The sequence below is a fragment of the Bacillus rossius genome, assembly GCF_032445375.1.
Source record: "Bacillus rossius redtenbacheri isolate Brsri chromosome 4 unlocalized genomic scaffold, Brsri_v3 Brsri_v3_scf4_1, whole genome shotgun sequence".
NCBI classification, from domain to species: Eukaryota; Metazoa; Arthropoda; class Insecta; order Phasmatodea; family Bacillidae; genus Bacillus; species Bacillus rossius.
Window position 1 is genome coordinate 7,666,638 of NW_026962010.1, and position 429,491 is coordinate 8,096,128.

The 429,491-nt window shown below is 39.5% G+C and overlaps 1 protein-coding gene and 2 long non-coding RNA genes across 3 annotated transcripts; 1 reads left to right on the forward strand and 2 right to left on the reverse strand.

Moving 5' to 3' along the window:
* Positions 1-38,371: 38,371 nt before the first annotated feature.
* On the forward strand, positions 38,372-411,465 carry LOC134541543 (fibroblast growth factor 9-like). Its single transcript, XM_063385057.1, has 3 exons — positions 38,372-38,693; positions 397,946-398,049; positions 407,753-411,465. Exons 1-3 carry the CDS (start codon positions 38,429-38,431, stop codon positions 408,347-408,349), a joined length of 966 nt encoding a protein of 321 aa, XP_063241127.1. The 5' UTR covers positions 38,372-38,428; the 3' UTR covers positions 408,350-411,465.
* Positions 290,969-291,577, reverse strand: LOC134541580 (uncharacterized). Its single transcript, XR_010076662.1, has 2 exons — positions 291,412-291,577; positions 290,969-291,320 (listed from the first exon to the last, which is right to left on the reverse strand). It is a non-coding gene; the product is annotated as an uncharacterized LOC134541580 (long non-coding RNA).
* On the reverse strand, positions 299,250-299,858 carry LOC134541609 (uncharacterized). Its single transcript, XR_010076664.1, has 2 exons — positions 299,693-299,858; positions 299,250-299,601 (listed from the first exon to the last, which is right to left on the reverse strand). It is a non-coding gene; the product is annotated as an uncharacterized LOC134541609 (long non-coding RNA).
* Positions 411,466-429,491: the final 18,026 nt, after the last annotated feature.

Sequence of the window (429,491 nt, forward strand, 5' to 3'; positions counted from 1 at the left end):
CGTCAGCGAGAGTTAAGTTATCTCATGCAAAGGTACTTGTTGTAAGTAGTTCTGCTTTTCAACAACAGATGTCGCCACGTGTTGCTTGCAGGTAAATAAAAAAAATTTTGATGCGGGATGCTCACTAACGATCGCAAAAGAAGGATGGCTTCGCTAGACTCCAAGGAGAAGGAAGCTCGTCCTTCCTGTTAGTGTTTCTCAGATTTCTCAGAGCTTATTATTATTTGACTGAGTAATGATATTTTTTTTAATTCCACCTGATAAAAATATTACAAGTGTTGATTTAGTAGCATAAATTCACTAATTTAATTTAACCTTGAATAAAATGACATGTCTCATCAAGAGTAAAACTCCTTCGAACCTTCGAAACGAGGACATCAAGGCGTGTGATTTTAAGTATTATTTTATTAAAATGTGATTAATAAAATTTTATTATAATTTTTGATCATTTTTTCCAAATTTCTAGCATAAAAATTACAGATTTCCAGGATAGTGGCCGTAACGAAAAGTGCAACGGTGTTTTTAAAGATTTTTATTAAAATTTGATTAATAAATTCTTTTAATACTTTTTAATTTTTTCCCCGATTTTCTAACATAAAAATTATGGATTTTCAAGATGGTGGACATGACATCATACTAGATGACGATATATATACTTTGACATAAGTGGAAGGGGGTGGGGTCAGTCTTTCCGTGGAGGAAACACCTTATGTCATTTTTTTTAGTTTTAACCTCGTCGGGTTCGAACCGAGGACTCCGACCTCCATGTCGTAAATGTATGTTTTTAAAATATTTTTTTATTAAAATCTTATTAATTATGTTTTTATAAATTTTAAATTTTTTTCATTAAAATCGGATAATAAATAAAGATTTTCAAGATGGAGGCCGTAACAGAATTTGCAACGGTGACGTCATAATTCAAAATGGCTGCCAAGGCATCCTAATTTTCAAGGTCATGACCTCGGCGGCTTAAAGCGGCTATCTCTTAGGACTTTTAAGCCGCTTTTAGGATTTTTAGTTCTTTATAAGGCAAAAAGACTTTTGAGGTTTTTCGAAATCCTAATTTTTGAGTTATCAAATTTTTTGAGATTTTTTGGACGAATGTTTTTCCAAAAAAAAAATTGAAATTTTGGCGAAATTTGAGGATATTTTGGCTAATTTTGGTTAATTTGGGCAAATTTTGAAGGTCAATATAAGGTCAAGGTCAAAGTTCAAGGTCATCCAAGATGGCCGCCGTGACGTCAGCGCAATCGGCCGGCTCCACGGCTCCCGCTCCACACCCTGAACCCTGTGCCAGAAAGAACCAAAACATACTACTTACACCGTAAAACCTTATTTACCCCCTTTGATGTAGAATATCGAAAAAAAAAAAAAAAAAAAAATTGCAAGCTCTCAAGGCAACTCATTTTATATGTTATTCGTGCTGAGCTTCTTAGTTATCACTTGATTTGTTTTATACACATGGGCTTTTTTTTAATTTTAAAACAAAAAAAAAATTAAAAAATACAATTCGTCTCTATATAGTAAATTTATTTATTATTTGTTTCTTACTTTTAGATACAGTGAATTTTAAAGTATTAATTACCCCCACCCCTAAAACCAAAATTATGCCTTTTATACCCCTTAAAAGTGGAATTTTTAAAAATTGTAAAAATATGTGTTGTTTACTATTTCAACTATTCTTACTTAATATTAAGAATCTTACTTTGTTAGTTTCAGAGACACGATTTTTAAAATAAATAGAAACTTTCCTACTTTTCAACACCTTAAATAACATAATCAAATGTATGAAAAATATATTTAAAATATGTTACTCTGTATATATGTTGTTTTTACTTAGTTCCTCACCTTTTGTTATAATATATTCGGAAGTATGCAATTTTTTTTTAAAGATTCCTCTTAGAAGTTGGATTTCGCAAAATAATAAAATTGTGTTTGATAGTTATGGTATACTAGCTGTCCGACCCGGCTTCGCACGGCTACTAATGGAAAAAAATTAAGCCACATTTCCCATTTACAGTAATGGCAAATTAAAAAAAAAAATCAGTGAAAATTTATTACAATGCTGTATAATGTACCGGAGAGAAAATGAATAGCACCGATGGTTTCCCGACTCGTGCACGCAACGTACAACTGATGTACTCGTACTTCGCTACGACAGTCTACAGGCAGATCACTCTTGCGCCGCTCATTATACATGCCTCTCCTTGTGGGTACGCCACTGCCGCGCGATGCCCGTTGCCATGGAGACGCAGAAGGCATGAACAATGCAAAATCCTGTTCTCATGCAGACAAAGTACCCACTGTTGCCTGGTTTTAACTACCCATGGGATCTAATTTTCGGAAAATGTCATCCTGCGTAACATAAGGAACATTACTGTGAAGTTTCAAGTCTGTAAAATATATATACTTGAAAAAAAGGGCCTTAAAAAAACCAAATTAAACACAGAGAGAGGAAAAACACAATAGTTTAGGTTTGCGATTTAAAGTGATAAAAAGTATTTAAATACTAATTGAACTCTTATGAGGGTACTGATTGCTTAGTTGTTAATATCACACTGGTGTTTTTTACTTGTATGGGAAAATTAAGAATGATAAGGCATCTAGTGCGTGGCAACAATGTTAATAGGCAATAGCGCCTGCGGCATTAACACGCACTTCGTACGTGTACTGCATGTTGTATCTAACCCCCTCCAACGCATTTGATTCTAAATTGGAATTTTAGTAAGGATCCCTAATGTTATTGATAATAGAATATAGCCTATAGCCTTCCTCGATAAATGTACTATCCAACACTGAAAGAATTTCTCAAATCGGACCAGTGGTTCCTGAGATTAGCGCGTTCAAACAAACAAACTCTTCAGCTTTATAATATTAGTATAGATTTATTATTAATACCAAATGTCTTGTACTATACGTGATTGGCTTTGGTGATATATTTAATTATCTTAACACCATATTACTCCTTTTTTCACCCATTTAGGGCTGGATCTTATTAATTATATGTAGCCTAGTGATTGAGTTAGCCAAGATTTTACTAGTAAATAACGTTTAATCTGAATGTGTCAATTAGTTTTCAATTGATTCTGGAACAAACAGACACTCAAACAATTAAACAAACAACCATACAAACATTCTAAAAAAAAAACAATATTTTTGACTTCTAAATGAAGCTAGGAAATTTTTTCCATGATTGCATGCAATGTACAGATTTTTTTGACGTGATAACGTCTTATAAATCGATGAACGCCGGCTGCACGCACGAAAAAGCATGACTCATTGTCACGTTCCGCCTGAGCCGAGCGTGCAAGAACCAACCAACTAACGTGCGAGAAAATCTTCTATAATATCAAACAGGTTAAGACGGGCTTTTTAAAAGCTGCAATTTAAAAAATTTGATTTATTTGTTCCATTTCGTCATTTCAAATTATCAATTTATTGACATTGATTTGATTTACAGTTTATTTCTATAACTAATTGTTCGTGATTATATTTAAACAAATTATTTAAATTAAATTTGCAAAAACTGTAAATAATATTTTTGAAAATTAAAAAGTATGCAATTTTTCATCAGTGTTTTCTTATGACGTTATCACGTAAAATTATCGTCCGTAATCCGACTTTGCAGACAACCCCCCTCCCCCCCCCTTTTTTTTTTACCTTGAACAGTTTTATCATTACTTAGCTGAATGTATCCGTTGGTGCTACTCAGTCACGTTGCTGCGAGTGTTCCACCATAGCGCGTGAAGCGGCGCCGCGCAGGCAGGTAACGGAACAGACGGCAGCGGTCACCGGACCTGACCTCAGTGACCGATCCCGCCGCGGCTCCATCACTCACTGACCCACCCCCGCCCCCTCCTGCCCCTCAGGACCGCTCGTCCCTTTGTTTGGCCGGGCATTCTTTATCCCCGTGTCATTCGTCATTGTTTTAATAAGTGCCGCGGCGGCAGGAGTGCCGGGCCTACAGTTGAGCAGCCAGAACTAGCACACGCGGCTTAAACCGTGGGTCACAACAGTTTCAATTGTAGATAATTAGGTGAAGGACAATGAAAAATATTTTAAGTAGCATGGTTTTCATCGTGTGCTGAATATAAGTAAAAGTAACAGTCGGTATGCATTTTTGGTATTGTATTAACCGATTTACTGCAAGTTTTCGGTAACTAAAGTCAGAAAAAAAAGTTGCGTTTTATAGATCTCAACTTGAAATATTCTATTAAAATGTCCATTCACATATGCGATATTTACCCCACAAGGTGAAAAAAGGAAAAGTATTTTTCATTTTAACTTTTTAACCAAGTAACGTAAATGGCCCGAAAGCTATACGTGAAAATGTTCCGTTACTATAACAGAGACATGCTATTGAGTGGCGGGGGTAAAATACAGAATTTTTACAAGTAGAGAACGTGGCTGACGTTTCCGTATGCCACTGGGTTTTCCCGGGGTCTTCCCTAATACGCACCCATTCATTCCGTTAATAATCCATTAGCATCACATCACCTTTATTGGTCTTAAACCAGACCGCCGTTAAGCAGTAGATTCCACCCCACAGTCGCATGTTGGGCGGAACTAACTCTCTGGGTTTTCATTGGCTGTATGACATTAGTTTACAATACAAGACTTTATATCAAATATTCCAGAGGAAAATTAAAAATCATATGTTTATTGCGGGGAAACTAACCCTCACAGTATGATTGATATTTTATTTTAAATATAAATATTGCCAGTATAACCTAGAGTGTCATAGATTTGTAAATAAAAAAATGATCACTGCAGAAGTTAATTTAAAGCAATATTTAAATATTCGTATCTAGCGTTGCCTTTAATAGTTGGGCGCACAACACGTATCAAAAGTTCTTAAAATATCAAATTTAAAAGTTTTTGCCGGCTAATTTATCACTCAGTTAGAGTCATGAGTTCTTTACTCCTCTACCACTGGGATAGTATCTAGTTGCAATTTATTCCTGTTTGTACCCACATACCTGATGAAACTATTTCTTGGCATACAATTCTTTAATTATTTCATACAGCAAAACATTTTATTCAGAACTCACTATTAACAATCCGAAACTTCCATTTTCAATTTTAAACTTCTTTTTTGTTACAAGTCAGCAAAGATATTGCACTTCTTTGCAAAAACAGAGCACATAAAATAAAATAATCTTTTCTCATAGTGTTCATTCGAGTCCAAAGACAAAATAAAAATTATTCAGTTTCATAGTGCTGTGAATATGGCATATTTACAGATTGGCGCTTCCATACTAAATCTACACATAAGTTTGTTAAAGTTTGTATGTTTATATTAAACTATGGAACTGAATCACTGCAGATGGTTGGTAACACTGAGTGTGCAGACGTCGTAAACTGTTCGATTCCTCGCCGCTCCAAGTACAGTTGCACGTTGTAAACAAAGTCTCAGCTTACCTTGCCACTGTTGTCAGGAAACACTTGATGAAAATACTTTACTGTGGCCTCAAAATAAATTAGTTTTTCATCTTCGGTTGTGATGGTGCCATCGTTGTACCCCGGTCCTAGATGAGAGTATCCTCGTCCGATGTCAAATACCGACACATCGTTGCCGTAACGAGGAGTCGTCGCATTTCCAGACAATCCCATGTCTGGAATACTGCTGATAGCAGTTCCGCTGCGGGATCGCTGGGAGACTTGGTATACCAGACCAGTGTGCATGATCAACAATAGTATATACTTTCGTTACCATTATCTTCAACCATGAACACTATGTTGATGTATTCTACATCCGTGCAGTTACTCGTAATAAATTCTTCTATAACACACGTCTCACACTGTATTTGTCATTATGTTTAATCATTCGCGCACTTAACGTTAAGCGTTCATGATTACTCGAACTATTCGTTTGCGCCTCAAATATTATATCGAACCTCTTCACCACTTGCGACCCTAATAAAACTTATTTATTAGAAAAAAACTTCTTCAGTGATCATTTTTCATTAGCCTTAAACAATAGCAGTCAAAACTATTTTCACAAGGACCCTACTACAGTAGTATCAAACTAATTAATAAATTACTAACTGAAATTAAGGAAATTGTCCATTTAAATAGGTTTAAACAAGAACTAAAGAAATATTTGGTAAAAAAATCCTTTTATTCAGTTGAAGAATACCTTAGGGTATAAGCATTTTAATATGTTGGTTTTTGTATTTCAGCAAGTATGGTGGTTAGGATGTATCAGCAACCTAAATAATATTGCCAAGACAAAGATTGTAGTATCCAGGAGTGTGGTTATGTTTTGTATTTAAGATTTGTGTTTGTTTATATGTTTTAATTTTTTGTTTGTATTTTGTATATTGACAACTCCCTTCTAGTATGTACTGGAGAAAACAGGAGGCAACCAAATAAATAAATAAAAATAAATAAACGCCTGGCGCTAATGTGATTAATACCCTCAAGAACTTAAAACTACTTCTAAAGCGTGCTCGATATAGCTCGATACTTTGGTGCAAAAACAATGTGGAAAATACCCTTCGGTGAAAATGGCCATACAGACTTTTTGAACTTTTATAATAATATCTCATAATAATATTCCTTATTTTTTTTGGTAAATCCATGCGCATGGTGTTGTTGAGATTATATTCCCTGTATCACTTATTAATTTTTCATGTCAGTGCTAAATGTATATTATTATTATTGTACGGCGTCATCACTCGCGGTTACAGTATTGCATTAAATTCATACTCCGTACGTCTGTTTGCTTTATATGTGACGTCCCATCGATCCCACTTCAATATGTTGCTTATAGAATCTTTTTCGAATCCCATACACACAAGACAGGGGAAGGGTACATATAAGATTTTTTATTATTTTCCTTTGCTTCCCTGTGGCGGTGTGTGTGGAAGGTTTTTTGTAGACCCCGGTAGCGATCAAGGTTTTTGAGATTGCTGGAGGCCGGGGTTGCAGTCTATCATTGCATTCCTCCGTCTTTTGGTTGATTTTCTGACAGAATTTGTCATTAGATTGATGTAATGATAAATCTTGTAGCAATTTTTCCTGTGTCTTTTTTTCTCCAACAACTGCAGTTTTAATTGGCGCTACAAGGAATTCCTTCGCCTTGTTGTTATTAAACAAATTATCAGCCCCAGACTCAGGAATGCGACTTAGATAGTCGGCCACGATTTTTTTTTTTTTTTCGTACCGCGTATATGACATATTTCAATATCGTATTCTTGCAAAAACAGATACCAACGGGTTAACCTGTTCCCGAAGGTTTTGCCCGTTTTCAGGCAGGTTAGTGCTTGATGATCGGTAAGTCACTTAATCTTTTCTCCTAATAATATGTCTCGAAACTTTTGTACTGACCAAACAATTGACAGTGCTTCCCTTTCTGTTACGGTGTAATGTCGTTCTGCGGTGTTGAGAGTTCTTGATGCCATCGCTACTGTTTTTTTCACATTCTTGTTCGTCCAGTTGTGTAAGCTTGCACCCTAACGCAAAATCAGAAGCGTGCGTGTACAACCTGAATTCTCGTACTTGAACAGGATGATTACCTGTTCTTCTAAAAACAGTAATTTGAGTTGTTGAAAGGATTCTTGCTGACTATTTCCCCAAATCCACATTACGTCTTTATTCAGTAAGTTGAACAGAGGTAAAGCAATTTTCGCTACCTTATTGCTATAATTGCGATAAAAACCGACTACTCCTAAAAATGCGCGCAGTTGCTTCACATTCCTGGGTACGGGAAACTCTCGGATAGCTTGTAGTTTTTCGGGAGCTGTCTTAATACCGGTTGGCGTTAGTATATGTCCCAAGAAAGGTAGTTCTTGTCTGCAGAATAAAGACTTTCGGAGTTTTATTGTCATTCCTGCAGATTTTAATTTTGTCAACACAATGTTGATGTGCTCTAAGTGTTCTTCAAATGTATTTGATGTAATCAAAATATCGTCCACATACGCTCTTGCGAATGCATCACATTCTGGACCTAGAGTAGCTGCCAAACAACGAGTAAATTCGGCTACAGCGTTACACAAACTGAAGGGTAACCTCTGGAATGTGTACTGTTGGTTTCTAAAAAGAAATGCTGTGTACTGGCACGAATCTGGATGCAGTGGAATTTGCCAGTATCCCGAGGACAGATCAAAGGTGGTTAAGTATTTTACGCCCTGGTACAATCGCAATATTTCACTGGTCTGAATGGGACTCTCACGATCTTTAATAGTGATATTATTTAAAGATCTGGCGTCTAAGCACAACCGTACCGTTCCGTCCTTCTTTCGTACGCAGACCATGGGATTAACGAAAGGACTTGCCTCTCGTTTTATTACATTCCAGTCCAGCATCAGTTGCAGATACTCTGTTGCTTCACTAATGTATTTAGCCGGAATAGGATAGGTTTTCTTATGAAATAGCTCGCATTCCTTTACCAAAATTTTTGCTTGATATAACCTGTTGTAACCAGGTCTGTCACTGAATACCCGTTTGTGTTGACATAACATTTGATAAAGTTGTTGCATTTGTACATCAGTTATAGTACGTAGATTGTTTATTGCTCGTTGTAAATCCTCAACAGTTGCAAACATAGCATCGTTGACTGACAACATTAATATTTGTGGTGTAGGATGAGTTAGTCGTAGCATCCCTACAACCCTACCTCGTATCTGCCATTTCCCCGTTGTTATCGTAGTAGGGACTCGACATTCAGGTGATGTTGCCGTCCACTTGTCGAAATCCAAAATAATACCGTAGTGAGACAAAAAATCCGTACCTAAAATCAAAGTTTTAGCCAATCCTCTTACTACTAGTGCTGTTGTGGCTTTACATTGTCCTAAACCTTCAATGTTCAGTAACACTTGACGGTTGACCACGGGAGATTCTCTGGAAGTAAGCCTATAATTTTAATGCTTGGCACAGGTATTATATGTAATTTCTGTCCCGAGTGTTCCAAGTGCTTTACAAATTCTTCATCAACGCAGGTAATTTCGGCACCACTATCCAATAATACCGTTATTTCCTGGCCGTTCACAGTTAATGACACCTCCGGACATGCGGAATTACAATATGGTAACATTTCGTCTGCTGATTCTTCAAGTAAGAAATCGCGCTCATTTTCTTTTAATATCACCGTTGCTAACAATACCCTATAGGGAATGCTGTTGTATGTTGGCATGCTTAAGTGTAACCCCTGGTCTGGCATAAGGTTTGACAGTCGGGGTAATCCACCATCAAACCCTAACAGTTTGTTGATGACTGCTGCCTGTCGTTAATACCAGCAGTGAGGTCACCAGTCATGTTGCAAAGTGGTTGATCTGACTGTAATGTATTGACATTAGGCGGTATAGGAGCCTGTCTATCAAAATACCCCTGAGGTGGATATGAGAATATCGGTGGTGGACAGCTGAAATCGGGACGTTGCTGAACCGTTGCAGATGATGTCAGCTGCTGTTGTGGCTGACGGTACTGATGGTGTGACGACCCACTGTCTGACTTCCGACGAGGCGAAGCTGATTCCTCCTCGCGGCCGCTGTGTTTGCTCGACTGCTCCTCCCGCTCATTACTTCGCGGCTGCTATTGTAGTTGTCTTTGGCTATAATTTTCGTCGTCGCTGTCAGCTCGGTTGCGTTTTCCCCACCAGTTGTTTCTTTTCTTTCCTCCTCTATAATGGTTGTATGCCTTGTTCTGATAGCTACCTTTACAGTACTGCCAACTGTTAAGGTTCACGTGCCTAGTTTCATTATTTCCCTTCTATGGCTGGTACAAGGGCGCTGGTTTTTGCTGTGTTGGCTTCTCTACTTCAGTAGAGTTCCGTGACAGTCGTTCCAATCGGTCGAATGCTACTAGCTGTTCACGAAATTCCGTGATGCCGTCGAAATGTCTTCCGGTAAAATGTATTTGGTACCTAATTGGGAGCTGAGATATAAGCATAGACACAAATTCTTCAAGATCAATTTGTAGATCTAAATATCTCGTTTTCTCATACATTTGTGAGAAATGATTTTCCAAGGATTTGGATTTTCCTGGATAATATTTCTCTGCATGCAGGCGTGACCTCAAATTTCCCTGCACTCGTGCATTCCAAAATTGTTGTCAGAATTTGTCTTTGAATTCGGCGTAAGTGTACGTTGAGACTTGGCTCAACTCCCACCAATAATACGCGTGATCTTTAAGTGCCGAATTCATGCATCTCAAACATTCTTCGTCTGTCAAACTAATCATGGACGCATAGTCTTCAAATTTTTTAATAAATCGCATTAGATTTTCGTTTTCTCCAGCTGAGAACTGTCGTAACGACTCAGACCATTGACGAATAGGATGATGCATAACCGCTACCTGGTCTAATACTCTCTTACATGACGTAGGTCTAGGCGAGTCTTGCGCCTCGTCGTGCGTGAAGTTAACTGTGCGAATACGCTCGGGTGCGTGCTTATCAGCATTGGTCGTTACATCTGCTGATGGTACACTAGTATTAGTTATATTATCTAGACGTAACTGAAGCACCTTTTCTTCTAGATGTACTACACGTACGTCTAACTGTGCGTTAGTTTCATTATGTTTTTCCTGTACGAGTGTAATGCGTTCGTCTACTTCAGCATGGTGTTGGTTTATTGCCTCGTTAACTATTGCATGACATTCACTGTTTATTTCATTAATGTTGTTACTATTTCGTGCAGCCTGCTCAGCTATTTGTTCTACCCGACCTGCCAATTGGTTATGACAATCAGTTATTTCCTGAGATAATGCTTGAGTTGAATCATCACATCGTTTCCATACATCTATCAGCTGTTGCTTTGTACTTTCTATATGTGTCTCCAATCTGTTACTGATTGTTACAACACTGCTATTTACTTCATTCAGTCCTTGCCTAAATTCTTGCGTAAGGTGTTGTGTTTGTTGCGTAAGCTCAGTTTTAATTTGTTGCGTTTGTTGCGTAAGGTGTTGTGTTTGTTGCGTAAGCTCAGTTTTAAGGTCAGTTTTCATTTGTGATAAACTTTCCATGACCATCTGCATCATGGAAGACAAATCCGTCGGAGATCCTGACGGAACTGACTGCTCAGTTAACATGGCAGGCTCTGGCCGCTCCAGATGCTGGCTTGCCTCTACATCGTCACTATCTACTTGTAAAGGAGACGCTACAATGGGTTGCAACCTATAGTTAGCAGATTCTTCACTGTTATCCCTAGAATTACGTACAGAGCTCGTACGGCTGCGTCCACGAGTCTCCATTGTACAATACTAATAGTATTCCCAAAAAAAATTACAACTAGATTTTTCTAAAGGCCCCACGTTGGGTGCCAGTTCTGCGGGGAAACTAACCCTCACAGTATGATTGATATTTTATTTTAAATATAAATATTGCCAGTGTAACTTAGAGTGTCATAGATTTGTAAATAAAAAAATGATCACTGCAGAAGTTAATTTAAAGCAATATTTAAATATTCGTATCTAGCGTTGCCTTTAATAGTTAGGTGCACAACACGTATCAAAAGTTCTTAAAATATCAAATTTAAAAGTTTTTGCCGGCTAATTTATCACTCAGTTAGAGTCATGAGTTCTTTACTCCTCTACCACTGGGATAGTATCTAGTTGCAATTTATTCCTGTTTGTACCCACATACCTGATGAAACTATTTCTTGGCATACAATTCTTTAATTATTTCATACAGCAAAACATTTTATTCAGAACTCACTATTAACAATCCGAAACTTCCATTTTCATTTTTAAACTTCTTTTTTGTTACAAGTCAGCAAAGATATTGCACTTCTTTGCAAAAACAAAGCACATAAAATAAAATAATCTTTTCTCATAGTGTTCATTCGAGTCCAAAGATAAAATAAAAATTATTCAGTTTCATAGTGCTGTGAATATGGCATATTTACATTATGTACTTTTTATGCTCTAAAAATTGTATTAAATTTTCTTGAATGGAAAAAAATTAAGTTCAAAGGCAAGCCGTTTTACATGAGTGGAAAAAGTACCGGCAACGTAAGGGAAAATTACGTACAATGAATGTAAAGTAAAATTACCAGAACTGTTAAGACAAAAATTGTGAATAAAAGTATAAAATTTAACTACTATTTAGTTTTGGGCGATTTCACTAAAGAAGATTCACATCAATTTCTAAATCACGATATAAGTTCTTTTAGGAAGATTTCAAAGAAATTCTAGCTATTGTAGCCGTTACCATGATGCGACTTTTGGAAATTTTTTATAGTTTTTCGTTTCATGGTCCATAGACCCCAAAACCATAGTCAATTCAAAAGTTTATATATATTTCATATCACAATTTTTTGGACAGGATAAAGTGTCACAATTTTTCATAAATCACTTCCAAACTAATACATAAAATCTAGTAGTGGAAAATATCGATCGAGTTCGTTAATGATGGGCTATATCCGACCAAAGGGGTAGAAAAGGGGAAGGTTTTTTGAAAAAACGACAAATCGCTGTAACTTCCATAATATGGAAAATATCACATCCGTTTGAACGTGTTATAACTCGTAGGAGTAATACCAGAATCTTTGGCTGAATAAGCTTTTGATAAGACCAAACATAACTGCAAGGGGTTGAAAAAACAAGGGTTGAAAAAAAAAATCATAACTCCTTTCGCAGTCACAACATCGAATTTGTACAAATTATTTATTAATCTTATAATTTTTGTCTAAAACTTTTGTCTGAAACAATTTTTGATTAGACAAAGCATTGCTGCAAGGGGTTGAAAAAATAAGGAGGAGAATATAAAACAAAATTATAACTTCCTTAGGAAGTACACCATAAGATCCGTTGGAATTGTTTGTAACTCTTAAAAGTTTTATCTAAAACTTTTGTCTGAAACAATTTTTGATACGACGAACCATTGTTGCAGGGGGTTGAAAAAATAAAGGGGTAGAATATAAGAAAAAAATCTTAATTTACCTACCATGTATACTGATAAATCCTTTCTGTTTTATTGTAATACCTTAAATTATTATCTACAGCTTTCGTCTAAAAAAAAATTTTATACGACCAACCAATACTGCAAGGAGTAGGAATAAACATGGGTCGAAGGAAAAAGAAAGCTCACTTCGTAGGCACAACATCGAATTCGTACAAGCTTATAATTTTTATCTAAATCTTTTGTCTGAAACAACTATTGATTCAACGAATCATGCTGCAAGGGTTTGAAAAATAAGCGGTAAAATTAAAAAAAAAATTATAACTTCCCAATTAGGTACACTATCAAATCCGTTCAAATTGTTTTTAAATTTTATAATTTTAATCTAAAACTTTTTCTGAAATTTTTTTGATAATGCAAACTATTGTTGCAAGAGGTGAAAATAACAATAGTAGAAATAATTTTTTTTAACAGCTGTAAGGTAACGGTGGGTAAGAGTACGCGGGTGGCTAAGAGTACGCATTGAAATTTCGTGCTGTTGGCAACACTGAAATCCTTTCTCGTTATGACGCTTTAGTGCGTCTATAACTGCAGAAGAAGACACCGTATTTTCATCAATGTGCTTTTCTTTGTTACCGAACTACAAGGTCAATTACAGTTTTTCTATTATTGTATGTAATTTTTAGAATGTCTAACGTAAGGTTTTTAAGTAAGTTAAGTTGCACAAATATTGTTAAGACCTATGTCAAAGTAAAGTACATTTCGTTTGCAACAACACACAGTGGTCAAAGCTTCTGTTTGTTTAACGTGCTGGCATCTGTTGAAGGTTTTGTGAAACATTGTTCGGGAGGCCAAGAGTACGCAACATATGATCACTGCGTACTCTTACCCTCCCTGTGCGTACTCTTATCCTAACTAGTTCTAGCTCCTCGTTGAATAACAGGAAAAACATTAATGCAGCGAGTTATGTTTGAACTTTTGCATGTTGTATATTGCAAATAGCTTTGATTTATGCCTCACTAATGCTGTAGGTCAATCTTATATTTGATTTAATAGTAGCATAAAATAATAAGAGCACAGTCTTATTATAGAACTTTTCTTTTCGTATAACATTAGTGAACTGCAATATTTTGTTATTTTTGACGTGACGTCTAATAAATCGATGAACCCCGGCTGCACGCACAAAAAAGTGCCCCGTAACGCACATTGTCCCGTTACACGGTGTCCCGTTACGCTCATTGTACGCTTGCGCCGCATCTATCTCTCTTCCACTCGATTGGAACAACCATCGATTTGACTTTTTCGAGGCACATTAAACTTGAAACACTCCCATTAGTTTCCTACTTTTCCTATCGTCATATCGTTAACAGAATAACACAGATTGGAAGAAGTTAAATAGCAAACATTTATAAAAGTTATAGTTAAAATAATCTCTTCGTTAAAGTAATAAACATATTTGAATTAATGAGTGCAAATAAAAGTAAATTTATCAATTAAATTGTAGATTTCATTTCACTCCTTCTTTGTATCCATACAAAATAGTGATAATTCAATAAAAATGATTCAATTTTATTCATAAAAGTATGCAATAATTTCATCAATGTTTTGTTATGACGTTGTCACGTTAAACTATCGTCCGTAAACCGACTTTAGAGACAACCAATTTTTTGTTTCCAGTAACTCATTTGTACCATATGGAAATGGAACTTTGAGTCTCGTGACTGAGACAGGTTATATGAATCAGACCTATTTCTCGACTGGCTGAATCATTTTGTGCATAATGTGAAACCATCAGCAGAAGATCAAATCTTGCTCATTGCAGATAATCACTCAACACATTGTTAACTTTCTGCAGTTTTGTTCTGCCGATATAACCACATCACATTTTTGATTCTTCCTCCTCACTCAAGCCATGTCATTCAGCCTTTAGCTAAAGTATTTTTTGCACCTCTCAAAGCTGCGTATGCAACTGAAGCCGAGAAATGGCTTCTTCAACATCCAGGAGAAGTAATAAGACTTACCGATGTAGCAGGAATTTTTAAAGAAGCCTATACTGCTACTGCAAGAGTTAAGCTTGCAGAAAAAGCTTTTGAAGTTACGGGAATCGAACAATTTAATCCCGATGTAATAACTGATGAACTAATTGCACCTTCATTAGTGACCGATCGACCACTGAACGATGTTTCAACGGAATCTTCTAATCCAAGTGCTGAAACACCACTAATTGAAGAAAAACCAACTGATTCTGCTAATCGACGTTCGGAAGAACCACTAAATGAAGGACTACCAACTGAGTCTGCTAATCGACATGAACAACCACTAAATGAAGGACTACCAACTGAATATGATAACCCATGTGCTAAACAACCCCCCAATGCAGAAGGTCTACCAGCTATACCTGCTCTAATCCAGGTGTTCTGGATGGCAACTCATCAGGCCTACCAAATGAAGATCTTATGCCTTCAGAAAGTTACAATGAAAACAAAATAACTATAAGCATTCATTCAATTGTACCGCTTCCACGAATAAGAGAAAAAGACACTGCAAATCATAAAAGGAAAAATACCACCACAGAAGTCCGAAATAATAACCAATTCACCTTTCAAAAATGCCTTGGAAGAAAAAAATAGACAGAAAAAGGAATTAGAGATGGCAAAGGCAGAAAGAGCACTAAAAAAGGCAGAAAAGGCAAGTGAGAAGAATATGAATCCCACAAAGAAGAAATCGAATGTAAGTAGGCCTAAAGAAATGCAATTTGAAAATGATTACCGATGCGCATCGAGATCGGCGCATGCGATCCTTTCCAAAGAAGATAATGAAGATTCCGTTAATTGCCCAGGATGTGGAAATTCTTATTCTGAGAACTGGATTCAATGTGGTATCTGCAAGGACTGGTGGCACGAGGACTGCTCCGCTTATGAAGGTTGTGGGCCATTTGTTTACGATTACTGCTAGTGCGTACTCTTACCCTCCCAGTAGGCTAAGAGTACGCGATAGACATGTTTTTAATTTTTATTTTTAATTCGTGTATAATGATTAACAAATAATTAATACTTTATACAATGATTTGCAAAGAAATAAAGAATATTGTGTAATTTTTTGAAACCTGTATCTTCTTTCCTTCCGCCGATGTAACTGAAAATCCACTAGGTGCGTACTCTTACCCACCATTACCATACTATCAAATCCGTTATAATTGATTGTAAAATGCCTAAACTTAGGTAATTTAAATCTTTGGCTGAAACAACTGTTGATGAAATGAACTCTTACAGTAAAAACACGGGTTGAACTTTAACAAAATTAAATTATCTTAATATGAAATTCGTCGGAATTTATTAATAACCATCTTAATGTTACCTTAAACATTTGTCAAAAAAAATTACACGACCACATATTAGTGCAAGGGATGAAACATAGTGTTTTGAATATCAAAACGAATTGCATAACTACCTTAGTAGGCACGATATCAAATTCGTTAAGAAATTCATTGCTGGTTGCATTAAGTTAGAAACATTCAAAATATTTTCGCTGCATGGAATATGAGTAAATGTTAAATATATATATTTTTTTAATATTGGCAAACATACAAGTACAGGATGTTATGAAGGCCACATTAAGTTCCAGGAGTTTATAGAAGTTTTCAAAATATTTCCAGAATGAATAGGTATTTAGAAATCTACCTACGCCTGTAGGCTGTGGCGAAAGGAATTATTTTATATCCACACAAAGAACAACATCTAAATTTAATAAAGAAATTATTTTTTGTGCCAAAGTTAAAATTGAAATTTTTAAATGCTTATAAACATTGACATTCGAAGGTAGAGTGCAAACTGAAAATTTGAAGCATTATTGACTACAAATAACTATAGTTAGCTTGTTGCACCCGTGATATAAAAAAAGAAAGTTTGTTTCTCTCACAGAAATAAAGTGCTAACATTTTGAAACTTTGTAAAAGTGAGAGGAATTCAAATGAAAAACTTAAATCAATCGTAATTAGGATTATGTTGTAAGTTGACATAAACGTTCACTCAAAATAGTTGCACCCGCGGTCGTGATATTTGAATCGCGGGTGCAACATTTTTGACTCCTAACAATATGGTGTTAGATATAATTTATTACTGATTTTTAAGCTTTGCATGATAATATATGACATATGTGATTAGTGATTTATATTTAATAGGTGTTTGTGCTAATATTTCGCTGTTTTCTATAGAAATATCGCATAAAATGACAGAAGAAAAACAAAGACTGCTTCACAGAAATATAGGAGAAAACTGCAAGAAATAGCTGAACCCCATGCAAACTATCTCCGTAGAGAAAGGGCTCGTGATTCGAAACGAAGAGAATTAGTGAAAATAAAAGTGGAGGCAGATGGAGATTTGAAAATACTGACCAGAATCAGATCAAAAGAAAGAATGCAAGTAGTGTAGAATAGCCGGTCCGGAGACTGGCTTCTGGCTGAGGAGACGGGCCACCATCTTGGATTGTGACATCACGGCGGCCATTTTGGACTTAAAAATGACTCAAATTTCGTCAAAAATCACTCAAAATGACTCAAAAAGACTAAAATTCCTAAAAATTTCCCGATTTTGCTGGAAGAGTTCATGTTTTGAGGGAAAAATTCCCGTTTTAGTCCTTAAATATGCCAACGGCTTCGAAATTCTTAAAAACAGCTTTAACTCCTTAACAAATAGCCACTCTAAGCCGCGCCTTCTCTATTAGGATGCCATGACCGCCATATTGTATTAAGACTTAACTGTTGCAATTTTCGTTATGGACGCCATATGTAATTTTTATGCTATAAAAATGGGGATAATTTTAAAATTCATAAAAAATTTAATTAATCAAATTTAATAAAAATATTTTAAAACACTGTTTCACATTTCGTTACAGTCGCCATCTTGAATTATAGAAACATTGCACATTCCATTACGCCCATCATATTAAATGTGTATGACATAATCCTGGCGCATTTAGTTATGGACACCATTTTGGATTCTATATCGTTGCAATTTTCGTTATGGCTGTTATCTCGAAAATCTGTAATTTTTTAAAAATTGAAATTTGTAAAAAAAATTAATAATTCATAACAAAAATAATGAATTAAATTTTAATAAAATATTATTTAAACATGCACTTACATCCTTGGTTCGCACCTGGTTAGGTCAAAAAAAAATAACGACATATCCTTCCTCCACGTAAGCCACAGGTAGACTGACCTCCCACCACTTATTCCAAGATATATATATATATATATAGCCGTCTTTTTTTAAGCTTTTGGACATACGCCATTGCTAAAGCACATGTATGTCTGTAGAAGAAAACTACAAAAAACACAAAAGACAAAAACACAAATTAAGCAAAAAATTGCTGTTGTCAACAGGATATAAACACCACATAATATTCCATATCAGGAATATGGTCAACAAACAAAGAAAAACAAAGAAAATGGACTAAGAGAACGAAAAAAAACCACAAATGATGACAGCACAAAATATTGAACCCAAAAAAATTCAGCACAACAGTTGAAACGATACAAAAACACAGCAAAACGAAAGGACGAAACAAACACAATAGTTTCCCAAAAAAACAGAATAAAACGAGAAAAAAAACCACAAATGATGACAGCACAAAAATATTGAACCCAAAAAAAGAATCAGCACAACAGTTGAAACGAGACAAAAACACGACAAAAACGAAAAGACGAAACAAACACAATAGTTTTCTAAAACAGAAACAAGCGACGTTTCGGAAACTGCTATCTGCACCCGTCCTCAGGCATAGACGCACATGGTACGAAAACACAGGTGCGACAAGTCTACGAGGCTACAAATCTACGAGACTACATTGCTCTTAACTGTTTTTGGCTCCATTCAGCGGCGAGAGTTAATTTATCTCATACAAAAGAACTTGTTTTGCAAGTAGTACCGATTTTTACCAAAGGATGTCGTCTCGTGTTGTGTTGAGGGAAAAATGTTTATTTCTTTTATGTGGGATGCAGAATGCTCACTAACTATCGCAAGAGAAGGATGGCTTCGCTAGACACCAAGGAGAAGGAAGTTGGTCTTACATGCTAGTGTTCCTCAGCTGTCTCAAAGCATAATATTTGACTGAGTAATGGATTTTTTTTGTTAGAATTCCACCTGATAAATATATTTTTAGTAATAATTTGGTAGCAGAAATTCATAATTTAAATGTAACTCCAAATAAATTTGTATGCCTCATTAAGTAAAAAAATTTCCATGCAGAGATCGATTTCTCAGAAACCACACGAATAATCAGGAGATCATTGGTAAAACCATCAAAATATTGACAGAAAAACCAGGAGCACACGGAGAAATCTAAAGCACGTTTACCTTAATATCAGAAAATCACAGAGAAAATTAATAATAAAAATTTAAAAAAATAATTAAAATTACAAAACATTCTGGCTTGTACTAGAACCCTATCCTCGCGCAACAAAGGAGAAGTTCACAAGCTGGCCGAATCTGTTAGTGTAATTTTTCATTCTTTTGTTGTTCATTATTTTGTTGTTTTTAATTAAATGTTAAATGCGTGTCCTGTGTATACATTGCCTGTTCAAGGTGTGCATTTTGTGTTCGGTGTGTGCATTGCGTTTTTGGTGTGTTCAATTCGTGGTCATTACATGTATACTGCATGTCCAGTGCGTAAATTGCGTGTTTGGTGTGTACATTGCGTCCAGTGTGTGTACTGTGTGTACTTTGTGTACAATGTGTGTACTGTGTGTCCAGTGCGTACATTGCATGGTCATTGTGTGTACTGTGTGTTTTGTATGTGTACTGTGTGTTTTGTATGTGTACTGTGTGTTTTGTATGTGTACTGCGTGTTTTGTTTGTGTACTGCGTGTTTTGTGTGTGTACTGTGTGTTTTGTGTGTGTGCTGTGTGTTCAGTGTGTGTACTGTGTGTCCAGTGTGTCTACTGTGTGTCCAGTTTGTGTACTGTGTGTACTATGTGTGTACTGTGTGTCCAGTGTCTACATTGTGTGGTCATTGCGTGGTCATTTCGTGTCCAGTGCGTACATTGCGTGGTCATTGTGTACTGTGTGTCCAGTGTATTTATTGTGTGTCCAGTGTGTGTACTGTGAGTAAATTGCACATTAGAGCTATTGGAGCACTTTGACCAATTGGAGCGGTGGAGTAATTGGAGCACTTGGACCAATTGAACAATTGGAGCATTTGGAGCTGTTTCAGCAATTGGAGCATTTTGAGCTTTGGAGCACTTAGAGCTGTTGGGTAATTGATCAATTCGAGCACTGGAGTACTTGGACCTTTGGAACAATTGTAGGACGTAGAGCTGTTGGATCACTTAGAGCAATTGGAGCTGATGGAGCTGTTGGAGCTATTGGAGCAATTGGAGCAGTTGGAGCCTACCGTAGATCGGCAAGATCGTATACCTTGACGAGCCCGTATCACACCACATCTATATTTCGTTCATGTGTACTTTCTTTTTTAATGTACTTCCATTTTTTACTATTGTGCTTTCTTTTTATAACCTTTTTCCTTTTGTCGATGAAGAAGCATATACCTATTCTTCTGTACTCTGGACATGATTTGCTTCATGGTTCGGAGATTACTGGTATGTTGTTATGACATTGAACATGACATTTTTAAAATGTTGGTCGCATATCGGTGAATGAAACCTCTTGGTTCGTAGACACTTGGCATATGTGTATGCTTTTGTACATGAACTGTTTAAAATGTTTGTCGAGTATGGGCGAAAAAATATCTCTTGACTGCTGATTGGATGTGTTTGACCAACTACTGGATGCGCTTGGCTACCAACTAGATATGACTTGCCACATACTGGATGTGTCTGACCTCCAAACACATGCCAGCCTTGTTGCTGACTGGACATGCCTACCTGATAAATGGACGTTCCTGACCGTCAAATACGTGCCTGGTCACGGACTGAATGTGCCTAACCACTGACTGGATGTGCCTAACCACTGACTGGATGTGCCTAACCACTGACTGGATGTGGCTAACCACTGACTGGATGTGCCTAACCACTGACTGGATGTGCCTAACCACTGACTGGATGTGGCTAACCACTGACTGGATGTGGCTAACCACTGACTGGATGTGCCTAACCACTGACTGGATGTGCCTAACCACTGACTGGATGTGCCTAACCACTGACTGGATGTGCCTAACCACTGACTGGATGTGCCTAACCACTGACTGGATGTGCCTAACCACTGACTGGATGTGCCTAACCACTGACTGGATGTGCCTAACCACTGACTGGATGTGGCTAACCACTGACTGGATGTGCCTAACCACTGACTGGATGTGCCTAACCACTGACTGGATGTGCCTAACCACTGACTGGATGTGGCTAACCACTGACTGGATGTGCCTAACCACTGACTGGATGTGGCTAACCACTGACTGGATGTGGCTAACCACTGACTGGATGTGGCTAACCACTGACTGGATGTGCCTAACCACTGACTGGATGTGCCTAACCACTGACTGGATGTGCCTAACCACTGACTGGATGTGCCTAACCACTGACTGGATGTGGCTAACCACTGACTGGATGTGCCTAACCACTGACTGGATGTGCCTAACCACTGACTGGATGTGGCTAACCACTGACTGGATGTGCCTAACCACTGACTGGATGTGGCTAACCACTGACTGGATGTGCCTAACCACTGACTGGATGTGGCTAACCACTGACTGGATGTGCCTAACCACTGACTGGATGTGCCTAACCACTGACTGGATGTGCCTAACCACTGACTGGATGTGCCTAACCACTGACTGGATGTGCCTAACCACTGACTGGATGTGCCTAACCACTGACTGGATGTGCCTAACCACTGACTGGATGTGGCTAACCACTGACTGGATGTGGCTAACCACTGACTGGATGTGGCTAACCACTGACTGGATGTGCCTAACCACTGACTGGATGTGCCTAACCACTGACTGGATGTGCCTAACCACTGACTGGATGTGGCTAACCACTGACTGGATGTGCCTAACCACTGACTGGATGTGGCTAACCACTGACTGGATGTGGCTAACCACTGACTGGATGTGCCTAACCACTGACTGGATGTGCCTAACCACTGACTGGATGTGCCTAACCACTGACTGGATGTGCCTAACCACTGACTGGATGTGCCTAACCACTGACTGGATGTGCCTAACCACTGACTGGATGTGCCTAACCACTGACTGGATGTGCCTAACCACTGACTGGATGTGCCTAACCACTGACTGGATGTGCATAACCACTGACTGGATGTGCATAACCACTGACTGGATGTGCCTAACCACTGACTGGATGTGCCTAACCACTGACTGGATGTGCCTAACCACTGACTGGATGTGCCTAACCACTGACTGGATGTGCCTAACCACTGACTGGATGTGCCTAACCACTGACTGGATGTGCCTAACCACTGACTGGATGCGCCTAACCACTGACTGGATGTGCCTAACCACTGACTGGATGTGCCTAACCACTGACTGGATGTGCCTAACCACTGACTGTATGTGCCTAACCACTGACTGGATGTGCCTAACCACTGACTGGATGTGCCTAACCACTGACTGATGTGCCTAACCACTGACTGGATGTGCCTAACCACTGACTGGATGTGCCTAACCACTGACTGGATGTGCCTAACCACTGACTGGATGTGGCTAACCACTGACTGGATGTGCCTAACCACTGACTGGATGTGCCTAACCACTGACTGGATGTGCCTAACCACTGACTGGATGTGCCTAACCACTGAATGGATGTGCCTAACCACTGACTGGATGTGCCTAACCACTGACTGGATGTGCCTAACCACTGACTGGATGTGCCTAACCACTGACTGGATGTGGCTAACCACTGACTGGATGTGCATAACCACTGACTGGATGTGCATAACCACTGACTGGATGTGCTTAACCACTGACTGGATGTGCATAACCACTGACTGGATGTGCCTAACCACTGACTGGATGTGCCTAACCACTGACTGGATGTGCCTAACCACTGACTGGATGTGCCTAACCACTGACTGGATGTGCCTAACCACTGACTGGATGTGCCCAACCACTGACTGGATGTGCCCAACCACTGACTGGATGTGCCCAACCACTGACTGGATGTGCCTAACCACTGACTGGATGTGCCTAACCACTGACTGGATGTGCCTAACCACTGACTGGATGTGCCTAACCACTACTGGATGTGCCTAACCACTGACTGGATGTGGCTAACCACTGACTGGATGTGCCTAACCACTGACTGGATGTGCCTAACCACTGACTGGATGTGCCTAACCACTGACTGGATGTGCCTAACCACTGACTGGATGTGCCTAACCACTGACCTGATGTGCCTAACCACTGACTGGATGTGCCTAACCACTGACTGGATGTGCCTAACCACTGACTGGATGTGCCTAACCACTGACTGGATGTGCCTAACCACTGACTGGATGTGCCTAACCACTGACTGGATGTGCCTAACCACTGACTGGATGTGCCTAACCACTGACTGGATGTGCCTAACCACTGACTGGATGTGCCTAACCACTGACTGGATGTGGCTGGCCGACTATTATGTGCCTGGCTACTGAATAAACATGCCTGGTAATCACCTGTTATACATAACTGACTCGAAAACTTATGTCAAGACATGCAAAGGACTCGCTTCGTTTTCTGAGAAGACTGTAGTAATCGAGAAACGCTAGTAGTTTACTTGATTGTGTTTGTAGAATTTATGTAATAATTATTTTTTGAATTTGTGTTGCTTTATTTTTCGTACCTGTAACTTTTATGATAATTTGAAATAAATTAGTATGCTTTATATTTTTGCATTGACCAAGGATCGAACCAAGGACAGGAATCGATGGATTAAATCATTATCTTAACAAGTAATTTTTTTGTGATATTTGGAATTGTTCCCGAATTTCAAGTTACATAATTACCTATTTCCAAGATGGCATCCATATTTTAAGAATGCGATGCCACTGTAATAATAAATGATTGCTGCACTCTAGCAAGTAAAAATTAAACTAACATGATGGTAGCGCATTCTGTCATACGAAAACAAGATAGCGGACTCCAGCAGACGAAAACAAGATGGCGGACTCCAGCAGACGAAAACAAGATGATGGATGTGGCCTCATACTAGCTGACGATTTATATATGCTTTGGCATTAGTAGTGGAACGACAGTCTGCCTGCGGCTTCTGTGGAGGTAGGATCTGCTGTCAATTTGTATTTTTGTCTTTTTTCGGGTTCGAACCGAGGATGAAAGTGCGTGTTTTAAATCTTTGTTAATTAAATTATAATGAATTTAATTTTTTCTTGATTTTCTTGAAAAAAAAATTCTGATTTCCAAGATGGCAGAGCAAAACAAAGAGTGCAACAATCCGGAATCCAAGATGGTGTCCATAAATAAACGCGCAACGATTATATCATACACGTCCAAGATGGTGGGCGTAACAAAATTTGCAATATTTCTATAATCCATGATGGCGACCATAACGAAACGTGCAAAAGTGTTTGGAAATATTTTTATTAAATTTTGATTAATTAAATTATGAATTTTATAATATTTTCCCGATTTTATAGCATAAGAATTAACGATTTTCAAGATGGTGGACATGATGTCATACTAGCTGGTGATATATATATATATATATATATATATATATATATATCCTTTGGCATAAGTGGTGGGAGGTCAGTCTGCCGATGGCTTCCATGGAGGAAGGATATATAGTCATTTTTTTTGACCTAACTGGGTTCGAACCAAGGACGTAAATACTTGTTAAACAATATTTTACTAACATTTCACTAATAAATTGTTTAATGAATTTAATGTTTTTCTTAAAAATTCTGGATTTTTCAGAATTTTTGAAAATTATAACGATCTAGAATCCAAGATGGTGCCCGTAACGAAATGTGAAACAGTGCTTTTATATATTTTTAATCAAATTTTGATCAAATATATATGTTTATGAATTTTAAAATATTTTCCGAAATATAGCATAAAAATACAGAGTTTTAAAATGGCTGCCGTAACAAAAATTGCAATAGTTACATCTTAATACAATATGGTGATCATGACATCCTAATTGAGTTGGTGTGGCTTAGAGCGTCTAGTCGTTAAGGAATTTAAACGGTTTATAGGAATTTCAAAGCCGTTTGCTTTTTTAAAGGTCTAAAACGGGAAATTTTCCATTCAATATGGGAATTTTTCCAGAAAACTCGGGAAAGTTTTAGGAATTTTGATTCATATTTAATCATCTTTGAGGAATTTTGAGTAAATTTGAAGTCCAAAATGGCCGCCGTGATATCACAATCTAAGATGGTGGACCAGATCCTCGGCTTATCAACCAGAAGACAGTCCCCGGACCAGCTATTCTACACTAGACTACTAATGCAGGTGGCTATAAAAAATCATAAATATTAACAAATTCAAAGAACAGGCTCAAGATACCGCAGACCTTGGACATCAAGAATTTTATCCCTTCAGCATCATATATATAACTTAACTTTTTATAACAACATGCGGCGACAGCGTTTGAAGCAAAAACTTCTGTGAATAATAAGAGGCAAAACCAATTGGTATCTATTTCTTCGGATTGACTGATAGTTTTTTAAAAAAGAATAAAAGGTAAAACACCCAACGAATATAAAAATCCATGTCTAAATACTACAAGGAAGCACATTTGGAAGCACAATAGACGAAAGGAAGCACAACCAACGAAAGGAAGCACAATCAACGAAAGGAAGTACAATCGGGAGCACATTCAACAAACAGGAAGCACATCTAACGAAAAGGAATTTTCAACTCAGTAGGTTGGGTTCGTTAATTTTACGTTAGGATACAATGCCTCCATCAGTCATTGGCTACAACAATCATTGGCTCCAACAATCAATGTCATCAAAAGTATTTGACTCCAAATAGTCTTAGGCCTAGCGCTATTTGACTACAAGACTAGGAGGCTGATGGATCGAATCACAGCGCTTCCAATGTATTTTGCATACAAAATTATATTTAATATGTCGATAAGGACCATAAAAGTTATGGTAGGTAATGGAACATCGACCTTAAGTTTTAAGACAAAGCGACGCTGGCGCTCTCTAGGAACAAACAGCAGAAACAAAGTCGACGGTATCCAAGATAGCGGCTTCCAGCGGAAGAGAAAGAAATCAATATCGCGGCCGTGACAAAAATTTCATCATGAGTGAGTGGGGCACTCGATTTAAAGATGGCGGATCCAAGATGGCCGTCAAGGTCAAAGGTCAAGGTCAAGGCCATCCAAAATGGCCGCCGTGACGTGACGTAAGAGCTAGGTCGGCACCTCGCACCTCGCGCCAGCGCCAGGCGCAGAAGGAACATTTATATACTACATGAAACTTAATGAAAATTAACTTTAAAAACACACTATTTCCATTGTTACATTTGCCAGTACTTGTACTTGGCGAGCAGCAGCATTGCTAGTGGGCAGCTACAGTCAGTGGCCTATGCCACTAGGAGCTCACAGCGAGCAGGAACATGTGGCGAGAGGCGCAAGGCTCGCTGCAGCCGTCCAATCAGCGAGCGCCCTGCGGCCTGGTCGTAACCTCGCCAGATAACGATCCCGTGGCAGCGAGACATACGCCCCTCGTCGCACTGGACCAGACCTTCTCCTCCCACCAAACACGCTGTTACATATGGTATCATTTTACAAGTAAATAATACTCTTGTAATCAACTAAAAATACTATAAGAAGTGTACAATTGCTAGGGTTTAATGCGTATGCCGTAGTTCAATTTACAAATCTCAGTTAGTTTTATTGCATACTTAACTTAATTTGTAATTACAATTATGATAACAATCTGTACTTCTTTCAAAAAAATTTTCATTTTTGTTATATTATAGTTTTAATATTTATTAGTATATCTAGTCCTCAAGCAAATATACGATATAATGTGTTATAAACTATAAACACATTATATTTCACGTGGTACAAAGAACAAGAGAAATAAAATAATCTATAATATACGTAAACTATTATTTACAACTCCGCACATATGGTGGACTGCAAGAAAAAATAGATATTAATGTCTAAGTATGTGTAGAAGAGGCTAGCAAAGTAAACCACTACCAAAATAATTGTGGTTTGCTTCTCAGACGTGACTCGCCAGCCGTGACGTGGTAGGCTGGCGGTGCTAACTCCTGTACGACCCAGTGGCTCGGCGAGTCGACCTGGTGCGCCGTGCACTCGCTCGCCGCCTCGACTCAGCAGGCTCCACGCTGTCTCACTTCCTCGACCGCTACAACACTGGCAGCCCAGCTCTCCGCCGTTTTATTTCCTAGAATTTGCGCCATCTTGTTTTCAAGAACTTTCACCCATACTGTTTACTATAACATTTCACAATTTAATTTTCTAGAACTTTCGGCCATTTTTGATTATGACATCATGACCACAATTTTAAATTATGATGTAAATTCCACTATTTTTAATTATAACCGTACATCTACCATATTGGACATTCATATTTATTATCCATAAGCGGAGAAAAAATTAAAACGAATTAAAAATTATTTAAATACAATCTTAATCAAATATAAATATAAACACTCTTATGTCGTTGAGCTTGAAGTCCTCGGTTTCAACCAAGTGAGGCCAAAAATAAATAATCCTTCCACCATGATAGTTGCCGGCAGATAGACCTCACAACCCTCCCTTACCCTTTAATCACATCATAAACAAAAATTAATGTAATCCACCAAATCTCTTAACAGTCTTTCACCCCTATCAAAAAAATTTCATTCTCACAACAATATATCCCCACCCCAAACCCTTTTTGGCAAACTTATCAAAAATTCACCCAAAATTTATTTTATTTTCGTAATTTCCCCCCCCCCCCCCTAAACTATCATAACACATTATTCACTTACCCCCTACTCCCTCTAAAACCTTTTCCCCAATAAATACTGATTCAATGTGCAACAATTCCTCGGCCCGTACCAGTCGGCCACCGAGGAGGCAATGTTTGCTTGCTGCGAGAGCAGGTCAGAGGTCTTATCAGCTGTCATAGAGTTCGGTAAAGTGCGCTCCTGAGCCGCTCTGGACAAGGAGACAGATCGTATTGACTAAAAGATGTTTTGCTCGTTTACGCACCTCACGAGATAAGATAGTCTACAAATCCTTGCTAGTGTACCTACCGCAGGATAAGAACACTCATAACTGTTTGCCTTCTACCGAGTGCAATAGAGGCAACTCTTCAGAGCACATGAAGTCCTGGTGTAGGAAGTGGCGAGAAGCATGCAGCAAGTTAGCGCCTGAGCACCGTACCACCACGAGCATCTAACCATGGCTCCTAGACCACACCAAGACCAGCACCCATACATGGCAATCAGCAGTCCAGCCGTGCAGAGTCAGCATTCCAGCCTCACAAGTCAGTAGTCCAACTATGGAGAGTCAGCAGTTCAGCTTCACATATTCAGCAGTCCAGCCTCGAAGAGTGAGCAATCCAGCCTCGCATTCAGAAGTCCAGCCTCGCAGAGTCAACAGTCAAGCCTCGCAGAGTAAGAAGTTCAGCCTCGATGAGTCAGAAGTCCAGAGATGTGTGATGCCACCCACCTTATCCCGAGTTCGTCATCAAAATTGAAGAATGGCAGATGAAGACGACGAGGGGAAGGTCATTTGGGAGCAGACACACGGAGGTCTGTGTATGGGATTATTTCGTTCACAAAGGTATCATATAAAATGTGGATAGGAAAAGGAAGAGGCAAATTGGTGCCCAAGTTCATAATAGGAATTATACTTTGTGATTTCTACGATTCTCTGGTAGGAGATCATATGGGCTGTGGAAAAACCTAGCTGAGGATTAAGAAGGAATTCGCCTGGAATGGGATATGCCATGGCATCAAGGGGTACATGAAGAAAGGTAAATAGTGGTAAATGACGAAGCAACTGAGAAGCATGAAAGTTGGGATGAATTCAGTTCAGATACCTCAGATGTGTGAGCACCTGTATATTGACATACACAGTTCCAGCCGTGGACATAATTGTATCCTTATTTTTGTTGATGGTTTTTCAATGATGGTTTACCATTCTTCTTTCTTTACGAGATATGAAGGCCAGTTATATATGCATAAAATTGGAGCATTAGGTGTGGAATATTTTCGGCAGCCCAGAACATCTTATTTCATGTAATGCCATCTATTTTACCTCGAGTAGCATGATAAATCTGTGTTTTCGATGAGGCTAGACAAGTTAATACTAGCCCCTATCACTCCTTCCCGAATATTTTTGAGCAGGTCAACAAATCGGTGAAGGTAGTCCTGACTATTTTCCACCATGATAAGCAGAGGGGTTGGGATTCTGATCTCCCGTCCTTGAATGTCCCCTTGAATTCCGTGCTGCACGCTGCTTCCGGGAAGTCCCCAAGTTTAGTCATGTTCGGGAGGGAACTCCTCCACCCCTTGTTGAGCTTGTGGGAGATATCACGTGGATGCCTTGAGGAGTCTAGAAGGAAGCTGGAAGAGGTTTAGGAGGAAACACGCAATGCATTAGAGAAAGCTCCTAATTTTATGGCCAAGCAGTATAATGCTATAGGGTCACCTGTGATCGTTAAAGATGATCACATTGTATGGCGGAAGGTCACTCTTAGTAAGAATACATATTATTTTCCCAGCAAGTTGAGTCCTTACGATGGGCTGTCTAGCGAAGCCATTCTCTCTTGTGATCGTTAGTAAGCTTTCCGCATTCCACATAAAATAAATATATATTTTTACCTCAACACAATACGAGACGACATCTGTTGGCAAGAATCGGTACTAATTGCAACAAGTTCTTTTGCATGAGATAAATTACCTCTCGCCGCTGAATGGAGCCAGAGACAGTTAAGAGCCATGTAGTTTCGTAAATTTGTAGTCTTGTAGTCTTGTAGACTTGTAGACTTGAAGCCTCGTAGCCAGTTGAAGCCATGTAGCCCTGTAGTCCTGACGTGCCTGGTTAATCGACTGTCATGTCAAGGCATGGAAAGGACTCTCTTCGCCTTCTAACAAGTCTGTAGTTATTGAGAAACGCTATTAATTTCCTTGTTTCTACTGTAATTAATTTTTGTTTCTTAGTTTGTTCTTTTTTATCTTAAACCTATTACTTTAATGCAAAAAATATATAATTTGTTGCATAGAGCAAGGATCGAATCAAGGACAGGAATAAATCGAGTAAATCACAGTTTAAATAAGTTATTTTATTTATGGATTTTGGAGTTATCCTGAATTTCTAGGTTAATAATTACGAGTTTCCAAGATGGCGGCCAAGATGGCATAGGCAGCTTACTGGCAGCTGGTATATGTGGAATTTAAACAGCTTTTAGGACTTTCCAACATATTTGTTGTAATTATTTTTTATACATAATTATTTTTGTATTGATGTAGGATCGAACCAAGTACCGTATGCGATCGAATCCATCATTTAAATGAGTTATTTATTGAGTGATTTTTGGAATTTTGACGAATTTTTATTTTAATTATTACAGAATTTCAATATGGCGGCCAAGATGGCCAACAAGATATTGGACGCCACGGTATTAATTACTGCTGCACTCTATCGGTTAAAAATTAAACTAATATGTCGGTAGCGCACTGCAGCAGACAAAAATGAGATGGCGACCTCAACCAGACGAGATCCCAAGGTGACTGCCATCATCCCACAGTGGCTGATTAATATATTCCTTGGAATTAGTTGCCAGTCTGCCGCTGGCTTCCGTGGAGCAAGGATTCATCACTATTTTTATTCGAATGACCTCACTTTGTTCGAGCTGAGGACCCCAAGAAGTGTGTGCGTTTTTAATTAAAAAATTATGTAAAGAATTAAATGTTTTTTACAATTTTGAAATATAAAAATTATGGATTTTCGAGATTGCGGCCGTAACGAATAGTGCAATATTTTAGAATCCACGATGGTGGGTGTGATGTAAGCAGTATTTATTAAACATTTATTTAAATTGTAATTTAGAATTTTTTAAATACATATTTGTATTAAAAAATTTCATGTTTACTCTCGCCAGGAATCAAACTGAAGACCGAGACGGATTAAGTACTAAACATTTGAAGTAAACAATTATATATATTATATATATTTATTTTATATTATATATAATATAACAATTATATTTTTGGTAAAAAATTAAAGAATCTCAAGTTTACGGTCAAAGTCAAGGTCATGATCTCTGCTGCTTAGGGCGGCTTGCTTTTAGGTGTCATAAGCCGGTTTTGGAGTTTTTGTTTTTTCTGAGACAAATATATTTTGAGGCATTTAAAATTTCGTATTTTTGAATTTTTAAGGGAATAAAACTGGAAATTTTCTCTAAAAACAGTAAATTTTTCCTCAAAATAGGGATTTTTTTTTTTTTTTTTTTTTTTTTTTTTAGAAATTTTGAGGTTTTTGAGTCATTTTTGAGGAATTTTGTGTAATATGAAAATCAAGATGGTCGCCGTGACATCATGATGCTCAGTCATTGACCCATCCTTTCAATCCTCAACCTGGAACCTGGACCAGCTCTGCTATTATATACTACATTTTTCTTAAACTTTATTAGCTTGTGCGATATGACTATTTATTGTAAAATAACTATAACCTCATTTTACTAATTTAGGGATGAAATTGTGTAAATATGTATAGCTTATAAAAAGATTTCACCAAAAACCGTTTGATATTTTTTCAATGATGCGAGAGAAAAAGGGAGAGAAAAACAAATAGACGAGAATTTCTGAATTTGTACTTATATTATAAAACTGTAACTGTCTGTTTATCTGTTGATTTTTTTGGTTCTGGCATCACGAAAAAACTGCTGGATGGATTTAATGAACATATTTTTATTAGAAAGGTCTTTGGCAAACTTAAAAACTAGGCTACATAAATATACAGTATTTTCCCCTTGAGGGCGTGAAAAAGAGGTAAATATGGTTTTAATGAAGCTAACGAAAATATATTCCGTACCAATAATTTACACATAAAAAAATAAAACAAACAATTTAAATTGGCGAGAAACAACCCCTAAGGGGTAAAAAGGGGGAAGTACATTGTTACGGGCCACACGCCAGGTAGCCGGGCGGCTGGCGAGCCCGCGCGGCCCTGACGTCACGCATACCTGCGGGGATTAGAGCCAGCCTTCCCCCTCCACCACCGAGTGGCCTGGGAGGCCTGCTAGGAGTGGCGTGGCCTTCACAACCACTCCGGTCGGTTCCAGAGAGATGGACAGGTATAAAAGTGTCGACGCCGGCTTGTGCGAGAGTGCCAACAGGCGAGTCGGCGAGCGGCGCAGGCGCGGAGCGACCGTGTGAGTGCTACTGAGTGGCGCGTGTCTGTGTGTGTGGCCAGGCGCGAGGCGAGGGGCCTAGCTCCAGTGAGGAGTGCGAACTGTGGACTGGACAGATACTTGGTGATTTGTGAACAGACATTAAGTCTGGTGATTTTATTGGTAGAGTAAATATTAGTATATAGGCTACTATTATAAAACTGTTACTGTCTGTTTGTTTGATTGTTTGTTCGAGCATCACACTAAAAATAATGTACCGATTTTTATGAAACTATTTGAGTTTAGAAGCTTAAGATTAGACTTAAAATCTCGTTGGATTGGAATAAAAATTGTGTTGAAACGAACATGTCATCAAAGATATACTAAGGAGGCGTTATATTTTCCTATATTCCAAACTAAAAGTTCCACTTTAATAGATAGCTTTTAGTTTATATCTAACCCTTAAGTTATAATTGTATAATATAATGCAATGGTTTTTACAGCACTTATCACTAAGAACTGAAAACAGTGAAATATTTGCAAAAATACTTTCAGATTACGAGATTTATTAAATGTGGAACATTGGCCCTCGATTGCTTACATTTCGAATGGCTATAATTGAATAACAGCTAATATTGTGAGGTAAGATACAATTTTAAAATACCGTAAATAAAAATATGTTAGGGAATCTTTCAGTACTCGCAAGTTATGTGTGATCATCTAACCTGAATAAAGAGCGCATTCATGTGTTCTCTTATTACAAATAAACTTATAATACGAAAATGTTATGTACAATTCTTTAAAACAATCCCGATGGTAAATATACGAAAAGCATTCATATTAAGGATTTTTTTGACGTGACAACGTCTAATAAATCGATGAACGCCGGCTGCACTCACGAAAAAGGATGACGCATTGTCCCGTTACGCTGTGTCCCGTTATGCTCATTGTACGCTTGCGCCGCATCTATCTCTCTTCCAATCGATTGGAACAACCATCGATTTGACTTTTTCGAGGCACATTAAACTTGAAACACTCCCATTCGTTTCCTACTTTTCCTATCATCGTTCTATCCTTAATTGAATAACACAGATTGGAAGAAGTTAAATAGCAAACATGTATAAAAGTTAGAGTTAAAATAATCTCTTCGTTAAAGTAATAAACATATTTGAATTAATGAGTGCAAATAAAAGTAAATTTATCAATTAAATTGTAGATTTCATTTTACTCCTTCTTTGTATCCATACAAAATAGTGATAATTCAATAAAAATGATTCAATTTTATTCATAAAACTATGCAATCATTTCATCAATGTTTTGTTATGACGTTGTCACGTTAAACTATCGTATGTAAACCAACTTTACAGACAACCAATTTTTTACTTTTGCATTTCGCATGCTGTATTTAGCACCCGAATCGAATGAATTTGGTTTAAAAATGAAATTCTAATCTCCGAAGCAAAACAAGCGGTAGGTAATAAACCAAGGGCGAATAATGTAGAACTGAGAAAGAATAACTTTCAATAGAGGGTGAAAAGTTTTGGTTATAAAAATATCATATAAGTGAATATAATCAAGTGGAAGGTTGAAAATTTATTGGGAAATTCGACTGTTAGTACTATGTATAAATATTAATATATTTAAACGATTGATAAGAAAATTGATACTTGTATTATACATTTCAAATTAAGATGAAACTGTTTCAAAAATCTTAGAACAATGTAGGTGTCTGTAATGAAATAAAAAAGGGGGAAGAAATTTAATATTAATCTATAATCTATAATCTGAATCTATAATCGAATGAAATTCAAACAGAAATGTCAAAGATGACACAATATACAAAATAAAAGTTAAGTACGCGCCTTTTCCACACATTTTTAAATTTGTGAATGATAAAATGAAAAATTCCATAAAATTTCTTAAAGTGAAAAAAAAAAAAAAATTAAATGTGATTTCATCACGGAAATTATCTTCAAACACACTAAAACCAGAATTATAAAATCAGTATACTTAAACTATATTTAAAATGTTCACTATAACGTTGTACAACAGTTAGAGGCGCGGTGGTTGAGTAGTTAGAATATCCGCTCAACCCCCCCCCCCCCCCCCAAGGTGGCCCGTGTTCGATTCCCGATGGAGTCGAGCCCGCATTTTCGCAAGTGGGAAATGTGGCGGACGATGCCATGGCCTGTAGGTATTCTCGGGGATCTGCCATGTCCCCTCACGCATACTTCCTCGCATATGAGTTCAGCCCCATACCATCCATGTAGACCTGGCCTCAGGCGGAACACTATGTGTCGATTCTCTAGGTAAATTTTACATCATTACAAATTTTAAACCACATACAGTTTTGTTATGAATTAAATCTTAAATAAATCTAAAATTTAACGTGATTTTTTAGTTAAAATTTTGGCATTATTCACAAAAATGTCTGACGGTAGTACATCAACAATACACTGAAGTTTTCACGAGCTAAGCCGTGGGTTTTAAGCTAGTAATAAGCAACTGTATAAAATAAATTGGGCTATCCTTACGAACCTTTTTTTCGTCTCGTAACAATATTTTAAGTATAACTAATAAAATCTCAAAAATTAACTAAGTGTTTTAAGTGATATTGGGTGCCAATAACAAACATACTAATACAAAAAATTTTAAATGTTTATATTTTGTGAAATTTAACCCTTAAGGGTTAAAAAAAGGGGGTAGGTATGTTTTAAGGATTAATAATTATATATCTGAATTTAATTATGCATAATGAGTTATACTAGGTACTAATAAAAAACGTATGAAAACATACAACCACAATTTTTTTTGTTTTGTGAATTAAAAACCCTATAAGGGGTGAAAAAGTGGTAATTTTATTATTATTTTATATCCGAATTTGATTAAGCATTACAAATAATATTGAGACCACTAATAAACATACGAAAACTACCTACTGCAAATTTTATATGTGAAAAAGTGGTAAGTATGCTTTGAAGATTAATATTTATATCGCCAAATATAATTAAGAGTAATCAATCATTTTGGTTACCGTTAATATTAATCTAAAAAAAAAACAACCAACCACAATTTTACCATTTTGCGAAATAAAAACTGTAAGGGGTTAAAAAGTGGTAACTATTTTTTATTTCCTAATTTAATTAAGCGTACTAAATAATATTGGATACCAATAATAAACATACAAAGACTACAAATTATAATTTTTATGTTTCGCGAAATTAAAACAATAATGGGTGAAAAATGGGTAAGTAAGCTTTTAACATTGATAATTATACCTCCGCAATAAAAGTGTAATAAACGATACTGGGTCACAAAAACAAACACACAAAAAAATCCATCCACAATTTTTATATTTTCCAAAATTCGTACCCTAAGGGGAAAAAAAGAGAAGTATGCTTTAAAGATAAATAATTTTATTTCTTCGGAATTAATAAAGGTAATATAAAAATTTATAACCAATAATAAACATATGACAGTTACTAATAAAATTTTAATATTTTGCGAAATTTAAACCCTAAGAATTTATAACCAATAATAAACATATGACAGTTACTAATAAAATTTTAATATTTTGCGAAATTAAAACCCTAAGGGGTGAAGAAGGATAAGTATATTTTTAAGAATATTATTTGTGTCTCCTAATTCAATTAAGCGTGGCAAAAGATTATGGGTACCCACTATAAAACAAATAATGAATAAAACCTCCGTATTTATATTTTGTGAAATTCAACTAATAAAGGGTTAAAAAGAGGTAGGTATGCTTTTAAGAATAGTAACTATACTTCTGAATTTATTTAAGGGTATTAAATTATTTTGGGTACACGGAATAAACATACTGTTACGATTTACCGCGGGTTCGTAAAGGATAGCCCAATCAAAGATTTTATTTCACACACAGTTTTATTGATAGCCACTACTTATATCACTTACAAATAATCTAAAATGGCAAATAAACAATTGCACTTAAAAATGTTGCTTCCCCAGTCACTCGTTCCTCACACACCGCACACCTTTCTGGGCCGCACCTCTGGCGCAACTCTAGCCGCAGCACCCCTCGTGGGTCTCCGCCGCACTCCGCCGCCGCCGACGCACTTCCCCTTCGCCGAGGTCCGCTCGACTCCTCGCTCGCAACTTCGCTCGGGACTCCGCCGCGCCCGCTACACTATCGCTCGGAAACTCCGCCGCGGGAAAACTCCCGACTCCACTGAACTCACTCACTCCCTGCCCCGGAACCTTCGTCCAAGGACTTCGCCACTCTGCCGCACCCGCGGCACTATAGCCAGGAAACTCCGCCGCGGGAAAACTCCCGACTGAACACTCCGAACTGACCCCCTGCCCTGACGTCCTCGGGCATATATATAGGCTCCGGTGCAATTCCAGAACTCACGAGAGCGGCCGGGGCCAGTCGCATCATCGCGAGCCGTCCCGACGGCAGAAATCTCTCGAAAACACGTTTCGGCGGCTCGCGTAACTCCGCAGTTGGCAGGTTTCGGATGTCAAACTAACAGCGCCGCGCGGGGAGCGGAGGGCTGGAGGGAGATAAAGCGGTGATCCAGGTGCGCACGGCACATCTCATGTTACGGCGGCATGTGATGCAGCCCAGCTAGCTCTGCACCTGCGCGTGACGTGGCCTTGCTAACGTTCGTAACAATACTAAAACTACCAAAAACAATTTTTATATTTTGTAAAACTAAAACTCCAAAGGTTTGTAAATGGGTAAGTATGTGTTTAATAATAAAAATTATATCTTTTAAATTAATTAATAGTAATAAATTATATTGGTTACCAAAAAAAACATGAAAACTACTACCACAATTTTTATATTTTTCGAAATTCAACCCTAAGGGGAAAAACCGGGTAAGTATGTTTTAAGATAAATAATTATATTTACGAATTTAATAAATGTAATAAATTATACAGGATACCAATAATAAAAATACGAGAATTACCAACCATAACTTTTATATTTTGAGAAATTCATCACCAAAGTGTGAACAAGAAAAATATAGTTAAAATTAATACTTATATCTCCAAATAAAATTAAGAAAAATCAATAACTTTTTCTTGCTATAATAAACTTAAGAAAACTACAAACCACAATTTTGCCATTTTGTGAAAATACAACAATACTCGTTAGAGTAAAAACAGGGGTAAATATGAATTAAAGATAATTAATTATGTCCCCTAAGCTAACCAAGCATAACAAAAAAATACAAGGGACCAATAAAAACTACACGAAATCTACTTACCGAAATTTAACCAATTTTTCAAAATGTAGACCTTTAAGGAGTGATAATAGGTATGTAAGGTTTTAAAAATTATAATTATATCTCCGAATTAAATTAAGCATAATAAATAAATTTATGTTCCAAAAAAATACATACGAATATTACCAGTTTGCGAAATTCAAACTGTAATGTTCATAAAATGTGTATAAGAGTTTTTAAAATAAAATCTAACACTTTAATTTTAATTAGAATAAGTAGTTAAAAATTGAAGAACTTGCATTTAGAATTATGTGTTATTTTTGCGTTTATTAAAACTATTCTTTTAAAGTTGATGAAAACGGGGTAAGTGTACATTTATTAAAATAAACTGTATCTCCGAAATAATTAAGATGTAAATTAATGGTAAAAATAATAATTTTTATTTATGTGCAAGATTCTGCCCCTAAAGGGTGTAAATGGTTTAAGATTGTTTTAAAATAAAATAAAATGAATATTTACGGATCTACAAGATATATGTTAGAAATTACGTATAACTGTTTAAAATTGTATTTTTTAAGTTTTCCGGATTCTGTCTTTTAAGAGCGTGAAAAGGAAGCAAGTTATGATTTATCATGAAAAAAATTCATAGCTGGATGTCAGAATCTTAAAATAAATGGTAACGTAAATAATTACGGTACGTTTATTTAGAAAAAAAGTGTTTCTTTAAACGTAATATTTTCACAATTCTCTGTAATTGCCCGAGCAGAGCCGCCGGTTTTGAGCTCGTACTCTATATTTCTGTTATAAATTATGTGCATAAACGTTCCCTTAAAACTCAACAGATTATTATCCGTATGAAACGCTAGCCAATCAATGAACAGGTGCTCAGTTCCACTGGCTGGCACGTGAGAACCACGGAGCGGCGACGGAGCGACCTGGCGGCGCGCGGCGCAACTAGCGGCCGACCGCAGCGCCGCGGGCAAGCGGGCGGCGCGTCCCGCAACTAGCAGCCCGCCAGTACAGCGCCAGTGGCTCGCGGACACAGCTGCGCGTGGCGAGCAGAGCGGAATGTGGCGGTGCGGGGGAGCGTGTGCATGATGGCGGAGCTGCGGTGCGCGAGTGTGCTGGCGGTGTGCGCGGTGTGCGCGGTGTGCGTGGTGCTCGCGGGAGGCCTCGTCGTGCCAGACTCGCAGCTCGAGGACGACGGCACGCCGCGGAGCGAGCGCAGCACCAACCTGTCGCACATCACAGGCACCGCGCGCAGGATACAGCTGTACGTGAAGAACCGCCACCTGCAGATCCTGCCGGACGGAACAGTCAACGGCACCGCCGAGGACAGCTCGGACGGCGTCGACTACAGTGAGTACCGCCTCGCGCCGTTACTCTGCCCCTCTTCCCCTGCAGTACACGTGGCCGGCTTAACCTTTAGTACAGGGTGGTACTCCGGGATCACAGCTGTAAACATGCGTCCCAAGCCGTGTGTGTAGGTTACCAGTGTAAGTGCCGGCTGGTACCTGGTACTACTGTAGTAGCAGAAGTGTTAGTGCCTGCTGGTACCAGGTACTACTGTAGTAGCAGCAGTGTTAGTGCCTGCTGGTACCAGGCACTACTGTAGTAGCAGCAGTGTTAGTGCCGGCTGGTACCAGGTACTACTTTAGTAGCAGTAGTGTTATTGCCGGCTGGTACCAGGTACTACTTTAGTAGCAGTAGTGTTATTGCCGGCTGGTACCAGGTACTATTGTAGTAGCAGCAGTGTTCGTGCCGGCTGGTACCAGGTACTACTGTAGTAGCAGCAGTGTTAGTGCCGGCTGTTACCTGGTACTACTGTAGTGGCAGCAGTGTTAGTGCCGGCTGGTACCAGGTACTACTGTAGTAGCAGCAGCAGTGTTAGTGCTGGCTGGTACCAGGTACTATTGTAGTAGCAGCAGTGTTAGTGCCTGCTGGTACCAGGTACTACTGTAGTAGCAGCAGTGTTAGTGCCGGCTGGTACCAGGTACTATTGTAGTAGCAGCAGTGTTAGTGCCGGCTGGTACCAGGTACTATTGTAGTAGCAGCAGTGTTAGTGCCTGCTGGTACCAGGTACTACTGTAGTAGCAGCAGTGTTAGTGCCGGCTGGTACCAGGTACTACTGTAGTGGCAGCAGTGTTAGTGCCGGCTGGTACCAGGTACTACTGTAGTAGCAGCAGCAGTGTTAGTGCCGGCTGGTACCAGGTACTACTTTAGTAGCAGTAGTGTTATTGCCGGCTGGTACCAGGTACTACTTTAGTAGCAGTAGTGTTATTGCCGGCTGGTACCAGGTACTATTGTAGTAGCAGCAGTGTTCGTGCCGGCTGGTACCAGGTACTACTGTAGTAGCAGCAGTGTTAGTGCCGGCTGTTACCTGGTACTACTGTAGTGGCAGCAGTGTTAGTGCCGGCTGGTACCAGGTACTACTGTAGTAGCAGCAGCAGTGTTAGTGCTGGCTGGTACCAGGTACTATTGTAGTAGCAGCAGTGTTAGTGCCTGCTGGTACCAGGTACTACTGTAGTAGCAGCAGTGTTAGTGCCGGCTGGTACCAGGTACTATTGTAGTAGCAGCAGTGTTAGTGCCGGCTGGTACCAGGTACTATTGTAGTAGCAGCAGTGTTAGTGCCTGCTGGTACCAGGTACTACTGTAGTAGCAGCAGTGTTAGTGCCGGCTGGTACCAGGTACTACTGTAGTGGCAGCAGTGTTAGTGCCGGCTGGTACCAGGTACTACTGTAGTAGCAGCAGCAGTGTTAGTGCCGGCTGGTACCAGGTACTACTTTAGTAGCAGTAGTGTTATTGCCGGCTGGTACCAGGTACTATTGTAGTAGCAGCAGTGTTCGTGCCGGCTGGTACCAGGTACTACTGTAGTAGCAGCAGTGTTAGTGCCGGCTGGTACCAGGTACTACTGTAGTAGCAGCAGTGTTAGTGCCGGCTGTTACCTGGTACTACTGTAGTGGCAGCAGTGTTAGTGCCGGCTGGTACCAGGTACTACTGTAGTAGCAGCAGCAGTGTTAGTGCCGGCTGGTACCAGGTACTATTGTAGTAGCAGCAGTGTTAGTGCCTGCTGGTACCAGGTACTACTGTAGTAGCAGCAGTGTTAGTGCCGGCTGGTACCAGGTACTACTGTAGTGGCAGCAGTGTTAGTGCCGGCTGGTACCAGGTACTACTGTAGTAGCAGCAGCAGTGTTAGTGCCGGCTGGTACCAGGTACTATTGTAGTAGCAGCAGTGTTAGTGCCTGCTGGTACCAGGTACTACTGTAGTAGCAGCAGTGTTCGTGCCGGCTGGTACCAGGTACTATTGTAGTAGCAGCAGTGTTAGTGCCTGCTGGTACCAGGTACTACTGTAGTAGCAGCAGTGTTAGTGCCGGCTGGTACCAGGTACTACTGTAGTAGCAGCAGCAGTGTTAGTGCCGGCTGGTACCAGGTACTATTGTAGTAGCAGCAGTGTTAGTGCCTGCTGGTACCAGGTACTACTGTAGTAGCAGCAGTGTTAGTGCCGGCTGGTACCAGGTACTACTGTAGTAGCAGCAGCAGTGTTAGTGCCGGCTGGTACCAGGTACTATTGTAGTAGCAGCAGTGTTAGTGCCTGCTGGTACCAGGTACTACTGTAGTAGCAGCAGTGTTAGTGCCGGCTGGTACCAGGTACTACTGTAGTAGCAGCAGCAGTGTTAGTGCCGGCTGGTACCAGGTACTATTGTAGTAGCAGCAGTGTTAGTGCCGGCTGGTACCAGGTACTACTGTAGTAGCAGCAGTGTTAGTGCCGGCTGGTACCAGGTACTACTGTAGTAGCAGCAGTGTGCCTTCTGGTACCAGGTACTACTTTAGTAGCAGTAGTGTTATTGCCGGCTGGTACCAGGTACTATTGTAGTAGCAGCAGTGTTAGTGCCGGCTGGTACCAGGTACTACTGTAGTAGCAGCAGTGTTAGTGCCGGCTGTTACCTGGTACTATTGTAGTAGCAGCAGTGTTAGTGCCGGCTGGTACCAGGTACTATTGTAGTAGCAGCAGTGTTAGTGCCTGCTGGTACCAGGTACTACTGTAGTAGCAGCAGCAGTGTTAGTGCCGGCTGGTACCAGGTACTACTGTAGTAGCAGCAGTGTTAGTGCCGGCTGTTACCTGGTACTATTGTAGTAGCAGCAGTGTTAGTGCCGGCTGGTACCAGGTACTACTGTAGTAGCAGCAGCAGTGTTAGTGCCGGCTAGTACCAGGTACTATTGTAGTAGCAGCAGTGTTAGTGCCGGCTGGTACCAGGTACTATTGTAGTAGCAGCAGTGTTAGTGCCTGCTGGTACCAGGTACTACTGTAGTAGCAGCAGTGTTAGTGCCGGCTGGTACCAGGTACTACTGTAGTAGCAGCAGCAGTGTTAGTGCCGGCTGGTACCAGGTACTATTGTAGTAGCAGCAGTGTTAGTGCCGGCTGGTACCAGGTACTACTGTGGTAGCAGCAGAGTTAGTGCCGGCTGGTACCAGGTACTACTGTAGTAGCAGCAGTGTTAGTGCCGGCTGGTACCAGGTACTACTGTAGTAGCAGCAGTGTGCCTTCTGGTACCAGGTACTACTTTAGTAGCAGTAGTGTTATTGCCGGCTGGTACCAGGTACTATTGTAGTAGCAGCAGTGTTAGTGCCGGCTGGTACTAGGTACTACTGTAGTAGCAGCAGTGTTAGTGCCGGCTGTTACCTGGTACTACTGTAGTGGCTGCTGTGTAAGTGCCGGCTGTTACCTGGTACTACTGTAGTGGCAGCAGTGTTAGTGCCGGCTGGTACCAGGTACTACTGTAGTAGCAGCAGTGTTAGTGCGGGCTGGTACCAGGTACTACTGTAGCGGCAGCGTAAGTGCCTGCTGGTACCAGGTACTACTGTAGTAGCAGCAGTGTTAGTGCCGGCTGTTACCTGGTACTACTGTAGTGGCTGCTGTGTAAGTGCCAGCTGGTACCAAGTACTATTGTAGTGGCAGTGTAAGTGCCTGCTGGTACCAGGTACTACTGTAGTAGCAGCAGTGTTAGTGCCGGCTGGTACCAGGTACTACTGTAGTGGCAGCAGTGTAAGAGCCGACTGGTACCAGGTACTACTGTAGTAGCAGCAGTGTAAGTGCCGGCAGTGTATGTGCCCCCTGGTAGCTGGTAGCATTGTAGTGGAAATAGTGTTACAGACCGACAACTAGTAAAGCCTCGCTTCATCGGCAAAGACCCGCTAGGAAAGAAGTATTGAAACAAATTCATTGAAAGGGCACCAACCTTGTAAGTATTTATTTAAGTAAATCAAAGATTTATAGGCATTCCTTATAGGTATCTAAGACACTTCTTTTTGAAACACAACCACTTAAAGGGAATTAGTGAAAGCATTTTAAAACAAGTTTGTGTCGCAACTTGATTAGCATGTGTATCGCTTAGTCTAGGCTGATGGAGCTGTTTGCATCCTAATTGTAGGTGTTCTCTGTGTGGGAAACCACATATACCAGTCGAGGGAGTAGTCTAGATCCCGCTACCATAACATGCGGCGCTAACATTATGTACCATTACTACTTTCTTACGGGACAAGCATGGGAATATGGAGATTTTGTACAAAACAAATCTTTATTAAACCATTGAATATATATATATACATTATATATATTCAATGATTAAACTAACGTTCTGGTAATGTATTATACACAACAGGTATTCTTATCTAAGTATATAACCCGATACCTAAGAGATAGTTCCCATGGTATTGTATCAATCTAATCCCGTCCGGTTTAGTTATTTGGCGATACCAATTTTATTATTAAATTATTTATTGTCTATTTAATTTTAATGCCTCGGTTATCATAATATAGACTATATCCCTACCTATTCTTGTATAGAACTCGTTACCGAAGACATATTTACCATGATATTGACCATGATATTGGCGATACCAATTTTATTATTAAATTATTTATTGTCTATTTAATTTTAATGTCTCGGTTATCGTAATATACACTATACACCTACCTATTCTTGTATAGAACTCGTTACCGAATACATATTTACCATGATATTGTATTATATACTACAGTCCCACCTAATTGAATATATATTAGCGATACCGCGTTGGTATTATTTAATCTTTAATTTTTTTCTTTGATTTAAACTTCTCTTTTAACGTAAATAATACTTAAGCCAACCTGTTGTAATATAGTATACGATGTTGAAAATATACTTCCTATTATGATTTAATTTCCTCTGTAATCATATCTTGTGTAAACCAAACATGTGAATCTTCCCCGTCCAAACTTCATATAATTCATTCAATACAGCGAAACATGAACTATGGCTTTTTGGTCTCCACTACAATCACAACCACACATTTTATTCCTCTACACTGTACCATTAAATTAATTCATTATAAATAAACACGACCTTGATTTCTCTCGTGGCTGCTACACTTATTACCACACATTTCTAATAAATTATTACCGTGTAAATGCTTATAAATACCTACTTGTACCCCAACTGCTACTATCGCTTAAAACGGGCATGTGTCGTTTTGCCTAAAGGCGTTTTGCCTAATTTTAGGCAAAACGCCGTTTAGGCAAAAAGACGTTAGGCAAATCGTTGTTAGGTAAAATGCCGTTGGCCAAATAGGAGTTAGGCAAAACGCCGTTAGGCAAAACGCCGTTAGGCAAATCGCCAATAGGCAAATCGCCGTTAGGCAAAACGCCGTTAGGAAAATCACCGTTAGGCAAACCGCTGATAGGCAAAACGCCGTTAGGTTAGGTTAGCTTAGGTTAGATTAGGTTAGGTTAGGCAAAATGCTGTTAGGCAAATCGCCACTAGCAAAATGCCGTTAGGCAATTCGCCGTTAGGCAAAACGAGGTTTTGTCATCATAGTAATATTTTAGACAAAACGCCGTTAGGCAAATCGCCGTTAGGCTAAACGCCACGCCGCGCCGTTAGGCAAATCGCCGTCAGGCAGAACTCCGTTAGGAAAAACGCCATTAGGCAAATCGCCGTTAGGCAAAAACGCCGTTAGGCAAATCGTCATTAGGCAAAACGCCTTTAGGCGAAATGACTTTAGGCAAATCGCCGTAACGAATTCATGTTTAGGCCAACTGCCGTTAGGCAAATCGCCTGTTACTCCTTAAAACTCACACACTATCATTCGTAGGTATTTTATCTTCGCTACGCAATTTAGACTTTCACTGTTACCAATATTGCAAACTATATTTTTCTTCTTAGTTTGTTATCATTGGACAACTTAAATTTATCCTATTTTCTTTCCAACCAATAGTGATTCACGGTATCATGTATGGGTCTTGACCCCTAGAACGCATGTGTTGTGACACTCTAGCGCATATCTCACTGATGCTGAAATGCCGGAGCCATATGCTTCCTAATAGGCAGTATTCTCTCTGTGTAGGTGACCACATATACCAGTCGGACTCAAAGAGCGCACAATTACAGATATTTCACTGTTGGGCTCTACACCATTCATAAACATGGGTGAACCACTAAGTACGGCGCCAATTCAGGATTATTAAAATGATAAATAAATTGATAAGCTAACAAAAAAATCAAAGCAACTAAATGATGTATTAAATATCCTAACGTAGCACCGTTTAAATAAGCGAAATGAATTACATCGCAAAAATCTATACTAATAATAAAACTGCTCGAGGCAAAAAGTCTGTAGGGGAGACTGGGTACGGTTGTGCCAATTTTCATTTGATCGCCCATAAATTCTTAAGTATTCCAGCTAGCTGGAAGCAACGTGTGTTTTATAGTGTTTTGTCTACGTATGAAAACTACAAATTTGACTATAAGTGCAAATGTTAACTTATAGGAGCCATCCCAAGGACAGTTGTGACAGTGCCTGGGGTCGAAAGTGGCAGGTTCATAAATACACATCAATGGTCTTTAATCAACTTTATTGCACGTAATAAATGTCATACAATCATTTTGTGATAAAATACGTCGGCAACAAATAAACATTTGCATCACAAACATAACTAATAAGGCTTTATAGCATCTTTAATTATTAAAAGTCTTCATATTAATCAGCCAATAGGTTACTAAACTTAATGTCACCTTAAGATTCAAATACACATAAATGGTCTAAAATCACCTATAAGGCACGTAATAAATATCATGCATTCATTTTGTGGTAAAATACAGGAAACAAAGTAACATTTGTATCACTTATAACTAATAAAGCTCTATAGCATCTTTAATTATTAAGTCTTCATATTAATAAGCCAATAATTAACTAATATTCTAATCAGCTGTATATCAGCTTAAATAAACATTTGTGTAAGTGAACATGCAACAACAAAAACAAAATCAATAAAATCTAAGGAAGTTTTTACTTCTAAAAAAGTAACCTACTGAGATGTAGTCAGACTCTTCACAGTTATGACAAATGTAATGGCGACTACCATCTGTGCACTCAAAGTGGGACCAGAGCTGACATTTTCCTTGGCATTTGATCCATTTTTCGCATCTAAAAGAAAAAAAAAATTGTTGACTTATTTCACAACTGTACCCATAAAATATGGCACAAACGTACCCATTGCATTCATTCGCAAAAAAAAAAAAAAAAAAAAAAAACCAATTGCCACGACTATACCGCATAACCTACGTTCAAAGTAATCACTGCTATTTAACCACTAATGTTTAAGTTTTTACGAGAAAAAACACTTATCACTCTATCTGTATACATAAAGCAACAACCACATCAAAGAAATGGAACAAAAAAACTTACTCTCCATGGAAAGCTAGTGATGTACTCTGCGCGCCGGCTGACGCAATACTGTGGCACACGTGCGGACAGGCACGCCCCCCTCCCCCCCTGTTCCTTACAGTGTCGCCAGTCTACCCTACCCTGCCCTACCCTACATTGGAACTTTTGCAAATGGCTATAAACATTATTGAGAACCCAAAAATATAGTTTTTAAATTTTTAGTCTGTTTGTTTGAGCATCAATCGACAACTACTGGCCGGATTTTGATGAAGTTTTCTTAAACGGACAGCTATTTTGCTAATTTATAAACTAGGCCATGTCTAAATACAGAATCCCACCCCTAAGGGGGTAAAAAAGGGATAAATATGTTTTTTAGATAATTAAATATATCGGAAACTAATCAAGCTTAAGAAACGATAATGGGTACCAATAATTAACATTCGGTAACCACCCATCACAATTTTTATATTTTGGTGAATTTAAACCCCTAAGGGGGATAAGGAATATGTATGTTTTAAAAATTAATTATATCTCAGATTTTAATCAGACGTAATGAATGATTTTGGCCACCAATAAAGACTACACGAAAAATTACAACAATTTTTTAAGTTTGTGAAATTCAACCCCTAAGCGATAAGAGAAGTTCAAGTATGATTTTAAGATTAATAATTATAAGTCCGTATTTGCGTACCAACCACAATTTTGGTATTTTCGAAATTTATCAGCTAAAGGGTGAAAAAGGGCTTAGTATATTTAAAAAACGAATTATTATCATATCTGAATTTAATCAAGCGTAATGAATTATTTTGAGTACCAAAAATAAACATACGAAAAATTAAGAGAAACATTTCTATATTTTGCGAAATTCAAACTCTTAAGGGGTGAAGAAAAGTCAAGTGTGTTTTAAAAAATAATTATTATATCTCCGAAAATAATTATGCGTAATAAATGATTTTCGGTACCAAAAATGACCCTACGAAAACTTCGAAGCAATTTTTTCTCTTTCGAAATTCAATCCCTAAGGGATAAATAAGAGGTAAGTATGTTTTAAAGATTATTAATAATTATATCTTCGTATTTAATTAAGTGTAATAAATTATTTTGGGTACCATTAGTGACCATACAAAAACTTCCACTCAAAACTTTTGTATTTTCGAAATTCAACCCCTAAATCATGAAAAAGGGTAAGTATATTTTAAAGATAAATAATTTTATCGCCGAATTTTTTTACATGTAATAAATGCTGTTGGGTACCAATACTAAACACACGAAAACTACCAACCAAAATTTTTACATTTTGGAAAATTCAACACTTAGGTGTGAAAAAGAAGTATGTGTTTAAGATTATTATTTATATTTTATAACTTAATTAAGCCTAGTAAATGATTTTGGGTACAATAATAACCCTACAAAAACTACTAATCACAATGTTTATATTTTGCGAAATTCAACCCGTAATAAATGGAAAAAGTAAGTATATATTGATTAATAATCATAACTTCGAATTAAATTATTAAGCACGGTAAAATATTTTGTCTACCACTAATAAACATACGAACACTACCAGATAAAATTTTACCATTTTGCGAAATTCCAGCAAAAATGTGTGAAAAAGGTTTTAAGATAAGTGATTTAAACTTATAATTTAATCTTAAACAATAAAAAAAATGGGTACTAATAATATACATACGAAAACTACCAACCACTGATCTACCATTTTGCTTTATTAAAACTCTTAAGTTTGTTAAAAAGGGTAGATGTGTTTTTAAAACAAAACAAAATGGAACACTTCCAATTCAATTAGAACTAGAAGTAGGATACTAAAAAAAAAACCTGCATATAAAATTACGTATCTTTTTTTTTGCGTTTATGTTCGTCTTTTAATGCGGTGTAATGGGGTAAGTTATTATTTATTTCAAAAAATCGTATCTCCGAAACTGATTAAGTTTTATGAAGTAAAAATAAATAAACTAAATATTATTATTTTACTTAGATTCGTCACCTAAGGGGTGTAAAAGGGCAGAGTTAGGAGTAAAGAAAAATGCATATACCGAATTTACTAGATCTAAGGGTTAGAAATAAAGATGTAAGTTTTTGGACATACGCCATTGCTAAGAACTTTTTCTGTTGAAGAAAAACTAAAAAAAAAAAAAAAAAAACCACTAAATTAAGCAAAAAATTGCTGTTAACCAGGATATACACACCACAAAATATTCCGTAACAGGAATATGGTCAACAAAACAAAGAAAAACAAAGAAAAATGTACTAAGAGAACGAAAAAAAAACCCACAAATGATGACGACACAGAAATATTGAACCCAAAAAATTCAGCACAACGGTTGAAACGAGACAAAAACACGACAAAACGAAAAGACGAAACGAACACAATAGTTTTACCAAAACAGAAACAAGTGACGTTTCGGTAACTGCTATCTGCTCCCGTCCTCAGGCAGAGACGCACATGGTACGGAAACACAGGTGCGACTTTTTTTTAAATTTATTTTTTATTTTTTAGTTTTTCTTCAACAGAAAAAGTTCTTAGCAATGGCGTATGTCCAAAAACTTACATCAAGTCATGCACTCCCATTGCACAAATCTTTCAAAGATAATATAAATAAAGCCTTAACAACAAGCACAAAGTTACGAATTGTACTTCTATTCAGTTTTTACGGATTTCGTCTTTTAAGGGTGGGAAAAGGGAGTAGGCCTAAGTTATGTTTTATCATTAAAATTTCATAGCAAAACTGGATATAAGTAACTTAGCATAAATAACGTATATAACTTATTATGTAGAGTTATTTCACCTTTTTTTCAATATTTGACCCTAAAGGCAGTGTAACGGGGGTACTTCAGTTTTTATAGTAGTAAATAATCTATCCAAGCAAATTAAGATGAAAGTAAAAACTGAGTAAGAATATAAGGTAAAAATTATGATTTAATATTATTTTTACATTTACCATTTTTCTATATTCTACGTAAAAGAGGTGGAAATGTAGTTGATTTTGTTATTGAAAAAGTCGTAGATTTGAAGCTAATCAAGTGGACTGTAAGTTATTTGGTATTATTTACAGACATGAAACATCTACCAAATGTTTCTTACAACATGCTGAAGTTGTACTTTTTAAAAAGTGAAATTTTAAATATAGTTTTATAACATAAAAAAGTATTCTAATCATATAAAACATAATTTAATAAATATTTTATTTATTCATTAAACATGTTTGGAATTAATTACATAACGGTTTTTAATGGTAAGATTTTAGCATACTCAGAAATTGTGCGAGCGAAGCCTCGGGTTATTAACTAGTAATGAATAAAATATATTTTTCCAGCAACATATAAGTTATATAAACAATTGCTTTGCTCAAAAGTTTTATAATTTTTTTACGGCATGTTAAATCCACTTAGACCCTATAATACAGTTAAATGAGAAACAATATTAACAATTAATAATTATAAAACATTTTTTTAGGCTGCCATATAACGTCAGAATGAGCTCCAATATTTTTGAGTCATTAAACAAATTATTGCTGCAAAAATATAACTTGTAACGGCCATCCATGATCTCAACGATAAAAATACAACGACGCTTAACATTATGATTATACATAAAATTAACAAAGATTTGTACTTCTCAACAAAAAATTCTTTAGCGTTATTATCGCAACCAATTCTGCAGTTGCGTATAAAGTTTATCAATTTTTAAGCTTTCATAAATGTTTAAAAATGTTTAACCTGGATGCTTTTTTTTGCTCCCTAAAAGACTGGCTATTGTTCTCTCAAATGTCCTATAAAAATGTATCTTAGTCTACAAATGCTCCTTAAAATGATTCTCACTAAGCACCAAGTTTCACAATAAACTTGGATTTAAAAGTTTTTTTTTTCCTTGTCAGTAACAGAACCAGTCAATTTGCTAAGCCTCCAAACACCATAATGCTAAAAGTAATTAAAAAAAAAACACACACACACACACAAACAAAATCTCATAATTCAATTACACTTTGGTTGTAACATCACATATATTTCTTTACTCTTTCCTAGTCATAGCTCTAGGACAGTCTTTAAGAACAATGTCCCAAAATACAGTAAGTATAAACTATCGAAGTGGGGGAGAAACGTTCGTGCTACCAATTACTTAGCAAGCGATATAAACTATACATGACCTCGCAAAATCTAAATAGTTATCCGGAAATTGTAAACAGCTGAAAATCGATTGGCCTATTTACTGATCATTATATTTCTTTCTCTCAAATCAGATGCCATGCTCAAAACGATTTCGTAACAAAATCCACAATCAATTACATTCTGCATATAAATTTAAAAAAAAAATCGCAATTCGCGGATATAAAATAAATTTTAAACAGTAGGATGTCTGGGTCGGCCGAGTACATTAAAATTCCTTCGAAGACAGGGCAAGAAAGTACGAGGAACTGGTTTTATTTGATACTAAGGAGTGTGCGACTGCCTTTGCGTTGTTCCACTTAACGACTGCAGCAGTCTTTTTCTTTTAAACAATTTTGTTGTTAAAAATTTTGTTTCAAATAATTTATTTTTGGTATTTGCTTAGTTGAGTATTCCTTTAATTTTTTTTTTACGATTTTTAAAACCATTATAAAATTTTAATATGTTTTATTTTAGTTTTTTTGGGTGGTTTTTAAAAGCTTAGGTTTTATCATTTTACTATTGCTATTATTAAACTTATAAAGCTGGGGTGTGGCGAACGAGTCGGTGGTTTTCACGACGGTTGGTATCTCTGCAGTGAGCGCTTCGCTGCAAGTGCTGGACCTGGCGAGGCGGTCCAACTGGAACACCGGGAACACTAGGGCACGTGGCTCTCACGAGTCAATGGCTGCGGGTTTGCGGTTCTGTGGACTCGGGATTCGACGAAACCCTGGAGTGGGTTTAGGGAACTAAGACTTATATTCCTTTGCTATAGCTAACTAGTGCCTCGTTTAACATTAACGGGAACTGTAATTAGTTTGTTCATATTTTTTGTTTGTTCTTGTGCGAACTGTAGCAACTTCATAATATGATTGGTGTTTTTAATTATGCCTTTTGCAATTATTAAGTATATTTAGTGACGCATATTGCAAGCTTCAGAAGTAAGCATAAGTTATACGATTGTTATAATATGTTGCGGTCGCGGTAGGGATGACTGGTCTTGGAATCTTTAAAACTGACATCGAAGTTTAAAAGGAAGTTTAAAATGAAATTTTAAATACGTTTTTCTAATTGGTTCACGCACTCCCCAAATTTGAGTAGGACGTTGTGTTATATCTTTATAATAATTATAATCTAGAATGTATAACTTTTTATGAGAATTTTTTAAAAATTGTTATGTTTTATTGATTACATCTAGTAGTTTAGTAATTTTCCAATTGCCGGTAGTTTAGTTTTAAATTTTGTATAGATGTGTTTATTTTTTATTAATATTGATAAATATTTATATGTTTTTATATTATTTTGTAATTAATTATAATTATAAATAATTTTTGTAATTTGGTTTTTTATAGCCATATTATATTTGCAGCATATACATTTTTATGACTTTTTTGAAGGAATTATTTAGTAAAATAAATATGTTAAATCTTGGTAACGAAAGTTGACTTTGATTTCACAAAATACCCAGTTAGACACAGCACGTTGATAAGTTTCTGCTGTTTCATTTTTTTTTATTTAGCTTAACACTTTTGCCAGGTTCGTGCATAAATATTTTGCATTTTTTTGGAGATTGTTTGTATTTAATTTCTTGTGGAACCAGCCGGGTGTTGAGATTGAGTAAGCAACCTTAAGAAGTAGTTAGAAATCACATCATCATTAAAAAAACATATGCTTACCCACACAGAAAATTTACTTATAATACAAATTTACGGTCGTTCATTTACGCAATCATATGTTATACTGAAAGAAATAATAATCTACATCTCACTAGCTTTCTAATACAGCAAACTAAATGAAATTTTTTTTATAGGTAAAAAGGTTGTTTAATAGCTAAGTGTATGCTACATGTAATTAAACTTATTAAGGTTAGTTTCAAGTTCCATATAATATAAAGTATAAGTGATTTCGACATAGGTAAAAGTTAGAAATGCCAAAATTTATTAGGAGCATTTAAGAAAACATTTTAATAAACATATAGAAACCATAACTGTATATATTTACACTCAGTGTGAGAATGCACAAAACTATTTGAGAGGATTGTACACAAGTACATGCTTTTCATTGAACATGCAAGGAATGTAATTCTTAGCTTTGTTTTATTTTGTTTTCGTGTTTGCTTAACAATAATTACATGATAATTAAAAAAAATCTTTATAACGATATCTATTCACAATGTAAAGTGAACAAAAATGAGAATCTTTTTTTTTATTAATTTTTTTTTTAGCAGATGCCTCGATTACATGTGGTTGAAAAGTAGTTACTCAGTGACGAGAACTTACTCCAAAGAAAAGTCAAGGGTTGACCTGCTCGTATTTCTAATAGAATAAAAGGGGGTTGTCTGTAAAGTCGGTTTACGGACGATAATTTTACGTGATAACATCATAAGAAAAACATTGATGAAAAATTGCTAATTTTTTTAATTTTCAAATATTATTTACAGTTTTTTTTGCAAATTTAATTTAAATAATTTGTTTTAAATATAATCAGGAACAATTAGTTAAAAAGCAGGCATTTACCTGTTTGATATTAGGTATAGAAGATTTTCTCGCACGGTGGTCGGCCGGTTCTTGCACGCTCGGCTCAGGCGGAACGTGACAATTTTTCGTGCGTGCAGCCGGCGTTCATCGACTTATAAGACGTGATCACGTCAGACACGAGTAATTGCTGTGTAACTGTAAGAGGTGCTCGATGGTAGACTGCAGTGTGCGAGCAGAGGCCCCTGGGCGCAGGTGACGGAGCAGAAACAGGCCAGCGCTGAGACGCCGCGTGTTAGCACGAGCCCGCGCAATTAGCACGCCCGGCGCGCGGTGCTGGCTGCTGCTGAGACTAGCGCAGTCCTCATTGGACCTGTACCCCGGCCGCCGGCACAGTGTAATACACTTATTGTTAGTTTTAAATAGAGGTTTAGTCTAGGTCACAGCCAAAATTTTACTGTAGATAATTGTACATATGTGACTTATGTTGTCGTGCGTGTTGACGAGGAATATGACGACCAATGAACTTAATAACATTAGCAGATAATGGCTTTATTGGCCGAAATAATAGTATCAAAAAAAATTGACAGTCAATGACATTAATAAAATACTGATAGGCAAAGATGAAATCAAGACTCAAGTAAGGAACAGCTAAGAGGAGGTGAAAAATTTCGTGAAGAGTGAAATTAACGAAATGAAAAATGTCGAAGATAATATGAAAAGAGTGCGCAAGAAGACACGCGTAGTTATCTAGTGGCTGTTGAACGAAGAAATTACTGATGAAACCAGCATTCAGTTTGAAGGAACAATGCAGAGTTTGAAGCAGTATTTTGCACAAGAAGATAAGCATCTTGCCCGACAAGAGCAGTAGCCAATTCAACTTGAACAGGCAACCGAACAGTGTGTGGAAGTTGTAACCCTGGTGTGCCGTCGGATGCTACATAAGCTGCAAGCTGAAAGAGTGTTTCGAGGGAAGTCTAGGTGGCAGGAGCTACCAACATGGGCACATGCCGTCGATAGTCAGTCCTGTGCGCAGTGTGCAGGCGACAGTTCGAGGCAGCTGCAGAAGGAAATGGGTGGAGTGCGGAAGAGAAAGCTACGAGGATCTCCCATCAAGCTGCTTCAGACCATACCAGTTCCTGACAAGGGATATTCTGTATTTGACCTAATGTTTGGCTAACAACACATGGGTGAGGTGTAAATAGAAACACTTCAGGAATTCGAGTCTGACATCGGGAGATTCGTGCACCTTACGGATTGATGCACAAGGTGGTAGGCATGATTGATTTTACCTCTGTACTTAAATACAGCTTTGAACACATTGAGAGGATTGTGCATGTTTTGGGAGTTGCGCGCGGCGTATCAGCGCAGGTCTCGGGGGCTGGTTGTTATCTCCATCAGCTGACAGAGGGCGCAGGGGTGCGGGACCGCAGCCCTAACCGGTTCCTACACGGTGCAGCAGGGGAGGGGAACTGGTCATCTGCCTGCTCGCTGGTCGGGCCACACTGTCAACCTGGGGGATCACCGATACCTGCATGTCATCATGGCATCCGTTCCGTCAAAACCGTCTAAACAAACACACGGGTAAAACACAGGTAATAACAGTGAAATCACTAAAATAAATTTCATATAAATGTCGCGTGAGAAATAATTTAAATTGTAATTTTTTTATATTACCTTAAAAAAGCTTAACTTTTTTTTACTACTCAGTGAATATTATTATGAGTTAAAATCATACACGATTAAACAATTTTGAAAGCACAAGTAGCTAAAAAAGGTTGAAAAATCTATGTATCACTTTGATGCGTTATTTAATTTCCAAATGAGATTAAAATTTTAAAATTTGAGATAGCTCAGACCAAAAAAAATTGATAGTGTGTCTTGATTTCAAACATATTTGAGATAATCTGGCCAAATTTATTTGCTAGAGAAAATTGGAAGCTATTTTACGCCCAAATCTGTTGTCGACTATAGTTGGAGACAAATGTTTGACAGTGTGCCAGGGCTTTAAGGGCGGTATTCCAAGAGGCTCAGACAAGGCAGCGAATAACACTGCCTGGTTGGGACACAGCCGGAACCTAACTGAATCCCAGTAAGTGCTCTGCGCGGATCTATAAACAGCTGTACATTGCGGAACGAACACGCTACTAAAGTGTATGTTTGTTTACGATTGCATGAGAATGTAAGACGACAATAGCATCGAGTCTGGTTTAGACCTGATAAAAGGTAATTATCAATTTATAGAAGCATTGGCTTTGTGACCTAGGACAAACGAAAACTTATTTTTTTTTAATAGCGCCTCGCATATTGATTTTACTTTTAAACATCTTGCTTTTCACGACGAGTACTTAATTTCATATTCATAAAGGTCAAGCATCACATCCTGGGATGGTCTCACACTATAATTGTAATAGAATGTATATCCCCTCAGTCGGTACATATGTACGCGTATTAGATATTATATACATTATATTTATTACTAAAACTAAAATTAATATTTAAAAAACATTAATCTCAATATTTTAAACCCTTTATCAAAATTTGGTTACATCATTCTTGTCAGTGAATAATATATCACAGAATAGAGGATATAAAGTAAATAGATTTTATGCGTGTACTCTTTTCAATTGCGTGTATATGATTTGTTTGTATTTTTATTTAAAGTTATGCCATAATCCTATCTTGCATGAAGGGAACTAAGCCAACATAGCAAAACAAATAACAATTAATAGTATATTTTAAATCCGCTGTAGTATTCAAAATGCAGTAATTAGGTTTAAAAGATATGAACGGAATCCACGAGACGAGAGGTGAACACGCTGCCATGCACACTCGGTACACTCGGTACTCTCGGTACACTCGGTACACTCGGTACACTCGGTACACTCGGTGCACTCGGTACTCTCGGTACACTCGGTACACTCGGTACACTCGGTACTCTCGGTACACTCGGTACTCTCGGTACACTCGGTACACTCGGTACACTCGGTACACTCGGTGCACTCGGTACACTCGGTGCACTCGGTACACTCGGTGCACTCGGTACTCTCGGTACTCTCGGTACTCCAGAGACCACGCACGACACACATCACCTACAGTGCAGAGACTGTGGCGAAAGGACCACGAGGAACAGTTCATTCAATCCAGGCATTATCCTGGCATTATCCCGGCATCATCCTGGCATTATCCCGGCATTATCCCGGCATTATTCCGGCATCATCCCGGCATCATCCCGGCATCATCCCGGCATCATCCCGGCATCATCCCGGCATCATCCCGGCATTATCCTGGCATTATCCCGGCATCATCCTGGCATTATCCCGGCATTATCCCGGCATTATCCTGGCATTATCCCGGCATCATCCCGGCATCATCCTGGCATCATCCCGGCATTATCCCGGCATTATCCCGGCATCATCCCGGCATTATCTCGGCATTATCCTGGCTTTATCCCGGGATTTGGGAAGGCAAATAAAAACATACAAAAATAGTGTAAAAATAGGTTTTTACATGGTAATTTTACTATCAAAGTAATTTTATGTTCTCACACAATAGTCATTTATGAGTAATCTGACCTAAATTCACATAATCACAACAGTTTTTTCCACAAAAATAAACGAGATCATTTTAAATTCAAAGAAACTAACAATAATATATATATATATACGTAATAAACTAAACCAATTACACATAAACAAAAAATTAACATCGCTATAAATTTTAGTCGGCAATTCTACATAACAAGGTACATAGTAACAAAAAAAAATTGTCATATGTTAAAATAAGAATCAGTCAAATCCACATTTCTTATAGTCAACTATTCAATATGTTTAATCATTTTTTTTGCGAATTGTGAGAATGCGATCTAAGCAATAGCAATGTTGGTCCCCCAGTCTGGTTCTTGATTGCACGTGTAGCCGCCGAGAGCGAGAGCTTTCAAGCGGGATGATACTTGCAAGCTTGTGCCCGCTTGTAGCCCCATTGGCTTGAAGCTTCAAAAAAATTCATTTTAATTTTGACGATTTTGAAAAATTCGATTCTGTGTATGATTCATTTGGAGACAGTATTTTCATTCTTTCAACTACTTCGGCCTGAAAGAGTTAAATACTTTTGCTTTCAATGGTGGGTTCGGTTTGCATAATTTGCACTAAAACAAAAAAGTAAAGTGAAATGAAAAAATAATTGTTACAATAATAAAATTACTTCGAAATTTAGTACATAATCATTATTTTAGGTAATTTATGCTATCCAACTAAAAAATTAATAAATGAAGATACTTAACGCGATGCAAAGCGCATTACTGTAGACACCTTCACTCACATCACAACTCTCACCACTCTCAACTCTCACATCACAACTCTCACAACTCACAACTTCTCTGTAAGCCGGCGAAAACGCGACTAAAATAAGCTGTTAAAACAAGATGGCAATTTGAGTGCATTTCGTTGGGAATTCTTTCGTTCAATGAGGTATGTTTCATACAATTTTTTTTTTTTCAAAACCGAAAATTCCAGAGTTGGAACTTTAATCCCGAAAATGTGTGAACTAGAAAGATGCCGAGGTTCGGGCCTGGAGGCATGTCAGTGTTGGTGCGATGCCGGTGATAGCAGCGGCGGTCCTGCAAGCCGCAGACATCTTGGCTAGCGACGTCGCTGGTGCCTTACGACCGGAACCAATGTGACCGAGTTCTTGCTAACAATAATACCCATAACTTTCCGTCTGTTTTAATAAATTGTTTAATAATATCAAATATTTTCTCAAATTTATGTGTTTTTTAAAATTTATTCATATACCTATACTGGATATGTCTGTATATTATAAACTGTTAAATTATTCCTTGCTTTCAAAACTTCAAATATTTGGATATGCCATAACTCAACGTCAAGCCAAGATCCGTTGATTGGCCAGTAAATTACTGTTTTGGTTTTAGAGTGGGTACTAGGCATTTTCCCAAACGTCTTTGTTCCCTGATCCGAATTACTAGATAGTGTAACTGAGATTGTTTGCTACACAGTCATATATAACTTACTATTGGTAAAAATTCAAAATAAAATCAAACGTACTATTACATACTTTGGGGAACAAATATTTTTGCACGACCAAAGTGGCAAGAATTTTTTTTCCTGTAACTTTGACTGTTAACACTGTAAAAATAATTACTTTGCTAACTTAGCTAGTTATTTACTTTAAAAAGCAACCTTTTAAAATAACTTAGTAAACTAGTAAATAAATGTTTTACAGCATGACGAATCAAACTTATCCGTTTAATTGTTTGCCGCATAAGTTTCCCATATAGTTATTTTTCTTAAAGTAAAGAATGTTTTTTTTTGTTATAAATAGTAGAGTTATTAATGATTCAATAGAAAAAAATTAAGTCAAAGCGTCTTATGATTAGGTAAAGGGTGGATATTAAAAAACTTAGGAAAAAATGTGTATAACTCAAAAACTAGGACACTTACCGATCTTTTAATTTAGAACCGTAAATTATTGGCCAATCATCTGTTGTCGGCATGACGTTGAGTAATGGGACATTCTGTAAATAACCTTCTAAATTTTTTTTTCTCTATTTATTACATGATATTTAAATCTATAATTACGTACTGAATGAATATCATTTTAGCAATTAATTCTTTAAAAAAATATTTATCTGGCTAAGAATTTTATAAAAACGAGGATATAATTAAGAATGATGTATATTTGGATAGTTGTGCAGAATTAAAAGATAAGAGAAATTTCTATATTTTACTAGAATATATATTACAAAATTCAAAAGAAAGATGTGCCTAATTAACCGAAATGTATTACCAACTTAAAATACATTTTTACCGTTATAAAACCTACTTATATTATAACAATAACAGTTATCTTATAACCCCAGCATGAATTCTTATGCTTTTTTCACTAAGTATTGTATGCCTTTTTCCCTTCACAATATAAGCACAACGCAGTATTATTCCACGATAAAATAACAGCATGCTTACTTTTGCCTTTACAATAATTTGCCGTAAACACTATATAACCCTTCACGATTTGAAAGTTTTTTTTTTGTGAAATATGTAACGCAATATCAATAATAAATTTTTCTAATAATGCAACATTTAATTGTATTGACTGGAGTAGTGTAAAATAGTTCCTCCAAAGACAGGATTCAGGCGTATTTTGGATGGGGTCAATGTGACCAATTGTTCTGATGTCACGGCGGCCATCTTGGATGTCATTGACCTTGGCGGCCATCTTGGATCCGCCATCTCTAATTCGATGTCCGCTCACTAATGCAGATCTTTTCGTTACGCACTCCAACTTGTATGTGTATGAAGTCATCGTTGCACTTTTCGTTACGACCGCTATATTGGATTAAAGAACATTGCAATTTTCGCTATGGTCGACATATTGAATTATAATAACATGTCCACCATCTTGGATTTGATTTCACATCAACTTTTTTATATTCTAACATCATGTCCGCCATCTTATATTCGTCTGCTGGAGATAGCCATCTTGGATGACACGTCCGACATCTTGGATTTTTATGGTCTGCTGGAGGCCGCCATCTTTGTTTCTGCTGTTTGTGCCTAGAGAGCATAGCATCGCTCTGTCTCATCACATAAAGTCGATGTTTCATTACCTACCAGAGCTGTTATGGTTCTTATGGACATATTAAAATCAAATTTTTATGCAAAATACATTGATAGCGCTGTGATTCGAACAATCGCAGCTCTGACCTCTAGGTTGGAAAACATATGCCTTTAAGCGCTCGGCCATTGTGACATTTACCAGACTGAGAATTCAATAAAGTAAATAAAAAATAATAAACTTATTCGAAACTGTATTTTTTTTAATTTGAAGTAATAATAGCATCACTTGTTGGAGACCGAGCCGTTATGTCAAATGACATCGATGGGCAACATGCCCCACTTTACCACAATATCCACAAATACTTTCTCTATTCTGTGATTTACTGCAATCACCCCAGTAATGTCCCTGCATCTCACAAGAAAAGCAACATGCTTTCTTTATCCCTACTCACTCTCCTAATTTCACTCTTACCTACTTTTCTTTTCGCAAAACAAAAATCCTCCAAATGTCCTTTTTTCTCACAAAAAGTACAAACAAATAATTTCCTTTTACTTTCACCTACCCTATTCAAACCCTCAATATTTTGTGCATTCACATCCTTAGTTTCCCCTTCTGACTCACACTTTTTTTTCGCTCCCCAAAATTTCTCTTTCCACTTCCTGTAAACATTTCCCCTTTTTCCACAAAATTCGTGACTTATATAACAAATGTTATCTACCTGAACTGCCTAACCCGTAACTTCATCGATGTTACCTGGCCTTTGTATAAAAGCACATTCCCACCTAACCTCAGGTCTTATATTCTCAAGTAAATAATTAATAAAATAAATATAGTTTAAAAAACTAAAGAAACATGCTTTTAAAGATTATCAAACTAAAAAGTTAAAAATAATTTTAAAATTTAATTTATGACAATAGTATATAAGCAATACTAGTATAAATGAGAAAAAAAAACTTGAGGCGCTTTGTGCCATATTTTTTGTATATTAAGCGCCCCATGCTTTTTTCTCATTTATACTAGTATTGCTTATATACTATTGTCATAAATTAAATTTTAAAATTATTTTTAACTTTTTAGTTTGATAATCTTTAAAAGCATGTTTCTTTAGTTTTTTAAACTATATTTATTTTTAACTTTTTAGTTTGATATTCTTTAAAAGCATGTTTTTTTTAGTTTTTTAAACTATATTTATGTATAATTATCATAGGGAATAGAGTTACCGACACTACCTATTACCATCTGAGATAACTATTTGGAGTTGCAACGTCACAAAGAAATGGTAAAGTCTCTCCGAATCATTTACAGTTAGATGTATGGATATAATCTTAGAATTTACCAGAAAAAAAAAACATTTTTTTTCCCGGCGTGGCCGGGAGTAGAACCCACGATCGCTGAATACGAAAGCTGAAGACTAACGAACTTGATGAACTTGGTGGGACATTTTACAGTGATGAGCCACTCACTCTTAGTCGAAAGAGTTACAGACGGACAGACAAACAAACATACAGGTGAAGCTAATATAAAGCATGTAAAAACATCCTTAGTATAATCATCTCCCAACACCTTCGCACAGGTAATAATATTTTCTACAAATTCACAAACACTTGCGGTATCATTCTGGAATCTATACATCCAATACTTAACCAAATTTTATTTACTCTCTTGGGGAATAAAGTATGCTACAAAATCTCCTTTAGCTACTTCTTCCCGAATTTACATGCTCTTGTATTCCCCACAATACAATACTTCAAGCCACTCCCTCACAATTTCCTACAATGTACCTCATCAATTCAATATAATTTGCAAAAAAATTCTGTTCGCAATTTTGTCTACCTCTCGACTAAATTTAAAAATAAGATTTACATTGGCTTCATTAAGCTTAGGCATTTCCTTGATTAACTAGTATATCCTCTCTTTGTAAATCAAAAATTCAACTCGTAGCCATTGTTATAAAAAATACGACCAAAATGTAATGCCCAATTCGACACCCAGCAGAGTGGCGCAGCTTGAAGTGCCTACCCCCTGCACCTGTAGGTGACACAAACTCAACACCCGACTGGTTTTATTGCAGTAGAATATAAAACAAACTCCAACATAATACAAAAAGTTCGCGCATGAACCCAGCCCGAGTGTTAAGAAAAAAATTATGTAAAAAGTATATCCTTAAAAGGCAGAGCCAATACATTACGGCGTTGAAGTGGGAATGTTATGGAATCTAAAACTATTTTGTTAATCATAATAAATCTATTTTATTTGACGCAATATTTTACGAAAGGCTTGGTTTTCATACAAACGTGAATTAAAATATAGAGTCCAAAATATTTCGTTATAACCCGCAGACATTAGTTACTAGAATAAACGCAAAAAGGTATAACACGGAAATATTAGAAAAGATTGTTTATTTAAAAATTGATTTTTATCAACCAAATTAAATTACGTAACAATATTTTTATAAACATCTTATAAAATGATTATTCCTAAACTGCCGGCAGTTACTAATAGATATCAAAATATATGACTGCATTAATATTCAAAGATATAATTTACAAAAATTACTTTTAACAAAATACACCAATTCAAAATTAATAAAAAAAGTTCATCTAGCAAAGTTCTATACAAAGCTCTGGGGGCGTGCGCGAATATTTCATGTTTAAATCAATAGTTTACTTCGTGAAATATAAACTTGAAGAAATTATATCTTCAAAACCAAGTATATATTCGCCCGCTGAGGTACACGCAGTACGGTAGCGGAGATTCTGGCCCACCACAAAGTCACGTAACAAAACATTTCTAGGTTATCCAAACCAACACCATCTGTACTCACAATTTCTCTCGTCGCTGCAGCAGAAACAGTCGTAGCTAATCTCAAACAAGGCATTTAAATTTCTTCGTGCCTTTATTAAATGTGTTGCCTGTCCCTGAAAGCCGAACAAACGTGCTCAAAGCCCTTTGTGTGAAATTCAGTCTCTTGAAAAGTTCGGCACCGCGCCCGGGCATGGCCTGTACACTCCAACAGTCGCGGGCCCATTTGACGCCCGCGCGCGAGGCGCTACCACGAGGTCTCGCCTCGACTGTCTCGTCACTTCGCAGCACAGGGCAGCCAACTGACACTTGCTATTACCCGCAACTCCCCAGCGATACAATGGAATTTAAAACAACGAGAAATTATTAAATAGGCTGGGATAAAACACTACTAATTAAATAAACTAAAGTAAAAATTAAATATAACATTTAGATATTTAAAAAAAGATATTTAAAATAATCAAACAAAGATAAACCTTTTTTTATATATGAAAAACAGGTTTGAAAGGCAAAACCGTATTTTGGCCAGAGGTCTGGCCACAACATCCATTACTGATGACCTACCGTGTGCAGCAATGTCTTCTTAGTTAACATGTATTGTGGTTCGAGAAAATTGTAGTTCTTCTAACTGTTTAACAAACTAACGAAATATATATTTTTTACTTAACTAAATATTTATTATTTAGATTTTTTGTTTCCTTTTATATTACTTTCACATCTCAAACCTATTTCACTACTCTGCTATCATGCAGGACTATTATATACTCTTTCCTAATTATAGCTTTGTTTTGGTTAGGTTTGTTGAGTAAAGTGTGTTTTTGGTATAATTAATGTGTACTTACTTTTACACACAGTTCACAGTACACGTTTGGTCACAAACTTTCACCAAAATCCAGGTAGTACAAAACGTTTTTGATTGGTGTATGCAAAAAAATTTACATATTGTACTTTCTTTATTATATAAGGACTGTCTGACCATGATTTGATAATCACAGTTTTCGAAGATGATTTGTCAGAAAATATCTACATAATTAAACCTAACAAATATTAAAACAAGTTGTTTACTTACTTACATGTGCTAAAGTTTAGATTTTCTATGACTGTACACACTGTGTCGTTTAAAAGTAACACCCTTAAATTTAATTTTTATATTTTATGGAAAAATGTACATTTATAATATTAAAAACTAAGAGAAAAATATTCTTGCTGACAGAAATTTGACAGTTTCTGAATGTCGTTTTCAATAGGCCTATTTTAACTTCTAACAAAATCTTTTATTTGTTCCTTATGTAAAATAATACTATCCTCCCTTTTTAGACATTGTAATGAACTTAGAATATTTAATACACATATTGACCTGCTATTATAACCGGCTTATTATTGTATAAAATTGATTTAATTAATTTGATTATCATTAAAACATATTGAAGATCTCGGTGTATGCCTACAGATTAACATACTGATAAAAAATCAACTGCAAATCACATTTTTTATAAGCATGGCAGAGAGATTAATATCACGGTATCTATGTAAACTTAAAATGCTTCAGAAAAAGTCATCAGAAAAGTGTGACAAGAGACAACATTTCAAGATATTTAAGAGGTTTAGCGTGGAGCAAATAAAAGTTAAACAAATGAACACAGAAGAATAACATTTTCTCATACCTTTGACAATAATTACAGTTAGGATTAACCGTGATGATTTATATTTGTTTAAAATTCTTCAATTTATTGCATTAAACTTTAACAACTTGATATTTAACAAAACATTAATTAATTGAACTATGGAATTGAATGACTTATAATACTCTATTACACATCTCATCACAGCTCATTATTTAGAGCTTAACAATAAGATTTGAATACTCCGATGATGCAGTGTGCACATGCTTTTGAACCTACAATATTCCTTCCGAGCCTTGGAGATACAGCGAAAAATTCAGAAAAATAGCATCATTATTATCCAGGATGTTTTGTTTTCTCCCCGGACTTCTAGTTCGGGTTACACCCTCCTCATAATAAATTGTTCTGGTTGCACGGGTTTTCAACATACGCAGGTTTGAAATATGATTTAAAATTCTTGTAATTTTATATAAATATGAAATATTTGGTAATTGACTAAGTAAGCAAGAACTAAAATTTATATAGTACCTACTATTTATTTTTTTCCATTCTTGTATGTCAGCCACAATCATAACATTTTACATGTTTGTGGCCATTGAATGTGAAACTATTCCCCCCCCCCCCCCCCATAAAATGACACTATGATCCCTCATAAATGAGTAAAAAAAATTATATATTACTAATATAATTAATATATATCAACATATATAATTAATATACAACACATATAATTCATATACAACATATATAACACATGTTACTAACATGCAATGATCTGAAACTATATTTAAATATAGCAGAAATTGTTTTCATCTTCAATTTTGGTTCTTTGATGTTTTGCGTTATTTATTTGGTTTGACCTTAAAGAGTATAAACTTAGTTTCAGTGTACCTTTTTCACACATTAGTTTATGAATTCCTACCGTCTAGAATAATAGAATTTGGCACGCCAATGATGTGTATTGGTTGTTAGTTTGTGGGCGAAATTCTGAATGTTTACAAATCCCTGTCAAAAATATTTTTCTGTCCTAAATTGCTCTTTATTGTAATTATTGTCACTAAAAATTTTTTAGTATATATTTACAGAAAAATATGTACTATAATTTTAAAACGCTTCATAATAAATTGACAGATTTCAAGGCTAACACATTGCCTATTAACTAGAAATCACGTTTTATACTATAATCGGCTGCCATCCGAGCCGCATTGAACTCCAAGACAGGTTTTTACGTTAGATTCCAGTTGAGAGAACAGTCAACGGCCTCCTTATCTTTTTGATAACAATTATATTTATGATCTGATAAAGCCACATAGTGTGGCTGTTACACAACAACTGACGTGGAAGGTCGACACTAGTCTCCACAGAGAAGTTATATATCACAGCTTCAAAGAGAAGTTCAGTTCTCGCGGTGTAACGATAAATGTTTGCTTATCAGCTGCAGTGCAGCATTGTAGCTGCAGAGTAGAAGTTTAGTCCTCGCCAGGTCGCAGTGTATTGAAACATCTCAGCTGCAGAAGAAAATAGTTCTCACCACGAATCGGCATAGTTTTAGAGCTCAGCTTCATGGAGAAGTGTAGTGCTGTTAAGTATAACCGCATGGGTATTCATCTCGGTTGCGAGGAGAGATGTAAATCTCGTGGAAAGAATGTGCAGTTATCCTTCTATGTTGCTGGAAGAAGTTATGACCCAAGGACTCTTCATATGCGTTTAAAAAGTTGAAGTCCACGAAATACATAGTTTTGTGAAAAATACCAAATAAATATTTATAGATTTAGCCCGAAACCATCACGTTTTGTAAATTCCCGTTGCCTACTAGAGGGAAGATTGCGACTCAAACAGAAAAGTCATAAAAATATTTACTTAATGCAAGTCAAGTAGATTAAATTCAAACAAACAAATTACCCACAGGTGCAATGAGGCGAGGAAAGCATGACGTTCCTGAATAACAAACTGGTTGCATAAAAAATAATAATTTTTTATCAATGATGATTATTCACTATTTTGTTGCCTAACCTCAACCAATTGAAATACATTATACCAATTTGCAATCAGGCAGTTAAAAATGTAATAAAGAAAGCAAAAATATGTATAAATATATATATATAAAAAAATGGGTGCGTGTACTTAGGTACGCGCGTGAGAAGTTATACTTCTTTGGCATCATTAAAAAATAGTTTTTAATTGCATGCAAAAATAGTGCGTGGAGTCCCTCCGCGCGGAAGAAGTAAAACTTCGTAATGTGGAAATGAAAATAGGAAGGGTAGAAATTGATTTTTAGAGAAATCATATTGTATCAAATCAAACTAAAAAAATAAAGGAAATAAATTTGTAACGATTCATAGATTGATTTTCAGAGAGAGAGAGAGAGAGAAAGAGAAAGAGAAAGAGAAAGAGAGAAAGAGAGGAAGAGAGAAAGAGAGAAAGAAAGAGAGAGAGAAAGAGAGAGAGAAAGAGAGAAAGAGAGAGAGAAAGAGAGAGAGAATGAGAGAGAGAGAGAAAGAGAGAGAGAAAGAGAGAGAGAAAGAGAGAGAGAAAGAGAGAGAGAATGAGAGAGAGAGAGAAAGAGAGAGAGAGAGAAAGAGAGAGAGAATGAGAGAGAGAGAGAAAGAGAGAGAGAGAGAGACACCTATTGAATGTCTATAAAACTAACTTTTTTATGAGAGCAGATTTTTATTAAATAAATAATGAAATCATTCAACGATAAAAGCTGTTTATTTAATCAAGCGGACGGGTTCGCCCCAAGGAGAAAATTGACGCGGCGAGACCTCGTGGACATAGAGAAATGACGCACACTCACTATTTATGTGCCTATGAAACATTATTTTTTTCTGCAATTTAAATTGTAATATACAAAAAGGGTATTTAAATTGAAACAAATATGGCGACACTACAAACTGTCAGGATATTTATTTTTTTCTTACTCTCTACTTAGTTCCTTACAATAGCATTCACTCTCGCTCTCTCTCTTTCTATTCCCCCTCCCCAGGAGCGTTAAACGTTTAACGCAACCTTGTTGGAAGTCGCATTAGAAGTTTAACTTCAAAAATCTTCTTGAAGTTTCTTCTCTCGTAGATGTTGAATGTTAATGTCACATACAGAACTATCATGAGGCTTAACGGAGACATCCACAGTCAGTCACTAGGTATACTATCTAAAGTTATATCAAAAGTTAGGATGTAGTTCTTAGTTGCACACTCATTCACATGCACAAATTTCTCCGCGAAAACAAAGCAATGTTAAAACCCACATCGTCCCTAGGCTTTCGAAGTGTGTCTTTATTCACTACCAAATGCATTGACTAAACGTAAACATTCCATTGTCCAAATATTATTTTATTTTATTCTAAAGCAGTTAAAATCATTCGCAGCGTAAAGTTGAATCTACTATGGAATACTAAAGCACGATAAAAAAAATCAATACATCCATAGGTGTAGTAGCCTTTAACAATCTTCCTGACAAATGGACCTTGTACTTAAAATTGATGCATGGTTAACATAATAAATATGCCCTTAAAATAAACTCAATTTGTTCAGCGGTCTTGACTATCAGCCATTATAAGATAAGTTGATTTATAACCAAAGTTAAATCTTGAGTTTGTACTTTACATTTGATGTCATAAAAATGCCCTCAAGTTAATCTACTAGTACTAAACACGAAACAGTTCCCAGCTGCAGCTACTGCAGTGCTGCGCCTTTTTATAGTCGACAATTGTGCCACAAACCTGGCGGGTTCATGCCGTCCAACACTAGCAGAGCGACCACCACCAGCGCTGCTGTCTTGCGAAGACCATGGTGAACACTATAGTCACCGCCTCACTCACCACACTGTCCTACTCATCATATCGCCTCACTCACTATACTTTCCCACTCACCATACCACCTCACTCATCATACTGTCCCACTCACCATACCACCTCACGCACCATACCACCTCACTCACCATACCGCCTCACTCATCATACTGTCCTACTCACCATACCGCCTCACTCATCATACTGTCCTACTCACCATACCGCCTCACTCATCATACTGTCCCACTCTCCATACCACCTCACGCACCATACCACCTCACTCAACATACCGCCTCACTCATCATACTGTCCTACTCACCATACCGCCTCACTCATCATACTGTCCTACTCACCATACCGCCTCACTCATCATATTGTCCCACTCACCATACCACCTCACGCTCCATACCACCTCACGCACCATACCACCTCACTCACCATACCGCCTCACTCATCATACTGTCCTACTCACCATACCGCCTCACTCATCATACTGTCCTACTCACCATACCGCCTCACTCATCATACTGTCCTACTCATCATACCACCTCACTCACTATACTGTCCCACTCACCATACCACCTCACTCACTATACTGTCCCACTAACCATACCACCTCACTCACCATACCGCTTCACTCATCATACTGTCCCACTCACCATACCAACTCACTCACCATACCGCCTCACTTAACATACCAACTCACTCATCATATTGTCCCACTCACCATACCACCTCACGCACCATACCACCTCACTCACCATACTGCCCCACTCAACATAGCAACTCACTCACTATACTGTCTCACTCACCATACCACCTCACGCACCATACCACCTCACGCACCATACCACCTCACTCACCATACCGCTTCACTCATCATACTGTCCCACTCACCATACCAACTCACTCACCATACTGCCCCACTCAACATAGCAACTCACTCACTATACTGTCCCACTCACCATACCACCTCACTCACCATACCGCCTCACTCACCATACCGCCTCACTCACCATACCGCCTCACTCACCATAATGCCCCACTCAACATAGCAACTCACTCACTATACTGTCCCACTCACCATACCACCTCACGCACCATACCACCTCACGCACCATACCACCTCACGCACCATACCACCTCACGCACCATACCACCTCACTCACCATACCGCTTCACTCATCATACTGTCCCACTCACCATACCGCCTCACTCACCATACTGCCCCACTCAACATAGCAACTCACTCACTATACTGTCCCACTCACCATACCACCTCACTCACCATACCGCCTCACTCACCATACTGCCCCACTCGACATAGCAACTCACTCACTATACTGTCCCACTCACCATACCACCTCACGCACCATACCACCTCACGCACCATACCACCTCACGCACCATACCACCTCACTCACCATACCGCTTCACTCATCATACTGTCCCACTCACCATACCAACTCACTCACCATACTGCCGCACTCAACATACCAACTCACTCATCATACTGTCCCACTCACCATACCACCTCACGCACCATACCACCTCACTCACCATACCGCCTCACTCACCACACTGCCCCACTCAACATAGCAACTCACTCACTATACTGTCCCACTCACCATACCACCTCACTCACCATACCACCTCACGCACCATACCACCTCACGCACCATACCACCTCACTCACCATACCGCTTCACTCATCATACTGTCCCACTCACCATACCACCTCACTCACCATACCGCCTCACTCACCATACTGCCCCACTCAACATAGCAACTCACTCACTATACTGTCCCACTCACCATACCACCTCACTCACCATACCACCTCACGCACCATACCACCTCACGCACCATACCACCTCACTCACCATACCGCTTCACTCATCATACTGTCCCACTCACCATACCACCTCACTCACCATACCGCCTCACTCACCATACCGCCTCACTCACCATACTGCCCCACTCAACATAGCAACTCACTCACCATACCACCTCACTCACCATACCACCTCACGCACCATACCACCTCACGCACCATACCACCTTACTCACCATACCGCTTCACTCATCATACTGTCCCACTCACCATACCACCTCACGCACCATACCACCTCACTTACCATACCGCTTCACTCATCATACTGTCCCACTCACCATACCACCTCACTCACCATACCGCCTCACTCACCATACTGCCCCACTCAACATAGCAACTCACCCACTATACTGTCCCTGTCACAATACCAACTCACTCACCATACGGCCCTCCTCACAATATCGCCCTGCTAACAATACCGCTCACCATACCAACTCACTAATTAAGGCAAAACAAAAAAAAATTTTGCTCGGGTTTCAAAGCAAAAAATATTCATAAATAATGAAGGAAGTCAATCTAAATTATTAAAGAGGTTAAACATTATAAGATTTTATTATGTTCACAAGGAGCTGCACCAGTTGAAATGCTGAAAATTCATTGTCTAAAAATACTTTAAGTGAAAATGTGCAGAAAACTAATGCAAGTCAAGAAAATTATTTTAGGTGATCAAAATTAGTGAATTTTACAGACTTTTAAAAATATGAAAAAATCTAGGCGGCTATTGCACGCCTCAAATGTTAGTCATCGTAGTATTTTTCTTCAACAATATTATTATATTACATAGCTGGGCACACATGTAAGGGTGCAGCTATATCTCTGTTACGGCGATAAGTGCAGTCTTCGCAGTATAGCTGTGAAGTTATATATCTCAGTTGCAATGAGAAAGGTAGTTTACACGGTGCTTACAGTGAATTTATACATTTCATTTGCTGGGAGTAGTGTACTTCTCTTTTCAGGAAACACGGTATTTTTCATCTCAACTGCAAGAAGAATTGTAGCTCTAATGGTGTAACAAAGTGTCTATACCGTGTAGTCTTCGTGGTGTAACAGTGAAGGTATACATCAGTAGTAAGTACATAATATTTGCTCCGGCGCGGCTCGGGGTCTGCCATCTTGGATTGTGAAGTCACGGCCGCCAACTTGAATGACCTTGACCGCCATCTTAGTTACCATCTTGGATTCTAGAAAGTTTGGTCATATTATTTTGTTTGCTGCAGGCAGCCATCCTTTTTTCGTCTTCTGGATGTCACCATCTTTGTTTCTGCCGCTGGTTCTTAGAGTATGCCAGCATCGCTCTAGCTCATGCTTGTAAGGTCGATGTTCCATTCGACTATTGTATGACCCTTGCAGATATACTAAATTCAATTAGTTATACAAAATACATTGAAAGCGAGGTGAATCAAACAATGACAGGTCTGACCTCTGGTATGGAATTCTTATGTCTTTGACCACACGGCTATCGAGACATAACATACTGTGTATAAAATTCGGTATATAGTTAAATTATAATAGATTTGGACTTGTAATTTTTTTAATAATAATAATAATAGCAGAACTTGTTGGAAAGCCGATCCGCCATCTTTGATTACAATGTTTTTTTCTAATAGCACTAGTACTACATACATCGTCTGCTAGTGTGTGCTACCACAATCATTTTTTTTAATGCTTGCTTCTATAGAACATTCCACTCTTAGATTTCCGTGTGTTTGTAAATGGGTGCTTTCTCTCTTTATAAAAAACACACTTCCGTTAGCGCTGTCGTTGTTACTTCATGTTCTGTTGCAATACATCATGTAAATTTGAAATGTTTTTATTTCTTGGACAAATCGTTTGGGCATATTTAATTGCATTGAAATACCCATTAGGCGATATATATATATATATATATATATATATATATATATATATATATTTGGCATACCTAATCAATCGCATTCTAAGGAGTCAAAAAATTAAAAAAAAAAAATCTTTACTTCCTCACGGGGAACTGTTTTTCAGTGTTCCAAAATAAATCACATAAAAAATAAGCTCATGGTGTATTCAATTCAGATTTTTTAAAAATATAAATTCAGTTTTTAGGACACCACCGAATAAATCTCAAAATAAAAACGCCAATGTTTCAATTATATATATTTTCTATCCAAAAATAAATTTTAACAGAAACTGACAAATCAAAAAGTTTATAAGCGGAAAAGGTTGTTTGCTATTAAAGTTAGATGAAGGTGAAAAGCGTGACAGTGTTGTTGCTCAACGCTGCTAGGAGGTCCTATCAGCGCAGTAGCGCGCGGTAATAGAGCTCGCTCCCCAACTGATGTAAGATGATACACGGCCGCGTGTTTGTAGAAGTGCAAGCCAGTTCACAGATAAAGGCTCTCTTGCTTCAGCTGTTGTCTTCGACACACACATCTGAACACCAGCCAGCCAGCCAGCCAAACTACATCGGTAGTCTACGAGGGAGTGTTGAAAGATTTGAGTATTAAAAAAATATGAGAGTGAAAAATGCAACTAAGGAAGCTTTGGACAATTTTGGTCAGCGGTAGCGATAGTGATTTGAAGGTACGTATGTGTTATATATAGTTAATTTCTTGATCTAGTTTACTTTACAATTATCGTATGAATTCATACCAATGAGAGAGTGTGTGAACGGTGGAAATAAGGTTTGAAAGTATACTATCAAATCCGTTATAATTGATTGTATGAATCTTAAACTTTATCTAATACTTTGGCGGAAACAATTATTAATGAAACGAATTATTACCGTAGAAACAGGGTTGAAATTTAAAGAAATCAAAACATTCTTAGTATCAAAGACCAGGGGTGATCGTTCCAAATTTTGGCCGAAAGTTGCGTCTGATGGGTTACAAACTCACCCCAAATTTCAACTTTGTATGTTCACTAGGAACGAAGAAAAAATACCACTAGTATTTTTGGTGAAGATTTTTTTCTCAGGATCTACTGGACCGATTTATAGGAAAAATATATATGTTGTAAATATATTTAAGGCGATTCACAGAAAAAATCAAGAACCTAATCACACGATCGTAACTACCCGAAAAAAATTATTTTAGTTTTCATGTTTTTAATTTTCGGTCACTCGCTCACGAGATACAATTAACAGTTATTTTCTATTAGACAATCGGATCTCTTTCTACAACGTATAATTTTTCCAAGTCGATCGAAGAGGTGGAGCATAGTTAAAAAAAATTAAAATACACTTTCGTTTTGGACCGTGGCTTTCGTGATGTGAAATCTCAATTAAGGAAGGCGTTCTCAGTTATCAGTTCAAGAATCGAATGAGTCGCGCTTCGTTGCAAAAATTAGTTGGCCTGTTTCATCTGTTCATGGTATAATCAAACATAAATATAATATCCTTGATAAAAAAATTCGATGATAAAATGCTTCCAAAAGTGGATAGTTACTTTAGAATCGCATCATTTCTGCACAATAAGTTTGAAAAGCGTTTAACATCCGATGCAGAATGTGCAGATGAAGTCTTAGAGATAATGAATATGCAGGACAGCGTAGAAAATAATTTAGCAATTGAGGTCGAAGAGAAAGGATGGCTTCGTAAGAAAATACCTTTTCAAAGTATTTCATCGGAGGATCTAATAGATTTTCCGAAAATGACTGTGAGAGAGCTAACAATTCTGTTCACCGGGTCATACCAGTTTTCACAAGCCATATCATATCTTGCAGAAATGATTGATGAAGCTGGGAATGTAAATATACAATTCGTCAAAGATAAATCAAACGTTTTGAAGCTTCAAGTTCGGTCTCGCCACATATCCAGGAAGGTTTATCGCTGCTTCGTTGAATATACCCCTAACAGTTGCAGCCTTAGAGGGGCTACCAACAAAATAAACATGTGATTAATAAATTTGAATAAAACCCAGCTAGATGGGTCATGGCAGAAAGTAAAACATGTTGTGAATTTTAGCGAACAAGGGATAGAAACGTAAGGCACAACCAAAATTACGAAAATAATCCATACAATTTATTGCTTAGAATAAATATGAAATTGCATTAACCTTTCACATTTGTGATGATACAATTAAGGCTACAAGTGATTTAGTATTCGAGACTATTATTCGACACATAGTCATGACAAAATATACACATATTATTTAATCAATAAACGTAAAAGTTCATATATAATCACGCTCGTGAAAACAATATTATACAATTAGCAACGTATCCAAATATATTATACGTACACGAAGAAAATTTATTATACAGAGTTAACGCCGTACGAGACACCTACATTACTTTCATTACAAGTGTATAAATTCAAAACCCTAAAAAACGTTTACAAAGCAAGCAATTCCCTAAATTATCAAACTAACACATAGAACCAACACGATTTATGACACAGAACCCGAGAAGGCCAAGCTCACCGCTCCTCGCGAGGAGATTCAAACAAGGTGCTCGAGCTTGTGGTCTGTCCGATCCAACGGCCACAGCCGGGTTATAAAATAGAGCAACTATTTACGGCCAACAGCAATGAATAAAAAAAGTACGCTCTTGTACAAGCATGGCCAGTCAAGGTAATCAATATTTAAGGCTATAATAAGAATGAGAATATTAAATCTGGGTGTCGCGCCATGGTTCGGGTATGTCGCAGCAGTCATGCTTCAAACAGCTAATTAACTCCAAAGCAATTTAAGCAGACACAGGACAACCAAAATAAAATTTTCTAAAAGTGGTGGCCGAAACAGGAATTTAGAATATAGAAAATAAAACCCTAACCTCATGAGAATTTAAGCTACATCAACAAGAGCATGGCCACTTCACACTAATTTAAAGTTACGACTGCTTGAGCATACATACCAAAACCATGTCGCGACACCTCCGGACCGGAACAGACCAGAGGCCACAGGGGCCCGCCAATTTATAATCCCAGTGACGTGACGGGAATCGGCGACGGGGAAGAAAGGAAGGGGAAGGTGGCGGCAGAGTGGGAGGGGAAGGGAGCGGAGGCGCGCGCGGTTTGAAGTGGCATCCATATTACTGTTCTGTGGTGGCATCCACTTCACAGTATTGGCACAAAAGGAATCACAAGACATTATTGTGTATGCGGCAATGGGAGGAGGACTGTCGTTTGCTGTTCTCACATTGCTGCAATCATATACTACCTGACACATGGAAGATATTTGTCCAAGATTTTACGACCAGCTGCGATTCTGAGTAAATTGTTCGCAAAGAATAATACAACTGCCATCATCAATGATGATAGCGACGATGATTAAGGGAGGCAGGGAAAATCTTCATCGGCCTGTATCGTAAATGACAGCACCAAAAGTCGATCAAAAGAATAATTATATTGTAAGAAATCTTAATAAAATTAAGATAAAATGTGCAAAAAAATTGTATTTTAATTTTTTTAACTACGCTCCACCTCTTCGAAGGACTTGGAAAAATTATATGTTGTAGAAAGAGGTCCTATTGTCTAATAAAAAAAACTGATAACAGTATCTCGTGAGCGAGTGACCGAAAATAAATCATGAAAACTAAAATATTTTTTTTTGGGTAGTTACGTTTGTGGGATTAGGTTCTTGATTTTTTCTGTGAATTGACTTGAATATATTTACAACACATATTTTTTTCATATACATCGGTCTAGTAAATCTAGAGAAACATCTTTACTAAAAATATTAGTGGTATTTTTTATCTTTGTTCCTAGTGCAGCTACAAGGTTGAAATTTGGAACGAATGCGCGTGGGGGCCGGTTATGGCATTTGTTCGAATTTATTCTAAACCATCTTAATATTAAAACCTTGGTGCAAAGAACATTTTAAAAAGACCATGTTATTAGTTGAAGGGATGAAAAATAGTGTTTGAAGTTCAAAAAATTAAATAATTATTTTAATTGGCATATAATACGAAATTCGTTCTAAGCTATTCAATGCTGGATGCATTGAGTTAAAAATATTCTAATGGTTTCGCTGCATGGAAAATGAGCAAATATTGAATAAATCATTTTGTAATATTGGAGAACATAAATATTTTATGTACTTTAAGTTCTTAAAATGTTTCAGAATTGTATAGAAGTTTTCAAAATATTTTCACAAGATTTTCCGAAAGGGACTTTTTTTCTTAGTGCGGAAAACAGTTTTTTAAGAACTCTATACAAAGTTAAAAAATTTTTAAAGTTTTTTAGGTTTTAAATATATTTTAATTATTTAGTTATTTTATTTTTGTTTAGTTTGTAAGTTAACAAGTTAATAAGAGGTATTTATTTGTATAATTGTTAATTTAATAAATTCTTAAGAGTGTGGGTTGGTCAGGAAAGTAAGGTTGAAGTTGGCAATTATTGTCAAAGGAAAATACTTTACGTGTTTGATATAAATTTTTAAGAAGTTGTTATTTTGGTTTGGTTACAAATCTTTTGAAAGGCGAATAGAAACAGCACAAATAGTAAGGTGAATCGTGTTGAAGACCTGAGTCGGTGTTGGTTGGTGCACAGCGCGACGAGCGACGGGCGACTGAGGCTGAGCTGCGCGGGTCCTGGCATAATGACCTTCAGTATCGTCACATACTGCATTTTGGCAAACTGATGGAGGTTTTCCTATTCAAATATTCCCTGCGGGAGCTAAGCAACGGTATTCGCGACATTCAACTGGGATTTTGGCGCCGAGTTACGTTTGTAGTAAATGTCGTCTGTAAAAGGCATTTGTGGTTGAAGCAGAAACTATCAACCGCGCGGATTGATAAAGATACTCCCCTAAAAGTGTCTCATGAACTCAACATGGACATTTTCACGAAATGGCTTAGAAATGACCATGGTCTAGTCTAGTGTAGGACTAATTTGATTTTTTTTAATTGTTTGTAAAAATTCTGGCTTTTATGTATAGTATACTTAATTTTAGTATACTACTTAGCTTATAAACCTAAAATTTATAATAGCTTGGGTCTATAGTAATGATGGATTTTATTGTATTTTTTATTTTTCATATTGTAAAAATCTTAGAAAATGAGCAATTATCATGATTTTTACCTGGCTGTTATGTACAGTTTATTTTTGTGTAGTCTCGCCGTGCTTAAGGTAGAAGTATATGCCTATTAATGTAAAAGTCAAAGTAGGCCAAAAAAAAAAAATTGTGAAAAATTAATGACATCATTTCCATTCTTATCCTACATTTTGTTTCTCTGCTAAATTTTGTTTTGGGAACATCCAGTGAGGTTGAAAAAAGAGGGTTAGTATCGTGCGTAATTGGTAAGAATTAAGTGAATTTGTGTGGGTACTTATAGCTCCTGCTTCTAGCTGGGTGATCACATTGTGGTCAAGGCCCATGAGGCCCGGCTTTGGCTACAAACTGGAGCATTCAAGCATACAGAACTGGAGCACTGAAGCTTGCAGTACTAAAGCACTGAAGCATTCGACTATGTGGAATGATCAGAGTACCATTATCCCTGTTATTACCCTGACTGCAGATACAGTACACAACGTGGTTCTACATTATTAGACAAACCCTGTGTCCCGACCGTGAAAGGCCCGACTGTGTGAAAAGTCTACTGTACCGCTAGCCTGGTCATTATCGTGCCTGCAGATAAGAGTACATGACAAAGAGCTACATTATCAGGCAAGACTGGTACTTACTACATAGAACGAGCTGTGTACCAATGGTCCTCTCTTTATCCTGACTGCAGATAGTGTACATACCATGAGTCTGCAATTTTAGCCAAGCCTTATGGTCCGGCCAAAAAACACTTTTTAATGCAGTTGGAGAAATTGAAGCAGTTGGAGCCAGAGTAGCTGGAGCTATTGTAGCCATATGTAGCTGTATCCTGTTGATCGTATATTAGGATCATATATTACTGATGAGATCATATCCCTTTGATGGGGTTGTATCCTACTGATTAGATTTTTTTTTCTTTGATGGGATTGTATCCATTTGATGGCGTTTTTTTCCATTGGATGGTGTCGTATCCTACAGAGGAGATCGTATTCATTTTATGGGATCGTATCCTAATGATGAGATCGAGTCCCTTTGATAGAACTGTATCCCTTTGATGGAATTGGATACTACTTATGGTATTTTATCCTACTGCTGGGATCATACCCTACTGATTGTATCCTACCAATAATATCCTACATATAGGATCATATCCCTTTGATGGCTCGTATCCCACTAATGACAATGTATCCTACTAATGAGATCATATCCTTCTGATGGTATTGTATCCTTCTGTTGGTATTGTATACTACTGATGAGATTGTTTCCTATTAATCGTATCCTACAAATCTTGATACTACTGTTGCATTTGTATTCCTTGATGGTATGTTATCCTACTGATAGGATCATATACTACTGATGGTATTGTACCCTACTGACGAAATCGTATCCTATTGATCGTATCTTACTGATAGTATGGTATTCTACTGATTGTATCCTACTGATGGGATCGTATTCTGCTGATCGTATAGCTTTGATGGTATCGTATTCTACCAATGGGATTGTATTCTGCTTCCTTTAAAAAAAGAGAACCAAAAGAATTATTATATCAAATACCGATCAATAAAAAATTGCCAGTGTTGGTTATGTTTTAATTTTTCCTACATCAATCCACTGTTACACCCAACTTATTTTTGAGTGTAAATACTAAATTTGAATGATAGATTCCTAGATTCCGACTAGTGCACTTCAGAATCGAGCCCTTGAAGACATTAACAAGCGGGCAGAGAACATTGAACATTTCGCCCTTAAATTGGTTAGTTCCTGTATGAAATGAGACAAGATAAACAAGAAATTTAAATATTTATTCAAGTAGAATAAATACATTTATAGAGTACCTATAAATGCAACATGCAACAAGATGCATGTATCGACTAGATGTGAACAAGGCAATACGCAATACGTTACTCAAAACATAATTGAAGGAAATATGAAGAATGATGCATTAAACATGAGGTAGACACGTATATGATAAGTAGAACATAAGGTATTTAAGTATGTGCCGCGGCGGATCCGACCATGGGCTGAGTAGCGATGTAGCAAAACAAAGAAAAAAAGTAAAATAATTTTGTGCGTCGCGGACCAAAAGGAATTTTAATATGGAGAGTTACGAAACAAGTTACATACTAAGCCACTTAAGAAAGTCAAACAAACGTACAACTCCAGAGAAATATACTTACACGCCCATGCCCGATTCTGACACCGACACTCAGTATCTGCTCAAGAGAACTAAAACTAAACGAACAAGAAAGATTTTAAAACAGACGACCTTATATAAATAGAAAATGTATACCTCCGCGAAAGTAGATCAACAGGTGAAGGAGTGGAAGAAAGACACTACCAAAAGAAAGAAGGGAAGTGGGGCAGCAAGGAGAAAGGATTAGGAAGGGGAAAGTGGTAGGGGAGGTTACACTCAGAGCTAAATGACGGAGAAAATCGAAGGTACCTGAAGCACTGAAAATACGTAACAAATGCAGTTCACTGCAGACCAAATTATACCTTTAAATTACACATTTTTATTATCAGCTATAAGCTGCAAAATTAAATTAATTTTTGGAATTAGTTAAAATTGTCATGATCGTAGTAAGTATTAAGTTACACAATGTTGTAGTAAAATTATCTAGCGGTTTTAGTTATTAGTTTTAGTATATTATACTATGTAAAAATACACAACTAAATAAGCATATTTACTTTAAAAGCAACAATTTTAAAATTTAAGAATAAGGAAAACAAACAAATGCATATAGGTATAATATTAAACTTATTTCTTTGGTAATTTGGTTGCCACAAACATTTGGTGTGAAATCAACAGTTAATTAAATGTGATATTAGAAAAAAAAATTCAACCATAGCAGAACACGATGCCAACAGTGCTGGTAACATATATGCAAAAAGGGGGGGGGGGGAGAGAAAGAGAGAGATAGACGGTAGCACGGCCAAGCCTGTAATTGGCGCGCCAGATATACATCGCCCAATAGCCGCCCGTGGCGCTGCCACAGTAGCTCCCTGATAGCATTCCAGCAACCAGGGCAGCCTGGGGTCGCTACTCCGCGGCTCGGCGGCTGTAGGTCCATGCACACCGCAGTCAGACTGCACCGTGTATCTGCGCGACATGCACACTCCAGCATCCAGCTGCACCTGGGGTCGCTACTCCGCGGCTCGGCGGCTGTAGGTCCATGCACACCGCAGTCAGACTGCACGGTGTATCTGCGCGACATGCACACTCCAGCATCCAGGGCAGCCTGGGGTCGCTACTCCGCGGCTCGGCGGCTGTAGGTCCATGCACACCGCAGTCTGACTGCACCGTGTATCTGCGCGACATGCACACTCCAGCATCCAGCTGCACCTGGGGTCGTTACTCCGCGGCTCGGCGGCTGTAGGTCCATGCACACCGCAGTCAGACTGCACTGTGTATCTGCGCGACATGCACACTCCAGCATCCAGCTGCACCTGGGGTCGTTACTCCGCGGCTCGGCGGCTGTAGGTCAATGCACACCGCAGTCAGACTGCACCGTGTATCTGCGCGACATGCACACTCCAGCATCCAGCTGCACCTGGGGTCGCTACTCCGCGGCTCGGCGGCTGTAGGTCCATGCACACCGCAGTCAGACTGCACTGTGTATCTTTCGCGACATGCACACTCCAGCACCCAGCAGCACCTGGGGTCGCTACTCCGCGGCTCGGCGGCTTTAGGTCCATGCACACCGCAGTCAGACTGCACTGTGTATCTGCGCGACATGCACACTCCAGCATCCAGCTGCACCTGGGGTCGCTACTCCGCGGCTCGGCGGCTGTAGGTCCATGCACACCGCAGTCAGACCGCACCGTGTATCTGCACGACATGCACACTCCAGCATCCAGCTGCACCTGGGGTCGTTACTCCGCGGCTCGGCGGCTGTAGGTCCATGCACACCGCAGTCAGACTGCACTGTGTATCTACGCGACATGCACACTCCAGCACCCAGCAGCACCTGGGGTCGCTACTCCGCGGCTCGGCGGCTGTAGGTCCATGCACACCGCAGTCAGACCGCACCGTGTATCTGCACGACATGCACACTCCAGCATCCAGCTGCACCTGGGGTCGTTACTCCGCGGCTCGGCGGCTCTAGGTCCATGCACACCGCAGTCAGACTGCACTGTGTATCTGCGCGACATGCACACTCCAGCACCCAGCAGCACCTGGGGTCGCTACTCCGCGGCTCGGCGGCTGTAGGTCCATGCACACCGCAGTCAGACTGCACCGTGTATCTGCGCGACATGCACACTCCAGCATCCAGCTGCACCTGGGGTCGCTACTCCGCGGCTCGGCGGCTGTAGGTCCATGCACACCGCAGTCAGACTGCACTGTGTATCTGCGCGACATGCACACTCCAGCATCCAGGGCAGCCTGGGGTCGCTACTCCGCGGCTCGGCGGCTGTAGGTCCATGCACACCGCAGTCTGACTGCACCGTGTATCTGCGCGACATGCACACTCCAGCATCCAGCTGCACCTGGGGTCGTTACTCCGCGGCTCGGCGGCTGTAGGTCCATGCACACCGCAGTCAGACTGCACTGTGTATCTGCGCGACATGCACACTCCAGCATCCAGCTGCACCTGGGGTCGTTACTCCGCGGCTCGGCGGCTGTAGGTCCATGCACACCGCAGTCAGACTGCACCGTGTATCTGCGCGACATGCACACTCCAGCATCCAGCTGCACCTGGGGGCTACTCCGCGGCTCGGCGGCTGTAGGTCCATGCACACCGCAGTCAGACTGCACTGTGTATCTTTCGCGACATGCACACTCCAGCACCCAGCAGCACCTGGGGTCGCTACTCCGCGGCTCGGCGGCTTTAGGTCCATGCACACCGCAGTCAGACTGCACTGTGTATCTGCGCGACATGCACACTCCAGCATCCAGCTGCACCTGGGGTCGCTACTCCGCGGCTCGGCGGCTGTAGGTCCATGCACACCGCAGTCAGACTGCACCGTGTATCTGCGCGACATGCACACTCCAGCACCCAGCTCCGATGAGCACTGAGTAGCACTTATCGCCAGGCCTCTACCTACGCAGAGTTATTAGAAGCGTTCTCATGACCCCTCTGCACATGCAGTGCTCTACATTCAATTATCTGTGCGCCACTGTTCACGAGTTCTCAGTTGCACTCATGACGTCGCCTCTACCTACAGAAGGCTATGGGTGTCTACACCGTACCTTTATACATGCAGCTTTATAAATAACCTAATCACCTCTTCTGTACCCACGAATAGTTCTGTGTGGCCTTCATCATTGTGCCTCTCTACCCACACTGATTTTTGAGGGATACTTATTTTGGCGCCTAAACACTCACTAATTGTGAAAGGCAGTTTTAACCATACCACTAGCCACATTTTATTCTGAGTGGCATTTATCATAATTTTTCTAGGTAAATCTGAGTTCTGAGTGACACTTATCGCAGTTTATCTAACGTTGATGAGTTCTGAGTGGGACATAACAAGGGCGGAGGCTTGGTGATGAGTTCTGTAGGGCACGTATCACTGCACCTCTACTAGAGATGGGTTGTTACAGCAATTTTCGGTATCTGTTCCATCCTGTTAAAGATACAGTAATGTACTTAGTTACAAGTAGCCGATACTTCTGTATCAGCTACAGCAGTAGCGGCCCCAGGAAGCAACAAGGTATCTGCATTCTCGTTACAGGTTACACATCCGTGCCGTCATCACTAGCGTAAAAAGGTATCGGTGTTCTCTTTCCACGTTATTCGCAGGGCCGCCGAGAGGGTGGCGGGGGGGGGGGGGGGGGGGGGGGGCAAAAGAGGCAAATGCCCAGGGGCCCGGGCGCCCGGCTGGGAAGTGGAAAATAAATGGCTGGAAAAACATTTTCCCCCTGCTATTAAAACATCTTGTACACATTATATATATATAAATATATAATTGTTTTGTGTGTTCCTAAAACTACAGTCGATAACCAAAAACCTAACCGAGCAGAAGGTACTTGTAACATTCAGTTCACACCAAAATACTTGCCTAGTAGCAGAAATGGGAACGTTACAGGGACGTCGGAACAGGGGGGGGGGGGGGGGTGACAGTAGCATTTCGCCCCCCTCCTTTTCCCAGAATAAATGTTTGGTCCTAGTAGTATTTTTCTCAACCAGTAGTTACAAACGTTGCATTGGTGATCACATTGATTAGAAAATAAAATTTATGATTGTCAATATACTGTAAAATTATTGCAGATTTCTAGATGGTATTTTATTTAAATTGTACTACACCTACTGTCAGAGTAGTATTTAATACATACTACGTCATCAAATTCTTGGAATGGTATATTTAATATGTTGGTTCGGTAACTCATTAAATAGCACAATTTTGCATCTAAAATTCCAAATTTCGCTCTAGGACGGAGGTAAGTGTGATACATCTTTTCGCCCCTCCACTCATGAAAACGTTCCGACGTCCCTGGAACGTTATAAATAATTAATATGTATTACAAATTTTTCAATGTAATGAACGTGGTTCAGTGTGTATGATGTTTTCGAAGTAATAAAATTGATTATTACTTTAAGTACACTATTTTAATAATATTTACATTCAGAATAAATTATTATACTTATGTATTTTAAACACTCATATAATAATGCAAATTCTTATTACCAGTTAAGATTTTTTGTTTTTTTAGCAATATATACATAAAAATTAATTACTATTTGTATTTTGATGGATTAACAATGTAAAAGTGCACTGAGATAATACATGCAAATGCTCTCTTTTTTTGTGTAACTAGGAAATCGTTATGTATGTTCAAATGAAGGATGCAATTTTACGATACCATATATATTTATGGTATAGGCCTACGTAGTAGTGGTATGCAAAAAAAAAAAAAAAAGGAAGGGGGCCTACTACCCCAGCTGCCCAGGGGCCCACAAATTCTCTCAGCGGCCCTGGTTATTCGTAAAAAGGTATCAGTTTTCTCAATCTACATTCTTTGTAGTTGTAAAAAGGTATCAGTTTTCTCATTCTACATTCTTCGTAGTCGAAAAAAGGTATCGGTGTTCTCTTTCCACGCCTTTCGTAATCGGAGTCTTCAATCTTTGCAAGGAGCACGCACTGCGCACTGAGCGTACTCAGTTTTCTCAATCTATATTCTTTGTAGTTGTAAAAAGGTATCAGTTTTCTCATTCTACATTCTTCGTAGTCGAAAAAAGGTATCGGTGTTCTCTTTCCATGCCTTTCGTAATCGGAGTCTTCAATCTTTGCAAGGAGCACGCACTGCGCACTGAGCGTACTCAGTTTTCTCAATCTATATTCTTTGTAGTTGTAAAAAGGTATCAGTTTTCTCATTCTACATTCTTCGTAGTCGAAAAAAGGTATCGGTGTTCTCTTTCCACGCCTTTCGTAATCGGAGTCTTCAATCTTTGCAAGGAGCACGCACTGCGCACTGAGCGTACTGTGATGAGAAGCCTAAGATGTACATCAAGCTCTGTCCCTGCCTGAACACGCCCGAATATTCACCTTCGGCCAACCTCGGGATTTTTTTTAATTTTGCGCAGGAAAAGTGAATTCATATATTTAAAGTGGTCGTTAGGTTAGCTACATTAAAACACTTTAAAACACTATGGACGGTTAGGTTAGTATAGCTACATGAAAATAAACAGAGAAATATAAATATAGGGTAGAGCGGGGCTATTCTGATCACGGGGTAAATCCGATCATAATAAGAGAATTGGCAACACAGCAAGCCATGAGCCGACAGAAAACAATATCATCCCATCAGTCGCAAGCTGGGAGTGTTGGTGTTCACATGGTAAAAAATTTCCGTTGTTATTCTAAACTTTGCTGTGTGTAAGGAAGCGATTCAACACCAAGGTAAGTCACGCCATGCATTTTTATCACTCTATATAAAATCTCACGTTCCAAAATAAGAAGCTACAATTACAGAAACGAGATATCTTTTAGTACTTTGGTTTCTTCACGTAGCATATTTACTGGAAAACAATATCCTTGTATCAGTTCTGATAAAAACCAGTTTCCTCTTACAGTTTGGACGGCAAAGGTAAAAGTCGACAAAATGGGGCAATTCCGATCACGCTATTGGGGCTATTTCGATCACAGGAAATAATTTATTGCTCTGGAGAATACAGCACAGAAAGGATCGTATTTATCAACTAACCTTAAAAGCGATTTCTCGACACTGCTCTATTGTCACGGTGCACGTAGCTGACAGAAAAAAGTATTATCTTAATGTTTCAAGGATAGCTGAGGGGACAGTTAGAGACCTAGCTGTCGCCAGTTTGTAGATATTGATGTTTATCTTTTCGACTACCGCACATTCCGTTGCGGTCATTGGTTTCACTGCCGATGTTTGGCGGGTCGCACCCTATATTACTCAAGAAAGAGTTGGCTGGTCGCACTCCGTGTTGGCCACACTTTAAATAACTCGCACACATTTTTTCATCTCGATGCCATAAAATAAAGGCATTACCAACTTGACATATATAAAACGAAAAAGTGTCAAGTTTGTACTTTGAAATATGACCATTGGTTAAATACTGTCAGAGTGTTTGCCATCCACAAATTTTACTGGTTCTTAGTACCAGACGCTGTGTGCTGAAATCTAACAACTTTCGAAATGGGTCTTCGGGGACCATAGCAGCATAAGATTTCTCGCAAAAATGTTTAGTTAATTACGGATTTTCTTAAACATCTTGATACTGAAATCTAATATTGTTATTAATAATTTATTTAATCTCCAAATCCTTTCTGGAATACGAGACGATAACAGAATTCCACACTACCCAAGTTATAACCGAGATAAACATTTTGATGCATTTTACTGAAGTGTTGCATGCATTTAAAACATCTCAAATGTAAATCAACACTAATATGTACTATGGTTGTGAATTTCAGATGGTCAGAAACTACAAAAGAAAGAACACCACTCTTCAGTGGTCCGAGGAGTCTATGTCAAATGCTATCAGCAGTGTCCTCCATGGAGAAACAACTATCAAAGCTGCTGCTAACTTACATCAGGTGCCATTCACCACACTTCAGAACAGGATCCAAAAAGTAAAACTACAGCAGTTATTAGGAGACAAAGGGAAAGAGTGCAAACATAAAGTTGGCTATCTCGATAAATTTCTACCATCTGTAGCTTTCCGAGCTGAATATCCTTCTACATCAACAAAATCATCCACCATGTAAACTTCAGGTCCTTCATCTGATGTTTCTCTTGATCATGTTCAAAATAAGTCACACAGCCAACATTCCCCGTCCAAACACATAGTTTGCGCCAGTTCCCAAGCTTCATCCACCATGTCCATATCAGCTTCTACGCCCAAGTCTCCCAGTGAACAGAAACTCATTGGATTTAATGACATCATTCCAACCCCAAACAAATCATCTACAAATAGGAATGCATCGAAACAAACCAGAAAGCAGAAATCTCGACATATGACATCGGATGAAAACATCAAGGCAACAGCAGAAAAAGTTAAAATTGCCACATTAAAAAAGAAACAGATTGATTGCATAGTGAAGAGACGAAGACTGTTTGCAGAAAATGAAATGGACTCTAGTGGAGAAGAAATCCTCATCATGAAAGATTCGAGTGACGCACCATGTGGATTTTGCAACAGAAGATGGAGCCAGTCTGCCAACAGAGGGGACTGGATCAAGTGCCAGAAATGTAGAAGCTGGTATCATGAAATCTGTGTGGGTGCCAAAGGAAAGAAACAATTCAGATGCGGTAAATGTGTGTGATCATGATTGCCCCACTATGATCGGATTTACCCCGTGTGTGATCGCAATTACCCCACTTGTTTTGTGAATCCTGTGATATCACCTTTTAAAGAATAATTTTTTTGTAAATTTATATGTTCCATTAATTACCTTTTTCATTCAAGGTATATTAAGTATACATATTGAAGTTTATGCTCATGTATTTTCATTAACCTAATCTTATTTTCAACAATTTATTTTCACAACACAATTTGAAGTGATCGGAATTGCCCCTCTCTACCCTATATAAATAAACCCGAGGTTGGCCGAAGGTGAATATTCGGGTGTGTTCGGGCAGGGACAGAACTTGATGTACATCTTAGGCTTCCCCTTCTTCAACACCTTCCCCTGCGATTCCACCCCTACATTCTTTCACTTCTTTATCCCTTATTCGTCGTGCCGCTCCCTCCCCTTTTTCAAGCTCCGCCCAAGTGACCGTCATCTGCGATCGGGTTCTGCGCACATTGGCCGTGGTGGTGTTCCAGGTGAATTCTAAACTGATACAAAAGTACTTGATACTTGAATAGTGTACTCGTTTGCAGTACTTGATACAGGCGTGTATCAGTTACAAAGTAGCAAGTTTTTACTCTGCAACCCACCTCTAACCTCTACCAATACTGAGTTCTGAGTGCTACATATATCCGCACCTAGGATCTGTGTGGCACTCATGACTGCATCTCGACTCATGCTGAGTTCTGAGTGGTACTTATCTCCGCCTCTTTACCCACGTAGAGTTCTGACTTCCACTCAGCACTAGCACTGCGGCACTACCATCACTGAGTTCTGAGTGTCACTTACCACTGGGCCTCTCGCACACTGACTTCAGAGTTACACTCATTAAGGGGGTGCTTCCAATTTCAGATCATGGTCAAGTATTTACAGTTATAACAAATCAACTTGTATACTTTTTAAATTGTTTAACTTTCACGAAATGTAAAATATTACATCGCATCATTTATGCATAATTAGCTAACAAAGTTACATTTTTAACTTTTTTGGGCTGTAAAAGTTAGGAGAATTAAATGGATTACAAAACTGCAACATTTTTGGTTTAGCTGCAATACTACTGGCTACATCACGATATGGTTTGTAATTCTATCACAAAAACACATTTTACGTGGCTATGCTGTCAAAATCCTCACATATTTAAGAATTTTGAATTAACAGGTAAAATTAAATAATATATTTTTAAAATAAATTGTAAATAATTTTGAAGTAGCCAGTAGCATTAAACTTAAACCTAAAAAATTTTCGTCCTGTTTTCTAGTTGTTTTTCCTTATTTGTACAACACGAAAACGTTAAAAATGTAACTTTGGCAACTAAATTATGCAAAACTATTCGATATGTATATTTTAAATGTCGTAAAAGTTAAAACATTAAAAAAATCTACAAGGTTATCTGTTTTTCTGTAAAAATAAAATCAAAACCAGAAATATGAGGCAACCCCTGCCCTCTTAACATGCCTTAATCCTCATTGTGTTCTCAAAGGCACTCACACCATGCCTGTACCTTTGAATATATATACTGTATAGAAGTCGCGAGTGGATAGGATTTACTCTACGTTTTTCAGAAGCGTATGATGAGCAGCTTGGGAACTTAACCGCTGCAGTGCGCTGCCGCAGTGCGCTGCCGCAGTGCGCTGCCGTAACGCCCTGTATCGTCTTAGTTGTTATTTACATGTTAGAGCGCAGCACTGTCGCCCGCTGTCATTCCCCGCACCCCCCACCTATCATTCACTGCAGCTCAGGGTCGTTCAACGGGAGGGGGAAGGGGTGTTTGAAGAGTTCGACACTTGTCCGCTAGGGACCACCACAAGTCGATGCCCTAGAGATGGTGGCGATTGCGGCGGTGAATTAACCAACTACCTCAAAACCGTATTAGAAATTTTAACCTGGGCTGGCGACTTCTATACAGTATATATATTCAAAGCCTGTACCCACACTGAGTACACAACTCGGCGTCTCTAACCACACTCGAGATTTGAGTGGCACTCATCCATGCGCACTTTACGCGCCTAGGTATGGCCGTGGTATGCTGCCGCCACCTCTTGCTAGATACAGGCGTCTCCGCGGGTCTATATGCGGCGCCGAACAACGTCTCTCTCTCACCCCACAGCTAAGGCCAGTCAACTTACCGCCCGCTATAAATACCTGTCTCGACTGTCGCTCGCTCTTTCAGTGCGGCCGACTCTGTTAGCAAGGCTTTCTTCACGTGCTCTCGCCATTATTTACAACTCTTTCATAAAGATTTTTAGTAATGGATACTGTGTAATCTAGTCAATCCATTTTGTTTTTGTTTTTTAACATCCTCGTTTGAAATACACTCGTATATATTCACCACTTTGGGTAAATTTTTTAAAACATGTTGTCTTCTAAATTATTATTAATTTTTAAGTAATTCTTATTGGGCCGCATCGAGGACAACATTGTAGTTCTGCGCGCGCATCGCACCGCGCAAGTCTAGAACATGCGCGTTCTTACTGCACCTACGTACTAAGAGTTTTGGTGTGCCAGTAAATAATTTTGGTAGCAAAACAAACCTGAAATACATTTCATATATTAAAATTCATTAAAAAAAATAATCTAGCTTGATTATTATGTTGTGATGAAGTGCGTTGTATGTTATATTAAAGTCCTCGTGTTCGAATTCTGTCAGTGAACAGTGTTTTTCCGCCTTTGTTTTACAACTTATTTCTGTATTTTTACTAGTTAGGCATATGAAATTATTTTTACTTACTAAAATAAATTTTATAAACACAATGAAAGTGATTGACTGGATATATTTATATGTACATATATATATAAATTAGTTTCTAGCCTTGTTTTTATACTAATCTACAGTTTTATTCTGAGCTGGCAGAAATTTTGCATACTTGACCCACACAACATGAGAAATATCGCGGTCCAAACTATTTTTTTGCGAAAACCATCCCATTCTCCCATGAAGCAGAGTTTAGGTGCTTTTGGATGAAATATTGTGCATTTCACCAAATTGACTGTTTCCACGAATTTCGAGAAACAAAGTCAATTTCTGTCTGCATGAGATTAAGAAATATCATCTTAGCCATTTTTCCCATCACTTAAAGAAGACTTTTGGTACATTTTTAATAAAATGTTTTACAATTGACAAAAATGTGTCTAAATTTTATTTTGTAAAAAGAGTAATTAAGTTTACTATCTACGTCATATTTAATAAATAATAGTTTCAAAAACTAAAAACACGCTTTATATAGAAAACCAAACTAAAAAATAGAAAATAAATTTTAATAAATTTGAATTAAGAATAGTGTAATTTTTTTTATAAATATAAATTAATAATAGTGTAAATAAGAAAATAATGTATTTTATTTTAAAAAAAGCGTGGGGTGCATGGTGTCAATAGTTATAAATATTTTATTGACAGATATGAGTAGAAGGTTTATCATTTCGATAATATCTTAAAAAGCACCCCACGCTTTTTTAAAATAAAATACATTATTTTCTTATTTACACTATTATTAATTTATATTTATAAAAATTTTTTACACTATTCTTAATTCAAATTTATTAAAATTTATTTTCTATTTTTTAGTTTGGTTTTCTATATAAAGCGTGTTATTAGTTTTTGAAACTATTATTTATTTTCTACTTTTTAGTTTGGTTTATTTATAAAAGTGTTTTTTTTCTTCAATTTCTTCCAGGTAAAAATCCTTAAAATGTAAGTTTTGCTCTCTATCCAAATATGTTTTTTGATATATCATCTGTCAAACTTCACCATATTTTCCGTGTCTGATGTCTTTTATTTAATTATTTACTGATATTGGCATAGTTTGGAGTATTTGTAACTGCTTGGTGCAGATTTGCAGGTTGGTGTTCGAGTGGAATTTCAAAAATCTGCTCATCAGGTGTAGCTATTGAGGTTATGCATATAGTGTTTGATTTCCCATCTGCTGTTGGTTTCACAGCAAAATCAAACCTCAATTTTTCCATGTTTCGTGAAATATTTGCATAAAATGTTGTTTTATAATAATGTTTCACTCTTGGTTAATTGGTAAAAATGAAACAAAGACGTAATTGTGTTTCTCTATTTAACGAAAGAAACAACATTTAAAGCCCTTATTTCAATTTTTTTCTTCATATTTTTACAAATATAGATAATATTCTCTTCAAGAAAGTATATTGTTCACAATAATCATAACCCACTCTCAATTTTCATTTAATTAAACGTCACAATATTTAGTAGACTTTGTTTATATCGCGCCAAAGACAAACTGAAAGAAAAGAATTCGTACATGAGCGAAATGTTTTTTTCTGTACATATATGTCTTTGTTTCATTTTACCAATTATATAAATTGACAGAAATCTTATTTTCAAATTGATTAATGGAAAAATCTTATCAAATTAGTGTATTGTCATCGGTCCTCGATAAATCTACAAAGTTTCAATGAAATCTGACCGTTTAAAGTGGGTCAAAATCCCACCCAAAAAAGTCGGTTACAAACATACATACAAACAAACATACAGGTGAAGCTAATATAAAGCGTGTAATAACCACCATATCTCACATCCCACACCTGAAATAAGAATTTGGGTACATCTGGATATTTCACACACTTTATTTTCAATGTATGACATAAATTACTGCCTACATCTACTTACGAAAAACCTGTTTCCACCCTCTATTCAACCATTTGGTTAAATTCCTGAAACGATAAGTTACATTTTTTTTATTTCCCTACTCTCTCTTTACCTGTTTAAAGTCTACGAAATACAGAATACTTTTGCTTTTTTGTATATCCAATTTTGTTTAATATTTCACTGCTGTGCTAAACATTTGTGAAGCAATTTTATCAAAAAACAGTATTTGCCACTTTTCTCCTGAACTGCAATGTATGCGTCTTCAAGATTTCTAGTCTTATATAACAGGTAAATTGCTCTGGAATATCATTTAATAAATATTTGATAAAGTATATTTAATCAGCTTATTAGTATATAAATGGCCAGTAGGCTACGCTACAGCTATTGGAAGAAATTGGCGTGTTCTACGAACCTTTCTAATCGTAGAAAGTCCATGAAGACGCGAATGAAGCTTGTACTAGCATCTAAACGTCAAAATGAACGGTATGTTTTTATCTGATGTAACAAATGTTTAAACAATTTTCAAATGGAATATTTTTACAGCAGGTAAATTAAGTCGAGGCGGTAGTATATAATAGTATGTCCGTGGACTGGGTTCTGGGTGTGGTGCTGTGGTGCCGACCGCCATCTTGGATTGTGACGTCATGGCGGCCATCTTGGATGACCTTGACCTTGTTGATTTGTTGATTGTGCTTTGTGCGTCCTTTTCTATGATTGTGCTTCCGATTGTGCGTCCTTTTCTATGATTGTGCTTCCGATTGTGCGTCCTTTTCTACGATTGTGCTTCCAAATGTGCTTCCTTTTCGATGATTGTACTTCCGATTGTGCGTCTTTTTCTATGATTGTGCGTCTTTTTCTATGATTGTGCTTCCTTTTTCGTTGAATGTGCTTCCAAATGTGCTTCCTTTTCGATGATTGTGCTTCCGATTGTGCATCCTTTTCTATGATTGTGCTTCTTTTTTCTTTGAATGTGCGTCCTTTTCTATGATTGAGCTTCCTTTTTCGTTGAATGTGCGTCCTTTTCTATGATTGTGCTTCCTTTTTCGTTGAATGTGCTTCCAAATGTGCTTCCTTTTCGATGATTGTGCTTCCAAATGTGCTTCCTTTTTGTTGATTGTGCGTATTCAAATCTGTAGTATCCCTGAATGTTTACTAGTCCAAAACCTCTTCGTATTGATAAATCATTTTTCAGGGATTCTTGGTCTTCTTGTAAGCATAAAACATGTTACGTTGGTTTAATTGAATAATTAGCTGAAATCGAAGGTCATGAGGTTCGAATAAGACTGGTCTATATGTTTGCCATTGTTTGTCCGGTATCGCGGTCCGAAGACGCTTGGTCTATATGTATGGATGGCTTTGTACATGAACGGTTTGGATGTTATTCTAAGTATTGATAAACTAGACTTACATGATAGGTAATGTGACAACATATTTAATTAGTCAGACAGGTATATTGTCTTAAGTTATTTTTCGTAGAGTGGATGATTAATAAACTACACGAAAGGTAATGGAAAACAGAATATTAAATTTATTTAATATTTAGTTACACCTGTCACTGGTCAATAATAGAACCAAGGACAGGAATTCATCGGTTCAATATGTAAATTAATCAGTGATTTTTTTCGGTGACTTTTGGAATTTTTCCCAAATTTATAGGTCAATAAATACAAATTTCCAAGATGGCGGTCATAATGGCTTACTGAAGGCTGGTAGTAGAGGATTTTAAGCCTCTTTTAGGATTTTGAACATGATTTATTGAAATTATTAATTTTTACATAAAATTAAAATTTTTGTATCTACCAGGGATCGAACCAAGAACAGGAACTGATCGAATCAATTTGTTAATTTTTTTGGTGAGTTTTCGATTTTTTTCCGAATTTCTAGCTAAATAATTACATAATTCCAAGATAGCGCCCAAATGAAAAGATGGCGGGTGTCGCAGTAATAATAAATGATTATTGCACTCTAGAGGATAAGAATTAAACTAACATGGCATCAGCGCACTTCAGCAGACGAAAACAAGATGGTGTCCTCCAGCAGATGAAAACAAGATGGTGGACATGACATTATACTAGCTGGCGGTATATATACCTTGGTATTAGTGGTGGGAGCTTCGGTGGCTACCGTAGAGGAAGGATCTGTAGACAATTGTTTTATTTTTGCTCTTACCAGGTTCGATTCAAGGACTTCAAGGCGTAAGTGCATTTTTAAAAAATATTATGTTATTAAAATTGTATTAATAAATTTTTATTATAGTTTTTGAAATTTTTTCCAAATTTCTAGCATAAAAATTACGGTTTTTCAAGATGGTGTCCGTAACAAAAAGTGCAACATTCTAGAATAAAATATGGTGGACGTAACATAAAGTGTAGCGATGATGTCATAGTCATCCAAGATGGCGGGCATAACGAAACATGAAATTTTTTTAGAATTAAGAAGGTGGGCATAACAATATGTGCAACAGTGTTTTTTAAAGATTTTTTTATTAAAAAATAATAATTTTTTTATTTTAAATTTTTTTCTTTCAAATCGGATAATATATAAAGATTTCCAAGATGGCAGACACGAAGTCATATTAGCTAACGTATATATACCTTGACATAAGTGGTGGGTGGTCAGTCTGTCTATAGTTTCCATGGAGGAAGGACCTATCACCATCTTTTTTATCTCGCCCGTTTCGAACCGAGGACTCCAAGCTCCATGATGTATGTGTACATTATTTTTTATAATTTTTCTTTAATAGTTTTTTAATTAAATTTTTATTATTCAATTCGATTGATTAATTTTTTTATGAATTTTAATTGTTTTCCCGATTTTCTAACATAACAATTACGGATTTTCAAGATGGCGGCCGTAACGGAAATTGCAACATTTGTTTTTGAAATATTTTTTATTAAAATTTTATTATTTGAATTTTATATTAATTTTAGAGTTTTTATTAAAACGGATAATAAATATAGATTTTCAAGATGGCGGCCGTAACGGAAATTGCAACGGTTATGTCATAATCCGTGATGACGTCAGAGGCTTATTGGAGGCTGTAGACATGGATGCTTAAGCCTATATATCGACATTTTAGCCGCTGGTATTTTTATGGACTAAAAACGGGAAATTTTCCCCCAAAACTGGAATTTTTCTCTCGAAAAATTAATTTTTTTAAATTTTTTTTTGAGATTTTTTGGCGGTTTCCCCCCCCAAAAAAACTGGTAATTTTGGGTAATTTTGGGCAAATTTTGAAGGTGAAGGTCATCTAAGATGGCCGCCGTGACGTCACAATCCAAGATGGCGGTCGGCACCAGGCACCACACCCAGAACCCAGTCCACGGACATACTATTATATACTACTCGAGGCGATGATGTAATCAGCGCAACACTCAGAGAGTGACGAAAAGTGCAACGATCAGGAGTGGGGCACTCGAGGACGGATAGGGGATGTGACTGAGGAGCGAGGTGTTCGATGACATGCTTGCATTATAGCACATTTGTTTACTAGAATACTTGCGCACTTGTGTACATGCGCACTTGTATACTTGCACAAATTCTTATACATTATTATTCATCTATCTCGTGCATATATTTATACGTCACTTCCAAACCGCATGAAGGCCACGCGCCGATGTGTTTGATATGGGTTTTACGGCGAGAGTATGCTTTCGTATGAAAAAAGATCAGTACATTTAAATTAAATAGATGAATAACCGGCTAAGGCTATATATTTATAGTGGGAAATAAAACATACTTCGTTCATAAAATGTTTTTATTGGCCTTATGGATAGTGTGCGGTACATGTAGGATTAACAAAAATTGCAGTACACATTTTTGGGAATAATTATTTTGCTTGCCTATGAACACAGAATGCTTTTCTAAAAGACTGCAGACAATGGAATCCAAATGTGCGACATGAATTGACCACTCATGTGCTATATTTCCCACAATGTTTCAGGTGACCGTAGCTAAGTCGCTAAGTGCCTCTGGACGGACTCTGACCACTATTTACGGGCTACCAATGTGGGCGCCTTTTGAAATAATGTTTGGTGTAGTTAGTAGGTCGCCCACCCCGCCTGGCAGGCGTGCAGCTGCAACTGGCCAGGCTTGATTCATGCTTGAAGCAACAGTGCGATGAAACTATTTAAACTGAGGGCATGTGTCTAACTTTAGGCATTGGTGTTCCCAGGATTAGTTTACACGCTGAGCCCCAGTCAGCCCGCCGGCACAAGGCGAGATCCTTAACTTCCTATCAAATAAAATAAAATAAAATAAATGTAACAAAAATAAGAAACCACGCCCGGATGAAATATTAGGCGATTTAAAGTTGAGACTAATTAATAGAAAATTGATTCTTTGTAATATACGTTAAAAAAGTATATTCACAAAAGAATGTAATATTCCAATCACTGCAACAATAAAACGCGGAATGTTATTATGCCGCTCTTTTTATAACATAGTTATATTTTACTTGATGTAGGCTTTTGGACATACGCCACTGCTTAGCACATGTATGTCTGCAGAAGAAAACTACAAAAAAACACAAATGACAAAAAACACAAATTAAGCAAAAATTGCTGTTGTCAGGTTTTAACGCCACACACTATTCCACAACAGGAATATGGTCAACAAACAAGGAAAAAACAAAGAAAAATGACTAACAGAACGAAAAAAAACCCACAAATGATGACAGCACAAAAATTCCGAACCCAAAAAAATTCAACACAACAGTTGAAACGAGACAAAAAAACACAGCAAAACGAAAAGCCGAAACAAACACAATAGTTTTCCAAAAAAACAAAAAACAAAAAGAGAAACGAAAAAACCCCCACAAATGATGACAGCACAAAAAAATATTGAACCCAAAAAATTCAGCAGAACAGTCAAAACGAGACAAAAACACGACCAAACGAAAAGACGAAACAAACACAACAGTTTTCTAAAACAGAAACAAGCTACGTTTCGGGAATTGCTATCTGCTCCCGTCCTCAGGCAGAGACGCACATGGTACGGAAACACAGGTGCGACTTTATATAGTTATATTTGGCTCGAAATTTCCTGTTCACTGTGTATATTAAATTTACGAAAGCAAGGTAATTCGACAGTCCTTTAAAAATTACTTTGATGTGGTATATTAAGGCTGACATAGAAACGTACCTACATTGTAAGTTTCGCTAGCGTCGGGTAAGTTAGCGTCTCGCCCGTGAGTTAGAACCATTTAGATGGCTCATGAGGCTGGAAGATAGAATAAACCTCACGGTTTGTTTGTGTTGTGTAAGATTGTTTTGATTATAAAGTAGTGGGTAGTGAATCACTTGCGATGAAGTCACTTAGTTCCACAGTACCTGTAGTTAGCGCCAAAATTCCTGGGCGAAACCTCGCAAGACGATGCAGTACCAAATCAGAGGATTTTTGACTCAACGTCCAGTCGTTATTTCGGCAATGGTCTACTTACAGCCAAGCTGTTAACACTTTCAGAGACGGTGACCCTTGCTTTTCTGAGGTCCAATGGGAGAGCAACTAGATGGGCGAGTCGCCATGACAGTTGGCTTGGACAGTAATGAGTATTGGCTGTGTTTAACCTCTTTATTTATGAACTTATATTCTAAATCCAGAACATCCAAGCGACACGCAAAACGAGACAAATTGTACAAATCTTTTAAGTATGTAAACTAACCGTTCCATCTTTCATTTCAGACTATTAAATAAGTTAAGAAATTATGTTTATTACAAATTTCAGCTCACACTGTTCACCATTAATAATAAAAATATAAGCATAAGTGAATTATTTTACTGATTATATTTTTTATGAATTTTTTTTTAATATGTTGAGCATTTAAAAAAAAAGTAATTTATACTTTATGCCTCCAGTTACTGTACTTTCTCTCACAAATCAAGGCAAATAATTAATTTACAAAAAAAAAATTAAATATAAAATCAAGCCGGCTCACACAATACAAATTCTGTACATGTTAGACCGGTTACGAGGCGAAAATATAATCAAATAAGAAAATAAGACTTTTTGAAAAGCTTTTTAATGAAAACAATTTTTATATAACAGCAATTTCTTAGTTGTTATAAACTACATTTTTTAAAATTAAAGCCACAAACATCCTACTTTTCTGTGGAAGAAGAAGTGAAAGGTTCGTTATAGCTGACTGCTTGAATGCGCGCAGCAAGTTCTCGATGTCTGTGCGACATAACGATCCACGGGAGAACAGATTGCCACTGCGATTAAATTATTATAACTAATATAAATAATTATAACTAAAATACTTAACTAAGGCAATTTAGATGTATATATCAGTAATAATTATAAAGTAAACATGCTATGGAATATTTTAACTCAATGATTTAGGCCTACATCTTAACCATTATTACGATGAGAAATTTAAGTTTAAATTTAATGCCCTAAGAATGAAGCATTCTTATCTGAAGTGATGATTACGAGATGAATAAACATTTTATGAAGAATTTTAGTTTATGTACGGTGATGTTTCTCCATGGTCATTCTTAAACACAGGCATGGAGGAATATTTGTGGTTTTAAAAGACACTGACTATGATAAGCGTTCGTCAACACGAAATGACACGATATTTTCCAGTTAAATAGTGTGATCGTTTCCTACAGACATATTATTCAACACTGGATCTCGGCGATACAGTAAATGTTAATTCGTGAATTCACTGTGCCGTGAACAGTCTTGCACTAAAAACATGTTCGAGGTACCCTGCATAGAGGAACTCTTCAAGTTCTTAAAATTCATTGGAAAGTTAAAATTAATGATCGAGTATTTTGTTGTTTGTGTGTTTATAGATTTTACCAATCATTTAGTTTGAAAATTAATATGCTTGAACCATATATAGTTTCTTATAATATTAGCCTCATTTTTCAGAGATATATTTATTTGCACTGTGAATGTTATGACTACATAATATATATAATTTTTTTAGGCCTAACATCAATTAGAAGTCTTGAATTTAGAATGAGATTATCCTAGATGTCTATTGCATTAGCTAGCATAATTATCACGTAAAACTTCCTTATCGAACAAATAGTAATTGTTTAGTTTTTTTGTGATTAAGTTAATAACTCAATATAAAAATTATTACTAGCGATAAATTGATCCCGAAATTAATATTGAGTGTCCTGTTAGTTGTGAATGTGTATTGTATTAAATAATATGTTTTACATTTTCATATATTAATTATTACACATTCATCTTTAGAATATTTATTTCATATTATTTTTAAACGGATATACAGTCTGCTTCACATTGTTAGAAATTACAGTAAATTTATAGACTTTCCAACGAAGAGAAAGAAGAGTTCTTCATATTTATAGAAAACGGAATCTTCGTAAAATTACGCCGAAATTAGTAAAAGAGAGTTAGCTCTGATATTATCTCTCTCTCTCTCATTCACGGTTTAATACCTTCTACGCATGCGCTTAATTTCCTTCGGCCTACTTCGTGCACTATCGCATGTTTTTCCCATGCACCGCTTACGAGTTCCGTGTTGTTCTGTGTACACAGCACATGGTCAGCCACGTGGCTGAAAAGAGAGGGAGCACTCTGTATGCTAAGAAAGTTTTCACAGTATTATAACACAGCAGAATACCTTTGTGTTCATGCACAAGGTAGATTACATTATAATATATGTTTTTATTTGAATTAATTATTTGTTGAAAGTTTATTCCCCAGACAATAAAATAACCAAGTTAAGCGCGTGGTGTTTAGACATGTAAGTTTTTAAAAATTAATTAGTTTAGGAACTGAATAGTTGCTTAATAAATTGGTCCGGTTGGTACGTATATTCGGCAACGTACTTTAAATAATTTATTTGGGGTTGGCCTCTTTATGTACGCCAATTTCTTCCAATTGTTGTAGCGTAGCAACTATTGAACTGCTCCGAACACAATTCCATGCAGTGAGAGGTTCAAGACCAATCTACAATTGCAATCCTCAATTGTGACGACGGACATAGATCACTAGTTGTTTCCCGTGTCCTTGTGATGTCGCGGTGTAAGTCTCCTGGTCGGAACACACTGGTCAACTTGAACTGGTCGTCCTGAATCCTGATCTGTGTCCTTTGGTTTGCATACAAAAAGAACGCACGGGATGTTTGCTGTTTTCGATTCCTGTTTCAAAAAAAAAAAATACAAAAAAAACCCAGAAAATAACGGGCAATGTGGTAGGAACAGGAAAACATGAAGACCTAAACGAAATTTTTATTAGGTCTGTCCGTTTGCAACCGGCATTTTTCAAAGGCAAAAAAAAAAATCAGTTTTGGCAGTGTGGTTTTGCTTTCCCGAATAACTACATATTATTGAACTTCCACAACACTCACACCTTAAATCAATACTCAAAACAGCTGCGAACTCATTAATTACAATGCATGAAAACAAACAAAACCAATCTAAAAACATTTACTTTGGTGCTGTGGTGACTACTTTATGAATCAGTAGAATGAGACATGGCAGTTGTGGCGAGAGCAGTTTCCCGTGCGACGACTGCAGCATGAGGGCGGGATGTCCACAGGTTCAGCCTTCACTGTTCCATAGCCCGCCGCGTTGGCAAGGGGCGAGGAGGGGAAGGAGATTGATGAGGAGTGCGGGGAGGGGGAAGTGGAAACGAGGCCGGCCCCCCTATCCCCCTCCACCTCCAGCATCACCATCATTCCACGCGGTTATCGCTGCTGTCCGCGCCGCAGCTTATCACATGACCCGCGTGCGGTGTGGCCTATACATCACGCGCTGCCAAAATATGCATTAAAAATTTATTTTTGCTTGTACAGGATGTCCGAAAAGTCTTTCCCCGATTACACAGATTTATAACTTCGGCTAGACGTACGATAAAACTATGAAAGTTGTGTCAAAATGTTAGGTCATAACTCAAGTTTTTTTTTGTTATAAGTTCGCAGTAGGTGTGCAATGTCTGAGGTGTAGTGTCCAGGAAGCCGGGCATGATTACCAATCAGGAGAAAGCGCAGTGTGTCCTGTGGTACCACGAGACACGATCACCAATAACAGTGCAGAGAAACTTCCAGACCACATATGGAAACATTCCCCCTGACGTCAAGCGCATTAAGATGTGGTATCGATTGCTGACCTTCCGAAGTCTGGTCGACCATCAACCTCAGCTGAAAGGATGGAAGCTGTGAGACAGTCATTTCTGCGAAGTCCGAAAAAATCTGTGCGAAGGGCCTCACGTGAATTACAGATGCCAAAAAGCTCTCTCCACGATATCTTACACAAACATTTAATGTTTCGTGCATACAAAGTGCAAATCGTTCAGGCTCGGTTGCCCAATGACAGTACACGTCGATATGAATTTGCGATCGAAATGTTATCACGAATGGAGGACGATAATGGCTATCTCCAACGAATTGCATTTTCTGACGAGGCGACCTTTTTGGTCAGTGAATCGCCATACCGTTCGCATTTGGGGTTCACAGCCCCCTGGCGAGGTGATGGAGTGCACCAGAGGAAGTCCAAAAGTGAATATTTAGTGCGCGCTATTGAATGACAGAATTATCAGGCCATTCTTCTTCGCTGAGGCAACCATCACATCTCCAGTGTATTTGGACATGTTACAAATTTATGCTATTCCTCAGCTGCTTGAGTATCACCCCGATGTCATGTTTCAACAAGACGGTGCACCACCTCATTGGGGTTTGGAGGTCCGTGCCTATCTTGATATGACCTTTCCTGCACAATGGATCGGTCGTGATGATCCAACGGTTTGGCTTCCACACTTTCCTGACATAACCCCATTAGACTTCTTTTTATGGGTTATGTCAAGGACGAGGTCTACCGAACACATGTACCACATATTACAACCCTTCGACAACGGATAACCAGAGTCATTGCATCGATCCCTCCAATAATGTTGGCTAATGTGTGGACGGAAATTCAATATCGACTAGATGTGCTACGTGCTACCAAAGGCGCTCATGTGGAAGTGTACTGAAGTTTGAAAAAAACTTGGATAGTTTCTCAACATTTTGTCACCAGTTTTATATTTTTATCTTACTTCTAGCCGATGTTATTAATTTGTGTAATCAGGGAAGGACTTTTCGGACATCCTCTATATTTAAAGAGATACAATGATGTCGCCATTGAAATTTTTAAGATTAATATATGGCCAAGGGCGCTATGTGATGTTTTAGGTGGTAGAACATATTGCCTGAAATTTTTGACGTAGAGAAATATAAACATCGCATTATCAATCATGAAATTAAAAAAAGGGGGTTTTCCGTAAAGTCGGTTTACGGACGATAATTTTACGTGATAAAGTAATATCAAATTTTTTAAATTGCTGCCTTTAAAATGCCCGCATTAACCTGTTTGTTATTATATAAGATTTTCTCGCACGGTGGTTGGCCGGTTCTTGCACGCTCGGCTCAGGCGGAACATGACAATGAGTCATGCTTTTTCGTGCGTGCAGCCGGCGTTCATCGATTTATAAGACGTTATCACGTTAAAAAAAAGTTTGTCGATGAAGCGATCTGTGTGCTTACAATATCTACAACTTGTTTATTTGAACGTGCTACAATAAAAACTGACCGAATCGCGTGCATTTAAGTTGAACATATAATTTCCCATCCCGCCAGGTGGGTTGTGCGGGCGAGAAGCTCGAAGAAGCAGTCGCGCCGATAGCGAGACCGTGTAACCAGGCGACTCAGCGCTGCACGGAGTCATGTTTCACTGGAGCCGGCGCCAAGCTTCCAGTGCAGTGCCTCGCATCGCACACGCGCATGGCTGACACTCGGCATGTCTGCCAAGCACAGGCCGGCGCCAACACTGGGGGCATATCGGCCCGTGGAGACCTCGTGCAAGCGGTGATCCCTGCCGACCCTGCCGACCCTGCCGACCCTGCCGACCCTGCCGACCCTGCCGACCCTGCCGACCCTGCCGACCCTGCCGACCCTGCCGCCGGCTCGCAGGTTTATTCATCGCATGTTTGGCACAGCATGGTGATTACGTCGTCGGTAATTTATGTGAATTCACCTTAACAATTGCGCGAACATATGAACATAGGAACATATGAACATAGGAACATAATTGGCCCAAGCAACGTGATTGATGCACAGTTAAGAACACGTGGAAAATAATGTAGTAACAACATTAATTAAGAGTAGTAAACGTGCATAATTTTAAACGAATTATTTTTGATTGTGTTCGTTTCTTATTAAATACATAGTTTGCGAATCATGTTTGGACCATGGAAATGAACGTGGAATGGCGCACTGTAAGGTTAAGCATGGAGTTTCAGCATTGCGGTATTTTTTACATTGTGCGTCTGAACCTTAGGAACTAAAGATCTGGCGCATATAAATTTGAGGTTTAAAGGGATTGGATTATCAGCCTTAAGTAATGACAATGTTAGTTTGTACAAGTTTCCATCGTGTTATAAAATAAAATAAAAATCTTAACCAGTATTTCAGTACTTGCAAGTGATGTGTAACATGTAACCTCGATAAAAAAACACACTCATGTGTTCTCATGCTGCAAATACAGTTATAATACGACACTCAGACACGAAATTTATGGTAGAATTTTTAAAAATAATGCCGAATCTGATAAATATACGTAAATTGAGTTTAAACTAAATTTCTGGACGCGAATTACACGTTGTGATCCGCCGTTAGAATTCGCTGCCGGAACATATCATTCCATTAGTAGGCAGTAATTTTTAACTAACTAATGAAACGGCTTCGATAAAAGCAAAATAGACTTGAAAAAAAAAATGAAACTCCGGTTTTGGACCTACTTTTAGATAATAAATTTTATTTCAAAACTGTCCATCTTGTTAAAATTCATTAAACAGTTTACATTATAAAGTTTCCCTTTGACTTTGTGAACTTTCATTTGCGCCATTCGCCACAGATGGCAGCACCATGGCTACACATTTCCGTTCCATGCGACTTCCATTCCGTTCACAAAATTACTCTTACCAAATGCCGTATACCGAGAGCTAAGATCTTACACACACACATATATATATATTTATATAATTTATATATGTGTTATATGTTTTTTCAACACGTACATTTGTGTAGTTTTTTGGTTTCTTTGGTGTTGGTACGAAATATCCCAGCAACAATACAGACTGGTTCTACTGAGTATTGAGCACACCCTCTTGTGTTTGCACCTTGTGTGTTCGTCGCTTTACTTAGAGCGCGCCACGTACCGGCGAGACCTTCTCGAAAATAGACCGCGCAGGTGACTATAATAAGCATGACCTATTCGACAGACTGGCAGAGACTCTCTGTTGTATGGTTGCTATTGCTGAAGGGACTTTGGACTCGACCAACAGCGAGCAGGCGTGATCTATAGCTCGACCCAACTGCCTGTCGTAACTGCCGCTGAAGAGACTTGATCTACAGCTCGACCCGACTGCCTGTCGTTACTGCCGCTGAAGAGACTTGATCTATAGCTCGCCCCAACTGCCTGTCGTAACTGCCGCTGAAGAGACTTAATCTACAGCTCGACCCGACTGCCTGTCGTTACTGCCGCTGAAGAGACTTGATCTATAGCTCGCCCCAACTGCCTGTCGTTACTGCCGCTGAAGAGACTTGATCTATAGCTCGACCCAACTGCCTGTCGTAACTGCCGCTGAAGAGACTTGATCTATAGCTCGCCCCAACTGCCTGTCGTAACTGCCGCTGAAGAGACTTGATCTATAGCTCGCCCCAACTGCCTGTCGTAACTGCCGCTGAAGAGACTTGATCTATAGCTCGCCCCAACTGCCTGTCGCAACTGCCGCTGAAGAGACTTGATCTATAGCTCAACCCAACTGCCTGTCGTTACTGCCGCTGAAGAGACTTGATCTATAGCTCGCCCCAACTGCCTGTCGTAACTACCGCTGAAGAGACTTGATCTATAGCTCGCCCCAACTGCCTGTCGGAACTGCCGCTGAAGAGACTTGATGTATAGCTCGCCCCAACTGCCTGTCGTAACTGCCGCTGAAGAGACTTGATCTATAGCTCGCCCCAACTGCCTATCGTAACTGCCGCTGAAGAGACTTGATCTATAGCTCGCCCCAACTGCCTGTCGTAACTGCCGCTGAAGAGACTTGATCTACAGCTCGACCCGACTGCCTGTCGTTACTGCCGCTGAAGAGACTTGATCTATAGCTCAACCCGACTGCCTGTCGTAACTGCCGCTGAAGATACTTGATCTACAGCTCGACCCGACTGCCTGTCGTTACTGCCGTTGAAGAGACTTGATCTACAGCTCGACCCAACTGCCTGTCGTTACTGCCGCTGAAGAGACTTGATCTACAGCTCGACCCAACTGCCTGTCGTTACTGCCGCTGAAGAGACTTGATCTATAGCTCAACCCGACTGCCTGTCGTTACTGCCGCTGAAGATACTTGATCTACAGCTCGACCCGACTGCCTGTCGTTACTGCCGCTGAAGAGACTTGATCTATAGCTCGACCCAACTGCCTGTCGTTACTGCCGCTGAAGAGACTTGATCTATAGCTCGACCCAACTGCCTGTCGTTACTGCCGCTGAAGAGACTTGATCTATAGCTCGCCCCAACTGCCTGTCGTAACTGCCGCTGAAGAGACTTGATCTATAGCTCGACCCGACTGCCTGTCGTTACTGCCGCTGAAGAGACTTGATCTATAGCTCGACCCGACTGCCTGTCGTTACTGCCGCTGAAGATACTTGATCTATAGCTCGACCCGACTACCTGTCGTAACTGCCGCTGAAGAGACTTGATCTATAGCTCGACCCGACTGCCTGTCGTTACTGCCGCTGAAGAGACTTGATCTATAGCTCGACCCAACTGCCTGTCGTTACTGCCGCTGAAGAGACTTGATCTATAGCTCGCCCCAACTGCCTGTCGTAACTGCCGCTGAAGAGACTTGATCTATAGCTCGACCCGACTGCCTGTCGTTACTGCCGCTGAAGAGACTTGATCTACAGCTCGACCAGACTGCCTGTCGTTACTGCCGCTGAAGAGACTTGATCTATAGCTCGACCCAACTGCCTGTCGTTACTGCCGCTGAAGAGACTTGATCTATAGCTCGCCCCAACTGCCTGTCGTAACTGCCGCTGAAGAGAATGGATCTATAGCTCGACCCAACTGCCTGTCGTTACTGCCGCTGAAGAGACTTGATCTACAGCTCGACCCGACTGCCTGTCGTTACTGCCGCTGAAGAGACTTGATCTACAGCTCGACCAGACTGCCTGTCGTTACTGCCGCTGAAGAGACTTGATCTATAGCTCGACCCGACTGCCTGTCGTTACTGCCGCTGAAGAGACTTGATCTATAGCTCGACCCGACTGCCTGTCGTTACTGCCGCTGAAGAGACTTGATCTATAGCTCGACCCGACTGCCTGTCGTTACTGCCGCTGAAGAGACTTGATCTATAGCTCGCCCCAACTGCCTGTCGTAACTGCCGCTGAAGAGACTTGATCTATAGCTCGACCCAACTGCCTGTCGTTACTGCCGCTGAAGAGACTTGATCTATAGCTCGACCCGACTACCTGTCGTAACTGCCGCTGAAGAGACTTGATCTATAGCTCGACCCGACTACCTGTCGTTACTGCCGCTGAAGAGACTTGAGCTATAGCTCGACCCGACTGCCTGTCGTTACTGCCGCTGAAGAGACTTGATCTATAGCTCGACCCGACTGCCTGTCGTTACTGCCGCTGAAGAGACTTGATCTATAGCTCGACCCGACTGCCTGTCGTTACTGCCGCTGAAGAGACTTGATATATAGCTCAACCCGACTGCCTGTCGTTACTGCCGCTGAAGAGACTTGATGTATAGCTCAACCCAACTGCCTGTCGTTACTGCCGCTGAAGAGACTTGATGTATAGCTCGACCCAACTGCCTGTCGTTAATGCCGCTGAAGAGACTTGATCTATAGCTCGACCCGACTGCCTGTCGTTAATGCCGCTGAAGAGACTTGATCTATAGCTCGGCCCGACTACCTGTCGTTACTGCCGCTGAAGAGACTTGATGTATAGCTCGCCCCGACTGCCTGTCGTAACTGCCGCTGAAGAGACTTGATCTATAGCTCGACCCGACTGCCTGTCGTTACTGCCGCTGAAGAGACTTGATGTATAGCTCGACCCGACTACCTGTCGTTACTGCCGCTGAAGAGACTTGATCTGTAGCTCGACCCGACTACCTGTCGTTACTGCCGCTGAAGAGACTTGATCTATAGCTCGACCCGACTACCTGTCGTTACTGCCGCTGAAGAGACTTGATATATAGCTCGACCCGACTGCCTGTCGTTACTACTAAGATACGCTGGACTCTCAAAACAAGCAAGCAGAAGTAATTCTTCCAGCCGGCTTCCTGACCTTCTGATTGTTTAGGGAATTTTGTTTCCAGCTAAACAGCAAACATACATTGTTTATAGCTCAATCTGTTTTGCTGTTATTTCCATTGCGGCATGATTATTAGACTCTGCGAACAAGCCCGCACACATGATATACAGTTAGATTCCGGCAAACATTCAGTCGTTGGGGGGAGTTTCAGAATAATAACTAATCTGAAAGGTATCTATTCAGACTTTTTGATTTATTTCATGGCACAGAGAAAACCTCGATACTTACCATTTAGGACAAATTTAATTTTCAAATCATTTTTAGGATTCGTTTTTAAAAATCCTAAAAATTATCTGATATGATAACTATTCCGACTTTTCCACTTATGTCTATGTTTCTAAAATAATAAAATATATTCACAGTAGAAATACTGTTCAGACTTCGTACCAAAAAAAAATTATATAAATATACAATGGCTTAATAGTAAGTATGCCAACTTTTGTATTAATAGAAAAGTATTCACAGTGCAGTTGGTTTAAATAAGAAGTAGATACATTAAAAAAAATTCATTGCAATAAGCAGTTGAAATCATCAATTGCCGGAATTGTAGTCGTTACAATTCAGTAATAAACACTTTTTTATACCCCTACAAATTTCGCTTAAGTATCTAAGGGTAGAATACTGTATTATAATAAGTTGATGTAGTTTGGTAAGTTAAAAATAAGTATATATAACATTTTCTTTTTACTTTAGGGAGCCTAGCATAATTTTTTTTCTCGAAAACTTCTGCAGTTTTGCAAGTGGAAAAATCTTACTAACATTTGTTCAGTTTATATTTTAAAACTTAAATTTTTTGCACATACATTTATTGCAAATTAATTATTTCTGAGGGCCAAGCATAGTGAAACGAAGGCGAGAGCCCAGACCTCGGTGCCAGGTTCGGAGCTGGCTGGCGGCCCCGCACGGCCACTGACGTGAGACATGCCACGCGCGTCTGGCCGGGTTACAAGGGTCGTCGCTACCCCCTCCCCCCTCCGCTCCCCGCGCATCGTCCTCCCTCGGCGCTATTATCTGTCTCTGAGCGGCCTTGGGAACTCCGTGGGCCGCTGCGCGAAGTGGCGTGAACAAGCGTCGCCATTCTCGTTGTTTCGGGCGTCGGGTCGGCCGGGATGACGCGACTCGTCACAGCCGCTCTCGTCGGTTCGTGAAGGGCGCCCAAGTATGGGACAGTTCCGTCAGGGCGCCGGCTGAGTGCCGCTAGAGTTCCGGGTGAGTTCCGCGAGTTCGTAGAGTTCCGCCAGTGAGGGGAAGTGTAATTAATATTGTTTTTATGTGTCTCCATCTGTTCTGTCCCATTGCCAACTACACATTTGTAGCAGAATTTATTTTCGATGCCCAAGTACAAGATTTTATTTGTAACTAATAATAATATTGTGGTTTTGAACTTTGTCCTTTTAAATAAATAATAAGTTTAAATAATATCCACAAACGTCTAAACCACAAGTTTTTATTTTATTTTTCATCTGTCACTATGACGTCTGGATGAACAAATGTACTTCTTAATCATCCTTTGTGAAATAATTACATTTTATCCAAAACTATTATGTAAAATTTTTTAAATCATGTACGAAATGTATTTTATTTATGTTTCATGCAATATTTTAACGCCATTTTTTTCCTTTTTTATATATTTAATTTAACGACACAAACATGTTGACTTGAAAATATACTCTTAGATATGTATAGATGTGTAAGCTTTGTCGTTTGCGTCTTAGAAAGGGAGAGAGAGAAAAAAAAAACTTTAGAATCACTTAAATTAAGCTGCTATGAAAAATGATATATTTGAGAACGTATAACGAAGAAATCCGTGCGATTTGTATGGCTTTCTAGGAACTACATCTTATATTTTCAGAAATTAAATGAATTACGAATATATTTGTAAGGAGAAAAACCTTGCACTGTTAAAAAATGGATATTAATATAAATAAAGAAAGTAAGTGTAAAATATATAATCTGCAGCTAGAATAAAAATCACCAGATTTATAGCTTACATTCACATAGCTTTTCAAACGATATTTTCCAAGTTATATTTGTTTTATATGTAGAAAAGCTAAAAGAAAAAAATATTTCAACAGTGATTCCATGTGAGGGAAAATTTACTTAACCAGGTATATATGTAATGGTGGATATGATTAAAATTTTACTCTTCCAGTCATATAATTTACCAAACTTTGTAACTTGGACAGCTGCATTCTAAATTCATAAAAACGGGCAGAAAATTTAAATACATTTGTACAATTTGATTTTTTTCTTGTCTCCGTCACAGACAAATATTTACTTAACTTCTATGTTCACTGACTTCGTATAGCTGTTAAAAATTAAGATTTTATTAGATTTAAGTTATTCCAATCCATTGGATTTTCACTTAATAGTCCATTAAGTATAAAATTGGGTTTGAAATAGCCATGGGGGAATCAATTATTTAAATTGGAAACAATTTTTTTTAAAGTGGCTGCAAAAAATGGTATTTCGGATAACTACTGCATAAATATTTTACAGAAAATTCACAGTCCAATTTTAAGAATTGTTAATATCTGAAGTAAGGCATTAGCCCTGAAAGCCATAACTATAATGACTAAAACCCTTTCATTCAGCCATAATGTGCATGTGAACTTATCAGCGGGGTTCAAACCCAAACTAAATCTACTAAGCTTACCCTCCCACTATTGGAAGAGAATCCATGGCCACACGATTGTTTTGGTCATCCACCATCGACGACGACAGTTATGAAAGTACAACCTTCATCATTGTCACCGCATTCATTTGCCAATCGTTTCTCTTTATCTATCGCCTCAGCCATTTTCTTTGTTAGTTTTTCTTCCCAAACCAGACAACACAAATTATGGTTTTCTTTATTCGCGCTGTTCAGGAAGGAACACGTGAGCAATAAAGAAGCAAATGTGCGCATTCATTTATATTTTTCAATTAGTTTCAGAATGTCGTTTTATGTTAAGAAATTTAATTTAGAGACTAACAAGTCTTAAAACTACTAGGCAATTATTTTATGTCAATGATCGCAGTCATGATAATACGGCGTGTTGAAGACAATCAGGCGTTACTCATGGAAAGTGTTCGCTAGTGGATGCATACAAGCATAGCTCAAGCTACTAACATGGGATTTGTCGGCAGCATATCCTTATGTACAGGTATATAAGAGGAAGGAATGTTCCTGAACGTAACCAGTAACGGAGCGAACGGTAATTAAAATTTATTTTACATTATTGTCACGATGTCTGAAACTTTATTAGATGTTGGATCAATATTATTATTCCATATTCTCAGAAAATTCATTTGTTTTTAATTTCCATCATAGAAGAATATTATGCGAATATCGATATTGTGTTAGAATCCTCTTCAACTTTTAGTAATGTTTTTTTACAGCTCATGTTTTATATTATACAAGAAATTAATATGACACTATGTAAAATGATTATCGATTAACACAGCATGTCATGTATCGGTTTAAATTAAATTTGTTACATAGTCCAATAAACAGTTTGAAATTTATCGTCGGACAAAGTCACATACGAACATACATGCATACATGCGTACATACATGCACACATACATACATACATACATACATACATACATACATACATACATACATACATACATACATACGTCGAACGCTCTAGTTTTGAATTGAAAATATAGTTTCTTGAAGCCGAAACTCCGAACAACAAATATTTTAAATTCAAAACTACCAAAATACTAATTAAGTAATTAGTTAAATATATTTTTGATTCAGGCAGAAGTACTACAATTCAATTAAGAAAATGAAACAAACATGTATAAAATATAACTCAGAATGTAAAGGCTTGAGTGTAGCTTCCCGCGCGAGGCAGGGTCGGCATGGATGAAGCCGGCTGTCACTCCGGCCAGCCTGGAGGACGTGTGAGGTGCGGTGAGGTGAGATGGGGTGTGGTGAGGGAGACGGGTGCACCCCGAGAAAACCCACAGTCCATGACAACGCCCGCCACGTTTCCCAATTGCGAAAGTCTGTGTTTGACCCCGCCGGGAATCAACCTCGGTATGTTGGAGGGAGGCGAGTGTTGTGACCACTCGACCACGTGGTGGCCAGAATAATGCTTACAAATTTTAAGGAAACTAGTGTGTATAATGGTGGGAAAATTCCAAAGAGAAGTGAAACAAATGATAAACTGAGTGCAAAAAAATCATTCGTACATTTTCTACCTTTTGCTCGTGCTTCGTGAAATGTTTAGCACCTTAACTCCTCTGTCTGACTGTGTTCTATTCCAGTGGCTATAGAACCCCATGCAAATGCTGTGTTCAAGTTTTTTTTAACTTTCTTCAGAGACAGTGTTAATTATTTTGCACTTAAAGCCTAGCTTTGTGTCTAAGCCAATCCGATGTTCGCTTTCCGAAATGTACTTTCCGCCTGCACACAGACTTGCGGCTTTTAGTTCTGTCGTACTCTTTCATGGAATGCGTAAGATCTACTAAAAGAGGGCCTTAAAATTTGAAATGTTTTACATTTATTTTCTTTTTCAATAATCAGTGGAGGTAACTCTTCATCACTGTAAAGAAGAATAAATAAATAAATAACAACCAGTGTGTAAATCATCTTAAAAAAAAAGACTTTATAATAAAAATATTTTGTATTAAAAAATTATAAATGAAAGATTAGCGCACACGCAAAGGTTACCTTGAATCCAGAGAATCCTCTAAAGGAACTTGTGTTCGACGCTGTGTACAAGTAAAATGCTCGCTCTTAGTGTGTGTTCTCTGTACACTGAGAAACTAGTCACTGTGTCCCAAGTAATGTTCCTTCTGCAGGCATATCATACTTCACTACTTGGAGTTCAGTTAGGTTGGGATTGTAAAGTTTCGTCTTAAAAAAACTATAACAAGTTTATAGGATCTGGACTCGAACTCGTATCCATCACTCCTTCCACCAAATGCGATTCCAGCGAATAACTTCTCTGCCGTCGCTTCGCTCGCTTTAATTTTTTTTTGGAAAATTTTTGAAAAATTATTTTAAGTGATACACACACACGCACACACACACACACACACACACGCACACATAAGAAATGTGATTTGTGTATTTAAACACTCGAAGTTGTATACTGTAATTCTTTTTTATCTTCACTATTTGTTTATTTTAGCAAGAAATAAACGTTTCAACTAAAAGAAAATACTGTATTTACTTAACAGCACATTATTTCCAGTACAACATAACACAATTACCGTAAAATTGGAAGGTATCTCCTAGTAACATTCTCCGGAAAATACTGGTACCAAAATAAATCCTTTGTGCACATCAAAACTTAATTCCTTTAAGAATTAAAAACACTAATTTTTTTTAGAAAATCTCTTATTTTTAAATACAAATTTTTCTGCAGTGTCATGTCTACTATGAACTGAAATACTTAATTATTTCAGTAAATAAACAATGTTAAAGATAAGGTATCACACATTCGTTGCGAATTGCTGCAGCTACAGATAGTTATTATAATTCCATTTTTAGTATAAGAATAGCAACGTAATTTATATTTAAATAGTCCAGATAAATTAACTTTTTCTTCACCTCCTCGTATTAATAAGTGCATACATTTTCTGCAAATATATTTAGACTCGCTGTTAGTTAAAACACTGTAGCATCGTTTGCGTTTCGTGACGGATTCAGTTTCGTTCAGTTCACGAATAGCCTGGTCAAATAGAGCAATGGTTTCTCTTGCAGATGGCCACCAATTGCAAGGACGAAACCTTTGTGCGGCGTGATGAGCATTCGAATTATTTTGCATTTTAGATAGTTAATACATTAATTTTTAGATATGTCATTTTAAAACATAATTTGTGTATTTTTCATTCGCCCTAAAAAAAAAAAAATCCTCAGACCTACCAATTATTCAAACGGTTTTTAACAATAGGTTTTGCTCTAATTCACCCGGTTTTTTATATATATTTAAAACATTTAAATAAAATTAATTATTTCTTTTTAGGAAAAAAGTGTAATCTAGGTGTAGAATTCCATCCATTAAATTTCACCTTGAGTGTAATTTAAGATTGTGGACTCGCATGCTAGCCTGTGACAGAAGTAGTATTGCACGCCTCTATTGTGAATCAGATATCTAATAGCACTGAAGTTTAAAGGAATTACAATTACGTGCATTGCGTTTCTTAAAGCTGGGTCTCCCATGCTGTTATTTTTACTTCAGTTTCTCGTCATTGCACTTGGTGAATATCGGATACAACTTTCTGTGACAGAGCAACACATGCAAAGTCGGGATTGCTAAGATTTCAGAAATAGCCCTTGAATGAATGAAATGACGAGAAACTGAGTAAATGAAGATGTGTGAAACCGAGCAGTAACGGTGATTGTTACAACATCACAAGAGATGTCCTGAAGCCTGTGAGAGCGAAGACAGGTGTGAAGTGGACGACTCCTGGAGAGGCTGGAGAGGCCTGCACATCCAGGAATGCGGAGCCAGTCTGGTTGCAACACTCGGGACGAGCCTGGCCGCTAAGCCCAGGCCACGAGGCTCGGCATTTCCCCGCCACAGCCACCGGGCTTGCCACAACTTCACTGCTTGCAACTGCAGTTTGAAGCCGTGAGCCATCTCTTGGCTGGAGGCGCGGCAAACCTGCCACCCACTGCTGGGAGTAGGGCGCACCTCCCCTCCCTTCTCAAGGGAGTGCCAGCGTGATTGATGTACCAAAGGTTGCGGTAAGCTTCTTAAAGAGATTAAATTCAAAGGCAAAACGTATAGGTGTATATATGTACCAACTAGCAGAGCACTCTGTACTAAAAACAAAAATATTTTGATAAACAAACAGGTTTGATTGGTTATTGACCCGATTCACAATTAGTAGTTTGGCGCACACCTTTCAGAACTCGCTGTTTTACAACATTACCAAAATTGCTACTGGAATTAAAATCCTAAACACGCTTAATACCACCTGATTAATGCAGCTCGACAGCGAATAATGAAATCCTTACACCTAGCACTGTACAGACGGTCACAATACTAAATACACTAACCATAGACTGCAAAAAAAATCCTTAAAACCTTATTTTTTTGAATAAAAACTATAACAAGGTTATAAGTAATTACAATTATGCTATACATAAGATATATATATATATGTGTGTGTGTGTGTGTGTGTGTGTGTGTGTGTGTGGGCGCCTGTCAACTTTTCCTTGACTTTGCTTAGAACAACGAATTTATTAAAGTTAACAAAAAAACTTGCCAAACATTTATACAAGCAAAATCAGTTATAGCTTTGCACCAATCTTTACTCGTATTATATGGCGAGAGGTTTTGACTAATTATTCCATCACATCAAGGCTCCTAATGAGCACATTTGTTTATTGATAACTTTCATGTAGTTCTCCCGCAACGGCCTGACCTCACGGCCTGGCACGCACCTCGCCCCTCGCGGCCTGGCACGCACCTCGCCCCTCGCCCCTCGCGGCCTGGCACGCACCTCGCCCCTCGCCCCTCGCGGCCTGGCACGCACCTCGCCCCTCGCGGCCTGGCACGCACCTCGCCCCTCGCGGCCTGGCACGCACCTCGCCCCTCGAGACCTTGCACGCACCTCGCCCCTCGCGGCCTGGCACGCACCTCGCCCCTCGCCCCTCGCGGCCTGGCACGCACCTCGCCCCTCGCCCCTCGCGGCCTGGCACGCACCTCGCCCCTCGCGGCCTGGCACGCACCTCGCCCCTCGCCCCTCGCGGCCTGGCACGCACCTCGCCCCTCGCGGCCTGGCACGCACCTCGCCCCTCGAGACAATGCACGCGCCTCGCCCCTCGCGGCCTGGCACGCACCTCGCCCCTCGCGGCCTGGCACGCACCTCGCCCCTCGAGACCTTGCACGCACCTCGCCCCTCGCGGCCTGGCACGCACCTCGCCCCTCGCCCCTCGCGGCCTGGCACGCACCTCGCCCCTCGCGGCCTGGCACGCACCTCGCCCCTCGAGACAATGCACGCGCCTCGCCCCTCGCGGCCTGGCACGCACCTCGCCCCTCGCGGCCTGGCACGCACCTCGCCCCTCGCCCCTCGCGGCCTGGCACGCACGTCGCCCCTCGCGGCCTGGTACGCGCCTCGCCCCTCGCGGCCTGGCACGCACCTCGCCCCTCGCGGCCTCCCACGCACCTCGCCACTCGCGGCCTGGCACGCACCTCGCCCCTCGCGGCCTCCCACGCACCTCGCCCCTCGCGGCCTGGTACGCAACTCGCCCCTCGCGGCCTGGCACGCACCTCGCCCCTCGCGGCCTGGCACGCACCTCGCCCCTCGCGGCCTGGCACGCGCCTCGCCCCTCGCGGCCTGGCACGCATCTCGCCCCTCGCGGCCTGGCACGCACCTCGCTCCTCGCGGCCTGGCATGCATCTCGCCCCTCGCGGCCTGGCACGCATCTCGCCCCTCGCGGCCTGGCACGCACCTCGCTCCTCGCGGCCTGCAACGCACCTCGCCCCTCGCGGCCTGGCACGCATCTCGCCCCTCGCGGCCTGGCACGCACCTCGCTCCTCGCGGCCTGCAACGCACCTCGACCCTCGCGGCCTGGCACGCACCTCGGCCCTCGTGGCCTGGCACGCACCTCGGCCCTCGCGGCCTGGCACGCACCTCGGCCCTCGCGGCCTGGCACGCACCTCGCCCCTCGCGGCCTGGCACGCACCTCGCCCCTCGCGGCCTGGCACTTACCTCGCCCCTCGTGGCCTGGCACGCACCTCGCCCCTCGCGGCCTGGCACGCACCTCGCCCCTCGCGGCCTGGCACGCACCTCGCCCCTCGCGGCCTGGCACGCACCTCGGCCCTCGCGGCCTGGCACGCACCTCGGCCCTCGCGGCCTGGCACGCACCTCGGCCCTCGCGGCCTGGCACGCACCTCGCCCCTCGCGGCCTGGCACGCACCTCGCCCCTCGTGGCCTGGCACGCACCTCGCCCCTCGCGGCCTGGCACGCACCTCGCCCCTCGTGGCCTGGCACGCACCTCGGCCCTCGCGGCCTGGCACGCACCTCGGCCCTCGCGGCCTGGCACGCACCTCGCCCCTCGCGGCCTGGCACGCACCTCGGCCCTCGTGGCCTGGCACGCACCTCGCCCCTCGCGGCCTGTAACGCGCCTCGGCCCTCGTGGCCTGGCACGCACCTCGCCCCTCGTGGCCTGGCACGCACCTCGGCCCTCGTGGCCTGGCACGCACCTCGGCCCTCGTGGCCTGGCACGCACCTCGGCCCTCGCGGCCTGGCACGCACCTCGGCCCTCGCGGCCTGGCACGCACCTCGCCCCTCGCGGCCTGGCACGCACCTCGGCCCTCGCGGCCTGGCACGCACCTCGCCCCTCGCGGCCTGGCACGCACCTCGCCCCTCGTGGCCTGGCACGCACCTCGGCCCTCGCGGCCTGGCACGCACCTCGGCCCTCGCGGCCTGGCACGCACCTCGCCCCTCGCGGCCTGGCACGCACCTCGGCCCTCGCGGCCTGGCACGCACCTCGCCCCTCGCGGCCTGCAACGCGCCTCGCCCCTCGCGGCCTGGCACGCACCTCGCCCCTCGCGGCCTGGCACGCACCTCGGCCCTCGCGGCCTGCAACGCGCCTCGCCCCTCGCGGCCTGGCACGCACCTCGGCCCTCGCGGCCTGCAACGCGCCTCGGCCCTCGCGGCCTGGCACGCGCCTCGCCCCTCGCGGCCTGGCACGCACCTCGGCCCTCGCGGCCTGGCACGCACCTCGCCCCTCGCGGCCTGCAACGCGCCTCGCCCCTCGCGGCCTGGCACGCACCTCGCGGCCTGGCACGCACCTCGGCCCTCGCGGCCTGGCACGCACCTCGCCCCTCGCGGCCTGCAACGCGCCTCGGCCCTCGCGACCTGGCACGCGCCTCGCCCCTCGCGGCCTGGCACGCACCTCGGCCCTCGCGGCCTGGCACGCGCCTCGCCCCTCGCGGCCTGGCACGCACCTCGGCCCTCGCGGCCTGCAACGCGCCTCGGCCCTCGCGGCCTGCAACGCGCCTCGGCCCTCGCGGCCTGCAACGCGCCTCGCCCCTCGCGGCCTGGCACGCACCTCGGCCCTCGCGGCCTGCAACGCGCCTCGGCCCTCGCGGCCTGGCACGCGCCTCGCCCCTCGCGGCCTGGCACGCACCTCGGCCCTCGCGGCCTGCAACGCGCCTCGGCCCTCGCGGCCTGCAACGCGCCTCGGCCCTCGCGGTCTGCAACGCGCCTCGGCCCTCGCGGCCTGCAACGCGCCTCGCCCCTCGCGGCCTGGCACGCGCCTCGGCCCTCGCGGTCTGCAACGCGCCTCGGCCCTCGCGGCCTGGCACGCACCTCGGCCCTCGCGGCCTGCAACGCGCCTCGCCCCTCGCGGCCTGGCACGCACCTCGGCCCTCGCGGCCTGGCACGCGCCTCGCCCCTCGCGGCCTGGCACGCGCCTCGGCCCTCGCGGTCTGCAACGCGCCTCGGCCCTCGCGGCCTGGCACGCACCTCGGCCCTCGCGGTCTGCAACGCGCCTCGGCCCTCGCGGCCTGGCACGCACCTCGGCCCTCGCGGCCTGCAACGCGCCTCGGCCCTCGCGGCCTGGCACGCGCCTCGCCCCTCGCGGCCTGGCACGCACCTCGGCCCTCGCGGCCTGCAACGCGCCTCGGCCCTCGCGACCTGGCACGCGCCTCGCCCCTCGCGGCCTGGCACGCACCTCGGCCCTCGCGGCCTGGCACGCGCCTCGCCCCTCGCGGCCTGGCACGCACCTCGGCCCTCGCGGCCTGCAACGCGCCTCGGCCCTCGCGGCCTGCAACGCGCCTCGGCCCTCGCGGCCTGCAACGCGCCTCGCCCCTCGCGGCCTGGCACGCACCTCGGCCCTCGCGGCCTGCAACGCGCCTCGGCCCTCGCGGCCTGGCACGCGCCTCGCCCCTCGCGGCCTGGCACGCACCTCGGCCCTCGCGGCCTGCAACGCGCCTCGGCCCTCGCGGCCTGGCACGCGCCTCGCCCCTCGCGGCCTGGCACGCACCTCGCCCCTCGCGGCCTGGCACGCACCTCGGCCCTCGCGGCCTGGCACGCGCCTCGCCCCTCGCGGCCTGGCACGCGCCTCGCCCCTCGCGGCCTGGCACGCACCTCGGCCCTCGCGGCCTGGCACGTACCTCGCCCCTCGCGGCCTGGCACGCGCCTCGCCCCTCGCGGCCTGGCACGCGCCTCGCCCCTCGCGGCCTGGCACGCACCTCGGCCCTCGCGGCCTGGCACGCACCTCGGCCCTCGCGGTCTGCAACGCGCCTCGGCCCTCGCGGCCTGGCACGCGCCTCGCCCCTCGCGGCCTGGCACGCACCTCGGCCCTCGCGGCCTGCAACGCGCCTCGGCCCTCGCGGCCTGGCACGCGCCTCGCCCCTCGCGGCCTGGCACGCACCTCGGCCCTCGCGGCCTGCATCGCGCCTCGGCCCTCGCGGCCTGCAACGCGCCTCGCCCCTCGCGGCCTGGCACGCGCCTCGCCCCTCGCGGCCTGGCACGCGCCTCGCCCCTCGCGGCCTGGCACGCACCTCGGCCCTCGCGGCCTGCAACGCGCCTCGGCCCTCGCGGCCTGCAACGCGCCTCGGCCCTCGCGGTCTGCAACGCGCCTCGGCCCTCGCGGCCTGGCACGCGCCTCGCCCCTCGCGGCCTGGCACGCGCCTCGCCCCTCGCGGCCTGGCACGCACCTCGGCCCTCGCGGCCTGGCACGCACCTCGGCCCTCGCGGTCTGCAACGCGCCTCGGCCCTCGCGGCCTGGCACGCGCCTCGCCCCTCGCGGCCTGGCACGCACCTCGGCCCTCGCGGCCTGCAACGCGCCTCGGCCCTCGCGGCCTGCAACGCGCCTCGCCCCTCGCGGCCTGGCACGCACCTCGGCCCTCGCGGCCTGCAACGCGCCTCGGCCCTCGCGGCCTGGCACGCGCCTCGCCCCTCGCGGCCTGGCACGCACCTCGGCCCTCGCGGCCTGCAACGCGCCTCGGCCCTCGCGGCCTGGCACGCGCCTCGCCTCTCGCGGCCTGGCACGCACCTCGCCCCTCGCGGCCTGGCACGCGCCTCGCCCCTCGCGGCCTGGCACGCGCCTCGCCCCTCGCGGCCTGGCACGCACCTCGGCCCTCGCGGCCTGGCACGTACCTCGCCCCTCGCGGCCTGGCACGCGCCTCGCCCCTCGCGGCCTGGCACGCACCTCGGCCCTCGCGGCCTGGCACGCACCTCGCCCTTCGATGGTGAATCGTGCTGAGTTCTTCCAAGAAACGAATCAGTCAGTCTGACGTCGCACCAAGAAGTCCCTGGGGAGTTGGTGTGATGCTTAATTAAAACAGGTGCTTGATTTATAAAAGAAGGGGGGATACTTCGACTTCAGGGCCGAAAGGTTCCGAAGATGTCCGAATGAGGGAACAATAATTACTGTCTTCAATATCTCGAAGTTGGTGTTAGTGGCCGATCGCAGCGCGATCTACTGGGGAGTGGCCGAAACGAAGTCGACTCGCATTTATCGCACGAGACTACTTCAAAAGCATGGGGCTTATGGAGGAGACTGGTGTAACTACTGGTTCGGGAAAGAACGGCAGATGGATGTTGGTTGCGTGAGTCGCCAGGGGGCAAGCTGAGCTGGACAACCGCTCGGAGTAGTTGCTAATTCTGCCACTAGAGGCCAGGGGCGGTATGTTCGAACACTCGTGTCCAGATCTTGAGATACGCTCTGAGCGGTGATTCTAGGGAAAGAGGGCAGGGGGGAATGTTGGCTCGTGAGAAATGTCTTACCCGGAGCGCCTATACGTGCTCGGGAGCATGGCAGTAAGAGCTCACCTCAGGTTTGCTCTGAGAAACTGGCTGCCCTGTGAAGCTGCAGCCACAAGCAGCCCTGATCACGGCGACAGGCCGTGTTTCAGTGACCAGACGTGTGCCAGCGGGGATAAAACGAGCCTGAATGCTGGCCTCGCAGAGGGGAATGTGTCACTGAGAGAGTAGGCAGTGCTGCATCTAGAGAGCGTGCAGTGTTGTTTTTAGAGAGTGGGGCAGGGTTTTGAATTTAGAAGGTTGGAAAGTGTTATATCTAGAGGACAGGCATTTTGGACCCATGGGTGCGTGTATTGTTCGCTTGACGATGGTAATCATTGTTAGTTAGTATTTTTTATAATGTGTACTTTGTTTTTGTAAAATTCATATCTTGTATATTATCATAACACAATGTATATATTTAACCTCATACGGGTTACTTTTACAGTTGCATTGTAGGTTTAATACTTTTAAAAGTATCGTTACATTACACCGAAACAGTGTACCTTACACCATTATTGTCTTTTTTCTATTTAAGTTTACATATTTGTAAATTTTCACATACTGTTGGTTATTTTGCAAGTGGAATGTGTGTAAGTACATTAATTGTGTTTTTCTAAATTAAATGTAAAAAAATTATAAATCTCAATTATAACGAATGTGTTAATTTACACAGACTTTCTTTTACAGTTTAACAATAAGGGTTAACCACACCTTAAAGTATTTAACAGTTAAATTTTTAAGTAATAGATAATTCAATATTATTTATTAGCAGCATTGATAATGCAAAGAAAAATATTCAAAATATAACATGATTTATACGTACATACAAAAATCAGGTTTACATACAAAATAATTAATGTAGTTAAATTTTTATCACAATGTTGAATAAACAATTAAAATCATTTAATAAGATACTTAATAATATCATAAAACTCTTTCAAATTCTGGTTCAAATAAAGCAAAAATTGATACTAATCAAATATGTACAAAAAAAAAACAGGTATTGGGCTTTGATAGCCATATATTTGCTATCATTGGATTCCTCTGATTGTTTTCCATCGTATCCTTCTGATCGTATTCTTTAAAGCTGTAGTTATCGTTTGTTCAATGTTAGCTGCAGCCGTAACCTAACTCCCAGAACGTCTTTGGTTCCAATTGCAATAAGGTGACATCGGCAGCCGTTTTAATAAACGTTGTTTTGCGTGAGTCCAGAAACAGATGCATATCGCGGGTATTGACGTGCCTCTACACATTTGTTTACAATAACATAAGAATAATGGAAGACAACAAAAAGCAGTGTGTTTAGTTATTCCCAATAAAGACGTATTATATTCATGAAATACAAACATATTTATCGATATGTTTTATAAAAGAATCTACATAGAACAAACCGGTGAAAAAAAAGTGTGTGTAATTTATGAACGCATGTTAGAAGTTAGACTTATTTGATTAAATAATAAAGCGCACGGGCGCTGCTACCTCGGTAGAGGTGAGAGTGCACGGGCGCTGCTACCTCGGTGGAGGTGAGAGTGCACGGGCGCTGCTACCTCGGTAGAGGTGATAGTGCACTGGGCGCTGCTACCTCGGTAGAGGTGAGAGTGCACTGGGCGCTGCTACCTCGGTAGAGGTGAGAGTGCACGGGCGCTGCTACCTCGGTAGAGGTGAGAGTGCACGGGCGCTGCTACCTCGGTAGAGGTGAGAGTGCACTGGGCGCTGCTACCTCGGTAGAGGTGAGAGTGCACTGGGCGCTGCTACCTCGGTAGAGGTGAGAGTGCACTGGGCGCTGCTGCCTCGGTGGAGGTGAGAGTGCACTGGGCGCTGCTACCTCGGTAGAGGTGAGAGTGCACTGGGCGCTGCTACCTCGGTAGAGGTGAGAGTTCACTGGGCGCTGCTACCTCGGTAGAGGTGAGAGTGTACTGGGCGCTGCTACCTCGGTAGAGGTGAGAGTGCACGGGGCGCTGCTAGCTCGGTAGAGGTGAGATTGCACGGGGCGCTGCTACCTCGGTAGAGGTGAGAGTGCACGGGCGCTGCTACCTCGGTAGAGGTGAGAGTGCACTGGGCGCTGCTACCTCGATACAGGCGCGCAGGTCCAGTTGAGCAGGCCTGGGGCGGGACAGACAGGCGCTCTAATGGTGTAATGAGGCGCCAATCGCGCGCCGTGTGATTACCGCCCGCCCGCTTCAACGACCTCGCGCGCCAAGGAAGTTCACAAAGGTAGACGTCTGGAGAGACCACGGCAGTGGAAGAGTTGAAGCCTGTTCCGCGCCACATCGGCCGGCCTAGCAACACTGCGTCTGTTAGCTCTGTCAGGAAGTGTCCTAATGCTCCTGTGAAACTGACGCTGCCATTGTGATCGCAACTGAACGTGAAAGTTTTAATGTAGATACAAGTGTGTGAGGTAAAATAAAACAGGTATTTCTTACTCAAGTAGTGCGTATTGGGGACTCCTGCCACAAGGTTTAGGGTATGCATTGGGATTGTCGGTATCCCCAAGTTGGATTGTTATGCACCATATTGTTTGACCTTGATCTTAGACCTTAAACTTGACTTTCAAAATTTGGCAAGATGACTCATCGTTTAACATTAAAAAAAGTCTGTCAGCTTGTAAACTTCTCCTTTGTTCAGCAAGGATAGAGTTTTAGCACAAGCCAAAATTATTTTTTTGTAAATTTTATTTTTTAAAGATAATTTTTGTGGTTCACCCATCTTGATTTAGTAATACGTTAGTTGATTTTCTCCGTGTGATCCTGATTGTTCCTGTCAAAAAATTTTTTGGTTTTCTCCGTGTGCTCCTGATTATTCTTGCCAAGACTTCTGCTGATATTCTTAGAGTGTTTTCTAGTTATTCCTGAGAATTCAATCTTTGCATGTAATTTTCTCGTAATGAGACAAGAAATGTTATTCATAGTTTCGTTTAATTAGTAAATTCCTGTTACCTAATCAGCACTTACAATATTTTAATCAGGTGGAATTAAAAAAAAACAATCCTTACTCAGTCGAATACTATGCCTTAAAAATCTGAGAAACATTATCATGCAAGACGAACTTTCTTCTTCACGTCTAGCGAAGCCCTTCTTCTCTTACGATCATGGGTAAGACACCCGCACCCCACATAAAAAATAGTATGTATTTACCTCAACATAACATGTAGTGATATTTGTTGGTAAGTATAGGAACTTTTTGCAACAAGTTTCTTGCATGAGATAATTCTCGCTGACGATATATTAAAAATTATATTTAAGTTATTGTTTAGTTATAATTCTCAGTTTGAATCTGGCATTAGTCGCAGAAGCAAACATAGATCGTGGTTCGTTGCCTGCATGTGTATTAAAAGCACGCTGCTGTAGATACCGCAGCAAGGAATTTTTCTGAGAAAGAATGCTAGATGGCACGAGAAGAATGATTGTGTTAAAAACCCACTTCGCACATTGTTAGGCTGTAATTGGTGTAGCAGGTTGTTTACACTAATTGATAGCTTAAAAAGACACGGCAGAACTTGTAAAGCCAAGCCCACTAACCAGATACAGAGTAACAATGGTGCTACTATTCTAAAGAAGGGTGTGCTCCATGTTGTAAATATTTTTCTTGTCTTGAACATGATTATGTTCGTAGCTCTCCTGATCTCGACAATTAACTTAATTCTAAGAATACTGTCGGTTTAAAGAAGAAAGAAACCAATGGAAACACGAGGCATGTTCAGAAACTAAGTGTACTGTGACCTTAACGGGTTGTGTTATTTTTTGAGGGTTGGCAACACATAGTGGTAGAGGGGGATCTCCTGAACAGAGCGATTCTCGCAGGAACACGGCAGTACGTGAACTCACATTTTAGCGTAAAGTTGCGTGAGCGATGTCGGTAAGAAATTGAGCCAAGTGCCTACTTGCAAAAGAAATAACTACTACCAAAAATTTTTCGTGAATCCAAACGGTGTACGGCGAATATTTTATGAAAGAACGAGTGTGTTAAGGCGTGACACCAATTCCCCATCTGCCAAAAAATTCATAACCACAAATTCGGACAAAAAAAATCATGGACTCAGTTTTGGGAAAGAAAAGACATCATTTTGATCGAAGTTTTGCCTCAGGGGAGACCATCAATACACAATGATATTGTTAAAGTAAGCATTCAAAACAAAGGGAGGGGAATGCTGGTGACAGGAGTGTGCTTGTTTCAAGAACACGCCCGTCCTCACACAGCCTTAGCCACCTAGGAGCTCGTGGACTCATTTCGAACCCACCATCCGTATTCCCCTGACTTGCCGCCTTCAGATTATCATCTTTTCACCTCCCTGAAGGCACACATGGGTGGAATTAAATTTTCAACCGACGAGCAGGCGTGGAAAGAAGTTCTGAAGTGGGGGAAGGAGCTGGTGGGAGAGTTCTTCGAGGAGGACATAAAGAAGCTTATGCCACGGCTCACCTAAAGGCATTGAACTGGATGGATATTTTATCGAAAAATAGTCAGTAGTGTTGAATAATAAGAGGGGGGGGGGGGGGGGGGCGAGGACTGGCTTCTGGCTGTGGATTCGGATGGGGTAAATGACTGATTGCTTTCATGTCACGGCCGACATCTTGGATGACTTTGGCCTTGACCATGGCGGCCATCTTTGAACCTCCATCTTGGATCTACCATTTTGTTTTCTAGAACTTTCTGCCATTTTGAATTCCGCCATTTTGTTTTATGGAACTTTTCACCATCAAGGAATCGATTGTCCCACTCCCTAATGTTGCACTTTTAGTTACGACCTCCATCTTGAAAATCTGTATTTTTTATGCTAGAAAATCAGAAAAAATATGAAAATTTATAAAAATAATAAAAATGTAAATAAAAACACTCCGCCATCTTGGATTATGGCATCACGACCGCCATTTTGAAAATCTGTAATTATTAAAAAAAATTAATGGGAAAAAATAAAAAAATTAAAAAATATTTAAAATTAAAAAAAAAATATATTTAAAAAACGCATTTACCTCCTTGGTTCAAACCCTGTTAGGGAAAAATTAAAAAATGAAAACAGATCCTACCCGTACAGGCTGCAGGCAGACTGACCTCCCACCATTAATGCCAAGGTATATATCGACAGCTAGTATGATGTCACGTCCGCCATCTTGTTTTTGTCTTCTGGAGGCCATCATCTTGTTTTAGTCTGCTAGATTGTGCTACCACCATGTTAGTTTAATTTTTGTCCACTAGACCTTTGACCGTGATTGTCGGCCTTGATCTTTGACTTTGAACTTGTCATTTGACCTTGAAAGTGACCTTTGATCTTGACCTTTAATTTTGGTCCTTGACCTTGACCCCAGTGACCATCTTGGATCCACCATCTTGTTTTCAGTATTCGCTACCAGAAGCGCTAGTTAAACACATCGCCTATCGCCACCATCTTGTTTTCAATACTTGTTACTAGGAGTGCTAGTTTCACATAATACACATATCATCTGCTAGAGTGTGTTGCAGTCATATTAGTTTTATTATTAGCCACTAGAGTGCAATATCTTTATTAAAAGACAGTTATCTCTCAGGGTATTCGCCATCTTGAAATTTCGACATAATCTTTGAAATATGTAATTATTGACCTAGAAATTTGGATAAAATTCCAAAATTCATAAAATAATATTAAAATAATGATTGACGAGATATATTTCCGTCTTTGGTTTGATTATCGGCCAGTGATAAGGGTAAATAAAGCTTAAAATATTTTTTAAATTGTGTTTTACCTGTAGTTTATTAATAATTCACTCTAAGAAAATAACATATCTAGACAAGATACATATCGACGAAATAAATATGTTGTCGCTCTGCCAAACATGGCAGTCTAATTTTTCGATACTTGGAATAACTTACCTTCCAAACCGTTCATGTACAATGCTATTCATATAGACCAAGCGTCTTCGTACCACGAGACCAGATCATGAACAATGTCAGATGTATAGACCAGATTACTCCAAACCTCAAGACCTTCTTTGTCGATAGCTAATATAACATATTTCGAACAGTCAAAACAAAGTCTTCGGACTGTCAGGCCTAAATTATCGATAAAATAAATTACAAGCATTTAGACCAACATATCATATTTTACGCTTAAAAGAGGACCAAGAATCCCTGAAAAATATTTTATCAAGACAAAAAGGTTTTGGACTATTACATATTCAGCACTACTACAGAGCTACTACAGATTTGACTAAATGCATTTAACGAAACGACACACATTCAAGAAAAGAAAAGAACACACAGTACACATACTGGACGCACAGTAATCGCAGTACACACAGTACACACACAGTACATACACTGGACACAGTACACACACAACATACAATACACACAATGGACAAGCAATGGACACGAAATGGACACACAACACATGCAATGGACACGCAATGAACACACACAATGAAAACACAAAACACAATGGACACACAGTGCACACACACACACCGAACACGTAATGAACACGCAATATACACACCGAACCGCAATGTACACATTTAACGAAAATGACGCGCATTTGAACGAAAATTAGTCAAAAAGGAAGCACATTTTGAATGTAAATTCAAAGAAAGGAACTGTGTGTACATTGCATGTTCAGTGTGTCTACTGTGTGTTCATTGCGCGTCAAATGTGTAGGCCTACTGTGTGTTCATCGCGTGTATTGTGTGTGCACTACGTGTCCATCCAGTGTGTGTAATTGTGTGCAATGCATGTTCATTGTGTGTAGTGTGTGTACATTGTGTGTCCAGTGTATGTAATGTGTGTAATTGTGTGCATTGCATGTCCATTTTGTGTAGTGTGTGTACATTGTGTGTCCATTGCGTGTATTGCGTGTCCAGTGCGTGTATTGCGTGGCCATTACTTTTGTCGAATTCGCTTCCAAATTTGGTGCCTTTTTTTAGTGTGCGTCTATTTTGAAGGTTTTTTGACTCATGTGTTATAGTTATTGGTTCTTGTTTTGACTAGCTTATTATTCGTCCGGTTCCGTGTATATAGCCAAGTTCCCAGGCGGCGGGACTTTCAGTTTGTTACTAGATGCGGTGGTGTAAGGATCACCTAGTTTGTTTCATTTGGTGCATTAGTCGCGTAATTACGTGTTCTTGTGAACTCAATGACATCTTTACCGTATTTAACGTTGAACTCGATGGAGGTTGTACCATCGTCTACGGGAACCCTGGCGTCAGCGTCGACGATGGTGACGCAGATCCTGTTGGGATCGTCGACGACAACACTAGAGGAGACTTCAACTGGTGTGGTTCCACCAGGAGAAATGACGGTAATGCTTGCAGTGCTGGCTGCAGAGTAAACTACGATGAACGACATTTCGCCCTCGATGGAGTCTTAAATGTCTGGAGATTCGTCAACCACTATCGAGCATAGATATCGTTACTGTGACAAGATTTTCTCAAAAAACAATCAGGCTCGTTGACACGAGAAGAGAGTTCTACAAATCCTCCTCGCAAAATGTTTGCCGGTGAGAAATGTCAAAAGCAGTTTGCCAGAAAAGATAATATGAAAACGCAGGGCTGGTTCAAGGTAAATTGGCGCCCTAGGCGAAAAACCTTAATGCCTCCCCCCCTCCCCCCGCCGGACACCCCTAAAAATTTTTCCATGCCTCAAAATACATCACGTTAGCCTAAGATCTTGTCAACAATCAAATGTAAGCAGGCTTGTGTTTTTTTTACTTTTTTACTTATTACAAATCATAAACAGGTCACCGTGAACTTTAAATAATTACTTATATCAATATAAACATTCCAAACTGTTACAAAAATCCATTTTCATCTAGTTTCAATAATCGTTAAACATATTATATCAGCTGTTATGTGTCGTGCTACGCCGCCTCCAGCTACTTGGCGCCCTAGGCGGTTGCCTAGTTCGCCTATATGGACGCGCCGGCCCTGTGAAAACGCACATGAAGACATGCAGAGGTCGTGCTGCAGGCAGAAAGTAAAAGTTTCGCTGCAACAGCGATTGATTAAGAGTACACCAGGAATTAGTACTACCTCAGTTACCTCAGTATCCGCTTTGTTGTCTGAGAGGTTCGTCTTCATCAAATTGGCATCCTTGCGGCTACTGCGATAACTATGTTGTTTTCATTTGTCCACGATGCACGAAGACATCAGCGGAGTAAATGCATGACTAATCCTCGTAAGACGTTTCCCTGCGATGAGTTCCACATATTGAGAGTTTGCGACGGCATGCAAAAAACTGCAAAGATGAAGTCCGTGTGCATACTTTAAAACTACCTGCAGACAATTCGAATTCTAGCTCTATATTAGAGACTCGTATCCGTACAAGCACAAAAGCGATTTTCAGCAACCGAACACGATGGGGCCTGGACATGAATCTGAGCCTAAGTCTGTGCTCGGTGCATTACAGTTAAATAATAACGGATTACACTTGGCGAAATCTGCATTTCGTGGAACGTTGAAAGACTACTATTATCTAAATACATTTAGTGAGTCGAAATACATTTGTACTTTTCTTGACGATATCAGGCAGTACATTAATCAGCTTACTGATGAAGTAGTTACATACGGACCTTTAAAATATAACTTGTGATTGGACTGTATATATGGCAAACCATATCCGTTCCAGGACAAAGTGAAGAAGTGCGCATTCAAGACAGCGAATACTCCCATTTACAATTCCGACGACGTGAAGCAGTCTGTTTAACATAGTATCGAGAAACCTTGTCAGGAAAAAAAAACTATCTAGGCAAAGGATCTGGCTGGTCTCTGTTTACAGTAAACCGATTGGAGCTAAGTATTCAAGCGAATGCAGAACTAAATGTTTATATGATTGCTAACGTTAGCAAGTGTTACTGTAGTAGAATATAAATTATGTAATACATTGTATTTGTAAAAAGAGTGTTTTTTTTCTAACATGTAATTTTTTTAGTTAAATTGATGTGATTATTAATTAATTTTTTTGTATTGACCAAAGATCGATACGAGGAAATATATTGATCGAATAAATAAGTAAATTAATGTGTGATTGTTTTGAATTGTTCCTGATTTATTAGCTTAATTATTACGAATTTTTAATATGGTGGTCAATATGTCCTCATCGACTCTCTACTGGCTGTTTGTCTAGGAAACTTATCTGCTTTTAGGACTTTTAAACCATATTTTATTAAATAAGAGTTTTTTACATAAAATATTTGCATTTGTCAAGTATCGAACCCGGGACAGGAACTAATCGAATCTATTAGTATATTAATTACAGTTTTTTTGATGACTTCTTGAATTTTTCGATTTTATAGCTGAATAATTACGAATTTGCAAGTTGGTGTCCAAATTTCAAGATAGTGGGCGCCACAGTAATAATAAATTATTACTGCACTCTAGCAGGTAAAAATGAAACTAATATGGCAGCAGTGCACTCTAGTAGACTAAAAAAAGATGGCTGACCTGACGACACACTAGCTAGCTGTCTGTCGACGGCTTCCGTGGAGGAATTATCGGTCGTCATTTTTCAATTTTTGCTCGATGAAGATGCAAGACGCACATGCGTGAAGACGCAATGCTCGCTCTGGTCTGCACGCTGCGCTGGACACAAGGTGTGCAGTTGATGCAGTTTGTGCTTCATATGTTGTAGTGTCTCGTTCAAGAAGAAGAAGACGACTATGCCGATAAGAGTTCTTTAAAAGCAGACAAAATAACGGGTTGCGAGAGCTACAATGGGACGGAGAAGTGCTGTTAAGTAACTTTACGTGAATGTCGCGACAGGACTTTGACGTACTGTTAGAAAAAGTGTAAGCAAGACACCGTAATGCGAGAAGCGATTCCTGCAGAAACGCGGCTTCTTCTCGCCACGGGAGATCTTACCACGGCCTGCAATATTAGTTTGAAGTGTCAGTGCAGAGCATCAGTGGCATTGTACCAGAAACTGTTTAAGTGCATCATACATGTTATGAGGGAGTACATTAAGGTAAGTCACTCAAAAATACAATGAAATACATTAGTTATTTATATATTTATTCGGGGAATGAAACCGAGACAAAAATGTAACGATATTAAATATACATGAAAAAGTAGGGATACAAAATATAGGAATACCGGGATGCATTCAATACATCTATGAACACATTACTCAGGCACAACCTCATTGCTACCACTGCTGTTGCTGAAACCATGAACTGCTTCATCATGGCTAGGCACACGCAGCTGACGATGAAGAACCCGTGGAACTTGTACTTGGCAGGTGATGTAGTGGTTGGATTGGAGAGACGACTGATTTAACAACATCCTGTGACTCGAGCTCAAAGAGAATGTCAGTGATACGGTTGTGAGCAATGTTTTGTAATCGAGTAGATGGTAGGTTCCGTATCTTGTGAGCAACAAAGTCTGCAAAGGAATCATGCACATCGTTTATTTTCATGTATGCACACACTTCCTCTCTGGTCATCGTTCTCTTTCGTTTGTTAATTCTGGACCTCGCAGTGTTGCCAACTTCACACGTTCCTTCTATCGGAGATTCGAGATGAGAAGTATGAAGCACATCGTCTTCTGCATGCGTGTCTGTTTACTTCAGGAACACAACACATTCTTCGTGCGGAAATTTGCTACTGTGTATAGTTTTAACTAGCATTACTAACAGATAGGCAATATGTGTACGTTTGTAGCATACATGATGCCATCCAATGAAGAAGAGTGGAATGAAATTGCGAGTACCTTTGAAGCAAAATGGAACCATCCTAACTGCTGTGGTGCTGTTGACGGGAAGCACGTTGTGATACAGTGTCCAGAAGTTAGTGCAACCAAGTACAACTACAAAGGATGTTATAGTATAGTACTGTTAGGAGTTGTGGATGCAGACTACAACTTTATATATTGCAATGTAGGATGCCATATAGCTAGTGCAACCCGGCAACAAGTGTCGTGGGTGCGCTACTGCTACAGCGTACTAGCTAGTGGAACCCGGCATGTGGTGTGGTGCGTGCGCTACCGCGTGCTGTACGGGGTGTATGCTACTGCACTAGGGCAGCCAGTCCTGTGGTATGGTGTGTCTGCTGCTCGGTAATGACTAAAAGATAGTGCAGCCAGGCGTATTATGTTTTGTATCGCTACCGGTTACTGCAGCCTGTCGTAGGGCGGGTGAATGTTTTATGTCCCTACTGGCTATTTGATTTTGTTGCCTTGCTGCATGGACACAGGCGAGCTGGTCGGCGTGAGGTAGGTGTGTGGTCTCATGTGCTGCTGCGCTACTGGCTAGTGCAGCCTTGCGTGTGGCGTGGAGTGTGCGCTACTTGGCTACTCACTACTGGCTAGTGCTGCCATGCTGCATGGACACAGGGGAGCTGGTCGGCGTGAGGTAGGTGTGTGGTCTCATGTGCTGCTGCGCTACTGGCTAGTGCAGCCTTGCGTGTGGCGTGGAGTGTGCGCTACTTGGCTACTCACTACTGGCTAGTGCTGCCATGCTGCATGGACACAGGCGAGCTGGTCGGCGTGAGGTAGGTGTGTGGTCTCATGTGCTGCTGCGCTACTGGCTAGTGCAGCCTTGCGTGTGGCGTGGAGTGTGCGCTACTTGGCTACTCACTACTGGCTAGTGCTGCCATGCTGCATGGACACAGGCGAGCTGGTCGGCGTGAGGTAGGTGTGTGGTCTCATGTGCTGCTGCGCTACTGGCTAGTGCAGCCTTGCGTGTGGCGTGGAGTGTGCGCTACTTGGCTACTCACTACTGGCTAGTGCAGCCTGGCGTGTGGCGTGGAGTGTGCGCTACTTGGCTACTCACTACTGGCTAGTGCTGCCATGCTGCATGGACACAGGGGAGCTGGTCGGCGTGAGGTAGGTGTGTGGTCTCATGTGCTGCTGCGCTACTGGCTAGTGCAGCCTTGCGTGTGGCGTGGAGTGTGCGCTACTTGGCTACTCACTACTGGCTAGTGCTGCCATGCTGCATGGACACAGGGGAGCTGGTCGGCGTGAGGTAGGTGTGTGGTCTCATGTGCTGCTGCGCTGCTGCGCTACTGGCTAGTGCAGCCTTGCGTGTGGCGTGGAGTGTGCGCTACTTGGCTACTCACTACTGGCTAGTGCTGCCATGCTGCATGGACACAGGGGAGCTGGTCGGCGTGAGGTAGGTGTGTGGTCTCATGTGCTGCTGCGCTACTGGCTAGTGCAGCCAGGCGTGTGGCGTGGAGTGTGCGCTACTTGGCTACTCACTACTGGCTAGTGCAGCCTGGCGTGTGGCGTGCAGTGTGCGCTACTGCTGTGTGGGTAGTGCAGGCCGGCTGGCGAGGTGTTGTGTCTCGGGCGAGAGAAAGCGGGTGTGGAGGTCAGCAGATCCTTGTCTGGCGTGTTTGTTCCTAGCCTCCCAGACCCTGGCCACATCTCAACTCGCGCTCTGGCCGGTCATTAGGCATCTCGTGCCTGCTGGGCAACTGACGTCCATACAGTCTCTTCAATTATAGTTATTTACCTAATATTGATTAAAAATAATTTCTCTATTTCTTTGATTCCAGGTCTTTTATGGTTGTATCTTGTTTACATTCTTTGCTATCTAATGTTATATACATTTTGTCTATTCAAGGAATATAAAGCCGGTAATAATGTTAATCGTTTTACTTGAATCTACAAGGTTTTTTTTAAAATAATATCTTTCATGCTTGGGTGTGATATTTTACTTAAAACATGCCTGTTTTCTGTACCCACTAGAGATGAGGTACAACTTCTGTTAAAAACAAGAGAGAGTTAGGATTCCTGTCATGTTAATAATTTTTTTTAGTAAACCATTTGCCAAAGATCTGAAAGTTGCTATTTAAATAAAAAGGTATTGAATGGCATTATCTAAGTTATCGAAGCAACGAAAAAGGGCAAGAACTTCATTAAATAACCAAACGAAGACATATTTAATTTAAATACATGTTTCTCTAGAATAAAAAAAAGTCCAATAACTGGCAAAATTAAGCTTTTAAGTGTGTATGAGAATACAACAGAAATACATTAAAGCAGACCCCCACAAAGTCAGGCTGAAATTTCTAAAATAATTTTGAACTTAAAGTTTCTGCAGCCCAACGAAAACAGTCGCTGCCAAAAAGGCAAGCGCACAGGTCAAGTAGGGCAACAATGCAGCAAGCGAACCCAGTGCACCCTACAAAGCCAGGAAGGCGTACAGGAGGACCAACTAATACAACGAAGCAACGGCTGGGAGCAATAACGAAGTCGAGCAATACAACTGGAAGCTGGAATGCCGCCTATGGTCCTGACTAATGAAACTGACTAAATTATTGCCAAATATAATTTCGACGGAGCTTACCTGAAGGAAATTACGACATTAAAAGCGAATGTCTCGTGGCCCTACAGACTGCCTGCTCCCCGGGCGTGAGAACACCAGAGACAAGACGAAGCAGCTTGTTCATTCAAGATGGCATCCACCATTCATGCACGCAATAGTGACGTGTTTTGTCTCGAGGATATAAGATGTGCAAACTGATTATCATGAGTATACATATTATGTAACTTTTAAAAGAAAGGCAAGCCGTATTCTTCCTTTACATCCACTATTTGTACGTGTTAATTGCAATTATTGACCATCCTATACTTCTGGTCTGTCCCAGAGAAGATTCATATACTAGTAAAGTATGCGGCCAGGTATGTGGTCAGGCTCTCGTACATAAACATATCGTAATGTCTTTTTCAAGATGTGAAAATAGTTTTTGAGCCACGCATTAGTTATTTGACATATCCTATGTTTACACCCAAAAGGCGGCTGAAACGTTTGTATGATTACTGTCTTCTGCTGCAGCTATACTGATCTGCTTAATGATGAACCCAAGCTGGCTATGAAATCCTTGCAAATTTGTACACTGTAAGGCTGCCGGGAGCCAACTGAGCCAATACTGGTTTACATTAGTATTTTAACGGTTTTGTCCCTCGAGTTGTAAGACACAACTTGGTTGTGTAATATTATTGCAAATGCTTGGGTGAGACGCGGCTAGTTTACCGATATCAAAACCTCGATTTTTTAGTCTTGTATTTGAAGGAACATTTTCGCATTGGCGACTTACATCAAACGTAAATAGTGTAACCAATTCCTTAAACTGGACAGTCCGGCAGGTCGCACACTGCTTGATGTAATATGACACATGTAAATTTGCATGTTTGTTATGAGCAATTAAATAAAATCTATTTGAGAGGTTTTCGTCCGATTCTGTGTAAAAATAACGTTCGGAATTCAAAAATACTTCTATACTCTTTAAATTACAGTAATGATCGTGATTTGTCGGCGAATATTACATTATTTATGACTGTTTGAAGGCCGACTATTATGTATCGTGGTTTGTTATAGAGTGGCTAGAATTTACAGACAAGCTAAACATTTGTGATTGTGGCAGGCCGGAGTAGGATTCGAGAGACCAGCACATAACTGTTATGACTATATTTCTCCCCTCCTACACGAGCCTAATCAAACACATGTGTTGCACTGGAGAAACTTGTAGCCTGTGTGTGCCACTGCCCAATCGATCCAGTTTGTGGTCAGATTATTTTGATGGGACTGGGCGCGGGCATCTACGATCGTGTTAATTAATGAACATGTTTTCCTAAACTGTACTTAATACTTGCTTAGAATTAAGAAGAATGTGTTGATAATCCTCGGCATAAAAGCTGTTGAAAGTGCGTAGGCTGTATCTTTGGTCGAGACACCATCCTTCCGTTTTTTTTATAGATTTTTAACGTGTGTTCATGAAAGATAGTTTTTCACTGTTGAAACCACGTCTAGCATCATAGTCTGATCTATAATAACACTTTTTAATTTATATCCTATCCTGTTGATATCATGTAACATTCCATTGTTTATATTTGTTGCATTGTCCAGTTTCTGACCTTCTGTCTTTGTGAATCTTCCACGATACGCAAAAAAGGACTTTGAGACATTTGTGCACACATCATGATATTAAATCCCGTTTTGAATAGAGTTGGATTCGTAGGGACCATTAAGGACCAGTTTATATACAAACAATTACATTTTCGTAATGTCATCGTCAAATTGTAGCGGTCGCTCGACTTCAAGAATGCTGCTCTCCATCGGGAGAGCTGTTTAAGGAACCTCATGTTAACAGGTGTTAGTCGCTTGACAACTCGCTGTCTACTGGGTTTACACACACCTGCACTGCTCTATTTATGATAAGAAAAATAATACAAGACTTTTTTTCTAATGCAGTCATAGTCATAATCTCAGTCCTTCCTCTCTAAAGCTCATTAAGAGCCATTTATCATCGACTTTTTCCACAGTTAGTTCCGATTTTGAATGTTTGGTAACTGGAAAATAAACGGGCGTATTCAGGCATTCGCTTATTTTGTACTCTGGCGAAACTATTAGACAAAATTCGTGAAAGGAATTGTTTAATTTTTTGTTCAGGGAAGTATGCCCTGCAATGTTACTTATCATTATTATGTTGACTGAAAAAATATATTAACTGGATGTATCGATTCCTGCAGCTCCCCGCTTCTTATACTTTAGAGCTGAATAATAGCATTTCACCAAACGTGTCTTTTCCCTTAATATAAATACTCATATTATTGCAAAACATCGCACATTGTAATGTATTAGAGTTCCCTCGTAACAAATATGTACTCTCTGCTAGTAAATTCTGTTTTATGTATGCTTCCATATTACAAATTTCATATGCCCTCGTTTAATAATTTAAGTTTTTCTTCTCCCTGTCTTATTTTGTGGTATACAAAAACTTGATTATTCTCTTGAATGCTCGGGATTGAATGATACGTGGTCAGGTCGACTTGACCAATACCGCCACTCGCCATCCAGTTGCAGGGGAGGAAAATGAGCAGTCATGTGCGAGCTGTTTCCCGTTAGAATTAAAGTAAGTGATATTTTTTAAATGTTAGCTTAGATTTCAAGGTTAGTCGTTAACATGCTATACATATTTTCCCACATTGCATAGTCTCAACACTGTGGCACATAAAAGTCTTAACACTTATTTCTCGGGCTTCTGATATATTGATTCTAGGAAGTTTAAGCATAGGTGCCCGCTGTTCCATGAATGTAACTTTTGCTACCTGACGTAGTTAAAGGATATTTTACACTTGTTTAAATATCGTGCCCGTGCTAGTACTAATTAACGTGCAAATTACCAAAGATATTGGAATATTTCACGTTACGCCTGGCCTACGCATAAGCCGCCTAGGTAGTACCAGGTCATTTGGACGACATTAATATTTGCCTAAAAGGCGGCATTTTGAATTGTTTTACAGACTAATTAGTCAGTGGTTCTAAGAACCCTGCGTGGTACGACTTCCTGCTCCCGCGGTATAGCTTTCCCCTCCCCCTTCGAGGCTCCTCGAAACCTTATCACAGCCCCGACCTGTTTTTCTACGCATGTGCCAGCTCCTGAAAGCATTCATTAATTTGATGTACGAGTTTCGCCTGACTGTGAGTTAGTGATGGTTTTTGCAACACTTGCCTAGCTACCAATTAAACTTCCTAGAGCCGCCAGGGATGGGGAAATAAATGGCAATAAACTTCCTTTATCACACAGTTTTTTTCTGAGTGATTGAGGCCTTCTTTTGTTGGTTGATTTAAATCTGAAACCCGTACTGAGTCCATGGCCCCCACAAGGGGGGGGGGGGGGGGGGGGGTGGACCCCTGGGTCAAGCCCCGTTTATTTTTATCTCTGTGTGAAATTAAATATACATACTCGCTGTGGTTATTTTAAAGTAAAAAAATATTTTAAAAATAAAGCTTAGCTTGGACTTAATAAAATAGTAACCATAATTTTACCGTGTATTTTCAGGTTAAATAACATTCTAAAAAGAGTGTAGGTAAGAAATAACCATGCAATTATAATGTAGCACGTGTCTGTAAAATTTGGAACAGGAAGGGGGGGGGGGGTGTCTCCTATCCTGGGTATAGGGCGCGTAATCGAATTTGGAGGCCAAGACCGAGTCTGTGCTATTGACGGTTCATGCAGCTACTTTTTGCCCCAATTTTGTTTCTGGAGATTTTCTGATTTTCTCGCCTTTTTCTGCTCCGTGTCTTTCACTATTATTATTAGTCTTAGCAGTTATCAAGTGTGGAGCCTGTAGGCCTGGCGAGACAGTGCACGCCACTAGTCTCTGGGCAAGTTTAGATCGTGGATTATGTGCTTCCAACAGTAACTATTTGAAGACCGCACATTTATTTAACCCTCATCACGTACAAGGCATAATAGCTACTGGATGTTTAGAATATAAGAATGCTTGTTTTATAGTGATCGGGTTTTGTATTAAAAATAGAGCTCATTCAACAACAGAGGTCTTTGCCGATTTCTTTGATTGAAGATGATGTGTTTAGTAAAACTGAATAACACCTTGGTCCTCTCTTTCCTTCCGCTGTTAGGTGTTGAGTAGCCGGTCATTCAAACTCCGGAAAGACTTGCTTTTTTCTTTTGATTCTGGAACATCCCAATGTCATATGTTTTGAAAACCTATATTTATTCAAGTATTTATCAACGCTTGTCTCTCGTGCTGAATACACATATATATATTTAATTTCATCATAAAAATTATGTAATCATTCCTAGCCAGGCTCATCCCAACTCTGTACTAATTTTCAATTACGTTTCTTGCGACAAACAGTCTATCACGAAGAAATACTGCTCTATAGGTCGCCATCACAAATTAGACTGTTTCTACCTGGTGCAGATGTACTCCCAAATGCAACAACAATTGGTAAATGACAACTGTTGTATCATAATATTGTTTAAAATGAGTTATCTTAATTTAAAACATGTTTTACCGACCATGTTAGCACGGATATGAGTTTTGAGAAATTTAAATCTATTGGTGGCTAATGTAGGGACAGTGACAACGAGTTAGGTTTCTTAGTAATAGCTAAGGCTCTTACAGATGTGGTTCTATCAGTTCATACTTTAATGTTCGTTAGTCCCGATGTCAAAGTTTGGCGAAAGTGGTCTTATGCTGGGCTTTTACTCGTGAACAGAACTGTGACATAGTTATTCTACCCTTCTCCTTTTGACTGGTGGACCCTCACTCCTTGTTTGCGCGCATGAGCACTTGGTTTTGGTTATGCTATACAAGCCCTTGGGGACTATTGCTCTGTCTTGTTATATTTTTACCATTTCCAGAAACACTTGATATAACGAGCATAGTGGATCATGTAATTTCTTCCAATGTAGACTCGTAATTGTACACGTGTGACGTGAGCTTACAACGGGACTTGGTCCGTGTTTTACATTTTTATTGGGTTGTTGTCTGTTTATTCAAAATTGCTGTTTTTGGCCGGTCGTTATTTAGCTTCTTTTGGCATTAATGTTTATTGATTTAGTTTCGCCCCGCGAACCATGTTGCGTCGTGAAACACCACGGACGCTAGTGTTTGCAGAGTTCCGTTGATATCTAAACAAATTCTTTAAGAATTTAAATATTATTGAGTCCCTTTGACTGTTCCTGTCTTTGTAATTTTCTTGATAAGACGTTAACTTTTTCGGTTTTTGTAACTAAGAATTATCGCATTCAGCTTATTTTCTGCTGCGTACATTTACGCGTTGCTCTTTTACTTTGATCTCGAGGTTGACAAGTATTGGTATTGGCCTTGATTTGCCCTTATATGGGATTTTGATTCGCTCAAATTGTTTTTAATTGCCTTGTTTTTGAGGTCACATTTATGCTTCATGTTCCTAAAGTTGTTTAAGCTAAATGTTTTACGTGTATGAATTGTTTATGAAATGCATATAGCGCACATTTTCTCTGAAGGACATAATTGTTAAGACCCACGGGTCATGACACCATTAGACTGTATAGTGTTAGGCGTGTCTTTAAATGCTTGTCTTCTGTCACGTAAATAATTTTGAATATTTAAGGTTATCCGCCGTTGAGTATTTATTTATATTTACATAAGACATTGATGTTAAAATGAATAAGTGTGAGCTATAAAGTATTTAATCAAAGCAATTATGCGATATGAGAATCATGTTTGATGCATATGTATTTTACACGAGGGTTCTACAGGTATTTCTGTTATTGTTATATGTTTGCTCATCCTGTGAAATATTTGAAAATAATACTTACGAATAAAGTATCTAATTTTGTTACTACGAATCAGAAACAAAGAGTTGCTGATTATTTCTTACGTTGATTACGATAGCTTGAGTAAGCATTAGTTATTGGTAAGGATTAATCATCCAGAACATTCCCTGGTTCGGTTTCCTGGTGTACCACATGACTTTGTTTATAATTATATATTTTGCCAATGTCGTTGAGCGCACCTTGGCGGGTTCTAGTCCTGCGGCGGGTTTGAACCCAGCACAATTAAGAACTGCGATTTACGCTGGACACTCTTAAAGACGATGGCGATGCTATTCATACACACATACTGCGTTCGTTGTTGGATAATGTGAAGCGCAAGTTTATGGAGATGAACAGGTCGCTTACTGGAACGAGAGACATGCGAGTAGGGATGATTAAGTTATTTTGCGGAGACTGAAATCGTGGGGCAGAGTTTGATGGCTCAGCTAAATGAGCGTCTTTATGTACTCCACACAAAACTCGGGCAAATGTATACAACCTTACTGAAGGATAAACTCACTTCTTTCAGAAATGTATTTTATAGCATGATTCAGGCTAGAATCAATGATGGCTTACTTGAGACTGTGGTTTACGTGAGACTCTGTGGTTTACGTGAGACTCTGTGGTTTACTGGAGACTCTGTGGTTTACTGGAGACTCTGTGGTTTACTGGAGACTCTGTGGTTTACTGGAGACTCTGTGGTTTACTGGAGACTCTGTGGTTTACTGGAGACTATGTGGTTTACTGGAGACTCTGTGGTTTACTGGAGACTCTGTGGTTTACTGGAGACTCTGTGGTTTACTGGAGACTCTGTGTCTTACTTGAGACTCTGTGTCTTACTTGAGACTCTGTGTCTTACTTGAGACTCTGTGTCTTACTTGAGACTCTGTGGCTTACTTGAGACTCTGTGTCTTACTTGAGACTCTGTGTCTTACTTGAGACTCTGTGTCTTACTTGAGACTCTGTGTCTTACTTGAGACTCTGTGTCTTACTTGAGACTCTGTGTCTTACTTGAGACTCTGTGTCTTACTTGAAACTCTGTGTCTTACTTGAGACTCTGTGGCTTACTTGAGACTCTGTGTCTTACTTGAGACTCTGTGTCTTACTTGAGACTCTGTGGCTTACTTGAGACTCTGTGTCTTACTTGAGACTCTGTGTCTTACTTGAGACTCTGTGTCTTACTTGAGACTCTGTGGTTTACTGGAGACTCTGTGTCTTACTTGAGACTCTGTGTCTTACTTGAGACTCTGTGGCTTACTTGAGACTCTGTGGTTTACTGGAGACTCTGTGTCTTACTTGAGACTCTGTGTCTTACTTGAGACTCTGTGTCTTACTTGAGACTCTGTGTCTTACTTGAGACTCTGTGTCTTACTTGAGACTCTGTGTCTTACTTGAGACTCTGTGTCTTACTTGAGACTCTGTGTCTTACTTGAGACTCTGTGTCTTACTTGAGACTCTGTGTCTTACTTGAGACTCTGTGTCTTACTTGAGACTCTGTGTCTTACTTGAGACTCTGTGTCTTACTTGAGACTCTGTGTCTTACTTGAGATTCTGTGTCTTACTTGAGACTCTGTGTCTTACTTGAGATTCTGTGTCTTACTTGAGACTCTGTGTCTTACTTGAGACTCTGTGGTTTACTGGAGACTCTGTGTCTTACTTGAGACTCTGTGTCTTACTTGAGACTCTGTGTCTTACTTGAGACTCTGTGTCTTACTTGAGACTCTGTGTCTTACTTGAGACTCTGTGTCTTACTTGAGACTCTGTGTCTTACTTGAGACTCTGTGTCTTACTTGAGACTCTGTGTCTTACTTGAGACTCTGTGTCTTACTTGAGACTCTGTGGCTTACTTGAGACTCTGTGTCTTACTTGAGACTCTGTGGCTTACTTGAGACTCTGTGTATTACTTGAGACTCTGTGGTTTACTGGAGACTCTGTGTCTTACTTGAGACTCTGTGTCTTACTTGAGACTCTGTGTCTTACTTGAGACTCTGTGTCTTACTTGAGACTCTGTGTCTTACTTGAGACTCTGTGGTTTACTGGAGACTCTGTGTCTTACTTGAAACTCTGTGTCTTACTTGAGACTCTGTGGCTTACTTGAGACTCTGTGTCTTACTTGAGACTCTGTGTCTTACTTGAGACTCTGTGTCTTACTTGAGACTCTGTGTCTTACTTGAGACTCTGTGTCTTACTTGAGACTCTGTGTCTTACTTGAGACTCTGTGGTTTACTGGAGACTCTGTGTCTTACTTGAGACTCTGTGTCTTACTTGAGACTCTGTGGCTTACTTGAGACTCTGTGGTTTACTGGAGACTCTGTGTCTTACTTGAGACTCTGTGTCTTACTTGAGACTCTGTGTCTTACTTGAGACTCTGTGTCTTACTTGAGACTGTGTCTTACTTGAGACTCTGTGTCTTACTTGAGACTCTGTGGCTTACTTGAGACTCTGTGTCTTACTTGAGACTCTGTGGCTTACTTGAGACTCTGTGGCGATTAAATTCCCGTAACAACGGTCACTTGACAGTTATCCAATTGGCTCGCTGGGTCGACAGCGCTAAGACTGGATCTCCTCCAACTCGCTAAGCGCCAAGCCTAGCACAAACCCGCTGCTCTTCTCGAGATGAATGTAAGCTCTCGGCCTCCAAAGTCGCGGCCCTGTTTTTGGGATACAAAATGATGCAGTTACACACATTGATGTGCGGTTATGGCTGTCAAAGTGATTAGGTCGCCTCAGTAATTAAAAATGTCAATGGTAAATATTTACTTGCTGAACAGGTGTGTTTGGAACGTGACTCGTTAAATAAACCAATTTCTCGCCTGATAACTTCACAACCTGACCAGATAACACAGCACTCCTCTACTGTGCTCACAGACTCTGTAAAGCAAGAGACGATAAAAAGTTGTATCTGAAGACGAGTGCAGTGGTAGCGAAGACGACATGCCCCTGGGTGTACAGTTACGCTAATGTCTCGGTGGTGTGCAAGTTGCCTACAAAGAGTCCCTAGGCGAAGCGCACATGTATTTATCGATCTAAAATCCCAGGATGAGTGATACTATGTATGGAGTTTATAAGTAAAACTGACGTTGTTTTTAGGGAACACGGAAGTATTTTTTCATCGCAATAATAATATATGCGTGTCTAACGAATTAATAAAGCCCACTAAGGACCTTTGTTTGATACGGAACCTACTATTTACTCGGACTCTGCAATGAAACAGTACAAACTTCTACTTGAGATATCGAATGTATATTTTAAAAGAAACGATCTACCGACATTTAGATACACAATCACATCATTTGAAAAATTTGATGTAATTAACGAGCTGTTTCCTAATGCTGTACTGCTTGAGGGCCATGGATTTGAAATAATACAAAGACTTTGTTTACTGTAATAAGGTGAATGAAATGGTTGATCGTTGAAGGTAGTTGAAGGTAGTTGAAGGTAGTTGAAGGCCTCGCAGTCCGACGGGCATGCTGGACTCAGTAATGACATTGAAGAGTGGCGCGAGTGGGTGCACTCGGCAAGGAATTGCAAATGGACTTCATTGTGCGCGTCGTTAAATAATTTCCGCAGAGATGAGTGGCTATGCATGGTCTTTACGACATTTTTATAGGTCGACTTGGTATAAATGATTCCACGTTTGTCTGTAAATAAAGGTTTGGAAATATTTTAACGGGTTTTGACGTAGACTCTGAAGGGCTTGGGCTGAGCTGCTAGAGCAAGACGCGGGCTTGTAGCGATGATGTATTGTGAAAGTCTCGCGTTATTTTAGAAACTTTCATATGAGCTGGCAGTGAGTTTATGAGGTACTCCATGCTTTAGGAAGATAGAAGCATAATATTAATCATAATTCCACTTACAGTGAAATTAAAGCCAAGTTTATAGAACATTTTAACTGGACTCTGAGAAGTATGCTTTTACGCCAGTTTATTGCTTATGGCAGCCACAAATGGCTTACTTTATTACCCGCCATTTCGCGTTAATATAGTAACGGGTACCACAGGATGATCAAGATGGCATCTAATAAAGTAACGGTAAATATTTTGTTGCACAGTGTTCATAAACACGTGAAATAACTCGATACTACATGTTTTAAGGCCAGTGAAATTGATTACACTCATGTAGGTGGTACCATTGTGCAAGATGGCGGCCTCGGTCCTGTGGCAGCTTGCACCCGCATGTGTTCGCGATACTGTACATCGGGAAACGTACCAAAATCATTAGGTGTGTCAAATGAATATTTATTTTGATAACTTAAATAATTTTAATACGAATTAACCACAACTTTAGGAATTCTGATTATAATAGTTTTATTATTAGGTAGATTTCAAAGTAATACTACCTATTGTAGCCGTCACCATAGTATAACTTGGAGTTTTTTTTATAGTTTTTTTTTCTTTTCATGGTCGTTAGACTCAAAACCATCGTCACTCCAAAGTTTATATATATATATACATACCTATAACTCTTTTGCAAAATATAACTGTTGGAATTTTTTTACAAATCACTTCCAAACTGGTACATAAATTATACTACCAATCAGATACATAAAATCTAGTAGTGGAAAATCTTGGTTGAGTTCATTAATAGGCAGTATCGGACCAAAGCGGTAGAAATGGGGAGGTTTTTTTTTAAAAAAAAAGCGCTCACTTCCATAATATGGGAAATATCACATCCGTTTGAACGTTTAATAACTCGTACGAGTTATACCAAAATCATTTGTCTGAATAAGGTTTGGGGATGACAAACTATAACTGCAAATGGTTGAAAAAAATAAGGGATGGAATTGAAAAAGAAATGCATAATTTACTTACTATGTACATGGTTAAATCCGCCCTGTTCTATTGTAAAACCTTAAATTATGATCTACAACTTTTGTCTGAAATATTTTTTATATCATCAACCATTACTGCAAGGGGTAGAATAAACAAGGGTTAGAGGAACAACACCGCTCGTAGGCATAACATCGAATACGTACAGAGTTTGTATTAATCATATAATTTTTATCTAAAACTTTTGTCTGAAATAATTTCTGATTTGACGAACCATTGAACTTCCCTCAGCTGTGACCTGGCGCTACATCAATGCCCTCCCCACTGCAGCACTTCCCACAGCTGTGACCTGGCGCTGCATCAATGCCCTCCCCACTGCAGCACTTCCCACAGCTGTGACCTGGCGCTGCATCAATGCCCTCCCCACTGCAGCACTTCCCTCAGCTGTGACCTGGCGCTGCATCAATGCCCTCCCCACTGCAGCACTTCCCTCAGCTGTGACCTGGCGCTACATCAATGCCCTCCCCACTGCAGCACTTCCCTCAGCTGTGACCTGGCGCTGCATCAATGCCCTCCCCACTGCAGCACTTTTCTCAGCTGTGACCTGGCGCTGCATCAATGCCCTCCCCACTGCAGCACTTTTCTCAGCTGTGACCTGGCGCTGCATCAATGCCCTCCCCACTGCAGCACTTCCCTCAGCTGTGACCTGGCGCTGCATCAATGCCCTCCCCACTGCAGCACTTCCCTCAGCTGTGACCTGGCGCTGCATCAATGCCCTCCCCACTGCAGCACTTCCCTCAGCTGTGACCTGGCGCTGCATCAATGCCATCCCCACTGCAGCACTTCCCTCAGCTGTGACCTGGCGCTGCATCAATGCCCTCCCCACTGCAGCACTTCCCTCAGCTGTGACCTGGCGCTGCATCAATGCCCTCCCCACTGCAGCACTTCCCTCAGCTGTGACCTGGCGCTGCATCAATGCCCTCCCCACTGCAGCACTTCACTCAGCTGTGACCTGGCGCTACATCAATGCCCTCCCCACTGCAGCACTTCCCTCAGCTGTGACCTGGCGCTGCATCAATGCCCTCCCCACTGCAGCACTTCCCTCAGCTGTGACCTGGCGCTGCATCAATGCCCTCCCCACTGCAGCACTTCCCTCAGCTGTGACCTGGCGCTGCATCAATGCCCTCCCCACTGCAGCACTTCCCTCAGCTGTGACCTGGCGCTACATCAATGCCCTCCCCACTGCAGCACTTCCCTCAGCTGTGACCTGGCGCTACATCAATGCCCTCCCCACTGCAGCACTTCCCTCAGCTGTGACCTGGCACTGCATCAATGCCCTCCCCACTGCAGCACTTCCCTCAGCTGTGACCTGGCGCTGCATCAATGCCCTCCCCACTGCAGCACTTTTCTCAGCTGTGACCTGGCGCTACATCAATGCCCTCCCCACTGCAGCACTTCCCTCAGCCGTGACCTGGCGCTGCATCAATGCCCTCCCCACTGCAGCACTTCCCTCAGCCGTGACCTGGCGCTGCATCAATGCCCCCCCCACTGCAGCACTTCCCTCAGCCGTGACCTGGCGCTGCATCAATGCCCTCCCCACTGCAGCACTTCCCTCAGCTGTGACCTGGCGCTGCATCAATGCCCTCCCCACTGCAGCACTTCCCTCAGCTGTGACCTGGCGCTGCATCAATGCCCTCCCCACTGCAGCACTTCCCTCAGCTGTGACCTGGCGCTGCATCAATGCTCTCCCCACTGCAGCACTTCCCTCAGCTGTGACCTGGCGCTGCATCAATGCCCTCCCCACTGCAGCACTTCCCTCAGCTGTGACCTGGCGCTACATCAATGCCCTCCCCACTGCAGCACTTCCCTCAGCTGTGACCTGGCGCTGCATCAATGCCCTCCCCACTGCAGCACTTCCCTCAGCTGTGACCTGGCGCTGCATCAATGCCCTCCCCACTGCAGCACTTCCCTCAGCTGTGACCTGGCGCTGCATCAATGCCCTCCCCACTACAGCACTTCCCTCAGCTGTGACCTGGCGCTACATCAATGCCCTCCCCACTGCAGCACTTCCCTCATCTGTGACCTGGCGCTGCATCAATGCCCTCCCCACTGCAGCACTTCCCTCAGCTGTGACCTGGCACTGCATCAATGCCCTCCCCACTGCAGCACTTCCCTCAGCTGTGACCTGGCGCTGCTGCAGCACTTTTCTCAGCTGTGACCTGGCGCTACATCAATGCCCTCCCCACTGCAGCACTTCCCTCAGCCGTGACCTGGCGCTGCATCAATGCCCTCCCCACTGCAGCACTTCCCTCAGCTGTGACCTGGCGCTGCATCAATGCCCTCCCCACTGCAGCACTTCCCTCAGCTGTGACCTGGCGCTACATCAATGCCCTCCCCACTGCAGCACTTCCCTCAGCTGTGACCTGGCGCTACATCAATGCCCTCCCCACTGCAGCACTTCCCTCAGCTGTGACCTGGCACTGCATCAATGCCCTCCCCACTGCAGCACTTCCCTCAGCAGTGACCTGGCGCTGCATCAATGCCCTCCCCACTGCAGCACTTCCCTCAGCCGTGACCTGGCGCTGCATCAATGCCCTCCCCACTGCAGCACTTCCCTCAGCCGTGACCTGGCGCTGCATCAATGCCCTCCCCACTGCAGCACTTCCCTCATACTTGACATAGCTTTGCAGTCCCTAAGGGATCGTCCATTAATCACGTGAGGCTCGAAAAGGGGGGGGGGGGGGGGGGGGGTGTCGGGAAAAATCACGAAATATCACAATGTTGGAGGGGGGGTGTAGAGAGATATCATGTGTATTTATTTTTTCGTGCGATTTCTACTAAACCAAAAAGCGACGCGCGACGTTGACTCGCCATAGCCAGGCAACAATATCTCCGCCCGCCGCAACATGAACCACCCGGCTCGGCTTGCCAGTCACCAGTAAGACTGTGATTTTGGCGCCGAATACATGCGTAAATCACATATAAACCTTTCCTTTATTATTTTTATGCTAGTGAGAATAAACCTGCAACCTTAATGTGTGTCTGGATATTTTTATCACTGAGCTTAATTTTCCAGAATTAAATTAGATTATACCTATATTTAAAGATAATATTCTGAATTTTTGAAAAAAATTTTGTACCAAAAAATACACGTGATTTATTGAGGGGGGGGGGGGGGTAGTCTGAAACCTCACCACAAATCACTAGGGGGGAGGGGGGGTTAAAATTTTGCTAAAAAAACATCACGTGATTAATGGCCGACCCCTAAGTCCAGCTGTTTCATCTCCGCGTCAATAATTTATCTGTGTATAGTTCTTGTCTGCATGTCTCTCATGCGTCCACTTCAACAACAGCTGTGCCAACTATTACCAAGTGAAATATGAAGAGCTTTAAAATGTAATTTGCTTTTAATTATAAACAGAGTAGTAATCAATTATTGAATATCATAAATAGACAATTAACGAAGTCATTTTTTTTAACAAACGTGATGTAAGCTTATTTCTACATAAAGCAGACAGTTACATATTCGTTATAAATTAGGTGAGGCATAACTTTAGAAGCAACATTAATTAATCACGTATGCATGGCAAATTCGGAGTTTTGTATGTCTTCATTATGAATAGGAATATTTAACACCTATTACTTTCATTAAACGATTTTATATTTTTGTAAAGATAAGTAAATATATCATTAATCATAATTATAATAGTTGGCAAGACAAATAATTGTTGTAGAATATAAAATATATTATGTGTACTGTTTGTTTGTTTCAGGTAAGTGAGGTTCGTCCGTGTCCAGAAATGGAGGCTAGCAGCAAGGAGTAAGCTAAGTTTCATCTGAAGGGTTTATGTTGGTTTTTGGTGATGGCAATATACTCATCTTAAAGTAAATTACTATAATACTTTACGTAATATGAGTTTCCTAGCGTGGAGAAACATGAAGTCGTCGGGATCTAGCGCTGCCTCGTGAGGGTTGTTTAAATAAAGGCGGGAAATGGCTTCTAACGACACACTCGATGTTTTAAATCACTCCATAGGATTGTACGGTTATTTTATATTTTGTATGAGTTAGTGTTTTTCGTTTTTACAATGTTAACATCAAATTGCTTTTGACATGGTAATTAAAATTAATTAACCAGTGCCTTCATTTGTTGCACTCTGCTAATCTGGGATTTTCTTGCAGCAAAAAAATTTTTTTTTGCAGTATGTAGAGAGTAAATAAATACTAATGTGTAAAAAATATAATTTTTTTTAATTTTATAGTTCCAGTAATTTCAGAATATTAGAGTATTTAATTACTTATAATTTTATATCTGAACCTTATCAAAATGCATTCTGCAACTGTCATACGATTAACAGTTGAAATATAATATTTAAGTGAAGTAAAATGAAAGCTTAAGGATTTTTTTTATTGTTAATAGCACAGCACTGTTTTCTTTTTAAACTTCTGTGTACTAACGAAAAGAAAATTTGGGATTAATTTATGTTACGAAAATTAATAATACTAAAATTAATTTTAAAATTCTGGTTTTTAAACAAAACTATCGCTAATTTCACTAATAGTAAAAAGGGAAGGGGGAAATTGGATACTAATACTGATATAGTTTAAGTGTTGGTCACGTGTGGTTGGGGGAAGGGACGAGGAAATCTTTCCTAAATGTTGACACGAATTACTGTCATAATTTGATTACGGTTCAAATTAATGTTTTTTAAGCTTCTCAGAAAAAACTTTATATTATTATTATCCAACCAAATTGTTACTAATAATTTTTTTCTTACTGCTATCCTCCGTATTAATGTCTACTTAAAATATGTTACCAGCGATTTCGACACCTAGACAAAATTTATCCACGTCTATTCAGTTTTAGTTTGCTTCCCACCTCTAGCTGTATATTCCCGTAAGAGTAAATGCCAACCACGTGTAAAAACTCTAAAAAGCTGTGACCAGTTACATAAATGACCCTTTTCTTAATCCTACTCGCAATTATTTATGTGTGACATATATACACGTACATATATACATGTATTTATACACACTCATCTGTACAACAGAAGCTGCGGTATTTGACAATTATAGCGGGGCTGCAGGATGCTATGCTGCAAAACTTGCCTTACACCAAATAAAAATTACATATCAAAACTATAAAATACTCTGTGTTACATACATTTCATTATTTATTCTCTGCATTACAGAAATAATAGTTTTTTAATTATTATAAATGTTAAGTTTATCAACCGTAATGAATTACATATTTGCGCAAATGGCAAACAGTAAATACAGTAAATGTATATCTAGCTGTTCATTGTAACAGCACATTCTATTATATTACATTATGAGATGTTTGCTAACTTCTTAAAAAAATCTGATATATAGTTATTACCAAGATTAAGATATGGGTGGGGTGGGGGGTAGAGGTAGAATGACTTGAATTCATTAAGGGACAATTTCACCACAGCCAGGTTCAACTCGGAGTAATTAAGCTTTGCTTAACACTACACCATGACTTTAAACTTAGCATAGCATTTTCATTTACCTGGCTTAACGTTGTTCATGTTCGTTAAAAACTCATTTACAGGTGGTCGCAAATCTTAGTTTTCTTTTTGGAGGAAAAGTTTTCCATGTTTGTAAATACATATAGTTCATAAACGAATGTATTTTTTGAAACACTACAAATGACATAATATTATTTACAATTATAACTATATTGAAGTATGTTTCTAAATTATCTTTTTCCAATAATGTGAGGGTCTTCATAAAATGCATTTGGTTAAGTCAACTGATGTAATTTGTTGAAATTATACACTTAGAAAGCAAACAATCATCTATTTGTTTCCACAATATTAATAAGCCCTCTAATATATTATTCTATAGCAACTATTTTAATTTTCCCAATCAAAATATTTTCAAAGCATAACCATAGGCACTTTTAGGTAATTTTATTTTTGTTATATTAAATTTTAGTAATTTTTACTTAAAAAAAAAATTACTAAAATGTATTTCAAGTAAGTTTGAATGGGCGAGGAAAACTTAGATGCGATTGATACAGTTCTTTATGAACTTACTGAATCGTATAACACGTTATCAAGCTTCTTACACAGGTCAAAATGTTTTGAAAATGTTTTAATTGTCAGTTTTGAAAGCAAAATTGAAGCCCTTGCTTCGTATAATTTTAGCTAAAACATACTAGAGTCTCGTAATTGCTTTAGCTTCTAATGCACGTCAATCCGTACTTCGGTCCAGAGATGTAAGGGGAATATTAAGAAGAATTTGTTGGCGACACTGTATTTTCTCTCGCTCTGTTTTTCGTTTCGTCAGTAGTTTCAACGTCTCAAGTAATTCACTTTGTTGTTTACCTACCTAATCAGAGCTTATTGCGTAATAATTTACTTTTTTTTCTCTTTAATGATTTCTTAGTTTTATGTTGCGTGTGTTGTTTACCTAATCAGTGCTTACTGCGTAATAATTTACGTTTTTTTTTCTCTTTAAGGATGCCTTAGTTTTATGTTGCGTGTTTTTTGAAGCGGATTTGAAACGTGAGTACTATCATGATTATTTATTGATCTCGTTTACACCCGCTCCTTGAGTAACGTTATTCAATTTTTGCGGTTTTTAAGTAACGACGTCTGTTATTTACAGCATAATTTGAAGTTGCGCACTTTTGTCTTCTTTCATTTATGTGAAATTTTATTGTATCCGTTTAATGGCAATGTTATTCGTGTAAGATTAATTAAATGCAACGAATTAATAGTGTGACGAAAAACAAACGCTATTTTGCTTTCCTTAATAACTTTTCGCGTCTTTCAGAGTTTATGGACTTAAGCTTATTTCAGATATATTTCTATAGTTTGCATTATGTAGAAATATCTCCGATGACCGAGTTTTCAGCCACTGTTTGTATTACATTTGCCATGTCAGCAGCTGCTCTGGTGAGCAAAGCCAGAATCTTCCAGGGCTAGTTTAACTTCAGTCATTAAGATTCTCTAGTGGCTAGTTACAAACAAATTGTTTTAGTAAACAACAGTCGGGAATTACGTTAACTGATTAAATAATCTAAATAATAATATAAAGTGTTTAGTTTATGCTTTGTTAAAACATACTGGAGGTTAAATGTATTTCCTCCATTATAACATACGCGATAGTATCTTGATTAAAATGGTGTTAGGCAAGCATGATTGGAAAACAAATTATTTTCATTGACTAACACACTTATGGAAAAAAAAAATATTTGACTAGCGCTCTGTTTTTCACTAACCAATTATGAAATTACTATAGGGGCGGGTGTACTTTAAATATTAGTGTCTTACAAAGTATTATATGGCCTGTATAATTTTTTATATCCTATTTTACTTGCTTTTATAAATACTCCTAATGTTAACTGTCTTCAAAATTTACCCTTTTTTTCATTTTTATGTTTTTGTAGATACGTGATTCCTTTCTACTTGCCTCAATGGCTAGGCGTATTCGAGGAAGAAATTCATTTCAACCACAATGGAAGGAAGAATTTCCATGGCTGCAAGAAGTCGATGGAAGCAATCATTCTGCCAGGTGTTCAGTCTGTAGAACTATTTTCTCGGTTGAGTCCATGGGAAGAACAGCTGTTGTCAGTCACTCAAGTGGTAACAAACACAAACTTAGATTAAGTAGCTCTGAGAAGTCCACCTCTCTTGACACGTGGACTACAAAAGCCGGTTCAGTTCATGTGGCAACTGCAGTAGCAAATGCTGTAGCTGAAGCTTCCTCTGTGTCTTCACTATCGAAGCTCCCTTCATTAGGTTTGGGCTCTACTGTTGCTAGCAGTTGTGAAGTTTCACAGGTAGGACACCAAGTAAAACAGCATACTGTATCAACCAACCGTGGTTTAAGTAGTTATCTTAAAAGAGATGAAGTCACACGTGCTGAAACATTGTGGTGCCTCCAAACAGTCATGAACCACGATTCCCTCAGAGGAGCTGCTAGTAGTGTTAGCCTCTTCAAAAGAATGTTTCCGGACGATTATATTGCTAACAGCATGCAACTTCAAAAAGATAAGATTTCCTATGTTATAGTATATGGTCTATCTCCTTACTTCCATAGTGAACTTAAAACTCACATTAACAGTTGTGACTTTTTTAGCTTGGGTTTTGACGAAAGCATGAATAAAGTAGCACAAAAGCAACAAATGGATTTGTCTGCAAGATTCTGGGACATTTCACAAAACAGAGTATGTTCTCGTTATGTAAAATCAGTGTTCCTGCATCACACCACTGCTGAAGATCTTCTGAAAGCTATAAAAGCAGGCCTAGAAGATTTGGATTTTTTGAAGATCATTCAATTGTCGATGGATGGTCCTAATGTAAATTTCAAATTATTGAAACTTTTGGCTGAAGATACCCGATCTTTTCCAGATGCTCCACAATTTCTTGACATTGGATCTTGTGGACTGCACACTGTTCATAATGCATTTAAGACTGGTATCAAGAAGACTTGTTGGGACATAATGGAGTTCTTCAGAGCTTTATACTATTTGTTCAAAGAGGCTCCGGGTCGACGAGGCGACTATACACAGGCCTCTGGATCTAATGTGTTTCCTCTGAAGGTATGCTCAATCCGCTGGGTTGAGAATGGAAGAGTAGCAAAAAGAGCTAGGGAAATGTTGCCACATGTTGACAAATACATAAGTTCAGTTAAAGGCACAGCCAAGGAACCAACATGCCGTCGTTTTTCAACAGTTTCAAAGGCAATTAAAGATAATCTTCTTACAGCTAAAATAGCTTTTTTTGAGGGACTGGCTGAAAATGTGGAGGAATTCTTAAAGGAATTCCAATGTGATGCTCCAATGGCACCATTCCTCTATGATGCTTTAACAGTTTTAGTGAAGCATGCTATGACCAAAATTGTCAAGAAGAATGTTCTTGAGAGTACGTCTCTTCAAAAAATAGTCGTTTTGAAGCAAAATGAGAGCAATTCATTTATCTGTCTTAAAGACATTAAAAATGTTGACCTTGGTTATGGGACAAGGTTAGCTTTGGGAAAGTGCAAGAACGTCTCCGAAAAAGATATTTTACTCTTTCGTAAAGATTGTCGCACTGCTCTACAGCATTTTGTAGTAAAACTAATGCAGAAGTCTCCTCTGAAATATCCTTTGACCAAAGCATTAAATTGTTTGAACCCATGCCACATGTCTACAAATGCTGATGCTTGCAAACAACTTACATCTGCTCTTGAAATTGTTCTTAAAGCAAATCTTTTTTCTGCTACCACAATAGAAAGGGCTGACCGTGAGTACAAGGTTCTGTGTTCACAACCACTTGTAATGGAAGAGCTGAAGACATATTCCCGATCCGAGACTCGACTGGACGCGTTCTGGATGAAGTTGATAGATGGTAAAAAGGAGTATGAAAACCTTGTTCCAGTAGTTAAACTTCTCCTAACCGTATCACATGGGAATGCACCCTTAGAGCGTGGATTTTCTATAAACAAAGAGATTTTAGTAGAAAATATGAAAGAAACGTCTGTCATTGCACAGCGTCGTATTTTTGACCATGTAACCTATGAGGGTGGATTGATGAAACTTGAACTTACAAAACCCATGATTCATTCAGTAAGAAATGCGCATTGTAGGTATACAGAAGCACTCAATGAACAACGGCAAGCGAACACAGAAGCTTTGAAACTTTCGGAGGCAAATAAACGTGCTGCTGCTGAGCTTCGAGAGCTTAAGGAGAAGAAAAGGAAGTTGATTGAGGATGCTGAACGAGAAGTGTCCATCATCAACGAACGTGTTAAGGAGCTGCAGAAATAAGTACCATAACTTCCTTAGAATTGAAATCGAGTTTTCGGACTATTGTGGACCTTTTACATAATTTAGTCATTTACAAAACATTGAAGGCTAGAATTTAACTTTTCATAAAAATTGTATTTTTGTGTTATCAATGGTGTAATGTATAAAATATTACAAGGTCACTATGTTTTTATCATAATTTGTTTTGAAAATGGTGTCGTGTAGTGTGTTTATATTGTTTGTATAAATGTCACAGTGTTGAGGCAGAAGTGTTATAAGGTATACAGCTGAACTTTATCAGGATATTTTACAAAAAGGGTTGTTACCACGGACAGGTTTTCAAATAAACCTTTTAAGACCAAGTGTTCAGGCATGTGTATGAATGCCTGTATATGTTTGTAAATTTTGTTTAACCATCTTTATTTTTGTAAATCTTCTGAATATCTTTGCAAATTAAATTTTTTAAACTTAGAAATTACTATAATTTAGTTTCTGTTATGACACTAAAGTGCAAAACTTTTGTACAGGAATTTTCTCAGAAGTGTACAGGAATGTACAGAAATTGTACAGGAATTTTGTTAGCTCAGTTTGGTAGACACCCTGCATATATATTAACAAGAGCAAAATATGTGTGAAATTAATCACACCATTACAAATTACGCATTAATATGAAATAGAATATAATTTATTTATTTGAATATTTTTGGCTTGGAACTTAAGCTGTTTAAGTCACAAAAAGTAATATAAGATAAATTATAAAACACGTTTACATTTAATGTGTATTTGTTATTTTAGATTTATAGAACCTTTCACATGCATAAAGTAGTTAATTGGGTAGTAGGGCCATTTAACGTTAAATACGCAAAAGAAATTATTTCAAACCTTAACTGCAACCAAAAAATTATATTTAACCCAATTACTGCTACATAAACCACTTTAGATAGTCCAGAAATACACATGTACCAAGTAATTTCTCATGATCCCTTCATTGACTGTATTACTCACGTGATTGTCATGTGGAAGGGACATGTAGAACAAGTGTAAACTGGGATTACAAATTTTAACAGCTTTTTATGTCCAGATAAGCTAAATAGCTCTTCATGTGATATCTGTTGTGGAGGTCGGCAAGCAATCTTTTAATGTCTTGTTGTTTACAAATCAATGTCTTAGTGGAACTAAAGATTAACGTCAGTGTAATCACAATTTTACTGCATCGCAGATTTTATTCTGATAAGTTTTGATTTTCTTATCTTTGAATTCATCTCACTATCCGCCAACAAACCCCGAAAAATCACCTGATTTAGTTTTCCAAATACGCAATCTACCCTCCGTATAATCTACAGTCAAATTGCGAATTACATCAACTTGTTTTGGCTAAACATGAAGCTTCGTTTATGTTGCGATCTACTTATGATCCAGACGTCTCTATCATTAAGTAAATATCTGTGACCATTTAAAATATAGCGTGCGCACATTTTGTTAATGTTTGGCACATGATTCACAATTTACAGTGCGATATACATCATTTTCCAGTTCCGATTTTAACCACCAATTAAGTCGCTGTAGTAGTTTAACTTTGAAGTTTGATCAAAGAGCTGAATTTTTGAAGTGAAACTTCTTTGCTGAAGGGGGCTAATATTTTTCGAGCGTTACGAAAATTCCGATCGCAAGAGGAGAATAGCTAGGTGCGTGGTGGGGGAAGCGGTGGATGAGAGGAGTGCGACAGCGGGATGCCACTCCCACTCATGCCGGGAGGGGGGGTAGGTAGCCTGCTGTGTGCTAGTTGTACCGGCCGGGCTGGGAGACATCAGGGCAGAGGTGTTGCTTGTGTACTCCTCAGTTATCGTTGCAACTAGCGATTGACACTACCACATTTCTTTATTTAATTTAAAGTATCTACAATTTATTTATTCGTATGGAAAATAGTTATTTATTGCATAATTAACTTTAAATATAATTTATTGATTTGAATAGTCTGATGGAAAACGTAAAAAAAGTCGAATGGACTTAAGAGGTTAGCTTTACAGTGTAATTTATTTTTGGTATGTGCACTTTGTGATATTTATGTTCGACATAAAATGTTTATCTTTTCTTTCGTTATATTCAGCTGGAGATCGTGATTTAACACATTGTCTAAAATTAATAAAAAAGCAGAAGCAGATAAGAGGTGTTATCAAAGGCAACGTGGGAATAAACCGCCAAAAGAGGCGCCAAAAAGTGCCAGTGAACGGATGAGAGAGTACAGAAGGCGGAAAAAGACATTTTTTTTTAATTTGAGATCAACCGCGTCCTTAGTATTCTCAATTATTATCTCTTGGTCAATAAAAATACTAATTACTTACTCTATTTATACTTAAAGAGCAGAATTTTCACTTCTGTCGTGCGTGGACTCAACACACACACATATATATTTTTAGATACTAATACAAACAAGTTGTTACATCTTGAGAACCTCTGATACATGTCTCATTTCACATGTTCATGACAATTTTTCCCCATCATGCTGGTAGGAATTAACAAATCATAAACATGTTGAGTTTTTCTCAAGTGATATAGTTCACCGGTATTTAAACAGTGAAGTGCAAAGGTTATTTCGAGGTCAAAATAGAAAATACACCTGTGCTTCCAACAGTGAGTCCTTTTTGTTTATAACAATTGAAAAGAATTTTTGTTTTGTATTTATTTCGTATTTGTTTTCATCTTTTATATTTGTCTTATACATCTTTCTATATAAGTTTCTGCAGCCAAATACGTGTATTTTTTGCAAATATTCAAGGTATTTTTTTGGGAATGTTCTAATGTATTTTAATATTGTGTTAGATACCTTCTCGAATAAATATTCTAGCAAGTGTTAGTTTATTATCACAGTAGTATAGAAAAGGGGCTCCGGCGCCTGGCTTCTGGCTGTGGACTGTGGATGGGGTCAATGACCGATTGCTCTGACGTCATGGCGTCCTTTTTTGGTTTCAAATTTCCCCACAATTCCTCAAGAAAGACTCAAAATTTACCAAAATTCCTAAAATATTCCCTATTTCGAGAGAAAAATTCCCATTTTGAGGGAAAATTTCCCGTTTAAGCCCTCAAAATTGCCAATGGCTTATAAATTTCCCAAAGTGGAATAAACTCCCCATGAACAAGCGGCTCTAGGCAACACCTACTAGAATACAAGGTCTGAGCCAACACCTAAAAGTCTAGTAGGTGTTGCTCTAGGCCGCCGAGGTAATGACCCTGACAATTTTGATGCCATGACCGCCAAATTGAATTGTTGCACAACGGTTGCAATTATCATTACGTCCGCCATATTATAAAACCGTAATTGTTATGCAAGAAAATCGGAGAAAAAATTAAAAATTTAAAAATAAATATAATAATGTAAATAAAAACATTCCGATAACGTTATTAAAATGTTACGCCCACCATCTTAATAATCCGAAATTATTTAGCTATAAATTCGGAAAACATTTTAAACTAATAAAATAATTAATTATACAAATTTTAATGAAATTTTAATTTAAAAAACGAACCTAAATTATGGAGTCCTGAGTTAGAACACGGCGAAGGAAAAAAAATAAAAATGATGACAGATCCTTTCACCACGGAAACCACTGAGACACTGACCTTCCACCACTAATGCCAAGGTATGTGTGTGTGTGTGTGTGTATGTATGTATGTATATATATATATACATATATATATATATATATACATACATACATATATACACACATAGGTATATCGACAGCTAGTATGTCGTCATGTCGGCCATCTTGTTTTCGTCTGCTGGAGGCCTTCATCTTATTATCTTCTGCTAAAGTGCACTGCTGTAATGCTAGTTTAATTTTTACCTGCTAGAGTGCAGTAATAATTTATTATTACTGTAGTACCTACCTGACATTTTGACATTTGGAAAAATCTTAAATTTGTAATAATTAACCTAGAAAATTGGAAAATCTTTCATTGAAAAAAATCAATCGATTCCTATCCTTAGTTCGAAACTTGATCATTACAAAAAAATAAAAATAAAAATACATACGGTTTAGTGTCCTAAAATCAGCTTAGTTCCTTAGCCAACCAGCCAATAGTAAGTCCATGAGAACATATTGACTGTCATCTTAAAAACTCATAACAAATAACTTGGAAATTCGGAAAAAAATTACAAAACTCATTAAATAATCACTAATTTATTTATTTATTTATTCGATCCATATCCGTCCTTGGTTCGATCATTGGTATATGCAAAACAATATTTATATATCACATCAAGTTAACATAAAAAAGTTAGTTTCGAAAAAAAACCGAATTTACAAATAAAATTTATTATTTATATATCTATTCTACTACATGACCACTTGCTCTAGTCAGCAATATTATTAACATTTAGTTCTGAATTGGCTTGAATTGACTAATACTTACCTCCAATTGTTTTACAGAAGACATAGACCAGTCAGATCCTTTACCCACATAGTCTCTTTTTACAGACAGAATTTCTCGATCCTACGTTTAAAAGACTGCTTCACATCGTCGGAATTGTAAATGGGAGTATTCACGGTCTATTTGCACACTTCTACACTTTGTCCTCGAATGAATATGGTTTGCCATATACATAGTCGAACAACACGTTATAATTTAAAGGTTCGTATTTAAATTCTTCATCAGTAAGCTGCTGATTGATAATGGTTTACCTTATATTGTCAAGAAAAGTATTTAGATGATAAGAGTCTTTTAACATTCCAATAAATGCAGATTTCGCCAAGTATAATCCGTTATCATTTACTTGCAATGCACTGAGCACAGACTGAGGCTTATATTCAAGTCCAGGCCTCATCGCATTCGGTTGCTGAACATCTGTTTATGTGCTTGTACGCATACGAATCTCCCATCTAAAGCGAGGAGTCGAAATGTCTGCAGGTAGTTCATCAGAATGCACACAGATTACTCCTTTACACTTTTTCACATGTCGTCGCAAACTGTCAATATGTGTAAACCAAACATGGCATTTTTCGCAGCGAAACTTCATACGAGATTGATTATTCGTGTATTACCTCCGCTCATGTCTATGTGCATCATGGGAAAATAAGAACGACATATCACAGTAGCTGCAAGGATGCCTAGTTGATGAAGACGAAACTTTCATAACCGAACCGGATACTCATGTTGCTACATTTGTACCAATTCCTGGTGTACTCTTAAGTGAACTATTCAATCGCTGTTGTAACGAAACCTTTACTTTCTGCCGCGGAAAAGGACTTTTGAATTGCTTTAAGTGTCTTCTCAACTTATAATTTCTTTTAAATTGCTTGCTACATTAGTTAAAGTCAAACCTTTTGCGAGGAAGATTCATAGCACATTCTCTCTTGTCGTGTCGTCGAGCATTGCTGTAGTTTAAGAAAGTTATGTCACAGTAACGGCATCGATGCTCGATCGTAGTTGTCGAATCACAAACCATTGAAGTCTCCATCAACGGTGAAAAATCATTCATCGATTTTTTTCTGCAGACAGTACTGTAGTCATTAAGCTCTCTTCTGCTGGTGGTACCACGACTGTTGAAGTCTCCTCTAGTGTTGTCGTCCGTTGACGATGCCAACAGGATCTTAAGTTTTGTAATTACCTCTTGTGAACTCTTTGCCATCTTTACCGTCTTTAACGTTGAACTCGATGGAAGTTGTACCATCGTCTACGGGAACCCTGGCGTCAGCGTCGACGATGGTGACGCAGATCCTTTTGGCATCGTTGACGGACGACAACACTAGAGGAGACTTCAAAAGTCGTGGTACCACCAACAGAAGAGAGCTTAATGACTACAGTGCTGTCTGCAGAAAAAAAAATCGATAATGTGCAAATAATCTTCCTCGCAAAAGGTTTGACTTTAACTAATGTAGCAAGCAATTGACAAAAAAAAAACGATAAGTTGAGAAGATACTTAAAGCAAATTAAAAGTCCTTTGTCGGGCAGAAAGTAAAGGTTTCGCTACAACAGCGATTGAATAGTTCACTTAAAAGTACACCAGGAATTGGTACAAATGCAACAACATGAGTATCCGGTTCTGTTGTGAAAGTTTCGTCTTCATCAACTAGGCATCCTTGCAGCTACTGTGATATGTCGTTCTTATTTTCCCGTGATGCGGAGGTAATACGTGAATATTCAATCTCGTATGAAGTTTCGCTGCGATGAGTGCAATGTTTGGTTTACACATATTGACAGTTTGCGACGGCATGCGAAAAAATATAAAGGTGAAGTCCGTGTGCTTACTGTTGAACTACTTGCAGACGTTTAGACTCCTCGCTTTAAGATTGGAGACTGGTATGCGTACAAGCACATAAACAGACGTTCAGCAACCGAATGCGATGAGGCCTGGACATGAATATAAGCATTGAATATATATATCTTATAGAAGTCGCGAGGGGATAGGATTTATTATTCCAATTTTCGGATCCAAAACTGTGGTAGTTGTTAGCTCCGCCGCTAGACAGCTCTTCTTTCCACAAGAGGGTACTCGTAGTTACCAGCTTCCACGCCAGAGCGCTGTAGCGTCGTTTTTTTCAAGGTCGTGCGCGTAATTCTCTGTCTCACTCTATCGAGAGGCGGTGCCTTTTGTTGAAATCCGAGCGCTTAGATACGGGCGGGCGCAACTGAATTGGAGGAGTACGGCCACCGAAAAAAAAAAAAAAAAGTGCGGTTAAAAGATGCCAACATCAAAAATTAAGTTTTAATTATAAGAAAACTACAGAAATTTCTTAAACGTAATAACGTAAAAAAAAAAATACTGACATTCGTAGTTCAGAATTTATAAAATGTGTTAACGGAGTGGCGCATTGAGTAAAATGGCAAAACATAATTTGGAATAATAAATTCTTGACAACGTTGAATGATTTTGGTAGCTATGAAACAACTATGGCTGCGATGACTGTTCAAACGCGTGCACGTGTTGTTATTAGTAACTGAAACTAATGGTATGATGTCATACTTTGTGGCTATGCAGTTTATAATTTTTTTAACATAAGATGAAGCATTTTTACATAATGTTTTTGTTGTTTCGTAATTCAAAATAAATAATCTGAAACGTTATATGGTGAATATTCCCAGTAACGAATGACCACAAAAAAAATAAATTTTGCCAACATAGATCTAAAAAGTTAACGATTTACTATGTTAAGTTGCTTATAAATAACGCACATTTCCCGGATCTCCAAAGAAAATAAGAGTTTGTGTTATAGCATTGAGTTGCCACTCTTTATATTCCTTGCTTTGAGGTTAGATACACAAGTTATGCTCGTAAAAACGATGCGCAAGTATTTTGAATACAAATATATTTTCTTTTAATAACCGAAAGGTAAATATTATTTCCATGAAATATAATACAATACTTTAAACACAGACAACATATAAGAGCTATTTTTTGTTTATTATTCCATCTGGCGTGATAAATATTATATTTTAAAAACAGTTTGTGGATTTTTAATATAAAACAAATATTTATTTATGACATCAATTTAAGTTGTTCAAAAAATTCACTTTGGTATGAATTCAACCAAATTCATGTTATTCAGGGCAGAAAATTAGAAACTACCAAAAAAGATTATCTACGTTGCTGTTTTGTGTAAATCTGTGCACGGACTTTGTAAGTGATATATTTATAATTCCTCATTTTAGCAACCCATTTTAACACAAGAGAAAAAGGATTTTATACTAAAAATTATTATGTTAAACCATTAATTAGCAGGAAACATGTATGAATAATCTATTTAAATTTGCATTTGAACAGTGAATATTATTTTGCAATATAAATATATTTTACAATCGTATATTACGGATGAAAAGTTTGTATTTCCATCTAATCAGAAGTATTATGGCACAGTTAATTAAATTGCTTTACAAGTTTTTATTCACATGAAAATCATTAAAAATTGGTTGGGAAGTTATATAAATATACAAAAACAAATCATTATACTATAGAGGTATTTGAGAAGCCCTCAATAGAAATGAATTTTATGTTTATTATTTTACTTCTTACCTCTATGACTTTGTCTTAGTCCTGTTATGAATTATATTTACCAGTATTGTATCTCTATGGTCAGGTCAATTTGGTTTTACTCTTTAAGTATTTTCATGTTTTATCTAAGTAATAATTTTATGAAATGTCTTTGCAAACATTTGTTAAACGGCGACGAATAGGAAATGAGCTTACACCTTTTAATATTGTTTTTGGGTCATTACTGAGGAAAGAGTATATGTGATTGGACGCTCGACTGCGCATAGATTTTATTTAAAGAATTTAGTATTTCCAGTGTGATTTCGGAGAGTGTTCAATAGAGAAAGCTTTGACTGTTTGAAACAAATTGGAACTTGAGTTTCTGTTCTACTATCATGGGAGAAGGATTAGAGAGAAAGAGCTCCGTGATTTAGTCATAAATGAATGTAAGAATATCACGTAAAACATTGGTACGACGACGGAATAGCTAGAATCTACGTGAAATTGATGATTTTATAATAAATACCGGAACTACACAATGAAGAAGAGGTAGTTACCGATTTTCGAAGCTCTACTAAAGAATCGACGACGACGATAAGTTTTGACTAACAGCATAAATAGAACTGGATCAACGACGAATTAAGAAGAAACGAAGAAAAGGACTATCAATCTTCGATATGGAAGGAGTTCGACAGCGGTAGACGGCATCGTAGACGGTGTACCGGAGGACATCATCCTTCTAGACGACTCCAGGTGACCGACGCCAGTCCTGCGGGAGTACCAGCAGCACGAGAGGAGGTGCATCGAGACGGAGACCCAACCAGCGACATCGGAGGAGAGTGATATCTAACCAGCAACATCGGAGGAGAGACAGGGGTTCGGAGAGGTTTTCCACAGCCTCTTGGTATTGTAACGACGCGACGAGGTTTGTTTGCCCCATCCCCGAATTAACAAGAACAGCGAGAAGTTACCTGTCCTATTTTAATGGCAAGATATCTTAAACTATGATGTTTACGATCAAGACCTAATTTGAAACTCGCAAAACAACTTAATACTACTTAACTACGTAAAGACTTGTAGCTTGTACATACTGGACCTGGTTAACTGACATTGATCAGTAATATGTACGATATCAAAGTTAAAATCTGTTAAAGTCATTAATTGTCTTGAATGTTTAAAGAATAGCCCCAGGTCCAGAAGTCTTGAGACAGTTTGATCTACCGAAAGAGACTGAGCTAGTAAAAACAAAGAAAAGACTAATTTGCCAGTTAAAATGTGTTTCAATAATATTTAAAATATTGACTGATAACCAAACTATTATTCAGTGATACAATTACGTAAAACGTAATTAGTTCTGAAAGACATTTAAGTATAACGGATATTGAAATTTTGTTTAATGAAAAACCTATTTAAACATGAATAATTGTCTCAAAGGTATTTGTATGTTGCTTGCTAATCATTGACTCTGTCACTTTTCATGTTACAGTTGGATATGTTGCAAAAGAGTATTGTCACCAGTAGTATAGAATAGGGCATACTGGGACTGGGTTCTGGGTGTGGTGCCGGTGCCGGTGTCCGCCATCTTGGATTGTGACGTCACGGCGGCCATCTTGGATGGTTGTGACCTTGACCTTTGACCTTGACCTTGACCCCGGCGGCCATTTTGGATCCGCCATCTTGGATCCGCCATTTTGGATGACGTCATTGTGTGTTCTCGAAAATTCCGGTGATGTGTTTTCCGCCATATTGGATGATGACGTCACCGTTGCATTTTCCGTTACGGCCGCCATCTTCAACTTTTTTATTTATTATCCGATTTTAATGAAATTTTTTTTAAAAAATATAAAAAAATTAATTCAATAAAATTTTAATAAAATATTTATAAAAAATATACTTTTACGACACGGAGTTTGGAGTCCTCGGTTCGAACTCGGTGAGGGCAAAAAAAAATTAAAAATGGCGACAGGCTCCTTCCTCAATGGTGGGTGCTAGCAGACTGACTCCCACCACTTTTTTTAAAGCATATATATCGTCACCTAGTATGACGTCATGTCCGCCATCTTGTCTTCGTTGCTGGAGACCACCATCTTGTTTTCGGCCGCTAGAGTACGCTGACGCCATGTTAGTTTAACTCTTACCCGCTAGAGTGCAGTAATCATTTATTACTAAGGTGCCCGCCATCTTGAAATTTGGCCGCCATCTTGAAAATCCGTAATTATTTAGCTAGAAATTCGGGAAAAGTTCCAAAATTCATTAAATAAATCACTCATTAACTTACATATTGATTCGATGGATTCCTGTCCTCGGTTCGATACCCGATCGATGCAATAATGTTTAATTTTATGTAAAAAATAATAATTTCAATAAACCATGTTCAAAATTCATTAAATAAATTTGTAATCTATATACTGATTGATTAGATCGACTAAGGTCCTTGGTTTGATCCCAGGATGATACCAAACAACTTTAATACTTTAAAAAAGTACCACTAAAGTGACAGGTTTGAGAAAATAAAAACACCGCAAGTTCTATTAAAAAAAATTTTATTACATACATACTACACTAATACAAGTACAAAAAAAATACACAGACAAATTACTAAAGCCTTGTGGATTTCTCGACGTCTGCATCTGCCACCCACGAATTGAAGCGAGGTGGAAAGCCCCACCACTTGACGTAGGACAGTCCATTTCTTCGTTTTATAATCTTCTCCACCAAGTACGTATCGGGATACAACGTAGGCTGAATCTCTTCGGCATAGAAGCCGCCATGGATAGGTTTGTGGTCCAAATCTTCGAGGTAGTAGGTCCTAGGCTCTGATTCACGAACATGTGTCACACGGAAAAGTTCGGGACTCCAGTTCGCAGTGAAACCTTTCTCGAAGATACCTTTCTGCTTGGAGATTCGCACAATGTCGCCGACGTTAGCTTTACGCTTTCGTGGATCTTTCTTCTTCGTGTTGGGAAAAACTGTTTGAAGCAGGCGATTATCCTTTACGTCCTTTGGCTTCATTTTCGTGGTAGAATGCACAGTGGAATTATACTCGCTTATTAGTTTCGGCAAGATGTCAAGCCACTTGTAATTTCCGTTAGCCGTGAACTGCCGCCACATCTTGGAACGCAAAGTTCTGTTAAACCTTTCGACAACGGAGGCTTTGACGTTACTAAATGTAGAGTAGTGTTTGATGCCATACTTCTTCATCAAAGCCTTGAAGGTCGCATTGTAGAATTCTTTCCCGAGGTCCGTTTGCAGGTGCGACGGTACACGTCCATCACGCAAAATATTGTTCATGGCCTTGGCTACGTCAGTTGCAGTCTTTGATTTGACAGGTCTAGCCCAAGCGAACTTGCTATAAACATCGATGACTGTCAACATGTACTTGAAACCTTTATTCAATCGGGAATACGGTAACATCTCAACAAGGTCCGCCTGGAATAAATCATCAATTCCACGAACTATGACTTTGCGACGAAGGTATTTCCGTCTAGCAGGAGCATGAAGTTCGCGAGCGATTCCGGTTCGACTCATTGTATGTAGCCGGCTTCCTTCAGTTCTTCAAGTATGGAGACTATCTCGTTGATGTGCGAATAGTTTCCTACACTAAGCGATGCATGTAGAATTCTAAGGCGATCAACTAATTCATTAGGGTCGTCCCAATATACATAGTCAAATGTCTGACCACTTTCTAGCTTTTTTAAACCTTCGCCATGTATTGTTAGTTCACTGAAGAGATTAGCGAGAATGTCGATTTTTTCATGATCTACGTCTTTATATACACCACTATCTGGATCGTTATCGCGAAAATGTGCATTGGTTAGCTCTAGCAGTTTTTTGTACTCTTGTAAGTCGTTGTGAGAATATCCTTTAGGCTCCCTGCGAAACAGCAATTCGTACAGACCCGGAGTCCCGCGCGTTTTGAACTCTGCTACGCGCACGATATTTCCTGGTAGAAAGTCTATTTCTTTAGCACCAAGGAACCATTTATTATGTTTTCTGTACACTCCGTAGGTCGTGTCATTATTCCGGCTCGTAAACGATATCAGGTATGGTCGGACCATTGCATTAACTTGATGTCCCTTTTTCGGTATTTTTTTCTTGTGCATGGACTCTGTACTTGTTAAGTCCTCTTCTTCTCGATCTGGTTCATACTTTCTCTTCTTTACAGTCGGCATTTCATCTTCAACTTCTGTCTTCACAATGAAGGCTGGTTCTTCCTTGTTTTTAAGTTCGTCGAGGCGACTAGTGATTGGTTTAAATATCTCCTCATTTTCCATCTCACGTGCAAGTCTGGTTCGTCTAGCAAGTAAATATTTTTCACGAACAGACTGAATAGCTCGATGAAGGTCACTGGCCAGGTCCGACATTGTACTGGCTGAAAACTTATTGCAAGACCTCCTTTTATACTTTTTTATTCGTTCGCAGAAACTTCTTTCTTGTGTTTGGCCAAATCTGAATTTGTTGACGATTGAGATAGTGATGCTTTCAGACTACTTTGAAAAGTCCTCAGATCGTCCCGTCTTTGTGCATTCGATACTTCGATCATGTCGCGAATGCGAGAATCCGAAGCTTCCACGCGCTGGTCTATGGCTACGAGGTACTCAAGTAATTCCTTTTTCACCCCGTCTATTTTTTGAGCCAGTAGCGAAATGTATTTGCGGATAACGTCGTCATGAGACTTGAGAGCAGTACGTAAGTCTCGACTGCTACGACCGAATTTCGAAATGCTATGACTCATGTTTGGTGATAAACTGATCGAAACCTCGTCTGTACCTGCCCTTATATAGAGGCCAGTCTTTGACTATAACTAGGAATCCGTGTTCTTCTTTCCAACACAAGGAGCACATGTCTTTGAATTCCTGGAATGTCATGTCGGTGTTTACGTGATCATCATAAGCGTGGCGTAAATTAAGTTCGTCCATGCGAAACAAAACTATGATATTTGCGTTGTCTCGTAGGAGATGTTTTGGAATACGACTGTACGTCTGACACAGGTAAACGCAGTCTACCTTGGCGTGTCTGCCCATGGAAAAGTACTCTTGTATTATGCCTTGTTTCTCGCACATTACATCGTCGAAAACAAACACGGAATTGGCTTTTGCTTCGCTTGGAGGTACAACATCGGTATTATCGCTAAACGGAAAATACTCCAGACCATCCACCGAGCGTAGAACAGCGGCCAAGCGCTGGTACTTTGGCTGTTGCAACGACTTGGAATACAAGTAAACGTTCTCGAACCGAAGACCATTTGGTTCCTCCAGTAAACTCAGTAAAACACACGTTTTACCACAGTTGGACGGACCCGCTATGATGCAACGTACGGCAGAAGGCAACAGTAAGCCATGTCGTGATTCACGCGCACTAAATACATCGTCTTGCGTAATGCGCACGGGCAAACACACGTCTTGCTTGACGACCTGCATTGTACTAAAGTAATTGTATAAAATCAAACACATTTATACTTTCTGGTCAGTTGTGCGTAATGACTCGAAGAGGTAAGAACAAAAAACACAGCGGTGCAGGACTCGTGAACTCGCTGATAAACAATCTGCCATTCGAGCTACACATTCCCGGCTACAGATTCTGCGGCCCCGGCACGAAACTAGCGAAAAGGTTAGCTCGAGGTGACGTGGGCATTAATTCTCTCGACGAAAAGTGCAAGCAGCACGATATCGCATATTCATTAAGCAAGGATCTGGAATCTAGGCACAGAGCAGATCAGATATTGGCACAGGAAGCCGAGGTAATAAGCAAATCGCGGGACGCGGGACTAGGAGAGAAAATCGCAGCGTGGGGCGTATCTAAAATCATGAAGGCAAAGACGAAATTAGGAATGGGTGCTCGTCGAACCAGCTACATCAAGTCAAAGACTAACTCACGCAAGACCAAGAAGCGCAAGATCGGTGCAGGCGTGCAAAAAGCCAAGCAAAAACTACAGACTCTCGACAAGAAGATTATAGGAGGATTTCTTGCTTTGCTTTTGCCTGCATTGGGTGCTCTCGGAGGCCTTATCGGTGCAACGAGCGGTATAGTGCGGGCAGTCAACACTTCGAAGAATGAGCGCAAGCAGTTAAAAGAAGCACAGCGACACAATGCCAGCATGGAAGCCATTGCCATCGGTAAAAAAAACGGCGCAGGACTGTACTTGCATCCTCACAAGACAGGACGAGGCATGAGAAAGAAACGTGTAAAGAGAAAATCCTAAGTTCCCTACCGAAACGACCGCTCACCAACGTAGATTTAATAAAGTACGCTCGAAAACTTAAAATACCAAATTTCCGCGGCGTGTTTATGCGAGACACTTTACCCAGCAAGCCAAAGACACGTGAGTGCGCCATAATTAATTTAGACACGTCGGCGGGTCGCGGCACGCACTGGGTGGCGTACATAAAGTCTGGAAAAAAAGCTACTTACTACGACAGTTTCGGTAATCTACGCCCTCCGCCCGAACTTAGGCGGTACCTGGGCCGGTCCACTACGTTGTTTTACAATTACGAAACGGAACAGAAGCCTAATCAAACAAACTGCGGACACTTGTGTCTTCGCTTTTTAACAAACAAAAATTAGCTGACAAATAAAAAAAATTGCTACTTAAAGGTTGTGCAGTGACGATAATTTATTAGTCATGTCGATAACACTTACCCTGACAGGTCACGCATCTGAGCTGCGGGCGGTTCATTTCCCGCCTCTGGATTTAGACGGAGAATGGTGTATCGGACTCGTAGATTTTCAAACGTATAATGCCATACCGAACATTGACGAGGAAAACTGCAAGATCTGCTTCCTGAAAAGCGATGGGACCGCTCATGAAATACGGTTACCTGTTGGCTCTTACGAAATTGACGACATTGCAAATTACATCAGGGATATGTTACCACAGGATGTAGACTTTCAACTGCGTGGAAATCCAAACACTCAAAAAAGCATTCTAACATGCAGTGAAAATGTCGACTTTACGAAACCTGGCACCATAGGTACGATGCTCGGATTCGAATCAAAGGTTTATGATACGGGAAGAACGTACGAATCTACGCGCGCAGTAAACATTTTACCTGTGAATGTCATAAGAATAAACTGTAATTTGGCAAGTGGAACGTATCTCAACGGAAGACTAAGCAACATGCTGCACGAGTTTTCGCCGATGGTCCCGCCAGGATATAAACTGGTCGAAGTACCGCAAAGTATCATTTACGTTCCAGTCGTCGTGAAGTGCGCACACGAAGTCGTTGTCCGAATCGTTGACCAGCGAGGACGATTGGTGAATTTTCAAGACGAAGAAATTACATTACGTCTGCACTTGAAGCGATGGGCATAAAGTTCGTAACACCGAACAGTTATAAAAGAAATCGTATTGGCGTGAACAAGAACAGTTCTCTACCAGACATCGGTGCATTAACACCTGACAACATAAAGTATCTTCTCAGTATTGGACAAGTGCCGAAAAAATATGGAAGACGAAATCCTCAACGTGGAAGATCCGGTCATTTTTGATGATAGCATTACGAAAATGGAATTGCACGAGTACCAGCCTTTCCTGCTCGGACCGTACGCACTACCATCGGAAGTACGCATTGCAGTACAGCACCAAGATATTTGTACTTTACCTTCGCAGTCATTTCTACGTATAAGAGGCACGCTTACAAAAGCGGATGGTACGCATCCGACAACGACGTCAATATCCTGCAATGGTATTCTTCACCTAATCGAGCGCATTACTTATGTACTCAATGGTGTCGAGGTAGACCAGACGAGAGATGTAGGCATAACATCTGCTATGAAAAATTACCTTTCGCTCACGCCAAATGAACTGTCTGCTGCAAAGATGGCCGGTTGGGCTCTCGAGGATGAATATAAGCTTCCGGTTTATGCCGAAGGGAAGTTCGAAGTTTGTGTTCCTCTATCCATGCTTCTTGGATTCGCTGAGGACTACAAGCATATAATCATTAATTCGAAACAAGAGCTCGTACTGCTTCTAGCCAACACGCACATTAATGCAATTGTCGCCGCTGCAGAAAACCCTCAAGATGTCTCGCTAACACTACAGTCTATCGAGTGGATGCTGCCCCACATCCAAGTGAGCACCATTGAACGAGTCAAGATGTTGAAGAACATAGAAAATGGCAAGAATTTCGATGTGCCATTCCGATCCTGGAGCCTGGAAACTTATCCTGGCTTGCCTCATAGTCAGCGTATCAATTGGATAGTAAAGTCCAGCTTCGCTACGGAAAAACCAAGATACATCATCGTCGGGCTTCAGACCGGAAGACAGCTCAATGCAGGAGTAAGTCGCTCCGTATTCGATAACTGTCAAATACGCAATGTAAAAATATTTTTAAACAGCGAAAGTTATCCGTACGTTGACATGAACATGGACTTTGAAAGTGGAAGATTCCTTCTAGCATATCAAATGTATGCCAAGTTTCAGCAAGCTTACTATGGGCGGAGACAGTCACCGATACTGAGTCCCGACAGTTTCAAGAACAAGGCACCGTTAATGGTGTTTGACGTTTCCAAACAGGATGATCGAATAAATTCAAACATCATCGACTGTAGGATCGAGATAACGACTAGCGGAAATATTCCACCAAACACCTATGCTTTTTGTCTGATACTTCACGATCGGCTTGCTTCGTACAATTGTCGAGACAAACTTGTGAAAATTCTGACATAAATACTGTTTCGTTTTCGATGTTAATTTAGTTACGACCGAGCATTGCTAGCGACAAGATGTACTGCAACCTGCAAGGTTTCCAGAGTCAAAATGGATTCGTGCTCAAGGAAATTAGCGTCACCTCTGGAGACAAGACTCGAACCCGCAGCTTCCGACCTCCGTATCCGTGGAAACTACTAGACGAAAAAAGCAAACGGTCGAACGAATGGCTATGTAAATACTACCATGGCCTGGAGTGGGACGAAGGAAAAATTCCGTACCATCAAGTGAAAAACACTATTGGAGATTTACTAGTTCAAAACGAAATAATCTACGTTGCCGGACCTGAACAGAAGAAATGGCTGAGCAAGTTGTGTGACGACGGAGCAGCTGAAATCGTAGATATACAGACCGACTACGGCTGTCCTTCCCTGCGCAAGCTTAGTGCAATATACGACATGCAGCCATGTGACAAGTTTGAACGTGTCTCTGCCTGTACAAACTCGCAGCTAATGCAGAAATGGCACACTCAATGTTAGTAGGAGCCTGCATATATATAAATGACGTACATACGTACGTGCCTTCAGTTGTCGTTCTACCCGCAAGAAGATGTTTACGTTTCATCCTGCTAACGTGTACGTGAGCGCAAGACCTAGCTTCAGCAGTGTCGAGTACAGCTACTGGGATTCCGGGTATCTACGTACATATACAGAAACCTGCGATGGAGGCGCTCAGCATTGGCGGTTTGCGCACTTTCCTGTGTCCTACGAACCGACTCAGCAGCTGGTAGATTGTCGCGAACCTGGAAACTGTGCCGTCTATCACATGAGACCACACACAATCCTTCCTGCTAGCATCGCTGAGGTAGTCGCCTCGTCTGCACGTGCAACACCAAACATGGACTCGTTGCAACCTGTTGCGACCTGTGATGCTTCTACGCAGACGTTCAAACGGTGTGTGTCTCGTCGTCGCAGTTCAGGCAGTGAATCTGTCCCAACTAGCACTGAGCCAAAGCCCAGGCGTAGACGTGGTCACAGACGTCACCGACCATGTCTTGTCGGAGTTGTCAACGTCACAGAAGATGACCAGCTGGAAACCTGTGTTCCTGATACCATGACCGGCGAACCAGTTGGAACCGGAGTCAACGAACCAGTTGGAACCGGAGTCAACGAACCAGTTGGGACCGGAGTCGACGTGTCAGTTCGTGCGGCATTAAAGACTTTGCTTGTGAAAATGCTTGATTCCTTAACCTAATATGTATTTGTGTAATTTTTATAAATAAATGTGTAAAACTTGAACTCGTATGCTTTTTATTTCTACAATTTTTAGGTACCTAATAAAATTTTTTTAAATACAGACATTATTTTGACTCATGAGGTATACCAGTAGACCACAGGTATATAAGCGAGGTTCAGACGACTGGACCCGCAGTTCACCTCTGGTCGCGGTGCAGTACGGACGTGCTCTCTCCATTAAGTTTCGTGAGATTTAGTTATGTCGACCGGAATAGAATGTTTACCGACAGCAGCTGGGACCTCGATGACAGCATCGATGATGGAGTCGGAGATCCCGATTCCGACTGCAGAGGAGACCACGGCGGCGGTGGAGATCCCGATACCTGCTGCAGAGGAGACAACGATACGTGCTGTTCCATCATCAGCTGAAGTTTCACCATCTGCATTACAGACTTCAATTCATGAAGAGCGTACATTGCGTCAGTGCAAATACTGTGACGCATCATTTACTAGAACTTCAAATGTGCGCAGACATGAAAGAAGCAGCTGTCAGAATAATGCTCAAAGAATACTGTTTCAGTGCAAAAAGTGCAATAAACTAATTTCACGTCTCGATAGCTTACATCGTCATTATAAAAAATGTTCCGAGACGTATAATGAACATGGTTATTGATTTGACTCATGTGTTGTACCGGCTAATGAGACTATATAAGTGAGACCCCAGGTGATATGGACTTCAGTCCGTCTCTGGCTGCGGTGATGAACGGCTCGGATAGTTAGACTTGTATAACATAATGGACCAGTATCTATCTATTCTTGAGAACTCGATGGCATCATTACCAGTATCAACACCAACCTGGATCGAAGGTCTACCATCATCAGTGCAGAGCCCGATGACAACGATGTCTACAGCTACACCTGCTCTCTCAGCACAGCGGGAGATTTCGACGCGTGCAACATCTTCTGCAGAGCAGACCTCAACGGCTTCAGAAGTTAACATGTCAGCAGTGTTACAATGGTTGTCAACAGTTCCAGTGGCATTGATGAAGAAAGGTGCATCCAACGGTGTTCCATCATCCGGCTGCACGTACTGCGAGAAGATCAAAAACTTGAAATTACGTGATTATGTAATACACAATTGTAGTAATAACTCTGAACGCATTAAATATCAGTGCAACAGATGTTTAAGCAAGTTTGTACAATATGGAAGATTAAAACGACACCTCAGGAATTGTGATAGACTGGCTGTACGTTCATCGGAATCAAGCTGTATATTATGTAACAAAACATTGGTAAATATTCAGAGTGCACAACGACACGAAATATATCACTGTCCTTTTAATGAAGTCGATAATACTGCTTTGTGTGAAAATTGTGGTGTACCAATATGTCGACCTGATAAACTGAATAGACATTTAAAGTCATGTAAAGGACTTAGTCTGTATAGTAAGAAGACTGTTTCAGTCGAGAAATCCACAAGGCTTTAGTAATTTGTCTGTGTATTTTTTTTTGTACTTGTATTAGTGTAGTATGTATGTAATAAAAATTTTTTTAATAGAACTTGCGGTGTTTTTATTTTCTCAAACCTGTCACTTTAGTGGTACTTTTTTAAAGTATTAAAGTTGTTTGGTATCATCCTGGGATCAAACCAAGGACCTTAGTCGATCTAATCAATCAGTATATAGATTACAAATTTATTTAATGAATTTTGAACATGGTTTATTGAAATTATTATTTTTTACATAAAATTAAACATTATTGCATCGATCGGGTATCGAACCGAGGACAGGAATCCATCGAATCAATATGTAAGTTAATGAGTGATTTATTTAATGAATTTTGGAACTTTTCCCGAATTTCTAGCTAAATAATTACGGATTTTCAAGATGGCGGCCAAATTTCAAGATGGCGGGCACCTTAGTAATAAATGATTACTGCACTCTAGCGGGTAAGAGTTAAACTAACATGGCGTCAGCGTACTCTAGCGGCCGAAAACAAGATGGTGGTCTCCAGCAACGAAGACAAGATGGCGGACATGACGTCATACTAGGTGACGATATATATGCTTTAAAAAAAGTGGTGGGAGTCAGTCTGCTAGCACCCACCATTGAGGAAGGAGCCTGTCGCCATTTTTAATTTTTTTTTGCCCTCACCGAGTTCGAACCGAGGACTCCAAACTCCGTGTCGTAAAAGTATAATTTTTATAAATATTTTATTAAAATTTTATTGAATTAATTTTTTTATATTTTTTAAAAAAAATTTCATTAAAATCGGATAATAAATAAAAAAGTTAAAGATGGCGGCCGTAACGGAAAATGCAACGGTGACGTCATCATCCAATATGGCGGAAAACACATCACCGGAATTTTCGAGAACACACAATGACGTCATCCAAAATGGCGGATCCAAGATGACGGATCCAAAATGGCCGCCGGGGTCAAGGTCAAGGTCAAAGGTCAAGGTCACATCCATCCAAGATGGCCGCCGTGACGTCACAATCCAAGATGGCGGACACCGGCACCGGCACCACACCCAGAACCCAGTCCCAGTATGCCCTATTCTATACTACTGTCACCCATACAACCATGATTTTGACCCTAGTAAAAAGTTAAATTTTCATTATATTTTATTTTTCCGATTGATAACCATACTTACATATCATGTGTATGTTAAACCAGATAGACAGAAATATTTAGCTTGGATTGTCTTGAAAGAATAATTAGTTTTTATTACACTGAGATCAGCAGTCATAGAGAAGTTAATGCTTTTAAACACACTACTTATATTTGTTGATTTTAAGGTCAGAATACTTACACCAAAGAGAAGGAGACATACTGCTAAGGAATTATACGACATTTTATTGTTTGGTATTCACACTGAGTCAAACTACACCAGTACATACAACTTGAGAATAATTTATTTTCACTATCAACATAACAAGACATATTTTAGTTAATATTCTGTAGAGGTTAGTAGTTGTGCTACATACACAATCACAGCACTAGTACTTTATAGAGTTTTCACGGCGCCCAACTAGACCACATTTTACATTATAGATATTGGCATTTTAGGAAATATACTCCATAGAGTAATTCTGAAAACACTTTAGAATTTTTGGCGCACAACGTGTAAGCCAACGTTAGGGACTATTTTATGATTTTTTTTTGAACAACTCAAGACGCTTTGAAAAATACAGACAGTAATTTTATTTTGTCAAGATGACAGACACAGGTAGGAAGTCATATTTTTTGAGAGGTAGCAATGACACTTCTGACTCTAGTCCTGAACGAGAACCTAGAGAAGTAGTACCAGAACAGCACATCGAGACTACTGGTATGGAGTCACAGCAGGAAATGGAGTTGGGTCATTCGCCGCCGACACCAACTGTTACCCTAGATGCACTGTTCCAGTTCATGAATAAGGAGAAACTAGAACGGGAGCGTAAAGAACAGGAGGAGAAACTAGAACGGGAACGGGAGAAACAAGAACGGGAGCGTAAAGAACAGGAGGAGAAACTAGAATGGGAACGGGAGAAACAAGAACGGGAGCGTAAAGAACAGGAGGAGAAACTAGAACGGGAACGGGAGAAACAAGAACGGGAGCGTAAAGAACAGGAGGAGAAACTAGAACGGGAACGGGAGAAACAAGAACGGGTGCGTAAAGAACAGGAGGAGAAGTTAGAAAGGGAACAAAAGGAGCGAGAAAACGCCGAAAGACTAGACAATTTAGTGCAAGTCTTAAATAACACTTTAGGCAGGATTGCAGATGAAACAGCAGAAATCAGGCATGACTTAACTGAAACACAGCACGAGATGCAACAGAAGTTTTCCAGTGTACACACTCGTATTGAAGGTGTAGAAATATTCAGTAAACGCACTGACGATAAAGTAGTACACTTAAGCGAGCGTATAACAGGAAGGTTAGATATGGTAGAGGCGAAAATAGGGGAAATAGAAAGAGAATCCAGACACATCGCAACATTCTCGCCCCAACTAACGACTCACCACACTAGCGAATGTAATACCGACAAGGAAGACACGCCGGTAAACAAATCGATAACGATAGAAGCCGAGCGAAATCCCGCGAATATTAGTACTGCAATTATGTCAGCAGATCCGGTACTTACACTACACCACCCTTCTAAGAAATGGTTGGATGACGTTCCAACATATTCAGGGAAAAGTAATGAAAACCCTCGAAGATTCTTAAATCAGTTTGGAGAATATTGCCACACATTTAAGTTAACAGACGCAGAAAAATTGAAATGCGTTAGCCACTGCTTGAAAAACACGGCATATTATTGGTGGGAGTTGGCGAAAGATTCGGTACACGCATACGAATCGTTTCAGAAAGCTTTCATATCCCAATTTTGGAATACTCGTATCCAAAGCAATTTGCGAATACAGTTGCATTCTGAAAAATTCGAAAATCGTAAATTTCAAAATTTAGAGGCGCATATCAGCGATATGTACGAGAGAACTCGTTATCTTGATTGCCGTATGGAAGACGAAGAGTTTATTGCCATGATAATTTCGCAATTACCACTCAATTATCAATTACAACTTAGTGGACGGCAATACAGTAATATTGTAGATTTCAAGGAACAACTGTTAACGTATGAACGACTCGTTAAGCTCGATAAAACGGTAACGCACAAAGAAACTAACGAGCGCAAGAACACGAACCAACAGACACCGTTATACAATAACTGGCGTAACCGAAATGAAGGGCAGAACAGCGGACACAAACAACCTCAAATTCACACACTGAACGTTGAAAACTGCGGAAGTAATTGGTATCACAATAGATATCGAGGTCAGCGATATGGTAACGGATTTTATAAACCACAGTACTATCGTCGTAGAAACGAGAAGCGACAAGACAGACGCGAAAATGAATCACAGTGGGAGAATAAACGTCAGGAGGGGACAGTTAATTTCAGAGAGAATTCAGGCGAAAATCGAACAACGAAAGAACGATCGGCAAATTACAATAATCATTCCGGAGGTCAGTACAGCATAAATGCACAAACGTTTGTACCGTCTGAAAAAGGGAACAGCTTTAGCACCACCATTCACGACGCGCGACAAGGAGAAAGAAATTCATATTCTATAGCGCCAAGTCACGAGCAAAGCAACACGGAATGGCCGCGCATGCAATCTAGCAGAAGCTCAGATACAAACCAAGGAGGTAATAACACATTTTTGATTTCACCGAATGCAAATAATGGATTTGCTAATTTGTCACAAGAGCAAATTAGAGGATTTAAGAACAGTGCGGTAAACTAATTAGGGATGGCGAAAACCCGCTCCGCACGTCAGTCCCTAATTGTAAGTTAGACGGGGCTAGTATAAAATTGGATCCCGACGCAAATGACAAGAATAATTGTCGAAGCATACACACCATTATGTTCAAAGAAAACGAGCGTGAATTTTTACTCAGCGAGCCCACAGAAACCGAAGTTCAAGCGAAACAAGCACTATGCCCGGAGATATCGTTAACTTTAAACGGAGTTAAAGTGCCTGTACTATTAGACAGCGGCGCAGAGATATCCTGCATCAGCGAAGACTGCGTAGCCATGATAGAGAGCACCGGAATATCATTACCGAGAATGCCAATACCGAGTTTAAAGATTCTAGGGGTTACATCAAGGGCTAGTCCCATCATTAATCGTCAGACCTTATTGGAAGTAGAAGGTTTAGGTAGCGCCAAGTACATTAATGTATTAATCGTAAAAGGATTGGCTAAACCAGTAATTTTCGGTGTAGACTTTGTAACTAGCCATAAAATAATTTTGAATTTTGCAAGTTGGATGGTAACTGCTATGGATGACACAGAAAATACGAAAACTACTGAAAATTGGGAAGTTTCGGAAAAATGCATTTTGAATAATACTGTACACAGTTCTACCAGTGTTACTCCATATGAAGCGTTAACAGGAAAAAGATCATTGATAATACCATCATCGTTACTACCGAGACATCACGATGAAGCTCTGGCCGCAGAAGATAAAGAATTAGTCGAGATACAGAAGGAAACTGAAGAGTTGGTCGCAGCCAAGTTGACATCCACGGCGGATCTTCGGAGAAAATACCAGAAAGATTCCAGCAAGATGAGTTTTAATTGTGGAGATTTAGTACTCAAGAGAACGAATCCAGTAAGCCAATTTTGGAAGTACGTTACTAAGAAGCTATTTCTACTCTTCGATGGACCATATATGATCACGAAGATTATTAGAAGTAACTGTTACGAACTGTCTGACATTAAAACGAAACAAGTAATAGGACACTATAATATAACGCAGTTGAGGAAATATTACACTCCTGTAGAATAGTATACACTGTTACACATATGTCCGTTTGAAGACATATATCGGTGACAATACTCTATGTTTGCAAGTAAGTATGTAAATAAGGTCAATAATATGAAATGTAAATTTTCTGCAAATAATTAGAATATAGATGAGATGTTTGTATGATGAGAAATGGTCCTAAGACCTATATCAGAGTATAGTTCGTTAGTCACATTTCTGAAGGGGACTATTCTATAGAGGTATTTGAGAAGCCCTCAATAGAAATGAATTTTATGTTTATTATTTTACTTCTTACCTCTATGACTTTGTCTTAGTCCTGTTATGAATTATATTTACCAGTATTGTATCTCTATGGTCAGGTCAATTTGGTTTTACTCTTTAAGTATTTTCATGTTTTATCTAAGTAATAATTTTATGAAATGTCTTTGCAAACATTTGTTAAACGGCGACGAATAGGAAATGAGCTTACACCTTTTAATATTGTTTTTGGGTCATTACTGAGGAAAGAGTATATGTGATTGGACGCTCGACTGCGCATAGATTTTATTTAAAGAATTTAGTATTTCCAGTGTGATTTCGGAGAGTGTTCAATAGAGAAAGCTTTGACTGTTTGAAACAAATTGGAACTTGAGTTTCTGTTCTACTATCATGGGAGAAGGATTAGAGAGAAAGAGCTCCGTGATTTAGTCATAAATGAATGTAAGAATATCACGTAAAACATTGGTACGACGACGGAATAGCTAGAATCTACGTGAAATTGATGATTTTATAATAAATACCGGAACTACACAATGAAGAAGAGGTAGTTACCGATTTTCGAAGCTCTACTAAAGAATCGACGACGACGATAAGTTTTGACTAACAGCATAAATAGAACTGGATCAACGACGAATTAAGAAGAAACGAAGAAAAGGACTATCAATCTTCGATATGGAAGGAGTTCGACAGCGGTAGACGGCATCGTAGACGGTGTACCGGAGGACATCATCCTTCTAGACGACTCCAGGTGACCGACGCCAGTCCTGCTGGAGTACCAGCAGCACGAGAGGAGGTGCATCGAGACGGAGACCCAACCAGCGACATCGGAGGAGAGTGAGATCTAACCAGCAACATCGGAGGAGAGACAGGGGTTCGGAGAGGTTTTCCACAGCCTCTTGGTATTGTAACGACGCGACGAGGTTTGTTTGCCCCATCCCCGAATTAACAAGAACAGCGAGAAGTTACCTGTCCTATTTTAATGGCAAGATATCTTAAACTATGATGTTTACGATCAAGACCTAATTTGAAACTCGCAAAACAACTTAATACTACTTAACTACGTAAAGACTTGTAGCTTGTACATACTGGACCTGGTTAACTGACATTGATCAGTAATATGTACGATATCAAAGTTAAAATCTGTTAAAGTCATTAATTGTCTTGAATGTTTAAAGAATAGCCCCAGGTCCAGAAGTCTTGAGACAGTTTGATCTACCGAAAGAGACTGAGCTAGTAAAAACAAAGAAAAGACTAATTTGCCAGTTAAAATGTGTTTCAATAATATTTAAAATATTGACTGATAACCAAACTATTATTCAGTGATACAATTACGTAAAACGTAATTAGTTCTGAAAGACATTTAAGTATAACGGATATTGAAATTTTGTTTAATGAAAAACCTATTTAAACATGAATAATTGTCTCAAAGGTATTTGTATGTTGCTTGCTAATCATTGACTCTGTCACTTTTCATGTTACAGTTGGATATGTTGCAAAAGAGTATTGTCACCCATACAACCATGATTTTGACCCTAGTAAAAAGTTAAATTTTCATTATATTTTATTTTTCCGATTGATAACCATACTTACATATCATGTGTATGTTAAACCAGATAGACAGAAATATTTAGCTTGGATTGTCTTGAAAGAATAATTAGTTTTTATTACACTGAGATCAGCAGTCATAGAGAAGTTAATGCTTTTAAACACACTACTTATATTTGTTGATTTTAAGGTCAGAATACTTACACCAAAGAGAAGGAGACATACTGCTAAGGAATTATACGACATTTTATTGTTTGGTATTCACACTGAGTCAAACTACACCAGTACATACAACTTGAGAATAATTTATTTTCACTATCAACATAACAAGACATATTTTAGTTAATATTCTGTAGAGGTTAGTAGTTGTGCTACATACACAATCACAGCACTAGTACTTTATAGAGTTTTCACGGCGCCCAACTAGACCACATTTTACATTATAGATATTGGCATTTTAGGAAATATACTCCATAGAGTAATTCTGAAAACACTTCAATACATACAATTTTATTATCTTAGTGGATTTAAATTAATGGTGTCCCAGTGACTACTGCGAAGAAAAAAGTCTTGCAAAAGGTTTCCTCGTAATTGAAATTCGTCAAAAAAAATCTATCTCTCATTTTTGGTGACATTTCTGACAAGTGGTACGATGAAATTTGAGACTGGCAAATGAATGTTGTGAAGCAATAAACAAAATATCACATTCGTGAACTACAAATGTATAGTTGTTTTTATTTTATAGTAAATGTATCTAATAACCCGTGGCTTTGCTCACGTAATTTACGGGTATTGCTGATATTCTACCATTTTAAGAAAAGTATGTATTAAATTTCAAAGATTATTGAAGAATTATACACAAAGAACTGTCAAGTATAGAACGTATTTAATAAATAAAAATATTTTTACGGCTTATTTTTAATTGGTTTAGCGTAAGCCTATTTTAACTTTTATTTAAAATTAATAACCTACCTTATTTTCTATCTCCCGGTTTAGTGACTTTGAGAATATATTTTTCCTTGATGAAATCTTAACTCTTTTCCATCTGACGAAGAAGACAATTAAAAAATAAACTAAGACTCGCGCACTTATTGTATGTTAAGACTGCCATCGTTTTAAATTACTGTAATTTTTGTTAGTTATAGTCATGCTTAGGATAATAACATTATATGCCTTATTACGCATCCATTTCAATATTCATGAAACCAATGCATTTTTATTTTAAATGTAGAGCAGTTACCAAATTTCTTATCTCGCATATTGATTTTTTGGTATGGCTAGTATTACTTAAACTAAATTTTTGAATTTTCACTGATGTACTCTTTTCACTTTTCTATGTGATTTAGAAAATATAGCAATATACGTAAACCAATTAAACCAAAATCATCCTGAATTTTTATTACCGACAAAAGTTAAATATAAAAAATTTTAATATGCGTATTTTAATATTGAATATATATATATATATATATATATATATTGCCAATACTGATTTAGTGGGTTCCATTTTATTTATTTTTAAAAATAATATCTACCCCTTTTACTACTTAATAGATAACATTGAATAAGAGAAGGTTGTTTAAGGTATGTTGATTTTCCTTGCCAATATCTAAAAGTAAATTTGTACAAACGCGAAATATAGTTTAAATAAGAATTTACTTTTAAAATAAAACCATATTTTGAACGGAACACTGGCTATTGGCTCAATACAAAGTTTTAATAGCTAATTTTCACTTCACTCGGGTACAGAATCCCATCATTCAGTGATTTCCGTGGCTAGCTTCTTTTGGGATTTCATCATTCTCAAAGCGACGGTAAGGGAAGCTCCTCTTCAAGGTCGCCTAACGATGCTGATAAGACCTGCCGGGTAATTTGAATCATTGGTCTGGTATTTTAGTAGAGGGTGGTGGGGGGTGAAGGATGCCACGACTGGGCTGGTTAACCTAGTTCTGCCAAATACCGCCAGGGGCGTATACGGCCGATACACAGCGATGATAGCGATCGCAGCGGCGGCGCTTGGAACTACAACAATTCTTCTGAGAAACCGGACAGAAAATTTAACCTGGGCTCGCGACTTCTATACATTATATATATTCAATGATATAAGCCTCAGACTGTGCTCGGTGCATTACAGGTAAATGATAACGGATTCTACTTGGCGAAATCTACTTTTCTTGGAACATTGAAAGTCTAATATTATCTAAATACTTTACTTGACTATATAAGGCAGAAAATTATCAATCAGCAGCTTACTGATGAAGTAGATGAATACGAACCTCTAAAATATAACTATTGGTTCAACTGTCTATATATGGCAAACCATATCTATTCGAGGACAAAGTGAATAAGTGTGCATTCAAGACTTCGAATACTCCCATTTACAATTCCGACGATGTGAAGTAGTCTGTCAAGCATAGTATCAAGAATCTCTGTCGGAAAGAAAAAGACTGTGTAAGTGAAGGATCTGACTGCTCTCTGTCTTCAGTAAACCTATTGGAGGTAAGTATTAGTCAGTTCAAGTCAATTCAGAATTATATGTTAATAATATTATTTACTTTAGCAAGTGTTCGTGTAGTAGAATAGAAATTATCTATTTTTATTTGTAAAAAAAGTTATCTTTTTGTACCTGACACTTTTACGTTAAATTGATGTGATACCTATTAAATTATTATTATTTTTTGCTTTGACCAAGAATCGTATCAAGGACGGATATCGATCGAATAAATTAGTACATTAATGAGTGATTTTTTGAATGAATTTTAGAAAATTGTTCCGAATTTAAAAATTAATTATTATGAATTTTTAAGAAGGCTTCCAAATATCAGATTGGCAAGTGCCACAGGAATAAAAATTATGACTGCACTCTAGCGGGAAAAATTAAATTATCACGACTGCTGTGCACTCTAGCAGACGCAAATATGATATAGGCATCTAGCAGACGAAAACAAGATGGCGGTCATGATGACTCACTATCTGACTGTACACACACACACACACACACATTTTGGCATTAGTGGTGGCAGGTCGGTGTTTTTAAATAATATTTTATTAAAATTTTATCATTTTAATCTTTTTATGTATTTAAAAAAATTCCGATTTTCTAGTTAGTTAATTAAGAAATTTTCAATATGGTGGACCTAACGATTGTTGCAACGGTTATACCACAATTCAATGTGGCGGTAATGGCATCCAAATTGTCAAGTTCATGAACTCAGCAGTTAAGAGCAACTTGTCCGTGGGGAATTTAAGCCATGTTGGGAAATTTACAAGCTATTGACATTTTTGAGGACTGAAACAGTAAATTTCCCTCAAAACGAGAATTTTTCCTTTAAAACAGGAATTTTTCCCTTGAAATCGTGAATTGTTTTAGGAACTTTGGTAAAATTTGAATCATTTTTGAAAAATTTTGAGGAAATGTGACACAAATAATGGCCGCCGTGTCGTCAGAGCAATCGGCCATTGACCCGACCCACAATCCAAAGCCAGAATCCTGGGGCCGGTGCCCCTTTCCTATACTACTTCTTACCTCAAAAGTTTGATACAAAAATTAATCAATTTCACTGAGAGGTAGGCTAGGTTCCTACTGTGATATAATATAGCATAGGTTTTTACTCTGTATTATATGACATGCACTGCAACATTTTTGGGGCGCAAATATCTCATTTGTAGGCTATTTTCCTTCTTGATCAGTTCTTATTTTGAAGTGATTCGAGCAAATAATGGGTTATGACTTCAAAGACGTTGCTACTGTAGCGAGACGGCCAGGAGGCAACCGCCTGCGTGCATCGAGCGAGCAGCCAGCTGGTCTGCTGGCGCCTCTGCAGACTTGCAGATCACTCTCCGCGCGGGTCCAGTCCTTCTGCCGGCTTGCAGATCTCTAGCCGCGCGAGTCCAGTCCTTCTACCAACTTGCAGATCTCTAGCCGCGCGAGTCCAGTCCTTCTGCCGGCTTGCAGATCTCTAGCCGCGCGAGTCCAGTCCTTCTGCAGGCTTGCAGATCTCTAGCCGCGCGAGTCCAGTCCTTCTGCCGGCTTGCAGATCTCTAGCCGCGCGAGTCCAGTCCTTCTGCCGGCTTGCAGATCTCTAGCCGCGCGAGTCCAGTCCTTCTACCAACTTGAAGATCTCTAGCCGCGCGAGTCCAGTCCTTCTCCCAACTTGCAGATCTCTAGCCGCGCGAGTCCAGTCCTTCTGCCGGCTTGCAGATCTCTAGCCGCGCGAGTCCAGTCCTTCTGCCGGCTTGCAGATCTCTAGCCGCGCGAGTCCAGTCCTTCTGCCGGCTTGCAGATCTCTAGCCGCGCGAGTCCAGTCCTTCTGCAGGCTTGCAGATATCTAGCCGCGCGAGTCCAGTCCTTCTGCAGGCTTGCAGATATCTAGCCGCGCGAGTCCAGTCCTTCTGCCGGCTTGCAGATATCTAGCCGCGCGAGTCCAGTCCTTCTACCAACTTGCAGATCTCTAGCCGCGCGAGTCCAGTCCTTCTACCGGCTTGCAGATCTCTAGCCGCGCGAGTCCAGTCCTTCTACCAACTTGCAGATCTCTAGCCGCGCGAGTCTAGTCCTTCTGCCGGCTTGCAGATCTCTAGCCGCGCGAGTCCAGTCCTTCTACCAACTTGCAGATCTCTAGCCGCGCGAGTCCAGTCCTTCTGCCGGCTTGCAGATCTCTAGCCGCGCGAGTCCAGTCCTTCTGCCAACTTGCAGATCTCTAGCCGCGCGAGTCCAGTCCTTCTGCCGGCTTGCAGATCTCTAGCCGCGCGAGTCCAGTCCTTCTGCCGGCTTGCAGATCTCTAGCCGCGCGAGTCCAGTCCTTCTGCCGGCTTGCAGATCTCTAGCCGCGCGAGTCTAGTCCTTCTGCCAACTTGCAGATCTCTAGCCGCGCGAGTCCAGTCCTTCTGCCGGCTTGCAGATCTCTAGCCGCGCGAGTCCAGTCCTTCTGCCGGCTTGCAGATCTTTAGCCGCGCGAGTCCAGTCCTTCTGCCGGCTTGCAGATCTTTAGCCGCGCGAGTCCAGTCCTTCTACCAATTTGCAGATCTCTAGCCGCGCGAGTCCAGTCCTTCTACCAACTTGCAGATCTCTAGCCGCGCGAGTCCAGTCCTTCTGCCGGCTTGCAGATCTGTAGCCGCGCGAGTCCAGTCCTTCTGCCGGCTTGCAGATCTCTAGCCGCGCGAGTCCAGTCCTTCTGCCGGCTTGCAGATCTCTAGCCGCGCGAGTCCAGTCCTTCTACCAACTTGCAGATCTCTAGCCGCGCGAGTCCAGTCCTTCTGCCGGCTTGCAGATCTCTAGCCGCGCGAGTCCAGTCCTTCTGCCGGCTTGCAGATCTCTAGCCGCGCGAGTCCAGTCCTTCTGCCGGCTTGCAGATCTCTAGCCGCGCGAGTCCAGTCCTTCTACCAACTTGAAGATCTCTAGCCGCGCGAGTCCAGTCCTTCTCCCAACTTGCAGATCTCTAGCCGCGCGAGTCCAGTCCTTCTACCGGCTTGCAGATCTCTAGCCGCGCGAGTCCAGTCCTTCTGCCGGCTTGCAGATCTCTAGCCGCGCGAGTCCAGTCCTTCTGCCGGCTTGCAGATCTCTAGCCGCGCGAGTCCAGTCCTTCTGCAGGCTTGCAGATCTCTAGCCACGCGAGTCCAGTCCTTCTGCAGGCTTGCAGATATCTAGCCGCGCGAGTCCAGTCCTTCTGCCGGCTTGCAGATATCTAGCCGCGCGAGTCCAGTCCTTCTACCAACTTGCAGATCTCTAGCCGCGCGAGTCCAGTCCTTCTACCAACTTGCAGATCTCTAGCCGCGCGAGTCCAGTCCTTCTACCAACTTGCAGATCTCTAGCCGCGCGAGTCCAGTCCTTCTACCAACTTGCAGATCTCTAGCCGCGCGAGTCCAGTCCTTCTACCAACTTGCAGATCTCTAGCCGCGCGAGTCCAGTCCTTCTGCCGGCTTGCAGATCTCTAGCCGCGCGAGTCCAGTCCTTCTGCCGGCTTGCAGATCTCTAGCCGCGCGAGTCCAGTCCTTCTGCCGGCTTGCAGATCTCTAGCCGCGCGAGTCCAGTCCTTCTACCAACTTGCAGATCTCTAGCCGCGCGAGTCCAGTCCTTCTACCAACTTGCAGATCTCTAGTCGCGCGAGTCCAGTCCTTCTGCCGGCTTGCAGATCTCTAGCCGCGCGAGTCCAGTCCTTCTACCAACTTGCAGATCTCTAACCGCGAGGGTCCAGTCCTTCTGCCGGCTTGCAGATCTCTAGCCGCGCGAGTCCAGTCCTTCTACCAACTTGCAGATCTCTAACCGCGAGGGTCCAGTCCTTCTGCCGGCTTGCAGATCTCTAGCCGCGCGAGTCCAGTCCTTCTGCAGGCTTGCAGATCTCTAGCCGCGCGAGTCCAGTCCTTCTGCCGTCTTGCAGATCTCTAGCCGCGCGAGTCCAGTCCTTCTGCCGGCTTGCAGATCTCTAGCCGCGCGAGTCCAGTCCTTCTGCCGGCTTGCAGATCTCTAGCCGCGCGAGTCCAGTCCTTCTACCAACTTGCAGATCTCTAGCCGCGCGAGTCCAGTCCTTCTGCCGGCTTGAAGATCTCTAGCCGCGCGAGTCCAGTCCTTCTGCCGGCTTGCAGATCTCTAGCCGCGCGAGTCCAGTCCTTCTACCAACTTGCAGATCTCTAGCCGCGCGAGTCCAGTCCTTCTGCCGGCTTGCAGATCTCTAGCCGCGCGAGTCCAGTCCTTCTGCCGGCTTGCAGATCTCTAGCCGCGCGAGTCCAGTCCTTCTGCCGGCTTGCAGATCTCTAGCCGCGCGAGTCCAGTCCTTCTGCCGGCTTGCAGATCTCTAGCCGCGCGAGTCCAGTCCTTCTACCAACTTGCAGATCTCTAGCCGCGCGAGTCCAGTCCTTCTGCCGGCTTGCAGATCTCTAGCCGCGCGAGTCCAGTCCTTCTACCAACTTAAAGATCTCTAGCCGCGCGAGTCCAGTCCTTCTGCCGGCTTGCAGATCTCTAGCCGCGCGAGTCTAGTCCTTCTACCAACTTGCAGATCTCTAGCCGCGCGAGTCCAGTCCTTCTGCCGGCTTGCAGATCTCTAGCCGCGCGAGTCCAGTCCTTCTACCAATTTGCAGATCTCTAGCCGCGCGAGTCCAGTCCTTCTACCAACTTGCAGATCTCTAGCCGCGCGAGTCCAGTCCTTCTACCAATTTGCAGATCTCTAGCCGCGCGAGTCCAGTCCTTCTACCAACTTGCAGATCTCTAGCCGCGCGAGTCCAGTCCTTCTGCCGGCTTGCAGATCTGTAGCCGCGCGAGTCCAGTCCTTCTACCAACTTGCAGATCTCTAGCCGCGCGAGTCCAGTCCTTCTGCCGGCTTGCAGATCTCTAGCCGCGCGAGTCCAGTCCTTCTACCAACTTGCAGATCTCTAGCCGCGCGAGTCCAGTCCTTCTGCCGGCTTGCAGATCTCTAGCCGCGCGAGTCCAGTCCTTCTACCAACTTGCAGATCTCTAGCCGCGCGAGTCCAGTCCTTCTGCCGGCTTGCAGATCTCTAGCCGCGCGAGTCCAGTCCTTCTACCAACTTGCAGATCTCTAGCCGCGCGAGTCCAGTCCTTCTGCCGGCTTGCAGATCTCTAGCCGCGCGAGTCCAGTCCTTCTACCAACTTGCAGATCTCTAGCCGCGCGAGTTCAGTCCTTCTGCCGGCTTGCAGATCTCTAGCCGCGCGAGTTCAGTCCTTCTGCCGGCTTGCAGATCTCTAGCCGCGCGAGTCCAGTCCTTCTACCAACTTGCAGATCTCTAGCCGCGCGAGTCCAGTCCTTCTGCCGGCTTGCAGATCTCTAGCCGCGCGAGTCCAGTCCTTCTGCCGGCTTGCAGATCTCTAGCCGCGCGAGTCCAGTCCTTCTACCAACTTGCAGATCTCTAGCCGCGCGAGTCCAGTCCTTCTGCCGGCTTGCAGATCTCTAGCCGCGCGAGTTCAGTCCTTCTGCCGGCTTGCAGATCTCTAGCCGCGCGAGTCCAGTCCTTCTACCAACTTGCAGATCTCTAGCCGCGCGAGTCCAGTCCTTCTGCCGGCTTGCAGATCTCTAGCCGCGCGAGTCCAGTCCTTCTACCAACTTGCAGATCTCTAGCCGCGCGAGTCCAGTCCTTCTACCAACTTGCAGAACTCTAGCCGCGCGAGTCCAGTCCTTCTGCCGGCTTGCAGATCTCTAGCCGCGCGAGTCCAGTCCTTCTACCAACTTGCAGATCTCTAGCCGCGCGAGTCCAGTCCTTCTGCCGGCTTGCAGATCTCTAGCCGCGCGAGTCCAGTCCTTCTGCCGGCTTGCAGATCTCTAGCCGCGCGAGTTCAGTCCTTCTGCCGGCTTGCAGATCTCTAGCCGCGCGAGTTCAGTCCTTCTGCCGGCTTGCAGATCTCTAGCCGCGCGAGTCCAGTCCTTCTACCAACTTGCAGATCTCTAGCCGCGCGAGTCCAGTCCTTCTGCCGGCTTGCAGATCTCTAGCCGCGCGAGTCCAGTCCTTCTGCCGGCTTGCAGATCTCTAGCCGCGCGAGTCCAGTCCTTCTACCAACTTGCAGATCTCTAGCCGCGCGAGTCCAGTCCTTCTGCCGGCTTGCAGATCTCTAGCCGCGCGAGTTCAGTCCTTCTGCCGGCTTGCAGATCTCTAGCCGCGCGAGTCCAGTCCTTCTACCAACTTGCAGATCTCTAGCCGCGCGAGTCCAGTCCTTCTGCCGGCTTGCAGATCTCTAGCCGCGCGAGTCCAGTCCTTCTACCAACTTGCAGATCTCTAGCCGCGCGAGTCCAGTCCTTCTACCAACTTGCAGATCTCTAGCCGCGCGAGTCCAGTCCTTCTGCCGGCTTGCAGATCTCTAGCCGCGCGAGTCCAGTCCTTCTGCCAACTTGCAGATCTCTAGCCGCGCGAGTCCAGTCCTTCTGCCGGCTTGCAGATCTCTAGCCGCGCGAGTTCAGTCCTTCTGCCGGCTTGCAGATCTCTAGCCGCGCGAGTCCAGTCCTTCTACCAACTTGCAGATCTCTAGCCGCGCGAGTCCAGTCCTTCTGCCGGCTTGCAGATCTCTAGCCGCGCGAGTCCAGTCCTTCTACCAACTTGCAGATCTCTAGCCGCGCGAGTCCAGTCCTTCTACCAACTTGCAGATCTCTAGCCGCGCGAGTCCAGTCCTTCTGCCGGCTTGCAGATCTCTAGCCGCGCGAGTCCAGTCCTTCTACCAACTTGCAGATCTCTAGCCGCGCGAGTCCAGTCCTTCTGCCGGCTTGCAGATCTCTAGCCACGCGAGTCCAGTCCTTCTGCCGGCTTGCAGATCTCTAGCCGTGAGGGTGTTTGTGAAATCTGTGTGGGTGACGTGCTTGCATTTAGGTTCTTTGTCTGGTCGTACGTGAATACTCTCAGCTCTACATGTATTGAAACATATTTTCTACGCAAGGTAAACATAAAATACAGTGTTGGTTCTTTGTTTGAGATGGGTTTGAACACATGGTCTTTACCACATGTGTGATTAGGTCTTGGTTTGTGTTCTATCTCCTTTCTTCTTTGTCCTGCTGTTTAATATATTAATTTTTTTTTTTTAGTTTTTGTATTCTGGACCTTGGAAGGTTCAATGTATAAATAATTTTTTTAATTTGAATTGTTCTTCCTGGTGTAAAACGGCATAAAGGAATCAATCGAACCAATTATTATTTTAATAAGCGATTTCTTGATGATTTTTGGAATTTATTTCTAATTCCTAAATTAATAATTACGAATGCCATATATTTCGATAATTGTCATTACCATCTTACTGGAGGCTGGCAGTGTAGGAATTAAAACCATTATTACGGTTTTGATCATAATTTATTAAGATTTTTTTTATCAAGAATAAAATTTTATAGTGTTCAGGGATCCAAGCGAGGACATTAATCGATCTGATCCATCGTTTTATTTTAAATAATAAATTTTTCGATGTTTTCTGAATTTTTCTAATAATTTCTAGCTAAAAAAAATCGCTAATTTTCTAGATGACGACCAAGGTGGCAGACAAGATGGCGGATGTGAAGGTAATAAATAATTACGGCACTACAATGGGTAAAAATTAATCAAATATGGTGACAGGACTCTCTAGCAGGTAAAAAAAATATGTCGCTTCCAAGATGGCAGATAACAAGATAACCGCCATGACGTCATTTTGGCTGATGTAATATATTCCTTGGAATTAGGTGTGGGAGTTCAGTCTGTCAGTGGCTTCTTTGGATGAAGGATCCTTCGCCATTTTTAAACGAATAACCTCACTGGGTTCCAATCCAGTACCTTTTTATAAATTTTATTATAAAAATTTAATTATTTTGTATAAAATTTAATTTTTTCCCGATTTTCTAGCAAAAAAAAAACGTATTTTGTAAACGGTGGCCTTGAAATAATTTCAAATGACGGATTTGTTTTTTATAAAAAATTCTTATTTCTTTATATTATGTTATAAATTGTAAAAATTTTCCCGATATTCTATCTTCAAAATTACGAATTCTAGAAAACCAAATGGCCGGAAAAGGTAATGACGGATCCAAAATGGCCACTGGATTTCAGGCCAAGGTCCGAGGTCGTCATCCAAATTGGGCACCGTTAGGTCATGACGGTCGGTTATTGAAACCATTAACAATAAGGAACCAGTATACCACAAGTAAAAAACAGTTGGTAGATAATGTATGTTTTTTAATCATACGGCATAGCGTACATTATGCTTGATTAGCTTCAGAGATTCCACTTTTATAGTAAAGCCATTGACCGCCTTTTTCATCCCTTTTGCAGTCGAATATAGAAAAATGGTAAAGATAAAAATATGTTATTTATTCATACTAATAAATCTATTCTCGCTTAGTTTCTTACATCCAGCTTTTTTGCTACGGAGATATACTTTTTTTATTGTAAAACAAAACTTATTTTCCACATCGTTAAAAGTAGAAATATAAAAAATAAACTATATATATCATTCGTATCTAGATATGATTATTGTTTTATCTTAATTTCCTATCCATAAATATAATAAATTCAGGAATATGCATTTTTTTCTGTAAACCAAACTAAAACCTTTGACACGTCTTAGGGGTGGAATCTTGCAAAGTAGTGAAATAATTATTTGTAGTATATTATTTGAATTATTTATCAAAATTTACGCTTCACTTAATTACTTTTAGAAATTAAATATTTTTGTTTAAAATAAACAAAACTTACCTAGTTTCCACCCCCTTAAAGAACGAAGTTTGACAATAAAAAAGCAATACTTAACTCTAGATGCAAGTTGTTTTTTTTCCTTAGTTTCTTAATTTAGTTCTTATTGATTCGAAAGAGTTGAATTTTTCGTTTTAAAAACATGCCTACCCCCTTTATCGCAAAACGATAAAATTGTGGTTCATATTTATCGTACATTTATTATTGTTACCCAATATATTTTATTATGCTTAATTAAATTGAGATATAATTATTTATCTTAAAACCATATCCTACACTTTTTCACTCTTTAGGGGTTGTATTTCGCAAAGTGGTAAAACTTTCTTCATAGTTTTTGTGTGTTCATTATTGGTACACAATATATTTTATTATTCTTGATTAAATTAGGTGATATAATTATTTACCTTAAAACCTTATTCACCCAGTTTTTATATCTTAGAATTTGTATTTCTCAAAGCAGAAAAATTGTGGTGGGTAGTTTTTGTTTGATAATCATTGGTACCCAATATATTTTTATGCTTGATTGATTACATTTGGAGTTATAAATATATCTTAAAAACCATACCACCTCTTTTTCACCACTTAGGGGGTAACTTTCGCAAAATCTTACTATTGTGGGTGGAAGTTTTCGTCTTATTATTCGTAACCAAGTATTATTCTTATACTTGAATATATTCGGAGATATATTTATCTATTTTAAAACTAAATAATATTTATTAAAATTCGATTAATTACATTTTTTTATAAATTTAAATTTTTTTTCCAAATATTACTTATAATAATTACAGATTTTCTTGATGGCGGCTATAACATAAATTGAAACGTTCTATAATCTAAGATGGTGGCCACAACTAAATGCACAACGACGACATGCACATCCAAGATGGCGGTTGTAACGAAACACGCAATGGTCCTTGAATCCAAGATGACGACTATAATGAAATGTGCAACGGTGGTATCTTGTTTCAAGATGGTGGAATATTTTATTCAAATTTATTAATTGATTTTGTTACGAATTTAAAATGTTTCCCTTCTTTCTAACATAAAAATTATGTATTATCAAGATTGTGGTCGTAACGTATTTTGCAATGATGTCATAATTCAACACTATGGTAAGTTTTAAAAATATGGCGAAAAAATAAAATTCGTGGTATCCAAGATGGCCACCGGGGTCTAGGTCAAGGTCTCAATGTCTCAATCCAAGATGGCTAACATCGGCTCCACCACCGCAGCCTGAAGCCTGTCCTCGGAGGAACCAACCTATACTACTAACATTACTGGATACCATGACAGCAACGGCGACTTTTCAGAAAATGAAAACAATACAGAAGAATTTGAAGCTCTGAAGACAAAATATTGTGATGATGCAATGAGGCCGAAACGATGGAATCGACGCGTTAAACTAAATTTCTGATGAAGCTTATGATGGTCACTCGAACGATGTTGATGGTGTTTTTGAGGCTGGTGTTACAACGTAAGACTTCAGTGATTGTAAAAATAATAAACATCATGCGTAGAAGATGGAAGCAGCAGCAGAAGAGATTGATTACAAGTCATGTGAAGATCCTAACATACTGGTCGATACTCTGAGACAGTTGGTGACATCTGTTCTTGGAGGAAACCACTCGCGCATCGATGAAGTGGCCTCCATACTTATAGAACTGAGGGAAACTGGCTACAAACAACTATCGCTTCTTTTACTTTGATTGGAATAATATTTAAAAATAATTAAATTATTAACTATTCAAAATGTTATGTTTTATATCTTGTAATCTTATTTATAAGAAAAACTGAGTTCTTGTAGTTTCCTATCAGTCGTATCCCATCGATTGTATTCTACTGTATCCCACCGATCGAAACGTAATGTATCCTGCGACAGATCGGAGCACTCTGATGATATCATATCCGTGTGATGAGATCGTATTCCTGCGATAGGGTCGTAGTCCTGTGATGAGATCCATCCTACGAACTTGCATTTTTGTACAAATGTGTGACCTTTTCGTTTATTGTGCTTCCTTTTTTTGATCGTGCTTCCTTTTTTTGACAAATGTGCTTTCTTTTTAGAATGTTCTTCCTTTTAGACGACGTATGATCATCGATAAGTCTGTACTGAGGATATTTTTTACCTCGTTGTTCGGGGATTCCTGGTCCATAGCCTGAAATTGTACATGACCTGGCCCCGTGGTTCGAAGACACTTGGCTTCTACTTCCAACATTGTACAAGATCTGTTTGGAAGGTATTCCAAGTATCGAAAAATTAGACTTCCATGGTAGGCACAGCGACAACGTAACCATTTATTTGGCTGGACAGATATCTTTATAGAAACGTTTTTCGTAGAGAGAATTATTAATAAACTCGCGAAAGGTAATGCGAAACAAAATTTAAAATTAATTTACGCTTAAGTTACTCTTTATCACTGGCCGAGAATCCAACCAAATACTGAATCCATAGATTCAATCTTAAATTAATAGACGATTTTTAGTTTTTTCCCCCGAATTTATATGTCAATATTACGAATTTTTAAGATTTTGGTCAATATGAAATCATTAGTTTACTGTAGGCTGGTATACTTGGAATTTAAGTCACTTATAGGATTTTTCACTATGATTTAAGTGATTTGTCGTAAAATTACTTTTTTTCTATCGTCCAGGGAACGAACCAGGGACAGGATTCGATATTGTTAATCATTATTTTAATAAGTAATTTTTTGATGAATTTTAAAATTTTCTCCCACTTCCTAGACTAATAAATACAGATTTACAAGATAGTGGACATCCTGGCAATAAATATGTTTTTTTTCACTCTATGGCAGAGGTGCCCTTTAGCAGATGGCGTGGTGACACTGAGGCGTTTGCCACGCCTCCATTAACTTTACTTTTATTATTTGTTTGTTTTAACGTCCTTTTAATTTGGTAATTAATTATATAATATGTTATGATAGATTGTTTGGCACTTGGTTCATTTTCGTCCTGAAGATTGATTAAAACAAAAGCATTACGGACATTCGCGGCGCTGCGCTTGTGTGTGTTTCCGCGAGCCAACACCACGCGGCGCGCTGAGCCTTATGACGTCATGGTGACGCGTTAACCTGCGACGGTCTGCGGCTGGCGAGCGGGGGAGACGGTGCTGGCGGCTGGTGGAGTCGACTTCGGCTAGCGGGTGCAGGCGTGTTGCGCCGCTGCTAAAATGGAAAGGCTGTTCCATTCACCTACGCATCGACCAGTGCCCAGCCCGGGTTATCGTCCACCATGCTGCGCAACTACAAGTAAGCCTCGACGCAACCGCTTTTAACAGCCACACACCGGGTTGGTTTTTCAAGGAAAAACAATGAGCAGAGAGACTTGACTGATCATAAACTCAAATTCATTATCTTGCTAGTTTCTTGAATCGTAATGTGGCGAAATAAACTCTACTTCTCCTTTTTACGCTACGTGAGAATTTACGTAAACTGCAAGCCAGACTTAACACATTGCTGTGGTGCGGGATGTGAGACTCGCATAATTACGTCGAAACGAGAGTCCGGTTTGACCAAAACATTGGGAATTGTGCCTAAACAACAGTTATAGACAATTACGTCATCCAGGATTGTAATCAACAGACCTGTTAGGGAAAAACTAATGCTTTCTAAATATTTGTATAATTACCCGTAATATAGTGTTTATAATATGTGATTACTTTAGATGTCCTTTTATTTAATGCGAGATCTAGATCTTCTGCAGATTTGTGTAAATGGTTCTGTATTTCAATGTACCAAGCCGATGCCAAGCGGAAATATTAAATAGTAAACAGGCAGTGATGTTTTCAATTATTATCCAGGTCATTCTTTTTTGCCTAGGGACCGTACTTCTCACTGCATTTAGTTGGTACTCCCTTCTGCGATCTCCGACTTTAAACTCGAGCGCCTTAAGTAAGGCCTCAAAACTGCGCCACTCTGCTGGTCAGAGTCGCAGACGCGGTAGTTTTCGGTGTTTAAGATACTTATTGATTTTTTATATCACCAGTATGGCATTGGCTTGGATATATAAATTACATAAAGAGGAGATAATGACTAATTTAAGAGCTGCGTCAGTCGAGCACAGTGCGGGCGAAAGCATAGATGTTTTAAGACAGAAGTTTTTGGCGCATTTGAAAGGAGAAAGAGTTTCATGGCAAACGGAACAGGCAGAAGCGAGTGGGTCTGGCTCGCTTAGTACAAATTTTCTAAAAAATAAGTTTGCTTTGCGATCATTAGAAAATGTTCCGAAACTGCAGTCAGCAAATGTAGAGGATATATTAGAGTTTTGCATGGCCGTAGACAAGCTAGCTAACGCAAATTATTTTTCCAATGAGAGCGATTTAATTTTAGCTGTTGCTTCGCGTTGCACAGGCTTAGCTTACGATATACTCATTGCGCGTTATAAGAGTCATATGTCCTGGGTTGATTGCAAGGAGGCGTTATGGGAAAATTTATGTCCTTGTAGAGTTAGAGAGGAACTTATAATAGAGAAAACCCGTCGTTTTCAAAGAAAAGGGGAAAAAACTTTGAGTTATGTACATGACATTTTGGACCATGGTTCGGCCCTTAATGTCCAAATGAGGGAAATGGAGTGGATACGGTTAGTCTTAGAAAACTTGCATCCCCACATTAGGAGGGAGTGTAGCTTTGTGGAGAGGCCCACCAGCTTGTTCGATATTAGTAATTGGGCGGTGGAGGTGGATAATGTGTGTTGGGTTTCCGATTTATGCGAAGAGGAGGAAAAATCAAACATTTTAAAAGAGGGTGAAAGTAGCCTGGGGATAAATGGGGAAGCGGACTTGAATGTCACGAGAGTGGATAGGTGCAGTGAAGTTGATAAGGTGGGTGTAAAGTCCGAAATTTCAGCATATGATCAAAGTAATAAATATAAAATTAGAAAGAAGTGCTATGCATGTGGCAGTGAGAGGCATCTCATCGCTAAATGCGCAGAGAAGAAGCAGAGTAAAGGTCAGGGGAATAACGTTAGACGAGTGTGTGGGTTTTGTGGCAAGTGGGGGCATTTGTCTCGCAATTGTTTACAAAAAAAAAGGGTCAGCGGGTTTCGTTTTGAAAATAAGCATCGTCTGGCGGTATTGAAAGCTAGAAGTAATATGTGTGTCAGGGTAAGTTTTTATGAGGAGATAGTCTCGGGTTTAATTGATACCGGGGCTAGCAATTCATTTGTACAGCAGGCGTTTTTGAGTAGGTTAATAACGAGACATCCCGAACTAAAAAAAAATTTAAAAACGGAGCCAGGGTTTGAGGTACATTTGGCTGACGGGAAAAGCCGGAAAATCTCCTTGAAAGTACGTTTGCACTTTAAAATAGGAAATTTTGCCTGGACACGTGATTTTTGGGTAATGCCTGGACTACTCGAAGAATTGATTTTAGGATGGGATTTCTTAAAGGGCACGGGAGCTATAGTGGATTGTAAGAATAGGAGGTTATGCTTCGCGTTTGATAAAAAAGTCAAAATTAGTCTTGAGGCACCCAAGAATAAATTTGAAGTTTGTTGCGGAGGTTTAAAGGGGGTGGAGGAACACTTAACAGAAAAACAAAAGGACGAAATCAGGGATATTTGTTTTCGTTATCCCGATGTAATTACGGAAAAGGTGGGAAAATGTGAATTGATGCCGTACCGGATTGAATTAATTGATCAACGTCCGGTGAGGTGTGTGCCCTATCAATGTGCACCTCCCAAAATGCTAGTTTTTCGGGAAATCATAGATGATTTACTTAAGCAAAATGTTATAGAAGAAGCGAGTTCAGAGTACGCTTCACCCGCCTTTTTAGTAAAAAAAAAAACACCGGGGAAGTATCGCTTAGTCTTGGACTACCGAATCTTGAATGATCGCATAAAACTAGATGGTTTCCCGCTGCCCAAGGTGGAAACTGTGCTGCAATATTTGGGGCAAGCGAAATATTTTACGGTGTTAGACCTTAATGCTGCTTTTCACCAATGCATGTTGGAGGAGAGTAGCAAGAAGTTCACGGCTTTTGTTACCCCGTGGGGACAGTACCAATGGAAAAGAGTGCCTTTCGGGGTAAATTTTGGCTCACAATGCTTATCGCGTATCTTATCTTACATTCTGAAAGAATATCAATTTAAAAATGTCATTAGTTTTCTGGATGACATCTGTATATTTTCTAATTCTTTCGAGGAACACTTGGAACATGTGGAAGGGGTTTTGCAAAAATTACGAGGTGCAGGGTTAACAGTCAATCCTGAAAAAGTTTGTTGGGCCAGAAAGAAAATTCGGTTCCTGGGTTTCATTGTTGGGGAAGGAAAAATTGTAATGGACCCTGACAAAATTGAGGCCATTGTAAATTTCGCGAGACCTCGTAATGTTAAAGGCATCATGAGATTTTTGGGCATGATGGGCTATTTTAGCCGCTTTATTGAGAACTATGCGGATTTGTGCTACCCTTTAAATAATTTAAGAAAAAAAGGGGTTATTTTTAATTGGGGTGAGGTAGAGGAGGCCGCTTTTCTCGGTTTGAAAAAAGCCATTTCCCACCCACCGGTGTTAGCGTTACCAGATTTCCAGAGGCGATTTGTAGTGCAGGTTGACGCTTCGAGTGTCGCGTTAGGCGCGGTTCTCTTGCAAGATTTTGGCAAGGGTCTACAACCCATTATGTTTGCTGGAAGAACACTTAATAGACATGAAAAAGGTTATAGCACATATGAAAAGGAAGCCCTTGCTTGTGTGTATGCTTTGGAACGTTTTGACACTTATCTAGAGCATGACGAATTTGACCTTTACACGGACAATCAGGCTTTGACCTGGTTGTTTTCGCATCCGAGACAACTAGGGAAAATAGGGCGGTGGGTAATGAGGCTCACTCGGTTTCGGTTCAAAATAATTCATGTAAAGGGAAAGGACAATGTGGTCGCGGATGCCCTTTCGCGGATGTTTGAGGAGGAAGGCGGTGAACAGGATTTGGAAGACGAGAGTGAAGTAATCAGGTGTGGGCGTTTTACTGTGGAGCCAGAACTATTCAACAAAGTAGAGGAGGTGTTAGAACAAGATTTGGAAGGGCAAAATATAATGCGAGATTTACTGCAGGGCAAGAATAAGAATTTCGTGTTAGTGAAGCATAGATTATATTATCAACAAAGTGGGAAAGAGAAAAGACTTTATATTCCTAAGCTCTTACGGCCTATGGTGCTAAAATATTATCACGATAGTGCGTTTGGGGGTCATGGAGGAGTGGACAAGACATACCATAAATTGAGAGATGAAGTCTATTGGGCGGATATGAAAAGAGATGTGCAAAATCATGTTAACACGTGTGAAAGTTGCCTGTTAAGTAAACAAACCGTAAATTCGAAATTGGGTAAATACTCCGTTTCTCTGCCCACGCGTCCCTGGGAGAAGGTTTTCATAGATATTTTTGGTCCTTTGCCTCGATCTCGAGAGGGAAATAATTGTCTTTTGATTATTGTGGATGGTTTCACTAAATTTAATTTTTTTTTACCTTTATCTGACATGAAAGCGGCAAGAATTGTCAAGGCTCTTACGCAAAGAATATGGCAAATTTTTGGAGCACCTGAGAATGTGGTTTCTGACAATGCGGCCTATTTCAATAGTCAAATATTTGGGAACATGTGTTTTCGTTGGGGAATTTGCCACATTAACACCAGCCCGCATTATCCTTGCCCTAACCTGGTAGAAAGAGTGAATAAAAATATCAAGATTGCACTTACTATTTATCATCATCAAGACCATCGCCAGTGGGATGAAAATTTGGATATGCTGAGTTTAGGATTTAACATGGCTAAACATGACGCCACTCATTTCACTCCCGCCGAATTATTTCTGGGGCGGAAAATACCACACCCTCTTTTAAATGTTTGGGGTATAGGAGAGGAATTATGGGCGATCAGTAGTCCACGGTTATTAGAAGATAAATGGGTAGAAGCTATAAAAAATCTCCAGAACGCTCAGAATAAGGTTGCGAAACAATATAATAAGGGGCGCTTGGAAAATCCTTTTAAGGTGGGAGACTGGGTGCTCTGCAAAAGTTTTCCCATCAGTAACAAAGCGCTGCACAAAACCGCTAAATTAGAGTTTTCTTACCAGGGGCCTTACAAGGTGATAAGGCATTTAGGGGGAGTAACCGTTCTTTTGCAGCGTGTGGACAAAAGTTTTGAGACACGTAAGGCACATATTAGTCATCTTAAGAGGTTCACACCCGATCAAAGTAAATGATTGTTTTTGCCCTTTTTAGTCATGTGAATAGAGATTTTTTTTGAAGTATGTTGTTGTTTGTTAACGAGTAAACGGGAAAGTGGCACAAAGCATTGTTTGGTCTTAATTATTGTTTTACTTTGTCTTTCTCATGTGTTTTTCTTCGCGTGTTTTTTCTCACTGTGTGCTTTTTTCTGCTTGCTTTTCTTTGAGGTCTGTTGCTTGAATGGCGTGTTTTGAGTGCTTCCCCGTTTTCTCGCCTTATAGTGGCTCGTAGCTACCTAAATTTCTTTTGTTTTTGGTGTTAAATTAGTTTTTTTTTAAGGGGGGGATATTGAGGCGTTTGCCACGCCTCCATTAACTTTACTTTTATTATTTGTTTGTTTTAACCTCCTTTTAATTTGGTAATTAATTATATAATATGTTATGATAGATTGTTTGGCACTTGGTTCATTTTCGTCCTGAAGATTGATTAAAACAAAAGCATTACGGACATTCGCGGCGCTGCGCTTGTGTGTGTTTCCGCGAGCCAACACCACGCGGCGCGCTGAGCCTTATGACGTCATGGTGACGCGTTAACCTGCGACGGTCTGCGGCTGGCGAGCGGGGGAGACGGTGCTGGCGGCTGGTGGAGTCGACTTCGGCTAGCGGGTGCAGGCGTGTTGCGCTGCTGCTAAAATGGAAAGGCTGTTCCATTCACCTACGCATCGACGAGTGCCCAGCCCGGGTTATCGTCCACCATGCTGCGCAACTACAAGTAAGCCTCGACGCAACCGCTATTAACAGCCACACACCGGGTTGGTTTTTCAAGGAAAAACAATGAGCAGAGAGACTTGACTGATCATAAACTCAAATTCATTATCTTGCTAGTTTCTTGAATCGTAATGTGGCGAAATAAACTCTACTTCTCCTTTTTACGCTACGTGAGAATTTACGTAAACTGCAAGCCAGACTTAACACATTGCTGTGGTGCGGGATGTGAGACTCGCATAATTACGTCGAAACGAGAGTCCGGTTTGACCAAAACATTGGGAATTGTGCCTAAACAACAGTTATAGACAATTACGTCATCCAGGATTGTAATCAACGGACCTGTTAGGGAAAAACTAATGCTTTCTAAATATTTGTATAATTACCCGTAATATAGTGTTTATAATATGTGATTACTTTAGATGTCCTTTTATTTAATGCGAGATCTAGATCTTCTGCAGATTTGTGTAAATGGTTCTGTATTTCAATGTACCAAGCCGATGCCAAGCGGAAATATTAAATAGTAAACAGGCAGTGATGTTTTCAATTATTATCCAGGTCATTCTTTTTTGCCTAGGGACCGTACTTCTCACTGCATTTAGTTGGTACTCCCTTCTGCGATCTCCGACTTTAAACTCGAGCGCCTTAAGTAAGGCCTCAACACTAGCGCTCATTGTACAAATTACTGAAAACAAGATGGCAGGCGTGAAATCATACCAGTTGCCAATATAGCTACCTTGGCATTAGTGGTGGGTCGTTCTGTCGGTGGCTTCTCTGGAGGAAGGTTACGACGCCACTTCTATGCTCTCGCCTATTTTGAACTGATGATTCCCAGTTCCTTGATGTAAGTGCATTTTTAATTCAAAAATTATTAAAATTGTATTTAAATACTTTTTTTATTAAATTAAATTGTATTCCCGATTTTATAACTAAATAATTACGTATTTTCTAATGGCGAGCTGAACATCATAATTTAAAAAATGTAATTTTTTAATAATTTTTTTATTATGTTACTATTAATTTTGAAAATTTTCCCGATTTTCTAGCATAAAAAATATGGATTTTCAAGATGGTGGCCGTAAAAAAATTGCAGCGATGACACAATAATTCAATTTTACGACATGACATACTTGGTGCCTTAGGACGGCTAGATGATAGGGAATTAAAATCATTATAAGGATTTTTTTTTCTAAGGCAAAAACCTTTTGAGATTTTTATAATTCCAAATTCTTGAAGTTTTTATGAATTTTTTTCCTAGATAATTGATTTTTAAAAATTTTTTTAAACATATTTTGGCAGAATTTTCCCCTAAAAACTCGTATGACTGGCGAATGTTTGAGCAAATATTGAGTCAATTTTTCGCAATTTTTGGCGAATTTTGAAGATCAAGTTTTTAGCCATTCAAGATGGCCGCAGTGACAACCTGAACCCTGTAGCAGGACCTACAAAACCATACTACTTATATTACATGAATCAGCAGGTCAGTGAAGGAGTTAGCACACACCAAGTGCCAGTCACTCATGTGGTAAAGACCATGTAACCGATACCCACCCAAAGACCTTTATTTTCTTGTTCCTTATAGAAAAATAACTTCCAATAAATGTGAAGTTAAAAGTTTTCACGTACGACTAGTAAAGTACCTAAGTTGAAGTTCATTAACCACAAAAAATTTAAACATTTCTCAAGGCACGTGTGTCGCTGTGTGCCGCGCTGGGAGAGACTTGCAGGCGTGCAGTGTCGAGTGGCTGGCCAGCTGCTCGCTCTAGGCTCGCGATGCACTGAGCCCGTGTGTCGCTGTGTGCCGCGCTGGGAGAGACTTGCAGGCGTGCAGTGTCGGGTGGCTGTCCAACTGCTCGCTCTAGGCTCGCGATGCACTGAGCCCGTGTGTCGCTGTGTGCCGCGCTGGGAGAGACTTGCAAGCGTGCAGTGTCGAGTGGCTGTCCAGCTGCTCGCTCTAGGCTCGCGATGCACTAAGCCCGTGTCGCTGTGTGCCGCGCTGGGAGAGACTTGCAGGCGTGCAGTGTCGGGTGGCTGTCCAGCTGCTCGCTCTAGGCTCGCGATGCACTGAGCCCGTGTGTCGCTGTGTGCCGCGCTGGGAGACACTTGCAAGCGTGCAATGTCGGGTGGCTGTCCAGCTGCTCGCTCTAGGCTCGCGATGCACTGAGCCCGTGTGTCGCTGTGTGCCGCGCTGGAGAGACTTGCAGGCGTGCAGTGTCGGGTGGCTGTCCAGCTGCTCGCTCTAGGCTCGCGATGCACTGAGCCCGTGTGTCGCTGTGTGCCGCGCTGGGAGACACTTGCAAGCGTGCAATGTCGGGTGGCTGTCCAGCTGCTCGCTCTAGGCTCGCGATGCACTGAGCCCGTGTGTCGCTGTGTGCCGCGCTGGGAGACACTTGCAAGCGTGCAATGTCGGGTGGCTGTCCAGCTGCTCGCTCTAGGCTCGCGATGCACTGAGCCCATGTGTCGCTGTGTGCCGCGCTGGGAGAGACTTGCAGGCGTGCAGTGTCGGGTGGCTGTCCAGCTGCTCGCTCTAGGCTCGCGATGCACTGAGCCCGATGTCGCTGTGTGCCGCGCTGGGAGACACTTGCAAGCGTGCAATGTCGGGTGGCTGTCCAGCTGCTCGCTCTAGGCTCGCGATGCACTGAGCCCGTGTGTCGCTGTATGCCGCGCTGGGAGACACTTGCAAGCGTGCAATGTCGGGTGGCTGTCCAGCTGCTCGCTCTAGCCTCGCGATGCACTGAGCCCGTGTGTCGCTGTGTGCTGCGCTGGGAGAGACTTGCAGGCGTGCAGTGTCTGGTGGCTGTCCAGCTGCTCGCTTTAGGCTCGCGATGCACTGAGCCCGTGTGTCGCGGTGTGCCGCGCTGGGAGACACTTGCAAGCGTGCAGTGTCGGGTGGCTGGCCAACTGCTCGCTCTAGGCTCGCGATGCACTGAGCCCGTGTGTCGCTGTGTGCCGCATTGGGAGAGACTTGCAGGCGTGCAGTGTCGGGTGGCTGTCCAGCTGCTCGCTCTAGGCTCGCGATGCACTGAGCCCGTGTGTCGCTGTGTGCCGCGCTGGGAGACACTTGCAAGCGTGCAGTGTCGGGTGGCTGTCCAGCTGCTCGCTCTAGGCTCGCGATGCACTGAGCCCGTGTGTCGCTGTGTGCCGCGCTGGGAGAGACTTGCAGGCGTGCAGTGTCGAGTGGCTGGCCAGCTGCTCGCTCTAGGCTCGCGATGCACTGAGCCCGTGTGTCGCTGTGTGCCGCGGTGGGAGACACTTGCAAGCGTGCAGTGTCGGGTGGCTGTCCAGCTGCTCGCTCTAGGCTCGCGATGCACTGAGCCCGTGTGTCGCTGTGTGCCGCGCTGGGAGAGACTTGCAGGCGTGCAGTGTCGAGTGGCTGGCCAACTGCTCGCTCTAGGCTCGCGATGCACTGAGCCCGTGTGTCGCTGTGTGCCGCGGTGGGAGACACTTGCAAGCGTGCAGTGTCGGGTGGCTGTCCAGCTGCTCGCTCTAGGCTCGCGATGCACTGAGCCCGTGTGTCGCTGTGTGCCGCGGTGGGAGAGACTTGCAGGCGTGCAGTGTCGGGTGGCTGGCCAACTGCTCGCTCTAGGCTCGCGATGCACTGAGCCCGTGTGTCGCTGTGTGCCGCGCTGGGAGAGACTTGCAGGCGTGCAGTGTCGGGTGGCTGGCCATTTGCTCGCTCTAGGCTCGCGATGCACTGAGCCCGTGTGTCGCTGTGTGCCGCGCTGGGAGAGACTTGCAGGCGTGCAGTGTCGAGTGGCTGGCCAACTGCTCGCTCTAGGCTCGCGATGCACTGAGCCCGTGTGTCGCTGTGTGCCGCGCTGGGAGAGACTTGCAGGCGTGCAGTGTCGGGTGGCTGTCCAGCTGCTCGCTCTAGGCTCGCGATGCACTGAGCCCGTGTGTCGCTGTGTGCCGCGCTGGGAGAGACTTGCAGGCGTGCAATGTCGGGTGGCTGTCCAGCTGCTCGCTCTAGGCTCGCGATGCACTGAGCCCGTGTGTCGCTGTGTGCCGCGGTGGGAGACACTTGCAGGCGTGCAGTGTCGGGTGGCTGTCCAGCTGCTCGCTCTAGGCTCGCGATGCACTGAGCCCGTGTGTCGCTGTGTGCCGCGCTGGGAGACACTTGCAAGCGTGCAGTGTCGGGTGGCTGTCCAGCTGCTCGCTCTAGGCTCGCGATGCACTGAGCCCGTGTGTCTCTGTGTGCCGCGCTGGGAGAGACTTGCAGGCGTGCAGTGTCGGGTGGCTGTCCAGCTGCTCGCTCTAGGCTCGCGATGCACTGAGCCCGTGTGTCGCTGTGTGCCGCGGTGGGAGACACTTGCAGGCGTGCAGTGTCGGGTGGCTGTCCAGCTGCTCGCTCTAGGCTCGCGATGCACTGAGCCCGTGTGTCGCTGTGTGCCGCGCTGGGAGAGACTTGCAGGCGTGCAGTGTCGGGTGGCTGTCCAGCTGCTCGCTCTAGGCTCGCGATGCACTGAGCCCGTGTGTCGCTGTGTGCCGCGCTGGGAGACACTTGCAAGCGTGCAGTGTCGGGTGGCTGTCCAGCTGCTCGCTCTAGGCTCGCGATGCACTGAGCCCGTGTGTCGCTGTGTGCCGCGCTGGGAGAGACTTGCAGGCGTGCAGTGTCGAGTGGCTGGCCAACTGCTCGCTCTAGGCTCGCGATGCACTGAGCCCGTGTGTCGCTGTGTGCCGCGCTGGGAGAGACTTGCAGGCGTGCAGTGTCGGGTGGCTGTCCAGCTGCTCGCTCTAGGCTCGCGATGCACTGAGCCCGTGTGTCGCTGTGTGCCGCGCTGGGAGAGACTTGCAGGCGTGCAGTGTCTGGTGGCTGTCCAGTTGCTCGCTCTAGGCTCGCGATGCACTGAGCCCGTGTGTCGCTGTGTGCCGCGCTGGGAGAGACTTGCAGGCGTGCAGTGTCGGGTGGCTGTCCAGCTGCTCGCTCTAGGCTCGCGATGCACTGAGCCCGTGTGTCGCTGTGTGCCGCGGTGGGAGACACTTGCAGGCGTGCAGTGTCGGGTGGCTGTCCAGCTGCTCGCTCTAGGCTCGCGATGCACTGAGCCCGTGTGTCGCTGTTGCCGCGCTGGGAGAGACTTTCAGGCGTGCAGTGTCGAGTGGCTGTCCAGCTGCTCGCTCTAGGCTCGCGATGCACTGAGCCCGTGTGTCGCTGTTGCCGCGCTGGGAGACACTTGCAGGCGTGCAGTGTCGGGTGGCTGTCCAGCTGCTCGCTCTAGGCTCGCGATGCACTGAGCCTGTGTGTCGCTGTTGCCGCGCTGGGAGAGACTTGCAGGCGTGCAGTGTCGGGTGGCTGTCCAGCTGCTCGCTCTAGGCTCGCGATGCACTGAGCCCGTGTGTCGCTGTGTGCCGCGGTGGGAGACACTTGCAGGCGTGCAGTGTCGGGTGGCTGTCCAGCTGCTCGCTCTAGGCTCGCGATGCACTGAGCCCGTGTGTCGCTGTGTGCCGCGCTGGGAGAGACTTGCAGGCGTGCAGTGTCGAGTGGCTGGCCAGCTGCTCGCTCTAGGCTCGCGATGCACTGAGCCCGTGTGTCGCTGTGTGCCGCGGTGGGAGACACTTGCAAGCGTGCAGTGTCGGGTGGCTGTCCAGCTGCTCGCTCTAGGCTCGCGATGCACTGAGCCCGTGTGTCGCTGTGTGCCGCGCTGGGAGAGACTTGCAGGCGTGCAGTGTCGAGTGGCTGGCCAACTGCTCGCTCTAGGCTCGCGATGCACTGAGCCCGTGTGTCGCTGTGTGCCGCGGTGGGAGACACTTGCAAGCGTGCAGTGTCGGGTGGCTGTCCAGCTGCTCGCTCTAGGCTCGCGATGCACTGAGCCCGTGTGTCGCTGTGTGCCGCGGTGGGAGAGACTTGCAGGCGTGCAGTGTCGGGTGGCTGGCCAACTGCTCGCTCTAGGCTCGCGATGCACTGAGCCCGTGTGTCGCTGTGTGCCGCGCTGGGAGAGACTTGCAGGCGTGCAGTGTCGGGTGGCTGGCCATTTGCTCGCTCTAGGCTCGCGATGCACTGAGCCCGTGTGTCGCTGTGTGCCGCGCTGGGAGAGACTTGCAGGCGTGCAGTGTCGAGTGGCTGGCCAACTGCTCGCTCTAGGCTCGCGATGCACTGAGCCCGTGTGTCGCTGTGTGCCGCGCTGGGAGAGACTTGCAGGCGTGCAGTGTCGGGTGGCTGTCCAGCTGCTCGCTCTAGGCTCGCGATGCACTGAGCCCGTGTGTCGCTGTGTGCCGCGCTGGGAGAGACTTGCAGGCGTGCAATGTCGGGTGGCTGTCCAGCTGCTCGCTCTAGGCTCGCGATGCACTGAGCCCGTGTGTCGCTGTGTGCCGCGGTGGGAGACACTTGCAGGCGTGCAGTGTCGGGTGGCTGTCCAGCTGCTCGCTCTAGGCTCGCGATGCACTGAGCCCGTGTGTCGCTGTGTGCCGCGCTGGGAGACACTTGCAAGCGTGCAGTGTCGGGTGGCTGTCCAGCTGCTCGCTCTAGGCTCGCGATGCACTGAGCCCGTGTGTCTCTGTGTGCCGCGCTGGGAGAGACTTGCAGGCGTGCAGTGTCGGGTGGCTGTCCAGCTGCTCGCTCTAGGCTCGCGATGCACTGAGCCCGTGTGTCGCTGTGTGCCGCGGTGGGAGACACTTGCAGGCGTGCAGTGTCGGGTGGCTGTCCAGCTGCTCGCTCTAGGCTCGCGATGCACTGAGCCCGTGTGTCGCTGTGTGCCGCGCTGGGAGAGACTTGCAGGCGTGCAGTGTCGGGTGGCTGTCCAGCTGCTCGCTCTAGGCTCGCGATGCACTGAGCCCGTGTGTCGCTGTGTGCCGCGCTGGGAGACACTTGCAAGCGTGCAGTGTCGGGTGGCTGTCCAGCTGCTCGCTCTAGGCTCGCGATGCACTGAGCCCGTGTGTCGCTGTGTGCCGCGCTGGGAGAGACTTGCAGGCGTGCAGTGTCGAGTGGCTGGCCAACTGCTCGCTCTAGGCTCGCGATGCACTGAGCCCGTGTGTCGCTGTGTGCCGCGCTGGGAGAGACTTGCAGGCGTGCAGTGTCGGGTGGCTGTCCAGCTGCTCGCTCTAGGCTCGCGATGCACTGAGCCCGTGTGTCGCTGTGTGCCGCGCTGGGAGAGACTTGCAGGCGTGCAGTGTCGGGTGGCTGTCCAGTTGCTCGCTCTAGGCTCGCGATGCACTGAGCCCGTGTGTCGCTGTGTGCCGCGCTGGGAGAGACTTGCAGGCGTGCAGTGTCGGGTGGCTGTCCAGCTGCTCGCTCTAGGCTCGCGATGCACTGAGCCCGTGTGTCGCTGTGTGCCGCGGTGGGAGACACTTGCAGGCGTGCAGTGTCGGGTGGCTGTCCAGCTGCTCGCTCTAGGCTCGCGATGCACTGAGCCCGTGTGTCGCTGTTGCCGCGCTGGGAGAGACTTTCAGGCGTGCAGTGTCGAGTGGCTGTCCAGCTGCTCGCTCTAGGCTCGCGATGCACTGAGCCCGTGTGTCGCTGTTGCCGCGCTGGGAGACACTTGCAGGCGTGCAGTGTCGGGTGGCTGTCCAGCTGCTCGCTCTAGGCTCGCGATGCACTGAGCCTGTGTGTCGCTGTTGCCGCGCTGGGAGAGACTTGCAGGCGTGCAGTGTCGGGTGGCTGTCCAGCTGCTCGCTCTAGGCTCGCGATGCACTGAGCCCGTGTGTCGCTGTGTGCCGCGGTGGGAGACACTTGCAGGCGTGCAGTGTCGGGTGGCTGTCCAGCTGCTCGCTCTAGGCTCGCGATGCACTGAGCCCGTGTGTCGCTGTTGCCGCGCTGGGAGAGACTTGCAGGCGTGCAGTGTCGAGTGGCTGTCCAGCTGCTCGCTCTAGGCTCGCGATGCACTGAGCCCGTGTGTCGCTGTTGCCGCGCTGGGAGAGACTTGCAGGCGTGCAGTGTCGGGTGGCTGTCCAGCTGCTCGCTCTAGGCTCGCGATGCACTGAGCCCGTGTGTCGCTGTGTGCCGCGCTGGGAGAGACTTGCAGGCGTGCAGTGTTGGGTGGCTGTCCAGCTTCTCGCTCTAGGCTCGCGATGCACTGAGCCCGTGTGTCGCTGTGTGCCGCGCTGGGAGACACTTGCAGGCGTGCAGTGTCGGGTGGCTGTCCAGCTGCTCGCTCTAGGCTAGCGATGCACTGAGCCCGTGTGTCGCTGTGTGCCGCGCTGGGAGAGACTTGCAGGCGTGCAGTGTCGAGTGGCTGTCCAGCTGCTCGCTCTAGGCTCGCGATGCACTGAGCCCGTGTGTCGCTGTGTGCCGCGCTGGGAGAGACTTGCAGGCGTGCAGTGTCGGGTGGCTGGCCAACTGCTCGCTCTAGGCTCGCGATGCACTGAGCCCGTGTGTCGCTGTGTGCCGCGCTGGGAGAGACTTGCAGGCGTGCAGTGTCGAGTGGCTGGCCAACTGCTCGCTCTAGGCTCGCGATGCACTGAGCCCGTGTGTCGCTGTGTGCCGCGCTGGGAGAGACTTGCAGGCGTGCAGTGTCGGGTGGCTGTCCAGCTGCTCGCTCTAGGCTCGCGATGCACTGAGCCCGTGTGTCGCTGTGTGCCGCGCTGGGAGAGACTTGCAGGCGTGCAGTGTCGGGTGGCTGTCCAGCTGCTCGCTCTAGGCTCGCGATGCACTGAGCCCGTGTGTCGCTGTGTGCCGCGCTGGGAGAGACTTGCAGGCGTGCAGTGTCGGGTGGCTGTCCAGCTGCTCGCTCTAGGCTCGCGATGTACTGAGCCCGTGTGTCGCTGTGTGCCGCGCTGGGAGAGACTTGCAGGCGTGCAGTGTCGAGTGGCTGTCCAGCTGCTCGCTCTAGGCTCGCGATGCACTGAGCCCGTGTGTCGCTGTGTGCCGCGCTGGGAGAGACTTGCAGGCGTGCAGTGTCGGGTGGCTGGCCAACTGCTCGCTCTAGGCTCGCGATGCACTGAGCCCGTGTGTCGCTGTGTGCCGCGCTGGGAGAGACTTGCAGGCGTGCAGTGTCGGGTGGCTGTCCAGCTGCTCGCTCTAGGCTCGCGATGCACTGAGCCCGTGTGTCGCTGTGTGCCGCGGTGGGAGACACTTGCAGGCGTGCAGTGTCGGGTGGCTGTCCAGCTGCTCGCTCTAGGCTCGCGATGCACTGAGCCCGTGTGTCGCTGTGTGCCGCGGTGGGAGACACTTGCAGGCGTGCAGTGTCGGGTGGCTGTCCAGCTGCTCGCTCTAGGCTCGCGATGCACTGAGCCCGTGTGTCGCTGTGTGCCGCGGTGGGAGACACTTGCAGGCGTGCAGTGTCGGGTGGCTGTCCAGCTGCTCGCTATAGGCTCGCGATGCACTGAGCCCGTGTGTCACTGTCCAGCTGCTCGCTCTAGGCTCGCGATGCACTGAGCCCGTGTGTCGCTGTGTGCCGCGCTGGGAGAGACTTGCAGGCGTGCAGTGTCGGGTGGCTGTCCAGCTGCTCGCTCTAGGCTCGCGATGCACTGAGCCCGTGTGTCGCTGTGTGCCGCGGTGGGAGACACTTGCAGGCGTGCAGTGTCGGGTGGCTGTCCAGCTGCTCGCTCTAGGCTCGCGATGCACTGAGCCCGTGTGTCGCTGTGTGCCGCGGTGGGAGACACTTGCAAGCGTGCAGTGTCGGGTGGCTGTCCAGCTGTTTGCTCTAGGCTCGCGATGCACTGAGCCCGTGTGTCGCTGTGTGCCGCGCTGGGAGAGACTTGCAGGCGTGCAGTGTCGGGTGGCTGTCCAGCTGCTCGCTCTAGGCTCGCGATGCACTGAGCCCGTGTGTCGCTGTGTGCCGCGGTGGGAGAGACTTGCAGGCGTGCAGTGTCGGGTGGCTGTCCAGCTGCTCGCTCTAGGCTCGCGATGCACTGAGCCCGTGTGTCGCTATGTGCCGCGCTGGGAGACACTTGCAAGCGTGCAGTGTCGGGTGGCTGTCCAGCTGCTCGCTCTAGGCTCGCGATGCACTGAGCATCACGTGCAATAGTAAACACAACCCAGGGCATGTAAAGCACTTGTTGGAATGGCTTCAAAGTACAAAACATGGAACGAGAGTAGAAAACGAGCCTACCAAAGTAACATTTGCGCCCCGAAAATATTTAAGGAGTGTTGACCAGAGTCGAACACAGGCCATACTCCACAAAAAAGACATCGCTACGAATGATAAGAAACAACAAATCTCCATGCAGACAGAGAGTCTCCGAACCAACATGTATTTTTTGACGATGTTCGGCGGACATTTTAAACAGGTCGTTATTAATGTCAGGCGTTTAGACCAGGCATCTACGAACCACGAGACCTGACTACAGACTTGATGATGCACAGTCAACGAAAAGGACGAACGTGCTCCAACAGCTCCAGTGCTCCAAGCGCCAGAAGAAACACCTCACAGATAGAGAAATAGGTTATTTGTAGGGTACACATATATTTGGTACTTCAAGTGTGTCAATGTGTGTAATTATACAGGCGTACAGGTGGTTGTGCTGGTATGGGAGGCTACAAGAATTGTGCAAACATCCGATGGCGTAAGTATGCCACAGCGTAAGTATGCTAGTGCGTAAGTATGTATGCTAGTGCGTAAGTATGCTAGTGCACACGTATGTTAGTGTGCTACAATGCTAACATGCTATTGTGCGCTTGTGCTGCATTCTTTGTTTGCAGCAAGTATTTTGATAGCAAATAAAGAACTTAATAGTTGTTCACCCTGCAGTTTATAACCGTAACAAACAAGGCGACAAAAAACATGCAAAATGTCAGTTAAGTTTTTTTTCTTACGCTTTTTAATTGGGCACAGGTTATTTTATTTCATTCACTAACCTTCCAGCTGTAATGAAATTTCACTTTTAATAAACGTCAGCTGTGACACTTCGCTATAACAAATCTTTCTCTGATACTTATTCAGATTTTTTAATCGTCATAACACCGTATCTTTTAAAAGTCTTATCCTTCTTGATTCAAAGGCAAGTTTTCTCCAATGCAAAAATTATTTTAAATTTATACTATTTCCATGAAGGAAAAATTTGTCACCCACTTAATTTTATTTAAATGACTATACTGTTTGCGTGTTTAGGAGGAATAAACAACAGCCACGAACCAACTATACTTAACAGTGACTAACAGCATCTGGCGTCTGTTTCTTTAAAATTACCCTTTACTTAAAATACATTTTATTTATTCTTCAGTCTAAGTTATAACAAAAATACATTAACGTTATGCATCTCTGCATCATTTTATGGACAAAGTAATTTAATTGGATTTATTCGAGGGAAGGTCGGTCATCCAGATCTTAAAGTATAATAGACAAGTCACCTTGTATTCTCTCTTCAAATGAATACATTTCCAAAGTTATGTTAAATACTTTTAGGCTATGTTTTAGTGCTATATTTTGTTATATTAATTATAAAATGTCAAATAATAAAAAAACGATAAATAATCTCGTAAAAATTAAAACAGCACATTGGACTTAAATTTATGATATTGAAACACTTTTTTTTTTGCTGATGAATAATATAAAATCATCGTCAAAAGGTCACATTTCTAACCTACAAAGTTATACAGCAATACTACAGTTATTAAAAATGCCTAATATTTTTGATGTTTGTCATTTGTATAACATAAATTTGTATAATTCAGTTGATCCATAAAAAAATGATTTATCTGATTGAAGGAAATTCCAAACAATTTTAATTTAAATATTTTTAGGGTGAATTGTTTTGACATACATACATTCTATCGTAAATCTTGCCATATCGTTAACAGTTTTCAAAATAATTGCATTCATCAAAAATACGTTAGCCTTCACACTGAACGTAAGATATCATTCGTGTCCTTGAAAAATAACTGTTCACAGCTTATAACATAATATGAAATTATAGCCGAATACAAGCGAAACCTGAGCAGTTAATAATAATAATCATATTTTTCTTGAGAAAATAATTGTTAAGTGCATGGAGGGATTAAACACAAAATCGAGATTATATTCTAATATAGATTAAATAATTTAAACGTTGTTGATAAAAAACACAGTCAAAAGTGGCTTCCAACTTCTTGTAACAATTTATTGTTTGAAATTCATTTTATTATTATTTTAAGTTTCAGTGCAGCTAAATGTTTTCTATGGCTTCTGCTGATATGTCTTTAAGATGAGACTTCTTATTGGTAGCGCTTTATTTGAAACTAAAATTAATGGGTAGAAAAATTGTGTGCCTCAAAAGAGAAATATCGCGCAAAAAATCACCACGTGGCTCGAGAAATTATTTATTATTTTAGCGTACCCTCTGCTTGAGCCATAGAGTCAAAAATATAATTTTTCTCTCAAAGAGCCTAATGTGTTTCCCTGGCGTTGCTTACAAGCCGCTGGCTGCGGTCCAGTTAGCGGCTCTGGGCGAGACCACGTGTCCGCCTAGGGCCAGGCAGGCTTCAGCTGACTGCAGGGAGCAGTCCTCCACACAACCCATGATTCCCGTCTCCGAGGGGAGATGTCCTTCTTGTATCCCAACAATACAGGTAGCTCTGTATTTATATATGGCATGGATACTTATATGTATATCTTGATTTTAAAAAATTAACTTCAAGCCATTGCGACTAGAACCTATTACCATTAACCTTGAACTCTTACCTCTACTGAAGTTGAATATATTGAATGAAATTCGGCACCACGAGCATGATGTTACAAAAAGAAAAAAAAAAACTTAAAGAAAACTTAGTTATTTAAAAAAAAATTCAAAATATTTAAGTAAGTATTTAAGCAAAATGAACTTGGTACGCAGAGTTCATTCCACGTTTCAAAAGTAATGAGGGCCAATAAATATTTGATTAATAAATACATTATTGAAATTAGGTTTCAAGCAGGAAGTGTGCTTGTCCGAGCGCATTACACAAGATGACGAAGCCAGTGCATGGGAATCGCGACATGGCTTGTTATTGCCTTCTACCGTACGATGCATAATGGCAGGCCCGTACAACTGAGGGAAAAAATGCTCTCTGCTGGTTTTGCTGGAAGACCCAAATGGTCTTAGGTTCGAAAATTTAAGTACCTTTATTCCAAGTCTCTGCAAAAGCCAAAGTACCAGCGTCTAGCTACGGTTCTTCGATCGATTGATGGTCTGGAGCAATTTCCATTTCATGATAATGCAGATGTGGTGTCTCCAAGCGAAGCAAAAGCCTATTCTGTGTTTTTTTCCTCAATGATTTATGTGCAAAAGCAAGGGATAAGACAACAGTTCTTTTCCATGGGCAGACACACCAAAGTACACTGCATTTACTTGTGTCAGACGTACAGTTGGATTCCGAAACATTTCCTACAGGACAACTGGAACATAATAGTTATTTTTTGCATGGATGAACTCTATTTACGTCACACTTATGACGATCACGTAAATACTGACATGACTTTCCAAGAATTCAAAGACATGTGCTCCCTGTGTTGGAAAAACGAGCACGGATTGCTAGTTATAGTAAAGGACTAGCCTCTATGTAAGGGCAGGTACAGAGATGTTTTCGATAAGTTTATCGTCAAACATGAGTCATAGCATTTCGAAATTAGGTCGTAGCATTCGCTCTACCAAACTGCATACTTTTCTCAAGTCTCACGTCTCCGACATCTGGAAATATATTTCACTACTGTCTCAAAAAGGCGAAAGCGTGAAAAACGCATTACTGCAGTACTTGCTAGCCATCGAACAGTACGTTTGGTTTCGGATTCTCAAATTTGTGACATGACCGAAGTATCCAATGCCCAAAGATGCGACGATTTGAGGATTGTACAAAGCAGTAGGAAAGCCTAACTTACTCACTTGACAGCAACTGATGATTTAGCCAACCAAAAGAAAGAAGTTTCTGTGGATGAATAAAAAAGTATAAAAGGATGTCTTGCAATATATTTTCAGGCAGTACAAAGTCGACTTGGCCAGTGTCTCCATCGCGCTATACAGTCTGTTCGTGAAAAAAATCTACTTGCTAGAAGAGCCAGACTTGCACGCGGGATAGAAAATGAAGATTTATTCAAACCAACTACTAGTCGTCTCGAAGAACTTTAAAATAAGGAATAACCAACAATCACTGTGAAGACAGTAGTTTATGATGAAATGTCAACTGTAAAGAAGAGTAAATATGAACCATTTGTAGAAGAAGATGTAAAAATTCTATGCACAGGAAAAAATTACGAAAAAGAGGACACCAAGTGAATGCAATGGTCCGGCCATACCTGATATCTTTCACAAGGCAGAATAATGACACGACCTATGGAGTGTACAGAAAACACAATAAGTGGTTCCTCAGTGCTAAAAAATTAGACATTTTACAAGGAAATATAGAGCGTGTGAAACACTTTAAAAAGCACAGGACTTTGGATATCTACTAATCGCTCTTTTGCATGGAGCCTAAAGGCTTATATATTATTATAACAAGAGCACAAAAAACTGCTATAGCTAACCAATGAACATTTTCACGATAACTATCCGGAAAGTGGCACATATAAAGACGAAGATCATGAATAAATCGACATTCTCGCTAATCTCTTCAGTGAACTAGCAGTACATGGTGAAGGTTTAAAAAAAGCTAGAGAGAGGTCGGAACTTTGACTATGTGTATTGGAACGAAGCCAATGCATTAGTTGATCATATTAGTCTTTTACATGCTTCGCTTGGTGACGATACTATTCGCACTCAACGAAATAGACTCCTACTAGAAGAACTGAGGGAAGCCGGTCACATAGATTGAGTCGAATTGGAATCGCTCGCAAACGTATTGCTTCTGCCAGGTGAAAATACCTTCGTCGCAAAGTCATAGATTTATTCCAGGCGGATCTTGTTGAGATTATACCATATTTTCGATTGAATAAAGATTTCAAGTACATGTTGACGGTCATCGATGTGTATAGCAAGTTCGCTTGGGCTAGAACTGTGAAATTGAAAACTACAACCAATGTAGCCAAGGCCATGGCCAATATTTTGCGTGTTGGTCGTGTACCATCGCACTTGCAACTGGATCTCCGTAAATAATATTGCAATGCGACCTTAATGGCTTTGACGAAGATGTATGACATCAAACACTACTCTACATTTAGTAATTTCACAGCCACCATTGTCGAAAGGTTTAACAGAACTTTCCGCACCAAGATGTGCGGACAGTTCACAGCTAACTAAAATTACAAGTGGCTTGTTATCTTGCCGAAACTAATAAGTGAATACAATTCCACAACGCATTCTACCACGAAAATGAATCCTAAATACATAAAGGATAATCACTTGCTTCGAACAGTGGATATCCAACACAAAGAAGAAAAATCCACGATAGTGTAAAGCTAACGGCGGTGACATTCTGCGAATCGCCAAGCAGAAAGGCATCTTTGAGAAAGGTTTCACTGTGAATATGAGTCCCGACACACACACAGTTGTGACACATTTTCGTTAATAGGATCCTAGGACCTACTACCTTGTAATTTTGGACCACAAGCCTATTTGTGGCGGCTTCTGTGCCGAAGAGATTCAGCCTATGATGTTATCCTATATGTTCTTGGTGGGGAAGATTATCAAAAGAAGTAATGGTAGATGCTATGTCAAGTGGTGGGGCTTCCCAACTCGCTTTGATTCGTGGGTAGCAGATGGAGAAACTTAGTAACTTGCTTGTTTTTTTTGTACTTTTAGTAGTGTAGAATTCATGTAAAAAAATTCATGTTTGTAAAAGAACATGTGTTTTATTTCTCGAACCTGTCGATTTTGTGGTAAATTCAATAAAAATATTATTTTTCGAATTGTATAATGATCTTAGCAAGGGTGTTAATCAATCGTTTCTATCACTAAATTGATGAGTGATTTTTTTTAAAGATTATTGGAATTTTTTCCTAATTTATAGTTTAATAAATGAAAATTTCCAAGTTGGCTGTAATCTGCTTACTAGAGGCTGGTATAAAAGGAACTTTAGCCGCTTTTAGGAATTTTTCGTCTGAAATATCTTATTTTGCATAGACCACGTATCGAACCAAGGACAGGAATCGATCGAATCAATCAGTATATATACTTTAAATTTTTTTAAATTAAAATTTGAAATTTTTAGAAGAGAATAACGTTCAGTTACATCCTCTGCTTGCATATTAATACTGCATATTTGTCATGAAGTCACCGTCTTTTTAACCTCACATAGCCAACACTCATTGCAAACTTAATTGTTTAGGTAAATTTTCATAAAATATAAACAAGAGATTGCTATAAAACGAATTCACAAGATTTCCCTAAAATTACATACATTTAACGTCGTCTAGGTTTAAAAGGGATCCGCCTACCCGGGCACACACGCGGTGCGCAGAGCTTCAGGAAAAACAACGCGATTTGAAAACTATACAAGATATCCTAGTGGGATCTGCTTACGAAAAGCATTTAAGAGTTCGCTGAGGACAAAAAAGTACTTTTAATTTCGAATTAAGTTTTTAAAATGCACTTTTAGAAGAGTTAAAATGGCTAAAACGCATGATTTCAGAGTAATTTTTAGGCGTAAAACAACCGGTTCAGCTTCTTGAAAGCACTTAAGGGACTTGCATTACACCTTTATTTTAATTTCTCCGCCATATAATGTTATGGTCACCGCTAAAATTTCGCAGAAATCCTGTGACGTCGAGAAGACTGCGCGCCAGTTCATAGCCTGCGCTTAGAGGCTATACCGCGCTATAAATACCAGCAAGCGTCGCACTTATCATCCCGCCTCACTAACACAGATACACACCTGATGAGGCGGGCCCCTGAAGCAGTAAAATATTTCCCCACTTTTAGGATATTATAATTAATCTTTGTTTTGGCCAGATGTGTTTAAAGAAGAAAACTTTAAATCATATTAGCGTAAGTTTTAACTAGAATATATTCAAAATATATTTTTAAGTTTAGGTGAATTAAAATTGTTTATAAATCACACGAAATTTAACTCCCATTGTATTTTCAATTACATTAAACCACGTATACTGCATCCCAATGTTGTAAAACGGTGAAAATATTTTTGAAGATTGGTTTTGAATTTATTTATCGGGAAAGAATACCAACACTACAATGTACGGGTCATTCCGTATGAAATCAACACACTAAAAAAAATTACTTGACCACTTCAGAATTTGATGAAATTTGGTATGAAGGTTGTCCTCATAGAGATTTATAAAAAATGACACTTTTTTTTCTCTAAATAATTAAACGGTTTTAAAATTGCGGTTATGTAAAGTTTCCCAAAATCCGCAAAAAAAAAAAACAACGCTAAAGAGATGGGAGTGGTATGATTTTTACTCAGTTTTAAATGCTCTTTCTTTTGATGTAAAACATAACATTCTTTGTTATAAATTCTATTTTTTTGAGAAATAAAATTCAAAATTTTGATTTTCTCAGAAAGTACTTTTTTGAAAATTTAAAAAAAAAAAATCCTATAAATAGTTTATACTTTTGGTAAGTGATTCTCAAAATTACAAAGTGGGAGGATAATGGGTTGATAGTTAATTAATAATTAAAAAATGGTGTTATAGGCTATAAGTTTTTTTGAGTTTAATACTATGTAACCTAACTTTACTTAATTTATTTAAGAATTTGATTTTTTCCATAATTAATTATGTACTTAGGAGGGTTGCCTCTAAGACAACAATTTAGTTATAAAATAAAAATAAATTGATAAATGTTCGAACCTAATATAAGTGTTTATGATCATCTGTAACTTTCACACGAGCCGCTTATAGACAAGGCTAAATTGTTTGTGAATTATTGCTTTCCATTTAACGTAAACCATAAGTTTGCAGTGGTTACCACAGTTTTACCATGAAGGCCAAAGGCATTTATGTTGGTTACTTTTTAGTAAAAAGTATCTTTCGTTAATTATGTTATGAGGGAAATTTCAAAAATTATGCAGTTTTAAGATTTTTGTAAGTTGCTAATCTAGACAAATAATTTCGTACCTCAAATCGGTCTGCAGCATTTTAAGTTATTATTAATTTATGGTATAAATAATTCACTGTAAATCATTTGATGTTGCTAGTCTATGTGCTCTCCAGCAAGTTTTCTACGAATGAGATCCGGTTTATGTTTTACAGTTTCCCTGAAGGCGCACGATTTTCTTGGCGATTTCCCCATTTCTACAACAAAATCACCCACATAGCATTTTATAAACTACCGTGATCGTTTTGCAGGTGGGTCTTTATAAGGCGTGTTTGACTGAAAACAAATGTTAAATTATAAACTTATTACTGATAGAAAATTGACAAGACATACAAAACTGGAAATATGTTTGATTTACAAACATCCTACTAATAATATTAATGTAAAATATTTGTATTTTGGGATGATTGGATGTTTGTTAATTCATCAACAAAACGGCTTAACGGATTTGAATGAAATATGGCACACAGATACCTAGATATTAAATCCAATCCGTAATGGGGTGGTAAATTGATAAATTCTTTTCTATAACAAAAAATAATAGGTAATTGTGTTATTTCTCTATGTCTGCCACACGATCATACACATAGAGGGGTCTGGCAACTTCCTGTTCTTCTCCTTGGTGAGACCAGTCCGCTTAGTGGAGCTCGCAGCGGCTAGCAAAATAAAGGCGCTAATAAAAGTTTAGTTCTTAACTTCGTCAATAGATAGTTTTTCCTTGAATTTTAAACACGCTATCAGATGCGTCTGTCACGTCTTGCATATGCTTGTTACTTATTCACGCTGTATTAACACATAGGCTACTTACTAAGTAGGGTATACTTATACCAATTAAAAAAAAATTAGTCCGCCAATAACATTAAAAAAAATTTGGAAGGTTTAGTTTGCGAATTAAAAATATACACACCAATAGACGACAGTATAACTTACCCGATAGAATTTCTTAACACCCTGGAATTAACGTGCGTGACTTCCCATGAGCTGGATCTGGAGGTTGACGTTCTACTTCTGTTGATGCACCGAGACTGTGCAATAGCACCAGGCCACGTGTCACAGAGCTGCGGAGGGATATCATAGAGGCCACTATTTTTACCGGAGCAGCTGAAGGAGAGAGCGTGTTGATTCCCCGAATCCCTGTTATCCCAAGTGACTTGCCATTTCTATTTAAGAGGCTGCAATTTCCCCTAAAGTCGGCATTTACAATGACTTTTAATAAGTCCCAGGGCCAGCCTTATGTCGGTTTCTCAAGAGTATCGAGTGACCAAAATTTACACGAACTGGTGGAAAATGATAAAGCATACAATGTTGTCTACAAATGTATATTAACTGAACATATGTGCATCAAATAAAAAAAAAAAACAATATACGATATGACGGGTGAAATTGTTTATACAATTTTTTTTTATTAATCTCATTTATAAATTTTTCTCTGGATAAAATTCTGAAGTCCACGCAGACGAAGTCGTGGGCAGATGCTGGTATTTAATTAAACATTTCCGATTAATGTAGCGTAATTCCTAGAGTGGCTACATCTGTGTAAACAGCGGTATAATAACTATGGTAAAAAGGGTTAAGGCTAGGTCAACTGCATTAATAATACTAAGTATTTCATTTTATTTTTGTTTTTAATACTTGTTAATAACGAAGCTTCACTCAATTTTCCCCCAAAAGCCACTATTTTGCGTAAGCTACGTTAAAAATACTACGCAATTAAGTGTATGGTTGGGTAAGCTATGTTAGGTTAGCTACGTACAGGGCCGGTCCTAGGTATAAGCAAGCTACGCGGCCGCATAGGGCGCTGGTCAAAGGGGGGCGCCGAGCCGTCGGCCTTGTCCATGGTACATATTAGTACCTAGTTTACGTGACCCGGCCGGGAATTGAACCCGGATCGCCTTGGTGGAGGGCGATCGATCTAACCTCTCGGCCGCTGCGGCCCCAAATATAAAATAATATGCACTAATATCAAAGGGAAGAGAATATTTGTTAATAAACATGCAGTTAGAGTGGAGTGTTTCTTCATGGCATTACTTATTTTTTCTTGTTTAGTTTGCACATTCTCGTGACATACTGCGAAGGTGTTTATCATTATCTTATGTACCACGCCCTCTAAAGTGTGACGTCTCTTCGGAACGAATTTGATTGGCCCAACTTCACATTACGCAAGACGCATGACGCAGCAGAACACTGTAGAGCAGACGATATCTCTCTTTCTCACACATGTACACACACACTGCCAGGCGCCACACCCCTATTCCAACGCGTCTGTTAGGTAATATGAACTCGTCCGTAAATAATACCTCGGCACGGCAGCCTGGGAATAGGATGCTATTGACGTGAAATGGAAATGCCATTTCCGAATTAGTTGTGTCAACGGAGTTGTACGAATTGGTTGTGTGAAGGTTATATTTTATTTTGTTGCCTATAAACTAATAATGCTGTGCAGCTGTGGTTTTCGTGTTGTTGTTCTTATTATTTTTAATCAACATAATGTCGAGTAGTAAAAAAACATCGGGGTTATTTAACCGCAAAAGGAAATTACAACATGCGAAAGAAGATGAGAAGCAAACGAAAGCTTTAAAGAGATTTTTTTCGGCTTCAACTTCCGTAAAGGAATTGGACAAACAAATTTTAGCATTTTTGAGCATTTTTTGTGCTATGTGGAAACCACTCCCTTAATTTAGTGGTTAACGATGCCGCTCTGTCTTGCCCTACTGCAGTGGACTGTTTTAGCATTATTCAAAAAAAAATTAATTTCTTCTCATGTTCAATTCACCGATGGAGTATTTTGATGAAACACACGCCAAATCTTACTGTAAAAGCTCTCTGCAACACTCGATGGGAGAGTAGGATTGAGGCCTTATTGCCTCTAAGACATATTGAGGAAATATACGATGCTGTGTATGAAGCCTCTCAAGACCAGAAACTCTGGCATTTGGCAGAAACGCTGCTTTAGGAATCGCAAGAAAACTGCAAAGTTTCAAGTTTCTGTGTTGTTGTTTAGTAACTTGGTATGAGATTCTCTTCAAAATAAACATGGTAAGTAAGGTCATGCAAAAGGTTACAACTGACCTGCAAAGCTCAATGGATCTCGTCAAAAGTGTACGTGATATAAACGGAGTTTAACTGTTTGACGAGCTATAATTTTTTGGACTTATGCTGCCGTATGAAAGTTCTCCAGCTAAAGCGTGGTCCTTCATAACCAAAAATTGTTATATGGACCCCTTCCCAAACATTTTTGTTGCTCTGAGAATTCTTCTGACTCTTTCGGTTTCAGTGGCCAGTGGTGAAAGAAGTTTTTCTAAGTTAAAACTGATAAAAACTTATTTAAGATAAACTTTGTCTCAAGAGCGTTTGAGTGGGCTGGCAACAATATGGCCATTGAAAATGAGTTCCTTAATGAAATGGACACCGGTTTCATACTCAATGAATTCGCAAAAATGAAAGCCAGAAAAATCTCTTTTTAATGATTTTTTTTTTAGTTTTTCCATACGTTCTTATAATGTTAGTGTAGTTATATTCATTTACATTATCTATTTTTGTACAGTTATAACATAGGTGCGTTTTTTTATTCTTATAAAAATTGATGCAAGTTTGTAAATTAGTTTATCTAATATCATGATTTAATTAATTTATTAAAGTAGTGAGTTTATAAATAATATTACAGATAACCACGTGGTACTGCTTCATATACCAAAATTATCAAAAGCGCTTTTAATAAAGTTATCATTTTCGATTTTTTTAAATTTTTGAGGAGGGGGGGGGGGGGGGGGGGCACCAAAATGTTGTTCGCTTACACTTGAAAAATTTGTAGGGCCGGCCCTGGGTACATAAAAAAATATTGTATAACTATTTAAATTATTGATGAGAAATTACCACTTAAAAATGTATGTCAACCAACTATCCTTAGTATTTTATAGAATACTAGCTGCCCGACCCGGCTTCGCACGTCTATACTAATGGAAGAAGAATTATGCCACAGTAGTATGTGAATGACGGACCTGGCCCAGGCGCCAGGCGCGTGGTGGTGGTGTCGGAATCCGCCATCTTGGATTGTGACGTCACGGCGGCCATCTTGGATAAGCGTAACGTGACACTTTTTCGTGCGTGCAGCCAGCGTAACGGGACACAGCGTAACGGGACACAGCGTAACGGGACACAGCGTAATGGGACATAACGTAACGGGACAAGTATATCACGGCGTCCATCTTGAATCCGCCATTTTGTATGACGTCATTGTGTGTTCTCGAAAATTCCGGTGATGTGTTTTCCGCCATTTTGAATTATGACGTCACCGTTGCAATTTTCGTTATGGCCGCCATCTTTAACTTTTTTATTTATTATCCGATTTTAACGATTTTTTTTAAATTTATAAAAAAATTCACTTAATATAAATTTAATAAATTATTTATAAAAAAATTACATAAACGACGCGGAGTTCGGAGTCCTCGGTTCGAACCCGACAGAGGCAAAAAAAAAATAAAAATGGTGACCGATCCAACCCTCACAGTGGACGCAGGCAGACTGACCCCCACCACTTATGTCAATGCACATATACCATCAGGTAGTATGACATGTCCGCCATCTTGAAATTCGGACGCCATCTTGAAAATCTTTATTTATTATCCGATTTTATTGAAAAAAATTCCAAAATTCATAAAAAAATTAACGTATTTGAATTCTGTTTGATTATATCGATGCACGTCCTTGGTTCGATTCCCGACGAGAGTAAACAGTCGATCCTTCCTCCATGAAAGCTACCTAGACTGATCTACCACCACCAATACCAAAGTATATACCGTCAACTGGTATGACATCATGTCCGCCATCTTGTCTTCATCTGCTGGAGACCGCCATCTTGTTTTCGTATGCTAGAATGTGCCGATACCATGTAGTATAATTATCTGGTCACCACACCTTTGACCTTGACCTTGAAATTTGACCTTGACCTTGAAATTTGACTTTGACCTTGAAATTTGACCTTGACCTTGAAATTTGACCTTGACCTTGAAATTTGACCTTGACCTTGAAATTTGACCTTGACCTTGAAATTTGACATTGACATTGAAATTTGACCTTGACCTTGAAATTTGACCTTGACCTTGAAATTTGACCTTCACCTTGAAATTTGACCTTGAGCTTTAAATTTGACCTTGACCTTGAAATTTGACCTTCACCTTGAAATTTGACTTTCACCTTGAAATTTGACCTTGACCTTTAAATTTGACTTTGACCTTGAAATTTTACTTTGTACTTGTCGACCATCATGGACCCGACATTTAATGTTCAGTACATGCTACCAGGAGCGACCAACTGCTGGAGTACGTCATCTTGTGTGTGTACTCATATTATAGAGTACATTTACATCTGGTTAATTTTATTTTAACCTGCTACAGTGCAGTAATCATTTATTACCGAGGTGCCCACCGTCATCTTGAAATTCGGACGCCATCTTGAAATCATGTAATAATGTAGCTAGAAAAGCGGGAAAAAATCCAAAATTCATCAAAAAAATCACTCATTAACTTACAAATCGAATCGATGGATCCCTGTCCACGGTTCGATTCTTGACCAGAGACAGTTGTAACTAATTATTAAATAAATGTTAGGTTCTGTTTTCCATTACCTTTCGCGGAGTTTATTAATCATTCACTCTACGAAAATCAACTCAAGTCAATATACCGGACCAACGAATTAAATCAGTGCCGATTAGCCTATTATGAAAGTCTAATTTTTCATTAATCTGAATAACATATAAGCCGTTCATGTACAAAGCCACACATATAGATCAATTGCCTTCAGTCCATGAGACCGAGTCATGTCATTATCAGACGTATAGGCTAGTCATTTCAGGACCACATGACCTTCGTAATCCATCGTGACATTTTTATACATTCTAAAGGACCAAGTAACCTTGTAAAATATTTTAGTAACACCAAGAGGTGATAAACTAGTAAATATTCAATCACTACATTTTGTACTACGCGCAATCAACAAAAAAGGAAGCACCAACAACGAAAAGACAGCACCACCAACGAAAAGGCAGCACATTTGGAAGCACCGACTACGAAAAGGCAGCACATTTGGAAGCACCGACAACGAAAAGGCAGCACATTTGGAAGCACCGACAACGAAAAGGCAGCACCGACAACGAAAAGGCAGCACATTTGGAAGCACCGACAACGAAAAGGCAGCAGCGACAACGAAAAGGCAGCACATTTGGAAGCACCGACAACGAAAAGGCAGCACATTTGAAAGCACCGACAAAGAAAAGGCAGCACCGCCAAAGAAAAGACAGCACATTTGGAAGCACCGACAACGAAAAGGAAGCACCATCAACGAAAAGGCCGCACCGCCAACGAAAAGGAAGCACATTTGGAAGCACCGGCAAAGAAAAGGCAGCACCGCCCACGAAAAGGAAGCACATTTGGAAGCACCGACAAAGAAAAGGCAGCACCGCCAACGAAAAGGAAGCACATTTGGAAGCACCGACAACAAAAAGGCAGCACCATCGACGAAAAGGAAGCACATTAATTTGTCATTGACTGCAATATTCATTGGTTCCAATATTCATTGGCTCCAATATTCATTGGCTCCAATATTCAATGGCTCCAATATTCATTGACTCCAATATTCATTGGCTCCATCAGTCATTGACACCTACAGTCTTTTGGTTCCAAAAGTCTTTTGGCCCCAAATATATTAGGCTAGAATTCTTCGAGTCTAAGAGACTATGAGACCACATGGCTACAAGTCTAAAATGATCTAGCTGGTTACGAGTTATACATGGCTTGCGAGGCTACAGAGCTACGAAGTTTCTAGTACACAGGTTTACATGACTGCGAGGATACAGGACTACAAGTCTGCAAGAGTACTTGACTACGAAGGTACTCGTCTAAATGACTCCAGTTACCGCATCTGTCTTCGACAGAATTTTCTCTTTTGCTCCAACTGCTCCATCAGCATTATGTTATAAGATTACAAGGCCTCTTGCTTACGTAGCTTCAAGTCTACGAGCCTCCAATGCATCATGACTACGAGACTACGAGCCATGAGGTTACGAGTCTATGCGATTGCGAGTCTTCTAGGTTACGTGATCGCGAGGCTATAGGACTACGAAGCTTCCAGAACGCATGGTTACGAGACTGCGAGGCTACAATTCTACGAGGTCCCAAGACATCCTGGCTACGCGACTACGAGCCATGAGGTTACGAGACTACGTGACTACGAATCTTCAAGTTTACGAGACTGCGAGGCTACAGAGCTACGAAGCCTCTAGTACACAGGTTTACGTGACTGTGAGGATACAGGACTACCAGTCTGCATGAGTACTTGACTACGAAGCTACTCGTCTACAAGGCTACAATTACAGCATCTGTTTTCGTCAGAATTTTCTCTGTGTGCTCCTGATTATTCTTGCCAATATTATGATGGTTTTCTCCGTGTACTCCTGATTATTCTTATCAATATTTTGATGATTAATCCGAGTGCTTGCAATCATTCCTGCGGTTTCGGTCAAAGGTCAAAGTCACACCCATCCAAGATGGCAGCCGTGACGTCGCAATCCAATATGGCGGACCGTGAGAAATCTGAGAAACACTAGCAGGAAGGACGAACTTCCTTCTCCTTGAAGACTATCGATGCCATTCTTCTTATGCGATCGATAGTGAACAACCCGCATCCCGCATAAAATAAATAAATATTATTTTACCTGCAAGCAAAACGTGACGTCATCTCATGTTGGAAAGCGGAACTGCTTGCAGCAAGTACCTTTGCATGAAATAAATTAACTCTCACCACTGAATAGTGCTATTGTAGTCAGTTAGAGACATAAAGTTTCGTAGCCATGCGGCCAATTAGTCATGCATTCTCGTAACCATGCGTTCTGGAAGCTTCGTAGTCCTATAGCCTCGCGATGACGTAACCTTGAAGACTTGCAATCGCATAGTCTCGTAACCTCATGGCTCGTAGTCTCTTAGTCATGATGTATTGGAGCCTCGTAGACTTGAAGCTACGTAAGCAAGTAGCTTTGTAATCTTATAACATAATGCTGATGGCGTAGATGTAGCAAAAGAGAAAATTCCATCGAAGACAGATGTGTCAATTGGAGCCTTGTAGACGAGTAGCTTCGTAGTCAAGAACTTATGCAAACTTGTATTCCTGTATCCACGCAGTCACGTAAACTCGTTTTCTAGAGGCTTCGTAGCTCTGTAGCCTCACAGTCTCGTAAACATGAAGATTCGTAGTCACGTAATCTCGTAACCTCATGGCTCGAAGTCGCGTAGTCATGAAGTCTTAGGACCTCGTAGAATTGAAGCTACGTATCCAAGTATCCTCGTAGACTTGAAGCTACATAAGCAAGCGGCCTTGTAATCTTATAACATAATGCTGGTGGTGCAGTTGGAGCAAAAGAGAAAATTCTGACGAAAACAGATGCTGTAATTGTAGCCTTGTAGACGAGTAGCTTCGTAGTCAAGTACTCATGCAGACTGGTAGTCCTGTATCCTCACAGTCACGTAAACCTGTGTACTAGAGGCTTCGTAGCTCTGTAGCCTCGCAGTCTCGTAAACTTGAAGATTCGTAGTCACGTAGTCTCGTAACCTCATGGCTCGTAGTCGCGTAGCCAGGATGTCTTGGGACCTCGTAGAATTGTAGCCTCGCAGTCTCGTAACCATGCGTTCTGGAAGCTTCGTAGTCCTATAGCCTCGCGATCACGTAACCTAGAAGACTCGCAATCGCATAGACTCGTAACCTCATGGCTCGTAGTCTCGTAGTCATGATGCATTGGAGGCTCGTAGACTTGAAGCTACGTAAGCAAGAGGCCTTGTAATCTTATAACATAATGCTGATGGAGCAGTTGGAGCAAAAGAGAAAATTCTGTCGAAGACAGATGCGGTAACTGGAGTCATTTAGACGAGTACCTTCGTAGTCAAGTACTCTTGCAGACTTGTAGTCCTGTATCCTCGCAGTCATGTAAACCTGTGTACTAGAAACTTCGTAGCTCTGTAGCCTCGCAAGCCATGTATAACTCGTAACCAGCTAGATCATTTTAGACTCGTAGCCATGTGGTCTCATAGTCTCTTAGACTCGAAGAATTCTAGCCTAATATATTTGGGGCCAAAAGACTTTTGGAACCAAAAGACTGTAGGTGTCAATGACTGATGGAGCCAATGAATATTGGAGTCAATGAATATTGGAGCCATTGAATATTGGAGCCAATGAATATTGGAGCCAATGAATATTGGAACCAATGAATATTGCAGTCAATGACAAATTAATGTGCTTCCTTTTCGTCGATGGTGCTGCCTTTTCGTTGTCGGTGCTTCCAAATGTGCTTCCTTTTCGTTGGCGGTGCTGCCTTTTCTTTGTCGGTGCTTCCAAATGTGCTTCCTTTTCGTGGGCGGTGCTGCCTTTTCTTTGCCGGTGCTTCCAAATGTGCTTCCTTTTCGTTGGCGGTGCGGCCTTTTCGTTGATGGTGCTTCCTTTTCGTTGTCGGTGCTTCCAAATGTGCTGTCTTTTCTTTGGCGGTGCTGCCTTTTCTTTGTCGGTGCTTTCAAATGTGCTGCCTTTTCGTTGTCGGTGCTGCCTTTTCGTTGTCGGTGCTTCCAAATGTGCTGCCTTTTCGTTGTCGCTGCTGCCTTTTCGTTGTCGGTGCTTCCAAATGTGCTGCCTTTTCGTTGTCGGTGCTGCCTTTTCGTTGTCGGTGCTTCCAAATGTGCTGCCTTTTCGTTGTCGGTGCTTCCAAATGTGCTGCCTTTTCGTTGTCGGTGCTTCCAAATGTGCTGCCTTTTCGTAGTCGGTGCTTCCAAATGTGCTGCCTTTTCGTTGGTGGTGCTGTCTTTTCGTTGTTGGTGCTTCCTTTTTTGTTGATTGCGCGTAGTACAAAATGTAGTGATTGAATATTTACTAGTTTATCACCTCTTGGTGTTACTAAAATATTTTACAAGGTTACTTGGTCCTTTAGAATGTATAAAAATGTCACGATGGATTACGAAGGTCATGTGGTCCTGAAATGACTAGCCTATACGTCTGATAATGACATGACTCGGTCTCATGGACTGAAGGCAATTGATCTATATGTGTGGCTTTGTACATGAACGGCTTATATGTTATTCAGATTAATGAAAAATTAGACTTTCATAATAGGCTAATCGGCACTGATTTAATTCGTTGGTCCGGTATATTGACTTGAGTTGATTTTCGTAGAGTGAATGATTAATAAACTCCGCGAAAGGTAATGGAAAACAGAACCTAACATTTATTTAATAATTAGTTACAACTGTCTCTGGTCAAGAATCGAACCGTGGACAGGGATCCATCGATTCGATTTGTAAGTTAATGAGTGATTTTTTTGATGAATTTTGGATTTTTTCCCGCTTTTCTAGCTACATTATTACATGATTTCAAGATGGCGTCCGAATTTCAAGATGACGGTGGGCACCTCGGTAATAAATGATTACTGCACTGTAGCAGGTTAAAATAAAATTAACCAGATGTAAATGTACTCTATAATATGAGTACACACACAAGATGACGTACTCCAGCAGTTGGTCGCTCCTGGTAGCATGTACTGAACATTAAATGTCGGGTCCATGATGGTCGACAAGTACAAAGTAAAATTTCAAGGTCAAAGTCAAATTTAAAGGTCAAGGTCAAATTTCAAGGTGAAGGTCAAATTTCAAGGTGAAGGTCAAATTTCAAGGTCAAGGTCAAATTTAAAGCTCAAGGTCAAATTTCAAGGTGAAGGTCAAATTTCAAGGTGAAGGTCAAATTTCAAGGTGAAGGTCAAATTTCAAGGTCAAGGTCAAATTTCAAGGTCAAGGTCAAATTTCAAGGTCAAGGTCAAATTTCAAGGTCAAGGTCAAATTTCAAGGTCAAGGTCAAATTTCAAGGTCAAGGTCAAATTTCAAGGTCAAGGTCAAATTTCAAGGTCAAGGTCAAATTTCAAGGTCAAGGTCAAAGGTGTGGTGACCAGATAATTATACTACATGGTATCGGCACACTCTAGCATACGTAAACAAGATGGCGGTCTCCAGCAGATGAAGACAAGATGGCGGACATGATGTCATACCAGTTGACGGTATATACTTTGGTATTGGTGGTGGTAGATCAGTCTAGGTAGCTTTCATGGAGGAAGGATCGACTGTTTACTCTCGTCGGGAATCGAACCAAGGACGTGCATCGATATAATCAAACAGAATTCAAATACGTTAATTTTTTGATGAATTTTGGAATTTTTTTCAATAAAATCGGATAATAAATAAAGATTTTCAAGATGGCGTCCGAATTTCAAGATGGCGGACATGATGTCATACTACCTGATGGTATATGTGCATTGACATAAGTGGTGGGGGTCAGTCTGCCTGCGTCCACTGTGAGGGTTGGATCGGTCACCATTTTTTTTTTTTTGGCTCTGTCGGGTTCGAACCGAGGACTCCGAACTCCGTGTCGTTTATGTAATTTTTTTATAAATAATTTATTAAATTTATATTAAGTGAATTTTTTTATAAATTTAAAAAAAATCGTTAAAATCGGATAATAAATAAAATAGTTAAAGATGGCGGCCGTAACGAAAATTGCAACGGTGACGTCATAATTCAAAATGGCGGAAAGACACATCACCGGAATTTTCGAGAACACACAATGACGTCATACAAAATGGCGGATTCAAGATGGACGCCGTGATATACTTGTCCCGTTACGTTATGTCCCGTTACGCTGTGTCCCGTTACGCTGTGTCCCGTTACGCTGTGTCCCGTTACGCTGTGTCCCGTTACGCTGGCTACACGCACGAAAAAGTGTCACGTTACGCTTATACAAGATGGCCGCCGTGACGTCACAATCCAAGATGGCGGACTCCGACACCACCACCACGCGCCTGGCGCCTGGGCCAGGTCCGTCATTCACATACTACTTGCCACATCTCCCATTTACAGTAATGGTAAATAATAAAAAATTCAGTGAAAATTTATTACAATGCTGTATAATGTACCGATGGTTTCCCGACTCGTGCACGCAACATAAAACTGATGTACCCGTACTTCGCTACGGCAGTCTACAGGCAGATCACTCTTGCGCCGCTCATTATACATGCCCCTCCTTGTGGGTACGCCACTGCCGCGCGATGCCTGTTGCCATGGAGACGCAGAAGGCATGAACAATGGAAAATACTGTTCTCATGCAGACAAAGTACCCACTGTTGCCTGGTTTTAACCACCTATGCTATGGGATCTAATTTTCGGAAAATGTCATCCTGCGTAACATAAGGAACATTACTGTGAAGTTTCAAGTCTGTAAAATATATATACTTGAAAAAAAAAGGGCAATTTTTGATATTTAAAGTACTTGCAAAATTTCAACGGTGATGAGGACTGCACTAACAATGAAATAGCCGTTGCCATAGAGACGAATGAAGCATCAACAAAGCAACAGCCGTTGCCATGGTGATTTCCTACCAAAAACTGGAAATAAAAAAAAAAATTTAGGGGTGGACTACCCCTAACATTTAGGGGGATGAAAAATAGATGTTGGCCGATTCTCATAGATACCGGATAAGCACAAAAAATTTCATCAAAATCGGTCAAGCCGTTTCGGAGGAGTATGGCAACGAAAACTGTGACACGAGAATTTTATATATAAGATTTAATTCAGCTAAAACAATCTTACCATCTGTTCAAATGATTTCACACTATTTTCAATGTGGGTAACTTAACCAATCGTTCTCATAGTTTAACGCTAATTTTTTTTAATTTACTTAACCTAGCACTCGTTTAAAATAAAAAGAAAATATTTGCATTATCAAAACTCACTTTTAAAGAATGATTCACAAACATGTTAGAAATATAAAAAAAACATTGTAGAGATTTTAATTATGAATTTATTTTTGTTTAGAAAAGAGGCGATTCTCTAAGATTATCTTAAGTAAACTTCAACAAAACTAGTATCCTAAAATACTTTGCAAGTGTCAAAATAAAAAAATAAGTTTCTTACACATATTAATAATAGTTTTCCTGTAAGTTGGCCTTGTGTTAAGTAACAAACAATGCCCGATACCAATTGCATTTTTCACCTTTAATACACTTGAAAAACCACACAAAAATATATTTTTGGGCTAATTCTATAACTGCCGTATACTACAATTTATGACAAGGTATCAATTTTCTGAATAAACAAAGTGTTATGTATCAATAAGTGGTAGACAGTTCATTACACCTAACTTCGTTTCAAATCACTTAAACCTAAAATTATTAATACAGCTTTACCTGCAGATTGTAAAACAGCTTCCGTTTTCAAATAATTTAGTACGACCATGCGCAGCCAAATAATTTACTGAAAAAAAAATACAAATGAGATTTTCTGCCCACTATAAAAATCTATTCTTCGACTTAAATACCGTAATTTTAGCACACTTTACGCACGTTTTATCAAAATTTGACATCCATGTTCGTTAATCAATATATTTATTCATGAACACAGCAATAACAAAATACCAAGCACGATAGACAGCCGCCTCATTGATTCTTATGGAAAATCCCAGCAGACCAGCCTTCTAACAGCTGATTGAGATCTCGGTTTCCAAACGCAAGACGAATAAGCTCTCTGTGATGCATAGGTTCGAAGGCAGACGTGATGTCATAATTCAAGTTAGGTGAATTAAAAATGGCGTAATTGAAGATGCCGGCCGGGCTTTAAGTCATCCAAGATGGCCGCCAGGGTCAAGCTAAAGGTCAAAAGTCAAGGTCATCCAATATGGCGGCTTTGACGTCACAATTAAAGTTGGCGTACGTCACCACAGTCACCAACCTTGTCCTCTGACCGACTATATTATACTACTATGTTGAAAGACAACACATTAGAACACCGGCTATAGCAGACGTGTGTTCATTCAGACACTCGCGGTATGTCGCTTCGCAGCGAACCAGAGGAGTAGGGTGGGAAGAGGAGGGTGGTGGCGGTGGAGGAGGGGGGAAGATGGCCGCGCGCATGAATACCAGTGATAAGACCGTCTCAAGGACGACGTCTTCGGCAGCAGCTGCGAGCGGCGAGCGATAAACTAAACACTGACTCACACGAGAGGAAAAAAAAATATTATGTTAAACGTAACAAAGCTACGAAAAATATTACCTGCCTTAAAAATAAAACATGCATCCAGAAGACGAAAAAAAATGCGCACACGAATTCTGTCAGATAAAACAAAACTTCAAACTAGCAAGATTCTCAGATACCTAACTTTCCAGAAAATAGAGACAGACTTAAAGAACCAGGCCGTGTTTACGGCGATACACATGTGTCATAGAGACACGTAAATACCTAAAAAGAATTAAAGACTTTATTTAACAAATAGCCTGCCTTGGTAAGTATAATCCACCTGTAAGGAAAACACTTTATGATTAACTTTTAATTATTACGTATTTAAGTAACTGAATTAAATTAAGCATTGAAAATATCGCAAAATCAAAGTAATCATAAAAGGTTGTTGCCAATAGCCCAGCAAAAATTATTAAACAAGACAATGGCTACAAACTTGCAGCAAATAACCACGCTCGTACTTACCATAATGTAACCGGTATGTGCTGGCTATACCGATACATATATAACCATGCAACCTGCAACCATATAGTACAACGTAAAAATTTGCGTTAATTGAAATATTTATTATTGTAGGCTATACAAACGTTTGGTTGCGTACTTGAAAGCAACCGGCATAACAAAATCCTTTTGAAACGACTTGTTCGACGATTTAATTTGTATTGTATTCAAAAAATTTAACTTTTGAAATTATATTCTTTAACTGGTTAAAGCATGCTTCAGTGTACATCTTGGGTTCTAACCCAAGTATCGTACCTATGATCCCAGGTTTAGTAAAGTTTACTTTTTCACTGCGTGTTGAATTATGTTTTGGGTGTTTGAATTTCCAAGCAGTTTAAAGACTACATTAGGTGGTAACTTTTCCTTCATTTCATCTTAAAGTCGTCAATTTCGTAAGAGCCAACACACATACTGTATCTCTTGAGCGGTCTTATGACATTTCAGGAATCAGATCTTGCAATATTCTTCATCAATATTCGGAATTGCATTATATGTTTAAAAATCTGCGAGTCCATTACACTATTAACCTTTCAGTTATAGAGGCTGGAAATGAATCGCCCTTGTCTTTGAACCTTTAAAGTAAGTGTTACATAAATGGCTGATGATTTCTCAACATTTCTTTGGTTTTTATGTATATTTTTATTCAAAAATTGAAGGCCCAAATGACAGCAATTTGTTTGGGCAGGCAAATGTTTAGTTTCGTAATTCTAGTACACTATAGTAGTCGTGCCAAGTACCGACATATTTATGGCGGAGGCCAAAAATTATCGACATTGTCGTAGTACTCAGCCTTTCTTTTTGGACTTGATGTAGGCCTCGCAGTTTAGGCTCGCCCGGCCGATGTCGAAGGGTAGTCCGAGGAGACGAGACATCCAGTGGAGTGACTCTGAAGAGTGGTGGTCGGTTAGCAGCTGGCGGTCTGCCTAATAGACGCCAAGTTGGTAGTAGTACGGGAAGAATCCATGAAAGACTGAACGGTGTCCCGCTCAGGTGTCCTCCAAGGCCCTGGATTCTGATTGGGTAGGCCTCGTACTTGGTAGTGGTGCTCCGATCGCTTGGAGCAGGCTCCAAGGGTTCCCTAGCCCGATGCGGAGTCGACGTGGTGAGCGACGACACAGCTCCGGTGCTAGCCTGGACAGCTGGTAGAGGTTGGATGGGCCTCCACCGGACCACGGGTTCACTGGGTGTTTTGAGGGGTCCCAGTGTGATGTGGGAGTTCGGGGAAGGCGCCAGCAATGATAACGCCTAAGAGCTTAGTACACAGCCAACTGTCTGGTTAGCTGAGAACTGAATTCGATCGAATCAATCATTATACTAAAAAGTGATTTTTTTCTTATTTTTTCCTAATTTCTAGTTTAATAAAAACATATTTTCAATGTGGTGGCTAAACCAGCCGACAAGTTGGCAAATTATATGCCAGCTGACAATCTAGTAACTAACACTACTGCATTCTAGAAGGTAAAAAAAATATGTTGATACTGAACTTCAGCATATGAAAACAAAATATTTGATTCAAAATTGCCGTCACTTGGCGTCATATTGGTTGTTGTAAATATATATTTCTTGGTATTGGTGGTGGGGGGATATCTACTAAATGGAGGAAGGACAAGTCACCATTTTTGCCTTCACTGTGTTCGAACCGAGGACTAAAATATGCATGATCTATGATTTCCATTAAAAATTTAACAAATATTAGTTGATATTTATATATATTTTTTAATTGTTTTAATAGCTGCAAATTTTAATGATGGTTAATTATAAATAATTCAAAATGGCGGAAAGATCTAGAATCCAGTATGGCGAATGATCTTGGCAACAAAATTGCTGACATCATTTCATAACTCAAAATGGTGAAGTTCAAGATTGTGGAAAGTTCTAAAATCTAAGATGAAGGGTAGTTCTGGAAATCAAAATGGAATTATTTAAGATGGTGGTCGGGTTCAAAATCAGACAATATAGTTGCCAGTTTCAAGTTAAAGTTCAGAGTCATATAAAATGACCGCCGATGTCAAGATAAATGTTGAATGTCCAGGTAATTTTAATTGATCGCCGGGGTCATAATAAAGGTCAGGCCTAGATCATCCAAGATGGCAGCCATAACGTCTGAATACAAGATGTTGTTGGTCATTGAGATGTTCCACGCTCCACAGCCTGAATTCTATACCAGGCTCGCCACTAACACATTACTGCTATCATTTATTTTATGTTATCGGTTAGAGCTCACTATTTCGATTGTTCTCTTCCCCTACTTCTTATGTGCTAGAGCACACAATATTCGATCGCCATATTTCCTGTCTTATTATCTGCTAGAGCAAACTAGGGCTGATCGTCATTGTTCTTTTCTTGTTGTTCGCTAGAGAACACTATGTTCAAATGTCATCTTTCATTTTTTATTTTTCTATAGCGCCCTAGAGTCGATCGCCACTTTGCCTTACTTGTTATTCGCTTGAGCGTACTTTGGCGTTCGTCATCTTACCCCACTTGTTATACTAGAGTGCACTTGTATCGTTTGCTGTCTGTCTTACTTGTTATCTGCTGGAGCACACAGATGTCAACCGCCATAGTTTCAGCTATTTTATCAGGCAAATTGACAACAATCATATGGGTCATATCCTCAACCATATTAAAAATTATAGTTATAGCTATTAATCATAGTTATTAATTATAGCTATTTGGAAAGAAAAGCCAAAAATTAAAAAAAAAATTAAAATTATTTTTTTCTCCATGCCTTCATTATTCCATATGAATACTACCCATTCTGGTATAAAGTTTTTAATGAATAATTAATTTAAAAAAAATTAAACATTCAAATGAACCCAATTCTTACTTAAATGAGTTTACATAAATAATTAAGTATACATGTGTCACAAAATGAAATTTTTTTAGTGCATACTCTTAATACCGCATTGCTGAGAACGTAAATAATCCTTACAATAGCAAGGATTCGTTAAAAGGCAACAGCCTGACATAGCGATTATGTCGTACACCACCATGAGGCCTACTATATGGCATACTTGACATGATTCACATTTATCATATAGTCATACTCGGTGCTCTTTAAATATTCCTTAGGTTCATACTAGTAATGGTTTACATATATTTTAGGTTCTACTTGGTTAGCCTCACACCACTTACAAACAAATAGTGAAATAATCTCAAAACTACGAATTCTTAATTTTAGGTTACACATCTTGCTTTATTACAACCTACTCAAGGAAAAAAAGTGTTGTTTTAACATGTATTAGGTATTAATCGACAAAACACAATGACAAATGCCAGACCAAAAATAAATGACTTTACAAACATAATTTACCATTAAATGTCTCGTCTAGTAACAACGCAAAAATTATCTAGTATATTATTCATTATTCTGTCCGCTAGGGAAGCTAAACCTATCTATTGCAAGTCGTGGAAAGCAAAGTCTACGTGTATTGTAGTTTGAAAGCAATTTGTTTTGAAGATGACAGCGTGAAAAGTATAAGGAATAAAGCTGGTTCTCATTATATTCGTTTTTCGCGATAATGTCATCACAATTTTCGGGTCTTCCGATTCTAGAAAGTCTTCTACACAAATTTGAGGAAGTAGTTTGACATTTCAAACTATCTCAATTCCAAGAATGCGAAGGAAAAGTTTGAATTTATTAACCAACGTTTTTACTGTAACGAACAGGCCTTCTGTAAAACAGTACGATTATATTGTTAATTTTCTGTCTCACATTTTATCCTTTATATTTCATTAAGGCAAATATGTGATATCTTGGTTTCTAAAACTTTTTTTGCTGGTAAATGATGGTGACAATAACTTTGCATGTACTATTCACTGCAACATAACTCTAAATGTTATATCAGGATACTTCAATCATTTTAAAATCGATTAGAATCGATTGCGAAAACTAACTTAGGCTAAATATGCTAATATTTAGTCTTCTGTTTAGATCCGCGCTAAAAAAAAAAATTAATTGCAGCCTAATTGGCTGCACCACCCTCACAGGCAATACATTTACTGGACAAATTTTGTTTAAGTTATTTCAGTGGTACTGTTCCTTGGTGCAAACAAGAGCATCGTACTTTTGGTACATGGTTTCGTAAGGTTAGATTTTCACTGCATGCAAAAGTGCTTCAAATAGTTTTTTTTTCTTCATATAATTTAAATTCTGCATCCAGTAGTAACATTACCCTAATAAAAATTAAATTTCGCCTATTGTGACTGTATCTCTTGAAATGTGCCATCACTTTTCAGGAAGCAGACCATGCAGCTATTCGCTATCGCATTGTATATTTGCAAATCAACCAGGGTGACGCTCCATTCTCCATCTTTCTCTTGAGGTGGGAAACGGACTGATCGCAGCTCCGAACTTTGACCTGTTGAGGTAAGTGGTACACATGGTACTGATTATTTTTTAAATTACATAGGTATTTTATTTATTATTCCGATCGTAATATATGCACCAGTGTTAACAGTTCCATAGGTCATGTAACTGTTCTGTTTCATATTTGTATGCTAAAATTGTATCATGTTGGCACTGAAACAACACTAGTAGTGTTCTCATATTTCCAAAACTGTTTAAACTCGTGAATATTATGTGCGTATTTTTATAATACAGCGCACTTCCGATTCTTTGGCTTCCGGGGTAGATTTACATCTATAAAAATCAGCATAAATAATAATTAAGCTATTTTGCGCATTTTAACTTAGTAGTAATTAGAGCGGTTTTGAACAAGTAACTTTAGAATTTTATTTCTTATATTGCGACCTACTTGGTACATATGTAACTAAGTTCCTGCTTCTTTTTTTACTTAAGTCAATGACTGAAATGTTGTAATCATAACATTGTGTGTTCTCCATCTGGTTTTCCTCGTAGTCTATTGTGTTAATCTATCCCATCTTACCGGCTATTGCACCAGTGAAATAGTAGAGGACACCCAGTGCATGTTTTAATAGTCTTGCAGAATATACCACAATCTTGCAAAGAAGCCCACCTTAGTCTTGCAGAGATGCTACAACATTGCTAAAGCCTGCTACAGTCTTGCAGCAGATGCCAAAATATGGAGCCTGCAACAGTATTTCAAGATATGACACAAACATGCAAAATTCTGCCACAGATTTGCAGTAATGCCATGGTCTAACGGGAGATCGAGGTCTAATACAGTATTTCAGAAGGTAGAACAATCATGCACAAGCCTGCTCAGCATTGCAGGTGATGCTACAATTATGCATGCTATAGTATTTCAGGAGATATAACAGTAATGAAGAAGCCTGTCACAGTCTTGCAGAATACAGCTATAGTCTTGCAAGAGATTACGCAAGATTGCAGAACACTGAAACAGTCTTGCCTGCCACAGTATTTTGGTAATACAACAATCTGGCAGAAGCCTACCAAGTTCTTACAGGAGAAAACACAATCATGCAGAAAGAAGCCTGCTACAATCTTGAAGGGAATTCCATCCCTTTTAACAAGCCTTCCACTATCTTTCAGGAGATGAAACAATATTGCAGTATCTTACCCCCATATTGCAGGAGATAACACCACTTTATAGAAACTTGACTGACATTGAAGGACATGCCACAATATTGCAGAAATGTGCCATAGTTATGCAGGAGATTCCACAATACTGAAGATATCAGCTACAGTATTGAAGCAGATGCCACAATCTTGCAAAAGATTGCCACAGTATTTCAGAAGAATGCTAGGTTCTTCCAAAAGCCTGCCATAGTCTTACAGAAGATGACATAATATTGCATAAGCCTGCCACAGTATTGCAGGAAATCCGATAATAATGAAGAAAATTGCAACAGTTTGCAGGATATGTTACATTCTTGCAGAATCCTTCTACAGTCGTGCAGGGGATTACATAATCTTCCTAAATCCTGCTACAGTTTTGCAAGAGATGCTACAATTTTTCAGAGACCCACCACGAACTGCAGCAGATGCCACAGTCTAGGAGATATCTGCTATAGTATTGTTAGAAATATAATTTTTAAAAATCCAAGAAAAATCATGCAGTTGATACCACTATCTTCAGAAGCCGATGACATTATTGCAAGATATGCAACAAACTACAAAGGCCTACCACAGTCCTGGAGTAGATGACATGATCTTGAAGAAGCCTGTTACAATATTGCAGGATAAACTATAATCTTGATTGAGCCTGCCACACTGTTGCAGGTGATACTACAATCTTGAAAAACATGCTTCAGTCTTGAAGGACATGCCACATTATCAAAGCAGCCTGCAACAGTCGTAAGGAAATGCCTTCATTTTGCAGAAGCCTGCCACATTCTTACAAGAAATGTCACAGTTTTGTAGGAGATTCCATATACTTGCAGATGCCTTCCTAAGTCTTGCATGAGATGCTACAATTATGCAAATGTCTGCCACATTCTTGTAGAGATGCCATAATCTTGCATAATCCAACCAAGATCATGCAGCAGATGCCACAATCTATCAGACATCTGCTACAGAATTGAGAGAATTTTCATTATCTTGAATGAGTCTACAACAATCTTGCAGTCAGTACCATTATTTTCAGAAGCCTGCAAAAGAATTTTTAAGGGGAACCCATGTATTTCAGGAGATGCCACGATCGTGCAGAAGACTGTTACAGTCTTGCATGCTATATGCAAATACAACTATGCAGATGCTTGCCAAGTTGCAGGGATTCAACATTCTAGCAGATACCTGCCAAGTTTTGCAAGAGATTTCACAGTGTTTAATAATTCTGCCACAGGTTTGCAGATATACTATCATCTTGCAAAATGACTCCACGATCATGCAGCAGATGCTATAATTTAGCATATATCAGCTACACTCTTGTCAGAAATATCATAATATTGAAAAAATCTACAACAATCTTGCAGTTGCTAACACTAGCTTGAGAAGACTATGGCAGTCTTGCAGGAGATGCGACAATCTATAATGGCCTGCCCAATCTTGCTGTTCTTGAAGGAGCCTACCACACTGTTGCAGAAGATCCCATAATCTTGCAGAATCATGCCAATTTCTTGCAGGTGTTGCATCATGATGCAGATGCCTGCCACAATCTTGCAGATATTGCACAATCTGGTAGAAACCTGCCACTGTCTTACAATAGATACTAAAATCCGAAACCTGATACAGTATTCCGGTTATGTAATAATATCGCAACCTTACCACAATCATACCTATATGTAATGGCACAACTTTGGAGAGGTCTACCGTATTTTTGCAGGAAATGCCATAATCTTGCTGAATACTACCACAGAATTGTTTAATACCACAATCTTGCAGATACCTGCCACAGACAAGCAGAAGATACCATAATCCTTCAGAAGCCTGCTACAGTCTTGCAGGCTATGCCACAATATTGAAGAGGCCTACAGCACTCATTAGGAAGTGCTATTACTTTGCAGAATCCTTTCCTATTCTTACAAATTATGTTACAATCTTCATGTGCTTGACTTAGTTTTTCATATTTGCCACAAACTTGCAGAAGAATGAACTCTTGCCTGAGATATAACGATCTTGCAGAAGCCTCATACAGTATTGCAGAAGATGCCAAAAACTTGCAGAAGCCTATTACAATCTTACAGGAGATGCACCAATCGTGCAGAAGCCTACCACAGTTTTTTAGGATATGCCACGACATTTTAAAAGGCTGCCACAGTCTTGTTGAAGTCTTGCAGTAATGTCACAATCTGTTAGAATCGATTCACTCTAGTGCATTTGGTGCCACGATCTTGCAAAAGCCTGCCACAGTCCTGCAGGAGATTCCCCAATCTTGTAGAAGCCTTTTACAATCTTGCAGGAGACGCTATAATCATGTAGAAACGTGTCACAGTTGGGCGAATCCAAGATCAGTTCCTAAAACAATTAAATACTTTTTTTGGCTTAGTTTATAATGTATACGACACTTGAAGACGATTATTTTTCCTTTGTGGGGTCTGTCCAGCCGCTTATGGTATTTGCTTTCTTGCACTGGTATCTCGGTGGTCCTGTACCTGCCGTTCAAGTACTATCTTAGAAATTGGTGCTATCATGTTTCATTGCAGGTTTTATACAGAAAATGAATGTTTACACTGTGCCTATTTGGTATTTTGACTAGTTTAGTTCCTGGGCCCTAGAAATGGTAGATGGCCTTTTGTAGCTAAAGTTAGATAATCAGCGAGTTTATGAGTCCCGGGATTTGACATTTTTTGTTCCCACCTCTCGTGACATTATGCTCGTTTGTATGGTAAGTTATAAACATCTTTTGTTTAATATTTTTACCATCGCGCATTTCGTCAAGCGAGAAGTTCCTTTACCAGAGCGCATCACACGGGCCGATGAACATGGTACTCGCGAATTGTGACGTGGCGATATTTTTTTAACTATTATGCGCTAAATTATTTCAGGCCCAACTATCTTTAGCAAGACCGCAAAATGATTAGTTTACTGAATGAGTCAAATGGTCTGAATATCTAGAACAAGTTTCTGTATTCCAAAGTACTGCAGCAGCTAAAAACCGATGTTTAGCTTTGATTTTGCTATCTATGTAATATGAAATATTTTTAATGCAACGATAATAAAGTTGTGGTACCTCCAAGCTAAATAAAGCCTAATTTTAGGTAATTAATGATGACGATGTGTACGACAAACATTTCCAAATAGTTTATTTATATTTGAGCCAAACTTAAGGCAAAATTTTTAAACATTCGTGACAATGAAAACAATATCATGTTGTTTTGTATGGTCCACAAAAGCACCAATTTGACTTTCTAGGAATTTAATGATAGAGGTTCCGTTCTTTGAAATGGAGTAGAAATGTAAAACTAGGGGGGGGGGACTACCATATGTTTAAAAACCATCACTATCGTGTTTTTTTATTAAAAACGTCGAATATCAACTAATTTAGCGCATTAAAATTAAGTAATATCAACTGCATACTAAATGTCTAAATAATCACGTAAGTATAATATAAGAGGTAGCAGGTGCAGGTGCTGGCGCATGGCTGGGAAGTGGGGTGTCCGCCATCTTGGATAGTGACATCACTGCTAACATCTTCGATGATTTTGACCTTAACCTCTGTCTCCACATTGTATGCTGGAAAATCCCAATATTTTAAATTATAAAACATTTTGCCATTTTCAGACAAATATTATTTTATTATTTTGCCATTTTGTTTTTGTCTTTAAGATCTCGCTCTCTTGTTTTCGTCTTCTGGAGGCCACCATCTTTATTTCTGGTGTTTGTTTCAAGAGTGAACCAGTCTCTCACTCTCTCTCTCTCACACACACACACTCTCTCTCTCTCTCTCTCTCGTGCGTGCCAGATCAATATTCTATTACCTGCAAGTTCTTATGTGAACCTCATACATTCACAATTGTTCAAAAGTTTTTACCAAATAAATCAGAAGTAATGTTTTTCGAACCATGGCAGGCGTGAACTCTAATGAGGATAATTAATGCATCTGGCCTCATTGTCATCGAGACATACACTTTACTAAGAATAAGGCATATATAAAATTAGCACATGTGATTTATTTTAAATGTGGAGGTTATATTGAGCTGTTGCTAGGCATACCTTGAATGTGGTTCAATTGTTAAAAAAATAAAGTTTAACATGAATTCGTTTGCGATCCATCACATTTACTTTCTGGAATAAAGCGGGAGCGTTAAAAAGTAATAAAATGAATAAATGTAAGCTTAATTTATGATAAAAACATGATGAAATGATTAGTAGGTGAATATAGTTCATATGGGGACACTGGTGATATATGGGGGATCCAGGGAACCACAGCAGCCTTCTTTGATTATGAAATCACGGCTGCCATCTTGGATTATTACATCATGGTGGTCATCTTGGGAGATCATGACATTTGATCCCGGCGCCCATTTTAGATTACGTCACTTCTGGTGGCCATCATGGATTCCGTAATTTTGTTTTCTAGAACGTTCCGCCATTTTTATTTGTAGAACATTCCGCCATTTTGAATTACGATGTCACATCCACCATCTTGAATATCCTCACTTATTAATTTAGGAAAATAAAAAAAATAAAAAAATAAATTATTAAATATTTCTTAATAAAAACCACGATGACACCATCATCGAGCACCCAACTCCTGTGCATTGCAATTTTCAATACGTTGTCATAATCGATCACGAAATTCCCGTACATTGCAATTTTCCTTACTCCACCAACATAAAATTATATTTATTATCGAAAATATATAAAAAAATTATAAATTACTAGCTGCCCGACCCGGCTTTGCACCGCTATACTAATGGAAAAAAATTAAGCCACATATCCCATTCACAGTAATTATAAATAAATAAAAAAAAATATCTGAAAATTTATTACAATGCTGTATAATGTACCGGAGAGAAAATGAATAGCACCGATGGTTTCCCGACTCGTGCACGCAACGTACAACTGATGTACCCGTACTTCACTACGGCAGTCTACAGGAAGATCACTCTTGCGCCGCTCATTATACATGCCCCTCCTTGTGGGTACGCCACTGCCGCGCGATGCCCGTTGCCATGAAGACGCAGAAGGCATGAACAATGCAAAATCCTGTTCTCATGCAGACAAAGTACCCACTGTTGCCTGGTTTTAACCACCCATGGGATCTAATTTTCGGAAAATGTCATCCTGCGTACCATAAGGAACATTACTGTGAAGTTTCAAGTCTGTAAAATATATATACTTGAAAAAAAGGGCAATAAAAAACAAATTTAACACAGAGAGAGGAAAAAAAACAATAGTTTAGGTTTGCGATTTAAAGTGATAAAAAGTATTTAAATACTAATTGAACTCTTATGAGGGTACTGATTGCTTCGTTGTTACTATCACACGGGTGTTTTTTACTTGTATGGGAAAATTAAGAATGATAAGGCATCTAGTACGTGGCAACAATGTTAATAGGCAATAGGAAATAAACTTCTTTGCGCCTGCGGCATTGTCAACACACACTTCGTACGTGTACTGCATGTCGTATCTAACCCCCTCCAACGCATTTGATTCTAATTTGACTTTTAGTAAGGATCCCTAATGTTATTGATAATATAACATAGCCTATAGCCTTCCTCGATAAATGTACTATCCAACACTGAAAGAATTTTTAAAATCGGACCAGTGGTTCCTGAGATTAGCGCGTTCAAACATACAAACAAACTCTTCAGCTTTATAATATTAGTATAGATAACAAAAGAGTCTGCTGGATGCAGCATCTTGTTTAGTGGAGACTGCCATCTTGATTTCATCTGATTGATGTCGTCATAGAGTGTCAGTTTCTAAAGTACGTCAATGCATGTAAGGTCGAGTTTCTATCCTTTACGAGTGGTGTTGTGAACTTTACAGACCATAAAAATAAAAATCCACAATCATTTTCATAAACATTTGTACCTTTAAACTTAGATATATGTTATAATATATCAAATTAACCGTCTCATCGTTGCGGATGCGATGACTCGTTTTATAATTAGGAATGATATTTTAAAAACAATTAATTAGAAAAAATTGATTAATTTACTCCATCCTAGTCATCACAGAACCAGGAAGTTTTCAGAGTCCTCACTCACAAGTAAGAATTTCTTCTAAACATGATCGTGTTTGTGTGTTCATATTTAAAAGCTACATGGAAGCAAATATTTTAATGTTTTTTAAAATGTTTACTTTTTACCCTTCTCTAAGTCAGTGTTTGCGTATTCGTTTTTACAAGCTGCGTGTAAGCAGATATTTTAATTTTTGCGTAAATATTTACATTTCTCACCCGACATAATACATTTTTAGGCAGCCATCTTGTTTAGCAGAGTCCGACAACTTGATTTCATCTAATGTTTATATGTATAGTCTGAGATATATGTTATCATATAACAAATTAATCGTGTCATCGTTGCAGATGCGATGGTAATACTTAATAACTTATATTCCAACAAATATTAATCTTTTACATCATAGTCGTCACAGAACCATACACTTTTCATAGTCTTGACCCACAAGTGTCTCTTCTAAGCATGATCATGTTTGCTTGTTTGTTTTAAAATTTGCATTGAAGCAGATATTTTAATGTTTGCGTGTATTTATATAGGGGAGGGTGGGGCTATTTGGGCCACGGGGATATTTGGATCGAAATAAGAAAAAGAAAACTTTTTTTTTTTTTTAGCTAAGACGCCATTTACCGTGTGAGAGCTTGTGAGTGAAGTTGTAAATGGAAGTGCTAGAAGGTTTAACTAAATATCTGTAATGTATCTCATGTGATATCAATTCAAAATTTGTAAGGTAAGTATTTCCTGTGAAGAAATGGCATTGATGTAGTTAACGATGTTCGTTATTTAAGATCTTACGGGAAAAATAATTGAAACTCTGTGCATGTTGTGTTTGTATAGCGGTCTGCAAAGACCACTTCGTCGTTCTATGTGACATCTAGCGACATCTGTTGCTTGGTTTCGGAACTATTTGAAGTTTTGAACTTTGTATCCCGTGGGGCTATTTGAATCACACGATTTTTCCTTCGTTTACGTTTATATTGCCTTCAGCAATTTTTGATAATACACTTCCTAGCGACCATGACAATGGAACTGAATTACAAAATGAGGAATCATCAGAAATGCCAACTTCGTCAGCCAATTTATCTGTGCAACAAAATTATGAAAACCAAAAATCTTCAATTGCAACCATATCCTTTTCTGTAGTACTGCCAACACCAGAAAAAGGAAAAAAAGAAGAAAATATTGACCAGAGCAAAGGGATCAGCGTGTCATATAACATCTCCGGTACACATTGAAAAAACAAGAACGAAAAATAAATTATTTTTAATAAATCAGCACAGACAAGAAACAAGCCAAGTTCTATCGAACAGTTTAATAGAAAACATAAGCGACAGTGCAGAATGAGGAAACAAAGTGAGAGCTCTACGAGCTCCGAAGAAATTTTGTCAGAAACATCAGATGAAAATACACCATGTGGCTTCTGTGGTGTTAAATATTTGGAAGAAAAGTCACAGAGTAAAGGTGACTGTATAAGTTGCCAAAAGTGCTGCATATTGTTCCATGAAATTTGTGTTGGTGCCTATGGGAAAAAAAATTATTTTTTTTTTTGTGGTAAATGTGTTTGATGATTTTGAGAACTGTTTTGGACTTTATTATTGTGTTAATACGTGCGCTATTATTAGGTAACAAATTACGTGATCCAAATAGCCCCTTGTGCAGTCCAAATAGCCCCACGATTTTTGGATGGTCATGTTGGAGTAGTGCTGTAGTTAATAATTTTTTTACCAGGAAATGACTTTACTCAAAATTTTGAAGTTGATTTCATATGATGCAAAAATTGTAACATTTGTGTACGTAATTTTTTTGTATTTTATCGGATACAATGTTGAATTATTATTAAGCTTTAACCTTGAAATGATTCCAATAGCCCCACCTTACCCTATGGATGTATGTATATATATGTATATATATACACATACATACATTTAACCCATCTAAGTAGGAAAATGTTTGCATATCCGTGTTTAAAAAGCTGCATGAAAGCAGATATTTTAAATGTTTGTGTATATATCCGTTTCCCTAAAATTTTTAATGAAAGAAAAAGCACATGCAACCTTAGACGTGCACGATAATATTATGCTACAAACAAATATGACGATTCACATTCATACAGTACCCCTTCTCGAGAGAGACCATATTGAAAACATTACATTTTACGTATCAATAAAAATTAAAATGTAAGTAAGATGGCAGCAGCCGAAGGGATTAAATACACTACATAGAAATATGGTAACATTTTGTTCGATAGGTTAAGACTTCTACTTGCCACGCCAAAATGATGATGATAATTTATCTAATACCAATTAAAGATGGCCTAAACTTCGTGAAATAAGAACTGCATGCTACATACAATAATGGCTTGTTTTGTCTGCATGTGTTGTATAAAAGTGAAAAACAAAATTATATTTTGGAATAAAAAACGTTAGTTTTATTTAGTGTGATCTATATTTCTAACAAAAACTGAGTTCTCGTAGTACAACTTATAACTTAAAGATTTAAAAATCGTAATCAATGACTAACAAAATGTAGAGTAATAATGACACCTTTCCAATAATCGTGACAAGTTCGTGCAGCATTGTAACTGAAATAATTAGGAGACCAATGTGGATAGAGACATTGTAGCCAGGTTGAACTGGATCCTATCGTTTCCTTTCGTATTTTAGCGAATGTATCCTAGTGATCGTATCCTACCGAGTTGAATGTTGTCCAAATGGTGTTTGTCTGTAGCCAGGGACTCAATATTAAATTGTTCGAAATCTCTTGGGTTTGTAGTAAGTGTAAAATACATATTTCAAGGAATGTTTCGGCTCTATAGTAAGCATTAAAATTGCTGAGTTGGTATTTACATACAAAATTTTTTTTTATGTGTTTAATGAATCCTTGTAGCCATTTAGCCTTGTAGCCATGTTCGGAATAAATAATTATTCTATGTTCACCGAGATGAAATGATTGGTGGTTGAACGATTTAATCCTACTCTAAAGGAAGCCATGTGGAGGGGCATAGGCGTGCGCAGGACTTCAGTATTGGTGGTGCCAGATTACACAACAGCCCTGTCATTCACGGTCCCCGAGCCTAAAGCGGGGGCTCCGGGGGTCCTCCCCCGGAAAAATTTGGATTTGAAAGCGCAAAATGGTGCTATTTAAGGTGTTTCCGAACAAAAACATTAAATACACAGATGTAAAAATTTTAACATTTTTTATGACAAATTATGGCTTTGAACGTTATAATCACCAGGAAAACTAATAAACTATTTACAGTTTTAAGCTTTGTTGAGCCATAAAATAAATTGCACAAATTGTTTGCACGGAATTCATGCTGGTGGCTTTGAAAAACCGTACTTATATGTTTTCTGAAGACGCCAAATAAATGCTAGAAAAAACATTCTCAAATGTTAAGTTTTAAAATCAACAAATGAAGGGAGTTTTTGTAACATACCTAAAATATGTAAAATATTAAAATAATAAAAATACACAAATACGAGTGGGCAAAAGTTTTAACTTTTGAAATACAACAAAAATGTTTTTTCGGCGACTGCATATAAGTCATCGAGTAAGCCTATCCTTTTAACTAACTAAACTCTCTCTCTTTTTTTTAAATAAACCCTGGCGGACGGCGGCTATTGTTCTGTGCGCCTGCCGAGTGGAGTTAACAGTGGACACCGAGCGCGCATTCTATGTAATTCGAGGAGAACTAGGAGAAGTATTTACATTTCAGAAGTTTCGTAGCCGCGGCACGCGTGTACAACACAAGTAATTGCAACTGGCTTGTTTCCGTGTGTATAGTTAGTTCGATTGATAATTGATATACTGATAGTGTTATGAGCACATATCTGTAACTCGACACGATTGGAAAACATATTTTTTTTGGAAATAATACGGATTTTTGTAAGTATGTATTATTTCTGCTTGTAAAAACAAAATGACGTTAACCCTAATGGTGGTGCCAGGGCACCTGTGGCACCTACCGTGCGCACGCCTATGTGGAGGGGGATTACAGCAAAGTGGATTTATAAGTGGATTGATGTGTTACAGAAAACATAAAACAAATTGGCATGGTGCCTGTTATTGTAAAAGATAATTCACTCCTTAAAACTGTTTATTTTAATGCAAATAAACTTGGCGTAAGAAAACTTAGAGCTAAAATTGAAGAATATGTATGTATTTATAAATGGTCGACAGAAATATTCTGTAAAATATTAATAAATATTATGTAAATACCGCCCGAGATGTTATTATTTGGAAAATTTAATTAGTTCGTAGATACTTAGTGTTCTATGTGGAAAGAAATTAGCCTACAAAGTACCCAAACGATTATTTAGTAGAAAAAGTAATACATCTGAAAGATGATCGCTTGTTTGTGAAAACAGTTGGATAAAATATACTGATGTTATATAAATTATAACGAATTGCAATGCTGTTAATTTTTATGTTAATAAATGCAAGTTATAATTAAAGATATTATTTATTCCTGTACTTTTCACTAGTTACACGAGGCTGGATTGCTTGTCAAAGGTACTTACAATGCTATTAGGAGGCTAGGGACAGTGGCGACAGGTCTAAATGACGCAGCTATTAGGGATGGGAAGGGCCAGTGTGAGGGTAGGGGTAGGTCTGCTAACGTCAAAGGCTGCGCGTCGGTGGTGCTAGGTATTGTCACGTAAGGACAGGACTGAGTACAGTTGAACCATTGCACCCGTAGGATGTATCATTCGTAGTTATCAACAAGGCTAGTAAGATATGTCATGGCAGCTATGAGAAGATTGTTGAGACAAAGTGCTGTGCGAGCTGGGAGGAGACTATGGACCAGGAAGAAGATCTTGCGATGGACGAAAACGAAAAGTCTAAGATAATACATTGCAGATGTACCTGTGAACACCTCCACTCTGACTGAGGAAGATATTGCTGCTGTGGTGGGAGGATATTAGGCATGTATCCCTAACTATTAACTTTGGAGCTGTGTACGCGAATAGTATCTGATGGATAGTTTGGAAAACTACTGCAGGGCGGTCTATTGTATAGGGGATCGGTAATGCCCTCTGAATGACATTGTGTTAGCTAGGGGAGAAGATGGTGTGAAGGTGTGTGTGTTTAGTGTTTATAATTTTTTATTTACTTCGAATTATTGTCACAATTTAAAAAAATATACTAGTTTCATGTGATATGAAGTGCATCTCGCAGAGAAAGTAATGGCTGAGGGATGGTTGGAACTGCATCATTTACACTGCAGCGATCAGACATCAAGTTGAAACGTAAAATGTTATGAGTTTGATATGGTCTCTCTCGAGAAGGGGTACTGTACTAAAGTGAATATTCATATTTTTTGTAGCATAATATTATCGTGCACGATTAAGGTTGCTTCCATGCAACTTTTAAAACCGAATAAAAAACATGATCGTGCTTAGATGAGATATTTGTGGGTTATTCCTGGTCCTGTGATGACTATAACGGAGTAAATAAATTAATATTTGAAGAAGATAAGTTATTAAGTATTATTACTATAACTATTTCATCTGCAACTACGAGATGATTAATATAATATTTGATAACATTTATCTCAGACTATTCATATAAACATTAGATAAAATCAAGATGTCGGCCTCTACTAAACAAGATGGCTTCCTAAAAAAATACGTGGTGATAAATGTAACTATTTTCCTTAACATTAAATATCTACTTCCATGCAGCTATTAAATACGAATACGCAAACATTGACATGCAGAAGAGTAAAAATAAATATTTGCGATACCAAAAAAATATATATGCTTACAATTAGCTTTTAAATACGAATACACAAACACGGTCATGCTTAGAAGAGATTCTTACTTGTGAGTGAGGATTCTGAATAATTTCTCGTTCTGTAATGTCTAGGATGGAGTAAATATATGAAATCTATTAATTAATTTTTTTTTAAATTATCATTACTTAAAAATAAAAACAGTCATCGCGTTGACCATGATGAGACGGTTAATTTGATATTTGGTAACATATATCAGGTTAAAGTTATAAATGTTTAAAAACATTATTGTGGATTTTTATTGCTCTAATCTATAAGGTTCATAACCCTACTGGTAAACAATAGAAACCCGACCTTACATGCATTGGAGTACTTTAGAAACTGACACACGATGATGACATCAATGAGATTAAATCAATATAATGGTCTCCACTAAACAAGATGGCTGCCTCCAACTGATTATAATGTATTTTTTTTAAATTTTGCTATATTTTTTCGATAATAAATTTTTTTTGAGATGGTGGAATAACATAAATAGCAATGCATAGAAGTGGGGTGTTTGATGATGGTGTCATTTCTGTTTTTATATAAATATTTAATTTTTTAAATTTTTTCCAATTTTCTAAGTTACTTATTGATGATTTTTAAGATGGTGGACATGACATAATTAAAAATGGAGGGATGTTCTAGAAAACAAAATGGCAGAATTTTTTAGGAAACAAAATGGCGGGATGTTCTGGGAAACAAAATGGCATAATACAATATAGCCGCCCAAAATGACATAAACCCAAATGGTCGCTGGGGTCAAAGGGCAAGGCCATCCAAGATGCCGCCGTTGATCATAATTCAAGATGGCTTCCGTGATGTCATAATCAAATATGGCAGCCATGGTACTTGGATCCCCCGTCTACCACCTGTGTCCCCATACGAACTATTATTTACTATTATTCGATGTTGCTATATAAAGTGTAAATATGGGCAGAGCCCAAATTCTAGATTCAGGTATATGATTATACTTTAGGCATTAGTGTTTTATTATCAGATGGTTTACATGCTGTACTTCAATAACCATCCGACATAAAGTGAGAAAGTTAATAACCACAAAATTAAAAATAAACAAACAATATCAGAAAAATTTCTTATGAAATCATTTCTGACATTTACGTAGACGCAATTTCTTAGTTTTATTAATTACATTGCTTGGTAAAATATTAATTTATTGTGATTATATTGAATATAATTTACTTACCAGAGTATGTAATAAACAATGTATTGAAAATATTATTGACATGACTTAACACAGCAGTTTTAGTAGGTGTGAATGTTATTATGCTACTATTTTTATAACGTCGTATATGGGTAAAACCACTATATTACTATTACATCGCAGTCTTTAAATGATATTTAAAAGTGAAATATACAAAATTAAGTTTTATTGGCGGTCACTTTAACAAACATAATATGACATTGAGCACACTCATTGTGTATATGATGGACACTACATTTTTTTTTTTTTTTTTTTTTTTTTTTAGAAATATTGTGTTTTGCTCGAAATAGAGGGCTTGAGAATAACCGTAGTAATTACGTAAAAATTTAATAAAACTAAATTTCGTATAAATTTCATTAGGACCCTATAATGTAGACTAGCATCAGAAAAGTTAGTGCCTAACCATTGATTGGCAAAAAGTTCACCTGTTAAAATGGCTATTAAAAAAAAACGTTGCTGTTAAGTATATATTACAATGAGTTTGTAACGGGTAAGTTTGAAAATTACTGTACCCATATCATAAAATTTAATCATACAGTGTTATACAGTTACATGTTTCCAAATGGGCGTAGTCTATGTTTTATTTAATAAAAAAATGTTTCCTACAGATATAGTAACTTTGTAACAACTAAAACCGCAGATTAAAAAACCGCAGGCTAAAAAAAGTTACAGATTTAACAGCATAAGTATCAATTCAAAATAATATAATATAAATAAAGATTATTCTATATTTGATTAGCTTCAAGTATCATGTTACAGTAATAGTGTCTTTGAGATTATCTAGACAAGTGCTCAGCGCTCAGATTTTTTTATGTCCAGAATAATAGAACATTTTGGGCACATATCCGTGGAAGCAGTAATGGACATGAGTTTAGAAGACTTCTGTTGGTTTTCTCTATGTGCTCTCAATTGTTTCTGAGCAATCAATCCTAAATAGCTATAATTTTTCTTCATGCGAATTGAGATATATTGAGTTTTTTTTTTTTTTGCCTTGTGAGTTCTGTGGCAACTTTTCCTTAGTTTAATTTGGATTGTCGTCAATTTATTATGATCCAACAAGAAACTGTATTTCTTGAGCGGTTCCATCACTTTCCAGAAAGATGATATTGCAGTTATCTGTCGATATTCGGTATGGCATTATACATTTGAAAATCTGCGAGTCCGATTCACCATTCTCCTTCCAAATCCAGGGGCGAGTAGAACATTGCTCGAAGCTCCGAAGTGTGACTGGTCAACATGACTTATTTTTATAATGTTTAGCCTTAATATATTTTAAAGAAAAAGCGAAAGCACAAGTGACCGTAGTTTTTTGGTAGTCAACTGTTCTGCTATGTAATTGTAGTACAAAATAGTAGTCCAGGCAAGGTACCATCTAAGTTCTGGCATTGTTATCAACTCATTGAAACTGTCGTAGTATTCGGCCTTTTTTTTCCAGAATTTATGTATGCTACACAGTGCTTGCTACGACCTGTCGACGCATTAAAAATATTAATTTCACACTCACAAGTCTTCGGCTTTGGTGGTAAATTTTGTCGCATGAAAACTCCTCGGATACTTGATTAATACTGTATTGATGAACGGATGTTTCAGCAGAGAACTTAAGAATTTTTCAGTTGTTTCGTTCTCATGCCTCGATATGATTTGTGGGTCTTAGGTAAAGTTCTGTGCCATTTGATTTTACCATGGCAATGGATTCCATTCTGTCATTGTGTTTTTGTGTTTTCTCTAACTGTTTGTGCTCGTTCATGGAAGTGTTGACTGCCCGCACAATACCGCTCGTAGCACCTATGAGGCCGCTGAGGACGACCAATGTCGGTGAAAGTAGCTGTAGAAATCCGCCAGGAATCATTTTGTCTAGAGTCTGTTTCTTTCTTGGCCATTTTACATGCCGGCACCAGTCTTGCGTGGAATAACTTTGGTCTTGCGGGCCGTGGCCTGATCAGTAACCATTCCTAATTAAGTCTTGGCCTTCATTCTTTTGGATATGGCTCATGCTGCGATTTCCTTTCTGAGTTTTGAATCTGGTGAATTACTTATAGCTTTAGCTTCCTGTGTCATTATCTCGTAAGCTCGGTGCCTTGATTCCCGGCCTTTCCCTACGGAATTAGCAATATCGTGCTGCTTGCACTTCTTGTCAAGATAATTACTAAATATTTCACCGCGAGCTAGTCGTTTGGCTAGTTTCGTTTCTGGTACACAAAATAATTAGCCTGGAATGTGTAGTTCGAAAGAGAGAGTATTTATCAGCGAGATCAAAATTCCTACCACGGTGTGTTTTTTGTTCTTACCTCTTCAATGCGTTACACATAACGTGGCTGAAACAATAAAGGGGCTTGATTTTATACAAAATGCAAGTCGTCAAGCAAGGGGTGTTTTTGCCCATGCGAATTACGCAATATGACGAAGCCATTGCGCGCGATAATGCCTTATGGCAGGCCCGTCGAGCTGTAGCAAAATGTAGGTTCTACTGTGTTTGCTGTATGAACCAAATGGTCTTAGGTTCGAAAGTGTGTTCCTCAATTCCAAGATGCTACAACAGCCAAAGTAACAGCGCTTGGCCAATATTGTACGATCGGTGGAAGCCCAGGATTATTTTCCATTTAATGATAATGCAGATATGCTGACTCCTAATGAAGCAAGAGCCAATTCAGTAATTATTCTTGACGACATCTTGTGCGAGAAGCAAGGAATAATACAGGAGTACTTATCCATAGGCTAACACGCAAAAGAAGACTGTGTTTACTTGTGCCAGATGTACAGCAGAATTCCAAAACATTTACTACGTGACTACGAAGACATCGTAGTACTTTTCCACATGAATGAACTTAATGAACGTCATGCTAATGACGATCATGTGAATACCGAAATGGCTTTTAAGGAATTCCAAGATAGGTGTCTCTTGTGCTGGAGAAACGAGCACAGATTCCTAGTTATAGTTAAAAACTATCCTCTATACAAAGACGGGCACATACAAGGTTTTGATCATTTTATCGCCAAACATGAGTCATAGCATTTTGAAATTCGATCGTAGCAGTCGCAGTACCGAACTGCATACTGTTCACAGTTTTCACGATATGGATATCCGGATGCCAATATTCTCTACTGGCTCAATAAGTAGAAAATGTAAAAAAAAACTGAGTACTGTGGTACCTGCTAGCCATCAACCAGAGAGTTCGCGACATGATCGAAATATCGAATTCACAAAGACATGACAACTTGAGGGCGTTTTAAAGTAGCCATAATGCATTACTAACTCACTTAGCAACGAAAACAGATCTTGGTAACCACAGGGAAGAGGTTTCTGCGGACGAATTAAAATGTATAAAATGCCTTGCATTATATTTTCAGCTTGGAACCATTATCGTGCTGTATATCCTGTTCGTGAAAAATATGTACTTGCTAGAAGAGCCAGATTTTCAAGTGAAATTGAAAATTAAGAGATATTTAAATTAATCACTAGTTTTCTCGAAGAACTTAAAAATAAGGAAGAACCATCCATCTATGTTAGGGCAGAAGTTAAAGACGATATGCTCACTGCAAAGAATAAGTTATATGAACCATAAGAAGAGGACTTTATGAGAACAGAGTATATGCACAAGAAAGAATTACACAAATGCGAACATCAAGTTAATGAAATGGTCTAGCCATACCTAAAAATGTTCATATGTTGGAATAATTATGCGACTTACTGAGTGTACAGAAATCATAATAGGTATTTCCTCAGTGCTAAAAAAATGAACGTTTTACCAGGAAATGTCATTGTGTAGAGTAGAAAACACATGGGACTCCAGGTCGGTACGAATTTCTTTTTCGCAGGAAACCAAAAGGATTTTCTCAAGACAATTTGCAAGAGTACAAAAAGCTTTTAGAACTAACTCATGCATATTTCTTGCGATAACGATCCAGAAAGTGGCATATATAAAGACGAAGATCATGAAAAAATCACTTTCTGGCTAATCTCTCCAGTGAACTAGCAGTGCATGGTGAAGGTTTAAAAAAGCTAGATAGTGGTCAGAACTTTGACTATGTGCATTGGGATGACCCAAACGAATTGGTTGACAGGTTAATACTCTTACTTGCTTTGCTTAGTGCAGGAAACTATTCGCTTATAAACGATATAGTCTCCATAATCGAAGATCTGAGGGAAGCTGGCTACATACAATAAGTCAATCTTGAATCGCTTTCGAACTTCACGATCCTGCAACACGAAAATACTTTCGGCGCAAATCGTAGTGCGTGGACTTGATGATTTATTCCAGGCGGACCTTGTTTCAAGTACATGTTGACAGCCATCAATGTGCATAGCAAGTTTGTCTGGGCCAAATCTGTGAATTCGTAAAACGCAATTGACATAATCAAGGCCATGACAGACATTTTACATGAAGGATGTGTACCGTCGCACCTGCAAACGGATCTCGGCAAAGAATTTTACAATGAGACCTGCAAGTCTTCGATGAAGTAGTTTGGCATGAAACACTACTCTACATTTAGCCATCATTATCGAAATGTTTAACAGAACTTTACGCACCAACACATGGCGACATTTCACAGCTAACGAAAATAACAATTCGCTGGATATTTTGCTGAAACTAATAAGTAAATACTACTCCACGGTGCATTCTACCACAGAATTGAAGCCTAAGGACGTGAAGGACGATTACCTTCTTCGAACTGTGTTATTCAACTCGAAGATGATAGATCCGGGAAAGCCTAAATCTAACGTCAGTGACATTGTGCGTAAACTCAAGCTAAAGGTGTCTTTGAGTAATGTTTCACTGTGAATTGGATTCTCGAACTATGTGTGACCCGTTTTTGCGAATATGAGCCTAGCACATACTGACTCGAAGATTTGGACCTCAAGCATATTCGTGGTGGCGTCTATGCCGAAGAAATTCAGCCAACGATGCCTCCCGATAAGTACTTGGTGGAGAAGATTCTCAAATAAAGAAATGGTCGATCCTACATCATGCTGTAGGGCTTTCCACCTCGTTTTAATTCGTGGTTAGCAGATGCAAGATGCATAAATCTAGATATGCCATGCCAGTATTTTTTTTTTTATTTCTTGTTGTAGAGTATAAATTATGTAATAAATTTTTATTAGTATTTTTTTTTTTGTTTTTTCTTTAACTTGTCATTTTAGGGGTCAATTTATGGGATTTTAATTAAACTATATTTTGTATTGTAAATTAATGCGTGATTTGTTTGATTTGTTTTGGAATTTTTTCCTCGTTTCTAGCTAAACAATTACATAATTTCATGATGGCCGACAATATGTTTGGATCATGGTAAAAGATAATATTGCACTCTAGCAGGTAAAAATTAAACAAATGTGGTGCCAGCACCCTTTAGCAGACGAAATGAATATGGCAGATCCAAGATGGTTGCTATATATGTAACACTGGATGACATGATACATACCTTGGCATAAGTGGTGGGATGTCAGTCTACCGGTAGCTATCATGGAGGAAAGATCTCGCGCCGTTTTTAATAGAATGATCTCGCTGGGTTCGAACTGAGGACTCTATCTTTTGAATTTTTAATAAAATTTTATTAAAATCTTATTTAATATTTTTATTGAAAATTTTTCCTAATATTTTATGTTAAAAATGACTATTTTTTTGATGGCAGCCATAACAAAAATTGCAACATTCTAGAAGCCAGTAAGGTGACATTATGAAAAGTGCAATGTTCTTAAATCCAAGGTGGTGGAATTTTTTTAATTAATATTTTTTAAATAAATTTTTTATTATTTTTTTTTAATTTTCTTCTAATTTTTTAGCATTGAAAATACAGATTTTCAAGATGGCGGGTATAATGAAAAGTGCAAAGCACAGGAGTGGGACATTTGATTTCAAAATAGCGGAATTATTTAGAAAAACCAGATGGTGGCAAAACAACATGGAGGAAATTTCTGAAATATAAATGACTGAATCTAAGGTTGTGGAGCTAAAATAGCTGCCATATTTAAGGTCAAGGTCAAAAATCATCCAAAGCGACCATCGTGACATCACAATCCAAGATGGCGGACGGGGAATCCCAATCCTCACTCCAAATCCTGTGCACAGATTAACTATACTACTAACAGTGTTTAGAATTTAAGTTTATGAGATAAGTCTTTTGTGTTTGTTTGTGATATCATTGTGCTTTGTCTGCCCAAAACATGTGCAGTTTTTCCGGTTTGTTTTGTGACGTAGATGGTGATGGCATAAAATGTTTTTTTTTTTTTTTTTTTTTTAATATAATTTTAAATTATTTTGCCGGAGGATTTTACTATTAAAAATTTTTCTTCAGGTAAAATTCCGAGGAGAAAAATTATTTTTCTGAGGTTCGGGAATGGTCTCTTTTATTCCGATATTCTTGAAACGGCCTATATAACTATTATATATACGTATATATTAATGTGTATACACACGCGCCCACACAAACTCACACTAGCTGTTACCCGCGTGCTCGCTCTCGTGGGTAAGATGATGGAGTTTTTGTCAATAGAGCACCAATCCTCAGTGCTCACGATTGTTGTTCTCTTGAAAAAAAATAAAACAGAAAAATCGCTGTACCTCCCATAATATGGAAAATATCACAGTCGTTTGAACGTATTGTTACAATTTACAATGTGGGGAGAACTGGGTTCGTAAGGGATAGGCCAATTAAGTTTTATTTCAATTTTATTAATTACTAATATTTACAATACTAAAAAATAATTGTACTCAAAAAGAGGGTTGTCTGTAAAGTCGGTTTACGGACGTTAATTTTACGCGATAACGTCATCAGAAAACATTAATGAAAAATGGCACACTTTTAAATTTTCAAATATTATTTACGGTTTTTGCAAATTTAGTTTAAATAATTTGTTTAAATATAATCACGAACAATTAGTTAAAAAGCCTACCTTAACCTGTTTGATATTATATAAGATTTTCTCGCACGGTTGTTGGCCAGTTCTTGCACGCTCGGCTCAGGCGGAACGTGACAATTTTTCGTACGTGCAGCCGGCGTTCATCAATTTATAAGAAGTTATCACGTCAAAAACTAACAAGGATTTCAATAGGATGATACTATATACAATGTTTTATACCAAGCCTTATGTTGAATCAAATAATGGTGACAATATAAAAACATTACTTAGTATATTTTATTATACTATTTTAAAAATATCAGAAATTACATTTACAAACTATTGAAAACATTATACACAATTATTGATATACACGTGGTATTTATTTTTGATAAAATAAAGCTTCCGCCCGCTGCTTCGCCCGCGTCAAATTTCATCACAAAAGGCCGTGAAATACTTACTGCAATACACTCCTGTAAACCATGTTAAATGATTTATTTTTTTCAGCGAATAAATGCATATTTGAGACTCAGAAACACGTGAGCAATCTACGTAGAGCTGACTGTGAGAAAAACATGCGTGCCCAAATCTATCCCTGCTACATTTAAAGTATGACCTTGAGATTTCTTGATCGCCATTGAAAATACAATTTTTAATGGCAACTGCAAACGTTCAAAATTAAAGGGTTCCTTATTAGGTATTATTGGGATGCATGGTATAAGCACATGATCTCCCTTTAAAATATGCCTTCCTAGTTCGGTGGCTCGAAATATAGTTGCGTTGCATAATCATTTGGCATACACTTTGCGCATTAACAAAACTGGTATACCTACCTTTAATTCCAGCTTATGGGATGGCAACCTGGTTAGGTCCAAAGAGTTTATAAACTCCACGAGGTACGTCGTCGTGTCATAGGATGACATGACTGTGTCGTTGGAGTTGTACACTGACGTTTCGCTATTTATTTTGTCCAAGATTGGTTTAATGATTTTCGTAACAGTCTCTATTTTGGGTACCAGTATGGTTCTTTCACACAGTCATTTATCATCCTGGTGTTTTTGTTGCAAATTTTTAGAAAAAATTGTGCAATAAGCGCGTCTTCCGAAACCACAACATGACAAAATTGGTGGTGAATAGAACCATACATTATTCGTCACTTTCTAGTCAATCATCACCTATCTCAAGTATTTTATGAGCATAACCAGCCAACACTGCATCGCTAAAAAACGGGACACGCATGTCAGTGGTGATATGAAGCTTGTCAACTTTGGTCCACATGTATGATGCCTTCAAACATTCATTTATTTCATCTGCTGCAGTGCCTCGCGCGATGACAGGGAAATTCTTGCCTAAAATCACCTGCCAGTAGCACCACCACACTTCCCATCAATGTTTGATTCTGTGCATGTCTTGTAAACAGCGATCAAGAGCTTCGATAGCACGTTTGTGTGACATATTGCACTCGTCTCACACTATCAACTGTTGCATCAAGGCGCCAGTGGGGGTTTCTTCGCTCGCCAGATTAAGAGGTAATTTAAAGACTGGATGTGCCTTCCGCCCACCGCTTACCAATGTTGCAACGATTCCAGAGAAAGCCAAAGTTAATGCGACCATATGATCACTGCGAATTTTTTGCTAGAAGCAAATTAAGCAAAAAAGGACAAATTTACCACTCTCAATTCGTCAATATATTTTGTGGTAAGTCTCTTTTAGCCCAGGTAGCAGACACGGCTCAGTTTCGCTCACGTGAGCATCTAATATGGTGGTATAATACCTTAGCTCTCTGATCAAATCGTTCGACAGCTCTCCTCTAAGTTGTGGTGGGGCCATACCAAAATTGGACAATTTTTTTCCAGAAATTGTTATTATTTTGTCCTCGCTAAGTACCAATGCTTTATTGAAACAAATATCATTGCTACCTTGATCCATTGTTTTAAATCTGTGCAAGATATCCTCTGATAACGGAGTTTTGTACTTGTCCCATAGTTGCAGAGGATTGGATAAAGCGCATATCAATATGGCAAATAGCTTTCATACTTGTGCTGGTGAGCGTCACAACACGGCCTCTTCTACAGTAGTCATTTTCCCACAATCCCAACTTTTCACAAAACTGTCGAAAAGTTGCATGTTCTTGGCCGTCAATTTTTTTTAAATACAAGTAGTCAGTGGGTTTCCTTATTCCATTCAGCAGCATTCTCAAACAATAACATTCTAAGTTGCTAACATGCAGAGTGAAATTGCGGCCAAGAACGTATCCAGCCTTTACACCTGGCAGCTATCGACATGTGTTCCTTGTAAACTACGTTTCCATTCCTTTAGCGACGTATTGCATTGATATTATGGATGTACATCAATGTAAAGTAATGTTTTTGCAAATGTGTCGTTGTGACACAACAGTAAAAATACAGTTGGTGTCGTTCTAGTTGGTGTTGTAGAACTCTCTCTAAAATTATATTAAGTGAAGTAAACCCTTTGACTATTGGGTAGATATATTGCCAGATGAGTGACAGTTGGGCGTCTCTTGTGCAGAGACAGTCCCCAGATCAGCCATGCTGCTTCGTTATTACTAACATCTCGGATGGCTGTAAATGTTTGCACATTATCTATCTCTCGGTTCAAAGTTTACATTCCCTTGCTGTTGGATTTTAGCCTGGTCGCTACCTTTATATATGTGTGTGTGCAAATGAATTTTATCGCTTTTACCGAATTATAGAACTCTATATTTATATGGGAATTTGAAATTTTAGACAGGAGTGGAGAATATGGGACCATCCAGCTATTGTCCACCAATATTTCCTGTATTCCTCCTAGGGTTTTTAGAGTCGTTGTGTAGCCACCATCTTCTGGTGCACTGCGCCTGTACAGAGGATAGCCTTTATTGTTGGTTTGAGTATATTTTAAAAGCATTCTCGGATACTTTAAGTACATTTTTCTTCCTTCATGCACCGCGATTGAGGATTTAGTGTACCTCAGGGCCCGTGAATAAAATTCTTGGTCGCCGTATCAAACGGCTTTTGATCGGTTTCCGGGTTCGGTAACTCAGCATGTATTACTTCGTATATTTGGTTAGGACACAATTTTTCCTTCAACCACATCAGTAAGTGCATGTGAAGCAAACCAATTTTTTGCTACTCGTTCGAGTTCATAAAGTACTGCGTGTAAACAAATATTTTACCCTTTGCAAGTAAAGCAACCAACTTCTGAACTTTCATTTTAAATACTCTGGCTCTAAAATAATGACTGATTGTTGAATTTCGACCAGACATTACCTCTATAGTGATTTCTGGCCAGGAGGGGTTACATTTCAGTGTAAGAATTAAATCAGTCCTCCCGTAATTAAGCACTTATGTAAACTATTCCTGGGTGTATTCATGAACGTATCTCGAGCTTTTTACAAATGATGACTGGAGAATCATCATCTGACCCAAGTTATTTGGATAAAAATCTGCATTATATCTTATTGCATCATGTAAGTGAATGTTGTTTTCTAATGAAAGTTGTTTTATTTAAAGAAATAAACCGTAAGCACAAACTCTCCATCTTAACATACATGTCTACCAAAAACTGATGGAGGAGCCTACACCGAAGCAATAAATTAAAATCTTCGCGATGTATCATCAAGTGTTAAGCATAAAAGTCTCTGCAGTACACATTTTTGTTTGGCATGGGAAGTTTGGCAACTGGATTTATCTGTGGAATGTCAATACTGTACCCCTCTTGTCCTTTCCAAAAAAATTATCTGTTACTCTAATGCGTCATAAAATCTATGTGTGTCGGAACTATGCTATCGTGCGCCTGTACAACTATGACCCGAGACGTAGTTAGTTCACCACTAACTATTACGACAGTTATTTATTTGTGGTTGGGACATTGAATAGTCTCTCATGCTGACCATGTGGCACATGGTCTTGTCGGATCACAGCCTTTAATTATTATCATTAATCACTCTCTCTCTCTGGCCATTTTAAATTCATGCACCAAAATCGTAATTGTAATCGTGTAGAACTCGTAATTTTTTAACAATGCTAATTTCTACACTTGCACATTCTCAGCATGCCTATTGATTTCTGATATAATTGTTCTTGGATCGTGAAGGTCGGTTAAAATCCTGGAATTGAGACAATTTTATCTGCTCCAAAGGATGTTATATGAAAACACCAATTGTATTTTCTTATACGCCTCAGGAAATGACGAAATTCATCTGTTTAATATGAGAAAGGTTTTCTCAAATTTTCAATTGGTTCGTCTATAGAAGGAGTGGCTGCCCGAACATCACATATCTGCTGCTTCTTCTTTCCATTTAAGAGCTCCGAAAATTTTGCAATTGTAACACATCGTGTCTATTTTAATAAGCTTGTGACTTTTATAATCAAGAGTCTCGTCATACTCAAATGCAGCTTTATGGAACACCTCCCCCAATGTGTTTGTGGTAAATATTTGATGTCGATGTGCTGCTCTTTCAACAACACCACGTCTGCGAGATTGTCGCTTCGAAAGTTTGGAACGCCAGGCAAGTTGCCTGCTGCTGACGTCGAGCTTGGGACTGTTCTGGTGTCTCAGCAGCCCGTTGCAACGCCAGGTACACAGCATGCCTTTGGCGCTGACCTTGCTACTGTTCTGTAGTCTCAACTGCTCCGCCTGTTCAAGCCTTCGCAGCTCTGCTTTTTGACACGTCTCGTTAATTCTAGCTATTTTCATAGCTCGAGCTTTGTTAGAGCGGCATTATTGCAAGTACTATTTAAAAATCATAAAATGGCCAAATTAATAACTAATACCATTCCAGTACATACACAAACTAACCGATATTCTTAAACTAAAAAAAAAAATAATATTCTAATATCTATATAAACAAACAAAATATTCGTTTGTTTCAAGGTGAAAGTGCCAGACCGACATAGATACATGACACACAATCACACACATTGCTACATACGTATTATTAGTAAGTAGCCTATGTGTTAAGAAATAACAAATATTCACACGCATTAAACTACGATAGCGCGTTTTTAATTCAAGGCAACACTATCTATTGACGATTTTAAGAACTAAACTGTTAGTGTCTCCTATATTTTCAAGCCGCTGCAAGCTACACTATACGGACGGGTTCGTATCAAGGAGAATAATTTGAAGTTGCCTGACCGACTTACAGAAATGACACACACTCACTATTTGAATGTGAATGACCTATGATTTTCTGTTATAAAAATGTATTTATCACTTTTTAAGTACATTAGGAATGGAATTTCATAAAAATATGTGGCATATATGTTAATCCAGGTTATAAACTATCCGTGTGCCAAATTTCATTTAAATCCGTTCGGTAGTTTTGCTTGAAAGAGTAACAAACATCCATCCATCCATCCATCCATCCATCCATCCATCCATCCATCCATCCATCCATCCATCCATCCATCCATCCATCCATCCATCCATCCATCCATACATCCATACATCCATACATCCATGCATACAGTCATACATCCATACATACATCCACACATCCATACATCCATCCATCCCCAAAAACATTCGCGTTTATGTAGTAGATACACACACACACATACGTATGAAAAACGCGGGTGCTCCATCTTTTACGAGTTTTCTGAGAATTCTGTGAGGCGCATCGTTCGATTCACGAAATGACGTCCACCAAACACCGTACACCAAGAGCAAGATGTTAACACACCAAAAGTGTGTATGTGCCGAACATGGATATGAGTTAAGTAAGTATGAACAAACGCTTGCGTTACGTGCTAGTTTTTTTTACAGAAAGTTTTCCATTTTAAATATTATTCTTTGAGAACTTATTAGATTGTTTTGCAGGTTTCCGGAATTTGTATTCTTTATGTTGGAGGTGACAGATAGTATGGTGGGAAACTGGAGCTCTTTAAATGAGCGCCTGATGCGAGAAATCGAAAAGTCGCTAGTCGTGCTTCACATGATGTAGCATTCCACACCACAATGTATTGTTCTACTGTACACGGAGTAACGTTTTCGAACAAATGCTGTGTATTGCCGTCTGTTATTGTAAAATAGTTAATTTCCAGAACTGTTATCTCTGATAACGTTCGTTCAATTGTAAGGTATGAAGCTTGTTATTTGTTTCAACCATTTCTTATACCACACTTTATCATGTATTTTTTTTTTGTAAACACGCTATATTTGTCCAGGGCGATTAATGCAGCTACAACTTGCTTTAAACTTATTTCGACTAGTGAAATCTACGAGCAAATGTCGAAGTATGTTCATATCGCGTGTTAAAAATACCAGAGCTGGCTCGCATGCCAAGTTCGGCGAGCCAGACTCGTGCGTGTATGCGGTCCATACCAGTGCGAGCCCAGCTCAGCCTCTCTCAAGGCCACGGAACTGTCGATAAGCATCGCGACCGCTCACTCGGCCAGTTGAAACACTCGCCGTTGAAACAGTGACGGTGCATAGCTGGGACTGTAACTGAGGGTCACACTGGAGCTCACTGTTTACATGCGCCCCTACGTGGTGGAGTTGCAACCTTTTCTAGACTGAAAAGAAAAGTGTCAATTCAAGGTATGCTTTTACTTACTGCACATTTTACTGACAAAGTTATTTCCCCAGATTGGGTTACAAACATAAGCATATTTGTGTTAGAAACGCTAGCATTTTTGAAACTGCGCCCAGTGAACTTGTAGCGGCAGGAACCCCGGCCGCTAACTGCTCTGGCTTTCCCGCAGAAAGCCATGTTCACACCAGCGCACAGTGTGCAATATGACCAATATAGAGGGACAAAACTATTTTTTTCGACTTTTTAATTATGGGTTGTGGTTATTAAAATGTTATAGTAGAGACTTCAGACCATTCTTTAACGTGCTTGGTTGACCGTTTTAAAAATGTTGCGTGCCTTCTGGAGAGCTGATAAGAGAGCTGTATCGGAGGAGTGCTCCCGGCCGGGGCAGTTTGGTGCGGAGTGCGCTCTTTCAAGAGCTGGCACAGTTAGTACGAGTGGTGTTTTCTTGTTTTATGATAGTGGAAGACGTTCGTAAAGGTATGTTCTTTAATTTGTATGAGTAACGCATACTTCATTGTGAATATTTATCCATACATTTATAATTTATTATCTGACGAAAAATAACAATAAAATGTAAACTTCATAAATTTCAATTAGAGTTATAAAAAAATGTCCGCAATATACCCTCACGAAACTTCTGCAGTGCAATGCTCCATATTTATATTAAATGTTTTCGCTTTAATATTCTGCGCATATTTGCGCGATTGATGGTTTTTAATTTTTTTCAGAGGTACTGCGCATGTCACGTGGCGATCTCTTTAACATTTGTTTGCGTAGTGAGAAAACAAAAAGGCCCGAAGAAGTATGTAAATACGTAGTGAGTTTCTTTATCTTGGAAGAAGTGCCAGAAAACATTCAAACTATCTTAAAAAAAATAGAGTGAGGTTGTTTTTAATTAAACTGAATAAACTTTGGGCGCAAAGCGTAAGGCGTTATGATAGATTTGTTCAGCGAAACACACAGTGGCTTCGGGGGGAATTTAAACTAGGAAATTAACTGTTGGCAATGTTTTCGTCTGCTGTTACACAACCCTGCAATACACCTGGGCCAAGAACATCGCCTGCAACTGATGCTGGACGTCCTAAGAAGCGTTTCAAATATTGTAGCAGAAAGAGTAAATGGAGGAAAGTTCAACATTTGCTGCAGTCCCACACTCCTGAAGAGATCTCATTTGCCACTGAAGTAAGTTTACGAGCTGCTGGGAAAAGAGATGCAGCAGATATCTACAGCATCGCCACAAAGAGCGCAAAACTAAAGAAAGCAAGAATGTCCGATAAAGAACCTATATTTTACAAAAATGAAGAGGCATTGGCTTTTTTTCTTGACGCACAACTTACAACCTACCAATACAAGCTTCTGCAGTCTCAAGCCAAAGAAAGAAACTGTAATATATATCCACCATATTACATGTTACAGGAAGCCAAAAAAATGTGTTATCCACTTAAAGAAGCTATTTTGATCACTAAACTGAGTGCAGAAATAAATCTACAAGCCCTTCTTAACCACACCATTGAACGCATTTTACTAGTGCAAAATAAAGTAGTAAACCATATGCTGTCTGAATCTGATATCAATGACATGTAGTTAATATGCAAGTGGGGTTGCGATGGAAGTTCAGGCCACAGTATATTTAAACAGAGGTCTGAGAAAAAAACAGGCGAGGTTCCCTATGACGAATATCTTTTCGTTATATCATTTGTTCCTCTGCAGCTCCACACAAATGAAGATCATAAACGAATTATTTGGCAGAATCCAAGACCTTCCTATACTAGATATTGTCGACCAATAAAATTGCTCTTTAAAAAGGAAACAGAAGCATTAATCCAAGATGAAATTAAGAACATCAACAAACAAATAAATTAACTGTCACCAACCAGAGACAATTTGTGGCAATGAAAGAGATGTTCGTCAAACAATGTTGATGACTATGGTTGATGGAAAAATTTTGCAATGCTTTGTCCAATAATCGGTCATCACAAAAATGTTATATATGTGGAGCATCTCCTAAACAAATGAACAAAAACGAAATATCACATAAATCAAATGTAGATCCATCAACATATGCATTTGGTCTGTCTACACTCCATGCCTGGATTCGGAGCTTCGAATGCTTGCTGCATATATCTTACAGGTTGGATATAAAAAAGTGGCAGGTCCGAGGAGCACGTGATGGATCAAAGTATGAAGCGAGAAAAAAATGAAATAAAGAAAATAATTAGAGATGAGTTGGGGTCTAGTGGTTGACACGCTAATACCCGGTAGTGGAAACACAAATTATGGAAATACTGCCAGGATATTCTTCAAAAATGCACGTGAAATAATGAAGCCCTTATTAATCACTTCCTTGTTATCCTGGAATCCATATCAAGTGGTTACAGTATTAATGTTGAGGCGTTTGAAAAAACTGTTGTTTGGTGATATTTGCATACTCAAATATTTTATGTAAAAACCTTTTTAACTTCAAAGTGTGGCAGAAAAACGCTTTTATAGTAATACATTTAATTTTATAAAAACTTAAAAACTTTGTACATATATAAAAACATTAACTAAAGAATTTTCACTAACAAGTAAAGTCTGGTTTGAAAAAAAAACATTGTACGTTGTTTTGTAAAGTAAACGAATTTCAGTAATGTAACCTTGTATGGTCTTCTATAAATACTATAAATTTTGCTGCCAAAATTGTCATAAATCATTAAGTTAACTAAAAAATAATTAAAACAGCAAATAAAAGCAAAAGGAAACATCATTGGCTTGAGTTTCGAATTTTGTCCCGCCAGAATGCTCATATTGCACACTGTGCAGCGCCTGTAACGAAACGAACGACAACTAAGAACACGTAGGTGTATGTCATACAAAACAAAATTTAACATTAAAGAACCCTAATTCAAGATGTGTTCAAAATATTAAGCAAGCCTCCTTCAGAAACTTTACTTCAAAAGTTTAAAATTACGGACAAATAAACACACTGACTATGTTATTTCAACAAGAATTAATTTTCACAAATCAATTATTTAATTTGCGTAAAGCCTACGTTATTATTGAAAACTATAACTTACCCGCCACAACATTTATTCATTTAATATGAAAGAGAGGAATATTGACCAAATTCACAGCATGTCTGAGAGTTGACTACCGTGAACTAGGAGTTGCCTGCTACTGGAATATGAGCGCTCCACTTCGGCACGGCTTGTTGCGGACATGTCCTTGTGTCGTGCAGCTCCTGGCTCGCTGTGGCTGGCAGTCCGCAGGAAGATGGCCGTGTGGGGCTCGTGCTGTGTCGTCTACCAGTCTGTGACCACTGTCCACTCTGCAGACCCCCTTCTCTCGAGCGAGCCGGCGCAGTCCTCCCTAGGACAGCTGCTGTCCGGCTCTCATGTTCCGTCCTCACGTCTCGGCACGTTCCAGTAACCAACCACTAACCCAGACCAAACATTTGCCGTAGCGCTGCGTACCGCGTTCTGACGTCAACAGTACCTCCTCTTACGTCACTTGCGTCCTGGTACTCCGTCATGCATCTGATGACGGTCACTATCTTGTCACTTCTTTTTATGTCAGCACGTAATCTTCTTTACGTCTTACTTATCTCGGTGTAGGACACGTACGTAAAGTCTCTTCTCTGTTGCGTCGATGCGTCATGCGGTATCGCGTGAATGCAGCTTGTCAAGTCCAGTACACTCCCGTCTCACTCGTGGTTCCTGCTGGTGTTATGTTTGTGTTGTGCTTGTGTTCTGCCCTGTTGAGCTTGTGTTGTGCTTGTGTTCTGCTTGTGTTCGGAATGGTGTGCGCCAGCGCGCCCCATACTCTTGGGTAGAGGGGGGAGGGGTTGTGCCGCAGAGCGTCTTGGCCAATCAGAAGTGCGGATTGTAAAATGTCCGCATGGCAGATACCTGCGCTGCCAGGCATGCGCTATCTGCTCCGTCACAGCTGCTCAGAGCCTGTACGACTGTAGTTGTCTTTGTGGGGGAGTTCACACCACATCATAAATAACATTAAAATTCCTTTTTTTTTTCCTTAAAAAAATTTCACTTATAATCACTATGCAACAAGAAAAAATACCACATATTTTCTAATGATAAGATCATACCGACCTAGTAAATAAGTTTTTTTTGTGATCTTTAATTGTTATTGTTAATGTTTATTTCTTTAAGTTCAATTCCGTCTCATTATGACTCCGTTTCTCATTCCCAGCGGGTTAAATAGTTTCGAGGGACTTGTGTATCAGCTCGGTTCTCACGTGTAAATAATGGAAGAAAGGAACATACTATTGCATTTACCCTTAGTTGTACCACGCTCATTACTAAAACGTGTACAATTTTCTGTAAAAACTAATTCGTTGTAAGCTAGAAGAAATGATTTTACCCCATTCATTTATTGAAGCACGTATAGTATCCTTGTTATTTATGTAGGAACTAAAACATTTTTTATCTAAATAAAAAGATGGTTCATTGGCGCTTAAAGTGTGTTCTTATGCATGAAACATAGAAATATTTGGTGAGAGTTACATGTTATGACTAAACCATGAAACAATTTAATTACGTGTAGTCTAAATTCGCCAAAAAAATAAACTTCCATTGAAACTCACAATGAAAAACGTTTTGAAATAAATTGTAAAAACAATTACCATATAGTTTTTTTTATTCACAGCAACAAAGAAATTGTACTAAAGTTCCCTGTAAAGTATGAAGTCGATATTTTGCCCTAAGCAGCATTCTTAAATTCACACACCTGCATGCATAAGCACAATACCGATTTTGTTGTATTATTTTTACAAAGTCATATTTTTTTAATGACTAATATTTTAAAATTCTTTCAGGATATAAAATACTTAGGCACAACTGTTAGTTACCTATATAAGTGTAAAACTACGGTTGTATTATTTTTTGATTAAAGTAATCATCAACATCAATAACCACACGTTTAGCTTATAAAAGGTAAGGTCTATATGATCTGTCATTTTTAATTTCTTAGAGTCATTTTATGTGTATTATATATATGTTGCTATTTCTGTCACATCTCCTAAGGTTAAGTTTAATTTTTCTTTATTTTAATCAGTTTTAATATTGGCAGTTAGTTTTTTTTCTTTTTATGCTTTGGTTAATTTATAGATTTAATTCTTTCCGGATAATTTATTTTCCGTGCCGAGTGTTTTCGTTGATAAACAGTGTAAGGTTGGCAATATGGCTCTAGAAACTGTGAGAACTTTACCAGGGAATATATTAAAAAAAATTTTGGTTTTTGATAATTAGTTGTAAGTTATATTTTAGTAGCTAAAATTAATTTAGTAGCTATCTACTTTTTATGTGTAGTATTGTGAAGCATGGTAGTTTTAGTTTAAGCGTCCTGTACCAGTGAAGTGACTTTGGATTTTTACTTGAGCGCAGTTGTAGTAGTTGCACTACGATAAACTCCGCTAAAGCCCCACCCCATACGATACCCATTCTCTGCTAAACCTTGTGTTTTACCAGTAGGTATAAAAGTAGGAATAAAGGTTTATAAAGCAGAAGAGAAGAAAAAAGTCGTAACTCCATACACACAATACCTAGAATACTCACGGAAAATCAGCCAATACAAATGCCGACCAAATCAAGCATTTTGAGGTAAGATGAACATGTTGCTGTCAAATTAACAAAATACTGGAAAAATATGTTTATTGCAGTGACCAATTTTTTTAATCGTGCAATCTGGTGAATGATTTTTTATATGTTGTCTTGTACACTTGCAAAAAATATAACACAACTGGTTTAGTATTTTAAAACGAATACAGAACAATTTTGAAATAAACTAAGTTGAAATTTCATTGGTAGGTTAGTTTCCAAATATATTAATATAAAATTTGAAGGATACTATTAAGAATGCTACCGATTATCATATTTTATATATGTTACTTTTACAAACCTTTTTACTACTTACTTTGAGAAATTGTAACTAACAATTTATGTTGCCCAGTAAAACAAAGAAACACTCATAGTTCCCATGAAAAACTTAACTCTAAAGTAAAAGAAAACCATCCCCCATTTTCCTGTAGGTTAAGAGGTTTAGGTTTCTATTGTGTTAGTTTATTCATTAATAATGTATAGACATTAATTTCCTAATAAACGTAAGTGATTAAATAAGGGATTTTTGTTTTAATTACTTGTGAACATATAACTTTATTTCATTTTAAGTAAAAATAAAAGATATAGGCTTATCTAGTACAAAATAATAAAAAAAGGACTGAGCTCTGTATTTAATAATATTGTTACGAGTATAATGTGGGGGAGAAATCAGTTCGTAAAAGATACCCTAATTTGGTTTTATTACAGTTTTATTGATTACTAATATTTACATTAATAATAAACAATTGCACATAAAATGTCCGATCACCAATCACTGGCACTTCAAAATGTTTATTCCCATGTCACTCAGTGTCTGTCAAGTTCCACAGTTCGCAATCCTTACTAAAGCTAGGCTCAACAGTGGTTCGCCTCTTACTTCGCGCCTGTCCACACACAGTCTCGCGCCACTCAGTCGTTCACTCATTTCCGTCGCTTCTAAATCGCGCCACTCTCGAGGAGGTCTCTCACCCTCTTCGCCGATGTCGCATTTCCCTTCACTCGCGGAACTCTCCGAACTCTCCTAACTCTCGGAACTCCCGCGGAGGCCGGTGTCGCTGCTTATATACTTGTTTTGCCGTTCTCGAACCGACGAGAGCAGCTGTGACGAGTTGCGTCAGCCCTGGCTGAAATGACGCTCGAAACAAAGAGAATGTCACGCCACTCCACACGGTGGCGTCTGTCAGCCTGGAATTCCCAGAATGCCAAAGGACACAATAGCCCGAGGTGGGACGATGCCCGTAGTTGGGTGGGGGAGAGGGGTAGCGAGGACCCGTGTAATCCGGCCAGGCGCGCGTGGCATGGCTTGCGTCAATGAACGGCGCGTGACGCCAGTGGCCAGCCAGCTCCTAACCTGGCATGCATTATGGTTCTGTCTGCGTTCGTAACAATATTATAGAAATTAATTAAACAAAATGTATTAAAAATATTTTCTTAAAGCATAATATATAAACTAAAAAATCTCTTATTAAAAAGTATAATAGTTTTTGTATTGAAGAGGTTTTTAACCATTTCAAAACTTACCCTTTGTGTATCACAACTACATGCTTTTACACTGAGCTACCAAGTCATTCTTTCTTTGCAATTGAATACTATGTGTTATTAATTATATATTCCAGTTTTATGACATATTAAAAAAATCATACTTTTTCTATGACTACTCTAGTTTACTAAATATATAACAGGGAAGTCATACTATCAAAAAGGTTTTAATTGGCATACTATAATGTTTGTTACAAAACCTAAGTTTGCAATAAGGGACTTCAAAAAGGTTTAAATTGCTACACGTGTCCACCATCTTGACAACTTCCGCTCGTGTCTATAGCAGAAAAATTATGGTAAATTACTAAAAAAACTAAGGAAATGTGTATCGTGTGGAGCTGGCTTAAGCGGTACACAAGGTAGTAGTGAGCGAGATATCGCGGCTGCGGTAGTGGGTGCACTACGATGGGCTGCGCTAAGCTGTGGATAAGGCAGACGGGAGCGGGCTATCGTGGCGGCGGTAGTGGGTCCACTACGATGGATTGCACTAAGCTATGGACAAGGCAGTCGGGAGCGGGCTAACGAGGCAGCGGTAGTGGAGGAACTACGGTGGGCTGCGCTAAGCTGTGGACAAGGCAGTCGGGAGCGGGCTTTCGAGGCGGCGGTAGTGGTTGCACTACGATGGACTGCGCTAAATTATGGATAAGGCAGTCGGGAGCGGGCAATTGAGGCAGCGGTTGTGGGGGCACTACGATGGGCTGCGCTAAGCTGTGGACAAGGCAGTCGGGACTGTGCTATCGTGGCAGCGGTAGTGGGGCACTACGATGGGCTGCGCTAAGTGCGCTAAGCTATGGATAAGGCCATTGGAAGCGTGCTATCCAGGCGGTGGTAGTTGGTGCACTACGATGGACTGCGCTAAGCTATGGATAAGGCCATTGGAAACGGGCAATTGAGGCAGCGGTAGTGGGGCACTACGATGGGCTGCGCTAAGCTGTGGACAAGGCATTCGGGTGCGGGCTAACGAGGCGGTGGTAGTGGGGCACTACGATGGGCTGCGCTAAGCTGTGGACAAGGCAGACGTGACTGGGCTATTGAGGCGGCAGGTAAAGGCTATGCGCTGGGGCCGAGAAAAGCATTGGAGTATGGGTTCAACGGAAAGTATTAACGTCTTTTGTTTTTAACGTTACATCTACGCGAAGCATGTGCAATTCGATGGTGATGGGAGGTATCGCGGGGAAGTTGGAGTCGCATGCAAAAAAACTTTCATTTATTATGGTTATAGCAATGCTAAGAATAATTAAATTTTTTATTACAGGTACTTGCTACATTTTGAGTGTTTTTAACAATTACATTTTTGATTTGAATTGTAAATTACATTGTATCAATTTTCTTAACTTAAATATCTGTTTATTAGTAGTTATGCTAACTATTACTTGAAAGATATTCCCAACATTTTCACATTTTTCTGCCGGTGTGAAAATTAATTACTACAGATTTGGTAAATATGGCAATATCCGTTAACAAAAAAAAACCAAACTCGTCTTTTTTTACCGCTGGTTTTAAATCCAAGATACTTATAATAACTTACATTTACATTGAATTTAAATTTATGATGCCTATTCAGATTTATTGGATTACAATTTTTTTCATTTATTCACCACTTTTACAACTTGAAGAGATAATATTTCTGAAAACATTTAGAAAGAGAAGGTAGCTTAAGGTATTTTTATTAATCAGTGCTGAAACCTTAAATTAAGTTTTATTGTATCAGTAGATACTACATTTTAAAATTTGAAACCATATTTTTAACCTTTGCACGTGTTTATAAGCAGAACTTCAACAAGTAGTAATAAAGGGTTTGTATTTTTGTATGTTTATAAATATTAATGAATTACTTAGTTCTCGCTTTATTGGTCTCACAGATATGTCTTTTATAATAAAACAAATCCGACCACCTTTTCACAAATTTTGCGGTCCAATATAGACAAAATAATGTTAAATTTCAATCCATCCTATTTAATCATATAATGCACGTTGTTATTGCTCATTTTCTTGCCTCTCACCGAATTGTAGTGGAAATATTATGTATTACTATAAACACAAACTTACCCCTTTTTCACTACCATAAGGGTTGACTTTAAAAAAATAGGAGCAAATAATTTATTCGTGCTCACATTCTGCTCTCTTGCTTGATTTTATTTGAATATACAATTTAAAAATAAAATACTTGTCCTTTCAATTTCTTTGCAGTCTAGTCTCACGAAAAAATACATATTCGTAAATATCAACAAGCACGGTAACTTATATGTGTTATTCGTGCTCAATTTCTTATCTTCGGCTTGTGTATGGAGCTCACCTGCGGTTTGAAGCTTTGTGTCAGTGGGAAATCAACATGGCGGTACGACTGGGCTGAGAAGCGCGTCGGTACCGTTTATCTCAGCTTTACCCTCACGAGAAGAGCTCTATTGCTGCTGTGAAACTTTCAGACAAATCTGTAAGTTACGAAAGTAACATTGGACCTCTGGGCCGGTTCTAAATTCGGCATTTCGTGTGCGGTTGTGATATTACTGTGAAACGTGGAACAATGCTTTGGAAAAAAAATCGTTCAGAGAACACGCATTGAAAAGGTGTTAGTTATTTCATTTCGTTGAAAGAATAACATTTTGACTTATTTGCGGTCGACTCGGTGGTATTTTGTTACAAATTTGCACTACACCGCACCTTGTTTACATCACAGTTCATTTTGTTCCGCTTGGTTCCATCTCCTGGCTTGCTGCTGAGTAATGGTCTGTTCCGTTTCTCTGTTTAGCATGTGTAAACAAACAAAGCGCTAGTCGTTTCGTTATGTCGATGGTAGAGTGAGATGTGTTCGTTATGCGCATGGAGAGGGCAGAGCCAAGAACTGAGTGGGCACAGACTGTAGCTCTGAAATGTGACAGCGATCCCTCTTCAAATGAGTTATTCGTGGCTACGTGTTGCAATCATCCGCAGGTATGACATGCCTATGAATCGGACCACTTCGATAATGAGGTGGCGTGTAAAAATGACATTGCATTCAATAACCGTCCAGCGTCTGGTTTGTATTATGTTATAATGGCAGCTGTGGACAGGGTTAAGAGAGAAGTAAACGTTAACCTTACTTCTGAAAGTCATTCTATTTTAGTTTCTCGTCATTCGTCGGGCACAAGGGACTCTTAAAGGAGTTTTGTCTGTGATAAAGCTGCTACATTTAGTAAATATTCTACCGAACTTCTCCACCCTTTTCACAGCTCTGGTTATAACCCACAAGACCATGTCTGATGTTAAGCATCGGACTTGAAGAAGTCTGCGCTATCACAGGAAGCCATTTTATGATAAATATGCACTTAATATACATTTCAAGCCTCTGGCATTTTTGAGGAATAAAACGGAACAAATTCTGGTTAAAACTAGAATTTTTCCCCGAAATAGGGATATTTTCTTTTTTCTTATTTTTTGAGATTTTTGGGCGGAATTTTTTTTAAAAAACCGGAAAATTTGGTGAATTATAGCGAATGGTTGGCCAATTTTGGCATATTTTGAGTAGTTTTTGGCAATATTTGACAAATTTTGATGGTCAAGGTCATTCGAGTTAGCCGCCGTGAGGTCACAATCCAAGATGGCGGAAATCGGTTCCAGCTCCACGCACCAGCACCAGAAGTCGAGCTTACATTCACATACTTCTAATATACCTTATTTAATTCTTAATCTTGTATAGGTCTCGATGTTCACGTGCCTAAAAATGTCACTTTTCAATTATATTTATCTTCGTATCATACTACTATTCGCCTTGCTTCTGATATATTTTGGTATAATATTGTCACGTGCACCTAGCCGGTGCCACCGCCATTTCTGTCACGATCCACTTTCAGAGGGGGGAGAGAATCGTAGCTCTTTACATAGAAACAACTCGCTTGGCATCAACTAGTCTTAACTTCATAAAATACTTTACTGTACCTAGGATCATAGGTTCGTCATCCCGTACAGGATGTCTGGTGAGAGCTGAACTAAGGAGATTTTGCAAAATAACATAATACTTAATTAAAATTATTTTATTCTTAAAGTCAAATACTCAACATCATTTTAAAGAACATTTAAATAGCGGGATTACAATTTAAAACAATAATCTCTTTACTTCCTTAACGATTGAACGACCTTACAAGAGAGAGAATGAGAGAACTTCACTAAACACTTCCCTAGTCCTTCCGAATACCTCAAATCATAATTACTACTTAAAATTAAAACAAAGATAAGTCCATACTCACATTTTCCAAAAAGCCTTTCTTGATCGATTACTTAAAACTAACGTAGGGGCCTCTCCTGCCCTTAAAATCCGAACGAACATTACATTTTAAAAATTATAACTAAACGACTAGTGACGAGGGCCATTGCCTCCGCCCAAAAGCTTGAAGATGACTACATTATGACCTAACTTAAATTAAACGACTCGTGGCCTCTGGCGTCGGCCATAGCTCCCGCCCGAGAGCCTGAATTCCTACATCACGAACGAACTAACAACTCGTGACCACAGGTGAGACGCATAGCCTCCGCCTGAGTGAGCCTGAATTCCTACATCACGAACGAACTAACAACTCGTGACCACAGGTGAGACGCATAGCCTCCGCCTGAGTGAGCCTCCGCCTGAGTGAGCCTGAATTCCTACATCACGAACGAACTAACAACTCGTGACCACAGGTGAGACGCATAGCCTCCGCCTGAGTGAGCCCCGAGTCACCACTCACTTGCGCTTAAATTCGCGCGCCCTGCCGCGCCTACCATAACAAAAGCTCGTTATTGAAGTCAAATTTACTAAACAACTAACTAGAACATCTGGGAAGGCTACCCCCCTCTACCCCGATGTGCAGGCCACACCGCGCGGCTTGTTACGACAGCGCGCCCCAGTAACTGCGGCCCGTGGCTGCGCCAGCGCGCGGCCAAACAAACAAACAAAATTCTGCAAGCCCGCAGCGCGCCGCGCCGGCCCCGTGCCCCAATTACATGGTCACGCCACTTGCGCTGACGAGTGAACAGAGCAGCCAGCCCAGAGTCCCGTCAGTAAAGTCCCTAAATTTGATTTCAACAACCCTGCAAAATTTCAACCCGCGACATAACCCTCCCCTCACAGAGCTCGAGCCCCATCGAGCTACCTCAAAATTACAAATTGTCTTTTTCCATTAAACCATAACTATAAATTCCTCATTTCACAAAAATAATAATTTTCTTAGTTCCTTGCTGTCTGAACATACATCTAGATTCTGCATAAGATTTATTTTAAAACAACAAGTATTCATAAAATTAAATGTAAAACTTTTATCTGGTTTGTTCTCACAGGAACCTTCAGAGGCTCGAGTTCTCAATTCTAAAAAAATTGTTCTGTTAGTGAAGCTCTCTTTACAAATTAAATTACTGTTCTTAGTTTCTCAGTATTCGTTAAACAATGTGCAAATTCTTGATAATTATTATTATTTTTTTTTTTTTCGGTTTCCGTTTATTACCATACTTCTTTCGTTCTTCAAAAAAAATTAAGTGTCCTTACAGTGTTTCAATTAATTAAACTCTTATCTCGTGAAGGTTGGTGCAACTCCTCGAAGTCAGTGTTGTCGAGAAGAGTAGCTCCCTGGGCTGGCCATCAGCAAACACCACTCAACTCCAACAGCTACTGGACTGGCTTCCAGGGCAGCTCACAACTTCTCCCCACATCTGCTTCGGAGTTGTGCCATCCTCATCACGAACAGATTACAATTCTGAAACATCATCAACAGGCATTACCATCACGCCTGACAAATACAAAACTAACTACTAAACTGCAATCGATGGGCAAGGATGCAAACACACAAAAAAATAAAATTAATTAATTCAACTGCTAACATAAAGTATCCCACCCTTAGCATAATCTAATCAGGCAAATAATTTGATAGGAAAAACTTAAGGAAGGGAAACATGACCTCCAATGATTTTCCATAACTCTTGAGTCTTGATCTTCTCTATACAGCAAATAGTCCCCACGAAGTAACTGGGTTGAAGGTCAGTTCACATGACCCACCCATAACCTCTTCTACTCTTCTTTTCTTCTGGGGGCAACCACAATGCCCACCAATCTCTCTCCATGGTGCCGAACCAGCTATCCCATGAGAGTAAACAACGTAGTCAATAGAAGCGCAGAGGGGAAACACCAATCTCTGGCTTGTCGAGTCATAAAACTGCTTTATCTTCTTCTTCTTCTTCTTCTTCTGAGTAAAACATCTGATTAATCTTGCTACTATTCTTCCCAACAATAAAAAAAAAAGTTCATCAGGTATCTTCATGAAAAAACATTCTAACTAATACTAAGTCTTCTTTTTCTTCTTTTTTTTTCTTCTGTTAGATGTAATAGAAGGCCATGTTAGGGAGGTTATAGGGAAAAAGAGTGGCCAATTCCCACCCCATCACCCACCTAGATCATGACTAATTAACTTTTAAACTTTCTATTTCAAACAAATAAAAAAAAAAACATTTTTTTTTTTATTCAAACTTTTAAACTATAATTACTTTTACTTCATAACCTCAAAAGCTAATCAATAATTCTAAATGAAATTGTGATTTACTGCATCCTTGTTCCATCCGATCTGTTTGTTTATAACCTTTCTTGTAAAGTATAAAATTTTCAAACATTACTAATTCAAAAAAAAATTAAATTCTGGTGTCCTTTGAGTTACAATTAACTTTACTATTTCTTAGCTTGAAATAATTTAAGTTTTCAGAACTATTTCATTGTCTAATTCACAACACTTAAAAATCAACTCAAAACAACAAATCATCAAAATCAATAAGATCATCTGACCTACCTATCAGTACTGTGAACTTGAACTGTTCGTACACATTTATAATAAGCTATTGTATTTAAATTCCAACCTAAATAAGGTTTTAAAAAAAACTACTAATCCCTCTGTAAATTAAGAAAATTAACTTTAAAAATTAAACTTAAGGTATTAGTTCTTTTTGACAGCTACCACAACTCACTAGTTCCATTACATTACTATAACCTAAAAAGTTCTGTAAATAATGTTTATAACAAAAAAAAACTCCAGTTACTGTCTTCCATAAAAAAAAATAAAACTTTACATGACCTTATTAATCTCCACTTGTAAGTCCATGGCTGCCAGCTTTCTCTTCTCTTGAATCTTCAGTCTTGGCTCTTGTTTCAGTGATCTTGTATCTTGTCTCTCGAACTCTTGTCATCTTGTAAACTGGACTGCTGCTCAGCTCATCTTAAGGAATCTGTAACAGTTTCAAAAATACATGTTAATTTAAATTACATAATTCCTGTTCTTTGGTCCTAAAAAAAAATTGTATTATTAGTACACATTACCCTGAAACAACATTATTATTCATTGTTTATTACTTAAAAAAAATGCTTTACCATAAAATCCTTTTTTTGTTCTTTTCATTAGGCCTATTTATTTTCCTTCTTCTTAATTAAATTCTGCTTCAAATGTTAATCCTAACTTAAGACCTACCATCTATTTATTATTCATTACCTACATTATTTATGTTACCCTAAAATTCCCATAAGTTTCTAATACTTCCTATCAAAGACATTCTCTCTAAAAAAAAATTTACTTGTGACTCTTAACTTAACAAACTTAAAAAAAACTTTTACACTAGACTTAACTTATTATTCATTCTTAGTTACTAAATTTCTATATGTAAACTTTAGTACTTACAAACAAAAACTGCCTATTTCTCTCTACCTCTTAATCTCTTTCAATTATTACAATAATAATGTTACCTTGCATCTTTAAACTTTCTTCTTTTCAATTAAATTAGACATCTCATAACAATAAAAATTCTGCCTATACTCTTCTTATGGGTGTCCAACCCAACAACAAAATTTCAAATTCTCAAGTTTCCTTATATTTAAATTATGCAATACAAATAACCTCTGTGGTGCCTGTACCCTTTTAGGCCTACCACCTTCTCCTCTCACATCATGACAACTCTTATTCCTCGGGGTCTGTATTCACTGTTCCAAATCAAATATCTCAAATAAATTAAAAACAAATTTATTATTTTAAGAAAACAAAAATTTACATTGAATTTACTATGGAGCCTGGAAATCTTAATGTCTCACAGCAGCTAACATGACTAAATCCCATGGAACCCCAGGTTTACATAACCTGTGCCCAAAAATTTAAGCATACCAGGCTTTCTCTGCACTGGTTTTACAGCATCACACACTATTTAGGGCCCCTGATCTGCCATCAGTCCCAAGGAGTTTTCCCACAACCCCTCTCTACACAAGCGCCTACCGCATTCCTCTCAATTGGCTATCGGTTTTACGGCATTCTTTTGGGATCCGACCATCAAGTTAGGGCTAATCGAACACTAAACCACCATACTTCCAAACTAATGTAAATCAATTAAATTTTCTCTGTAATTTCTTAAAATCCAAATAAAAATTATTCAAACATGCCCAAGAAACTTTCAAAAAAAAAATTCATAATCTTATCTTCAAACCCTTAAAATAAAAATAAATAGATTACTCTGTTTTCTCCTTAATAACTGTAAACTGTCAACAAATATTATGTCGTAAATTTTAACTATGCTTACTGACTCTTAATCATAAAATCTCATTCGTCCTAATTAATAAACAACCAATTTCCTTGAAATCTCACTGTATCTCTCATACTCAAACTCCACTGGCTGAATATCTCAATAAATTCAAAAACAATTATCTACACTCTTAAAGAAATTCCTCCCCAATTATTCAAACTTCTTCACATTATTTTATTTCATTACTTAAAACACCTTACTCAAAAAAATTAATTAATTATCTAGCTATCTTCCATTATTATTTATTTACCGAACAAAACTTTCTCCTAAATTAATTTAGTAACATTCAATTTCACATTAGGCAAGTACACTAACTCTCTACAGCAATGTTTCTCATTTCCCTCCTTCCTAACTGAATCCAATCTTACTTAACCTCCAGGGAATTTACCTCACAAAATAACCAAAAATTTCACTGTAGTGCCTATCTGCTATAGGCCCACTACACAGGGGGCTCTAACCCCACCAACAACCTTCATTGAAATGGTACCCTATCCCATACAGGATAGCCACTTCGGTACTACCATGGGGAACTCCTGCCCCAAACTACTCACAACTCTCAGGATTCTCCTAACCCTTAATTCACGTAGTCAGCCCATCTCCTATGGTCTGCGCTACAATTCCCTTTCTTCCCAGGGACACAACACCTCACCTTAGGGTCCCTCGCCCTAAAGAAAACATTAATTTTCTCTGTTCCCTTGGAGTAAATTCCCTCTACACACAAAAACTATCCTTCCACTTTTATCAATGCTTATTGATTTTATAGTGTACCTCCTTATTACTGTTTACAAATCCCAAAAAAATATTTTTAAAACCGAGGTAGGATTTAACTAACAAAACATAAACAACTTACAACGAAACACTTCTAGCCTATACATCATACACTTCTTAAATTAAATTACTTACATACTGAAAGTTCCTCTTCTCCTAAAACACACTTAAATTTAAATTTATTTAACCCATAGTCTATTTTCTTATCGCTAAGTTACCGTACAGCTGATCAAAACAAGGTCACGGCCGTCCACGTCTCTGTACGTGCTCGTGACGTCACCGAATTCCATCAGGTGCGCCAACCCTCGCTTGCGGTTCCTCCGTTCTCCGCTAGGTCTCAGCACCTCCCCGTCACGTGTTCACTCTGCCACGTCCACTGACGTGTCGTTCTGAAACAACTCTCAACATTTTTCTAATTAAAACAAAACATCACTATAAATTCTATAACTCTCTTTTACATAAACTCTCGTTTTCTCTTTAATTCCTTTCTAACGTTTATCCTTCCCTCGACTGATTTAATTCGTACGTCTCGTCTCCTACGCGCACGAAAACAAAACAAACTTCTCTTGAAAATAATTCCTATTTACGACAAAAAACTTTATTTTAAATTATAATTCTCTTAACCTACAATCTTAAAATGAACTTCAATTAAATTAAACCACTTGCATTATCTCTAATAAGCATTTAACTTATAACGTATTCTCCTCACGTAATAATCCCCGATATAAATCTACAATAAATTCAACGACTTAAAACAACTTATCACTATAAACTTTATCCTTACAAGTATCCTCAAATAAACATCTGTTACGTCAAAAAAAAAATCTCAAAGACTTCCTCCACTATAGACTAAAATTCCGTAATCCTCTCCTCAAGTAAACTCTTAATAACCTGCTATCAGATGCTGAAACTAACTTAATAATAAACATAAAAATCTACCTCTCTCTCTCTCCAGAAATAGAACCTATCCGGCGAACTCTACCATTTCTATCACGTGCACCTAGCCGGTGCCACCGCCATTTCTGTCACGATCCACTTTCAGAGGGGGGAGAGAATCGTAGCTCTTTACATAGAAACAACTCGCTTGGCATCAACTAGTCTTAACTTCATAAAATACTTTACTGTACCTAGGATCATAGGTTCGTCATCCCGTACAGGATGTCTGGTGAGAGCTGAACTAAGGAGATTTTGCAAAATAACATAATACTTAATTAAAATTATTTTATTCTTAAAGTCAAATACTCAACATCATTTTAAAGAACATTTAAATAGCGGGATTACAATTTAAAACAATAATCTCTTTACTTCCTTAACGATTGAACGACCTTACAAGAGAGAGAATGAGAGAACTTCACTAAACACTTCCCTAGTCCTTCCGAATACCTCAAATCATAATTACTACTTAAAATTAAAACAAAGATAAGTCCATACTCACATTTTCCAAAAAGCCTTTCTTGATCGATTACTTAAAACTAACGTAGGGGCCTCTCCTGCCCTTAAAATCCGAACGAACATTACATTTTAAAAATTATAACTAAACGACTAGTGACGAGGGCCATTGCCTCCGCCCAAAAGCTTGAAGATGACTACATTATGACCTAACTTAAATTAAACGACTCGTGGCCTCTGGCGTCGGCCATAGCTTCCGCCCGAGAGCCTGAATTCCTACATCACGAACGAACTAACAACTCGTGACCACAGGTGAGACGCATAGCCTCCGCCTGAGTGAGCCTGAATTCCTACATCACGAACGAACTAACAACTCGTGACCACAGGTGAGACGCATAGCCTCCGCCTGAGTGAGCCTCCGCCTGAGTGAGCCTGAATTCCTACATCACGAACGAACTAACAACTCGTGACCACAGGTGAGACGCATAGCCTCCGCCTGAGTGAGCCCCGAGTCACCACTCACTTGCGCTTAAATTCGCGCGCCCTGCCGCGCCTACCATAACAAAAGCTCGTTATTGAAGTCAAATTTACTAAACAACTAACTAGAACATCTGGGAAGGCTACCCCCCTCTACCCCGATGTGCAGGCCACACCGCGCGGCTTGTTACGACAGCGCGCCCCAGTAACTGCGGCCCGTGGCTGCGCCAGCGCGCGGCCAAACAAACAAACAAAATTCTGCAAGCCCGCAGCGCGCCGCGCCGGCCCCGTGCCCCAATTACATGGTCACGCCACTTGCGCTGACGAGTGAACAGAGCAGCCAGCCCAGAGTCCCGTCAGTAAAGTCCCTAAATTTGATTTCAACAACCCTGCAAAATTTCAACCCGCGACAATATCAAATTCACTATTGTTATAAGGTTCTTAACATTACAAGTAGTTAGTGGGAAATGAAATTTCATTTATAAGACAGAGCGACACTGGCATATTCTGCAAAAATAAACCAGATAACAAGAACCTCTGGAAGACGTAAACAAGATGGTGGTATGTTCTGTAATTCAATATGGCGGCTGAAGTAAAACCCATCCAAGATTGCAGCTGGGGTAAACATTTAGATCTGTTGACATGGTGGCCATGGTCAAGGCCAAGGCCAGCCAAGACGGTGGTCGGCTTTTTGCCCATCTGCCTGGTTTAAACTCCTTATTCCTAACTTCTTATGTTTATGTTATTTAATATTGCTTTGCAATTTTAGGTTATATTTTGTAAGGTTTTCGTCATAAAATTTAAGCTGAAGCAATTATGCTGACATTTTTCTGTCTGCTGAAATTTGTGTAAGAATTCAAACGGCCGAAATGGTACTAGTAAATTAAAACTCTCGGTATCCGTAGTGAGCCTGAATAACTTTTTGTGAAATGCAATTCGTTATTTAACATCGCTGAATTGTTCTTAAGTAAAGCTTAAAATTTTAATCTTTCGTGGGGAATTTGGCCCTCAGTGGACTTGCAGATAGCCGAATCAATATGGGGATAGTATGTTGACACTCAATACTATGGAATGGCGGAAACTTCTAGAAAACAAATAGTGGAAGTGAAATTCAATTTTGCAGAATTAAATATGGCCGCCGAGGTCAAAGTCAAAAGTCAAGGCCATCCAATATGGCGTGCCGGCTCCAGGCAATGTCGCCTGAAGCCTGTCCTCGGACGAACCAATATGCACTACTCCTGGGTTTCCTTGCTCTCGATGTGTCGTATCGAACCTAACCATGGAGAATATCTCACATTTTTCAATGTATCCTACTGAACCCAGTCAAGCAGTGCATCTAGACAACCTTTTATAATTGTATTCCACTAATTTAATGGAAGCATACCACCAACTAATACTTATATAGTTATATCCTATAGTTCTTAGTATTCTCAAAATATACAAATATTATATATTACTTACAAGAAATTAATATCTCTTATTTCTATGAACATTTACTTTACAAGATTGGGTTTAAACTGTAAAATATGTTGTTTTTTTTACTGGAAGAACCAAGTATGCTAGTGTTTCAAATGTTTGTTGCACACTTTTAGCACTAAAAACTTCAATGTAGATATGTAAGAATTCTGTTAGGCCTTGTCATATGTATTTAATCTTAAATGGATGTGTTAAATTTTTCTAACAAATCAACAGAGTAAAAAATGTTTAAATGAGTCGAATTTAGGGCTATGTCAAATTGAAGTCACAAACACGGAAATATTTGGCCTTAGTAAACCAATGGAAGGCTGAATTAAGGTCCGGAAGAGGTACAGAATCTACATCAATCTATTTATTCAGTTTTATAAAGTCAAAATCCATATTTTGGTCTTTGCCTTTTGTGACTAAAAAGGCAGGAGAATTTACAGGAGAAGTGAATGTTTGGATAATATCTTAATCTAATTGATTTTGTATGTGTTTCTGCATAATTTTCATTGTGCGATCTAGTAGCTGACAAGGGCAACATTTGAAGGTGTGGGATCCAAAATTTATATATATATATAAATAATTTATAATAGTATATATATATATATATATATATATATATATATATACTAGCTGCAATACCCGGCGTTGCCCGGGCTGAACACAGGGTTTAGTTAGTAATTGTCTTCTTAATTTGAATGTCAAGTGTGAAAATTAATTTATATCACTTTCAGATCCGACAGACTTTGTTCTGCCAGTTTATAGTTATTTACCTGGTCTGTATGTAATTTAGACTTTATAAAGCAATATAGAAAAAAAGCTGAAAAATAAGAGATTACTAATATTGAAAAGATTATATTATCTAGCTAATGCTCGGCCTGCATTGCAATGCCTCATTCAGTTTTGTTTTGTAATATGTTTGAAGTAGTTCCACATATACAAATCATCTATCCATCTCTCTATATATATTTATCTCTATCTACATCTATATACATCTATGTATCCCTCTATCTCTATTTATCTCTTTATATCTACATATATACTTCCCACTATCTCTATATATTCTATATAATATATATTATATAAGTCTCTATATAGCTCTATACATCTATAGGTATATCTCTTTATCTAACCCATTTCATTCTCTTTACCTCGCTCTATCTCAAATTATCTCTCCGTCTCTCTCTCTCTCTCTCTCTCTCTATATATATATATATATATATATCACTCTATCTCTGTCTCTCGTTTATATTTAAATAAATTGTGTCATGCGTGCGCACTTATACAACAAAAACAGACGAAGTGACGCTATATAAAATGAAATAAACACATTTTTTGACAGGATTCGTGCTCCAACTATTGAAAAATAGTTGTACCGTCTCAGTAACCTTCATGGGCATGCGCATAGCAAATCACCAAAATTGCATCGCAATCGGATGAATGGTATAGGAACGCATACGGCACAAACAAACGAAAATTAAAGACATGATAAACGCATCAAACGATGGTGCGTTTAAAATTCAAGGCAACTCTATCTATTGACGAAGTTAACAACAAAACTGTTATTAGCGCCTTTATTTTGCTAGCCACTGCGAGCTCCACTAAGCGGACTGGTCTCACCAAGGAGAAAATTATTGATTTGCCAGACCTTACTATGTATATGATCGTGTGTCAGACATAGAGAAATGACACTCACTCACTATTTGTATGTCTATGACCTATGATTTTTTCTGTTATAAAATGAAATTATCACTTTTTCACTCCCTTAGGGATTGAATTTCATATTAATATGGGGTCTATGTGTTAATCCAGGTTATAAGCTAGCTGTAGGCCAAATTTCATTCAAATCCATTCAGTAGTTTTTACGTGAAAGAGTAACAAACATCCATCCATACTTACAAACTTTCGCGTTTATAATATTAGTAGGATATATATTCAATTTAGTGGATGCGACCCACTTTGTTTTTTTAAACCTTGGAAAATTCGCTACATAAGTTTTTGATTGCAATTTTTTTCTCTGGGCTGAGATGGTCCACAATAAGGTATTTTCCACTTCAGAGCTTGTGGATAGTATGTTGACCTCACTCTGAGTTATTGATTCAGGCACCACAACGGTGATGAGGACTTGTTTATTAAATTTAAATATTCCTGTGTGAGATATTTTACTAGGCCTACTTTCGCAATGAAATCTGAGCCTAAAATAAGATCAGCCACTAAATAATCACTTACTAAAATTGAAAATGCCAAAGAAAATAAATCGATTTTGACCTTGATAACTGCAGCTGGTTAATATTGTAAGGTTGATCTTAAGTGGTAAAACATTTAAGATTTGTGTATTCGGATTTCTTGATTAGATTGTGTTCATGTAATATTTTGAAGAAAAAAAAAACATTTCCCGAAATAAAACTACGAACTAATCGTTAAACCTGGAATTTTGCACACCAATTTGTGTACGAGCATAAGGTGTTACTGACCGGATGTTTTTACAAATATTGTGACATTTCAGTTTGCCTTTAATCTAGCGACAAATGCATGTTTTACATTGTCAATTGGATGTCACGAGATTCTTGGCAACAGTTAAAGGCTTAACTGTCATGCAAGGTTTTTTCAGTTTAATTTTTCGATGATATCTTGGATTTACTGCCTTTATGTTTTGCTGGAATCTGACATTTAGGTTAAGTAATGCATCGTGGTTTTTGTTGCACAACTGAGTGATAATAATTTTCATCGGTAGAGCAGGAAAAATTTCCGATTGTGAGTGGCACAGAAAAAAAAATTCCAGCCACCGATTAACATGTTTTTTTTTGTTTGTAATATTTCGTTTGTGTTGTTTAACATGACAATGTTCTATGACATGATCTGGTTTTTTACAGTACACGCAGATTTTCTTCTGCTCGGGCGAGTGACTCAACCTGGACTAATTATTAGTAGGATAATTTTGTTTTAGATTAAAGTTGTTGGTCGATGTTTTTTTTTGTATTAAATTGGTTTGTTAAAACAAGGGTCGGTTGCTCTAGAAATCGGTGGACTAGACATTTGCGGCATGAATGCACAACCTAACCAGCTCTGCAAAATACTGTGGTCGAGCTTAGAAAACGGACCTGAGCACTCAGCAAAGTTCATTGTACAGGGTACAATGTTTGTAACTGCTTCCGTTTCCGACATGCCTAAACGGAGAACTTGGGTTGCTTCCTTTAAGTCGGTTATGTAGTGTGTCAGGGCTTCATTCCTTTGCTGCATATGATTATACCGTTCTAGTCTAATATTGGTTAACATGCGTGGAGGGATGAACTAATTAAAAACATCAGCATTATATTGGTCGAAGGAGAAATGACTCTCAACGGCCAGAACTATCCACTCACTCAGTGGAGGTTGGGTGAAGGGAAAACTAATTTCCATCAATTGTTTGTCTAGAATGTTCTCTTTCCATCGAAGTTTGAGGAGGTGCCGCAGAAATTCAGTTGATCGATTAGGGTCAAGTCCATTGGTTTCGGAAAAAGCAAATGTTACCTTTCGACAGGGATAACAGTTATTACATAAAACTGGTAATGATGTCTCTGAACTGCTGTTGTGGGGCGGTGAGCTTGAGGGTGACTGGTGGTTGTGAGGGGAGGATGATTCTGTGAGGGGCAGCAAGGGCTGGAGGGGGAACGGTGGTCGAAGGGCTCAGCTGTAAAAGTTGTAGTTGAGTCAGAAAGGAAGGGGGAAGACTAGGCACTGTTTGCACATTGCCTGTTGCATGAGAGGGGAATGACATGTGGTAAGGAGCAGAGTCCGCTAGGGGGATGGGCGAAGTTTGAAGAGTGGTGTGAGAGTTGGGAAGGTTGGAGGAATCTAGCGGCAGAGGTGAACGGGAAATGCATGTGCAGGTTAGGCTGGAAGGGGTGTGGGTTGAGCTCGGGAAGGGGAGGGAAGTAGTTGACAATGGTGGCCGGATGGGATACTGGAGCCATGACTCAGGCAGTACTGAAGAGCATGAAGGTGGACGGATGCAGGGTAGTGTAAAATGACAGGTTATTTGTGAAGGGGATGAAATAAATGCTGGTGGAGGGTGTGATGGCTGGTGATGCTGGTGGGGGAGGGGTGGATGTTTCATGAGATTACAGCAGCTTGGGATCGACTTTTGAAACCTTTGGGGGTAGTGTCTTTGTTTTAGTGAGAGTGAGTGTAAGAGTACGGGGCATCTGGCTCTGGGCCAGACGTCGTCTGTAGAGCTGGGGGAGTAGAGTTCCGCACAGCTAACCTGTTGTTCAACTGGAAAAATTAGGCTGGATCTTGCTGTAAATAGTTTTCAATTTCAGTCTTATAAACTCCATTGAGTTTACCAGCTGAAAGGAGATAAAGGTTTGAAAATCTGGTTTTGACATGTGCGAGTCTTGTAAGGATATGCTGAATATTTGTTTGGCTTGTCTCTTTATCTAGAGAGTTTGCGTAGGCCAAATTGTCCTGAAATGTTGCGCAGCAAGTGTTAAATTTCTGAAGGACATCAAGAGTTAAATTGTTCAATGAAGTTGGAACCCTGTCTTGACAAACTATTCTAAGACATTTCCTGAAGTATTGTACATCCCCTGTAAACGAGATATTTCACAAACTTATTTCATAAGTAAGCTCTTCCTTAAGAAGATATTTCGGTACAATGATAGTGGATGTGGAAGCAGTTGCCTTTGATAATAATAAAAAATATTGTGAAACAAGTAATACTGTCAAGAATATCGCAGGTAACTAATAGTAACCTTTAACATTAACACTATAATAAGGTAAACACTTGAACACATCACTCTTATAATGATAGTGTATTTAAGTAAAATACTAAAATGATACTATTATACAAACACAGGGCTGACTGGCTCTGGGCCAAACCTTGAGCAGCGGTAAAATAAATTATATCCCTGTTAACGTGGAAATAGGGGAAAAATTGTTACGGAAATTACTTATTTAAATTTAATTAATTAATTGAACGTGCAGACTGAGTTATGCACATAAAGGACCTTGTGGTGTGAGTGTCTCGTGCGAGTGGTAGCTCCACGTGTATCGCGCGGTGAAGTAGCGACCGCAAGGGCTGGCAGGAGGAAGTCTAGGGAATTCGGCGAGGTTGGCAGCCCTGTGGGAAGCTTGAAATAGCTGCGCACGTTTGCTGACTCTCCAAGCTGACTGCCATAACAAAAAGATAACAGGATTTTTAAAAAAAAACACGTCGACGGTGCCCGAAGGGACACGTTTGTAGATAAAAACCAAGATAAAAAAACTCTCTAACTACTTCTAGAATAGCAGTGATAATATGTTTATAAGGATAGTCAGGAGGTTACTGTCAATTTGAAACAAACAACAATTGCACATAAATGAACTTAAGTTAAAAAAATTATAATACTGTAAGTTCCTACATATTAAATAACTTATCTGCTCCCTAACTTTTAGTGCAGTAAGAACAATTGGACTGAGATGTAAAGAATGCACCAGTTCTAAAACACGTGAGAGACGCACGTGTGTTTACAAACACACGGCGGTGTGGGCGGGACTAGTGTGAGGAGATTTATCGCGCCAGCCAAGGACGACAGACGTCGCGCCGGCTGGTCGTGTAGGTGGTGCGGGAAGGGGGGGGGGAGGCCTTGACGTCACAAGCTTCGGTGCTCTGGGAGCGATGGAGGCGAGCATGAGGGAATCGCCATTGCACCCAGAACACCGAACATGTCGCAAAAAATATAAGGCCACACTTAAGAAGCCAAAAGGAGACTGTAAACTGCTTCAAAGGAAATATCTATAACCTGGTCGAGCAGGTTAGCATATTAGAGAAATGCTCCTGTTAACCCGAAAAAAAAACTCTTATGTTACTAAATTCAACAACTCATGATTTAAAAGGTAGCCGCATTAACTGTAGAGATAACATATCCAATATGACATTAAAGCTGAAGCTTAAACAATAACCAAGTGCAGAATAGAAAGAAATGACTGACATTCGCATAGGAAGAAAATACAAACACTAAACGTTAAACGAAACTTAAACTCTCTCATTGGTAAGTAGTCAATGTAATTGCGTAAAATATAAATATGGGACAGTTACTAAAAACTGTGGGCACGCATTGTACAAATTAAATGAAATTTTATTTTCGTATGCAAACAATGTAAAATTAAGACGATTTCATTTCCACCATTCTACTTAAGATTTCTAAACCTCACTGTATCATTTGTCATAGGACTTTTACGGGAATTAAAAATTGGAAGGCGTAATGTTAAATACAATTAAAATAAACAATCCAGAGGAGTAAGGTCGAGGAACACAATTATATTTAGGATGCACATCGCTGAAGTGCATGAAGGAGGATCGACATGGAAATATGAATGGATGAACTGATCACTAAATAAAAGAAAAAACAATCTCGGAAATCTGGTAGTATTTTAATTATTTTTGGCTCAATATTAGATACAAAAGAAGTCAGTTGGTTAGATACAATATATTTTAAACTATAAAAGAACTCTAAAGACTGGCTGGTGTAATTGAACTTACTTAATATTTAAGTATTTGCTCATAACTTCATAACCTTATGATGTATAGCAACATGATTTAACAAAACATTCCAATTAAAATTATAAAAAAATAACACAAAATTATTTAGATCTTTTCACTCTAATAATTGTTCTTTTTCTAGCGTTAATGTCCAGAAATTATATTCGGCTCATGCATTAATTTGAACCATAGACATTATCATACAAATAATTAAGTAACATTCCATTTTGTAGAGACTTATCTTCCTGTGTGCCCAGCAGAAGGGATGATCGAAAGCCATCTTTGCTGGAGAACAGGACAGAAGGCGAAAGTGATGACATCCGAAGAGGTGATGCTGCATTGGGGAGGAGCGTCCCGAAAGATGTGAAAATCTGGACCAAAAGCCTTAAGCCATAGGTTTGAACCTCACTGCAGAACAGAATGTAATGCAGTGATGATAAAAGAAATGGCTAAGGGGGAAAATGATTAAAGAAGAATATTCAGCAAAAAAAACAGGGTGTAAAAAACCGGTAAGTGGGTTCCATTTACCACTAGTGGAAGAAATCCAGAAACTACATCATCGGAGCACTTGCCATCACACAATAAAGTTTGTACTATCAACCAGAAACACTATACCGATGCTTCATTCATGTTGTGGTAGAACTGAAGTAAATGTTAAAACAAAGATATGAGAGACTCCCTCTGTCCACAACCAGGCACTTGGAATGCACAGCAGTACAGGCCACGTGTCAGCGCTATGCGCGGCAGATGCCACTCGAACCTCGCTTGGACGAGTAGTTAACCCTGGCCAGACGACCTGCTGGAAGAATACCAGATAAAGCCCCTGGTGCGGATGAAGCCTAGAGTGGTTAGAGGGTTGTAGCCAAGTTCGAGGCAAACCCCTCCCCCTGAAACTGGCGCTCAGGAGCGGACGAATCGTGTAACTAAGAAACCAACTAGTTTGATAAGAGTCCTGCATGATGGCGGCCAAGGTACAGAGTACAATGGAGGGATGTTCTGAGACATTGATGTGGTAGCCTGAAGAGAAAGTGAGGTCGCTAAGTTCTAAAGAAAGATGTCTTGGGAGCTAGTGCTCCCAAGCAGCAAACTCGAGAATCATCAGGAAGGAAGACATAATTTAGTTAGTGCGGCACCCGACAGATGGCATACCAAGGCGGCGCCACAAGTCCATGCTCGGACCTCTGGGCATCCCGGGGGGGGGGGGGGGGGTATTGAAGGACTCTGCCTAGCCCCGAGTTCTGAGAACAACAGCAATAATGATCAGGAGGGGCATGGGGGAAATGCTGGGGCATGTGAACTGCACCGGCCGCCCGGGTAATGCGGGTGTTAAACCAGAAAGCACGGTCTCTGCACTGGAGGCTGTATGTGCAGCCAGGTGGGAATATTTGACCCGCTGCTGGCAAAGTGTAGTTCGGACTAGCTGCGGGCAGACCGACTGCTTAAAGCATAAATAATGGCTACCTTGGATTTAAATAAATATTTAATGTAAAACCCCAAACACTTACCAAACATAAGAACAAATAACAATATGAGATGTTGCGGAAAAATATCACAATTTTAAATTTACAAGCACAAACTACAAGTGCTTGATTATGAAGCGAAGGAGTTGACATAAACTCTACCAAAGCAACAGGCGAACCCGAAGTCACATTGCCCGTACTCAAGTATATTGCACCACACCTTACCTCCCTTCATAAAATTTTGAGGTTATGAATAGAGGCAGGCGGATGCTGAAAGCTCGTGGATCAAGGCTCATGAAATGTTTCGATGTGCGGAGGGGTTAGTTAGAGTATCAACAGGGCTGACTGGTCATGCACACTCACAATAAACTATAAGAGTATTATTCAATGATTAAATAAAAAAAAAGGACGATTTCAGATAGATAATTTATTTATATAAATAAATTTTAAATACACCCTGACTTTCTTTTTGTAATAATATCTCTGGGATTTTAAATTATTTCTAACATGATATTGATTTTATTATGTTTAAGTTTTATCTTATCTGGGGCCCCAAGCACGAAAGAAAAAAAAATTTCTTTACAATATTACATGACGCATTTCTTACACAACATATTTTCTTTTTTGATTATCAAAAATATCTTTAGTCCATGTTACATTATATCGTTGCTTGTAAATTATATGTTAAATAAGACGTTACATTGGTTCAACAAAAAAATTTCTTTAAGATAGAAGAGAAGAGAAAGTTTGACGAGAAGTCCGATGAGGTTAAGTCCACGAAATTTTCACATTATGTAGAGTTGATAAAAAAAGGTTAGTAGTTCATGCCAAAAATAATGAAATAGTCGTCGGCTTTCCTGAATTAGGTGCGGTCACATCATTTTGCTTCCGGGCTGCCGGGGACAGGCCCCCAACACCACAGCACAAGTTGGTTCAAGTGTACCGCGTGGCCGGTATCGTGGAACCGCTAATTAACATAAAAATAACAAAGAATATTAACACGCCCGGTGTTACAAACATTTCCCTACGTTCTTGAGAAATAAGACAACAAAACTTACCACTTAGTGCGGTTGTAGATGCTTAATGCATCTTGAAAACTTTAAATCACACAAGAACGAATTTTTGAGTTACTACATCATGGCGTCAAAGTGCTGGAAAAGACCGTTTGTGGTCAGTAAGTGCAAGACGAAGAAGGACATTGAACATGGCACTCGTAGAGAGTACTTTTTTTTTTTTAAAACAACATATCGATTATTAATGGAGCATTAATTCTATTACAAAAAGATTGACTTATAATGTCTTAAATATACCTTCACATATTTACCATAATAATTAAATTGTAAACACATTATTCATAATAGATTCAAAAAAAATTACATTGACACAATAAAAAAAACTTGATGTTCAAACATTTAAATTACACATAATTAAAATTATTACAACTTCGTTCAAAATTAACCTTTAAATCTTTAAATGACATATTACCATTAACAAATACCAATATAGAACACTGAAAACGTGTGGAAACCAGTTCGCCCAAAAAAAAAAGAAAAAAAATAATTATAAATAAATAAATTGAGCAAGTGCCACCAACATTACAACGGCACATACTCCCCCCCTCAAAGCAGACACTACCGGGAGACAACAACAAACTACACCATATATCCCACAAAAATTAAAACTAAATCCTTGACCACAAAAAAAAACCCATTACATACATATCATAATAAAAAAAATTACAAACTATTCCACATTGGAGGATGAAGCTACGGGTATTAAGATGGTTCCAGAAGGGATAGGGGGTGAGGGATTAGAAGGGGTGGTCGAGATGGACCTAAACTTGAAGCATAGAGTAATACATAGAATAAAAATGCAAAGAAAAACGAAGACTGACAAAATCAAAGCAATGACATTAAAATGAGAATTAGTTTCAACATACTGGTGAGGACGTAAAAGCTTAACAATGTCGTGGAATGGAGCACCACTAGGCTGAGAAATCAAAAGTTTGTTAATATCTTCCACAATTGAAGAATTGAAGGATACATTTGGTAACTTGGAAAATGTCAGCTGACTTAAATTGACATTAAATTTAGGTACATGTACAATAGGTAGAGACATATTAAAAGTGATAGAGGAACTGACTGAACCAAAGGTTTTAAAGAAAGGACTAACAATGTCACCACGTACGGCGAACAAGTGGTAAAGACGGAGTTAGTGGTAGAAACGAATAACCACGAATATGTTTTTGTCAACCAGATTATGGCAGACCTTGCAAATTGTGTGTGTGTAAATTTAAAGGTTTTTTTTTTTTTTTTTGCCAAGATTTTGAACTGGATGCTAGAAGACCAGGAAAATGTTTTGGTGCAGTTCATAGATTATAGTAGACCTTGACTTTGTTTTGCGAAAAGTATGAGTAAAAGTACTCTTTTTGTTCCTAGGAATTTTTTGAAGAACTACAGAATCAAATTTCCTGCCTGGTGTCAAGAAACAGCGCTGGAACAACAGTCAGAGATTTATCCAGTTGATACTGTTTCCACCTTGACACTACTTAGGCGAGCGTACGATGACCACATACCTCCGAGAAACCAAACTCGAAGCTAAAGTGGGAATTAAACCCGACGACGAAGACGAAGAAGACGAATACGAAGACGAATAAGACGACGAATGAATGAATAATTGTTTCTGATCTGTAGGCTACAAAACTTTCCTTGAGTTGATGAATGACGACGAAGACGAAGAAGAGTACGAAGGTGAATGATTGATTTCAAGAGCTGTTTTCACTGAGAATGACGTTGTTGACCTGAATTACCTTATTTAAATCTGATTCTAAGTCCTTGTTTGCATGTTCCAACTGAATCAAATTGAAATTCAATACAATAGAATAAAAATTGTCTGAAAACAGAAGATCATCTTCTTTTTCAAAGAGAACACCAGTATGAGTTGTTGTTACCGTAATGTTAGCTGAAGTTAAGGTGAAGACACAGAGAAGAATACCAAGTGGTCCAAACATGGCGTACAGAATCAACAGAGTGGACCAAGAGAGCGGACGGCTACACTAAAACATAAAACATAAAGAACAAGTGCGGATAGCATGACATTAGGACAAAAATTCTAACATCCTCCTCTACCAATGATTCAAAATAGAAACCTATAAACAAATGAATACTTGAACATAACACTTCAAATTAGGAAAACCCTACAACCAAACTTACTTCCCAAACCTAACATACAAATAATTAAGACTTGTCATGACAACTTAAAACTAGGTACCATGGTTTTTTATATTTTTTATATTTTATGTGCACATACATGTTATTACATTACTTTTACTTTTCTTTATTCATTTTCTTGTGTAGTTATGTATATTATGTATATATAGATATATAGATATATATATTGATATAGTGATATATAGGCCTATATTGATTTATTAAAAAAAAAGAAAGTTTCTTGGGACTCAAAGACTAGGATCGGTGGGTGATCAGGCCACGATCGACTGAGCCAAAGGCCCAAACAAAACTGGGGTGCAATTTCCCCTAACTTACTGAAGACGATGAATGATATTTCTTCAAATGAGAAATGTGGGCTCTAGTAACATAGGATCCAGTGTCTGGATCGCACAAACTTGCCATAACTGGGGTTAGAAAACGCTGTATCTGGTAAGGACCTGACCAGCGAAACGATAACTTTGCCATTCTTTTATCTACTTTTTTACTGATTGGGTGTGCTCTGCATAAGACGAGATCACCTCGTCGAAAAGGATTATCAATTCTTTTCCTGTTATATTTGACTCTATATCTCTCATGAGAGCGCTTGAGATTTCTAAGGGCGGCTGCCCAAACTTCCTTTATGTTCTTTTGGATCATCTGGTAACAATTCATTTAAAGACCAAAGATTTGCTAATGGATTATTAGGAGTGAAAGTGAACATCAAATTATATGGTGTAGACTTATGTGATTCATGTCGTGAGTAATTAAAAGCCATCTGAAGCCAAACTAAATGTTTGTCCCAACTATTCTGATCTTCGGCATGAAAAGCGATTAACGCAGATCGGAGGTTTCGATTAAACCTTTCCGCATGCGAAGGTGGCGGATAGTACGGAGACAGACAAATGTGACGTATACCATGGGTGAAACACATATTCTTAAATGCTTTAGAAGTGAATTGAGATCCGTTGTCTGAAACAATTGAAACAGGTATACCAAAATTTTGAAAGATATTGGTTTGAAGAGCTTGTATTGTTGAGGGTGCATCAGCTTTCTTTAACGGGATCAACCAAACAAATTTTGAAAATGCATCTACACAAACTAGCAACATATTATTTCCTTTTTTACTTCTTGGTAATGGTCCCACAAAATCAATGAATAATTTCTGCATTGGTTTATCCGAAACTTCTGAAGACAACAAACCTAAATGTGTATTTTGAGCTGGCTTACTAAGGGCACAAAGTTGGCACTGCTTAACTCTCTCTGCAATTTCACCATACATGCCTTTCCAAACAAATTTTCTTCTGATAGCCTCAATTGTTTTATAGGTACCCAAATGTGCACCAATGGGTGATGAATGAAAATACTGGAAAACAACAGGTTTCAAGACTTGAGGTAACACAATACGTTTCTGATGATTTCGAATTCTAGAATATAAGACACCATTAGATAAAAAATAAGATTTTTGGGGTATTCCAGATTTTAAATTTTGAACAATCTTCCGTAATTCTTGATCCTCTTTTTGATGCAATTGAATGTTTTTGAATGTTAAAGGAAAATCTGTTAGAAGAACTTTACATTTGTATTCCTCCAATGAGGGATTATGTTGTGTCTTATCAAACATACGTGAAAGAGCATCTGCAACAACATTTTGAGATCCTCGGATATGTTGAACCTTAAATTTTAGTGAAGAAATCCTCATTACCCAACGACCAATTTTGCCTAACTGGCGGGGATGTGCAAGAAGCCATGATAATGCCTGATTGTCCGTTTCTAAAAGAAATTCAGCATGTTCTAGATAGGGCCTAAACTTGTCAATACCGAAAACTACTGCCAAACATTCTAATTCATAAATTGATGATTTCTGTTATTGCTGAGTGAGAGTTCTAGATGCGAACGCTATAGGTTGTCTAACACCGTCAAATTCCTGGGCCAAAACGGCTCCTATTGCTGAACCAGATGCATCTGTTTGCAAAATGAAAGTTTTAGAAAAATCCGCCATACGAAGAACTGGTGGACTTATTATGTCTTGTTTTAATGATTCAAAAGCCTTTTGTTGGTCATCACCCCATTCAAACTTTGTGTTTTTCTTACGTAGCTTATTAAGTGGAATTGCTTTTTCTGCTAGGTTAGGAATGAATTTGCCAAAAAATTGTATCATACCAATAAAACGTGGAACACCTTTTACATCTCGTGGAGGAGGAAACTCTCTAATAGCTTTTGTTCGTTCAGGATCAATGGATATTCCACGTGAAGAAATTTTATGTCCTAAAAATGAGATTTCTTGTACTGCAAACTTAACTTTCTGTGGATTAACAGTAAGACCAGCTTTTTCAAGTCGAGACAGAACTTCCTTTATGTGTTGGAGATGGTCATCAAAATTTTCAGAGTAGATAACGAGATCGTCTAGATAATTATATACGAACTTGAATTTAACGTCATGAAAAATTTGGTCGAGTAAACGGGTGAGAACTTGTGCGCCTGTTGCAAGACCAAAGGGCACACGAGTGAACTGATATAGGTTCCATGGTACACAGAAACTTGTAATAGGTTTAGATTCATGTTTTAGAGGTATTTGGTGATAAGCTGAATTTAAGTCGATAGTAGTGAAGAATTTGGCCTTGGAAAACCAGTGAAAGGCTGAATGTAAATCTGGTAATGGAACTGATTCAATTTCAATTTTTTGATTCACACGGCGGAAATCAACTACCATGCGTTGTTTACCATTGGGTTTTGGTACTAAAAATGCAGGACTTGCATACTGAGATGTGGATTGTTCAATTACTCCTTTATCTAACAATTGTTGTACCTCTTTTCGTAGAAGATTCATCTGAGGTGGTGCTAAACGATAAGGATGACTTTTAACGTATCCATTGTCATGGAGTTTAATTTCATACTCGAGAAGATTTGTAAGTCCTAAATCAGAAGTGAGAACTTTAGGAAATTTTTCACACAAATTTTTGATTGCATTACGTTGATGCTCAGGTAGATGACTCAAAGAATCAGAATTTTCATCAGAACTTTGTTTAACACTAATTTCAGCAAGGCTATTATCCAACTGGGATGCACCTACAAAAGGAACTTTGAGGTTAGGTTGAAATTTAAAGAAAATATGTTTCTCCTGCATATCAAGAATAAGACCGGATTTTGTCATGAAGTCAGCGCCGAGGATGAAGTCCAAACCAACATTTTTCGAAACTAAACAAGGGAACATCCACGTGAAATGTGCTATTTTCAACTTAATGACAGCACAACAAACGATAGGCAAAATTTCATTAGATGCAGTGTAACACTTAAATTGACCATTATCAATAGATTTAACAAGATTAGCTTCTTTCAGTTTATTCAACAATTGATAAGAGATAATAGACTGTGTGGAACCTGAATCCACAAGAGCTTGTTCTACAAACGTACCAAAAGAAACACTGACACGAGGAACTGGAACAACATTGGATCCTACTAAGTTAGGTGAACTAGAATGATTAACCTGATCTGGAACTTTTCTCCTTTTTATCGGTGTACCAAAATACTTTTGAAAACAACGTGCTACTTTCATGTGCTGAAAAATGTGAGCATTATATTGAGAATTTTTGGGTTGGCCAAATTTGCAGGGGGAACCGCTCACCTTAAATCCCTGCTCCAGGCGTTTTTTTGTTGCAAAAATCTACAATTACTAACAACATGATTATTTATTTTACAATTTGTGCAAAACAAGTTCTGAGGTGAACCTCTTGAGTTTGCTGGCCACTGAGCTCTGTTATGTGAATTCACATTACTGTTAGGGTAGTATCGGTTAGGTTGTGTGGTGTTGCAGGTATTAGTGAAATGTCTAGCTGGTTTGTAACCTGAAAAATGAGGAGATTGCATATCTCTGTTTCTGTCAGCAAATCTTATGTTCTGTGAGTGAATACACATCCTGTCAAGTTCAGCGAAAGAACATGGCTTATTCAAAAAAACTAAACGTGATCTTTCTTCAGGGGAAATTCCATCAAGGATATTGTTTACTATTTCTTGTTCAGTGACTTTAAGACGAAAAATAGCCGCGGCTTCCTTAACATTATTAACATAAACAGAAAGAGTTTCACCAGGCTTCTGTAGACGACTGAAATGTGTTTGTTGAAGTTGTGTGAGCAATCGTGATGGAATGAAGAATGTAAGAATGTCATCATGATAACTATCAAACGAAAGATTTTGAGAAATAGCCGCTCGAGTTCGTTCGGCCAAGGGACCCAATGTAAAAGGGTAAATTACCTCCAAAAGTTGTGTTTCGTGCACACAATGACTCTGTCGCAACCTGACAATGTTCTTTAGAAAATTTAACAGGGGTGGAATATTAAGACCGTCTGTGACTGGTAGTTCCTTCAACATATTTTCAAGAGGGTGAGTAATCTTGCCAAAAACATTAGGAAGAGAAAAGCTACTTGGTGTCGTTACCGGCTGTGACGTTCCAGGTGCTGTACAAAATACTACACGAGAATTAGAGCTCGTGGGTGGTAATGATGTTGTGTTGGTTAGGTTCGTGAAATCCACAACTTGATTAGTGGTACTTGGAACAGGATCCAAATTCAACATGGAAGGCCCTGGGATGGGTTTGTAAGGAAGGTTTTCATTACTGGGAGTGGGCAATGCTAAACCCGCAAATTGGTCACAAACTTGTGCCATAGTGGCTGAAGGGGTAAGATCTCGCAATAGTGAAAATTCTGTTTCTGACTTGTTTACAATATCTAACAGTCTCTTAACCTCAATTATAACATTTTGTAAGGAGGCAACTTGGACCTCAGACAATACAGAGGCATGAACCTCTAAAAGTAATTGAATGCGTCTGTGCAAATGAGCTAAACGATTTCTGACTCTGGGCAAGGTAAGGGCAAAGTTTTCATCATCAGTCAAATTAGTGACTATCTCCTGTAAAACTAGAATTTTACTCGAGCACACATTGAATTCATGATTGGGGTCAATACTCTTTAAATTGTCTTGAACAATTGATTGCTGTGCGAAGTTTCTTACGCAAAACAGCTGCTGTGGTTTCCTGGTGCTGAACACCACGCAACTGACACTCAAATGTCAACTCATCCTTTAAAAGGAATTCTGGTACTACTGTCGAAGGCATGATTAAAAAAAATACAAAATATAAACAAACAACAAAATAAAAAAAATTAACCCGAAATTGTTGTCACCTCCAGAATAGCACTGCTGTCGAGGTAGGGGCACATGCAAGACAAAATCTACACATGCACAAATGCACATCAAAACAACTTCAGAACCACAGGCTCTGCTACCATTACTGCACCACACCTTACCTCCCTTCATAAAATTTTGAGGTTATGAATAGAGGCAGGCGGATGCTGAAAGCTCGTGGATCAAGGCTCATTAAATGTTTCGATGTGCGGAGGGGTTAGTTAGAGTATCAACAGGGCTGACTGGTCATGCACACTCACAATAAACTATAAGAGTATTATTCAATGATTAAATAAAAAAAAAGGACAATTTCAGATAGATAATTTATTTATATAAATAAATTTTAAATACACCCTGACTTTCTTTTTGTAATAATATCTCTGGGATTTTAAATTATTTCTAACATGATATTGATTTTATTATGTTTAAGTTTTATCTTATCTGGGGCCCCAAGCACGAAAGAAAAAAAAATTTCTTTACAATATTACATGACGCATTTCTTACACAACATATTTTCTTTTTTGATTATCAAAAATATCTTTAGTCCATGTTACATTATATCGTTGCTTGTAAATTATATGTTAAATAAGACGTTACATTGGTTCAACAAAAAAATTTCTTTAAGATAGAAGAGAAGAGAAAGTTTGACGAGAAGTCCGATGAGGTTAAGTCCACGAAATTTTCACATTATGTAGAGTTGATAAAAAAAGGTTAGTAGTTCATGCCAAAAATAATGAAATAGTCGTCGGCTTTCCTGAATTAGGTGCGGTCACATCATTTTGCTTCCGGGCTGCCGGGGACAGGCCCCCAACACCACAGCACAAGTTGGTTCAAGTGTACCGCGTGGCCGGTATCGTGGAACCGCTAATTAACATAAAAATAACAAAGAATATTAACACGCCCGGTGTTACAAACATTTCCCTACGTTCTTGAGAAATAAGACAACAAAACTTACCACTTAGTGCGGTTGTAGATGCTTAATGCATCTTGAAAACTTTAAATCACACAAGAACGAATTTTTGAGTTACTACATCATGGCGTCAAAGTGCTGGAAAAGACCGTTTGTGGTCAGTAAGTGCAAGACGAAGAAGGACATTGAACATGGCACTCGTAGAGAGTACTTTTTTTTTTTTTAAAACAACATATCGATTATTAATGGAGCATTAATTCTATTACAAAAAGATTGACTTATAATGTCTTAAATATACCTTCACATATTTACCATAATAATTAAATTGTAAACACATTATTCATAATAGATTCAAAAAAAATTACATTGACACAATAAAAAAAACTTGATGTTCAAACATTTAAATTACACATAATTAAAATTATTACAACTTCGTTCAAAATTAACCTTTAAATCTTTAAATGACATATTACCATTAACAAATACCAATATAGAACACTGAAAACGTGTGGAAACCAGTTCGCCCAAAAAAAAAAAGAAAAAAAATAATTATAAATAATGAAGTGTTTTCAGAATTTTCCCTTTTCTTCTGTTATTTTTCAGACAGCTCCAAGGATGAGCGACCAAAATTTCAAAAGGGTGTACCACCGTTGGGTGATCAAAATTTCTATAAGTATTTTCAGAATTACTCTATAGAGTATATTTCCTAAAATGCCAATATCTATAATGTAAAATGTGGTCTAGTTGGGCGCCGTGAAAACTCTATAAAGTACTAGTGCTGTGATTGTGTATGTAGCACAACTACTAACCTCTACAGAATATTAACTAAAATATGTCTTGTTATGTTGATAGTGAAAATAAATTATTCTCAAGTTGTATGTACTGGTGTAGTTTGACTCAGTGTGAATACCAAACAATAAAATGTCGTATAATTCCTTAGCAGTATGTCTCCTTCTCTTTGGTGTAAGTATTCTGACCTTAAAATCAACAAATATAAGTAGTGTGTTTAAAAGCATTAAATTCTCTATGACTGCTGATCTCAGTGTAATAAAAACTAATTATTCTTTCAAGACAATCCAAGCTAAATATTTCTGTCTATCTGGTTTAACATACACATGATATGTAAGTATGGTTATCAATCGGAAAAATAAAATATAATGAAAATTTAACTTTTTACTAGGGTCAAAATCATGGTTGTATGGGTGACAATACTCTTTTGCAACATATCCAACTGTAACATGAAAAGTGACAGAGTCAATGATTAGCAAGCAACATACAAATACCTTTGAGACAATTATTCATGTTTAAATAGGTTTTTCATTAAACAAAATTTCAATATCCGTTATACTTAAATGTCTTTCAGAACTAATTACGTTTTACGTAATTGTATCACTGAATAATAGTTTGGTTATCAGTCAATATTTTAAATATTATTGAAACACATTTTAACTGGCAAATTAGTCTTTTCTTTGTTTTTACTAGCTCAGTCTCTTTCGGTAGATCAAACTGTCACAAGACTTCTGGACCTGGGACTATTCTTTAAACATTCAAGACAATTAATGACTTTAACAGATTTTAACTTTGATATCGTACATATTACTGATCAATGTCAGTTAACCAGGTCCAGTATGTACAAGCTACAAGTCTTTACGTAGTTAAGTAGTATTAAGTTGTTTTAGCGAGTTTCAAATTAGGTCTTGATCGTAAACATCATAGTTTAAGATATCTTGCCATTAAAATAGGACAGGTAACTTCTCGCTGTTCTTGTTAATTCGGGGATGGGGCAAACAAACCTCGTCGCGTCGTTACAATACCAAGAGGCTGTGGAAAACCTCTCCGAACCCCTGTCTCTCCTCCGATGTTGCTGGTTATATCTCACTCTCCTCCGATGTCGCTGGTTGGGTCTCCGTCTCGATGCACCTCCTCTCGTGCTGCTGGTACTCCCGCAGGACTGGCGTCGGTCACCTGAAGTCGTCTAGAAGGATGATGTCCTCCGGTACACCGTCTACGATGCCGTCTACCGCTGTCGAACTCCTTCCATCTCGAAGATTGATAGTCCTTTTCTTCTTTTCTTCTTAATTCGTCGTTGATCCAGTTATATTTATGCTGTTAGTCAAAACTTATCGTCGTCGTAGATTCTTTAGTAGAGCTTCGAACATCGGTAACTACCTCTTCTTCATTGTGTAGTTCCGGTATTTATTATAAAATCATCAATTTCACGTAGATTCTAGCTATTCAGTCGTCGTACCAATGTTTTACGTGATATTCTTACATTCATTTATGACTAAATCACGGAGCTCTTTCTCTCTAATCCTTCTCCCATGATAGTAGAACAGAAACTCAAGTTCCAATTTTTTTTAAACAGTCAAAGCTTTCTCTATTGAACACTCTCCGAAATCACACTGGGAATACTAAATTCTTTAAATAAAATATATGCGCAGTCGAGCGTCCAATCACATATACTCTTTCCTCAGTAATGACCCAAAAACAATATTAAAAGGTGTAAGCTCATTTCCTATTCGTCGCCGTTTAACAAATGTTTGCAAAGACATTTCATAAAATTATTACTTAGATAAAACATGAAAATACTTAAAGAGTAAAACCAAATTGACCTGACCATAGAGATACAATACTGGTAAATATAATTCATAACAGGACTAAGACAAAGTCATAGAGGTAAGAAGTAAAATAATAAACATAAAATTCATTTCTATTGAGGGCTTCTCAAATACCTCTATAGAATGGTCCCCTTCAGAAATGTGACTAACGAACTATACTCTGATATAGGTCTTAGGACCATTTCTCATCATACAAACATCTCATCTATATTCTAATTATTTGCAGAAAATTTACATTTCATATTATTGACCTTATTTACATACTTACTTGCAAACATAGAGTATTGTCACCGATATATGTCTTCAAACGGACATATGTGTAACAGTGTATACTATTCTACAGGAGTGTAATATTTCCTCAACTGCGTTATATTATAGTGTCCTATTACTTGTTTCGTTTTAATGTCAGACAGTTCGTAACAGTTACTTCTAATAATCTTCGTGATCATATATGGTCCATCGAAGAGTAGAAATAGCTTCTTAGTAACGTACTTCCAAAATTGGCTTACTGGATTCGTTCTCTTGAGTACTAAATCTCCACAATTAAAACTCATCTTGCTGGAATCTTTCTGGTATTTTCTCCGAAGATCCGCCGTGGATGTCAACTTGGCTGCGACCAACTCTTCAGTTTCCTTATAAATGATTGCAATGCATTTTTCCGAAACTTCCCAATTTTCAGTAGTTTTCGTATTTTCTGTGTCATCCATAGCAGTTACCATCCAACCTGCAAAATTCAAAATTATTTTATGGCTAGTTAGAAAGTCTACACCGAAAATTACTGGTTTAGCCAATCCTTTTACGATTAATACATTAATGTACTTGGTGCTACCTAAACCTTCTACTTCCAATAAGGTCTGACGATTAATGATGGGACTAGCCCTTGATGTAACCCCTAGAATCTTTAAACTCGGTACTGGCATTCTCGGTAATGATATTCCGGTGCTCTCTATCATGGCTACGCAGTCTTCGCTGATGCAGGATATCTCTGCGCCGCTGTCTAATAGTACAGGCACTTTAACTCCGTTTAAAGTTAACGATATCTCCGGACATAGTGCTTGTTTCGCTTGAACTTCGGTTTCTGTGGGCTCGCTGAGTAAAAATTCACGCTCGTTTTCTTTGAACATAATGGTGTGTATGCTTCGACAATTATTCTTGTCATTTGCGTCGGGATCCAATTTTATACTAGCCCCGTCTAACTTACAATTAGGGACTGACGTGCGGAGCGGGTTTTCGCCATCCCTAATTAGTTTACCGCACTGTCCTTAAATCCTCTAATTTGCTCTTGTGACAAATTAGCAAATCCATTATTTGCATTCGGTGAAATCAAAAATGTGTTATTACCTCCTTGGTTTGTATCTGAGCGTCTGCTAGATTGCATGCGCGGCCATTCCGTGTTGCTTTGCTCGTGACTTGGCGCTATAGAATATGAATTTCTTTCTCCTTGTCGCGCGTCGTGAATGGTGGTGCTAAAGCTGTTCCCTTTTTCAGACGGTACAAACGTTTGTGCATTTATGCTGTACTGACCTCCGGAATGATTATTGTAATTTGCCGATCGTTCTTTCGTTGTTCGATTTTCGCCTGAATTCTCTCTGAAATTAACTGTCCCCTCCTGACGTTTATTCTCCCACTGTGATTCATTTTCGCGTCTGTCTTGTCGCTTCTCGTTTCTACGACGATAGTACTGTGGTTTATAAAATCCGTTACCATATCGCTGACCTCGATATCCATTGTGATACCAATTACTTCCGCAGTTTTCAACGTTCAGTGTGTGAATTTGAGGTTGTTTGTGTCCGCTGTTCTGCCCTTCATTTCGGTTACGCCAGTTATTGTATAACGGTGTCTGTTGGTTCGTGTTCTTGCGCTCGTTAGTTTCTTTGTGCGTTACCGTTTTATCGAGCTTAACGAGTCGTTCATACGTTAACAGTTGTTCCTTGAAATCTACAATATTACTGTATTGCCGTCCACTAAGTTGTAATTGATAATTGAGTGGTAATTGCGAAATTATCATGGCAATAAACTCTTCGTCTTCCATACGGCAATCAAGATAACGAGTTCTCTCGTACATATCGCTGATATGCGCCTCTAAATTTTGAAATTTACGATTTTCGAATTTTTCAGAATGCAACTGTATTCGCAAATTGCTTTGGATACGAGTATTCCAAAATTGGGATATGAAAGCTTTCTGAAACGATTCGTATGCGTGTACCGAATCTTTCGCCAACTCCCACCAATAATATGCCGTGTTTTTCAAGCAGTGGCTAACGCATTTCAATTTTTCTGCGTCCGTTAACTTAAATGTGTGGCAATATTCTCCAAACTGATTTAAGAATCTTCGAGGGTTTTCATTACTTTTCCCTGAATATGTTGGAACGTCATCCAACCATTTCTTAGAAGGGTGGTGTAGTGTAAGTACCGGATCTGCTGACATAATTGCAGTACTAATATTCGCGGGATTTCGCTCGGCTTCTATCGTTATCGATTTGTTTACCGGCGTGTCTTCCTTGTCGGTATTACATTCGCTAGTGTGGTGAGTCGTTAGTTGAGGCGAGAATGTTGCGATGTGTCTGGATTCTCTTTCTATTTCCCCTATTTTCGCCTCTACCATATCTAACCTTCCTGTTAGACGCTCGCTTAAGTGTACTACTTTATCGTCAGTGCGTTTACTGAATATTTCTACACCTTCAATACGAGTGTGTACACTGGAAAACTTCTGTTGCATCTCGTGCTGTGTTTCAGTTAAGTCATGCCTGATTTCTGCTGTTTCATCTGCAATCCTGCCTAAAGTGTTATTTAAGACTTGCACTAAATTGTCTAGTCTTTCGGCGTTTTCTCGCTCCTTTTGTTCCCTTTCTAACTTCTCCTCCTGTTCTATACGCTCCCGTTCTTGTTTCTCCCGTTCCCGTTCTAGTTTCTCCTCCTGTTCTTTACGCTCCCGTTCTTGTTTCTCCCGTTCCCGTTATAGTTTCTCCTCCTGTTCTTTACGCTCCCGTTCTAATTTCTCCTTATTCATGAACTGGAACAGTGCATCTAGGGTAACAGTTGGTGTCGGCGGCGAATGACCCAACTCCATTTCCTGCTGTGACTCCATACCAGTAGTCTCGATGTGCTGTTCTGGTACTACTTCTCTAGGTTCTCGTTCAGGACTAGAGTCAGAAGTGTCATTGCTACCTCTCAAAAAAATATGACTTCCTACCTGTGTCTGTCATCTTGACAAAACAAAATTACTGTCTGTATTTTTCAAAGTGTCTTGAGTTGTTCAAAAAAAGATCATAAAATAGTCCCTAACGTTGGCTTACACGTTGTGCGCCAAAAATTCTGAAGTGTTTTCAGAATTTTCCCTTTTCTTCTGTTATTTTTCAGACAGCTCCAAGGATGAGCGACCAAAATTTCAAAAGGGTGTACCACCGTTGGGTGATCAAAATTTCTATAAGTATTTTCAGAATTACTCTATAGAGTATATTTCCTAAAATGCCAATATCTATAATGTAAAATGTGGTCTAGTTGGGCGCCGTGAAAACTCTATAAAGTACTAGTGCTGTGATTGTGTATGTAGCACAACTACTAACCTCTACAGAATATTAACTAAAATATGTCTTGTTATGTTGATAGTGAAAATAAATTATTCTCAAGTTGTATGTACTGGTGTAGTTTGACTCAGTGTGAATACCAAACAATAAAATGTCGTATAATTCCTTAGCAGTATGTCTCCTTCTCTTTGGTGTAAGTATTCTGACCTTAAAATCAACAAATATAAGTAGTGTGTTTAAAAGCATTAAATTCTCTATGACTGCTGATCTCAGTGTAATAAAAACTAATTATTCTTTCAAGACAATCCAAGCTAAATATTTCTGTCTATCTGGTTTAACATACACATGATATGTAAGTATGGTTATCAATCGGAAAAATAAAATATAATGAAAATTTAACTTTTTACTAGGGTCAAAATCATGGTTGTATGGGTGACAATACTCTTTTGCAACATATCCAACTGTAACATGAAAAGTGACAGAGTCAATGATTAGCAAGCAACATACAAATACCTTTGAGACAATTATTCATGTTTAAATAGGTTTTTCATTAAACAAAATTTCAATATCCGTTATACTTAAATGTCTTTCAGAACTAATTACGTTTTAAGTAATTGTATCACTGAATAATAGTTTGGTTATCAGTCAATATTTTAAATATTATTGAAACACATTTTAACTGGCAAATTAGTCTTTTCTTTGTTTTTACTAGCTCAGTCTCTTTCGGTAGATCAAACTGTCTCAAGACTTCTGGACCTGGGACTATTCTTTAAACATTCAAGACAATTAATGACTAACAGATTTTAACTTTGATATCGTACATATTACTGATCAATGTCAGTTAACCAGGTCCAGTATGTACAAGCTACAAGTCTTTACGTAGTTAAGTAGTATTAAGTTGTTTTAGCGAGTTTCAAATTAGGTCTTGATCGTAAACATCATAGTTTAAGATATCTTGCCATTAAAATAGGACAGGTAACTTCTCGCTGTTCTTGTTAATTCGGGGATGGGGCAAACAAACCTCGTCGCGTCGTTACAATACCAAGAGGCTGTGGAAAACCTCTCCGAACCCCTGTCTCTCCTCCGATGTTGCTGGTTAGATCTCACTCTCCTCCGATGTCGCTGGTTGGGTCTCCGTCTCGATGCACCTCCTCTCGTGCTGCTGGTACTCCCGCAGGACTGGCGTCGGTCACCTGAAGTCGTCTAGAAGGATGATGTCCTCCGGTCCACCGTCTACGATGCCGTCTACCGCTGTCGAACTCCTTCCATCTCGAAGATTGATAGTCCTTTTCTTCTTTTCTTCTTAATTCGTCGTTGATCCAGTTATATTTATGCTGTTAGTCAAAACTTATCGTCGTCGTAGATTCTTTAGTAGAGCTTCGAACATCGGTAACTACCTCTTCTTCATTGTGTAGTTCCGGTATTTATTATAAAATCATCAATTTCACGTAGATTCTAGCTATTCAGTCGTCGTACCAATGTTTTACGTGATATTCTTACATTCATTTATGACTAAATCACGTAGCTCTTTCTCTCTAATCCTTCTCCCATGATAGTAGAACAGAAACTCAAGTTCCAATTTTTTTTAAACAGTCAAAGCTTTCTCTATTGAACACTCTCCGAAATCACACTGGGAATACTAAATTCTTTAAATAAAATATATGCGCAGTCGAGCGTCCAATCACATATACTCTTTCCTCAGTAATGACCCAAAAACAATATTAAAAGGTGTAAGCTCATTTCCTATTCGTCGCCGTTTAACAAATGTTTGCAAAGACATTTCATAAAATTATTACTTAGATAAAACATGAAAATACTTAAAGAGTAAAACCAAATTGACCTGACCATAGAGATACAATACTGGTAAATATAATTCATAACAGGACTAAGACAAAGTCATAGAGGTAAGAAGTAAAATAATAAACATAAAATTCATTTCTATTGAGGGCTTCTCAAATACCTCTATAATAAATAAATTGAGCAAGTGCCACCAACATTACAACGGCACAATATACTCACGTTCATAGATGCGAGTCAAAACAACAATCACTTATATAAGTAAGAATAAGTACAGTACCAATTTTTAGTGTTTTTTTGGAGTAGGCACAATTGAAACATTTATTTAAATCACTAGTCTTACAGTGTTAATAACATAGATTACTTTAAACTATTTGTTTTCTTAAAAATGGTAACTTAGTAACAATGTAGTGGGATTTCAATTATAAAACAAAAACATGTGCATGTTACATTTCATACTCTCTTCTCCTCTTACACCAATACATTCATGACCGATCATGTAATCAGTATTTGTTTTGTGTATGTATTTGGAGATGGTGTAGTGATGTGTGTTCCTAGTCACCGGTAAATGGCCAGATGTATATCTCGGTACCCAAATAATGTTAACTATTTAATATTTTACTGGGCAGTAAATTTTTAGACAATTTCTGCTGGATGATCTTTAATTCTATAACAATAGTGGCAGACAGACTCGTGTGATAATACTGTTGTCGAAGCTTTCCAGAATACACCTGAAAAAGCATTAGCTCAACTACTACCAACACAGGAACAATCAAATACATAAAGTAAACATCATACAGTCACATTCTGACTTTGGTAGATTAAGGGGCCAAAAAACAACTAAGAGAACCCTATAAAACCGAACCTATGCTAAAATAAAATAATGTTATCAACCCCACACATCAATGCAAAATTCGACAAACATCAACCATTACCAAAACACAAATCAAAAAACATTAGTAACATTCATTGACACATACTGTCACAAATTCGCCATCAACAAAACAAAATAAGTACAAAAATGAGCACTTATTAACACATAATTCGAAACACATTCACCATCATCTATGCTCTTTTCGACACACAATTCAACACACATCCACCCTCCTCGACAAATATTTCGAATAACAGTCACACTCTTCGACACACAGTGAACACAAATTCGCCATAGCTGAAACACAATTCGGCACACTTTAACCGTTATCGATGCATAATTCGACTAACATTCACCATACTGAAACACAATTCGACACAGATTAACACTCATTGACACAATTCGACACACACACGTATTACTAACACTCTTTAATTGTTTGTACAATCGACACACATTGACCATCATCGACACAAATTTTCCATAATCCAAACATTTATCATTATCGACACAATTCGGCACACAATTCTACACATAATCGCCATTATCGACACACGTTTCGACTAACCTGAACACTCATCGACACACATTGAACAAACATTTGCCATCGTCGAAACATAATTCGACATAATTTCACCATCATTGACACACATTTCGATATACATTGACACATATTATCACCCTTTCCACCCACATTTCAATGCACACTAACAATAATTAATACTAAATTTGATAAATTACGATTATTTAGATTATTGATCAGCAAAAGAAAATGATTTATGGTTCAAAAATTATAACTCACAATATTACCCTCAGTAATGTTTCATGGAAAAAAATAATTACCATCATATGTCGGTTAAATTTTTGTTAAAACTGTAAGAACAAGTATTTCGAGATTTCATGATAATTTCCCTTGTATGATACTCTACGTTCCACCCCCTTATCCACCCCAACTCCGTCCAAGATTGCCGTCCCCAATGGACATCATTTCACAAGGGAACATAATGTTTGTTGCATTGGTAAATACACTTGTTATCTAATTTGGGATTGCTGATATAATGTCTGAAGTAAGTTTTTCTCTGTGAGATATTGTTTTCCACATAAAATTTTAAAAACTTTTTCATATTATTGTTAAGTTTAAGAAATTTTTATTATTTATTTAAATGTACAAATTAAGGGTATTATCTTGAAAACCATCGCGGTCATTTATTATGTTGATTCGTACACGAAAAAAATGCAATTGCATAGAAATATGCCTACATTTTTTTTTAATGCAGAAACATAAAAACACTTATTCTGAGCATAAAATTTGTATAAAATACTACAGGGTTATAATCAGGCAAGAATTTTCGTTTGCAGCTTTTGCATTTGTGGGGTTTCTCGGGACAATCTTGTTCGATACTCCAGCAGTCTGCCATCTATGCCTGTCCCAACTCCCTTGATAACACTGTTCCATTGTCTGTTTCTATGGAAGAATTTCCCATGGAAAATTAAACATTAATCTTGCCTTGCTTCTCGCACAACACACCAGCATTGTCAGTAAATGTAAAATACTGCATGCCTTCCACTGATCGAAAAATAGTAGCAGACCGCTAGTACTTTGGCTGTTGCAGTGACTTGGAATACAAGTAAATGCTCTCGAACTGCAGACAGTTTGCTTTCTCCAGTAAACTTAGCAGAAAGCACGTTTTACCCAAGTTGGATGGCCTGACATTATGCATTGTGTATAGTATAAGGTAATAACGAGTCATAAGCTCTTTGCGCGGACTGGCTAGGTCATCTTGCATAATGTGCATGGGTAAACAATTCTTGCTTGATGACATGCATGGTACTGGTGAAATTTTATAAACCTAAACACATTTATACTTTTAACTCATTTATGCATAATGTCTCGAAGAGATAAGAACAAAAGGTTTTTGTGCTGGACTTGTAAACTCGCTGATAAAACCATTAGCTAGCATCAAGGAATATCAGGAGAGGGATAACGAGTGTACCGATGTTTTGGGTAGCATTGCGGAAAGAACATCTGAGTTTAGTTTAAAGAAAATGTTTAATATGGTTAACTACCAACGTAGGCAATTTTCGTATTTTTGCTCCATTGGATGTTCGTAGTATAATTTTTAATTTTTATCAGAATTAATTTTTTGGTGGCCATGTAGGGCCTGATAAAACCTAGCTCGAATTAATGAATTGTTTACTTGGTCAGGTCTGCATAAGGAGGTAGAGAAGAAAGTTAGGGCCTGTGGGAATTGCCAGAAGGAAAAATTGCATAATGTTCACAGTGAATGTAAATGTGCTTCTAACATAGCTAATTTCCCTTGAGAATGTTTGTATTTGGATTGTGTAGGTCCTTTTCCACGAACCACCTCAGGTTATACAGCTATTTTGGTAGGGTAGACACCTTTACAAATCCCCCCTTCCTGAGGAACATTAAACTAGTGATATATGTAAACACCTGGGACAATATTTGTTTCCCAATTTTGAATCACCTGTTTCCATAGTATGTGAAAATGCCACTTATTTCTCATCAGTCGAGCTGCAAAATCTGTTGTTTACATGGAGAAGTCAGCAAGTACACACTACCCCCTACTATCTCGAAGGTAATATCGTGGAAAGATATAACTTGACTTTGAAGGTAACTCTTCGAGCGCTCTTGTAGGATTTACAGCATAAGTGGGATAATCTATGTATAACCTGATATTTGGTTTTAATAATGTAGTAAATGAAGCTACAAAACTCCCGCGCAGCTGTTCCATAGGAGATCCATGTGTTATCCCTTGGAAAATATGTGGTCCTTAAACCCATTTGTCTATGATTCAGGCAATCTGGAAAAGATTGGGGATATTTGGTGTGAGATGGCTAAGAATATGACAAAGTACCACCTTATCCTATCAGTGAAATACATTGTAAATAAATCTAATGTTTCCTATATAGTAGTAGATTTGGTGTTATTAGAATCTCACTTTCTTAGTTCTTATGTAGATTTTTTGAGCAAATTTAGCACCTCTGTGGTCAAGGCCATTTAAGATTATCAAATTCACAATAAATGTGGCAGTGGTACTGGAGGATTATGACCAACCATTGATACAGTTAAAAGCCTATGTGTGGCAACTTAAACTCTTTAACACTAAAAAAGGTTATCTCGCTCTCAATTTGATAAGGTTTTAAGAAATTATCATGTTTTTTGTGAAATAAAAATTTATTTAATTTGATATGCAATCTCTCGTAGCTATGTAGTGTTTTAAGATTGTATAACAGGTTGGTTACCAGTATGATGTATTAAAATTGAACTTACTCTTAAATATGAGATTATTTAGAATTGTTTATGAAGTATATCCTTAAATGTATATTTTGTCTTTTGTTTGGAAATATAGATTCCTCAATAAGTATGTTATCTAGTCAATTTTTGTGATATGTTAAATACCTATGATATTGTTCTAGTGATAATACTTATGAAATAATGGTTTGATGATTGTATGATCCTAATATTTGAATCTTGCTTTTTCTTTTTCTGGACATTTTTGTTGGGATATAACGATACTTAGGACACTCTCTATTCTCCTATTGTTCTTTCTTGTTCTGGGAATGATACTACTCCATGTGCAAGCACATCAGCTCCAGAAGACTTGGGCCTCCAACTTCGGGTTTATCAGCTACTGCGCAGAAGGACACCAGCCGCCAGATCATACCCAGTGCCAGCAACTACATCAGCTCCAGCAGGTACCCTCGTCTGTGTTCTTTATTACCTCGGCTTCTAGACACTGGCAAGTGAAGAAGTGACTTGAAACTGGCCATACCAGGACTGTTCGTCACCAGCAAGAAGACGCCCTCCTGCAGTGAAGTTTTAGGGGAGGGTGATGTGACCGTGTGTTTGCTCACGAGACATTTTGTTTTAATATCTACATTAAAAAACATTGAAGGGCACCAGAGAAACATAACCTTACTTGTTTATCATGTGGAATCATCATTTCTCGTGACTTCAAAATTCATGAATAGGCTACTGCTCTGTGCTGTCAAAAACTGTAAACTGCAAAATCATAAGGTTTCCTTCCAAAAAAAACTCAGGGGTACTAACTGAGATCCTAGCAAGAAGAAGAATACAACCGGAAGAATCGCCTGTGTATTGATTGTTTGGACTACAGAGAAGAACCTTCTAGATTTGGTTGTAACCATCCAAGGTTTCTGTTTCATTTTAGAGAAGTTGAGTAGTGAAATAGGAGGGGGAGTAAATTGGGGTATAAATAATTGGGCGATTTAGTTAGTTCAGGATTGAGCAGCAAGAATCATCAAGAAGACTCTACAATGAATCGATGATACTAGAGAGGGAGAGGGGTCATGGGAGTGTGGAGGTCATTGGAGAGCTAAGTATAAGTATTGTTTTTATTTTCTTTAATGGCCAGTAATTTTTCTAAGTCGTAATGTCTACTGTTGTACAATGATACTTGTATTTTTCACTAATGTTTCCGACACATTTTCGTGTATGATCTACATGGTAAAGTTAAAGTAAGTGTTTACACTGCTCATAATAATAGTCTGTTTTCTCTCTGAACTTGTTTGAACTTTCTGCCCCTTCTGTGCTATTTACTTTGGTGGCCATATTTAATTTAAATTAACTTAGCTCTCTAAAGCCTTGATATTACTTGTAATTATATATTTTTCTATTTATCCTGGTTAAATGTATTATCACTTCAACCCTTAAAATGTTAGTTTTAAAGGAATCTATGAGATAATTTTCAGATGAAAATAACTTTTTGAGATAAATTATTTTTTGGTTAATGCTGTGATAAAAAAAACCTCATTGTACCTTAAAATTTAATGTCAATCACATTGATTCTGTTTGTATCGTTAATGGAGAGGTTTTTTCCTATATAAGTTTGATATTTACAATTGAATAAATTAATATAACTTACTTATTTTGACTTGTTAATGTTCTTCCTCCTTCTAAAGTTTTCAGCGTTTAGGTTACTTCCTCTTAGTTTCATTTAATATGCAGGTTAAGCCACATCTGGGCAAGCAAGATTTATTTTAAATTTGAAGGAACGATAGCAAAACCTGGTACAGGATGCTGCCACCATATATTTTTATTACCTGCTTCCAGTAGCGCTAGTGTCACGTAGTACACACGTCGTCTGCTAGAGAGTGCTGCCGCCATCTTGTTTTCAGTTATTGGTACCAGGATAGCTAGGTTCAATTGCTAGATGGCTCTGCCGACTTATTGGTTTTATTTTACCTGCTAGAATGCCAATTATTTAACCGCTGTAGCATACGCCATATTGAAAGGCCTTTTCGACCACCATTTTGAAAATCTGTTGATTTTATTGATACAAATAATAAAAATTAATAAATAAAAAATTATAATGATATTAAAAAAATACTAAAAATAGTTTATATACCATTATTTCCGGAATATTTGGTCCAATTCCAACACAGCTAATTTAATATAGTAGGGCTATTGATAAAATACCCAAAAAAAAAATTCAGAAAAAAAGTGTTAATACATTTTTAATAGTACTTAGAATGTAAATTTCACGGTCTTCAGTTCGATTCTCAAGGAATGTACTTGTAAAAATGAGCATACTATTATTTAATAAATATATTTTCACTTTACAGATTGACTACTTACAAACCAGATATTATACCGATTAGTATGATGTTATGGCAGCCATCTTGGATCAACCATTTTATATTAGTCTGCTGTTTTCATATAAGTTCAATATTTTTTACCTTCTAGAGTGCAGTGTACCAGATATTAGCTGTCGTGACGTCCACAATTTTGCCAGAAATCTAGGCCGCCATCTTGAAAATCCGTAATTATTAAACTAGAATTTCGAAAAAAGAATCCAAAAATAATTCAGAAAAAAAAATCAGCAAATAATTTACTGATTGATTCTATCGATTCCTGTAATTGATTCTATCTTTGGTTCGATCTTTGCTCGATGGAAAAATGTTTATTCTTGTTGAAAACCATTTATTTAATAAAACACTCTAACAGTTCTAAAAAGAGCTAAAATACTTAATTTAATATACTTCACTAAGATGCAGAAGACATATTGGTCGTTATCCTAAAATTATGTAATTATTAACCTAGACCTTTGAAATATATTTCCAAAAATTTTTTTAAAAAATTCGCCCATTTTTTTACTGATGGATTTGAACGATTTAAGTCCTTTTTTCGATCCTCGCTTGACAAAAAAGTAATTTATATTTAATTTTTTTTATTAAACTTAATCTTCCTTACTACGATAAACAACTGTAAACAAGATCTCTCTGGCTGCATAAATATGTTACTCGCTATCACTATGCCTACCAAAAAGCCTTTTTTTCGATACTAGGAATAACTTTAAACAGGTTAAGTCCAATATTGGGCGTATAGACCAAGCATCTCCAAACTACGATGCCCTCTTCGGCGATACCTGCTATATCTTTCAAAAGTTATGTCTTATTTCAAGCAGACAAGACAAGTCTCTGTACTCTCAGACCTATAGTATGGATATAATCTATTGCAAGCTATTTCATCAACGCGATACGAACTCATTAAAGGGATACGATACCACCAATAGAATAAGATTCCATCAGTAGAATACATTTGGCAGGATACGGTAGGATACAATCCCACCAGTTGGATATGATCGATAGGATACAATCAAGGATATAATAGGGTTTAGCTCCAACTGCTCCAATTGCTCTACCTACTCAAACTGCATCAGTTGCCCCAACTGGCTACAATAGCTTTATTCAGGAGCGAGAGTTAATTCATCTCATGCCAAAAAAAACTTTTGCTAACAGTGTTGTACAGTTAATCGCTCTTTCCTGTGGGATGCGGGATGCCCACTCATGATCGCAAGAGGAGGGGGACTTTGTTAGACCTCAAGGAGAAGGAAGCTGTCTTGCATATTGGTGTTTCTGAGGTGTTTTAGAAACACAGTATACCTCTACGTAATTTTTTTTGTCTGGATTCCACCCGATAAAAACAAAAGTAAGTGCTTATTTTGTAACGTAAATTCACTAATTAAACGAAACTCTGAATAAAACCACTTGTCCCACTAAAGTGAAGTTCACAAGCTACCAGTAATTGTTTTGTAATTTTATTTTGTAATATAATTTATCGTGATTCACTAAATTGATTTTGTAAGACGAACATTTGTTTTCTCTATGTGCTCCTGATTATTTCCGTCAATATTTTGTTGGTGTTCTCTAAGTGCTTCTGGTTATTCCTAAAAAAAAAAAAACCTTTTTTTTTTTCGTTATTAGAGAAGCACTTAGATACAATATTTTTTATCCGGTAGTATTCGGACAGAAAAATTCAATACTTAGACAATTACTTTTCTCAAATCAACTGACAAATACTATCATACCAGACTTTTCCCTTCACTAGAGTTCTATCAAGGCCCTCATTCTCTTGCGGTCGTGAGTGAGAATCCCGCATCCTACATGAAAGAGTGACTGACTGTACAACACTGCATTGATGCCTTCCGATCAAATAGGAAGGGGGTTCCCGTCCCCGACTCACCCTGGGTAACTATCAAAACTAATAAAAAGGAAAACCTGAAATATGTATTAAGCTCTAGAAAATTTACCCAAGTGGTCGAGCAATCAAAAGGATTATATTCACAAACAATGACGGCTAGTCTTTGGCAAATTAAAATGAAAAAGCAGAGCACTACTAAGCAGAATTTTAATACCAGCAACTTCATTTCCAGGCCTCATAAAAAATTGAAGATTCGTACATGGCATTTAGCTACTTCTACCTTAACATTAATATAGCGAAAATATAACGATAATAAAAAAAATCAGAGGTGTATACAAATTCAGAAACTACTGATACAATATAAATAAATATGACAAAATGCAATTTAAATAACTGTATAATTATGAAAGTTCAAATGTCCTACTGGGAGCCGGATTTAAATATTTGCGCTCGTCGATACATACTTTCACGTCTTCCTGCTTAAACACGATCATCTGTTAGCCGTGACCTTCACAAAATATAGACAGTACAGTCAAAGACGCCGGGGATTGACACTCTTTACGCCAGGGGGACGTCACTAAAAATGTTTAGTTCCGTGGGCAGAAAGGGAATCCAAAATCAAAGTTTAAATTACAAATATCTTGACGTATGACGTAAATTCATACAAATTTGTGCCGCACTGAAAATTACTCAACGTCATACTAAGTAGCATACACTCGTTATATTTTCAGCATATCTAATGGGTAAGTCTAATCAGCACAAGCACACTGTAAAACGTGCTTCGTAGATGAGAGCCCATTACAAAACTATGCTTCTTACAAATATTCTTTTATTGTTCCACAACAGCTAAACAAATAATACATGTCGCCTCTTTACCTTAGCGTGATTCTTGCAGGTATCGCAGCTCAATACGCCTCCGGGCAAGGCAAGGCTCCATCGCTGCTGATCCCGGCATGGGCCGGCCGGTGCAGAGTCGAAACGGCTATGCTTGTCTCGCGGCGTGGTCCCTCCACACGTGCAGTCGCGGCGACTCCCAGTCCCACAGTCCCGCGGCCCATAGTTCACACCGCCACCGCCGGCACTCAGGCGCTGATGTCATCCGCGAAGCGAAGCACCGCTCTCAGTAGCCGGCCATAGAAACACAATCGATGTATTGAATATTTACAAAACTAGAACGAAACCAAACAAAGATTAACAAATAAAATAAATAATCACAATAATTAAATAATTTAAAAAAAATACATCAACCGACTTTTAGAAAATTAAAAGGGTGCTTTAAAATGGAAATAAATCCGTAAAATCAATAAAGGCAAAAATATAAAAAAATAGTATTAACGTGGCCCGGGGGCCACAGCATGTATTGAAAACTGTTAGCAATAATCGGAACTACTTGTTTTATGCATGATAAATTTAGTCTCGCTACTGAGTGGAGCTATTGTAGCCGCTTGGAGCAATTGGAGCAATTGCAGCAATTGGAGCAATTGGAGCAATTGGAACAGTTGGAACAGTTGAAACAGTTGAAACTGTTGAAATAATTGGAACAGTTGTAGCAGTTGTAGCAGTTCGTGCTGGATTCTATCGTATCTTGTGATCGTATTCTATCGATAGTATCCTACTCGTGGGATCGTATCTCTTTAATGGGATCGTATCCCTACTGATGGTATCGTATCTCTTTAATGAGATCGTATCCGCTGATGGTATTACATCACACTGATGGCATCGTATCCCTTTGACGATATCGTATCCTCCCGAATTTTTTATTCACCCATATGTATGCCATTTTCGTTAAATGCGTGTAGTCAAGTTTGTACTAGGGACTAAATATCTAAGGGGCCGAAAACTCTTGGCCTTGTAGTAAGCATAAAACATATATTTTTCAGCGATTCTTGCACCTATAGTAGGCGTTAAATTTACTTAGTCTAATTTCTTGTAATATATTCTATCCATACTGTAGGTCTGACATAACGTAGACTCATGTTTTGTCTGCTTGAAATAATTCATATTTTTTAAATGATTGAACAGGTATCGCCGAAGAAGGCCTCGTGGTTCGGAGATGCATGGTCTCAACGCCTGACATTGGACAAAACCTGTTTGAAAGTTATTCCTAGCATCGAAAAAGAAGACTTTTGTGGTAGGCATAGTGATAGCGAGTAACATATTTATTCAGCCAGACATATATCTTATTTATTGTCTTTATCGTCGTAAGGACACATAATTTTAATTAAAAATTTTTAAGATCAATTACTTTTTTGTATCGAGCGAGGATCGAACCAAGGACTGAAATCGAATCAATCGGTAAATTAATATGTTATTTTTCTGATTAATTTTTGGAATTTTATTTTAAAGATAAATGTTAATTATCACAGAATTTCAATATAACCATCAATACGTCTTCAGCATCTTAGGGGAGTATGGTAAATTAAGAATTTTAGAAACTTTTAGGACTTTTCACCATGTTTTATTAAAAAGTGTTTTTTTAGGACTAAACATTTTTACAACGATCAAGGATCGAACCAAGGAAAGGAATCGATCGAATCAGTAATTTGCTGATTTTTCTGATTATTTTGGGATTTTTTTTCTCTCGAATTTCTAGCCCTTTAATTACGCATTTTCAAGATGATTGATTGCCAACATATTATACTTACTGATCGCTAAAATATCTGGATTGGTATTAATCAATCTGTATAGTGGAAATGTTTTTACTCACAAGTACATTAGCCGAAAATTGGACCGAAGTCTTTGGTATGTGTGATGCATGTAATTTTTTAAAGTATTTAAATTTTTCTTTAATTTTTAATATTTTTAGGATTTAATATTTTATTAAATTGCCTCTGTCGGGATCGCTCCGAGGACTTCGGATATAATATATTATTTTATTTAAAATATTATTACACTTTATGTATTAATTTTTTTTTAAATTTTATATTACCATATAATATTTATAGATTTCTAAAGTGGTGGTCAAGAAGGCAGACAAGATTTAAAATGCTACAAAGGCTTGGTGATTCGCACTCCTGAGGATCAAAATTAAACTAATATGGCGGCAATGCTCTAGCAGATGTGTGCACTACTAGCGCTCCTGCTGCCAAGTATTTCAAAAATATTTGGTGGCAGCACCCTATGCAGGTGATGTTTTATTTTTAATCTGAACGAACAACAGCTAGTACGATTATGTGTGTAATTTTTATGCCTTATTGGATCCAAGGTCTGGTAAATGACCCAATGGATAAGCGGTCGAAGGCATATATTTTTCAATCCAGATGTCCGAGTCGTCGTGGTTCGAAATTACGACTGTAATAATAATCAAATAAAGACACCCCACTCCCAAATTTCCTTGTAGCCGCGTAGTCAAAGGCGCAATGCTGATAAGCTGGTCGTGGGTTCGTATCCACCCACTTCCAAAGTATTTCTAACTTAGTTAAATAATTTTATAATTCTTCATACGTAGTAGGTAAATGAGCATCCGGGCATAAGCTACAAGACATGGTACCGGAGGTGCCGACATACATTTCTGATTGTGACGTCACAGCGGCCATATTGGACTCAAAATGACTCAAAAAAACTCAAATTGACTAAAAAATAATCAAAGTTCCTAAACATTTCCCGATTTCGAGGGAAAAATTCCCGTTTTGAGGGAAAATTTCCCTTTTTTGTTCTTAAAAACGTCAACAGCTTGAAATGTCCATATTGATGCTTAAGAATCCATATCTATAGCATCCGATAAGCGTCTGACGAGATCATGGATTATGTTGTAACTCTTACAATTTTTCGTTACGCCCCGCATTCTTGAATTTCCATATTTTTTATGTTAGAAAATTGGAAAAAAGTTTAAAATGATAAAAAAAATTCATGAAATAAAATTCAATACACCATTTTGGGTTTTAGTACGTTGTAGGCCGCCATCTTAAAAATCCGTAATTATTAACATATTTTAGTGAGAAAAATTTTAAAATTTATAAAAAAATTAACTTATCAAACTACAATGAATTATTATTTTTAAAAAACACTTACTATATGGATGTCGAAGTTCTCGGTTAGAACACGGTGAGAGAGAAAATTTAAAAAACGGTGACCGATCCTTCCTTCATGGAAGCCACCGGCAGAATGACCTTCCACCACTTATGCCAAGGTATATATGTATATCGCCAGTTAGTAACAAAGATGAAAAAAAAAATTACATAAATCTTCTGCCAGCTTGTGAACATCTCTTTTGTTGTGCAAGGATAGAGTTATAGTACAAAACAAAATATTTTGTAATTTTTTAAATATTTTAATTTTTATTATTGTTATAATTATTTTGTATTTTTTTATTTGTATTTTTAATAATTTTTTTTTAGATTTTTATGGTATTAAGGAAATCTTGCGTTAGTTTTCTCCGTGTGCTCCTGATTATTTATGCCAATATATTGTTGGTTCTATCCGAGTGCTCGTGATTATTTCTGGATAGATGTCTGTTGATCTCCGAGTGCTTCTGGTTATTTGTGAGAAATCGATCTCTGCACATAACATTTTTTTTACTTAATGATTCATGCAATTTTATTCAGAGTTACAATTAAATAGTGAATTTCTGCCACAAAATCAGCACTTACAATATTTTTATCAAGTGAAATTCAAATAAAAATGTCATTACTCAGTCCAATGATATGTAATAAGACGGTTGAGAAACACTATAATTCAAGACGAACTTCCTTCTCCTTGATGTCTAGCGAAGCCTTCCTTCTCTTGCGATCGCGATAGAGCATCCCTCATCCCACATAAAAAATAATAAGATTTGACACAACGCAACACGTAGCATCATATGTTTTTAAAAAGCAGAACTACTTGCGACAAGTTTCTTATATGAGATAAATAACTCTCACTGATGAATGGAACCAAAGACAGCTAAGAGCCTCGTTGACTTGAAGTCTTGTATCCAATTGAAGCCATGTAGTCTTGTAGTCCTGTAGTCTCGTAGCTTCTTAGCCTCCTAGTCTAGTTGCTAAATAGAAGCTAGGCCTAAGACTTTTTGGAGCAAAATACTTTTGGCGCCATTGACTGTTGGAGCAAAATACTATTGGAGCCAATGACTGATGGAGACAATGAATTTCGGAGTCAAAAGACTGTTGAAGCCAATGACTTATGGGGCTAATGAATTTTGGAGGCATTATATTCTAATGTAAATTTGGTGACCACATCCTACTGAGTTGAATGTTTTTGAAAATGTAGATCCTTTTAGTTTAAAGTGCTTCCTTTTTTGTGGAATTTACGTCCAAAATGTGCGTCCTTTTTGTTTATTGTGCTCCCTTTATGTCACAAGTATTTCCATATGTGCTTCCTTTTCTTGAATGTGTTTCCTATTTTCGAATATGCTTCTGGCTAAGTGAGATAAAAAAATTCAATTGAAATCAGTTGGAGCTGAATGCAGATGTATCAGTTGGAGCAATTAGAGGAAGTGGAGCACTTGTGCCAATTTGAGAAGTTGGAGCAATTGCAGCATATGGTGCTGTACCAGCAATTGGGCAATTGGAGATCTAGGAGCTTTGGAGTACTTGGAGATGTTGGCCTTTTAGAGCAAATTGTCGCATTTTAGCTCTTGGAGCAAATGGAGCTTTGGAGCACTTGGAGCTGATGGTCAATTGGAGCACTTGGAGCTGATGGTCAATTGGAGCACTTGGAGCTGATGTTCAATTGGAGCACTTTGAGCTTTGGAGCATTTGAGCTGTTCGAGCGATTTGAGCTCTTGAAGCAGTTGGAGCTGTTGGAGTAATTGTAGCACTTGGAGCATTGGTGCAGTTGGAGCGTACTGTATATTAGCAAAATCATATTCCTTTGACGAGTCCATATCACACCACATCGAATTTTCGCGCTTATGTGCTTTCTTTTTAAATATATTTCCTTATTTCTACTAATGTGCTTTGTTTTTTACAAACTGCTTCCTTTTTGTCGATAAATTAGCATAGATAAGTCTGTACTATGAACATGATTGTCTTCATGGATCGGAGACGACTGGTGTATTGTTATAACATTGAACATGACCTGTTTAAAATGTTGGTCGCATATCGGTGATTAAAACCTCTTGGTTCGGATACGCTTGGCCTATGCGTATGATTTTGTACATGAACTGTTTAAAATACATCAATAATATGGCCAGGGACATCTTCATTTAAGTTATTCACATCAATTTGGTGACCATATACATCAGTAGATTGGCCAGGCACGCGCATCCAATCGGTTGCTCAGGCACGCATGCCCAGTCCATGGCAAGGCACACCAAGTCGGTGGTGAGGCACATCCAGTTGTTCTTTGACACCTCCAGTAGCTGGTCAGATACGTGAAGTCAGAAGCTAAAGGTCAAAATTTTCGGTACTTGGAATATCTTTCAAACATGTCATATACAAAGTCATGCGCATAGACCAAGCATCTCCAAACCACGAAACCAATCGTGTTCTGACTGCAGACACAATGTTCTACCAATAATAAAATGGAATCACAATATGAAGCACATTCGACAAAAAGGAAGCACATGTGGAAGAACAATAAAAAAGTGAGCACATTTAAAAAGAACCTTTGGAATCACACCAAGAAAGGTAGCACATTAAAATGGAAGCACATTTAAACACATTCGACATAAAGAAAGCATATTTCAAAGCAACAATAAAAAGGCCACTTGGTATCACATTCGACAAAGAGGAAGCATATTCGCAAGCACATTCGACAAAAAGGAAGCAAGCACATTTGGAAGAACATTAAACAAAAAGGAAGCACATTGAAAACACAATCAAAAAGGGAAGCTCATTTGGAAGCACACTCTACAAAAATACCGTATAAAGCGGTAGAAATCAAATTTAAAAAAAAAAAATACCTTTGAAATCTAAATAAAATTTATTTTTCAGTTTTATACACATGCAAGTAAAAAAAATTCATTATTGTATGTAGCCTGTTACCTTTAGTTTTATGAGTATGGAGATACTTCGTTGAGGTGCCATTAGTTTCTTCCACTAATCGATGCTAGTAGCAGTCTCAGTCGATCGACCAATATGTTAGAATCTTCCCATGGTGTGAAAGTACCTAATCTCTTCTGCTGCTGTAATCTTCCTTGCATGTCTATAAGCATATTTATGATCACTATCTTCCCAGTTATCATCGTAAACTGATGAGAAAATATCATGTCGTTTCAACCTTTTTGGTCTTAGGGCCTCACACAGTATTCGGTATTTTCAGCTTTAAGCGTTTAATCACAATCTTTGGTCTTGTCACCAGATTCAAAGTCACTGTCGCCATTATCGTAGATGTCCGCATGTCCACCTGGATTACTATAAGAATTCGAAAATTTTGTAATTGAAACTTCATCATCTTCAAGCCTACATTTTAAGAGTCCATCATTTGTCCAAATTACGAAGGATCTACTTGAGATGGACTGGAATGTATTCTCACTTTTCATGTTAATGATATTCCATTGACTTCATACTTCCTTAAATCGTCAGCATCCTTCAATTTAAGTTTTTTATCACTATCAGAAGAGCAATGAACATGATTACATTCAAGACAAGGAAAATTTTTGTCGTCATGCAGCACATTCTTCTTTAGAATAGTAGCTCCATGGTTGTCCTGTATCATGTAAGTGGGTTTGGGTTTACAAGTTTTACCTGTCTTTTTAAGCTCAATCTTTGCGTAAACGACTTGCTAAACCAAACGCAACGTATAATTTTGCGTAGTGAGTTATTAACAGTCATTCTTCTCGTGTTGTCTAGCATTCTTTCTCGGGACAAACTCCTTGCTGCATTCATTATCTACAGCGGTGTACTTTTGATACAGCTGTAGATAACGAACAAGAATCCATGTTAGCTTCTGCGATTAATACCAAATGCAAGCTGAGAGTTATAATTGGAACAATTACTGAAATAGAGTTTTTAATTTTTTGTCAGTGAGAGTTAATTTATTCCATACAAGAAACTTATTGCAAGTAATCCTATTCATTTCAACTGATGTCGCCACATTTTGTGTTGAGGTAAATGTTATTTATTTTTCAAGTGGGATGCGAGATGGTCATTCAGGGTCGCAGGAGGAGGGCTTCGCTATACATGCAGTGTAAGCTCATGCGGGACAGGTGGATGGTTTACTTGGGCAAGTCACTATTAATAGCTGGGATAGTTTTTAAAAGTTTGGAATGATAAATTGTAATAATCTGGTGGGGTCTGTTATATACAGTCTTAATTCCATCGATGGATACTAGACTTTTGATAATGCGAGTGGTTAAACAATATAGTTATGTGATACTTAATGTATAAAGTTTTTGTTTAGTGTTTACATTTATGTTTTACTTTAGCATTAATTGACTAGTTTAACTATAAGTATATGATGCAATTACGTCAGTGATGCGTGTTTTTTTACCTTTGTGTTTTATTTCCTTACTCTTAAGATGTTTTAGAGTTATATTTGGCACATTAGTGGACATGAATGGCCTTGGGATGGCGCATTAGTCAGCTTATTGTCACTGACAATTGTTTCTGTGGGTGTCAAGAATTGCTAATCGCTATTTGATTTTAAGTGATTTAACCAACAACTAATTTTAACTTCTAAAAGAGCTGTGTAAGACTATGTTTTTGTGTATTATATCACAATGTGTAAGACTTTATGAAAACTTTGGTCACTTTTTTTATAGACATCCCATTTACTTTGACAATCGCTAAGTCTTGTCTCTGGTAAAACTTGTGTTCTTTTACCTCAGATAAACAGCAACATGCAGGCACACCGACGTTCTCCTCTCCACCAGGAAATCGAGAAAAATTATAATTTTTTTGCTGATTGTAAATTATTTACAGTAAACTAGGCATTAATGTTTTATATATTAAAAGCAGCGTACTAACCATAAAAAAATTCAATTGGAGTTAAAATATTTTTTAAGGAGCTAATGTTCGTTAGTTTACCGAATTATTTTACAGTCAAGCGATATGATTACTGGGCTCGGAAAGTTCATGCATGTTACTTATCTTAAATACTGTATGTGCAGAATTTTAAATTTTAATTTTGAAAAATAATTTTACCAGTCATTTTACTGCTAAACTTAAACTTTTTCCACTCTCTGTACACTCCCATTGAACCGTTGTCAGGCCAGTCTCCCCAATCCTATTCCCAGCCATAGAGCTGATTTTGCCGAGTCTTTTGCGAGCTAGCAGGTGCGCTCATTTTATCCCCACTTTGACGCACGCCCGTCGCCTGTAATTCTCCTCCGAGCCGTGATCAAGACGGCTTATCTCGGCTTCTCCCAGAGCACTGTCTTCTCGGAGCTCTCCTGAGGCAAGCACCGAGAGGCACACCCGCCAGTCGTATCGGCACGTCTCTGGCTTAACTTCCCACAGCAGGGCAGTTTCCACCAACCCCTCCAGGCTTTCCAGGTACCCTGGCCCAGTTCACTGACAGGCCACCAGCCCCGGCCTGTCTCAAGGTCTCGACACTAGTCTTCGGAAGTACCGCCGCTGCCCTCTCGTGGCGGATTTGCGATTTATTTCCCCCGGGGGTAAACGCCTGCCCCCTGGCGCCTCACGCAACAAGCAGTGCCCCGTAATTCATTTCCAAGCCACCAGAGTGCTGCACTAGTCCCCTCCATAAGCTCCATGCTTTAGAAGTCGTCTCGTGCGAGAGATGAACTATTGGATCTCTCCTTGTTTCGGCCCCTTTTCAGTAGATCTTGCTGCGATGGGCCACAAACACCAACTTCGAGATATTGAAGCCAGTATTTCTCGACAACCCCTTCGGAAATCTTCGGAATATTTCGGTCCGGACCGGAAGCCAAAATCCCCTCCCTCCTTTCGAAAGTCATCGCGTGTTTTTAATTACGAGCCACTACCACCACCCAGAGACTCCGCCTATCGCTAGCAGACTGATGACCTTGAATCCTCGGTGAGCAGCACAGCAAGACTTCAGTCTGGTCGTCGTACGAAAATGTAGTCGGGTAGTCAAGGGATGTTGTCCCTAAACTTTTCTTAACCTCTAATTAGTCAGTCTGCGTTCCTAGTAGAGATAGTTATACTTCGCTAAATTTTACTAATTATTTTAAATTATAGAAATGTCCGCGGCAACCGCGCATGTTTGCGAGCTTCGCATTCTGGCGGGCTACCTTGCTGAGTGCTAGGAGCCACTCCCTGTCTGGTGAGTTTTTGCCATACCTGCCAACTTACTGACTGTCTGTGAACCAGTTCTGATCATGTTCGATTTGGGCTTATTCACAGACAAGGCCAAGAGCCTGGAGCGGACATGACCACCGCATCCTCGCTTCCTTCCTCAGGGACCCAGGAAGGCTAAGGCGCCCTGGTACCATGTAACACGTCACCTTCGGCCAGCTAACTTCAAATCTCCACACTTCCAAATTCTTAGTGCTGTCTACAGTGTGACAATTAGATAACTACGCTCCCAAAGTTATGTTAAGGGGACATTTACGTTACACCAGCGAAAAGAGGAGAGTATGTGTATCAATACCATCAAGACGATTGTATTTTTTTTTGTGCTTGTTGCCAGCAATACCCAGTATGTATCTATACGTTAGTACCTTGGACTTGAAATTTCTAATAATCAAGCGATTTATTATGCTCCACGTTGTATAATTATAACTACCCTTGTATGTATGTTCTGAACAAATTTAAAGTGTTGTAGTAAGTATATACTTCCATGGCAATCTGCCAACCGCAGATATTGTTCTCATAGTGAAAACTTGGGAAATACATAATATAAAGTGACAAGCAACTCAATAAACCGATATACCTCTCACTCCCTTCTAGGAGCGACCTTTTTTGATGTTGGACGCTATTTTACTAATGTAAGAAAGCATTTAATGTGACATTAGAAGCAAATTTCTTGTACCAATACAAGTTACTTATTGCAATGTTACAATATTTGCATGTGATCTTACAAACACCTTTGTGGAAATACAGCCCCTACCCGCTATATTTTCCTCACTATATGCTGTAGAATTTACTGTCTGTTATTTATACAAAAACAGTTCCCAGCACCTCTTCACCAATAAATATTTTGTAACATTACAAAATTTGTACATTGCGAAGCAAGCGGCTTATATCGCACATGCAAAAATCCCAGAATCCTGCTCGCTATATCATTCAGTAGCATCGTAGAGAATAATTGGCTTATTGTATGTATACTGGAATGCCCATGTGTAATGTCTTCAATTGCATAAATAAGACTCTCAATTTCCTAAATGGGACCACATAAAGGTGCTATCCTGTTATCTTTATTTTTTCCTCCATCTCTCATTGGCAGTTCTCTACAACTAGAAGAGAACCAAACTCCTCATAGCTACTGACGGGACAATGTAGAGGTAGTGGAATGGCATTTGCAAAAGTTTAACTAAACGTAAATTTAAAAACAGAGAATCATGAACGGAATCTTGTGTGCCACGCTTGGTAAATTTTTCTATGTCTTTTGTGATTATTTTATCATTTAGGGTCATACAAATGTTTCTTTTTTGGCAGTAAAGATAATATCTGAACACCTATCTATTTAAAACGAATCAGAGATTCTTTTGCAAACGAAGAACATCATTAAAATCATTCATTTCAAGGTTTTAGTCTCAAGAATAACGATTGATTAAATAATTAGTACGAATATTTTTCCAGATATAATAAATATTGTTACCAAAATACCTCATGACTTAACTAGTACGAGCAGAAATTACTACATTTTTCTTTGTTCAGTGTACATACCAGCTTTTTCTCTCTATATATATCTGGTTAATTAATTTCCGCCTGACAATCACTGTGTAAACTTCACTTTTACTCAACTCAAAACTCAACAGTCTTTCAAGCAGCTGATCAGTTCACACTTTGAACCCATAAGGGGTAGGGTGTAGCACCTACCACATCACTAGTGGCTGACCCTGCGTCGCCCATTTTCCTGCAGTTGCAGTTAAAAGAAAAACAAGTGTAGTAGTATATAACAGGGCTTCCTGTGGGGACAGTGGTGCCGACAGCCATCTTGGTTTGTGACTTCACAGCGACCATCTTGGATGACTTTCACCCTGAAACCAGTGGACATCTTCGATTCGCCATATTGGATCCGACATTATGTTTTCTATAACTTTCCACCATTTTGAATTCCGCCATTTTATTTTCTATAACTTTAGCCCTCTTGGGATCGAATGCCCCACTCCCTAAAGTTGCAATTTTCGTTATGGTCGCCATCTTGAAAATCCATAATGTTTATGCTATAAAATCATTTTTTTATTTATAATAAATGTAATTGATTTCATTTGAATAAAATAGTAATTAAAACACAATTACAATTTTCTTTAGGCCACCAAATTGAGGATCTGTAATTAATCACAAAATTCGAAGGAAAAAAAATTTATAAAAAAATTATTTTTTTATATAAAAAACACTCCGCCATCTCAGATTATGTCAAAACCACCATATTGAAAATCAGTAATTATTATCAGAAAATTTGGAAAAATGTTTAAAAATTAATTTAAAAAATTATAAAAATTTATATAAAAACACTCCACCATCTTGAATTATAATTTCACGACCACCATCTTGAAAAACCATACTTAATAAAATAAGCTAGGAATCGGGAAAGAATTTAATATTTATATAAACAATTTCATTTCACAAATTTTAATAATTTTTTTTATTAAACACACATCCTTGATTCAAACCTGGTGAGGGCAAAAAAAAAAGGTGGTACTTTCCCACATATGGGGTAAAGTCCTAAAACAAGCTTAAATTGCTTATCTACCAGCCTACAGTAATCAGACGATAACATATTCGCCACCATCTTGAAAATTCAAAATAATTAATGCAGAAATTCGGGAAATATTTCAAAATTTATCGAAAAATATACTCATTAATGAAATTATTGATTCGATAGATATACATCATTGGTTCGATACTTGATCAATGCAAAAAATTGTTTTAGACGAAAAACTTATATGTATTTAATAAATCATTTCAAAAACCTAAGAGCAGTTCAAGTTCCTCGTATACCAGCCTTCTATTAGCCGATATGACTGCCATCTTAGAAATTTGTATTTATTGACCTAGAAAATTGGAAAAAATTCCAAGATTCATGAAAAAAATTACTTATTAAAATAACGATTGACGCAGATATCGGTCATTGGTTTGCTTCTTGGCCAGTGTTAAGGATAACTAAAGCTTATATATTTTTTAAATTCAGTTTCCCGTTACTTTTCGTGAAGTTAATTAATTATTCACTATAGTAAAAATATTACTAGACAAGATACCTGTCCGATGAATTAACTAAATTATCGTGCTGCCTAACCTGGAAGTCTTTTTTTTTTCTCGATGCATGAAACACATTCCAACCAGTTCATGTACAATTCTATACGTATGGGCAATGTGTGTTCGGACCACGAGACCTGGTCATGAACAATGCCAGATGTATATACCATAGATTTCCGAAACTCAAGACCATGTTCGTCGATAGCTACTCAAGACCATCTTCGTCGATAGCTAATATAACATATTTCAAGCATTCAAGACAAAGTCTTCGAACTGTGAGACTTAAAGTATCGATAAAAATCATTGGCAACCATTTAGACCATCGGGACATGTTTAAGGCTTCCTAAAGGACCAATAATCCCTGAAAATTATTTTATCAGGACCAAGAGGTTTTTATCAAATAATTTTTCAGAGCTAATGCAGATTTGACTACACACATTTCACGAAAATACATATTCAACAAAAGAAAAGAACACACAGAACTCACACTGGACAAACTGTACACACAGTTGACGAACAGTACACACACAGTACACTCACTGGAAACACAGTACACATACAGTACACGCACACTGGACACTCACTAGACACACAGTACACACAATACACACACTGGACGCACAGTACACACAGTACACACACTGGATACTCAATGGACACGCAATTTACTCACAATACATGCAATGCACATACAATGGACACACAGTACATGCGATGGTCACACAGTATAAGTAATGAACACACAGGACACGCATGTGGCTAAATAAAAACACAAATGGAACCACAATCAAAGAAAAGAAAGCACAATTGGAAGCACAAAAAAAGGAAACACATTCTGAAGCATAATCACAGATAAATAAGCACAATAAACGAAAATTATAAACAATTGAAAGTACAATCAACGAAAAGAAAGCACAATTGGATGCACAATCAACGAAAAGGGAGCACATTTAAAAGATCAACGATAAAGGAAGCACAATCAACAAAAATAATGCCCAAACGGAAGTACATTCGACAAAAAGGAAGTACAATTGGAAGATCAATCAACGATAAAGGAAGCACAATAAACGAAAACGAAGCATAATTGGAAGCACAATCAACGGAAATGAAGCACAATTGGAAGCACAATCAACGAAAAAGATACCTTCTCAGTAGTAAGATATGATAATACAGGCTTGACTACGTACATTTAAAGAAAACGACATACATTTTCACGAACAGTTGACTCAGGATGTTGTCGCCAATTGTACGATAGGATATAATGGCTCCAATGGTCATTGGCTAAAACAGTCATTGGCTCCAACAGTCATTGGCTCAAATGGTATTTTGAGACCAACAGTCTTTGAATCCAAAAAAACTTGGCTTCAAATTTTTTTGGCTACAAAAAAGTTTTTTTTTTTTTGTTTCGACAGTCTTTTTGCTTCAAAAGTCAATTGCTCCAACAGCCATTGGCTCCAGCAGACTTTGACTCCAAAATGTATTGTGCCTTAAAATAATTTGTCGGTAGCAGTCTTTTGTCTCTAGCTGTCTTAGGCCTAGCTGATATTTGGCTATAAGACTAGGAGGCTACGAAGCTAAGAGACTACAGGACTACAATACTACAATTTTTTAACTGGCTACGAGGCTACAAGGCTACACATTTACGAGTTTAGTAGGGTACAATTCTATGTGGTTACAATTCTACGAGGCTTCAATTCTACGAGGCTTCAATTCTACGAGGTTGCAAGTAAGTCTTTGAGACTACGAGGCTACAAGACTATTAGCGAAAAAAATTTATGCGTAATGATTTGCGCAATTTATTTTGGATAGTTAAAATTTGTGAATTTCTGCTACCAAATTTTCACTAAAATATTTTTATCATGCGAATTCAATCAAAAAATATACATTACTCAGTTAAATAATATGCCTTGAGACAGCTGAGAAGCACTATCATGCAAGACGAACTTCCGTCTCCTTGATGTCTGGCAAAGCCTTCTTTTTTTTTCGATCGTTAGTGAGCATCCCGAATCCCACTTAAAAGAAATGCGTCATTGTTACCTCGGCGCACCACGTGGCGACATCCGTTGGGCAAGAATCGGTACTACTTACATCATGTTTTTTTTTGCATGAGATAAATTAACTCTCGCAGCTGAATGGAGTCAACGACCGTTCGAGCCAAGTAGTCGCGTAGGCTTGTAGAATTGTAGCCACGTATCCTTGTAGACTTGTAGACTATTAGTCTTGTAGCATCGTAGCCAGTTGATGCCTTGTAGTCACGTTGCCAGTTTACGCCTTGTAGTCACGTAGCCAGTTTACGCCTTGTAGTCACGTAGCCTTGTAGCCAAGTAGACTTGTAGCCTCGTAGAACTGAAGCCTCTTAGATTGTGACTTTGTAGAATTGTAGTATCGTAGCTTCGTAGACAGTTAAAGACTTGTAGTCTTATATTCTTGTAGTCTCGTAACTTCGTAGCCTCCTTTTCTATTTGAGCCAAATAGCAGCTAAGCCAAAGACAGATGGAAACAAGACAGTTGGAGCCAAATCCGTTTGGAGCTGAAGACTTTTTGGAGTCAAAGACCGCTGATGCCAAAGACTGTTGCATCCAAAGGAAATTTTTTTGAAACAAATACTTTTGGAGTCAAATACTATTTGAGACAAAGACTGTTGGAGCCAAAATACTGTTCATGCCAATGACTGTTGGAGCCAATGACTGTTGGAACCAAATACTGTTTGAGCCAATGACTGTTTGTGCCAAAAACTGTTGGAGCCAATGACCATTGGAGATATTATGTCCTATCGTAAAATTGGCGACCGCATCCTATTGAGTTAAATGTTCGTGAAAATTCATGTCCTTTTCTTTAAATATATGTAGTCAAGCCTGTATTATCGTATCTTACTCCCGAGAAGGTATCCTTTTCTTTGATTGTGCTCCGGATTGTGTATCCTTTTCGTTTAATTTGCTTCTGATTGTGCTTCCTTTTCGTTGATTATCTTATACTTTTTCTTTCTTTTAGTTGATTGTGCTTTCTCTTTGTCGATGTGCTTCCGGATATGTTTACTTTTCATTGATTGTGCATTTAGTTGTGCTTCCTTTTCGTTTATTGTGCTTTCTTTTCGTTGATTGTGCTTCCAATGTTGCATCCTTTTCGTTTATTGTGCTTCCAATCGTGCTTCCTTCTTGTTGATTGCCCTTCCTTTGTGTTGATTGTGCTTCCTCTTTGTCAAATGTGCTTCCGATTGTGCTTCCTTTTCGTTGATTGTGCTTCCAAATGTGCTTTCACTGCGTTTATTTTACTTTATTTTCGTTGGTTGTGCGTCCAGTTGGGCTTCCTTTTCTTTGAGTTTACGTCCAATTGTGTTTCCTTTTCTTTGATTTTGCTTCCAATAGTACTTCCTTTTCGTTGATTATTCTTCCTATTTGTTGAATGTGCTTCCTTTTTGTTGATTATGTTACCTTTTCGTTGAATTTGCTTCCAATTGTGCTTTCTTTTAGTTAAATCAGTGTATGTATTGTGTGTGTGTTCATTGCATATACTGTGTGTCCATTGTATGCCCATTGTGTGTACTGTGAGTCAATTGCGTGAACTGTGTGTCCATTGCGGGTACTGTGTGTCCATTGCGAGTGCATTGCTTGTTTTGTGTGTACATTGAGTATCCATTGTATGTACTGGGTATCCATTGCATGTAAATGATGTTTATTGCGTGTCCAGTGTGTGTACTGTGTGTACTCTGTGTCCAGTGTGTGTAATGTGTGTCGTTTCGGTAAATGTGCGTAGTAAATTCTGTAATACCTATGAATATTTACTAGTTCAAAACCTATTGTTCTTAATAAAAAAAATTCAGGTATTCTTGGTCCTTTAAAAATCGTAAAACTTGTTACGTAGGTCTAAATGCTTGTAATTAATTTTAGAAACTTTAGGTCTGAGAGTTCAAACACTTTTTTTGTACTGCTTGAAATATATTATATTAGCTATCGACGAAGAAGGTCTTGAGTTTCGGAAATGTCTGGTCTATACGTCTGACATGGTTCACGGCCAGGTCTCGTGGTCCGAAGACACTTGGCCTATACGTATAGCATTGTACATGAACTGGTTTGTATGTATTTTATACATCGAAAAAAATAGACATCCATGTTAGGCAGCGCGACAATTTATTTAATTCGTCTGATAGGTATCTTGTATAGAGATGTTTTTCGTAGAGTGAATGATTAATATAGGTACTTAATGAAAGGTAACGGGAAATAGAATTTAAAAAATGAATTTTAAGCCTTAGTTATTCTTATCACTGGCCGAGAATCAAACCAAAGACGGAAATCTATCGCGTCAATCATTATTTTTATAATTGAATTTTTTGATGAATTTTGGATTATTTTTTTTTTTTAGAATTTCTTGGTCAATAAATACGCATTTCCAAAATGCCAGTCATATCGGCTTTTATAAGGCTGGTATATGAGGAACTTAAGCTGCTTGTAGTATTTTTACATGCTAAATTAAATAAGTATTTTTGTTTAAATTTTTTTTTTATTGAGAAAGTATCGAACCAAGGACGGATATATATCGCATCAATCATTTATAATGAGTGTTATTTTCGATGAATTTTGAAATTTTTCATAATTTGCTATGGTTATTATTTTGAATTTTCAAGATGGCGGTCAATATGTTATCATCTACTTACTGGAGGCTGGTAAGTGAGTAAATTAAATTTATTTTAGGTTTTTCCACCATATTTATTTTATTTATTATTTGTTACATTAAATTTTTTTTGCATCTATAAATATCTAAAAAAAATAAAGTAGCCTAACTAATCAAATCTATCAGTATATTAATTGTAGATTTTTTGATGAACTATGGAATTTTCCTGATTTCTAGCTAAATAATTGAGGATTACCAAAATGGATTCCAAATGTCAAGATGGTGGGTGCTACATTATTAATAAATCATAACTGCACACTAGTGGGTTTAAATAATAACATAGTAACACTTTATTTCCCCTTTTTCACACTTTGTTAACAATATTCACTTAATTAACCAGGAAATTTAGCACTCACGAAAGCAAGCTTGTATGTGAGAGCATCTAGTCACTTCAAATTACATGCGATATTTTGACGATTGTAAACATTTGTAAAAGTATAACAACTGGAGAAATAAATATATAAAATATAACCTAAGAACCTTACGTTAGTTTTATTAAGATGAAAGTTAGAAAGAGCAATTTATTAATATTCAATATAATGTTTAAACAAAAGCTTTTAATTATAACATTTTTACATGAATAAATGAAAATATAATTCAATAAAAAATATTTTTTTAAGTAAAGTACAGGTGCACTCTAACTGACGAAAACAATTTGGTGGCCTCCGGCAGACGAAATAAGATGGCGGACATGACATACTAGCTGACGATATATAAACCCTGGCATTAGTGGTGGTAGGTCAATCAGTCGGCGGCTTCAGTGAAGAAAGAATCTGTCGCCTTTTTTGTTACCCTCACTGGGTTTGAACCATGAACGTAGGTACATGTTTTAAATAATAGTTTATTAAAATTGGGTAAATTAAATTTTTTATGAATTTTTTATTCTTTCCCGATTTTATAGTTAAATAATTACAGATATTTAAAATGACGATCGTGATGTCATGATCCAAGATTTCGGACTATTTTATATTAATTTGTATAATCTTTATATATATATATATATATATATAATTCCTCTGTACGTGTGTATGTGACAGAACTCCTCCTAAACGGCTGGACCGATTTTGATGAAATTTTGTGTGTGTGTGATTAAGTTGGTTCGAGAATGATTTAGATTCACAATTTGATCCAATAAAAATGTTTTTTTAGTTTATTTATTTATTTATTTTGTTTATCTTTGGATGGTTTAGGTTCACAGTATATATATGTGTGTGTTGTGTATTTATTTATGTGTCGTTAATCTTTGGATGGCTTAGGTTCATAATTGTATCCGGTAGGCAGCGCTGCGATCGCGTTTTAGAATATATATATATATATATATATATATATATATATATATTTATTAATTTTTTGCATATCAGTCAGACCCGATAGTTAGTGCTGCGATCGGATTCTAGGATTTTTTTTATTATGTTTCATTTTCATATAGCAGTTACTTGCGCCGTATCTTAATGTTGTTATTACATTAAAATTAAAATAGAATTACGTGCTTATTGAGAATATTATATTATTATTTATTGAAATAACGTTTTAAAGTGTAATTACAAATATACATTGTGCAAATTTGTGAGGTGCAGTATTGAGGTGAGTATTTAACATGATTTTTCATGACTATAATAGCATCTTACCAGAATCAATATTAGTTTCTACGAGAAAAGTCAGAAGCAACCGAAAGGTTTATGTGGAAATACTAAACGTAAATAGAAAATTAAAATAAACTATCAGCGAGGGTTAATTCCGAACCCAGCCGAACTAAACACACCTTCCCTCGACGCCATGCCGCCCACCAGCGCCCACCTCCTCTAGTGGCCGTGCCCACCTCCCCTCGTCGAAGCGCCCACCTCCTCTATTGGCCGTGCCTACCTCCCCTCGTCAAAGCGCCCACCTCCTCTAGTGGCCGTGCCCACCTCCCCTCTTCGAAGCGCCCACCTCCTCTAGTGGCCGTGCCTACCTCCCCTCGTCGAAGCGCCCACCTCTTCTAGTTGCCGTGCCTACCTCCCCTCGTCTAAGCGCCCACCTTCTCTAGTGGCCGTACCTACCTCCCCTCGTTGAAGTGCCCACCTCCTCTAGAGGCCGTGCTCACCTCCCCTTGTCGAAGCGCCCACCACCTCTAGTGGCCGTGCCCACCTCCCCTCTTCGAAGCGCCCACCTCCTCTATTGGCCGTGCCTACCTCCCCTCGTCAAAGCGCCCACCTCCTCTAGTGGCCGTGCCCACCTCCCCTCTTCGAAGCGCCCACCTCCTCTAGTGGCCGTGCCTACCTCCCCTCTTCGAAGCGCCCACCTCCTCTAGTGGCCGTGCCCACCTCCCCTCGTCGAAGCGCCCACCTCCTCTAGTGGCCGTGCCCAAATCCCCTCGTCGAAGCGCCCACCTCCTCTAGTGGCCGTGCCCACCTCCCCTCGTCGAAGCGCCCACCTCCTCTAGTGGCCGTGCCCACCTCCTCTCGTCGAAGCGCCCACCTCTTCTAGTGGCCGTGCCTACCTCCCCTCGTCGAAGCGCCCACCTTCTCTAGTGGCCGTGCCTACCTCCCCTCGTCGAAGTGCCCACCTCCTCTAGTGGCCGTGCTCACCTCCCCTTGTCGAAGCGCCCAAATCCTCTACTGGCCGTGCCCACCTCCCCTCTTCGAAGCGCCCACCTCCTCTAGTGGCCGTGCCTACCTCCCCTCGTCGAAGCGCCCACCTCCTCTAGTGGCCGTTCCCACCTCCCCTCTTCGAAGCGCCCACCTCCTCTAGTGGCCGTGCCTACCTCCCCACGTCGAAGCGCCCACCTCTTCTAGTGGCCGTGCCTACCTCCCCTCGTCGAAGCGCCCACCTTCTCTAGTGGCCGTGCCTACCTCCCCTCGTCGAAGTGCCCACCTCGTCTAGTGGCCGTGCTCACCTCCCCTTGTCGAAGCACCCACCTCCTCTAGTGGCCGTGCCCACCTCCCCTATTCGAAGCGCCCACCTCCTCTAGTGGCCGTGCCTACCTCCCCTCGTCGAAACGCCCACCTCCTCTAGTGGCCGTGCCCACCTCCCCTCGTCGAAGTGCCCACCTCCTCTAGTGGCCGTGCTCACCTCCCCTTGTCGAAGCGCCCACCTCCTCTAGTGGCCGTGCCCACCTCCCCTCTTCGAAGCGCCCACCTCCTCTAGTGGCCGTGCCCACCTCCCCTCGTCGTAGCGCCCACCTCCTCTAGTGGCCGTGCCCAAATCCCCTCGTCGAAGCGCCCACCTCCTCTAGTGGCCGTGCCCACCTCCCCTCGTCGAAGCGCCCACCTCCTCTAGTGGCCGTGCCCACCTCCCCTCGTCAAAGCGCCCACCACCTCTAGTGGCCGTGCCCACCTCCCCTCGTCGAAGCGCCCACCTCCTCTATTGGCCGTGCCTACCTCCCCTCGTCGAAGCGCCCACCTCTTCTAGTGGCCGTGCCTACCTCCCCTCGTCGAAGCGCCCACCTTCTCTAGTGGCCGTGCCTACCTCCCCTCGTCGAAGTGCCCACCTCCTCTATTGGCCGTGCTTACCTCCCCTTGTCGAAGCGCCCACCTCCTCTAGTGGCCGTGCCCACCTCCCCTCGTCGAAGCGCCCACCTTCTCTAGTGGCCGTGCCTACCTCCCCTCGTCGAAGTGCCCACCTCCTCTAGAGTCCGTGCTCACCTCCCCTTGTCGAAGCGCCCACCTCCTCTAGTGGCCGTGCCCACCTCCCCTCTTCGAAGCGCCCACCTCCTCTAGTGGCCGTGCCTACCTCCCCTCGTCGAAGCGCCCACCTCCTCTAGTGGCCGTTCCCACCTCCCCTCGTCGAAGCGCCCACCTCCTCTAGTGGCCGTTCCCACCTCCCCTCTTCGAAGCGCCTACCTCCTCTAGTGGGCGTGCCTACCTCCCCTCGTCGAAACGCCCACCTCCGCTAGTGGCCGTTCCAACCTCCCCTCTTCGAAGCGCCCACCTCCTCTAGTGGCCGTGCCCACCTCCCCTCGTCGAAGCGCCCACCTCCTCTAGTGGCCATTCCCACCTCCCCTCGTCGAAGCGCCCACCTCCTCTAGCGGCCGTTCCCACCTCCCCTCTTCGAAACGCCCACCTCCTCTAGTGGCCGTTACCACCTCCCCTCTTCGAAGCGCCCACCTCCTCTAGTGGCCGTGCCCACCTCCCCTCTTCGAAGCGCCCACCTCCTCTAGTGGCCGTGCCCACCTCCCCTCTTCGAAGCGCCCACCTCCTCTAGTGGCCGTGCCCACCTCCCCTCGTCGAAGCGCCCTCCTCTAGTGGCCGTTCCCACTTCCCCTCTTCGAAGCGCCCACCTCCTCTAGTGGCCGTTCCCACCTCCCCTCTTAGAAACGCCCACCTCCTCTAGAGGCCGTTCCCACCTCCCCTCTTCGAAGCGCCCACCTCCTCTAGTGGCCGTTCCCACCTCCCCTCGTCGAAGTGCCCACCTCCTCTAGTGGCCGTGCCCACCTTCCCTCTTCGAAGCGCCCACCTCCTCTAGTGGCCGTGCCCACCTCCCCTCTTCGAAGCGCCCACCTCCTCTAGTGGCCGTGCCCACCTCCCCTCGTCGAAGCGCCCTCCTCTAGTGGCCGTTCCCACCTCCCCTCTTCGAAGCGCCCACCTCCTCTAGTGGCCGTTCCCACCTCCCCTCGCCGAAGCGCCCACCTCCTCTAGTGGCCGTGCCCACCTCCCCAAGTCGCCGCGCACCCTGGGTGCCGAGACCACTGTTTCGTCACACAGAATAAACATTCATATCTAATTCCAGGAGGTACACAGTAACCTTGTGGATTATTGCGGCCACACCCATATAATGAAATCAACAATCAACATTCTACTTTTACAATTAGCTAATCGTACCACTTTAATTATAAGTATAAATAACTTACGTTTCAGCACAGTGTCTCGTTCTCAATGCATTTTTAGCACTGGATTCTTCCTACTGCTGAATCCATCTCGCTCCCAGCAACCTTTTTTTTTCGCACAGAAAACGTAAAGAAACTTAGTTATTTTGCAAAGTGGTGATTGAGGGCTTAAATTATGAAACTCGGTTTGAAGTTCATGTAGAAAATACAAGGGAGTTCAGAACAAATGTCTAGTGTTTTATTAGCACCAAAAAAATGTGCTCGTAATAATAAATGGCCACCACAGGGGCTGGAGACAGACATACTAGAGCACCAACGAGTCAGAATATTTAACATATTTTCTTAAAATGATAAAATGTTTTTACTTTAATGAAAAAACAAATAATGTGTAATACTACACCAATTCCATTAAGATTTAAAATGCGATGATATTGGAAACGATAACTCAAAGCAAAAAAGTCCTTAAGACATTTGCAAACTTATGACTCCAGATGGAACTCCAAGGAGGAACTCCAAGGAGGAACTCCAAGGAGGAACTCCAAGGAAGAACTCCAAGGAAGAACTCCAAGGAAGAACTCCAAGGAAGAACTCCAAGGAAGAACTCCAAGGAAGAACTCCAAGGAATAACTCCAAGGAAGAACTCCAAGGAGGAACTCCTTGGAGAATCATGGCAAATAAAAGAACTAGGACACTCAGCCCGCAAATAAAATCTCGGCCGAAACGAGAACTTTTACAATAAACTAACTAAAAAAAACATATTCTAAGATCACACCAACAGAGTAAAGTTACAAGTTAATAGTTTGCCGTGACGCACCTCTAAGATGATCGCTGGAACACTCACAGGGTACGGAGGCTCAAAGGTGCACTAGGCGGTTCTTTACATAGCAAAAATTAAACACACACACATAAGCCAAACCTTCAACCCTCGAGAGGGGCGGTAGGGAAGGAAGCGGAGGGGAAACAAGCCACGGTGGAGATGGAGGGGGGGTGGAAAGAATTGTGTGTAGGGGAAGCAGAGATGCAGTGAGACCGGGTCGTCGCGATGTCTTCACTGATGTTGCATATGTCAGAACAAATGTTGGGATGGAGAACAGTGTAATCGGCGAGAGTGAAATTAAGAACTTGCGGGCATACTAGTGTAGAAAATAGTGAAGCCAACTAGAAACGCCAAAAAAGACATAGAAAATATGCGAGCATGCAATAATTGAAAGAACAATGTCCCACATATCTATGCAAGTTGCTTTATGCTCTGGAACATCCCACTCTGTTGTTAAATTAAGGAGTCAGTATAGAAATTATGCAAATAGTTCTACCTAGCATTTTAGTTGACTATAGCATGAAAATGCAATGTTACTAATTTGTACTTGAAGTTCCCTCATACTTTGCACTAGTAATCTCGATCGTCAGCTTATACCCGTGGTACAGCCAGAGTGTTTTTATCACCGCTGCTGTATCTCTCGAGCTTCCCTGCAGCATCCAAAGCAACTACTGACACCACAAATCTACTCCAGTCTCAGATTGGGCTTTCAGGGGGAACCCCTCACACAATAGTTCACGCAAGATGTCATGCAACTGTGATTATTCATTACCAGCGCCTGGTTAGGAGATGGTGGAGATATGAGGACCAGCTCCATTTAGAATTCCTAGCTGTCAGGTTTATTACCAGAAGCGAATGATCTTACAGGAAATTTTGCTCTGCTTATGACTCCACTAACCCATAGTGATAGTAATAAAATACATTTATTGAGCTTGCCATTCCATGCAAGGTCTTGCTTTAAAATAACAGACTTTGAGAACTAAGCCGGACAACGGGGGTTCGGAAACTCCGCGAACTGTACTCATGTGACCAACTATTTACCAGTCAGTAGACACACCTTACAGACATTTGAGGATACCTAAAACATAGACTTCCTAGCAGTGTAAGTTTAGTTTAACCAGTGGTACTATAGAGAAAGAGAGTTTTGCCATTAGTGTTGAGAAGATATTAAGAGCACTAACACACGAGACGATATGAATCCATTCCGTGATTATAGTTTTACTTGCCTGAGATAGTCAAAAGTACACACACTGAGCAGGACATCAGATAGACTTGATAGAAATGACATCAGAGATGTAGAAACTATATGGGCGTAATTACTGAAGTTAACAGTAGCAATTCAACTGTTAAACACCAAGCAAATTTATGGAAAACACGCGGGATTATTGAAGTAGAAAGCAGCGAGACCAGTGACAATCCCCCAGCAGTGATATGTTTTAATGGAAACCAAAGAGACCAGCTTGGAATTCCAGACAGAGATGCAGAGATCATACGGATTTTATAGTTAAGAAAGCATGTAATATATAAAGGTAAAATATGCCAGACTAAGCTCAGCCAGTATTGAGATTTATGTTATTTTTATTAATAGGCCTTCTGTGGCCAAAATAAGACTTGTTGAAATAATGAGAAACATATATCCTTAGATTTTTCATGAATATGACCAACTATCGCTGATGCTCACATGCAAAAGGCAAATTATTGAGAACCTAATATTACATTTATATACAGGCTGTACTTATTGTGTAGATTATATGTTGGAACGAAGTGTCGTCTATTGTGAAGGCAAATTTTTTGGCAAGTTTAGTAGGAATTTTCTGCATCATTTTTGCAGGTTCCACAGAGTCAGCAGAAAACAGAAGAGTTCACCCCTCCCTGCCCATCTCCTCGCCATGGATTACGAAATGCTATCCACTCAGCGCGGGAGGAAGGCCACCTCTCGGTGACTTCTAGAAATAGATGGCCGTCAAGAAATCGTTATCACTATGAAGAAAATTCTTCGAATGGATTTGTGCTCTGGTAAGTGTAGAGACAAACGATAGTGAACTTTATATTCTGATAATAGTTGTCACCTCTAAATCAGCAAGTTTTGCTGCTTCTAATAAAAGAATAAAGAATTTATTGTGCTTTTAATGACCTATTTGTTAGTCTCTCCCACCATAGTTCATATATTCTAATATTTAGAGTTAATGACAATCATATTTTTTTCAGTTAATGAACTTTGCTACATCCATTTCAATTATATATGATGAAAACTGTTAATAATATATGTGTTTGTTTCTTTGTTTGTCCCATATGCGTTCCTAAACCATTTATCCAATTGCAATTAAACGTTGCACACTTGACGTTCGATACATAGGAAAGGTCACTGTCTAGGCGAGATTTTGAAAAATCACCCTCATCCCACGTTCCCACCCCTTAAAATAGAACTCTGACACTGCTATATTGAATTTTGTTCACTTTGCATTGGAAATAGGGAGAAAATTACTGTCCTTAATTATTTCTATAAAAAAAACGGGTTGTTGTATACATGGAAGAAACACCATTTTATTCCTATTCGACGAAATTTTGCAAACTAGACGTTTAAGTAAGAGAAAATTTCCCTATCATTTTATCTACATGAGGATTCGAAAAACCATCCCCGTCTACCTTTCCCACTACTTTAAAGTATAACACTGGTACAACTTGATACCATCTTACACAATAAACATGCAAAAGAGGAGGGAAATAAATGTCTACAATTGATTATCATAAAAAAGTTTATTTAAAATAAAATATGTTTTTAAAAACTTCCCCATCTCCTTCCTTTTCTCATCCCTCTAAGAATAATTTAGCATGCTTAATAGTGTAGTAAAGGGGCTCCGGTGCCTGTTTCTGGTTTGAGGTGCGAGGTGCTGACTGCCATCTTAGATTGTGACGTTACGGTGGCCATCTTGGTGTCTAAATTCCTCAAAAATAACTAAAATTCCCCAAAATTCCTAAAAAAAAATTCCCTATTTCGAGGAAAAAATTGGTTGTTTGTAAAGTCGGTTTACGGACGATAGTTTAACGTGACAACGTCATAACAAAACATTGATGAAATGATTGAATACTTTTATGAATAAAATTGAATCATTTTTATTGAATTATCACTATTTTGTATGGATACAAAGAAGGAGTGAAATTAAATATACAATTTAATTGATAAATTTACTTTTATTTGCACTCATTAATTCAAATATGTTTTATTATTTTAACGAAGAGATTATTTTAACTATAACTTTTATACATGTTTGCTATTTAACTTCTTCCAATCTGTGTTATTCTGTTAAGGATAGGACGATGATAGGAAAAGTAGGAAACGAATGGGAGTGTTTCAAGTTTAATGTGCCTCGAAAAAGTCAAATCGATGGTTGTTCGAATCGAGTGGATGAGAGATAGATGCGGCGCAAGCGTACAATGAGCGTAACGGGACACAACGAAACGGGATAATGTGCGTAACGGGTCACAGAGAAACGGGACAATGTGCGTAACGGGACATTTTTTCGTGCGTGCAGCTGGCGTTCATCGATTTATTAGACGTTGTCACGTCAAAATTCCTGTTTTGAGGAAAAATGTCACGTTTTATTACCCAAAAGTTCAAAAATCGAAATGTTTCAAAATAAATTTTCCTTAAAAAAACTAAAATTCCTAAAATTGCCTTAAATTCATTATCGACAAGCCGCCCTAAGACCAAAAATTCCCAAAAAATTAAAAAAAAATTTGTTTTCTTTAAATGTTTAGTTACTTAATTTCAGTCCTCGTCTCGATTCCCGGCAAGAGTAAGCACGTAATTTATTAACACAATTTAAAAAAAAAAACATTATTACAATTGAAAATAAATTTTAATACAAAATATGTTTATAGTCACACCCGCCATCTTGGATCATAGAACTTTCCATTGTTTTGATATTTTTGGCCGTAATTTTCATCCAAAAAAATTGGAAAATTTTTAAAATTCATTAAAATTATTCATTTAATAAAATTTTAATAAATAACACTCAATATAAAGTCCTTGGTTCGAATCTGCTGAAGTTATTCGGTAAAACATGGTGATGGCGCCTTCCTCCACAGAAGTCACCGACGGACAGACCTCCCACCACTGATTCCGAGGCAGATTTTTCGTCAGCCTATATAACATCATGACAGTCATCTTATTTTCGTCTGATAGCGCTGCCGTAATCTTGGATCCGACATACTGTTTTCTTTTGCTAGAGTGTCTTGCCGGCATATCATTTTTATTCTTATCCGCTAGAATGCTGTAGCCTAATTATTTATTGCAGAGTGCCCGCCTTATTGTAGGCCGACTTGGCCGTCTTGCCCTAGAAATTCGGAAAGAATTCCAAAAATCATTAGAAACTTCGCTTATTCAAATAATGTTTGAGTCAACCAATTCCTGTCTTCGGTTGTATCCTTTACCAATACAAAAAGCTAATTTTAAGTTTAAAAAATTGGTTGTCTGTAAAGTCGGTTTACGGACGATAGTTTAACGTGACAACGTCATAACAAAACATTGATGAAATGATTGATCCAGAAGAAAATGAAATATCATATTCGGCCTGAGACTGAGCCGTAATAGGTTTTTGCAACCAAACCATTTAGGCATTAAAAATATTATATTCTTTGGGGAAGAATTTTTTTTTAATTTTTCTATTTTTTGTATGATAAAATCTACCTCTGCATACTTTTATGAATAAAATTGAATCATTTTTATTGAATTATCACTATTTTGTATGGATACAAAGGAGTGAAATGAAATGTACAATTTAATTAATAAATTTACTTTTATTTGCATTCATTAATTCAAATATATTTATTACTTTTGAAATGTTGCGTGCGCCGTATTTATTTTTACAAGTACAAAAAAATCTCGCAGCTGCCGGGATTCGAACCGACAACCTTTGGATTGGATTAAAAATCAGCGATGTTAACCGCGTGGCCACGAAGCCATACTTGAAATATTGTAGTTCAGATATTATATATATATTTATATTTATAAAAATTTTGTTCACGGTTGCGGAATAATATTATTTCGTTTTTACAACACGATTTTATAACAAATACGCATCCCAAATACACCAAACTTATTTATAATGTGTTACAATATTTTTTGTGCAAAAGATCCCGGGTGTAATTTTAATTATTATGTGTAACTGTAAAACACCATTGTTGGTTCAAAACGTATTTGAATATTCAACATTACTTTTGAATAACCATACCGATTGTGCTGAAAATCGGTGGACGACCGTTAAATTACATAATATTAATAATTCAAACGACGAAAATATGATTGAAAAAACAAATCGATGGTTGTTCCAATCGAGTGGAAGAGAGATGCCACGCATGCGTACAATGAGCAAACAGAACACATCCGTAGTGGGACAATTTTTCGTGCGTGCAGCCAGCGTTCATCGATTTATTAGACGTTGTCACGTCAAAAAATATTTATTTTAATCTACACATTGAAGTGTCCAATTAGAGAAATAAAACAAATGCAAATATAAATTTATTTCATAACTAGCTGCAGTACCCGGCTTTGCCTGGGCTGAACACCGGGTGATATATTGTCCGCGAGTTACAGCAAAATGAATAGCGATATGTCCAGTGTGGTGGACATTAAGAAATGACACATAATTACTGTTTGTGTATCTGTGACCTATGGTTATCTGTTTACCCATGGCGATCGGTTGAAAGGTTTAGAAGTTGATGTGCTACAGCGCCATCTAGCGGCGAGTTACAAAAAAAAAATGGTTAGCATAAAAACCTTCTCCATGATGAAAACACTTCGATGTGCCAACTTTCATGGCGATCGGTCAAACGGTGTAAGAGTTTATCGACGTCATACATGCCAACATCCATATATTTCGAAATTTTGGGACTTTCACTTTTGCGGAAAGTGGATGTTCAGGACCTCGAATGGTTTGGAACACTCCATCTCGAAAGAATAGATATTTGAAATTCCTGAAATTGTCGAAATTTTGGGGCTTTGTTCCCAGAGGGGGGCGTGGGGTTCGAACACCCTGAATGGCTCGATAACACTTAAAATCGAAAGAGATAGATTTTTTTATTTTTTTTAAACTTTCGAAATTTTGGGGCTTTAACCACCTGGGGGGGGAGGGGGGGGGTTATGTTGAGGACCCCGAATGGCTCGGAAACACTCCAAATCGAAAGAGATATAAAGGAATATAAGAATGTAGGCATTTACTGTACTCCTATCTACCATAATAACAATATTGACAAATAAAAAGCTTATTACCTACCTATGAATAATTATCTAAATAAATTAATAACTGTATGTTTAAGAATTTACGTACATACATAATATTAAACTTCAAACTATACACACCAAAAAAACTAAGGATGTTTGTGAAACTATTTTTTATTTGTCATAATGTTTAAAACATTTGTAGGATTTGTTTATATATGTAAAACTGTGGTGGCAATATTCCGCTTATCCAAAGGAGTATAGAAATTAATAGAGATATCACTCCCTGTACACACCACAAATCTTTGAATTAAGTAAAAAAAAAAAAAAAAAACACAGTCCAAATTGAAACAAAGTATAAATAACAACTAATTTGACAAAAAAATTTATATAACTGGAATGACAATGTTAACATCCGCCTGAAATTTAATAGAAGTAGGTAGGTAAGTATATATATATATATATATATATATATATATATATCTTTATATATATATTTCTTGTGTGCGTGTGTATGTCACTGAACTCCTCCTAGACGGCTGGACCGATTTCGATGAAATTTTGTGTGTGAGTTCACGGGGATTCGAGGATGGTTTAGATTCATAATTGGATATTTTATCTCGATTCTGAGTTAAGAAAAACTAAAAAAAAAAAACACGCTTTAAAAGCAAAAATTGCAACGCATTATTAGAAGCCATTAAGTTTTGCTATTGTAAGGAACTAAGTAGAGAGTAAGAAAAAAAATAAAGATCCTGACTGTTTATAGTGTCGCCATATTTGTTTCAATTTTCAATACCCTTTTTGTATATTACAATTTAAATTGCAGAAAAAAAATCATGTTTCATAGCCACACAAATAGTGAGGATGGTTTGGATTCACAATTGGATATTTTATCTCGATTCTGAGTTAATAAAAACTAAAAAAACACGCTTTAAAAGCAAAAATTGCAACGCATTATTAGAAACCATTAACTTTGCTATTGTAAGGAACTAAGTAGAGAGTAAGAAAAAAATAAAGATCCTGACAGTTTATAGTGTCGCCATATTTGTTTCAATTTTCAATACCCTTTTTGTATATTACAATTTAAATTGCAGAAAAAAATCATGTTTCATAGCTACACAAATTGTGTGTGTGTGTCATTTCTCTATGTCCACGAGGTCTCGCCGCGTCAATTTTCTCCTTTGAGCGAACACGTCCGCTTAATTAAATAAACAGCTTTTATCGTTGAATGATTGCATGATTTATTTAATGAAAATATGCTCTCATAAAAAAATTAGTTAGATAGACATTCAATAGGTGTCTTTCTCTCACTCTCTCTCTCTCTGAAATGTATGTAGCTTGCTCGCGGGTCAGTAATGCAGACAATCTTTACATTCTAGCTCGAGACGGAAAAAACAGTAAATGTGGTTTACAAAGACATTTTATGAAGTGTCTTCCCGTCATTACATTTGAAAGTAGAAACATATTTACTCAAAATTTAGGTAGTAACATATTTTTATTGCAAAGACTGAAATAGAGGTGAGAAAAATTATCATTTGTGAACATAAGAAAACTACTACAACTGTATCAACTGTTATGTTATAATGTTTAAATTTCTAAATGGTGCAAGATAATACAAAATTCCATGCGGAAAAAGTCGTGGGCAGCAGATACGTATAGTTATAGGTGTGGGGCTATGCATGCTGATTTTTCATATACTGCATGGATGCGAACATGTAAGAATAATCTATCTATCTTACTATAATAAAACAGTACTTTTTCTGTCTGTCTGTTTGTACGCGATTTTGATGAAATTTTGTGTGTGAGTTCACGGGGATTCGAGGATGGTTTAGATTCACAATTGGCTATTTTATCTCGATTCTGAGTTAAGAAAAACTAACAATACACGCTTTAAAAGCAAAAAAACTAAGCATTGTTGATAATTAGCCTCCATGGAAACGGGCTTTTGCATTGTTGTTGCCTTTTGCGTAAACATGGGAAAGGTTTTTGGTAACGGCAGTGGCGTGCCCAAGAGGAGGGGTATGTATAATGAGAAGATACAAAATGTCCAGCGTAGAAATACTTACCGCCATATCCATATCTCACAAAAAGTACATTTGGGCAGGACAATGTCTGTCGGGTCCGCTAGAAAGATATATAGAGAGATAGAGATATAAATAGAAAGATAGAGAGAGTTATAGAGATATACATAGAGAGATAGAGAATTAGAGAGATAAAGAGAGATGCTTAGTATACGTTTAAAAAATTACAGAAAAAATTGATTGAGGCATTGCAACGCATGCCGGGCATTATCTAGTATATATATATAAGAAATTAAATGAAATTAAAACATACATAAATAAAATTATCTCACACTCAACCAAACATAATGTTTAATATAGAAATAAAGGAAGATGGCAATTACACGTAACTATTCTAATTAATAAAAAAATCAGCTCTCCTGAAATAGTAAAATTCAAACTTTTCAACAATATATTACATAATTGATAAATATTTATGGACATCGGTCTCAGCAGCCCTAAGACTCTTGACGCTCAGCAGATAAATTATAAACACTAAACTAAACTCCTTGCAAATAAGTAGGTACTGTAAAAAAAATAACAATATTGACAAATATAAAATATTAGTATGCCCTACCAACCTATGAATAAATTTCGAAGAAATTTATAAGTTTAAGAATTTATGTACCTACATAATATTAAACTTGAAACTATCCACACAATAAAAACCTAAGAATGTTAGTGAAACTATTTTTTTTATTTATCATAATACCTAAAATACGTATGTTTCCAAAATGAAACAAAGTATAAATAATGACCAATATGACAAATAAAAATTGTACAACTCGAATGACATTGAAAACATACACGTGAAATTTAAAAGAATTATGAGTGCCCTAGGTAGGGAGAAAAAATATACATAGAAGAAATTAAATTTAAAAAAATGGGTGCGTGTGAGAATTTATACTTCTTTGGCATCATTAAAAAATAGTTTTTAATTGCATGCAAAAATATTGCGTGGAGTCCCTCCGCGTGGAAGAAGTGAAACTTCGTAATGTGGAAATGAAAATAGGAAGGGGTAGAAATTGATTTTTAGTGAAATCATATTGTATCAAATCAAACTAAAAAAATAAAGGAAATAAATTTGTAACGATTCATAGATTGATTATCAGAGAGAGAGAGAGAGAGAGAGAGAGAGAGAGAGAGAGAGAGAGAGAGAGAGAGAGAGAGAGAGAGAGAGAGACCTATTGAATGTCTATAAAACTAACCTTTTTATGAGAGCAGATTTTCATGAAATAAATCATAAAATCATTCAACGATAAAAGCTGTTTATTTAATTAAGCGGACGGGTTCGCCCCAAGGAGAAAATTGACGCGGTGAGACCTCGTGGACATAAAGAAATGACACACACTCACTATTTATGTGTCTATGAAACATGATTTTTTTTCTGCAATTTAAATTGTAATGTACAAAAACGGTATTGAAAATTGAAACAAATATGGCGACACTACAAACTGTCAAGATCTTTATTTTTTTCTTACTCTCTACTTAGTTCCTTACAATAGCAAAACGTAACGTAATGGCTAGAAAGCTATTGCTCGGCAGACATAGAGGAATGACACTAACAGTTTGTATATCTATGACACACATTACATAAAATTAAGATATATTTTTTTAACCCGTTTAAAATTTATTTTTTTAGACAAAAGATAGCCTATGTCCATCCCCAGGATATAATCTATCTCCTTGCCAAATTTCATTACGATCCGTTCAGCCGTTCAGCCGGGAAAAGGTAACAAACAGACAGACAGACAGACAGACAGAGTTACTTTCGCATTTATAATATTAGTAAGGATTAGTAAGGATTTTTACTCTACGACAAGAACATAAAAAAAAAACTATTGACATTTCTTGATTTGATTATGAACATCAACCCTGCTCGAGTCTTTACCAAAAATTCAACCCCTAATTTAATATCTGGGGATAAACCTTCCAAAACCGGGAACTGAATTATCCAAGAAAAGCCTTAAATTTTAATTTTTACGTTATCTTTAAAAGATTTGTGCAATGGGAGTGCATGACTTGATGTAAGTTTTTGGACATACGCCATTGCTAAGAACTTTTTCTGTTGAAGAAAAACTAATAAATAAAATAAATAAATAAAAATAAAAATAAAAATACTCAAAAAAATATACAAAAAACACACAAAATTAAGCAAACAATTGCTGTTGTCAACAAGGATATGAACACCACAAAATATTCCGAAACAGGAATATGGTCAGCAAACAAAGAAAAAACAAAGAAAAATGTACTAAGAGAACGAAAAAATCCCCACAAATGATGACAACACAAAAATATTGAAACCCAAAATAATTCAGCACAACAGTTGAAGCGAGACAAAAAACATGACAAAACGAAAAAACAAACAAATACAATAGTTTTACCTATTTTTTACCTTAACCTTGACACATGATTTTACTTAACTTCCATCTGCAAGAGAAAAAGCCATAACCTCATTTTTAAAAACATTTACTGGCCCAACTGGGAATTTCGCAGCAAATGATTACAAGATACACTCATCATTGAATTTGATGACCCTGAATCAATTAAACCAAGCATCTCATTCCCAAAAATATTATTAGGGACATAAAATAGTCCATACTTCATCGCCTCACTATACTGATCCTTACAATTACGACCTTGGAGCTTATTCTTAACAGGAAAAAAAACTGAATATGCCCTTCATTACCACACAAAAAATATTTAATTGGTTTCCTCCCCTTTCTTCTGTCCAATTTATCATTGCTTACAGTATTGTGTTTTAAAGATTACTTTGTCTACTCCCTTAACATCGTCCTGGTATCCCTATTCTTTAGGAAGAGAAGTCTGCTTAGCTACAAAAACTTTCCCTTTCTGGGCTTTAACGTGTTGAAATTTCGCAAACGAAAACAGTTCTCGGTTATTGATTAGTTCTATGGCAAAATTCACATTTATGAAGTGTTGATACTCTCGGTTTTAGAGCAATACTAGTATCACTGTCAGCTACGGTTAACTCCACACCTGTGTGACCAACATGAGCAACTCGGATAAGGTGAATGGTTTCTTAGAAAAATCAAAAAAGCGACTGTCTTCTGGAGCCAAATTATGAAACATCAATTCAACCAAGTAACTTTCCTCACAGGGAAAACCTAGAACTTCCACGAGACACATGGTTTCATAAATGAACGAACGCATTGTTTCCTGTGAACTTTGACTCCTATCCAGGATCTGCAGTTGAATTTTCTGAATCGCAATACTAGAGCCCACATATCTTAACACTTCCTGATTTAATTTACCAAAGTCCCAGTTTTTGTGAATTGTCTCACTGAATATAGGCTGCAGTAACTCAGGAACTTTCAACAACCCTAGAGCATAAACAACATTCTTACTACAAATTCCCAGTTTGCTAACCTTTAAAATTTCTACCAAAAAGGACACTAACGAAGACAGCCCAAGACTTTTTAGCAGAGGAACCCTATCCACTACACTACTGGGGAGGGCTTGCAATTTTTTTATAATCGACTCATCAATTTCACTAAGCATCATCATCCTTCCTTACTAATGCACAGGCTGCAGCTGGTCCACCGTATCCGACTCCTCGCTTGCTACCCCAGCGTCGGTCGAAACTGCGATCAGGGAAGCCTTGCTTAGGGACTGGATCCATGCCGTGTGTGGTCCTGTAGACATGATTAAGCACTGACACCACCGGATACAGTGTTGTGCAGGAAATGAGATGGGTCCTATCTGGTACCAAATCATGAGTTGTAAGGTATTCTATTTATCGAAAAATTAGACTTCCATGGTAGGTACAGAGACAACATATTTATTTAAACGGACAGTTATCTTGTATATAGTCTTTTTTTGTAGAGAGAATTATTAATAACTCCAGAAAAGTTAAAGAAAACAGAATTTAAAATTGATTTTAAGTTTCAGTTTTTTTTTTTTACCACTGGCTGAGAATCAAACCAAGGGCGAAAATCTACCAAGTTAATTATTATTTGAATAAGTGATTTTGAGATGTTTTTTGGAATTTTTTTTCTAAATTTCTATGTCAATAAATAATAATTTCCATGATAGCTGCCAATATGTCATTTTCGTCGTACTGGAGGCTGGTATAATATAAACCTAAGCTATCCTTTATTGAATAAATTTTTATATTTAATTTTTTTTGCATCAATTAAGTATCGAACTAAGGACATGAAATTACCGAATCAATCAGTATATTGATTGCAGAATTTTAAAAATGAATTTTCGATTTATTTTTATTTTTATGTAAATAACTACGAATTTCCAAGATGGCACGCACATTTCAATATGGTGGGCGCCACAATATTAAATTATTACTGCACTCTTGCGGGTTAAAAATTAAACTTATATGTTGGCCGGATCCTCTAACAGACGAAAACAAATGACGAACTTGACCTTAGACTAGCTGGCAATAAATAGGATACCTTCGCATTAGTGGTGGGAGGTCAGTCTGTCAGTGGCTTCTGTGAAGGAAGGATTATTTGCCATTTTAATTTTTGCCCTCGCCGGGTTCGAACCGAGGACACCATGTTGTTAGTTCGTTTTTAATTAAAATTTTATTAAAAATTTTATAAATTTAAATATTTTATCTTTTTCTAGCTAAATAATTACGGATTTTAAACATGACGGCCGTGACATCATAATCCAATATGCCGAAATGTTTTTATTAAAAATTTCATTGTTTCATTTTTTTATAATTTTAAAATTTTCCCCATCATAATCAAATAATAATTACGGATTTTTAAGATGGCTGCCGTAATGACAGTTGGAATGTTTATGTAACAATTAAAAATGTGGCCTTGGCATCTTAATTGTCAAGGTCTTGATCTCAGCAGCTTATGGCGACTTGTAGATGCTGACTTCAAGCCGTTTTGTGGACTTTTCATGACACTGGCATTTTTGAAGACTCAAAACGGGAATTTTTCTCTCATAACGGGATTTTTTCTTTAGAAAAAGGGAAATTGTTTATTTGTCAGCTTGTATGAAATTTTTTGGCTGTAGTTTCTACTTTCTGTAATTTTTGGCGAATTTTGAAGATTTTTGAGTCATTTTTGTTAAATTTAGGCAAATTTTTAAGGTCAAATAAAAGGGTAATTCATACGTGATGGCTGCCTTGTCGTCGCAATCCAATATAGCGCACCTGCACTCAGTGTCTTTACTCTGACTCCATGCGCAGGATATACATTTACATGATACTACTTACGGCCCCTTAAAGCATAATTTCACTTTTAGATGATTTTTTGCACACTTTATCGTTAAAATTAAAAATTTAAAAAAAAAATCTCTTCACCATGTGCTCAGCTGGGTACTTCAGCTAGTAACGATCTGAATCACAAGCATTTTCAGAAGCAGACCACAGAGGTTACTAGGCTTAATATTACATTTATAAAGAAAATGTATTCATTATACACAATACATGACTTTGGCATTAATATAACTGAATCTTATTTTAGTGAATTAAAACATCCTGTCTTACGAGGCACCTCAGATGAAACACTATTTAAAAACTGTGAGCGACCTCGCACTACTCATCAGTGATGTGCAACATCTCCACTCATGTGTTCGCATGTTGCAAATACAATTATAACGCGAGATATTGTGTAGAATTATTTAAAATAATGCCGAGCGTGATAAATACACGCAAATCGTGTTTTCAACAACATTTCTGGACGCGAATTACATGTAGTCTCCGGACCCTCCGCTAGAATTCGCTGCCGGAGCAGCTACCTCGACTATTGAATCATTTGATTAGCAGACGGAAATTTTTGAACTGTAAAATTAAACAGCTCCGATGAAAGCATAAAAAACCTTGAAAAATTACTAAACCCCATCTTTCGACCTTATTTTCGACCATAAATATTATTAAAATTCTGTCCATCTTGTTAAATGATTAAACAGTTAGTACTATAAAGTCTCCCTTTGTCTTTGAACTGTGGTACGTGCCATCCACCACAGATGACAGCACCGTGGTTGTTACACATTCCCCTTTATTGACTTCTGTCGCATTCACGAAATTATTCCCACCAAATGCCATATACCGAGTGTTAAGATGTTGCACATCAATAATGGTCCCACAGTAAAATTTTACCCTTGCCATAAACCCCCAAAAAATGTTTCCAGCTTTATTGACCATCATATTTTTTTATACTTGCACTAACTTTATGTTTGCAATCATTATCAGTAATTAAGGCATTTATAGTCATCATATATCACACGGGCATTGAGGATATTAAATTTTAAAATGCTAGTTTCTGTCAATCCTTCACAAACACACATGTAGTCAGAATGGAGTGTTCATGGCCAAACAGCATATGTTCTCTATTTGAATCGTATTTCAGACCAAGAAATATTTTTCAACCAATAATTTTAATATTTCGGGCAAACATCGGTCAGTACTGTAGTACCTAGTAATAATACTTTAGTTACTTATAATATGTGCATTGTTTTCTGTGGCATCCATGCATATATGTATATGAAATATCTGTAATTGACAAAGTTGTAATGGCTGCAAGAAAGTTAATTTTTAAAAATGTAATCAAGGCACTTAAATTACTACATCACATGATAAATGAAGCGGTTGATGTAAAAAACCAGTTGGTAATTATGTATTTGGGGATTCTGACCCAACATTTTAGGAAAGACAAAAGAGATGCACGATGATAGATTATTCCGACCTACGGCCGGCATTCTCACGTTCCCCTCCCACATATGCGCCCTATTAGGGTAGAGTGGGAGAAACTTCCAGTTCGATTTATTTGCATTACAGAGCATAATTTAAACAGAACTTTTAGGGATCACTCCCTCTTGTTTGATCGAAATGTATTAGTGCTTCGGCAATGACCAGCAGCTAGGGCCACCAACCCAGCATAGTCACCGCCTCAGCCCCTCTACCACACTCAGCTGACCAGACAGTTGGCTGTGTTATGAGCCCTAAGACTTTATCAGCACTGCTGGCGCCTTCCCCGATCTCCCACATCATACTGGAACCCCTCAAAACACCCAGTGAACCTGTGGTCCAGTGGAGGCCTATCCAACCTCTGCTAGCTGTCCAGGCTAGTACCGGAGCTGTGTCGTCGCTCACCACGTCGACTCCGCATCAGTCTATGGAACCCTTGGAGCCTGCTCCAAGCGATCGGAGCATCACTACAAAGTACAAGTCCTACTCAATCAGAATCCTGGGCCTTGGAGAAAACCTCAGCGGGACACCTTTTAATCTTTCACGGATTCTTCCTATACTACTACCAACTTGGTGTCTAAACGGCACAAGACCATTCGCAAATGGCTGACCGACTGCCACTCTTCAGAATCACTCCACTGGATATCCTCGTCTCCTCAGACTACCCTCTGACCTGCCGTACCTCGGCCCGACAGATTTACAACCGATTAAGGCCCGAACGTGTCTGAACTCATCCGTCGGCGACCGCAGAGAGCCCTGGCTAGACATGACACTCCGGTGATGCGTGGGCTGGAGGGCCTCGGGCTTACATCGGTACCTCCCCCGACCACTGGTCTAGGGGAACGTATCATACATAGTCAGCAGTTTACATCTCTTTTTAAAGCCCGGGTGCCCCCGAACACGCCGGCGCCATTCTCGGTCGTTTCCATTACCATAGACCTAATCCAGTCACTGTGGGCTCTTGGGACCGAGACACCGAGGCTCGGCAGTCGAACCCCCTAGAAAGGTTTCAAATGCAGCTGCTGTTGCCATGCCTGTAGATTCAGCCAATTGACCATTTTTGGTCCCATTCATGCAATTGAGGATGCACTGCGGCAGGGTTACGCCCGGCATTGTCCTCTTTAGTTAAGGCGATGCTATGACTAGAGGTTGAGGCTACCCATCCCAACATAGTCACCACGATTCGCCCCCAACAGCGGTGCCCACGTAGGCAGAAGATTGCCACTTGGTGCGGAGAGGCTATGTATTCGCATCCTTGCACCCATTCCGTGAACCTGTTGGATCATGTCTCGGATACTAGAGCCGGCAACAGCTCCGACACCTCAGGGGACAATCACCTTCCCCGCAGGGTCAGGCCTACTTCCGCCTGTGCATGATGACGGGTGGTTTTCAAAGAAAATTGACCATTTACAAACGAATTAGTGGTAACAAGTATTTGGCTTCCCGTGCACATTTTCTCTACTGCCGCCAATAATCTGAAATGGGTACCTACTTGTACTTTATAAAGATTTTCAAACCAATTATGTCTGACGTTAATAAACACAGTCAAACATGCCCTAACCTTGCAGCTATAGCTTGCTTAACTTCGCTACACTCCATATATGCAATTCTAAAAATAAACACAATTTGTACTATTAAAGAATTACTGGCAACTATCTCACAACACCCACTGCCTTACATCAAAACTTAGTGAATGGTGGAACAAGTTACTGGCCACTTTAAATTACCATTTCAAAACAGTAACATATTGCAAAGTTTATCCTGCACCAGAGGCCGGAATATAGTGTCGGCGTCCATCATATTGGTTTGTTACATCACGGCGGCCATATTGGATGACCTTGAACTTTGATCTTGACCACAGCGACAATAAAGAAAGACCTTGACCTGGAAGCCATATTGGATTCTGCCATTTTGAGTTATGGCATCATATAGCCATTTTGTTTTCTAGAATCTTCCACAGTTTGGTTTTCTAGAACTTTCAACCATTTAGAATTATGACATAACATCGGCAATCTTGGATTCAGACATTTTGCTTTAATGAACTTTCTGCCATCTTTGAGTGTAGAACATTCCACCATTTTGAATACTGATGTCATGTCCGATATATTGAATATCCATAATTTTTATCCAAAATATAAAACATATGTTTTATTAAATAAAATAGTATTTACAATTTTAATGAAATGTAATAAAAACTTAACTTACATCATAAAGCTTGGAGAAAGTTTTTTTAATTAATCAAATTTATTATTTAAATTTGATAATTTTATCACACCAATTTACATAAAAGTTATAGGACCGATAAAATACTTTTTTTACTAATATAATTTATTAGATATTTTGTCTTCTACTACAGGAACACTTGCGAAAGTTAGCAATATAATAAACATTTAGTTCTGCATCGGCTTTAACTGACTAATTCATAACTCCAGTCGGTTTACTGAAGACAGAGACCAGCCAGATTCTTTGTCTACATAGTCTTTTTTGTCATGTCAGAGTTTTTCGATACTATGTTTAACATACTACTTCACATTGTCGGAATTGTAAATGGGAGTGTTCACTGTCTTCAGTGCACACTTCTTCACTTTGTCCTCGAATGTAAATGATTTACCATATATACAGTACAACCACAAATCATATTTTAAAGATCGGTACATTGCTACTTCATCAGTGAACTGATTATCTGCGCCACCATCGTTGATGCTGATGTCAGTGTTCCCGTAGATGATGGTACAACTTTCATTGAGTTGAACATTAAATGTGGTAAAGATACCATCGAGTTCACAAGAACAGGTAATTATGCGTCTTATGAACCAGATGAGACACAATAAAGTGATCCTTACATCGCTATAGCCATTAAAAAACTGAATGTTCCGTCGTATGGATCTCGCTTATATGACCGCAATCAGTCGAATTAGTCGAAACCAGAACCATGTACTACAATACACAAGTCAAAACAACATTCAGAAAAGAAACCACACTCAAAAAAAAGGAAGCACTGTTGGAAGCCAATTTGGCAAAAGAAATGGGCATGCAATACACACACTGGACACGCAATGAACACACAGTGCACAGACTGGACATGCAAAGAACACGCAATGGACACACAGTACACGCAATGGAAACCTCAAACACACAGGATACGCATTTGACTAAAAGAAGGAATATATGGACAAAAAATTAAACTTTTTTTTGATACATTCTTATCAGTAGGATACGATAATACAGACTTCACTATAATTTTGGCAATTTTGAGGACTAAATCATGAAATTTTCTCTCAAAACGGGAAATTATCCCTCGGAATGAATAATTTTGTATTTTTCAGATTTATTCAGATTTTTTGACGGGAATTTTTTTTCTTTCAAAAAATTGGAAATTTTGGCGAATTTTGGGCAAATCATGGGAAATTGTGAGTCATTTTTGCAAATTCATAAGGTCAGGGTCATCCAAGATGGCCGCCGGGACGTCACAGTCGAAGATGGTGTTCGGACAATCCGAATCCACACTCCGTCTGTAGGCCAAGGATGCCCTATTTTATACTACATGTTAGCATTTGTAGATTTCTTTAGTATTCCTGGAGTTTGAAGCGAATCGTTTATATGCCTTGACATTTCTTTTCAATTTATCAGGTCGACTATTAGTACTCCATTTTTTTTCACACAAATGTAAATTTTCGATACCATAAATGGGACTGTGAAATATTTCATAGCACTTTGCAATATACATTTTTGCTAATGTTTTGCATGAAAATATACAGTTTAGTCCTGATGAATGTGCAACTAGTCCTTTGCAAAACCACACATACATTTTCAAGTTTCCATAGTTTATATATTGGCTACAACATATGTTGCACTGATATTGCGCATTTTTAGTACCTATTATTATTACAATCGTGCATTACATACTCGCGAATTTTAAATTGTTTTATGTTTTCACAATAGCCACAGTTGGGTGATGGAACACTGTCAATGTCTGCCTTCTTTATCGTGGTTTCAGACACTGTTTAACAAGTGGTGTTCTGCTGCTGTTGAAACATCGTGCATTGAAGTCCCTTGAAGTGCTACACATTAAGTGCAGCCACCACCAGAATCTCTGCAGCTGTTGGCACTGCTGTCATCAGGATCTCCTCTGATGTTGGCGTCGCTGTCGTCAGAATCTCCGACAGCGATGGTAGTCCTTCCATCAAAGTTTAATTGGAAATACCAAAAACCAACAAAAATCTCAGGAAATGTATTGAAGAGAGCCGATCCGTACTATGCCTCAGCCAGAGGAGGACTGAGTGTCTCGTCGTCTGGGCTTCACTTATATACCCTTGGTTGCTGGTATAATATGAGTCAAAATAACTGCAATTTTATTTGTTGTGTTTAATAAGATATGCTTTTTAGGAAGTTAAGTTGCGGGTACATTAAAACTCTAGAAATAAAACAGACAAAATCAAATTTTACACATTTGTTTTAAAAAAAAGTTACAGAAATCACTCATGTTAAGTTAAGGCATTAAGCATTTTTGAAGAAAAAATATTCTTTATCACTCCACGCAGTACCTCATCGGCACGAGCTGCTGCCTCGTCGATTCAGTTACTGCTTCATCGTCTGCGTTTCCAACTGGTTCGCTGGCCTCGGGTCTAGGTACACAGGTATGCGACTAGACATCCTCGTAACTACTCTCGGAGGTGACTGCTTCGGTGAGATATGGACGACGATGTCCTGTGACTTGCTTTGACTCGGTACTTGTTATGTCACTGCTGACCTCAGGCGCAAATTCTTCAGAGCAACGATGAGACATGTGTGTCCTCTGTCGTTTGAGCGTATGAATAGATTTATCGCTGGTCTTAACATATTACAATAAGTATTGACATGTACATTATGGCGTTGCATGCGTAGACAAAGCATCTACTTCTCCGATGCTGGTTGGAAGGATTGTATGCGATCTCATGTGATGGATGGCACAGTTTCCAGGATCGTAGCAATCTAGCAGCTGCTGAATCGGTTCACAGGACAGAGGAAAGTGCGAATACCACCAGTGCTGAGCGTCTCCATTGCAGTTTTCCGTGCATTGACATAGATATCCAGCATCCCAGTATCTGTACTCAACATTGCTGGAGCTGGGTCTTCCGTACACATACACGTTGGCAGGAGGGAACGACAACAAATTTTTTTTGCAGGATGGACTACACCTAAAGGTGCGAACTATTGCACACGTTTAAAAATACACAACCCTGTAGGTTCTGACAAGTCTACTTGCACTCGGAGAACCATTTATGCATTAGCACCAATCCATTCTCGTCCAATATTGTCGCAAACGTGAGATTACTCGCCATACATTAATATTAACCTTGCACAAGGTATTATGGCCATTGTCGGTCTGCAGGTCTACAATTTCTCCTGCTTTATCGAAAATATTGCTCTGCCATTTATTCTTCTCAGGCCCGATAAATGAGGCACGTGGATTATGCTGTAGCAAATCGCCAAGTAAGTTTTTTTAATTGGTGGTATGGTATTTTTCCTTCATCCCAGTCGAGGCCATAGTAATGATTCCAAGGAAACAGAGGCCGGAAAGTGCGAGTTCGAATGCTGCCATTGCCTTCGTAGGTGACGAAAATCTACTTGAACACAAATACATTTTTTTTTGCTGGAAACCTTGTTTAACATAGGTCCTCCCCTGCCAGGGTTCAGGGTGTGGTGCTGTAGTGATTTCCACCATCTTGGATTGTGACATCACGGCGTCCATCTTGGATGATTTTAGACCTTGATTATGGTTGCTATATTGGATCCATAATCTTGGATCTGCCATTTTATTTTCTTGAACTTACCGCCATTTTGAATTCCGCCATTTTGTTTTCTAGAACTTTTCGCCATTTTAAATTATGTCACGATATCAATTTCATTACGGCTGCTTTCTTGACAATCCGTAATTTGTATACTAGAAATTCGGGAAAGAATTTAAAATTTAAAACAAAAATTAATTAATCAAATTTTAATAAAACATTAATTTATAAACACACCTCAACTTGTCCCCGGTTCTAACCCGGTGAGGAAAAAAATTGCGACCGATCCTTCCTCCACGGAAGCTGCCGGCAGACTGACCTCCCACCATACAAGCCAAGGGATATATATCGCCAGCTAGTAGGATGTCATGTCCGCCATATTAAAAATCTGTAATTATTATCCGATTTTAATGCGAAAAAAGTTAAAATTTATAAGAAAATTTATAATTTATAAAACATTTAAATAAACAAAATTTAATAAAATATTATTTAAAAACAACGTAAAACATTTTGTAATGGTCATGATCTTGCATTATAGAAATGTTGCAATTTTCATTATGCCCGCCATCTGAGATGAGTATGACATAATTGTTGCCGGTTTCGTTATGAACAAAATCTTGTATTATAGATCGTTGCATTTTTTTTATGCGTGCCATATTAAAAATCCGTAATTATTATGTTATAAATGTGGAGAAAATCAAAATTTATAAAAAAAAATTGAATAATCGAATTTTAATAATATATTATTTAAAACACGCACTTATGTCCTCAGTTCGAACCCAGTGAAGGCAAAAATAAAAAATGACAACAGATCCTACCTCCACGGAAGCCATAGGCAGACTGACCTCCCACCACTAATGCCAGGGTATAAATACATCGCCAGATATTAAGAGGCAACGTACGCCATCTTGTTTTCGTCTGCTGGTGTCCACCAATTTGTTTTGTGTAATAGAATGCGCTACCATCATGTTATTTTAATTTTTACCTGCTAGAGTGCAGTTATCATTTATTATTACTGTGGTGCCCTCATCTTAAATGTGTATGCAATCTTCGAAATTCATAATTAAGTAGCTATAATTTCGAAAAAATTCCAAAATTAATAAAATAAACTGGAAATAATATAGTGATTGGTTCGATTAGTTCATTTTTATTTATTTTATGTGGGATGCGGAATGCTCACTAACGATCGCAAGAGAAGGATGACACCAAGGAGAAGTAAGTTCGTCCTTCATGATAGTGCTTCACAACTGTCTAAAACCAAATATTTTAATGATAAATGATTGTATTTTGTTTGAATTTCAGCTCACAAAAATATTTGTAGTGATAATTTGGTAGTGTCTAACCAACAACTGGATGTGTCTAGCCAACAGCGCCTGAATATGGTTTTAAACTAAATACATGCCTGACTACTGAATATACCTCTATATGCCTGGCCACAGACTGGTCACCCCTTGTTCTTTACTGGACGAACCTGACTTTCAAATACGTACCTGGCCACAGACCGACTCCATGTTTCTGGCTGCCTGTTAGGTGCCTGGCAAGTGAATAGACATGCCTGTTTAATCACCGGTCATATATAACTAACTGATTCAAAAACACAGGCAAGGCATGCAAAGGACACGCTTTGCCCTCTAAGAAGACTGTAGAATTCGATAAAAATTAGTAATTTACTTGTTTGTATTCGTAGAATTGATGTAATATATATATATTTAAATTTTTGTTGCTTTATTCCTCGAACCTGTAACCTTTACGATAATTTTAATTAAATTAGTAGGTATGCTTTTAACTGAACTTATATTTTTGCATTGACCAATAATCTAACAAAGGACAGAAATCAATATATATATTAGCGGGTGATAGTTTTTATGATTTATGGATTTTTTCCCGAATTTTTAGCTAAATAATTACAGATTTCCAAGAGGTCGGACATAAAGACTTACTGAAGGCTTTTTTATGTGGGACTTAGGCTACTTTTAGGATTTTGATCATGATTTATTAAAAAAGAATTTTTTAATAAAATAAAATCATTGCATCTGTCAAGGATTGAACCAAGGACATGAATTAATCGAATCAATCAGTATATTATTGCCAATTTATTTAATTAATTTTGGATTTTTTTTCGAAATAATAGCTAATTATACATTTCCAAGATGGTGTACACATTTCAAGATGACAGCACCGCAGTAGAAATAAATGATTACTGCACTCTAGCAGGTAAAAATTAAACTAACATGGTGGTAGCGCATTCTATCACACAAAACAAATTGGTGGACACCTGAAGACGAAAACAAGATGACGGACGTTGCCTCATAATATCTGGTGGTGTATTTATAACCTGACATTTGTGTTGGGAGGTCAGTCTGCCTATGGCTTCCGTGGTGGTAGGATATGTTGTCATTTTTTAATTTTTGCACTCACCGGGTTTGAACCGATGATATAAGTGCTTGTTTGAAATAATATATTATTAAATATAGATTATTTAATTTTTTTATAAATTTTAGATTATTTTCCAAATTTCTAGCATATAAGTTATAGATTTTTAAGATGAAGTTTGTAACGAAATTTGAAACAATGACATAATTCAAAATGGCGGAAAGTTCTAGAAAACAAAATGGCGGAATTCAAAACGGTGGAATGTTCGGGAAAACAAAATGGTGATCCAAAATTGCATTTCCAAGATGGCGGATCCAAAATAGCTGCAGGGGTCCAGGTCAAAAGTCATCCAAGATATTCGCCGTTACATCACAATCTAAGATAATGGGAATCACCATAGCACCACACCCTGAACCCTGGCTACGGAGGAACTATTCTACACTTTTGTCTATGATATTTGAATTTATTCGATCGTCAAAATACCATTAACGGAGCCTTGTTCTTAAAACTTTCGGTACTCTGTGTCGACGAATCAATGCGATTATAGTATACTGGCTGAAACTTGGCATTTGCGAGAAAAAACCTTCCATTTTTAAAGTCGATAACCATGTCCAGTTACGGTTAGCTTTCGCTTTTAAATTTTATTTTACATTACATATATGGCATTTATCAAACATGGAGTGGCTCACATTACATTGAAGTGTTTTCTTTCTGAAGCCCGACGATGATATGTGTTGATTTTTTCGTATTGAAGCTGAATATTTCCATCAAGTTGATAAGATATTTCTGACACAGGTCAGGACATGTTTCCAGGCTACATGATTGAAATGGTACGTCAATTTCCGTGCCATTTTATATATTCTTCAGCGTACTGATATTTTTGTCCGTGCTACTTGGTCGTGAGGCCATATCCAGTCGATAATCTGTAAAGCCAGCGAGACATACTGTGTTTTCTTTTTTTGCACCAGCGACTATTGCAATAAAGTTGTTGCGGACAGCTAATTAAAAAAAAGTAATATAAAACTAGCGAACTTTAAAAATAGTATTAAAGAAAAAAAACAATAGAAAATCGTTAAGTAGGTGTATTTCGAAAAATAAATTATGCCCAACTCTGTACTCATTAGATAATTTGCTCCGAAAAATTGTCATGTGTATTTAGCTAACAGAGTAATTTATAATGATATAGTTATAGTTGAGCTGAGTTGAGCGGGCCAGAGACAGGGGCGTGGCCTGCCCGCTCGGTCGATGTGACGTCAGCCGCAGTCGTGTGACGGCTGTCATTTGACGCTTCCTCGGAGTAGGTGCTTGATTAACGATTTGGTATTTTTTGTTCCATATTTTGGTAGCTCATCCCTATTTTGTTTTAAAAGTGGTCCTCCGATGCCTTTAAAGTTAATAATATTTTTGAAATTGTTTACCCCTCGTGTTCTCTTAAATATATCATTAAATAGTTCGTGAAAAGTCGAAGAAGCTGCTTGGCAAAAGAAATGACGAGTAAAATGAAACCCTAGGCGAACATGAGGGCAAAGACTAAACAAAGTTAATTACTCTCAAAATGAAGGAGAATAAAGTGGATCGAGTGGTGATTCAGTTGGCATTATAGTTTTCATTATTATTTTTTGATAATGGTTTAGTACATGTTCTTATTTCTTTTGCTTAACAGTGTTAGATACATAAGATCGCAGATGGAACTGGTTATTTTAACATTATTATAGAACCATACAATTAATAAAAATTAATAAATTGAACCTTGTTAGTTTCAAGAATTAAAAATAACTCGGAGCAAATTTACTGTGACCCATGCCATCAAAACTATCGATTAGAAATAGAGTAGTTATTGTACCTGGAATACAAATTTAACATTTTTATTTGAACTAAGACATCTCATTAACATGATTTCACAAAAAAACTAACCTTAAAATATAACTAAGATAGTTCATGGTTTAAATACTGCCTTAAAACTTTTGTTAGCCAAACCAGTGTGGGACTATGTATAATTATATCGTTGACTGTTCACTGGCTGTGACTAGCAGCGAGGAGATGAGGTGGCGGCTCCATTGTTAGCCGGCTGACGCGTAGAATTCGTATCAGTTCATAAAATAAGAGGATGTAAACTAGTGGCTGAATTTTGCGATAGACTTGAAACAGTTAAAGACCCGAAAACTTGGACTGTATCTTGGTCCCCACATTTTGGGTGTTGAATGAGGAAAATCACTCCTTCTGTAGATGCACTAACACTCGCGGGATCCAAGTGTGAGTCCTACTAAATTATTACCTAGGAAATAATTAACCCGACAGTCAACTAGGAAATAAATAATATAGGGATCACTTCTGGACTCTTTGAGATAACCCCCCCCCCCCTTTTCCCATAGCTTGTCGACTAGTCGCCGCGAGACTTATTCTCAAAAGGTTTTGTGGGTAGAAGCACCAGAAACAAATGAACACGATGACAGCAGAACGAATCAATCATCCCTTGGTTTGCATGTTGTTAAAACTCTCGCTAGGAGCCCGGGGGTCAATGAAGTGGAACTGGCCTCTGATTGGCTGAAGGTTGCGGTCGAGAAATCGCTCCGACGACCAAAAAAAAACTAAAGTGGCTGTTAGTCTAACTGAAGGGGCATCGGAGGTAACTTGTTGCGCTCCAAAAGCAGCGCTTTGTCGGAACACAGGTGAAACAGACTTGGGGTTAGTTCTGAAAGTCCCGCGAGAGAGATATCTGATTCCCCTAAATCTGGCATATATGGGCTAAACTGGGCTGTGCTGTGTCGGGGTGAAAGGGAGAGAGAGAGTGGTATGGGGTCGGCCGTTAGAATCCTCGCTACTCGCCGAACTTGAGTATCGTAGTTGGTGTCTTCGCCACAAGATGGCGTAGGCAGACCTTCCACTGACCAGCGAGATGTCCTTGATTTCGGCCCGTCGAGTGCCGAGGTTAAGGCCCGGTCAGTGCTCTTGGGGACAGGAGGGGGAAGGGGGAGGAATCTGCTGCCCTGATGGGAAGTGGATTTTACCGGAGCCTAGATCATACCTAACAGAAACAAGAGTTATTCACCTCAGGCCAGCTCTTGAAACATAGCTGCCTGGGGGCACTCTAAGGAAGGCACTAAAAGCAAGTTACAAGATGTAGTCGTGCCCTGAGATGGGAAGAAAATGAGTCTAGCTACTTGTGCAGCGAATGGTTTGATAACTCTCATTTTAGGTGCTGAGAAACTTTCGTGGAACCTGGTGGAAAATTATTTAATGAGAGAACAATAAGATAACTAAGTTAACATTAATATATAAATTCTCTGTCGAATTTTAAATGTGAATTATATTTTAGGTCAAAAATAAATCTGATCTGGTAATCCCAAATTAGCGGCACATACTTCCACTCGGAAAGGCGGAGCCATGTATAGCGGCCAAACCGGAGAAAGGAAGTACAGATGAAGTAACTACTTACTCTATCAACAAATATCCTAGCTAAAATACTCCAGATGAAGGATTATATTACAGACTAACATGGATGTTCATGCTTTACCAACAACCATAATAACTAAGTGGCACTACTTAAAACTACACATGTTAATATAAAACATCTTAGTGTAAATATCTTAGTGTTAGCACTCTTATAAGCTAATACCATGGTGTTTTAGTACTCTCAAATCTGAACTTGGAATTTTTTTGTTGTCAAAACTAAGAGTTGAGGATGGCATGCCGATGTTTTGAATGAATCTCAGATACAGCGAAGAAGACGGCACCTATTTATTTTTAGTGTGTACTTTCTTCAGGTAGTAAATGTGTACACGTGTTACATAGGTACCTGTACTAGGGTTGGTTAATGCGACCGTTGCTGGTGTTTAAAAGCGTTGGTTTTGCCAACGACCACTCAAAAGATAATTAAGATTGGCTTAACACTTATCGATCGCCTTGCGTTGCGTGTGTACACTGCACAAAACCGTATCACCTACCCTGCAGGTATTAGGTGAACATCTCTTATTATATTTTTTTCTGCTCGCTTCATGGGCTACGTCAGGTTTCGTTGTGCTCTTCTGTAGGCTTCTCTTATGTTGCGATGGCCATCTGGTAGTAGCTAATGTAAGGACAAGAGATTTGGTAGTGGAGTGTTGGTTTTTATGTGAACATGTGTTCAAACAATGTGGTTTTATGACCTTCATGTCTGGCATATTTAAGGGCCATCTGTAACCAGATTAAGTTGGTATACCATTTATTCTGCGAGTTAGCATGACATGCTATTGAAGCAGAATGGAGGTCCCTGTTTAAATGCTTCCGGTGCTAATTCTGTGGATAGTATGGAGGAGGTGGTTATATATTGAATACCGTGGGGAAATCACATTTTATTGAAAATACTTATGTAAACGGTGATGCATTATGACACAATTATTGAAGACAATCCTGATATTTCAAAAACCTGATTTTGCAATGCCTTTAAGGTATTTTTTTTATGTCTCCCCTAAGGTGCATGAGCCACACAAATTTAGAAAAGGCATACAGACAAGAAGCATGGAATGTCCAGTTTTGGTTTGTGTGAAGGGTCTTACAAAATCTATAAATAATTTTTGCATGGTACTTTTGGAAACATCAGATGTAAAAAAATCTATATTGTTTTTTCTTACTTGGTTTACTTGCATATTATTAATTTTTTTAGAAATGTTTCTATGCATCTTGTCTCAGATACAGTTTCTGTGTATGCCTGAAATTGTTTTGTAAATACCCAAATGATTTCCGAGGGGTGAGGAACAGTAGTACTGAAAAACCACGTCCCTTTGATTTTGAGGAAGGGCTATTCTGAAAGTTTTGCATTGTTTGTTCGTCTATACAGGAGTCCTTACGAAAGCTTACAATATTTTGATACAGTGCCTTTTTTTTTTTTACTTATTAATATTTCAAAAGGTGTGAGTCTGATTTTTGATGAAACCGCGAATATGAAAATGCTAAAGGAAAATAATTAGTTAAGAGGGCATGGCAAGAAATTGAATATTCCTCCTGAAGATTGAAGTGTGAAAAGGGGGGGGGGGGGGGGGGGGGGTCCTCGAACATTCGAGAAAGAGCATGTACCACAATATTTTGCGAACCTCAGATATGTTGAATTGTAAATTTAAGAGAAGAAGTTTTCGTGTTCCATATGCCGAGTTTACCTAGCTGCTTGGGGTGGCCAAATGCCAGGCGAGGGCCTAATCATCTGTCTCTATTAGAAATTCCTTGTGTTCAAGGTACCATAGTCCAGTCATTATAGTAAGTTCACCTCGGAATTCGAGATACCCAGCTGTAAGTCTCTAAATACTTGTATATTGACATCCTAAAAGTTGTCTCAAAACCTACATATGGTTGGGTGTACGCAACTATTAAATTTCAAGGTCAAAGGTCACAAAAATCGGTTTTTTGCGCTTTTTTTGTAAATATCTCATTTACTATGGGTTTTTTTGCTATTTGTATTTATTATCAATATTGTAGAATACAAAATTCTCTACAAATTTTGTTCAAAAAAATTTTTCATACGGTGAACCGTTTTCGAGATAGAGGGCGGAGAGCGCGCGGTCACAGCATTACTTCAGGTCAACCGGTGCCTCCGGTCGAAAACGCGCCATATATAGTTGATGAACTATCGATAAATCAATCGATTATAAATATTTGTCAATTTTTATTAACTATTATATTATATTTTATTATTTTTTTCCTAACCTATCCACTTTTTATTCAGTATTAATTTATTTAACAACACTTACCTGCCCATGTAATTGCAGAATTGTTAAAGAAAATATAGGAATTATATTTGAATTTTAACCTAATTAATATTAATAACTTCTTACATGATGAAAAAAAAAATTATGAATTAATCTTTTTATTAAAAAATATCATTCAAACCATTTATTTTTATTAAAAGTAAAAAAATGGAATAATGGGTACAAAAACTACAATTTATAATTTTAATCTTCTTCCTCTTCATCGTCGTCTTCCGGCTGCTGGTAAATTTCAAACTGGTCTTCATTATCGTCTTCAACGACATTTGTCTCAAGTTCTTCCATGATTTCGGGCTCAAAGGTTCCATCTTCGTTAATGTCGCTCTGATATGGTAGAGCATTGAGACAAGCTTGCCCATTACATTGGCCACAAGCTAAAGAGCATTGCAAGCCCGCTTTCCTGCATCCGCATCGCGAACCACAACCACTTTTGCAGTTGCAGAAAATTGTATTTAGCAAATCTTCTGGAGCACGTGGTAAAATTGTCATGATAGGCTCCAGAAAATCGTTTCGCATTGCCCAACCCCATACCTGGGGTTCAAAATTATAGCCTAACCAAGTTTGAACTTGATAATATACACGTTTGACGTAGTGGAAGGATTTTAAAATTTACATATTTGAAAGAAGATGAACTTAATTATTTTCTATTTAAAATGTCATTAGTGTAAATGGGAATATAATTATATTATGATTTAAGTTTTTCCCTTAATTATTTTTAATTTTAGGAAACGGTTATCAGTATTATTGAATAGATATAGATTTAATGCATGAAGAAACTTGCATGAAGACAACTTTTAGGGTGTCAATATACAAGTATTTACAGACTTACAGCTGGGTATCTTGAATTCCGAGATTCTTACCTAATTTAAGCTTGAATGACTGGACTAACCAGCGAAACTTGTCTATTCTAAAAACAACTGCAAGACACTCGAGTTCGTAAATATACAAAGATTTCCTGTCTTGATGAGTTAGAGTTCCAAAGGCAAAGGCTATGTGTTGTCTGTCGCAAGCATGCTAGGAGGCAAGGCCGCGGCGCATGCCAGTGACCCTGCATGGACGCTCATGTCACGCATGCCGCGCATGGATTACATTGTCTCGCTACCCCCCCCCCCCCTTGTCAATCGCCTCGCACCATCCTGCCTCAGGCCATTATCAATGACCCTTTTAGCGACCTGGGAGGCTGCCACGTGGATTGGCACGAATAAACACCGCCTTTCTGGACATTTCGGGCGTCGGGTCGGCCCGAGATGACGCGACTCATCACACCCGTTCTTGTGAAGGGAAGTGCGACATCTGCGAAGAGAGTGGCGCGATGCGGAGCGACGGGATCGAGAGAGTGCGACCGAGTGGCGCGAGGTAAGGGGCGAACCACTGTCGAGCCTAGATTCAGTGGGGAGTGCGAACTGTGGAAAATGGTAGACATTGAGTGTCTTTCGAATCAACATTTTAAGCGTCAGTGATTGGTGATTGGATATTTTTAAGTACAATTATTTAATAGTAATGTAAATATTAGTTATTAATAAAACTGTAATAAAACTTAAATTGGCTATTCGTTAAGAACGCAGTTTTCCCCACATAGGTCGTAACAATATTAACTGGCCAATATTTTCACTTAATGGGACTAAAAAGGTGTAGTGTCAAATGGGCCAGCATCTTTCTTACTGTCGTGATTTCCTACGATATTATTTGTAATTGCTTTAGCAGAGGAAAATGTTGAAAACATTTCCCAAGAATGTTTAACAACTAATGCAGTTTGTTATGCTAAATGCAGTGGTGGAAACAAGGTATTAAAATATTATTTCCTGTTAAAAATATAACAGTAGTGTACATTTGTACAAATGTAAGTCTGATCCCTGGCTTCTGACTGTGGATTCGGATGGGGTCAATAACCAATTGTTATGACGTCACGGCGGCCATATTGGATCCGCCATTTGTTTTTCTAGATTTTCAACCATTTTTAATTATTAAATCTCCGTTGCACGTTTCGTTATGGCCACCATCTTGAACTATGGAACATTGCAATTTCCACAATGGTCACCATATTGAATTCTTAAAACATGTCTGCCATCTTGGATCTGATTTCACAGTCAATTTTTTTTCGATTCTGACATCACGTCCGCCATTTGGTTTTCGTCTGCTAGAGACCGCCATCTTCGATAACAACACATCCGCCATCTTGTTTTTTTCTGTTCTGCTGGAGGACATTTTGGATTCCGTCATCTATGTTTCTGCTGTTTGTTCTCATGGAGTGCCAGCATCGCTCTGTCTCAACACATAAGGTCGATGGTCCATTACCTACCAGAGCCATTATGATTCTATCGGCAAATTAATTTTTTTTTACAAAATACATTAGAAGTTATGTAATTCGAACCATCGCAGTTCTGTCCTGTAAGTTGGAAAACATGCGCCTTTAACCACACGGCTATTGAAGCATTTACAAAGACTGACAATTAAATAAGCTATATAATTTGCTATAATATAGGGAAAACTTTTAAAATTTATAAAATAAATTAAGAATCAATATTTAATAAATTATTATTTAAAAACACCGTGGCATTTTTTTTACGGTTGCCAGCTTGAAAATCCGTAATTATTATACTAGAAAATCGGGAAAAAATTAAAATAAATAAAAAATTAATTAATAAAATTTTAATAATATATTATTAAAAAATTAATGTTCTCGGTTCGAACCGATAAGAGCAAAAAAAATGACAGATCCAACCTACACAGAAGCTGTCGGAAGACCGACCTCCCATCACTAATGCCAAGGTATCGAGGTAGTATGATGTCACGTCTGCAATCTTGATTTCGTTTGCTGGAGGACATTATCTTGCTACCAAATTATCACTAAAAATATTTTTATCAAGTAGAATTCAAAAAAGAATCATCCATTTGTTACGCAGTTTCGCACTGCGTAACTTTGATGAATTTCAAGACCGCGCCCCTGCCTGTCGCCTGGATACCAACCGCAGCACAGGGGCGCGCACTGTTCGAATTCTGCGCGCCTCACAGCAAGGCATCGGGCCCGCTCGGGTCCTTTCGACTCAGATCGGCTTCGCGTGCTTGGCGCCGGAACTACCGACGAGCCGAACTCCCGCCGCGGGCTTCCAGACTGTTCTTCCGTGTGATCGGTCAGGACCCAGCAGACTATAAATACGGCCCATTCCAGTCCCTGACTGACCCCGGCTACGTGAACTGCGGTGACCGCGCCCCGCACCAACGACCTCCTCCACGCTGCCCGCGGACTTGCCAACTGCTACTGCCAGGAGAATACGGTAAGAGACGCTGTCAGAAACTAAGTCTCTAAGGGACTTTGAAAATATTTCGGCTCGGTTTAGACACAAGTCAACGATAGACTTAGAGAAATTTCGTAATGAAATAGTTATCGTTGGACTTAGAAAATTTTCGCAGAGTGAGGACATAGAAAAATTTGCCTCGTCTGTTGAATAAAGGGGAATGTCAAGTGAAGAAGCCACGGGATATAAATGTGTTTAACTGGACCGGAGATTTATAACGGCAGCGAGTAAAGGTAGCAGTGGGCAGGCGTCAGACAAGGGGTTGAGCTCATACGCCCTACGTAAATTTTACCAACTACCACTTACGTTGAGGACTATGGTGACGTAACAGTTTGAAACGTCAGTAACTAACGTATAATTTACGTGGCAGTATTCGACTAAACATTTCACGAAGTAATAAAACGTTCCTGATCAATGCAGTGCTTGTGTAACGACCATCTCTCCTAGCGGCAGTAACTCAGCATCGACGTGTAGCTGGAGAAGTAGTGACGGCAGGAGTCCACACCGACCCTATACTTCTCAGCGTGGTCAGCCGCTGCAATAGCCAAGCACTCAGCAGGCGTCCAGAGCTGAGTAGAACACCAGGCAGCTACAGCACGAGGCGAGTAAATGAAAATAAGACTCTCCGCAATATCGGCGGGGTGTACACCGAGATAAGAGTACCGCCGTGGTTGTCGCCTGAGATTTAGTTAAGACTAACTACTATAACAGCATAAATTAAAGTGTGCGTATAAAAGTAAACATTTCGGAGTTTGGGACACGTAATTTGGGGCGTGGTGAAACATAAAATAAGTAAGACTGAGCATACACACACACACACACACACATACACACTGTACCAGAAAAAAAGTCTAGTGAAATAATATTAAAGAATTGTTCATTTTCAATTATAGCCCAGTAAGAGTATATGTTATATTAATTTAAAGGATGTATTCATAACCAGTGAAACCAAGTTACATGGTGTTATGTAAACTGTGCTATATTCTATTTCGTTGTTATTGATCATATACTTCACCATGGTCTCTTTTATCTCATATAACTGTAAACTGATTTCTTAGGATATTTTAAAATCAAGGGATGTTAACAGATGTAACTTATTTTTTGAAAATTCCCAGAACTTGAATTGTATAAAGTTTGTAAATATCATTTTGATGTTTGTTAGTTACAAGGGTATTTCCTATATGTAAAATTAATTTATTATCCCGGTCGGCTCCAGATAATGGCCATAATAAAATTTGTGTTAATTTGTATTTAAGGGTAGGTGTATTTCACTATTGTTTTTTTTTTTTTGTTCACAGAAACGTGGCACTTCTCATGGTGTTCCTCAAAGTAATGTCTCCGCAGTTAAATGTCAAGCTTATTTGATTGGTGTATTGAAGGGTGATGTTTATTGTGAAAACCTTTGTTAGCAATAAACATTTATTTCACGTACTTTTGGACCACATCTCTGATTGAACATCTTGCCCTCCCGTCCCTCTGCTCCGGACAGGAGGTGACACATTACTAAGACAAATAATATGCCTTGAGACAGCTGAGAAACACCAACATGCAAGACGAACTTCCTTCTCCTTGATGTCTAGCGAAGCCTTCCTTATTTTGCGATCATTAGTGAACATCCCGCATTCCACATATAAGAAATAAATTATTTTTACCAGCAAGCAACACGTGGCGTCATCTGTTGGCAAGTATCGCGACTACTTGCAACAAGTTCTTTTGCACTAGATAAATTAATTCTTGTCGCTGAATGAAGTCCATGACAGTTAGCCTCGTAGACTTGTAGTCTTGTAGTCTTGTAGTCCTGTAGTATCGTAGCTTCGTAGTCTCCTAGTCTAGTAGCCAAATAGCAGCAAGGCCTAAGACATTTTGGAGCCAAATACTTTTGGAGGCAATGACTGTTGAATATAATGACTTATGCAGCCAATGACTGTCAGAGGAAATGTTGATGGAGCCAAAAGACTGTTGGAGTAATTATATCCTATCATAAATTAACGATTGCATCCTACTGTGTTGAATGTACGTGAAAATGAACGTTTTTTTTTCGTTAAAGTCCTTAGTCAAGTCTGTAATAACGTATGCTACTGATGAGATCGTATCCAACTGAAGAGAATGTATACACTAAGTTGAATTTTCGTCCAAATATATTTCTTTTTAGTTAAATACGACCCCTGTGTGTGTGTACTGTGCGTCCAATGTGTGTACTGTGCGTCCAATGTGTGTGTACTGTGCGACCAATGTGTGTGTACTGTGCGTCCAGTGTTTGTACTGAGCGTTCAGTGTTTGTACTCTGCGTCCAGTGTGTGAACTGTGTGTTCAGTGTGTTTTAAGTGTGTACCGTGTGTCCAGTGTATGTACTGTGCGTCCAGTGTGTGTACTGTATGTAACGTGTGTTCTTTTCTTTTGTTGAATGTGTGTCGTTTCGTAAAATGTACGTAGTCTAATCTGTAGTAGCTCTGAATATATTCTTTGTCTTGATAAAACATTTTTCAGGGATTCTTGGTCCTCTTGTAAGTGTATAACTTGAACTGTTGGTCTAAATGCTTGTTATTATTTATATCGATACTTTAGGTAAGGCAGTTTGAAAACTTAGTCTTTACTGGTAGAAATATGTTATATTAGCTATCGACGAAAGAGGTATTGAGGTTTGGAGACATCTGAACTAAACGTACGAAATTGTTCATGACCTGTTCTTGTGGTACGAAGAAGCTTGGGCTATACATATAGTATTGTACATGAACTGTTTGGAAGGTATTTCATGCACCAATTAAAAAAATAGTATATATGTTAGGCAGCGGGAAAACGTATTTATTTCGTCGGACAGGTATTTTTCCCAGTGTGGTTTTTTCTTAGAGTGAATAATTAATAAACTCAACAGAAATCATAATTTTAGAAAAAAATTATTTTAATCTTTAGTTACCCTTATCACTGGCCGATAATCAAACCAAAGACAGAAATCTATCGCGTCAAACATTATTTTAATAAGTGTTTTTTATGAATTTTGAAATTTTCTCGAATTTCCAGGCCAGTACTTACGAATTTCCAAGATTGCGTCCAAATTTATAGATAGTGGATACCGTTAGAGATAACTGTCTGTTAATAAATAATACTGCTTTCTAGTGGCTAAGAATCAAACTCATATGATGGCAATACACTCTAGCCGATAACTTGTGTACTACATGACACTAGCACTTCTTGTAACAAGTATTTAAACAAGATGGCGGCAATGACCTCTAGCAGGTGATGAGTTTTAACTAGCGCTTCTGGTAGCGAGTACTAAAAACAAGATGGTGGATGAAAGATGGTAAAAAGTGTCAAGGTCAAAGTTCAAGTTTAAATGTTAGGGTTAAAGTTCAAGGTCGAAGGTCAAGGTCAAATGTAAATGTCTAGGTAAAAGTCCAAGATCATTTTCAATTTTAAAGGTGAAGGTCTAAGGTCAATGTCAATTTAAAGGTCAAATGTCAATGTCGAGGTAAAAGTCAAAGGACAAGGTCAGTCAAAGTTAAATGTCTAGTGGACGAAATGATATGGTTGTAGCATACTCTTGCATATGAATAAAAGGTGGTGGACTCCAGCAGACGAATCCATATGGCGGACTTGACATCATACTAGCTGTTGATATATACCTTGGCATTAGTGGTGGGAGGTCAGTCTACCAGCGGCTTCTATGGAGGATGGATCCGTCATCATTTATTGTTTTGCCCTCACCGGATCGAACCGAGGATGTAAGTGCGTTTTTAAAATAATATTTTATTAATTTTTTTATAATTTTTTTTATAAATGTTTTATTTTTTCCATATAAATCTTATATTAAATACGAATTTTCAAGATGGCGACCGAGAAATCATAATCCAAGATGGAAGAGTGTTGTGATTTACATTTTTATTATTTTATATATATTTTTAATTTTTTCCGATTTTCTAACATAAAAATTATAGATTTTTCAAGATGGCGATCACAACGAAAATTTATTGCAACGGTGTTTTTAAAAAATAATATATTAAATTTTAATTATTAATTTTTTTATAAACTTTAATTTTTTTCCGATATTCTAGCATATTATATACCTAATTCAATTCTCAGTCTGGTAAATGTCTCAATGGCCGTGTGGTTAAATGCATATGTTTCCCAACCTAGAGGTAAGAGCTGCGATCATTCGAAGCATAGCACTTCCAATGTATTTTGTAAAAAAATTAATTTAATATGGCGATAAGGAGAACAACGGCTCTGTTAGGTAATGGAACATCGACCATATGTGACGAGACAGAGAAATGCTGGCGCTCTCTAGGAAAAAACAGCAGAAACACAGATGACGGAATCCAAGTTGTCGGGCTCCAGCAGAATATAAAAACACAAGATGGCGGATGTGTCGTCATCCAAGATGGCGGCCTCCATCAGACGAAAACAAAATGGCGGACATGATGTCAGAATCAAAAAAAGACTTGAAATCAGATCTAAGCTGGCACACATTTTATTAGAATTCAATATTGGTACCATAACGAAAATTACAATGTTTTATAATTAAATATGGCGGCCGTAACAAAATTGCAACAGTGATGTCATAATTCAAAATGGCGAAAAGTTCTAGTACCGTGACATCAGAGCAATCGGTCATTAACCCCATCCGAATACACAGCCAGAAGGCAGGGCTCGGACATACATTTGTATACTACTTTTTACTTTCATGAAATAAAATATAACCCTCCAAAAAGATAACTTCAATGTTTTTTTAAGTGTTTTTATCAAACATATTTAGGCACAAAGATAAACACATAATTTAAACATATTATGTCCATTTTCATTAACGTTTCAGTTTAAAATAATACAGAGAGGGTGTAATATTTAAAACAAACATTTCACTATTAAGGTATTCTGCAATATGTACCACAGCAGTAAGAGAGTTTCGTTTTGCCCCTAATAGGTGTAATTAATGAACACTTTGATAGTTTCAGAAGTGTCGCACAAAAGGATGAGAAAAGGGGATGAGGGTGGTTTTTCGAAATCTCATTTAGACAGTGACTTTCCTCGTGTTTCGTAGGTCAAGTGTGCAAAGTTTCATCTCAAACGGATGATTGGCTTAGGAACGCATATGACACAAACAAACAAACATTCATATATATATATGACATTTAAAAACATCTTTCAGAACGATACAAATGGTGTTAGTTTACTAGGCACATACATAACTTAACTTATAAGTTATTTTAAAGCTTTTCTGTTATGGCTTATAACAAGTAACACACGTTTAGCGTCTATTATTAGTTTGTTTTGGTAGGTCACTCCTTCCTCGTCGAGTTGTGTTGATGTCTTCTCCGCAGATCCGAGGCCAAGGCATCCTGATTCGCGTCCAGGCGCAGAGATCAAGAGAGATGGCTTCATTTTCACAGCATGTTTCCTTAGTTCAAGGTTAGACACACTGGGTGCTTCTAGATGTCGACGATTCTGCATCAGTATTTACAGCTCTTAAGAATACCTTGTGACACGAGCTGAGTTAAACATTGCTCCGAGCTGGGAAGTATGTGTGTGCGAAAAATGTGAAGACTACATTTGCTCACAAGGATAATTTGTAATGTATTTACGGACTTGTTGTGGTACTGAGTCTCGTCCTATCAGCCTTCATTGGAAATTTTGTTACCAACGGTTCGGGCATGTCTTCGATGCTCATAGGAATGAGCTGACTACATGTGCCATTAACACCAGCCGGGCAGCGTGTATATAGTGCGAGGCATGTGGCGAAATACTTTCGCGGGAGGATAAACTGGCAGCACATAAGATCATCTGACAGGACTCAACACCAAAGCACTGCATACCAAAAAACATCACACAGTGAATGCTGGGAATTATGAAGTACAGCTGCCTTTGATGCCCACAGCACTCCAGGTGTTACCTAACACATTGACGTCTACTGCATCTCAGGGTGCATCAGCTGTCGAGCCAAACAATGTTGGTAATTCTTTTGTCGAAGTTGTGCATACCTTCGATCGCAACATGTGCATGCCTTCAATCGAAACATGTGCATGTTCGTGGCCAGAAACACATTAAACTGTCACTCGACATATGCATGAATCTGGAGGCAATGGCGGAGAGGATAGTTGCACAATTTATTGAGGTCATAGAAACTTCAGTGGTCAAAATGTTCAATGTTTGACTCGAGTCCAACTATGATGAACTGGTACATTGAATGCAAGCACAGGTCTTCGCACATTCAAGACACCTAATGTTACACTATACAATGGAAATTACATTGCCGAGGTAGTAAGAACTGCATTCAGAATAAATGTAGGGAGGCAAAGGATCTGACTTGCTCCTCACCTCAGTGAAGAATATATAGCTACGAGTAAGTAATCTTGACCTGCTGCAAGCGTACTTTTACCTATCGCTTCATCCAACCATTGCGAGTAAATATTCAGTTTTCAATCCCTAGAGTGTGGATATTTAATTTTTCAGGTTGGCCATACTTGTTCACAAGTGTTGAGGATTGCAATACACATCGTTTTGGTGAACTATACAATGAACTTTGAAAAAGATTTTCGACATTGCTGTATTTATTTCCCCACACACCCATAATTTAAGTTAGAGGGTTTGAGGAACACAACCCGACTTTCTCCATTCATGTTTATTGCATTGACAATGAATGCAAGGTGGCATTGCCGTGCGGGCAAACTGGAAAAAGACCATTGGCATCCTGTGGCTTACAAATGGCACTGCATCCCACTATTGCTTGATAAAGTTTTTTTCGAGGTAAGTCGGTGCACAGCTCTGACTGAGCATAATTATACGATATTTGTAAGAATTTCTTCAATGCCTTCCATGATATTAACTGCATATCTGGTCTGACCAAACATAAATTCCTTGAGCAACACATGAGTAATTGTGTACCACATGCTCCGGTACATGCGAAAATTCCATCTCTAGGGGAGAATAGTTCAGTGTTGTTTGTCAACTACCATAATTTGAATAAGCTACCGATAGTCGCCACTGTGACTTGAGGTTATGCTGATCTAAGTCAGCACATGTCAGCCCGACCCATGTATGGAGGTCTACCAAATGTATGATTCAAATAGCTATGGTATCTAAGTCTAAGTAGATACCAATGTGGCACTAACATCTGACTTGCTATAGGAGCCGATATTTGATCGAGGCATGGATGATCCTGCTAAGTCCATACAGGATATATTCGAACTCGGTAGTAAAGTCAAGACTAAATACGAGGCCTCGATATGTATGACAGTGCAGACCAATGTTCAGATTGTCAGCTACAGAGTAATGAAAGAGTGCTGCTACTGTACCAAGACCTTCACAGATGCCAGCTATAAGGTTAAAGGCCATATTTACTTATCTGGGGAGTTAATTAGGGCAGCATTTAATGGATGTTACTTGCTGCGACATCGACCCAAGAAATGTTTCGTCTACTTCTATAACATAGCCTATGACCAAAATTTTATCAGTAAGCAGCTACGTTATGACAGCTAGGGCATTTTTGTTATTCTAAACACTAAGAAGATTATCACATTCTCGAAGCAGCTGGGTGACAATTTTTCTATGTGGTTCGTGGACATGTTCAGGTTTATGTCGTGCAGGCTGGCCTCCTGCACTTGGAATCTACCTTCACACCCATTTCACAAGCTTGCCATATTTAGAGATTGAATGTGCACAGCTAATCACCAGGAAAGGTGTTTTTCTACACAATAATGTTTATATGTGGCAGCACAAAATGCCCCCCCCCCCCTCCACAGGACATAATTTACAATGCCCTTACTGGATCTGGTATTAATGCAGATTAGACCACCCTATGACTATCTGGGATGCATTCAAGTGTACTATGTTGGGAGAGTATAGCACCGTGTACTTGAAGTCTGATGTCCTGTTCCTTTGCGATGTATTCGAGTATTTTGGCACCTTATGCCTTTCTTAGTATGGTCTAAGCTGTGCGCTGGGTGGCGGCAGGACGACGATAGTGGAACTGTGTTTCGTGCTCCTTCCTCCCACACTCTCTGTGCTCGATCTTTTCCTAGCCTAAGTTAATATAAATGTGTGTTGGAGGATTCCAGGTTAGGGGGATACGTAATTGTGTCTCAGGCCGAATCGAGTTTTTTAATCATGCATAACAAGGGTGCGTGCATCATGTGCTTAATGGGGTTTATTGGCCAGCCATGGCAGCGATTGATGCCATGGCTGCCACCCCTTAGGTTGCCTTGGCTAAAAGCTAACTAATGTGGCTCAGGCACAAACCTTTATAGACACAGGAAAAACCCTGGGCTGTGTCATGCGGGTATCAATAATCATGAATTAATTAAAGCAAGATAACAACTGTATAAGAGGGAAAAATGTTCAGGTAAGAAGAGTTGGGCGGGGCAGGAAAAATCAACCATGCAGGTGTTAGGCGCATGGGCATTGCGGCCTGCATTAGTATTGTTGGGCACACCTGGGTTTTACCAGGGGCGCATGCGCCTGCAGAGGCGGGTGACTTCACTCGTAGCCCAGCCCAGCTGTGCAGGCAGCTACCTGTAAAAACATATGGGCTGCTGTAAATATTCCTTTTTCCCTAGCGCCGAGCCGTTGCTAGGCCTCGATTATATCAATATTTACAGCGGCAGAATGCGGCAAGGCAAGCCCTGCAAGCGGCTAAACCCACTGATTCGCCGGCAGCTAGGCCTGGCTCGACGGTGGGCAGACGCGCCAGTGAACCGGCTCGAACTGCGGGCGCACGGAGTCCAGGCAGCCTGGCGATGCTCCATCTTGATCTTCGTTCTTCCAGTTGACAACCAATTACCTTTCAAGGTCACATGATCACCCCCACCACTCCACTGTTTCAGCCGAGGTGCGCGAAACCAGTGGTGATAACTTGCCTGGCAGATTGACTACCCGCAGGACACGGGTGTTCAAAGGGAGTAGAACCATTCAGGGTACAAGTCCAAACCAGGAAAAAAAAAAAAAAATAATTTGCTGGCAGCGACTAGCAACCAAAACAAATTTTCATTTTTATTAGCGAATGTGCTTTTAAATATATCTTGATTTATTTTTGTTCATGATTTAGTATATACCCAGAGGTATAATTGGGATGAAATTCTCTATTTTATTTCTCACTTGCCTAGTATTTTCTGAGTAGATGGAAGTTACATTTACCTTTTATTCAAACACTATCTCAAGTAACATTGAAAATTTAGAATATTTTTTGTTTTACCAAGTTGGAAATGATGCTATCATAGTGTTAGTTATAAAATTTTAGCATGATAATTGTTTAATGCAACACAAACAACCGATCACTGTTTTGGTTCTTAAATGCTTATTATCCTTATTTCATCTGTGGTTGAACTCTGTGTCCTATTGGAATATGGTTGATTTATTTTGATTCGTGGTAATTTGACTTTTTAATCTAAGAAATTAATAATTTCTTATTTTGTCATTTGCGTTTATATTAGTGGAATAGTTAATGAGAAGCTACTTTAGAACCAATAATTTAAAAATATATTTGTTTCAAGTACAACATAATTATTTTATTTATGATAACATTGAAAACCATTATCTGAAATTTACTAAGATAAAAGTATTTTTACACGATATGTTAATACAACACTAATACCATAACAAAGAAATAACTCACAACAACTTTGGGAATTTGGGCAACACTCATTGTACATATGTTTCTTTTCCACTTCTTCCCATTTTTCTCTCGTCGGTCTCTTGGTGCGCCGCTCACTGGTGAGAGCAGGATTCCTTTATCAGATATCCAGTTCTTCCACTTCTTTCTATCCTTCTCTCGAGCATTCTTCGGTGCGGTGAGGTGCTGAGGTGAGTAGGTTTCCTCCTTTATGTCTGCCACTTTCGGACCTTATTCTTCTCTCATGGTTATGTCTGTCCAGCATGGCGCTGGAGTGAGCAGGAATCTTCTTATCCTTGTACTGTGGTTCCATCTGTACAGGATTGTGCTGAGGTGAACAATGCTGTTCTTCGACTTTTTTCTTATGATTCTCTGTTGTATCTGTGCATGTGGCATCGGGTCGCTGTAGGAAGATTTATTTCCACCTTTAATCATCTTTAGTGCTGTGCAGCAATGGGGTGGATAGGATTCCTTCTCCATGTTTGCTGCTCTTCGACATTCTCTTTATACTTCTCTAATGGTTGTGTCCATGCAGCACTACATTGTGTTAAGCAGGACTCCCCCATGTCTACTGCTCTTTGACTTCTCCCCATCCTCAATAATGATTCTGTGTGTATGGTTCTGCGCTAGTTTAGGAAGGATTCCTACTTATGCCCACTGCTATTTCACTTTTTTTTTATCTTGCTTTAGTGGTTCCATCGGTGCGGCAATAGATCAGGTTAGACAGGATTACTTTTCTATGTTTTTTGCTCTTCGATTTTCTCCTCATAATTCTCTGGGGGATCTGTTCTTGTGGCATTGAGCCAGAGTAGACGGGAACATTTTAATAATGTATATGTCATTACACTATTTTTCATTCTATTCTTATTGTTGTGTTGGTGTGGCGCTACATTACAGTGGACAATATTCTTTCTCCATGGCTGCTGCTCTTAGACATTCTCTTTATCCTTCTCTCATGTTCCTGTCCATGCAGCACTGCATGGGAGGAAGCAGGATTCCTACTCCATGACCGCTGCTTTTCCACTTTTCCCTATCCTGTTCTCGTGGTTCTGTCGGTGTCTTGATGCATCCTGTTAGACATGATTATTTCTCCATTTTTGCCAATGATCGACCTTCCCTCTTTATCCTTTTCAAGTGATTTTATCAAAGCATCGTTGTGCTGGGATAAGTAGGACACCTTTTATGTTGCTCTATTACATATCTCCGCCCTTTTGTGGTTCTGTCGCTGCGGTATTGCAATGGGATGCACATGATTAATGTTTGCCACTCTCCAAATTTATTCTTATCATACTCTCATAGTTCTGTCCATGCCATGCTCCGCTGGGGTTGGGAGGTTTCCTTATCATTATCTGAGTCTCTTAGACCTTCTAAAGCACTGTGCTAGGTTGGACAGGAATCCTTCTCGATATCATCTGCTCTTTCACGTCTCCCCATTCTTCTCTTCTGTTTCTATGAGTGTGGTGCTGTGATGGGTTGCACAGGACTCCTTTTTCATATCTACTGCTCTTTAGACTTCTCTTTGTCCATATTTTTTGTGGTTGGTAATGCGGCTCTGTGCTTGGGTGGTAATGACTCATTCTTATACCAATCATTCACTCCTCCATCATACTCTCATGGTTCAAATATTGCGAAGTTTTGCTGCAGTGGGCACAATTATTTTTTCTAAAATATTGCCCTTTCAATTCTCCCCATTGTACTCTAGTGGTTCTGTAGATGCGCTGCTGCACTATTTTAGACAGGATTACTTCTTCATGCCTGCTTCTCTTCCACTTCTCCCCATCTTGCTTTCAATGTTATATCAGAGTGCCAGTGCACTAGGTTGGACAGATTTTATTATTAAAGGTCTGCTGCTCTGCTATTTCTCCCCATGCTACATTCGCACTTCTGTTGGTGTGTCGCAATGCTGGGTTGGTCAAAATTACTTTCCCATGTGTGCTGCTCTTCTACTTCTCTCCTTAATAGCTCCAGTTGTTCTGACGGTGCCATGCTGAGCTAGGATAGACAGGAATCTGTAACAATGTATTCTGCTCTTCCATTTCTCACAATCCTGAATTTGTGGTTCTGTCAGCGTTGAACTGCGCTAGTTTAGACATGACACATTTTCTATATATACTATTATTTCACTGCTACCCATTCATCGTTTGTTCTTCTGTCCTTGTGGTGGTGTACTGGGGTAGGCATGATTCATTATGTCTGCTGCTCTTTAACTTTTTCCTTATCATTCTCTCATGGTTCTGTCGGTGCGAAGCTGACCTGTAGTGGACAGAACATGTTTATATAGGCTGCTCATCTACTTCTCCCCATCCATCTCTTGTGGTTCTGTCAGGGCAGTGCTGTTCTAGCTTGGACAGTATTCTTTTTCCATGACTGCTGCATTTATATTTTGCCCTATCCTGCTTTCGTGGTTCTGTAGGTGTGGCACAGAATTACATTTTACTGGATTTATTTTCCATGTCTGCTGCTCATCGACCATCTCCTTATATTTCTCTCATGGGCAGGGCAGGATTCATTTTCCATACTGACTGCTCTTCAACTTCTCTTTTTTCATCTCATATTTTTCAGTGGGTGCGGCCCTGCAATGAGGTGGATAGTATTCCTTCTCCAATTCTGCTGCTCTTTGACCTTCTCTTTGTTCTCTTGTCTTTCTGTTCATGTTGTGTTGGCCTGGGTTAATAGGATTCCTTCACCATTTCTGCTGCTCTTCCACTTTTCCCCATTATTCTCTCATAATTTTATTAGTGCAGTGCTGTGTTAGATCAGACAGTATTACTACTCTATGTATGCTGCTCTTCCACTTCTCCCCATCCTATGGTGCTGCTCAAGGTTGGGCAGGATTCCTTGTACATATTTGCTGCTTTTTCACTGTACCCCATTTTTTTTTTCGTTTTGACAGTAAGCAGTGCACTAGTGTTGACATGACTCTTTTATCAGATATGCCATTCTTCCACTTCTCTTAAGACTTCTCCGAAAATTATGTTGGTGTGGCGATGTACTAACATGGGCTGGATTCTTCCTTCATGTCAGCCACTCCCTGGTTTTCTTCTTATCTTCTCGATGTCTGTCCAGCATCGTGCTGAGGAGACATGAATCTTTCTAAATGTCTGCATCTTATTGAGTCTCTCCTTATCCTTGTCTAGTGTTTCCTTCTGTGCAGCACTGTGCTAATAAGATGTGGTAATTTTCTATATGTTTGCTTTTCTTTCACTTCTTGTCTCTTGTAGTTTTGCTCATGCTGCATTTGGCTAGGGTGGACAGGACGCTCCCTCTAAATTATCTGCTATTTCATTTCTCCCCATTATTCTATTGTGTTTCTGTCCATGCGACATGGTGCTAGGATGGGCAATATCTTCTGCTCTATGAACTTCTCCTTATCCTTCTATTTTAGGCTCCAGTGTAGTGCACTGTTAGAATAGACCAGACTTCAATTTATGCTGCTCTTCCACTCTTCCTTATCCATCTCTCATGGTTCATACAGTGGAGCACTCTGCTGGGGTGGACAGGATTCCTTCTCTGTGTATGCTGTTCTTTGACCTTCTCCTAATTATTTTCTCAGGGTATTGTTCATATGGTGCTGCACGATAGGGTGGCCCCATGACTTCCTTCAGTAAGTCGTTCTTAACGAAGGCCTCACAGTGCTGCAGGATGTTCTCTACATCCTCGCGCTGGGGCACTTGGATGCTGGGGACGGGCATGGGCGGGGCAGTTGGCAGCAATGGGGCTGCATCGACCACCATGGCCTTTGCGGCAGGTGGTGCTGCCTGCTGCGGGGTAGGGGCAGGCACTTCCTGGGTTGGAGCTGCTGAGGTATGTATCTTTGCCAGCAGCTTGTCCTGGGCCGGCTTCTGGGGCTTTGCGGCCATTTATCGGCCCACTGGATTCCTTGTTGATGCCCTAGGTGTGGCCTGGGGTTGTTCACGAGCTCTGGGTAGTCCAGCTCATTGCAGCTTGGCTCACAGTGCTGCTGTAGGAGCGTGCATCGGTTGCCGCTGGCCTGTGGCAGGTACTGGCCGAAGCTCGGAGGGCCCCAGGGGTTTGGTCTGGGGGGACGAAGAAGCCACGAGAAGCTCGCTGCTGGGGCGGGGGCTGCGCTGTGGTCCACGTGACTGCTGCTCGCGCGCCTTGCGGACCTGGGGGGAAAGGTGACGTGTGTCTCCTTGTAAGCACTGCAGCTCTTGTAGTTGGCGCAGTGCTGTTGTTGGCAGTGAGCACATTTTTTGTGCTCCTGTTACCCAGACAGAGGGCTGTCGAGGCGCGAGTTGGGCCACTACACCACCTGCAGATGGGGGCGGCCCTGCAGCCCTTGCCGACGTGATTGAAGCGCTGACATTTGCTGCATAGACTATGGCGAGAAGGGTGGTCGTAGTCGTCGACACGGATGGCCATGCCGGCGAACTCTTTGAGAGCGAGGATGCGCTCAGAGTCGCAGTTCTGAGGCACTTCTATGACTAGTGCGTCGCACTTCTAGTGGCTCTGTCGGTTCTCAAGGAACCAACAGTTCTGCACTGGTAGGTTGGCAGTCGTGATCTCCTAATGCAGGAAGTCTAGGGGTTTGTGGCGGTGTATGCCGTGCAGCACAAATGTGTTGGGCATTTCGTGCTGCTGCAGCAGGGAGGAGTGCTGGACTTCGATGGCAACAAGGACCTTGCTGGCACGGTGGTACTCCACGGTGCTTTCAGTGTGTACCAGCAGCTCATCCCGGCCGCAGATCTGGCAGACAAACCTCTCTCCCAGAGCTTGCTTTAGGGCGTGGTGAACCCTCGGGTAGCCATGCCCTTCATCCAGAAACACAAAGAAAGACTTCACTTTGTAAGCCTTGGTCGTGGATGCTGAAGGCACTTAAGGGGCGGAAGTGGGGAGGGGCTTCTCTCGTCGTCGCTGTCCAGGGTTAGGTCTGTGTGGACATGCTTTGTCTTTATGCTTGCGACCATGGTCCAGCCATGCTGGTCACCACTGCCTGTGGGGCTTGCGTCGATGTCGGTTGTGTTCGTCTTGCCTAGCACTCAGTTGCACACACCGAACACTCCCCCGGGGCTAGTTAGCTGGGTTCGTGGCTAGGCTACATGGGTTCTAATACCCTGTGTGTCGCTGAGAATGTCGGAGTTTGATATACTGTACCTTACAATACCGTTTACCTTTTACTTACACACACTGGGTGCATGGGCTACCTTTCGTGAAAGATGTGGCTGTACAGCTCTGAAAAGTGCTAGCAACAGCTTAACGTATGTTCCCTCTAGACACGGAGCTCCAGGCAACCAAAGGGGCGCCAGCCATGACTGTAATTGCAGCCATGACTGGCCAATAATCCACAATAAGCACACGATGCACACGCCCTTGTTCTGCATTGTTAAAACCCCGCATGGTAGAGTGTATAGGCATCGGCCTGAGACACTTTTAGGTCCTCCCCTAACCTGGACCGCAACCCCCCGCCCACACACACACACTTAGATTAACTTAGGCTAGGAAGAAAAATAATAATTGTTTTGCAACTGAATTGTTTAGTAAAGTGGTTTATTTTTTATTAAAGGTATTTATATTTTTTATTCAATGATTTGATGACTGATAATATTGCTATTGCTGACAATAAATGCTGATTCATTAAGTTTCCTTTTTATTGGCGGTTCTTTCTGTATGTGTGGTTATGCATTGTCCCAAAGTATTCTATGACTATTGCCCAGGCATGTTCGAGAAGTCTAGATTTCTGAGTTTCACCCTTCTTTATGTTATTTTTGTGTTCCTTAATGCGTGTTTAACAAGCCCTGCCATTTTCTCCTGTGTACATACAACCACAATCGCAGGGGATTTTATACATACAGTTCTGATATTGATATTTATCTATGACTGGTTTTACTTTGGTAATCGTGCTTTTAATAGTGAATTTAACTTGAAAACGGTCCTTAGTCTGTGTTTCTTTCACAAACGTCTTATTTTTCCGAGAGACCACTAACATTGGGAATTAATGTGCCACTTGATTTATCTGTCTTTTATTTATCTGTTTTTTTGTCTAGTGATTTGGGATTTGTTTGATGTCAATTTCTGTTTTATAATGCCTGGTGGGTACCATTTGTTAGAAGTTTATACTTGAAGTGATTTTTTTTCTTCAGCAACTGAATTCTTGTCGGAACAAACAATTTTAGTTTGGTTGATTAAAGTGTGAATTATGTCAGTTTTGGTGCTTTTTGGATGGTTGGAATTGAAATGAAAGTATTGCCTTTATGAGGTGGTTTCCTGTACACTTAAGTGGTGGTTTTGAAGTTTTCCCTGGAAGCTAGGACATCTAGGAAAGGAAGGTTCTTTTTGGTTTCCATTTCATAAGCGAACTGTATAGATGGCCTGAGAGATTTGAGGAACTGGAAAAACTCTTCTACCTTTTTGGGGCCATGTTGCCAAACAAGGAAATTGTAGTCAACATAACGAAGCCAGATTTGTGGTGAAGTGTTTGTTGTGTTCAGTATTTCTTGCTCGAAATTATCCATGAAAATGTTGACCTTGATGGGTGAAAGTTAACAACCCAATTGTAGACCTGCAGATCGACTCTGGCTGTCCTTTCCTGTGCATGTTTAGTGCAATGTGTGGCTGGCAGCCACACGACAAGTTTGAATGAGTATGTGCTTGAACAAACTGGCAGCTAATGCGGAAATGGAACTCGCAGTGTGAGTAGAGCCTGCATATATAAAAGCTGTGCAACGGTCCGCGTCTCCAGTTGTCATCCGACCTGAAAGAAGATGTTTTCGTTCCATCATGTCAACTGGTATGTGAGCGTAAGATCTAACTTCAGCAGTGTCGAGTACAGTTACTAAGATCCGGATATCTGCCCACATATACGGAAACTTGTGATGGGGGCGCTTAATGCTGGAGGTTTTCGCACTTTTCTGTGTCCTACGAACCGACTCAGCAGCTGATAGATTGCTGCGAATATGGAAACTGTGCCGTCTATCACATGAGACCGTACACGATCCTTCCATCCAGCATCGAAGAATAAGTCGCTTTGTCTGCACATGCAACACCAAACTTGAACATGTTGCAACCTGTTGCGACCTGCGATGCATCTACGCAGACGTCCAAAAGTCGTGTGTCTCTTTGTAGTTAAGTCTCAACAAGCACCAAGGCAAAGCCCAGGTGCAGCCCAAATCGCAGACGTCGTCGTCCGTGTCTCACCGAAGCAGTCGTCACCATAGATAATGATCACTTGGATACCTGCGTTCCTGAGCCTGAGACCCACGAACTAGTTGGAAACGGAATCGATGAGGCAGTACCCAGAGTCAACGAGGCAGTCCGTGCAGCGTTATGGACATTGTTCACGAAAATGTTTAATGCCTTAACCTAATCTATTTATGTGGATTTTTTCAATAAATGTTTTGTCACTTGTACGTTGTGTGTTTTTATTTCAGAGTTTTAAGGTACCTGTATTAAAAAAAAATTAGAACATTTTGTTTTGACTTACACAGTATACCATCAGCCACGTGTATTTGTGTGATGTCCAGATGGCGGTGCATTCATTCCTGTGTGCAGTATGTGTATTACGTGTCCAGTGTGTGTATTGTGTGTCCATTTAGTGTACTGTGTGTGTGCCATGTGTCTATTGTGTATACTGTGTGTTCATTATGTGTCCATTGTGTGTCATGTGTGTGTAGTGTCTGTCCAGTGTGTACTATGTATCCTGAGTATGTACAGCATCTTCATTGCATATCCATTGCATGTCGTGTGTTTCCTTTTATTTTGTCATTTGTTTGTGCATTTGTGCTTTCTTTTCTTTGATTATGCTTCCAATTTTGCTTCCTTTTCGTTGATTGTGCTTCCGATTTTAATTTGATCACTTTTTAAATGTTGTTTTGACTCGCGTATTGTACAAGCAACCTCAGATATGTAAGTAAGGTCCAGACGACAAGACCCTCAGTCCACCTCTGGCCGCGGTGCAGTACGGATAAGCTAGTTTGACCAGCCGATGCATAAGTCGCGTAATTGTCTAGTCCTGTTAACTCTATGACATCATTACCATCATTAACGTTGACCTGGATGTAAGGCCTTCCATCAGCAGTGCAGACCCTGATGGCAGCGATGCTGGAACCCGCAGAGATCCCGTCATTGTGGCCTCCAACTGTAGAAGTTCCGGTGGCATCTGTGAAACCTGCTGCAGATGAGACATTGACAGGCTCTGTTCCATCAGTTGAAGGTTTACCAGCAACCTCGAAGACTTCGATGAATGACGGACTTTCTTCGCACCAGTGCAAATACTGTGGTGCGTCATTCACTACACCAGCAAATGCTCGCAGACATGAAAGAAGCCGGTGCCCGAATAATGTACTGCAAAGAATACTGTTTTAGTTTGACAAATATAACAAATAAATTTCACGACTAGAAAATCTAAGTCGACATTATAAAGCCTTCACTGGGTCAGTTTAGCGCAAGAAAGAACCTGTTTGCACATACTGTGGCAGAACCCTTATGCTAGCTCAGCTTGCTAGACATCATGAAAACTGGAACTACCCACTAAGCATGTTACGTTCGTCACAGTGCGAAAAGTGTGGTGTGTTATACCGACTATTTGGCCGTCCATTTGAAAAACTGTGAAGGTAGAAACTGATTTCGTACTTGTAGTGTAGAAATTATGTAATAAATTTTTCATTTGTAAAAATTATGGTGTTTTATTTCTCTAACCTGTCATTTTTATAGAATGTTTACTGCTTTGCATCAAGCAAGAACCGAACCAAGCACTGTAATCGAGTGAACCAATATTTTTATAAGCGATTTTTTCATGAATTTAGCAATATTTTCTGAATTTCTAGCTTAATAATTACGCATTTCCGAGATGGTGGCCAAGAAAGCCAACAAGATGTCGGGTGCCATGGTAATAAATTATTCCTGCACTCTAGCGGACAAAAATTAAACTAATATGGCGGTAACACACTCTTGCAGATGTCATGTTTACTATGTGACACTAGCACTACTGGTATCGATTACTGAAAACAAGAGAGCAGTACCATTCTCTAGCAGGTAATGTGTGTTAACTAGTGCTCCTGGTAGCATGTATTGAAAAAAAATTAATATCGTAGCTCGGTCTCAAAAGGTGATGATATTTATTATTCCTTATAATTAAAAAAAATAAAGTCCGAAAGTTTGTTCTTTTGTATGCCTTATTTAATTAGCAGTCTAGTAAATGTCTGGATGATCGTGCGGTCAAATGCGTATGTTTTCCAATCTAGAAATCCCAGATTTCATGGTTCGAATCACACTGCTTCCAATGTATTTATTTTAAATTAAATTTATTGTGTCGATAAGGACGACAACATGGAACATCGACCTTATGTGCATGAGGCAGAGGAACTCTAGGAACAAACAGCAGAAACAAAGATGATGAAATCCAAGATGGTGGCCTCAAGCAGAAAAAAAAAATGGCGGTCGTGACATCATCCAAGATAGTGACCTCCAGCAGGCGAAAACAAGATGGCGTACATGTTATTAAAATTAAAAATTGCGACCATAACGAAAATTGCAACATTCGATGATTGGGTTACTCGATGACAAGATGGTATCCAAGATGGCGACCGTAACGAAAATTACAACATTTGGGAATTGGGGCGCTTGACAAAATAGTTGGATACAAAATGGCGACTGAGTTTAAGGCCAAAGGTCCAGGTCAAAGTTAAAGGCCATGAACACTGTGACATCACAATCAAAGATGGCGGATGGACACTCGCTCTTTACTCCTATTTCTGGCACCGGCCGGCCAATACATACTACTTGAATAAATAGAGACAAAACCTCTAATATTCAAATAGGCCTCAAACAAATCTTTAAACTTAAATTATATAATAGCCACCCCCATCCTACTTGTCCACACATGTTTAAAAAACCACCCTTCCCCTTTTCCCACTCCTTGGAACAGAATATTAGAATTATTTTTATGAAATTTTGAATACGTGTCGTTAAAATTAAGATAAATTATACTGTCAAAATTTGATTTTGAAAAAAAAAACTCCACCCTCTTCTTTACATAATATTTCCAACAAAAAACAACTCGGAAACACTTTCCTTCCGCTTCAAGTATAATTGAGGTACTTCTTGTTGAAAATTTACACACCTGACATTGACTGCATCTGATTTTACACACACACCATCTTTCAATTTACATTACTTTTCAAAGAACCACCCTCATCCCCCTTTTTAAATCTCTTTAAGAAGAATGAGGATATTGCGTGATAAAATTCTTCTAATTTGTCTTTTAAAATAATATACAAATAATTGTCTACATCTGATTTCAATAAATCTACCCCTATTCCCCTTTCACACCAGTTAAACCATTATTTTAGTACATTTAGCTAAAATAGTGCGCTTTTAGCTTTTAAAATGGAAGGAAATTAATTTTCACATCTAATTTGGAAAAATTACTACCATATCAGATTTTAATAATCCACCCCCATCTATTTACCCACCATTTAAAGTAGATTTGGATAATATTTCGTCAAATTTTGCAAACTTCACATCCAAAGTCAGAAGAAAATGAGTATTTGCATCTGATTCCCCACCCCTTCAATCAAAATTTCAAATATTCTTATATAATTTTGCACACTTGTATTTTCAGACTAAAGGAAAATTACTGTAAAAAACTGATTTTGAGAAAAAATACTCACAATGCTCTGTCTACATGAATTTGGACAAACACCCTGTCACCCTTTCGTAATTATTTAATTAGAATTTCTGTAGTAATTGATCAGGATTTACAAACTTCAAATTTAAGGTAAAAGGAAAAATCTGTTTACATTTTATTAAATAAGTACCTGGGTGACCGAGCTTCGCTTGACGTCTTATTTTTTTCTGTTGTAAAATCGGGGGTTTTCAGGGAAGATACCTATTTAGATAAACTTGTAAAGCAAAACGTTAACTAAATGTAAATTTTCATCCAAATACTTAAAAGACGTTTCCGTGATACGAGAGAAGTAGTATGGAATTGTATGTCCGAGCACAGAGTTTAAGGAGAGGTGCTGAGGTGCCGACTGCCATCTTGGATTATTACGTTGCTGTGGCCATCTTATATGACCTTAACCATGACCTTGAACTTCAAAATTTGCCAAAAATGACCACAAATTTGCCAAATTTGGCCAAAATCCAGCAAAATTTCCAGTTTTTTTTTAAAATAATTTCGCCAAAATATCAAAAAATATTGTAAAAAAAAATTCCCGATTTCGCGGGAAAAATTCCCGTTAAGAGGAACATTTCTCCGTTATGGTCCTTAAAAATACCAACGGCTTCGAAATTCCTAAAAACGGCTTAAGAATCCATATGTACAGCCTCCGATAAGCCTTTTTATGAATTAGGTTACCATTACCGCCATCTTGGATTATGACACCACTGCTGCAATTTTCGTTACGGCCGCCATCTTGAAAATTTGTAATGTTTATACTATAAAATCGGGAAAAAATTTAAAATTCATAAAAGAATTAATAACATTTTAATAAAATATTATTTTAAAAAAGTACTTACATCATGGAGTCTTCATTTCGAACCCCGCGAGAGCAAAAATTAAAAAAATGTCGTCAGGTCCTTCCTCCACGGAAGCCGCTGGTAGACTGACCTCCCACCATTAATGCCAAGGTATATATCGACAGCTAGTATGATGTCATATCCGACATTGAAAATGTCGTTTTTAATGAAAAAATTCTTAAATTTATAAAACATATAGTAAAAATTTATATAAAAATACCGTTTCAATTTCCGTTACAGCCCCCATCTTGGATTATAGAAATGTTACAAAATTTCGTAACGCCCGCCATCTTTGACGTGTATGACATAATCGTTGCGCGTTTCGTTACAGACACCACCATCTTAAAAATCCGTAATTTTTATGCCAGAAAATCGGAAAAATTTTAATTATTCAAATTTTAATTAAATATTATTTATAACATGCACTTACGCCCTCGGTTTGTCCCGGAGAGGACATAAATAAAACATTACGATAGATCCTTCCTCCATGGAAGCCACAGGCAGACTGACTTCCCACCAATAATGCCAGGGTATATATACATCGCAAGCTAGTATGAGACCATGTCCGCCATCTTGTTTTCGTCTCCTAGAGTGCAATATTTATTTATTATTACTGAGGCGCCCACTACCTTCAAATTTAGGCGCCATCCTGGAAATGTATAGCTATTTAGCTAAACAATTCGGGAAAAAATCCAAGATTTATTTTTAAAATCTGCAATTAATTACTGACTGATTTGATCGATTTCTGTATCTTGGTTTGATCCCTGGGTGATGCAATAATTGTTAATTTTATGTTAAAAAATAATATCAATAAATCATGTTCAAATTCTAAAAGCAGCATAGGCTCATCAGTAAGTCGTTATGTCAGCAATCTTAGAAATGAATATTTATTGACATAGGAATTCGGGAAAAATTCTAAAAACCGTCACAAAATCACTCATTAATTTACTGATTGAATCGATACTTGTTCCGATACTTGATTAATAATTTAAATAACAAATGAAAGGTTCGAAAATAAAACACCGTAATTTATTTTATAAACATAATTTTATTATATAATTTCTATCGTCAGAACTGTAAATTACAGCAGCCGATGTCTTGAAAGCACACTTCTTCACTTTGTCCTCGAACAGATACAGCTTACCATATACACAGTCCAACCACAAGTTATATTTCAAAGGACCATTTGTTGCTACGTCATCAGTGAGCTGATTGAATGTTCTGCCTGATATCGTCAAGAAAAGTACAACAGCCAGCACTACCGGCATTAAGGTCTCTTCTGCTGGTGAACCACGACTGTTGAAGTCCTCTCTAATGTTGACGCTGACGATGACGCACATCCCATCGAGTTCTTCGTTGACGCCATCGCAGCCATCGAGGTCTCCGTTGTCGTCAAGGTCTCAGCTGCCATCGACGTCTCTGCTGTCAGGTTCTGCACTGCTGGTGGTAAACCATCCACCAAGGGCGTCGCCATTGTCGTCGCGACCGTCAAGGTCTCCGTGGATGGTACAACTTCCATCGAGGCTGTCGTTAAAGATGGTAGAGATGACATCGAGTACACAAGGCTATCGTACTTATGTATCAGATGAGTCAGTAACAAACTGAAATGTTATCTTTAAAAGATTTGTGCAATGGGAGTGCATGACTTGATGTAAGTTTTTGGACATACGCCATTGCTAAGAACTTTTTCTGTTGAAGAAAAACTAATAAATAAATAAAAATACCCAAAAAAGACAAAAACACACAAAATTAAGCAAACAATTGCTGTTGTCAACAAGGATATGAACACCACAAAATATTCAAAAACAGGAATATGGTCAACAAACAAAGAAAAATGAACTAAGAGAACGAAAAAAAAAACCACAAATGATAACACAAAAATATTGAACCCAAAATTATTCAGCACAACAGTTGAAACCAGTGTTGTCGTGTTTTTTGTCTCGTTTCAACCGTTGTGCTGAATTATTTTGGGTTCAATATTTTTGTGTTTTCATCATTTGTGGTTTTTTTTTCGTTGTCTTAGTTCATTTTTCTTTGTTTTTCTTTGTTTGTTGACCATATTCCTGTTTCGGAATATTTTGTGGTGTTCATATCCTTGTTGACAACAGCAATTGTTTGCTTAATTTTGTGTGTTTTTGTCTTTTTTGGGTATTTTTATTTATTTTATTTATTAGTTTTTCTTCAACAGAAAAAGTTCTTAGCAATGGCGTATGTCCAAAAACTTACATCAAGTAACAAACTGAAATACCTGTCGCCTAGGACTCGCTTATGCACGCTTATATACACGCAATGACCACACAATGTACACACTAGACGCGCAATGTACACGCAATGACCACGCAATATACACGCAATGAAGACGCAATGTACACACTTGACACGCAATGACCACGCAATGTATATGCAATGACCACGCAATGTACGCACCAAACACGTAATGTACGCACTGGAGACGAATGTGCACACAATGTTCACGCCCAGTGTACACGCAATTATCACGCATTGTACACACATTGACCACGCAAAGTACGCACTGAACACGCAATGTATGCACTGGACGCTCAATGTGCATGCAATGACCACGCAATGTACGCTGTATGTGGCGGGACCTATCCGCTCGGAGATCAGGCGCAAAACACAAATGTTACCGGAAAGTGAAATCTTCCCGTAACAAGTAAAATACTCAACTCCGAAACCCAGCGAGGCATTCACGTACCGTACCGTGTAATCAGGGTGTTGGACCTCTCGATGTAAACAAAAATTATTATAAAACAATGCCTAACACTAACAGTTAAATTATTCATCGGTCAATATGCTTGATTACTAATTAATAAATGCTGTCAAGAATTGTATCACTGGATGATACACAAATTGATTTCTAGATAATAATATTAGCCTTCTACATAATGGCAAGAGGCCTACACGACATTACAACACAAAGTTAAATTTAAGAACCATGTATCGACATATACTTTTCTACATTTAGTTCCGTTACATTATTTACAACTGAAAAATTTAAATTACATATTTTTTTTTGTTGGTGGTCAGCAGAGTCTTAAGTAAACTTAAAAAAAATTGTTTCAGTCAAACTCCAAGTTATTAAACAATTACAAGATGGAAGAAACATAAGCTGGTACAACATAAACATCTCCTTGAGACTGTTAAGACAAAATAACACAAAATATCACTTGGTACTAACAGGTAGAACATTCATAGTAAATAAAGTTATGTTGTTACATTTAAGTACAACAATGAAAAAATGTTGACCAAGTTTGGCATTATATAAAAACACACTAAAATATCACAGTTAAAATTTGAGTTTAGGCCACGAATCAGGACCACAATGGCACACACTTCCTTTCCCTCTTCCCCCTTACCCCCGTCACCATCAAACCCACCATGTCCGGTTGATGGTAACATAACCCATGAAACATACTTAAGAGGTAAAATGTCCTAACGCACCCTATGTAACACAACACACACAAAAATTACTTTTCAGTGGAGGAAGAAGTAAGGGGAACTAACTCAGTACAAAGAGGTGCAAAAGTTTTTGAATATTATATTAACCTAAGCCAAATGATAGGTCTAACGAGACATGTAAGAGAAGCACACTGTGACAAAATCTAATTTATTATGTTTATTTTGTTGGTAGGAACATTATAATAACTGTGTTATTTGAGAAATCTAATTGACTAGGTTAGCTGAAACATTTAATTGCCTTTGTTAGGTGAAAGAAATAATTCCGTAGGTATGGTTTTTACTCGTTCCGGTAATGCAAACCAAGTGAAAGGTTATTTTCATAGGTCAGCTACATTTTAAATAGGTTAATGTTGTCTAGTTATAGGGTGGAATTCGATTGGTATCGTGTGATGTACTCCTCGCGGAGTAGTGTCCTAAATCGAGTAATAGGGGTCGGTTACGACATTACTGAATCAACGTTCTTACGGAATGAGCGGGGGCAATTGGAATGTTTTGGGTAGAGAAATGTAAACGCAGTATTTTTGTATTATTTTATTAGGTATCGTAACGTAGACGCAGTCCCGCCTGGTCTAGTGTATTTTGCGATAGCGGTATTTTATTTCTAAAACTTTTAAACTTTCGTGATAAATTTTTTTCTGTATTGTAAAGAAGACTACAATTCCAAACGGCATAGTTTATTTTGGATACCGGTATTTAATTTCTCAAAATTTACATTTTTTTTTTCAGTATCGTGACGTTTTCTAAATCTGTCTACCACTCCATTAAATTTATTGATACCGCCGTAACTTAAACACTAAAACACGTAATTTATTTGATTCCCCGCCCAAAACATCAATATTCCCGGTCATGTACCGCAAAAATGAAGAAGTGATAATGACGTAATGAATGCCATCTTGTTGACATCATCAGTATTGGTTAGACACAATATAGAGTAATCCCATTCCATCCGCTTTCACAAGGACGTAAAAATAGAAATTTAATGCATTAAGTATTCTGCCCTTTGGTGGTTCACTTGGTTGTTGATATTTGTCACCCTAGTGCCACGGTAGCACGAAATGCAGACAGATTTCATGTTAATGATTGTGGTGAAGTATGCAAATGTTAGCATGATGTGTGGCTTATGAGGGATACAGAGTTTTGAGTGTTGGTTGTTGGTTAACTTTAATGTAGGCATGACTTAAAACACTATGCATGCACAGCTGGGATGTCGGGATGTCGGTACGATGGGATGCTGGGATGTATGTATGATGGAATGCTGGGATGTTGGTATGATGGGTTGCTGGGATGTCGGGATGCTGGGATGTCGGTATGATGGGTTGCTGGTATGTCGGTGTGATGGGTTGCTGGGATGTCGGTATGATGGGATGCTGGGATGTATGTATGATGGGATGCTGGGATGTTGGTATGATGGGTTGCTGGGATGTCGGGATGCTGGGATGTCGGTATGATGGGTTGCTGGTATGTCGGTGTGATGGGTTGCTGGGATGTCGGTATGATGGGTTGCTGGGATGTCGGGATGCTGGGATGTCGGTATGATGGGTTGCTGGGATGTCGGTATGATGGGTTGCTGGGATGTCGGTATGATGGGATGCTGGGATGTCGGTATGCTGGGATGCTGGGATGTCGGTATGCTGGGATGCTGGGATGTCGGTATGATGGGTTGCTGGGATGTCGGGATGTCGGTATGATGGGTTGCTGGGATGCTGGGATGTCGGGATGCTGGGATGCTGGGATTTCGGGATGTCGGGATGCTGGGATGCAGAGCACTGCAGGCGAGCCAGCTGACGGAAATGTGTTTACTGGTTGTTGCAGCGATCCTGCAACGATCCTCGGTGCATACGGGCCAGCTCAAGATACAGAGCGTCGCTACTTGCCTCTTTCTCTGCATGGACAGCTGCGGGCTGCTGTATGGCTCGGTGAGTAACTGTTCACCTCTAATACACACAGGCAATCTACAACTGCATGCACGTGACACATGTCTACACCTGCACCCCCAAAATTTGAAAACAACTACGTCTGTAAGAACCTTCCAATACCATATATTGCAAACACTTCACATGCACCTGTCCACACCTTACACGCTCGTGCTAACATCCTCATTCTTATATCTGCCTACACTCTCAAAAACAGATGGTCACTCAAGTTTCAATAGCTACCCCTTCGAGCACCTGCCAACGTTTCGTCAAAGTGAAATAATATGTGTACACAATAACTATGGCCTCAAATATTTACAAAAGCAAGACGGAAAGGAATAAAAAAACTCGCATACTTTTAAAGAAATTAAGCAAAGAGAGTAATATTTTAAGCATACAATATCCGAGACATACAAATGCTAAAATGACTACGATAAATATCACAATTATCTTCCATTATTTCAATTGCGTGTACGACGCCTCAAACTTCAATATTTTCCCACAAAACCTCTAACCACTTTACATGAACCCCCTCGAGTCTGTGAGTGAAGACTGGCCGGACACTCGCCTTGCAGTTCGTAGGGCGTCCTGTCCCGGGCTCGCTCGACGAGTCGTCTCTTCCACCAGCTCGCCCGCCGACCAGCGCACTGCTAGTCTCCCCCCAACAGCGCTCGAGCCGGACTGCAGTGGCGCGCTTCCGAGCAGGAACAACGAGTTGCCCCGACGACTGCGAAGAACAGGCCACAGCCCTCTTCGTCCACGTCCAGCCTGTCCACCCCTGCGACACTCGAACCAGGGGGCTTGAAAACACCCCCAACACTCGTACACAAAGTCAATAATAGTTGCCTCGGGGCTAGAAGTCACTGCCGGAGAGAAAGTCAAGGTCGGGTATATCGTTACACTACCATGACATGCCAGCCACAAACCAACCACCACAGTCGCACACATAAACCACGAGTATTTCCTTCAGAGTTTCTGCTCGCCGTCTCGTACTCGCTCAGCGAGCTAAAAGTTACACATCAGATCTCTGGTGCGAATGTCCACCTTTCACAGGTCCCAAAACAATAGAGCGACTTTTCTCATGAAACTCGCCCGACGAGTCCCCAACTCGGTCTACGAGTTGACGCTAAGTCGCTCTCCGCAGCACTGCACTCCGGGCCCCTCCTCGACGACTGGGCTGAGTCTGACTTCCCAAGTAACATGTGAGTTGGGCTTACCAGTCCCAGAGACCAAGTACACTCTCAGTGTTCCACGCATGCTCGGGCATAGTGGCGCTCCTGGAAGTGGAGCTGTGCTTCGTGCTCTGATTTATTTTCCTAGCCTAAGTTGATCTAAATGTGTGTGGGGGGGGAGAGGTCCCTGTTAGGGTAGGACCTAAGTGTGTCTCAGGCCTAGGCCCATACACTCTACCATGCTGGGCTTTAACCATGCAAGTACAAGGGCGTGTGCATCGTGTGCTTATTGGGGATTATTGGCCAGTCTGACTGCAATTACAGCCATGGCTGGCGCCCCTTTGGTTGCCTAGCCTGTAAGCTAACTAAAGTGACCCAGGTAAAACCTGCATAGACACAGGGAAACCCCTGGGCCGGGTCATGCGGGGATCAATTAATCATGCATTAAAGAAAGCAAGAAAACTACTGGACAAGAAGGAAAAAGGTCCAGGTAAGATGAATTGGGCGAGGCAGAAAGATTCAACCATGCAGGGGTTGGGCGCTTGAGCCTTGCGGCCCGCATTATTTTGTTGGGCACACCTGGGTTGTATTTACCAGGGGCGCTAGCGCCCCCAGGGGTGGGCGACTTCACTCGTAGCCCAGCCCAGCTGTCCAGGCAGCCACCTGTGAAAAATATATGGGCTGCTGTGAATATTCCTTTTCCCTAGCGCCGAGCCGTTGCTAGGCCTCGATTATATCAATATTTACAGCGGCAGAATGCGGCAAGGCAAGCCCTGCAAGCGGCTAAACCCACTGATTCGCCGGCAGCTAGGCCTGGCTCGACGGTGGGCAGACGCGCCAGTGAACCGGCTCGAACTGCGGGCGCACGGGGTCCAGGCAGCCTGGCGTTGCTCTGTCTTCATCTTCCTTCTTCAAGTCGACAGCAGTGTATCTTTAAAGCCAGGGCGGCGGTATGTCTCCCGGGCGAATGAAGTACCTTGCCGTTTCTGACCCTCATGTCCTCCAAAATCCCCAGGACGGTTTTTCGGTCGCGCCGCCCAGGGCTACCGCTGGCTCCAACTTGAAGGCACCGCCGTCTCTTCCTTCAGAGTTCCGATGCTGTTCAGTTCCGTTGCGCGCGCAGTAGTCCACAACTCCGCCAGTTCCAGCCCGCAGTTCGTCTACACCTCGCCTCCAGGGCACATCGAGCTCCCCTGCGGTGCCTTCGCCGAGGGAACTGCATCCAGGCTACCTTTCACCCCGACTCCACCGGGCCGGCCAGTGGTTGTTCACAGTCCCTCCAGTAGATGCTGGGAGTGTATCCGCCACGCGCACTGCCAGGCCTCAGGGCACTCCCGACCAGCAGCCTGCAGGAGAGACGACCGCCGACCTTTGTGCCGTGTGCTCACATCGGGGTATACATACTCCTCGGGCGCGCTTCACCTTCTTCCTCGAGTTGCCCAGAAGATCCGAGTTACTTCTACTTACAGATAGAAGATATGAGGGGTGTTAGTCACGTGCGTGGTCACCACTCCACTGCTTCAGCCGAGACGCGCGAAACCAGCCGCGATAACTTGATTGGAGGATTGGCCACCCGCAGTACATGGGTGTTCGAAGGGAGTAGAACCATTCAGGGGTCATTCAGTGGTAAAAAAAAGTCCAAACTATGAATATAAAAACAAGTTGTGGGCAGCGAATAGCAACTACAACAGTTTACTCGTACACGCACCTATCAACAAACACACATTAAAAAATTCTTCTTGGCACAGCTTACAGGCGTAGGTAGATTTCGAAGTACCTTTTTTTCCTCTGGAAATATTTGGGAAATTTTTATAAACTGTTGGAAACTTTTAAGAACTTAATGCAGCCTACATAGCATCCTTTTTGTTCGTCAATATTCATAAAAATATCGATGTAACATTTTCTCATATTCCATGCAGCGAAATTATTTTGAATGTTTTTAACTTAATGCATCCAGCATTGACTATCTTAACAAATTTCATATTATGTCTTTTAAGTTAGTTATACATTTTTTAAAACGCTATTTTGCATCCCTGGCGATAATATGTGATCGTATGAACATTTTACTGTTTTAGATAACATTAAAATGGTTATTAATAAATTCCGACGAATTTGATACTAAGAAAGAATTGTTTTTAAATTTCAGCCCCTGTTTTTAAGGTAATAGTTCGTTTCATCAAAACGTATTTCAGCCAAAGTTTTAGATAAAGTTTATACTTTTTACAACAAACTAGCGTTGCCCGACCTGAACACAGGGTGATATATTGTCCGCGAGTTAAAGCAAAATGGATAGCGCTATAGGGAGGTGTGGTGGACATAGAGAAATGACACGCAATTACTGTTTGTATGTCTATGACATATGATTATCTGTTTACCCATGGCTATCGGTTGAACTGAATAGAAGTTGATGCGCTGCAGCGACATTTAGCGGCGAGGTACAAAAAAAATTAGCATAAAAACCTCCACAAAAAATAAATAATAGTTTCAAAAACTAAAAACACGCTTTATATAGAAAACCAAACTAAAAAATAGAAAATAAATTTTAATAAATTTGAATTAAGAATTTTTTTATAAATATAAATTAATAATAGTTTAGATAAGAAAATAATGTATTTTTTTAAAAAAAGCGTGGGGTGCATGGTGTCAATAGTTATAAATATTTTATTGACAGATATGAGTAGAAGGTTTATCATTTCGATAATATCTTAAAAAGCAGCACCCCACGCTTTTTTTTAAAAAAAAAATACATAATTTTCTTATTTACACTATTATTAATTTATATTTATAAAAAAATTACACTATTCTTAATTCAAATTTATTAAAATTTATTTTCTATTTTTTAGTTTGGTTTATTTATAAAATTGTTTTTTTTTTCCTCAATTTCTTCCAGGTAAAAATCCTTAAACTGTAAGTTTTGCTCTCTATCCAAATATGTTTTTTGATATATCATCTGTCAAACTTCACCATATTTTCCGTGTTTGATGTCTTTATTTAATGATTTACTGACATTGGCATAGTTTGGAGTATTTGTAACTGCTTAGTGTAGATTTGCTGGTTGGTGTTCGAGTGGAATTTCAAAAATCTGCCCATCAGGTGTAGCTATTGAGGTTATGCATATGGTGTTTGAATTCCCATCTGCTGTTGGTTTCACAGCAAAATCAAACCTCAATTGTTCCATGTTTCGTGAAATATTTGCATAAAATGTTGTTTTATAACAATGTTTCACTCTTGGTTAATTGGTAAAAATGAAACAGAGGCGTAATTTTGTTTCTCTATTTAACGAAAGAAACAACATTTAAAGCCCTTATTTCAGTTTTTTCTTCATATTTTTACAAATATAGATAATATTCTCTTCAAGAAAGTTAATTGTTCACAATAATCATAACCCACTCTCAATTTTCATTTAATTAAATGTCACAATATTTAGTAGACTTTGTTTATATCGCGCCAAGACAAATTGAAAGAAAAGAGTTCGCACATGAGCGAAATGGTTTTCTTTACATATATGTCTGTTTCATTTTACTAATTATATAAATAGACAGAAATCTTATTTTGCAAATTGATTAATGGAATAATCTTATCAAATTAGTGTATTGTCATCGGTCCTCGATAAATCTACAAAGTTTCAATGAAATCTGGCTGTTTAAAGTGGGTCAAAATCACACCCAAAGGAGTCGGTTACAAACATACATACATACAAACAAACATACAAACAAACATACAGGTGAAGCTAATATAAAGCGTGCAAAAACAGTTCGATATGCCAACTTTCATGGCGATCGGTCAAACGGTGTCGGAATTATAAACGTCATACATACCAGCATCCTATATTGTGTGTGTTTGTATGTATATATATATACACACATACATACATATATATACATGTAGATTATAATGGATTTGATAGTATATCTATTTTAAAAAAAGTAATGATATTATTTCCACGCCTTTCAGTACTAGTTTGTATTATTAAAAGATTTTCGAGACAAAAGTTTTGGATACAAATTATAAGATTACAAAATATTCCGAACGATTTCGATGTTGTGCCTATTAAGTGAGTTATGATTTAGTTTTAGCCTCCAATCCTTATTTATTCTAGTAATGGTTGGTCATAAAAACAATTATTTCAGACGAAAGTTGTACATAGATAGTAATTTAAGGTTTTATAATAAAACAGAATATATTTAACAGTTTAATTGGTACGTCAATTATGATTTTTTTTTAATTCTACCCCTTTATTTATTCAACTCCCTGCAACAATGTTTCGTATTATCAAAACTGTTTCAGACAAAAGTTTTAGATAAAAATTATAAGAGTAATACAAAATTTGTACGAATTTTTATGTTGTGCCTACGAATGGAGTTATAATTTTTTTTTGTCCTCCAACCCTTGTTTTTTTAACCCCTTGTAGTTATGTTTGGTAGTGTCAAGAACTTATTAAGACAAAATATTTTGGCATTACTCCTAAGAGATATAATACTTCTAAACGAATGTGATATTTTCCATATTATGGGAGTTCCAACGATTTTTTTCTGTTTTTAAAAAACCTTCCCCATTTGTACCCATTTGATTGGATATTGTCCATTAACGAACTCGACCGAGATTTTCCACTACTAGATTTTATGTACCAGTTTGAAGTTATTTGTGGAAAAATGCGACAGTTATCGTGTCCACAAAATTGTAATTAATATAAGTATATATATATATTATATATTTGGACCATGAAATGAAAAACTATATAAAAATGTTCCGAAAGTCTCATAAAACCTGATAAACTCAACAATGTCACGCACCTGCCAAGAATTTACCTACACGCCTTTGCCTACTCCTTCACTTGCATTAAATGTTCAATATCTGAACCTGTAAGAACTTATCAAGACAAACATATACACTGCCAACAAACATACCAAAAAGCGCTTGCAAATCAGCACATCTGCACTCACCTGTTACAAAGAAACCTACATGTACTTCCTAACATCTGCACGCACCTACTACCACATACACCTGCACTCACTTTGTCCTGGGTTCTTTGTGTTGACGGATTATTTTAAACATTTAATTTTTAGCTGTTTGGATGCTTATTGACTTTTAAATTAAGTTAACAAGATTTAATTAGGGTTTTTGACAATGGCAACTTTTCCTAAATGAAATAATATAATTCCATTGTAATTGATTCAATAAACAATGCAGGATTATTTTTTACTCTTATAAGTTTTGAAGTTTCAGGCCCTAATGGGTAGTTTGGATTAAATTAGCAAATCCTTGACATAAGTGACTTGCCATTTTAGCGAAGAAAATGATTTAGTTGATAACTTAGCTTGGTCCAAGTACTCGTCAACTGGCGCTATAATATACTTCGGTCCATGTTGTGCACTTGTTTTTTTAAATGATATTAAAAAAATATTAGCTGGGTGTTTCCTTCATATTGTTGTTATTGTTGAAGTGATATAATAATCAAATATTTTGTAAGGACATTGATTTAAATCAGAAGTCATGATATTTTATCTTGATATTTTAAAATACAATTACAAAGACTGACCTAGTCTGAGTCACCAGACGGCGTCCCAGCCACTAAGCCTGGTCGGGGAGCGAAGCATTTTCAGTAATCATACTTGTCCCTGGCTGCAAAGCTGCTTCATAGCCGACTGCATCGTTATCAAAATGATTAAAAAAATTTACGCTGTTTCCTTCTTTCAGAGCCTCTTAATGGCAGACTGCCTTTCAAACAAAATGATTGAATGGTTCGCTTCTGTCCCTGGTTTAAGAAATGCTTAACGGCCAACTGCTTCGTCAAAATGATGATTGCAGATTACGCACTGATCCCATGCTGCAGTTCTGTGTATTTAGTTGGTAGATTGCAGCATTCTAGTTTGTCTATTGTTGCAGAGACTCTTGTAGCTGACTTCTCTCGTCAACGATAGTATTGCTTGCATCGCACTGGTTTCTAGTTCCTGATCCTCTTCACGAGATGATTGCCGGTTTTACGCTATCTTTTTTTGCTGGGTCGCTTCATGTATGATTACATTGCAGAGTTCCGGCGTGTCCCTTGTTGCAGTGCCTCTTCATAACATTTGCATCTTCAAAGAGATCATTGCAATAATTTGCTTTGGTCCATTGATGTAGAGCCTCATCATGTATTTCTGCATCTTCAACGATATCATTTCAGCATTTGTGCTGGTCCCTTGTTTCAGAATCTCTTTAGGGTCTACTGCTTCTTCAGAAAGATGACACAAGGCTTCTCGCTGGTCCCTTGTTGCAGAACCTCTTCATGGCTGACTGCTTCTTTAAAGAGGTTATCGCAGTTATCGCACTGGTTCCTTAATTCAGAACCGCATTACGTCCGACTGCATCTTCAATGTGATATTTGCGGGGTTTGCACTGGTCCCTTGTTGCAGAGCCACTTCAAAACCGACTGCATCTTCAACAAGATGATGCCAGGGTTAACGCCATTCCTATGTTGCAGAGCCTACTGTGTTTTCCACTTGATGATTGTAAATTCTGGCTGGTCTTTTGCATCTGAGCCTCTGTACAATGGAAAAGGTCGTAAACGATATGATACCAGGTTTCGGTCTGGTCCTTTTGTAGCTCAGTGTCTTCGTGTCCGACTGTGTCTTCAAAATTATGATTGCAGGTTTTTTTTCCTGGTACATTGTTGCAGTGTCACATCACAGTCAAATCACCTTTTTAGCGAGATTATTCCTGTACACTGTCTGGTCTCTTGTTGAAGAGCCTCTTCATGGACGAATGTGTTTTCAACGAGATGATTACAGGATATCGACCAGTAACTCGTTGCATAGCCTATTCACAGCCGAATGTCTAATTAACAAAATTATGCCAATTTTCTGTCTCATCCTAGGTTGCAAAGAACTTTAAGGGAAAATGCACATTCAACGGGATAATTGCAGGGTTTTGTTCTTGTATCTTTTTGCGAACCAAAATCCGGAAAATTGGTATTTAAAAAAAATTAGGATTCTGGTTTTGCAGAGCCACTTAACAACTATCTTTGTCTTCAACGAGATAATTGCAGTTATCAGAGCCTCTTCACAGCCGACTGCACCTTCAACGAGATGATCGAAGGGTTTCGTGTTGGTATTTTGTTGCAGAGCATGTTCATGGCCGACTGCTACTTGGAATAGATGTTTGTGCCTTGTTGCAGAGCCTGTTCAAGGCCGACTGCTACTTGGAATAGATGTTTGTGCCTTGTTGCAGAGCCTGTTCAAGGCCGACTGCTACTTGGAATAGATGCTTGTGCCTTGTTGCAGAGCCTGTTCACGGCCGACTGCTACTTGGAATAGATGCTTGTGCCTTGTTGCAGAGCCTGTTCACGGCCGACTGCTACTTGTAACAGATGCTTGTGCCTTGTCGCAGAGCCTGTTCACGGCCGACTGCTACTTGTAACAGATGCTTGTGCCTTGTTGCAGAGCCTGTTCACGGCCGACTGCTACTTGTAACAGATGCTTGTGCCTTGTTGCAGAGCCTGTTCACGGCTGACTGCTACTTGTAACAGATTCTTGTGCCTTGTCGCAGAGCCTGTTCACGGCCGACTGCTACTTGTAACAGATGCTTGTGCCTTGTCGCAGAGCCTGTTCACGGCCGACTGCTACTTGTAACAGATTCTTGTGCCTTGTCGCAGAGCCTGTTCACGGCCGACTGCTACTTGTAACAGATGCTTGTGCCTTGTTGCAGAGCCTGTTCACGGCCGACTGCTACTTGTAACAGATTCTTGTGCCTTGTCGCAGAGCCTGTTCACGGCCGACTGCTACTTGTAACAGATGCTTGTGCCTTGTTGCAGAGCCTGTTCACGGCCGACTGCTACTTGTAACAGATTCTTGTGCCTTGTCGCAGAGCCTGTTCACGGCCGACTGCTACTTGTAACAGATGCTTGTGCCTTGTCGCAGAGCCTGTTCACGGCCGACTGCTACTTGTAACAGATGCTTGTGCCTTGTCGCAGAGCCTGTTCACGGTCGACTGCTACTTGTAACAGATGCTTGTGCCTTGTCGCAGAGCCTGTTCACGGCCGACTGCTACTTGTAACAGATGCTTGTGCCTTGTTGCAGAGCCTGTTCACGGCCGACTGCTACTTGTAACAGATGCTTGTGCCGTGTTGCAGAGCCTGTTCACGGCCGACTGCTACTTGTAACAGATGCTTGTGCCTTGTCGCAGAGCCTGTTCACGGCCGACTGCTACTTGTAACAGATGCTTGTGCCTTGTTGCAGAGCCTGTTCACGGCCGACTGCTACTTGTAACAGATGCTTGTGCCGTGTTGCAGAGCCTGTTCACGGCCGACTGCTACTTGTAACAGATGCTTGTGCCGTGTTGCAGAGCCTGTTCACGGCCGACTGCTACTTGTAACAGATGCTTGTGCCGTGTTGCAGAGCCTGTTCACGGCTGACTGCTACTTGTAACAGATGCTTGTGCCTTGTCGCAGAGCCTGTTCACGGCCGACTGCTACTTGTAACAGATGCTTGTGCCTTGTTGCAGAGCCTGTTCACGGCCGACTGCTACTTGTAACAGATGCTTGTGCCTTGTCGCAGAGCCTGTTCACGGCCGACTGCGTGTTCAACGAGATGATCGAGCAGCACCACTACAACACCTACTCCTCGGCGCGCTACTCCAACCAGCGCCGCACGCTCTACCTGGCGCTCAACAGGCGCGGCCAACCTCGCAAGGTGCAGGTGCGGCGAGGTGCGACCCTCGGCAAGCTGTCCGCCTACACGCGCGTGCTGACTCAGCCCGTGCCGGCGCCGCGCGTGCAGCAGCTGGAGGCGGCGCTGCTGCGGGGGCGGCACCCCGCGCGCCACCACCAGCCCTGCCCGCCGCCGCCCGCGCCGCCCCACGACGCGCGCGACCAGACGCGCTGCCGCCGCCGCAAGAAGCGCAAGAAGAAGAGGCGGTGGTGCCGGGCGGGCGAGGCGGCGGGCGAGCAGTGCCGCCGCCGCTGCGCCGCCTCCGCGGACCAGGAGGAGTGCGTGCGGCGGCGGCAGGAGGCGCGCGGCAGGCGCAAGAGCAAGAAGAAGGCGAGGGCCAGCAACCGGCGCCGCCGCCTCCGGAGACCCAAGCAGGCCAACAACGGCGGCGGCAAGCTGGAGCAGGCGGAGCGCGGCTCGTCGCCGCCCCCGCCGCCCCCGTGAGCGGCGAGCATGCGCAGTAGTTTAGAGTACGCATATTTATTTTGAGCTTGAATTTTTGTCCCGCGAAACGAAGAAATATGAGCCCGAAACATTAATCACAAACCACGAAACCATGGTGTCAATGTGTGGTGTGTTTGTTATATAAACACACATATTAAGTCTGTACGAATATTTATTTTTTTTTTTCACTGTGGAGAAAAAAAGACTGCTATTTTGAAATTGCGACTCGTTTTGATTTTAAATAAACTCTAAAATTTTAACCGGAGTTACGATTAATTACATTTTTCAACTCTTTAAGTACGGATGTTTATTTTTCCCGTAATACTAATTTTTTGTTTGGTTACAATACATTGCTTTCGTCCGTCAAAGAAGCTTTTTTTTTTTTTTTATTTAACCAAGTTTCAAGCAGATTGGGTAGTATGGAATGTTCTTCATTTGTCATGAAATAATTTTGCCTTTCGTTAACAAAATGCAACCAATAGAGTAAAACGATTTTAATTGGTATTGCGTCATAACTTTGCGGATATTATCTTGCATCTTAACAATATGCTCACAATTTTGTTTTATTTTTGTGTGTTATTAAATCTAATTATTTTTTTTTTACTTTTTTGCGAAATAGAATGCTACAATTTAAATAGTCCTTGTATTTTCTACCCTTAGTAAATAAAAAATAGATGTCCAATATTTTGTTTCCAATTGGATACTAAATATATTTCTTTGTAATTTATAATCTGACATCTTTCTTCGGTTTGCATTGGAAAAAAATATTCATTTGTTATTAAAAAAAACATATATTATGTCTCAAAACTGAATGCAAATTATTCTAAAATGATCTGTTAGTATAAATTATTATTTCAAATTTTTCTGTACATATAACTATGAAGCACTGTAAATTTTATACAAAGTTGTTTTACTGTATGTGTACGTCAAATATGAATGTGATTGTCCTGCGAACTTGTTGAGTCATTGAGGCCTTGAGTTACAGTTAAGTTTAAACAAGACACTGAATATTTAATTGAAAACATTTTGTCTGTCGGAGTATTGTTTCACAATAAAATGTTTTGCTGAATGCCGAAAATAATTTTGCACGTGTTACTAAAATTAATGGTATATAAACCTTAGGATAGAACATTATTCTAAAAAATCTATTGTTTTATAATAGTCACAAAATGGATTTTATTATTACACTGCCCGAATAAGATTTTTTAATATTTTTTTTTCTTGCAATAAACGTGGATTATTCTTGGTGTTTAGAAATTTAAGTCAGTCAGTAAATAAATTTGATTTCGTTCTGGTATTACCAATTTTATTTATTTGGCAAATTTTTATTTCGTTGTGTTTTCAAGCGACACAATATGAATGGTTTGTTTAGGGAAGATATTAATTCAATAAATCTACTCACTCTTACTAAAATTGATCACTTTATCGGGCAAGTCAAATAACATGAAGGCAGCTTTTTATTTTATTAAACCTAAAATTAAATTTCACTCACTTTGAATTTATTTATTTGTGGACGTTGGTGTCAGGAGTCTTTGTAACGAGAAATGTGTTTCAGTGCAAAATTGTGTATTAAGTGTCGCAAGAACACCTGCACTTCAGACAGTGGCACCTGACACATGCAAGCAGACCGCACATAACTCGTGATGCATACCAAGAACAGTACCGTGATATTAACCTTTCTGAACTTGCCGTCAGACTGTTCTGTCGCTTACTACAGTCAACTATACTGATATCCAGACTATAGTGTCTTTCTTCCTGAGCAAAATAGTTCCAGGTCTCCTGAAAACACTAATTATAAACGCGTATAACTGGCATATTGACAGTTTACGCTATAATTTACACAGCAATTTAATGCTCGATCTTACCTGCGTTTTGAGTGAATTTGGTATTTTGCTCTCCCCTTATTAGCAAGTTAATGTGTACATCACGCATGCACTATACATCTTATAAAGTAATTTAATAAGAATAAATGTAAGAATTCTTATTTTTTTGCGATTTTATTTATTTTCCAATAAAGATTTCAAAGCAATGGCATGCGGTTTCATTATTTCGAGAACTTCATGGTAAAGCTTAATAGTGTATTTGAAAAGCTGAAACAATAAAATAGTGTGCATTTTATTTTTGGAATATTTTTCATTTACCGACATTTTTACTTCTACATAAATATAACAAAGAAGACTGATGAAAGCAAATATTACCTAATGACATTACATTATAGCATGAGTTCCCGTCTGTTCGCTTAGAATTCAAAGACTGATGTTCAAACATTTAACGGAAAGTGTTCGACTACCCTCGCCTGCTGGAAGGCTTCTTGCCAGAAGAGACAACACGTGCTGCCACAATGTACATACTGACGGTTAAATTCCCGTACTCCGGTAAACTTTATTTCTCATGCTGTCAAACAAATCTTGTGTATAAAAAAATTTCTTATTGGTAATTGTGTATCTACTGGCGAAAAAATGTATCAGTATTAAGGTTAGTTTGATTAGTAAAATTACAAAAACCTTCCTCGCGTGTTTTTGGAAGTCTTAAAAATTACGTTTATGCTTAGGATATTTTATCTTGTTCAGTTGGATGTATATTGATAGTAACTTTGTTAATTTATTCGTGATTATACATGAAGTCTAGCGTGATAAGTATACTTCAGTCGTATAGATCGTTTAAAAATACAATAAACTTGTACTAGTCTGGTCCCAAACACTGCCTTGGCGATATACCAAGAGGATTAACATAAATTCTCGCACTGATAAAGTGAATATGTATTCATGTCTTAATTTTAAATATATTGTATGAAGGTATTGATTTGTTTTGTAAAATGTTTGTACAGTGTTATCATAAAGATTTTGTAAGCAATATATGTCTGAATGTATTTGCGAATGAAGTTGTGTTAAACTTAGGCCTAGATGGAGGAAATCATAGTATTAGTGGCGAGAAGGCAGTGTTGTAAGGTCCTTCATGGCCACCATAGCTAGAGCCAATGTAATGTATAGTTTAAGAGATGACATTTTTTAGTTGCATTTAGATACCAGTAGAAATATTTTTTATGGAAAATTTTAGTAGTAAAAGAAAAAATGAAAAAATAAAATACAAATAAAATATGAAGTTTACAACAATTATCTAGTGGTTATTTATTTATTTTGACCTACCATATTTGAAATAAAAGTCGTTCTCATAAAACATTAGAGAAACTAATCGTAAACTTTCGAAATGTTAAGTTCTATACAAAACAATAATGTAAATTTTATCACTATTTTGTTAGAAACCTGTAAAATTATTTTTGAATACTTGATTTAAAACTTTTATAAAATTGTATATAAAATATAAAAAAAATTCTATGTCTGTTTTTGTTAAGGAACCATTCATTCATTACGCACAGCGTGTGTGTTAAGTTTTGCTTTTGTGCATTTTATTTAGTAAATCTATAATATAAAGTATAATTGGAATATGATTGGTTTAGGTACACGTTTTACTTGATGAAATGAAAATATGAGTAGGCTACTCAACAAAAATTATATCAATTTTAACTAAAACTATTACATTATTAATGTTTACTACAGGCAGTTAAAAATCTGCTTAAATTAAATAAATATGCCAAATAAAATATTATTTGTTCTTTCTTTAATGCAGGTAAATAGATAATGTAGTTAGGTACTAATTTTCTTGGAAATTAACTTTTTTTTCTTCTTCCATTTGGGAGCAAAATATATGTGACTATATAATGTTTTGCGTTATAAATAATTTATGCTCTTGTAGTAGAAAATTATAAAATGATCACTTCTTCAGCAACTGATAGTAAATAGTCTTAAACGCTTGGACAGCTAGGCACATAACTAACGAAAATGAGTTTGTTGCAGTATGGGACATGTGCTATTAAATTTATAAACTTTCTTTTGCCAGAGAAGGAAATGTTTTAAGAACCGAAATACCGGATTTTTTTCGTATATTTAGAGAGCGATAAATTAATAATCATGTTTACATAGGTTTCAGAGTACCATATCCAGATAATTGATAAGGTGAAAGCTCATAATAATTTTTACACCGCAATCCTAGATATAGTTACGCTCATCACTGACTTAATTATGACGTAGTGCTTAACCTGTTCTGCCGAATCCGTAGCGCAAAAATAATATTTTGACTATATCTTGCTGTTGGGTAAGCCATTTTCCTGCACATCATCGGTGAGTTAAGTATCTTAAATATATGATTCTGTGTGTTAGTTTACTTGTATAATTCTCTGTGTGATTGATTATGTGTTTGACAATTATCTTCCCATATACGTACATGACCATTATCGTTCCATATGTATGCCAATTATCTTCCCATATACATGACCATTATCGTTCCATATGTATGCCAATTATCTTCCCATATACATGACCATTATCTTTGCATATGTATGCCAATTATCTTCCCTTATGTCGTTCTGTGTTTGAATGATTAATGTGATAAGGTAGATGAATGGTCTTTCCTTTTTTATTGGTATTGCCTTTATGTGCTATGAAATACATTTTTTTTATGTTCTATATATCTTCAGACGACCAACTGTATGTGGCTTTGTCACGATTAAGAGTTGCAAGTCATATAAAAGTGTATATTGAATCAATCAACAGTAATGAATATTACTGAATCATCAGAGAAAAATAATGCGTTAGAAATATATCAAAATATTTTAAAATGAATTGATTTTTTTATAAATATATTGTGTATATTAAATTAAAGTATTTGTAAAATTCATAATTTCTGAACGTGTTTCTTAGGCGCCTTACATCTAACTCATTTTCGTAAAGAATGAAATATTAAATTCAAATTTAATAAATATATTATTTGCACTTCTTTGGACGCATTATGGACAAATTATAAGAGTAAATTTTTATGATGCGCGCGCAGCATGCAAAAATAAAAGATGAAAACAGACTACTTATTAATCATACATACGTGAGGTTATGTTATAATTCTTGACGCAAGTTTTAAAAAAAAAATGACAGTGAATGTATACGATGCGCGCGCAGAATATAATAATTGATAAGGTTAAAAAAGGATAGAGAACCGAAATACATTTTTAAAAAATGTTTTTTTAATCATATATCTTTTTAGTGAAGGATATTGAATACTGGTCCATATAATTACAAACAATTATTTATTGTGAATATTAGTGATAGATTTTTGTGTTTATACATTTTTTGAAGTGTATTTATATAAGTGAGGTTATGTTCCCGTAAGTATTATTCAACTGCATTATAATTATTTAATTATTATTTAAATTCATTATGTTTATGGAATTTTATTAATAATTAAAATTTATCTCTATTATTTAACTATTTTTTTTAATTTTACACGGCTATATTAATATTTAACACTGTGTATTTAATTAATAATTTTAATTTGTTTAAAATTTACATTTTACCAACTGTATTTATAATATTACTTTAGTCATTTTGATTAGTTTTACTAGCCGCAATACCCGGCGTTGCCCGGGTAAAAATATATCGCACGCTTTATCTAACCAAAATTTACAAAAAAAAATCTATTTAAATATTAATTTTAATTCGCTTTACACATAATTAATTAATACAATATTGTTTTTCAATCTATTAAAATATTTACTTGTAATCTATCATGATAGTGCTTATAAACTATGACAATACTTGATAAACCATATCCGTCATTTTATTATTTGGTGAATAGATATATAAGTTGTTTGGATTTCCTACTCTAGAGGAAGCTACATATTACTGTCAATGAGAAAAGCATTATTCTTGAAACTTAATACCACAATAACTAAACGTTTGTCCTTGTGCTATATGTGTAGTCATACTAAATGTTAATCTTATTGGAAATTGTAGTCTTTTAAGTTGAAACGGCTGTTCGGTGATATAAGTGAAATACTCGATAAATACTGTTTGTCCTTTATTTTTTCTGACATGATATTATCATTAATTACATTATTTGATAACGGTTCTACGGTCATTCTTGTTCCGTAACATAATATTGGTGTATCCTAATTTCTTAAAATTATTTAAATGTTGAACAATGTAATGGCATTCCGGGCACTTAAATCTAATAAAAAAAATGTGTGGAAAAATTAACACTTTCATTATGTGTCAACTATTGAGTCAATTGATTTATATGGATTCTTTCCTCGCCAGTAATCTTGTTTTAGATATTTAAATTAGGACCGTTGGATCCAATGACTGTTGGAGGCATTATATCCTATTGTAAATTGACGACAGCATCCTATTAAATTGGATGCTTGTGCACATGAAAGTCCATTTCTTTAAATTTACTTTCTTTTACTCGAATTTACGTTCAAATGTGCGTCCTTTTCGTTAAATGTGTGTCCTGTGTATACATTACGTGTTAGGTGTGTGCATTGCGTGTTTAGTGTGTACATTGCGTGGTCATTGCCTGTACATTTTGTAACCAGTGCATGTATTGCGTGCCCATTTCTTTTTTCAAATTTTCCTCCAAATGTACTTTTTTAATGTTGTTTTGACTAACATTGTGTATAAATGTAATTGAACCGTGTTTTGACTAACATATTATTATTGGACCGGTTGCATGTATATAATCGAGTCCCCAGACTGAAGGACTTTCAGTTTGTTACTGCCTGCGGCGGTGTAAGGATCACCTAGTTTGCTACATCTGGTGAATAAGTCGCGTAATTACCTGTTCTTGTGAACTCAATGGCATCTTTACCGTCTTTAACGTCGAACTTTATGGAGGTTGTAGCATCGTCTACGTGAACCCTGACGTCAGCGACGACGATGGTGCCGCAGATCCCGTTGGCAACGACGGAAACACTAGAGACCAACAATCGTGCTACCACCAGCAGAAGAGAGCTTAATGACTACAGTGCTGGCTGCAGAGGAAACCACGATGAACAGTGTTTCGCCCTCGATGGAGACTTCAAGGGCTGGTGATTCGTCAACAACTATCGAACAACTGCCGTTGCTGTGACAAGATTTTCTGAAACAATAGTAATGCTCGGCGACACGAGAAGAGAAAATGTGCTAAGAATATACCTCGCAAAATAATTGGCTGTACCAATATCGCAAGCAAATAACGAAGCACGATAAGTTTAAAAAACACTTGAAGACATGCAAAGGTCCTGCTGTGCGGCAAAAAAAAAAACCTTTACGCTACAACATCTATTGATTCGCTTAAGAGTACACCAGGAATTGGTACAACTGCAGCGAAGGTTAGTCTTCATCAACTAGACATATTTGCAGCTACTGTGATATGGCGTTCGCATGTTCCCATGATGGACTAAGACATGAGAGGAGAAAATATGTAAAGAGTCCTTCTTGTACGAAATTTTGCTGCGATAAGTGCCAAATTTTGTTTACATGTATTGACAGTTTGCGACGGCATGCGAAAAAAAAAATATGTAAAAATGATGTCCTACCTGCAGACATTTCGACTCCTCGCTTTAGATTGGAGACTCGTGTGCATACAAGCACAAAAACGGATGTACATCAACCGAATGTGATGAGGGCTGGACATGAATCTAAGCCTATGTCTGTGCTGGGTACATTACTAGTAAATGATAACGGGTTCTACTTGGCGAAGTATGTATTTCGTGGAACACTGAAAAACTACTATTATCTAAATGCGTTTAGTGATTCCAAAGACATTTGTCATTTTCTTGACGATATTAGGCTGCAAATATATAAATCAGCTCACTGATGAAGTTGCTACATACGGACCTTAAAAAATATACTACTTGTGGTTGGACTGTGTACATGGCAAACCATATTGGTTCGAGGACAAAGTGAAGAAGTGTGCATTCAAGACAGTAAATACTCCCATTTACAATTACGACGATATGAAGCAGTCTGTTAAACACAGTATCGAGAACTTCTGTCGGCAAGAATAAGATTATGTAGGTAAAGTACCTAGCTTGTCTCTAGCTTCAGTAAATGGATTGGAGCTAAGAAAGAAAATGTTTATTGAACGTTATTAAATGTTATTAAATCTTTATTGCATTGCTAACTTTAGCAAGTGTTCCTGTAGTAGTAGAGGATCTATGTAATAAATTGTATTTGTGAAAAATTTTTATTTTTTCTATCCTGTCACTTTTATGATAAATTTATGTGATATTTAAATGGATTTTTTTCTCTGACTAAGGATCTAACAGGGAACAGGTGTTGATCGAATCAATAAGTATGTTAATTGCATATTTATTTAATGAATTTATGGAATGTATCCCGAATTTATAGCAAAATAATTATGAATTTCCAAGATGGCTACCAAATTTCAAGATGATGGGCGATACAGTAATAATAAATGATTACTGCACATTAGTGGGTAAAAATTAATCTGAAATGATGGTAGCGCACTCTAGCAGACAACAAAAGATGGTGGTCTCCAGCAGAAAAAAATAATATGGCGGACGTGATGTCATACTAGTTGGCGATATATGTACATTGGCATTAATAGTGGGAGGTCGGTCTGATGGCGGCTTCCGTGGAGGAAGGGTCGTTTGTGATTTTTTTATTCTTGACCTCGCCGGGTTCGAACAAAGGTCATTAAGTGCGTGTTTTATTTCAATTTGATTAAAATTTGATTAATTGAATTTTTTTATAAATTTGTAATTTTCCTGTAATAAAATCTGATGATAATTACGGATATTGACGATGGTGGTCGTGACGTCTTAATCCAAGATGGCGGAGTGCTTTTATATAATTTTTTATAAATTTTTATGAATTTTTATTTTTTTAATTTCTAGCTTAAAAGTTACGGATTTTCAAGATGACGACCGTAATGATAATTGCAACGTTCTGGGATACTATAAGGCGTTCATGGCATTCTAATTGTCAAGGTCATGACCTCTACGGATAAGAGCGCATTGCCAATGGGGAATTTAAGTCATTTTGGAGATTTTCAACCCATTGGCATTTTTGAGGACTAAAACCGGAAATTTTCTCTAGAAAAAAGGAAATATTTTGACATTTCCAGTTATTTTGAGGAAACTTGACACCAAAATGGCGGTCGGCACTGCACCTCATGCCTGAAGCCTGGGCTCGAATGCCCATTTACCTACTACTAATCTGTGTTCCCCGTTTGGCTACGCTAGATTCGTACACAATTGGTATTCTGTTCACTGGAATCCAGCTGAAGTGATCTTTGCCAGTGTTTATTTTATTATATAATAAAATCAGTTTCTTTTAAGTATACAAATGTTGGTGGTCATTTAGAAAACTACGAGCATTAAATCCTCTAACAGTATACGAGTGTTGTTTTGTCTATTTTCAAGGGCTCAGTAAAACTAAACACTAAGTGTGTGTAAATTTATTACAATTATTTTACAGTAGTCACACTATACTTAACTTTATTGATTCTGTTACTACCTTGCACAGAGTCAGTTATTATTTCTGTGTGTTTCACGACACTATTACCAATAAAAAATACTGTGGAACAAGTGCGCTCTCGTTTCAGCAGCAGCAACAACTAAGCGTGATGTCACTCTCTGCTTGCGGTCGTCACCTTGGACGACCGTCAGCCGCCCCCCCCCCCCCCTTCCTCTTCTCTTCAGATCCTAAGAGCCCTTCCAAGCCCCCCGCGTATTCTTTTGGCTCTGGGTGCCCGAGTCTCCACCTGTGCTCGGACATACACATAACTGCTACTCGATATTTGTTAATACAGATATTTAACTTTTATTGCCTATCTTAGAAATTTGAATAGCATGTAAACATACATTTCTTTGTTAATAATATAGAAATTATTTTTTGGAGAGAATGTTTTTAATGTTTTGACGTCACGTATACCTTTGTTATATTGATGATAATAATATAGCTATTTATTTATTTTATTTGTTTACTCACGTATAGTTAGTTCAACCAAGAGCTAGGTTTCAACTAATACATGTAATAATGCAAATAACTAATCGCGTCAGGCTTTACAGGGCTAATATTTTTTTATCTCCCGTATTATTGTAAGTATTTGAAAATATGTTTTACAGTGATGAAATCTAACTTACTTTCTTTTCTCGTATTTTCTCGTATGGAAGCGTAATTTAAAAAATATATATAAACGCACATATTTTGTTTCAATTTATATTTTACCATCCTTAAAATTTTAATTTTATATAATTTAGGTGTATGCATACAAGAATTAAAAACAAAGCGCCTTTTCTTTTGCCGTATTACAGATACGATATTTTAAGACTTTGATAAACAGTCGCAACTTGATTTGAAACTAAGAGGAAACCTGTTATTGTCACCGGCCCGCCCGACTGTCAGCGAGGCAGAAGTGAGGCCACACGAGTGTTGGAAGTACCGTTGAATATCACCAGAATTAATCCACGTTTTTACCGACACAGGAAACCCCTTCCACGACTCTAGGAAACGTCCACCACACTTTCTGTGAATTTTATTCACTAAATAAGTTACCTGAATCTCAGGACCATAAAAGCCACCTTTAATTTCATTGTCGTCCAATTCACTCAAATAAAACACACGTGGAAAAATAGGCGTAACCCTGACTACTCTGAAAATCTCATGTGACCACCTCGGTTTAAAACCTTTCTCAAACATCGTCTTGCGTTTTGAAATACGTACGTAGGAACCCACGCGAGCCTTAGGCCGTCTAGGATCGACTTTCTTAACATATTGTTTTTTGTATTAATAGTGGAGCTACAATTAGAATTAGTGAAACAAAACTCACTCGATTTTCATCCATTTTCTATTTTTTTATCTAATGTGGCAGAATAAAGAAAGCAAATTTTAATTTTCAAATAAAATAATTTTACAGTATAATTTCGAAGATATTGTTACGAGGCAGGGCCGCAGGACAAGAAGGTGGACTTTTGGTCAGCCTGAGGGGCGCGGTGAAGCGCCGACTCCTGACATAATGCATACCTCGTGGCATTAGCGCGGCCCGGCCTCACTACCCTCCTGCCCCCCCCCCCCCCCTGCTTCATCCTTCCTCGGTGCTGTCAACCATCCCTCAGCTCTCTGGAGGGTTCTGCGGGCGTTGAGTGGCGTGACTGGGACGCCACTGTTCTGGGACTTTCGTGCATCGGGTCGAAAAGATGACGCGACACGTCGAAGGCCTGCGAGACCATTCGAGAAGGATGGTCGATGGGTATAAAAGCGGTGACGCCAGCCTCCAACCAGTGCAGTGCAGAGGGCGAGTAAGCGACGAGTACAGAGGGACCGTGGGTGAGCGACGGACGAGTGAGTGACGCGAGGCAGTGTGTTGGACAGTGGTGAGGGGTAAGAGGCGAGCAGTAGAGCCGAGCTCCAGTGGGAAGAGTGATCTGCGGACTGGACCGAATATTTATTTATTTGTGGACAAACATTTTGAGTGCTGTAAATTAATAGAGAGTGTAAATATTAGTTTCAAATAAAACTGTATTCAACAAATTGGTGTATAATTTACAAACATGTTTTCCCACCCGTAACAATATAAAAAATGACGCTATGTAACTCTTCTTGAAGTCATTCCTACTGAGGATCATACCTCTCGCTTGATTTGTTTAGAAGTTAGATTTCATCTTTTAAAACTAAATGTTTCACTAAGGGGTCTTAGGTATTGAATATCGCAAAATGTAAAAAAAAAAAAAAAACTACTTTGTTATTTATTTATATTTCAAAGATCTTCTTGGTGGTACATCGGCACCACATCTGCCACGCCGAGTCTACCATGTGGCGATCAGCATGGGCTGCCGTGCGTGTGTTCACATACATGGGCGAGGAATACAGCTCACCCTTCAACAGCTCCGGTAGTCCGTCTGCCGAGGGGATTATACCCCGTCCCCCGCCATCATTGGTGGTGTTTCTTGGCCTGTGAAGAGACAAAGGCATGTTCCCTTCTGAAGGTTGAGTCGCTCGCCACATGATTGTCTGCGACAGCTGTATGATAATTGCATTTGTTCGCGCACTCGGCGGCGCCAGTATACGCGGCTTGCTAGCCCTCCGAAGTAATTAGTATCCTCATCGCTGCAATCTTAACTTTACATTTATCTCCAAGTTATAATTTTTATGGTAATCCTTGAGCTGTAAGCAACACAAATTAAGCACTAAATCTTATAGTAGAAACGATTCCCATAAATTTATATTTTATGTGGGTGGTAGTTAACTTGATACTAAATTTGGCACCATAGAAGGAACTTGTTTCAAACTATCGTTACAATTTTAAAATCCAGCAATTACAAAGCATTAATTACTACCAAGTTTTAATTTTTATTTCAATGTATAGTAAGTAACTTCACACAGTTGTTACAAACTTTAAAATGTTAAAACTTTTTTGTTAATATAGTAGGAATTTTGAAATGTTAGCTGCGAGCAGCACGAATTGAGCACTAATTCTAAAGTAGAAACGATCCCAAAACAGTTTTTTTTTTTTTTTTTTTTTTTTTAGTGGTCCTCTACTTGACACTAAATCATCCAACATAGAAGGGTCTAAAACGTTTATATTTACATTGCACAAATTATCTTTTCAATGGCAAATTAAGCACTAATTAAAGTATTATTACTGCCAAATTTTTATTTCGAAATTTTTAATTGTGGTTACTAACTTCTCAAAAAGTTTTTTTTATAGCAAAATAATAATTTTTTTGGTGGTGATCAGCTTGAATCGAGCACTAATTCGTGACATGGAATAGGTTCCGAAAAATTTTATTTGGTTTTTCAGACTTGACGTCAAGTTGGCGACCGCCTTTCCATATACTCTAACCTTTAATGTAATGCAGCACAAATTCTGTTTTCTACAGCGCAAATTAGCACAAATTGAGCACTAATGTTTTTTTACAAATTTCGAACTCTAAATTCCAATGTTTGGTTGCCAACTTGACATAGGTCTCTCCAAGGGAACAGAATCACATCCGTGACCGAGAGCATTTCTTTCACAGCCACTATTCCGAAGGTCACTTTAATTGTGACTCGCAGAGGCAGATTACGCCAGTCTGCAGCTAGCATCTCGCCTGTGCAAGCGGCGGGTCATGCGCGCCTCACGCACTGCTATTTCCAGCGAGCGAGGTTACGCGATACGCCGAGGCTCATGAATGACGCCTGCGCCGGGTGGTCGTAGCCGCGCCAAGGTCGTCGCGGAAATGTTCCGCACAGCAGACATGACCGGCCGCACGTAGTCCCGGGTGACGCAGCAGCACCATGGCGGGAAGACGAGGCGAAGTGCGCCTGCCGCCGCTAGATGGCAGCACGAGTCAGGCGCTGTCGGCGCGCCAATGTCTAGAGTGTGAAGGCCGGTACGCCGGCGTAAAATAAACTCGTCACTGTCGAGTAACCAGCAAACAAAACTCCACAAAATTTTTAAGTTTTGTTTCTTAAGGTTCATAGCCGTCTATGGTTCAGTAGTTAACACTTCATTTGCAATAACATGGTAACAAAAAAATCTTACTTCGCGCTGTTTTTTTTTTTTAAGCTTGTCAGATAATTTCGTTCAGTTTTCGTTATCAAAGGTTTTTTTTTTTTTTTAATACCGTTGGTGGGTAGTGTAAGTCAAGAAAATTGTCATTCGAAGCTCATTGTATGAAGTTTCGCACCGAGTGAAGTGCGAGATGACGTCACCAAACAGCCCAATCAGTAAGCAGACGTAAACAAAGTCGAATCGCACTGTTTGGTTCGTGATTGGTCAGTCTTAACTCTCGAATCGTAGTGATTGGTCTATGGACTAATCATTAGAACTAAACATGTATTGTGTTTTAGTTTAGCTTGATATAATTGGGAATTAGGTAGCAGAAGCGATTGCAACACTGCGACTTAATTTAGTAGAAAACCCCATAAAACTGTTAAAACATTAAAAAAAAGTCTTTTGGTCGTTATATAAGTAAGGTGCATTCATTTAAATATTGTACATATAACATGAAAAAGAACGTACAATTATCGTGAAATGCGTAATTGTAAACAACGGTTACAAACATTGAAAAACTGGAACTTGAGTTTCTCGCCGTAGACAAAACGGATCACATCGAGAGAGGCGCGGCGTGAAGTTGTGTTTGAGTCAGGATCTCAGTGGCCTCAGCTCAATGGTAGGTGTTGATATTCTGTAGATCAGTCATCGCTTGGTCGTTAAGTGGAACATACACAGTTTTTTAACTTCTACGAGTGACAAGTTAAAAATTTTTGGCCCTGAGTAGTATATAAATGTATGTCCTGGGACAGGCTTCAAGAAGAGTATTAAAGATTGTCGACGCCATCTTGGATTTTGACGTCACGGGGATCAATTTTTGTGTTAAATTTCCTCAAAATATACCAAAATTCCTCAACATTTCCCTATTACGAAGAAAATTTCCCATTTTGAGAAACAATTTCCTTTTTAGTCCTCAAAAATACCACCTGCTTGAAAAGTCCGTAATTAGGCTTAAGAATCCATATCTAAATCCTCCCTAAGCCTCTGAGGTCATGACCTAGACAATAAGATACCATGACCGTCCTCTTAAATTAAGAAGTAACTTTTGCAATTATCGTTATGCTTGCCATCTTGAAAATTCGTAACTATTTACCTATAAATTCGGGAAAAAATCCAAAGATCATCAAAGAAATCTGCAATCAATTTACTGAATAAGTCGATCGATTCCTGTCCTTGGTTCGATCCCTGATCGATGCAAAAATTTAATTTTAGGTAATAAATAACAATTTCAATAAATCATGTAAAAAATCCTAAAATGAATTAAAAATTACAAAAAAAAATCTGGCTTGTACTAGATCTATATCCTTGATCAACAAATGAGAAGTCCACAAGCTGGCAGAAGCTGTATCTGTAATTTTTTATCCATTTTTTTTATTATTTTTAATTTTTTTTCTGTGATTTTTCTGATGTTAAGGAAAACATACGATAGTTTTCTTCGTGTGCTCCTGATTTTTTCTGACAATATATATTGATGGTAATCTCCGAGTGCTCCTGATTATTCCTGACTAGTCATCTGATGGTTTTCTCCTAATGCTTCTGATGAAACGTGTCCTAACATCTCATGGTGATCTCCGAGTGCTTCTGTTTTTTAATTGTGAGGAATCGATCTCTGCATGAAGGATATTTTATTTAATGAGTAATACCATTTTATTCAGAGTTATAATTAATTAGTGAATTTCTGCTACTAAATCAGCACTTACAATATATTTATCAGGTGGAATTTAAAAAAATATATATATAATTACTCAGTCTAATAATATGTGATAAGGATGCGAAACACTATCACGAAGGATGAACTTTCTTGTCCTTTGTGTCTAGCAAAGCCTTCCGTCTTTTGCGATCGTTAGTGAGCATCCCGCATCCCACGTAAAATAAATAAATATTATTTGCCTGCAAGCAACACGTGACGTCATCGGTTTACAAGAATCGGGACTACTTACAAAATGTTATTTTGCATGAAATAAATTAACTCTCCCTTTTGAAATATTAAAAAAATTATATTTAAGTAATGGATCTAATTTAAAACTCTCAGTTTGTATCTAGCATTAGTCTCAGTAACTAAAATGGATCCTGATTCGGTGTATGTCGCTGTATCGAAAGGACACAAGTTAAGTTTTGCAGCAAAGAATTTATCTTGAGAAATAATGGAAGGCAACACGAGAAGAATGACTGTTAAAAATACAGTACGCAATATGTTAAGTTGTGTTCGATGTAGCAAGTCGTTTACGCGAAGAGAGAGCTTAAAAAATAGATGACAGAACTTGTAACGCCAAGCCTGCGTACAAGCTATAGGACAACGATGGAACTACTAGTCTAAAGAAGAGTGACCTGCATTACGTCAATAATTTTCCTTGTCTTGAGAGAGATTATGTTCATGGCTCTTCCGATCTCGACAAAGAACTTAAATTGAAGGACGTTGATGATTTATGGAAGATTGAAGACAATGGAAGAATCCTTAACGTGAAAAGTGAGAATACATTCAAGCCGAATTCAAGTAGATCTTTCCTACTTTGTAAAAATGACGGACTCCTAAAACGGAAGCATGAAGACGATGAAGAAGCTCGACATCAACGATATCGAATTCTTACAGTTATCTGGGTGAAGACGATGCCTTCTACGGTGATGGTGACAGTGACTCTGTGATGAAGCACCTAAAGCTTACAAGATCGAAGACTGTGATTGTGTCCTGAGACCAAAACGATGGAAACGTCGTAATACAATAAATTATCCTGATCAAGCTATTGATTAACACTGGCTCGATGACGAAAGTGACCTTGAGATTGGTGTTAAAACGGAAGACACGAGAGACCACATTCAAGAAAGATGACCGTAGCAGAACAGATGCATTACACCTCGTGGGAAGATCCTAACATACTGGTTGACAGGATAAAACTTCTGCATGCTTCGCTTTGTGCAGGAAACTATTCACACATCAAAGAAATATCCTTCATACTCAAAGAAACTGAAGGAGGCTGGCTACATACAATTATGACTTGTTTAACTTGATGTGTATAATTTTGAAAAATAAAATAAATAGTTTAAAATAAAAAAAATTATGTTTTTTTGGTATTCTGATTTCTAACTAAGACTTAAATCGTAACACAACTTTATTTTTCTTCATTGTGCTTCCAAACGTGCTTAATTTTCGTTGATTGAGCTTCCGATTCTGCTTCCTTTTTGTTGATTGTGCTTCCGATGGTGCTTCCTTTTTGGTGATTGTGCTTCCGATTGTGCTTCCTTTCTGTTGATTGTGCTTCCGATTGTGCTTCCTTTTCATTGATTGTGCTTCCGATTGTGCTTCATTTTCATTAATTGTGCTTCCGATTGTCCTTCCTTTCGTTTATTGTGCTTCCTTTTCGTTGATTATGCTTCCGATTGTGCTTCCTTTTGTTGATTGTGCTTCTTTTTTATGATTGCACTTCCTATTTTATGATTGTGCTTCCAAATATGCTTCTTTTTTATGATTATGCTTCCTCTTTATCGAATGTGCTTCCGATTGTGATTCCTTTGAGTTGATTGTGCTTCCCATTGTGCATCCTTTTCTATGATTGTACTTCCAAATGTGCTTTCTTTTTGATGATTGTGCTTCGAAATGTGCTTCCTTTTTGTTGATTGTGCTTACGATTCTGCTTCCTTTTCGTTGATTGCGCGTAGTAAAATCTGTAGTAGCTGAATATTTACTAGTTCAAAACCTCTTGGTCTTGGTAAAATAATTTTCAAGGTCTCTTGGTATTTTAGTATGCATAAAACATGTTATGATGGTTTAATTGACTGTAATTAGCTAACGATGAAGGTCATAAGGTTCGGAAATGTCTAGCCTATATGTCTGACATTGTTCATGACCCGGTTTCGTGGTCCTAAGACGCTTGGTCTTTATGTATGGCTTTGTACAAGAACGGTTTAAAAGTTATTTTAAGTATCGAAAAACTAGACATACATGTTAGGTAATGCGACAACGTATTTTATTCGTCGGACAGGTATACTGTCTTGAGTTGTTTTTTGTAGAGTGAATGATTAATAAACTCTGTGAAAGGTAATGGAAAACAGAATATTAAATGTAAGTATTATATATTTAGTTACACTTGTCACTGGTCAAGAATCAAACCGAGGACAGGAATCCATCGATTCAATATGTAAATTAATGTATGATTTTTCGGTGACTTTTGGAACTTTACCCGAATTTCTAGGTCAATAAATACAAATTTCCAAGATGGCTGGTAGTAGAGGATTTCAAGCCTCTTTTAGGATTTTGAACATAATTTATTGAAATTATTATTTTTTACATAAAAGAAAAATTTTTTCGTTTCGATCAAGTATCAAACCAAGAACATGAATCGATCGAATCATTCAGTATATTGATTAAATTTTATTTAATGAATTTTTAGCTAAAAAATTTCGTATTACCAAGATGACCTCCAAATGTCAAGATGGTGGGTGCCATAGTAATAATAAATTATTACTGCACTCTAACAGGTCAGGGGCTTCAGTGGAAAAAGGATCTATCGTCATTTTTTTTTATTTTTGACCTCATCGTGTTCGAACCAAGGGCGTAAGTGCGTGTTTAAATAATATTTTATTAGTTATTTTTGTATTAACTTTAATTTTTTTTTCAAATTTCTAGCTTAATAATTACGGATTTTCAAGATGGCAGCCGTAACGGAAATTGCAACAGTGACGTCATAATTAAAGATGACGTCAGTGGCTTTTCGGAGGCTGTATATATGGATGCTTAAGCCTCATTACGGACTTTTCAAGCCGTTGGGATTTTTAATGACTAAAACAGGAAATTTTCTCTCCAAACGGATAATATTTCCCGCGAGATCGAGAATTTTTTATTTTTCGAATTTTTGAGATTTTTTGGTGGAATTTTTTTCTTCCAAAAACCTGAAAAATTTGGAGGATTTTGGCGGATTTTTTGAAATTTTGAAGACCAAGGTCAAACTTCAAGGTCACTCAAATTGACGTCACAATCCAAGATGGCGGTCACCCAGAACCCAGCGCCAGTACCGCCATTTACATACTACTAATCACTTATCTTTTACCCAAATGGGGATGGCGTGAAATACTTAAACCAGCTGGGACATAAAGTCGAAAATTAACCTATGATACAGAATCCTATAAAAACAATTCTAATTGCTTTAAATTTGACTATCAAAACTGCTATTTAGGCCCATTATAGTTATCGTTACATCACAAAATACACTGAATTCCATATATGTGTTCAGAACTAAAATAATTTTAGTTATGTTCTATCAGGAATACAAATAAGTTACAGCAAATTTATTTATTTTTGAGAAATATATTTGTAAAGTCCACAACCAAAGAGGAAGTATAATTTCAAAATTTGGAAAATTTATGGCTCCCGATAACTTATCATAACTAAACTAATTACTGATATAAGTGGTTTTAACGTTCGGTAGCAGTCACTGCCGCGCATTATATAACAACGGCCTTTGAAATAGAATTGTTGTTGCTTGTGTCACCAGTGTTACTACTGCAGAAAATCATTGCAAGTCTCTCTGTGACGAGACTTATAAATGCATTTTACCAAAAGTACACAACCACGAATTCACTTAACCGTGAAGATAAACTTATTCGGTTATTTTTCACATTTCTCTTAACACAATTTTTTCGCTTGTTGAAAACTTACAAAAATTTGTTTGATACATTTTTCAAAATGTGAAATAAAGCATTTCAGAGATTTTTTTATAGCTAAAACGCCCTGTTAAAAAAAAACACTACAGTGTTAAATCTTAACACCTAAACTTACTTCAATATGAAATATTAGAATAAAAGATAAATCATTAAACTTGGCGCTGTTTATAATTTTTAGTTTCCTCGCTCTACACAGAATCACTGTTATGCTGTACGTAATGTTGCACATAGGAAACAATGATGGCTGCTAATCTCCTTAAACCAATCGTTTCAAATGAGTGTCCTGAATGATTCGTAATGGCAGAGCAGATATGAACGCCTGAAGAATTTGAATACAATGATGGAGAGGGTTTGATTGGGGTGGAGAGAGGAGGCTGGTATCTCGCCACGACCATCTGACCAGCAACACACGAGCCGCCCCTGCCTCCAGCCACATTACTGTACTCTTCATTGTCCATTGTTGCGGCTGTTCCCCGACCTCGGACCTGGAGAGTGGCCACTGTCTGTCTCCGTAGCCTGCCAACCCCACACCCTGCAAGCCTGCCAACCCCACACCCTGCAAGCCTGCCAACCCCACACCCTGCAAGCCTGCCAACCCCACACCCTGCAAGCCTGCCAACCCCACACCCTGCAAGCCTGCCAACCCCACACCCTGCAAGCCTGCCAACCCCACACCCTGCAAGCCTGCCAACCCCACACCCTGCAGGTCCAAGTACATTCAATATCATTAAAATATCTTATATGGTGACGCTCATCACTGACTTAATTGGTAACGCTGTAGGCTATATAATTGTTATTGCTCTTTGCTAACCTGTTCCTCCTAGCAATGCTGCCGAGTCCGTGGCGCAAAAATAATATTTTGAATACATCTTGATGTTGAGTAAGCCATTTTCCTGCACATCATCGGTGAGTTAAGTATCTTAAAATATGATTCTTTGTATTAGTTGATTTGCATAATTCTCTGTGTGAATGATTATGACGTGTTCGACCATTATCTTCTCATATACTTAGCAATTATATCTTCCCAAATGCATGACCATTATCTTCCCTTATGTATGTCCTTTATCTTCCCTTATGTCGTTCTGTGTTTGAATGATTAATGTCATAAGGTAGATGAATGGCTTTTCCTTTTTTGACGTGACGTCTAATAAATCGATGAACGCTGGCTGCACGCACGAAAAATTGTCCCACTACGGATGTCCCACTATTTTTTTTCCTAACATAACTAAAAACTAAGTGTGTTTGGGAGGGGTCCGGGTTAGGGAGGGACCTAAGTGCGTCTCAGGCCGAAGCCTATCACGCCTTAGTCATGCTGGGATTAGCCATGCAGGGAGAGGGTCGCATGCATCGTGTGCTAGGAGGGGATTGGCCAGCCATGGCAGCGATTGATGGCATGACTAACTCCCCTCACTCTTAACTCTAGACTATAACTAGAGATAGGTTGGGCCCAGGTAAAACCTGCATAGACACAGGGAAAATCCTGGGCACAGTCATGCGGGGTACATAAGTGTAGGATAATACAGGAGACAGAGGATGGCCTGGATGAAGTGTTGGACAGAGTAGAAAGAGTCTACCATGCGGAGGTTGGGCACTTGGACTCGTGGTCCGCTTTGGTGTCTTCTCCGGGACTGGAATTTGATGGCCAGGGACGCAAGCGCCCCTGGCGGTGAGTGTAAACGCAAACCACTCACATCCGCTCCAGACAGCAGCACCTATAACTAAAAGAAAGAAAATTAATCATCCTACAAACTAAACTAATTTTAGTAAATGCATGTTGCGCGGGCTAACATGCCTTAACGGTACTTTAATTAAGCATAACTACAACTATGTTTTTGGTTTTTTATATTTTATTTTTAATTTTTTTTAATTTTTAATATATATATATATATATTATATAGCATAATATAGGCTAATGTAATTATATTAACGTCTATTCACTAGTTATAGTGGAATAACTGTCTGTGTATAGGTTTAAAGGCGAATGAAGAAAGAGCATTCGTATTTTATTATTTTATTAATTTACTGAACAATTGTTTCCAATATGGCCTCGTGGCTTTGCGGTTAGTGACGCTGATTAGATTGACGGTTCAAATCCCGGCGAATGAATTTTTTTTTT

Coding starts and splice junctions, on each gene's coding strand:
- LOC134541543 (XM_063385057.1), top strand. CDS start 38,429: ATGATGGCGGAGCTGCGGTGCGCGAGTGTGCTGGCGGTGTGCGCGGTG. Junction 38,694..397,945: donor CTCGGACGGCGTCGACTACA/GTGAGTACCGCC, acceptor TGGTTGTTGCAG/CGATCCTGCAACGATCCTCG. Junction 398,050..407,752: donor GCGGGCTGCTGTATGGCTCG/GTGAGTAACTGT, acceptor GCCTTGTCGCAG/AGCCTGTTCACGGCCGACTG.